Source organism: Oncorhynchus mykiss, chromosome 22 (genome assembly GCF_013265735.2).
Source record: "Oncorhynchus mykiss isolate Arlee chromosome 22, USDA_OmykA_1.1, whole genome shotgun sequence".
In the NCBI taxonomy this organism is placed as follows: Eukaryota; Metazoa; Chordata; class Actinopteri; order Salmoniformes; family Salmonidae; genus Oncorhynchus; species Oncorhynchus mykiss.
Genome location: NC_048586.1, coordinates 1,451,014 through 2,012,500, shown reverse-complemented (window position 1 = coordinate 2,012,500; position 561,487 = coordinate 1,451,014). Strand labels below are relative to the sequence as shown.

The following is a 561,487-nucleotide window of genomic DNA, read 5'->3' as shown; positions in this document are numbered from 1 at the left end:
GCTCTGGAATTTGGCAAATAATTAGGGCTCTATTCAAATCAGATTCACTTTAGCCAACATCTGCATAGTAGTTGTTTTAGCAGAACTGTGTTAGAGCTGTCAAATCCACAAGTGGCTCCATGCAGTTTACCTAAAGCGGAGTCACATTAACAGAAATCCTATGTTTACAAGTTTGAACAATGGAATGTGAGATGTAATCTACACCTTGATTGGGATGATAGAAATCCTCATTATTTTGTTGAATGATTTTTCAATGTGGGTCTAATTATTTCTATATAGCCTACACGTTCTTGCTCTGAACTTCTAAAGAAAGTGGGTCCGGTGTGACTTCGTAACAACGCGCAAGAGCAGCTACTCACCAAATTGACGGCTTCAATGCAGTTCCACCACCGACATGCCAAAACATCTGCTATGCGGGTGTCTACTATTGCCGGTTAACGCTTGATCTGATTGAATCTAGGCCTAAGTATTTTCTAAAAGATTCCGCTTTGGGCTGGATGTTTCTATGTGTAGTTTATACATGCATCTCCTTTCAGAACTACTGGCTAAAAAATATATGAAAGTCCTGGATAATCTCTTTAAGTGAGAGAGGGTTCCTAACCCATTTACAGTAAATGGTCACGAAGGGTTTTCCAGTCAAGGTAACCAAAAGACTCCCATCAACTACTGTACTTTCACTTCTTTATCTCTTGTACTCTCTTCTCCTTTTCTGCTCTGATTCAAGACCCAAAACCCTTCAAAACCTTTATCTCGTAAGCTTGTTAAAAGGGAAACAGGGCTCAATGTCACATGGATGTCTGTCTCTATGCTCTGTATCTGTAACTGTAAGACATACACATGATTACAGTAAGACAATTGTACAGTAAAATTGTCACCTTCCTCTTCATCTACTGTTGATACTGCAGGTGCACAGCTTTTATGGTAGTGCAATTTTGAAAATAAAAAAAACTATTTATTTCAACAAATTTTAACATTTTGCCATAAAGAGCACATGTTCAACTTCATAACAAAAGATGTTCCCATCTCAAGAGGTTAAATTAAGAAAAGTGACTATAAAAGTGACAGAGTTGCCTGTAACAGGGTTGACGATTTCAACTGGTTTCAACTGGTACCCCGAGGCCCCAAATGCAGTACTCTGGCCCTGACGACAACCAGCTCACCTTCTTTAACACTATGGTTTGACCAGGCATATTCAATGCTCTTTTGAAGAAGAAAAATTAAGGAATGGTTTGACCATATTAAAACGATAAATATTAATGAAAAGCTAATCACATTAAATACATCCTTATAAGATACTTTCCCAAAGAAACCAATTTCATGATATTTCATGTGTTATTTTTCTGCAGACAGTATAAGTCAGCAGACATATCATACGATTATTGCCACATTTATTTTATCATGTGACTTATTTGGTCTAGTGGTTTGTGCCACTGAGCATGGCACATGCATACCAGAGTTACCAAGGGTTCGAATCCGACCCACTCTCCTTCTGAATCCCAACCTTTCCTGTCTTCTATTGGCGTCCTAGTTCTTAAATAAAACTACAAAATCTGTATGTGTTAATGTTCATCTATTTACTTGTCATGTGCTCTTTTTCAGCAGTACCATTTCACAGGGTAGTTAGAAGCATCATGGGAGTGGATCAGAACTTATCTACAGTAGTGGACCTGAACACATCTAATATAACCATGGAGTACAGCTCAGCCCGCTCAGTGGAACAGGTCCCTACAGAATACCGCATCGCAGGCCTGGTCTTCTACTGTGTCATCTTCACCATTGGCATAGTGGTCAACGTCACCGCATTATGGGTATTTGCCTTGACCACCAAGAGGAGGAACTCCGTCTCGGTCTACATGATCAACGTGGCCATAGTGGATCTCGTCTTTATCATCCTTCTCCCCTTCCGGATGGTTTACTATGGCCAGGACTACTGGCCGTTTGGAGACATCTTCTGTCGGGTCAGCGCGGCTCTGACTGTCTTCTACCCCTGCATGGCCCTGTGGCTCTTCGCCCTGATCAGCACTGACCGCTACGTGGCCATCATCCAGCCCAAACACAGCAAGGAGCTCAAGAACATCCCCAAAGCCCTGGTAGCATGCATCGGGGTGTGGATCATGACCCTGGGTAGCACTGTCCCCTTGCTCTTCCCAGACCACGACCCAGATCGCTCCTCCAACTTCACCACCTGCATCAAGATGCGTGACATCATCCACCTGCGAACGGACAACCCCGTCCACTTCACACGCCTGGCCTTCTTCTTCCTGGTGCCGACCTGTATCATGATTGGTTGCTATGTGGTCATCGTGGATAATCTCGTCCACGGACGGACTTCCAAGCTCAAGCCCAAGGTCAAGCAGAAGTCCATCAGGATCATCATCACGCTCATCGTCCAGGTGCTGGTGTGTTTCGTGCCCTTCCACGTTTGTTTGGTGGTTCTGTTGCTGGATGGTGGTGATGGTTCGAACTACAGCACGTGGGGGGCCTTTACAACATTCCTGATGAACCTGAGTACAGTTCTGGACATTATTCTTTACTACATTGTCTCCAAGCAGTTCCAAGATAGAGTGATCAGTGTGATTCTGTACAGGAACTACCTGCGTAGCGTACGGAGGAAGAGCAGACGCACACACACAGGGAGTGTGAGGTCGCTCAGTAACTTGACCAGCGCCATGATCTAAAGGCGGAAACCAAACTCAACTGTGCAAAAGAAGGTGACCCAGGGACTTAACAGATGCATACCTGGCAGACAGTGGTGGTCGGTGACATTTATTATGAGGGAGGACAATACATTTTTTTATGAGCATGGCCTTATTTCTATTACCGCATATTGGATGATTGTCATTCATATTCCATACACCCAGCTCAATGTAACATCGATAGGTTTCGGCTACTACATGATACTCACATTTCCCTATCAGGAGGTTGGTACAGCCTAGCCCATGAATGAAAGTTTACAACCACAGGTCGAGGGAAAGATTTTAGTTATCAAGGTGGCAGACAGTGACACATTCAATACCGTCTTGCACACTCTTGCCCACATCTAGCTGATCTATGGTGTAATCATTAGTCCTTGCAGGTATGTTTTTCCCCATTTCGTTCCGTTTGCTTCTGTTTAAGAAATGTTTTTCAACAGAATTGGCAGAAGGAATATACCCCTGATCACACGCAAACACAGTTCACTTCACAGCAGCCACATACAAACAGCATAAGCACAACACAACACATCATCTGTCTGTGACCAGGCGAAAAAACCTTCCCAAGCCAAAATGTCATATCATAACCGCTACACACAGCTACATCGTTGTCACCATATTAGCTAACGTCATAGTCAACATAGCTACTACAACTAACATGTTAGTAAACCCTCTACAATCATGCAGTATGGTGTAAAGTCAGCAAACTTGCTTCTCCATTATTTTTAAAGAAATTAATGTGTTCAAAATTGTTAAACTGTTGTCTTTCTTTCTCTTTGAGTTAACTACTCACCACATAGTATGCACTGCAGTGCTAGCTAGTTGTAGCTAATGCTTTTAGTACTAGATTCATTCACTGATTCTTTGATTAGGTGAACAACATGTCAGTTCATGCTGCAAGAGCTCTGATAGGTTGGAGACAGTCCTCCGGAAGTTCATAATTACTGTGTAGGTCTATGGAAGGGGGTGAGAACCATGCGCCTCCTAGGCTTTGTATTGAAGTCAATGTACCCAGAGGAGGACGGAAACTAGCTGTCCTCTGGCTACATGGTGCTACTCCAGAGAGTGCTGTTGAGACTACTGTAGACCTTTGCATCAGCTGTCTGTGACCAGGCGAAAAAACCTTCCCGAGCCAAAATGTCATATCATAACCGCTAACAGTGTTTTCATAAATTATTTGGTGACGTGAATATATTTTGTATAGTTTTATCTAAAAAGGATAACTTTTTAATGTTTCATTTATTTTTATTTTCATGAAATTTGTTGAGGAGGATGGTCCTTCCCTTCCTCCTCTGAGGAGCCTCCACTGCTGGCAGAGTGTTCTAACACTGAGTAAAGTATACAGTTGTGTTCAGGTGTGTTCAGACTGGTGATTCAGTAACTTAGTCACCATTTACATTTGAAATGATGGGTTGGAATTGGGGTTAAGGGTCATGGCGAAAGACTGGGTACAGGCCAGATACATAAACTCACCTGCCAAGGGCTACTCTTCCAAAAATGGAAAGTGATAGCATCCAAATGACTTCACTTGGCATGGTGTGTCAAACCTAACTAAATTGACCCATATGGTAAGGATCTATATGAATAATATAATGATTCGTATATGGGTACACCTGAAACATGTCTTCTAAGAAATAGTCCACATTAATACAAAGGCATAATATAAGAACCATAATTGTTTTACTTACATGTTGTCACATATACAGTGTATGTGAGAAACACAAGAATCATGCATGTTTTGTGCTTTCTTCTAAGAAGTAGGCCATAGATTTACTTATAACATTTCATTACATCCTTGTCTGTGTGTTCGCTGTGGGCTTCATGTTCAACTCATTAAAAAAAACAGATTTGAATCCACACTCACTGTACGGGAGCATTGTTTTACCATAAACATCTCGGAATAGTCAAGACTAATTGAATTACCCTGAGACTACTATACAGCAAATGTACACTTCAAGGTTATTAGAGTAAACTAAAACTGAAACTAAAATACAAACTAATCATGAAAAAAATATGTAATAAAGTGAAATAAAATAATTAACAAACCCCTTTGAAAAAGTAAAACTATACTGGGAATTATGATCCGTTTATGTACAGTATATATGTTTTTCTACATTTTGGGAAAAAATCTAATAGGGTTTTCAAACTTTTATTTCATATGTGGTTTTCAAGCTTCTGAATCTGGCTGGTCACATTGACATTGACTTGTATTTAAAGGTATACTCAGCGAGATGACGTTGCCATGAGTAGCACCACAGATATTGGTCGCATTTCCCTGCGTTGCATAAGTCATCCAATGGTTGCAATAACATGTCGGTAGTGTTACTCTACTCAGATGTTGCTTATGCTTTCCAGATCTTACAACACCTGGATAGGTGTTTTAATTATCAGCAAACCACATCACATGGTACCTTACTGCACAGTTGATGACATGGCACACAACCATTGGTTGACGCACCACCATGATGTGGTTAGCTGATATGTAAAATGACTATCCGGGCATTGTAAGATCTGGCACACATCAGGAACATCTGAGCAGAGGAATGCGCCCATTAAGATGAGCTTGATACTTTGTCCTCAGACAGTCACACAGTATCTATGAGTGTACACGGGTGCACTTCACGCTGCTACAATGTGATAGCTATGGGACCAAAACAGTTGAGAAGTTTAGCCTCGTGCTTCAACGCTCCTGGTTGTTGCAGAAATTGACCCACTACTAGTGTTTACTTCCTGCATCTACGTCATCTGGCTGAGTCTAGCTTTCAACCTAACCTGTGATCTGACCCATCATCACCTTATGCTTTAGTGCTCCACAGTGGCAAGAAGTTACATCCCAAAAAACACTAATGTCACCTAGCCTACCACACAAAGGCAACTTTCTGTCCCCAATACCAAAACAAAAACTGAAACTAAATAAGAACTTGTAAATCATATCTGAAAACGAACAAACTAAACTGAATTTCAAATAAAAATCTTCAATCTTAAAAAATCAAATTCAGTAACACAAAACTATAATAGCCTTGGTACACATCACCTGAGACAGGGAGGTGTCAATCTGGTTATCCTAACCATCTCCATTTCAAATCTAACATGTGCGGAACTACTGAATTTGATCACTGGAAAAGGACAGTAAGAGTGTGTGTATTATACACTATATATACAAACGTATGTGGACACCCCTTCAAATTAATGGATTCGGCTATTTCAGCCACACCCGTTGCTGACAGGTCTATAAAATCAAGCACACAACCATGCAATCTCCATAGACAAACATTGGCAGTAGAATGGCCTTAATGAAGAGCTTAGTGACTTTCAACGTGGCACGGTCATAGGATGCCACATTTCCAACAAGTCAGTTCGTAACATTTCTGCCTTGCTAGAGCTGCCCCGGTCAACTGTAAGTGCTGTTATTTTGAATTGGAAATGTTTAGGAGCAACAACGGCTGAGCTGCAAAGTGGTAGGCCACACAAGCTCACAGAAGAGGACCACCGAGTGCTGAAGGGCGTAGCATATAAAAATCATCTGTCCTCAGTTGCAACACTCACTAACAAGTTCCAAACTGCCTCTGCAAGCAACTTCAGCACAATAACTGTTCTTCAGGAGCTTAATGAAATTGGTTTTCTTGGCCGAGCAGCCGCACACAAGCCTAAAATCACCATCTGCAATGCCAAGTGTCGGCTGGAGTTGTGTTAATCGCACCGCCATTGGACTGGAGCAGTGGAAATGCGTTCTCTGGAGTGATGGATCACGCTTTACCATCACGCAGTCCGATGGACAAATCTGAGTTTGGCGGATGCCAGGTGAACGCTACCTGCCCAAATGCGTTGTGCCAACTGTAAAGTTTGGTGGAGGAGGAATAATGGTCTGGCGGTGTTTTCATGGTTCGGGCTAGGCCTCCTTAGTTCCAGAGAAGGGACATTTTAAAGCTACAGCATACAATGACATTGTAGACGATTCTGTGCTTCCAACTTAGTGGCAACAGTTTGGGGAAGGCCCTTTCCTGTTTCAGCACCCCCGTGAATAAAGCGAGGTCCATACAGAAATAGTTTGTCGAGGTTGGTGTGAAATAATTTTACTGGCCTGCACAGAGTCCTGACGTCAACCCCATCAAACACTATTGGGATGAATTGGAACGCCGACTGAGAGCCAGGCCTAATCGCCCAACATTAGTGCCCGACCTCACTCTTGTGGCTGAATGGAAGCGAAGTACCAACTAGTGGAAAGCCCTCTCAGAAGAGTGGGGGCTGTTATATCATATAATAAGAATGCCCATGATTTTGGAATGAGATGTTCTACGAGCAGGTGTCCACATACCATTGGTCGCATAGTATAGCTTCATAAAGGCTTAACAGGAAAGTCAGCATAAATCGTCTGTCATCTCGAACAGGAAACAGTGGTGGAAGTCAGTAAAAGGTTAGAGGGTCTTTGTTCTTAGGCCTTCGGTTGTGGTGTTGTATCATAGCTACAGTACATTGTTCATAGATTCTTCTGTCATGACAAAACATTATCTTAATCTCCTCAAAGTAACCATTTAAAAATGCTAAACAAAATGGGGGGGCGCTATAATACAGGAAATTACAAGTATTCTCTTCTTTTGAGCTGCTGTTTCATAGCATTTCCAGATAGTGGCAGTGTAAATGTACCACAGAAAATGACAATAGAGCCACATGTCCAGCACAAGGAAAATGTAAGTAATTTCAATAGAAAGAGATGGCAATCCTGTTCAAAGACTGAAATTATCTAACTTGTTCATTCTTTTTTAATCTACAATGGTTAATATCTCATACCAAAAAGGCCATTATTTCAACACACGTGTAGTACAATATGTCCAAACATTGATCTGGCTACAGCTCAATTAATTTGTGTGGAGAAGTCCAAGCATGTCGGGAAGTTTTACGCAACATTTTGGTTGAAAATATGATGTCATGGTCAGATTTTATACCGATTGCAAAATCTAGTTTCAAGCAGATTCTTTGTTGCATCTCCACATGACTGGACACGTTTTTCTTCAATGACCAGACAAATGTTTTAAATTAACTTGAGATACGGAATAGTGGAAGTTAATCAATATATTACTTTACCAGGCATCTATCTTAATGTAGCAAGGAAAATACATTGGTTGTACAGTAAGTTGGTTATTTCAACCAGAAAAAAAAAACAATTTAAACCATAAAATTACATCATTATGACATCCCATGCCAAATTTGGCTCACTGGGAAATAGAACCAAAGATAGACCATTACAAAATACAGGGTAGCCTACAGTGATGAAAATAATGAAACAGAAGAATAGTGTAGGGGGACATTGTACAAAACATTCAGAGATGACATGAACAAAGATACATGCTGTATATGATGCAGATAAGAAAATAAATCACATTTGTTTCTATTTCACATTTCTATTATACTGTATACTGCAGCACATTAAGGGTAGATGGAATGGCTTTTCCATGTGGGTTTATTATACTATGCCCAACTCCTAGACCCATAGCAATGTTGCAGTAAACATTCAAATGTCCATGTTGTTGAATGTCCTTTAAAGGGATAGTTTAACCAAATTAGAAATGTACTTGCTTTTTAATTGATAATATTCAAGTCACGTATTGACCCTGAGAGTCAGTGGCCAATGGCTTACAGGTAGCCGTTGCAGGGTCTATGGTTGAAACGACCTAAGTCAGTAACTTGAGTGTTAACAGCTCATGTCATGAATGTAATGTTAGTCACTGTATGACAGAATATCATTCATCCTGGTGATTATCCTGGGCCCTGTAGTAGCCTATATGAGTACACACAGGTCTCTTTCAGCCTCTAAATGACATGGCAGACCTGAATATCCACAGACCTCATTTGATTTAGCAAGGGGCTGTTTTAATCCCCAGTCACGGATACTGTGAAGCATCATCTCATTAGAACTGGAGTTTGTTCTGTCATTCAACATGATAGCTACGTGACAATCAATGCTAATAGCCTCTTGCTTCATACTCTTTGTGTAGGAAGTCACTCCGCTACTTATCGCTGAATCTGTCTTAAAAGGTGCAATACTTAGAAATCGCTCCGCCATTTCCCAGTTGCTAAAATAGTAATAGTCCGCCTAGTTTCAGGCAATGTATAGTATAGAGAATAATTGCACCATCTAAACCACTGTGAAATATCTTTTCAATAGCCAAAAGTATTGTATTTTCAGCTGTTAGAAGCTGGTCTTCAAAACCGAAAGCAAAAGACGCAAAAACAAAATGTAGGAACGGGAAGCATAGAAACACTTTCAATGAGAATGACAGATCAATAACTCACATTTCTATGTCAATTTAGTTGAGTTGCCAAAAAAGTTACACACAGCATTGCCACTTTAATTTTATATTACACAGCGAATTTTGGGTACTGTAGTTCACCACACTATGATATGTTTATAGGCCACACTAATACAGCCTTTGGTGGTGTTTTAGGTCAACTATATGCAGTTGGGCATCAGATCGCTTGATCATATGATGTGGTTGGCTGCTATGTTAAACACCTATCCAGGCATTGTGAGATCTGGGAAGCATCCTTTAGGATGACTCACTGAAGAGGTTAAAAACGTACAATTTTACTCTTAGAAAACAGGCACAGTTTGGGCTAAACAGTTATATTAGTTACATACTGTGTGTGATGTCTCCAAACTTCCCATATAACAATGTCCAGGAGAAGGTGGAGATTAGTTATGTAGATATTATGTAAACAGTGCAAAATAAGTGTTACATGCAAGCTGTAGTGTTCCAAATTAGTTTTTGAATGACAGTCGCATCCTGTCAAATTAAAATGTTACAGATTTTTAGTGCCCGGGTTGTGCTGCAATTGTAAAATGTAGACCATCATCTGTGGTTGATTGAACGTGCCTGGCGCAATGACATGTCCGTCATTGTAAATAAGAATTTGTTCTTAATTGACTTACCTGAATAAATAAAGTGGGGGGGGAAATGGAACCAATGGAATCCCAGTGAGCAAAACTGGTTGAAAATATGTCATTTAAACTGCAAAACTGGTTGAAAATATGTCATTTAAACTGCAAAACTGGTTGAAAATATGTCATTTAAACTGCAAAACTGACTGAAATTACGACTTTTCAAACAGTTTTGCTAACTGGGATAGTCCTGAAGTGCAAACCCCAACCATCTGGCACTCCAGACAGGCTCAATCAAACACTCAAAGTATTTCAAGAAAATAAATACTTTTTGAACCCAGGTCATAGATCAGTATCTTCTTAGAGATCAAATACGGCAGAAGTGCTTTATAAATTATTTGGTTTGGACTACCACTGATGAAGTAGTAAAGGTATTAAAGCTTGACTAGAGGTCAAAGGTGAAGGTGAAGTACCAGAGGGTCGTCTGTCTGTCCTACATTTTCCACATCAAAGAGAAACTCCCCAACCCCTCGCCTCACCAAACAGCAAAATTACATTTAAAACAATGACGCTTTCTGTCGAGACTCCTGTGATGAATTATCCGGAAGCTTCCCTCTCAGTAATTCCGAATCTTCACAACAAGTGCTTTTGTTGTCGAGAAATTAATGAAAACAAAATTGTCTTTCACTTCGAGCTGATCTAAGAGTGCGACAGCCAGATGCTCGGCTCGAGGAGTAGAAAAACAGTCAGCATTAAACGAAGCTCTGTGAAAATACAATTTTTTTCCCGCCGCTCGTGTGGAAAACAAATCAGGCGCCGGGCGCAGTGGCCATCTGTTTTGTTATTTGATATGTGTGAATACATGTTGTAATGACTTTGTTTGTGAATCGCGCGGCACGGCGGAACACACAAGAGCTCTCAAAGTGCTGGAGTGTTCAAAGCTAATCATATAATTGGACACAATATTCGATGACAAATGGAGACGTGCAGAGTCAGCCAGCTGGGGATGTGAATATGTAATCATTGTAAAATCATATCATTTTGCATATTTGAAGACAGCTTAATAGAGTTTGTGTGTCAGCACACTATCAAGTGATGATCAGAGGCTCCGTTACCGTATTTGTGTTCAAAATATTGCTTCGTTGGACTATCCGTCATGGCGGATTCTGTGTGTGACTCAACATTTTAAATCATTACTGATTTTAGTAGCATTTTACTTGACTTTACTACTGTAGATTTCTGGACATTAGTTAGTCATGTGTATATGCTACTGGGTATCAGTACATGTGGGAATGACCAACATGAAGGTTATCTGAAATAAGAGAACAGTTCGTTGCAGAAACGATGTAGCCTTCACTTTTAGAAAGTAGACAGCGGATAGGGTGAGTTTGTCCTTTACAGTATGAAAGTGCTATGAACATCTGGAAAAGCTAACATTAATCAATTATTATTAATACATCAATTATTACACAAGGGTAAATGAAGCACTAACATTGAATACAGTAAACACGTGAATTCAGTTAAAGTACACTTTGTAGTTATCCAAAATTAGGCAATTTCTCAACAAGATTTGAATTAATGCTTGAGAACACACAGCGCATATTCCCAGCGACGGTTCCAACACACTTACCGTACAGTCAGTGTTGTCATATTGTTCCCATGAAAACCTATGGCAAAATGATGAACCTACAGTAACAAAACACTGCTCTACTCCTACAGTACCAGCCCCAGTCTCTACTGGGTCTGTATCTGTGGCATTAGCCTCAAGCAGCTGCCTGTGTTTACTGCACATCATTTAGCACTTTCTCCTGGGGTACTTTAATACACAGAGCCTCTCCCCTGGTAAAGTTTACAATAGGATGTTGAAAGATACCATATGAAATGACAGGCACATGTGTGGATTAAATGGTGTACTGTACACACATACTGTAACAATGGTAACCCCCTGTGAGGAGCTGTTTAGGACCTTGGCACTGAGAATGGCAATGGTTCTTTTTATCTCAGATTACACCATGGCTGCATAGTACATAAACTAGATATTGCTTTGTTTTCTGATGCAAATCTGCTGCAGTGGGGGAGTGCTCCACCCCCCTCCTCAGATTATGCCAAGTATCTAGATACATGACGCACCTCTGACCTCTCACGGGTGCTTTGACCTGTCAATCACCACCTCTGCCCTACCTCAATCACAGGGTTAGTCGGGACCATTATATAATGTAAGAGGTGAGCCGGCACATGCTGGGTTAAGATTCAGTATAACCTTAAAAAATTTGACAACATCCGGTGAAATGGCAGAGCGCCAAATTCAAATTACACCAAATTAAAGCTTTACTTCTTGTCAATCCAGCCACCGTGTCAGATTTCAAAAAGGTGTCACACCCTGGCCATAGAGAGGCTTTTATTCTCTATTTTGGTTAGGCCAGGGTGTGACTAGGGTGGGCATTCTAGTTTCTTTATTTCTATGTTTTGGCCGGGTATGGTTCTCAATCAGGGACACCCTGATTATCCCTGACACTATCATTGTCTCTGATTGTGAATCATACTTAGGCAGCCTGTTTTTCCACCTTAGTTGTGGGTAGTTGTCTATGTTAGTGGCCTGTATAGCCCTAGTAAGCTTCACGTTCGTTTTGTTGTTTCTTGTTTTGTTGGCGACATTCATAATAAAAATAAATGTACGCTTACCGCGCTGCACCTTGGTCCGGTCATTTCCCTGATGACGTTCGTGACAAAAGGCTTTACGGCGAAAGCAAACCATGCGATTATGTGAGGACAGCACCCCATCAAACAAACACAGACAATCATATTTCATCCCACCAGACGCGACTCAGAAATAACGTTCATGCCTAACCGTTCACGAGTTTCTTCTGTTGGCACTCCAATATGTCCCATAAACATCACAAATGGTCCTTTTGTTCGATTAATTCCGTCGTTATATATCCAAAATGTCAATTTATTTGGAGCACCGGTTCCAACTCGCGCAACATGACTACAAAATATCTATGACTACAAAGTTACCTGTAATCTTTGTCCAAACATTTCAAACAACTTTCCTAATACAACTTTAGGTATTTTTTAACATAAATAATCAATACAATTTAAGACGGGATAAACTGCGTTCAATAGCGGATAAAAACAAGTGGAGTGAGCCCCTAACAAACAGTACACTAGAATCGACCCTCATTCTGAACAGCCCTACTTCTTCATTACACAAAGGAAAAACATCAACCAATGTCTAAAGACTGTTGACATCCAGTGGAAGCGATAGGAACTGCAAGCAAGTGCCTTAGAAATCTAGATCCCCGTAGAAAACCCATTGAAAAGAGAGTGACCTTGAAAAAAAAAAAATCCTGGATGGTTTGTCCTCAGGGTTTCACCTGCCAAATACGTTCTGTTATACTCACAGACATCATTCAAACAGTTTTAGAAACTTCAGAGTGTTTTCTATCCACATCTACTAATAATATGCATATCCTAGCTTCTGGGCCTGAGCAGCAGGCAGTTTACTTTTCATCCAGACGTGAAGATACCGCCCCCTAGCCTAGAGAGGTTTTAAACTTGAGTCCTAGATTCAGTATAACCTTGAATTTGTGTCCATGTCCTGTTTGTCATTGTGCCTCTTACCGGGTACGCAGAGCGATTGTTCCTTAACTAAAGAGGCACCTAGATTTTCTATCAACAGTTGGTGGCGCTCTATTATTCAGAAGGTATTGTTGTTTATCTGTGTTAGCTAGAATTCTGGAATTCAATCAGAGAGCAACGTTAAGGTAGTGTCTTTACTCACAAACTGCTCTCTGCATGCAGATACATACACGTACTGTATGCGCGTGCACCCATACACACACAAGTACACATACGCACATTCTACAAACTGGAAACATCTGTAAAGGGAATATACTTGGTGACAGAGACATGTTTTTACACCAGGGGGGAAAAATAACTACAGTGAGCTACAGTACTAGCACTGATACAGATGGAATTCTCACTTGTGTGAATTCAGAATGTCAGAGCTCACCCAGTAATGCCCCCCTCTACAAGCTCTGTGCTGTAAGTTACATTACAATGGCATTTACTCTCAGTCTCTTACACACCAATATGGTATCTGTTCCTTTGGCAAATGTAACTCCTCAATCTCCATAAAAAAATATATTCTGTTGTAAAGACTTTTCTGCGCTATCATACTGACTACAATTGACCAATTCGTTAGCAATGGGAGAGAGAGAGAGAGAGAGAGAGAGAGAGAGAGAGAGAGAGAGAGAGAGAGAGAGAGATGTAATGGCATTGATTACAGCTGTGTGTCTATTTTAGTAGATTGTGATGAAGCAAGCTGATTCACACACACAGTGAGTCATTGCCCCATTAGAGTGTATGTATAATGTAAGGGGCCTTCCTTTTTCCGCCTCTACTCAGCTAGGAGCCTGGAAAACTTTGGAGCCTCGCTCTTGTCAGGCCCTTCATTGATTATTACAATATTTATTTTAAGTCGCTATAAAGTGGCTTGTTCCTGACAGTGTACAGAGGGGATCGGGTATGTGAATGTTTTTAATTGTATCCTGTGAATTGGGATAGAGGGGATGGAGGCGGGGGGGTAGGGTGACTCCAAACGGACTGTGTCAGGGGAGTTAATATTTAATCTCACATCGCTTTTCTCATTATCCATGGTATCGTGCTGGCGAACGTGGAGGGCTACATTACGAGACGGCTAAAGAGACACGAGTAGAGGCATTGTAATTCCTAAACGCGGCCTCGAATGGGATGCTGTACTGAGAGGAAGACATGAGTAGGAATGTTGTAAAACAGCATTGAACAAATGACAGAGAGAGAGAGAGCTGAGTACAGAGAACCACTTTGACAGCACTGTGTTGCCCTGCTGAGCCGACGGTATACCAGTTAAATATGATTTGATATTCATCTCAGTGTTTGTGTCAGGGTTTGTTAGAACTGAATTATCTTACCGCTTACACTTTGAATTTAACGCATTTGCGCACATTAGAGTTTGGGGCCCCATGTGTTAGTGGCAAGCCCTCCAGTACAGCAGCATGTGTTAGTGGTCCTTCAGTACAGCAGCATGTGTTAGTGGCCCTTCAGTACAGCAGCATGTGTTAGTGGCAAGCCCTTCAGTACAGCAGCATGTGTTAGTGGCAAGCCCTTCAGTACAGCAGCATGTGTTAGTGGCAAGCCCTTCAGTACAGCAGCATGTGTTAGTGGCAAGCCCTCCAGTACAGCAGCATGTGGTGGTGTAAGCATGTGTATGCACGCAGGAGGGTATGCACACAGTATGTGTTTGGGCACGTCATTATGGATGAAAAGCGGCCCAAAATAAACTACCTGTTACTCAGGCCCAGAAGCTAGGATATGCATATAATTGGTAGATTTGGATATAAAACACTCTAAAGTTATACACTCATACTGTTAGAAGTAGCATGTCTGTGAGTATAACAGAACTGATTTGGCAGGCGAAACCCCATGGACAAACCATCCCGAAAAAAAACTATTTTCAGCCTACCACTGTTTTCAATGGCTGTCACTTTTATTATAAGGCAAAATCCTCCCAGATTGCAGTTCCTAGGGCTTCCACTAGATGTCAACAGTCTTTAGAAAGAGTTTCATGCTGGTTTTTGGAAAAATGAGCCAGAAATTGTAGTTATTTTAGGTGGCTCCCATTTTGGCTGTAGTGTTTCCAAGCGGGTGGAAGAGAGAGCCTTCTTTGGTATTTTTCTCCGGATAAGACAATAACGATTCTCCGTCTTAAATTTGATAGTTTATTTACGTATTAAGGCACCTAAGGTTTGGTTAGAAACGTTGTTTGACTTTTTGGAAAAGTTTATTAGTAACGTTTGGGATTCATTTTGTATGAATTTTGATGGAGGGAAACTGGGTGGATTATTGACTGAAGTGCACCAGCTAAACTAAGTTTTTTTGGATATAAAGAAGGACATTATCAAACAAAAGGACCATTTGTGATGTTTATGGGACCTTTTGGAGTGCCAACAGAAAAAGATAATCAAAGTTAAGGCATTTATTATATCGCTATATTTCACCTGCCAGGTTGAAATATGTTTTTCATGCTTTTGTATGCGGGGTGCTGTCCTCAGATAATCGCATGGTGTGCTTTCGCCGTAAATCCTGGATTAACAAGAAGTTAGGCTTTATTTTGATGTATTACACTTGTGACTTTATGAAAGTTATATATTTATAATTCTGTAGTTTGAATTTCGCGCTCTTCAATTTCACCGGACAAGAAGCTAATGCAACTGTCTCTTATGACTGAAATTACCTTCTGGATATCAGATTAATGATTACTCACCTCGAACTGGAGGAAGATTTTTTCTTTAACTCTTTTAGGATAGGGGGCAGCATTTTCACTTTTGGATGAATAGCGTGCCCAGAGTGAACTGCCTCCTACTCTGTCCCAGACGCTAAAATATGCATATAGTTATTAGTATTGGATAGAAAACACTCTGAAGTTTCTAAAACTGTTTGAATGATGTCTGTGAGAAATCAAAACAGGAAGTGAGAAATCTGAGCTTGGTATGTATTCATCACAGTTCCCAATGAAATCCCCTTGAGATATTAATGATGTTGCACTTCCTATTTATTTACTTATTTTTTTATTTCACCTTTATTTAACCATGTAGGCAAGTTGAGAACAAGTTCTCATTTACAATTGCGACCTGGCCAAGATAAAGCAAAGCAGTTCGACACATACAACGACACAGAGTTACACATGGAGTAAAACAAACATACAGTCAATAATACAGTAGAAACAAGTCTATATACGATGTGAGCAAATGACGTGAGATAAGGGAGGTAAAGGCAAAAAGGCCATGGTGGCAAAGTAAATACAATATAGCAAGTAAAACACTGGAATGATAGATTTGCAATGGGAGAATGTGCAAAGTAGAAATAAAAATAATGGGGTGCAAAGGAGCAAAATAAATAAATAAATTGAATACAGTAGGGAAAGAGGTAGTTGTTTGGGCTAAATTATAGGTGGACTATGTACAGGTGCAGTAATCTGTGAGCTGCTCTAACAGTTGGTGCTTAAAGCTAGTGAGGGAGATAAGTGTTTCCAGTTTCAGAGATTTTTGTAGTTTGTTCCAGTCATTGGCAGCAGAGAACTGGAAGGAGAGGCGGCCAAAGAAATAATTGGTTTTGGGGGTGACTAGAGAGATATACCTGCTGGAGCGTGTGCTGCAGGTGGGAGATGCAATGGTGACCAGCGAGCTGAGATAAGGGGGGACTTTACCTAGGAGGGTCTTGTAGATGACATGGAGCCAGTGGGTTTGGCGACGAGTATGAAGCGAGGGCCAGCCAACGAGAGAGTACAGGTCGCAATGGTGGGTAGTATATGGGGCTTTGGTGACAAAACGGATTGCACTGTGATAGACTGCATCCAATTTGTTGAGTAGGGTATTGGAGGCTATTTTGTAAATGACATCGCCAAAGTCGAGGATTGGTAGGATGGTCAGTTTTACAAGGGTATGTTTGGCAGCATGAGTGAAGGATGCTTTGTTGCGAAATAGGAAGCCAATTCTAGATTTAACTTTGGATTGGAGATGTTTGATATGGGTCTGGAAGGAGAGTTTACAGTCTAACCAGACACCTAAGTATTTGTAGTTGTCCACGTATTCTAAGTCAGAGCCGTCCAGAGTAGTAATGTTGGACAGGCGGGTAGGTACAGGTAGCGATCGGTTGAAGAGCATGCATTCAGTTTTACTTGTATTTAAGAGCAATTGGAGGCCACGGCAGGAGAGTTGTATGGCATTGAAGCTTGCCTGGAGGGTTGTTAATTATGGAGGTGATCCCTGCAGAGGGACCGCTCAGCGGAATTTTCAGAGCGCCACCTATAGTGCTTTACTTAGTACTCGTTAAATCTCAAACTTTCATTAAAATACACATGCCAGGTACTGAATTAGAGCTACACTCGTTGTGAATCTAGCCACCAAGTCAGATTTGTAAAATGCTTTTCGGCGAAAGCATGAGAAGCTATTATCTGATAGCATGCACCCCCCAAAATACCAGCACGACACGTAAACAACAGATTTTGCGGTAGCCGGCGCTACCCAAAACGCAGAAATAAAATATAAAACATTCATTACCTTAGACGAGCTTCTTTGTTGGCACTCCTATATGTCCCATAAACATCACAATTGGGTCTTTTTCCCGATTAAATCCGTCATTGTATACCCAAAATGTCATTTGCTGAAGGCCAGTCTGATGCTGCAAAAAGTCCATTTACAAGACGCAACGTCACTTTTTAAAATTACAAAAGTCGCCTATAAACTTTTACAAATCACTTCAAACGACGTTTCTAAACCAACTTTAGGTATTAATAAATGTTAATGATGTATCAAATTGATCACGGGGCGATCTGTATTCGATAGCAGGAAGTCTGGAAAACATCGTCCATTTTTTTCCGTTTCACAACATCCTGTGGTGGGTCAGAGGAAGGGAGGGGTCTATTTGTGTTGCAACCAGGGATAAATGACTCTGATATTGATATTGATAATATTGATATTGCAATGGTGACATCGTGTGGAAGCTGTAGGCGTTTACAGGGGGTTTGCATATATTTTCCCTCGTCTTAAACAAATGATTGAATGGCGGATGAATATTTTGTTTTTGATTTTGGTGAACAGTTTTACCAGGGATTTTTACTCCTAAACACGTTCTGTTATAGCCACAGACCCGATTTAACCAGTTTTAGAAACTTCAGAGTGTTTTCTATCCACACATACTTATCATATGCATATACTATATTCCTGGCATGAGTAGCAGGACTTTGAAATGTTGCGCGATTTTTAACAAAAAGCTGCGAAAATTCGCATCATCCATAACAGGTTTAACACAGTGTCCAAAGAAGGGCCAGAAGTATACAGAATGGTGTCGTCTGCGTAGAGGTGGATCAGAGACTCACCAGCAGCAAGAGCGACCTCATTGATGTATACAGAGAAGAGAGTCGGTCCAAGAATTGAACCGTGTGGCACCCCCATAGAGACTGCCAGAGGTCCGGACAGCAGACCCTCCGATTTGACACACTGAACTCTATCAGAGAAGTAGTTGGTGAACCAGGCGAGGCAATCATTTGAGAAACCAAGGCTGTCGAGTCTGCCGATGAGGATGTGGTGATTGACAGAGTCGAAAGCCTTGGCCAGATCAATGAATGCGGCTGCACAGTAATGTTTCTTATCGATGGCGGTTAAGATATCATTTAGGACCTTGAGCGTGGCTGAGGTGCACCCATGACCAGCTCTGAAACCAGATTGCATAGCAGAGAAGGTATGGTGAGATTCGAAATGGTCGGTAATCTGTTTGTTGACTTGGCTTTCGAAGACCTTAGAAAGGCATGGTAGGATAGATATAGGTCTGTAGCAGTTTGGGTCAAGAGTGTCACCCCCTTTGAAGAGGGGGATGACCGCAGCTGCTTTCCAATCTTTGGGAATCTCAGACGACACGAAAGAGAGGTTGAACAGGCTAGTAATAGGGGTGGCAACAATTTTGGCAGATAATTTTAGAAAGAAAGGGTCCAGATTGTCTAGCCCGGCTGATTTGTAGGGGTCCAGATTTTGCAGCTCATTCAGAACATCAGCTGAGCAGATTTGGGAGAAGGAGAAATGGGGAAGGCTTGGGCGAGTTGTTGTGGGTGGTGCAGTGCTGTTGACCGGGGTAGGAGTAGCCAGGTGGAAAGCATGGCACACCGTAGAAAAATGCTTATTGAAATTCTCAATTATGGTGGATTTATCAGTGTTTCCTATCTTCAGTGCAGTGGGCAGCTGGGAGGAGGTGTTCTTATTATCCATGGACTTTACAGTGTCCCAGAACGTTTTTGAGTTAGTGTTGCAGGAAGCAATTTTCTGCTTGAAAAAGCTAGCCTTGGCTTTTCTAACTGCCTGTGTATAATGGTTTCTAGCTTCCCTGAACAGCTGCATATCACGGGGGCTGTTCGATGCTAATGCAGAACGCCATAGGATGTTTTTGTGTTGGTTAAGGGCAGTCAGGTCTGGGGAGAACCAAGGGCTATATCTGTTCCTGGTTCTAAATTTCTTGAATGGGGCATGTTTATTTAAGATGGTTAGGAAGGAATTTAAAAAAAATATCCAGGCATCCTCTACTGACGGGATGAGATCAATATCCTTCCAGGATACCCTGGCCAGGTCGATTAGAAAGGCCTGCTCGCTGAAGTGTTTCAGGGAGCGTTTTACAGTGATGAGTGGAGGTCGTTTGACCGCTGACCCATTACGGATGCAGGCAATGAGGCAGTGATCGCTGAGATCTTGCTGAAAACAGCAGAGGTGTATTTAGAGGGCAAGTTGGTTAGGATGATATCTATGAGGGTGCCCGTGTTTAAGGCTTTGGGGAGGTACCTGGTAGGTTCATTGATAATTTGTGTGAGGTTGAGGGCATCAAGTTTAGATTGTAGGATGGCTGGGGTGTTAAGCATGTTCCAGTTTAGGTCGCCTAACAGCACAAGCTCTGAAGAAAGATGGGGGGCAATCAGTTCACATATGGTGTCCAGAGCACAGCTGGGGGCAGAGGGTGGTCTATAGCAGGCGGCAACGGTGAGAGACTTGTTTTTAGAGAGGTGGATTTTTAAAAGTAGAAGTTTAAATTGTTTGGGTACAGACCTGGATAGTAGGACAGAACTCTGCAGGCTATCTTTGCAGTAGATTGCAACACCGCCCCCTTTGGCAGTTCTATCTTGTCTGAAAATGTTGTAGTTTGGAATTAAAATGTCTGAATTTTTGGTAGTCTTCCTAAGCCAGGATTCAGAAACAGCTAGAACATCCGGGTTGGCAGAGTGTGCTAAAGCAGTGAATAGAACAAACTTAGGGAGGAGGCTTCTAATGTTAACATGCATGAAACCAAGGCTATTACGGTTACAGAAGTCGTCAAAAGAGAGCGCCTGGGGAATAGGAGTGGAGCTAGGCACTGCAGGGCCTGGATTCACCTCTACATCGCCAGATGAACAGAGTAGGAGTAGAATAAGGGTGCGGCTAAAAGCAATAAGAATTGGTCGTTTAGAACGTCTGGAACAGAGAGTAAAAGGAGGCTTCTGGGGTCGATAAAATAGCATCAAGGTATAATGTACAGACAAAGGTAAGGTAGGATGTGAATACAGTGGAGGTAAACCTAGGTATTGAGTGATGAAGAGAGAGATATTGTCTCTAGAAACATAATTGAAACCAGGAGATGTCATTGCATGTGTGGGTGGTGGAACTAATAGGTTGGATAAGGTATAATGAGCAGGACTAGAGGCTCTACAGTGAAATAAGCCAATAAACACTAACCAGAACAGCAATGGACAAGGCATATTGACATTAAGGAGAGGCATGCTCAGTCGAGTGATCAAAAGGGTCCAGTGAGTAGAGAGGTTGGTTGGGGGTCACGGTGATTTAGACAGCTAAATCGGTAGCAAGCTAGCATAGGAGCAAGCTAGCATAGGATGGAGGTCTGTTATTAGCCAACTCTTGCGTTCCGTCAGTAGATTAGTGGGTTTCCGTGTGGTAGAGGGGATTAATCCAAATCACACAACAACAACAAAAATAAAAACAATAGATATAGTTATAGAGGCCCAAGAAGAAAAATAAATAAATAAATTAAAATAAAATAAAATAAAAATTGTCCGATTGTCTATTCAGATAGCCGATAAGATAGCCAACGGCTAGCAGGCCGCAGATGGGCGCCCAGGCAACGTTGCGCCGGAGGAGCCAGCCGGACAATTCCCTCGGGTAGACAGCGTTGGCAGTCAAGCCGTGAAGGCCCGGTGGGGCTCCGCGTAGGCAGCAAAACGGGTCCGGATAGGTGACTGCAGCCCAGGAGTGATTGATGGAACTCTTCAGCTGGCTAGCTCCGGAACAATTGATGTTAGCTCCGGAATCGACGAAAGCCGATAGTCACACGGATAGCAGCTAGCTAGCTGCGAGATCCAGGCATGGACGTCCAGAGCCAGCGGCCGAAATCCAGGGACATGGAGAGAAAAATTGGTCCGATATGTTCCGCTCCGAGCCGCGCTGCGCTGCACCGCGCCGTACAAAACTGGCGATAGATTCTAGAGCTTCCCCTAGATGTCAACCGCCTATAGAAACTTCTACTGTGTTGTGGTACTGAATGAGAGCTGAATCTATCAGGCAGTCAGCCATTTTCTGATCACGCGCATTCCTCATGGTATCCACTTGCGTTCCAATGCTCATCAAGACACAAAGGAACTTTATTGAAGCTATATGTTAAAAACATCCTAATGATTGATTCTGTACTTAGTTTGAAATGTTTCTTCGACCTGCAATATAACTTTTTGAAGTTTTTGTCTGACGTAACGCTGACCAGAATGAGCGTTTGGATATGAAACAAGTCAAACGATGTATAGAATCAATATTTAGGATGTTTTTAACATAAAACATCAATAAGTTTCCACCCGGAACGTCGGGAGCGCGTGTCACGAGCCTGAGACACTCCACTGACTCAGACCACTGCCAGACCACTGACTCAAACAAGTCTCATGAGCCCCTCCTTTATAGTAGAATCCTCATTCAAGTTTCTAAAGACGGTTGACATCTAGTGGAAGCCGTAGAATATCGCACTGTGCAGTAGGCCAAGCTTTGAAAAACTACAAACCTCAGATTTCCCACATCCTGGTTGGATTTTTCTCAGGTTTTCGCCTGCCATATGAGTTCTGTTATACTCACAGACATCATTCAAACAGTTTTAGAAACTTCAGAGTGTATTCTATCCAATACTAATATTTATATGCATATATTAGTAACTGAGACTGAGGAGCAGGCTGTTTACTTTGGGCAACTTATTCATACAAGCTACTCAATACTGCCCCCCAGCCATAAGAAGTTAATGAGTCCAATGCGAAGAAAATACTGCTTCCCCGAGACCAGGCCCAAATCCCCATCATTCAAGTGATTCAAAGACGGAAATACAGGGGGTGGAAATCAGGGTGCCTTGTGAGAATTTGTTGGCGAGTGGGTAACCCACCTCTACCATCCATTCCATTGGCCAACCTGCAATCAGTGGAAAATAAACTTGATGATCTCCGTTCGAGATTATCCTATCATAAGGACATTAAAAACTGTAATATCTTATGTTTCACCGAGTTGTGGCTGAACGAAGACACGAATAAGAAACAGGGTTTTCCGTGCATTGAAAGAACAGAACAGCTATGTCTGGTAAGACGAGGAGTGTGTGTCTATTTGACAATAACAGCTGGTGCGCGATGTCTAATATTAAAGAAGTCTCGAGTTATTGCTCGCCTGAGGTAGAGTACCTCATGAGAAGCTGTAGCCCACACTATCTACCAAGAGAGTTTTCATCTATATTATTCGTAACCATCTACTGTATATACCACCACAAACCGATGCTGGCACTAAGACTGCACTCAACCGGCTGTATAAGGCCATAAGCAAACAAGAAAATGCTCATTCAGACGATGCGCTCCGAGTGGCAGGAGACTTTAATGCAGGCAAACTTAAATCCATTTTACACCATTTCTACCAGCATGTCTCATGTGCAACTAGAGGAAAAGAAAACTTTAGATCACCTTTACTCCACACACAGAGATGCGTACAAAGCTCTCCCTCACCCTCCATTTGGCAAATCTGAACATAATTCTATCTTCCTGATTTCTGCTTACAAGCAAAAACTGAAGCTTGTATATGTCACGAACCTCGCCGAAGATGGTGCCTCTTCCTGTTCGGGCAGTGCTCGGCGGTCGTCGTCGCCGGCCTATTAGCTGAAATCGATTCCCTTTCCGTTTGTTTCTGTTTATTGGGTAATTGGGTACACCTGCTTTGTGTTAGTGTTTGTTTGTAGGCTATTTAAGGGCACTTGGCCCGCTGGGTATTTGTGCGGGCTTGTTTTTTGTTACTCTGTTGGATGGTGTTTTTTTCGTGTATGTATTCTCCGGACTATTTTGGTCCTGTTGTTTGGGCTGGTAAATTGTATGCGCCCTGTGTGTTGGCGTGACCGTTTTGATGCGCCAGAGAATAAATTTGACAATCTACTGAACCCTGCTCTCTGCGCCTGATTCCACCCACCACTCCTAGTTAATCGTAACAGTATATCCCAACCAGAAGCCATGGATTACAGGCAACATCCACACCGAGCTTAAGGTTAGAGCTGCCAATTTCAAGGAGTGGGACACTAATCCAGATGCTTATAAGAAATACGGCAATGACAGACGAACCATCAAACAGACAAAGCGTAAATACAGAACTTAGATTGAATCCTATTTCACCAGCTCTGACGCTCGTCGGATGTGGCAGGGCTTGCAAACTACTACAGACTACGAAGGGACACGAGCCTACCAGACGAACTAAATGCCTTTATGCTCGCTTCGAGGCAAGCAGCACCAAGGCATGTATGAGAGCACCAGCTGTTCCGGACGACTGTGTAGTCACGCTCTCCGTAGACGATGTGAGCAACATTAACAAGGCCGCAAGGCCAGATGGATTACCAGGACGTGTACACAGAGCATGCACGGACCAACTGGCAAGTGTCTTCACTGACATTTTCAACCTCTCCCTGACTGAGTCTGTAATAGCTACATGTTTCAAGCACACCCTCATAATCCATGTTCCCAAGAAAGCAAAAGTAACCTGCCTAATTGACTACCGCCCCGTAGCACTCACGTAGTTAGCCATGAAGTGCTTTGAACAGCTGGTCATGACTCACATCAACACCATCATCCCGGAAACCCTAGACCCACTCCAATTCATATACCACCTCAACAGATCTACAGATGACGCAATCTCAAACGACACTCTACACTGCTCTTTCCCACCTGGACAAAGGGAACACTGATGTGAGAATGCTTTTCATTGACTACAACTCAGCGTTCAACACCATAGTGCCCACAAAGCTCATCATTAAGCTAAGTACCCTGGGACTAAACACATCTTTCTGCAACTGGATCCAGGACTTCCAGATGGGCCGCCCCCAGGTGGTAAGGGTAGGCAACAGTACATCTGCCACTCTGATCCTCAACACTGGGGTCTCTCAGGGGTGTGTGCTTAGTCCCCTCCTGTACTCCGTGTTCACCCACGACTGTGTGACCAAGCAAGACTCCAACACCATCATTAAGTTTGCTAAAGACACAAAAGTGGTAGGCCTAATCAGAAAGCGGTAATGTCCCCCCCCCCTCCTCCCCCCTTTGGTTTTACACTGCTCCTACTCGCTGTTTATTATTGATGCATAGTCACTTTACCTCTACCTACACGTACAAATTACCATGACTCGAAGCCACTTCCTGGTTTGATTTTTCTTAGGGTTTCGCCTGCAATATCATTTTGACAGTTTTGGAAACTTTAGAGTGTTTTCTATTCTAATCTGTCAATTATATGCATATTCTAGCATCTGGTCCTGAGAAATAGGCTGTTTACTTTTGGAACGTTAGTTTTCCAAATATAAAAATAGTGCCCCCTAGCTTCAAGAGGTTAAGGCCATCAGAATGTTAAATAGCCATCACTAGCCGGCTTCCACCCAGTTACGTAACCTTCACCTTAGAGGCTGATGCCCTTTTCTATTGTATTTTAGTCAATGCCACTCTGACATTGCTCGATGTAATATTTATATATTTATTTTACTTTTGTATTCTGTATTGTTGTGAATTGTTTTTAGATACTCCTGCACTGTTAGATACTACTGCACTGTTGGAGCTAGGAACCCAAGCATTTCGCTACACCAACAATAACATCTGCTAAATATGTGTCGTGACGTTGTTTTGATTAATGTGATGACTGCTGCTCATCGAATGATTAACGCTTTATAATTACGTGATTAAATTAATCAGGCAACTATTTACTCATTAACCTGGGGCACCATGGGAAAGTTTTATCTTTACTGAGTTTCTATTTCCCAAATGAACTCAAAGAATATCAGAATATCGATTTTACAACAGTCGCTAATTAATCAATTTCTTCTACAGTCTCATTCTGAACGTCGCATAATCCGGGAATCTGCACAAACCTGAATCTCACCAAATAAGTCCGTACCACACCAATTGAGTTATTTATTTACTAACAAGCTAAAATTATAATATAAGATACACTTAAGACAAACACACAGTCTAGGCTATTGATTAGAACTTAGTATGATGTTAAAAAAAATATATTTTTTATTTATTTAGTAAATATTTTCTTAACTCTATTTCTTGAACTGCATTGTTGGTTATTAAGATCTTGCAAGTAAGCATTCCCCGGTAAGGTCTAAACATGTTGTATTCAGCGCATGTGACATATCAACTTTGATTTGATTTGATGTCACATCCTCCCACCCTGAGCTCAATTACATGATTGATACTCAGAGGAAACTTAATCATGTCGCACAGATGTCTTCACTGAGAGAGAGAGACCGAGAGAGAGAATGAAAGAGAGAGAGAGAGTGCATAGGTTCCTCAACAAGATCTCCCTCTTTCGACAATTAAACAAACAAACAAGCAATTGGACACTGTATTGTTTCTCATTCTTTTACAAATGAAGAACGCGGAGGTTTGATGTACAATTGATGATGTGTGGTCAGGGCACACATTTTCATAGAAATACCATGGAATGTCTTGAAATTAAAGCTTTCTTGTCCGTTCACAAAAAACAATCAATAGTACAAAACAATGTGAAATATAACTCAATCACCCTGATCACTGTCTGTGAACACAGGTCTGTATTGCCATGTTTCATTATTTTTTATTGCAAACACGACACAACCAGAGAACACAATCCAAAACAACAATAAATAATAATCTCATTATCATTTGATATCGGTTTCCTCTCAACAAGCATTTTCATTTATTTGTTTACTTTCAATGCATTTTACCACAAACGTTGGGTAAACTGTTGAGCAAAAAAATTTGAAATGGGAGTAAACTGCATTTACCTTCCACTACCCCACTGGCCTCCCTGCCTTGGCTCGAAGCCCATATTTACTCCGCTAAAAGGTAGAGAAACACAACACAAGTGGGAGAACAAAACAAAGTGACAACAAGCAAAGCCTTAGCTCTTGTCTCATTCACATAGAGGTTTAGCCATATGTCGTAGACTAAATAGAGAGATGTGTCCGTGTGTTTGTCTGTGGGGCTGAAAAGATCCACGCTGCTCAGGGTTTGTTTCTTCGTTGAGAGAGCTGTAAAGGCGAATGGAACAGATGGCGGCTGGCCCGCTCTGTCCTGCATTCTCTCACAACAGCCACACTTCCTGTGCGTCCATTAATCTTCTTCCCACTTCTCCTGCAGCAGCACAACTTCATTAAACTAACACAGGAGCGAACAACAAGCAGCCCAATGCAGCTGTCAGAAGCTAAAGAGAGAGCCATCTGTCCATGATAGACGAGACTTGTTTTTGCAATGCATCTGTACTAAATTAGATGGTTTTCAACTTGAACCCAGCCATATAAAAGTGGTAGCTGTCGTAGAGACAAAATAAGTACCAAGTTGTAGAAGATACTGATGGCTTCATAGGCCCAAAATTGAGAAAAATATGTGAATTTCTAACTGGCAGATCCCTAACCTTAAAGGCCCAGTGCAGTCAAAATGGGATTTACCTGTGTTTAATATATATTTCCACACTATGAGTTTGAACACTGGAATATGAGATATAATTAACATCTAAATTAGCATGATAGAAATCCTCATTATTTTAGTTTAATGATTTTTCAATTTGAGCTTCATTATTTCTATATAGCCAACACTTTCTCGTTGTGAACTTCTAACGTGAGTGGGGCGGGTGTGGCATCGTGATAATGATCGCAAGAGCAGCAGCTCACAGCGACACCGCCAAAACATCATCCCTGAGAAGTTATTTGTGTTTCTTTTTGACCATCTTAATTGAAAACAATAACAGTAAGGTACTTCATTTTTACCCAGAAAGGATTTGATATTGATGTAGCCAGGTGGTAAAAGCATTTATATCCACTAGATTTATAAATAAAAATGTGTGTAAGCAGTTATGGGATCGTAAGAGTGAGAACAATTACACTGGAGAGCTGTTGAAATGCCTTGTGGGTCCAACATTAATTTAGATGGGTAAATAACACTTTTTATCTCACTCTTGTACCGGAATATAACATATTTTGCATAATCTACAGTGTATAAGAGTTTGTTTTTGTAAAATGTATGCCAGATGGTCATGTTAGCCTGCTGATACTTGTTCTTGCTAGCTGAATACCAGTGCTCTCAGAACCACATTGTGGAGTTGATGATAACATTATTTGAGTAATTATCAGAATGTCTATTTCATATAAAGCTTCAGGGTGTTGAATTTTGTTTTATTTTTAAGTTGCAGAGCCACTACTGTTTATGCATTTCACTTTGTACTTATTGTACTCAGATAGTAATAAAAACAAACAGATTTATTTCACTTGATTTTATTTAAACTGAAATGTACTCTATGGTAACTTCACCTTGCAGTGACTTCCCTCCTACATTATTTTAAATTTAAGCCTCGACAGAATAAACAACCCCAAATCAGTTTGTGTAAGTACCAGAAGTGGGGTTCTGATAGCTTTGTTAGGGTAGTTAGGGTAGCTTTGTTAGGGTAGTTAGGGTAGCTTTGTTAGGGTAGTTAGGGTAGCTTTGTTAGGGTAGTTAGGGTAGCTTTGTTAGGGTAGTTAGGGTAGCTTTGTTTGGGTAGTGAAGTGCATAATTACGGTAGTGGTGAGGAGTGCTACAGGGCCAGAGATATCTGACAAGAGACGGTGCGGGGGGGGGGGGGGGGGGGGGGGTCTGAAAACGGGCAATGAGGCCTGCCTGGGGTTGCTGTGGAACTTCATTAACCACTGTAGCTCATCACAGACCATCGCAAACCCTCACAGACAACCCTCTGCCATCATCTCTATCCATCCAGCAACTTTCAGAGACTGTTTCTACAGTTTATTGTTGAACTGAGTTTAAGTACAAACATTTCACAATGCCAGTTCCAGCATGTTATGGTGACGCCTCCTCTGGTGGTGAGGGTAACCCTGCAGTTGACAGTCACAGATTACAGAGCTAAATAGGAAACATATGACGAAGCAATGGCAACTATTGCCGATCTGGGTAATGGGTCAATAAGGTCATGTGTACAGTGTTTTCGGAAAGTATTCAGACCCCTGAATTTTTCCACATTTGGTTACGTTACAGCCTTATTCTCAAATGGATTAAATAAAAAAAATATATCTACACACAATACCCCAAAATTAAAAAGCGAAAACAGGTTTTAGAATTTTTTGAAAGTGTTTTAAAAATAGTATTCAGACCATTTGCTGTGAGACTTGGAATTGAGCTCAAGTGCATCCTGTTTCCATTGATCATCCTTGAGATGTTTCTACAACTTGATTGGAGTCCACCTGTAAATTAAATTGATTGGACATGATTTGAAAAGGTACACACCTGTCTATAAGGTGCCACAGTTGACAGTGCACGACAGAGCAAAAACCAAGCCACGAGGTCGAAGGAATTGTCCGTAGAGCTCCGAGACAAGATTGTATCAAGGCACAGATCTGGGAAAGGGTACCAAAACATTTCTGGAGCATTGAAGGTCCCCAAGAACACAGTGGCCTCAATCATTTTTTAATGAAAGAAGTTTGGAACCACCAAGACACTTCGTAGAGCTGGCCACCCGGCCAAACTGAGCAATCGGGGGAGAAGGGGCTTGGTCAGGGGAATTGACCAAGAACCCGAATGTTACTCTGACAGAGCTGCAGAGTTCCTCTGTGGAGATGGAAAAACCTTCCAGATGGACAACCATCTCTGCAGCACTCCACCATTCAGGCGTTTATGGTAGCGTGGCCAGGCGGAAGCCACTCCTCAGTAATTGGTACGACAGCCTGCTTGGACTTTGCCAAGAGGCACCAAAAGGACGCTGACCATGAGAAACAAGATTCTCTGGTCCGATGAAACCAAGATTGAACTCTTTGGCCTGAATGCCAATCGTTACGTCTGGAAGAAACCTGGCACCATCACTATGGTGAAGCATGGTGGTGGCAGCATCATGCTGTGGGGATGTTTTTCAGTGGCAGGACCGGGAGACTAGTCAGGATCGAGGCAAAGATGAAGTACAGAGAGATCCTTGATGAAAACCTGCTCCAGAGCGCTCAGAAACTCAGACTGGGGCGAAGGTTCACCTTCCAACAGGACAACAACCCTAAGCACACAGCCAAGACAACGTCGGAGTGGCTTCTGGACAAGTCTCTGAATGTCATTGAGTGGCCCAGCCAGAGCCCAGACTTGAACCCAATCTAACATCTCTGGAGAGACCTGAAAAAAGTTGTGCAGCGACTCTCCCCATCCAACCTGACAGAGCTTGAGAGGATCTGCAGAGATACAGTGCCTTGCGAAAGTATTCGGCCCCCTTGAACTTTGTGACCTTTTGCCACATTTCAGGCTTCAAACATAAAGATATAAAACTGTATTTTTTTGTGAAGAATCAACAACAAGTGGGACACAATCATGAAGTGGAACGACATTTATTGGATATTTCAAACTTTTTTAACAAATCAAAAACTGAAAAATTGGGCGTGCAAAATTATTCAGCCCCCTTAAGTTAATACTTCGTAGCGCCACCTTTTGCTGCGATTACAGCTGTAAGTCGCTTGGGGTATGTCTCTATCAGTTTTGCACATCGAGAGACTGAAATTCTTTCCATTCCTCCTTGCAAAACAGCTCGAGCTCAGTGAGGTTGGATGGAGAGCATTTGTGAACAGCAGTTTTCAGTTCTTTCCACAGATTCTCGATTGGATTCAGGTCTGGACTTTGACTTGGCCATTCTAACACCTGGATATGTTTATTTTTGAACCATTCCATTGTAGATTTTGCTTTATGTTTTGGATCATTGTCTTGTTGGAAGACAAATCTCCGTCCCAGTCTCAGGTCTTTTGCAGACTCCATCAGGTTTTCTTCCAGAATGGTCCTGTATTTGGCTCCATCCATCTTCCCATCAATTTTAACCATCTTCCCTGTCCCTGCTGAAGAAAAGCAGGCCCAAACCATGATGCTGCCACCACCATGTTTGACAGTGGGGATGGTGTGTTCAGCTGTGTTGCTTTTACGCCAAACATAACGTTTTGCATTGTTGCCAAAAAGTTCAATTTTGGTTTCATCTGACCAGAGCACCTTCTTCCACATGTTTGGTGTGTCTCCCAGGTGGCTTGTGGCAAACTTTAAACAACACTTTTTATGGATATCTTTAAGAAATGGCTTTATTCTTGCCACTCTTCCATAAAGGCCAGATTTGTGCAATATATGACTGATTGTTGTCCTATGGACAGAGTCTCCCACCTCAGCTGTAGATCTCTGCAGTTCATCCAGAGTGATCATGGGCCTCTTGGCTGCATCTCTGATCAGTCTTCTCCTTGTATGAGCTGAAAGTTTAGAGGGACGGCCAGGTCTTGGTAGATTTGCAGTGGTCTGATACTCCTTCCATTTCAATATTATCGCTTGCACAGTGCTTCTTGGGATGTTTAAAGCTTGGGAAATATTTTTGTATCCAAATCCGGCTTTAAACTTCTTCACAACAGTATCTCGGACCTGCCCGGTGTGTTCCTTGTTCTTCATGATGCTCTCTGCGCTTTTAACGGACCTCTGAGACTATCACAGTGCAGGTGCATTTATACGGAGACTTGATTACACACAGGTGGATTGTATTTATCATCATTAGTCATTTAGGTCAACACTGGATCATTCAGAGATCCTCACTGAACTTCTGGAGAGAGTTTGCTGCACTGAAAGTAAAGGGGATGAATAATTTTGCACGCCCAATCTTTCTGTTTTTGATTTGTTAAAAAAGTTTGAAATATCCAATAAATGTCGTTCCACTTCATGATTGTGTCCCACTTGTTGTTGATTCTTCACAAAAAAATACCGTTTTATATCTTTATGTTTGAAGCCTGAAATGTGGCAAAAGGTTGCAAAGTTCAAGGGGGCCGAATACTTTCGCAAGGCACTGTAAATGGGAGAAAATCCCCAAATACAGGTGTGCCAAGCTTGTAGCGTCATACCCAAGAAGACTCGAGGCTGTAATCACTGCCAAAGGTGCTTCAACCATGTATTTTCCACCATAATTTGCAAATAAATTCATAAAAAATCCTACAATGTGATTTTCTGGATTTTTTTTTCTAACTTTGTCTGTCATAGTTGAAGTGTACCTATGATGAAAATTATGCAGGCCTCTCTCATCTTTTTAAGCGGGAGAACTTGCACAATTGGTGGCTGACTAAATACTTTTTTGCCACACTGTATACATTTGCAAAAATGTCTAAAAACCTGTTTTTGTTTTGTCATTGTGGGGCATTGTTTTTAGATTGATGGGGAGGGAAAACGATTTAATACATGTTAGAATAAGGATGTAATGTAACAAAATGTGGAAAAAGTCAAGGGGTCTGAATACTTTCCAAATGCACTGCATTACCGTTGAAACCACTTGGTTGTTGCTCGGAGCCTGGAGAATATAAACATCACTCGAGATGGAATTGATTGACTGACTTTAAAAAACAATGAATCCCTTTGAAAACGGCCTATGTGACATTGATATGAGTCAAAAACAGTTATTCTAATGTCAGCATTGACCACAAAGTGTAAATAGGATAATTTTGGTCATAAAGTCAGAACATCCGTCAGTCACAACGGGTAAATGAAGGTTGGGTTTTGATTTGACAATATGCATTTTCCCACTAACATGGGGTTAACAGCTGTGGTGATTGCTCTCCATCCAATAGCATAGACAGTGAGACAGACCTGCCCATCAGCCAGACTTTAATCTAAGACAACACGTCGCACATTTTTTTACGTGAGAAATACAGCACCAAAAACGTTAGTTAGATGTACTATTGAAGTCGGAAGTTTACGTTAACCTTAGCCAAATACATTTAAACTCAGTTTTTCACAATTCCTGACATTTAATCATAGTAGAAATTCCCTGTTTTAGGTCAGTTAGGATCACCACTTTATTTTAAGAATGTGAAATGTCAGAATAATAGTAGAAAGAATGATTTATTTCAGCTTTAATTTCTTTCATCACATTCCCAGTGGGTCAGACGTTTACGTACAGACAATCAATTCGTATTTGGTAGCATTGCCTTTACATTGTTTAACTTGGGTCAAACGTTTTGGGTAGCCTTCCACAAGCTTCCTACAATAAGTTGGGGGAATTTTGGAATGGAATGGTTGGAATGGTGTTCTTCGCTTGCAAGCCTCCCCCTTTTTCCTCCAAATATAACGATGGTCATTATGGCCAAACAGTTCTATTTTTGTTTCATCAGACTAGAGGACATTTCTCCAAAAAGTACGATCTTTGCCCCCATGTGCAGTTGCAAACCGTAGTCTGGCATTTTTATTGCGGTTTTGGAGCAGTGGCTTCTTCCTTGCTGAGCAGCCTTTCAGGTTATGTCGATATAGGACTCGTTTTACTGTGAATATAGATACTTTTGTACCGGTTTCCTCCAACATCTCCACAAGGTCCTTTGCTGTTGTTCTGGGATTGATTTGCACTTTTCGCACCAAAGTATGTTCATCTCTAGGAGACAGAATGCGTCTCCTTCCTGAGCGGTATGACAGCTGTGTGGTCCCATGGTGTTTGTACTTGCGTACTATTGTTTGTACAGATGAACATGATACCTTCAGGCATTTGGAAATTGCTCACAAGGATGAACCAGACTTGTGGAGGTCGACAATTTATTTTCTGAGGTCTTGGCTGATTTCTTTTGATTTTCCCATGATGTCAAGCAAAGCGGCACTGAGTTTAAAGGTAGGCCTTGAAATACATCCACAGGTACACCTCCATTTGACTCAAATGATGTTTGAGAATGTTTGAGATGTCTGGAATTTCACCAGCTGTTTAAAGACACAGTCAACTTAGTGTATGTAAACTTCTGACCCACTGGAATTGTGATACAGTGAATTATAAGTGAAATAATCTGTAAACAATTGTTGGAAAAATTACTTGTGTCATGCACAAAGTAGATGTCCTAACTGACTTGCCAAAACTATAGTTTGTTAACATGAAATCTGTGGAGTGGTTGAAAAACGAATATGTATGTACAGTATATGTAAATATGTATGTGTATGTAAACTTCTGACTTCAACTGCATGTCCTTAGCAGTCAGTGGCTAAATTGAAAAATCAGGTAACACTTTATTTGGATGCTCTACAAACTATCAGTAACATTTCAACTAACTATTTACTAACACTAACACAAGCTCTAATCCTAGCCTTAACCCTTACCCTAACCCTTATCCTAACCCTTATTCTAAACTTAATCCTAACCCTAAATGTAACCTTAGGAAGCAGTTGCTTATCAACAGATAGTTTGCTGATAGTATGACCATCTGTAGAGTATCAAAATAAAGTTTGCCCAAAAACCAATTCCAATTTAAACTATTAGAGTAAAGAACTAAAGGAGCCACAGATAAAAAAAAGGCCCTCCTCCTAGATCCCCTTTAATTGGAAAGCCATTTCTTCAGGGTATTCTAATGGTTCTGAGTGAAGATTGTAAAATAAAGTTGATGAGTTGAGGGAAGGTTAATAGCCTGTGTGTGTGTGTGTGTGTGTGTGTGTGTGTGTGTGTGTGTGTGTGTGTGTGTGTGTGTGTGTGTGTGTGTGTGTGTGTGTTGTTTTTCTTTTTCTATTACCACTCAGTCTCCAGTCGTTCCTTCTCCCTTGTGACAAATTAAGAATGATCTTTAGGGTCCTGTGCACACCGGGCTCACCCATATGTCCCTCCTTGTTTAAAACAATTTTGGGCCAAATGAACTGCTCCACTCAGTCCCAGTGTTTAATCTACACCAATGTGTAATATAACAGTGTAATATTGTTGTATGGTGGTATTATACATTTTGTATTGTAGATACGTAGTGGTGTAATAATGTTATATGATGACCTGTTTTATATTTTGTATTATGTGTAATGTAAGTGCCTTAATGTGTTTCGACCCCAGGAAGAGTAGTAATAAATACAAATTACTGGGTCGTTCTCTTTGATATTTTAAGAAGAATTTGTTCATCAATATTCAATTTTAAAGCCTGTTATATTAAATGAAGTGCCCTTTAATATAGACCACATGGACCACAATTCAATAAATCAGATTTAATATAGACCACATGGATCACAATTCAATAAATCAGATTTAATATAGACCACATGGACCACAATTCAATAAATCAGATTTAATATAGACCACATGGACCACAATTCAATAAATCAGATTTAATATAGACCACATGGACCACAATTCAATAAATCAGATTTAATATAGACCACATGGACCACAATTCAATAAATCAGATTTTTTTTATAATGAATGCTTGCTAAAGTGCCAAAATTCCACATTTTGACATGTCCCTCCGTCAACACTGTGTCACTTCTAGTAATATTTTTAACCCACTTAATCAAAAAATGTCACAAAGTTTCCCCATCTTTGCTTTGAGAAAGTAATTTCTGAACAGTATTATTTATTCAATGTGAGGAGTGAATGATTTACATCGGTCCCTCATTTTAAGGTAAACCCTGTTACGTTCAATTAACTTTTTTTTAATATGGTGAAACTATTATTTTTGACAATTTTCTGGTGTTTTGTGGTGGAAAACTGAGTGGATCGAGCTTAACAAGTCAACCCTGTTTACCCATAGATAGAGAGGCTAGAAAGGTTTTAACAATTGCATTTTTCTGTGATGCTTACATTCAATTGCTTCCATTCCATCGTCACAGGGGGATTCATGGCTAATTGAATTTAACCCTGTTACTTTATTTGGTACTTAATAGGCACTTACTATAGTAATTGTTTTATTTAACGTTGAGATGGAAAAAGTGTTTTTTATGAAGTTAAACATGTGCTCTTGTTGACAGAATGTAAAAATGAGGTGAAATCAATTGTTTTTATTTAACCCCTTATTTTTGGCACAAAACAGTCTCCAAATATACTCCCAGAAATGTTTTCAACTGGTAATGGGAGACCTAAAGACGAGTCTTGTGAAGCCAGTGGGTGTCCTATAACTAATCGTTTTGTAGCCCAAACTGTTCAGATGAAGTTGGCAGGTCGGCTGTACCAACTTCAGACGAGTCCCAAGACGCTTGTGGGAGTTGTAGAGCAAGAGCCCCACACACCCCAGCCACAAGTTGTTCTCTCCCTTACTGGCGGGGAGACAGTATCGGAGCATGAAGTCACCATCGTGTGGGGGTCACCACCGTGTTCGTGAGAGTCTCATCTTTCCATAAAGAGGTCACAATAGTTTGTAGTCCAAACAGCTCGGACACTACAGACCGATTTTAGGGATGCGTCATGGTCTGACAAACATTGCATCTAGTGCAAAAAACTAGCTCAAACCTCTCTGGGATTTGTGGGACTGTAGCGTCCCACCTCGCCAACAGCCAGTGAAAGTGCAGGGCGCCACTTCAAAACAACAAAAATCTCATAACTAAAATTCCTCAAGCATACAAGTATTTTACACCATTTTAAAGATAAACTTCTCATTAATCCAGCCACAGTGTCTGATTTCAAAAAGGATTTACAGCGAAAGCACCACAAACGATTATGTTAGGTCACCACCAAGCCACAGAAAAACACAGCCATTTTCCAGCCAAAGAGAGGAGTCACAAAAAAGCACAAATAGAGATAAAATGAATCACTAACCTTTGATGATCTTCATCAGATGACACTCATAGGACTTCATGTTACATGTGTGTTTTGTTCGATAAAGTGCATATTTGTATCAAAAAATCTTATTTTACATTGGCGCCTTATGTTCAGTAGTTCTAAAACATGCAATGATTTTGCAGAGAGCCACATCAATTTACAGAAATACTCATCCTAAATATTGATGAAAATACAAGTGTTATACATGGAATTAGAGTTATACTTCTCCTTAATGCAACCGCTGTGTCAGATTTCACAAAAACTTTACGGAAAAAGCAAACCATGCAATAATCTGAGTACAGCGTTCAGACAACAAAGCAGCCAAAAAGATATCCGTCATATTGTGTAGTCAAAATTAGTCAGAAATAGCATTATAAATATTCACTTACCTTTGATGATCTTCATCAGAATGCACTCCCAGGAATCCCAGTTCAACAATAAATGTTTGATTTGTTCGATAAAGTTCATAATTTATGTCCAAATAGCTTCTTTTGTTAGGGCGTTTGTTAAAACAAATCCAAACGCCCGTTCAACGTCGCGCCGAACGTCGGACGAAAAGTTCAGAAAGTTCCGTTACAGCCCGTAGAAACTTGTCAAACTAAGTATAGAATCAATCTTTAGGATGTTTTTATCATAAATGTTCAATAATGTTCCAACCGGAGAATTCCTATGCCTGTAGAAAAGCAATGGAACGAGAGCTAACTCTCTCGTGACCGCGCGTCAGAGCCTATGGCACTCTGCCAGACACCTGGCTCAATCCCCTCTCATTCCTCCACTTCACAGTAGAAGCCTCAAACAACGTTCTTTTTTTTGTGTTTTTTTTGTGCATTTTACCCCTTTTTCTACCCAATTTCATGGTATCCAATTGTTTTTATTAGCTACTGTCTTGTCTCATCGCTACAACTCCCGTACAGGCTCGGGAGAGATTAAGGTTGAAAGTTATGCGTTCTCCGATACACAACTCAACTGCTTCTTAACACAGCGCGCATCCAACCCGGAAGCCAGTCGCACCAATGCGTCGGAGGAAACACCGTGCACCTGGCAACCTTGGTTAGTGCGCACTGCGCTCAGCCCGCCACAAGAGTCACTGGTGCGCGACGAGACAAGGACATCCCTACCGGCCAAGCCCTCCCTAACCCGGACGACGCTAGGCCAATTGTGCGTCGTCCCACGGACCTCCCGGTCGCGGCCGGTTGCGCGAACCCAGAGTCTCTGATGTCACAGCTGGCGCTGCAGTACAGCGCCCTTAACCACAGCGCTACCCGGGAGGCCAAACAATGTTCTAAAGACTGTTGACATCTAGTGGAAGCCTTAGGAAGCGCAATATGACCCCATTTACACTGTATGACAAAGAGTTGAAAAACTACAAACCTCAGATTTCCCACTTCCTGGTTGGATTTTTCTCAGGTTTTCGCCTGCCATGTGAGTTCTGTTATACTCACAGACATCATTCAAACAGTTTTAGAAACCAGAGTGTTTTCTTTCCAATACCACTAATGATATGCATATATTAGCATCTGGGACAGAGTAGCAGGCAGTTTACTCTGGGCACCTTATTCATCCAAGCTACTCAATACTGCCCCCCTGTCACCAAGAAGTTAATCTGAAGGATATGTTATTTTTATTTTTGTTGTGCTGATTAGATTTCTGCAGGGGAGGGCCTTCTGAGTGGTGCAGCGGTCTAAGGCACTACAGACCCATGTTCGATCCCAGGCTGTGTCACAACCGGGAGTCACTGGTTAGGGGAGGGTTTGGGATGCTTTACTTGGTTCATCGTGCTCTAACAACTGACACATTGGTGCAGCTTGCTTCCGGGTTAAGCAGGTGGGTGTTAAGGAGAAAAAAGGGGTGAAAAACCAAAAAAAATGTATAATAATAATACCAACAAATAAAATATTGCAGGGGCGTGGACATCGACTCTAGGGTTAACATGTTACATCAATGAGGGAACAAAGCTTTCACCTGACATGTCTATGTCGAGGAAAGAGCAGGTGTTCTTAATGTTTTCTATACTCAGTGTACAGTACATATGTCATCATTATTACAGCACAGAGACACATCTCCTTCACAATGTTATCCCACTCCTCTTCAATTGCTGTGCGAAGTTGCTGGATATTGGTGGGAGCTGGAACGCGCTGTCGTACACGTCAATCTAGAGCATCCCAAACATGCTCAATTGGTGACATTTCTAGTGAGTATGCAGGCCATGAAGAACTGGAAAATGTTAAGCTTCCAGGAATTGTGTACAGATCCTTGCAACATGGGGCAGTGCATTATAATGCTGAAACATGAGGTGATGAGGATCTCGGTATCTCTGTGAATTTAAATTGCCATTGATAAAATGCAATTGTGATCATTGTCCGTAGCTTATGCCTGTTCATACCATAACCCCACAGCCACCATAGAGCACTCGGTTCACAGCATTGACATCAGCAAACCACTCGCCCACACAACGCCGTACATGTGGTCTGTGGTTATGAGGCCGGTTGGACGTACTGCCAAATTCTCAAAAAATTCTCAAATTCTCAAAATAAGACATTGGAGGTGGCTTATGGTAGAGACATAAACATTCAATTCCCTTGCAACAGCTCTGGTGGACATTAATGCAATCAGCATGCCAATTGCGCGCTCACTCAAAACTTCAGATATTTGTGGCATTGTGAGGTGTTACAAAACTGCACATTTTAGATTGTCCTTTTATTTTCCCCAGCATTTCTGGGATATTTTATTTCAGCTCATGTAACATGGGACCAACACTTTACATGTTGCGTTTATATTTTTGTTCAATTTATCATGTCATCTGCAATTACATAAACACCATCAATGTCACCAAAACTCTCTGAGTTATCTGCTGAAATACATCGCTGGCACTTTTATGCCAAAGGGTAAGCGATTAAGCCGGGTACCTCACCAATGAGGTATTGAATGTGCAGAGATCAGCTGAATCCTCATCTAGCTTGATTTGCCAATACCTCTCCTCATCTGGTATAGTGAAGATCTTCTTGCCTGCTTGTTTGTATTGCCCATCCTCAGAGGTGGGAATAGAGAAGTGTTGGCGCTGCATGGCCTTGTTCAGGTCCTTAGGATCCAAACACACCCTTGGAGAGACATTTTTATTTTCTGTTATGACTTGGCTGCAACTTTTCTGTTATGACTTGGCTTGCAACTGTTTCAACTTTTCTGATGAGGTCAAGCTGCACACAGGCCACTCTGCCTAGTGGCAGTGTGTCAAATGCATCTGTAACATAGAACTGTAGATGGGCTTGTTCTTGCAATGTCATGACGCCCTTTGGTTTGATGCCCCCATAGGCTATGAGTACAGTCTCTGTCTCTTTCACTTTGAATTGCTTGGGCAACTTGTTTGCTATTGGTTGTGGAAGCACATTCGTTTCAGCTCCTGTGTCGAACTTAAAGTTGACCATCTGTCCCCCTATACGCAAGTTTGTGGTATCTTTTTTGCATGCTTGTGTCACTGCACCTATAAACAAGATGCCCACTTTCTTGACCTCTGTTTCAATAGGTGCAATATCTGTCCCTAACCTACACACAGCTGCAAAGGGATTTCTCTTGCCACGTCTTTACACTCAACATTGAATGCGGGACACCTCTTTGGTTTGTGAGCTTTTACACATTTGTCAATACCTGCCCGTTCATTGAACTGTGCCAAAAACTGTGTGGTGAACTGTGTGGTGAACACTTTCATCCCCTCAGGCAATTTCTTGTTTTCGGGTCAGCATATGGGATCTCCATCATGTTGTATATCTCCAACGCGTCATCACCGATGCAGTGTAGCAAAGCAGCTATCTTCCTATCCTCTGGCTTGTTATTTAGCCCACTGGCAAAGTAGTACAGGTTCAGTCTTTGTTCCCATTTCTGTCAAATTTCCAGTCAACTCCCAATCACGGCCAGTTGTGATACAGCCCGGGATTGAACCGGGGTCTGTAGTGACACCTTTAGCACTGAAATGCAGTGCTTTAGACCGCTGCACCACTCAGGAGCTCTAGATGGCACAGTAGAATGAACTTGACAATGGAGACTAAAGTACTGTTAATTTTAGCGTTATATCTAAAGCATGGTAAATATTAACACGGTGCACACAGGCACACTTCAAACTGCAAGACAGCTCATTAGCATATCCACTCCATACTCCATAGTTCCTTGGCTAAAATTCAAAAGAAGTGCTTTACAGAGGCATTTCTGCTGAAGCAACTTGTTGACAGAGTTGTCAAGACGTCAGAGAGCCAATTGTCATTTTGAAAAGGCAAGGCGGGTTGGTTCCAAATATCACAAAAGGATACCATGCCTTGACTGAAAGGAGAGAGAGAGAGGGGAGAGCGAGAGAGAGAGAGAGAGTGATAAAACCCTGAAATGCATTTCTCAGGAGAAAGAGCCCAGCGCTTTGCTCCATTTCCGCTGGAGAAGTGGCGAGTTAAAAGGTGGCCCCAATGCAAATGAAATGCAATTTCACGCCACATTATCCCTCCCCTGTTCACTTTCCTGGCTTTCATTCTGAATGTCTAAGCGCAGACCATAGTCCCATAGTCTTCGTCTTTGGCTCTATGGCCCTTCACGTTCACAGCTTGCAAAATGTTAATTTAGGTAATGTGGCCTGGCCCTTGTCAGATCATTCTGTTTTGTAGTTTCCCTAACATGTAATGGTCTATCTGATTAGATGACATTAGCGAGTGTTTTCTGGTCCGATCAAGCTGCACCACCATTCTACTTTGGAGACTAAAACAAGTCAAAATGAACATCGAGTAACGCTCTGGTAAGATGATCCACAGCTGGAAAAACTTCACATCGGACGACAGACAGTACCAGTCAAATGTTTAGACACACCTGCTCATTCTAGGGTTTTTCTTTATTTTGTACTATTTTCTACATTGTAGAATAATAGTGAAGACATCAAACATATGAAACATAACATATATGAAATCATATAGTAATCAAAAAAGTGTTAAACAAATCAAAATATATTTTATATGTGAGATTCTTCAAAGTAGCAGCCCTTTGCTTTGATGACAGCTTTGCACACTCTTGGCATTCTCTCAACAAGCTTCATGAGGTAGTCACCTGGAATGCATTTCAATTAACAGGTGTGCCTTGTTAAAAGTTAAATAGTGGAATTTCTTTCCTTCTTAATGTGTTTGAGCCAATCAGTTGTGTTGTGACAAGGTAGGGTTGGTATACAGAAGATAGCACAATTTGGTAAAAGACCAAGTCCATATTATGGCAAGAACAGCTCAAATTATCAAAGAGAAATGACAGTCCATCATTACTTTAAGACAGGTCAGTCAAGGTCAGTCAATCCGGAAAAAAATGCAGTCGCAAAGCCCATCAAGCGCTAAGATGAAACTGTCTCTCATGAGGACCGCCACAGGAAAGGAAGACGCAGAGTTATCTCTGCTGCAGAGGATAAGTTCATTAGAGTTACCAGCACTCAGAAATGGCAGCCTAAATAAATCTAACTTTATTTGCCACATGTGCCAAATATAAAAACAAGTGTAGACCTTACCGTGAAATGCTTACTTAAAAGCCCTTAACCAACAGCGCAGTTCAAGAACAGTTAAGAAAATATTTACCAAATAAACTAAAGTAAAAAATAATGATAGGTAACACAATAACATAAAAATAACCAGACTACATACATACCGAGTCAGTGTGTGGGGGTACAGGTTAGAGGTAATTTGTACATATACCGTGGGGAGAACAAGTATTTGATACATTGCCGATTTTGAAGGTTTTCCTACTTACAAAGCATGTAGAGGTCTGTAATTTTTATCATAGGTACACTACAACTGTGAGAGACGGAATCTAAAACAAAAATCCAGAAAATCACATTGTATGATTTTTAAGTAATTCATTTGCATTTTATTGCATGACATAAGTATTTGATCACCTACCAACCAGTAAGAATTCCAGCTCTCACAGACCTGTTAGTTTTTCTTTAAGAAGCCCTCCTGTTCTCCACTCATTACCTGTATTAACTGCACCTGTTTGAACTCGTCACCTGTATAAAATACACCTGTCCACACACTCAATCAAACAGACTCCAACCTCTTCACAATGGCCAAGACCAGAGAGCTGTGTAAGGACATCAGGGATACAATTTTAGACCTGCACAAGGCTGGGATGGGCTACAGGACAATAGGCAAGCAGCTTGGTGAGAAGGCATCAACTGTTGGCGCAATTATTAGAAAATGGAAGAAGTTCAAGATCTCAAGATCTCACCTCGTGGGGCATCAATGATCATGAGGAAGGTGAGGGATCAGCCCAGAACTACACGGCAGGACCTGGTCAATGACCTGAAGAGAGCTGGGACCACAGTCTCAAAGAAAACCATTAGTAACACACTACACCGTCATGGATTAAAATCCTGCAGCACACGCAAGGTCCCCCTGCTCAAGCCAGCGCATGTCCAGGCCCATCTGAAGTTTGCCAATGACCATCTGGATGATCCAGAGGAGGAATGGGAGAAGGTAATGTGGTCTGATGAGACAAAAATAGAGCTTTTTGGTCTAAACTCCACTCGCCGTGTTTGGAGGAAGAAGAAGGATGAGTACAACCCCAAGAACACCATCCCAACCGTGAAGCATGGAGGTGGAAACATCATTCTTTGGGGATGCTTTTCTGCAAAGGGGACAGGACGACTGCACCGCATTGAGGGCAGGATAGATGGGGCCATGTATTGAGAGATCTTGGCCAACAACCTCCTTCCCTCAGGAAGAGCATTGAAGATGGGTCGTGGCTGGGTCTTCCAGCATGACAACGACCCGAAACACATAGCCAGGGCAACTAAGGAGTGGCTCCGTAAGAAGCATCTCAAGGTCCTGGAGTGGCCTAGCCAATAAAAAGTATTTGGAGGGAGCTGAAAGTCAGTTTTGCCCAGCGACAGCCCCGAAACCTGAAGGATCTGGAGAAGGTCTGTATGGAGGAGTGGGCCAAAATCCCTGCTGCAGTGTGTGCAAACCTGGTCAAGAACTATGGGAAACGTATGATCTCTGTAATTGCAAACAAAGGTTTCTGTACCAAATATTAGGTTCTTCTTTTCTGATGTATCAAATACTTATGTCATGCAATAAAATGCAAATTAATCATACAATGTGATTTTCTGGATTTTTACAGACCTCTATATGCTTTGTAAGTAGGAAAACCTGCAAAATCGGTAGTGTATCAAATACATGTTCTCCCCACTGTAGGTAGGGGTGAAGTGACCATGCATACGTAGATAATAAACAGCGAGTAGCAGCAGTGTACAAAACAAGTGGAGGGTGGGAGGTCAATGTAATAGTCCGGTGGCCATTTGACTAATTGTTCAGTAGTCTTATTGCTTGGGGGTAGAAGCTGTTTAGGAGCCTATTGGTCCTAGACTTGGCGCTTTTCTGTGCTACTTGCCGTGCGGTAGCAGAGACAACAGTCTATGACTTGGGCTTTCCTCTGACACAGCCTATTATATAGATCCTGGATTGAAGGAAGCTTGGCTCCAGTGATTTACTAAGCCATACGAACTTAAGTTCAGATGCCGAGCAGTTGCCATACCAGGTGGTGATGCAACCGGTCAGGATGCTCTCGATGGTGCAGCTGTCAAACGTTTGGAGGATCTGTGTACCCATTCCAAATCTTTTCAGTCTTCGGAAGGTCGTGCCCTCTTTACGACTGTCTTGGTGTATTTGGACCATGATAGATCATTGGTGATGTGGACACCAAGGAACTTGAAACTCTCGACCCACTCCACTACAGCCCTGTCGATGTTAATGGGGGCCTGTTCAGCCAAGCTATTCCTGTCGTCCACGATCAGCTCCTTTGTCTTGCTCACATTGAGGGAGAGGTTGTTGTCCTGGCACCACACTGCCAAGTCTCTGACCTCCTCCCTATAGGCCGGATCATCATTGTCAGTGATCAGGACTACCACTGCTGTGTCGTTAGCAAACTTAATGATGGTGTTGGAGTCGTGTTTCGCCATGCAGTCGTGGGTGAACAAGGAGTACAGGAGGGGACTGAGTACACACCCCTGAGGGGCCCGAGTACACACCCCTGAGGGGCCCCAGTGTTGAGGATCAGCGTGGCAGATGTGTTGTTGAATACCCTTACCACCTGAGGGTGGCCCGTCAGGAAGTCCTGGATCCAGTTGCAGAGGGAGGTGTTTAGTCCCAAGGTCCTTAGCTTGGTGTTGAGCTTCGTGAGCTCTATGGTGTTGAACGCTGAGCTGTAGTCAAAGAACAGCATTCTCACATAGGTGTTCAATTTTGTCCAGGTGAGAAAGAGCAGTGTGGAATGCGAATGAGAATGCGTCATCTGTGGATCTCTTGGGGCAGTATGCAAATTGGAGTGGGTCTAGGGTATTCGGGAGGATGTTGATCAAGTAACAGACACATTTCAACATTACCTGTTCAGAGAACACTGCGTGAATCAGGCGTTCATGGTCGAATTTCTGCAAAGAAACCACTTCTAAAGAACACCAATAATAAGAAGAGACTTGCTTGTGCCAAGAAACACGAAGAAACACGAGCAATTTACATTAGACCGATGGAAATCTGTCCTTTGGTCTGATGAGTTCAAATTTGACATTTTTGGTTGCAACTGCCTTGTCTTTGTGAACAAATGAACAAATGATCTCCGAATGGGTGGGTCACACCATGAACCATGGAGGAGGAGTTGTTATGGTTTGGGGATGCTTTGCTGGTGACAGTGTCAGTGATTAATTTAGAATTCAAGGCACGCTTAACCAGCATGGCTACCACAACATTCTGCAGCAATACGCCATCCCATCTGCTTTGTGCTTAGTGGGACTATCATTTGTTTTTCATTAGGAAATGACCCAACACACCTCCAGACTGTGTAAGGGCTATGTGACCAAGAAGGAGAGTGATGGAGTGCTGCATCAGATGAGCTGGCATCCACAATCACCCGATCTCAAACGAATTGAGATGGTTTGTAATGAGTTGGACCACAGAGTGAATGAAAAGCAGCCAACAAGTGCTCAGAATACAGTTGAAGTCAGAAGTTTACATACACTTAGGTTGGAGTCATTAAAATTCGTTTTCAACCACTCCACACATTTCTTCTTAACAACTATAGTTTTAGCAAGTCAGTTAGGGCATCTACTTTGTGTAATTTTTCCAATAATTGTTTACAGACAGATTATTTCACTTATAATTCACTGTATCACAATTCCAGTGGGTCAGAAGTTTACATACACTAAGTTGACTGTGCCTTTAACTTTTTGGTGACAGAGGGCAGTATTTTCACGTCCGTATGAAATGCATGCCCACATTTAACTGCCTGCTACTCATCCCAGAAGATAAGATATGCGTATTATTAGTAGATTTGGAAGTTTCTAAAACTGTTTGAATCATGTCTGTGAGTATAACAGAACTTATGTAGCAGGTGAAACCCAGAGGAAGCACCATTCCGATTTTTGTTGGTTTCATTGGGAATCCAAATTTGTAAGGGACCTTCTTGCAGTTCCTACCACTTCCACTGGATGTCACCAGTCTTTAGAAATTGGTTGAAGTTTTTTCCTTTGTGTAAGTTCAAAACGAGGGTCACGTGACCAGAAAGGTAGCGTCAGTTTGTTTTCTTCCTGTATTGAACACACTTTAAAAAATACCTAAAGTTGTATTACAAAAGTAGTTTGAAATGTTTTGGCAAAGTTTACAGGTAAATTTTGAGATATTTTGTAGTCACGTTGCACAAGTTGGAATCAGTATTTTTCTGGATCAAATGCGCCAAATAAATGGACATTTTGGATATATATGGACAGAAATAATCGAACAACAGGACCATTTGTGATGTTTATGGGACATATTGGAGTGCCAACAGAAGATGCTCGTCAAAGGTAAGGCATGATTTATATTTTTATTTCTGCGTTTTGTGTCGCGCCTGCAGGGTTGAAATATGCTTCTCTCTCTTTGTTTACAGAGGTGCTATCCTCAGATAATAGCATCGTTTGCTTTCGCCGAAAAGCCTTTTTGAAATCTGACATGTTGGCTGGATTCACAACACATGAAGCTTTAATTTGGTATCTTACATGTGTGATTTCATGAAAGTTTGATTTTTATAGTAATTTATTTGAATTTGGCGCTCTGCATTTTCTCTGGCTTTTGGCCAGGTGGGACGCTAGTCCCACATATTCCAGAGAGGTTAAACAACAATGAGGTTTGACTCATTAAAGCTTGTTTTTCAAACACTCCACACATTTCTTGTTAACCAGTTGAGTCTATGGGGGCGCTATTTCATTATTGGATAAAAAACGTTCCCGTTTTAAGCGCAATATTTTGTCACGAAAAGATGCTCGACTATGCAAATTATTGACAGTTTTGGAAAGAAAACACTCTGAAGTTTCAGAATCTGCAAAGATATTGTCTGTGAGTGCCCCAGAACTCATTCTACAGGCGAAACCAAGATTAAACGTCAAACAGGAAATGAGCAGAATTTCTGAAGCTCTGTTTTCTAATGTCTCCTTATATGGCTGTGAATGCGACAGGAATAAGCTTAGACCTTCTGCCGTTCCCCCAAGATGTCGGCAGCATTGTGACGTATTTGTAGGCATATCATTGGAAGATTGACCATAAGAGACTACATTTTCCAAGTGTCCGCCTGGAGTCCTGCGTCGAAATTGGTGCGCAACGCCAGGTGCACGTATTTTTCCATTTGATAGAGAGGAGAAACCAGGCTTCCACGAACAATATATCATCGAAGAGATATGTGAAAAACACCTTGAGGATTGATTCTAAACAACGTTTGCCATGTTTTCAGTCGATATTATGGAGTTAATTTGGAAAAAAGTTCGCGTTTTGAGGACTGAATTTTCGGGTTTTTTTGGTAGCCAAATGTGATGTACACAACGGAGCTATTTCTAATACACAAATAATCTTTTTGGAAAAACTGAGCATTTGCTATCTAACTGAGTCTCCTCATTGAAAACATCTGAAGTTCTTCAAAGGTAAATTATTTTATTTGAAGGCTTTTCTTGTTTTTTGTTGAAATGTTGCCTGCTGGATGCTAACGCTAATGCTAAATGCTACGCTAGCTAGCTACTGTTACACAAATGATTGTTTTCCTATGGTTGAGAAGCATATTTTGAAAATCTGAGTTGACATTGTTGTTTACAAAAGGCTAAGCTTGAGAGATGGCATATTTATTTCATTTCATTTGCGATTTTCATGAATAGTTAACGTTGCGTTATGGTAATGAGCTTGAGTCTGTATTCACGCTCCCGGATCCGGGATGGCTAAGTGCTAGAGGTTAACAAACTATAGTTTTGGAAAGTCGGTTAGGACATCTACTTCGTGCATGACACAAGTAATTTTTACAACAATTGTTTACCGACAGATAATTTCACTTTTAACTCACTGTATCACAATTCCAGTGGGTCAGAAGTTTACATACACTAAATTGACTGTGCCTTTGACTGTGCCTTTAAACAGTGTGGAAAAAAACATAAAATTATGTCATGGCTTTAGAAGCTTCTGATATGCTAATTGACATAATTTGAGTCAATTGGAGGTGTACCTGTGGATGTATTTCAAGGCCTACCTTCAAACTCAGTGCCTCTTTGCTTGACATCATTGGAAAATCAAAAGAAATCAGCCAAGACCTCAGAAAATAAATTGTAGACCTTCACAAGTCTGGTTCATCGTTGGGAGAAATTTTCAAACGCCTGAAGGTACCACTTTCATCTGTACAAACTTTCATCTGTACCAAGTATTAACACCATGGGACCACACAGACATCATACCACTCAGGAAGGAGACGCATTCTGTCTCCTAGAGATGAGCTTACTTTGGTGCAAAAAGTGCAAATCAATCCCAGAACAACAGCAAAGGACTTTGTGAAGATGCTGTAGGAAACGGGTACAAAAGTGTCTATATCCACTGTAAAACGAGTCCTATATCGACATAACCTGAAAGGCCCATCAGCAAGGAAGAAGCCATTGCCATTGCCGAAGAAGAAGCCATTGCCAAAACCGCCATAAAAACCTATGGTTTGATTATAAATGTTGTTTGACTTGTTTGGAAAAGTTTATTGGTAACGTTTGGGATTCATTTTGTATGCATTTTGATGGAGGGAAACTGGGTGGATTATTGACTGAAGCGCGCCAGCTAAACTGAGTTTTTATGGATAAAAAGAAGGACATTATCGAACAAAAGGACCATTTGTGATGTAACTGGGACCTTTTGGAGTGCCAACAGAAGAAGATCACCAAAGGCATTTATTATATCGTTATTTCTGACTTTCGTGTCACACCTGTCAGGTTGAAATATGTTTTTCATGCTTTTGTACGCGGGGCTCTGTCCTCAGTTAATCGCATGGTGTGATTTAGCTGTAAAGCATTTTAAAAATCTGACACAGCAGAACAAGAAGTTAACAGATTAACAAGAAGTTAAGCTTTATTTTGATGTATTACACTTGTGAATTTATGAAAGTTTAATATTTATAATTCTGTAGTTTGAATTTCATGCTCTGCAATTTCACCGGATGTTGTCCAGGTGGAATGGTACCGTCCCACCTGCCTATAATAAGTTAAATGTCAGGACTAGTGAAAAACTGAGTTTAAATGTATTTGGCTAAGGTGTACTGTATGTAAACTTACAACTTCAACTGTATGTGGGAACTCCTTCAAGACTGTTGGAAAAGGATTCCAGGTGAATCTGGTTGAGAGAATGGCAAGTGTGCAGAGCTGCCATCAAGGCAAATGGTGGCTACTATGAAGAATCTAAAATCTAAAATATATTTAGATTTGTTTACCAAGTTTTTGGTTACTACATGATTCCTTATGTGTTTTTCATAGTTTTGTTGTCTTCACTATTATTCTACAAATAGTAAAAAATAAAGAAAAACCCTTGAATGAGTAGCTGTGTCCAAACTTTTGTCTGGTACTGTATTCTTCCTCAAACCTTCAGAGTTTTCAAGCTCTGAAGGAGAATTACTGCCTTGGAGTCTCACTGAAAACTTAATTTATGCTTGATCCAAAATGTGGTAGAGAGGAGACGCAATTGCGGAGCCTCCAGAGGCTCGCGGAGGCCAAATAGAGCTACATATGGCGATGCCGTGCGTCTCCCACATTTTTGAACAATGCGGTAGTATCAGCATAGCACCTTATAGCTCAGCGTTGACATGATTGGTTGACGGTAGGTGGTGGCGATACATCCTGTATAATCACAAACTCACTTCCTTGACAACTTATTGGACAGTAAACATGGAGGCTATCAGAACAAGTTCATATATAAAAAACATCTTTATGATACCTTGTTATAGGTATTTCAAAGACACAAAATGTGTTTGAACTCCTGGAAAGAGATTGGGTATAGATGCGATAAAGAGGTCAATGGAATGCAGACCGTGGAAATAGAAGGATGCTGGATTGCCACATGTTCAACAAATCGATATTTGTCAAATCTGCCATTATCTATACAAGCATTATACTCAGATTTCCACCTCAACATAAAGTTAAATACAAATATATAACAATAGCCTAAATGTAGGCCAATTTTGCTGACAGGCAATAGGGAAATTCGGGATGGAGATGCAGGTGGGAAAATGGTACAATCTTCACTGAGCTCCTATGTCAAGCACTGAAAAACAGACTCCCAACATCTCAGAAGAGGTAAGATTGTGTCTTTTTGTTTATCCTGTTGCTTGTAAATAGCTGGATGGCGATATATACATGATTATTTGATATGTTGGGGGGTTGGCTATATAGATAAGCCCTGAATCATTACGAGTGGTGTGGTGCAGTCCAAGTTATTGGATGCGTATGACAGCTCCACGAAGCGCAAGAATCATGAATGCTTCACGACTTCTGTGGATGCTGCATCTCAGTAAATGCTGTATAGCCACTGCAGATGTGGATTGACCATGCAGAGCCTTTTGCAATCATCATTAGTTAGCGATGCAGGTGAGCACAAAACAACATCAAATTGAGGGGTGTTAACTTAGCAAAGAGAACAGACAGACAGTGACAGGACCATGCAGAATACACTGGATGATGTGTGTATGGACACATCTCCATGGCAAGCCAAGCAAATACACCACACAGCTCGTATACTAACGCAGCCCCTGTTTTGGATATGCAGCCAGCGTGCATAATGAACCTACTTGATGTAACTACCGCAGTACAGTACAACACAATGAATTATATTTAAAGTATTCGTGCATTATGGTCATATTTTTACTGAATTGAATTCATTACAAAATGTGCACTGATATGAAACATCTAGCTTCAGGGGCCCTTTGCTCAGTTGCCAGTGCATCAAATCGAGAAATAAACAGCATTTCTGACTAATAGATGAGAACAAGCCACATTTCACAAAGTCAGCGAAAATGAGTGAGGACGATGGCTACGTCTCAGTGACACACTATTCACCATAAAGTTTAGTGCATTAGTGCCCTACATGCAGAATAAATAAACTATTCACCATAAAGGGCCCTTCTGTCATGCCCTGGCCATAGAGAGGCTTTTATTCTCTATTTTGGTTAGGCCAGGGTGTGACTAGGGTGGGCATTCTATGTTCCTTTTTATATGTTTTTGTATTTCTTTGTTTTTGGCCGGGTATGGTTCTCTATCAGGGACAGCTGTAAATCGTTGTCTCTGATTGAGAACCATACTTAGGTATCTCTTGCTCACATGGGTTTTGTGGGTAGTTGTTTTCTGTTGAGTGTTTTTATCTGCACCAGACAGAACTGTTTCGGTTTCGTTCGTTCACTTACCACGCTGCACCTTGGTTCTCACCTTCTTCCACCAACGGCCGTTACACCTACATGCCGAATAAATCAACTATTCACCATAAGGCCATGACGTAGTGCCCTACATGCCGAATAAATCAACTATTCACAATAAAGGGCAAGACGTAGTGCCCTACCTACAGAATAAATAAACTATTCACAATAAAGGGCAAGACGTAGTGCCCTACCTACAGAATAAAACAACTATTCACCAGAAAGGGCAAGACTTAGTGCCCTACCTACAGAATAAATAAACTATTCACAATAAAGGGCAAGACGTAGTGCCCTACCTACAGAATAAAACAACTATTCACCATAAAGGGCAAGACGTAGTGCCCTACCTACAGAATAAAACAACTATTCACCATAAAGGGCAAGACTTAGTTCCCTACCTACAGAATAAAACAACTATTCACCATAAAGGGCAAGACTTAGTGCCCTACCTACAGAATAAATCAACTATTCACCATAAGGCCATGACGTAGTGCCCTACATGCCGAATAAATCAACTATTCACAATAAAGGGCAAGACGTAGTGCCCTACCTACAGAATAAAACAACTATTCACCATAAAGGGCAAGACGTAGTGCCCTACCTACAGAATAAATAAACTATTCACAATAAAGGGCAAGACGTAGTGCCCTACATGCCGAATAAATCAACTATTCACAATAAAGGGCAAGAAGTAGTGCCCTACATGCCGAACAAATCTACTATTCACCATAAAGGGCAAGACTTCGGAGGTGAGGGCCCTCGGAGTGTGGTGTCAGGAAAATAACCTAACACTCAACGTCAACAAAACTAAGGAGATGATTGTGGACTTCAGGAAACAGCAGAGGGAACACCCCCCTATCCACATCGATGGAACAACAGTCCTCGGCGTACATATCACAGACAAACTGAATTGGTCCACCCACACAGACAGCATCGTGAAGAAGGCGCAGCAGCGCCTCTTCAACCTCAGGAGGCTGAAGAAATTCGGCTTGTCACCAAAAGCACTCACAAACTTCTACAGCTGCACAATCGAGAGCATCCTGTCGGGCTGTATCACCGCCTTGTACGGCAACTGCTCCACCCACAACCGTAAGGCTCTCCAGAGGGTAGTGAGGTCTGCACAACGCATCACCGGGGGGCAAACTACCTGCCCTCCAGGACACCTACACCACCCGATGTCACAGGAAGGCCACAAAGATCATCAAGGACAACAACCACCCGAGCCACTGCCTGTTCACCCCACTATCATCCAGAAGGCGAGGTCAGTACAGCTGCATCAAAGCTGGGACCGAGAGACTGAAAAACAGCTTCTATCTCAAGGCCATCAGACTGTTAAACAGCCACCACTAACATTGAGTGGCTGCTGCCAACACACTGACTCAACTCCAATTTAATAATGGGAATTGATGGGAATTGATGTATAATATATCACTAGCCACTTTAAACAATGCTACTTAATATGTTTACATACCCTACATTACTCATCTCATATGTATACGTATATACTGTACTCTATATCATCTACTGCATCTTTATGTAATACATGTATCACTAGCCACTTTAAACTATGCCACTTTGTTTACATACTCATCTCATATGTATATACTGTACTCGATACCATCTACTGCATCTTGCCTATGCCGCTCTGTACCATCACTCATTCATATATCTTTATGTACATATTCTTTATCCCTTTACACTTGTGTGTATAAGGTAGTAGTTTTGGAATTGTTAGCTAGATTACTCGTTGGTTATTACTGCATTGTCGGAACTAGAAGCACAAGCATTTTGCTACACTCGCATTAACATCTGCTAACCATGTGTCAAATAAAATGTGATTTGAGTTCCCTACCTACAGAATAAAACAACTATTCACCAGAAAGGGCAAGACTTAGTGCCATACCTACAGAATAAAACAACTATTCACCATGAAGGGCAAGACTTAGTTCCCTACCTACAGAATAAAACAACTATTCACCATAAAGGGCAAGACTTAGTGCCCTACCTACAGAATAAAACAACTATTCACCATGAAGGGCAAGACTGAGTTCCTTACCTATAGAATAAAACAACTATTCACCATGAAGGGCAAGACTGAGTTCCTTACCTACAGAATAAAACAACTATTCACCATGAAGGGCAAGACTTAGTTCCCTACCTACAGAATAAAACAACTATTCACCATAAAGGGCAAGACTTAGTGCCCTACCTACAGAATAAAACAACTATTCACCATGAAGGGCAAGACTTAGTTCCCTACCTACAGAATAAAACAACTATTCACCAGAAAGGGCAAGACTTAGTGCCCTACCTACAGAATAAATAAACTATTCACCATAAAGGGCAAGACTTAGTTCCCCACCTACAGAATAAAACAACTATTCACCATAAAGGGCAAGACTTAGTGCCCTACCTACAGAATAAAACAACTATTCACCAGAAAGGGCAAGACTTAGTTCCCTACCTACAGAATAAATAAACTATTCACCAGAAAGGGCAAGACTTAGTTCCCTACCTACAGAATAAAACAACTATTCACCATAAAGGGCAAGACTTAGTTCCCTACCTACAGAATAAATAAACTATTCACCAGAAAGGGCAAGACTTAGTGCCCTACCTACAGAATAAATAAACTATTCACCATAAAGGGCAAGACTTAGTGCCCTACCTACAGAATAAAACAACTATTCACCATAAAGGGCAAGACTTAGTGCCCTACCTACAGAATAAATAAACTATTCACAATAAAGGGCAAGACTTAGTGCCCTACCTACAGAATAAATAAACTATTCACCATAAAGGGCAAGACGTAGTTCCCTACCTATAGAATAAATAAACTATTCACCATAAAGGGCAATACTTAGTGCCCTACCACCAGAAAGGACAAGACTTAGTGCCCTACCTACAGAATAAATAAACTATTCACCAGAAAGGGCAAGACTTAGTGCCCTACCTACAGAATAAATAAACTATTCACCATAAAGGGCAAGACTTAGTGCCCTACCTACAGAATAAAACAACTATTCACCAGAAAGGGCAAGACTTAGTGCCCTACCTACAGAATAAAACAACTATTCACCATGAAGGGCAAGACTTAGTTCCCTACCTACAGAATAAAACAACTATTCACCATAAAGGGCAAGACTTAGTGCCTTACCTACAGAATAAAACAACTATTCACCATAAAGGGCAAGACTTAGTGCCCTACCTACAGAATAAAACAACTATTCACCATAAAGGGCAAGACTTAGTGCCCTACCTACAGAATAAAACAACTATTCACAAGAAAGGGCAAGACTTAGTGCCCTACCTACAGAATAAATAAACTATTCACCATAAAGGGCAAGACTTAGTTCCCTACCTACAGAATAAAACAACTATTCACCAGAAAGGGCAAGACTTAGTGCCCTACCTACAGAATAAAACAACTATTCACCATAAAGGGCAAGACTTAGTGCCCTACCTACAGAATAAAACAACTATTCACCATAAAGGGCAAGACTTAGTGCCCTAAATAAATAATAAATTGCATTCCAAAGCTTGGATACCTATGGCAGGTGTTGGTAAGGGAAATAATTGGATAGACACGGAGCATGTGATCTCATTGTATAACTGTAGTTATAACTTCAGCTCTCAGTGACAGCGGAAGGCCTTAATGCTGACTAAAAGGCTGAACTGGACAAGAAGGCGTTTCCACAACAGGATTGATTGCCTATTTGTGTGTCGTATTGCTCCCTCAAGGTTGATTGAAACTTTAACCTCATTTTTAATAAAGGGGAGAAAAGCTTGAAATGTTTCAGACCTTGAATTTTTACAATGCTGCGTTGAATTATGCAGCGATCAGTGAATTATTCATCTCTGTGGCTGTGTTACGGCTCTGCTTTAAAAGGCATGCAAAATGGGACCGTGCCAAGCAATGCTGTGTCAACACATTCCTCTCAGAATTGCTTACAAGAGAAATTTGTCCTTCAATGTTGATTCAGTTTTTCTCCTAACAAGTTTAGAGTGCTGTACCTGTTACAGATCAGTGGTATGATCCCCCAAAGAAACCGAATAACTAGGGGATGAAGTCAAATGAATGGCCATACACGTCCGTATCAATAATCAAGTCATGGTGTGGGTGATGGTATAACACCGTAAATGTGTTATTTATACAAATGTAAGATCTGCATCAACAGTCACAGTTAATTATTCCAATCAAATAAAAAAGAGAAATGTACAGTAATTAGCAAAGACAATTTAGGTATGCATGATGCTACCAGGGGTATATTCTTTAGTGCACACCGTAGCAAAAATGTTTTGCAACAACAACAAGAGTTTCTTAATGGACATATTCAGGTAGGTCCCTCTCCGTTTCAGCCTGTTTGCTTCTGTTTGGTTCCTAGTAATTACATCCCAGTCTTACTATTTCCTACCTATCACAAGAGGTTGGTGACACCTTATTTCAGGAGGCGAGCTCGTGGTTATGGCTGGTGCGGAATTAGGAAACAGCATGAGATGTGGGCCGACTCAGTGTAGAAAAACGTCAGGTGGTGTGGTTGTGTGAAGCACCAATCAGAGTGCTGCAATGTGCTCCTCCTACCAGGTATAAATAGCCTGAATGAGAATTGCCCATAACAAGACGGGGCTGTCTGGACAGCCCTTAATACCTTCTCTGACGGTGCTTCATATCAAGATAATAATGAGGAAAATATATTGTTGTTGGTGTACAAAGCAAACTTTTTGGTGGCAGACCAAGCTTCGATAAATGTGCAACATGTAGCCTTGTGCGCGATCTGACCAAATTCAAAGAGAAATGTGAGTTAAAGATCTGTCATTCTCATTGAAAGCAAGTCTGATAAGCAGTACACGTGTGCTTTTTTTATGCTTTAAAAAAAGCATGTAAAAAAAGTAAAAAGGATCAGAAAGATATATTATTATTATTATTATATAATGTGTACAGAAGTTATAACATTTGTAGCTTCCAGGAATTGTGTCCTTGCAACATGGTCACGCTGAGACATGAGCTGATGGCGGCGTGTTCCAATGGGCCTCAGGATCCTGTTGCCTTATTTCTGTGCATTCAAATTGCCATCGAAAAAATATAAGGCTAGTCTCCATGCCAGTCTCCCTCATCCTCATCCTCGGGTGTCAAAGCAAGACACAGACAATGAGCTTGTATGTAATTAATTGTACTGTATCATCCAGCAAGCCATATGTATTGATTAACTTTAACATTAGGATTCGGATGACATGGTAAAACGAAAACCCCTACAATCAATGCCCCCCTCATAATTAACCCAAGCTACCATCTAGTGGGTTCTCTAATAACCTCCGTCTCGGATGACAGGAAGTAGGAAACCCTTCCTAGACTCAACATTCAACATTCTCAAAGCCGCTGGGCCAGACGCATTACCAGGACTTGTACTCAAAGTCAAGTGTCTTCACTGACATTTTCAAGTCTGTAATACCTACATGTTTCAAGCAGACCACCATAGTCCCTGTGCCCAAGGAAGCGAAGGTAACCTGCCTAAATGATTACCGCTCCATAGCACTCACGTCGGTAGCCATGAAGTGCTTTGAAAGGCTGTTCACGGCTCACATCAACAGCATCCTCCAGGACACCCTAGACCCACTTCAATTCGGATACCGCCCCAACAGATCCACAGATGACGCATTCTCAATCACACTCCACACTGCGCTTTCTCACCTGGACAAAAGGAACACCTACGTGGGAATGCGGTTCATTGACTGCAGCTCAGCGTTCAACACCATGATGCCCACAAAGTTTATCACCAAGCTAAGGACTCTGGGACTAAACACCTCCCTCTGCAACTGGATCCAGGACTTCCTGATGGGCTACCCCCAGGTGGTAAGAGTAGGCAATAACAAATCTGCCACGCTGATCCTCCACACTGGTGCCCCTCTGGGGTGTGTACTTAGTCCCCTCCTGTATTCCCTGTTCACCCACGACTATGTTGCCAAACACAACTCCAACACCATCATTAAGTTTGCTGACGACACAACAGTGGTAGGCCTGATCACTGACAATGATGAGACGGCTTATAGAGAGGAGGTCAGAGAACTGGCAATGTGGTGCCAGGGCAACAACCTCTCCCTCAATGTGAGCAAGACAAAGGAGCTGATCGTGGACTACAGGAAAAGGCGGGCCGAACAGGCCCCCATTAACATTGACGGGGCTGTAGTGGAATGGGTCGAAAGTTTCAAGTTCCTTGGTGTCCACATCACCAACAATCTATCATGGTCCAAACACACCCAGACAGTTGTGACGAGGGCACGACAAAACCTTTTCCCCCTCAGGAGGCTGAAAAGATTTGGCATGGGTCCCCAGATCCTCAAAAGATTTTACAGCTGCACTATCGAGAGCATCCTGACCGGTTGCATCACCGCCTGGTATGGCGACTGCTCGGCATCTGACCATAAGGCACTACAGAGGGTAGTGCGGACGGCCCAGTACATCACTGGGGCCAAGCTTCCTGCCATCCAGGACCTATATACCAGGCGGTGTCAGAGGAAGAACCCCCTTTTGTACACTGCTGCTACTCGCTGTTTGTTTGTTAGCTATGCATAGTCACTTCAACCCCACCTACATGTACAGATTACCTCAACTAGCCTGTATCCCTGCACACTGACTCGGTACCGGTGCCCCCTGTATATAGCCTAGTTATTGTTATTCTTATTGTGTTACTTTTTACTATTACTTTTTATTTTATTCTACTCTGTAAATATTTTCTTAACTCTTCTTGAACTGCACTGTTGGTTAAGGGCTTGTAAGTAAGCATTTCAAGGTAAAGTCTACACTTGTTGTATTCGGTGCATGTGAATAAATAAAGTCTGATTTAACAAATTCGAGCAAGCACCCTCCCCTCACTTTGTGCTCTCCTCACAGCTTATGGGCAGTGATCTCTCTCCCTCCCTCCCTCCCTCCAAATCATAATTAAAACACTTGATACCTTATCCATCCTAAATTTGGAATGACAGTCCTTAGTGCTTCAACTTGAGTCTATCACTCGAATTCGAGACCCTCAACTTAGCACACCAAGACAGTTAGAATGTACATTTACAAACAAGGAAATTATATAAACATGTACTACTTATTTACCAGTATTAACTTCTCAATACCTGTTTATCCTTGTCTTTCACTGTCGCAAGTGGCATGTTAATGACAGATCGGTATCTCAATGCATTTAATACCAAAATTACCATACATTTCTCAGTGTGTAGACGTCCACAATCAACCTGATACCTCAAAGTTTAGGGTAACCCTAAATCAATTTACAGGCACAGTTGACCAGCACCCGTCCTTCCCGACACTCATCTTTTGGTGGATTCTTTATTTTCTTCTTCATATAGCGTTATAATTCCTCTTCCCACCGGCACATATAACACTCATGCCTGTCACAGCTGATGGCCCATGATAATGTCCTGATGTCAATCGCTGGGGAATAATCAGATTTTCCCACGCATCTCTCACCTGAGCCCCCACCACCATTCTGTAAAGTCCATTCTGTCTGTTCCATTTTCCCAGCAGTACACCAGCAGCATGAGAGAAGTTGAGCGGTCTCTCTCCATCCACATGCACAGTCTCAGGACTCATGCCGCTCGTACACAGGTTGCTGCCTCAGACTCAGGTCTCAGTAGAATGGGTGCAGGACAGGGTCGTAGTGAACGCCCTTTCTTCAGCCAGTTGGGGGGGGGGGGGGGGGGGGGGGGTTTGAGGTTCACACTGTTCTGGAACAAATTATCCCTTCCATGCATCAAAGCGCTGTGGTCACCTTCGCCATAATTCGAGAGAGGACAGACCAAAACAACATTTTAACACGGTCTGCATTTCCAGAATCAGAAATAACTATTAGCAAATTATTATATTCCCTCATTGTCTTAATACCAAAATCTCTAACACAAATGTCAAACAGCATAACACACTTGCTGAAACCATTTTGCTCATACTCTCTTATCATACTGGTACCTCACCGCAGGGCTGCAGGGTCGGGATGTTAGAGCGCTAACCCTTAGGGAGAAATCCCGGCCATACAGCAGACCAATCTGGTGACATTTCAGAAACCAGAACAACAACAGCAATACACATAACAACAGCAATACACATATCACTCGAGGTGTGGAAAACCTCAATCCCTTTGGAGTAACTGTCAACCATTACCAACAAATCAATTTGCATATTTACCAAAGTGCCAGTGCCCCAGGGAACTCGTCATTTCCATTTTGGATACATGATACTTGAAACATATCCTGATTTATGTGTACAAAAAAGTGAAGTGAATACTTAGGGAGGAGATTAGTAGAGTCAAAACTAACAATACCTCACAAAGGCACAAACAGAATGAGCTGAACTGAATAAGGAGCTGATGAGACCAGGTGAGTAACACAGGTGAATATAAACGAACAAAAATGAAAGACAGGGCTAAGTTCAAGAACACAAAGAAACAGGGCTATGTTCAAGAACACAACGAAACAGAACACAAGGTTGACTAAGAAAAGAAATACAGAACCTTACAACAACAACACTGCCTGTTAAATAAATAATTGTATCTCATAGGGTAATGGTAAAATAGACTAGAGACATGTGTCCCTGACTCCTATTATTCACTGCTCAAAAAAATAAAGGGAACACTAAAATAACACATCCTAGATCTGAAGGAATGAAATATTCGTATTAAATATTTTTTTCTTTACATAGTTGAATGTGCTGACAACAAAATCACACAAAAATTATCAATGGAAATCAAATTTATCAACCCATGGAGGTCTGGATTTGGAGTCACACTCAAAATTAGAGTGGAAAACCACACTACAGGCTGATCCAACATTGATGTAATGTCCTTAAAATAAGTCAAAATGAGGCTCAGTAGTGTGTGTGGCCTCCACGTGCATGTATGACCTCCCTACAACGCCTGGGCATGCTCCTGATGAGGTGGCAGATGGTCTCCTGAGGGATCTCCTCCCAGACCTGGACTAAAGCATCCGCCAACTCCTGGACAGTCTGTGGTGCAATGGAGCGAGACATGATGTCCCAGATGTGCTCAATTGGATTCAGGTCTGGGGAACGGGCGGGCCAGTCCATAGCATCAATGCCTTCCTCTTGCAGGAACTGCTGACACACTCCAGCCACATGAGGTCTAGCATTGTCTTGCATTAGGAGGAACCCAGGGCCAACCGCACCAGCATATGGTCTCACAAGGGGTTTGAGGATCTCATCTCGGTACCTAATGGCAATCAGGCTACCTCTGGCGAGCACATGGAGGGCTGTGCGGCCCCCCAAAGAAATGCCACCCCACACCATGACTGACCCACCGCCAAACTGGTCATGCTGGAGGATGTTGCAGGCAGCAGAACATTCTCCATGGTGTCTCCAGACTGTCACGTCTGTCATATGTGCTCAGTGTGAACCTGCTTTCATCTGTGAAGAGCACAGGCCGCCAGTGGCGAATTTGCCAATCTTGGTGTTCTCTGGCAAATGCCAAACGTCCTGCACGGTGTTGGGCTGTAAGCACAACCCCCACCTGTGGACATCGGGCCCTCATACCACCCTCATGGAGTCTGTTTCTGACCGTTTGAGCAGACACATGCACATTTGTGGCCTGCTGGAGGTCATTTTGCAGGGCTCGGGCAGTGCTCCTCCTGCTCCTCCTTGAACAAAGTCGGAGGTAGCGGTCCTGCTGCTGGGTTGTTGCCCTCCTATGGCCTCCTCCACGTCTCCTGATGTACCGGCCTGTCTCCTGGTAGCGCCTCCATGCTCTGGACACTATGCTGACAGACACACCAAACCTTCTTGCCACAGCTCGCATTGATGTGCCATCCTGGATGAGCTGCACTACCTGAGCCACTTGTGTGGGTTGTAGACTCCATCTCATGCTACCACTAGAGTTAAAGCACCGCTTTAATGTCTATAATTACAGAGAGAATCGGGACTGCCGGTCGCCATTTTAATAGTTATTATTCCGACCCCTTTCCCTACGGTGTCCAGAGTGTTTAGATCTCCTCAGCCATGGCTGTAATACACACCGATTTTAACTATTTTTCAGGTAGTGTGGTACTCACTTCCTGGAGAGTAATTACGGTATAGGTGCCTAATAATTTGGTCAAGGGACCTGATACCTTGTGCCAATTTATTACTGGAGAATACGGGTGACCTAATATCTTATACCAGTGTTACGCCTCAAATATCACTGTTGTTGACAACACAATTTACCAAAATGATGTCACGGTTACCCGCCCCCAATAGGGCATAAAACAACCTATCTTTATTTCTACTGCTAATACACACTAATCCTGTTCAACCAACGTTTGAATATCTTCTTGCTTTTCTAACCATGAATGCAGCTCTCCTCCAGAACTTATAGGCAACCTTTTATCACTATCCACATTCCCTTCTGTTGTCCTTCTCCATGGACTACTTCTCTAAAACCTAGCGTACTATTACACAAGAATGACAATTTACCCATACCCACACGGCCACACGGCCACCGTGGCTGGACTTTCATCCTCCCTTTACGGGTCTAGTAGGGAACCAACCCCACTCGGGAATTACCCGCTAGGAGGTCCCAGCCTGAAGGTACCAGCCTGCTTGGGCTTACCTTCCGGGACTTACCATATATGTGACCCGATTCAGGAAACTAGGCCTATGTCGCAAGTCAGGAGAGCCGTTTGAACGTAAACAATGTTTTTTGGGGACAGAAATGCCTTCTCGAACATGTGCCTTTAATAACAAACTTGTATGCCATCTGGAAATATGAATAAAATTGTTAAATTACGAGCCTTGGTGGTCAAGCCACAGAAAAAGTTAGCAACCTTCCCACTAATCATGATTGGCTGAGATAATGAGTGGGCTGGACATGCCGAGAGAGGAGTTCGAATTGGTCTGCCATATTGAAGGCTTCTGTCTACTTGAGCTAGTCATTCTGTGTTGTAATCATGTCAAACGTTCCTTATATAAAAAAAAAAAATTGTGTAGTTGAGCTGCACAAGTGTTGCTCTCCACTTTCTGGAGGATCAAGTTTTGAAATCAGTAGAATTAGACTATGATAGCTAAAGAGATGGAAAAAACACCTGTCTCTGGATTACATCTTCAAACTAAGGGCAACCGTGGTATGACATTCCTGACAGGGAGACGCATCCAGCATGCATGATGATGTATACAGGTATACAGTATTAGCTTGCTACATTTTCAGATATTACACGTTTCTAATTTTGACAGAAAGTGGTTTCATTTCAAGCTAAAGTGTACTGTTAGCTAGCGAGGTAACGTTACTCGGCTGGCTCTCTGGCGGACATTATTATTTGTTTCCCAGAGCTGTTTGCTTTTCGAGTTAGAACCTAATATTAGGCATTGTTGGCACTTTGTTCATTGTTGTTTAACTAGCTACCGTTAGCTGTCTGGTTCGTTAACCTTTCTGATCTCCCCATCCCGGATCCGGGATCGTGAATACAGACTCAAGCTCATTACCATAACGCAACGTTAACTATTCATGAAAATCGCAAATGAAATGAAATAAATATGCTAGCTCTCAAGCTTAGCCTTTTGTTAACAACACTGTCATCTCAGATTTTCAAAATATGCTTCTCAACCATTGCAAAACAAGCATTTGTGTAACAGTATTGATGGCTAACGTAGCATTTAGCATTAGCATTCAGCTGGCAACATTTACACAAAAAAACAGAAAAGCATTCAAATAAAATCATTTACCTTTGAAGAACTTCAGATGTTTTCAATGAGGAGACTCTCAGATAGCAAATGTTCAGTTTTTCCTGAAAGATTATTTGTTTAGGACAAATCGCTCCGTTTTCTGCGTCACGTTTAGCTATGAAAAAACCCCTGTATCCAGGATTGTGTAAATCTATCAGCAAGCTCATTAGCATAACACAACGTTAACTATTTATGAAAATCGCAAATGAAATGAAATAAATATGCCATCTCTCAAGCTTAGCCTTTTGTAAACAACACTGTCATCTCAGATTTTCAAAATATGCTTCTCAACCATAGGAAAACAATCATTTGTGTAAAAGTAGCTAGCTAGCGTTAGCATTTCGCGTTAGCATTTAGCGTTAGCATTAGCGTTAGCATCCAGCACGCAACATTAACAAAAACATAAAAGCCTTCAAATAAAATAATTTACCTTTGAAGAACTTCTGATGTTTTCAATGAGGATACTCTCAGTTAGATAGCAGATGCTCAATTTTTCCAAAAAGATTCCTTGTGTATTAGAAATAGCTCCGTTTTATACATCACATTTGGCTACCAAAAAAAATCTGAAAATTCAGTCCTCAAAACGCGAACTTTTTTCCAAATTAACTCCATAATATCGACTGAAAACATGGCAAACGTTGTTTAGAATCAATCATCAAGGTGTTTTTCACATATCTCTTCATTGATACATCGTTCTTGGACACATGCTTTCTCCCCTGAATCAAATGGTAAAGTAGAAGCAGCTGGCAATTGCGCACCGAATTCGACGCTGGACACCAGGCGGACACTTGGAAAATGTAGTCTCTTATGGTCAATCTTCCAATGATATGCCTACAAATACGTCACAATGCTGCTAAGACCTTGGGCGAACGACAGAAAGTGTAGGCTCATTCGTTGCGCAATCACAGCCATATAAGGAGAGAATGGAAAACAGAGCTTCAGAAATTCTGCTAATTCCTGGGTGATGCATCATCTTGGTTTCGCCTGTAGAATGAGTTCTGGGGCACTTACAGACAAAATCTTTGCAGATTCTGAAACTTCAGAGTGTGAATATGCATAGTCGAGCATCTTTTCGTGACAAAATATCGCGCTTAAAACGGGAACGTTTTTTATCCAAAAATGAAATAGCGCCCCTAGAGCTCTAACAGGTTAACCAGCTAACGTTAGCTAGCTGGCTCGTTATGTGACGCGTGTACAGCACCCGTTGAATATGGCCGGAAATTGTTGCCAACAGAGCTGGTTATGCTGTTTTCATGTTATCCAGAGGTAAACAATTCATTTGTCAGAGCGTCAAGTGTGCGATCCGAGAGCAAAACGAGATAGGTGGGGCTAAAGCTTAAAAACTTATTTGGGATAGGGGGCAGTATTCGGAAGTTTGGATGAATGAGGTGCCCAAAGTAAACTGCCTGTTACGCAGACCCAGAAGCTAAGACCTAAGACCAGACTAATTAAAAATCCTACAATGTGATTTTCTGGAATTTTTTCTCTCATTTTGTCTGTCATAGTTGAAGTGTACCTATGATGAAAATTACAGGCCTCTCATCTTTTTAAGTGGGAGAACTTGCACAATCGGTGGCTGACTAAATACTTTTTTGCCCCACTGTACATCCACAGGCACACCTCAAATCGACTCAAATTATGTCAATTAGCCTATCAGAAGTTTCTAAAGCCATAACATAATTTTCTGGAATTTTCCAAGCTGTTTACTTAGTGTATGTAAACTTCTGACCCACTGGAATTGTGATACAGTGAATTCTAAGTGAAATAATCTGTCTGTAAACAATTGTTGGAAAAATGACTTGTGTCATGCACAAAGTAGATGTCCTAACCGACATGCCTAAACTGTAATTTGTAAAAAAGAAATTTGTGAAGTGGTTGAAAAACGAGTTTTACTTACTCCAAGTTGGAGACAAGTTGGACCATTCTCCAGCCCCAGGACTCAAACTATTTAACACAGAGGTAAAATACCTGCTATTTGCTGATGATTTGGTTCTTCTATCACCAACCAAAGAAGGCCTTCAACAGAACCTTAACATTCTAGAGAAATATTGCCAAAGTTGGGCCCTGGCAGTAAATTATATTTGTTTAAATCCGAGATGTCAGAAACCCAAATATAAATTCACACTTAATTAACAACACCATAGTTGAACACACTAAAAATGACTCATACCTCGGTCTGCATCGGGAAACTTTAATATGGCAGTGAATGCACTCAGAGAAATAGCCCGCTGAGCATTGATTGTAATAAAAATGAAATTATTCAAAATCAACATCCCAATTAGAATTTGGGCCAAAATACTTGACAATGTAATCCTACAGATAGTTCGTTACAGAAGTGAGGTTTGGGGGCCACTCAATAAACTGGACTTTAAAATGTGGGACAAACATCCAATTGAAGCCCAACATGAAGAATTATGTTGGGAAATCCCACAAGTCCAAAGAAATACACCAACTAATGCATGTAGGGCAGAATTATGCCGCTTTCCAGTGGTAATAGAAATAGAGAAAACATAATTTAAATGTTGGCTACATCTAAATTCAAGTCTGCAATTTAAAGCACTTCACAAGAGCTGAACCCAGAAACAAGCCCTCTCAGTTAGCTGGTGTTGGATAGAACCAACCTGGCTGACACCACCACTGTTTCAAAAGAAAGAATTCAAATAAACAAAATCATGAACCAATCAAAGGATTCATATTTACAACATTGGAAAAACGAAACAAAATCCCAAATCCGACTAAATTGCTATATGGCCCTAAACAGAGAATATGAATTGGCTGATTATCTCTACTCTGTCAGAGATACGAAGCAGAGACAGATCCTTACCAAGTGACCGCCGATTGGCAAAAGAAACCGGCAGACATAAAAAGACGTGTATGTGGTCACTGCAGTGGAGGTAGAAACAGAGATGCACTTTCTCCTTTACTGTGATAAATATTCCTCCTCAAGAGATTCATTATTCACAGAAACTAATACATTTATTCCAAATTTTAACTTATTAAACGCAGAAGAAAATGAGCAATGGCTCCTCTTGAAGCCAAATATGTATTTGCCTGACATAGCCTGAGGGACACTGAATAATAACATCTGCATAGTAAACAGTAACTTAGTTATTATTAGTATTATTCCAAATAGTAGTGGTATGGGTGATATGAGAGAGGCAGAGAGAGGGAGAGAGAGAGAGGGAGAGAGCGAGAGAGAGGGAGAGAGCGAGTGCGAGAGAGCGAGGGAGAGAGAGAAAGAGAGAGAGAGAGAGAGAGAGAGAGATAACAGGATCGGTAGCACGTCAGGAGAACAGGTCAGGGTTCCATAGCTAAATCAAATCAAATCAGATGTTATTGGTCACATACACATGGTTAGCATATGTTATTGGTCACATACACATGGTTAGCAGATGTTATTGGTCACATACACATGGTTAGCAGATGTTATTGGTCACATACACATGGTTAGCATATGTTATTGGTCACATACACATGGTTAGCAGATGTTATTGCAAGTGTAGCGAAATGCTTATGCTTCCTGATCTGACAGTGCAGCAGTATCTAGCAGGTAATATCTAACAATTCCACAACAAAACCTAATACACACAATCTAGTAAAGGAATGGGCTGAGAATATACAGTATAAGTATAAAATATATGGATGAGCAGCGACAGAGTGGCTAAGATGCAATAGATAGCAAAATAGATCATCTGCTCAAGATATTTTAGCCCATGTCTTTCAGGTAATACATTCAGTGCAGTATTAGCCTTAAATGTAGCTAATGAAGGATGTGTTATGCATAATAAGCTTCTAACTTATACCCTGCCTCTTGCGCTGGCCTCACTCCTAAAAAAAAACTGTCATTGGAACCCCATGCAGGAAAAGCTACACTAAAATAGCTTGCTGGACATTTTTTCTTGTTGCCATTTCTTATACCAATAGACTATTTGAAGAGGGACGCAAGCTCTTATTTGCTGAACGTTAAATACAGCGAACGCGTGATGGCGGTAGGCGTCACAGTGATTTATTTACACCCATAACCATTCAACCTTCGTGAAGAGAAGTGAAAGCCATCTTATGAAAGGTACCATATGCATGCGTCAGCTTACTAATTATACAAATAGGCCCTATTATATTTCAAAACAAAAATCTAATTCGCTAGCCTGTACTTGTAACTTTGTAGACCGCATGTGCTGCACCAGAATCGCATGTTCTCAGCTTTATCATGGTTTGAACGAGTTCCGTAATTCCAGCCCATACAATACAGTATAATACAATACGGTAAAGTAATACAGTTCACACTCAAAAAGATGTATCTACTGGAGCTGGTTTCATTTATTTACCCAAGAGAGCATATACTGTAGCTAGCTACATTTATGGGCTCTTATGTTTTGAAGTCGTGCGTAATGTGCAGTAGTCTATAACTCTTTATCATATAGCCTATGCATTAGATAACTCCATCGAACACCATTGGGGTGAATTGGAACACCGACTGTGAGCCAGGCCTAGTCGCCCAACATCAGTGCCTGACCTCACAAATGCTCTTGTGGCTGAATGGACCCCCACAGAAATGTTCCAACATCTAGTGGAAAGCCTTCCCAGAAGAGTGGAGGCTGTTATAGCAGCAAAGGGGGGACCAACTCCATATTAATGCCCATGATTTTGGAATGAGTTGTTCAAAGAGCAGGTTTCCACATACTTTTGGCCATGTAGTGTACTTTTACAAGACATTCTCATAATTTCGATACTCATACATGTTCCTTTACTGAGAACAATACACTCATTAATCTTGTTAGTGTACAATATACCTGCATGACACACATGTATGAAACTTCAAAACTAAATTGGACACCTTCATAGGTGTGTCACAGTTTTTTTCAATCACTTTGGCACATTTTTCAGATGTAGTTTTTTAAAATATTTATTTTATTTAATTAACTAGGCAAGTCAGTTAAGAACATATTCTTATTTACAATGATGGCCTACCCCGCGACGCTGCGCCCTATGGGAATCCCGATCAGGGCCGGTTGTGATACAGCCCGGGATTGAACCAGTGTCTGTGGTGACACCTCTAGCGCTGCAATGCAGTGCCTTAGACTGCTGCGCCACTCAGGAGGTGGTATATTTTCAAAACTCTTAAGTACAAAACTCTAAACTGATGACACTTGGAATGCATCCAACTTATGATTAGAACCTTTGATTGTGTATTCATTGGGATTTCACACCTTTCACCCCTGAACTATTATGCAAAAAAGTTTTCCATGAAATACAATGCTAACATTTTGTTTCAGTCACCAACACATCAGATAATGATGGGGTCACCATTTAGTACTTTTAAAACAGTCATTTAATCCAATAGCATTGTATTCAAGATAAACATTTCTAAACGTATTTTTGAAAAGCTAGATAAAAAGAATAGTAGATGATAAATGACATTTTTCATGCAGTATTTGACTATAATTTGTATTATTATTTGTGTCCAATGGCAGGTAGTGAGCGTGTTGAGAAATATGTCAGTCTTACAGTTTCATTATCCTACAGTACATACTTAGGACAAGATGACCAGAAATAGAGGTATTATAAAGCCGCTGGCTACTGTAAAAATGCTAATTCTGCCCTAGGCAACATTGTACAAGATTATCTTTTCTGCGTAAGTTGTCAACTTTAAGCACCAGCTGTCAGAGCAGCTGTCACTGCACCTGTACATAGCCCATCTGTAAATAGCCCATCCAACTACCTCATCCCCATACTGTTATGTATTTATTTATCTTTTGCTCCTTTGCACCCCGGTATCTCTACATGCACATTCATCTTCTGCACATCTATCACTCAGGTGTTTAATTGCTAAATTGTAATTATTTTGACACTATGGCCTATTTCTTGCCTTACCTCCCTTATCTTACCTCATTTGCACACACTGTATATATACTTTTTCTATTGTGTTATTGACTCTATGTTTGTTTACTCCATGTGTAACTCTGTGTTGTTGTATGTGTCGAACTGCTTTGCTTTATCTTGGCCAGGTAGCAGTTGCAAATGAGAACTTGTTCTCAACTTGTCTACCTGGTTCAATAAAGGTGAAATAAAAACTAAAAACTGATACAATAAAAACGGTGTCGCTTGTCATCAGTTTAAAGTCTAGCAAAGGAATTCAGATAATGAGTGGAATATACTCTTTGAGGTCATTAAAGATCCCATGGCACTTGTCGTAAGAGTAGGGGTGTTAACCCCGGTGTCCTGGCTAAATTCTCAATCTGGCCCTCAAACCATCACGGTCACCTAATAATCCCCAGTTTACAATTGGCTCATTCATCCTGCCTCCTCTCCCCTGTAACTATTCCCCAGGGCGTTGCTGCAAATGAGAACGTGTTCTCAGTCAACTTACCTGGTAAAATAACGGATAAATAAATACAAAATATATATTTTTGCACACAACACATTAATCTTTTTCAGCAGTGCATTGAACACTTCACTATCATTCCAAATGGTAGCATGTAGTGACTCCACTTTGTTCTATTGAAGTACACTTGCTGATGGAGAATGATGATGTAGTACTTACAGCCACATCCATATATGATTTTGTTTGTTCTTACAACATAAATTGATGTGAAATAGATACATTTAGGAGGAAAAAATATAGAATTGTACAGTGCTCAGCAGTTATCAAACTATATACTCTATGTTAACTAGGCGATACATACTTTTTGTTCAGTAGTTATACATTTTGAGTAGTTAATTGTATTGTTAAGAACAAGAAATTCCATGGCCGGAGAAAATATTGCAATTTGAAAAGCAGATACTTAAATTGAATATGTATCCAAATTGAAAGAGTAATTTGGTGAAGTGAACAAGTGACAGTGAATTTGTTTGTTGTACTCAATCAATTGAAAATTTGCTTAGATATCTGAAATATGATCCATTTAGATGATCTGTTTACATGTTTGTGCTTAGATGTCACGCCCTGACCATAGCCCTTTTATTCTCAATTTCGGGTAGGTCTGGGTGTGACTAGGGTGGGTAATCTAGGTTGTTTTATTTCTATGTTGGCCTGGTATGGTTCCCAATCAGAAGCAGCTGTTTATCGTTGTCTCTGATTGGGGTTCATATTTAGACAGCCATTTCTCCACTGCATTTTGTGGGATATTGTTTATGTGTAGTTGCCTGTGAACGCTTCATTGACATCACGTTTCGTTTGTTCTTTATTGTTTTGTGCATTTCATTTCAATAAATATGTGGAACCCATATCACGCTGCGCTTTGGTCCGTCTCTCCACACAACCGTGACAGAAGATCCCACCACACCAGGACCAAGCAGCGTGCCCAGGAGGAGAAGGTATCCTGGACTTGGGAGGAGATCAAGCGGGAGAAGATATCCTGGACTTGGGAGGAAATAATGGGATGACACGAAAGCCTTCCTTGGAAGCAGACACAAGGAGAGAAGGGAAGACAGCGACAACGCTGGGGTTCGCAGCCACAACGAAAGCCCAAAGAACAGCAATTGGGGGGGCCCACACGGGGTGGTCGGCGGGGCAGAGGAGTGAACCAGAGCCAATCTGGGAGAAGAGGGAGAAATTGGAGGAGAGTGAATGGAGAGAGTCAGAGACCGTCAGTGAGTTGATGGAGAAATTGGAGGAGAGAGAAATGAGAAAGTTGTTGTGTTGGTGTATGATGCACAACATTCACCCTAAGGAGCGTGTTATCAGTTTGATACCACCTGAGTCAGCTCTCCGTACTCGTCCTGAGGAGCGTGTTATCAGTTTGATGCCACCTGGGTCAGCTCTCCATACTCGTCCTGAGGAGCGTGCTAGCAGTCTGGTTAAAACTGTGCCGGCTCCATTGCACTAGGCCTCCAGTGCGCCTCCCCAGTCCGGTACGTCCTACTCCGGCTCCATGCACCAGGCCTCCAGGGCACTGATGCCCAGTCCCGCTCCAGGGCAGGAGCCTTCCTCTGCACCAATGTCCAGTCTAGACGGTGTCCAGTCCCACTCCATGACTGGAGCCTTCCTCTGCACCAATGTCCAGTCTAGACCCGGTGTCCAGTCCCACTCCATGACTGGAGCCTTCCTCTGCACCGATGTCCAGTCTAGACCCGGTGTCCAGTCCCGCTCTATGGCAGGAGCCTTCCTCTGCGCCGATGACCAGTCCAGGCACGGTGTCCAGTCCCACTCCATGACTGGAGCCTTCCTCTGCACCAATGTCCAGTCTAGACGGTGTCCAGTCCCACTCCATGACTGGAGCCTTCCTCTGCACCAATGTCCAGTCTAGACCCGGTGTCCAGTCCCACTCCATGACTGGAGCCTTCCTCTGCACCAATGTCCAGTCTAGACCCGGTGTCCAGTCCCACTCCATGACTGGAGCCTTCCTCTGCACCAATGTCCAGTCTAGACCCGGTGTCCAGTCCCACTCCATGACTGGAGCCTTCCTCTGCACCGATGTCCAGTCTAGACCCGGTGTCCAGTCCCACTCCATGACTGGAGCCTTCCTCTGCACCAATGTCCAGTCTAGACCCGGTGTCCAGTCCCACTCCATGACTGGAGTGGGATATTGTTTATGTGTAGTTGCCACATTTGGTTTGTTCTTTATTGTTTTGTGCATTTCACTCCACAATAAATATGTGGAACCCATATCACGCTGCGCTTTGGTCCGAATATTCTTACGACGATCGTGACATTAGAGTTGTGTAAATGTACAACATTTAAGTTAAACGGAATCACTTAAATGTAAAAGACCAGACACATACATATATAATTATGACTATAATTAGTTGTGAAGGAGTGGTGATAATTAAATGCATAGCAGCCCAGTATATATTTTTTGCATACACCTTTCACAAATAACCCTAATCATGAGCTTTCATGACCACTGTTCTCTAACTATTGCTCCAATGGTGAGTATATAGCCCTACAATTACATATTGTTGATGAAAACTTTGACATATTGTTGATTAAAGGGCTTGATTTTCATGATGGAAATATAATATTAATAGTCCATGCAGAAACATATTGTGAGTCTATCAACAAATCTACAGGGTCTGCCTGTATCTTCTGTGCAGGTTTAATTGAATCAGGTCCAGTCTTTGGGCAACATAATTAACTCACATTGGTTATCATCAACATTTGAAGTTTATTTAAAGTTGAAGTACAATGAAGGGGTGCTATGTAAGTTATTCACGACAAGTCAACAACAAACCTACAAACTCCATCGCAACAAACTTTCAAAATAAAACAACAAAGGGCTCTATTCAATCAGATCCAATTCAGCTGACATCCGCATAGCAGTTGTTTTGTCAGAGGTGGAACTGTGCTAGAGCTGTCAAATCCACAAGAGGCTCCTGGCATTATACCTGAATCGGACATTGCCATTGGCTGCACGGAGTCGCGTTAAGAGAAATCCCATGCAGCCTTGTTTACAAGTTAAAACACTGGAATGTGATGTAATCGACATCTCGATTGGCTGACAGAAATCCTCATTATTTAATTTAATTATTTTACATTAGAGTGTCATTATTTATATATAGCCTACACTTTCTCGTTCTGAACTTCTAACACGAGTGGAAAGGGTGTGGCTTCATGACAATGATCAAGAGCAGCTTCTCACCGATTTGACAGCTCCAACCCAGTCACACCTCCGACACTGCCAAAACATCAGCTATGCGGGTGTTGGCTATCGTCCGATAACACTTGATCTGATTGAATCTAGGCCAAAGTGTGAACATGGGACACACTCTTTTCCTTACATTTTTTCAAACACACAGCCTGTTTCTTTTACAGTATATGACAGACATCAGTCCCTGTCTCAGGAATGAACTCATACATACTGTATAGGAGTTGACTCAGCCGGTGTGGGAAACTATTCAACCTTCCTTTTGAATACAAATGAAGCACATCTTTCCATAAAGTAAAACGCCTTATTTTTGCTGCATCAGGATGGCATTAACATACATTGTTGATTTGCAAGGGAACTTTAAGACAAGCTAATATACTGTTTAATCCTATATCCATCAGCCACTGATGTTATGCAATGCACTTTGCTTGAGTTTTTAAACAAATATTGTACAACTGAGAAGGTTGGCTAGTTGTTGCCTAGTCATTCTTTCTCGCTGCTGCATTGTCTGTATATTTCCCAAACGCTATATCTATATATAAACGCTATATCCACATTTGTGTTTTTTCATCAGAAATGATTGCTTATGGGTACCTTCATGTGTGTGTAAAATATTACTGTTCTCAGATTTTTTATTCATAGATTGTAGATGTGTATGAATATTTGTTTGTGTTTAAAACGCTGTATATCCACTGTTTAGCTGGAATGGAATGTTCATATCCTGCATATTTGACTGTGATATGTGGTTGTCACACCGAGCTATCTTAAAATGTACGGATAAATCGCTCTGGATTAGAGACTCTGCTAAATGACAAAAATGTTAAATGTAATACATACAGATTGATCTGACAAATGTATCATTCATACAATTCTTTACCAAAAAAAAAGTTGCTATTTTTTACATTTAACTGTGTAAAACCTATAAGTACTACTTATTTCTCTGAGAGTGAGGCGGATATATAGCATTTTGGCAAAAATAACATGATTATTTGTCCCTCTGAAATGAAACCATCACGTGATAGATTTTAAACAAATACATGTCTGTCATTGAACAACCCCATGCCATGATTAGATAGTGAAAAAACACACCAATCTCTTTCATCATTTCTTTAAACAATAAAAGTTCATTTACAAACATTTCTGAAAAATTATATATACAGTGCCTTTCTGAAAATATTCAGACCCCTTGACCTTTTCCACATTTTGATACGTTACAGCCTTATTCTACAATTGATTAAATAAATACAAATCCTTAGCAATCTACATACAATACCCGATTATGACATAGTGAAAACAGGTTTTTAGAAAATGTGTGCAAATTAATAATAAATACATAGCAGAAATATCTTATTTACATAAGTATTCAGACCCTTTGTTATGAGACTCAAAATTGAGTTCAGGTGCATCCTGTTTCCATTGATGATCCTTGAGATCTTTCTACAACTTGATTGGACTCCAGTTGTAGTGCCTTTCCAAATCATGATTGGACATGATTTGGACAGGCACACAACTGTCTATATAAGGTCCCATGTCAGAGCAGAAACCAAGCCACGAGGTCGAAGGAATTGTCCGTAGAGCTCCGAGACGGGGATTGTGTTGAGGCACAGATCTGGGGAAGGGTACCAAAACATTTCTGCAGCATTGAAGGTCCCCAAGAACACGGTGGCCTCCATCATTCTTAAATGACAGAAGTTTGGAACCACCAAGACTCTTCTTAGAGCTGGCCGCCCGGCCAAACTGAGCAATCGGGGGAGAAGGGTCTTGGTCAGGGAGGTGAACAAGAACCCAATGAGAGTTCCTCTGTGTAGATAGGAGAACCTTCGAGAAGGACAACCATCTCTGCAGCACTCCACTAATCATGCCTTTATGGTAGAGTGACCAAAACGGAAGCCACTCCTCAGTAATAGGCACATGAAAGCCCACTTGGAGTTTGCCAAAAGACACCTAAAGACTCTCAGACCATGAGAAACAACATTCTCTGGTCTAATGAAACCAAGATTGAACTCTTTGGTCTGAATGCCAAGCGTCACTTCTGGAGAAAACCTGGCACCATTCCTACGGTGAAGCATGGTGGTGGCAGCATCATGCTGTGGGGATGTTTTTCAGCGGCAGGGACTGGGAGACTAGTCAGGATCGAGGCAAAGATGAAGTACAGAGAGATCCTTGATGAAAACCTGCTCCAGAGCGCTCAGGACCTCAGACTGGGGTGAAGGTTCACCTTCCAACAGGACAACGACCCGAAGCACACAGCCAAGACAACGCAAGAGTGGCTTTGAGACAAGTCTCTGAATGGCCTTGAGTGGCCCAGCCAGAGCCCGGACATGAACCCGACTGAACATCTCTGGAGAGACCTGAAAATAGTTGTACACCAATGCTCCCCATCCAACCTGACAGAGCTTGAGAGGATCTGCAGAGAAGAATGGGAGGAACATTCCCCAAATACAGGTGTGCCAAGCTTGTGGAGTTATACCAAAGAAGACTCAAGGCTTTAATCGCTGCCAAAGGTGCTTCAACAAAGTACTGACGAAAGGGTCTTAATACTTATGCAAATGCAATATTTCAGTGTTTTTAAAAATAAATAAATGAGCAAACATTTTTAAAAAAAATGTTGCTTTGTCATTATGGGTTATTGTGTGTAGATTGATTAGGGGGAATAATTTTTTATTTTTTTTTGAATAAAGCTGTAACCTAAAAATACTTGGAAAAAGTAAAGGGTTCTGAATAATTTCAGAAGTTACTGCATATAGTGTTTTGGAATTAAACTGTTAATTTGACTTCTGAATAAATTGGCTTAAATGAGGAGATTCATTAACTAGTGTTAATATGCGATTATCACCAGTCCATGTTACAAATGAACACATTAGGAACAAAAGATTAAACCTTATCCTGGACTAAAAAAGGATTTTCATTTGAAATGGATTATGGGTAATCTGTGTCTGGGAAAGTGGCCCCAAGTGTTTCAATAAAAAGTGATACTAACTGTTGCAAAGGGTTACCATTGACAGCCAAAGTTATTTATTTAAAAGCAAAATGTTCGAGTACATTTTCAAAATCAGTTGGGCTTAAGTGAATCAACCCTACGTATTTGTTCAGCACAATATAGGATTTATTAAATATCATAATTCCAGGACAAACATTTACATGCCTGCATGCTTTTTCACCAAAATGGCAGCTATTTGAAAGAATGATGGTTCAGAAATGAAACAAAAACAAACTATAAATTCATATGAATGTCGGTATTGTCTTCCTAATAGATATACTGCATACACAATACCACCTCTTAACTTTATATACACATACCATATTAATCAACTCAGCTTTTGATAGAGTGAGTTAGTGTGTCATTATCATCAGTTCTGGTATATACAACAATGGTAAAAAGGAAACTTTATTGTATTTTCTTCTAATTTAGAAAACATTCAAATCAAATCTCAGTCGTCTCTTTTGATCAACATACGGATAAATTAAAAAAATCACAGAGGTTCTTTCCAAGTGTTATATATATTTTGTTTACATCTCGGAATTAAACTTGAAATACAAAACACAACCTCTGAGTCTGATCATGTTCAAAGCTTTGTCGCTGGTTGAAATACAGTAGAAAAAATCTTCAGTGCTGTGAATTTCTTTGCGATATTTCCAACAGTGTACCCCTTGGTACATTTTTACTGTGCAATTATTGATTTTTTTTAAACAACCAACCTCAATTAAACAAAACCTGCTTTAGCGACTATGTATTGTTGATATCTGTGAGAAAAATAGTTTCTACATTCAGACACAACCCTTTTCCGGTGTTTGGCCAAACACACTTCCATTGAACTGCTACAGTACACGCAGTGTGACCTGTTTCTGCTACGAAATCCACCTGGGCTCGTGACAATCTCCGCCAGATTGTTTCTCTTCTTTAGCTCATCATCTTCTTATCAGTACATCACTGTGGTTTTCAAGAACAGTCTTCCATCTGAAAGAAAGGACACAGTAGAGAGGGATTAGCCAATAGCGTACTGGCCATGCTGACTCAACCTGGAAATATGGGGTTAAGCTTTGACCTGAGAGTCGCCAAAAACACAACCAGTGTGGTTGCTAGCGTGCGTGATGCTTTCCCACAATAACCTAACTGAATAATAATGTTACATGAAATGTTTGAAGAGGTGTGTTCTGATTTGACAAAATCTTGAAAACATCAACAAATCTGATCTGAGAACTTCCAATACACATGGAATAGGCCTACTTTGTCCCTATTTGCTCTAAGTTACTCAAGCATATCATCACTCACAACTGTAGATTTAACAACAGATATTAATATTGTTTATCCTACAAAGTCAAGTCTATAATTGTTGCACAAATGATTTGCATCATCTGTTGGATCAAACTGTGGAATCGAGCAGCAGCAGTTGAAGAGACTCCTTATGCCAGTGTTTGTCTGTCTCATGCATTGAAATAGTGAAATAAAACCAGGCCGATACAACTGTCTACAAATGTCATCTTCGACAAAAGGCAAATCGTACAAGGAACTGCCCATATCCAACGCTGTCTACCTGATAAATCGTACAAGTTAATTAACTAGAGAGTTGGGCACCACGAAAGAATCTTAAAGACCTAGTTAAATTTGACATCAATAGCAGTCAATATTAATCGTCATCTTAATTTAGTCTCATCTGAAAGTTGTAAATTCTTGGTTACCTGCACGAACCCTGGCTAACAATTTGAATCAGCAATACAAAATTGGGTTTAATCATTTATTTACTAAATACCTAACTAATCACACAGAATTACACATACACATCATTAAATCATAACTTGATTACAAATTACGTCATAAAGGAAAACGTCCCTAGTGGGCAGAACAGATATGACAGCTTGTTACACAAAAGAAAAGGGGCTGGGTTTGAGTGAAGGAGCGGGAAGACTGAGGAAGAAAGGCTGAAAATGCAATGAATATTTACTCTGAGCTGCGCTTCGGTAGGTTGGTGGTAGATGGAATGCCGTGTTGCCCAACCGAGTCCTTTGAAGAATGTCTCTGGTTGTCAAATGGATACATTGTAGTAACGTCGATGGTTGATAGACGGGATACTCTGTCTGTTCCTTCCTAACCCTCGTTGCATCTGCTGTTGCTAACTCAACGGCTAGGAGGTATCACTTCTGTAGTGAATAAGATTTCAAAGTTCATACCATTCGCAACCAAAGCTCACGCTGATGTTGGCTTGGTTCTGTAGTTATTATCTGAACCATTCTGACATAGGACCGTCATCCTCACATCCTTGGAACAGGAGGTTATATTGTCGTCAAGGGCTTATATAGGAAGGGAGAGGAGTGCGTGTTTGAAAAGTTTTATAGCTGGCGCAGTGGTTAAGTACCACCGCATATGTTCAATTGGTCGGATAGCCAGAATACAGTTCATTTCCCCCCACCTTCTGATATTCCCAGAATCTCTATGTTAACCAAGGTTTTTGCAAATGTAACCTCAGTAGGGTAGAGAGAGGAAAAAGGGGGGAAGAGGTATTTATGACAGTCATAAACCTACCCCCCAGGCCAACGTCATGACACTTCTGTGTGTCACTCTGAATGGGAGTCTGTTGGATAACTGGTATGATGTAGTTGTTGAGTGGCTTCACTGCAAGTATATTGTATGTTTCGGATATTCAAAAAAAAGTGTTTATTGAAAAAGGCAGAGCCATTCTTCTCGGATGCTATCTCTAGACACCTGCAACCTAACGAGCTTTGTCCATTTTCAAAGAACACTCGTCTCTGAGTGGTACGCCTGAGCGAGCGGAGCTGCCTCTGACGCGGGGCTGGTAAAAGCATCTGTTAGGCGCAGCTCAGGAGCATGTTTGACATTTATTACCCCCGTATTTCCTCTGCGCTGCATTACTGTGCCTTAAGAAGCCCTTTCTTCTCTCTGGCAGTGAACCTAAATAATTAAATTTAGAAAAGCACACCGAGAGACTTAAAGCAGCGACAGCTTGAGGAGAGCGATGTGTTGCTGCCTGGCAGTCAGATATGACACAATGTGAGGTCCGAGACATAGAGCGACATCTAGTAGAAAATGGTACGTTTGTTATAGGCTTTGAAGAGACTCACATTCATTGATCTTCAGTAATCTCACTATTGGACCATTTAACCTTTGGCCTCTTAAGGCCCATGGCACACTGGCAATATTTTGAGCCATATATGAATCAGAGGAGCCTCTCAATTCTATATGGAAAATGTAATATAATATGATGAAATCTTCCTCCATAAACATTTTGATGAGTACATGTTCTCACTCACTAATATCCTAAGTCTCACAACCAATGATACAACACTTTATGATAGGAGAGCATCCGTCACTGCACCGTGTACCTAAATCCCTAGCCTTCTGTCGTCGATGCATCAGTGTGCTGTATGTCTGTGTATGAAAAGCTGGGTGGAAAAAGAACAAAGGCTTGTTGTGGGGAGCTGGAGTGGAAAGACAAACACAGGGGCTAATTATCCGAACCTGCCGTGGGTCTCCAAGGTATTGCACTCTGGCCGCCTCTATTCAAGCAACACTGCAGAGTTATGTGTAAAAGCCATTACAGTGTAAATGCAAAGGGCTAAAAATAAAAGGAAGAGAGGAAGGTGGTGGTGGTTGGAGGGGGTTGGATGGGGAGGAGAGTAGACACATCCATGGTGGATGAAATGCTATGCCACCTTTCTCTGCCTTTCTGTCTGATCGGCTTCACTGTCACAGCTGTTTATAGGGAATTGTGAGAATGGTATGGGGAGGTGAAAGTGTGGCTGATTATCACTTTTGATAAGTTGTGAAGTAACGCATCAGGCATAGTAGTGTGCAAAACATCACATTGCTCAGGGAAAATAAAATAATCAGGAGAGAATTAAGAAATTTATTTTTGACATAAGGTTCTTTGGGAATTGTAGACACCATTTTCAATTTGGGCAAACAAATTGGTGGAACTCCTTGCATGTTTGTTCTGTTTTAATCAACTTACACCGCCTCCAGTTTGCAATATTACTGCAAATGTTGAAACATACTGATTTCCATTTTTGAGTGAGAAATATTGATGAAAGTCTCATTAAAATATGTAAAAACTTTAGCCATTTGTATAATGAAATCAAGATGAAAAGTTCATTAAAGGGGATAAATATTTCATTAGATGCTGAATAAAACAATGCTTTTTGGGCTTCTCTCAGCATAAAATTCCTTTTGAAAGATTAATTAATACATTTACATTATGCAAATGAAGCTCATGCAAATATTTTATGAAGACAATTAAAGGGCCTTTTTTCATTTTTTTGCTTCAGTGACATTCATTCATTGGATTTTTATTTTACATGCACTGTTTTGATGTTTAATCTCGCAACAAAGAACTGTATCTCTCAGCGCAGGGTCATGTTAACTTGCCCGACACATCGAAGGGCAAACAGGTTGGAACCAGAGAAGAGATACTGGGGAAGATATTCAGGCGAGAGCTGCAGTCCCAGTAGCATGGCTGTCTGGTAGCTGCTACAACGGCCAGAACTGCCTCTTGGAACCGATTCAAAAGCACTGCAAAAGCAATTAATAAACACAGACTGTGTTAATATCGCAGAATTAGAGAAGTGTGACAAAAGACAAATAGAAATAATTAGTTACCTTAAAAATTATGCTCTCGTTAATTTGTTTTCTCGCTCTCTCTCGCCCTAGCCTGAGCTGTGTGTTGAAAATATAACATACATTTCTCTTGGCTTTTATGCGTGTGATAGGCTTGGGTGTTTTTCACGCGTTTTCTTTGCTTGTGTAATTTATCAACATAATTTTTTGCCATTTGAGGGTAATTACGGTTTACTAGGCTGTTGGCAGAGGAGGGGAGAGCAGAGGAGACATGGGTGGCAGACAAATGCTTCTCTAATTGAACAAAAGCACACATTGTTCCATGTTAACTCAACCTTCTCCTATGTATATTCTTTAAGGCCACGATCACTGGCATTGTGAGCCGAATAAATGATTTTTTCATAGCTACAATCAAAGGCATCTGCTACTTTGCCAAATTGTAACATTAGAGAAAACATGTATGTGTATAGTCTATGCCACTGTCAATCTACCATGGCAATAGTTGGTACATGGCAATGACTATTTCTTTGATCACATACAAAGAAAATTGTACTGTAATATAATAAGGAAGTTTGAAAAGTTAACAATCCATTTAACAATTCAACTATAAAGAGCTCTTCAATGTCAATCTTAATTCTTCTAATTTCAAATTAAGGCTGCTAAATATACTAATTTAGCATCACATGGGGGGCTATACATATTCTCTATCCAAAAGTGAATATTTTTAGTGAAATTCGGACATTTGGTTTTCCTTTTTTGGGACAGCCGCCCTTTTCACATCTCTCCACTGACTGAATGGCATTTCATTAAGCAAGAATCCTCCCTCCTTACGGTACAAATTCTCAATTTGTTCGCTTATTATTTCTTATTTGACAAAAATATATTTTAACCCTGTGAGACCCAAGCATTTTATTTACCCCTCAGAAAGGCTAAGGACGCTCTGATTATGAATTTGAAGTTTGTAGAAAATATTTATGGAAATGTGGCAACAAATGCAACATTGTGCTTCAACGGTAGCAAAACATCTGTGGTAAGAAAACTGTGAAATTCTATTAAAATCACATCAAAATGGATCAAAAGCATGATGTGCTTTATACATGTGATATAAAATATTGTCTCATGGTATATATAGTTGAAATGAATGTTTTGAAAAATACACATTTGTCAACTTGACCAATCCAAGTTGGAGTATTTGGCTATCAAAAAAATATATATTTTGTTACTATTTTGTAGGTTTCCTATGTATGGAAAACCTCTAACTTACTTTTAGTAATATTTGGTTGTCCTTTCTGGCTTAATTTGGAGAGATAACCTTCTATCTTACTTTTTACCATTAATGGCTGTCAAAGGCAGCATTCTGACCTGATAAACCACACAGTTTCCCTTCCAGCCTCATCTACACATCAAAAATGTATATCTTTAATAAACAATGTGTGGTTATTAGGTCAGAATACTGCCATTGGCGACCATTTATGGTAAAAAAAAAAGTAAGACTTCCCAGAAAACGGGACGTCCTAACGTTCCCATTAGGTCCTTTAAGGGTTTCAGCGTGAAGTTATCCTATTGACGTTCTTGAAAAGATCTAAGAACGTTGAGGGATGGTACCAAGGAAACGTTCTCTGAGAAACCTTGTCTAGTTCCCTGTAAATTACCAGGACATCACTAAGGACCAACCTCTGGACCTTTTTAGGACATTCTCAGGACATACATTTACTAGTCCTTAGGACATTGTGTGATGGTCCCAAGGAAATGTTCTCTGAGGGACATTTGTCTAGTTCCTTGTAAGTTCCCAGGATGTCACTGAGGACCATGTCAGGACGCTTTTAGGACGTTCTCAAGGACATACATTTTATTAGTCCTTAGGACATTGTGTGATGATCCCAAGGGATCGTTCTCTGGGCGAGCTTTTTATAGTTCCCAGTTTGTGCCAGGTACGTGTCATGGTCCCCTGAAGGTCCCCTGAACGTTCTTGGGACATTCTGTCATTGTTCCCGGGATGTTTAATGTAGTTCCCGGGTTTGTCTCGGGGACGTCCTGAGCAAATTTTTAGGACGTTTTCAGGATATTGTGTCATGGTCCCCTGAAGGTTTTGTCTAGTTCCTGGTATCATAGTGATTTACTGTGTAATCTTCCTATTTTCCAGGGGAAATTGAGACCTCTGTCAGTGATAAAGTGGTGATGTTAGGAAGAGGTGGGAAGGAAGGGTGGGAGAGACATTGTTGGGGATTATTAGAGGAAGACGTAATGATACTAATAAAGAAGTGAGAGGTGTTGTGACCCCAAATTGCACCATATTCCCTACAATCTCCTAGTTATTTTGCCCAACCAAGGTATTATAATCCCTGATCAACTCCCAGCTGAGACTTTTTTAACTTCTCACTCTATTCTAAATATGCATCAATCTGGTTTTAACTTCTCACTCTATTCTAAATATGCACTAATCAGGTTTTTACTTCTCACTCTATTCTAAATATGCACCAATCTGGTTTTGACTTCTCACTCTATTTTAAACATGCATCAATCTGGTTTTTAGATCTGGACATAGCACAGTTTCAGCCACTATGCTTGTTTTACATGATGTGTTAAATTGCCTAGATCCTATGCTGCCTTATCTATAGACCTTTCTAAGGCACTTGACACCATTGACCACTCCCTACTCATTAAAAAACTGTCTGAAATGGGAATGGATAGGGAGTCTTGCAAATGGTTTAAGAACTACTTGACCAACAGGACACAACCAGTGTTTTCTGATTGTGTCAAGTCTAGTTTACTTAAAATTATAAAAGGTTAAAAAAAAACACGCCCTGTTAAGAACTCTTTTTATTTTTTTTATACATATTGACTTTCAATGTTTATTTTTTTATATTTTTTTATATATATATTGACTTTCAATTTTAGAGTGAGAAGTTTTTTAGTGTAAAAAATAAATAAAAATTACAACATGAAAAGCATTCAAAAATACATTCTGGTACAAAAAAGGGAAAAAAGAAATGTAGCTTAATCAAACTAACTGCTCTTCTCCATTTGTTCTTTTCAAACATTGTAGTAAAATTGAAATCACGCCCTGACCTTAGAGATTTATTTCTCTATTTGGTTAGGTCAGGGTGTGATTCGGGTGGGCATTCTAGTTTGTCTGTTTCCTTGTTGGCCGGGTATGGTTCCCAATCAGAGGCAGCTGTCTATCGTTGCCTCTGATTGGGAATCATACTTAGGCAGCCCTTTTCCCACCTGTTTTTGTGGGTAATTATTTATTTTCCGTGTTTGTTTGTGTGCGCCACGGTTGTGTCACGTTCAGTTTCTGTTTACCTGTTTTTGTGTGAAGGTTTCACTTTATTAAAGATGTGGAACTACATGCATGTGACACGGGTTGATTTTGGGACATGTTCTCGTTACTATTTATATAAATAATATTGGTCTATGTATTAAATGCTGTAATATTCATCTGTATGCAGATGATACGGTTATGTAAGCCATCTGCACCAAGCAATGTTAGAGCTGCAATCTGATTTTGTTACATTACAGAAAGTCCTTATTGATTTGAAACGTGTACTTAATACTGGCAAAACTAAATATATGTTGTTCTCTAATTCACTGAAAAATGTCTCAGATGGGCTACACATTCAGTCATTGGAGGGTTCTCTCGCGAGCGGGTTCCTGCCTATAAAAATCTGGATTGATAAAGATCTAACGTTTAAAAACCATTCTGATGAGCTAGTTAAAAAGTTAAGATTTAAAATGGGCTTCTTTTTTTTTCTGAAATGAACACCAAGAAGCAGATTGTAAAGTTTTTGACTATGGTGACACCATTTAACAGAATGGAGATGCAGATTCTACTACTCATAAACCTTTGGAGGCCATCTACTATAGCCCCCTTCCCTTTATGACAGGTGATAGTTTTAATACTCATCATTGCAACCTGTATCAGAAGGTCGGCTGGACCGCACTAAAATCCCGTAGATCACTTCATTACTCCCTTCTTGTTTACAAAGCTCTGCTCCACAAGCCTACAACATACCTCACTTCCCTGTTGAAATATAAAAATATGAGACACCAAACCCGTTCGCAGGGTCGGTTAACTCTTCAGGTCCCACTTGTCTCCACTATCTGCCTTTAGTTTTAATGCACCGCAGTTATACCTCACAAAACAAATGATTGAGTTTACTGAAGTGTGCAACTGTTTCAATTGATTATTCTAACTTGTTGTAATAACCTGATGTCATGTATTTATAGCTCTCTTGCATTATTTTATATTTTTGTTGTTGCTTAATTTTTGTCCTCTGGGCACCATTGTAAATGGGAAACTCTGCCCTGGTCAAAAGCAGTGCAATAGATGGGGCATACACTACATGGGAAATAAGTGTAATTTGGGATGCAGTCTTCAGAGGTTATCACCACCCTCCACTTCATATCCAAGACCCCACAAGGCAAACAAACAGACTGGGATGCAGTCTTCAGAGGTTATCACCACCCTCCACTTCATATCCAAGACCCCACAAGGCAAACAAACAGACTGGGATGCAGTCTTTAGAGGTTATCACCACCCTCCACTTCATATCCAAGACCCCACAAGGCAAACAAACAGCTTGGGATGCAGTCTTCAGAGGTTATCACCACCCTCCACTTCATATCCAAGACACCACAAGGCAAACAAACAGACTGGGATGCAGTCTTCAGAGGTTATCACCACCCTCCACTTCATATCCAAGACCCCACAAGGCAAACAAACAGCTTGGGATGCAGTCTTCAGAGGTTATCACCACCCTCCACTTCATATCCAAGACACCACAAGGCAAACAAACAGACTGGGATGCAGTCTTCAGAGGTTATCACCACCCTCCACTTCATATCCAAGACCCCACAAGGCAAACAAACAGCTTGGGATGCAGTCTTCAGAGGTTATCACCACCCTCAACTTCATATCCAATACCCCACAAGGCAAACAAACAGACTGGGATGCAGTCTTCAGAGGTTATCACCACCCTCCACTTCATATCCAAGACCACACAAGGCAAACAAACAGACTGGGATGCAGTCTTCAGAGGTTATCACCACCCTCCACTTCATATCCAAGACCCCACAAGGCAAACAAACAGCTTGGGATGCAGTCTTCAGAGGTTATCACCACCCTCCACTTCATATCCAAGACACCACAAGGCAAACAAACAGACTGGGATGCAGTCTTCAGAGGTTATCACCACCCTCCACTTCATATACAAGACCCCACAAGGCAAACAAACAGCTTGGGATGCAGTCTTCAGAGGTTATCACCACCCTCAACTTCATATCCAATACCCCACAAGGCAAACAAACAGACTGGGATGCAGTCTTTAGAGTTTATCACCACCCTCCACTTCATATCCAAGACCCCACAAGGCAAACAAACAGCTTGGGATGCAGTCTTCAGAGGTTATCACCACCCGCCACTTCATATCCAAGAACCCACAAGGCAAACAAACAGACTGGGATGCAGTCTTCAGAGGTTATCACCACCCTCCACTTCATATCCAAGACCCCACAAGGCAAACAAACAGCTTGGGATGCAGTCTTCAGAGGTTATCACCACCCTCCACTTCATATCCAAGACCCCACAAGGCAAACAAACAGACTGGGATGCAGTCTTCAGAGGTTATCACCACCCTCCACTTCATATCCAAGACCCCACAAGGCAAACAAACAGACTGGGATGCAGTCTTCAGAGGTTATCACCACCCTCCACTTCATATCCAAGACCACACAAGGCAAACAAACAGACTGGGATGCAGTCTTCAGAGGTTATCACCACCCTCCACTTCATATCCAAGACCCCACAAGGCAAACAAACAGACTGGGATGCAGTCTTCAGAGGTTATCACCACCCTCCACTTCATATCCAAGACCCCACAAGGCAAACAAACAGCTTGGGATGCAGTCTTCAGAGGTTATCACCACCCTCCACTTCATATCCAAGACACCACAAGGCAAACAAACAGACTGGGATGCAGTCTTCAGAGGTTATCACCACCCTCCACTTCATATCCAAGACCCCACAAGGCAAACAAACAGCTTGGGATGCAGTCTTCAGAGGTTATCACCACCCTCAACTTCATATCCAATATCCCACAAGGCAAACAAACAGACTGGGATGCAGTCTTTAGAGTTTATCACCACCCTCCACTTCATATCCAAGACCCCACAAGGCAAACAAACAGCTTGGGATGCAGTCTTCAGAGGTTATCACCACCCGCCACTTCATATCCAAGACCACACAAGGCAAACAAACAGACTGGGATGCAGTCTTCAGAGGTTATCACCACCCTCCACTTCATATCCAAGACCACACAAGGCAAACAAACAGACTGGGATGCAGTCTTCAGAGGTTATCACCACCCTCCACTTCATATCCAAGACCCCACAAGGCAAACAAACAGCTTGGGATGCAGTCTTCAGAGGTTATCACCACCCTCCACTTCATATCCAAGACACCACAAGGCAAACAAACAGACTGGGATGCAGTCTTCAGAGGTTATCACCACCCTCCACTTCATATCCAAGACCCCACAAGGCAAACAAACAGCTTGGGATGCAGTCTTCAGAGGTTATCACCACCCGCCACTTCATATCCAAGACCCCACAAGGCAAACAAACAGACTGGGATGCAGTCTTCAGAGGTTATCACCACCCTCCACTTCATATCCAAGACCCCACAAGGCAAACAAACAGCTTGGGATGCAGTCTTCAGAGGTTATCACCACCCTCCACTTCATATCCAAGACCCCACAAGGCAAACAAACAGACTGGGATGCAGTCTTCAGAGGTTATCACCACCCTCCACTTCATATCCAAGACCCCACAAGGCAAACAAACAGACTGGGATGCAGTCTTCAGAGGTTATCACCACCCTCCACTTCATATCCAAGACCCCACAAGGCAAACAAACAAACAGACTGGGATGCAGTCTTTAGAGGTTATCACCACCCTCCACTTCATATCCAAGACCACACAAGGCAAACAAACAGACTGGGATGCAGTCTTCAGAGGTTATCACCACCCTCCACTTCATATCCAAGACCCCACAAGGCAAACAAACAGACTGGGATGCAGTCTTCAGAGGTTATCACCACCCTCCACTTCATATCCAAGACCCCACAAGGCAAACAAACAGCTTGGGATGCAGTCTTCAGAGGTTATCACCACCCTCCACTTCATATCCAAGACACCACAAGGCAAACAAACAGACTGGGATGCAGTCTTCAGAGGTTATCACCACCCTCCACTTCATATCCAAGACCCCACAAGGCAAACAAACAGCTTGGGATGCAGTCTTCAGAGGTTATCACCACCCTCAACTTCATATCCAATACCCCACAAGGCAAACAAACAGACTGGGATGCAGTCTTTAGAGTTTATCACCACCCTCCACTTCATATCCAAGACCCCACAAGGCAAACAAACAGCTTGGGATGCAGTCTTCAGAGGTTATCACCACCCGCCACTTCATATCCAAGACCACACAAGGCAAACAAACAGACTGGGATGCAGTCTTCAGAGGTTATCACCACCCTCCACTTCATATCCAAGACCACACAAGGCAAACAAACAGACTGGGATGCAGTCTTCAGAGGTTATCACCACCCTCCACTTCATATCCAAGACCCCACAAGGCAAACAAACAGCTTGGGATGCAGTCTTCAGAGGTTATCACCACCCTCCACTTCATATCCAAGACACCACAAGGCAAACAAACAGACTGGGATGCAGTCTTCAGAGGTTATCACCACCCTCCACTTCATATCCAAGACCCCACAAGGCAAACAAACAGCTTGGGATGCAGTCTTCAGAGGTTATCACCACCCGCCACTTCATATCCAAGACCCCACAAGGCAAACAAACAGACTGGGATGCAGTCTTCAGAGGTTATCACCACCCTCCACTTCATATCCAAGACCCCACAAGGCAAACAAACAGCTTGGGATGCAGTCTTCAGAGGTTATCACCACCCTCCACTTCATATCCAAGACCCCACAAGGCAAACAAACAGACTGGGATGCAGTCTTCAGAGGTTATCACCACCCTCCACTTCATATCCAAGACCCCACAAGGCAAACAAACAGACTGGGATGCAGTCTTCAGAGGTTATCACCACCCTCCACTTCATATCCAAGACCCCACAAGGCAAACAAACAAACAGACTGGGATGCAGTCTTTAGAGGTTATCACCACCCTCCACTTCATATCCAAGACCCCACAAGGCAAACAAACAGACTGGGATGCAGTCTTCAAACAAGTGATTAATGTACCCCCCCCCCCCCCCCCCCCCCCCCCCCCCCCCCCCCCCCCCCCCCCCCCCCCCAGTGCTGTGGCCCAGATGGCAAGCTGTACACTTCAACAGCAGGCAGAGTTAACACTAATGCTCAGAGAGAGAGGAGAGAGGAGAGAGAGCGAGATATCAGGTTCATGTACCTTGTATTGCCCTCTCAGCATCTGTTCTTCCAGTGCTGCGGTCACTCTCCATCTCTGGGGTCAGTGAGTCTGGGACAGCAGAGGGATAGAACACAACCACTGTTAAAGTGGAACTGACAGTGTTTTAGCAACATGAAACCTTATTAAAATATGTTCATATACACCTCCAGGAATAATATGAAACCTTTTTTTTTTTTTTTTTTACATTTTCTGACAAGCGAGCACTTAGACATGGTCATTTTCACGTTTTCATATATTCATCGAATGTTTGGGAATGGCATTTGTGAAGATTATATAGCAATATAGAGTGGGAAAGCGTCCGGCTACTATTCTCCATTGTTTATCAGTGCAATGTTGATGGCCAAATAGCTGAAAAAGGTTTAGAGGGTTAATCTAATGTTCCCGTATTATATTTTATCTCATCTCGCTCTGGCTAGCTTTAGTTGTTGATATTTTTGTTGCTGATGTGCATATGCAACTGAGGGAGAGAGAGCCTGCCTTTTCATGGTTGTTTGATCAATAAGACTGAAGTTTCACAATGTAAGAGCACTTCCGTGGTGTTAAAATATTTGCAGAAACCCATTCAGGTGTATTTGGTTGCTTTTGGTGAATGTGTTCTGATGATCTAAAGTTGTGCTGTTGCTACTGCCTGTAATCACACAGTCCAGTTCAAAGTGAATGATGGACCGTGTGACAAATGGCTAATTTGCATATAGACCTACTGTAGCTCTGATTGGCTATGGCGCACTGACCTGTGTAGAGTCCGGTCCTGGACAAGACAGGTGTTTTTATTAGGTTTTATTTACTGCAGTGTCCATGAATTGTCCAAACGCATAAGTTTCTGTATATAGCATTTTAACATTTATATTAACAAAAGAGAGATTTTTTTGGGGGGGGGGAGCACTGCCTGGATCACCAGTGCGGTTGAACGCAGCATTGATGTATGGTGCATTCAAAATGTATTGTAGTTGAGTAGCCAGCCTAGGCTACTGCTCAAATGCAATGCAATTTAAGTTGAATTCACCAATGTGTGCACATCAGGCTGTAATTTCATAAAGTAGATGACCTAACTGTTGACTTATTTATATTCGCTAGTGTGTGCTATGCGGCCCAGCGGGCCTTGTGTTTGACATGTGCACTGGCCTATTAACAACGTTATGACTGACTTGTGATCATTGCCCTTGCTAGTTTGATTGTATTGACATTTCCAGCCTTAGTCGAGTCATTTAAACTGAAACAGTGCATCCCGAATGGGTGGAGGCAGCAAACAATGTGATTTACAACATGATAGCAATATAACTACAAGAAATGTATTGGTTAATTATATTAATCATGCAATGAACTGAATCCATATGTTCTGCCAACAATGCCTTACTGTACGTCATGGAATTTTGAGTCAAATAGAACCTATTTAAAACCTCTTATAAAGTTTGTTTTGAACCATAAACTGGGAATTGTATATTTTTGACTGATATTATGATTGTCTGTTAAAGTGGAACAGACAACATTTTAACACCCTTCACATGGACCAGCCACACTAAAAGCTTTCACTTAAAAACTACATTTCCTGTAAGTGAAAAATACAATAAGACATTGAATGATCAGTCAGATTGCTGAATCACGATTTAGCTTGATATAACTTATGTTATATGTAAAGACAATAACCTATAACACTATGAGTTATTAGCACAACACTGTGATTGAGTGTAACTGCACTCAAAACAAAGGAAAGAAGAAAAGAGGAGAACAGTAGAGCACAGTACAGGACAGGACAGGACAGGACAGTACAATACTCTATGATCCCCCAAGAAGCACATTTCTTTGCTGCAAACAGTGAAAAACAGAAAGCATATAAATATGCCACACCCTGATCTGTTTCACCTGTCTTTGTGCTTGTCTCTACACCACTTCAGGTGTCACCCATCTTCCACATTATCCCCAGTATATTTATACTTGTGTTCTCTGTTTGTCTGTTTCCAGTTAGTTTTGTTTCAACAAGCATACCAACGTTTTCACCCTTCTGTCTCTAGTTCCTATTTTCTAGATTTCCTGTTTTTTGACCATTCTACTACCTGCCCTGCCTGTTGTTCTGTACCCTGTCACACCACTCTGGACTGGCCATGACGAACCCAGCAGACTTGGACCACCTATGCAACGCCGTTTCCTCCCAAGGGTTACCAAGAGTTGCTTCGTGGTCTTATGGATGGGTTCCAGACCTTGGCGCGTTGGACACTTTGCTGGAGCAATTCTGCTGGTTGTTTGTCAGGCAGCCCACCACAACGGTAACCTCCCATCCCCTCAGTAACCTGGCTGTTAGCAGCACGGCCTCCCTGGTAAAAAAATCTGTCGTTCTGCCGCTGAACAAGGCAGTTAACCCACTGTTCCCCGGTAAGCCGTCATTGTAAATAAGAATTTGTTCTTAATTGACTTGACTAGTTAAATAAAGGTGAAATATATATTTTTTAATTAAGTCTCCACAGGTTCCCGTGGTATTGGGATTCTCTTGGCTCCAGCGACACAATCCCCTTATTGACTGTACTGCCATGCCCATTGCCTGAAGTCAGCATAACCTGCCCAAGGACATCTTCGCCATTCCCGCTGAGTACCAGGACCTCCGGGAGGTTTTCAGTAAGGCCCGGGTCACTTCACTTCCTCCGCACCGACCCTATGATTTCGGAATCGACCTTCTCCCAGGCACCACACTGCCCCGGGGACGACTGTACTCTCTGTCCAGTCCGGAGACCAAGGCTATGGAGACCTACATCGAGGACTCCCTAGCTGCAGGGCGTTCTTTCGCCTCCCCCGCAGGCGCAGGGTTCTCTTTGTGAAGAACAAGGACAAAACCCTGCGCCGGTGCATCGATTACCGGGGCCTCAATGACATCACGGTGAAGAACCGCTACCCGCTACCACTCATCGCCTCGGCCTTCGAGCCGCTCCAGGGGGCCACCGTTATCTCCAAGTTGGACCTGCGGATGCCTACCACCTGGTGCGGATAATGGGAGGGGGACAAGTGGAAGACTGCCTTCAACATAGCCAGCAGTCACAACGAGTATCTAGTCATGCCATTTGGCCTTTCCAATGCCCCAGCTGTGTTCCAGGCCCTGGTCAATGGCATTCTCTGCGAAATGTTGAACCAGTTTGTCTTCGTCTACGTTGACGACGTCCTTATTTTCTCCCACTCAGCCTAAGAACACATGCTCCACGTCCGACAGGTCCTCCAGCACCTTCTGGAAAATCAGCTTTTTGTGAAAGCTGAGAAATGCGAATTGCATCGCTCCACCATCCCCTTCCTTGGTTACATCATCGCTCCAGGGAATGTACAGATGGATCCCGGGAAGGTGAGAGTGGTGGTGGATTGACCCCAGCCTATGTCCAGAGTGCAGCTGCAAGATTTCCTGGGACTTGCCAACTTTTATCGGCACTTTATCCGGGGCTGCAGCACCCTGGCTTTCCCCGTCTGCACCCACCTCTCCCAAGGTTCCGTTACGATGTGGGAAATCGTGAGCTTCTCGCGGTGAAGATGGCGTTGGAGGAGTGGAGACACTGTTTGGAGTGGGCGGAACATCCGTTCATTGTGTGGAACAAGAACCTAGAATATCTCCGCACCGCCAAGAGTCTCAATTCCAGGCAAACTAGGTGGGCCCTGCTTTTCACCAGGTTTAACTTCTCCCTCTACTACCGACCAGGATCCAATAATATCAATATCATTCCACCTCGTGCCTGGCAACGGCACTCAGCTGGGGAATAGGGAAGCAGGTCATTGGACGCAGTATTCCCAGCAGATAACCGGATGTTTGTTCCTGACACTGCCACTCGGTCCTGGAGTGGGCCCACTATGGCCCAGTTTATGATGCAGCACGTCTTTCGGATCCATGGACCCCCGGTGGAAAAGGTCTCCAACCAGGGTCCTCAGTTCTCATCCTGCTTATGGAAGGCGTTCTGAACGCTCATTGAGTCATCGGTTCTACCCTCAGTTCAACAGCCAGTCGGAGCGAGCAATCAAGACCTGGCAATCAAGACCTCCGCCAACCCCACCATCTGGATCCAGCAATTAGTGTGGGTTGAATATGCCTGCAACACCCTCACCTGCTCTGCTGCTGGGCTCTCGTCTTTCGCGTGTTCAAAGGGTTATCAGCCCCCGCTCCCCCCCCTGCATGCGGAAGAGGTCGGTGTACTCTCGGCCCAGATGTTTGTCTGCCGCTGTCGCCGTACCTGGAAGAGAGCCCAGTTGTCTTTCCTCAAGACCACCTGCAAGTATAGATGACAAGTGGACTGCCACCGGAACCCGGCTCCCCGGTATCTTGTCGGGCAGACGGTATGGCTGTCCGCTCGAGACCTGCCCCTCCGGGTGGATTCCTGCAAACTTTTGAAAGTTGTTCGTCTTCTGTTGCCCTGTACACTCAATATACAGCCGACTTTTCATGTGTCTAGGATTAAACCTCACATATGTCTCACAGCCCTATGTCTCCTGTTTCTAGGTCTACCCCTCTACCCCGTTTCATCGCCGGGCCAACCGGCGTACACGGTGAGGCGCTTTCTGATGGTTCGACCACTAGGCAGGGGATTCCAGTACCTGGTTGACTGGGAGGGTTATGGCCCAGAGGAGAGGTGCTGGGTCACGCTAGGAACATCCTGGACCCAGGCCTCATCACCCTGGTCAACCAGGTATGCGCCCAGTTAGGACGCCAGGTGGCGCCCCTAGAGGGGGGGGGGGCGGGTACTATTACAACCTGTTCAGCTGTCTTTGTGCTTGTCTCCACCCCCCTCCATTTTCCTCATTATCACCAGTGTATTTATACCTGTGTTTTCTGTTTGTCTGTTGCTAGTTCGTTTTGATACGTCAAGCCTACTAGCATTTTTCCCGTGCTCCTTTCTGTCTCTAGTTCCTGTTTTCTGGCTTTCCGAATTTTTGACCTGTCCGCCTGCCCTGACCCTTTAGCCTGCGTGTCGTTCTGTACCTTGTCACATCACCCTGGATTACTGAAGTCTGCCTGCCCTGTGCCTGCCTGCCGTTCTGTACCTTTCGGACTCTACTCTGGACTACAGACCTCTGGAAGCCCTTGACCTGTCGTTTGCCTGCCCCCCTGTTTTTGTAATAAACTTTGGTTACTTCAAAACTGTCTGTGTCTCGGTCTTCTCCTGAGCCTTGACAACATGAAAGTAGAGTGAAACAGAGAATAAAAAACAACCCTAACCATTGACTGAGCGCAGGCTCTCTGAGGGTGATGGCTGTTTGATGCAGTGTTCGGCCTGCTCCCTCCTCTTGGACTCATACTCCAGAGCCTCCTGCAGTTTCCTCTTAGCCTTCTTCTCCTTCTTCAAACGCTTCTGGATTATTGCTGAGGGAAAAGAGAGAAGAGGATAAATGTATCAAATACATTTTATTTAATAATTTTCTATCTAATCATATCAATTAGGAATAAATTGTTATTTACAATGACTTGGCAAGTGGCAAGTGTGGTAAGAGACAAGAAACATATTAGGGCCGGCTCAAGCCTTTTGTGGGCCTTAAGCGAGATTTGTTTGGGGGCCCCCCACCTGACGGCGGAGAGAAACATTTTTGTTCAAAAGTTAATTTCCTGCAATTAGAAAGGTGTCGGAGAGGATGGCTGACGGTTTACATGCTCCTAACCAACTGTGTTATTTTGTTTGTTTGTAACTTATTTTTTAGCTTATTTTGTACATAATGTTGCTGCTACCGTCTCTTATGACCAAAAATAACTTCTGGACATCAGAACAGTGATTACTCACCACGAACTTCCTTTAACGAGTCCGACGTGAAGGATATACTGCTTTCCCGGGAACAGGCCCAAATCCCTGTCATTAGCGTGAAGAGAAGACGGGAAAAAAGGAGGTGGATGTCGGCTACCTTCTGAGAATTCGTAGGTGAGCAAGTAAACCATCACTGCCATCTGTTGTATTGGCCAACGTGGAATAATTGGAAAATATAATCGATGACTTACGAGCAAGATTAAACTACCAACGGGACATTAAAAACGGTAATATATTATGTTTCACCGAGTCGTGGCTGAACGACGACATAAATAACATACACCTGGCAGGTTATACACTGTGTTGGCAGGATAGAACAGCAGCCTCTGGTAAGACAAGGGGTGGCGGTCTATGTATATGTGTAACAACAGCTGGTGCAACATATCTAAGGAAGTCTTGACGTTTTGCTCGCCTGAGGTAGAGTATCTCATGATAAGCTGTAGACCACACTATCTACCTAGAGATTTCATCTTTATTTCTCATAGCTGTCTACATACCACCACAGACTGATGCTGGCACTAAGACAGCATTGAATGAGCTGTATACCGCCATAAGCAAACAGGAAAATGCTCACCCAGAGGCGGTGATCCTAGTGGCCGGGGACTTTAATGCAGGGAAACTTAAATCTGCTTTACCAAATTTCAACCACCATGTTAAATGTGCAAGATGTGCAAGCAGGAAAAAAACTCTAGACCACCTTTACTCCACACACAGAGACATGTACAAAGCTCTCCCTCACCCTCCATTTGGCAAATCTAACCATAATTCTATCCACCTGATTCCAGTTTACATCAAAAATAAAAGCAGCAAGCACCAGTGACCCGGCCAAGTGGTCAGATGAAGCAGATGCTAAGCTACAGGACTATTTCGCTAGCACAGACTGGAAAATGTTATGGGGTTCTTCCGATGGCATTGAGAAGTACACCACATCAGTCACTGGCTTCATCAATAAGTGCATCGATGACATCGTCCCCACAGTGACTGTACGTACATTCCCCAACCAAAAGCCACGGTTTACAGGCAACATCCTCGCATAGCTAAAGGCTAGAGCTTCCATTTTCAAGGAGTGGGACACTAATCCGGACGCTTAAAATAAATCCCGCTATGCCCTCAGACGAACCATCACCCAGGCAAAGCGTCAATACTGGACTAAGATTGAATCCTATTACACCGGCTCTGACACTCGTCTGATGTGGCAGGGCTTGAAAACTATTATGGACTTTAAGGGAAACGCAGCCGCGAGCTGCCCAGTGACGCGAGGCTACCAGACGAGCTAAATGCCTTTCATGCTCGCTTCTAGGCAAGCAACACTGTAGCATGCATGAGCACCAGCTGTTCCGGACTACTGTATGATCACGAACTACGTAGCCGATGTGAGCAAGATCTTTTTACAGGTCAACATTCACAAAGCCACTGGGCTAGACAAATTACCAGAACATGTACTCAAAGCATGCGCGGAACAACTGGCAAGTGCTTCACTGACATTTTCAACCTCTCCCTGGCCAAGTCATACCTAAATGTTTCAAACAGACCACCATAGTGCAAAAGAACACTAAGGTAACCTGGCTAAATTATTACCACCCCATAGCATTCACGTCGGTAGCCATGAAGTGCTTTGAAAGGCTGGTTATGGCTCACATCAACACCATCATGCCAGAAACCCTAGACTCATACCGCCCTAACAGATCCACAGATGACGCAATCTCAATCGCACTCCACACTGCCGTTTCCCACCTGGACAAAATGAACACCTATGAGTATGCTGTTAATTTACTACAGCTCAGCGTTCAACACCATAGCGCCCTGGGACTAAACACCTCCCTCTGCAAATGGATCCTGAACTTCCTGACGGGCCACCCCCAGGCGGTAAGGGTAGGAAACAACAACGCTGATCTTCAACACTGGAGCCCCTCAGGGGTGCGTGCTTATTGCCCTCCTGTACTCCCTGTTCGCCCACGACTGTGTGGCCAAGCACGACTCCAGCACAATCATTAAGTTTGCTGACGACACAATAGTGGTAAGCCAGATCACCGACAACGATGAGATAGCGTATAGGGAGGAGGTCAGAGACCTGGCAGTGTGGGCCTCTCTCTCACTGTGAGCAAGACAAAGGAGCTGATCATGGACTATAGGAAAAGGAGGGCCGAACAGACCCCCATCCCAATTAACATCGACAGGGCTGAAGTGGATCAGGTCGAGAGTTTCAAGTTCCTTGGTGTCCACATCACCAACAAAGTATCATGGTCCAAACACACCAAGACAGTTGTGAAGAGGCCACAACAACACCTTTTCCCCTCAAAAGAGTGAAGAGATTTGGTATGGGTTCCCAGATCCTCAAAAAGTTCTACAGCTGCACCATTGAGAGCATCCTGACCGGTTGCATTACCACCTGATATGGCAAGTGCTTGGCATTTTACCGGAAGGTGCTATAGATGGTAGTGTGTATGGACCTGTACATCACTGGGTCCAAGCTTCCTGACATCCAGGACATATATACAAGGAGGTGTCAGAGGAAAGCCCAAAAATTGTCAAAGACTCCAGTCACCCAAGTCATACACTGTTCTCTCTGCTACCGCATGCAAAAGGCTCCTTAACAGCTTCTACCCCCAAGCCAAGACTGCTCAACAACTAAACTAATCAAATGGCCACATGGACTATTTACATTGAACACCCCCCTTTGTTTTTACACTGCTACTACTCGCTGTTTATTACCTATGCATAGTCACTTTACAAATGCCCTCGACTAACCTGTACACCTGCACATATACTCAGTACCGGTGCCCCCTGTATATAGCCCCGTTATTGTTATGTAAATGTATTGTGTTACCTATTGATTGTTTTTTGTTTTTTTACTTTAGTTTATTTAGTAGATATTTTACTAACTCTATTTTTTGATCTGCACTGTTTGTTAAGGACTTGTAAGTAAGCATGTTCACTGTAAGGTCTACTACACCTGTTGTATTCGGAGCATGTGACAAATACAATTTGATTTGATTGCTGGAAATAAGACTGCCTGAATTAGCAAACTATGTTGAACTCAAATCAGCCAACTGCTGGAGGGAACTTAAAGAAAATGAGCTAATTTCTAAGCTTGTTTTTATGAAATTGGCTCATTAAATAACAAAGTACTTGATTAAACTGTTGCAGAGCTTGATAAAACACACGTGTTAACTTAAGTTCTATTTGTGTCACTAATGCTTAGAATGACGATGAATCATTCATTTCTATAATTCAATATGGATCCATAATCATCTGATCTCTCGCTGTTGTGGGGAACAATACTAAGTGGTTCGTTCATTGGAAGCAGTGACATAGAAACATACAGCAGTTTTTTTATGTATGTACAGTATGACCCTGTTCATTCATTTAGATATGTGTGTTAAACTGTTTTAATAAGCTCTGAAACATGCACTCAATTGAATGTCAAGGGCTGTGTCCAAAATGGTACCCTATGGATCCAGTCAAAAGTAGTGCACTACATATGGTGCCATTTAGGACTCAAACAATGTATTTTCATTTAGATTCTGTAAGTAGGTTCAATGTACTGTGCTGTGTTCATATTGTGTAGTGCAGGAGTCTTCAACCTTTTCTTGCCCAGGGATTGCATTAGCCCCCCAACAATTTCACGTATGTCATCACCAGTAGTCAATGAAGAAAAGGGCGGACCGTTCTATTGTATTGATCCATTCTAGTTATAATCTTAAAATGGTGCAATGCCGTGAAAAACTATTTGCAGCCTTTCTAATTTTCTATACTTTTGCATATTTTTGATACTGAATGTTATCAGATCTACAACCAATACTTACTATTAAATAAAGGAAACCTGAGTGAAAAAATAACATAACAATTACACACTTATTTTATTTGTGACTTACCACCTGGATTCGGTCTTATGTAGAAAAATGTGAAAGGTGTTTTTTTTTTACATTGGATAAAAGTAGAGACCCAGATCTACAAAATGGTATATCATGCACTGCATTTGAGGAAAAATGGGAAAGTAATTCTGCTTTGAAAGTTGATCAACTCACTTTCAAAATCCCCTTTGAATGTTTAGGTACCTAGTTAAGAGCTCTTCTTCGTCTACACCCATTCAGCATCGTTCACACCCTCTTAAGCCTTAGCCCCACCCATAACGTTTCGCTCTCAGAGCGCACACTTGACGTTCTGGCCCATCATTTGTTTATCTCTGGATAACATGAAAACAACCAGCTCTGTTGGCAACAATTTCATTACGCTTTTGGCAGACGTTTACCGACACTGGCCATATTCAACGTGTTGTACACATGTCACATAACGTTAGCTAACGAGACAGACAGCTAACATTAGCTAGTTAAACAACAATGAACAGTGCCAACAATGCCACAGTGCTGGGAGCTAAACAACCAGGTCCAATGTTAGCTAGCTAACATTAGGCTCTAACTAGAAAAGCAAACGGCTCTGGGATACGAATAATAACATCAGTTAGGGAGCCAGCCAGCTAACACTAGCTAGCTAACAGTACACTTTAACTTGAAATGAAATCAGTTTCTGTCAAAATTAGAAACGTGTAATATCTGAAAATATAGCTAGCTAACGTTAGACTATCTTACCCATATACATCATCATGCATGATGGACGCGTCTCCCTTTCAGGAATGTCATGCCACGTCCTTAGTTTGAAGATGTAATCCAGAGACAGGTGTTTCCTTCATCTCTTTAGCTATCATACTCTAATTCCACTGATTTCAAAACTTGATCCTCCAGAAAGTGGAGAGCAACACTTATGCAGCTCCACTACACAATACATGTAACACTCGTCGTCGGTGGAAGGCAGGGTGGACCAAAGCGCAGCGTGGAAAGTGTTCATGATATTTATTTTCAAGAAACACTCAAACAAAAATAACAATTTCAAAAAACGAAAGTGAACAGTTCTGTCAGGCACAGACACTAAACAGAAAATAACACCCCACAAAACCCAAATGGAAAATCACAACTTATATATGATCCCCAATCAAAGACAACGATAGACAGCTGCCTCTGATTGGGAACCACACTCTGCAAAATCAACAAAGAAATAGAAAACATAGATATTCCCACCTGAGTCACACCCTGACCTAACCAAACATAGAGAATAAATAAGGATCTGTACTGTCACACCCTGACCTTTGTACCCCCCCCAAAGGTGCGGACTCCGGCCGCAAACCTGAACCTATAGGGGAGGGTCCGGGTGGGCATCTACTCTCAGTGGGGGCTCCGGTGCCCCCGCTCCGCTTTAGGCTCCCCCCCTTTCGGTGGCGCCTCCGGTGTAGGGGTTGTCGCCGGGACCTCCGGACCGTAGATCGTCGCTGCAAGCTCTTGACTGGGGACCGTTGCTGGAGGCTCCGGACTGGGGACCCTCACTGCAGGCTCCGGACTCGGGACCGTCGCTGCAGGCTCCGGACTGGGGACCGTCGCTGCAGGCTACTGACTGGGGACTGTCGCTGCAGGCTCCGGACTGGGGACCGTCGCTGGAGGCTCCGGACGGGAGACTGTCGCTGGAGGCTCCGTACCCTGGATCTTCACTGCAGGTAGCCTTGGGCCATGGGTCCTCACTTGAGGCTTCGGCCATGGATCATCACTGGTGGCTTCGGGCCATGGATCATCACTGGAGGCTCCGGGCCGTGGATCATCACTGGAGGCTTTGTGCCATGGATCATCACTACAGGCTCCGGGCCATGGATCATCACTGGAGGCTTCGTGCGTGGAGCCGAAACAGGTCTCACCGGACTGAGGAGACGTACTGGAAGCACCAGATACACTGGGCCGTGGAGGCGCACTGGAGGTCTCGAGCGTAGAGCTGGCACAACCCGTCCTGGCTGGATGCCCACTTCCGCCTGGAAAATGCTGGCACAGAGCGCACCGACCTGTGAATGCTCACTGGAGACACAGTGCGCATCACCGCATAACACGGTGCCTGACCAGGCTCACTCTTTCATGCAGAACATTTAACTTAGTTAAATTTGTGAGTTTTCAGACGTGAACATCTAATTTCAGGTCCTGCTACAACATCTCAATCGGGGTTAGGCCATTCCAAAACGTCAAATGTGTTGCTATTTAGCCATTTTCATTTCGACTTGATTGTGTGTTTTGGATCATTGTCTTGCTGACCTTCAGCTTCAGCTCACAGACAGATTACCTGACAACTTGCCTTAATAGAAGGACACATGAATTATTCTCTGTATCAGAGAATTCTACAGGAGAATGTCAGGCCATCTGTCTGTGATCTGAAGCTGAAGCACAGTTGGGTCATGCCTCAAGACAATGTTCCAAAACACACAACAACAAAAAAAGGTATGTCAAAATGTATCAAGCAAGTGAAAGTTACAAAAATTGTGGGATAACAGCTAAATTAAATCCAACTTATGCCATTGCGTGAAGTACACAATATAAGCACGAGCTGACAATAATTGACTATTTTTGACTGCTGTCATGTTGACATTTCTATTCATTATAATGCCCTTATTGCTTTTGTGCCCAGTTTCACTATTTATCAAGGCCACTTGGTGCTTATAATGATGTTTAGGCTACTGATGTTTTCATCATTTGACTTCAGTGAGTGTAATTGGCTCCAATGAGTGTAATATTACGAGTTGAGAAATAAATATATTCTATTTTCTACTGTATATATTTCAATCGAAATGTGTTTATTCTGTTTTTGCTAGCAATATTCATGAAAACACTGTAAAGAAAATTCATTTTAATATTATTCTAATTTTGTTATATATTTTTACGGACCCCCTGCAGTACCGCCGTGGACCCTGGTTGAATATCCCTGGTGTCGTGTAATTGTTGTTCTTGTGAGCAGCAGCTAGTAGACTGCACTGCTATGTGACCCACACACAGAGACTCTGAGTCTCTCTATCACATACACAAACCCTCACTCTCTCTCTTTTCCCCCTGTCTTCCATCTCCATCTCTATCTCTCTCACTCTCTCTGCCAGGTGGTTGTCAGTACCTCTGTTATTTTGTGTGCAAACACACACACACACACCTACCTCTGTTCTTCTGTTCGATAGCGAGCTGTTTCTCCAGGGTCTCCCTGAGCTCTCTTTCCCTGAACAGCTCCATCTTCAGCTCCGTCTTCTCCAGCTGCACCTGCTTCTCCTGGGCCCGCGCGTTGTCAATTGCCACCTTCAGCAGGCCCTGCACACACACATATAAACACACACACACACCAGTTAGTAGAAATACACTCACAAGTGCATGCACACACACACACACACACACACACACACACACACACACACACACACACACACACACACACACACACACACACACACACACACACACAATTACAGAGCATGTAAAGGTAAAATAAACTGCTTGAATGAGGGATAGTTATGTTTTATCAGTTACAGTACGTTTTTTTGTATGCGTTATCATTGTATTTCTTCATAGTAACAATTGAGTTAATTTTAAAAAATGTGTCAAGTGTGTGAGATGGAGTGATTGAGGTTTGTCTGACCCCTCTTGGTCATAGTTGTGAAATACAGGTGGACGGATAGAGAAGTATTATCTTTATCTTGTTAACGCCTGTTCTATCTTACTTTTCATCTACAGAGCTCAGACCCCTTGACTTTTTCCACATTTTGTTACATTTTGTTACGTTACAGCCCTATTCTAAAATTGATTCAAATATGTATTTTCCTCTCGCCAATCTACACACAATAGCCCATAATGACAAACTAAAAACAGTTATAAAAAATAAAATAAAAAACAGAAATACCTTATTATATGAGTATTCAGACCCTTTGTTATGAGCCTTGAAATTGAGCTCAGGTGCATCCTGCTTCCATTGATCATTCTTGAGATGTTTCTACAACTTGATTAGAGTCCACCTCTGGTAATTAAATTAATTGGACTTGATTTGGAAAGGCACACACCTATCTATATAAGGTTGACAGTGCATGTCAGAGCAATAACCAAGCCACGAGGTCAAAGGAACTGTCTACAGAGCTCCGGGACAGGATTGTGCCGAGGCACAGACCCGGGGAAGGATACCCAAACATTGCTGCAGCATTGAAGGTCCCCAAGAACACAGTGGCCTCCATCATTCTTAAATGGAATACATTTGGAACCACCAAGACTCTTCCAAGAACTGGTCGCCTGGCCAAACTGAGCAATCGGGGGAGAAGGGCCATGGTCAGGGAGGTGACCAAGAACACAATGGTCACTCTGACAGAGCTCCAGAGTTCCTCTGTGGAGATGAAAGAACCTTCCAGAAGGACAACCATCTCTGCAGCACTCCACCAATCAGGTCTTTAAAGTAGAGTGACCAGACGGAAGCCACTCCTCAGTAAAAGGCACATGACAGCCCATTTGGAGCACCGCTCATCACCTGGCCAATACCATCACTACAGTGAAGCATGGTGGTGGCAGCATCATACTGTGGGGGGGGGGGGGGGGGTTCAGCGGAAGGGACTGGGAGACTAGTCAGGATCGAGGGAAAGATGAATGGAGCAAAGTACAGAGAGATCCTTGATGAAAACCTGCTCCAGAGTGCTCAGAACCTCAGACTGAGGTGAAGGTTCACCTTCCAACAGGACAACGACCCTAGGCAGACAGCCAAGACAATGCAGCAATGGCTTCGGGACAAGTTTCTGAATGTCCTTGACTGGCCCGGCCAGAGCCCGGACTTGAACCCGATCAAACTTTCTGGAGAGACCTGAAAATTGCTGTGCAGCGACGCTCCCCATCCAATCTGACAGAGCTTGAGAAGATCTGGGAATGGGAGAAACTCACCTAATACAGCTGTGCCAAGATTGTAGCGTCATACCCAAGAACACTCAAAGCTGTAATCACTGTCAAGGTGCTTTAACAAAGTACTGAGTAAAGGGTCTGAATACCGAGCACGCCCCCGTTCTCATTGACGGGCTGTAGTGGAGCAGGTTGAGAGCTTCAAGTTCTTCGGTGTCCACATCAACAACAAACTAGAATGGTCCAAACACACCAAGACAGTCGTGAAGAGGGCACGACTCAGGAAACTAAAAAGCTTTGGCGTGCGTCCTGAGATCCTCAAAAGGTTCTACAGCTGCAACATCGAGAGCACTGGTTGCATCGCTGCCTGGTACGGCAATTGCTCGGCCTCTGACCGCAAGGCACTACAGAGGGTAGTGCGTATGGCCCAGTACATCACTGGGGCTAAGCTACCTGCCACCCAGGACCTCTACACTAGGCGGTGTCAGAGGAAGGCCCTAAAAATTGTCAAAGACCCCCGCCACCCCAGTCATAGACTGTTCTCTCTACTACCGCATGGAAAATGGTAGCGGAGTGCCAAGTCTAGGACAAAAAGGCTTCTCAACAGTTTTTACACCCAAGCCATAAGACTCCTGAACAGGTAATCAAATGGCTACCCGGACTACCCGGACTATTAGCTACACTCTGTTTATCATATATGCATAGTCACTTTAACTATACATTCATGTACATACAGTACTACCTCAATTGGTTATTGTGTGTAGATTGATGAGGGAAAAAACTATTTAATACATTTTAGAATAAGGCTGTAACATAACAAAATGTGGAAAAGGTCAAGGGTCTGAATACTTTCTGAATGCATTGTATAATCCTTTTTGACCTCAATAAGGACCTATGGCTATTGCCCTAGGTCTAGGTCTGGGATTTCCGAGACTATTTCCGAGACTAACTATCTATGAATGATACCAACTGAGATACAAAAATCTCTCTCAGGCTTTTACAGCCATGCTACTACTACTGTTCGAATACTTATTATTATAGTCTCCGTTCTGTGCAGTGTCTGTTTCCACAACAATTACTCTCCATCTACATGTAATTACACCAAATGCAGTGGGCTATAGTTTACTAATTGTTGGTTCCCATGACCCCAATTTAGACATAGCTGCTTTATCTCAATTATCTGCTCGGTTCCATTTTGTTGATTTGTATATAAATATTAAATGCCGAGATCATTATCAGAGATTACTTACTTTAGTGTTGGAGTTGTGTATGTATGTGTGTTGTTTTCTAATTAATGCACAGACCAAAGGGATAACCGTGGAGGACTCTGATGTCTGTGGTATCGGAGTATCAGAGCAGCGAGCAAGGGAGTGCTGTATCCACATCATTACACTCTGATATACACTGAACAAAATTATAAACGCAACATGCAACAATTTCAAAGATGTTACAGTTCATATAAGAAAATCAGTCAATTTAAATCACTTCATTAGGCCCTAATCAATGGATTTCACATGACTGGGAATACAGATATGTATCTATTGGTCACAGATACCTTAAAAAAAAAACGCTTTGGGCAAGGTGTGCCGCTAGCGACCCACCTCGACAACATCCGGGAGAAATTGCAGAGCGCTAAATTCAAATTACAAAAATAGTAATGATAAACATGCATGAAAATACAAGTGTTATAAATCGGTTAAAATATTAACTTCTTGTTAATCCAGGTGCCTTTTCAGATTTCAAAGGCTTTACGGCAAAAGCATACCATGCGATTATCTGAGGACAGCTCCCTGCTTATAAAAGCATACAAACATTTTCCAACCAGGCAGAGGAGTCACGAAAGTCAGAAATAGCGATAAAATAAATCACTTAACTTTGAAGATCTTCCTCTATTGGCAATCCAAAGGGTCCCAGCTACACATTAAATGGTTGTTTTGTTCTGGAGCGGCAGGGTAGCCTAGTGGTTAGAGCGTTGGACTAGTAACCAGAAGGTAACCGGAAGGTTGCAAGTTCAAACCCCCGAGCTGACAAGGTACAAATCTGTTGTTCTGCCCCTGAACAGGCAGTTAACCCACTGTTCCTAGGCCGTCATTGAAAATAAGAATTTGTTCTTAACTGACTTGCATAGTTAAATAAAGGTTAAAAAATGAAAAAAATATCCCAATATCCCATTTCAGTAATCCACTGGCTCAAAGGCGGTCAAAACATGCAGAAGAATACATCCTAATAGTACCAGTAAAGTTTGTCAAATTATGTTTATAATTAATCCTCAGGTTGTCAATTGTCTAAATAATCGATAATATTTCAACCAGACAAAAACATTTTCAATAGGAAGAAAAAAGAACAAGAACACGCCAGTACTGCATGATTCCATAGACCACTTACCAAAAGTCTTATTCAAAGGTGAATATTTATAATGTTATTTCTGGCTTTTGTTGACTGCACAATATGACGGATATCTTTGTGGCTTGTTTGGGCTCTGAGCGCTGTACTCAGATTATTGCATGGTTTGCTTTTTCCATAAAGCTTTTTTGAAATCTGACACAGCGGTTGCATTAAGGAGAAGTGTATCTAAAGTTCCATGTATAACACTTGTATTTTCATCAACATTTATGATGAGTATTTCTGTAAATTGATGTGACTTTCTGCAAAATCATCGGATGTTTTTGGAACTACTGAACATAACACGCAAATGAACACTGAGATTTTTTTATATAAATATGAACTTTATCGAACTAAACATACATTTATTGTGTAACATGAAGTCATATTAGTGTCATCTGACGAAGATCTTCAAAGGTTAGTGATTCATTTTATCTCTATTTCAGATTTTTGTGACTCTTCTCGTTGGCTGGAAAAATGGCTGCGTTTGTCTGTGACTTGGCTCTGACCTAACATAATTGTTTGTGGTGCTTTCGCCGTAAAGCCTATTTGAAATCAGACACTGTGGTGGGATTAACAAGAAGAGTATCTTTAAAATGGTGTGAAATACTTGTATGTTTGAGGAATTTTTATTATTGGATTTCTGTTGTTTTGAATTTGGCGCCCTGCACTGTCACTGGCTGTTGTCATATCAATCCTGTTAGCAGGATCCCAGCCCTAAGAAGTTATACTCACAGACATTATTGTAACAGTTTTAGAAACTTCAGAGTGTTTTCTATTCAAATCTACCACTTACATGCATACGCTTCTGGGCCTAAGTAACAGGCAGTTTACTTTGGACACGTTTGTCATCCAAACTTCAAAATACTGCCCCCTAGCCCAAAGAAGTTAAAATAAGGTAGGGTTGTGGATAAGAAAACTAGTCAGTTTCTGGTGTGACCACCATTTGTCTCGTGCAGCACGACACATCTCCTTCGCATACATTTGATCAGGCTGTTGATTGTGGCCAGTGGAATATTGTCCCACTCCTCTTCAATGGCTGGATATTGGTGGGAACTGGAACACGCTGTCAATCCAGAGCATCCCAAACAGGCTCAATGGGTGACATGTCTGGTGAGTATGGAGGCCATGGAAGAACTGGGATATTTTCAGCAGAATGGCACGACAATGGGCCTCAGGATCTTGTCATGGTATCTCTGTGCATTCAAATAGCCATTGATGGAATGCAATTGTGTTTGTTGTCCTTAGCTTATGCCTGCCAATGCCTGCCAATACCATAACCTCACCACCACCATGGGGCACTCTGTTGACATCAGCAAACGCGATGCCATACCATCTGCCCGGTACAGTTGAAATTGGGATTCATCCGTGAAGAGCACAGTGACCATCGAGTTACCATCAAAGTCATTGAAGTCAGTTACGACGCTGAACTGCAGTCAGGTCAAGACCCTGGTGAGGACGACGAGCACGCAGATTAGCTTCCCCGAGACGGTTGCTGACAGTTTGTGCAGAAATTCTTCTGTTGTACACAGTTTAATCAGCTGTCCGGGTGGCTGGTCTCATACAGTCTCGCAGGTGAAGAAGCTGGATGTGGAGGTCCTGGGCTGGTGTGGTTACACGTGGTCTGCGTTTGTGAGGCTGGTTAGACGTACTGCCAAATTCTCTAAAACAACGTTGGAGGCGGCTTATGGTAGAGAAATGAACATTACATTCTCTGGTAACAGCTCTGGTGGACATTCCTGCATTCAGAATGCCAATTGCCTGCTCCCTCAAAACTTGTGGCATTGTATTTTGTGACAAAACTGCACATTTTAGAGTGGCCTATTATTGCCCCCAGCACAAGGTGCAGCGTGTAATGATCATGCTATTTTTGTTCAGTATTGAATGGCAAGATATTAATTTATTTGAATGCAGGTTACCTATTATTACATTTTTTGTATAAATGTTTTTAAAACATTAAAAAAAAATTATATAACCTTTTTTCTCACCAATTTCATGATCTCCAATTGGTAGTTACAGTCTTGTCTCATCGCTGCAACTCCCGTACGGACTCGGGAGAGGCAAAAGTCGAGAGCCATGCGTCCTCCGAAACACAACCCAGCCAAGCCGCGCTGCTCCTTGACACAATGCCCACTTAACCTGGAAGCCAGCCGCACCAATGTGTTGGAGGAAATAACATACAACTGGCGACCGTGTCAGCGTGCATTGCACCTGGCCTGCCACAGTAGTCACTAGTGCGCGATGGGACAAGAGCATTCCAGACGACGCTGGTCCAATTATGCGCCGCCCCATGGGTCTCCCGGTCGCAGCCGCCTAAATGGTACTTAAGATAAACGGCTATACTAACCAAAGTTTTCTTTACTCTATTGCTATTTGTAAGATCTACCTGTGTTTTAGCTAGGATATTCTATTCTATTCTATTTCTAAGGTCTACTTGTATAGTATTGCTAAGGCCTACCAGTATAGTATTGCTAAGGCCTACCTGTATAGCATTGCTAAGGCATACCTGTAGAGTATTACTAAGACATACTTGTATCGAATTGCTAAGGCCTACCAGTATAGTATTGCTAAGGCCTACCTGTAGAGTATCACTAAGACATACTTGTATAGTATTGCTAAGGCCTACCAGTATAGTATTGCTAAGGCCTACCTGTATAGCATTGCTAAGGCATACCTGCAGAGTATTACTAAGACATACTTGTATAGTATTGCTAAGATCTACCTGTAAACTATTGCTAAGGCTTACCTGTAGAGTATTGGTAAGGCCTACCTGTATAGTATTGCTAAGGCCTTACTGTATAGAGAAGAACAAGCCTGGAAGGAGGAGAGATGACTAGAAACTATTTGGTTGACCATTTTATGTGTGGATTACTTGTCGAGTAGAGGACCTTGTGCATTTCAAGTAAAATAACAACTCAATGTTTATATCCCTGGACAAATTAGTTAGCAACAGCAAGCTAGCTAAATAGGACAAATTAGCTAGCAAGTGCAAGCTAACTAGCTAAATTGCCATAAATATTTAATGCTTTTCAACCTGTCCCCAAATTAATATAATTGGTTCAGAGTTTGTTTAGATATTTGAACCTGCGTGTCGTGATCGCGTTTGGTGTGGGGGGGACAAAATATATTTATGCACGATGGCGTGTTTGGGTTCCGTGTCATAAGAGACTGTAGCAGCAATATTATGTACAAAATGAGTGAAAAACAATGAGACGGTAGCAGCAATATTATGTACAAAATGAGTGAAAAACAATGAGACGGTAGCAGCAATATTATGTACAAAATGAGTGAAAAACAATGCGAAAAAATAAACAAAATAGCAGTTGGTTAGGAGCCAGTAAAACAGCAGCCGGTGGTCCGGTGCCACTTTGAAGAATATAAAATATATTTTTATTTGTTTAACACTTTTTTGGTTACTACATAATTCCATGTGTGTTATTTCATCATTTTCATGTCTTCACTATTATTCTACAAAGTAAGAAAATAGTAAAAATAAAGAAAAATCCTAAAATGAGTAGCTCTGTCCAAACTTGTGACTGGTACTGTAAGTGTATGTTAGTGAGGAGCACCTCGATTGGTCAGACCTACTGTACCTGTATGTTAGTGAGGAGCACCTCGATTGGTCAGACCTACTGTACCTGTATGTTAGTGAGGAGCACCTCGATTGGTCAGACCTACTGTACCTGTATGTTAGTGAGGAGATTCTCAATAGATGACAGGCCGTCTGGGAACAGGAATGGCGAAGGGAAGCCAGGTGGTAGACCTTGTCCAGCCAGTGACAGCCTCTCGTAGCTGTCTCTCGCCGTCGGGGTGCACATTGGATTGTCATCTGGAATACAGAACAAGTAAGGACATGATTATTTATTGACAGCTTTGAAATAAAACACAGTACTTTACATAGTGGTTTATATACTTATTTTCAGCTGTGATACATTTTTAATCATATATTTAAGTATCCTACTGTGCATCCAAACAGTAGCTTGACTCTTATTGGTTGACAACAGTAGTTGTATTAAGTACTGAAGCCTATGACTCAGTCAATCAGTGCTCTCAGGTCCACTCTGATAGAAAATCCAGTCCAGGGCTAAATCTGAAAAGCATTTCTTGAAAAAGCAGTGCCTCCTTCTCAAATCACCTTGGATGAGAGGATTCAAGGTTTCTTCTCATCCAATGTTTTTCGAGAATGAGATCACAAGAACTCACAAAAAGACTATTGAGATTCAATCCAGTCTGCATTGTCTACTCTACACTGTCTCTCAGGGTCTAACCAAAGGGTTAACCTTCATCCATCCAGGACACAAATTCAGCTTTTCCCATTGAAGGGAGTAAATCATGTGGATTCCCAAATAAGAAGAAGCAGGCCTACAGAGCTCCATTACCTCGGCTGGATCAGCTTCCTTTGTGTACGCACGCACGGGTGCCTGTCAAACTTATAGGATGACATCATCCACCATTCATCACCAACAGAGGGCCAGGCAGGGCCCTGCCATCTGCTGTACACACTATCCATAACACACCAGGGAGAGAGAGAGCGAGAGAGAGTGGTGTGTGTATGCGTGTGTATGTGCAAAATATCTATCTGTGTCATCATTGATATGTTTCTATATGTTTGCTTTGGTAATGTATGTGTTCAACACATCCATGACAATAAAGACTTCTGAATTTAATTAAATTGAATTGATAGAGAGCACTAGATAAAGAAAGAGAGAGAGAGATATTACACTCTGTCAGGAAGAGGTACCACTTTGCCAATAAAAACTTCTGAATTTAATTAAATTGAATTGAGAGAGAGATAGCTAGATAACGAAAGAGAGAGCGAGAGAGAGACATTACACTCTGTCAGGAAGAGGTTCCACTTTATGTTTATGTCTGAAGAGCCTTAATAATAAGTCAACCACTTATACCACACACATGCACGCACACACGCAGCTTTATTTTTGTAAAATGTCAGGACTTTTTGGGTAGTGAAAATGTTTGACCATTACAAATCCTATTTTCCCTAACCCTACCCCTAACCTAACCGTAACCCCCAAAATCCCAACCGTAACCCTAACCCTAACCTCAACCCCAAAACCCTGAACCTAATCCTTAAAATAGCAATTGAAAAAATTGAGGACATGAAGTTATTTGATTTCCTACCTTTTCAGAATATTCAGGTGAATTGTTAGGACATTAGGGTCCTGATAAGGTAGGAAAACAAGAACACACACACGCCTCAAAATGATATATTATATGTGCCATCAGTTGTCCCTCTTTTCTCCATTTTGATCAAATCCACTCTATTTCCTCTAATGCTGCACCCTGACTGTGCTCTGTGCAGGTCCCCTCTCTCCCCTCTCATCCACTATTCATACATGTTTACGTGGCAGAGTGAGTGCTGCACAAAAACAGACAAGCTCCCTCCTCACAGTCCCTCTCTCTCCTCTCTCTTTCCCTCCTCACGGTCTCTCTCCCTCCCCCCCCCCTCTCTCTTTCTCTCTCTCCTCCCATCAATATTCACTAACGCCAGCCAAGTGGTAGGAACAGCTGGTTGGCCATTAATTAGTTTAAAGTATTTATTTCACCCATCCTCAGAGCAGATTGAACAAAAACATTGGAGATTATACAGAGCATCTGCAAATGCCCTGGAAACATGGGCTCAGCAGCAGGCAGTGGAGTGTTAGAGTGCTCGGATCCACAGTTAATAGAGTTTGTAATTTGGAAGAAAATAATCTGTATACATTTTTGGGGAGAGGGAAAAAGAGAGTGGAATATGCACTGTTGGTCCGTGGAGAGCGGCAACAACCTCTCTGCTCTGTTTTCCTCCTCTTGTTTTATATTTTCCCTCCTGATGAATGGATGCCTAATGGATTCAAATCAGTTTATCATTTGACTTCATAAAAAAATAATGAACTGCCTACTTTTAAGAAGTCACTTCTGTGGTAATTTGCTGTTGTTCATGTTTTTACTGCTTTATTGTTGGATGACTGAGCATATGAGAGAATGACATCCTCTCTAACAAGAGCTCCAGCAAAAAACTCATTTGAATGAGCATATGAGACAATGGCATCCTCTCTAACAAGAGCTCCAGCAAAAAACTCATTTGAATGAGCATATGAGACAATGGCATCCTCTCTAACAAGAGCTCCAGCGAAAAACTCATTTGAATGAGCATATGAGAGAATGGCATCCTCTCTAACAAGAGCTCCAGTGAAAAACTCATTTGACTGAGCATATGAGAGAATGGCATCCTCCCTAACAAGAGCTCCAGTGAAAAACTCATTTGACTGAGCATATGAGAGAATGGCATCCTCTCTAACAAGAGCTCCAGTGAAAAACTCATTTGACTGAGCATATGAGAGAATGGCATCCTCTCTAACAAGAGCTCCAGTGAAAAACTCATTTGACTGAGCATATGAGAGAATGGCATCCTCTCTAACAAGAGCTCCAGTGAAAAACTCATTTGACTGAGCATATGAGAGAATGGCATCCTCCCTAACAAGAGCTCCAGTGAAAAACTCATTTGACTGAGCATATGAGCATATTTTTTTTACTGTTACACTGAAATTAAACTACGATATAATTTAAAATACTTGGCACATGATTGGAATGGCGCCTTAAAGCGGCTGACAACACTATCAACATAACCACCGAACTCCAACGACCTCTGATGTTGTTCATATACATATACAACATCTACCATTTGCATTCATTACATTACACTTTATATAGCCCCCTCTCTGATCACTACTGCAAATATCTCTGTCCAATAAAATCAGCATAACTGCTACCAACGCTAGTAGACTTCAACATAGTGCCCTCCAAGCTCATCACTAAGCTCAGGGCCATGGGTCTGAACCCCTCCCTGGGCAACTGGTTTCTGGACTTCCTGATGGGCCCGACCACGGGTGGTGAAGGTAGGCAACAACACCTCCTCCACACTGATGTTCAACACGTGGGCTCCATAGGGAGAGGGTGGAGAGGGTCAAAAGCTTAAAGTTCCTCGGCATCCACAACACTGACAACCTGAAATGGTCCCTTCACACAGACAGCATCGTGAAGAAGGTGCATCAGCACCTCTTCAACCTCAGGAGGCTGAAGAAATTCAGCTTGGCCCCTAAGACCCTCAAGAACTACAGATGCACCATTGAGAGCATCCTGTCGGGCTGTATCACCGCCTGCTACGGCAACTGCACCGCCTATAACCGCAGGGCTCTCCAGAGGGTGGTGTGGTCAGCCCAACGCATCACTGGGGTCACACTGCCTGCCATCCAGGACATCAACATAACCTGGTGTCACATAAAGGCCAAGGAGATCATCAAGGACCTCAGCTACACGAGCCACGGCCTGTTCACCCTACTACAATTTAGAAGGTGGAGACTGTACAGGTGCACCAAAGCTGGGACCCAGAGACTGAGAAACAGCTTCTATCTCCAGGCCATCAGACTGTTAAACAGTCACCACTAGCCTTTGTCACAGTTCTCGCTGGCTACCAGCCAGTACTCTACCATGAACCTTAGAGATTTATGTACATAGAGTAAATGAACACTGGTTACTTTAACAATGTTTACATACTGTATTCTAGTCATGGCTCATCCTATATAACTACTGATGTACATATCTTTTCTATTCATATACTGTTCATACTGTCTTTACACACCATTTTACACAGCATATACAGTACCAGTCAAAAGTTTGGACACACCTACTCATTCAAGGGTTTTATTTATTTTGACTATTTTCTACATAATAGTGTAGATTAATAGTGAAGACATGAAAACTATGAAATAACATATTCTACATTGTAGATTAATAGTGAAGACATCCAAACTATGAAACAACACATTCTACATTGTAGATTAATAGTGAAGACATCAAAACTATGAAATAACACATATGGAATCATAAGGTAACCAAAAAAAGTGTTAAAAAAATGTAGTATGTTTCTTCAAAGTAGATTCTTCAAAGTAGCCACCATTTGCCTTGATGACAGCTTTGCACAATCTTGGCACAGTCTTGTTTAAAACTTTTTGGGTTACTACATTATTTATTTCATAGTTTTGATGTATTTGCTATTGATCTACAATGTAGAAAATAGTCAAAATAAAGAAAAAATCCTGGAATGAGTAGGTGTGCCCAAACCCCAAAAATAGCCAATTTTTTAGAAGGCCCGGAGTCGCCTCTCCACTGCTGACTTTGAGACTGGTGTTTTGCAGATACTATTTAATGAAGCTGCCAGCTGAGGACTTGTGAGGCATCTGTTTTTCTAGACACTCTAATGCACTTGTCGACTTGCTCAGTTGTGCATGTGCACCGGTGCCTCCCACTCCTCTTTCTATTCTGGTTAGAGCCAGTTTGCACTGTTCTGTGAAGGGAGTAGTACAGTGTTCTACGAGATCTTCAGTTTCTTGCCAATTTCTCACATGGAATAGCCTTCATTTCTCAGAACAAGAATAGACTGACGAGTTTCAGAAGAAAGGCTTTGTTTCTGGCCATTTAGAGCCTGAAATCGAACCCACAGATGTTGATGCTCCAAATACTCAACTAGTCTAAAGGCCAGTTTTATTGCGTCTTTAATCAACAAAACTGTTTTAAAATGATAAACTTGGATTAGCTAACACAACTTGCCATTGGAACACGGGAGTGATGGTTGCTGATAATGGGCCTCTGTATGCCTTTGTAGATATTCCATCAAAAATCAGCCATTTCCAGCTACAATAGTCATTTACAACATTAACAATGTCTACACTATATTTCTGATAAATTTGATGTTATTTTTATTGACAAAAAATATGCTTTTCTTTCAAAAACAAGGACATTTCTAAGTGACCCCAAAAAATGTTTACAGTCGTGCCTTGCGAAAGTATTCGGCCCCCTTGAACTTTGCGACCTTTTGCCACATTTCAGGCTTCAAACATAAAGATATAAAACTGTATTTTTTTTTGTGAAGAATCAACAACAAGTGGGACACAGTCATGAAGTGGAACGACATTTATTGGATATTTCAAACTTTTTTAACAAATCAAAAACTGAAAAATTGGGCGTGCAAAATTATTCAGCCCCCTTAAGTTAATACTTTGTAGCGCCACCTTTTGTTGCGATTACAGCTGTAAGTCGCTTGGGGTATGTCTCTATCAGTTTTGCACATCGAGAGACTGAAATTGTTTCCCATTCCTCCTTGCAAAACAGCTCGAGCTCAGTGAGGTTGGATGGAGAGCATTTGTGGACAGCAGTTTTCAGTTCTTTCCACAGATTCTCGATTGGATTTTGGATCATTGTCTTGTTGGAAGACAAATCTCCGTCCCAGTCTCAGGTCTTTTGCAGACTCCATCAGGTTTTCTTCCAGAATGGTCCTGTATTTGGCTCCATCCATCTTCCAATCAATTTTAACCATCTTCCCTGTCCCTGCTGAAGAAAAGCAGGCCCAAACCATGATGCTGCCACCACCATGTTTGACAGTGGGGATGGTGTGTTCAGCTGTGTTGCTTTTACGCCAAACATAACGTTTTGCATTGTTGCCAAAAAGTTCCATTTTGGTTTCATCTGACCAGAGCACCTTCTTCCACATGTTTGGTGTGTCTCCCAGGTGGCTTGTGGCAAACTTTAAACGACACTTTTTATGGATATCTTTAAGAAATGGCTTTCTTCTTGCCACTCTTCCATAAAGGCCAGATTTGTGCAATTGTTGTCCTATGGACAGAGTCTCCCACCTCAGCTGTAGATCTCTGCAGTTCATCCAGAGTGATCATGGGCCTCTTGGCTGCATCTCTGATCAGTCTTCTCCTTGTATGAGCTGAAAGTTTAGAGGGACGGCCAGGTCTTGGTAGATTTGCAGTGGTCTGATACTCCTTCCATTTCAATATTATCACTTGCACAGTGCTCCTTGGGATGTTTAAAGCTTGGGAAATCTTTTTGTATCCAAATCCGGCTTTAAACTTCTTCACAACAGTATCTCGGACCTGCCTGGTGTGTTCCTTGTTCTTCATGATGCTCTCTGCGCTTTTAACGGACCTCTGAGACTATCACAGTGCAGGTGCAATTATACGGAGACTTGATTACACACAGGTAGATTGTATTTATCATCATTAGTCATTTAGGTCAACATTGGATCATTCAGAGATCCTCACTGAACTTCTGGAGAGAGTTTGCTGCACTGAAAGTAAAGGGGCTGAATAATTTTGCACGCCCAATTTTTCAGTTTTTGATTTGTTAAAAAAGTTTGAAATATCCAATAAATGTGGTTCCACTTCATGATTGTGTCCCACTTGTTGTTGATTCTTCACAAAAAAATACAGATTTATATCTTTATGTTTGAAGCCTGAAATGTGGCAAAAGGTCGCAAAGTTGAAGGGGGCCGAATACTTTCGCAAGGCACTGTATATATATATATTCTGACCTCTGCCATTGCTCGTTCTGAAATGTCTTAATTTATTTATTGTGTGTATTCTTTTATCTATTTTTTATTGCTAGGTATTACTGCACTGTTGGAGCTAGAAACACAAACATTTAGCTGCACCTGCGATAACATTGATTCGATAGAAGGCCTGTTGTTGTAGCTTTGTAATTGATTTGTACTGTATACACTTTGTCCCTTATTTAGTGTTGGCATTCATCATAAATCATTGCTTTAACAAACTCCGGCTTTGCACTCAGCAGGTCTCCCCTTCTGCAACACGCCAGCAGATTACAGAGAATATTTGATCACTTTGTTGCAGAGGAAACATCCTGTCACGCGGCACGGGAAAAGCAAACAGCTTTGTGTTTTGTTCCAGATAGACTCACAACTACAGAGCTGAACTGCACCGCTTGTCAGAGTACATGTAATTTTCAACAAAAGAGGTGTGTGCGCAAATACAGGCAGGTTGACAAGAGCACATGGAAGCAAACAGTTAATTCAATCAATATTCAGTAATCACTGTTTGTTCAACTCCGTGTTTATTGCAGTGAAACTCCAGATGAGTTTTTTCTTCTTCAGGCTTTCACCAGGTCTGTCCTCAACTCCCTTCTCTTCATCTCCTCTCCTCCTCTCCTACATTCTCCTCTAATCTTCTCCTTCCTTCCCTCTCCCCTACCACCACTCTCCTCTATTCTCCTCTCCTCTTGCATGTGTTTGCATGTTTATTCCTCACCGTCGCTCCGGCATCATTGACTTCCACTTAATTACAGCGACAGACGCTGGAGTGATGCTGGAATGGAGTGTTTTCAGGTGATACGTCTCCTCAGCAGCAGCTGTGACAGCCTCTTGTGCTATACGCACTGTAGGCTACTCTCTATGGTAAAAGTGTGGTAAAGGGCCTCCGCTGTGAAATACAACCCTTCCCCCCCCCCCCCCCCCCCCCCCTCTCGCGTGTCTGCCATGTCACAAATAACATTTCATGCCACAACTGTTTTGGCTGGATAATAAGAGCCACAAATGAAAAATGGGGATGCAGTAGGCCTAAATACAATGGCGAATGAAATACCATAATTTAAAAAAGAAAGCCCCCCATCCCTCTCTTCCTCTTCTCCTCCCTCCAGCCCTCAATAGCAGTTTGGAGTCCTTGACAGTGGGATAGCAATGATGAATCACCTATACAGTTAATTTTCTCACTCCACAATGTGCTGTGGTGCCTCTAAAACAGGAGGCCATGGAATTTATTTGACAAACTACGGATGTAAAAAAAAAGAAAAAAAAAAGATCACTCAGAGGAATCTGGGCTTATCTCCAATTGACATGTTATTAGATTTGTGTTGTGAGAGGAGCGGCACTCGGACCTAGCAATGCTGAGGAGGGAGAAGAAGACGGTCTGCATGATAATGGGAGATAAAACATGTCTCAAATCCACTTGAAAGCCTTTGAAATGTTTGATGGAGAGTCGCAGAGAAGGGAAAGCGAGAGGAGGATGCAACTAAATACTGCCTCGGATTTAAATATGACAGACATGCATAGGCTATCTGCGGTAAATCAACAGGAAACCTTGGGAAATTGAGCCACAATCTCTGGATAAATAGCTGTAATTGACCTTGGGAGTTTGAAAATGTGCCATATGTTTTCTGGTTCCTGTGTTTGAATCCGAAGCTCCCTCGGGAGCTTTCAGCTGAGGGAGGGAATGAGAAGAGGAGAAAATGACACATGAAGAGAGGGAGGGAGAGAGAGAGAGAGAGAGAGAGATGGAAGTATAAGATACTGTAGATAAAAGGATAGATTAGGGTAACGTAAAAAGATATAGTGAGAAGCCAATAGAGAGAAAGGAGGAGGGAGCGAGTGGGAGAGAAAGAACAACCCGACTGGGCAAAAACTGGTTGAATTAACATTGTTTCCACGTCATTTCAACAAAATAATTGAATATGATGACGTTTAATCAATGTGGAAAACTAATTGGATTTGCAAAAAGTCATCAACTTAAGCTAATATTGTATTTGTTTCACTTTTAACTGAAATGTTCTGTTGATTTCACATTGAATTCACGTTTAGTTGACAACTCAACCAAATGTAAATCAAAACTAGATGTTGAACTGACATCTGTGTCCAGTGGGAAGATAGCGAGAGAGAGATAAAGAGAGACCGACCCAGGCAAGAGAAGAGCAGGAGACAGAGACAGAAGGTGAGAGCGCAAGAGAGAGAGAAAATCGAGATAGAGAAAAATGCAGCCTCTCTCTGTGCTGTGCATTTAGCCGGGGCCAGTGAAGTCAGTGTGATCTATTGACAGGTGAAGCCTGTGTCCTTGCAAGCGGTGTGTTCCTCCCAAAAAGATAACGGAGCGCTAAAACCTGGAGGTTGTCAGTGGGGCAGACACAAAGCCGGACGGCGTGCTTTCAGCCAGGCACAATTACATTTTATTTGACCTGCCAGTAGAGTGGTTGAGGAGGGAGGAAGTTGTCCTCCTTCAAATGGAGTGGCTGTGACCTCTTAGGTTGCTAATAGAAGACGATGCGACTGTAGCGGTAGTTATAACGTTTTTAACTTCACCTTGTCAAATAAACCCTAGCTGTACAATGCATCTTGCTTCAAACGAGAAAGTAGCATTTGAAATAAGCAACATGGTTGCATTGTATGTCAAAATAGTGAAATTTAACTGTTATATACTGAACAAAAATATATAAGCAACATGTAAAGTGTTGGTCTACTGTTTTATATTCCAGTGTTCTATACCCACAAAATGCATATTTCTCATAATGTTGTGCACAAATTTTTATATCCCTGTTATAGTCAATCCACCTGACAGGTGTGGCATATAAAGAGACGCTGATTACACACATGATCATTACACAAGTGCACCTTGTGCTGGTGACAATAAAAGGCCATTCTAAAATGTGCAGGTTTGTCACGATGCCACAGATGTCTCAAATATTGAGGGCGGGTGCAATTAGCATGCTGACTGCAGGAATGTCCACCAGAGCTGTTGCCAGATAATTGAATGTTCATTTCTCTACCATAAGTCACCTCCAACATTGTTTTAGAGAATTTGGCAGTATGTCCAACCGGCCTCACAACCACAGACCACATGTAACTACGCCAGCCCAGGACCTCCACATCCGGCTTCTTCACCTGGGGGATCGCCTGAGACCAGCCACATGGAGAGCTGATGAAACTGAGGAGTATTTATGTCTGTAATAAAGTCATCTTGATTGGCTGGGCTGGCTCCGCAGTGGGTGGGCCTATGGCCTCTCAGGCCTCCCATGGCTGCGCCCCTGCCCAGCCATTTGAAATCCATAGATTAGGGCCTAATGTATTTATGAAAAATTTACTGATTTTCTTGTATGAACAGTAACTCAGTAAAATCATTGACATCATTGCATGTTTCATTTCTATTTTTGTTCAGTATAGTTACAGTGTCTAAGCTGGACCTAACTGTCCAGTTTTGCTGACGTTCTGTCACGTTCTGACCTTTATTTCCTTTGTTTTGTCATTATTTAGTATGGTCAGGGCGTGAGTTGGGGTGGGCAGTCTATGTTTGTTTTTCTATGATTTGGTATTTCTATGTTTCGGCCTAGTATGGTTCTCAATCAGAGGCAGGTGTCATTAGTTGTCTCTGATTGAGAATCATACTTAGGTAGCCTGGGTTTCACTGTGTGTTTGTGGGTGATTGTTCCTGTCTCTGTGTTTGCACCAGATAGGGCTGTTTTGGTTTTTCACATTTCTTGTTTTGTTAGTCTATTCATGTATAGTTTCTTTATTAAAGAACCATGAATAATAACCACGCTGCGTTTTGGTCCGCCTCTCCTTCGACTCAAGAAAACCGTTACAGAATCACCCACCACAACAGGACCAAGCGGTGTGGATGGAAGCCCGAGAGTCAGCCCCAAAAATGTCTTGGGGGGGGCACATAGGAAGTGTGGCGAAGCCAGGTAGGAGACCTGCGCCAACTTCCTGTGCTTACCGGGGGTCTGGAGAGACCAGGCAGGCACCGTGTTATGCTGTGAAGCGCACGGTGTCCCCAGTGCGGTTGCATAGCCCGGTGTGGTACATTCCAGTTCCGCGTATCGGCCGGGCTAGAGTGGGCATGGAGCCAAGTGCCATGAAGCCGGCTCTACGCATCTGGTCTCCAGTGTGTCTCCTTGGGCCGGCTTACATGGCACCAGCCTTGCGCATGGTGTCCCCGGTTCGCCTGCATAGCCCAGTGCGGTCTATTCCACCTCGCCGCACTGGCAGGGCGACCGAGAGCATGCAACCAGGTAGGATTGGGCAGGCTCGGTGCTCAAGAGCTCCAGTGCGCCTGCACGGTCCGGTCTATCCGTCACCACCTCCACGCACCAGCCCTCCGGTGGCAGCCCCCCGCACCAGGCTGTCTCACCAGGCTCATCCTTACAGGGGCTCCCGCCTGTCCAGCGCTGCCGGAGCCTTTCTCCTCTCCAGCGCAGCCGGAGTCTCCCGCCTGATCGGCGCTACCAGAGCTCCCGCCCCTCATTCCAGAGGCGCTAGAGCCCCTCATTCCAGAGGCGCCAGAGCTACTCAGTCCAGTGCTGCCAGAGCCTTCCTCTCCAGCGTTGCCGGAGCTTCCCGTCTGCCCAGCGCCGCCTGAGCCACCCGTCTGCCCAGCGCCGCCTGAGCTACCAGTCTGCCCAGCGCCGCCTGAGCCACCCGTCTGCCCAGCGCCGCCTGAGCCACCCGTCTGCCCAGCGCCATCTGAGCTACCAGTCTGCCCAGCGCCGCCTGAGCCACCCGTCTGCCCAGCTCCATCTGAGCTACCAGTCTGCCCAGCGCCGCCTGAGCCACCCGTCTGCCCAGCGCCGCCTGAGCCACCCGTCTGCCCAGCGCCGCCTGAGCCACCCGTCTGCCCAGCGCCGTCTGAGCCACCCGTCTGCCCAGCGCCGCCTGAGCCACCCGTCTGCCCAGCGCCGCCTGAGCCGCCAGTCTGCCCAGCGCCGCCAGTGCCGCCAGTCTGCAATGGGCCGCCAGTGCCGCCAGTCTGCAATGGGCCGCCAGTCAGCCAGGGGCCGCCAGTGCCGCCAGTCAGCCAGGGGCCGCCAGTGCCGCCAGTCAGCCAGGGGCCGCCAGTCAGCCAGGGGCCGCCAGTTCCGCCAGTCAGCCAGGGGCCGCCAGTGCCGCCAGTCAGCCAGGGGCCGCCAGTGCCGCCAGTCAGCCAGGGGCCGCCAGTGCCGCCAGTCAGCCAGGGGCCGCCAGTGCCCCTCAGCCCAGAGGCGCCAGTGCCCCTCTGCCCAGAGGCGCCCGCCAGTGCCCCTCTGCCCAGAGGCGCCCGCCAGTGCCCCTCTGCCCAGAGGCGCCCGCCAGTGCCCCTCTGCCCAGAGGCGCCAGAGCCCCTCAGCCCAGAGGCGCCAGAGCCCCTCAGCCCAGAGGCGCCAGAGCCCCTCAGCCCAGAGGCGCCAGAGCCCCTCAGCCCAGAGGCGCCAGAGCCCCTCTGTCCAGTGCCCCCGCCCCTCTGTCCAGAGCCTCCGCCCCTCTGTCCAGAGCTTCCGCCCCTCTGTCCAGAGCTTCCACCCCTCTGTCCCGAGCTGCCCCTCAGTCCAGTGGGGTCATTTAGAGGGGTCGCCGTGGTTAGGAGGCCACGGAAGCAGACAATAAGGCGGACTAAGACGATGGTGAAGTGAGGTCCGCGTCCCGCGCTAGAGCCGCCACCGCGGACAGACGCCCACCCAGACCCTCCCCTATAGGTTAAGGTTTTGCGGCCGGAGTCCGCACCTTTGGGGGGGGGGTACTGTCACGTTCTGACCTTTATTTCCTTTGTTTTGTCATTATTTAGTATGGTCAGGGCGTGAGTTGGGTGGGCAGTCTGTTTGTTTTTCTATGATTTGGGTATTTCTATGTTTCGGCCTAGTATGGTTCTCAACCAGAGGCAGGTGTCATTAGTTGTCTCTGATTGAGAATCATACTTAGGTAGCCTGGGTTTCACTGTGTGTTTGTGGGTGATTGTTCCTGTCTCTGTGTTTGCACCAGATAGGGCTGTTTTGGTTTTTCACATTTCTTGTTTTGTTAGTCTATTCATGTATAGTTTCTTATTTAAAGAACCATGAATAATAACCACGCTGCGCTTTGGTCCGCCTTTCCTTCGACTAAAGAAAACCGTTACACATTCAGATAATGTTTGTTTCAGGGTGTACAAAACATTCATCTGATGTTGAAAGAATGTTGACAGAACAGCCTTTCAGAGTTCTTTAAAGGTTCCCAAAACATGTTGTGGGTAAATTACAAGAGATATGTTCCCAAAACACAAACTATGCTCAGTTGTGATGAAATTCATACAGTGTTTAAGTTAGGTTGCACAGGACATTCCCTTAATGTAATAATGTTGACATAAATCCTAGTCGAAGTTCTTTAAAGGTTCCCAGAACATTAAATGTAGGTATGGGAGTTGTCTGGGATGTTGCAATAATATTATTGTGGTATTCACATAGATTGCACAGAACATTCCCTCAATGGTGCACAATGTTCCCCAATTCCCAAACAAGTCCGTTTTTATGACCTCCATAGCATATTTGTTTTAGATTTAACATAATATTCCATTGATGTTTACGCAATAAACATTTTACTTTGTCTTGCAGGTCCTCAGATAATTTCAAGAACAGATTGTTATATTTAGGTTTTACTGTATTATTACCACAACAGCACAGTTGTAGCTCCTTAAAGCATAAGAAAGCAGATTGGAATACATCCCCATTATGTTTCTCAACAGATTTAATGGCAATTCACATTTGAAGACTGCATTGCAGGTGATATAGAGACACGTGGCACATGACAAATAAACAGCATTTAATCAAACATAAACATATTTTTTACACTTCATATGTTGACAATCTACACATGATTTCATTGATAGGACATGTGAACAGCATTTAATCATACAAACACAACCATATATTTTACACTTCATTTTTGTATTATTTGCATTTATTCCGGGGAAAACCCACTAAGACCACGGTCTCATTCCCAAGGGTGCCCTGATCATAACAATACAACAACAAACAAAACAGCAATCAATACAAAACACAAACGTATGAAAAACCGTTATAGTCCTCAGCCACTAGGTCCTCAATGAACACCCTAAACTGCACAAGTGGCACCAGAACATCTAATTGTAATGAGATCCAAAAATGTATCCAGCGAGAATCATAGGTGCATTAAAACAAAAGCGGATTGCCAAATTCGGTGGAGACCCGACGAACCTCAAGAGTTAACCAACCCTGTGACTGGGTTTGGTAACTCATGTCTTTATACCTCAACAACAAAGTTAGGTAGGTCGGAAGCTTCTGTACTTCCCCAAAAAGGGAATAGTGACGTGCTCCACATTAGTGGAACCTCAAGAGTTAACCAACCCTGTGACTGGGCTTGGTAACTCATGTCTTCATACCTCAACAACAAAGTTAGGTAGGTCGGAAGCCTGTGTAGAAGAGCTTTGTAAAAAAAAGGGAATAGTGAAGTGATTTACGCGACTTTAATAAAGAAGGATCAGCTTTTTGATACAGGAAGCAGTGATGAGTATTAAAACTGTCACCTGTGATGAAACGAAGGGCATTATGGTAGACGGCATCCAAAGGTTTATGAGTAGTGGCTGCTGCATTCTGGTAAATGGTGTCACCATAGTCAAGAACTGCCAGGAGAGTTAACTGTACAATATCTATTTCTAAAAATGAAGCCCACTTTAAATCTTAGCTCATCAATATGTTTTTTTAAATGTTAAATCCTTGTCAATCTAAATGCCCGAAACCCAGTCGGTGGGACCATTCAATTAATAAATATGTAGTCCATATGATTTTTTTTGTGAGAATTAGAGAACAACATATACTTAGTCTTTTCCACATTAAGTAAAAGTTTTAAACCAACTAGGGCAACAAAGCCAGATTGCAGCTCTAACAACACCTGGTCTACAGTTGGGGCAGTGGCATACATAACAGTATTGTCTGCATACAAATGAATATTACAAGTTTTAACAGATAAACCTATATTATTTATAGAAATAGTAAAGAGAGGCCTCCCGAGTGGCGCAGCATCGCAGTTGCTAGCTGTGCACCTAGAGATTCTGGGTTCGAGTCCAGGCTCTGTTGCAGCCAGCAGCAACCGGGAAACCCATGGGGTGGCGCACAATTGGCCCAGCATCGTCCGGGATGGGAGAGGGTTTGGCCGACAGGGATGTCCTTGTCCCATTGCTCACTAGTGACTCCTGTGGCGGGCTGGGTACAGCGCACACTGACACAGTCACCAGGTCTACTGTGTTTCCTCCCACATTATGGTGCGGCTGGCTTCCGGGTTAAGTGAGCATTGTGTCAAGAAGCAGCAAGGCTTGGTTGGGTTGTGTTTCGGAGGACGCACGGCTCTTGACCTTCGCCTCTCCCGAGTCCGTATGAGAGTTGCAGCGATGAGACAAGACTGTAACCACCAATTGGATTGGGGGGAAAAAATGTATATATATAAATAAATTGTCAAGAGAACAGGTCCCAATACCTACCCCTGTGGTACACCTTTCATAATATCCAGGAAACTAGAAATCACACATTGTGTCCTGTCAGACAGATAATTCTCAAACCATGTGCAAGTCAACCTTTGAATGAAACTGTGATGGTCAACGGTGTCAAAGGCCTGGGAAAGGTCTGTAAGGCAGCATAAGGATTTGTATGATTTAAGCAATTTAACACATCTTCTAAAAGAAGCATAGCAGCTGAAACGGTTCCGGTCTAAAAACGGATTGGTGCACATTAAGAATAGAGTGGGAAGTAAAAAAAGTTCTTAGCTGAATCCCTTGGCCAGGGATTCTAAAACTCTGAAAAGGCAAGATCATTTGGAGATTGGATGGTAGTTATCTAAGTCAGAAGGATCTCATCCTTTTTGTAGGGGAAGGACATGTGCCGCTCTCCAGATCTTAGGGATAACACCAGAAACAATTGACAAATTAAAGATGTAGGTAAATGGTTCTGCAATAAGTGGGACAGAGAGCCGCAGTAAGCAGGGATTAAGTGAATCAGCCCCTATGGATTTATTAACATCAATCTTTAGCAAAGCACTTAGTACATCATACACATCAAACATAACTTAAAATAAAGTTTGTAAATCTATTAGTGCATCATTCTCTAGTGACCTATCCTTTCAAACTGAAGCAAAAATGGTCATCAAAAGCACAGCAAATTTCTATTTTGTCTAGTATGGGACCAGAGGCTGTCAGAACCTGCGGGGGAAATGAGGGGGTGGAGTTTTGTTTAACAGATTTTTACCACTTTCCAGAAGTTTAAACTGGATTACCAACACTTTTTATACACAGTTTAAACTGGATTACCAACACTTTTTATACACAGTTTAAACTGGATTACCAACACTTTTTATACACAGTTTAAACTGGATTACCAACACTTTTTATACACAGTTTAAACTGGATTACCAACACTTTTTATACACAGTTTAAACTGGATTACCAACACTTTTTATACACAGTTTAAACTGGATTACCAACACTTTTTTTATACACAGTTTAAACTGGATTACCAACACTTTTTATACACAGTTTAAACTGGATTAGCAACACTTTTTATACACAGTTTAAACTGGATTAGCAACACTTTTTTATACACAGTTTAAACTGGATTACCAACACTTTTTATACACAGTTCAGAAATATGTTGATTTTGCTTCTTCTTTTTAATTTTTGAAAATGTGTATTACTATTTTTCAAACGTCTGAAGGACTGCCAATCAGACATAGTTCAACAGTCCATTTTTACCCAATGTTAATTTCCTTATAGTTAGTCTAAATTCTGCATTTCTGACTGGATTTATAAATCTGAACAAAATAAAGACATCCTCTCTTTTAGTAGATTATATCTGAGCCTCAATATCTGTTTATTAAAAAAAAAAAAAGCATGGTTATTAAACATGTGGAATTGAACCTTCAGCTTTGCAGTCAAATCATTAACCCTCTGTCCCACTAGGGATAGCTATGGTGTAGTGTTTTTTCGCCCCAGTCTAATATGGTCAATCAGAACACAGAACACAGTAGTACTCGCCAGTTTGTAGTCCATAAAATAGTGACATTTAACCATTGTTGCAAAAACACCTAAAGTAGGCTTTCACCATTTACAAACAGTGTATCCGTAGGATGCTTTTGGATTCCCCCTAAATGTAGATACAGAGAGAACATTTTGTAGAAACGTGTACATCCATACAGGAGAGATTCCTTTACTATGACTAAGACCTGCATATGTTGTGCATATGTCCAGGTTGGGTTGATACCCCACAAGGTCAGGATATCAACATCTGGGTCCACACTACATAGGCACGCAGGCCCCCAGATGTTTTGGGACGGATTTTACTGGTAACATTTGGCTTCCAACTTCTTATCGCAGCAGGAAAATCAAGCCCTGTGTTCTCTCTCTCTCTTTCTATCTCCTCCTTCTATCTTTCTACTCTCCATCTTACCCTCTGTCTCACCATTTCCCTCCCACTCTCCCCCTGAATCGTCTCCCTCTTTCTCCCTATCTCTCGCTATTTTTCTCTGTATCCCGCTCTGTCCTCTTCCCCTCTCTCTCTGTCTCTGTCTCCCCCTCTCTCTCCTCCACTTTCCTAATGTTCCCTTCACTTAGAGATGAAATCGCTTGCAGCACAAACCCATTTGAGAGAGACAGAGAGAGAGAGAGAAAGAGAGAGAGAGAGAGAGAGACAGAGAGAGAGAGAGAGAGAGAGAGAGAGAAGGTGAGCGGAATAATCAGTGTGGCCAGTGGGCCGTGTTTCCTAAACTCTCTCCTCCAAACATTACTGCCATAAAATTAGCGTCGGGGACGTTAAAACGGTGACATTTACCATGACTTTTGGGAAAGTGACACCCTCATATTTTCTCGTAGGATATCATTGAATTTCAACTGCCCTATGGGCTGAGCTTTTCCATTAATAACCAATTCAGTGTGTCACTCCATCCCTCCCTCTTTCTCTCTCTCTCCTCACTTCTCCCCTCTCTTTTTCTCACCCCCTTCGGTCTCTCTCTCTCTCTCTACCTCTCTTTATCCCATTCTCCCTATCCCCCCACCTATTTAATGTAATGACTCCTTTGGTTTGCTTTAATAGTTTGAAACATATTCCCAAGGCCATGGGTAGACATGGGTAGACATGGGTAGACATGGGTAGACATGGGTAGACATGGGTAGACATGGGTAGACATGGGTAGACAGTGTCACGCAGATGGACGGGCTACATGGAGGAAATAGTCATGAATCCTTAAGTGTCTGAGGGGTTGTCAGAGTAGACAGAAGGAAGCAACGTTAACTCTGCTCAAAACAGATATGACACACTGATCTTTAGATTTCTCTTCAGTACAGACACACCAACCGCTTAGCTGGATGAATAATAAGCTATATGATATTAACTATTTGCATGTTAATGTTTCCACGTCAGTAAAAAAAAAAAGAATATGTGATGAGGTTGAATCAAAGTCAGTATATACTTTTTCTCCTAAATTTCATGATATCTAATTGATAGTTACAGTCTTGTCCCATCGCTGCAATTCCCGTATGGACTCAGGAGAGAGCCATGAGTCCTCAGAAACACAACCCTGCCAACCAGCACTAATGTGTCAGAGGAAACAACCTACAACTGCCGATCAAAGTCAGCGTGCGTGCATCTGGCCCGCCACAGCAGTCGCTAGAGCACGATGGGACAAGGATATCCCGGCCGGCCAAACCCTTCCCTGGGATTGAACCCGGGTCTGTAGTGACAGCTCAAGTACTGTGATGTAGTGCTTTAGACTGTTGCACCACCCGGGAGGCCTCAACAACCCAACTTTTAACCTAAATCAAATGACATGGTGAACGTTTTTGTTGATTTCACGTTGAATTCACAGTAGTTGACAACTCAATCAAATGTAAATCAAAACTAGATGTTGAACTGCCCAGTGGAAAGCCTTTCTTATGTATCAGCTAAATTCAACCATTCGACCACAAATAATAATCAATCAATCAAATGTATTTGTAAAGCCCTTCTTACATAAGCTGATATCTCAAAGTGCTGTACTGAATCCCAGCCTAAAACCCCAAACAGCAAGCAATGCAGGTGTAGAAGCACCAAAAGCAGAAGCAACAAAAATCTCTGACCAAAATACATTTACTAATTGTGGCAAAACAAAATGTTATTTAATTGCAAACTGCAATGTTAACAATTTCTAAATATAGATATCAATTTAGCACAGCACCGTGTCAAAATCCAAGATTTCAAACAAAGGAAGACATTCACAAGGTACTGACTCAGTGACCATAGCCTGGCAATAGATACAGAGAAGAAGAGGTCAGAGAAGAAACTAAACAGTCTGGGAATGAAAAGCACTTCCCAATCCACTGCTTAAAATATGACTCAATCAGAGGGCTGGGCGGTATAGCATATTTTACAATATACCAGTATTGATATATGGACTGTTTTGGGTTTCTCCTTTACCTTCTATAATGGTATTTTAATGTTTGGTTTGTTAAATGTGATGCACAGTGTGTAACGTCCATTTTTAAAGTTTGCTACTTGAGTCTTCTCTCTCCGCTCTCTCTGTCTCCATGCCATGTTCAACACAGACTTAGCCCCGCCTCCAGTCACGCAAGGAGCGCATTTGTTGTTCCTCTGACCGTGAGACACTTGCGTTCAGTCTCTGCATGGTCAATGCAGCACAATGTTGATAACAATGATGCTGTTTTCACTTTGCTTCTTAATATAAATCCACTAGCGTTCTATAATTACACTATTAGTTTGAGTTTCTTACATCTGGGCCTAAATCTTGTTAGCCGCTAATCACTAACGCTCAGCACTAATTCTAATCGCTAGCTAGCTTATAAATGTACTGAGTCAGATCAAACGTAACTAGCTATACAGCCTGATAACACCAGTGATGGTGTAGACCTACATCTACAGTACCAGTCAAAAGTTTGAATACACTTACTCATTAAAGGATTTCTTTATTTTTACTATTTTCTACAGTGTAGAAGAATATCGACAACATCAAAACTATGAAATAACACATATGCAATCATGTAGTAACCAAAACATTTTAAACAAATGAAAGTATATTTTAGATTCTTCAAAGTAGCCACCCTTTTGCCATGATGACAGCTTTGCACACTGTTGGGCATTCTCTCAACCAGCTGCACCTGGAATGCTTTTCCAACAGTCTTGAAGGAGTTCCCACATATGCTGAGCACTTGTTGGCTGCTTTTTTTTCACTCTGCGGTCAAACTCATCCCAAACCATATCAATTGGGTTGAGGTCATGTGATTGTGCAGGCCAGGTCATCAGATGCAGCACTCCATCACTCTCCTACTTGGTCAAATAGCCCTTACACAGCCTGGAGGTGTATTGGGTCATTGTCCTGTTGAAAAACAAATTATAGTCCCACTAAGTGCAAACCAGATGTGATGGCGTACCGCTGCAGAATGCTGTGGTAGCCATGCTGGTTAAGTGTGCCTTGAATTCTAAATAAATTACATACAGTGTCAACAGCAAAGCACCCCCACACCATCACACCTCCTCCATGCTCCACAGTGGGAACTACACATGCAGAGATCATGTCACAAGTGTAGAGAGGAGCAGGCAGGATGTGGTTGCAGGTTTAGAACTACTGAGTTCATTAAAGCACTATAATTATAAAAGCTGGACAAAACCAAAAGTGCAAAACCATAAAGTACCCAGGAAATAGTAGGAGAGATTCCTCTCAGGAAAACAAGCAATATTTACAATGACCGACAAAGACGAATGACAGAGGGAGTATAAACACAGTGATAGATTGGGTATTAGAACCAGGTGTGTGTAATGATGATGACAAGTCCGGAGTTGATGAGTGAAGGGCCTTTGCCAGCAGCAGGTTCAGCAGCAGCTAGAAGGCCGGCAATGCCGAACACATGAGCTGGACATGAGGGGGAGCCAAAGCGAAGGCTGGTGTGACATATCATCCATTCACCTACTCTCTGTCTCACAAAGACATGGTGGTTAGAACAAAAAAATCGCAAATTTGGACTCATCAGACCAAAGGACAGATTTCCACTGGTCTAATATCCATTGCTCGTGTTTCTTGGCCCAAGCAAGTCTCTTCTTCTTATTGGTGTCCTTAAATTGTGGTTTGACCCAATTTGACCCTGAAGGCCTGATTCACACAGTCTCCTCTGAACAGTTGATGTTGAGATGTGTCTGTGAAGCATTTATTTGGGCTGAAATTTCTGAGGTTGGTAACTCTAATGAACTTCTCCTCTGCAGCAAAGTTAACTCTGGGTCTTCCTTTCCCATGGCGGTCCTCATGAGAGCCAGTTTCGTCATAGAGCATGATGGTTTTTGTGACTACACTTGAAGAAACTTGAAGTTTTCCATATTGACTGACCTTCACATCTTCATGTTCTTGCCATAATATGGACTTAATATGGTCATAATATGGTCATTTACCAAATAGGACTGTTTCCTGTATACCACCCTACCTTGTCACAACACAACTGATTGGCTCGAATGCATTAAGGAAAGAAATTGCACAAATTAACTTTTAACAAGGCACACCTGTTAATTGAAATGCATTCCAGTTGACTATCTCATGAAGCTGGTTGAGAGTATGCCAAGAGTGTGCAAAGCTGTCATCGAGGAAAAGGGTGGCTATTTTGAAGAATATCAAATATCAAATATATTTTTATTTGTTTAACACTTTTTTGGATACTATACTGATTTCATATATGTTATTTAATATGTTTGATGTCTTCACTATTATTCTACAATGTAGAAAATAGTACAAAATAAAGAAAAACCCTAGAATGAGCAGGTGTGTCTAAACATTTGACTGGTACTGTACATGTTTTTTGTAAAACAGTATCTTCCAAATCAAATACAAGGAATACGCAAAGTAAGAATATGTTAGCTACGTGAAGTAGCCTATTTTCCTACTTCATTGTCCTACATGAAGTAGCTAAGAGAAAACACTCAATGTAGCCAAAGATTATAGGGTGCCCTAGAAAACACTTGCCAACACTTTGGATTCCCACCCTGCCTATCGCAATAATTCCTCCCTAGCATTTTCATTTATTTTTTTATATCAAACACTGTATTCAAAGTGCACACCATTACATTTAATTGATAATGCCCTCGAAGCCGGAGTTTGGAGGATATATTGGCATGGGTGTTGTTTGTTGAGGGCCGGCAAACCGTGCCAATATTTCTTCCACACACTGGCTTCGAGGGCATTATCACTTTTATACAATGGCTTACCAGCATATTCAAATAGTGATTGACATATTTTAATTAAAAATCTTATTTAAATTATTTATTCATACTATTTCGTCCTTCCACAAGATATACAGTGGCTTGCAAAAGTATTCACCCTCCTTGGCATTTTTCCTACTTTGTTGCCTTACAACCTGGAATTAAAATATATATTTTTTGGAGGGTTTGTATTATTTGATATAAACAACATGCCTACCACTTTGAAGACGCAAAACATTTTTTATTGTAAAACAAACAAGAAATAAGACAAAATAACAGAAGACTTGAGCGTGCATAACTATGTCAATACTTTGTAGAGCCACCTTTTGCAGCAATTACATTTGCAAGTCTCTTTGGGTATGTCTTCATAAGCTTGGCACATCACTGCTACTGGGATTTTTGCCCATTCTTCAAGGTAAAACTGCTCCAGCTCCTTCAAGTTGGATGGGTTCCGCTTGTGTACAGCAATCTTTAAGACATACCACAGATTCTCAATATGATTGAGGTCTGGGCTTTGACTAGGCCATTCCAAGACATTTAAATGTTTACCCTTAAACCACTCGAGTGTTGCTTCAGCAGTATGCTTAGGGTCATTGTTCTGCTGGAAGGTGAACCTCTGTCCCAATCTCAAATCTCTGGAAGACTAAAACAGGTTTCCCTCAAGAATTTCCCTGGATTTAGCTCTATCCATCATTCCTATAATTCTGACCAGTTTCCCAGTCACTGCCGATGAAAAACTGCATGATGCTGCCACCAACATGCTTCACTGTGGGGATGGTGTTCTCAGGGTGATGAAAGGTGTTGGATTTGCTCCAGCCATAGCGTTTTCCTTGATGGCCAAAAAGATCAATTTTAGTTTCATCTGACCAGAGTACCTTCTTCCATATGTTTGGGGAGTCTCCCACATGCCTTTTGGTGAACACCAAACGTGTTTGCTGCTTTTGTCTTTAAGAAATGTCTTTTTTCTGGCCACTCTTCCGTAAAGCCCAGCTCTGTGGAGTGTACGGCTTAAAGTGGTCCTATGGACAGATACTCCAATCTCCGCTGTGGAGCTTTGCAGCTCCTTCAGGGTTATCTTTTGTCTCTTTGTTGCCTCTGATTAATGCCCTCCTTGCCTGGTCTGTGAGTTTTGGTGGGCGGCCCTCTCTTGGCAGGTTTGTTGTGGTGTCATATTCTTTCAATTTTTTAATAATGGATTTAAATGCTGCTCTGTGGGATGTTCAAAGTTTCTCATATTTTTATAACCCAAACCCTGAACCGTACCACTACAAAACCTTGTCCCTGACCTGTTTGGAGAGCACCTTGTTCTTCATGGTGCCCCTTGCTTAGTGGTGTTGCAGACTCTGGGGCCTTTCAGAACAGGTGTATATATATACTGAGATCATGTGACACTTAGATTGCACACAGGTGGACTTTATTGAACAAATTATGTGACTTCTGAAGGTAATTGGTTGCACCAGATCTTATTTAGGGGCTTCATAGCCTCTTAAGGATCCACCCCTTTTTTTTCAATATTAGCCAAAAATGACATACCCAAATTTAACTGCCTGTATCTCAGGCCCCCAAGCAAGGATGTGCATATTGTTGGTACCATTTGAAAGGAAATACTTTACATTTTGGGGAAATGTGAAAGGAATGTAGGAGAATATAACACAATAGATCTGGTAAAATATAATACAAAGAAAAAAACAACCGTTCTTTTGTATTTTTTTGTACTATTATTTTTGAAATGCAAGAGAAAGGCCATAATGTATTATTCCAACCCAGCTGAAATTGATATTTTGGCCACTAGATGGCAGCAGTGAATGTGCAAAGTTTTAGACCGACCCAATGAACCATTTCATTTTTGTTCAAACTTTTGTATCAAGACTGCCCAAATGTGCCTAATTAATTTTTTACTAACCTTTCATGTTCAAAACTTTGCACTCTCCTCAAACAATCGCATGGTATGCTTTCACTGTAATAGCCACTGTAAATTGGACAGTGCAGTTAGATTAACAATACTTTAAGCTTCCTGTCAATATCCGATATGTCTATATCCCGGGAAATGTTCTTGCTACTTACAACCTAATGCTAATCGCGTTAGCCTACGTTAGCTCAACCTTCCCGTTTCCGTTGTTTGTTTTCTTTCATTTTTAAACAAGTAATTTTTTTCATTTCACTTCACCAATTTGGACTATTTGGTGTATGTCCATTCCATGAAATACAAATACAAATCTAATTACAGGTTGTAATTAAACAAAATAGGAAAAACACCAAGGGGGATGAATACTTTTGCAAGGCACTGTAGTCCTGACACAAATATAGCGTTGCTATCCAAGCCGGCTGGTCGTTCGCTCTGACGTTAAAATGATCATTTACATCCATAACAATGAGCTAATGAGGTACGATTTCGCCTGGCTCTCTCGTCAGGACACTGTTGTCACGACAATGTTGTTCAGAGGAGCTAGCAAACAACACAGCTAACACAATCACTTCAAACATTGAAGCTGGAAAGACTGCAAACTATCTGCACTTCATTTCGTTGTACCTTTTTTCAATTGACATTTCTTGGTATATATCCATAAAAATGATGCCAGCTGATTCATGATTTCGACCGTCTGAGAAACGCTGCCTGTCTGTCTGTCTGCTTCGTCCCGACACCCGACCCCTACACGTTCATTGCTACGGGAAGCTGGAGATCGAATTTGAATATTGGAACAATGTTGCAAATGTCAGAGAGGCAGAAAGCAAGGTTTAAACAAATGTCCACTGTTGAAAACTAAATGTTAGTCTAAAAGAAATGTGAGAATGTCTAGATGCTTTTTATAGTGGAGATCAAGTTTATAATTTGAGAGATGATAGCCCCCGCCATGTCATACACATGAGCCCTTGTAGATTTCATTTCTCAACTGCTTCTTTTTTGTGTATTATTTTCCATGTATATTGTTTTTCTTGATACATATTATTGTTGCTCAAACATAATGTTGATTTATATAAAACTTCATTTACATTGATTTGGCAACAGTAGCAACCACCCAATAATGCCAATTTAATTGAGAGAGAGAGAACAGAGCAAGAAAGAGAGAACAGAAAGAGCAAGAGACGGCAGTAGCGAATCAGTGTTGACACCCATTTGGAGAAGGGAAGATATCTTGTCTTTTTATACGGCCCATGTCATATTTATTGCATAAAGGTCAGGGTGTTCATTTGTTCAAAGTCAGCCTTTTCCCTCTCTTCTCTCTCCTCCATGTAATAAATGCAGGGGGCTATGTCATTATCGCTCCGTCGAGGATTACAGGCTCTACTAACTGGCTGCCATGGCTGCAGAAAAGCCTACAGGACTTCTGTTTCTGGCAGGCCAGAGCACCAGACCTGGGTTCAAATACTATTAGAAATGATTTCAAATACTTACAGTGGGGAGAACAAGTATTTGAAACACTGCCGATTTTGCAGGTTTTCCTACTTGCAAAGTATGTAGAGGTCTGTCATTTTTATCCTAGGTACACTTCAACTGTGAGAGACGGAATCTACAAAAATCCAGAAAATCACATTGTATGATTTTTAAGTAATTCATTTGCATTTTATTGCATGACATAAGTATTTGATCACCTACCAACCAGTAAGAATTCCGGCTCTCACAGACCTGTTAGTTTTTCTTCAAGAAGCCCTTCTGTTCTCCACGCATTACCTGTATTAACTGCACCTGTTTGAACTAGTTACCTGTATAAAAGACACCTGTCCACACACTCAATCAAACAGACTCCAACCTCTCCGCAATGGCCAAGACAAGAGGGCTGTGAAAGAACATCAGGGATACAATTGTAGACCTGCACAAGGCTGGGATGGGCGACAGGACAATAGGCAAGCAGCTTGGTAAAGAAGGCAACAACTGGTGGTGCAATTATTAGAAAATGGAAGAAGTTCAATACGACGGTCAATCACCCTCGGTCTGGGGCTCCATGCAAGATCTCACCTCGTGGGGCATCAATGATCATGAGGAAGGTGAGGGATCAGCCCAGAACACGGCAGGACCTGGTCAATGACCTGAAGAGAGCTGGGACCACAGACTCAAAGAAAACCATTAGTAACACACTACGCTGTCATGGATTAAACTCCTGCAGGGCACGCAAGCCCCCCTGCTCAAGCCAGCGCATGGCCAGGCCCCTCTGAAGTTTGCCAATGACCATCTGGATGATCCAGAGGAGGAATGGGAGAAGGTCATGTGGTCTGATGAGGCAAAAATATAGCTTTTTGGTCTAAACTCCACTCGCCTTGTTTGGAGGAAGAAGAAGGATGAGTACAACCCCAAGAACACCATCCCAACCGTGAAGCATGGAGGTGGAAACATCATTCTTTGGGGATGCTTTTCTGCAAAGGGGACAGGACAACTGCACCGTATTGAGGGGAGGATGGATGGGGCAATGTATCGTGAGATCTTGGCCAACAACCTTCCCTCAGTAAGAGCATTGAAGATGGGTCGTGGCTGGGTCTTCCAGCATGACAACAACCCGAAACACACAGCCAGGGCAACTAAGGAGTGGCTCTGTAAGAAGCATCAAGGTCCTGGAGTGGTCTAGCCAGTCTCCAGACCTGAACCCAATAGAAAATCTTACGAGGGAGCTGAAAGTCCGTATTGCCCAGCAACAGCCCCGAAACCTGAAGGATCTGGAGAAGGTCTGTATGGAGGAGTGGGCCAAAATCCATGCTGCAGTGTGTGCAAACCTGGTCAAGAACTACAGGAAACGTATGATCTCTGTAATTGCAAACAAAGGTTTCTGTACCAAATATTAAGTTCTGCTTTTCTGATGTATCAAATACTTATGTCATGCAATAAAATGCAAATTAATGACTTAAAAATCATACAACGTGATTTTCTGGATTTTTGTTTTAGATTCCATCTCTCACAGTGGAAGTGTACCTATGATAAAAATTACAGACCTCTAAATGCTTTGTAAGTAGGAAAACCTGCAAAATCGGTAGTGTATCAAATACATGTTCTCCCCACTGTATATTTAGCTAGATTGAGCTGGCTGGGCGCAAAGACACCAGATTTTTTTTTCTCAAAACTGCAAACCCACCCATCTGGCACTCCAGGCAGCCTAAAGCAAATGATAAAAGTAGTTGAAATAAGAAATTAGCTCTTTAAAGGGCTCCTCGCCATTTTAACTTGTTAAAGGTTAGAGTCGACAATACAAGATTTATTGCATTGGATTTATTGGTCCCTGTATTTGATGCTGCTTTTTGATGAAGACCTTTATAAATCTAATCTATGTACTTACCAATGGCAGTTAACTTCACTTGAACTTGAACAATACTTGACATTGGAAAGATGCTGTAATGCGGTAGTGAGACATGCTGTTGATACCAAGAGACCAAATTATGAGCACATTAAAGGGTGTGTACAGTGTCTTTGACCAATCGACAGACATTGACCAAAACCACTCATTGAACTGACAGTAGAATAATTGAGATTAAATGAGCTTTGACTATTGATCAAGTGTTTTACCTCTATTGCTAAACTCTCAAAGAAGATAATGTGTACTGAATACTCTCCTAATCACCCTGGCTAGTGTTACTCCTACTTTACGCTAATGTTACTATGAAACCTCATTGCTTAGTCGGATGGAAAACAGACTGAACCAGGTTTTCCTTTAGGATTTTGCATGTGCTTAGCTCCATTCCAGGTTTTTATTCCTGAAAAACTCCCCAGTCCTTAACGATTACAAGCATACCCATAACATGATGCAGCCTCCACTATGCTTGAAAATGTGAGAGTGGTACTCCATAAAGTATTGTTTTGGATTTGCCCCAAACACAATACTTGGTATTCTGGAACAATTTTTTTTGCAGTATTACTTTAGTGTTTTGTTGCAAACAGGATGCATGCATCTTTTAAATTAGGTTAGTATTGTGGAGTAACTACAATGTTGTTAACCTGTCCTCAGTTTTCTCCTATCACAGCCATTAAACTCTTAAGTTTTAAAGTAACCACTGGCCTCATGGTGAAATCAAAGACCTGTTCTGTCTGCAGACATGTTCTGTCCTGATAGCAGACCTGTTCTGTCTGCAGACCTGTTCTGTCCTGATAGCAGACCTGTTCTGTCTGCAGACCTGTTCAGTCCTGATAGCAGACCTGTTCTGTCTGATAGCAGACCTGTTCTGTCCTGATAGCAGACCTGTTCTGTCTGATAGCAGACCTGTTCTGTCTGCAGACCTGTACTGTCCTGATAGCAGACCTGTTCTGTCTGCAGACCTGTTCTGTCCTGATAGCAGACCTGTTCTGTCCTGATAGCAGACCTGTTCTGTCTTGATAGCAGACCTGTTCTGTCTTGATAGCAGACCTGTTCTGTCTGATAGCAGACCTGTTCTGTCTGATAGCAGACCTGTTCTGTCTGATAGCAGACCTGTTCTGTCTGCAGACCTGTTCTGTCCTGATAGCAGACCTGTTCTGTCCTGATAGCAGACCTGTTCTGTCCTGCTAGCAGACCTGTTCTGTCCTGGTAGCAGACCTGTTCTGTCTGCAGACCTGTTCTGTCCTGATAGCAGACCTGTTCTGTTTGCAGACCTGTTCTGTCCTGATAGCAGACCTGTTCTGTCTGCAGACCTGTTCTGTCCTGATAGCAGACCTGTTCTGTCCTGCTAGCAGACCTGTTCTGTCTGCAGACCTGTTCTGTCCTGATAGCAGACCTGTTCTGTCTGCAGACCTGTTCTGTCCTGATAGCAGACCTGTTCTGTCTGTAGACCTGTTCTGTCTGCAGACCTGTTCTGTCCTGATAGCAGACCTGTTCTGTCTGATAGCAGAACTGTTCTGTCTGCAGACCTGTTCTGTCCTGATAGCAGACCTGTTCTGTCCTGCTAGCAGACCTGTTCTGTCCTGATAGTAGACCTGTTCTGTCCTGATAGTAGACCTGTTCTGTCCTGATAGCAGACCTGTTCTGTCCTGCTAGCAGACCTGTTCTGTCCTGGTAGCAGACCTGTTCTGTCCTGATAGCAGACCTGTTCTGTCCTGGTAGCAGACCTGTTCTGTCCTGGTAGCAGACCTGTTCTGTCCTGATAGCAGACATGTTCTGTCCTGGTAGCAGACATGTTCTGTCCTGATAGCAGACATGTTCTGTCCTGATAGCAGACCTGTTCTGTCCTGATAGCAGACCTGTTCTGTCCTGATAGCAGACCTGTTCTGTCTTGATAGCAGACATGTTCAGACATGTTCTGTCCTGATAGCAGACCTGTTCTGTCCTGCTAGCAGACCTGTTCTGTCCTGGTAGCAGACCTGTTCTGTCCTGATAGCAGACCTGTTCTGTCCTGATAGCAGACCTGTTCTGTCCTGATAGCAGACCTGTTCTGTCCTGATAGCAGACCTGTTCTGTCCTGGTAGCAGACCTGTTCTGTCCTGATAGCAGACCTGTTCTGTCCTGATAGCAGACCTGTTCAGACATGTTCTGTCCTGATAGCAGACCTGTTCTGTCCTGCTAGCAGACCTGTTCTGTCCTGCTAGCGGACCTGTTCTGTCCTGGTAGCGGACCTGTTCTGTCCTGATAGCAGACCTGTTCTGTCTGCAGACCTGTTCTGTCCTGATAGCAGACCTGTTCTGTCCTGCTAGCAGACCTGTTCTGTCCTGCTAGCAGACCTGTTCTGTCCTGCTAGCAGACCTGTTCTGTCCTGATAGCAGACCTGTTCTGTCCTGATAGCAGACCTGTTCTGTCCTGATAGCAGACCTGTTCTGTCCTGATAGCAGACCTGTTCTGTCCTGGTAGCAGACCTGTTCTGTCCTGGTAGCAGACCTGTTCTGTCCTGGTAGCAGACCTGTTCTGTCCTGATAGCAGACCTGTTCTGTCTTGATAGCAGACATGTTCAGACATGTTCTGTCCTGATAGCAGACCTGTCTGCAGTCCTACTCTGTCTACAGTATGACTGATGGAATGCAGCAAAGATAATTCACCAGCTGCTCAGAGCACAGGCCCACATGTGTTTGCCATCACCCTGAGATGATGCCAGAGGAAGCTGAAATACAGTACAGTATACCTCATCCTCAAGAACATCAAAGGGGAATGAAACAAAAGTTTGAGTTTTTTTTCTACATGTATTTTAATAGTTATGAGTATAAGTGCAACGCTACAGTATGTTTGTCTGGTTTTATATGCTCCAAGTAGTGTTTGATACAAGGTTGTTTTTATAAACATCTCATACTACATTGTTGTTGTTGGGGGTTAATGGGGGTTAATTAATGCAACTCGAAATATTTCGACCCAAACACTTCACAATTTACAGATATTCATGGGTTTTCACTTCACATAGAGTATCATTAAAACACAGCTATCTGCCCTGTAAACGACTTCCTGTCATCTCCTTGACTCCCTTGGGCTACTTTATCCCAATCCATGGTGTTGTTCTGCTCTGCAACAGCCTTCTCTATCTAACCTAGTGTCCTTGGCGTATCGCGGGGGGCTTCAAACGCTGTGCTGACTACCTGACTTTCCCCTAAGTCAGGAGGAGGCCCGATCATTAGCCATCACAAGCCCCGGAATGTGACTTGGCAGACAATAATGCTTTATGATCAAACAACTTGTCAGTGCGTATGCCCGTCGAAATGAAAGAGTGCAACAACTAAAAAATCTATAGAGAATCAATCACATTTTCCCTGGCCCCCATGTGAGAGAAGGGATCAGAGAGAGAGAGAGATATTGCTGATCGTGCAGAGAGGGGGCTGTTCCTTCAGGACAGGAAAGTAGGGGGTGTGGGGTAGAGGGGGCATTTGGATATTTGTTCCCCCCCCCGACCTTTATCATTAATGTTCCATTGCGTGACAGCCTCTTCTACCTGCTAATCACATTTCACAGAAGACAAAGAGAGAATGGGGTAGAGGGGGGTGATGCTTTTATGGTACATTCAAAAGGAGGGGGTTTCTTTTTAATCTTTGAAATGCCTCAAAAGTGACAGAATGCACTCGAGCTGCCAAGATGCGTGCCGACGTGAGGCTCAGATGGGGAGATAAATATGCTGTGGTCAGCTCCTAGGGTATCTAGGAGAGCGGCAGAGGCAAATGTAATAATGCATTATCATTCACTGGCGAAGGTGAACTCTGCCTGTCCTTCAGAGGAACACACAGCAGCAGGCCTCTGTTTCATGTTACCCTTCGCCGGGGAACGAACGAGTGCCTTAGTTTGGCATGAGAGGGATGCACTGAGGGGCAAGGCATCGGTGCTATGTATGTTATTCTACTCCGGACTGTCAAAAAAACTGTGTGACAACTGCTGATTTAAAACAAAGGGATTTATAAATACATTGGCTAGAATATGATTGATTGAATATCACTGGAGGAGGCCAAAGCATCATCATACTGGAGGAGGCCAAAGCATATAAAGGGTTATTGTCAATAAGACAGAATTATGTATAATAACCAACTGTATAACCAGGCAGTTGGTGACCCCCCCCCAACCCCCAATTTACATATCCGAGCATCTGCTCTTATGCATATTATAGCCGGTTCATATCTTACCTGCGTGTCCTTGGACAGAAGCAGAAAACAATTAGTAGGATTATGTCCAATGCTGGAAATTTGCGATTCAAAATAACAACACAGAGCACTTCAACAACTGTTACAGTCAGATAAGGTTGACCCTGAGTATAAATTACTGTATTTGTCCTCACCTTATTTGAAATAGCCATTCTGTGAGGTTGTTTGTCTCATTTCATGTTTACATGTAAATAGTAATTAGGCGATGCTACATTACCAACATGCCATGCCCGACTGTCTCAGCAAAGGTAAACACCTGGGGTTGTATCCCAAATGGCACCATATTCCCTATATAGTGCAATACTTTTACCAGGATCCCAAAGGACTCAAAAGTAGTGCACTACATAAGGAATAGAAAAGTAGTGCACTCCATAGGGAATAGAAAAGTAGTGCACTCCATAGGGAATAGGGTACAATTTGGAACACATCCTAGCTTTCAGCAGTCTAAGACTTTGCTAACAGTTCATCGTGTTCACAGACTAGCCACGCCACGAGTGACATTTGTGTGCTTTTCCTGGGAAAGGCCTATAAAACATGGAAACAGCCTGTTGGTGGCAGGAGTTGTTCAGAGCAGTGGTCCTTATCATCTTGCAATCTGGTAGCTAGCTGACTTGAAGACATTCCGAGTCAAACCATTTTCTACAGTAATTATACTGCTATACCCCAGGTAACTAAATCATTTCTAATAAAGAGAGAGATCAAATCGGTCACGTACACATATTTTGCAGGGTGCAGCAAAATGCTTATGTTTCTAGCTCCAACAGTGCAGTTTAAATAACAATACAAAACAATAGACACACAAAAACAAGACCTGCCACCATACAGCAGGTGAATGCAATCATTTCACGAGACTGTGCCTCAAAACCACCACTCCACCCTGGACTTGAACAGCCTTTACGACCTTTAGCCTTTACGACCAGGTCCACGTCTACAAGGCAGCAATCCCAACTTTTTCCAGGACCCTGAAGGACGTCACCCTCAACCGTAGCCCCAGCACCTCACACAGGAGCAACAGACAACCCCCCCAGACCAGCGAGACACCCTCCATGACCTGCAAGATCCCCTCCCGAAGGACCTGCACTGAGAGAACCCACACCAAGAGGACCTAATCCCAGACCACACCATCACCAACCACACTCCAACCAGCTAAGAATGCCCCAAGAAAAACCTGGCAAAACCCTTTATAGGCCACCCCATATCAGACCTATGCCCCTCGCCCCTACGGCAAGGACATCAACATGACAGCAGGACATATGCCCAGGTCGTGAGCAGAGCAACAGACCCAACCACCACTATTACACCCACCCAAGCCCCATCCTGCGACCTAAGAGGTATGGATCAGATGCTCAACATTCTCTGCTCACAGCTACTGTAATGGTCCGAGCCTAAACCACACAAAACAACACTAGACACTATGGAACACAAATATTTGACTATCTCATCCTGGAATATACAAGGTCTGAGATCATCTGCCATTGGCCTAAAGAGCAGGAACCCAGACTTCATCAAAGAAATTGAAAATACAGACATGGTCAACCTACAAGAAACATGGTATAAAGGAGAGGGACCCACTGGTTGCCCTCTAGGTTACAGAGAGCTGGTAGTCCCATCCACCAAACTACCAGGTGTGAAACAGGGGAGAGACTCAGGGGGTATGCTAATTTGGTATAGAGCAGACCTAACCCACTCTATTAAATTAATAAAAACTGGAACATTTTACATCTGGCTAGAAATTAATAAGGAAATGATCTCAACAGAGAAAAATGTCCCCAATAGAATCCCTATGATTTAATGATGACAGCTTCCCCATCCTAGGGAGTAGATCAACCATTTCCAGGCCCAGGGACATGTACTAGTCTGTGGTGACCTAAATGCCAGAACCGGACAAGAACCTAACACCCTCAGCATACAGGGGGACAAACATCTACCTGGAGGTGACAGCATTCCCTCCCCCATATGCCCCCCTAGACACAACTACGACAACATAACCAACAAAAACGGGTCACACCTCCTGCAGCTCTGGCGGACGCTGTGTAAGTACATAGTCAATGGTAGGCTTCGAGGGGATTCCCAAGTACACCTATAGCTCATCTCTTGGCAGTAGTACTGTAGACTACTTTATCAATGACCTCAACCCAGAGTCTCTTAGAGCATTCACAGTCAGCCCACTGACTCCCTTATCAGATCACAGCAAAACCACAGTTTACTTGAACATATCAATACTCAAATCATGAGACATCAAGGCCAAAGGAACTGAATAATAAATGCTGTAGATGGAAAGAAAGTAGTGTGGAAATCTACCAAAACACAATTAGGCAACAACAAATTCAATTCCTTTTAGACAACTTCCTGGACAAAATGTTTCACTGTAATAGTGAAGGTGTAAACTTGCTAGTAGAAAACCTAAACAGTAAATTTGACCTCACAGCTTCCCTATCAAATCTAAAAAAAATTCAAGTGGACAACCTAAGAAAATTAACAACAATGACAAATGGTTTGATGAAGAAATTGAAATTGAGAAAGCTACCCAGAAAACCTGAGCCTACGCCTTCTCTATGGTGAATCACTAAAACACTACAGAAATACACTACAAAAAAACAAGAAATAAGCTCAATGTATTTCAAGAATCCACCATTTCTGAGTAAATTGGAAAACTCTAAACACACAACATGAAGAGTTATCTTTCCAAAATGGAGATATATGGATAAACCACTTCACCACTATTTTTGGCTCTAAACCAAAGAAACAGCAAAAACATATACAAATCTTAGAATCAACTACTAAAGACTACCAGAACCCACTGGATTCTCCAATTATATTGAATGAACTACAGAACACAATACACACATCCAACCCAAAAAGGCCTGTGGTGTTGATAGTATCCTAAATTAAATTATAAAATATAGAAACCACAAAGGACTGATCACCCCAATTCACAAAAGTGGAGACAAATTTGACCCCAATAACTACCTTGGGATATGAGCCAACAGCAACCTTGGGAAAATCCTATGCATTATCATTTACGGCAGACTCGTACATTTCCTCAGTGAAAACAATACACTGAGCAAATTTCAAATAGTTTTTTACCAAATTACCGTAAGACAGACCACTTATTCACCCTAAACACCTTAATTGACAAACAAAACAAAGGAAAAGTCTTCTCATGCTTTGTTGATTTCAAAAAGGTTTTGACTCAATTTGGCATGAGGGTCTGCCAAACAAATTGATGGAAAGAGGTGTTGGGGGAAAAAAAATCTGTCATTTTTATTTAACTAGGCAAGTCAGTTAAGAACAAATTCTTACTTACAATGATGGCCTCGGAACAGTGGGTTAACTTCCTTGTTCAGGGGCAGAATGACAGATTTGACCTTGTCAGTTCAGGGATTCCATCTAACAACCTTTCGGTAACTGGCCCAACGCTCTTACCACAAAGCTACCTGCCGTCCCAACATTATCAAATCCATGTACACAAAAAAAACAAGTGTGCAGCTAAAATTGAAAAAAAAAAAAAGGGCCAGGGATGCAGCTTAAGCCCCACCCACTTCAAAAAATATATCAACGGATTGGTGAGGGAACAAGAACAGTCTGCAACACCTGGCCTCACCCTACTAGAATCTGAAGTCAAATGTCTACTGTTTGCTGAGTATCTTTGTGCTTCTGTCCTCAACCAAGTGTAATGAACATGGGTTTAAAGCGCAGGGCGCAGCTGGTGTTTATTGTAAAGGACCACAGGAGGAGGTAGGTAGCTGGGTCCAGGGGCAGGCAGAAGGTCATACACGGGGGGTCCAAAAAGGCAACAGTACAGGCAGGGAAAAGGCTAGTAACGTCGTCAGGGAGATCAGGGAATAAGTTGATAACAGGAAATCCGAGGCTAAGGTACAGGCAGGGAATAGGCACAAGGTATCGTTAGTGAGGCAGGCCAAAACTATCATACACAGGCGGAATACATTACGTGAAAAACAGTAAGTGTGTCACAAAACAAACCATACCTCACAATGATGGGGTGCAAAGAACTGAACTAAATAGTGTGTGATAATGACATACAGGTGTGTGAACAGGTGATCAGAATTCAGGTGATTGGGATCTGGAGATTGAGCTGCGTTCAGGAGGATCTATGTGTTCGAGAGTGTGAGCTGGAAAGTGGGCTGGAGAGTGAGCTGAGTTCAGGGGATCTATGTGTTTGAGAGTGTGAGCTGGAGAGTGAGATGAGTTCAGGGGATCTACAGTGGGGCAAAAAAAGTATTTAGTGAGCCAACAATTGTGCAAGTTCTCCCACTTAAAAATATGAGAGAGGCCTGTAATTTTCATCATAGGTACACTTAAACTTTGACAGACAAAATGAGGAAAATAAATCCGGAAAATCACATTGTAGGATTTTTAATGAATTTATTTGCAAATTATGGTGGAAAATAAGTATTTGGTCACCTACAAACAAGCAAGATTTCTGGCTCTCACAGACCTGTAACTTCTTCTTTAAGAGGCTCCTCTGTCCTCCACTCGTTACCTGTATTAATGGCACCTGTTTGAACTTGTTATCAGTATAAAAGACACCTGTCCACAACCTCAAACAGTCACACTGCAAACTCCACTATGGCCAAGACCAAAGAGCTGTCAAAGGACACCAGAAACACAATTGTAGACCTGCACCAGGCTGGGAAGACTGAATCTGCAATAGGTAAGCAGCTTGGTTTGAAGAAATCAACTGTGGGAGCAATTATTAGGAAATGGAAAACATACAGACTTGCACAATTGGTGGCTGACTAAATACTTTTTTGCCCCACTGTATGTGTTTGAGAGTGTGAGCTGGAACAGACGTTACACCAAGGAGGGCTTACAGCAGAACCTAGATCTTCTGCCCATGTTCTGTCAGACCTGGGCCTGGACAAAAATCGCAGTAAGAAAAAGATAATGGTGTTCCAAAAAAGGTCCAGTCTCCAGGACCACGAATACAAATTCCACCTGGACACTGTTGCCCTACAGCACACAAAAATATACATTCCTCTGCCTAAACATCAGCGCCACAGGTAACTTCCACAAAGCTGTGAACGATCTGAGTGACAAGGTAAGAAGGGCCTTCTATGCAATCAAAAGGAACATAAAATGCGATATACCAAATAGGATCTGTCTAAAAATACTTGAATCAGTTATAGAACTGTTTGGTTGTGAGGTCTGAGGTCCGCTCACCAACCAAGAATTCACAAAATGGGACAAACACCTAATTGAAACTCTGCATGCAGAATTCTTCAAAAATATCCTCAGTGTACAACGAAAAACACCAAATAATGCATGCAGAGCAGAATTAGGCCGATACCCGCTAATTATCAAAATCCAGAAAAGAGAAGCTAAATTCTACAACCACTTAAAAGGAAGCGATTCCCAGCCATCACCTACAGAGAGATTAACCTGGAGAAGAGTCCCCTAAGCAAGCTGGTCCTGGGGCTCTGTTCACACACACAAACAGACCACTCAAAGCCCCAGGAGAGACACACAATTAGACCCAACCAAATAATGAGAAAACAAAAAGATAATTCCTTGAAACATAGTAAAGAATTTATTAAAAAAGAACTGAGGAAACTAGAATGCTACACACTGACCAAAATTAAGGAAAGCTTTGACTATGTACAGACTCAGTGAGCATAGCCTTGCTATTGAGAAAGGCAGCTGAAGGCAGACCTGGCTCTCAAGAGAAGACATGTGCACACTGTACACAAAATGAGGTGGAAAGTGAGCTGCACTTCCTAACCTCCTGCCAAACGTATGACCATATTAGAGACACATATTTCCCTCAGATTACACAGACTCACAAAGAATTTGAAAAAAATCAAATTTTGATAATCTCCTATATCTATTGGGTGAAATTGAATTCAACCTTTATTTTACCAGGCAAGTCAGTTAAGAACAAATTCTTAATTACAATGATGGCATACTGCCTTGTTCAGGGGCAGTCCAGGGATTCGATCCAGCAACCTTTCGGTTACTGGCCTGACGCTCTAACCACTAGGCTATCTGTCGCTACAATGTGCAATCACAGCAGCAAGATTTGTGACCTGTTGCCACAAGAAAAGGGCAACCAGTGAAGAACAAACACCTTTGTCACACAACCTTATTTATTTTATTTGTTATCTTTTGTCACTATTTGCACATCATTACAACACTGTATAAACACATAATAGGACATTTGAAATGTCTTCATTCTTTTGGAACTTTTGTGAGTGTAATATTTACTGTTCATTTATTATTGTTTATTTCACTATTGTTTATTATCTATTTCCCCTGATTGGGCAATGTAAACATGTTTCCCATGCCAATAAAGCCCCTTAAACTGGAACTGAATTGAGAAAGAGAAAGAGAGAGGAGAGAGAGAGGGGGGGGGGGTAAAACATATGACATAATTAAATCAATGTATACTGGCAATACGTGCAGCATTAAAATTGGCAAGAAAATAACATAATTCTTTAACCAGGGGAGGGGCCTTTGTCAGGGTTGCAATCTGAGCCCTGCACTCTTCAATATTTAAATCAACGAATTGGCCAATATTCTAGAAAAATCCTTAGACCCTGGTGTTAGTCTCCACAATTCAGAAGTTAATTGCCAACTCTTCGCAGATGACCTATGGCTGCTGTCACCCACAGCGCATGGCCTACAGCAGAGCCTGGACCTGCTAGAGCAGTACTGCCAGACCTGGGCCCTGGTAGTAAACCTCAAAAATACTAAAATAATGATTTTCCAGAGAAGATCCAGATCTCAGGGAATTAGACCAAAGTTCTCAATTGGTACAACATATATAGAGTACTGCACACACTACAATTACTTAGGTTTAAAAATAAGCTCAACTGGACACCTTAATGAGGCAGTGAATGAACTGAGAGAGAAAGCACGCAGGGCATTCTACACCATTAAAAAGCCAATTCAAATTGCTAAAACTATTTGAATGTGTCATTGAACCAATTGCACTTTATGGCAGTGTGGTGTGGGGTCCACTTGCAAAACAAGATTTCATCAACTGGGACAAACACCACATTGAAACCCTGCATGCAGAGTTCTGTAAGATTATCCTACATGTCCAGAGGAAAACTACAAACAATGCATGCAGGGCAGAATTAGGCCAATATCCACTAATAATAACAACTCAAAAAAGAGCAATTAAGTTTTGGAAACATCTAAAATACAGTGACCCCCTCTCATATCATTACCAAGCCCTGCAATGCCAAGAGCTGAGCAAAGAAAAGAGTCCCCTGATCTAGCTGATCCTGGGGCTGAGTTCACAAACCTCTACTAACACACTGAAGCCTCAGGACCAGAACATCCAATCAATCAGGATAAATCAAATTACAACACAGTCAAAACAAAACTACACTGCTCAAAAAAATAAAGGGAACACTAAAGTAACACATCCTAGATCTGAATGAATGAAATATTCTTATTAAATACTTTTTTCTTTACATAGTTGAATGTGCTGACAACAAAATCACACAAAAATTATCAATGGAAATCAAATGTATCAACCCATGGAGGTCTGGATTTGGAGTCACACTCAAGATTAAAGTGGAAAACCACACTACAGGCTGATCCAACTTTGATGTAATGTCCTTAAAACAAGTCAAAATGAGGCTCAGTAGTGTGTGTGGCCTCCATGTGCCTGTATGACCTCCCTACAATGCCTGGGCATGCTCCTGATGATGTGGCAGATGGTCTCCTGAGGGATATCCTCCCAGACCTGGACTAAAGCATCCGCCAACTCCTGGACAGTCTGTGGTGCAACGTGGCATTGGTGGATGGAGCGAGACATGATGTCCCAGATGTGCTCAATTGGATTCAGTTCTGGGGAACGGGCGGGCCAGTCCATAGCATCAATGCCTTCCTCTTGCAGGAACTGCTGACACACTCCAGCCACATGAGGTCTAGCATTGTCTTGCATTAGGAGGAACCCAGGGCCAACCGCACCAGCATATGGTCTCAAAAGGGGTCTGAGGATCTCATATCGGTACCTAATGGCAGTCAGGCTAACTCTGGCGAGCACATGGAGGGCTGTGCGGCCCCCCAAAGAAATGCCACCCCACACCATGACTGACCCACCGCCAAACCGGTCATGCTAAGGGTGTTGCAGGCAACAGAACGTTCTCGGGCCCTCATACCACCCTCATGGAGTCTGTTTCTGACCGTTTGAGCAGACACATGCACATTTGTGGCCTGCTGGAGGTCATTTTGCAGGGCTCTGGCAGTGCTCCTCCTGCTCCTCCTTGCACAAAGGCGGAGGTAGCGGTCCTGCTGTTGGGTTGTTGCCCTCCTACGGCCTCCTCCACGTCTTCTGATGTACTGGCCTGTCTCCTGGTAGCGCCTCCATGCTCTGGACACTACGCTGACAGACACAGCAAACCTCCTTGCCACAGCTCGCATTGATGTACCATCCTGGATGAGCTGCACTACCTGAGCCACTTGTGTGGGTTGTAGACTCCGTCTCATGCTACCACTAGAGTGAAAGCACCGCCAGCATTCAAAGGTGACCAAAACATCAGCCAGGGAGCATAGGAACTGAGAAGTGGTCTGTGGTCACCACCTGCAGAACCACTCCTTTATTGGGGGTGTCTTGCTAATTGCCTATAATTTCCACCTGTTGTCTATTCCATTTGCACAACAGCATGTGAAATTTATTGTCAATCAGTGTTGCTTCCTAAGTGGACAGTTTGATTTCACAGAAGTGTGATTGACTTGGAGTTACATTGTGTTGTTTAAGTGTTCCCTTTATTTTTTTGAGCAGTGTATATCGCTGTCACCGATGTTGGGAAACACAAGCACAAACACAAAGCAAAATGCAGTGCTATCTGGCCCTAAATCGACAGTACACTGGGGCTAAATACACTGCTCAAAAAAATAAAGGGAACACTTAAACAACACAATAGAGAGAGAGAGAGAGAGAGAGAAATAATAGGGGCTAGATGGACAGTACTTGATGACTAATTCTCTCCCCTCTCTTTCTTCTCCCTATCTTTTCTTCACCTTGACTTTGCTGCACGGCCGTCTCTTACAACGTCTATTCTTATTGGCCTGCCAATTAATCTCTAACTGTAAATACCACGCCAGCTTTCTTCTGTCAAAGCCCAATGTTATGTTATCAAAGCAGATGTCCACACATTTAACACATCGCTCCACGTTAAAATGCCCTTAAGTCTTTGTATAAAACTGAAACTGAGACCTGCTAATGGATTTTCATCCGTTTTTCAAGTCCCCTTTCACGCTGGTAGCAGTCACAGAGAGCCTTTTAAGAGTTTGCGAAAAATGTCCCTTCCCTATTTCCTATTTTGTCCTATTTTGCATTTAAAAGCGTCTCAGTCAGTCTGGATTAGCGCCAGCTAATGTCGCTGGTCGGCAGTATACAACACAACAGAAAGAGAGAAGAGAACAGCATCGGATACTCCCTGAAGGATTGCAATGCCATACAATGACACCAATATGTCCTACTAGACACAAAAACTATACTGTTTCTCTGATCTAGCACAGCAAACTACTATGCTAATGCTTGTTTCAATGCTTGCTTCAAATGTGGCAATTATTTTGTTTTTGTTTAAATGTTAAGTGTACAGTAATTGGTGTGTGTGCGTGCATCCATCACTGCATGTGTTTGTGTATTCATTTTATGAACATGCTTCTCTGCCTGGATCTGAATTACAGTAAACTAGGGTTAAAGGAGTAATGCAGCATTTCTCAAACTCGGTACTGGGGACCCCAAGGGGTGAACATTTCGTTTTTTGGCCTAGCACTTCACAGCTGATTCAAATAATCAAAGCCTGATGACAAGTTCATTATTTGAAAAACCTAAACATTGGGCTCCCCAGGACCGAGTTTAGGAAACAGTGGGGTAATGAGAAGAGAGATACGGTATAAAACATTGGGCTCCCCAGGACCGAGTTTAGGAAACACTGGGGTAATGAGAAGAGAGATACGGTATAACACATTGGGCTCCCCAGGACCGAGTTTAGGAAACACTGGGGTAATGAGAAGAGATACGGTATAAAACATTGGGCTCCCCAGGACCGAGTTTAGGAAACACTGGGGTAATGAGAAGAGAGATACGGTATAAAACATTGGGCTCCCCAGGAACGAGTTTAGGAAACACTGGGGTAATGAGAAGAGAGATACAGTATAATGCTACATTGAAACTATCAGCACAAATTATTCAATTTCAGTGACCACTAAGCAACATTTATTTGTATTTTGTTTTGTAACACACATATGTAACATTTACACAGGAAGGGAGACTATATCTGCTCTCATTTTAAAATATGGTCTACAGAATCATTTTACAGATTGGTTTCTTTCCGAGGTTGAAATCCGGACATCTGACCTCTATGGGGGTACCACAGGGTTCAATTCTCGGGCCAACTCTTTTCTCTGTATATATCAACAATGTCGCTCTTGCTGCTGGTGATTCTCTGAACCACCTCTACGCAGACGACACCATTCTGTATACATCTGGCCCTTCTTTGGACACTGTGTTAACAAACCTCCAGACGAGCTTCAATGCCATACAACACTCCTTCCGTGGCCTCCAACTGCTATTAAATGCAAGTAAAACTAAATAAATGCTCTTCAACCGATAGCTGCCCGCACCCGCCCGCCCCTCTAGCATCACTACTCTTTACGGTTCTGACCTAGAATATGTGGACAACTACAAATACCTAGGTGTCTGATTAGACTGTAAACTCTCCTTCCAGACTCACATTAAGAATCTCCAATCCAAAATTAAATCTAGAATTGGCTTCCTATTTCGCAACAAAGCCTCCTTCACTCATGCTGCTAAACACACCCTCGTAAAACTGACCATCCTACCGATGCTTGACTTCGTAGATGTCATTTACAAAATAGCCTCCAACACTCTACTCGGCAAATTGGATGTAGTCTATCAGAGTGCCATTCGTTTTGTCACCAAAGCCCCATATACTACCCACCACTGCGACCTGTATGCTCTCGTAGGCTGGCCCTCACTATAAATGCATTGCCAAACCCGCTGGCTCCAGGTCATCTATAAGTCTTTGCTAGGTAAAGCCCCACTGATTCTCAGCTCATTGGTCACCATAGTAACACCCACCCGTAGCACACGCTTCAGCAGGTATATTTCACTGGTCATCCCCAAAGCCAACACTTCCATGGGCATCCTTTCCTTCCAGTTCTCTGCTGCCAATGACTGGAACGAATTGCAAAAATCACTGAAGCTGAAGACCTATGCCCATCTCTAACCATCAGCTGTCAGAACAGCTTACCAATCACTGTACCTGTACACAGCCAATCTGTAAATAGCTCACACCTCATCCCCATTTATTTATTTTTGCTATTTTGCACCCCAGTATCTCTACTTTCACATCATAATCTGCACATCTATCACTCCAGAGTTAATGCTAAATTGTAATTATTTTGCCTCTATGGCCTATTTATTGCCTTACCTCGCTAATCTCCTACATTTGCACACACTGTATATAGATTTTTCTATTGTGTTATTGACTATACATTTGTTTATGTGTAACTCTGTGTTGTTGCTTTTGTCGCACTGTTTTGCTTTATCTTGGCCAGGTTGCAGTTGTAAATGAGAACTTGTTCTCAACTGGCCTATCTGGTTAAATAGAGGTGAAATTAAGAATTAAATAAGTATTTGCTCTCTTTCAAATGCATTAGATTGGTGCATGGAGTACCAGATGGGCAGGGTTTGCACTTTGCGAGTATTCCATTAGATTCCAATAGATCCAACAAAACGTAAGTGAATTGACACACCTAGCGCATTTGATCTATTTTCAGTTTGATAGATGTGATGGTTTTTAAGACCAGCGTGGAAATGAGATGACAAGGGATTTATTTCTACATGAAATAAATGAACAAATAAATGAGTCAATTGTATTGTCATAATGACAGTCAGCTACACTGGTAAAATGAAAGGTCTGTCTCCGTACATCCGGTACGTCGTTATGATGAGATATTGTTGTTTGGCTCATCTAAATATGTGCTTTACATCTGCCAGGGGGTTTCTAGGGCAACACTCAACACTGCTATACTCGGGTTTCAAAAGGCTTTTCCCTCAGGAAATAAAATCATGTTCCATGTTTGATATCTAAAATGAGTTTACAGCCAAAGGCTTCCGTACCTTTTATATCCTCCCTTATTTGTCAACTACCTGCTGTTTCATGAGACTCGCGCTTGTCGAAAACAATCACCACAGACTTCCCTCTGTGAAGCGATTCAATTAGTTTGATGTGAGATAAATAGCTGGCCTTTCTACTTTTTCATGAAACATCATCAAATCACCAAATCCTCTTTGCAACCGAGTTTTACATGCAGACAATAATGTAGTAAAACAATTTGAAAAGACCAACCGAGCGTTACCTGCACACAATAATGTAGGAAAACAATTTGAAAAGACCAACCGAGCGTTACCTGCAGACAATAATGTAGTAAAACAATTTGAAAAGACCAACCGAGCGTTACCTGCACACAATAATGTAGTAAAACAATTTGAAAAGACCAACCGAGCGTTACCTGCAGACAATAATGTAGTAAAACAAGTTGAAAAGACCAACCGAGCGTTACCTGCACACAATAATGTAGTAAAACAATTTGAAAAGACCAACCGAGCGTTACCTGCACACAATAATGTAGTAAAACAATTTGAAAAGACCAACCGAGCGTTACCTGCACACAATAATGTAGTAAAACAAGTTGAAAAGACCAACCGAGCGTTACCTGCACACAATAATGTAGTAACCAAAGTTGAAAAGACCAACCGAGCGTTACCTGCACACAATAATGTAGTAAAACAAGTTGAAAAGACCAACCGAGCGTTACCTGCACACAATAATGTAGTAAAACAAGTTGAAAAGACCAACCGAGCGTTACCTGCAGACAATAATGTAGTAAAACAAGTTGAAAAGACCAACCGAGCGTTACCTGCACACAATAATGTAGTAAAACAAGTTGAAAAGACCAACCGAGCGTTACCTGCACACAATAATGTAGTAAAACAAGTTGAAAAGACCAACCGAGCATTACCTGCACACAATAATGTAGTAAAACAATTTGAAAAGACCAACCGAGCGTTACCTGCACACAATAATGTAGTAAAACAAGTTGAAAAGACCAACCGAGCGTTACCTGCACACAATAATGTAGTAAAACAATTTGAAAAGACCAACCGAGCGTTCCCTGCACACAATAATGTAGTAAAACAATTTGAAAAGACCAACCGAGCGTTACCTGCACACAATAATGTAGTAAAACAAGTTGAAAAGACCAACCGAGCGTTACCTGCACACAATAATGTAGTAACCCAAGTTGAAAAGACCAACCGAGCGTTACCTGCACACAATAATGTAGTAAAACAAGTTGAAAAGACCAACCGAGCGTTACCTGCACACAATAATGTAGTAAAACAAGTTGAAAAGACCAACCGAGCATTACCTGCACACAATAATGTAGTAAAACAATTTGAAAAGACCAACCGAGCGTTACCTGCAGACAATAATGTAGTAAAACAAGTTGAAAAGACCAACCGAGCGTTACCTGCACACAATAATGTAGTAAAACAAGTTGAAAAGACCAACCGAGCGTTACCTGCACACAATAATGTAGTAAAACAAGTTGAAAAGACCAACCGAGCATTACCTGCAAACAATAATGTAGTAAAACAATTTGAAAAGACCAACCGAGCGTTACCTGCACACAATAATGTAGTAAAACAAGTTGAAAAGACCAACCGAGCGTTACCTGCACACAATAATGTAGTAAAACAAGTTGAAAAGACCAACCGAGCGTTACCTGCACACAATAATGTAGTAAAACAAGTTGAAAAGACCAACCGAGCGTTACCTGCAGACAATAATGTAGTAAAACAAGTTGAAAAGACCAACCGAGCGTTATCTGCAGACAATAATGTAGTAAAACAAGTTGAAAAGACCAACCGAGCGTTACCTGCAGACAATAATGTAGTAAAACAATTTGAAAAGACCAACCGAGCGTTACCTGCAGACAATAATGTAGTAAAACAAGTTGAAAAGACCAACCGAGCGTTACCTGCACCCAATAATGTAGTAACCCAAGTTGAAAAGACCAACCGAGCGTTACCTGCACACAATAATGTAGTAAAACAAGTTGAAAAGACCAACCGAGCGTTACCTGCAAACAATAATGTAGTAAAACAAGTTGAAAAGACCAACCGAGCGTTACCTGCACACAATAATGTAGTAAAACAATTTGAAAAGACCAACCGAGCGTTACCTGCACACAATAATGTAGTAAAACAAGTTGAAAAGACCAACCGAGCGTTACCTGCACACAATAATGTAGTAAAACAAGTTGAAAAGACCAACCGAGCGTTACCTGCACACAATAATGTAGTAAAACAAGTTGAAAAGACCAACCGAGCGTTACCTGCAGACAATAATGTAGTAAAACAAGTTGAAAAGACCAACCGAGCGTTACCTGCAGACAATAATGTAGTAAAACAAGTTGAAAAGACCAACCGAGCGTTACCTGCACACAATAATGTAGTAAAACAAGTTGAAAAGACCAACCGAGCATTACCTGCAAACAATAATGTAGTAAAACAATTTGAAAAGACCAACCGAGCGTTACCTGCACACAATAATGTAGTAAAACAAGTTGAAAAGACCAACCGAGCGTTACCTGCACACAATAATGTAGTAAAACAAGTTGAAAAGACCAACCGAGCGTTACCTGCACACAATAATGTAGTAAAACAAGTTGAAAAGACCAACCGAGCGTTACCTGCAGACAATAATGTAGTAAAACAAGTTGAAAAGACCAACCGAGCGTTATCTGCAGACAATAATGTAGTAAAACAAGTTGAAAAGACCAACCGAGCGTTACCTGCAGACAATAATGTAGTAAAACAATTTGAAAAGACCAACCGAGCGTTACCTGCAGACAATAATGTAGTAAAACAAGTTGAAAAGACCAACCGAGCGTTACCTGCACCCAATAATGTAGTAACCCAAGTTGAAAAGACCAACCGAGCGTTACCTGCACACAATAATGTAGTAAAACAAGTTGAAAAGACCAACCGAGCATTACCTGCAAACAATAATGTAGTAAAACAAGTTGAAAAGACCAACCGAGCGTTACCTGCACACAATAATGTAGTAAAACAATTTGAAAAGACCAACCGAGCGTTACCTGCACACAATAATGTAGTAAAACAAGTTGAAAAGACCAACCGAGCGTTACCTGCACACAATAATGTAGTAAAACAAGTTGAAAATACCAACCGAGCGTTACCTGCACACAATAATGTAGTAAAACAAGTTGAAAAGACCAACCGAGCGTTACCTGCAGACAATAATGTAGTAAAACAAGTTGAAAAGACCAACCGAGCGTTACCTGCAGACAATAATGTAGTAAAACAAGTTGAAAAGACCAACCGAGCGTTACCTGCAGACAATAATGTAGTAAAACAAGTTGAAAAGACCAACCGAGCGTTACCTGCAGACAATGATGTAGTAAAACAAGTTGAAAAGACCAACCGAGCGTTACCTGCACACAATAATGTAGTAAAACAAGTTGAAAAGACCAACCGAGCGTTACCTGCAGACAATAATGTAGTAAAACAAGTTGAAAAGACCAACCGAGCGTTACCTGCACACAATAATGTAGTAAAACAAGTTGAAAAGACCAACCGAGCGTTACCTGCAGACAATAATGTAGTAAAACAATTTGAAAAGACCAACCGAGCGTTACCTGCAGACAATAATGTAGTAAAACAATTTGAAAAGACCAACCGAGCGTTACCTGCAGACAATAATGTAGTAAAACAAGTTGAAAAGACCAACCGAGCGTTACCTGCACACAATAATGTAGTAAAACAAGTTGAAAAGACCAACCCGAGCGTTACCTGCACACAATAATGTAGTAAAACAATTTGAAAAGACCGCCCGAAAGCTACACCATGTGGTTGTGAGCGAGAACGAGGGTTGACTGGACTTAAAGTGATCATTTGTTTTCAACAACAACAAACAGTCTTTGTCCTTTGTCAACAGTATTTGTCAGTGTTGTATCTGTGTAGTTTGACTCTCTGCGAAAGCAGATACTTGCAGATGAGAGATCTTTATAAGGACAAATGATTGGTTGCATTACAGTGTCAGTATCTGAGCAGTTTGTCTTCGATAGGAGATACTAGCAGATATTATTATGGAGGCAGCAGCAGGACAATGCATACTACAGTACCCTCCTCTGTTCTCTCTCTGTGAGTATAATGCATGAGATGAATTTAATGCACTACCAAGACCATAAAGATCAAACAAGTGGAGAGATATCATTAAACCATTGGAATGCTATCTCATTTGTCTAAACAAACTGATGAACAAGCCTAATTAAAAAGCTTGTCATAAACAAAGCAGAGAATGGCAGAATCCCCCTCCTCTCCATCCCTCCCTCTCTCCTCATCCCTATCTTTTTAACAATGGAACACACGTATAGTATTCATCTAATGCATCATGTATCATATCATTACAGTTCAATATATCGATCATACATTTCGTTCCCTTCACTTTAAAGCTTTTATTGGGATTACTTTGGTTATTAGTTGGGTTCTAATGTATTGGTTACCAGCGCCGGATCTGCCGACCCCGACTACAATCTCTCTTATCTCGCAGCACAAGCCTGTGTGTGTTATTCAAATTGCCTCATTTATTATGATAGCTTCCTCATGTAAATTGTGCTGACTGCTCGCCCTTGCACACTTCCTCATTAGACTAATGAAAACCTTCAAAACGAAAAAACGAAACCACCTGTCAAATAAAGGTCCGGGGTTATTATGAAAATTACAACTGTGGGAGCCGCGAGAAGCTCTCTTCATTAATTCATGCTCAGCAAATTGGTAACTAATTTAGTTGCACTCCTCTGCATTAATGGGTTATTTTATAAAAAATGTTTTTCTGCAGAACCGAGACCTCTGGTGCAACCCAGAATCCTAATCAACATCGGTGACACATTAGGAATTGACAATCTCAATAATAATGCACCCCCCCCCCCCTCTCTCGCTGACGACCAGAAGGTCTCTGGTTGAATTGTCTACAAAACTGTAATATGTGTATGTTAGAACAGCATGGTGTTAATAGGCTGGGGTTTAGGTGTTATGTCTTTGTTTATGTAAAGCCTGGTTGAATGTGTTGAGGTAGCACTGAGCAGAGTAGTAAGGAGGGGGGAGGATCATGTTTATATTCACTGTTACTGCACTATGTACCCCCACTATGTACCCCGGTGGTCACAGCTCTGCACACTGTAACACACGCACCCACGAACACCCCTCACACAAACACCCCCCCCCACACACACACACAGAGACAACAGTGGTTTTAACCTATGAATTCAGAGCATGATCACACTAATTATTACTATTCACTACTTAGGTCTAGCGCTGATCTCCACTTTAGGCTTGCCAACAGGGAACACACAACCCAATGATTTCCACTGTGGTTTTGATATCATTATCAACCTCCCACCTCCACCCCACCACACCCCACACAAACCTTACGCCAGCACAGTTCTAAACCATCTGAGAATACTCAAATCTATTATTAATTTTGTATTTAATTCACAGCACTAGATATACTGGATCTTTCATTATCTGCTCCCTGTTTGAGTTCATTTTTATTACATTTTTTTTTAACCATCTTGCTCAAAAAGAGGGATCTGGTAGTGTAATTATTCTACAGTATACCCTTACAAACAAAAAGAGGGATCTGGTAGTGTAATTATTCTACAGTATACCCTTACAAACAAAAAGAGGGATCTGGTAGTGTAATTATTCTACAGTATACCCTTATAAACAAAAAGAGGGATCTGGTAGTGTAATTATTCTACAGTATACCCTTACAGACGAGCATCATGTTCCTGGTAATTTCATGTATACCATTGTACTACTATGTTACTTTCACTTAAACTATAGTATAGTCTGAATCATGGAAATGTACCATGGTTTTGCCCTTGAAGTATAATGATATTACCATGGTACTGCCATTGTACCAAAATATTACCACGGCATAGTGTTGAGTGATTAACCAAACATTTTAAACTACTACTTTTTAAAAAACTAATTGACCGACTTTGCTTCAATTATTTCAATTCCATTTCGCTAGTTTTTTTCTGTTTGCTCCATATGCAGTTTCTGTAGAGATAAATCACATCAAGCCTGAGCTGTGCGATGTAGTAGGGAGTTGCAGTTTCCAACAGACCAATATTCTACATAGTTTAGTGCAGAGAACATGGTAATTAACTACACTGACCATAATCCATTGCGCGCCCGCATAAACTTGTCCAGTCTGTGCGGGGCACACATCAAGACTGAGAGAAGAGAGAATGCCTAATCGAGAGGGATAGAAAACAGTTGCATTGCAAGTCTGAAAATACATGATCTAAGTGATTGATAATTGGTATTCAGCAGTCATAAAAGTATGCCTAATTTACTTTAAAGAACAAATCAAATAGTGATTTTGTCAGACAGCATAGACAACATTTCTATAGAGATGAGATGATGACTTGGAATTACATAATAAAGTAATCAATTAAAACAAATAATTTATTAAAGTAAAGTAATGTGAACAAATGATGTTTATCACTTAAATGATAAGTGATAAGCAGTAACGGGCAGACACTAAAATCACAGGACTTTTATTCATTGTTTTATTCAGTGTTGTTACAACATTCAACCAAAATAATGCATAGTGAATTTAATGTCTAAAAATATAAATAGAAACAGAAAATCCATGATTATTTTTTAATAATCGAACCGAAACTGAACTGACATCAAAAAACACAAATCGCTTAGCAATACCATGGCATTGCACTACTTCAGAGGAGAGGCATTTTAACTTCTTTTTTCAAAATCAAAATGCGTTTTTTTATAGAACTGCCTTCTGAAACATGTGAACTTTCATGTGCCTTAATAACAAACTTGGATGACATCTGTTAATACAAATATAATTGTTAAATTATGAGCCTAGTTTGTTTCACCACGGAAAAAGTCAGGAACCTTCCCACTCGCCATGATTGGCTGAGATAGTAAATGGGCTGGACATGGCGAGAAATTAGTTCGGATTGATCTGCCATGTAGCACCTGTCTATAACATGAGCTGATCAGACTCTGAAAATGGATCAGACGATGTGGAAATCCTTAACTTTGGTAAAAACATTTTCATTGAACCAGACATTGTAGAGTCTTTTGATGACCGTGTTAGGGAAGAAACGGCGATCAACAGTGTTGTTGTCACGGAAGAAGTTGACTGAGTGAGAACCAGAGTGACTTGACACAACGGGCCATGCAAGCTGTACAAACAAAACGCAAATGACACAGGACGTCTTATTTAATGAAAGGGGTTGCAGACTGCCGTGAAGCGTTCATCCATGAATACGGGTAAGAGTCTACCCCTCTGATGCGTACGATCACATAAACGTGATTGGAACAGTAGCAACAGAACATATGATGCAACAAACGTGACTAAACAACGTTGTTTTGTAGAAATAAGGGTCTTCAAAACTTTATTCCTCAATTTCACATTTTATTGTAAAAGATAAATGCGAACTTCATCATCCAAACACACCACAGAACACATCCACAGCCAAACTCATTCCATAAACCAGTATAAATAACAGGTTACCCAGACAAAAACATAAGTTAGCGACCTAACAGCTGGACTAGTTTACAATGTACCACATCTCTAGAGAGCACAAGGGAGAAACGTAATGTTTGTTCCAGATGCGTGTCAGGTAGGCTAACATAATAAAATCAAATTGTATTTGTCACATGCTCCGAATAAAACATTTAAAAAAAAATCAAACCTTTATTTAACTCGGCAAGTCAGTTAAGAACAAATTCTTATTTACAATGACGGCCTGGCAAAAGGCAAAAGGCCTCCTGCAGGGACGGGGGATGAGATTAAAAATACAAAATAATAATAAAATATAAATATAGGACAAAACACACATCACGACAAGAGAGACAACACTACATGAAGAGAGACCTAAGACAACATAGCAAGGCAACACATGACAACACAACATGGTAGCAACACAACTACAACATGGTAGCAACACAAAACATGGTATAAACATTAATGGGCACAGACAACAGCACAAACAAGGGCTAGGAGGTAGAGACAACAATACATCACACAAAGCAGCCACAACTGTCAGTAAGAGTGTCCATGATTGAGTCTTTGAATGAAGAGTTAAAACTGTCCAGTTTGAGTGCTTGTTGCAGCTAAATCCAGTCGCTAGCTGCAACGAACTGAAAAGAGGAGAGACCTAGGGATGTGTGTGCTTTGGGGACCTTTAACAGAATGTGACTGGCAGAATGGGTGTTGTATGTGGAGGATGAGAGCTGCAGTAGATTCCTCAGATAAGGTGGAATGAGGCCTAAGAGGGTTTTATAAATAAGCATCAACCAATGAGTCTTGAAACGGGTATTCAGAGATGACCAGTTTACAGAAGAGTATAGAGTGCAGTGATGTGTCCTATAAGGAGCATTGGTGGTAAATCTGATGGCCGAATGGTAAAGAACATCTAGCCGCTCGGGAGCACCATTACCTGTTGATCTATAAAGTATGTCTCCGTAATCTAGCATGGGTAGGATTTAACTTTCTAGATTTAACTTTAGCCTCTAGCTTTGATACAGTTGAATTCGGAAGTTTACATACACCTTAGCCAAATATATTTTAACTCAGTTTTCATATTTCCTGACATTTGATCCGAGTAAAAATGCCCTGTCTTAGGTCAGTTAAGATCACCACTGTATTTTAAGAATGTGAAATGTCAGAATAATAGTAGAGCGTGATTTATTTCAGCTTTTATTTCTTTCATCACATTCCCAGTGGGTCAGAAGTTTACATACACTCAATTAGTATTTGGTAGCATTGCCTTTAAATTGTTTAACTTGGGTCAAACATTTTGGGTAGCCTTCCACAAGCTTCCCACAATAAGTTGGGTGCATTTTGGCCCATTCCTCCTGACAGAGCTGGTGTAACTGAGTCAGGTTTGTAGGCCCTTCTTGCTCGCACACACTTTTTCAGTTCTGTCCACACATTTTCTATAGGATTGAGGTCAGGGCTTTGTGATGTCAACTCCATTACCTTGACTTTGTTATCCTTAAGCCATTTTGCCACAACTTTGGAAGTATGCTTGGGGTCATTGTCCATACGGAAGACCCATTTGCGACCAAACTTTAACTGAGGTCTTGAGATGTTGCTTCAATATATCCACGTAATTTTCCACCCTTATGATGCCATCTATTTTGTGAAGTGCACCAGTCCCTCCTGCAGTAAAGCATCCCCACAACATGATGCTGCCACCCCTGTGCTTCACGGTTGGGATGGTGTTTTTCAGCTTGCAATCCTCCCCCTTTTTCCTCCAAACATAACGGTGGTCTTTATGACCAAACAGTTCTATTTTTGTTTCATCAGACCAGAGGACATTTCTCCAAAAAATACAATCTTTGCTCCGGTACCACTTGCCATGCGGTAGCAGAGAGAACAGTCTATGACTAGGGTGGCTGGAGCCTTTGACAATTTTTAGGGACTTCCTCTGACACCAGCAGGAAGCTTGGCCCCATTGATGTACTGGGCCATACACACTACCCTCTGTAGTGCCTGGCAATCCGATGCAGAGCAGTTGCCATAACAGGCAGTGATGCAACAGTCAGGATGCTCTTGATGGTGCAACTGTATAACTTTTTGAGGATCTGAGGACCCATGGCAAATCGTTCAGTATCCTCAGGGGGAATAGCCTTTGTCATGCCTTCCACAAACTGTCTTGGTGTGTTTGGACCATGATAGTCTGTTGTTGATGTGGACACCAAGGAACTTGAAGCTCTCAACATGCTCCATTACAGCCCCGTTGATGAGAATGGCGATGTGCTCGGTCCTCCTTTTCCTGTAGTTCACAATCATCTCCTTGGTCTTGATCACGTCGAGGGAGAGGTTGTTGTCCTGGCACCACACTGCCAGGTCTCTGACCTCCTCCCTATAGGTTGTCTCATCGTTGTCGGTGAACAGGCCAACCACTGTTGTGTCATTGGAAAACTAAATGATGGTGCTGGAGTTGTGCCTTGCCATGCAGTCATGAGTGAACAGGGAGTACAGGGGGGGACTGAGCACGCACCCCTGAGGGGCCCCCGTGTTGAGGATCAGCGTGGCAGATGTGTTGTTACCTACCCTTACCACCTGGGGGCGGCCCAATAGGAAGTCCAGTATCCTTTTGCAGATGGAGATGTTTAAACTCATGGTCCTTGGCTTAGTAATGAGCTTTGAGGGCACTATGGTGTTGAACGCTGAGCTGCATTCTCACACAGGTGTTCCTTGTGTCCAGGTGGGAAAGGGCAGTGTGGAGTGCAAAATAGATTGCATCATCTGTGGATCTGTTGGGGCAGTATGCAAATTGGAGTGGGTCTAGGGTTTCTGGGATAATGGTATTTCCTGGATTATCCTGTTTGACTTGGCGAAAACTCCCTAATCCCAGAATGCCATTCACTATAAAACGCAAATAAACAAAGTCAAAAATGTCTGAACTCATTGCCTGAAAAATATTAAATTAGTTTAGCCAATTTTCAGCATATTACAAATCGATGATGCACTTCACTGTTTCCTCTAAGTTCATTTAAGTATGGCGCTGCGCCATGGCAGAAATATTTCCGCCACACTAAAATAAATATCCTATTTCTACCAAACATATTTTATATAAAGTTCTGTAAAGCACATTCACTTTTCTTGGGAAATAGATCATCTGTCTGGGTTCAACACAGTTCTGAAGGTTATACCTGAGAAGAGCAGAGGAGAGAGCCAGGAGGGGAGATGGAAGGAGAGAGAAGAGCAGAGTGGAACAGAGGAAAGGAGAGAGCCAGGAGGGGAGATGGAAGGAGAGAGGATAGCAGAGTGGAACAGAGGAAAGGAGAGAGCTAGGAGGGGAGATGGAAGACGGAAATCAGTTAAACACCTAACTGGAGAACTCAATTCAACATTGCTTAATAACCTAGATGCAGTCACCCCCTTAAAAACAAAAAAAACAATTTGTCATAACAAACTAGCTCGCGGGTATACAGAAAAAAACCAAGGCCCTGAAGCAAGCTTCCATAAAATTGGAACGGAAATGGCGCTACACCAAACTGGAAGTCTTCCGACTAGCTTGGAAAGACAGTACCGTGCAGTATCGAAGAGCCCTCACTGCTGCTCAATCATCTTATTTTTCCAACTTAAATACTGTCGCAAAGCTAACTAAAAATCAGGATTCCCCAAGAGAGGATAGCTTTCACTTCAGCAGTGATAAATTCATGAACGTCTTTGACGAAAAGATCATGATCATTAGAAAGAAAATTCTGGACTCCTCTATAAATGTGTGTATTTCTCCAAAGCTCAGTTGTCCTGAGTCTGCACAACACTGCCAAGGCCTAGGATCAAGGTAGACACTCAAGTTTTTTAATACGATATCTCTTGACACATTGATTAAAATAGTCATGGCATCTAAACCTTCAAGCTGTGTACTGGACCCTATTCCAACTAAACTACTGAAAGAGCTGCTTCCTGTGCTTGGCCCTGCTATGTTGAACATAATAAACGGCTCTCTATCCACTGGATGTGTACCAACCTCACTTAAAGTGGCAGTAATAAAGCCTCTCTTGAAAAAGCCAAACCTTGACCCAGAAAATATAAAAAAGTATCGGCCTATATTGAATCTCCCATTCCTCTCAAACATTTTAGACAAAGCTGTTGCGCAGCAACTCACTGCCTTCCTGAAGACAAACAATGTATACGAAATGTTACAGTCTGGTTTTAGACCCCATCATAGCACTGAGACTCACTTGTGAAGGTGGTAAGTAACCTATTAATGGCGTCAGACCGAGGCTCTGCATCTGTTTTCGTGCTCCTAGACCTTAGTGCTGTTTTTGATACCATCGATCACCACATTCTTTTGTAGAGATTGGAAACCCAAATTGGTCTACATGGAAAAGTTCTGGCTTGGTTTAGAGTTTATCTGTTGGAAAGATATCAGTTTGTCTCTGTAGATGGTTTGTCCTCTGACAAATCAGCTGTACATTTCGGTGTTCCTCAAGGCTCTGTTTTAGGACCACTATTGTTTTCGCTATATATTTTACCTCTTGGTGATTTAATTTGGAAACATAATGTTAACTTTCACTGCTATGGGGATGACACACAGCTGTACACTTCGATGAAACATGGTGAAGCCCCAACATTTCCCTCCCTGGAAGCCTGTGTTTCAGACATAAGGAAGTGGATGGCGGTAAATGTTCTACTTTTAAACTCAGACAAAACAGAGATGCTTGTTCTAGGTGCCAAGAAACAAAGATATATTCTTTTCAATCAAACAATTCATCTTGATGGTTGAACAGTCGTCTCAAATAAAACTGTGCAGGACCTCGGCGTTACTCTGGATCCTGATCTCTCTTTTGACAAACATATCAAGACTGTTTCAAGGACAGCTTTTTTCCATCTACGTAACATTGCAAAAGAAAAATGTATCCATGCTTTTGTCACTTCTAGGTTAGACTACTGCAATGCTCTACTTTTAAGCTACCCGGATAAAGCATTAAATACATTTCAGTTAGTGCGAAACACGGCTGCTAGAATCTTGACTAGAAGCAAAAAAATGTTGCATATTACTTCAGTCCTAGCCTGGCTTAATGTTAAGGCGAGGGCTGATTCCAAGGTTTTACTGCTAATCTACAAAGCATTACCTGCCCTTGCCCCTACCTATCTTTCCAATTTGGTCCTGCCGTACATACCTACACATACGCACAAGACGCAGGCATCTTTACTGTCCCTAGAATTTCTAAGCAAGCTTTCTCCTATAGAACTCTATTTTTATGGAACGGTCTGCCTATCCGTGTGAGAGACGCAGAACCGTCTCGACCTTTAAGTCTTTATTGAATACTTATCTCTTCAGTAGGTCATATGATTGAGTGTAGTCTGGCCCAGGGGTGTGAAGGTGAACGGAAAGGCACTTGAGCAACGACCCACCCTTGCTGTCTCTGCCTGGCCGGTTCCCCTCTCTCCACTGGGATTCTCTGCTTCAAACCCTATTACAGGGGCTGAGTCATTGGCTTACTGGTGCTCTTCCATGCAGTCCCTAGGAGGGGTGCGTCACTTGAGTGGGTTGAGTCACTGACGGGATCTTCCTGTCCGGGTTGGCGCCCCCTAGGGTTCGTGCCGAGGGGGAGATCTTTGTGGGCTATACTCTGCCTTGTCTCAGGATGGTAAGTTGGTGGTTGAAGATATCCCTCTAGTGGTGTGGGGGTTGTGCCTTGGCAAAGTGTGTGGGGTTATATCCTGCCCGTTTGGCCCTGTCCGGGGGTATCATCGGATGGGGCCACAGTGTCTCCCGACCCCTCCTGTCTCATTCTCCAGTATTTATGCAGCAAATAGTTTATGTGTCGGGGGGCTAGGGTCAGTCTGTTACATCTGGAGTATTTCTCCTGTTTCATCCAGTGTCCTGTGTGAATTTAAGTATGCTCTCTCTAATTCTCTCCCTCTCTCTCTCGTTCTCTTGGAGGACCTGAGCCATAGGACCATGCCTCAGGACTACCTGGCATGATGGCTCCTTGCTGTTCCCAGTCCACCTGGCCGTGCTGCTGCTCCAGTTTCAACTGTTTTGCCTGAGGCTATGGAACCCTGACCTGTTCACTGTACATGCTACCTTGTCCCATACCTGCTGTTTTCAACTCTCTAGAGACAGCAGATGCGGTAGAGATACTCTGTTGCACCCTCTACAACCACTGTGAGTATTATTATTTGACCCTACTGGTCATCGATGAACATTTGAACATCTTGGACATGTTCTGTTATAATCTCCACCCGGCCCAGCCGGAAGAGCCATCCCTCATAGCTTGCTGTTTAGGGTTTTAGGCTGGCTTTCTGTACAGCACTTTGTGACATCAAATACATTTGATTGAAATTTGATTGAGAAAAGGAGAAGAGTAGATAAAAGGAGAAGAGAGGAGGAGACAAGAGTAAGCCCAGGTGCGCACCTCCGCAAATCCAGATGGGACCCAAAGTGGCTTAAAAATGACAGACTGAAGCCGTGGCTATACAATACGCAATATGGTTAGTCACATTTCCTTTAATTGGGCCAAGGGCTAAAAATGTTTGTGCATATTTAGTCTATACTAGTCTACAGCATTATGTGTAGTGTTGTAATGCTTCCGATCTATAATAGGTATTGCCCCAGACACAAGTAATTCCACTAAACTACACTCTTCATCCCGTCTAGGAACGTTCTCCCACCTGTGCCATCAACATAGGCAGGCTGCTAAGAGGGGTGTGTCAAAGTGCCCTTATATTGAAATAGGGGCCCAGATTCATCGGCTGGACTATATTAAACAGTACCCAGGGACAGAGAACCACATGGGAAGTGTGAGGGCTCATGCAATGCTGACAGAACTGCTGGATCTTGCTGAATTGCTGGGTTGTGACTATTTCACAAAGCTCAAAGTGAATGTGGGCTCCACAATTCTGTGTTTTTGTTCGTGTTTTTGTTCATATTTTCTTTACTTGATATTTAAATGTCACCCATCTTATTTCACATTATTCTCATTTACTTGAAGATTGGCAATAACACAAACTACAGGTCACACATGATAGTGGATGAAAAGTTGAAGATTCTGGTTCAAGATGTGGAGGAGCCTATCCTCCATGCCATCCAGACATCTGTAGCCAGTCTGGAGGCAAATTAAACTACATATGTGGCAACTAATACGAAGCTGGATTTACATGTCAGGTATTTTTCAATAAGAATTACAAAATAATTTGTTACAGTAATATTCTACAGTCACCCATGAGTAATAATGTTTTCCAGATAGTGCCTTGCGAAAGTATTCGGCCCCCTTGAACTTTGCGACCTTTTGCCACATTTCAGGCTTCAAACATAAAGATATAAAACTGTATTTTTTTTGTGAAGAATCAACAACAAGTGGGACACAATCATGAAGTGGAACGACATTTATTGGATATTTCAAACTTTTTTAACAAATCAAAAACTGAAAAATTGTAGCGCCACCTTTTGCTGCGATTACAGCTGTAAGTCGCTTGGGGTATGTCTCTATCAGTTTTGCACATCGAGAGACTGACATTTTTTCCCATTCCTCCTTGCAAAACAGCTCGAGCTCAGTGAGGTTTTCAGTTCTTTCCACAGATTCTCGATTGGATTCAGGTCTGGACTTTGACTTGGCCGTTCTAACACCTGGATATGTTTATTTTTTAACCATTCCATTGTAGATTTTGCTTTATGTTTTGGATCATTGTCTTGTTGGAAGACAAAATCTTTGTCCCACTCTCAGGTCTTTTGCAGACTCCATCAGGTTTTCTTCCAGAATGGTCCTGTATTTGGCTCCATCCATCTTCCCATTAATTTTAACCATCTTCCCTGTCCCTGCTGAAGAAAAGCAGGCCCAAACCATGATGCTGCCACCACCATGTTTGACAGTGGGGATGGTGTGTTCAGCTGTGTTGCTTTTACGCCAAACATAACATTTTGCATTGTTGCCAAAAAGTTCAATTTTGGTTTCATCTGACCAGAGCACCTTCTTCCACATGTTTGGTGTGTCTCCCAGGTGGCTTGTGGCAAACTTTAAACGACACTTTTTATGGATATCTTTAAGAAATGGGTTTCTTCTTGCCACTCTTCCATAAAGGCCAGATTTGTGCAATATACGACTGATTGTTGTCCTATGGACAGAGTCTCCCACCTCAGCTGTAGATCTCTGCAGTTCATCCAGAGTGATCATGGGCCTCTTGGCTGCATCTCTGATCAGTCTTCTCCTTGTATGAGCTGAAAGTTTAGAGGGACGGCCAGGTCTTGGTAGATTTGCAGTGGTCTGATACTCCTTCCATTTCAATATTATCGCTTGCACAGTGCTCCTTGGGATGTTTAAAGCTTGGGAAATCTTTTTGTATCCAAATCCGGCTTTAAACTTCTTCACAACAGTATCTCGGACCTGCCTGGTGTGTTCCTTGTTCTTCATGATGCTCTCTGCGCTTTTAACGGACCTCTGAGACTATCTGAGTGCAGGTGCATTTATACGGAGACTTGATTACACACAGGTGGATTGTATTTATCATCATTAGTCATTTAGGTCAACATTGGATCATTCAGAGATCCTCACTGAACTTCTGGAGAGAGTTTGCTGCACTGAAAGTAAAGGGGCTGAATAATTTTGCACGTCCAATTTTTCAGTTTTTGATTTGTTAAAAAAGTTTGAAATATCCAATAAATGTCGTTCCACTTCATGATTGTGTCCACTTGTTGTTGATTCTTCACAAAAAAATACAGTTTTATATCTTTATGTTTGAAGCCTGAAATGTGGCAAAAGGTCGCAAAGTTCAAGGGGGCCGAATACTTTCGCAAGGCACTGTACATGGACAAAGAGGGACACCTTTACAACTAGTTCCTGGACCTGGTGTCAGTCCCTGATGGCCATGCAGACACCATCCATGAGTAATAATGTTTTCCACATACATGGACCAAGAGGGACACCTTTACAACTAGTTCCTGGACCTGGTGTCAGTCCCTGATGGCCATGCAGACACCATCCATGAGTAATAATGTTTTCCACATACATGGACCAAGAGGGACACCTTTACAACTAGTTCCTGGACCTGGTGTCAGTCCCTGATGGCCAGGCAGACACCATCCATGAGTAATAATGTTTTCCAGATACATGGACCAAGAGGGACACCTTTACAACTAGTTCCTGGACCTGGTGTCAGTCCCTGATGGCCAGGCAGACACCATCCATGAGTAATAATGTTTTCCAGATACATGGACCAAGAGGGACACCTTTACAACTAGTTGGACCTGGTGTCAGTCCCTGATGGCATAAGCACATCGATATGATATTTACAACATCAAATGTTTTGGCTACACCTGTAGGGATATTAGGTTTTCAACCCGGGAAAGATCGAACAGAGAACATAAAGAGAGACGAGACAAAACTAGCCAGAAGACTGGGCATTCAACCTGTCTTTACATGATGTGCTGAAACTTTGAAAGTGAGGTGCAACTACTTTCATAGAAATGTGTTGTAGAACGAGTTTCTTATGAAGCACATTCCAGACACGGGCTCTTGCTACCTTGCCATAACTGATTTGACAGAGAAATATCAGCTAGATAGACTAGCCAGCTGCAGCTATCCCAAGCTATGCTAGCTAGCTGCTGTCAGCTTGGCTAAACACATGGTCAGTGCAGGCTTTGGCCTCCACATAGAACTGTATTAGCAGACAATCGTAAAATGGTGAGTCAGTCAGGAAGGGAGAAGTCCTCAACTTCAACATTTCTCGATAGAAAAGCTAACTTAGCTTACCTCGCTGTACTCACTACCGCCCTTGTTTGTTGTGACTGAATGGGAAAGACACAGCCAAGAAACATCCACATCAAACCACACCCCCAAGACAACTCTTGTTTGGCTTCCGTCATGGCCGCTAGCATTTCTTAATTACAAAGTGTCAAAACAAGGCCAAATCAGGAAGTTCAGTGGCTCTTTAACGTTTTGCAATAGGACACGTCTTACCTTTGTGAATGTGCATCCTCTTTGCTTCGTGGCTCATGTCGTGGGCCAGGTCTCCTTCTTTAGGCCCAGGCAGAATGCTGGGGGAGAGGCCCAGCAGAGCTTGGTTCATTTGGTTCATAGAAAGACCATTCTGATGTATGGCTGGAGAGGAGAGAGAGAGTAGTACAGGTGAGCTAGAAGATGTCTTTGTCTGTTCGAGTTCACAAGTCTATGCCCTGTCTTGGGAAATGAACAGCTAGCGAACACATTTTGAATTGTGGACAACTCAAAATAACTGTTCTTCAATCCTGTTCCTAGGGACCCATAGTGTGCAGGGTTTTATTCCAGCCCAGCACTAATATACCTGATAGAACTGATCAAATAGAACTTGAGTAGTTGATTTAGGTGTGTAACCACTGGGCTGGAACAAAAAACCTACACACCCAGGAATGAAGAGTTCTACAAAACTCCAACTAAAATCTATCGGTTCAGTACAACAACAACAAGAGTGGGTTAGCAGAGTGGGTTTGTTTACTTGCGGAACTGAACACGCAGTTAGCCAGTCTGACTCGTTGCATGGGGAGGGAATAGGGGGACGTACGTATCCTGTCTGAGGAGCTCTCTGTGCGGGCCGGTGAGCTGGAGACACTGCTGCTGCGGTGGGACGATGGGTGGCTGCCGGGCCTCCTGCCGTCCTCTAAGGAAGGGGCGGGGGAGGGACTGTCTGGGACACGCTCCTGTCAGCGACAGAGGGACATCAGTGACAAATGAGGTCCATGAAAGTAGATGCTGTGTAATCAACTGGCCATTTCCATAGTGCTTCCCTCCTGGGGACCCATAGGGGTGCACATATATATTTTTGCCCTAGCACTAACACAGTTATGGTTCTCAAGGATCAGGATTGGGGAAACACTGTCATATAATGTCTTACTTTATAGTTTAGTTTTATTATTATTACAGCTTACTTTGATGACTGAGGTGACCATTCTGCAGGGCAGGCTCTGCTGCTGTGCGGCGGCGGCCATGTTGGCGATGGTGCTGAGGTGGTTCATCTGGCTCATTGCCATGGAAACAGAAGCAGGGGGCAAGCTAACAGGGATCAGGGGGTGGGGCATCATCATGAAGGGCAGTTCCAAACCTACAACAGGGGAGAAAGGTGATAGGTTAATGGAAACCATGATTGGTTGGTTCATTTCGATTGGAGGCCCTGATTGGTAAATTTGGGTCACTTGACAGAGGTAACTAATAAGGTCTGGGTTCAGTAAAAACCTGTCTTGGTAATGGTTATGTGGTATCATTTACTATACCTTTGAGAGAAGCATACCTGCTATTTTTAGACTGTTAATAGTTTTATTTGACCATAAGAAAAAGTAACTAAGTAACTTTAAAACGTTTTAATTGAATTAAGATTTACTGAGCTGGGTGGCCATGCTGGCATAACCTGATACCGATACTGACATGCCTTCTCAATAACTACATCAAATAATTATCATCAAACAACATCACACTAATTTACTGTATTAATATCAGCAGAATGTATTAAACCTGGTCCTTCCTTACAGAATATTTTTAAAACCTCATCTCAAGCACTTCACGGGGTATCATTCCATATTAACATAAGAGACGTACATGTTTAACACATGTTAATAATAGATACCATTACAATAACTGTAATGAAAATGGCAATGATGATAACTATATATACACAATAATTCAAAGCCACGCTAAATGTATTGGGTAGAGTGTTATGAGATGTAATGTCATGTAATGTTTTAAATGGTATATAACTGTCTTAATGATGCTGGATCCCAGGAAGAGTAGCTGCTGCCTTGGGGATCCTTAATAAAAAATACAAATAGAAAACCAAAGGTTTTTACACAGTCGTAAAACAGAAACACGTAAATGATTCTGTGTTGAACAAAAGGTCCACGTTATGGAAATAACGCTTGCTACTTACACGTAAGGAATTATCTCAGTCTGTGTTCCAAATGGCATCCCATTCCCTTTATCGTGTGCTACTCTTGGACCCCTGGTCAAAAAGTAGTGCACTATGTAGTGAATAGGGTGCCATTTGGGAAACACATCACTGTGAAAAACGGCTCCACGCTGAACAAGCTACACCACAGTTCAAGCAAGTCTGATTTTTAACTCTTACAACAACAGGGAATGTTCATTTCGCCTCCGTTCTGTAATCTGTATTACATTACCTCATCACAAGTTCAGATATCTCACAACAACAAAAAAAAATAATCAATTTCAGCTCGGCAATAGTACTCTAATTGGTCAAAGTCAAGACATTAGTCGGACAGAAATGTAAGGAACCACTGGGAACAGCGTAGGCTGGCGCTCCACTGTGCCTTTAGATGATACAGTATAATGAACAACTTTCAAAGGACATGAACACACACAGAAGGTCAGAGCTAGGTGTCTGTCCCCGAAACCACAGCTCTCAGCACCCCCACCTCCTTTTTGGAGTGCTTTGAACCTGGTGGGCTCAAAAGTGACTGGGAACTATTTTGTCTTCTTCCTTCGCCACTCAGATGTTTTCCACTGAAGTGCTTTACAAAAAAATCTCAATGCCTCACAGAAGCTACTGAATCTGACTAAGCCCCGCTGTAGATTTTCTATAGCAACTTGGCTCAAGGTAAAAAGTCTAAAGAACAAGAAGAGAACAAACACCACTAGAACCACCACCACAGAAAGCTAATCCACAAAACAACTCTGCTTTTGTGACAAAACATCAGTAGGCAACAAGGGGCAAGGTGATCAACACCGCAAAGAAATCCTCAAAAGACAAGGACACTGTGAAATGAAAGGCAAGGAGGTACTCCTTCCCTCCGTTGTCCTGTTCCTCCTGAATCATGTTGATTTCCATAAGAAAGATGGCATATTCCCGAGTGGTGAGCATCCCCAAGCATGGAGAAGCAAGGGAGATTAAAGGCATAAGGCGAGGGTGCACCTAAAGGTCCCGCCACCATTCTCGTTGGAGTTGCAACTCTGAAACAGTTACCTCCTGGGCTCAATTAAAACAGCACTACAGTGGGCCTGGCGGCAGGCGTACTTACAGTGAGACAACTATGTGTGTCTCTACCTTTCAAAGGTACACAAGGGCCAGAAAGGGGAGTGCTATCCTGCCTTTGAGGGATACGCATGGGCAAGTGCGCGCACACACACATGCAAAGCAGGCATGTGCAAGAACATGCAGACATGAAAACACACACTGCGTCTGACTACATCTTAAGGAAGGGGAGAGAGAGAGCCCGAGACTGATATGACTTTGGTTTTGTCATTCAAATGCACTGACTGAGAAGGAACCTGCAAGTCAGTATTTCTTTGGACGGTGTATACGGTGTGTCCCGTACATACGACAAATACAAACGTGAAAATATACACTTAAAACACACACATCCTTGAGTGATCTCTTGTGCTAGCCAGCTGTGATCCTATGGTATGTCTTGTTCTGAAAGGCAGATGGCTGGGCACACAGTAGACGACCCTAGAGGTCTTAACCTTATGTGTTGGCCCCCCTGTCACATTCCACCATCCTCAAGCGGTGATTCCTCTATAAAAGGCCCATTCAGTTGACTGTAAGGGAACCTGCTGTAGGCCAAGATGAGTTCATACAGTCCTTTCATGGGGGACTGAAAGGCACTGGGCGCCGTTTGGATTGGTTGGATTCAATGTCATAGATGGCAGGTGTTGTTGGGAAATAGCTGAGGGTTTGTTTATTTGAGTGGATGTTTTTTCAGCTTGTTTCTCTCTTTGTTTTGGAAGTGATTCAGGTATTTTTCCCAGGTACTTACATGGTGGATTTATAGGGAATGGGTTAGAATTAGCTTGGCCAACTGTTGTGTGTGTGTGTGTGTGTGTGTGTGTGTGTGTGTGTCTGTAGACTTTTGTGGATTTTTTGTTGTTGCTTTTCCTACCGCCTACAACAAGTCTTATTTCTAGTGATTAAGTGTAATGTAATAATTCTCCAACATTACCACATGAACAAATCAAGTCAATACATGTTTTTGGACAAAGTGAAAAGGATGTAACTTGATCAACATTTAAGTAAGTGAGGTTTTAATTGTCAGAACTGTCATTCCCCAGTACAGTAGTTCAACTGATGCGAGTTGAATTCCCATGTGTGGCTTTCCTATTGAAGGGCAAAAACAACAGCATTTGGAGTAATTTACCTGGAGTAGGCCTAAGCCCTAGGGACTTCCAAAGGTGAACTCCTACTTAGCTACCATCATTAAAACTCCAAATCACTTAATACTCAGATAAACAGCTCGAGCTATTAGGTTGGGTAATACAGCACTTCGGGAAGAGCACGCATGAATAAGCAACGATCCAAATCATAGAGGATAAATGGAATGAATTCAAATACCCTTTGGAAAGATCACCATGAAAAAGGTGTTATGTCAGACAGAAACACATGGAGTAGGTCTGGAAAACCAAACGCAGGCTCAAGTATTAATACAAAATCAGTTGATGAAGGGTTTAAAATGATTAAAAAGAGGACGATAATTGCAACCTTTTTCAATGATAAAAATGACTGAGCCATTAACCTGCAGCGAAGCAATCTCCTCTATCGTTAATCCTGCTGGTGTTCTAGCGGTGTGTGTGTGTGTGTGTGTAACTGTGCCTAAATGCGTGCACAAGTATATATGTGTGTGTGTGTGTTTGTGCATGTGCATACGTTCATTTGTGTGTGTGTGTGTGTTAACAGGAGTCCTGATGGAGACAGCTATTGTAACCCCCTTTTCCAACAATAGGGCATCCTCTGGGTATTAATAGCATATTCATCCAAAAATATTGGACTGTATACCTAGCCTTCCAAAAAGCTAACAGACCTCTGTCTAGGTACCAACCAGCAGTGCTGTCTCCTTTTAGCTACAGAGTGGCTAGATTTCCCTTGACAAAATTTAAAGCAGTTCCGACTTGTCACTTTATTATCTCTTCAACTGAATGATTTATTGTTTGTGGAGCGAAGGAGAAAGGAAAGAGAGAGATTACATTTCCAGCCACAGCCAGAGTCTTTCTCTAACTCTCTCTGTCCAGGAAAAAGGCTCCCGACAAACAATAATGTCAGCTGTAATTGATCAGAGGTCGGCGCCCGGGCCTCAGGTAAAAGCTCCACTATTTAAGCGACAATCAGCACTATCTGGGGCCGAGCGGCCTCCTCAGACACTAGGGCCAATGAAGCTGTCTAACTCTGCTATTTACCTCTTTTAACTGGAAAAGGGGATGAGATGTACTGTAGGAGACAGCAAGGGCTAGAAAGGATCTCTCCTGGCCTCTCTCTCTCTATCTCATTGGTGAAGTAGGAACGTGTGGACGTCTGTGGAATGCGTAATTGGTTGCATGCCGCAGCCAAAGCTGAGGGATCCGTACGCTAGCTAATTAAATGGCTTGTTTCAAGCCTATCTGTCTTAGTTTTAGCAAGGGGCTCAGGGCTTCGGAACAATGGATTGGTAAATGCTGTTGTCAAACTTAAGCTCATTCGTATGTGGTCAGTCCCTTTGATTTGTATTAGGAAAGACACAGGGTTGATTTGGATTGGTAAAGACACAGGGTTGATTTGGATTGGAAAAGACACACAGGGTTGATTTGGATTGGGAAAGACAGAGGGTTGATTTGGATTGGGAAAGACACAGGGTTGATTTGTATTGGGAAAGACACAGGGTTGATTTGTATTGGTAAAGACACAGGGTTGATTTGGATTGGAAAAGACACACAGGGTTGATTTGGATTGGGAAAGACAGAGGGTTGATTTGGATTGGGAAAGACACAGGGTTGATTTGTATTGGGAAAGACACAGGGTTGATTTGTATTGGGAAAGACACAGGGTTGATTTGGATTGGTAAAGACACAGGGTTGATTTGGATTGGGAAAGACACAGGGTTTTTTTGGATTGGGAAAGACACAGGGTTGATTTGGATTGGGAAAGACACAGGGTTGATTTGGATTGGGAAAGACACAGGGTTGATTTGGATTGGGAAAGACACAGGGTTGATTTGGATTGGAAAAGACACAGGGTTGATTTGGATTGGGAAAGACACAGGGTTGATTTGGATTGGGAAAGACACAGGGTTGATTTGGATTGGGAAAGACACAGGGTTGATTTGGATTGGGAAAGACACAGGGTTGATTTGGATTGGGAAAGACACAGGGTTGATTTGGATTCCGAAAGACACAGGGTTGATTTGGATTGGGAAAGACACAGGGTTGATTTGGATTGGGAAAGACACGGGGTTGATTTGGATTGGGAAAGACACAGGGTTGATTTGGATTGGGAAAGACACGGAGTTGATTTGGATTGGGAAAGACACGGGGTTGATTTGGATTGGTAAAGACACAGGGTTGATTTGGATTGGGAAAGACACAGGGTTGATTTGGATTGGGAAAGACACAGGGTTGATTTGGATTGGGAAAGACACAGGGTTGATTTGGATTGGGAAAGACACAGAGTTGATTTGGATTGGGAAAGACACAGGGTTGATTTGGATTGGGAAAGACACAGGGTTGATTTGTATTGGGAAAGACACAGGGTTGATTTGGATTGGGAAAGACACAGGGTTGATTTGGATTGGGAAAGACACAGGGTTGATTTGGATTTGGAAAGACACAGGGTTGATTTGGATTGGTAAAGACACAGGGTTGATTTGGATTGGGAAAGACACAGGGTTGATTTGGATTGGGAAAGACACAGGTTGATTTGGATTGGGAAAGACACAGGGTTGATTTGGATTGGTAAAGACACAGGGTTGATTTGGATTGGGAAAGACACAGGTTGATTTGGATTGGGAAAGACACAGGGTTGATTTGGATTGGTAAAGACACAGGGTTGATTTGGATTGGGAAAGACACAGGGTTGATTTGGATTGGGAAAGACACAGGGTTGATTTGGATTGGGAAAGACACAGGGTTGATTTGGATTGGGAAAGACACAGGGTTGATTTGGATTGGGAAAGACACAGGGTTGATTTGGATTCCGAAAGACACAGGGTTGATTTGGATTGGGAAAGACACAGGGTTGATTTGGATTGGGAAAGACACAGGGTTGATTTGGATTGGGAAAGACACAGGGTTGATTTGGATTTGGAAAGACACAGGGTTGATTTGGATTGGTAAAGACACAGGGTTGATTTGGATTGGGAAAGACACAGGGTTGATTTGGATTGGGAAAGACACAGGGTTGATTTGGATTGGGAAAGACACAGGTTGATTTGGATTGGGAAAGACACAGGGTTGATTTGGATTGGGAAAGACACAGGGTTGATTTGGATTGGGAAAGACACAGGGTTGATTTGGATTGGGAAAGACACAGGGTTGATTTGGATTGGGAAAGACACAGGGTTGATTTGTATTGGGAAAGACACAGGGTTGATTTGGATTGGGAAAGACACAGGGTTGATTTGGATTGGGAAAGACACAGGGTTGATTTGGATTTGGAAAGACACAGGGTTGATTTGGATTGGGAAAGACACAGGGTTGATTTGGATTGGGAAAGACACAGGGTTGATTTGGAAAGACACAGGGTTGATTTGGATTGGTAAAGACACAGGGTTGATTTGGATTGGGAAAGACACAGGGTTGATTTGGATTGGGAAAGACACAGGGTTGATTTGTATTGGGAAAGACACAGGGTTGATTTGGATTGGGAAAGACACAGGGTTGATTTGGATTGGGAAAGACACAGGGTTGATTTGGATTTGGAAAGACACAGGGTTGATTTGGATTGGTAAAGACACAGGGTTGATTTGGATTGGGAAAGACACAGGGTTGATTTGGATTGGGAAAGACACAGGGTTGATTTGTATTGGGAAAGACACAGGGTTGATTTGGATTGGGAAAGACACAGGGTTGATTTGGATTGGGAAAGACACAGGGTTGATTTGGATTTGGAAAGACACAGGGTTGATTTGGATTGGGAAAGACACAGGGTTGATTTGGATTGGGAAAGACACAGGGTTGATTTGGATTGGGAAAGACACAGGGTTGATTTGGATTCCGAAAGACACAGGGTTGATTTGGATTGGGAAAGACACAGGGTTGATTTGGATTGGGAAAGACACAGGGTTGATTTAGATTGGGAAAGACACAGGGTTGATTTGGATTTGGAAAGACACAGGGTTGATTTGGATTGGTAAAGACACAGGGTTGATTTGGATTGGGAAAGACACAGGGTTGATTTGGATTGGGAAAGACACAGGTTGATTTGGATTGGGAAAGACACAGGGTTGATTTGGATTGGGAAAGACACGGGGTTGATTTGGATTGGGAAAGACACAGGGTTGATTTGGATTGGGAAAGACACAGGGTTGATTTGGATTGGGAAAGACACAGGGTTGATTTGGATTGGTAAAGACACAGGGTTGATTTGGATTGGGAAAGACACAGGGTTGATTTGTATTGGGAAAGACACAGGGTTGATTTGGATTGGGAAAGACACAGGGTTGATTTGGATTGGGAAAGACACAGGGTTGATTTGGATTTGGAAAGACACAGGGTTGATTTGGATTGGTAAAGACACAGGGTTGATTTGGATTGGGAAAGACACAGGGTTGATTTGGATTGGGAAAGACACAGGGTTGATTTGTATTGGGAAAGACACAGGGTTGATTTGGATTGGGAAAGACACAGGGTTGATTTGGATTGGGAAAGACACAGGGTTGATTTGGATTTGGAAAGACACAGGGTTGATTTGGATTGGTAAAGACACAGGGTTGATTTGGATTGGGAAAGACACAGGGTTGATTTGGATTGGGAAAGACACAGGTTGATTTGGATTGGGAAAGACACAGGGTTGATTTGGATTGGTAAAGACACAGGGTTGATTTGGATTGGGAAAGACACAGGTTGATTTGGATTGGGAAAGACACAGGGTTGATTTGGATTGGTAAAGACACAGGGTTGATTTGGATTGGGAAAGACACAGGGTTGATTTGGATTGGGAAAGACACAGGGTTGATTTGGATTGGGAAAGACACAGGGTTGATTTGGATTGGGAAAGACACAGGGTTGATTTGGATTGGTAAAGACACAGGGTTGATTTGGATTGGAAAAGACACACAGGGTTGATTTGGATTGGGAAAGACAGAGGGTTGATTTGGATTGGGAAAGACACAGGGTTGATTTGTATTGGGAAAGACACAGGGTTGATTTGTATTGGGAAAGACACAGGGTTGATTTGGATTGGTAAAGACACAGGGTTGATTTGGATTGGGAAAGACACAGGGTTTTTTTGGATTGGGAAAGACACAGGGTTGATTTGGATTGGGAAAGACACAGGGTTGATTTGGATTGGGAAAGACACAGGGTTGATTTGGATTGGGAAAGACACAGGGTTGATTTGGATTGGAAAAGACACAGGGTTGATTTGGATTGGGAAAGACACAGGGTTGATTTGGATTGGGAAAGACACAGGGTTGATTTGGATTGGGAAAGACACAGGGTTGATTTGGATTGGGAAAGACACAGGGTTGATTTGGATTGGGAAAGACACAGGGTTGATTTGGATTCCGAAAGACACAGGGTTGATTTGGATTGGGAAAGACACAGGGTTGATTTGGATTGGGAAAGACACGGGGTTGATTTGGATTGGGAAAGACACAGGGTTGATTTGGATTGGGAAAGACACGGAGTTGATTTGGATTGGGAAAGACACGGGGTTGATTTGGATTGGTAAAGACACAGGGTTGATTTGGATTGGGAAAGACACAGGGTTGATTTGGATTGGGAAAGACACAGGGTTGATTTGGATTGGGAAAGACACAGGGTTGATTTGGATTGGGAAAGACACAGAGTTGATTTGGATTGGGAAAGACACAGGGTTGATTTGGATTGGGAAAGACACAGGGTTGATTTGTATTGGGAAAGACACAGGGTTGATTTGGATTGGGAAAGACACAGGGTTGATTTGGATTGGGAAAGACACAGGGTTGATTTGGATTTGGAAAGACACAGGGTTGATTTGGATTGGTAAAGACACAGGGTTGATTTGGATTGGGAAAGACACAGGGTTGATTTGGATTGGGAAAGACACAGGTTGATTTGGATTGGGAAAGACACAGGGTTGATTTGGATTGGTAAAGACACAGGGTTGATTTGGATTGGGAAAGACACAGGTTGATTTGGATTGGGAAAGACACAGGGTTGATTTGGATTGGTAAAGACACAGGGTTGATTTGGATTGGGAAAGACACAGGGTTGATTTGGATTGGGAAAGACACAGGGTTGATTTGGATTGGGAAAGACACAGGGTTGATTTGGATTGGGAAAGACACAGGGTTGATTTGGATTGGGAAAGACACAGGGTTGATTTGGATTCCGAAAGACACAGGGTTGATTTGGATTGGGAAAGACACAGGGTTGATTTGGATTGGGAAAGACACAGGGTTGATTTGGATTGGGAAAGACACAGGGTTGATTTGGATTTGGAAAGACACAGGGTTGATTTGGATTGGTAAAGACACAGGGTTGATTTGGATTGGGAAAGACACAGGGTTGATTTGGATTGGGAAAGACACAGGGTTGATTTGGATTGGGAAAGACACAGGTTGATTTGGATTGGGAAAGACACAGGGTTGATTTGGATTGGGAAAGACACAGGGTTGATTTGGATTGGGAAAGACACAGGGTTGATTTGGATTGGGAAAGACACAGGGTTGATTTGGATTGGGAAAGACACAGGGTTGATTTGTATTGGGAAAGACACAGGGTTGATTTGGATTGGGAAAGACACAGGGTTGATTTGGATTGGGAAAGACACAGGGTTGATTTGGATTTGGAAAGACACAGGGTTGATTTGGATTGGGAAAGACACAGGGTTGATTTGGATTGGGAAAGACACAGGGTTGATTTGGAAAGACACAGGGTTGATTTGGATTGGTAAAGACACAGGGTTGATTTGGATTGGGAAAGACACAGGGTTGATTTGGATTGGGAAAGACACAGGGTTGATTTGTATTGGGAAAGACACAGGGTTGATTTGGATTGGGAAAGACACAGGGTTGATTTGGATTGGGAAAGACACAGGGTTGATTTGGATTTGGAAAGACACAGGGTTGATTTGGATTGGTAAAGACACAGGGTTGATTTGGATTGGGAAAGACACAGGGTTGATTTGGATTGGGAAAGACACAGGGTTGATTTGTATTGGGAAAGACACAGGGTTGATTTGGATTGGGAAAGACACAGGGTTGATTTGGATTGGGAAAGACACAGGGTTGATTTGGATTTGGAAAGACACAGGGTTGATTTGGATTGGGAAAGACACAGGGTTGATTTGGATTGGGAAAGACACAGGGTTGATTTGGATTGGGAAAGACACAGGGTTGATTTGGATTCCGAAAGACACAGGGTTGATTTGGATTGGGAAAGACACAGGGTTGATTTGGATTGGGAAAGACACAGGGTTGATTTAGATTGGGAAAGACACAGGGTTGATTTGGATTTGGAAAGACACAGGGTTGATTTGGATTGGTAAAGACACAGGGTTGATTTGGATTGGGAAAGACACAGGGTTGATTTGGATTGGGAAAGACACAGGTTGATTTGGATTGGGAAAGACACAGGGTTGATTTGGATTGGGAAAGACACGGGGTTGATTTGGATTGGGAAAGACACAGGGTTGATTTGGATTGGGAAAGACACAGGGTTGATTTGGATTGGGAAAGACACAGGGTTGATTTGGATTGGTAAAGACACAGGGTTGATTTGGATTGGGAAAGACACAGGGTTGATTTGTATTGGGAAAGACACAGGGTTGATTTGGATTGGGAAAGACACAGGGTTGATTTGGATTGGGAAAGACACAGGGTTGATTTGGATTTGGAAAGACACAGGGTTGATTTGGATTGGTAAAGACACAGGGTTGATTTGGATTGGGAAAGACACAGGGTTGATTTGGATTGGGAAAGACACAGGGTTGATTTGTATTGGGAAAGACACAGGGTTGATTTGGATTGGGAAAGACACAGGGTTGATTTGGATTGGGAAAGACACAGGGTTGATTTGGATTTGGAAAGACACAGGGTTGATTTGGATTGGTAAAGACACAGGGTTGATTTGGATTGGGAAAGACACAGGGTTGATTTGGATTGGGAAAGACACAGGTTGATTTGGATTGGGAAAGACACAGGGTTGATTTGGATTGGTAAAGACACAGGGTTGATTTGGATTGGGAAAGACACAGGTTGATTTGGATTGGGAAAGACACAGGGTTGATTTGGATTGGTAAAGACACAGGGTTGATTTGGATTGGGAAAGACACAGGGTTGATTTGGATTGGGAAAGACACAGGGTTGATTTGGATTGGGAAAGACACAGGGTTGATTTGGATTGGGAAAGACACAGGGTTGATTTGGATTGGGAAAGACACAGGGTTGATTTGGATTCCGAAAGACACAGGGTTGATTTGGATTGGGAAAGACACAGGGTTGATTTGGATTGGGAAAGACACAGGGTTGATTTAGATTGGGAAAGACACAGGGTTGATTTGGATTTGGAAAGACACAGGGTTGATTTGGATTGGTAAAGACACAGGGTTGATTTGGATTGGGAAAGACACAGGGTTGATTTGGATTGGGAAAGACACAGGTTGATTTGGATTGGGAAAGACACAGGGTTGATTTGGATTGGGAAAGACACAGGGTTGATTTGGATTGGGAAAGACACGGGGTTGATTTGGATTGGGAAAGACACAGGGTTGATTTGGATTGGGAAAGACACAGGGTTGATTTGGATTGGGAAAGACACAGGGTTGATTTGGATTGGTAAAGACACAGGGTTGATTTGGATTGGGAAAGACACAGGGTTGATTTGGATTGGGAAAGACACAGGGTTGATTTGGATTGGGAAAGACACAGGGTTGATTTGTATTGGGAAAGACACAGGGTTGATTTGGATTGGGAAAGACACAGGGTTGATTTGGATTGGGAAAGACACAGGGTTGATTTGGATTTGGAAAGACACAGGGTTGATTTGGATTGGTAAAGACACAGGGTTGATTTGGATTGGGAAAGACACAGGGTTGATTTGGATTGGGAAAGACACAGGTTGATTTGGATTGGGAAAGACACAGGGTTGATTTGGATTGGTAAAGACACAGGGTTGATTTGGATTGTGAAAGACACAGGTTGATTTGGATTGGGAAAGACACAGGGTTGATTTGAATTGGTAAAGACACAGGGTTGATTTGGATTGGGAAAGACACAGGGTTGATTTGGATTGGGAAAGACACAGGGTTGATTTGGATTGGGAAAGACACAGGGTTGATTTGGATTGGGAAAGACACAGGGTTGATTTGGATTGGGAAAGACACAGGGTTGATTTGGATTCCGAAAGACACAGGGTTGATTTGGATTGGGAAAGACACAGGGTTGATTTGGATTGGGAAAGACACAGGGTTGATTTGGATTGGGAAAGACACAGGGTTGATTTGGATTTGGAAAGACACAGGGTTGATTTGGATTGGTAAAGACACAGGGTTGATTTGGATTGGGAAAGACACAGGGTTGATTTGGATTGGGAAAGACACAGGTTGATTTGGATTGGGAAAGACACAGGGTTGATTTGGATTGGGAAAGACACGGGGTTGATTTGGATTGGGAAAGACACGGGGTTGATTTGGATTGGGAAAGACACGGGGTTGATTTGGATTGGGAAAGACACAGGGTTGATTTGGATTGGGAAAGACACAGGGTTGATTTGGATTGGGAAAGACACAGGGTTGATTTGGATTGGGAAAGACACAGGGTTGATTTGGATTGGGAAAGACACAGGGTTGATTTGGATTGGGAAAGACACAGGGTTGATTTGGATTTGGAAAGACACAGGGTTGATTTGGATTGGTAAAGACACAGGGTTGATTTGGATTGGTAAAGACACAGGGTTGATTTGGATTGGGAAAGACACAGGGTTGATTTGGATTGGGAAAGACACAGGTTGATTTGGATTGGGAAAGACAGAGGGTTGATTTGGATTGGTAAAGACACAGGGTTGATTTGGATTGGGAAAGACACAGGTTGATTTGGATTGGGAAAGACACAGGGTTGATTTGGATTGGTAAAGACACAGGGTTGATTTGGATTGGGAAAGACACAGGGTTGATTTGGATTGGGAAAGACACAGGGTTGATTTGGATTGGGAAAGACACAGGGTTGATTTGTATTGGGAAAGACACAGGGTTGATTTGTATTGGGAAAGACACAGGGTTGATTTGTATTGGGAAAGACACAGGGTTGATTTGTATTGGGAAAGACACAGGGTTGATTTGTATTGGGAAAGACACAGGGTTGATTTGGATTGGGAAAGACACAGGGTTGATTTGGATTTGGAAAGACACAGGGTTGATTTGGATTGGTAAAGACACAGGGTTGATTTGGATTGGGAAAGACACAGGGTTGATTTGGATTGGGAAAGACACAGGTTGATTTGGATTGGGAAAGACACAGGGTTGATTTGGATTGGGAAAGACACGGGGTTGATTTGGATTGGGAAAGACACAGGGTTGATTTGGATTGGAAAAGACACAGGGTTTATTTGGATTGGGAAAGACACAGGTTGATTTGGATTGGGAAAGACACAGGGTTGATTTGGATTGGGAAAGACACAGGGTTGATTTGGATTGGGAAAGACACAGGGTTGATTTGGATTGGGAAAGACACAGGGTTGATTTGGATTGGTAAAGACACAGGGTTGATTTGGATTGGGAAAGACACAGGGTTGATTTGGATTGGGAAAGACACAGGGTTGATTTGGATTGGGAAAGACACAGGGTTGATTTGGATTGGAAAAGACACAGGGTTGATTTGGATTGGGAAAGACACAGGGTTGATTTGGATTGGGAAAGACACAGGGTTGATTTGTACTGTGTTGTTAAGTCTCTTTTTGCATTCATGGTACAGAGACGTGTTTCTCTTCTGATCTGTCGAATTATATAAATGGCACCATTTTAATCAAACTGCTAGAATTACTTCCTGTGTATAAATATACAGTACTCACATACTCCAAAACAATCTATGCTATTCTACTAATTAATCTAATAAGACACAGACAGGCAGACAGGCAGACAGGCAGAGACAGACATACAGACAGACCGTGTGTCATTGAGGGGTACCTTTAAGCCTTTTGTGTTTACACACTTAATGTTGAAAGTAAATACACCATCTAGGCTTTGTTAAAGATTGTGTGTGCTATACCTTTATAAAAAAAAATGTTACCTTTATTTAACTAGGCATGTCAGTTAAGAACAAATTCTTATTTACAATGCCGTCCTACCAAAAGGCCTCCTGGACATATAGGACATAAGAGACAAGAGAGACACCACAACGCTTCATAAAGAGAGACCTAAGACACCAGCATAATAAGGCAGCAACACATGACAACAATACAGTAGCAACACAACATAACAACAACATGGTAGCAACACAACATAACAACAACATGGTAGCAACACAACATAACAACAACATGGTAGCAACACAACATGGCGGCAGCACAACATGGTAGCACCTCAGAGACACCAATACTCCTTAGACGGCCCACAAGAATGGAATGGTCTACCGTATCAAAAGCTTTGGCCAAGTCAATAAAAATAGCAGCACAACATTGCTTAGAATCAAGGGCAAAGGTGACATCATTGAGGACCTTTAAGGTTGTAGTGACACATCCATAACCTGAGCAGAAACCAGATTGCATACCAGAGAGAATACTATAGACATAAAGAAAGCCAGTCAGTTGATTATTGACATGTTTTTCCCACACTTTTGATAAACAGGACAAAATAGAAAAAGGTCTTTAGTTTAGTTTATTAAATGATGCACCGTGGCTGCCTTCCAAGCAATGGGAACCTCCCCAGACAGGAGAGACAGGTTAAAAAGGTCAGAGATTGGCTTGGCGATGATAGGGGCAGCAACTTTAAAGAAGAAAGGGTCTAAACCATCTGACCAAGATGTTTTTTTTTGTGTGTTTAAGGAGCTCCTTTAGCCCCTCGGACTCAGTGACCGCCTGCAGGGAGAAACTTTGTAGCGGGGCAGGGCCTCTCATGTGTGTACGACCTTCCGTCCTCTCACATATACACTCGGTTACACACGTGACGGTGGAAAGCTCCTTGCACAAACAAAGAGGTGTAAACATGTAAACGTACATGTGCAGACACACACTGAGACAATTATGTGTAAATGTCTCCAAACAGTACAGTACAGCACGCATACACTCACAGGCACACACACAATCACACACACCAATTCCATAGCAAATGGCTACATCAGCAGCTAATTCACATCAACAAACAGAACTGTGGGTTTGTTTACCATGTCGTGATTAAAGAGATACACACACACTTTCAAATGTTTCACGTGGGAAAACTTGCCAACTTACGTCATGTAATGTCATGTAATTTAATGTTAGAGAACGTAATGATAAGAAAACATGTTTGGTTTGATGAGGCAGCATAATGACTTGCCTCCCCCTTGACCGGTATGCACACGTACGCACACACACATCCAGTTTAGCATGTGGTAGGAATTACCCGGGAGACAGACCAGGTTGTTTCTCCTGTAAGTGTATAAAAATGCTTCGACCAGCCGCCTACTCCAGATGACTGAGACTGAGATCCAATCAACTGCAGAGAGCGCTTGTCCACGGATATATCGCTTTCAGAAGTGTGTTTGAAATAAAGTATCAACTCCCTCCATCTGGGAGAATCAAATCAAATCATTCACATGTGATTGATTGATTCAATCCACATCACACTATTTACAAATCAAATGTATTTTAAAAGTCCTTCATACATCAGTGGATGTCACAAAGTGCTCCTACAAAACCCAGACTAAAACCCCCAAGAGAAAACAATGCAGGTGTAGAAGCAGCTGCAAGTAAAACAAGTACAATTCTGCTTAGATCCTTCTGTCATGGAATATATATGCAGTATCTATCTGTGATTTGATGATCATTCCATTTGTCAGGAACAAAAACATGATGATATGTGTTTCATAAGGTCTCACTCTTTCTCACAAGATACTTCCACAAATTCTAATTTTCCAATTGAAACATGTGTTTGAAAATAACAAGCCGCACTAAATGTTGACCCTAAAGTACCAATGGCAGCATCCATGTAATGCAGTAGACAACTTGAGGGATAGAGATTCTATAGACCAGGTTCATGTTCATTGGGCACCCAACGATAGAAAACCGACTGAAACCTTGAGGGATAGAGATTCTATTGACCAGGGTCATGTTCATTGGGCACCCAACGATTGAAAACCGACTGAAACCGACTACCTGAACTTGTCCAGTAAGAAAGGTTGATTTTCACTTTCTGTTGCATGCACACATACAAATACAGACACTCACACACCAACACATGCGTGCATGCACACATACAAATACAGACACTCACACACCAACACATGCGTGCATGCACACATACAAATACAGACACTCACACACCAACACATGCGTGCACGCACACAGACACAAACATAGGCACACCCACACACAACCCATTACTGTAGCTGTTACTACTGAGGGTGGAATATATCCCCGGCCAATCAACAGAGCTCTCCTCTCGATGACAGTGACAACCCAAGCAGAGAGAGAGATGAAGTCCATGTGATACTTAGCAAAAGGCCTCTCCCTGTTTTAAAAAGATTGCTTTCAGTCAATTGGCGAGCCGTTTGACTCATGCTTCCCAAATGGAAGATATTGATGAACGCTATCAATCACGCCCCTCTCCGCCGTCATATTACCTTCGTTACGAATGGCACCCTATTCCCTATGTAGTGAACTACTTTTGACCTGTGCCCTTCGGTTTCATAGGGAATAGGGTGCCATTTGGGGATTGGTTTTACTGTGCTGGTCTCCAGATCATCTATTTAAATTATAAAAATTAGCTTCACTCGCTCCGGCCTGTTCTCTCCATCCATCACCATTGGTCCTTCAGAGAAAACGTGGACAATCTGTCATAATGCTAACGATTTCAATGCATTGGATGATGTGATGTCCCTTATGTGAATATCACAAAAACAATTAGGTGAAGTGTGTATTATTTTTATTGATATTTGTATTAAATTAATTGATATCTGAATCGGAGTGATGTGTAAACAGTAATGTTAAAATTAGCTTAAACTTAAATCCTTTTGTCTATAGGTTTTTAGAAATGTGTCTTAACAGTAAAAACCTGCTTTCTCTCGACATATTTGTTAAAGGAATTGAAACACACAATTGAATAGAAATGCCTGTTTGTTCACAGTGTGAAGGTTGAATTGAATAGAAATGCCTGTTTGTTCACAGTGTGAAAGTTGAATTGAATAGAAATGCCTGTTTGTTCACAGTGTGAAGATTGGACACAATGATATCATCCTATATGATAAAAAATACAGTGTTGGATAGTCATGATTATTGTCCATATTCCAACACTACCATGACATCATAATTATTCTGATACATCCATTTATTATGCAACATAAACATGATGAATCCACTCTGTCACGTTAATCACAGCAAGATGATAATAAACTAGACGGTAACTTTACATGAAGTAACATTGTGGGGCTTGCATTAGCTCTTGAAAATGATTTTTGAGCGGATGGATGAAGTTTAAAAGTATTACTTTACTATTTAAAGCAAAGTGGTTACATCTCATCAATGTTAAATGAAGTAAAATAATTGGTCTGAATACTTTGATAGACTACTACAGTACCAGACAAAAGTTTAGACACACCTAATAGTGAATACATCAAAACTATGAAATAACACATATGGAATCATGTAGTAACCAAAAAAGTGTTAAACAAATCAGAAAATATTTTATATTTGATATTCTTCAAAATAGCCACCCTTTGCCTCGATGACAGCTTTGCACACTCTTGCAATTCTCTCAACCAGCTTCATGAAGTAGTCACCTGGAATGCATTTCAATTAATAGGTGTGCCTTGCAAAAAGTATACTTGTGGTATTTCTTTCCTTCTTAATGCGTTTCAGCCAAACAGTTGTGTTGTGACAAGGTAGGGGTGTTATACAGAAGATAGCCCTATTTGGTAAAAGACTAAGGTAAAAGACTAAGTGTTTTTTATGGCAAGAACAGCTCAAATAAGCAATGATAAATGACAGTCCATCATTACTTTAAGACATTAGTGTCCCCCCTTGGGTTTTGCCGTGGCGGAGATCTTTGTGGGCCTTGTCTCAGGATGGTCGCTGGTTGACGATATCCCTCTAGTGGTGTGGGGGCTGTGCTTTGGCAAAGTGGGTGGGGTTATATCCTTCCTTCCGGGGGTATCATCGGATGGGGCCACAGTGTCTCCTGACCCCTCCTGTCTCAGCCTCCAGTATTTATGCTGCAGTAGTTTATGTGTCGGGGGGCTAGGGTCAGTTTGTTATATCTGGAGTACTTCTCCTGTCTTATCCGGTGTCCTGTGTGAATTTAAGTATGCTCTCTCTAATTCTCTCTTTCTCTCTCGGAGGACATGAGCCTTAGGACCATGCCTCAGGACTACCTGGCATGATGACTCCTTGCTGTCCCCAGTCCACCTGGCCGTGCTGCTGCTCCAGTTTCAACTGTTCTGCCTGCGGCTATGGAATCCTGACATGTTCACCGGACGTGCTACCTGTCCCAGACCTATTATTTGACCATGCTGGTCATTTATGAACATTTGAACATCTTGGCCATGTTCTGTTATAATCTCCACCCGGCACAGCCAGAAGAGGACTGGCCACCCCTCATAGCCTGGTTCCTCTCTAGGTTTCTTCCTAGGTTTTGGCCTTTCTAGGGAATTTTTCCTAGCCAAAGTGCTTCAAGACCTGCATTGCTTGCTGTTTGGGGTTCTAGGCTGGGTTTCTGTACAACACTTTGAGATATCAGCTGATGTACAAAGGGCTATATAAATACATTCGATTTGATGTAGGTCAGTCAATCCGGAAGATTTCAGGAACTTTGAAAGTTTCTTCAAGTGCAGTCGCAAAAACCATCAAGTGCTATGATGAAACTGGCTCTCATGAGGACCGCCACAGGAAAGGAAGACCCTGGGTTACCTCTGCTGCAGTGGATATGTTAATTAGAGTTAACTGCACCTCAGGTTGTAGCACAAATAAATGCTTCACAGACTTCAAGTAACAGACAAATCTCAACATCAACTGTACACAGATGAGACTGCGTGAATCAGGCCTTCATGGTCGAATTGCTGCAAAGAAACCACTACTAAAGGACACCAATAAGAAGAAGAGACTTGCTTGGGCCAAGAAACACGAGCAATGGATATTAGACCGGTGGGAATCTGTCCTTTGGTCTGATGAGTCCAAATTGAAGATTTTTGGTTCCAACCGCTGTGTCTTCGTCAGACGCAAAGTAGGTGAATGGATGATCTCTGCAAGTGTGGTTCCCACTGGGATGGAGGAGGTGTGATGGTGTGGGGGTGCTTTGCTGGTGCCACTGTCTGTGATTTATTTAGGATTCAAGGCACACTTAACCCGCATGGCTACCATAGCATTCTGCAGCGATACGCCATCCCATCTGGTTTGTGCTTAGTGGGACTATCATTTGTTTTTCAACAGGAAAATGACCCAACACACCTCGTGGCTGTGTACGGTCTATTTTACCAAGAAGGAGATTGATGGAGTGCTAGATCAGATGACCTAGCCTCCACAATCCCCCGACCTCAACCAAATTAGGATGATTTGGGATGAGTTGGACCGCAGAGAGAAGGAAAAGCAGCCAAGAGCTCAGCATATGTTGGAACTCATTCAAGACTGTTGGAAAAGCATTGAAGGTGCAGCTGGTAGAGAGAACGCCAAGAGTGTGCAAAGCTGTCATCAAGACAAAGGGTGGCTACCTTGAATAATCTAAAATGTTTGTTTAACACTTTTTTGGTTACTACATGATTCCATATGTGTTATTTCATAGTTGTGATGTCTTCACTATTATTCTACAATGTAGAAACTAGTCGAAATAAAGAAAAACCCTGGAATGAGTAGTTGTCCAAACTTTTGACTGGTACGATATATCAAAGAGGTTTATTCAATCACAATGGCCCTGATCACTCTGCCAGTTTTAACTTTTGAATGACGTTTTAAACACTGTAAGAGAAGTAGCATTCCAAATAACAAGAAGAAGAAGAAGAAGAAATATGACAAAGATTTAAAGTGGGGACAACTAATGACACTTGCACTGACTCTCCTGCATCTTAGTTGCTTTGTCTGTTGTGAAACGACCCCCATCGACATCATCAACATTCAAACGTCACAGCCCTCATGCATGCATATTCAATACAATATTCCACATCATTTCACACTACTCAAAACCCTGCAAAGGCCTGTTGTCAGTGAAAGGTTGGAATGTCATCTATTACACAGTATTACATTGACACCAAGTGACACTGTCTTTTCAAATAGCCTTGATCTCTCCCAAAGGTCAGCCCCAGTCCCTACTAAATGCAACCTGACAGTGGATGATACAAAGGGGACAGCCCCGACGCATGAATCACCCGCTGCATCTAAGCCCTCCAAATTAATCACTCCAATTAATGAAGAATGAAGCCCTAATGTTGATGAGGGCTGACAAGTCGACTGGTCAGTTGTTTTCATTTAGCCTCACCCTATTGTGGTGAGGTGACCACAATAGACAGTTGTACAAATATTTGCATGACATGAGGTTTCTGTAGTGTCCCACACGTTCTTTCCCTGTCTCCATCTCTTCCTCTCTCTCAGCTCTAATAATAATGCCACACCACCACTGCCACACAAGATATGATAGAACTTGATGTGGATCATTATGGGAATTATGATTAATCAATTATTCTTGTTTTTCTAATCTATTTCTGCATTTGTCTGCATTTGTTTGTATTGAACATCAGCCCTCCACGCAGTTTCCCAACCACGCATATTCACAGTTTAACGCAGATGCTTAACAGCCAAACGCAAGAGGAATTAGAATGAGGACATTTGACTTCATTAAAAGACAAAAAAAGATTATCAAGTTTATCTTTTGAAATGTCTATTAAAAATGTGTGTGACGCTTTCTGCTTTATCTGTTACCTGACTCCCCTGGGCCTGAGTCACTAATAAAGAGATGGGGAGGACTCAAGCCCAGGAGAGAGGGAGGGAGGGAGGGAGGGAGAGAGGGAGGGAGGGAGGGAGGGAGGGAGGGAGGGAGACCAATCCTGCTCTATAGCTCTGTTCAGTCGACAGTATATGCAGACAGACATAATCTATAGGCTGAACAGAGCTGTACAGCTGGATTGGTCTCTCTCTCTCTCTCTCTCTCTCTCTCTCTCTCTTTCTGTTGATCTTTTGGGGCGGTATGCAAATTGAAGTGGGTCTAGAGTTTCTGGGATGATGGTGTTGATGTGAGCCATGACCAGCCTTTCAAAGCACTTAATGGTTACAGATGTGAGTGCTACGGGTCAGTAGTCATTTAGGCAGGTTACCTTGGTGTTCTTGGGCACAGGCACTATGGTGGTCTGCTTGAAACATTTGGTATTACAGACTCGGTCAGGGAGAGGTTGAAAATGTCAGTGAAGACACTTGGCAGTTGGTCTGCACATGCTCTGAGTTCACGTCTTGGCCTGTTTAAAAGTCTATTGTTCTAAGTACAGTACTGCTAACCAGGCTAACATCCTAGGCCACAAGTGCTTACAAGGCTAACATCCTAGGCCAACCTTGCTTACCAGGCTAACATCCTAGGCCAGCAGTACAAACCAAGCTAACATCCTAGGCCAACATTTCTAACCAGGCTAACATCCTAGGCCAGTAGTACAAACCAAGCTAACATCCTAGGCCAACAGTACTAATCAAGCTAACATCCTAGGCCAGCAGTACAAACCAAGCCAACGTCCCAGGTCTCCTGTGCTAACCAGGCTACAGTCCTAAGATACCAATGGTAAACTAAGCTCTTACAGTAGGCCAACAGTGCTAATCAAGCTAACATCCTAGGCCAGCAGTACAAACCAAGCTAACGTCCCAGGTCTCCTGTGCTAACCAGGCTGCAGTCCTAAGATACCAATGGTAAACTAAGCTCCTACAGTAGGCCAACAGTTCTAATCAAGCTAACATCCTAGGCCAGCAGTACTAACCAAACTAACTTTATTTATCAACTCAGGCACCATTAAGAAAGTCAGTTTACAAGTATTAACTAAGCTAACATCCTAGGCTACCCGTGCTATCACAGCCAACATCCTAGGCTACCCGTGCTATCACAGCTAACATCCTAGGCTACCCGTGCTATCACAGCCAACATCCTAGGCTACCCGTGCTATCACAGCTAACATCCTAGGCTACCCGTGCTATCACAGCCAACATCCTAGGCTACCCGTGCTATCACAGCTAACATTCTAGGCTACCCGTGCTATCACAGCCAACATCCTAGGCTACACGTGCTATCACAGCTAACATCTTAGACCACCAGTGCCAACCCGGCTAATGTGGCTAATAAAGCCAGGCACTAGCTGCTAGCTAGATGTGTCCTTCCACCCTGAGAGCTTTATTATTAGAAAGGACATAAACAGACTAATTAAATCGCAGCAGTGGAGCCGGGCTGACAGCTGGCGCAGAGAGTGTGACCGAACAGATCCCTATCAAAGAGCAGGAGGCACTGCACACTGCATACAGATGGACCTATTTCATTTACAGTATTTATTATTATGTTATAATCAACATTTATTTATCCAGGTTTCTCCCAATGAGATCTATGCTTTTGATATCATATATCTATGATTATTTTCTTGGATTATTATGTGTGATTTAATGCACAGTATTGTCTACTAGACTTTGACAACTCACATTCGTCCTGTAATATATGAATTGTAATGCCAATGGTTTTATCATTGTTCCTCTGTAGTACTTGTATGGATGGACACAGAGAAAGACAAACGACAGAGTACATGCTACAACAATGAACACATATTCTAACTCAATGACATGTGACCTAGTCTGGGTTTACCAGAGAAACCCAGCTTTGCATTCATCTCAGATAATAAGGGCTAACTGGTGTACTGTCTGGAGAAACAATGTGTCCTGATTCTATTCTCTACTGCTAGAAACACAAACACACACCCACACAGTTAACAGGGGGCATTTGGAGCTCGCTAAAATGAATACATCCTGAATAATTGATGAAGTCTTTTAAAATAATTGTCATCTACCTGCCAACAACCGATAAGGCAAAACCCACTGATGAGGATAAAACATGGTTTGAACAAGTCAATAATGGCAAGAGCAACCGGAGCAAGCTTAATCAATGAGGCCGCTGCGTTTCCAAACAAGGACCTGAATTATAATGCTGATTCTCTCTCTCTCAATTCAATTTGCATGAAGTAACAATGTACATATTGCCAAAGCTTATTTTGGATATTTACAATAAGAAAATAATAAGAATCAAAATTGTCAACGGGACAACAGTAACAACAATAACCAAGGGTCAAATCAACCATACATTGAACTATAACAATAAGCATACAGTAGAGTACATGTGTAGGTTGATTGGTCTGTCAGACACTGTCCCTCATCTTATGGCAGGCAGCAATGTAGTGCGCTGACAACCCACAGCTCTCTCTGTCCTCCCCCAACAGGACGGGTAGCCTGTCTTCATCAGAGAGGTCTTTGAAACCTTGAATAAGGGTTTCAAATTTGGGAAAATGACACTCTAAATGTTTTATATTTTTGTCAGGAAATGCAGCTCCGTCTCAGGTTCTGCTGTTGTGCAGTGGTTGCACAGCCTTTCCTCTACAGGGAGCCAGGTTTTCCTGTGTCTAACCTTCTCAATGGCAAGGCTGTGCTCACTGAGCCTGTACTTTGTCAAGGTATTTCTAAGGGTTTTGATCAGTAACCATGGTCAAATAGTTAGCCACGGTGTACTGTCGATTTAGGGCCAGATAGCACTGCATTTTGCTTTGTGCTTGTGCTTGTGTTTCTCAATAAGCAATGTAGTTTTGTTTTGATTGTGTTGTAATTTGTTTTATTCTGATAGATTGGATGTTCTGGTCCTGAAGCTTCAGTGTGTAAGTAGAACAGGTTTGTGAACTCAGCCCCAGGACCAGCTGGATGAGGGGACTGAGGCTTCAGTGTGTTAGTAGAACAGGTTAGTGAACTCAGCCCCAGGACCAGCTGGATGAGGGGACTATTTTCTTTGCTCAGCTGTTGGCATTGCAGGGCTTGGTAACGATATGAAAGGGGGTCACTGTATTTTAGATGTATCCAAAATATTTATTATTAGTGGATATTGGCCTAATTCTCTCTTGTGATGTCATTGTTATTGATTCCTTCCTCCAAGGGGGTTGGGGTGATGGGAAGTTTCTCTCCTCCTCCCGCTCTCCTTCCCCATTTGAAATTTGGCAAGCCGTTACCAGCAGCTTAACCAAAAAGGATTAAGTCCCATAGCCAACTAAGAACACAGATAATGCTCAGTAATTGGTAAAAAATGAAGATGAATGGGACAGCCGGATAAGGGCCAATTAGTTGCTTGCCGCATACAGCTGTGGTCTTCTCCTCACGCAGCCCTCTCAGGGGCCCCGGCCCACACGCACACACAGGCACAAACACAGGGCCCCCCATCTTCTCAAACACAGACGGGTCATTACGAAATTCACTGGACGACCCCAGGAAGAGAGTACAATGTCTCCTCATCATCTCTCCCACCACCATGCTCTCTAAGCATCTTTGTCCCAAAAATATGTGAGCTGTTAGTTATAAAAGTGGCAATAAGCCAACATATGCATATATTTATTGCTGTTGTCTACCGCCCCTCCGACACTTTGGTGGAGGCTGTTGATATTATTTCTGATTGTATAAAACCCTTTCTGGTATCTGAACTGGTTGTGTTAGGAGATCTAAATCTTGATTGGCTTACACATGCCTCAGATCAGCTTAAGATGATCTGTTTTCAACTTGACTCAGCTGATAAAAAAACACTCGGATGAACGTAAAAAACCTAGCAAACTCCTCATTAATTAACATTATCCTGACTAACTGTCCCCATAAACATTTTGCTAGTGGTGTTTTTGAAAATTATATCAGCGACCACTGTCCTTGCATTATAGATACCAAATTGAAAAACTCTGATAATAATAATAATTATCGCCCCAGGCATTCAATCATGATCTATATTAATCAGAGATTTTATCTCAGCTGGTTCCCACATTTAAAGAAATGTTGGTCATACTGGTCTTGGTCAGTCAGTTGACTGTTCCTCCCACATACAGCCTCCATTTGGCTCTTCCTCCCACATACAGCATCCAGTTGACTGTTCCTCCCACATACAGCCTCCAGTTGACCGTTCTTCCTACACACAGCCTCCAGTTGACTGTCCCTCCCACATTCAGCCTCCAGATGACTGTTCTTCCCCCATACAGCCTCCAGATGACTGTTCTTCCCACATACAGCCTCCAGTAGACCGTTCTTCCTACACACAGCCTCCAGTTGACTGTCCCTCCAACATACAGCCTCCAGATGACTGTTCTTCCCCCATACAGCCTCCAGATGACTGTTCTTCCCCCACACAGCCTCCAGATGACTGTCCCTCCCACATACAGCCTCCAGATGACTGTTGTTCCCACATACATCCTCCAGTTGACTGTTCTTCCCACATACAGCATCCAGTTGACTGTTCTTGCCACATACAGCCTCCAGCTGACTGTTCTTCCCCCATACAGCCTCCAGTTGACTGTTCCTCCCACATGCAGCCTCCAGATGACTGTTCTTCCCCCATACAGCCTCCAGTTGACTGTTCTTCCCCCATACAGCCTCCAGATGACTGTTCTTCCCACATACAGCCTCCAGTTGACTAATCTTCCTACACACAGCCTCTAGTTGACTGTTTTTCCCACATACAGACTCCAGTTGACTGTTCTTCCCCCATACAGCCTCCAGTTGACTGTTCCTCCCACATACAGTCTCCAGTTGACTGTTCCTCCCACATACAGCCTCCAGTTGACTGTTCTTCCCACACACATCCTCCCGTTGACTGTTCTTCCCCCATACAACCTCCAGATGACTGTTCTTTCCACATACAGCCTCCAGTTGACTCTTCCTCTCACATACAGCCTCCAGTTGACTCTTCCTCCCACATACAGCCTCCAGTTGACTGTTCTTCCCACATACAGCCTCCAGTTGACTGTTCTTCCCACACACAACCTCCAGTTGACTGTTCCTCCCACATACAGCCTCCTAGTGACTGTTCTTCCCACATACAGCCTCCAGTTGACTGTTCTTCCCACATACAGCCTCCAGTTGACTGTTCTTCCGACACACAGCCTCCTAGTGACTGTTCTTCCCACATACAGCCTCCAGTTGACTGTTCTTCCCACATACAGCCTCCAGTTGACTTTTCCTCCCACATACAGCCTCCAGTTGACTTTTCCTCCCACATACAGCCTCCAGTGGCCTCAATGGATGATTAGTCAACCTCACGTGACTTGGGAAATAGTATTCAGGGTTTTTATTTTTTTCAACTCACAGAAACAGAGGAGGCAGCTCCATTCTTCCCGGGTGACTGTGAACATGGACGTGCCCAAACAGACCGTAAGGCGATTAAAATAGCAAAATGTTAGCATAGAGATAAAGTGGAGTGGCAATTCAATGGCTCAGACACAGTACACATGTGGCTGGGACTCCAACAATCATGGATTATAAAGCAAAAGCCAGCTACATCGAGGACACTGACACCACGCTTCCGGACAAGCTAAACACCTTCTTCACACATTATGAGGAAAACATCACTGAGCATCTCACAAGGTCTTCGTGGCTAACGTAAGTGAGATATTTAAATATGTTAACCCTCGCAAGGCTGCCGGCCCAGAAGGCAACCCAAGCAACGTCTTGAGAGCATGCGCATACCAGCTGGCTAGAGGGTTTACGGACATATTCAATCTCTCACTATCCCAGTCTGCTGTCTCCACTTGCTTCAAGATGTCCACCATCATTCCTGTACCCAGGAAAGTGAATGTAACTGAACTAAATGAATATCACCCCATAGCATTCACTTCTCTAATCACGAAGTGCTTTGAGAGGCTAGTTAAGGACTATATCACCTCCATCTTACCTGACACCCTAGACCCACTACAGTTTTCATACCTCTCCAATAGATACACGGATGACACAATCGCCATTGCACTGCACACTACCCTATCCCACCTGTACAAGAGGAATACTTATGTAAGAATGGTGTTCATCAAATACAGCTCGGCCTTCAACACCGTAGTGCCCTCCAAGCTCATCACTAAGCTCAGGGCCCTGGGTCTGAACCCCTCCCAGTGCAACTGCATCCTGGACTTCCTGACATTCTGACCCCAAGTGGTGAAGGTAGGCAACAACACTTCCGACACGCTGATCCTCATTAAGGGGGCCCCACAGAGGTGATGCTCAGCCCCTCCTGTACTCCCTGTTCACCCATTAATGCGTGGCCATGCAAGTCTCCAACCCAATCGGTAAGTTTGCTGACGACAAAACAGTGGTAGGCCTGATGACCGACAACAACTAGGCAGCCTACAGGGAGGAGGTGAGTGCCTTGGCGGAGTGGTGCCAGGAAAATAACCTCTCTGTGAACGTGGGCTACAGGAGACAGCAGAGAAAGCGCACCCCCAATCACATTGATGGGGATGCAGTGGAGAGGATTAAAAGCTTCAAGTTCCTCAGCGTGCACATCACTGCGCCTCCTCAACCTGAGAAGAATGAGGAAATGTGGCTTGTGCCCTCACAAACTTCTACAGATGCACCATTGAGAGCATCCTGTCAGGCTGTATCACCGCCTGGTACGGTAATTGCACCTTCACAACCACAAGGATCTCCAGAGGGTGTTGAGGTCAGCCCAACATATCAACGGGGACACACTGGCTGCCCTCCAACACATCTACAACACCTGGTGTCACTGGAAGGCTAAGAAGATCATCAAGGACCCCAGCTGGGACTGAGAGACTGATAAAGAGCTTCAATCTCCAGGCCATCAAATGGTAACAAGTCACCACTAGCCGGCCTCTGCCCAGTACCCTGCCTTGAAGCTCAGACAGTGTCACTAGCCGGCTACCATCGAGTACTCTGCCCTGCAACTTAGAGACCACTGCCCTATGTACATAGAGCTATTGAACACTGGCCACTTAAAACATGTTCACATACCTTTTTACCCACTTCAAAAAATATTCAGACCCCTTGACTTTTTTCACATTTCGTTAGGTTACAGCCTGATTCTAAAATTGATAAAAAAAAACATGTTTTTCCCCACATCAATCTACACACAATACCCCATAAGATAAAACTGGGTTTTGGAAAAAAACAACAGAACTATCACATTTGCATAATTATTCAGACCCTTTACTCAGTACTTTGTTGAAGCACCTTTGGTAGGGATTAAAGCCTCAAGTCTTATTAGGAATGACTCTTAGGTATGACACACCTGTATTTGGGTAGTTTCTCCCATTCTTCTCTGCAGATCCTCTCAAGCTCTGTCAGGATGGATGGGCAGCGTTGCTGCACAGCTATTTTCTTGTCTCTCCAGAGATGTCTGATCAGGTTCAAGTCCGGGCTCTGCCTGGGCTACTCAAGGATATCCAGAGACTTGTCCTGAAGCCACTCCTGCATTGTCTTTGCTGTGTGCTTAGGGTCGTTGTCCTGTTGGAAGGTGAACCTCCGACACAGTCTGAGGTCCTGAGCACTCTGGAGCAGGTTTTCATGTAGGATCTCTCTGTACTTCGCTCCGTTCATCTTTCCCTCGATCCTGACTAGTCTCCCAGTCCCTGCTGAGGAAAAACACTCCCACAGCATGATGCTGTCACCACCATGCTTGACCGTAGGGATGGCGCCATGTTTCCTTCAGACGTGACGCTTGGCATTCAGGCCAAAGAGTTCAATCTTGGTTTTATCAGACCAGAGCATCTTGTTTCTCATGGTCTGAGAGTCTTTAGGTGCCTTTTGGCAAACTCCAAGCGGGCTGTCATGTGCCTTTTACTGAGGAGTGGCTTCCGTCTGGCCGCTCTACCATAAAGGCCTGATTGGTGGAGTGCTGCAGAGATGGTTGTCCTTCTGGAAGTTTCCACCATCTTCACAGAGGAACTATAGAGCACTGTCAGAGTGACCATTGGGTTCTTGGTCACCTCAAATCCTGCAGGGCCAGACAAGTCCCCCTGCTTAAGCCAGAACATGTCCAGTCTTGGCAAGTCGGTTAGGACATTTGTGCATGCCACAAGTAATTTTTCCAACAATTGTTTACAAATAGATTATTTAACTTATAATTCACTGTATCACAATTCCAGTGGGTCAGAAGTTGACATACACTAAGTTGACTGTGGCTTTAAACAGCTTGGAAAATTCCAGAAATGGCTTTAGCAATGGCTTTAGAAGCTTCTGATAGGCTAATTGACATCATTTGAGTCAATTGGAGGTGTACCTGTGGATGTATTTCAAGGCCTACCTTCAAACTCAGTGCCTCTTTGCTTGACATCATGGGAAAATCAAAAGAAATCAGCCAAGACCTCACAAAAAAATTGTAGACCTCCTCAAGTCTGGCTCATCCTTGGGAGAAATTTCCAAACACCCGAAGGTACCACGTTCATCTGTACAAACAATAGTACGCAAGTATAAACACCATGGGACCATGCAGCCGTCATACCACTCAGGAAGGAGACGTGTTCTGTCTCCTAGAGATGAACGTACTTTAGTGCGAAAAGTGCAAATCAATCCCAAAACAACAGCAAAGGACCTTGTGAAGATGCTGGAGGAAACAGGTACAAAAGTATCTATATTCACAGTAAAACGAGTATTATATCGACATAACCTGAAAGGCCGCTCAGCAAGAAAGAAGCCACTGTTCCAAAACATTAAAAAAGCCAGACTACGGTTTGCAACTGCACATGGGGACAAAGATCTTACTTCTTGGAGAAATGTCCTCTGGTCTGATGAAACAGAAATAGAACTGTTTGGTCATAATGACCGTCGTTATGGTTGGAAGAAAAAGGGGGAGCCTTGCAAGCCGAAGAACACCATCACAACCGTGAGGCACGGGGGTGGCAGCATCATGTTGTGGGGATGCTTAGCTGCAGGGGGGACTGGTGCACTTCACAAAATAGATTGATTCATGAGGAAGGCAAACTATGTGGATATATTGAAGCAACATCTCAAGACATCAGTCAGAAAGATATAGCTTGGTTGCAAATGGGTCTTCCAAATGGACAATGACCCCAAGCATAATTCCAAAGTGGTGGCAAAATGGCTTAAGGACAACAAAGTCACGGTATTGGAGTGGCCATCACAAAGCCCTGACCTCAATCCTATAGAAAATGTGTGGGCAGAACTGAAAATAGCATGTGTGAGCAAGGAGGCCTAGAAACCTGACTCAGTTACACCAGCTCTGTCAGGAGGAATGGGCCAAAATACACCCTACTTATTGTGGGAAGCTTGTGGAAGACTACCCAAAATGTTTGACCCAAGGCAATGCTACCAAATACAAATTGAGTGTATGTAAACTTCTGACCCACTGGGAATGTGATGAAAGAAATAAATGCTTAAATAAATAATTCTCTCAAATATTATTCTGACATTTCACATTCTTAAAATAAAGTGGTGATCCTAAATAACCTAAAACAGGGAAATCTTACTTGGATTAAATGTCAGGAATTGTGAAAAACTGAGTTTAAATGTACTTGGCTAAGGTGTATGTAAACCTCCGACTTCAACTGTAGATTGCATTTGGATCACTGTTACAGTGCTAATTAGGCTGTTACTGGATTCGTTCTGACATTTCTTGATTTCTTGTTGTTCTTTCTGTTTTCTTGTTCTATAAATGTATTATTTGTGTACCTGTTTGACATTACTGCATTTTTAGGAGCTAGTAACGTAAGCATTTTGCTGCAACTTCTATAACATATGCTAAACTGTGTACGCAACAAATACATTTTGGTTTGATTCAGCAGGCTGTTTATCCAACTGAAAGGCCTAGTGCCCCACATGCTCTACCTGGGTCTGTGATCTGTAATTGTGTCATTTCCTGAAAGCCACAAGAACAATCCACATTGTACACATCGAGAGGGCCTCTGAACCCCCTTTGAAACCAACACATACCACCTCATTCGAAAGACTGCCACAGAGAATCAAAGAGAGTGAGAGACAAACTGTTTGTCTAATCAGAGAACAAGCGCTCTCTCTCTCTCTCTCTCTCTGATGTGGGGGAGAGAAACTTTAGCCTGTTCCATTGACGTCAACACAAAGACGCAAAGCAATCCTACTCCACCAACAGAACAAGGTGTCCTTCACTCCCTGTCTCAGCCTCTGTCTCTACCTCTGGCTTTGTCTGCCTCTGTAAATTCTTCTGCTTCTGTTTTTAGCTCTGTCTCTGTCTCTGGTTCGTCCTCTGCCTGTGACTGCCTCTGTGTCTGCCTCTGTGTCTGCCTCTGTGTCTGCCTCTGTGTCTGCCTCTGCCCCTCCCTTTGTTTCTGTCCCTGCCTCTGCCTCTAATGCTACCTCTATCTGTCTCTGCTTTGCCTCTGACTTGTATGCCGGTATCTGCTGCTCTGTCTCTGCCACTGTCTCTGCTTTTGTCTGAAACTATTAGTAGTAGTATTACGTATTTCAATAGTTACAATGTCATTATCACTATCAACCCTTTTGAAAATCTATGAACTCGCTCTCTTTAAAAGAGAACATTAATTCACTTCCTCATCAGCACTGTCCTGTAAGCACTGCTCTAATGCCCAGCAGTGTAAGCATTAGCTTGAGCAGTATCATCAACAAGGGCCTGAGTGCTGAGAGTGGAGCAGATTATATTGCAAACATGAGCAAAATGTTTATGCTCTTCATGGCATGTGTCAAATGAGTTGTTGTAATTCAAATCAAATCAAAATGTATTAGTCACATGCGCCAAATACAACAGGTAGAGCATAGACCTTACAGTGCAATGCTTAATTAAGAGCCACTAACCAACAATCCAGTTTTAAAAAATACAAATAAGAATAAGAAATATTAAAGAGCAGCAGTAAAATAACAATAGCAAGACAATATACGGGGGGGGGGGGGGGGGGGGGGGGGCCTTCCTCTGACACTGCCTGGTATAGAGGTCCTGGATGGCAGGAGGCTTGACCCCAGTGATGTACTGGGCCGTACGCACTACCCTCTGCAGGGCCTTGTGGTCGGCGGCCGAGCAGTTGCCATATACCAGGTAGTGAAGCAACCAGTCAGGTAACTCTCGATGGTGTAGCTGTAGAACCTTTTGAGGATCTGAGGACCCATGCCAAATCTTTTCAGTCTCCTTCAGGGTGAAAAGGTTTTATCGTACCCTCTTCAAGCCTCTCTTGTTGTCCTTGGACCATGTTAGGTCGTTGGTGATGTGGACACCAAGGAACTTGAAGCTTTCAACCTGCTTCACCACAGCCTCATCGATGAGAATGGGGTCGTGCTCGGTCATATTTATCCTGTAGTCCACAATCATCTCCTTTGTCTTGATCACATTGAGGGAGAGGTTGTTGTCCTGGCACCACACTGCCAGGTCTCTGACCTCCTCCCCATAGGTTGTATCGTCGTTGTTGGTGATCAGGCCAACCACTGTTGTATCATCGGCAAACTTAATGATTGTGTTGGAGTCGTGCCTGGCCATGTAGTCATGAGTGAACAGGGAGTACATGAGGGGACTGAGCACACACCCCTGAGGGGCCCCTGTGTTGAGGATCAGCGTGGCAGATGTGTTGAAACCTACCCTTACCACCTGGGGGTGGCCCGTCAGGAAGTCCAGGATCCAGTTGCAGAAAGAGATTAGTCCAAGGGTCCATAGCTTAATGATGAGCTTTGAGGGCACTATGGTGTTGAACGCTGAGCTGTTGTCAATTTATTTTTATATTTGTTTTACCTTTATTTAACTAGCAAGTCAGTTAAGAACACATTCTTATTTTCAATGATGGCCTTGGAACAGTGGATTAACTGCCTTGTTCTGGGGCAGACTGACAGATTTTTACCTCGTCTTGGAACCTTTCGGTTACTCGTTCAACGCTATAACCACTTGGCTACCTGTCACCCCAATGAAAAGCATTCTCACAGGTATTCCTATTGTCCAGGTGGGAAAGGGCAGTGTGGAGTGCAATAGAGATAGCATAATCTGTGGATCTTTTAGGGAGGTATGCAAATTGGAGTGGGTCTAGGGTTTCTGGGATAATGGTGTTGATGGTGTTGATGTGAGCCATGCCAGCCTTTCAAAGCACTTCATGGCTACAGACGTGAGTGCTACGGGTTGGTAGTCATTTAGGCATGTTACTTTAGTGTTCTTGGGCACAGGGACTATGGATGTCTGCTTGAAACATGTTAGTATTACAGACTCGGACAGGGAGAGGTTGAAAAGGTCAGTGAAGACACATGCCAGTTGGTCAGCACATGCTCGGAGTACACATCCTGGTAATCCGTCTGGCAGGCTCGTGTCACTGGGCAGCTCTCGGCTGTCTAGTCCGTAATGGTTTGCAAGTCCTGCATATCAGACGAGCGTCAGAGCCGGTGAAGTACGATTCGATCTTTGTCCTGTACTGACGCCTTGCCTTTTGATGGTTCTTTGGTGGGCATAGAGGGATTTCTCAGCTTCCGGGTTAGTGTCCCGCTCTTTGAAAGCGGCAGCTTTATCCTTTAGCTCAGTGCGGATGTTGCCTGTAATCCATTACTTCTGGTTGGGGTATGTGCGTACGGTCACTGTGGCGACGACATCATAGATGCACTTTTCGATGAAGCAAGTGACTTTAATTTATTTATTTATTTATTTAACCTTTATTTAAACAGGTAGGCTAGTTGAGAACAAGGTCTCATTTACAACTGCGACCTGGCCAAGATAAAGCATAGCAGTGTGAACAGACAACAACACAGATGGAGTAAACAATAGACAAGTCAATAACACAGTATAATTTTTTTTTTATTAAAAAAGGAGTCTATATACATTGTGTGCAAAAGGCATGAGGAGGTAGACACATAATTACAATTTTAGCAGATTAACACTGGAGTGATAAATGATCAGATGGTCATGTGCAGGTAGAGATACTGGTGTGCAAAAGAGCAGGAAAGTAAATAAATAAAAACAGTATGGGCATGAGGTAGGTAAATTGGGTGGGCTATTTACCGATGGACTATGTACAGCTGCAGCGATCGGTTAGCTGCTCAGATAGCAGATGTTTAAAGTTGGTGAGGGAGATAAAAGTCTCCAACTTCAAAGATTTTTGCAATTCGTTCCAGTCACAGGCAGCAGAGAACTGGAAGGAAAGGCGGCCAAATGAGGTGTTGGCTTTAGAGATGATCAGTGAGATACACCTGCTGGAGCGCGTTCTACGGGTGGGTGTTGCCATCGTGACCAGTGAACTGAGATAAGGCGGAGCTTTACCTAGCATGGACTTGTAGATGACCTGGAGCCAGTGGGTCTGGCGACGAATATGTAGCGAGGGCCAGCCGACTAGAACATACAAGTCGCGGGGTGGGTGGTATAAGGTGCTTTAGTAACAAAGCAGATGGCACTGTGATAAACTGCATCCAGTTTGCTGAGTAGAGTATTGGAAGCCATTTTGTAGATGACATCGCCGAAGTCGAGGATCGGTAGGATAGTCAGTTTCAATAGGGTAAGTTTGGCGGCGTGACTAATGTGGTGTACTCCTCAATGCCATCGGAAGAATCCCGTAGCATATTCCAGTCTGTGCTAGCAAAACAGTCCTGTGGTTTAGCATCTGCTTCATCTGACCACTTTTTTATTGATCTAGTCATTGGTGCTTCCTGCTTTAGTTTTTGCTTGTAAGCAGGTATCTGGAGGATATGATTATGGTCAGATTTGCCAAATTTGAGGGCGAGGTAGAGCTTTGTATGTGTCCCTGTGTGTGGAGTAAAGGTGGTCCAGAGTTTTTCTTCCCTCTGGTTGCACATTTAACATGCTGACAGAAATTTGGTAAAAATGGATTTAAGTTTCCCTGTATTAAAGTTCTCGGCCACTACGAGCTCCACCTCTGGGTGGGCATTTTCCTGTTTGCTTATGGCAGAATACAGCTCATTCAGTGCGGTCTTAGTGCCAGCATCTGTCTGTGGTGGTATGTAGACAGCTACGAAAAATACAGATGAAAACTCTCTAGGTATATAGTGTGGTCCACAGCTTATCATGAGATACTCTACCTCAGATGAGCAAAACCTCGAGACTTCCTTAGATATTGTGCACCAGCCTTTATTTACATAAATACATAGTTAGCCGCCCCTTGTCTTACCAGATGCCGCTGTACTATCCTCCTATACAGCGTATAACCAGCCAGCTGTTATGTTGATAATGTGGTCATTTAGCCACGACTCCGTGAAGCAAGAGATACAACAGTTTTGAATGTCCCGTTGGTAGTTTAATCTTCCGCAGTACGTCATCAATTTTATTTTCCAAAGATTATTTTCGGTCATAAGGACGGTAACAGCAACATTATGTACAAAATAAGTAAAAAAATAAGTAAAAAAAGGCAAAGAAACAAACAAAAAAACACAATTGGTTAGGAATAAAACGTCAGCTTTGTTCTCTGGCGCCATATTAATTCTACAATGGAATAGGTTACTTTTTTGTTTTAACGCAATTCGTTTCCTTTCAGTAAAAGAGATCCCTTCACAAACATGACTACTTAACGCAATACATTTCCTTTCAGTAAAAGAGATCCCTTGACAAGTTCATTTAACCGGGTAAGTATCTGAGGAGAAATTCCATTTGATAATAGCTGACCCTTCCTGGTCTATTCAAACAAACCTTTATGTACAACTACCAATTTAAACATCGATGGAATGTTGCTTTTTCCTTTTAAATGTTGAAGAAACTTTGGCTTTCTCTTTTTAAACATTGCTTAAATGTTGCTCTCTTTCCCTGGCCCATCTGAGAGTATACTAACTGCATAATGTTGAAGGAACATCGAAGGAATGTTGCTTTCCCTTTTTAAACATGCTCTCTCTCCGCAGTCCATCTGAACAGACTATACTATACTACTGTAGGCCATAACATTAAAGGAATGTTGTGTTCCTTTTTAAACATGCTCTCTCTCCACAGTCCATCTGAACAGACTATACTATACTACTGTAGGCCATAACATTAAAGGAATGTTGTGTTCCTTTTTAAACATGCTCTCTCTCCACAGTCCATCTGAACAGACTATACTATACTACTGTAGGCCATAACATTAAAGGAATGTTGTGTTTCTTTCATAAATGTTGGTTAAATATGAATTTCTCTCTCTGTGGCCCATCTAAAGAGACTTTACTAGGGCCATATATATCCTGCTGATTATCTAGATCAATGGTTCTCAAACTCTGTCCTTAGGGACCCCCGGACGTTTCACAATGATGTTGTAGCCCTCAACTAGCTCACCTGATTCACATAATGAGTTGACCAGTTGAATTGAGTGTACTAGCTGTGGAATAGATCAAACACCAGGAATGTCTGGGGGTCCCCTAGGAGAGGATTGAGAACCACTGATTAAGATGACTTCGGCTGGACACCCTGTCACACAAGACTGGCCGAAATAAACAAGACATTTCTGCAACACCCAGTAATCAATATCAGGATGGCTTCAGTACCAAACATCATTTTTATCAGCAACGAAACAAAGCATTCATACAAATCATAAATCTGAGAGCGATTTAAATCCGGGGAGAGTAAGCGAGAGGGGGAAGAAGGAGAGAAAGAGAGAGAGGGAGACGGGTATAGAAAGAGAGAAATAGATAGAGAGAGAGAGAGAATGTCTGTCTCCCTGCCTAGCCCCTAATGATTTATTTTCTACATTTCCGCGAGCGAGAGATTTGTCCATACACAGTGACAGGTCACCTTCAAATGCCAGTGGCAGACTGTTCATCACCATGCACACAAGCATCTCATCGCTGTGAGTAAATATTAAAGGAAAATAATCCAATTGATTGTGGATGGGGCCGAGAGGCGTCCCCGCCATATATTTCACTCAGGGAGCTAATGCCGTGGCCCGCGTATCCACACCAACACACACATATGCATGCGGATCCACACTCATGCATACACACACACAGACATGTACATGCGCACACACACACACACACACACAAATAAACACAGACATGTACACGCGCACACACACACACACACATACAAATAAACACAGACATGTACACGCGCACACACACACACACACACACACACACACACACACACACACACACACACAAATAAACACAGACAGGTACACGCGCACACACAAATAAACACAGACACGTACACACACACACACACACACACACACACACAGACATGTACACGCGCACACACCACTGCTCCCTTCAACAGAATGATGATTCTTCAAGGAGTGCGATCTTATGTGTGGCTGGCAGGCCATGTGCTCAAGGTTTCAGTTTATACTGTAAAAAGATAAAACAGTTTCTTATTAACTCCATTGTCATTCTTATTAGCTCTTATTTGCATTTGTCTTGATTTTGGTAACCGCGTGGCCTTGTTTTCTCATTTGTCGTTGTCTTTCTTTTTATTGGTCTATTCTCGTGGATTGATGACTTTAGAGCTCATGCAAAAAGTATGAAAGCAGATCGGCAATCCTTTAAGTAGACCACAACAAATATTTAGGATACTCAATAAGTGACAACAAACACACAAATATATAAAGACAACTTTATCCCATTTCAACGACATGAAAGCAGATCTAATGAAATGGAACAATCTTCCCATAAGTCTTACAGGTAGAATAAACCAGCATGGCTCCCAATGTTTTTACATGTATTCTGGGTAATAGCAATACCCCACCGAAGACATTCTTTAAAAAAGTATACTCAGTCACCATAACAGACATTTGACATCTTCCTAAGTCTGAGGGTGGTTTTAACCTTCCAGATCTGGAATTGAATAAACACGCTACCCAAGGCTTTTACCTATGTAGTTAAATGCACTAAAGAGGAACAATGGTTACATACTGAAGATGCTCATCCCCAGAATCTTTTTACGTTTCTGTTTTCACAGGATAAAGCTAAGAATATTAACAACTTCATAGTTAAAAACAATATAACAATATGGAAGTAAATGAAACGGACTCAACAAGAACCAATATCACTCCCTAAAAAACACAACCTTATGGAACAATCCTTGGATAGCTTTTCACAATTCACTGGTAAATTGGTCCAGATGGAAAACTAAAGGCATAGAAACTGTAAATAATTTGGGAAACGGAAATACATTTATTTCCATGGCAGAATTAATACGTCATTTTGGACTGACCAATGTAGATGGAGGGAAAGTTGGAGCATAACTAACGAAATTACAGTTCATTAAAAGTTATGCTTAACCCAGTATAAGCTAACGTATAGAATGTATTATACAGGAGACACAATTCACAAATTCTACAGCACAACGGCAGAGTCATGTCATAAGTGTAAAACACATAATGACTCAATAATCCATGCTTTCAGGGAACGCTATAAAGTCTGGAAGTCGTGGGCGGAGCTAGAACGTTGGGTGTCAGAAGTATTCTAACGTAAACTTATTTTAAATCCATCATTCTGCATATTTCAAGACATGACATAGGAGTGACATAGTGAGTTACCCAGTGGACTGGACAATTCTCTTCTCATCACTCATCTTGAAAACAGGTATACTAAAAACCTGGAAATCAATCAGCCAATATTAACACATTGGAAAATATGATTTCAATGTTGAAACTGCGTGGGCTACGGAGAGAAACAAAATGGTGAAGTTTCAGGCCATGTAGTGGAAAGTGATGTGGGCACTGGAGATGGGGGGGGTGTGTGATGTAATTGATGTTTGTATGATGTTGTCATTTGTATGTGTATGTTTTGTATTGTTTAAAAAATATCAAATAAAACCGTACAACATTTTTTTTTTAAGTATTGTGCTTCTTTGTTCATACTGCTTAGTACTTCTGTCGAAATGTATTCATGAATCGAGACACTTAGCAAGAGTAAGTGAATCGAAAACACTATTTAGCGAATCAAAGCTTTAGGGATTACATGGATCCTATAATTTGTAATGGGCTCATAATAATTCATCACTATATTATCATTTTCCACAGTACACTAAGTGGCTCGGTGGCAATATTAGCTAAATCTGTCTGTATTTCTGGGCTAATAATTAATTGAAATGGCACATATTGAAAAAGCAATGATTAAATTAAAGAAATTAGAGACTGAGTTAATGGCTAATAGCTTTGGGATACAGTGTTTATGGATTAAATAGTAGTATTTAACAACCTCTATGTTGTTTTTAGATGGGATTTTACAGTGCAGTAGAGACAGAATGTACCATTGCATTACAAAGACTTAGACAATGTGTTTAGATCTATATTCAAATGCACAACAATTGTACAAATAAATAAATAAAAGGAAAACAAAAAATAGTTTGTAGATGTTTCAACTGGACCTGCATTCTCTGAACTACCTACATTGGGCTCCACACTTGCAAGAATAGTTATGTTGGGACTCCAGAACCTTAGCTTGACAGCTACTGTACGGGTGCATTGATTCTTGGAGTGGCGAATGTACAGCATTGTTTCAACACGAGCTGTATGTAGATGAGATCTGCAAACTCTGATCCTCGCCTTGCTTATGCGTGTGTGTGTGTGTGTGTGTGTGTGTGTGTGTGTGTGTGTGTGTGTGTCTGTGTCTGTGCGTCTGCATATGTATTCATACCTGCATTGACATCTGGATGCATGTCTTTGTGTGAGTGTGTCTGTGTGTGTGTGTGTGTGTCTGTCTCTGTGTGTGTGTCTCTGTGTGTGTGTGTGTGTGTGTGTGTGTGCATATGTATTCATACCTGCATTGATATCTGGATGCATGTCTTTGTGTGTGTGTGTGTGTGTGTGTCTGTGTGTGTGTGTGTGTGTGTGTGTGTGTGTGTGTGTGTGTGTGTCTCTGTGTGTGGTGTGTGTGTGTGTGTGTGTGTGTGTGTGTGTGTGTGTGTGTGTGTGTGTGTGTGTGTGTGTGTGTGTGTGTGTGTGTGTGTGTGTGTGTGTGTGTGTGTGTGTGTCTGTGTCTGTGTCTGTGCGTCTGCATATGTATTCATACCTGCATTGATATCTGGATGCATGTCTTTGTGTGTGTGTGTGTGTGTGTGTGTCTCCGTCTGTGTGTGTGTGTGTGTGTGTGTGTGTCTCCGTCTGTGTGTGTGTGTGTGTGTGTGTGTGTGTGTCTCCGTCTGTGTGTGTGTGTGTGTGTGTGTGTGTGTGTCTCCGTCTGTGTGTGTGTGTGTGTATGTGTGTCTCTCTGTGTGTGTGTGTGTGTGTGTGTGTGTGTGTGTGTGTGTGTGTGTGTGTGTGTGTGTGTGTGTGTGTGTGTGTGTGTGTGTGTCTGTGTGTGTCTGTGTGTGTGTGTGTGTATGTGTGTCTCTCTGTGTGTGTGTGTGTGTGTGTGTGTGTGTGTGTGTGTGTGTGTGTGTGTGTGTGTGTGTGTGGTGTGTGTGTGTGTGTGTGTGTGTGTGTGTGTGTCTGTGTGTGTGTCTGTGCGTCTGCATATGTATTCATACCTGCATTGATATCTGGATGCATGTCTTTGTGTGAGTGTTCATGTGCACTTGCATCTGTGTGTATGAAGGTCACACTGACTGACTCACCCACGCTGGAGCTGAGATCTCCGTTCTCGCCATCGGCCCCATGCTGGTTGGCGTTGCTGTGGTAGCTGCTCATCACCTCCAGCTTGATCTTCTTCACCTTCATGGCCTCGGCGATGGCCGCGTTGGCAGCTGCCGCCGCCGCTGCTGTCAGCCCTGGACACCCCGCACCAGAGAGAACAGGACACAGTTAGATACACACTTAGAATGCTATACTTCGTGGGTCTAGAACGAGGGGCGGCGGCATCTTTTTTAAAGGCTTTTAAAAAGGTTTTATATTAAACATCGTGTGAATGATCTTAGGAATTATTCACACATAATGAACAACAAGCATTTACAAATATACATTTATTATGGAACTTTATCATAAAGTGTTCGGGCAATTTGCTGTGTACAAATGATTATAATCATGTTCAAGGCCCCGACCATCCACTCGGACCATGGCTGAATCTAGTTGCCTATTCCTGGTCTAGAGGTTAGAGCATCTTCCTACAGCACATATACATACACCTGTGTACCCCAGTCCCACTGCCATTCTGTCACACACTTCTTGTTACTCTTCTGTCTGTATCCTACAGTATCACGAAATGTGTACGCATCAAAAGAAAGGGCATCATACAAATATAACCTGAAGACCTTCTACATGTGTTGTCGGAGCGTCAAAGAGATAAGAGAACTATTCATGCATGCATACAGCATATTACATACTGAATATGTACAGTACATACATCAAGAATACAACTGTACACACACTACCGTTCAAAAGTTTGGGGTCACTTAGAAATGTCCTTGTTTTTGAAAGAAAATCAATTTTTTTGTACAATTAAAACAACATCAAATTGATCAGAAATACAGTGTAGACATTGTTAATGTTGTAAATGACTATTGTAGCTGAATCCCACAAATGCTGATGCTTCAGATACTCAACTAGTCTAAAGAAGGACAGTTTTATTGATTCTTTAATCAGGATAATAGTTTTCAGCTGTGCTAACATAATTGCAAAAGGGTTTTCTAATGATCAATTAGCATTTTAAAATGATAAACTTGGATTGGCTAACACAACGTGCCATTGGAACACAGGAGTGATGGTTGCTGATAACGGGCCTCTGTACGCCTATGTAGATATTCCATTAAACATCTACCATTTCCAGCTACAATAGTCATTTACAACATTAACAATGTAGACACTGTATTTCTGATCAATTTGATGTTATTTTAATGGACAAAAAAATGTGCTTTTCTTTCAAACACAAGGACATTTCTAAGTGACCACAAACTTTTCAACAGTAGTGTCTATATGTTTAATTACAAACTTATTATATACTGTATTAAAACATAAATACTTGAACGGAAAACATGTTGGCGTAGCACAAAATACCAGTCCCATGTTCTATGAGAGGAGCATTTCATGCTGCTGACAACATCACAACGTTACTGTGTAACTCTACGCAGCCTGTTCCCCCACTGGCTGGTAGACATCTTATGACATGAAATAGCTTTACAGCAGGTTACCAAGTAGACGAGATGTTGTTTTGTACATGTGATTGCTATGAACGTGTTGCTGGCTCTCTCTCTCCCAACTAACACTGTATTGACGTCACTGTGTGCTTTGATAGGAACAGATGAATTCAGGAAAACATATATGCGATGGCATGCCATTATTTCTGCTTATGGGCGGGGGGTTGTTGTATGTGCGTGGAAGTGTGTGTTTGTGTGTGTGTGTGTGTGTGTGTGGGGGGGGGGGGGGGGGGGGGGGGTATGCGTGTGTACAGTGCCTTCAGAAAGTATTCATATCCCTTATCACTTATTCCACATTTTGTTGTTGTTTTTAGTTTTTAATTTAACCTTTATTTAACCAGGTAGGCTAGTTGAGAACACCTTTATTTAACCAGGTAGGCTAGTTGAGAACACCTTTATTTAACCAGGTAGGCTAGTTGAGAACACCTTTATTTAACCAGGTAGGCTAGTTGAGAACACCTTTATTTAACCAGGTAGGCTAGTTGAGAACACCTTTATTTAACCAGGTAGGCTAGTTGAGAAAGAGTTCTCATTTACAACTGCGACCTGGCCAAGATAAAACATAGCAGTGTGAACAGACAACAACACAGAGTTACACATGGAGTAAACAATAAACAAGTCAATAACACAGTAGAAAAAAAGGAGTCTACATACAGTGTGTACAAAAGGCATGAGGAGGTAGGCAATAAATAGGCCATAGGAGCGAATAATTACAATTTAGTAATGAATGATCAGATGGTCATGTGCAGGTTGAGATACTGGTGTGCAAAAGAGCAGAAAAGTAAATAAATAAAAACAGTATGGGGATGAGGTAGGTGAATTGGGTGGGTTATTTACAGATGGACTATGTACAGCTGCAGCGATTGGTTAGCTGCTCATATAGCAGATGTTTAAAGTTGGTGAGGGAAATAAAAGTCTCCAACTTCAGCGATTTTTGCAATTCGTTCCAGTCACAGGCAGCAGAGTACTGGAACGAAAGGCGGCCAAATGAGGTGTTGGCTTTAGGGATGATCAGTGAGATACACCTGCTGGAGCGCGTGCTACGGGTGGGTGTTGCCATCGTGACCAGTGAACTGAGATAAGGCGGAGCTTTACCTAGCATGGACTTGTAGATGACCTGGAGCCAGTGGGTCTGGCGACGAATATGTAGCGAGGGCCAGCCGACTAGAGCATACAGGTCACAGTGGTGGGTGGTATAAGGTGCTTTAGTAACAGAACGGATGGCACTGTGATAAACTGCATCTAGTTTGCTGAGTAGAGTATTGGAAGCTATTTTGTAGTTTTACTATGGTAAGTTTGGCGGCGTGAGTGAAGGAGGCTTTGTTGCGAAATAGAAAACCGACTCTAGATTTGATTTTGGATTGGAGATGTTTGATATGAGTCTGGAAGGAGAGTTTACAGTCTAGCCAGACGCCTAGGTACTTATAGATGTCCACATATTCTAGATCGGAACCATCCAGGGTGGTGATGCTAGTCGGGCGTGTGGGTGCAGGCAGCGAACGGTTGAAAAGCATGCATTTGGTTTTACTAGCGTTTAAGAGCAGTAGGAGGCCACGGAAGGAGTGTGTTAGAGCTTGAATTGTAAATTGATTATTGATACACACAATGACAAAGTGTATTTTGATTCTGTACAGGCTTCCTTTTTTTCACGTTGTCATTTAGGTTAGTATTGTGGAGTAACTACAATGTTGTTGATCCATCCTCATGTTTATCCTATCACAGCCATTAAACTTTGCAACTGTTTTCAAGTCACCATTGGCCTCATGGTGAATTCCCTGAGCGGTTTCCTTCCTCTCCGGTAACTGAGTTAGGAAGGACTCCTGTATCTTTGTAGTGACTGGGTGTACTGATACACCATCCAAAGTGTGATGAATAACTTCACCATGCTCAAAGGGATATTCAGTGCCTGCTATTGTTTTGACCCATCTACCAATAGGTGCCTTTCTTACTTAAGTATTACTTAAGGGGTATCTGTACTTTACTTTACTATTAATATGATAACTATTATTATAACTTGTACTACATTCCTAAAGAAAATAATGTACTTTTTACTCCTTACGTTTTCCCTGACACCCAAAAGTACCGGAAAATTGTCTAATTCATGTACTTATCAAGAGAACAACCCTGGTCATCCCTACTGCACCTGATCTGGTAGACTCACTAAACACTTAGTTTGTGAATTTTGTCTGAGTGTTGAACTGTGCCCCTGGCTATCCGTACATTAAAAAAGCAAGAACATTGTGCTGTCTGGTTTGCTTAATATAAAGACATTTAAAAATATATATATACACTTTAACTTTTGATACTTAACTATATTTAAAACCAAATATTTTTAGACTTTTACTCAAGTAGTATTTTACTGGGTGACTTTCACTTTTACTTGAGTCATTTTCTATGAATTAATCTTTACTTTTACTCAAGTAAGACAATTGGGTACTTTATGGGTACAATTATCTGGACCTTCCAGATAATTGTATGTGTTGGGTACAGAGATGCGATAGTAATTTAAAAAGCATTTTAAACACGACTACTGCACAAAGAGTCAGTCAAAACAACGTATTATGGGACTTGCAAACAGGATGTGTGTTTTTGAATAATGTGGAAATGGAGCAAGTACAGGTGATTGAACTGCTAGGTGTAAACTCCCTGGAATGCAAACTGTCATGGTCAAAACATATACATGCAACGGTAGCTAAGACGGGGGGATAGGTCCTTCTGTGATAAAGCGTTTCTGCATTTCTATAAACAAACAAGTCTTATAAGCCCTAGTTTTGTTGGACTACTGCCCAGTTATATGGTCAAGTGCCACAAAGAGGGAAATAGGCAAATGACAGTTGGCCGACAACAGAGCAGCATGGCTAGCCCTTTGACGCAGGAACAAATACTTGAGGATATTGGAAACCCTCTGGCCGAGTCGTGAAGAGAAGTTGTGAAAGATGAGTGTGGGGGTAGGCATGGTTTCAATGTCCGGCACATCATGTCTCATTACCACATTGTAAAGGGTGAAGTATGCAGCTGGTCCAAAAGGTAGGTGGCACACCACCAGGCCATCTGGCTGTCCTCTGGTTTCATGAACAATGACCAGGTCTGTAACACTGTTGGCTTTACAGGCTTGTATCAGAGCATTGATCTCATGACCTCCTCTACTCCACAGAGAGCTAATAGCAATGACATGCAATCATGTCAATCTCTCCTGGCTCAAAATACTGCAAAACTATGTGTTGGGCAGACAACACCACCCTCTGGAGAGCCCTGCGGTTGTGGTCGGTGCAGTTGCCGTACCAGGCGGCGATACAGCCTGACAGGATGCTCTTGATTGTGAATCTGTAAAAGTTTGTGAGGGTCTTAGGGGCCAAGCCACATTTCTTCAGCCTCCTGAGGTTGAAGAGGCACTGTTGCACCTTCTTCACCACACTGTCTGTGTGGGTGGACCATTTCAGTTTGTCAGTGATGTGAACGCCGAGGAACTTGAAGCTTCCACCTTCTCCACTGCGGTTCCGTCGATGTGGATAGACACGTGCTGCCTTTGCTGTTTCCTGAAGTCCACAATCAGCTCCTTTGTTTTGTTGACGTTGAGGGAGAGGTTATTTTCCTGGCACCAATCTGACAGGGCTCTCACCACCTCCCTGTAGGCTGTCTTGTCACTGTTGTGGTGAACAGGGAGTACAGGAGGGGGCTGAGCACGCACACTTGTGGGGCCCCTGTGTTGAGGATCAGCAAAGTGGAGGTGTTGTTTCCTACCTTCTCCAAGTCCAGGACCCAGTTGCACAGGTCGGGGTCCAGACCCAGGGCCCCGAGCTTAATGGTGAACTTGGAGGTTACTATGGTCACACAGCTAATTTAGGATTTTGCAATATATTTTGCAATAGAAACAGTGTTATACAGAAAGAACAAAGGCTCATCAACAAATTTCACCTACGTAAAGGGCCAGGGCGAAACAAAATCTATGAGAGCATTATTTATTTAAATACCCTGTAACCAAATTCGGATATAGTTAACAAAACAGGACTTGAGTACAGTTTTCCACATTCAATGATGCAGATATCACTGAGATGAAAAGGGTGCAACCTAGGTCCATGAGACCATGAGACCAGAAGGGTAAAGGAAAACAGTTGTATGAAGGAAACAGTTTATAAAGGAAATGGTCTGTAGCTAACATTTACAGTTGAAGTCGGAAGTTTACATACACTTACAGTAGGTTGGAGTCGTTTTTCAACCACTCCACAAATTTGTTGTTAACAAACTATAGTCTTGGCAAGTCGGTTAGGAGCAATTTCCAAACGCATGAAGGTACCACTTTCATCTGTACAAACAATAGTACCCAAATATAAACACCATGGGACCACACAGACATCATACCGCTCAGGAAGGAGACGTGTTCTGTCTCCTAGAGATGAACGTACTTTGGTGTGAAAAGTGAAAATCAATCACAGAACAACAGCAAAGGACCTTGTGAAGATGCTGGAGGAAGCAGGCACAAAAGTATCTATATCCACAGTAAAACGAATCCTGTAACGACATAACTTGAAAGGCCACTCAGCAAGGAAGAAGCCACTGCTCCAAAACCGCCATAAAAAAGCCATAAAAATGTCCTCTGGTTTGATGAAACAAAAATAGAACTGTTTGGCCATGATGACCATTGTTATGTTTGGAGGAAAAAGGGGAACGCTTGCAAGCCGAAGAACACCATCCCAACTGTGAAGCACTGGGGTGGCAGCATCATGCTGTGGGGGTGCTTAGCTGCAGGAGGGACTGGTGCACTTCACAAAAGAGATGGCATCATGAGGTAGGAAAATTACGTGGATATATTGAAGCAACATCTCAAGACATCAGTCAGGAAGTTAAAGCTTGGTCGCAAATGGGTCTTCCAAATGGACAATGACTCCAAGGATACTTCCAAAGTTGTGGCAAAATGGCTTAAAACCTCTCTGGGATATGTGGGACACAAAATGGCTTAAGGATAACAAAGTGAAGGTATTGGAGTGGCCATCACAAAGCCCTGACCTCAATCCTATGGAAAATTTGTGGGCAGAACTGAAAAAGTGAGACTCAGTTACCTGCCTAGAAACCTGACTCCGCCCTTGCTGTCTCTTCCTGGCCGGTTCCCCTCTCTCCACTGGAATGCTCTGTCTCTAACTCTATTACAGGCCCCCAAGGTAAGTTGGTGGTTGAAGATATCCCTCTCTTTAACTCTCCAAGTTAAACAATTTAAAGGCAATGCTATCAAATACTAATTGAGTGTATGTAAACTTCTGACCCACTGGGAATGTGATGAAGGAAATAAAAGCTGAAATAAATCATCCTCTACTATTATTCTGACATTTCCCATTCTTAAAATAAAGTGGTGATCCTAACTGACCTTGGATTAAATGTCAGGAATTGTGAAAAACTGAGTTTAAATGTACTTGGCTAAGGTGTATGTAAACTTCCGACTTCAACTGTAGATACTACATTCCATTAAATAGCAGTTCAACCAAAACGTTGAGGTAAAATGGTCTGCCGCTGAACGATTTAAAAAAAATCTGTCCTGAAACAAACAGTGTACATACGGAATTTGGTTGACATGTAGACTCTTGACAGGACAAGCCAACATATGAGTCTATCTTAGCTGTCACATTTCAGAGGCGTGACTCGAGAGCAGCTATTAGCTGTGTGACGTAAGTACAAGGAGAGGCAGAAATGGAACATGTACCTCTAATTCACAACACACACACATAAATGTACACACACTAAACTCCTCTCTCAAGCAGCAGATATGCAGATGGCAATAGCCACTCTGAGCCACTGACATGGAGGTGCATATCATTTACAGCCTTGTTTGCATCTTAAAATATATTGGGACCATATTGACAAACAGTACACATCTTGTCACTGAGGTCCCTCTCATTTGCACTGGCTGCTCTGCTGTTCCATATGCATAGAAACGACACACACACACACACACACACACATACACACACACACACACACACACACACACACACACACACACAGAGAGGCTTGGTAAGAAGGTGATACTTCTCTCCACATAATAAATGTGGCCACTGCCCAGCCTGAAGGTCACCTTTAATTTCTGTCTAATGGCTGAGAGTCAACTGTTTTCCAAATGAGACGTATGCAGAGCAGACTACAGAGTAAATATTGAAATCACCTCCGGGGCTGTTGCTAAAATAAATTCCTCCACAAATCAGGTGCAGCTCCAAGGACTGTTAGAGTTCAGCATATCTCTGATGCATTGTGATGTACGCATTTGGAATGTATCTTTCACCCACAGTGTAGTACTGACGTACACTGAGTATACCAAATATTCAGAACACCTTCCTCATATTGAGTTGACCCCCCCCATTTGCCCTCAGAACAGCCTACATTCTTCGGGGCATAGGTTCTAGGAGGTGTCGAAAGCGTTCCACAGGGATGCTGGCCCATGTTGACTCCAAAGCTTCACACAGTTATGTCAAGTTGGCTGGATGTCCTATGAGTGGTGGGCCTTTCTTGATACACATGGGAAACTGTTGAGCGTGGAAAAACCCAGCAGGATTACAGTTCTTGACACAAACTGGTGGGCCTGGCACCTATACCCTGTTCAAAGGCACTTAAAACTTTTGTCTTGCCCATTCATCCTCTGAATACCACACATACACAATTGTCTCAAGACTTAAAATCCTTCTTTAACTTGTCTCCTCCCCTTCATGTACACTGACTGAGGTGGATTTAACAAGTGACATCCATAAGGGATCATAGCTTTCACCTGGATTCACCTGGTCAGTATATGTCATGGAAAGAGCAGTTGTTCCTAATGTTTTGTCTACTCAGTGATTATTGTGAATAAAAAATATGATCAAATCATCAGCGATATAATCCATTGTGATGTTGAGAGAAATTACTGAAAGGCGTGTCTGCCAAGAGACACTTTTTGGCAGAACATTTTACAAGTTTTACAAAAACTGGCAAATTTACCAAGATCTGCCAAGAGGCGGATCTAAACGGACTTGGTCTCATTTGAGGCAGATGGTTTCAAACAGGTAGATTATCCTCTTTATCATTTTCAATCCATCACACTGTCCACCCACCCACCCCGACCCCCCTCCTTCCGACCCCCACACTATCTTCATAGAACATGTGACAGACTCTATAAATCGAAACCTTTGTTCCTATAATTGTTTCATTTCAGCTGATCAATTGTCACTTTCTCATACAGCAACTCGCACCCACCTAACACTCAATCTAATAAGGAGGTATCAAGATCTCCAAACTATTAAAATGACTGGACGTCTAAATGTCGAACGGCCCACCCCACTCCCTACTCCTAATCTGGATTCATTACTATGTAAACAAAATGATCCCGACATCATGGATTCTAAATGTCGAACGGCCCATCCCACTCCCGACTCCTAATCTGCATTCATTACTATGTAAACAAAATGATCCCGACATCATGGATTCTAAATGTCGAACGGCCCATCCCACTCCCGACTCCTAATCTGCATTCATTACTATGCAAACAAAATGATCCCGACATCATGGATTCTAAATGTCGAACGGCCCATCCCACTCCCTACTCCTAATCTGGATTCATTACTATGTAAACAAAATGATCCCGACATCATGGATTCTAAATGTCGAACGGCCCATCCCACTCCCGACTCCTAATCTGCATTCATTACTATGCAAACAAAATGATCCCGACATCATGGATTCTAAATGTCGAACGGCCCATCCCACTCCCGACTCCTAATCTGCATTCATTACTATGTAAACAAAATGATCCCGACATCATGGATTCTAAATGTCGAACGGCCCATCCCACTCCCGACTCCTAATCTGCATTCATTACTATGTAAACAAAATGATCCCGACATCATGGATTCTAAATGTCGAACGGCCCATCCCACTCCCGACTCCTAATCTGCATTCATTACTATGTAAACAAAATGATCCCGACATCATGGATTCTAAATGTCGAACGGCCCATCCCACTCCCGACTCCTAATCTGCATTCATTACTATGTAAACAAAATGATCCCGACATCATGGATTCTAAATGTCGAACGGCCCATCCCACTCCCGACTCCTAATCTGGATTCATTACTATGTAAACAAAATGATCCCGACATCATGGATTCTAAATGATGAACGGCCCATCCCACTCCCTACTCCTAATCTGCATTCATTACTTTGCAAACAAAATGATCCCGACATCATGGATTCCTTCAAAGTCACCTTTGAAAATTCAGACAGCCAGACTCATCTCATAGACACACACAGAGACAATCCTCTTTGGCCACAAACAAACAGCACAACAGGGTCATGTTCATTAGGGCAGGCAACGTTTGAAAAAAATCATTAACAGGAAAGACAAAATGTGTGCTTCTCATTGGACCAGGTAGTCAGTCCATCGCTGCTTCAGTCCATTTCCTTTCATTTGGTGCATAATGCACATGATCCAGTGTTGCGTTGTACAGAGTCGGCCACACCACACCAGCTGGAAGAAAAATGGCATTTTGCTGAGCGCCGCCCCATTTCAACAAATGGAGAATATCACGGAAGGAGAGTTGGAAAACGGGGAATAACGGTGACGAGGTCTTGATAGTAGCCCTCGAAGCAGCTGTCATATTAAATAATAATGAAGCGTCTATTAATATGCAAAGGAAGTGGCAGCCTCGACTGGCTGAATGCTGCCATGCCTCTGCATATTGTCAGGATCTTCATCGTTAATTAACATGCGAAGCTGCCCATAACCTGCCCCCAATGTCAGAACATTTCTCTCTTACAACAAACGCCCACCCTGATGCCACAGCCCTCCGTAACACCAGCGTGCGCAATTCAATTACATAAAATCAGTATTAACTCCTCATCGGTACACAAAAGAAAGATGGAATTTTGCAGCTCTTTTGCCCTTCTCTCTATAGAAAGGCAGTGCTTTATCTACTGTGTAATGTCAATTTATTTGTATCTGGAGGGCACCCACACCCACATGAACACGCACAAACTCCAGAGTGGCGCAGCGGTCTAAGGCACTGCATCTCCGTGCTAGAGGCGTCACGACATACCCTGGTTTGATCCCGGGCTGTATCACAACCGGTCGTAATCGGGAGTCCCGTAGGGCGGAGCACAATTGGCCCAGCGTTGTCTGGGTTAGGCGAGGGTTTGGCCAGGGGTAGGCCGTCATTGCAAATAAGAATGTGTTCTTAACTGACTTGCCTGGTTAAATAAAGGTTAAAAAATAAATACAAAAACGTGCACACAAAAGCACGCACGCACGCACGCACACACGCACGCACACACACACACACACACCGACTCACACACACACACACGCACACACACACACACACACCGACTCACACACACACACACACACACACACACACACACACACACACACACCGACTCACAAACTCACCTACTCACACACACGCAACTACACACACACACAAATACATAAAGGGTGTTTCATTAAATGGAAACCACAGCAAGCGGCACTGGTGTAAGGTGCAAAACATACACATATCAAGAATGTCTCTCACATAAAAATTCTCTCAAAAGATGAGTGCCTGATTCATTGGGAGGAAAGCATACATTCAAACTTTCGCAAAACATCAAAAGTGCCCATTTTCAAAGATTGGTTGAACAATCTCTGTCAACCTTTGAAAAGCTTGCTGTGGGAAATTAAAACAAACAAACCACCGCCCCAAACAAGACGTATATTACAGTGAGTGGAGTTTCCATGCATTAGTTATGGCACTTCACTTAAAGCCCCCAGGCAGCCATGGGAGATTAGGTTATTGGGTGATTTGCCGGATTTGGTGCAATGCATCATGGGGTGAATTTTCCGGGCTCGTTTTTGTTAATTGGAGTCACCTGCTCGGCGAAGACGGGGGGACTGGGTAGTCAGCGGAGAGATCGATGGGGAACTTCATTTGTAAATCTAACATCAGGAGCAACAATTACATGCCACTGTGTACAAAACATGTTATTTTATTCTCTCTTTTTTTGCTGCACGTATTAACGACGCAGTGTGTGTTATCCGTTACCCAGTACATGGAATAACCAAATATTTGGCTAATGCTTTTTAAAGGGGATCCATTGGTTTTGAAGCCGTTTTGGTGCTGGGGGGAGTATGACGTGCCACCTGCCATAACCATTCACGACAGTGTGCAATGTGTCAGTTTTGTGATGGATCGATTAATGTGTTTGGACACATACACGAACGTGTGTTCCATTGCTAGTAAAATAAAATACGTATGATCTATATGATCACGTTGCATCATTTTGAAGTGTAAATTGTGGTAACTTTGTTACGAACTTGTCCTTAAATATGTACAATAATCAATCCACAGAAGCCAGTTAGGGAGAAAGTTCAGCCATCTTGGCTTTTGCAGCCACAAACAGAAAGGCAGTTGCACCAAAAAAAAAACAACTCTATTACTTTATCTCTCTCCCCTGAATACCCTGACTAAATGTCAAGATCATAGACTCCCTCCAGGCTTAAAGGGGAGGGATATCAAAAGGCTGTTCTGTTGCTTTATGTTCCACTAAATAAAACCATGGCTTTCTCATCTTTGCTGTTCCAAATAGCCTTTGAGTCCAAACAAGACACATGGAGTCTGTGACATCACCACACTCCCAGAGTTCAATGCTGGGCGTTGATCTGTGAGCCTCCATTATTAAGGACGTAGCCAATTTGTGTCTGCTATTGAATTTGAAACACTTCTCAGATGCATGTTTTTATTCTGGCTTTGAAAGAAAGAGATGAGACAATGTGTACGTATGTAAGGCAGGAAGCTTTTCAGAACTACTCGAGTGCAGCAAAATCTTGGAGGCAAACTTGTAAGGTTGCGGAGAAAACATAGCAAATGATATGCACTGTAGTTGTCAGGGTTTCTTTCTGCTTGGTTTAATATAGCAAAAATAAGAGTAAAGAAAACCCTAATCACGGTACAATATTAGTAAAGAAGGAAAAAGGAAAATAAATATGTAAATCAGAGCACTTACATCAAAGCCGTCACAATGCAACCAGCCACAAACAGAACAAAAGCATTAGCTGCAATAAGACTCGCCCGGGGGCGCATTTGGGAACAAACGGTTGTTGTTGATTCTTGTGGTGATAAAGCTTGCTTTAGCATCAACCATGCCTATGTACATACACCAGTGGAGTGGAATTAATCACACTAATTAGAATGCTCTCAAGGCGAAACGCAACATCTACTGAAAATAATCAGAGAGAAAAGGATGCCACTACAATTTATTGGACTGGCATCTCCCTCGGTCTCTCTCTCTCTCTCTCTCTCTCTCTCTCTCGCTCTTTCTCTCTTTCTCTGAGTTTAGGATCAGTTTTGTGTAAAAGAGTTGAAATGAGCGACTGGTAGTGGTGTGTTTGCATGTGTCACTTCGCTCTGCTTGCCTTTAAGAGGACAGATTAGAGGGAGGCGGGGAGTGCTGTGGGGATGTTGAGGGTATGGAGGATTGTTTCAGTGGCAAGAGTGTGTTTGTGTGTAAACACTTAGTGTGTGTGTAAGAGTACAAATGTGTGTGTGTGTATATATACATGCAGCATATGCAAACGCATGTGCTTATGTATATGCCTGTCTGTTTGTGTGTAACTACAGTACACACCTGAGGATGGGAATGTTCCAGGGGACATGAGGCCGGGGACAGAGTGTGGCATGATGTGTGGGTTCTCTGGTGATGTCACACTCTGGCTCCTCTTAGGAGGTCTGCCCGGTCTGGAGCTGGAGGAGACAGAAGAGAAAAGGATTTAACTTTTGATGTCTTCTATTGAGACTTACCTAAAAAACACCACAATACCCTTCTGTGAAACCTCTCCCACTCCACCCTAAAAAAGTCCAAGAGAATGATGGAAAGGGAGGATTTAAGAGGGACGGGATAAGCAGGTGTAGACCGGGGGAGATGAGAGAGACAAGAGGGGATGAGTAAAGGAGAGATTGGCAAGTGAAAGAGGGTGAAAAAGAGAGATGTTGCAGATAAAGATGACAGGTGGGAGGAAGAGGCAACAAGGATAACAACTGAGATGAAGAAGAGATATAGAGATTAGGGAGATAGAGAAATACATGCAGAAATAAAGAGGGATGAGAGATGGAGGAGTGGGGATGAGAGTGAGAGGGGGAGAAAGAGAGGGTGTGAGGTGTTAACATTTTGGACCACTCCAGGATGTCTTTCCATTCCAGAAAGCCAACACTTTTTTTTTTTTTTTACCTTTATTTAACCAGGCAAGTCAGTTAAGAACAAATTCTTATTTTCAATGACGGCCTGGGAACAGTGGGGTTAACTGCCTGTTCAAGGGCAGAACGACAGATTTGTACCTTGTCAGCTTGGGGGTTTGAACTTGCAACCTTCCGGTTACTAGCCCAACGCTCTAACCACTAGGCTACCCAGTACCCTGGTACTGTAAATAAATTCCCTTTTCAAGGACAGTAGCTATCTGCCACTCCAACATAATAGACTTCCCATAACTAATTAGAGTACATGCTGAATTCCTTTGCTTTATGGAAGATCAACCACTTTTGTATTCAGAATTCATCGGCCAAACCTTGTTACCTGCTCCCATGTATTATTATCTCAGCACACTATTTGAATTCCCTCGTTTGCATATACTAAAACTTAGCCATCGCCTCTGCATTCTGGCAGCCCTCTCAGCCTGGAAATTACATGTTAACCTGTTATAATTATTGCAGTCAGGCCACACTATTGATTTATGGGACTTTGAAAAAAAAAATGCATGTGTAGTTCTGGTAATGAATGATATTTTAAGGTTCTTCAGGAAATTAAAAGCCACTGGCTGCCTTGGGAAATGTTCCTCTGGCTTGATTTAATGCGACGCCGTAGCTTGGAGGTGGTGGAGAGACGAGGTGATTTGGTGATTCAGACCTGTTGGACGTTTCTGATGGGCCCCCTTTAATTACTGCAAACGAGATGGGGCACAGACTTGGAAGTGATAAATGACTCCTCTGGCTTACTGTTGTAGAAGCAGAAAAAGCCTTCAGAGCTGATGTTCCCTGGGTATGTATATCCCCCATATCTTACTCAGTCACTTATTAATAAGTATCACAATCGATATCTACTCTAGTTGGATTAGTTATAGTTACAAAAAGCCTATGGGGTTGAATCGTAATAATATGTGACTTGTTTCAGGAAACTAGGCGTATGTCACAAGTCACGACTTTACAGGAAAGACAATTGAATGTTTATTAGATTTTCTTCTCAAAATGTGTTTTTTGGCAGAAATGCCTTCTGGAACATTTGAACTTTCATGTGCCTTAACAACAAACATGTAGGCCATCTGTAAATACAAAGAAAGTTAGTAAATTACGAGTCTAGTTGGTTTAGCCACAGAAGAAGCCAGGAACCTTCCCTCTAGCCATGATTGGCTGAGATAATGAGGGGCTGGATATGCTGAGAGATGATTTTCAGATTGTTCTGCGGTGCAGCATCTTGTGTCTATAAAATGAACTGTTCGTTATGTGTAATCCTTTCTACTGCAGTTTTTTTCTGAAATATATCACGTTAGCCATGGAGAACTGCAAATATGTTGCTACTGCTCTCAATAACATTGCTGCCCTGAATTTATCAGGCGCTATCGACAAAGGTCAGAGGGAAAAGGCTGTGATGGACTAATTTCAGGAGGACTATTCTTATGGCATTGCACACGGTCAACTCCCTAGATTATATGCATAGAGGCAGGTCCCTAGTAGGGAAGCCAGACCGTCTGGCCTGGATGCAGGAGGTTGATGGCACAATCATAGGGAATGTGAGGAGGTTGTTTGCTGGCCCTTTATTTGCTGAAGGCCTGACCCAAATCCCAGTAATCCCGAGGTACGCAGGAAAGATCAGGCTTGTAACTCCCAGCCAGAGGAACACTAGAGTTGGAAGTCTTCAGACGAGCAGGACCGGAAAGGTCTTGAGATTTGCTGGCAGGTGAATTGGCATGAAAGATTCCATCCCAGAACTCTTCCTGAAGGCCAGTCAATCTGAGGATTATGGGTGGAAAGCCACGGATGTCCAAGAACCAGGGGAAGTTCAGAGTGCACCAGATGAAACTGGATAAGCTCCACATGGTCATCCAAAACTCGTAGCTGAATAGGCATGGTGAGTTGCTTCACCTTCCCAGACCCTAGGGGTTGACCATCCAGTGCAGTGACCGACAACAGAGTGTCCAGTTTAGTGACTGGCAGCTTCTGTTGGCGAGCTAATGTGCGATCCAGAAAACAGCCGGTAGCCCCAGAGTCTATAAAAGCAGAAATGTCCAACTGCCCATTGTCCCACTGCATGTTGGCTGGAAGCAAGGTGCATGCCGTGTCGGCAGCTGGAGACTGTATCTGACTCGCTGGTATTCTCCCAATTACTGACGAGTCAAACCCGTTCTCCCGTCAGCTCGGGACAGGAGGCCCGGAAATTTCCGGACTGTCCACAGTATTGGCAACGTTGCTCGTTAATCCTGCGCCTTCTCTCCAGAGCGGAAAGACTTGTTCGTCCCAATTGCAACTACTCCTCAGAAGGATATCAGGGGGATCCAGAGCCGAAATGAGAACTTGGGATACCGGACCAGCAGGCCAAGCATAAGGCAATGGCCCAAATGAATAATCGCTTCCCTTAGCAGAGCTAGAAACACTGGAACCAACTTGGGAATCCATCTGTCCTGTCATGACAACGTTCCGAAGCCGGTGTTCAATCCGGATGGCCAGAACAATAAGCTCTTCCAGAGTGTCAGGGTTGTCCCGAGACGCCAGTTCATCATTGAGAACCTCGCTGAGTCCGTTCAGAAAGACTGAGTAAAGTGCCTCTGTATTCCAACAACTCTCAGCAGCGAGCAGCCGAAAATCAATGCCGTAATCCGCTACGCTCCGGCTGCCCTGCCAAAGCGCAATGAGTCTTTGAGCAGCATTCCTGCCACTGATGGGGTGATCAAAAACCCTACTCATCTTCTGGGTGAAGCTTTTCCCATTGAAACAAATGTCTGATTGCTGCTCCCATATGGCCGTGGCCCAGGACAGAGCCTGTCCTGAGAGCAAGGCAATGACATATGCCACTCTGGAATGCTCAGTAGGAAATGTTAATGCCTGCAGCTCGAAGACCAGCAAATATTGGAGCAGGAACCCACGACAACTCCCAGGATGCCCCTCATAGCGCTCAAAGTTAAAGCTTACTGTTAACTAGCTAGCTGACGTTAGGTTTCTGGCTCACTAGCTAACATTGTGTATGATGTGTGTAGTAATATTATCTCAGAGAGCCAATTGCATTGCTAGTTATAGCCTAACATTAGCTAGCTAACTAGCTAACATTTTACCTCTTTGGTTAACTTTAGGTAGCTATAACAATCAGTTTGTATTGCTAGTACTCTATGGATCAGGATTATGGTTCATTGTTTAGCTAGCATGTCTAAACAAAAGACTCCACTTCGCCGGATGCTTACATGACTCATCAAGTTAGCCAGGTGTGTCTGACGGTGATTACAGCCATCTATTGTATAATAATGCTAACATATTTGTATTTGGAATTTGTCTTTCAGCATCAGAACACGCCTGTCTCTCCTCACAAGGAGAATGGTCTAATGTCTCCCATCAGAAAGACCTGTAGAACACACCTGTCTCTCCTCCACCAGTCATACAAGGAGAATGGTCTAATGTCTCCCATCAGAAAGACCTGTAGAACACACCTGCCTCTCCTCACCAGTCATACAAGGAGAATGGTCTAATGTCTCCCATCAGAAAGACCTGTAGAACACACCTGACTCTCCTCACCAGTCATACAAGGAGAATGGTCTAATGTCTCCCATCAGAAAGACCTGTAGAACACACCTGTCTCTCCTCACCAGTCATACAAGGAGAATGGTCTAATGTCTCCCATCAAAAAGACCTGTAGAACACACCTGACTCTCCTCACCAGTCATACAAGGAGAATGGTCTAATGCCTCCCATCAGAAAGACCTGTAGAACACACCTGACTCTACTCCACCAGTCATACAAGGAGAATGGTCTAATGCCTCCTATCAAAGCGAGAGCTGTCCCAAGCAAGCACAGGTTACACCTGAAGCATGAGGACTTGCGGCGAGTTGTGAACTTCAATAACTATGCAGAGGATAATTCAATAATAATACCAGGAAGCCACCCAGGACACAATCACTTTGGTGGGAAGCTGCTGCCATCTCTTGTGACAAAAGCAGTGGTGTGGCATCTCTACAATGAATCGATGACAACAACTGTTATGTAAAGCATAAACAAAACATCTTTAGATTATTTCCTTTACCTCCAACACGATTGGCACTACTTTTATTGATCTCACATTATTTCTGTATTTTCCAGAGGTACGTGAAGGTGGGCTGTCTTTCCTTAAGAAATCTGTGGAGAAGATCTCTGCCCCACATCTCAAGCACTAAACCCAGGACAGACCTGTGCTGGCAGTGCAAGAGGAACAACTATCAGGTCTTCAGATCTGCCAGAAGCTGTTAAATCAGCAAAGCTGAAGAAGCAAGAGCAGCATCTCCTGCTTGTTCAGAGTGAGCGGTCTGTCTGCCAGAAGATGGTTGCTGATTGCTAGACCACCAGTCAAGACCTGCAGTTGTCTCTGGGGGCCCTACTGAACCAGCAAGCGAAGACATCAGGATACATTACATCTTAGATTTTGCTCAACAAGTAAGCAACATTTCTTCCTTTATACTGATTAAGGACATATATGCACTACCGTTCAAAAGTTTGGGGTCACTTAGAAATGTCCTTGTTGTTGAAAGAAAAACCATTTTTTGTCCATTAAAATAACACCAAATTGATCAGAAATACAGTGTCGACATTGTTAATGTTGTAAATAACTATTGTAGCTGGAAATGGTAGATGTTTAATGGAATATCTACATAGGCGTACAGAGGCCCGTTATCAGCAACCATCACTCCTGTGTTCCAATGGTACCTAGTGTTAGCTAATCCAAGTTTATCATTTTAAAAGGCTAATAAATTGTCATTATATCATATATTAAGCATGAATCAGTTAAATTAGGCATTGAACTTGAACCCTGTAACAATCCCAAATCTAGCTGTCAGACAGTTGTTAGTTTTGAGATCTCAGAAATGTAGTGTTATTGTCACACCCTGACCATAGTTTGCTTTGTATGTTTCTATGTTTTGGTTGGTCAGGGTGTGAGCTGGGTGGGCATTCTATGTTACATGTCTAGTTTGTCTAGTTCTATGTTTGGCCTGATATGGTTCTCAATCAGAGGCAGGTGTTCGTCATTGTCTCTGATTGGGAACCATATTTAGGTAGCCTGTTTGGTGTTGGGTTTTGTGGGTGATTGTCCTTAGTGTCTTGATGTCCTTGTTCTGTGTGTATGTGCACCAGTATTAGGCTGTTTTCGTTACGTTTTTGTAGTGTTTGTATTTAGATTCGTGTTGCTTCAGTTTAATAAACATGGATCGCAATCTACACGCCGCATTTTGGTCCGACTCTCCTTCACACGTAGAAAACCGTGACAGTTATGTGATGAAAACAATTTTCATGGGCACACAAATCCAAAAATAATAAATGCAATTGAAAAATTGAATGCTTCTAACCAAAAGAGTCAGCATACCTTGATACTTAAAACCTAAAATCGATACTGTCATTAACGTGGTTCTTAAATAATTATGCATAATACTTGTTGGATGTGCATTTGGAGTAGAGCTGTTTAATTACATTGTGATAGTTTCACACATCATCTCATCCAGGAAGGACTGTTCCGAATGACGGCCAAGTGATTAACAGCTGTTGTGATAGTGCATGCAATGTGACAACATCCCAAGTGATTAACAGCTGTTGTGATAGTGCATGCAATGTAACAACAGCCCAAGTGATTAACAGCTGTTGTGATAGTGCATGCAATGTAACAACATCCCAAGTGCTGTAAAAAAAAAAAAAGGTGTTTGTGAGGAATGTCCAGAATATTCTGGTGTGTCATTCGTTATGCCGGTGAAGACGGTTGTGCCTGGATCCACGTTGGATCTAATATCCCTGGCGAATTGAGGTTGATCATCTGTGGTTGTCTGCTTGATTTACAGCAGGGTCTCGGTAGGTTTAAAAGAGAAAGCATAAAGGTCATGAGTTCATGTTTTCATATGTTTTTGTGCCTTGGATTGGACCCCGAGTCGACTGTGTGCAATTGTGCTCTTGCCCTGGATATAATGACAATAAATGACGTAGCCTAGTGGGGTTTTTTTCACCATATGAATTGGTCATGAAATAGCATGACAAATTCATGTTCTATTCCACGTCACACCTGCAATTTGAAACAATACATGGGTCTTGAAGTAGCCTATTTGAACTTGCATTTGGAGCTCAGATATCCAAGCACTGGAATAGGCCTACCTCAATGTGGTGGTTGAAAAGTCCTTGTACTTATTGTAGCCAATTTATACATTATCCTGTGATTTCATCTTCGATCAGTTTTTGTGATTGAAGGGTGTTGACCTACTCTGTTGCGGTAAAATTTTGTGCGGTTATTATAAGGAAGACAACATCTCATTCAACTTTCCATACAAATCCTTCCATTAAAAAAGGAACCTGGTTTCTGGTCACTTTCTCGTTATAAAAACAGCGACAGTGAGATTAATGCTACCGCTATTAACGGCTTCATTATGTGTGCCTGCGTCGCCACATAGGCCACAGAAAGATCGCCATGCATGCATCCAATCTATTTAGTCTAAAATCTATTTAGTTTAAAAAGTCCCCAAAATTCCTTGAATTTGACTTGCTGTATGAACCCTGCTTAAATGATGTATAGTTCTAGGCCATCGTTTTCCAAACTCGGTCCTCGGGACCCCAAGGAGTGCACGTTTTGGTTTGTGCCTTCACACTACACAGCTGAATCAAAGCTTGATGATAAGTTGATTCATTGAAACAGCTGTGTAGCGCTAGAGCAAAAACCAAAACGTGCCCCCCTTGGGGTCCTGAGGACCAAGGTTGGTAAACCCTGTCCTAGGCCTCTGTTGTTGCATAGGTGAAGTTATGGGTCAATTTGCATCAATTACATTTTATTCCTCAAAGTACACATATGGAACTCCATGAAAATCTTTTATTTTTTGTTTCAAACCATTTAGAAATGTCGATCCCCATGTCACACATTGGCCCTATTATTTAAAGACCCATATATAGAGTGTGTGAGCGGAGCAGACATTTAACTGAACACACAAAAAACATAATGCACTTTGTACTTTGAGGCGCTAAGCCTTTTTAGGGCTTTCAAACGCCAACTCCTCTCCTAATGTACCAAAAGTCTGTGGATTTTGTCAGTGTACATACATTAGAAAGTTTATATTAAATTCAATCAAAGTATAGTGGCTGGTGGGGATGTACTTGGGGAGAGTGGGTCCACAGAGAGACTGAAGTGAGATGAGTGGAGGCCACATACCTACAGTACTTCAGAAAAGTGTCTGATGCCCTGCCAGTAATCTCATCCCAATCCCTCTCCACTCTCACCAACAACCACCATTGAATGTTAGCTATAATGACAAACAAGGAATAATGATGACTCCACATCTTCTCCCAATCTGTCCAGAACTCTTATTCATTTTACAGCAGATTTGCAAGTCACGAAAATAATTACAGTTACATTGTAGGATAATTAAATCCTTCCTTCTCTCTTTCCCAAGCCAAACCCATCCCTCTCCACCTCCCATTTTTCTTCCCCCTTTACCCCACCCAAGCCAAGCTTGTCCCAACCTCTCAACCTTAACCACCCTTAACCACCCTTGCCAACCCAAGGTTGTCCCAAGCTACCATCCTTGCCCACCCAAGCAAGGCATGTCCCAACCTCCCATCCTTGCCCACCCAAGCTATGCTTGTCCCAACCTCCCATCCTTGCCAACCCAAGCTATGCTTGTCCCAAAATCCCATCCTTGCCAACCCAAGCTATGCTTGTCCCAACCTCCCATCCTTGCCAACCCAAGCTATGCTTGTCCCAACCTCCCATCCTTGCCCACCCAAGCTATGCTTGTCCCAACCTCCTATCCTTGCCAACCCAAGCCATGCTTGTCCCAACCTCCCATCCTTGCCAACACAAGCCATGCTTGTCCCAAAATCCCATCCTTGCCAACCCAAGTTATGCTTGTCCCAACCTCCCATCCTTGCCAACCCAAGCTATGCTTGTCCCAACCTCCCATCCTTGCCAACCCAAGCTATGCTTGTCCCAACCTCCCATCCTTGCCAACCCAAGCTATGCTTGTCCCAACCTCCCATCTTGTTTCACCCTCCCTTCATCTGACCCACTTACACCCATCTATCCATCCACTGTCATTCATACCAGCCCAACATATACCGCATGCATACACACACCCATTCTCTCCCACCTTCCTATACATATTCACCATCCCTCACATAAACACACACACCTACATCCATTGAACAGTTATTAACATACATGTGATTTTAGAAGACACATGATTTTTTAAGGCACAGTGATTTTATTAGGCCCATTCCCTTATGGGATGAGGAGCGAAGAGGTGTCTTTGGTGGAGAAGTTAAATTGATAAGTCCTGACACTGCTGACATTTTGGCTCCAATTTTAAGCACCAGTACTGTTCCCTTCCCCATGCCGGAAAATATTTATTTTATATAGGTGACCAGTTAGCAGACATAGCATTTTATCACATCATCGAGATGTGTAAAAAAAATGTGGATTGAATCGTCTCCTCAGATCTACACTATTAGACAAAAAGTCACTATCTAGAAGCTAAAAGGGTTCTTCGGCTGTCCCCATAGGAAAACCCTTTGAAGAACCATTTTTGGTTCCAGGTAGAACCCTTTTGGGTTCCATGTAGAACCTTCTGTAGAAAGGGTTCTACATGGAACCCAAAACAATTCTATCTGGAACCAAAAAGGATTATAATTTGAGACAGACAAAGTACCCTTTTGGAACCCTTTTTAAAAGAATATCAACAGCAGTATGGCATTTACTTACTTTTGAGAAAATAGGTTTTATGCCCAAACAACAGGAGTAGAGGTTGAACTCAATTGACAATTCCACAATGATTTAATTGTCAGTGCGGTGTATCAGTTCCGACCGTCTCAGCAGTTTAATATATTCAGTCTTTTTTCTTTATGTGAGGTTTATTTACATGTATGCAACTTAACGGAAGGGAGGAGGGGGGGGGGGGGAGAGAGAGACAGAGAGCCCAAATGAGTGTCCGTTCAACCTGGGGACATCTGGAAATATAATTTCCCATTTCTACAGAGCCACTATCTCTTTGATCTTATGAGAGGGAGAGATCGCAGACAGTTTTGCTGTCATCACTTTCACTTGTTTCACCGTCTGAATTATTTATGGAAGACCTCAATAGACGGCATGTGATGGGTAAAAGGATTTCTTCAAACAAAGACAAAGTTTGGATCTGATGGCCCAGAGGAGACCAGAGGATGCGGGTTCAGGTAGAAATTAACAGTTTAGAGGAAGTCATATTTAGATAGGCTAGAAGGAGATCTGTCTGATGATTTAGAGGGGTGGCCTTTCAGCTTGGGATGCAGTGGACTACACAGCCCTGGTGGTAAATGCTTTTCGACAACCAAATAGGATGTGTGATATTGTCTGAAACAGATATAATTTGGCCACTGCACGTTGTGGTCATAGTCATGAAGAAGGTCTGGGACATAATTAATAACCATGCATCTCTGCACAGTTTAGATTAGAATACATTTAGCATGACTGTAAATTCCCCATGTGTAATTTAGTCACGTTAACTATTATTTTCTATTACCCCATGCAAAAATGTATACTGAACAAAAATATGAATGCAACAAGCAGCAATTTAATACATTTACTGAGTTAAGAGTTCAGGAAATCAGTCAATTGAAATGAATAAATCAGACCGTAATCTATGGATTATGGGCAGGGGAGCAGCCATGGGTGGACCTGGGAGGGCATAGGCCCACCCACTGGGAGCCAGGCCCACCCACTGGGAATCAGAATTAGTTTTTCCCCCCAAAAGGGCTTTATTAGAGAAATACATTTTCATTTTCAATTTCATCAGCTGTCCGGTTGGCTGGTCTTAGACGATCCAGCAGGTGAAGAAGCCGGATGTGGAAATCCTGGGATGTTGTGGTTACACGTGGTCTGCGGTTGTGAGGCCGGATGGACGTAATGACAAATTCTCTAAAACAACATTAGAGGTAGCTTATGTTAGAGAAATGAACATTCAATTATCTGGAAACAGCTCTGGTGGACATTCCTGCAGTCAGCATGCCAATTGCACGCTCGCCCAAAAATTGAGACCTGTGGCATTGTGTTGTCTGACTAAATTGCACATTTTAGTGTGGGCTTTTATTATCCCCAGCACAAGTTGCACCTGTGTAATGATCATGCTGCTTAATCAGCTTCTTGATATGCCACACCTGTCAGATGGATGGATTATCTTGGCAAGGGAGAAATGTGAAACAAGGATGTAAACAAATTTGTGCACAAAATTTGAGAGAAATAGACTTTTTGTGCATATGGAAAAATTCAGCGATATTATTGACCAAATACTTATTTTCCACCATAATTTGCAAATAAATTAATTAAAAATCATACAATGTGATTTTCTGGATTTTTTTTCTCATTTTGCCTATCATCGTTGAAGTGTACCTATGATGAAAACTACAGGATTTGCACAATTTGTGGCTGACTAAATACTTTTTTGCCCCACTGTAAGTATTCAGTCTCTTTGCTACGACACTCAACATTTTGCTTAGGTGCATCCTGTTTCCATTGATCATCCTTGATTGGAGTCCACCGGTGGTAAATTCAATTGATTGGACATGATTTGGAAAGGCACACACCAGTCTATATAAGGTTCTACAGTTAACAGTGCATGTCAGAGCAAAAACCAAGCCATGAGGTCGAATGAATTCTCCGTAAGGCTCTGGGACGGAATTGTGTTGAGGCACAAATCTGAGGAAGGGAACCAAAAAAAATTATGCATCTTTGAAGGTCCCCAATAACACGGTGGCTTAAATGGAAGAAACCAGCTAAAGGGAGCAATCGGGGGAGAAGGGCCTTGGTCAGGGAGGTGATCAAGAACCCCATAGTCACTCTGACAGAGCTCCAGAATTCCTCTGTGAAGATGGGAGAACCTTCCAGAAGGACACCCATCTCTGCAGCACTCCACCAATCAGGCCATTATGACAGTGGCCAGACGGAAGCCACTCCTCAGTAAAAGGCACATGACAGCCGCACAATGACTCAGACCATGAGAAAGAAGATTCTCTGGTCTGATGAAACCAATATTTAACTTTTTGGCCTGAATGCCAAGTGTTACCTCTGGTGGAAACCAGGCACCATCCCTACAGTGAAGCATGGTGATGGCAATATCATGCTATGGGGATGTTTTACAGTGGCAGTGACTGGGAGACTACTTCGGGTCGAAGGAAAGATGAATGGAGCAAAGTACAGAGAGATCCTTGATGAAAACCTGCTCCAGAGCACTCAGGACCTCAGACTGGGGCGAAGGTTCACCTTCCAACAGGACAACGACCCTAAGCACACAGCCAAGTGTCGTGTCTTTGGCTATGCCGGATTAAGTGATATGACATGCTATGCTATGAAATAATGTATCCGAAATTAATTAATTAGCTGATTGAGCTAATCCTGTAAATGTAATTAACTAGAGAGTCGGGGCACCATGAAATAATATTTATAGAGCTGTTATCTTCCAAATAAACTCTTAAAGACCTAGTAATATTTTACATCAATAGCAGTCAATATTAATCGTCATCTTAATTCAGTCGCATCTGAAAGTTGTAAATTCTTGGTTATCTGCACGAACCCTGGCTAACAAGTTGAATCAGCAATACAAAATTGGGTTTAATCATTTATTTACTAAATACCTAACTAATCACACAGAAATACACATACACATAATTAAATCATAACTTGATTACAAATTACGTCATAAAGGAAAACGTCCCTAGCGGGCGGAACAGATATGACAGATTGTTACACAAAAGAAAAGGGTCTGGGTTTGAGTGAAAGAGCGGGAAGACTGAGGAACAAAGGGTGAAGCTGTGCTATCGTAAATACAGTATCTTATGCATTCTAAATTACCACCCATTTGGAAAAGGAAAATGCAATAAATATTTACTCTGAGCTGCGCTTCGGTAGGTTGGTGGTAGATGGAAGGCTGTGTTGCCCAACCGAGTCCTTTGAAGGATGTCTCTGGTTGTCAATTGGATACGTTGTAGTAACGTCGTTGTGTGATAGACGGGATACTCTGTCTGTTCCTTCCTAACCCACGTTTGCAGCGGTTGTTGCTAACTCAACGGCTAGGAGGTATCACTTCTGTAGTGAATAAGAGTTCAAAGTTCATACCATTCGCAACCAAAGCTCACACTGATGTTGGCTTCGTTCTGTAGTTATTATCTGAACCATTCTGACATCGGACCGTCGTCCTCACGTTCTCGGAACAGAAGGTTACATTGTCGTCAAGGCTTTATATAGGAAGGGAGAAAAGGTGTGTGCTTCATAGTTTACAACCTATGTCTCTTCACGTGGGCGGATCCACTGAGTCGGGCCTAATTCACTCATGAAAACCCAAATCTCACATTTTAGAAGCTAAAATCACATTTCATCCCATCACAAATAATTTCATATTCAAACATTTAAATTCAAGAACAATTCCATGTGAATCCGATTACTCTGATGTGTAGACTTTCCACTGTAGAATTTATGTCATCTTATCATTGATGAGAATGTCTCAGAAGACAACCAAACTGACATCATATTCATTAAGTACCACTGCATAAATTCAGTTGGTCGGATTACCAGAATATAGTTAATTTCCCCCCACCTTCTGATGTTCCCAGAATCTCTATGTTAACCAATGGTTTTGCAAATGTAACATCAGAAGGGTAGAGAGAGGAAAAAAGGGGGGGGGGGGAGTATTTATGACTGTCATAAACCTACCCCCAGGCCAACATCATGACACAAGACAACGCAGGACTGGCTTTGGGACAAGTCTCTGAATGTCCTTGAGTGGCCCAGCCAGAGCGAGCCCTGACTTGAACCCGATCGAACATCTCTGGAGAGACCTGAAAACAGTTGTGCAGCAACGATTTTTGTTTGATCAAGAAAGTGCTGTTTCTATCCCTACAGATACATTTCCTTTCATTCAATCATGTATTTAAAAAAAAATATTAGCAGTTGGTGGCATTGGCTAGGTAAGCAAAACCAAAGTGTGGATTGCAGTCTCTCCTTGTCTATAGACTGCTATCAGGCTATACAGTGGCTTGCAAAAATATTCACACCCCTTGGTATTTTTCCTATCTTGTTGCCTTACAACCTGGAATTAAAATAGATTTTTATGGGGTTTGTATCATTTGATTTACACAACATGCCTACCACTGTGAGGATGCAAAATCATTTGTATTGTGAAACAAACAAGAAATAAGACAAAAAAACTGAAAACTTGAGCGTGCATAACTATTCACCCCTCCAAAGTCAATACTTTGTAGAGCCACCTTGTGCAGCAATTACAGCTGCAAGTCTCTTGGGGTATGTCTCTATAAGCTTGGCACATCTAGCCACTGGGATTTTTGCCCATTCTACAATGCAAAACTGCTCCAGCTCCTACAAGTTGGGATGGGTTACGTTGGTTACACTACAAGTTGGGATGGGTTACACTACAGCAATCTTTAAGTCATACCACATATTCTCAATTGGATTGAGATCTGGGCTTTGACTAGGCCATTCCAAGACATTTATATGTTTCCCCTTAAACCACTCGAGTGTTGCTTTAGCAGTATGCTTAGGGTCATTGTGGTGCTGGAAGGTGAACCTCTGTCCCAGTCCCAGTCTCAAATCTCAAGAATTTCCCTGGATTTAGTGCCATCCATCATTCCTTCTATTCTGACCAGTTTCCCAGTCCCTGCTGATGAAAAATATACCCACAACATGTTGCTGCCACAACCATGCTTCACCGTGGGGATGGTATTCTTGGGGTGATAGAGTTGTTGGGTTTGTGCCAGACATAGCGTTTTCCTTGATGGCCATGAAGCTACATTTTAGTCTCATCTGACCAGAGCACCTTCTTCCATATGTTTGGGTAGTCACACACACCTTTGGTGAACACCAAACGTGTTTGCAATTTTTTTTCTGTAAGAAATTGCTTTTTTTATGGCCACTCTTCCGTAAAGCCCAGCTCTGTAGTGTGAAAGGCTTAAAGTGGTCCTATGGACAGATACTCCAATCTCCGCTGTGGAGCTTTGCAGTTCCTTCAGGGTTATTTTTGGTCTCTTTGTTGCATCTCTGATTAATGCCCTCCTTGCCTGGTCCGTGAGTTTTGGTGGGCGGCCCTCTCTTGGCAGGTGTGTTGTGGTGCCATATTCTTTCCATTATTTAAGAATGGGATTAAATGGTGCTCTGTGGAGTGTTCAAAGTTTCGGATATTTTTTATAACCCAACCCTGATCTGTACTTCTCCACCACTTTGTCCCTGACCTGTTTGGAGAGCTCCTTGGTCTTCATGGTACCGCTTGCTTGGTGGTGCCCCTTGCTTAGTGGTGTTGCACTCTGGGGCCTTTCATAACAGGTGTATATAGACTGAGATCATGTGACAGATCATGTGACATTTAATTTGTTTAATAAAGTCCACCTGTGTGCAATCTATGTGACTTGTGAAGGTAATTGGTTGCAACAGATCTTATTTAGGGGCTTCATAACAAAGGGGGTGAATACATATTCACACACCACTTTTCTGTTTTTTATTTTTCAGATTTTTTTTAAACAAGTTATTTTTTAAATTTCACTTCACCAATTTGGACTATTTTGTGTATGTCCATTACATGAAATCCAAATAAAATTCAATTTAAATTACAGGTTGTAATGCAACAAAATAGGAAAAACGACAAGGGGGATGCATACTTTTGCAAGGTACTGTAGATTGCCTTCAGAATGTATTCATAACCCTTGACTTATTCCACATTTTGTTGTGTTACAGTCTGAATTCAAAATGGATTAAATATATTTTTTCTCACCCATCTACACACAATGTCCCCTAAACAACAAGGTGAAAACAGTTTTTTTTTATTTTGCTAATTTATTGAATATGAAATACAGAAATATCTAATTTACATAAGTATTCATACCCCTTTGATATGACATGCCAAATTGAGCTCAGGTGCATTCAATTTGCTTTGATCATCCTTGAGATGTCACTACAACAACTGGATTGGAATCAACCTGTGGCCAATTCAATTGTTTGGACATGATTTAGAAAATAAAAACATGTCTATATAAGGTCCACAGTTGATAGTGCATGTCAGAGCAGAAACTATACCATGAAGTCGGTAGATCTCCGAGGTAGAATTGTGATGAGGCATCCATCTGGGGAAGGGTATAAAACAATTTCTAGTGTGTTGAAAGTTTGCAAGAGCACAGTGGTCTCCATCATTGGGAAATGGAAGAAATATGGAACTACCTCAGACCTAGAGTTGGCCGTCCAACCAAACTTATCAACCGGGCAAGAAGGACCTTGGTGAGGGAGGTGACCAAGAACCCAACGACCACTCTGACAGAACTACAGAGTTCCTTGGCTGAGATTGTAGAACCTGCCAGAAGGACAACTGTCTCTACAGCACTTCACCAATCTGGGCTTTATGGGACAGTGGCCAGACGGAAGCCACTCCTGAGAAAAAGGCCCACGGCAGCATGCCTGGAGTTTGCAAAAAGGCACATTACAGACTCAATATTATGTGGTCTGATAAGACAAAATGTAACTCTTTGGCCTGAATGCAATGCGCTATGTATGGAGAAAACCAGGTACAGCTCATCACACATCCAACACAATCGCCGCCAAAGGTGCTTCTACAAAGTATTGACTCTGTGTACTTAGGTAAAGTAGATATTTCTGTATTTAACATGCAAAAATGTGATAAATTGTCTAAAAACATGTTTTCACTTTTTCATTATGGGGTATTGTGTGTAGATGAATGGGAAATGTAATTCATCCATTTTGAATTCAGGCTGTAACACAGCAAAATGTGGAATAAGTCTTGGCGCATGAATACTTTCTGAAGGCGATGTAAGTCATGTTGTAATGTGGGTGAAGTGTCCCTTTAATTTGGGTCCAATAATAAACCCTTTAAGCATCAATACAAACAGCCACTCCTCCTTTTGTGTTTGCTCCATAATCAGTGAAGTCACATACTGTATCTCTGGCTACAATTCAGGAAATGAAATAGGACACCACCAACCCCAGGGGCGTGGGCCAGTAATATATGTTACGAATCGAGGAATTCTCAAGTCCTTTGTCAGTTTTGCTTCCATGGTGAAAAGAAAATAGTGGCTCAACTTTCCTTGAACCACCACACTTTCTTTAATGGACTGGGTCTGTGTTGACCAAACAGCGAACGTCACAGAACCTGATCCAACACACTTCGCTGCCCAGGCAATCAGATTACACAAGGCTGAACTATTCACTTTGCCGTGCGAGTCCAATTTCTATGCAACAACGCAATAAAAGGCCGATAATACAATGATTGTTGTCACTCCCCTTTATAAGAAAGCAGACATGAGGTGATCCTGTATAATAACAATACATCAGATATCACATCACTCTTTCAGATCGCATGGAGCAATACCTCCGCCCTATCAGACTGTTCCAGTCGACAACAGCTACGAATGAACAGGATCTTGTTACGGTGAATGATGTGATTATTATTCTTACCGCAAATTACATTAAATGTAGTGATTATGATCTGCTAGAAATCAATATAAACCAGAGCACGGTGTCTTTATCTCCAAGTAAGCAAATTGTTCCTTACAAATCATCTAACAGTGACATCAGATTAGGTTATCAATGTAGGCCACAGTCTGGGTCAATTTTATGTGCGTTAGATGTCAGGTTTACCAAACTATTATTTTGTGTTGTTTAAATCGAGCCATTAACCTTTTTATCTCTGTCTTCTGTTTGATGTCTCTGAAAGGAGTAACAGAGAGAGATATTTATTACATTTCCACCCGGTCGGCCAAAACAAGCGAGTGAATCGTTACGTGTGTAAACAAAGCTTCCCCTCTCCAGGCCTCTGCCAATCAAGCCTTATAAAATATTAACCCAATGTCATTGCCCTTTTCAAAATCTCTCACCTAGAATTCCCTAATTGTTCCTTTTCTTTATCTCGGCAGTGCAGCAAGTAAATAAATTAACAAAATAGTTTTTATCGCTCCCGCATAACCTTTTAACTGAGGGATTATCTGGGGTTTATTTTTAATTTCTCCACCTGGCGATAGCAGAGCGCTGCCCATTGATTGGTTTGCTGAGGTGGTGACCAATACCAGCAATGGAAACAAGGTCCTATTGATAGAACAAAAACACAGTTCCTGCCCTTCTGACTCCGCGGTCAAAGGGAGAAAAAAAAATGTTAGGAAGCGTTTTAGATAGAAACACCAGGTCTGAATGTGCTGAATTAATATTTTCTGATTTGGTTCAATCAAGTTGCTCTAATATGCATGCAATTCCCCAAAGGTTATCTCTGTGTTTGTTTGAAGGACAGGAAACAACAAGCAATTTACCTTCCCTGCAGATAAGATAGGATTGTTGGTAAAAGGGATACACCCTCAAATGAAGCATTTAACTTCATAGTAATGGGAAGGAATTTAGTAATTAAGTATACCGTCATGTTGTTTATTCTAGTTGTTTTGATCTAAAACCTATTTTCGAAAATTAAAATAGACAATGTATGTTAATTTTTTTTTAAAAAGCTTTACCTTTATTTAACTAGGCAAGTCAGTTAATAAGAACAAATTGTTATTTTCAATGACGGCCTAGGAACAGTGAGTTAACTGCCTTGTTCAGGGGCAGAACGACAGATTTTTACCTCTGGGATTCAATCTTGCAAACTTGTGGTTACTAGTCCAACGCACTAGGCTACCTGCCGCCCCACAGGTAGGGTGACCAATCAAAAATGCATATTTTGACCAATGGGTGAAATGCATGTGAATTGCATAGATAATCCTCTAAGAAAACCAACCAATGGTCCAAACCTCTTGTCTCTATCATAATACGTTCAAAACATAATGGAGTTTTTACACTCGCACCTGTCACTGCGGCCGAGCTTCCTGCCATTCAGGACCTCTATACCAGGCAGTGTCAGAGGACTGCTCTAAAAATTGTCAAAAGACTCCATCCACACAAAGCTCTATGCTAATGCATGGCAAGCAGTACAAATGGAAGAAGTCTGGAACCAACAGAAACCTGAACAGCTTATAAGCCATAAGACTGCTAAATAGGTAGTTAAATACTGTAGTTAACCAAATAGCTACAAGACTATCTGCACTGACCATTTTTGTGCTAACCTTTTTGACCCATCACATATGCTGCTGCTACTATTTACTGTCACTTTATGCCTAGTTATATGTACATACTGTCTCCACCTCAATTACCTCGTACCCTTGCACATCGATACTTTGTATATAGATAGTCAGGTTATCGTTACTCATTGCACATCGATACTTTGTAGATAGATAGTCAGGTTATCGTTACTCATTGCACATCGATACTTTGTAGATAGATAGCCAGGTTATCGTTACTCATTGCACATCGATACTTTGTAGATAGATAGCCAGGTTATCGTTACTCATTGCACATCGATACTTTGTAGATAGATAGCCAGGTTATCGTTACTCATTGCACATCGATACTTTGTATAGATATAGCCAGGTTATCTTTGTATATATATATAGCCAGGTTATCTTTGTATATATATATAGCCAGGTTATCTTTGTATATATATATATATATATATATATATATATATATATATATATATATATATATATATATATATATATATATATATATATATATATATATATATATATATATATATAGCCAGGTTATTTTTGTATATAGATAGCCAGGTTATCTTTGTATATATATAGCCATGTTATCTTTGTATATATATAGCCAGGTTATCTTTGTATATATATATAGCCAGGTTTTCTTTGTATATATATAGCCAGGTTATCTTTGTATATATAGAGCCAGGTTATCTTTGTATTTAGATAGCCAGGTTATCTTTGTATATAGATAGCCAGGTTATCTTTGTATATATAGATAGCCAGGTTATCTTTGTATATATATATAGCCAGGTTATCTTTGTATATATATATAGCCAGGTTATCTTTGTATATAGATAGCCAGGTTATCTTTGTATATAGATAGCCAGGTTATCTTTGTATATAGATAGCCAGGTTATCATTGTATATAGATAGCCAGGTTATCTTTGTATATAGATAGTCAGGTTATCTTTGTATATAGATAGCCAGGTTATCATTGTATATAGATAGCCAGGTTATCATTGTATATAGATAGCCAGGTTATCTTTGTATATAGATAGCCAGGTTATCATTGTATATAGATAGCCAGGTTATCTTTGTATATAGATAGCCAGGTTATCTTTGTATATATATATAGCCAGGTTATCTTTGTATATATAGATAGCCAGGTTATCTTTGTATATATATATAGCCAGGTTATCTTTGTATATATATATAGCCAGGTTATCTTTGTATATAGATAGCCAGGTTATCTTTGTATATAGATAGCCAGGTTATCTTTGTATATAGATAGCCAGGTTATCTTTGTATATAGATAGCCAGGTTATCATTGTTTATCCATTATTATTTTGTATTATTATGTGTTTTACTATTCTATTATTTCTCTATTTTCTTTCTGTCTTCATTGTTGGGAAGGGCCCATTAGTAAGCATTTCACTGTTAGTCTCCGCCTGTTGTTTAGGAAGAATGTGACAAATAACATTTTATTTGACTTAATTTGTAGGATGGTCCAAATTAGGTTGACTAAATCAATGGTTACCAGAAAATACAAAGTGGTCATAAATCAGGAAAATGTTTTGTTGTGTTACAAAGTGGGATTAAAATTGATTTAATTGTAATTGTTTTGTCAGCGATCTACACAAAACCATCTGTAATGTCAAAATGAAAAGAAAATTATAATATTTGTAGGAAAATATAAAATAAAAATAAAACACTAACATATCTTGATTAGATAAGTATTCAACCACCTGAGTCAATACATGTTAGAATCACATTTGGCAGTGATTTCAGCTGTGAGTCTTCCTGGGTAAGTCTCTAAGAGCTTTCTACACCTGGATAGTGTTAGAATCACCGTTGGCAGCGTTTATAGCTGTGAGTGTTTCTGGGTAAGTCTCTAAGAGCTTTCTACATCTGGATTGTGTTAGAATCACATTTGGCAGCGTTTATAGCTGTGAGTGTTTCTGGGTAAGTCTCTAAGAGCTTTCTACATCTGGATTGTGTTAGAATCACCTTTGGCAGCGTTTATAGCTGTGAGTGTTTCTGGGTAAGTCTCTAAGAGCTTTCTACATCTGGATAGTGTTAGAATCTCCTTTGGCAGCGTTTATAGCTGTGAGTGTTTCTGGGTAAGTCTCTAAGAGCTTTCTACATCTGGAATGTGAAACATTTGCCTATTATTCTTCAAAAAATTATTAAACTCTGTCAAATGGGTTGTTGATCCTTGCTAGACAACCATTTTCAGGTCTTGTCATAGATTTTCAACCATTCACTGTCTTCTTGGCAAGATACTCCAGTGTACATTTGGCCTTGTGTTTTAGGTTATTGTCCTACTGAAAAGTCCATTCATCTCTCAGTATCTTGTAGAAAGCACTGAACTAGGTATTTTTTTATTTTTTTTTGTCATATCCAATTGCGATCCAATTACGATCTTTTCTCAATGCTGCAACTCCCCAATGGGCTCGGGAGAAGAGAAGGTTGAGTCACGTGTCCGTCGAAACATGACCCGCCAAACCGCGCTCCTTAACACCCGCCCGCTTAACACGGAAGCCAGCTGCACCAATCCGGAAGTCAACTGATGACCGAAGTCACCCTGCAGGTGCCCGGCCCACCACAAGGAGTCGCTAGAGCGCGATGAGCCAAGTACTGCCCCGCCGGCCAAACCCTGTCCTAACCCCGACGATGCTGGGCCAATTGTGCGCCACCCTATGGGGACTCCCGGTCACAGCCGGTTGTAACCACAGCCTGGGATCAAACCCAGGTCTGTATTGACGCCTCAAGCACTGTGATACAGTGCCTTAGACCAATGCGACACACGGGGGGGCAATGTGTTTTTGTTTTTTTTTATCCTGAAAAACTCCTCAATCGTTAACGATTACAAGCATACACATAACATGATACAGCCATCACTACTGTATGTTTGAAAATATGGCGAGTGGTACTCAGCAATGTGATGTATTGGATTTGCCCCAAACATAACACTTTGTATTCAGAACAAAAAGTGAATTGCTTTGCCACATTTTTTGTAGTAGTGCTTTAGTGCCTTGTTGCAAACAGGATACATGTTTTGGAATATTTGTATTCTATACAGGCTTCCCTCTTTTCTCTCTGCCAGTTAGGTTAGTATTGTGGAGTAACTACAATGTTGTTGATCCATCCTCAGTTTTCTCTTATCACAGCCATTAAACTCTATAACTGTTTTAAAGTCACCATTGGCCTCATGATGAAATCCTTAAGCGGTTTGGATGCTGTGCAAGATTTAAGGCTACCTGACAGGCTTACCATTGAAGTCGTCATCTTTCTTCTCAAATCCAGAGGACATAAAACAATATAGAGGTGAGATGGATATCGATTTTGAGACATGACATGTAGCATTTTCATATATTAGTATACACTTCTCATATGAATACGAAGATCCTGTTCTTTTTCAAAGACATCTCACATAAACAAGCGTATCTCTGTGAAACATCAAAGTCTTTTACATTTCATTCAGCTCATGTCATGCTAATATTGCTACTTGCGGAAACAACTTAGAAGACAATGACCCCAAAATGTAAAATCCTAAAAAGTGTGTGTGATAAAGCTGCACTACTCTGTCAATAGAGCTTGGTGCTTATTATAGGATGTATTAGCTTAGGAAATCTGACATAATTTATATAAAAGACCCCACTGAACGATTCAGAACATGAACGATCATGTTTGTCTTGGTGAAATGTATTTTATAACATAAGAAAGTGAAAAATCATCACCAAAGTAAGTTTCTACCCACTCCGGGCAGAGTGGGTAGGCAGAGTGGGTAGGCAGAGTGGGTAGGCAGGGTGGGTAGGCAGGGTGGGTAGACAGAGTGGGTAGACAGAGTGGGTAGGCAGAGTGGGTAGGCAGGGTGGGTAGGCAGGGTGGGTAGACAGAGTGGGTAGACAGAGTAAGTAGGCAGAGTGGGTAGGCAGGGTGGGTAGGCAGGGTGGGTAGACAGAGTGGGTAGACAGAGTAAGTAGGCAGAGTGGGTAGACAGAGTGGGTAGACAGAGTGGGTAGGCAGGGTGGGTAGGCAGGGTGGGTAGACAGAGTGGGTAGGCAGAGTGGGTAGACAGAGTGGGTAGACAGAGTGGGTAGGCAGAGTGGGTAGGCAGAGTGGGTAGGCAGGGTGGGTAGACAGAGTGGGTAGGCAGAGTGGGTAGGCAGGGTGGATAGACAGAGTGGGTAGGCAGAGTGGGTAGACAGAGTGGGTAAACAGAGTAAGTAGACAGAGTAAGTAGGCAGAGTGGGTAGGCAGGGTGGGTAGACAGAGTGGGTAGGCAGAGTGGGTAGGCAGGGTGGATAGACAGAGTGGGTAGACAGAGTGGGTAGACAGAGTGGGTAGGCAGGGTGGGTAGACAGAGTGGGTAGACAGAGTGGGTAGGCAGGGTGGATAGACAGAGTGGGTAGGCAGAGTGGGTAGACAGAGTGGGTAAACAGAGTAAGTAGACAGAGTAAGTAGGCAGAGTGGGTAGGCAGAGTGGGTAGACAGAGTGGGTAGGCAGAGTGGGTAGACAGAGTGGGTAGACAGAGTGGGTAGGCAGGGTGGGTAGGCAGGGTGGGTAGACAGAGTGGGTAGACAGAGTAAGTAGGCAGAGTGGGTAGACAGAGTGGGTAGGCAGGGTGGGTAGGCAGGGTGGGTAGACAGAGTGGGTAGAGTGGGTAGACAGAGTAAGTAGGCAGAGTGGGTAGGCAGGGTGGGTAGGCAGGGTGGGTAGACAGAGTGGGTAGACAGAGTAAGTAGGCAGAGTGGGTAGACAGAGTGGGTAGACAGAGTGGGTAGGCAGGGTGGGTAGGCAGGGTGGGTAGACAGAGTGGGTAGGCAGAGTGGGTAGACAGAGTGGGTAGACAGAGTGGGTAGACAGAGTGGGTAGGCAGAGTGGGTAGGCAGAGTGGGTAGGCAGGGTGGGTAGACAGAGTGGGTAGGCAGAGTGGGTAGGCAGGGTGGATAGACAGAGTGGGTAGGCAGAGTGGGTAGACAGAGTGGGTAAACAGAGTAAGTAGACAGAGTAAGTAGGCAGAGTGGGTAGGCAGGGTGGGTAGACAGAGTGGGTAGGCAGAGTGGGTAGGCAGGGTGGATAGACAGAGTGGGTAGACAGAGTGGGTAGACAGAGTGGGTAGGCAGGGTGGGTAGACAGAGTGGGTAGACAGAGTGGGTAGGCAGGGTGGATAGACAGAGTGGGTAGGCAGAGTGGGTAGACAGAGTGGGTAAACAGAGTAAGTAGACAGAGTAAGTAGGCAGAGTGGGTAGGCAGAGTGGGTAGACAGAGTGGGTAGGCAGAGTGGGTAGACAGAGTGGGTAGACAGAGTGGGTAGGCAGGGTGGGTAGGCAGGGTGGGTAGACAGAGTGGGTAGACAGAGTAAGTAGGCAGAGTGGGTAGACAGAGTGGGTAGGCAGGGTGGGTAGGCAGGGTGGGTAGACAGAGTGGGTAGACAGAGTAAGTAGGCAGAGTGGGTAGGCAGAGTGGGTAGACAGAGTGGGTAGACAGAGTGGGTAGACAGAGTGGGTAGTCAGAGTGGGTAGGCAGAGTGGGTAGACAGAGTGGGTAGGCAGAGTGGGTAGACAGAGTGGGTAGACAGAGTGGGTAGACAGAGTGGGTAGACAGAGAGGGTAGGCAGAGTGGGTAGGCAGAGTGGGTAGGCAGGGTGGGTAGGCAGAGTGGGTAGGCAGGGTGGGTAGGCAGAGTGGGTAGACAGAGTGGGTAGACAGAGTGGGTAGGCAGAGTGGGTAGACAGAGTGGGTAGACAGAGTGGGTAGACAGAGTAAGTAGGCAGAGTGGGTAGACAGAGTGGGTAGACAGAGTGGGTAGACAGAGTGGGTAGGCAGAGTGGGTAGGCAGAGTGGGTAGGCAGGGTGGGTAGACAGAGTGGGTAGGCAGGGTGGGTAGACAGAGTGGGTAGGCAGGGTGGGTAGACAGAGTGGGTAGGCAGAGTGGGTAGGCAGAGTGGGTAGGCAGGGTGGGTAGACAGAGTGGGTAGGCAGGGTGGGTAGACAGAGTGGGTAGGCAGGGTGGGTAGACAGAGTGGGTAAACAGAGTAAGTAGGCAGGGTGGGTAGACAGAGTAAGTAGGCAGAGTGGGTAGACAGAGTGGGTAGACAGAGTAAGTAGGCAGAGTGGGTAGACAGAGTGGGTAGACAGAGTGGGTAGACAGAGTGGGTAGGCAGAGTGGGTAGACAGAGTGGGTAGACAGAGTAAGTAGGCAGAGTGGGTAGACAGAGTGGGTAGACAGAGTGGGTAGGCAGAGTGGGTAGACAGAGTGGGTAGACAGAGCTGGTAGGCAGAGTGGGTAGACATAGTAAGTAGGCAGAGTGGGTAGGCATAGTGGGTAGACAGAGTGGGTAGACAGAGTGGGTAGACAGAGTAAGTAGGCAGAGTGGGTAGACAGAGTAAGTAGGCAGAGTGGGTAGGCAGAGTGGGTAGACAGAGTGGGTAGGCAGAGTGGGTAGACAGAGTGGGTAGACAGAGTGGGTAGGCAGAGTGGGTAGACAGAGTGGGTAGACAGAGTGGGTAGACAGAGTAAGTAGGCAGAGTGGGTAGACAGAGTGGGTAGACAGAGTGGGTAGACACCCTATAACAGGACATTTGTTTTTCACACATTCCCAGCCCACAAATAGTTATGTACACATAAGACATGATACATGAGAACATATTCATCCATCCATCTTTTTTTCTCATCCATCCATCCATCCTCATCTCTTATCTGTATCATTTATTTGCATTGAGCCTCTGTTGCTTTATCTACATCAACTTTTCCTCGCACCTGCCAGATAGTCCCTGGCACAGGTAGCCACGTCTCCCTTATCACATCCAGATAGCTGCATTATTATTGTGTGTGTGTGTGTGTGTGTGTGTCTACAAAAAAATGAATTATTTCCTAATAGCAGCTGCAACAGCTACATCCGTAGGTATATGGTGAGACTTTTGTCTTGGAACAGTATATCACAGATCAAATGCAGTGGAATCAAAGAAGGGTATAGAGTTAGCAGCATCAATCCCACTAAAACACACTTCTGAAAGGCAGGTCTGTAGATCCTGCTTCAGTGCCTGGCTCTACTCTATGGGCTCCTTCCATGGGCTCTGGTCAAACGTAGTGTACCATATAGGTAATACAGTGCCATTTGGGACGGATCCATGATGTTCAGATTAGATGAATGGGGAGTTCTGAGTGTTCTTCCTTCCTGGTTCCTTTTGTCTGTGGTAACCGACTGATTAGCAACATGGTAGGATGGTGGTACAGAGGAAAGCATGCCCACGTAATGTGGTTCCTTCCTTTGTCTGTATTTACCTGTAGTGTACTCTGTAACGAACCAACCAGACCGATGCTGGTGTGGTGCTGTATGCTCAACATGGTCTCATTTGAACTTGTAGAAAAGTGACAGTGTACTTATACGTCATCTGTATGTCACCTGAGCTGATTTATTTCTTATGAAATGTCTGGTATGCTAGCTACTGACAACTTCCATTAAAATGTACTCAATTTAAAGTGCATTACAAAAAATAATGTGCATAAAAAAATTGCTGTTTATTCTAACACATCGTTAATGGTTTAAAAACTGGTTTCATAGTTGAGCGTTCCACAATGGTGATGCCTAGATTGTGTAGTATGAGTTCTATGGTTTTTGATAAGGAGTAAGGAGACGACTTCCTACATCCTGGGAATTGATGAGCTAACTCCTAATTGGTTGACTTATCCATGCCTAATGGACGAGTCTCTTAATTAAAAAGATACTGTACCAAACGTTATAAATCAGATAGGGCTCAAAGTAAAACGCCATTAATCAAATGTACGAGAGTCAACAGTTCCAGGAAAGCCTAAATGAGATTGTGAGATGTTTTTGTTTTTTTTACTCCTACCCAATATGTATTCATTGCAATTCCCTTCAGTTCAGCAAAACTCAGCAAGTCTTATTTTCAAACTGTAAGGAAATGTCATCTAACCACACACCGACTGATCTCTCTTTTTCATGAACTGCGATGCATATGAAACAAGTCTTCAAAACAAGGCTTTAAAACAAGGCTTTAAAACAAGGCTTTAAAAAACGTATCCAGTCAGGGTGCCTTTGAGGATATTTAATTAAAATCTAATCCTGCATTCATTAAGGCTCACATAAATTAAGCTGTCATTCATAAGATTTATGGATTCTCATTTGCATATTGCATACAATTCATCAATTACTCAAGTATGAAAGGAGCACATTTTCCTTGGAGCTGCCTGCTAGCCTGCCAACATTTGAAATGAGAGAAAGAGCAGGACTGTCAGGCATTCAGCACAAACTTTCTCCACAATGTCTGCGCCACTGATTCATCTCATTTCGGAGGCATCCCTTACAAGATTCTACACAGTCCAGCTGCACTTTTCAATTATTTATCCTGTCCTCACAACTAACATAATGAAATACAGACCGGGGCAAAAATGGAATGTGAGGGGGTAACTTTAGTCAAAGTCTTTATGTATATAACTTTGGATGTTTATAAATGACAGAGAATGGGGTTTAAAGAGAACCTAATGGAAGGGTCATTGAGCTGTTTTATTGTGAATGCTGTCAGGCAAACACTCAGCATGCCGTAATATTTCATGTTCTATCCGGAGTAGGAGACATCCACCAGGCATGCTGACAGAGAGAAAGTGAGAAGGAGGGAGGGAGAGAGAGAGAGAGGGAGACTGAGAAAGAAAGCTGAAGAGAGGAGGGAGAGAGTGGGAGGGAGAAAGAGACAGTGAAAGAAAGAGGGGGGGGGGGAAACAGGAACGAGTAAGGGTGAAAGAAAGAGGGAAGAGAGGCTTACTGCTAAAACACGTGAAAAAAAACTCATTTTTATGGGACGGGGAAAATGCAGTATGGAGTAAGTGCTTAAAGCGAGCCGAGCATGAAATGCGTCTAAGATGAAAAGGTCAGTCAAAAACAAACAGAGGACCAGTCGGCGAGGAGGAGGAAGGGGAATTAATTGACTCATTAATATGCACGGCTAATAAAGCAGTGTGCAAATCCTAAAACAAAAATCATTGTCAACCATTTCCCTTTAATGGCCCCTTATTTTCAGCTTGAGGAGATTCGGCCCTGCGGTGCATATCAATCTTCAGTAGGGGTGTACTTCCTGTTCCCTTTCTCCCTTGTTCTCTTTCCTTTCACCTAAACAGGCGAGGGTTAACCTCAATGTTGTGTGTGCATGTCTTCCCCTAGCAGACAAAGGCAGAGTTGTTTTGTGTAGAAGGATTAATTGAGAATTAATCTGGGTTTCTGGCAGGAAACAGGCCGACAGTAAGGAGCGAAAGTCATCCTGAAGGGTAGTTAATTGGTTCCCCGTAGCAAAATATTAAAAAAGCAGCTGCATTTCTACCGACATCGAGAGGCATTTGGAATTTCAGATGAATCCTGACCTCATTGTTTTCTGAATATTATTGTCCTTGAGAGTTGACTTTAGATCGAGTCAATAATTAAGATGTTTTAATTTGATTGTGATTCGACGGGGTTACAATTATGAAACCTGCTTGATTATAACAATATAGCTGTGAGAGATTAATCTATACGAAAGGATGAGAAATTATTTCAAAATCAATAGCTGACAAGCCATTAGTCAACATCACAAATAATAATTCCATCTAACACACTTAGACAGAGCACACACAGCAACTAAATAATTTGCTAGGTTTTCTATATCTCTCATGCAAACACACGTACACAGAAAACGCACATACATAAAAACTCTTTCTCCCCCTCTCTCTCACACACACACACACACACACACACACACACACACACACACACACACACACACACACACACAGTATCTTTCTCTCTCCTTCTCTGCCACTAGAGCGTTTGAACTTGGTAATTGTACAACCAGATTGTCGGATGTGATTAATTTCAGGTCTAAATGTACACAACACAGAGAGAGGATGATGTAACCATAATATGGGCAGGCAGGAGAATGACTAACAGCAGAGGGAGAGAGATCAAGCAAGAAAGGAAAGGAGAGAGAGAGAGATCAAGGAAGGAAGAAAGGAAAGGAGAGAGAGAGAGAGAGAGAGAGAGAGAGAGAGAGAGAGAGATCAAGGAAGAAAGAAAGGAGAGAGAGAGAGATCAAGGAAGAAAGGAAAGGAGAAAGAGAGAGAGATCAAGGAAGAAAGGAAAGGAGAGAGAGAGAGAGATCAAGGAAGGAAGAAAGGAAAGGAGAGAGAGAGATCAAGGAAGGACGAAAGGAGAGAGAGAGATCAAGGAAGAAAGGAAAGGAGAGAGATAGATCAAGGAAGGAAGAAAGGAAAGGAGAGAGAGAGATCAAGGAAGGAAGAAAGGAAAGGAGAGGGAGAGATCAAGGAAGGACGAAAGGAGAGAGAGAGAGATCAAGGAAGGAAGAAAGGAAAGGAGAGAGAGAGAGAGAGATCAAGGAAGGACGAAAGGAAAGGAGAGAGAGAGATGTTTAAAGGCTTGTAAAAAACACAATTGAAATCCCACTCTCGCACTGTGTATTTTCTGCGTTATTAATTAAGTACCTTAATTTGATTGTTTTCAATTATAATGGTAAAAAAAAAAACAGTGAAGAACAAACACCATTGTAAATACAACCCATATTTATGTTTATTTAAAAAATATATATCATATTTGTACATAATATGGCATTTGAAATGTCTTTATTATTTTGTAACTTTTGTGAGTGCAATGTTTACTGTCATTTTTCTAAATAGTTTATTTCCCTTTTGTTTATTAACTATTTCACTTGCTTTGGCAATGTAAACATGTTTCCCATGCCTATAAAGCCCCTTAAATTGGAGAGAGAGAGATATAACACACTCAATGTAAACATGTTTCCCATGCCTATAAAGCCCCTTAAATTGGAGAGAGAGAGATATAACACACTCAATGTAAACATGTTTTCCATGCCAATAAAGCCCCTTAAATTGGAGAGAGAGAGATATAACACACTCAATGTAAACATGTTTCCCATGCCAATAAAGCCCCTTAAATTGGAGAGAGAGAGATATAACACACTCAATGTAAACATGTTTCCCATGCCAATAAAGCCCTTAAATTGGAGAGAGAGAGATATAACACACTCAATGTAAACATGTTTCCCATGCCAATAAAGCCCCTTAAATTGAAGAGAGAGAGATATAACACACTCAATGTGCATATGTTTTCCATGCCAATAAAGCCCCTTAAATTGGAGAGAGAGAGAGATATAACACACTCAATGTGCATATGTTTTCCATGCCTATAAAGCCCCTTAAATTGGAGAGAGAGAGATATAACACACTCAATGTGCATATGTTTTCCATGCCAATAAAGCCCCTTAAATTGGAGAGAGAGAGATATAACACACTCAATGTGCATATGTTTTCCATGCCAATAAAGCCAGTTAAATTGAAGAGAGAGAGATATAACACACTCAATGTGCATATGTTTTCCATGCCAATAAAGCCCCTTGAATTGGAGAGAGAGAGAGATATAACACACTCAATGTGCATATGTTTTCCATGCCTATAAAGCCCCTTAAATTGGAGAGAGAGAGATATAACACACTCAATGTGCATATGTTTTCCATGCCTATAAAGCCCCTTAAATTGGAGAGAGAGAGATATAACACACTCAATGTGCATATGTTTTCCATGCCAATAAAGCCCCTTAAATTGGAGAGAGAGAGATATAACACACTCAATGTGCATATGTTTTCCATGCCAATAAAGCCCCTTAAATTGGAGAGAGAGAGATATAACACACTCAATGTAAACATGTTTCCCATGCCAATAAAGCCCCTTAAATTGGAGAGAGAGAGATATAACACACTCAATGTAAACATGTTTCCCATGCCAATAAAGCCCCTTAAATTGAAGAGAGAGAGATATAACACACTCAATGTGCATATGTTTTCCATGCCAATAAAGCCCCTTAAATTGGAGAGAGAGAGATATAACACACTCAATGTTAACATGTTTTCCATGCCAATAAAGCCCCTTAAATTGAAGAGAGAGAGATATAACACACTCAATGTAAACATGTTTCCCATGCCAATAAAGCCCCTTAAATTGGAGAGAGAGAGATATAACACACTCAATGTTAACATGTTTTCCATGCCAATAAAGCCCCTTAAATTGAAGAGAGAGAGATATAACACACTCAATGTGCATATGTTTTCCATGCCTATAAAGCCCCTTAAATTGGAGAGAGAGAGATATAACACACTCAATGTAAACATGTTTCCCATGCCAATAAAGCCCCTTAAATTGGAGAGAGAGAGATATAACACACTCAATGTGCATATGTTTTCCATGCCTATAAAGCCCCTTAAATTGGAGAGAGAGATATATAACACACTCAATGTGCATATGTTTTCCATGCCAATAAAGCCCCTTAAATTGGAGAGAGAGAGATATAACACACTCAATGTGCATATGTTTTCCATGCCTATAAAGCCCCTTAAATTGGAGAGAGAGAGATATAACACACTCAATGTGCATATGTTTTCCATGCCTATAAAGCCCCTTAAATTGGAGAGAGAGAGATATAACACACTCAATGTGCATATGTTTTCCATGCCAATAAAGCCCCTTAAATTGGAGAGAGAGAGATATAACACACTCAATGTGCATATGTTTTCCATGCCAATAAAGCCCCTTAAATTGGAGAGAGAGAGATATAACACACTCAATGTGCATATGTTTTCCATGCCTATAAAGCCCCTTAAATTGGAGAGAGAGAGATATAACACACTCAATGTGCATATGTTTTCCATGCCTATAAAGCCCCTTAAATTGGAGAGAGAGAGATATAACACACTCAATGTGCATATGTTTTCCATGCCTATAAAGCCCCTTAAATTGGAGAGAGAGAGATATAACACACTCAATGTGCATATGTTTTCCATGCCAATAAAGCCCCTTAAATTGGAGAGAGAGAGATATAACACACTCAATGTGCATATGTTTTCCATGCCTATAAAGCCCCTTAAATTGGAGAGAGAGAGATATAACACACTCAATGTGCATATGTTTTCCATGCCAATAAAGCCCCTTAAATTGGAGAGAGAGATATATAACACACTCAATGTGCATATGTTTTCCATGCCTATAAAGCCCCTTAAATTGGAGAGAGAGAGAGATATAACACACTCAATGTGCATATGTTTTCCATGCCAATAAAGCCCCTTAAATTGGAGAGAGAGAGATATAACACACTCAATGTAAACATGTTTCCCATGCCTATAAAGCCCCTTAAATTGGAGAGAGAGAGAGAGAGATATAACACACTCAATGTGCATATGTTTCCCATGCCAATAAAGCCCCTTAAATTGGAGAGAGAGAGATATAACACACTCAATGTGCATATGTTTTCCATGCCTATAAAGCCCCTTAAATTGGAGAGAGAGAGATATAACACACTCAATGTAAACATGTTTCCCATGCCAATAAAGCCCCTTAAATTGGAGAGAGAGAGATATAACACACTCAATGTGCATATGTTTTCCATGCCTATAAAGCCCCTTAAATTGGAGAGAGAGAGATATAACACACTCAATGTGCATATGTTTTCCATGCCAATAAAGCCCCTTAAATTGGAGAGAGAGAGATATAACACACTCAATGTGCATATGTTTTCCATGCCTTTAAAGCCCCTTAAATTGGAGAGAGAGAGATATAACACACTCAATGTGCATATGTTTTCCATGCCTATAAAGCCCCTTAAATTGAAATTGAATTGGGAGAGAGAGAGGAAGCGGTTGGCATATTTAGATACATGCACAGTGCCTGTTTATGTGGCCCCACTCTCACGCCGCTATAGTTCACTCCAAAGCAGGGCACTGATCAATTTGTTCAGTTGTGCTTTAAATGCTGTTTACAACAATAACATCCCAGCTAACAGAGCAGGAAGGCAGACACATACGCACATACAAGTAAACACACACACACACACCAGGGAGTGGGAGAGAGAGAGGTTCAGAAGGAACAGAAGGAACAAGCTCAACATTCCCAGACGAGCATTTTTGCTCCTGTTAAGGAGGAATCAAAGCCCAGTGCTCCTCGTCACAACGAGGAAACATCCAATTACATCTGTGAGTACTTCTCTGTGATCCTTCCGGAACAATCTCAGGCTGACTGAGCTCACAGAAGCACCTATGGCAGCCAATGAGAGTCCCCAAGAAGGTTTGTCATATAATTGAAAGAAATGGTCACAAGCAGAATAGACGGTGTGTTTGTTCTGGCAGTTTAGCGGTATTACAAGGCTGGCTATAAAACCGTGCGGACAGCTCAGAGCTTCCAGGAAGGCTGTTTGATTGGCTGGCTGGCATTTTTTGGGCCTACGGAGTTCACAGCTGCAGTGAGAGAACACTGCTCTTTCAGTTGAGTTGGTAAAAGCAGTGCAGAGGTAGAAGATGGTAACTGCTGTTTGAATTAACAGGAACTAAACTAGAGTTTTTAATCTCGGTGCTGAGCTAGTTTATAGCCGTTTATTGCTGTAGACCATGGCGTGTTTGTTCTACAATGTTACATATGTCCCTTATCAACTAATGTGAATGAAGCTAAGCAGCAAAGGTTATAATGGCTGGAGTCATTTTTGCTTGTTCTCAGCAATTAATAGCTTTTAAATAATTGTGTCGAAATGCAGTAAATCCGATTCTTAAAAAGAAATCTTTGGTGAGGGAAAGAAAATCGTTGGAGGTAAAATTTTACCAAATCTCACCACTGAACATGTATTGAATCGAACATATTTGAAAAACATAGGGCAGATACAAATGAACAGTTGAAACAGGTATTCAATACAATGCATCGTAGTTTAAACAATTTGACAGCCCGTCATTTGTCTGTGTGTATTATTTACTGCATGGCTTTGCTATATGCTATATAGTTTAGGCCTTGCCTTGTAACTGCAGGTATGAATTTATGTATCCTAATAAGAGCTTATGTTCATCATGGTAGATAACACGTGCTTAAATCGTTATTAAATTACATTAAACAGCAATATTCTCTGTACATGTTGGACTTGGCAAATCTGGTACCGATTGCCTACACCGAATATAATTTTACGCACAGTTGGGGGTGCCCTGGGTATACCTCTCATCTATGGGAGTAAAAGCTAGGCTCCTTCCCCTAGCTCACAGGGAACACCAGCAAGACAAGAGAAAGAAAACACTTGACTTGGCCCGTACGCTGCACTAGTTAACTCACTCCACAATGACTGATTGGTATCAGACTGAAGAACACACAGTAAGACTAAATAAAGTTTCTGCCACCGTGTCTTATGGCCAAAAAGAGCTTCTAGACATCAGGACAGCGATTACTCACCCCGTACTGGAGGAATAGTTTTTCTTTAACAAGTCCGACGAGAAGGATTTACTTCAGACGCCCAACAAGGCCCTCATCCCCGTCATTTGCAGGAGAAAGAGACAGAGGTATCGGGGACGAAGGTCTGGGTGCCTTGTAAGGATCTGAAGGTGAGTGTGTAATCTACCTTTACCATCGGTTCTATTAGCCAACGTACGATAATAAAATAGATAATAAAATAGACGAACTACGAGCACATATTTCCTACCAACGAAACACCGTAATATCTGTTTCACAGTCATGGCTAAACGACGACATGAATAAAATACAGCTGGCATGTTTTACTCTTTTTCGGCGGGATAGAACAGCGGCCTCCGGTTAGACAAGGGGTGATGGTCTACGTTTATTTGTAAACAACAGCTGGTGCACGAAATCCTCAAGGTTTTGCTCGCCTGAGGTAGAGTATCTCATGATAAGCTGTAGACCACACTATTTACCAAGAGAGTTATCATCTGTATTCTTCGTAGCTGTCTATATACCCCCACAGACCGATGCTGGCAATATGACCACACTCAATGAGCTGTAATGGCCATAAGCAAACAGGAAAACCCTCCTCCAGAGGTGGCTCTCCTAGTGGCCGGGGACTTTAATGCAGGGAAACTTAAATCTGTTTTACCTCAATTCTACCAGCATGTTAAATGTGCAACCAGAGGGGGAAAAAAACTTGAGATCACTTTTACTCCACACACAGAGACGCGTACAAAGCTCTCCCTCGCCCTCCATTTGGCAAATCTGACAATAATTATATCCTCCTGATGCTTGTTTACAAGCAAAAATGGAATCAGGAAGCACCAGTGACTCGATCAATAAAAAAGTGGTCAGATGAAGCAGATGCTAAGCTACAGGACTATTTTGCTAGCACAGACTGGAATATGTTATGGGATTCTTATGATGGCATTGAGTAGACCACATCACGTCGTCACCACAGTGACACTGCGTACCTACCCCAACCAGAAACCATCGATTACAGGCAACATCCGCACTGAGCTAAAGGGTAGAGCTGCCGCTTTCAAAGAACGGGACTCTAACCCGGAAGCTTATAAAAAGTGCCGTTATGCCCTCCGACGAACCATCAAACAGGACTAAGATTGAATCATACTACACCGGCTCCGACCCTCGTCAGATGTGGCAGGGCTTGCAAACTATTACAGACTACAAAGGGAGGCATAAGCCACGAGCTGCCCAGTGACATGAGCCTACCAGGTGAGCTAAATTACTTCTATGCTCGCTTCGAAGCAATTAACACTGAAACATGCATCAGACCATCAGCTGTTCTGGATGACTGTGTGATCACGGTCTCCGTAGTCAATGTGAGTAATACCTTTCAACAGGTCAGGCCACAGGGCCAGAAGGATTACCAAGATGTGTACTCCGAGCATGTCCTGACCAACTGCCAAGTGTCTTCACTGACATTTTCCAACCAACCCTGACTGGGTCTACCAATACTAACATATTTCAAGAAGACCACCATAGTCCCTGTGCCCAAGAACACCAAAGTAACCTGCCTGAATGACTATTGACCCGCAGAATTCACATCTGTCACCATGAAGTGCTTTGAAAGGCTGGTCATGGCTCACATCAACACCATTATCCCAGAAACCCTAGACCCACTCCAATTTGCATACCACCACAACAGATCCACAGATGATGCCATCTCTATTGCACTCAACACTGCCCTTTCCCACCTGGACAAAAGGAATACCTATGTGAGAATGCTATTAATGGACTACAGCTCAGCGTTGTACACTACAGTGCCCTCAAAGCTCATCACTAAGCTAAGGACCCTGGGACTAAACACCTCCCTCTGCAAATGGATCCTGGACTTCCTGACGGGCCGCCCCCAGGTGGTAAGGGTAGGTAACAACACATCCGCCACGCTGATCCTCAACACGGGGGCCCCTTAATAAGGGGTGCGTGCTCAGTCTCCTCATGTACTCCTTTTTCAGTCATGACTGCATGGCCAGGCACAACTCCAAAACCATCATCAAAACCATCATTTGCCGATGACACAACAGTGGTTGGCATGATCACAGACAACAATGAGATGCAATGAGACAGCAATGAGATGCCTATAGGGAGGAAGTCAGAGACCTGGCCAGGTGGTGCCAGAATAACAACCTATCCCTCAACGTAACCAAGACTAAGGAGATGATTGTGGACTACAGGAAAAGGAGGATCGAGCACGCCCCCCATTCTCATTGACTGGGCTGTAGTGGAGCTCCAAGTTCGTTGATGTCCACATCACCAACAAACGATCATGGTCCAAACACACTAGGACAGTCGTGAAGAGGGCACGACAAAGACTACACAAACTCTTGGTGTCTTGGCTTTCTCTCTTTCTCTCCCTCTCTCCCTTGCTCGCATTCTCTTGCTTGATGATGTAATTGTTTTATGTATAACCTGACGAGACATATATCTTGAGGCAAGGCAACACCTGAGAGTTCTCTCTCTCTTGCTGACATTTTCACTCTCTCTCCTGCTCGGTCGCTTTGTGTTTTCTCTCTACCCTACGTATCTCTCCCACCCTCTCTATGATGAATTGTTTGCTACATCTCAGTGACTAAAACCCTTCAACATCTTAAAACCCGGTTTTGTAATAAGGCCTAGGTGCCGGGAGACGGGAGACAGCATGATGAATATCACAACAGACAGCTCCAATATGGGACCATTTTGCCCGATCGATATCTCGCCTGCAATCTCAGAGAATAGGAGTCTGATATTAGTCTACACAGTGTATTACAGATGATGTACATTTCTCTCCGTTCTGCACTTGCAGTGAACCTGGGATATATTTCATTCTGCGGAGTAAGGGAGTCTCGTACAGCGACGCTTTACATACGTGGAGTCATGAACAGCGTGTAAACTAATCATAGCATGGCTCTCTGAACTGTAGCCAGACGCATCTGCTTGGAATTAGCATAGCATGTGACACCACCAACCGCAGCCACCAAAATGGCTTGTTTGACACGGGGATGCCTGGCGAATGAATGGCGAGGAGCGTTACTGGCGAGGAGCGTAACAGGCCGTTATTCATGAAGTGGCTCTGAAAGTTTTGTAACAATGTTGACAGAGAGTTCAGACAGTTCAGGCTATTAAGAGCAGTGGTAAGTAGTGGTAGGGTTACAAATTGATTAAATATTTTAAATGAGAGTGAATTTCTGAGTGGTGAAGTTATTACTTACACGTTGGAAAGTGTATCAATACACCCAGTTATTACAAAGATACAGGTGTCATTCCTAACTCAGTTGCCGGAGAGGAAGGAAACCGCTCAGGGATTTCACCATGAGGCCAATGGTGACTTTAAAACACTTACAGAGTTTAATGGAAAAACTGAGGATGGATCAACAACGTTGATACCCCAGTCAAAAGAAGGAAGCCTGTGCAGGAAAAAAAATATTCCAAAACGTGCAATAAGGAACTAAATTAAAACTGCAAAATAAATGTGGCAAAGAAATTAACTTCATGTCATGAATACAATGTGTTATGTTTGTAGCATATTCAACACAAAACATTTCGGAGACCACTCTTCATATTTCCTAGCATGGTGGTGGCTGCATCATGTTATGGTTATACTTCGGCAAGGACTAGGGAGTTTTTGTTGTTGATAAAAATAAATGGAATAGAGTGCCTTGCAAAAGTATTCATCCCCCTTGGCGTTTTTCCACACTTTGTTGCATTACAACCTGTAATTTAAATTGATTTTTATTTGGATTTCATGTAATGAACATACACAAAATAGTCCAAATTGGTGAAGAAAAATGAAAAAAATGAAAAGTGAAGGGAATGTAGGGAATGACCTTGAAGTCATGTCTAACATTAGCTACTACATTACTCTCATTGTAGTTTAGGGTGCGTATCTAATATTGTGATTCAGACCGTACATAAGATACAGTTAAAACACTTGCCATATAAGGAAGTCAGTCAATTGAAATATATTCATTAGGCCCTAATTTATGGATTTCACATGACTCTGGGAATACAGATATGCATCTGTTGATCACATGTACCTTCAAAAAAAAAGCTAGGGCCGTGGATCAGAAAATCAGTCAGTATCTGGTGTGACCACCATTTGCCTCATCCAGCATGACACATCTCCTTCACATAGAGTTGACCAGGTTGTTGATTGTGGTCTGTGGAATGTTGTCCCACTCCACTTCAATGGCTGTGTGAAGTTGCTAGATATTGGTGGGAACTGGAACATGCTGTCGTACACTTCGATTCAGGGCGTCCCAAACATGCTTAATGGATGACATGCCATGGAAGAAGGCCTTGCATTATCATGTTGAAACATGAGGCGGCAGATGAATGGCACGACAATGGGCTTCAGGATCTCGTCCCGGTATCTCTGTGCATTAAAATAGTGATCGCAAAAATGCAGGTGTGTTCTTTGTCCGTATCTTATGCCTGCCCATACCATAACCCTACCACCATGGGGTACCATGTTCACAACGTTGACATCAGCAAACCGCTTCCCCACACGACGCAATACACACTATGTGCCATCTGTCCGGTACAGTTGAAACCGGGATTCATCCGTGAAGACCACACTTCTCCAGAGTGCCAGTTTCCATCAAAGGTGAGCATTTGCCCACTGAAATTGGTTACGAAGCCAAACTGCAGTCAGATCAATACCCTGGTGAGGACGACGAGGACACAGAGGAGCGTCTCTGACGCTCGACTAGCATCACCACCCTGGATGGTTCCGACCTAGAATATGTGGACATCTATAAGTACCTAGGTGTCTGGCTAGACTGTAAACTCTCCTTCCAGACTCATATCAAACATCTCCAATCTAAAACGAAATCTAGAGTCGGCTTTCTATTTCGCAACAAAGCCTCCTTCACTCACGCCGCCAAACTTACCCTAGTAAAACTGACTATCCTACCGATCCTCGACTTCGGTGATGTCATCTACAAAATAGCTTCCAATACTCTACTCAGCAAACTGGATGCAGTTTATCACAGTGCCATCCGTTTTGTTAATTAAAGCACCTTATACCACCCACCACTGCGACCTGTATGCTCTAGTCGGCTGGACCTCGCTACATATTTGTCGCCAGACCTCCTGGCTCCAGGTCATCTACAAGTCCATGCTAGGTAAAGCTCCGCCTTATCTCAGTTCACAGGTCACGATGGCAACACCCACCCGTAGCACGCGCTCCAGCAGGTGTATCTCACTGATCATCCCTAAAGCCAACACCTCATTTGGCCGCCTTTCCGTCCAGTTCTCTGCTGCCTGTGACTGGAACGAATTGCAAAAATCGCTGAAGTTGGAGACTTTTATCTCCCTCACCAACTTTAAACATCTGCTATCTGAGCAGCTAACCGATCGCTGCAGCTGTGCATAGTCCATCGGTAAATAATCCACCCATTTTACCTACCTCATCCCCATACTGTTTTTATTTATTTACTTTTCTGCTCTTTCGCACACCAGTATCTCTACCTGCACATGACCATCTGATCATTTATCACTCCAGTGTTAAACTGCTAAATTGTAATTATTCGCCTACCTCCTCATGCCTTTTGCACACAATGTATATAGACTCTTTCTTTCTTTTTTCTACTGTGTTGTTGACTTGTTTATTGTTTACTCCATGTGTAACTCTGTGTTGTTGTCTGTTCACACTGCTATGCTTTATTTTGGCCAGGTCGCAGTTGTAAATGAGAACTTGTTCTCAACTAGCCTACCTGGTTAGGAAGCAGCTTAAGGTAGAGAAATTAACATTCAATCCTCTGGCAACACCTCTGGTGGACATTCCTGCAGTCAGCATGCCAATCGCATGCTCCCTCAAAACTTGAGACATCTGTGGCATTGTGTTGTGTGACAATACCGCACATTTTAGAGTGGCCTTTTATTGTCCCCAGCACAAGGTGCACATGTGTAATGATCATTAATCAGTTTCTTGATATGCCACACCTGTCAGGTAGATGGATTATTTTGGAGAAGGATACATTCTCAGTAACAGGGATGTAAACAAATGTGTGCACAACATTTGAGATACATACACTTTTTGTGTGTATGTCAAATGTCTGGGATCTTTTATTTCAACTCATGACACATAGGACCAACACAGTACATGTTGCGTATATAGTTTTGTTCAGTGTGTTTTATACTTTGTACATAGCCATAATATAACTTTTGAAATGTCAAAACATACTTTTGTGAGTGTAATGTTAAATTTTTTTGTTTAGTATCTACTTCACTTGCTTTGGCAACGTAAACATATGTTTCCCATGACAATAAAGCCCTTAGAATTGACAGAGAACATAAATAAATAAATAAAAGAGAGAGAGACATAAATAGAGGAGAGAGAGAGAGACATAAAGAAATAGAGAAGGAGAGAGAGAGACATAAATAGAGAAGGAGAGAGAGAGACAAAAAGAAATAGAGAAGGAGAGAGAGAGACATAAATAGAGAGAGAGAGACAAAAAAAATATAGAGAAGGAGAGAGAGACAAAAAGAAATAGAGAAGGAGAGAGAGACATAAATAGAGAAGGAGAGAGAGACAAAAAGAAATAGAGAAGGAGAGAGAGAGACAAAAATAAATAGAGAAGGAGAGAGAGAGACATAAATAGAGAAGGAGAGCGAGAGAGACAAAAATGAATAGAGGAGAGAGAGAGACAAAAATAAATAGATGAGAGAGAGACAAAAATAAATAGAGAATGAGAGAGAGAGAGAGAAGAAAATAAATAGATGAGAGAGAGACGAAAATAAATAGAGAATGAGAGAGAGAGAGAGAGAGAGAGAGAGAGAGAGAGAGAGAAAAACAAAATAAGTGTAAGTACGAGTGACTGTTAGGGGGGATAAGCTCAGGAAACAATTATGTTTTTCTTCTCTTCAACAGAGTACAGAGGGGGACACGTCAGGCAAGCTAGCAGCCATTGTTAGGACAGTCTGGCATATCCCTATTGTTGAATATCAATACCAGAATGGGCCAAATAAAATAATAAAACATCAATTTCACATCACTGGTCAACCTAGCCCACCATGGGACTCTGAGCCAACTTCTAAACTCCCTTTTGATCATAGTGTAACAATAAGATAGAGAATGATGCTACAGTATGTATATAGGAACAAGCTGCTACTACTATAAAAATAATTAGGATACATCAACTTCAGAAAAAACTAATGGAGATAATTATTTTGTGATGAACAGCACGATTTGGACTATATGAGATGAACAAAGCTTCACTTTTTTAAGAGGAGCCTGGAGGCATTGCAGGCTCCGCTGTATTCCCAATAGACATTTGTCTACTGATACCGCCAGCGTGCTTTTAGCTTTCAGCTCTGGCGCAAACGCCTGTACAATACTCTATGGAGTTGAAGAACTACACTCTTAGAAAAAAGGGACTACTTAGAACCATAGAGGGTTCTTCGGCTATGATAGAGCCCTTTAGGTTCCAGGTAAAACCCTTTTGGGTTCCGGGTGGAACCTTTTCAGCAACGGGTTCTTAACTTTGAGGCGTACAAGCACTTGGATGTGATCATTCTACAGCGGTCCCTGCAGAGTATGCTCAAATCGGTGTGATTAGAACACTTTATTAGAACGTCTAGTTAAGATTGACGCAACAGTCAACGCTTGAGCTGACCACACAATTGTTTCACAGAAACATTTTGCACAAACAGTCTTTACAACTTTATGTCCTCAATGTGGGCAGTTTATTTTTGGCTGCAATATTCAGATATTCACAGAAGTAGCAACAGCATAACACAATCATCCAAACTGTGAAATGTAGGCTACATTAGTCCTAGCTCTAACTGAGGAAACACTGACCTAACACAATCATCCAAACCGTGAAATGTAGGCTACATTAGTCCTAGGTCTAACTGAGGAAAGAGTGCGCTAACACAATCGGTCATATTTACAGTAGCTAACTCTCCGCTGACAGAAACCATCATTTCAATGAGCTAATAGCAATTACTATTTACAATTTATCACATCATGGGTGAGTTCACAAGTGATCAAAATATTTGAGTAAAACACTTTATAAAAGTCTAAAGTAATCCAACGGAGGGTAGAGTTTGTGAGCGCTGCCATGTTTGTTTTTCCACGTCAACCAAAGATAAGAAGAGATGACAAGATGAGTTGGGTCTGTTTGCAGTGTGCATGTTGAGGGGCTGTGTCGTCTAGCATCATTCATTTCTCATCATTAAATTCCAGAAGTTTACTTGAAAGACCAGTTAAGCATCCCTTCACCTTGTTTTGTTATAATATCTTTGGTCTGACAGATGTTTACGTGACACCCAGAATGCATTGTATGATGTCAACAAACATGGCTTCACAAAGAGCTGGCAATTAGCTTAGCATTAGCTCATCAAAATAAGTACAGCCTTGAAAAAAATATTTTACACAAATCATGTGTCTATTACAATCTATGCAAGAATCAGAATGCATGATTCTTGAAAATATGTTCTTGAAAATGTGAATAAAACAGTAAATAAATTATCACAACATAAACCATTTTTTGATAAGGGAGGCTTCTCGGCACTCCCACTCTGAGCCATTCAGTGTTGTTGCTTATGTATGAGCTAAGCTGCTGCATTAGCAATGTCTTTCAAAAGGAGGCAACTCACAAATCAAGAAATTCTGGAGATATAAAAAAATTCTGACAATGAGTTTGAGTTTGAAAGTTAGGAATCAGATTCTGACGGTGACAGTGAGGAGCTGCCCCCCAACCTTGTGGCCATTGAGGACCCTGAATCTGAGGACCACTTGCCCACCGACGAAGTCCCAGGTCCCTCTGAAGATGGTAACGGAGGCAGACCAACAAAAAAAAGTGAAGTACGGGGAGGTCTGCGGTAGCTGGAAGGTCGAAAGCCATTTCACCCCTCCTGGCCCTGCTGTTGGCTTTGATGAGTCCTAGCCTGGAGTGCAAAGCCCCTTGCCATCTCCCTCTGAGGCAGAGTGATTCAAGCTGTTTGTGTCAGAGGAGCTGGTGGGAGACATAGTAGAGGAGACCAATCGCTATGCCTTGGAACTACAGGAGAAGAGAGAGTCAGGAGCGAGGGGGACGGTTCGCTAAATCTTTTCCAAGACTGCTTCCTAGTTCTGCTGCTACTGCCAAACTAAATGACCCCCTACACAAAATAATAAATGTTCTTACCAGCCCGACATCAGCATTTGGTCAGGTCTTTGTGCCATACAACACAACCTATGCATTGGTGAATCCCTGTTGGTATGGAAAGGTAGGCTGGCGTTCCGTCAATGCATTCCCTCCAAAAGGCACCGGTTTGGGGTTCAAGGTCTTTGTCATGTGTGACATGAAGACAGGATTTGTCCAGGACATTATAGTCTACACAGGGTCCACCACTGACATCCAACATTATGAGGGGCTTGGGGTGTCCGGGTCCGTGGTGATGACCATGCTGGCTCCTCATCTCAGCAAGGGACACACTTTGTATGTGGACAATTGTTACAGCAGTCCCACACTCTTCCAGCTTCTGCTCTCCAACAGCACAGGGGTCTATGGCACAGTTTGGTCGAACAGGAAGGAGGAGGTGGCGTTCAAGAAGAACGATCAACAGCTGGCAGTAAAGTGGCCTTATAAACGTGACGTCCATGTCTTCTCCACAGTCCATACAGCAACCATATCAGCCACAGGGAAGGTGGACCACCTGACGGGAGAGAGAAAGATCAAACCAGATGATGTGCTTGACTATAACCTCAAAATGGTGGCAGTGAATATGGCGAATGTGATAAACAGCTTTGTGGAAATGCGCTCGAAAAACAACCAGAAGAAGACATTTTTTCATCTGATCGATACTGCTGTCCTCAATTGCCACATAGTTCACCGTCAGCTAACAGGTGAGATGATACTAAACAAGGTGTTTGTCATTGGATATACAGTTCGCATACAAATCACATACAGTTCCATATTGAAATTATATTGGCAATATCACTCCCTCATCCTCCCCACTCCCTCTCCTTCTCCCACATAGGTGAGGTAATTACCTTCCAAAAGTACAGAGAGGACCTCATAAGAGCTGCTGGAGGAGCACCACACCCCTCGGCGTCCATCCACTGCGGGCGATCCTGCTGCAGACCATTCCCTACGCCTCACTGCATGGCATTTTCCCTCCGAAGTCCCTCAAACTGCTTCTCAAGGCAGTTGCACACTACTACATACTATATAGTATTATTTTAGTGTACTGTAAACGATCTGTATCGGTTCAAATGAGCATTCTAGAGCTTTGCCTGTCTACCGGAAGTTGATGCTGTTGCTATGCAAGTTCTTGCTAGCTTGTTAGCATAACAAATGACTAGCTAAAAATGTTATGATTTTGGTTGTTTTCGTAAATTCAATCTGGAGTGTCAGATTGTCCGTTTTTAAATTTGGAACGTTCAGAGCGCACACTGGACGCTCTGGCCGAGGAGAAAGGCTGATTCGAGCATTCGACAGCAGTCAAGAATCCAAGCTAACTGGCTAACGTTGGCTAGCTACTTCCAGACACAAATGAGACAGAGAACACCTCACTCTGACTATTTTACTCGCCCTAGCAGAGCGGTTAGGCTGATTTCATGTTAGCGTTGTTGACTGTAACTGTGCTGCTGGCAACAATTTAATTATGCTTTTTTTTTGCCAACGTTTACTAACACTGGCCATATTCAACAGGTGTTGAGCATTCATAAATTCACCAGTTACTCTGCACGAGAGGGATTTGAAATCGGAGTAGATAGTCAGAATAATCTATGTCCATTGAAACGACTATACCACTTAGCTAAGAATGATGTGAATAATCAAGTCAATAAACGTTGGATAGTTAGTTAGATAGCAGATATTTAACAATACTGCCTGGCAAGTTCAATGCATTAGTAGCCAACTAACCTTCGGTAACTAAGTTAGCTAACATACCGGTACATTCTGCTGTAATGCTATGTGGTTCGTAAGGATAGCGTAGCTAACAAATTGTCAGTCAACATAACATGTCACGTAAATAATTTGAAAAGTCATTACTTTATTACATTGCTCAACATTTTCTTAAAATGTGTCATAATTAGTTAAAGCAATGAATTTGTATCTGCTTTGGTTGGACTTCGGCTTTACATTTTCTGACATTTTCTTGTGAGGCCACGCCCATTTCCGGGAGACTTGCATTATGGGCCTTAAAAGCACGGAAATAGTGTCCACTGCAGATGAACTTCATATTTTGGTGAATTTAATACGACATCCGGGAACTTTTGGCATACTAACTATATCCATACTTTGACCAATAAGCATGCTATATACTCAATTCAAGTCACAAATAGTACGGTTAGTGTAGTTAGTATGAGTATTCGAACACAGCTCATGTGTTTACCTTGTGACAAACCCAAGCACTATTAGGCACATCCGCAGGAATTACTGACTGACTGACTTGACAGGTGACCTGCCAAGATACCTTTTTATTTTCTTCACTAAATTAATATTTAAAGATGGGTTATGTATATTTATAATGAAATGGCAGTTGTCAGTCTTTACTTGCTGTTTTTTTTTTTTTATCTTTCTAGTAAAAATAGTGTCTTTGTTGTTCAACCACTACTACTACTTCAATACAACAGACAACCATTAGATATATGGATATTCATTTCCAGGCTGCTCCAGTAAAACTGTAAAGGAGATCAAACAGTAGGTTGTTAGCTGACCTGAAACTTCAGCTAGAAATATGTCCAGTTCCAGGCAAGTTCAATACCGTTTCTGTGTTTCTAAAAGCACAGAATAAAGAGGAATTGGTAGTAATCTCTATACAATATCAAGATACAGCAATAAAACAATATTACAGTGAAGTAACATAATAACACTGCTATAAAAATACTACGTTGCATTGACAACATGGCAATTATGAATGATATACATAAGACACAGCAATAAACTTTAAATGAGGAGCTTCACAAGGGCACCACAAGGGGGCAGGGTAGATGCTATGCTAAACCAACAAAAAAAAATGTGCAGGCCATGGTGATGATAAGGTTAGGGCACCTTCAAAGGATACAATACAAGCTAATATTCTCTGATACCATTAGCATTGTTTTACAAAACTAATAGAAGAATGTAGCTATAGAGTATAACACCATAAAAGGTTAAGAAATGAGTACCTCAGGTGTCCGCGGTTATAAAGGAATACACACAGACTACATTATGCTCCATACATACATACGGTGTGCTCCAGTACAAATGACATGAAACAATATACATAAACGATTATAATAACGTAATAAGGCACTTACTTTGATAGGAATGCACACAGGTCCAAAGTCATTATCAGTAAGGAAAACAATGCTGGCACCAGTCGGAAAATGTGAAAAGTCCAGGCAGGTTCTGTTCTGATTAGAGATGCGCAAATGTCTGCATACTTGACTGGGGGCTTGGGCTCTCATCGGAGAGAGCAGTTCGCCCGGCTCATCTAGCTAATCCTCGCCCAAAATAAGCATAGCATGCCTCAAACGTAAATTGTCTGCCAGTGAAATGGGCTACTTCTTTGTGAATTAATAAGCAGGCTAAATTCACCTAATTTCAGGCAATTGTTTGAAATGTTGGAACATAGCCCATAGACAAGTTGCAGGACAACGTTCCTTGGTTTGAGGGCAGCTTGAGTTAACTCTCCAGTCGTGTAATACATTTTTTGGGGAACCATGAGAGCATTTTGATCTCGCGCGCATAAAAAAAATGCACGCCGGGCAAATCGTTACAGATATTTGGAACTCAGGCGTAAAAAGGCTCAAATGTTATTTTAGGGATCCTCGTTAAGTAAAAGGGTTGTTCTAAATGGTGTTTAAGAGCTAAAGGAGCTGCGTTAGTGTACAGTTAGCTGCTAAAATAGCTACATCAGTGGTAACCATTACCGTTAATCTGGTAATCTTGTCTATTTCACCTCCTCTCTCTTCGAAATATCAGGAGCTGGGAGGGATAATTAAAAACGTGTCAGGTGAAAGTCCAACGAGCCTCTTTGCCACTGAGTGTTCATCGCTTTCCATCGTTTTGTTCATCTTATTAACCTGCTCACCGTACCTTAAAATGAAATATTTAGACCCCTACATGTGAATTAAAACTGCTGCCCGCCCTTCAGTGCTTTGAATTATTCTTTATTCAGAAGGAGGATAAGAGGAAGAACTTCCCATCTTCCACATCCACTTTTCTTAAACGCTTATATCCAAGTCCCAATGGTCCTTCCCTTATCCTCTCCGCCTCCAAACACACTGCCCAGGTCTGTCATGCCTTACTCCTCCTCCTCCCTCACTCCTCTTTCTTTCTTTTCTCTTTCTTTCTCTCTTAATTCTAACCTTGCTCTGCCCTTGTCATCAAGCCACTGAAGCACAAAGCCAGGGAGCAAAGGGAGTGTTTACTAATTTCCACACTACATTATCTAGCTATTAATCACAACCTGCACTGTAGCACCACGCCAAAAAAAACTTCTGGATAAAAGGCACATCTCTGCAGCTACCGCTATCTGCCCCCAAACTGCCATTGATCCTAAAATGGTCTCTTCAAAATAACTTACATGGATGATAATCACTGACATGGATAATATACATCTAGCTGGTGTATATCGGTGTATATCTAGCTGGATAGTCACTGACATGGATAATATACATCTAGCTGGTGTATATTGGTGTATATCTAGCTGGATAGTCACTGACATGGATAATATACATCTAGCTGGTGTATATCGGTGTATATCTAGCTGGATAGTCACTGACATGGATAATATACATCTAGCTGGTGTATATCGGTGTATATCTAGCTGGATAGTCACTGACATGGATAATATACATCTAGCTGGTGTATATCGGTGTATATCTAGCTGGATAGTCACTGACATGGGTAATATACATCTAGTTGGTGTATATCTAGCTGGATAGTCACTGACATGGATAATATACATCTAGCTGGTGTATATCGGTGTATATCTAGCTGGATAGTCACTGACATGGATAATATACATCTAGTTGGTGTATATCTAGCTGGATAGTCACTGACATGGATAATATACATCTAGTTGGTGTATATCTAGCTGGATAGTCACTGACATGGATAATATACATCTAGTTGGTGTATATCTAGCTGGATAGTCACTGACATGGATAATATACATCTAGTTGGTGTATATCTAGCTGGATAGTCACTGACATGGATAATATACATCTAGTTGGTGTATATCTAGCTGGATAGTCACTGACATGGATAATATACATCTAGCTGGTGTATATCGGTGTATATCTAGCTGGATAGTCAGTGACATGGATAATATACATCTAGCTGGTGTATATCTAGCTGGATAGTCACTGACATGGATAATATACATCTAGCTGGTGTATATCGGTGTATATATAGCTGGATAGTCACTGACATGGATAATATACATCTAGCTGGTGTATATCGGTGTATATATAGCTGGATAGTCACTGACATGGATAATATACATCTAGCTGGTGTATATCTAGCTGGATAGTCACTGACATGGATAATATACATCTAGCTGGTGTATATCGGTGTATATCTAGCTGGATAGTCACTGACATGGATAATATACATCTAGTTGGTGTATATCTAGCTGGATAGTCACTGACATGGATAATATACATCTAGTTGGTGTATATCGGTGTATATCTAGCTGGATAGTCACTGACATGGATAATATACATCTAGCTGGTGTATATCGGTGTATATCTAGCTGGATAGTCACTGACATGGGTAATATACATCTAGTTGGTGTATATCTAGCTGGATAGTCACTGACATGGATAATATACATCTAGCTGGTGTATATCTAGCTGGATAGTCACTGACATGGATAATATACATCTAGTTGGTGTATATCTAGCTGGATAGTCACTGACATGGATAATATACATCTAGCTGGTGTATATCGGTGTATATCTAGCTGGATAGTCACTGACATGGATAATATACATCTAGTTGGTGTATATCTAGCTGGATAGTCACTGACATGGATAATATACATCTAGTTGGTGTATATCTAGCTGGATAGTCACTGACATGGATAATATACATCTAGCTGGTGTATATCGGTGTATATCTAGCTGGATAGTCACTGACATGGATAATATACATCTAGTTGGTGTATATCTAGCTGGATAGTCACTGACATGGATAATATACATCTAGCTGGTGTATATCGGTGTATATCTAGCTGGATAGTCACTGACATGGATAATATACATCTAGCTGGTGTATATCGGTGTATATCTAGCTGGATAGTCACTGACATGGATAATATACATCTAGCTGGTGTATATCGGTGTATATCTAGCTGGATAGTCACTGACATGGATAATATACATCTAGTTGGTGTATATCTAGCTGGATAGTCACTGACATGGATAATATACATCTAGTTGGTGTATATCTAGCTGGATAGTCACTGACATGGATAATATACATCTAGTTGGTGTATATCTAGCTGGATAGTCACTGACATGGGTAATATACATCTAGTTGGTGTATATCTAGCTGGATAGTCACTGACATGGATAATATACATCTAGTTGGTGTATATCTAGCTGGATAGTCACTGACATGGGTAATATACATCTAGCTGGTGTATATCTAGCTGGATAGTCACTGACATGGATAATATACATCTAGCTGGTGTATATCGGTGTATATCTAGCTGGATAGTCACTGACATGGATAATATACATCTAGTTGGTGTATATATAGCTGGATAGTCACTGACATGGATAATATACATCTAGTTGGTGTATATCTAGCTGGATAGTCACTGACATGGATAATATACATCTAGTTGGTGTATATCTAGCTGGATAGTCACTGACATGGGTAATATACATCTAGTTGGTGTATATTGGTGTATATCTAGCTGGATAGTCACTGACATGGATAATATACATCTAGCTGGTGTATATCGGTGTATATCTAGCTGGATAGTCACTGACATGGATAATATACATCTAGCTGGTGTATATCGGTGTATATCTAGCTGGATAGTCACTGACATGGGTAATATACATCTAGTTGGTGTATATCTAGCTGGATAGTCACTGACATGGATAATATACATCTAGTTGGTGTATATCTAGCTGGATAGTCACTGACATGGGTAATATACATCTAGCTGGTGTATATCTAGCTGGATAGTCACTGACATGGATAATATACATCTAGTTGGTGTATATCTAGCTGGATAGTCACTGACATGGATAATATACATCTAGCTGGTGTATATCGGTGTATATCTAGCTGGATAGTCACTGACATGGATAATATACATCTAGTTGGTGTATATCTAGCTGGATAGTCACTGACATGGATAATATACATCTAGCTGGTGTATATCGGTGTATATCTAGCTGGATAGTCACTGACATGGATAATATACATCTAGCTGGTGTATATCGGTGTATATCTAGCTGGATAGTCACTGACATGGATAATATACATCTAGTTGGTGTATATCTAGCTGGATAGTCACTGACATGGATAATATACATCTAGCTGGTGTATATTGGTGTATATCTAGCTGGATAGTCACTGACATGGATAATATACATCTAGCTGGTGTATATCGGTGTATATCTAGCTGGATAGTCACTGACATGGATAATATACATCTAGTTGGTGTATATCTAGCTGGATAGTCACTGACATGGATAATATACATCTAGCTGGTGTATATCGGTGTATATCTAGCTGGATAGTCACTGACATGGGTAATATACATCTAGCTGGTGTATATCGGTGTATATCTAGCTGGATAGTCACTGACATGGATAATATACATCTAGCTGGTGTATATCGGTGTATATCTAGCTGGATAGTCACTGACATGGATAATATACATCTAGCTGGTGTATATCGGTGTATATCTAGCTGGATAGTCACTGACATGGATAATATACATCTAGTTGGTGTATATCTAGCTGGATAGTCACTGACATGGATAATATACATCTAGCTGGTGTATATCGGTGTATATCTAGCTGGATAGTCACTGACATGGGTAATATACATCTAGCTGGTGTATATCGGTGTATATCTAGCTGGATAGTCACTGACATGGATAATATACATCTAGCTGGTGTATATCGGTGTATATCTAGCTGGATAGTCACTGACATGGATAATATACATCTAGCTGGTGTATATCGGTGTATATCTAGCTGGATAGTCACTGACATGGGTAATATACATCTAGCTGGTGTATATCGGTGTATATCTAGCTGGATAGTCACTGACATGGATAATATACATCTAGCTGGTGTATATCGGTGTATATCTAGCTGGATAGTCACTGACATGGATAATATACATCTAGCTGGTGTATATCGGTGTATATCTAGCTGGATAGTCACTGACATGGATAATATACATCTAGCTGGTGTATATCGGTGTATATCTAGCTGGATAGTCACTGACATGGATAATATACATCTAGCTGGTGTATATCGGTGTATATCTAGCTGGATAGTCACTGACATGGATAATATACATCTAGTTGGTGTATATCGGTGTATATCTAGCTGGATAGTCACTGACATGGATAATATACATCTAGCTGGTGTATATCGGTGTATATCTAGCTGGATAGTCACTGACATGGGTAATATACATCTAGTTGGTGTATATCTAGCTGGATAGTCACTGACATGGATAATATACATCTAGTTGGTGTATATCTAGCTGGATAGTCAGTGACATGGATAATATACATCTAGTTGGTGTATATCTAGCTGGATAGTCACTGACATGGATAATATACATCTAGTTGGTGTATATCTAGCTGGATAGTCACTGACATGGATAATATACATCTAGTTGGTGTATATCTAGCTGGATAGTCACTGACATGGATAATATACATCTAGCTGGTGTATATCTAGCTGGATAGTCACTGACATGGATAATATACATCTAGCTGGTGTATATCTAGCTGGATAGTCACTGACATGGATAATATACATCTAGTTGGTGTATATCTAGCTGGATAGTCACTGACATGGATAATATACATCTAGTTGGTGTATATCTAGCTGGATAGTCACTGACATGGATAATATACATCTAGTTGGTGTATATCTAGCTGGATAGTCACTGACATGGATAATATACATCTAGCTGGATAGTCACTGACATGGATAATATACATCTAGCTGGATAGTCACTGACATGGATAATATACATCTAGCTGGATAGTCACTGACATGGATAATATACATCTAGTTGGTGTATATCTAGCTGGATAGTCACTGACATGGATAATATACATCTAGTTGGTGTATATCTAGCTGGATAGTCACTGACATGGATAATATACATCTAGCTGGTGTATATCTAGCTGGATAGTCACTGACATGGATAATATACATCTAGCTGGTGTATATCTAGCTGGATAGTCACTGACATGGATAATATACATCTAGTTGGTGTATATCTAGCTGGATAGTCACTGACATGGGTAATATACATCTAGCTGGTGTATATCGGTGTATATCTAGCTGGATAGTCACTGACATGGATAATATACATCTAGCTGGTGTATATCGGTGTATATCTAGCTGGATAGTCACTGACATGGATAATATACATCTAGTTGGTGTATATCTAGCTGGATAGTCACTGACATGGATAATATACATCTAGTTGGTGTATATCGGTGTATATCTAGCTGGATAGTCACTGACATGGATAATATACATCTAGTTGGTGTATATCTAGCTGGATAGTCACTGACATGGATAATATACATCTAGTTGGTGTATATCGGTGTATATCTAGCTGGATAGTCACTGACATGGATAATATACATCTAGTTGGTGTATATTGGTGTATATCTAGCTGGATAGTCACTGACATGGATAATATACATCTAGCTGGTGTATATTGGTGTATATCTAGCTGGATAGTCACTGACATGGATAATATACATCTAGCTGGTGTATATCGGTGTATATCTAGCTGGATAGTCACTGACATGGATAATATACATCTAGTTGGTGTATATCTAGCTGGATAGTCACTGACATGGATAATATACATCTAGTTGGTGTATATTGGTGTATATCTAGCTGGATAGTCACTGACATGGATAATATACATCTAGTTGGTGTATATCTAGCTGGATAGTCACTGACATGGATAATATACATCTAGCTGGTGTATATCGGTGTATATCTAGCTGGATAGTCACTGACATGGATAATATACATCTAGTTGGTGTATATCGGTGTATATCTAGCTGGATAGTCACTGACATGGATAATATACATCTAGTTGGTGTATATCTAGCTGGATAGTCACTGACATGGATAATATACATCTAGCTGGTGTATATCGGTGTATATCTAGCTGGATAGTCACTGACATGGATAATATACATCTAGCTGGTGTATATCGGTGTATATCTAGCTGGATAGTCACTGACATGGATAATATACATCTAGTTGGTGTATATCTAGCTGGATAGTCACTGACATGGATAATATACATCTAGCTGGTGTATATTGGTGTATATCTAGCTGGATAGTCACTGACATGGATAATATACATCTAGCTGGTGTATATCTAGCTGGATAGTCACTGACATGGATAATATACATCTAGCTGGTGTATATCGGTGTATATCTAGCTGGATAGTCACTGACATGGATAATATACATCTAGTTGGTGTATATCTAGCTGGATAGTCACTGACATGGATAATATACATCTAGCTGGTGTATATCGGTGTATATCTAGCTGGATAGTCACTGACATGGATAATATACATCTAGCTGGTGTATATCGGTGTATATCTAGCTGGATAGTCACTGACATGGATAATATACATCTAGCTGGTGTATATCGGTGTATATCTAGCTGGATAGTCACTGACATGGATAATATACATCTAGCTGGTGTATATCGGTGTATATCTAGCTGGATAGTCACTGACATGGATAATATACATCTAGTTGGTGTATATCGGTGTATATCTAGCTGGATAGTCACTGACATGGATAATATACATCTAGTTGGTGTATATCTAGCTGGATAGTCACTGACATGGATAATATACATCTAGTTGGTGTATATCTAGCTGGATAGTCACTGACATGGATAATATACATCTAGCTGGTGTATATCTAGCTGGATAGTCACTGACATGGATAATATACATCTAGCTGGTGTATATCGGTGTATATCTAGCTGGATAGTCACTGACATGGATAATATACATCTAGTTGGTGTATATCTAGCTGGATAGTCACTGACATGGGTAATATACATCTAGTTGGTGTATATCTAGCTGGATAGTCAGTGACATGGATAATATACATCTAGTTGGTGTATATATAGCTGGATAGTCACTGACATGGGTAATATACATCTAGTTGGTGTATATCTAGCTGGATAGTCAGTGACATGGATAATATACATCTAGTTGGTGTATATCTAGCTGGATAGTCACTGACATGGATAATATACATCTAGTTGGTGTATATCTAGCTGGATAGTCACTGACATGGGTAATATACATCTAGTTGGTGTATATCTAGCTGGATAGTCAGTGACATGGATAATATACATCTAGTTGGTGTATATCTAGCTGGATAGTCACTGACATGGATAATATACATCTAGTTGGTGTATATCTAGCTGGATAGTCACTGACATGGATAATATACATCTAGTTGGTGTATATATAGCTGGATAGTCACTGACATGGGTAATATACATCTAGTTGGTGTATATCTAGCTGGATAGTCAGTGACATGGATAATATACATCTAGTTGGTGTATATATAGCTGGATAGTCACTGACATGGATAATATACATCTAGTTGGTGTATATCTAGCTGGATAGTCACTGACATGGATAATATACATCTAGTTGGTGTATATCTAGCTGGATAGTCACTGACATGGATAATATACATCTAGTTGGTGTATATCGGTGTATATCTAGCTGGATAGTCACTGACATGGATAATATACATCTAGCTGGATAGTCACTGACATGGATAATATACATCTAGCTGGATAGTCACTGACATGGATAATATACATCTAGTTGGTGTATATCTAGCTGGATAGTCACTGACATGGATAATATACATCTAGTTGGTGTATATCTAGCTGGATAGTCACTGACATGGATAATATACATCTAGTTGGTGTATATCTAGCTGGATAGTCACTGACATGGGTAATATACATCTAGTTGGTGTATATCTAGCTGGATAGTCAGTGACATGGATAATATACATCTAGTTGGTGTATATCTAGCTGGATAGTCACTGACATGGATAATATACATCTAGCTGGTGTATATCTAGCTGGATAGTCACTGACATGGATAATATACATCTAGTTGGTGTATATCGGTGTATATCTAGCTGGATAGTCACTGACATGGATAATATACATCTAGTTGGTGTATATCGGTGTATATCTAGCTGGATAGTCACTGACATGGGTAATATACATCTAGCTGGTGTATATCGGTGTATATCTAGCTGGATAGTCACTGACATGGATAATATACATCTAGCTGGTGTATATCGGTGTATATCTAGCTGGATAGTCACTGACATGGATAATATACATCTAGTTGGTGTATATCGGAATATTTCTAGCTGGATAGTCCGCACATAGAAAGGGATTGGAGGCGAAGGAAAAACAAATAAGTGCAACCAAATTAAACAATATGCATTTCAAAAATATTCAAATAAAGTGTGTACATAAAATGTATTAAACACGTTAAACGTATTAAACCACAATGAGGACATCGACTTACCAAGCAAGTTTTCATAAATCATTGGGTACAGTGTAAGAAAAACATCAGAGTAATCTGAAATAGGGGCATAATTCATGTTCAAATTCACAACATAACATTCATGGGCATTTCATCATTAAGACCTTTAGGAAATAATGTCTGGAGGGTGAAGATCCCAAAACATTCTCTTATTCTCAGAGTATTATTGATATCACCTCCCCTGTCTGATATCTTAACTTTCTCTATGCCACAAAATCTAAAGGTAGAAATGTCATGCTTTAGGTCATTAAAATATACTGTGACTGGATAATCCCTGTCGATTCTCCTGATTTAACTTTTATGTTCACTGATTCTCTGTTTGAGAGAACGAGAGATGTTACCTACATAGCAAAGCCCACATGGACATTTAATAATCTAGATAACATGGGTGGTGGAGCCTGTAATAATGTAATTTATTTGGAACCGTTTTCCTGTATGTGGGTGGCGTAAATATTCACACTTCATCATATTGTTGCATTGTGCACAACCTCTGCATTTATAGCTACCATTTGGAAGAGAGAATTCAGCTGGCAAAGCTGGGTCTGATGATAAAACATGCCAGTGTTTCTTGACAGCATCTCCCACTTTTCGTGAGTTCAATGTATATGTGGTGGTGAACATTACGGAGTGCTCTTTAGCTCTAGTGGGTCTTTTTTTGTTGTAGTTCATCTCGTTTTCCCCAATGCCAAATCAAGAGTTTCATCCACACATTGTGGAGAATAGCCTCTTCGTAGAAAACTATTGCACATCTCCACTGTTTTTTCTAGATAGTCCTGGAAATGAGTTGTTGCAAGTTGGGGAGGTGGGTTTCACCCTTAGCTCAAGTTTGGGAGGGGAGGTGAGGTTCACACCTAGCTCGGACATTAGACAGTTCTTTAGTAAAGGTTGAATAGTCTATTGTTCAGCTAATAGCCTGTCCTGCTAGCTTGTGAAAAACGAATAAGAATATTTTTTTTTTCCCTTTCCACGTTAAAGATTCCAATAGATAGTGTTTTTAGCCACAATCGGCCCCAACGAATACATTTGGGCACAGTTGATAGTGTGATGGACTTTTGGCTAGAATGTTGTGGGTTCGAAACCTGCTCCCTTCCTGTTTCATTACAATGTTTCTAGTATATTGCATAGTTACAATGTGTAATCATTGATGTCCCAGGAGCCGGAGTGGTAAACACTGTTGAAGTGTATAATGAATGAGTTTGATACGCCTAGTATTGGATATTGATACGCCTAGTATTGGATATGGCTGAAAAAAAAACTTGCTAAATAGGGATTTACGTTAATGAACTTCATGACAAAAATATATACACAATCGTTTGTCTCTACATTAACTAACATATTCCTCTCAATTGTCCATGTTTTGCTTGACTCGTTATGACGTTATAACTACTTACATTTGCCTCCCCGCAATGTTTTGTCAGCCATCTTCATTGAAGAACTCCACCAGGCAAGGCATCGTTGCTGAAGAAAGTCACCAGGTGGCTCACGTCAAAATCCATCATTGGAACCACTCGATTGGTCATATGAAAAGCTTGGGACCCAAATGCACAATGAGTGCTCTAACTCCCCCTTGTGGTGGTCTGGAGCAATGAAGCCGTGACGCTGGGTACCTCTAAGTCCTGCGGTGCAAGCTCACAACTTTTAAAGGAGGAACCAATGTAGCTGGTTTTTCTATGCATTGTCAAGACCTAACAGCAGCTTTGGGTAAGGTTAAGGGTGGAGGAGTGTGTCTCTTTGTTAACAACAGATGGTGCGCAATCTCTAATGTTAAAGGGGCATTTCACCATGGCTCTACCATGGCATATAGTCATTACTATATTACCAACATAACATTTTTTTGTCATAAACATCACAGTTATCCAAACCACAAGCTAGAACTACCACATTTTCATTGCGCAGGTAGAATCGGGAAGTTTTGACTTCCTGTGTATTCATCTGCACATAGTGAACCACAAAGTCGAACATTCGTAGCGAATGCAGATGTGGCTAAGGTAGATGTGGCATGCCCACCAACATGTTTGATGGCATCGTGTACTTCGAACAAGCAATGTTTTAGACAATGTTTGTTTTTCACTAACATTTGTAATCATGCCAGCGTAGTGTTCTGTGCCTGGCTGTGCTGATAACAAACAAGCACAAAAATGTGCTATCTTCTACCATTCTACCTCCCAGAGATTTACCCCGATGCTGCTGGTGGCTTGCGGCTATGATGTGCCTTTTGGTTTTAGGCTGAACTGATATGATGGGGAATCCATTTCAAAGGCGGCTGAGAAGTGATGCAATACCATCCTTTTTATTTCACAATAAAACAGAAGATTCTCGATTAGAGGTAACCTAATGTAGGCTGGCTTGCTAGCCTAGCTGGTATAGCTAGGCAAGTTAGCTAGCTAGCTAATGTTGCAGTCCTGTATTGAACTCTGAAAGCCATCAGCCAAATCACATTGCTAGCTTTTTTGTATAGACACTGTCAATCAATTTCACCTATGCCTGCCATGATAGTCACTGCTAGTTATGTTCAGCAGCAAAGTAAACATGTTGGTTCGTTGACTGATGTGAGCTAACGTAAGCTAGCTAAATTATACTCTATTGTACAGTTTGAACAACAGTTGAACTGTGCCAGCATAACAACATTAGGATAGACTAGTTGAACATGCATACATGGGCACAGGCAGAGATTACATTTACAACAATATCTAGCCTAAAAATAGAAAGAAACATGGCATAACCCTCAACCTTTGCAAAGTGACCAGACCGTACAAATGTACCTAGGTGGGTAGGCAGACAGATTATACCAACAGCCATGTCTATCAGGCATGCTTAGGCAAATATTTTTATAGTAAAATATGCTTCAGTTTTAGAGATTTATAACAGTAGATTGTTGTGCAATTATTTCTCCTCACTGTTTGTTAATAAACTTAGCTAGTTAGCTTCCTGGATATGCAATACTTGTCTGTTTGGAATCCTATCTTGCATCATGCCTATAATTTTGTGAGATTGAAATGCATCCATGGTCAGGATCATAACTGATGTTAACCCTCATCAATTATGTTACATAGTTAGCTAGTAAAATTAGTAATGTTACACGCTTGCTAACAAGTTACAAATGTGAGGCAGTGTGCATAACTAGTTAGCAGGTGCCAGTCTAACAAGCTAGCCAACACCAGTCATTTTGGCATCAGGTAGCCTAGTGGTTAGAGCGTTGTGCCAGTAATTGAAAGATTGCTGGATCAAATCCCCGAGCTGACAACGTAAAAATATGTCGTCCTGCCCCTGAAGGCGGCAGTTAAAAACACTGTTCCCCGGTAGGCCATCATTGTAAATAAGAATTTGTTCTTAATGTTCTTAATAACTGACTTGCCTAATTAAAAAAAGGTTACATTTATAAAAAATTTTTTTAAATGTGCTATCGTTTGCTGGTAAACCTAGGATTTAGGTGGCTGGTTGTAAGCTTGCTGTTTAGTAGCCATATCTATGACGAAAAATATATATATATTTTTTAAAATGAAATGTAATGCCATGTAATATTTTTAATTGTATATAACTGCCTGAATGTTGCCTTGGCAGCAGCTAATGGGGATCCTTAATAAATACAAGTACAAACTGGGAAAAATTCTTCTGAACGGTCATCCAACTCGGAATTCCAACTAGGGAACTCGGGCCTCCTTCTAGAGCTTTAACTTTCCGACCTAAAGATCACTAACGTCATGATTTGACCTCTGAGCAGTAGATCTCATCTTGATTTTTGACTGCGGAAGTGATCTTGACTCAGAAAAGGTTGGTGACGATAAGCTGTAGACAACACTATTTACCAAGAGAGTTTTCATCTATATTTTTCGTAGCTGTCTATTTACCACCAAAAAACCGATGCTGGCACTAAGACCGCATGCAACGAGCTGTATAGGGCCATAAGCAAACAAGAAAATGCAAATCCAGAGGTGGCGGTGATTTTATGCAGGGAAACTGAAATATTCAATTTTTACCAGCATTTCACCTGTGAAACTAGTGGTGACAAAATTGTAGATCACCTTTACTCCACACACAGAAATGCATCAAATGCTCTTAACCGCTAGGCTACCTGCCGCCTAAACTACAGGACTGTTTCGCTAGCAGAGATTGGAATATGTTCCGGGATTCATTCGATAACATTGAGGAGTTTACCACATCAGTCACAGGCTTCATTAATAAATTACAGGCAACATCCGCACTGAGCTATATGGCAGGGCTTGCTAACTTTCACGGATTACAAAGGGAAACCCAACTGCGAGCTGCCCAATGATGCGAGCTTACCAGACGAGCTAAATTCCTACTATGCTCAATTCGAGGCAAGCAACACTGAACCATGCATGAGAACCCCTAGCTGTTCCGGACGGAATAGTGAACTCGCTCTCCGTAGTTGTGAGTAAGACCTTTAAACAGATTAACAATTACAAGGCCGCAGGGCCAGACGGATTACCAGGACGCGTACATAGAGCATGCACTGACCGCTGGCAAGTGTCTCCACTAACATTTTCAACCTCTCCCTGACTCAGTCTGTAATACCTACAGTGCCTTCAGAAAATATTCATACCACTTGACTTATTCCACATCTTATTCCACATCATGCGAAAGCATGTGATTAGTAATGTTTGCAAATGTATTGAAACTGAAATAGAGAAACATCTAATAGGTATTTACACACCAGAGTCTAAAATACATAGGTATTTACACCCCAGAGTCTAATATACATAGGTATTTACACCCCAGAGTCTAATATACATAGGTATTTACACCCCAGAGTCTAAAATACATAGGTATTTACACCCCAGAGTCTAATATACATAGATATTTACACACCAGAGTCTAAAATACATAGGTATTTACACCCCAGAGCCTAATATACATAGGTATTTACACCCCAGAGTCAATACATGTTAAAATCACCTTTGGCAGCAAATACAGCTGTGAGTCTTCTGGGTCAGTCTCAAAGAGCTTTACACACCTGGATTGTACAATATTTGCACGTTATTATTTTTTAAGCTCTGTCAAGTTGGTTGCTGATCATTTTTAAGTCTTGCAATAGATTTTTAAGTTGATTTAAGTCAAAACTGTAACTAGGCCACTCAGGAACACTCAATGTCGTCTTGGTAAGCAACAACAGAATGTGTGTTTTAGGTTATTGTCCTGCTGAAAGGTGAATTTGTCTCACAGTGTCTGTTGGAAAGCAGACTGAACCAGGTTTTCCTCTAGGATTTTGCTTGTGCTTAGCTCTATTCGGTTTATTTGTATCCTAAAAAACTCCCTAGTCCTTGCCAATGATATGTTTGAAAATATGAAGAGTGGTACTCAGTGATGTGTTTTGTTGGATTTGCACCAAACATAATGCGTCTTTTTTGACTCATCACATACAGTGGGGCAAAAATAATAATTAATTAATAATTAATCAGCCACCAATTGTGCAAGTTCTCCCACTTAAAAAGATGAGAGAGGCCTGTAAAAAATCTTTGGAAGGAGTTGAAAGTCCGTGTTGCCCAGCAACAGCCCCAAAACATCACTGCTCTAGAGGAGATCTGCATGGAGGAATGGGCCAAAATACCAGCAACAGTGTGTGAAAACCTTGTGAAGACTTACAGAAAACGTTTGACCTCTGTCATTGCCAACAAAAGGTATATAACAAAGTATTGAGAGAAACTTTTGTTATTGACCAAATACTTATTTTCCACCATAATTTGCAAATAAATTCATTAAAAATCCTACAATGTGATTTTCTGGATTTTTTTTATCATGTTGTCTGTCATAGTTGAAGTGTACCTATGATGAAAATTACAGGCCTCTCTCATATTTTTAAGTGGGAGAACTTGCACAATTGGTGGCTGACTAAAAACTGTTGTGCCCCACTGTATGCTGCTGCTACTGTTTATTATCCATCCTGTTGCCTAGTCACTTTATCCCTACCTATAAGTACATATCTACCTCGACTACCTGGTACCCCTGCACATTGACTGGGAACTGGTACCCTGTGTATAGAGTTATCGTTACTCATTGCGTACATGTTCCTTGCGTTATTATTACTCTCATTTTTTTTATCTCTCTGCATTGTTGGGAAGGGTCCGTAAGAAAGCATTTCACTGTTTGTCTACACCTGTATTTTACGAAGCATGTGACAAATAATGTGATTTTATTTGTACACTTTTGTGAAGCACCTGTGCATGCATGCATCAACCACTATAGGGTCATTCTATCAGTGTTTATAAATGCATAAATGTCTATGATGTACAGTATACACATTGCAGATTAAATATAACATATTGATCTTCCAGACTGACTGGCCAGTAAAGCAAATAGTGTTGTTTAAAATAATATCTTACTATATTTTCTTATCTTAAAAACCGCACAAGGAAGTGGTATGCTACAGTAGGTAATCAACTAATATAATCAAAGTCAACATGAGCTGGCTGACATAAAAATGCAAGAAAATTACTGCACAGAATAAGCAGGGGTCAATGGGTCTAATTAATTGCATGAAATGTATATTTGAATCCAGAGAAACATTTTTGAAGTGCTTTCTGAGGTGGCCAAGCCATCCTTTAAGTTTTACTGCTGCTTCTCGAGGTTGAGCAGGTCACCGAGCACAATGTATTAATTTATTTAATCATTCATTTTCATAAGAACTGCATCAGCTACCACAAGCACAAGCTTATTGAAATCAAATATTTCTGCACATTTGATATTCAACGACATATTTTTACTTTTCTTCTATCCAGTGAGCTTTGATATGGAATTGTTAACAGAATTTGGTGTGAGTTTGATGTGAATTTTTGTTCTTATGAAATTAAATTAGCCCATCAACAGTCAGCAGGTCTGCTAAAGGGCTTGTAACAAGAGCTCTTTCAATATGGAGATGTGTGAGAAGATGGACAGCTACAGGGCTAGTAGATGGACAGGAAGGCTGTAGTAGCAGCGGGTTGGTTGGGGTAAACTTGTTTGTTTAAATATGGAGACGTGTGAGAAGATGGACAGCTACAGGGCTAGTAGATAGGCAGGAAGGCTGTAGTAGCAGCGGGTTGGTTGGGGTAAACTTGTTTGTTTAAATATGGAGACATGTGAGAAGATGGACAGCTACAGGGCTAGTAGATGGACAGGAAGGCTGTAGTAGCAGCGGGTTGGTTGGGGTAAACTTGTTTGTGTAACCCTTGCTGTCCTGCCTTCTCCCTCTGCTGCTTCTAATGAGGCTTTGGGCACAACAGGAACATTATCATTACTGATTGAACCCCATTTCCTTGTCTCTCTCACTCACTTTCTCACTCTCTCACTCTATCCCCCCTGTCCTTTTGCAATTAATATTTTGCATTGGTGACCCAAGGCGGCAGAGTGTGCGTGGATGTGTGTGTTAGTGTGTGTGAGAGACACACACCAGAATCCTGTGAAATTCAAATAAATGAGCAATGTATATTTGTCTCAACATGCCATTGTTATGAATGTTCTCAAGCCGCCCTCCGCCATAGTTGTGCCCAAAAGTTATGAATGGAGGCTAATGACTTTTTCGTCTAGATTACACAATAGTGGCCTGTAAATACAATGACATGACTTAAGCATGCAAATATTTAGGAAATAACTTTGCCATCACTTTACTTTAGACAGATGGCAATGTTGTCATTAGCTAGCAAAGTTTGTCAAAAATAGCTAGCAATGCTAAAGTTATCTAACTAAAATCCGGTGGTCTCCCTCAATCTTAGCTAGCTAGCTAATGTTATACTGCATCTAAATGTTTTTGAACCACAGAAAGATAGCTGCTTAGACAAAAGCTACTCTTCCAGTGGTCAAAACACATTTGGATCAGATTGATACTGTAGCTTATTGGAGACCACCTGATTTTAGTTAGCTAACTTGAGCATTGCTAGTTATTTTTGCTAGCTAATGGGGATCCCTAACCTAATACATACAAATACTAAATACAAATCTGGCAACATCAAAAGATTGATGACAAAAGGTTGTCCTACTGATTGTGTGCCTCATTTTGAAATATCATTGTATTTCCAAGCCACTGTAAAGCACTTTCGATTAAATCTCCATCAGTGCTCATTGACAATGCATTGAGTAGTGTGCCAGTCGGGCATCAGTCCATGTTCAAAACAATGTTGTGACTAAACGTGCAACCCTTGAAGTTAAGAGAGCCAGTTTAACCTCTGAACAATAAACGCTTATGAGACAAGTGAGAGAGAGAGAGGCAGAAAGAGTAGAGAAGAAAAGGGACTGATGATGTGGTGTGGGGAAGGGAGCAGAAGTGGTGGGGGGTGGAGAGGGGATGATCCAACACAATGTGTCCCTTCTCCTAAAGCAACTTGTTATCAGGCGCTACACAGAGAGAAATACCCCCCATTCAATCTGCATTTAAATACATTTCAGTCCACTACTGCTCATTTGCATTCATTTATCCCATTATATTGTTGGAAATGGCCGACTGTCTCGCCAGCACAATGTGGGAACCTATCAGCAGCCTGAAGAGCCCACACCTGATGCCAATTTAGCCCGCTTGGCTCTATTCATTGCCTTGGGCCTGATCTGACAACTCTCCATTCCGTCTTCTCTCCCTTCTAAGACCCTTTTCAATTGGATCTGCTTGTGGTGACCCCCAAAAATTGCCCATTGGAGAGTTCTTTCTTCCCTCTCTCCCTCTTTTTTTTTTACTCTCCCTCTTTCCCTCTCGCTCCTTCGATATCGTTGTCTGTGAGACTGGGTTACTATTTGGGTGCCATGGGAAAAGGAGAAGCAAATGATTCTCAGTGGCTTCTGATTTCCACTATTTGTTCAACATTAGGGCCCACTTATCTGCTGAAAGAAAAAGCAACATGGGAGAGAAAGTGACAGGCAGGAAGGGCTATTGTGGCCCAGGATCTACATTCAAAGAAGAGGGGCCCTCTCGAAAACACACACACAAACGGGGAACTCAAACACTTGACACACACACATGATTTTTTTCAAAATAAACAGTTGGTCCGTGCAGTGTTATCCGCCATGTGAATAGAGCACTGAGGAGTTAATTTACACCATACAAAGGTTGTGGACTGACATTTTTGTGCTGAGAGCAGGCTACTAAAATCATTACACTTTAGCAACAAACTCTTTAAAAGAAAAACAGAAAGATGGCCTCCCGAGTGGCACAGTGGTCTAAGGCAGGGTTAGATGTGCCACTAGAGATTCTGGGTTTGAGTCCAGGCTCTGTCGCAGCCGGCCGCGACCGGGAGAGACATGGGGCGGTGCACAATTGGCCCAACGTCGTCCAGGATAGAGGAGGGTTTGGCCGGCAGGGATGTCCTAGCCCCATTGCATGCTGACACGGTCGCCAGGTGTACGGTGTTTCCTCCGACACATTGGTGCGTCTGGCTTCCGGGTTAAGAGGGCATTGTGTCAAGAAGCAGTGCAGCTTGGCTGGGTTGTGTTTTGGAGGACGCACTGCTCTCGACCTTCGCCTCTCCAGTGCCCGTACGGGAGTTGCAGCGATGAGACAAGACTGTAACTACCAATTGGATACCACAAAAAATTGGGGAGAAATTTAAATTATTAAAATAATCAAATGAAAAAGAGAAAGTCAGCCTACTGTTTATACTTCCTTCTCACTGGTGGGAACATGACACACACACATACACGCATGCAAGCACGCACGCACACACACTCCTCAACATTCTCCATTAACTTTCTACCAACTTCCACCCCATACAGAACACCACCTCTACCCACCCTGTCCACACGCTACAAAACATACAACCGCTATCTGTGACAGACAGACAATAATTTCCCATCCAACCCAAACAAACAGACTAACTAAGCAGTCTTGGGAGTAGAAATTAGCAGATGAAATAATAAGAGATGGTGAGTGGAGGGCTGACAGTGGGGGATGGAGAGGTGAGGAGGAGGGGGAGGAGGAGGATTGTGACAGAGAGAGAGAGATCCCAGAGTCTAGCTGTTCATTAATCACTGCGGCATCTTTGACCTTTCATCTGCCAAGGGCGCAAGGCGGAGAAGGAGGCGGAGGAGGGAGGAGAAGAGGGGTGGCCGCCACTGCTTTACCGTCCAGGAGAAAAAGATCCATTCTTAATGAAGAGTTAAATTAACCCACTTCACGGTCTGTTGGATGAATCAGGCGTTCCATGGTGGTATGAGCTCTGCGCTCTGCTTGCAGGGCCATGATAGAGACCCCTTGCCCATTTACACATGTTAATAAAATAATTACAAAGATGTCAGCTCAAACTCTCGAACTCCCATGTTTCCTCCCCTTCACACACGACGACGGCGGAGAGGGGGTTTGGGAAATGGGTGCTAGAAATGGCAGCAGGGTGCGGCATGCGTGTCAGGCAGTATTTTTAGCGTTGGGATGCTTGGCTTTACAAGGTGGGGTGTGAGTAGAGCTGTGCACTGTAGGCAGCACCAGAGGCAGTGGAGGTGAGAAAAGCTTGACACTCTAAAGCCATTACATTGGGAGTGTGCGAGAGTGACTTATACAAAAATAGAGTATTATCTTTAGGATAGTTTACTGTAAAATATAGCGTGTCGATTTAAATATACAATTAAGCTTATTTTTAACCCAAGGTTAATCTAATCAGTCTATTTCTACCTCTGAAGAGCCTGCTCCAATTTAATTGGCTATTTCTATTGCCTCAGCCAGACTTTAATTGAAACCAATGGGGATCTAACAACAACTGTGACAACTGTGATCTCTATTGATGTCTTGGGGATAGCTATAAAAATGTGACAAAAATATGTGCATTATTAATGTGATCTCTTAATGCATTATTGTAATATCTACCCTGAAACAGAGATATTCCTTAATTCGGAAAGAGAGAGAGAGAAAAAAAGAGAAAACAAATGAGGATTTTGTCTTAAATATGTCAAGGAAATGAGACAGAAGACGTTTCCTCTGGCTTAAAGAGACAAGACATCTCGGGCGTTGAGCAATTATTACGATTTAAAACATCTCTTCATGAACCTATGACAATTTTGATTCATACTGAACAAAAACCTAAATGCAACCTGAAGCAATTTCAACGATTTTACTGAGTTAGAGTTCATATGAGGAAATCAGTCAATTGAAATAAATAAATTAGACCCTAATCTATAGATTTCACATGGCTGGGCAGGGGCGCAGCCAATGGGTGGGCCTGTAAGCAACTAACAAAGTAAAGAATTAAAGAAGTTTGATTATTGCGGCATCAACCAAAAAGGTTTTAGCTACCTCATTTGTGTCAGCCTCCAGTATTTATGCTGCAGTAGTTTATGTGTCGGGGGGGCAAGGGTCAGTCTGTTATATCTGGAGAATTTCTCCTGTCTTATCTGGTGTCCTGTGTGAATTTAAGTATGCTCTCTCTAATTCTCTCTTTCTCTCTTTCTTTATTTATTTCTTTCTCTCGGAGGACCTGAGCCCTAGGACCATCCCTCAGGACTACCTGGCCTGATGTCTCCTTGCTGTCCCAAGTCCACCTGGTTGTGCTGCTGCTCCAGTTTCAACTGTTCTGTCTGCGGCTATGGTACCCTGACCTGTTCACCGGATGTGCTACCTGTCCCAGACCTGCTGTTTTCAACTCTCTAGAGACAGCAGGAGCTGTAGAGATACTCTGAATGATCGGCTATGAAAAGCCAACTGACATTTACTCCTGAGGTGCTGACCTGTTGCACCCTCTACAACCACTGTGATTATTATTATTTGACCCTGCTGGTCATCGATGAACATTTGAACATCTTGGCCATGTTCTGTTATAATCTCCACCTGGCACAGCCAGAAGAGGACTGGCCACCCCTCATAGCCTGGTTCCTCTCTAGGTTTCTTCCTCGGTTCTGGCCTTTCTATGGAGTTTTTCCTAGACACCGTGCTTCTACACCTTCATTACTTGCTGTTTGGGGTTTAGGCTGGGTTCCTGTACAGCACTTTGTGACATCAGCTGATGTAAGAAGGGCTTTATAAATACATTTGATTGATTGAGTTGTTATAACATATAATACAGTATCTCTTTCCGACATCTGTATATCGTCATCACTTATGGTATCAGTTAAGCAGCCTCTACAGCATATCAGTGGGTTCAAGCATAGCATACTGTTATGCTACCTTCAAATAATGGAAAAGCGTTGAGACCATAAAAGGTATCATTGATTCAAAGGGAGGAGATTACATTGTCTCTGACACAGGTGTGAACGTTAGCATGAAACACCTATATCAAATTCTGCACACCAGTAGCAATAGCCATTGATGATATCGATCGCAGCCATGGCAACTACTACAGAGAGCAGACCTTAAGCTGGCCCACCTTAAGCTGCACTTGTATTAACATCTCCTCATATAGAAATCAGCCATGTTGGACCCAATTCTACCTTGAGAGACAGTAGGTTCACCAAGCTTAAATATTCATGCATATACCCCAAAGATATTACTGCCTATGTTCCATGTACATGCAAGTTGGTACACAGTTTGGACACTCATCGGTAACATACAAGACATGCAATCAGAGGTCTCTTCACAGTTCCCAGGTCCAGAACAGAGGCTAGGTAACACACAGTATTAAATAGAGCCATGACTAAATGGAGCTCTCTGCCACCCCAGGTAACTCAAGCTAGCAATAAAACCAGATTAAATCAACAGATAAAATAATGCCTTATGGCACAACGGTGACTGTGAATAGACACAGACATGTTTTATATATCAGGGATGCACCAATATGACATTTTTGGCCGATACTGATATTTTCCTTGCCAAAAAAAACTGATACCGATAACCGATATTGAACATTTTTGCTGCCTTTTAAGCATTCTAGTACATTTAAATAGTTGAAACACACACACACACACTGACCAAAAAGTTATTTTGTTGGCAGTTACACATGTTCCCATTACCAGTAAAACATAATCAAAACCTATTTCTTTCACTTAGTTGCTGTGCTGTTTCATTCATTCAGTCGTTTCATTCTCAACCAGGATTTCATCATGCATGTCAAGCAGTGAAGTTTCAGCTCTCTGTCCGTGGCCTCTCTTCCTCGGTGCACTTCCATTTCCATCTTCTTCTCCATCTGTGTCTAATATTTCACATAAACCTTGTTTCTTGTCTGCATCGAAGTAGCGGTCCTCGTACCTAGCATCGAGCATGGTGGCGACAAAGTAAAGAGGCTCAGAGAGACTGCCACTGAATCGCTTGTTCACAGCCTCTAGTACAGTACTTTGCAAGTGTTAACCCCACGGTATGTGTCGGCAGTTTTGTTGAGCAGGCGTTTCAGTCCATGACAGAGGGTATCACGTCTGCTGCAGACGCAGTTGATGAGCTTATTTCTCCAGTCAGTTGTTCGAATAGAGCTTGGAGTGTGTTCATGTTTACGAGTTTCAAACATGTCAAATGCCATTAAAATGGCAGCAGCAGTATGAGAACCAGCACATTCTTAACCTCTTAGAACCACCCATCCTGGATCCACTATATTTGTCATCAGCAACGCTGAATAGCACTGCGCAACAGTCAAAAAATATTACTAGAAAATATTCATATTCATGAAATCACAAGTGAAATATAGCGAAACATAGCTTAGCCTTGTGTTAATCACCCTGTCGTCTCAGATGTTGAAATTATGCTTTACAGTGAAAGCAATACAAGCGTTTCTGTAAGGTTGTCGATAGCATAACGAAAAAATAAGTACACCTAGCATCAGGTAACTTGGTCACGAAAATCAGAAAAGCAATCAAATTAATCGTTTACCTTTGATGATCTTCGGATGTTTTCACTCACGAGACTCCCAGTTAGACAACAAATGTTCCTTTTGTTCCATAAAGATATTTTTTACATCCAAATACCTCCGTTAGTTTGGTGCGTTATGCCCAGGAATCTACCGGAATGAGCGGTCATGACAACGCAGACAAAAATTCCAAATTATATCCATAATGTACACAGAAACATGTCAAACGTTTTTTATAATCAATCCTCAAGGTGTTTTTCAAATATCTATTCGATAATATATCAACCGGGACAGTTGGCTTTTCACTAGGACCGGGAGTAACAATGGCCACCTCTCTCTTTTACGCACAAATCTTTTGCCCCCACCTGTCCACTTACGCAATGTGGTCGTTCACGCTAATTCTTCAAAATAAAAGCCTGAAACTATGTCTAAAGGCTGTTGACACCTTAGGGAAGCCATAGAAAAAGGAATATGGTTGATATCCCTTTCAATGGGCAATAGGGATGCATAGAAACACAGGGGTTTCAAAATAAGAGTCACTTCCTGATTGGATTTTTCTCAGGCTTTCGCCTGCAATATGAGTTCTGTTATACTCACATACAATATTTTGACAGTTTTGGAAACTTTAGAGTGTTTTCGATCCTAAGCTGTCAATTATATGCATATTCTAGCATCTGGTCCTGAGAAATAGGCCGTTTACTTTGGGAACGTTATTTTTCCAAACATAAAAATAGAGCCCCCTAGCTTAAGCATGCAATATGGCTTTCCTCAGTACGAAATCCTCATGGACCCACTGTGCTGTCAAACTCAGCATGCTCGTGGGGCTGACATCACTGGTACAAATGTCAGTTGTGAAGCTAATGCCAGTGGCGCCCATAGCATAGATGTGCGTTTCAACAATACTGTGTAACTCTGGTAGGGCAACATCTGAAAAATAGCGCCTACTTGGCAGTGTGTACCAAGGCTCGAGGTTCCCGACCAGTCGGCGAAAGCCAACATCATCAACAACAGAGAACTGTTGATTGTCAAGGGCAATGAATTCCATTATCTTTGCGTTAACTTCTTACGGCTGAAATCCCGTTAACGGGATCGATTTGACAGCAGCCAGTGAAAGTGCAGGGCGCCAAATTCAAACAACAGAAATCTCATAATTAAAATTTCTCAAAAATACAAGTATTATAGACCATTTTAAATATAAACTTGTTGTTAATCCCACCACAGTGTCCGATTTCAAAAAGGATTTACGGCAAAAGCATACCATGCGATTATGTTTGGTCAGCGCCAAGTCACAGAAAAACAGCAATTTTTCCAGCCAAAGAGAGGAGTCACAAAAAGCAGAAATAGAGATAAAAATGAATCACTAACCTTTGATGATCTTCATCAGATGACACTCATAGGACTTCATTTTACACAACACGTATGTTTTGTTCGATAAAGTTTATTTTTATGTCCAAAAATCTCAGTTTACATTGGTGCGTTATGTTCAGTCAAGTTTTGCTGAGCTAAGCTTTGATCAGCATGGATATCCAAAAATGGCTGGGCACTGCCAAGAGCAAAAAAACTGAGGACCACAATGTTGAGAGCAATGCCAAGCTAACCAACCAGCCTGTAGGCCCGACCACAGAGGCTGAGGAGCCTAGCAGCAAATGTAATACCCGCCCAGCCCCCCCACACCGCCTGCTGACTAACAAGATCGAGAAGGGCCTATCACCAGCAACACGAGGGTAACGTCACAACAAGCGCCTGCAACTCCGTTGCCCCAGCCACTAGCACCTGACGACCCGTTGAACCTAACCAAAACCGAACCAGTGGAAGCAGAGTTTATTGTGGCGCGCACATTCTTGCAAAGTGAAATTGCAACCACAGCAAGCAACAACAAATGGACCCCACTCAGTGTTCTTCAACAATACGGTGGGCCTTTATCAGCAATGCTGACTGTGCTGTTGGCACTGAAACATGATTAACATTTTTGGGGGCATCTACAGCAATGTGCGTAAATTTGTTCTCCACCCCGAAGAATATATTCATTGAACAGAGACTCGGAACACAGAGAATGTTACATCAAAGAAAAAGCCCAGCTTGTCCAGCTGGCATTATATTTATCCAGGAAGGACGATGGAATCAGAAACTTCTCAAGAGGTTCAACACAGCATCGAGGAAGGCTACAACTGTTCTAAATGTCAGAATGATTTATTAATTGGTTTTCCCTCATGTAACTGGTTGTTTGGCTCATTGTTTATGTAATGTATAGTTTAGGCCTTTGCTTTTTACTTCATGGCATCTTTTAGGTTTATCTGGGATATTGCCATTAGGCTACTTGCTTTTACGGATCTAAATTGCTATTGATAGATATACAGCATTGCGTTATTTGATGGATATAGGGGCAATGACCAATGCAGCCTATTTGGTTGTGCTCTGAGGTGAGCCCGAGCGCAGTGCTCCTGTTGTCCTGGCTGCCCACTCCGGTGGTGCTGAAACTGGCAGCACATCTACCATTATTTTTCATCGCTTTGACTGGCAATAGACTTCTGTCCATGGATGGTCCTGAATGGATGGTTACGTTGTGTGGTGTGTGCCGCTTTAATGAGCGCATTTTGGGCTACCAGTCTTCGTAGGGCTTCTCTTCAACATTGCATGATTTCCTGTGTGCAAAATTACAGTTGTTGTGTATATGGCTGCATTTCAGAGAGGCAGACTTTGTTGAAATATGTTGTATGTCGCAGTATTAAGACCAATAGCGTTTGTAACCTACTAAAAGAAGTAGGCAAACGTTCCCTCTGTTATCATTCATTTACATTAAACAGTCGTTGTGTGATAGGCTACTGTAAAAGTGATGCTCTGTTGCTATAGCGCGTGTGTGAAACTCCCACACGGAAAATATTGCGCACCTGGAGAAGTGGAGGCTTGGTTACATCTGAACAGTAGTAGGAACAATCTACCTTGTTTTATTAGGGCTCCAAAGCAAATATGTGTTTTCATTTGAGCAACACGTTAGTGATATGCTAGAAGCACTACTTAAGATTGATGTAACAAAAAAAGTATAACAATCAACTGGGGCTGATTTGCTTGATCCTTTTTGCTGCAGCTTTCTGCTCCCATTGAGATGTGTGGTATAATAGCAGGGCTAAATGCAGGCCTGTGGCCTAGTAACGAGAGATGTGCTCTGTTTAGACGACACTAAAGGTTTTAGTGTTAGATGAGTCCTGTTATTCGTCCTCTCTGGGATGGTGACAGTCACTCCTACCATTGCTTTAAATATCAGACCTATTTATTGTGTGTGTGTGTGTGCGTGTGTGAGAGAGAGAGAGCGAGAGAGATAGATAGATGAAGTGAGAGAGAGAACAGGAGATGGGAACAGAAAGAGAGAGAGAGAGCGAGAGACAAGGGGGGAGGAAGATTGAGATGGAAGGAGAATGAGAGATCGATGGAGAGAGAGAGAGAGAGAGAAAGAAAGAAAGAAAGAAATAACAGAAAGAAAAGGAAATAGATGGAGAGAGAAAGAGGGAGAAAGAAAAAGAGTAAAAAGGCTTTTTTTCTCTCCGTTACTGAATAAAGCTACCTGTAGCTGTAAGAGTGGAAAGAACCACCAAGTCAAGCCTGACATCTGTATCAAAAATAATCTGCTGTCAGCAGAATGTTCAGTAATTTCTATCACCCCGGTGCTGATAAAGAGTCTTCCGGCTGTACGGATTGGGGCTGCTATGCGAGGGGCTCAGTGCATAGGAATGCATGTTAATTGCCACCAGGCACTATGTGTGTTGAGCCTTACAATTTCTGTCATTGCTATGGTACCTTGGTGAAGGACATGCCAGAAGGGTTCCGGGAAAACAAAGGTTAATGAATGGTGTTGAATTGCTTTAATGCCATGTCAACACGAGCCATAAATTTCATTACTGGGGTCACGCAGGCTCATGTGTTATTGTCCTGCTTAAAATTTCATGACATAACTCTTAGTCTCAACCGAGCGAGGCCTTGGAAACAAGAGATAAATATTTGACTCGTTTTTGGTATGGTACTGCTGATTTGTTATGGGAAGCTGGGGCATTGGGACACATGCTAGAAAAATAATATAGTTAGGCTATATACAAATAAAGGTATTGAAAAATGTGAAGTTAACAACATTGACGTTGATTATAACAAACTGTAAAAACACTGTGCTCTAAACAGGAGCAAACCTTTCCATTTAAATTATTTATATTTTTTGATTAAACGTGGCAGTTCGCAGGTAATGAATTCTTTAGTGTGCCTTGAGCAACTCAACAGCCCTGGCTCTAGATGACAGCTTTACAGGATGTCTGGGTGGCTTCTAGGCCATTTTTTTCAAAGGTTTAACCTATGCAGATCAATGTGCTTCCTTAAAAGAGTTTAATAAATAAATTAATCTCTCTCTCTCTCTCTCTCTCTCTCTCTCTCTCTCTCTCTCTCTCTCTCTCTCTCTCTCTCTCTCTCTCTCTCTCTCTCTCTCTCTCTCTCTCTCTCTCTCTCTCTCTCTCTCTCTCTCTCTCTCTCTCTCTCTCTCTCTCTCTCTCTCTCTCTCTCTCTCTCTCTCTCTCTCTCTCTCTCTCTCTCTCTCTCTCTCTCTCTCTCTCTCTCTCTCTCTCAAAACTGATGAGACAGGTTTAGTATAATCTCAGGCGATAGAAGTCATTAACCATTCTCCGAGGAATTAAAATATAGCTTGGCCTTTTCTTCTCTCACTTATCATTAGCATCACTTTAATTTCCCCGCATTTCGCACTGCTATTTTAATCATTACTTACTGCCTTTTGACAACTGGAGAACACCGCACAACCTCGCTTAGGCAATATCCTGATTTTAGCTGACAAAATGTAGGACATCATGTAAAAATATCAAAAATGTTCCTGTCTCCCTTTATTTCATTTTATTCTTTTAACTTCCATCACTTCTGTTTGCCCCCTAAATGTCTGGTTATTAACCAAAGACATAACATGATAGAGGGAGAAGAGAAAGAAAGAGAGAGAGAGAGAATATGAAGAATATCACATATTGAGCTTAGTTCAACTGCCATACCCCATCACACTATATAGCCTCAAAACATTTATATTTTTAACAAAACAAACACTATATAGCCTCAAAACATGGTAAAAAACTACTATGTTGATATCATGAATGGACATCCCTTGCATCTATTGCTCTGTCTATGAATTTGAGAGTGGTTACATTTCTCCAGCCCCATCCCTCTGCATTTGACAGAAACAGGGGCAGAGGAAACACTTTGTTTTTTGTATAAACTGCTGATTGTCATTTAAGTGGATCACAAATTCCATATATTCCCTCATGTGGGTCATCTTGTGTGTTGAGGTCAGCCGTTTCTTCTGTCCTTGATTCAATGGGAATTTACCAAAGAAATTGCATATCTCCGGAGCAGAATATAAATCAACTATTATGTCCAGGCTCCCGTTGGCTTTGACAGATATAGGGCACGATCTGAACGTTTTTGTTTCTATGTTGTTGTACTTGTGTTGAGGGAGAGGTAATAATATGGAGCATGATTAATTAAAAATACATAATCCATAAAGAATACATACTGTACATCTAACGGTTATGACATTATGATAGTATAAGATGTATTTTGATAAATTATGTAGAACTATGTAGAAGTAGACTCATGTAGATATACAGTCTCAGGTTTGACGGTTGACAGCCCAAGTAGAAGCAAGTCGGACGTAATCCATATCCTGACCATCTGCACAAGATTGTGGAACATTTCCAGAGCAAGGGCAAGTACTAACCATACGTCTGGTCTGGGGTAGACGGTCCACTGGGCAAGTACTAACCATACGTCTTGTCTGGGGTAGACGGTCCACTGGGCAAGTACTAACCATACGTCTTGTCTGGGGAAGACGGTCCACTGGGCAAGTACTAACCATACGTCTTGTCTGAGGAAGACGGTCCACTGGGCAAGTACTAACCATACGTCTTGTCTGGGGAAGACGGTCCACTGGGCAAGTACTAACCATACGTCTTGTCTGGGGTAGACGGTCCACTGGGCAAGTACTAACCATACGTCTTGTCTGGGGTAGACGGTCCACTGGGCAAGTACTAACCATACGTCTTGTCTGGGGAAGACGGTCCACTGGGCAAGTACTAACCATACGTCTTGTCTGGGGTAGACGGTCCACTGGGCAAGTACTAACCATACGTCTTGTCTGGGGTAGACGGTCCACTGGGCAAGTACTAACCATATGTCTTGTCTGGGGAAGACGGTCCACTGGGCAAGTACTAACCATACGTCTGGTCTGGGGTAGACGGTCCACTGGGCAAGTACTAACCATACGTCTTGTCTGGGGTAGACGGTCCACTGGGCAAGTACTAACCATACGTCTTGTCTGGGGAAGACGGTCCACTGGGCAAGTACTAACCATACGTCTTGTCTGAGGAAGACGGTCCACTGGGCAAGTACTAACCATACGTCTTGTCTGGGGAAGACGGTCCACTGGGCAAGTACTAACCATACGTCTTGTCTGGGGTAGACGGTCCACTGGGCAAGTACTAACCATACGTCTTGTCTGGGGTAGACGGTCCACTGGGCAAGTACTAACCATATGTCTTGTCTGGGGAAGACGGTCCACTGGGCAAGTACTAACCATACGTCTTGTCTGGGGTAGACGGTCCACTGGGCAAGTACTAACCATACGTCTTGTCTGGGGTAGACGGTCCACTGGGCAAGTACTAACCATACGTCTTGTCTGGGGAAGACGGTCCACTGGGCAAGTACTAACCATACGTCTTGTCTGGGGAAGACGGTCCACTGGGCAAGTACTAACCATACGTCTTGTCTGGGGTAGACGGTCCACTGGGCAAGTACTAACCATACGTCTGGTCTGGGGTAGACGGTCCACTGGGCAAGTACTAACCATACGTCTTGTCTGGGCAAGTACTAACCATACGTCTTGTCTGAGGAAGACGGTCCACTGGGCAAGTACTAACCATACGTCTTGTCTGGGGTAGACGGTCCACTGGGCAAGTACTAACCATACGTCTTGTCTGGGGTAGACGGTCCACTGGGCAAGTACTAACCATACGTCTTGTCTGGGCAAGTACTAACCATACGTCTTGTCTGGGCAAGTACTAACCATACGTCTCGTCTGAGGAAGACGGTCCACTGGGCAAGTACTAACCATACGTCTTGTCTGGGGAATACGGTCCACTGGGCAAGTACTAACCATACGTCTTGTCTGGGCTAGACGGTCCACTGGGCAAGTACTAACCATACGTCTTGTCTGAGGAAGACGGTCCACTGGGCAAGTACTAACCATACGTCTTGTCTGGGGTAGACGGTCCACTGGGCAAGTACTAACCATACGTCTGGTCTGGGGAAGACGGTCCACTGGGCAAGTACTAACCATACGTCTTGTCTGGGGTAGACGGTCCACTGGGCAAGTACTAACCATACGTCTTGTCTGGGGTAGACGGTCCACTGGGCAAGTACTAACCATACGTCTTGTCTGAGGAAGACGGTCCACTGGGCAAGTACTAACCATACGTCTTGTCTGGGGTAGACGGTCCACTGGGCAAGTACTAACCATACGTCTGGTCTGGGGAAGACGGTCCACTGGGCAAGTACTAACCATACGTCTTGTCTGGGCAAGTACTAACCATACGTCTTGTCTGGGGTAGACGGTCCACTGGGCAAGTACTAACCATACGTCTTGTCTGGGGTAGACGGTCCACTGGGCAAGTACTAACCATACGTCTTGTCTGGGCAAGTACTAACCATACGTCTTGTCTGAGGAAGACGGTCCACTGGGCAAGTACTAACCATACGTCTTGTCTGGGGTAGACGGTCCACTGGGCAAGTACTAACCATACGTCTTGTCTGAGGAAGACGGTCCACTGGGCAAGTACTAACCATACGTCTTGTCTGAGGAAGACGGTCCACTGGGCAAGTACTAACCATACGTCTTGTCTGGGGTAGACGGTCCACTGGGCAAGTACTAACCATACGTCTGGTCTGGGGTAGACGGTCCACTGGGCAAGTACTAACCATACGTCTTGTCTGGGCAAGTACTAACCATACGTCTTGTCTGAGGAAGACGGTCCACTGGGCAAGTACTAACCATACGTCTTGTCTGGGGTAGACGGTCCACTGGGCAAGTACTAACCATACGTCTTGTCTGGGGTAGACGGTCCACTGGGCAAGTACTAACCATACGTCTTGTCTGGGCAAGTACTAACCATACGTCTTGTCTGGGCAAGTACTAACCATACGTCTCGTCTGAGGAAGACGGTCCACTGGGCAAGTACTAACCATACGTCTTGTCTGGGGAAGACGGTCCACTGGGCAAGTACTAACCATACGTCTTGTCTGGGCTAGACGGTCCACTGGGCAAGTACTAACCATACGTCTTGTCTGAGGAAGACGGTCCACTGGGCAAGTACTAACCATACGTCTTGTCTGGGGTAGACGATCCACTGGGCAAGTACTAACCATACGTCTGGTCTGGGGAAGACGGTCCACTGGGCAAGTACTAACCATACGTCTTGTCTGGGGTAGACGGTCCACTGGGCAAGTACTAACCATACGTCTTGTCTGGGGTAGACGGTCCACTGGGCAAGTACTAACCATACGTCTTGTCTGAGGAAGACGGTCCACTGGGCAAGTACTAACCATACGTCTTGTCTGGGGTAGACGGTCCACTGGGCAAGTACTAACCATACGTCTGGTCTGGGGAAGACGGTCCACTGGGCAAGTACTAACCATACGTCTTGTCTGGGCAAGTACTAACCATACGTCTTGTCTGGGGTAGACGGTCCACTGGGCAAGTACTAACCATACGTCTTGTCTGGGGTAGACGGTCCACTGGGCAAGTACTAACCATACGTCTTGTCTGGGGTAGACGGTCCACTGGGCAAGTACTAACCATACGTCTTGTCTGAGGAAGACGGTCCACTGGGCAAGTACTAACCATACGTCTTGTCTGGGGAAGACGGTCCACTGGGCAAGTACTAACCATACGTCTTGTCTGGGGTAGACGGTCCACTGGGCATGTACTAACCATACGTCTGGTCTGGGGAAGACGGTCTACTGGGCAAGTACTAACCATACGTCTTGTCTGGGGAAGACGGTCCACTGGGCAAGTACTAACCATACGTCTTGTCTGGGGTAGACGGTCCACTGGGCAAGTACTAACCATACGTCTTGTCTGGGGTAGACGGTCCACTGGGCAAGTACTAACCATACGTCTTGTCTGGGCAAGTACTAACCATACGTCTTGTCTGGGGAAGACGGTCCACTGGGCAAGTACTAACCATACGTCTGGTCTGGGGAAGACGGTCCACTGGGCAAGTACTAACCATACGTCTTGTCTGGGGAAGACGGTCCACTGGGCAAGTACTAACCATACGTCTTGTCTGGGGAAGACGGTCCACTGGGGAAGTACTAACCATACGTCTTGTCTGGGGTAGACGGTCCAATAGGCAATTACTAACCATACGTCTTGTCTGGGGTAGACGGTCCACTGGGCAAGTACTAACCATACGTCTTGTCTGGGGTAGACGGTCCACTGGGCAAGTACTAACCATATGTCTTGTCTGGGGAAGACGGTCCACTGGGCAAGTACTAACCAAACGTCTTGTCTGGGGTAGACGGTCCACTGGGCAAGTACTAACCATATGTCTTGTCTGGGGAAGACGGTCCACTGGGCAAGTACTAACCATACGTCTGGTCTGGGGTAGACGGTCCACTGGGCAAGTACTAACCATACGTCTTGTCTGGGGAAGATGGTCCACTGGGCAAGTACTAACCATACGTCTTGTCTGGGGAAGACGGTCCACTGGGCAAGTACTAACCATATGTCTTGTCTGGGCAAGTACTAACCATACGTCTTGTCTGGGGAAGACGGTCCACTGGGCAAGTACTAACCATACGTCTGGTCTGGGGAAGACGGTCCACTGGGCAAGTACTAACCATACGTCTTCTCTGGGGAAGACGGTCCACTGGGCAAGTACTAACCATACGTCTTCTCTGGGGAAGAGACGGTCCACTGGGCAAGTACTAACCATACGTCTTGTCTGAGGAAGACGGTCCACTGGGCAAGTACTAACCATACGTCTTGTCTGGGGTAGACGGTCCACTGGGCAAGTACTAACCATACGTCTTGTCTGGGGAAGACGGTCCACTGGGCAAGTACTAACCATACGTCTTGTCTGAGGAAGACGGTCCACTGGGCAAGTACTAACCATACGTCTTGTCTGGGGAAGACGGTCCACTGGGCAAGTACTAACCATACGTCTTGTCTGGGGTAGACGGTCCACTGGGCAAGTACTAACCATACGTCTTGTCTGGGGTAGACGGTCCACTGGGCAAGTACTAACCATACGTCTTGTCTGGGGAAGACGGTCCACTGGGCAAGTACTAACCATACGTCTTGTCTGGGGTAGACGGTCCACTGGGCAAGTACTAACCATACGTCTTGTCTGGGGTAGACGGTCCACTGGGCAAGTACTAACCATATGTCTTGTCTGGGGAAGACGGTCCACTGGGCAAGTACTAACCATACGTCTGGTCTGGGGTAGACGGTCCACTGGGCAAGTACTAACCATACGTCTTGTCTGGGGTAGACGGTCCACTGGGCAAGTACTAACCATACGTCTTGTCTGGGGAAGACGGTCCACTGGGCAAGTACTAACCATACGTCTTGTCTGAGGAAGACGGTCCACTGGGCAAGTACTAACCATACGTCTTGTCTGGGGAAGACGGTCCACTGGGCAAGTACTAACCATACGTCTTGTCTGGGGTAGACGGTCCACTGGGGAAGTACTAACCATATGTCTTGTCTGGGGAAGACGGTCCACTGGGCAAGTACTAACCATACGTCTTGTCTGGGGTAGACGGTCCACTGGGCAAGTACTAACCATACGTCTTGTCTGGGGTAGACGGTCCACTGGGCAAGTACTAACCATACGTCTTGTCTGGGGAAGACGGTCCACTGGGCAAGTACTAACCATACGTCTTGTCTGGGGAAGACGGTCCACTGGGCAAGTACTAACCATACGTCTTGTCTGGGGTAGACGGTCCACTGGGCAAGTACTAACCATACGTCTGGTCTGGGGTAGACGGTCCACTGGGCAAGTACTAACCATACGTCTTGTCTGGGCAAGTACTAACCATACGTCTTGTCTGAGGAAGACGGTCCACTGGGCAAGTACTAACCATACGTCTTGTCTGGGGTAGACGGTCCACTGGGCAAGTACTAACCATACGTCTTGTCTGGGGTAGACGGTCCACTGGGCAAGTACTAACCATACGTCTTGTCTGGGCAAGTACTAACCATACGTCTTGTCTGGGCAAGTACTAACCATACGTCTCGTCTGAGGAAGACGGTCCACTGGGCAAGTACTAACCATACGTCTTGTCTGGGGAAGACGGTCCACTGGGCAAGTACTAACCATACGTCTTGTCTGGGCTAGACGGTCCACTGGGCAAGTACTAACCATACGTCTTGTCTGAGGAAGACGGTCCACTGGGCAAGTACTAACCATACGTCTTGTCTGGGGTAGACGGTCCACTGGGCAAGTACTAACCATACGTCTGGTCTGGGGAAGACGGTCCACTGGGCAAGTACTAACCATACGTCTTGTCTGGGGAAGACGGTCCACTGGGCAAGTACTAACCATACGTCTTGTCTGGGGTAGACGGTCCACTGGGCAAGTACTAACCATACGTCTTGTCTGGGGTAGACGGTCCACTGGGCAAGTACTAACCATATGTCTTGTCTGGGCAAGTACTAACCATACGTCTTGTCTGGGGAAGACGGTCCACTGGGCAAGTACTAACCATACGTCTGGTCTGGGGAAGACGGTCCACTGGGCAAGTACTAACCATACGTCTTGTCTGGGGAAGACGGTCCACTGGGCAAGTACTAACCATACGTCTTGTCTGGGGAAGACGGTCCACTGGGGAAGTACTAACCATACGTCTTGTCTGGGGTAGACGGTCCAATGGGCAATTACTAACCATACGTCTTGTCTGGGGTAGACGGTCCACTGGGCAAGTACTAACCATACGTCTTGTCTGGGGTAGACGGTCCACTGGGCAAGTACTAACCATACGTCTTGTCTGGGGAAGACGGTCCACTGGGCAAGTACTAACCAAACGTCTTGTCTGGGGTAGACGGTCCACTGGGCAAGTACTAACCATATGTCTTGTCTGGGGAAGACGGTCCACTGGGCAAGTACTAACCATACGTCTGGTCTGGGGTAGACGGTCCACTGGGCAAGTACTAACCATACGTCTTGTCTGGGGAAGATGGTCCACTGGGCAAGTACTAACCATACGTCTTGTCTGGGGAAGACGGTCCACTGGGCAAGTACTAACCATACGTCTTGTCTGGGGAAGACGGTCCACTGGGCAAGTACTAACCATATGTCTTGTCTGGGCAAGTACTAACCATACGTCTTGTCTGGGGAAGACGGTCCACTGGGCAAGTACTAACCATACGTCTGGTCTGGGGAAGACGGTCCACTGGGCAAGTACTAACCATACGTCTTGTCTGGGGAAGACGGTCCACTGGGCAAGTACTAACCATACGTCTTCTCTGGGGAAGACGGTCCACTGGGCAAGTACTAACCATACGTCTTGTCTGAGGAAGACGGTCCACTGGGAAAGTACTAACCATACGTCTTGTCTGGGGTAGACGGTCCACTGGGCAAGTACTAACCATACGTCTTGTCTGGGGTAGACGGTCCACTGGGCAAGTACTAACCATACGTCTTGTCTGGGGAAGACGGTCCACTGGGCAAGTACTAACCATACGTCTTGTCTGGGGTAGACGGTCCACTGGGCAAGTACTAACCATACGTCTTGTCTGGGGTAGACGGTCCACTGGGCAAGTACTAACCACACGTCTTGTCTGAGGAAGACGGTCCACTGGGCAAGTACTAACCATACGTCTTGTCTGGGGTAGACGGTCCACTGGGCAAGTACTAACCATACGTCTGGTCTGGGGAAGGCGGTCCACTGGGCAAGTACTAACCATACGTCTTGTCTGGGCAAGTACTAACCATACGTCTTGTCTGGAGAAGACGGTCCACTGGGCAAGTACTAACCATACGTCTTGTCTGGGGTAGACGGTCCACTGGGCAAGTACTAACCATACGTCTTGTCTGGGGTAGACGGTCCACTGGGCAAGTACTAACCATACGTCTTGTCTGGGGTAGACGGTCCACTGGGCAAGTACTAACCATACGTCTGGTCTGGGGAAGACGGTCCACTGGGCAAGTACTAACCATACGTCTTGTCTGGGGAAGACGGTCCACTGGGCAAGTACTAACCATACGTCTTGTCTGGGGTAGACGGTCCACTGGGCAAGTACTAACCATACGTCTTGTCTGGGGTAGACGGTCCACTGGGCAAGTACTAACCATACGTCTTGTCTGGGCAAGTACTAACCATACGTCTTGTCTGGGGAAGACAGTCCACTGGGCAAGTACTAACCATACGTCTGGTCTGGGGAAGACGGTCCACTGGGCAAGTACTAACCATACGTCTTGTCTGGGGAAGACGGTCCACTGGGCAAGTACTAACCATACGTCTTGTCTGGGGAAGACGGTCCACTGGGCAAGTTAGTTTTCGACCATTCCATTGGTCCTCCTAAGGAGAGCCCCCCGCCACCCGAGGCACCGGGCCTTGCAAAGCGAACCCACCTAGTATTTTCCCAGAAAACACGGTGCGACCACATTTTAACAGGCAAAAGGTGGCATGCATAGTTGACATAATGGTAATCCAAACCAAAGCCTCAAAAAGTCAAAACTCTGTTTTAGACGAGACTGACTTAATGACCAAAATTATCCTATTTTCACTTTGTAGTACATTTTGACTCAAGAATAAATGTTTTTGACTAATATCGAAGAAGTTTGTTTTCAAAGGCAGTTGACCTTTAAAATGTAATCTAAAAAGGGAATAAAGTAGATGTTTTTCCTACAGAGCTACATAACGTACTCCACACATTCAAAGAGAAAGTAAGTTACAGAATATGCGTATGTATTCACACCTCAGAGTTAACACATGGTGGAAGAACCTTAAGAAGACATTACAGCTGTGAATTATTTTGAATAATATTCTACCAACTTTGCACAACTCTCAAGACATGCTAACCTCTCACCATTACCAATAAGAGGGGAGGTTAGCATGTCTTGGGCTTGATATTTGACCCTCTAACTTTCTCATTTATCATTATTTACAATTCATTCAGCATTATCCATAATCATGGTAGCATCCACACTAATGTAAAAGTGTTTTGAAACATATTGACACAATACATTATTAACTATTAACTTCTATTGGGCACAAAGTAATCTGTAGAGTCACAAGCTTGATGTAGTCATTACGCGCTAGGAATACGGGACCAATTACTAAACGTGACTACTTTATTTATAAGAATATTTAGTGGTGTCAATCATTTTGACCCCCACCTTTTTATTTCTTGTTAAACAAAATCTTTCTCTGAGCAATTGTATTATATTATAAAATAATGACATTTCTCTTTGTTTTAAGCATGCATTCGGAAAGTATTCAGATCCCTTGACTTAAGGAAAAAAAATGAAAAAATACGTTAGCCTTATTCTACAATGGATTACATTTTCTGTTTTTTTTCTCATCAATCTACACACAATACTCAATAATGACAAAGCAAAAACTGCAGTTTTTTTTTTGTTTTGCAAATTTATAAAACATAAAAATCTGAAATATCACATTTACATAAGTGTTCAGACCCTTTTACTCTGGACTTTGTTGAAGCACCTTTGGCAGCGATTACATCCTCGAGTCTTCTTGGGTATGATGCTACAAGCTTGGCACACCTGTATTCAGTAGTGTAAAAAGAACTCAAGTGTCATACTTTAGTAAAAGTAAAGACATCTAAATAGAAAATGATTCAAGTAGGAGTGAAAGTCACCCAGTAAAATACTACTTGAGTAAAAGTCTAAAAGTATTTGGTTTTAAATATACTTAAGTATCAAAAGTAAAATGGAATTGATCAAATGTACTTAAGAATCAAAAGTAAAAGTATAAACTATTTCAAATACCTTATATTAACCAAACAGCACAATTTTTTTATTTTTTTTTATTGACGGATAGCCAACACTCAGACATAATTTGCTTAGTGAGTCCACCAGATCAGAGGCTGTAGGGATCACAAGTGTGTGAAGTGGACAATTTCCCAGTCAAAATGTAATGGGAACTTTTGTGTGTACGGAAAAATATATGGAGTAAAAAGTACATAATTTTCTTTAGGAATGTAGTGAAGTAAAAGTAGGCAAAAATAGAAATAGTAAACTAAAGTACAGAAACAACAAAAAAAAACGACTTAAGTACTACTTTAAAATATTTTTACTTAAGTCATTTACACCACTGCCTGTATTTGGAGAGTTTCTCCCATTCAGCTCTGCAGATCCTCTCAAGCTCTGTCAGGTTGGGAGGAGAGCGTCGCTGTGCAGCTATTTTCAGGTCTCTCCAGAGAAGTTTGATCGGTTTCAGGTCCGGGCTCTGGCTTGGCTACTCAAGGACATTCAGAGACTTGTCCCGAAGCCACTCCTGCATTGTCTTGGTTGTGTGCTTAGGATCGTTGTCCTATTCGAAGGTGAATCTTCGCCCCAGTCTGAGCGTTTTCATCAAGGAACTCTCTGTACTTTGCTCCATTCTTCTTTCCCTCTATCCTGACTAGTCTATCAGTCCCTGCCACTGAAAAACATCCGCACAGCATAATGCTGCCACCACCATTCTTCACCGTAGGGATGGTGCCAGGTTTCCTCCAGATGTGACGCATGGCATTCAGGCCAAAGAGTTCAAACTTGGTTTCATCAGACCATAAAATCTTGTTTCTCTACACCTTAAACAGACAGGTGTGTGCATTTCCAAATCATGTCCAATCAGTTGAATTTACCACAGGTGGACTTCAATCAAGTTGTAGAAACATCTCAAGGATGATCAATGGAAACAGGATTCACCTGAGCTCAACTTATAGCAAAGCGTCTGAATACTTATGTAAATAAGGTATTTCTGTTTTCTATAAATTTGGTAAAATGTTGCTTTGTCATTATGGGGTGTTGTGTGTTAGATTGATGAGGATAAAAAAATAATAATAATGTAATCCATTTTAGAATAAGGCTGTAACGTAACAAAATGTGGAAAAAGTCAAGGGGTCTGAATACTTTCTGAATGCAAGGTGCACTGTAGCTCAGTATTTGAATTATTGATTTTATACAGTCATTATTTCTCTTTATCAAGCGTCTATCGTTTTGGTCAAAATTACAGAAGCTCAGTACATTTGGATCCATCATTCATGGACAGCAATATTCAAATATTGTCTCTGAATTTCAAACACATCTCGGAAAGCTATTATGGTGTGTCTTTGGCTTACAAATCTGTGTAAATGTCTAGCTGAAAAATAACTCTATCCGAGGGTTAGGTTTTCAGAAGACTGAGGCAGGGTTTCCTTTCACTTCTTACCTTTTATATTTATTTTAACAATTACCTAAATGTTAATGCCAAAGACACAGCAGAATGGATTTACAGGAGGTGTTGAGTGTTCCTGAATGGTCCAGTCTCTGTCCTGACCTAAATATGCTTAAAAAAACAGAGACAATGTTTGAATATTGCTGTCCATCAATAATTCCCAACCAAATGTGGAATGGGTCCCCAGATCCTCAAAAGGTTGTGGACTTCAGGAAACAGCAGAGGGAGCATCCCCCTATCCACATCGATGGGACAGTAGTGGAGAGGGTAGTAAGTTTTAAGCTCCTCAGCGTACACATCACGGACAAACTGAATTGGAGGCTGAAGAAATTTGGCTTGTCACCAAAAGCACTCACAAACTTCTACAGATGCACAATCGAGAGCATCCTGTCGGGCTGTATCACCGTCTGATACGGCAACTGCTCCGCCCACAACCGTAAGGCTCTCCAGAGGGTAGTGAGGTCTGCACAACGCATCACCGGGGGCAAACTACCTGCCCTCCAGGACACCTACACCACCCAATGTCACAGGAAGGCCATAAAGATCATCAAGGATAACAACCACCCTAGCCATTGCCTGTTCACCCCGCTATCATTCAGAAGGCGAGGTCAGTACAGGTGCATCAAAGCTGGGACCGAGAGACTGAAAAACAGCTTCTATCTCAAGGCCCTCAGACTGTTAAACAGCCACCACTAACATTGAGTGGCTGCTGCCAACACACTGACTCAACTCCAGCCACTTTAATAATGGGAATTGATGGGAATTGATGTAAAATATATCACTAGCCACTTTAAACAATGCTACTTAATATAATGTTTACATATCCTACATTACTCATCTCATATGTATATACTGTACTCTATATCATCTACTGCATCTTGCCTATGCCACTCTGTACCATCACTCATTCATATATCTTTATGTACATATTCTTTATCCCTTTACACTTGTGTGAATAAGGTAGTAGTTGTTAGGTTAGATTACTCGTTGGTTATTACTGCATTGTCGGAACTAGAAGCACAAGCATTTCGCTACACTCGCATTAACATCTGCTAACCATGTGTATGTGAAAAATAAATTTGATTTGATTTTGAGGTTCTACAGCTGCACCATCGAGAGCATCCTGACCGGTTGCATCAACACCTGGTATGGCGACTGCTCGGCATCTGACCATAAGGCGCTACAGAGGGTAGTGCGGACGGCACAGTACATCACTGGGGCCAAGCTTCCTGCCATCCAGGACCTATATAGTAGGAGTATAAAATTGACCCCTGTATATAGCCTCGTTATTGTTATTCTTATTGTGTTACTTTTTATTTTATTCTACTTGGTAAATATTTTCTTCTTCTTGAACTGCACTGTTGGTTAAGGGCTTGTAAGTCAGTATTTCACAGTAAAGTCTACACTTGTTGTATTTGGCGCATGTGACAAATAAAGTTTGATTTGATTTGAAATTGACTGAGCTGGAGTAATTTTGACGAAAAAACAATGGATATACAGTATGTTTCCCTAAGGTCCGTAGAATCTGATTTAAAATGATTCATAGTTGTAATGGCTGCCAAAGGTACTTCGACCAACTCTGGGGTGTGAAGACATACACAATCAATTCAACCTCACGTTGTATTTCTTATTCATTTGGAAAATGTTCTATAATGTGCCTTTCACTTTGAAAACGTGGAGTAGGTTGTGTACATTGATACGTTTTATTTTAAGGCAGCAAAAATGTGAACACCGTGCTATAGGCTTTGACTAGGGACTGTAAGTAGAGATCATTATAGCCCATTTGTTTAGGCATTGATCCCGTACATAGTATAACATTGTTCATATGAAAAGAAAGAAACCCAGATGGATTCACCTGGTGCCCTATAGGATTATATGTTCAGGGCGACTGTAAGAACCAGCAATCACTGTATGAGTGTATCTCCTTACACGAAGCCACGTGTACATAAAGAGACGAAAATAATCCATGTGTCATTAAATACATTTAAATTCACTGATTCAACAGTAATCCCAATAAAGCCAGTAGCTCTTCCTTAAAAACATGAAATTGTACTAATCTGTTTTCCGTCCCAGTGACTCTGTACTTCGCTGCCTCTCTCAAACGGCTCAAAGATTAAAGGCAATATCAAAGAAGTGGAAACCCTGAGTCCTTGAGATTAGTGTTAAATTACTTAATCCTATAATAGATTGAGTTTTTTTTGCAAAATAACAAGTACCTCAAACGCACATTATTACTGCTGTCAAAAGCAAAAGCCAGACTAAGTGTTACAGGCGGATCCAACTGTTCGGAGGGCCTTGCTGATTTAATGAAACATATACACTGAGTGTACAAAATATTAAGAACACCTTCCTAATATTGAGTTGCACGCCCCCTTTTGCCCTCAGAACAGCCTCAATTCGTTGGGGCACGGACTCTAGGGATGCTGGCCCATGTTCTTGGCTGGATGTCCTTTGTGAGGTTGACCATTCTTAATACACATGGGAAACTGTTTAGCGTGAAAAACCCAGCAGTGTTGCAGTTCTTGACACAAACCAATGCACCTGGCACCCACTACCATACTCTGTTCAAAGGCACTTAAATCGTTTTGTCTTACCCATTCACCCTCAATGGCACACATACACAATCCATGTCTCAATTGTCTCAAGGCTTAAAAATAATTCTTAAACCCGTTTCCTGCCCTTCATCTTCACTGATTGAAGTGAAGGTCACATCAATAAAGGATCATAGCTTTCACCTGGATTCCCCTGGTCAGTCTGTCATGGAAAGAGCAGGTGTTCCTAATGTTTTGTACACTCAGTGTAGATAACATAATGCATTGTTGAGCCACATAACAAAGTGCAGGGTCTGAGCCCAGAGACAGCAATGTATATATATAAAAAAATAAAAAAAATAAAGGTCCTATTTTGAAGAGATATGGGTTTTTTTTGTGTGTGTTTTTTTACTTGTGTGTTATAATGTGTATGAGAACTTGAAACCAACTAACAGGAGGGGCTAAATCCATGTTGATGAGTCATTGTCAAAGATTTGTCCCCAATTTTCCCTCTCGCTCTCAGCGTGTACTTAGCAGATGATAAAATAATACAGTACTAGGAGCAGAAAAACAAGATCTAGTTTCAGTCTCTCTCTCTCCCTTTCTCCCTTCCTCTCCTGCTTCAATTGAAAATCAACACCGAACTTGTTGTCCAATCGCTTGGAGGCCATTTATGAACGTTTCAACAATACAAATCCCCTCGTCTTACATCAAAAAGAAGACCCAATTAATTTCCGATCTCTATCCAAGTTCAAAGGCTAACTTAAAGTGATACTTCAAAGACAGAGCACAATCAAAGACACGCAGCTGTTAAAACAATCTTTTGTTAGTTCACTGTCTTCAAACCAGACTCTTCACAAAATCCCCCAAAATGAAAAGGGAAACAATCAAATAAGTAGCATTCGATCATTTCGAGTGGAAGGCTTTGGTGTCTCGCTAAAAATAAATGTTCCATCAAAGATTTACAACTATTTACAGTCTGGAGAAGTAGAGTACAATAAGCCTGTATCTTGCTGCAGGGAAAACAAATATGCCAAGGGCTGGAGGTGCACTACAGTATGTCCCGACCCCAAAGTGAGGCGTTTTGACAAATAAAGCGCCTATTTATGAAGGCTACATTGTTATAGTTTATGTTTATACCCTTGTGTTTTCCCTACACAAGGCTCTATATCACCACCGTTTACGCCTGTATAATGTACTGGGGGGGCAGAGCTTTGTCAGTCCACTGACTGTACTGGGGGGGAGAACTTTGTCAGTCCACTGACTGTACTTGGGGGGCAGAGCTTTGTCAGTCCACTGACTGTACTGGGGGGGCAGAGCTTTGTCAGTCCACTGACTGTACTGGGGGGGGCAGAGCTTTGTCAGTCCACTGACTGTACTGGGGGGGCAGAGCTTTGTCAGTCCACTGACTGTACTGGGGGGGCAGAGCTTTGTCAGTCCACTGACTGTACTGGGGGGGAGAACTTTGTCAGTCCACTGACTGTACTGGGGGGGAGAACTTTGTCAGTCCACTGACTGTACTGGGGGGGTGGCAGAGCTTTGTCAGTCCACTGACTGTACTGGGGGGGCAGAGCTTTGTCAGTCCACTGACTGTACTGGGGGGGCAGAGCTTTGTCAGTCCACTGACTGTACTGGGGGGGCAGAGCTTTGTCAGTCCACTGACTGTACTGGGGGGGGCAGAGCTTTGTCAGTCCACTGACTGTACTGGGGGGCAGAGCTTTGTCAGTCCACTGACTGTACTGGGTGGGGCAGAGCTTTGTCAGTCCACTGACTGTACTGGGGGGGCAGAGCTTTGTCAGTCCACTGACTGTACTGGGGGGGCAGAGCTTTGTCAGTCCACTGACTGTACTGGGGGGGCAGAGCTTTGTCAGTCCACTGACTGTACTGGGGGGGCAGAGCTTTGTCAGTCCACTGACTGTACTGGGGGGGGGCAGAGCTTTGTCAGTCCACTGACTGTACTGGGGGGGCAGAGCTTTGTCAGTCCACTGACTGTACTGGGGGGGGGCAGAGCTTTGTCAGTCCACTGACTGTACTGGGGGGGCAGAGCTTTGTCAGTCCACTGACTGTACTGGGGGGGGCAGAGCTTTGTCAGTCCACTGACTTAGCTTAATTTTTTTCTCCTGATATGCGTTAGCACCTTGCCTTTAATCCGACTCCAATGTACATTGTCAAGGGTCACAGTTAAGATAGAGAAAGGGGGTGTCAATCAAAGTGAGGTCAAATTATATAGCCAGACCCCATTAGAGTTTAGAATGGAGTGGCAAGGTCAAGCACGAGTCAATCAAATCATTTAAGGACTGTTACAATTATTACATCCCTCTTGTTATGGAACCTGCTCTTACATTTAGGCCAATTTAGGTGGATGGGTTAGGGTTTCTTTCGTAGGATTGTGTTTGCTTTTCATGTAAAGTGCAATTGTTGTTGTTTATTGATATGTTCATGCAGGGCTCATCTGCATGGTCTCAGCATGACTCCCTTCTTGAATAAAGGTTCAATTAAAAAAACATGACTAATACCTTGGCAGCAAAGGGAATAAGAATGTGAACTAATGGCGCCTGGCGGTAAAGGTTTGATTCCATTCTGAGAGTTCTATAAATGGACATTTAAAGATACTTTGTTTCATCGTATAAAACAGTGCTCTGACAGAACCATGCTGGCTAGACCACGGCAATACGTTTATGAGAAACTTACGACCAGCAAAGAAGGAAAAGGTGTCATCTTTACGGATACGGTCGTCTCCACCTGTCTCTTTGTTAAAGGATAATACGGTAGAGGTAGTACAGGGACAGGACATACTAATACGCACATAGTATTATTATCTTCATATTTCATAAACAAATGAATGGTTTTCTACTAATGTGAATAAACTGGTGCCATGTTTTATACCAACTCCCTTTCAGTGTTGGTGTAGGTAGGAGAGCAGTGGAGACAAGTTACCCAAATCTGATCAATCAGGGTCATAAGACAATAATGATTGAGGCTGACATTTTACGCGGGGGAAAATATAAAATACAATCCCACTACATGACCTATGGATGACCTTGGTCCTTGTGGATGATTTTGGGGATGATGGAGTCTGAAAAGTACTAACCTGTATTTGAGAACATCCACAGGACCGGACAGAACCCACATGTGAAAGAAAAGAGAGAAGCAAATGAAATAATAATTAGCCATAGTTACATGCTAATTACATGTTATTGATACTCATTGTCTACAAGTATACACGAGTTACATAGTCATTTTAAGTCTATGAGACATATACCTCTTTTCTACGCAACTAAGTGAAGAAGAGTGAACACACAGCTGCAGACACACAGGTAATGATTGTGCACTTCCACAGTAAGAGTATTTCAGATTGCATTACCTCTCAGATGAGTGGTTATATGGAATAAAAGGTGTCTGTTACATTGGGAATTATATCTCCACCGACAACGTAGTCCAAAAGAAAAGAATAAAGTGGTAAAACACTTTCACTCCCTGTTTGTAAACACCAGTGTCACTGTGCAACCTTGTAGCACAGCGGGTCTTACTTTACACATCTCCAGCATAAAGTGGGAGGTACAGTTGAAGTCGGAAGTTTACATACACCTTAGCCAAATGCATTTAAACTCCGTTTTTCAAATTCGTGACATGTAATTAGAGTAAAAATTCCCTGTCTTAGGTCAGTTAGGATCACCACTTTATTTTAAGGATGTGAAATGTCAAAATAATAGTAGAGAGAATTATTTATTTCAGCTTTTATTTCTTTCATCACATTCCCAGTGCGTCAGAAGTTTACATACAGTGGGGCAAAAAAGTATTTAGTCAGCCACCAATTATGCAAGTTCTCCCACTTAAAAATATGAGAGAGGCCTGTAATTGTCATCATAAGTACACTTCAACTATGACAGACAAAATGATTAAAAAAATCCAGAAAATCACATTGTAGGATTTTTTATGTATTTATTTGCAAATTATGGTGGAAAATAAGTATTTGGTCAATAACAAAAGTTTATCTCAATATGTTTTTACTTACCCTTTGTTGGCAATGACAGAGGTCAAACGTTTTCTGTAAGTCTTCACAAGGTTTTCACACACTGTTGCTGGTATTTTGGCCAATTCCTCCATGCAGATCTCCTCTAGAGCAGTGATGTTTTGGGGCTGTTGCTGGGCAACACAGACTTTTAACTCCCTCCAAAGATTTTCTATGGGGTTGAGATCTGGAGACTGGCTAGGCCACTCCAGGACCTTGAAATGCTTCTTACGAAGCCACTCCTTCGTTGCCCGGGCAGTGTGTTTGGGATCATTGTCATGCTGAAAGACCCAGCCACGTTTCATCTTCAATGCCCTTGCTGATGGAAGGAGGTTTTCACTCAAAATCTCACGATACATGGCCCCATTCATTCTTTCCTTTACACGGATCAGTCGTCCTGGTCCCTTTGCAGAAAAACAGCCCCAAAGCATGATGTTTCCACCCCCATGCTTCACAGTATGTATGGTGTTCTTTGGATGCAACTCAGCATTCTTTGTCTTCCAAACACGAGGAGTTGTGTTTTTACCAAAAAGTTATATTTTGGTTTCATCTGACCATGTGACATTCTCCCAATCTTCTTCTGGATCATCCAAATGCTCTCTAGCAAACTTCAGACGGGCCTGGACATGTACTGGCTTAAGCAGGGGGACACGTCTGGCACTGCAGGATTTGAGTCCCTGGCGGCGTAGTGTGTTACTGATGGTAGGCTTTGTTACTTTGGTCCCGGCTCTCAGCAGGTCATTCACTAGGTCCCCCCGTGTGGTTCTGGGATTTTTGCTCACCGTTCTTGTGATCATTTTGACCCCACGGGGTGAGATCTTGCGTGGAGCCTCAGATCGAGGAAGATGATCAGTGGTCTTGTATGTCTTCCATTTCCTAATATTTGCTCCCACATTTGATTTCTTCCAACCAAGCTGCTTACCTATTGCAGATTCAGTCTTCCCAGCCTGGAGCAGGTCTACAATTTTGTTTCTGGTGTCCTTTGACAGCTCTTTGGTCTTGGCCATAGTGGAGTTTGGATTGTGACTGTTTGAGGTTGTGGACAGGTGTCTTTTATACTGATAACAAGTTCAAACATGTGCCATTAATACAGGTAACGAGTGGAGGACAGAGGAGCCTCTTAAAGAAGAAGTTACAGGTCTGTGAGAGCCAGAAATCTTGCTTGTTTGTAGGTGACCAAATACTTATTTTCCACCATAATTTGCAAATAAATTAATCAAAAATCCTACAATGTGATTTTCTGGATTTTTTTTCTCATTTTGTCTGTCATAGTTGAAGTGTACCTATGATGAAAATTACAGGCCTCTCATATTTTTAAGTGGGAGTACTTGAACAATTGGTGGATGACTAAATACTTTTTTGCCCCACTGTACACTCAATTAGTATTTGGTAGCATTGCCTTTAAATTGTTTAACTTTGGTTAAATGTTTCGGGTAGCCTTCCACAAGCTTCCCACAATAAGTTGGGTGAATTTTGTCCCATTCCTCCTGACAGAGCTGGTGCAACTGAGTCAGGTTTGTAGGCCTCCTTGCTCGCACACGCTTTTTCAGTTCTGCCCACAAATGGTCTATGGGATTGATGTCAGGGCTTTGTGATGGCCACTCCAATACCTTGACATTGTTATCCTTAAGCCAAAACTTTGGAAGTATGCTTGGGGTCATTGTCGATTTGGAAGACCCATTTGCAACCAAGCTTTAACTTCCTGACTGATGTCTTGATATTTTGCTTCAATATATCCACGTAATTTCCCTCCTCATGATCCCATCTCTTTTTGTGAAGTGCACCAGTCCCTCCTGCAGCAAAGCACCCCCTCAACATGATGCTGCCACCCCCGTACTTCACAGTTGGGATGGTGTTCTTCAGCTTGCAAGCCTCCCCCTTTTCCTCAACATAAGTATGGTCATTATGACCAAACAGTTCTATTTTTGTTTCATCAGACCAGAGGACATTTCTCCAAAAAGTATGATATTTGTCCCCATGTGCAGTTGCAAACCGTAGCCTGGCTTTTTTATGACGGTTTTGGAGCAGTGGCTTCTTCCTTGCTGAGCGGCCTTTCAGGTTATGTCGATGTAGGACTCGTTTTACTGTGGATATAGATACTTTTGTACCTGTTTCCTCCAGCATCTTCACAAGGTCCTTTGCTGTTGTTCTGGGATTGATTTGCACTTTTTGCACCAAAGTAAGTTCATCTCTAGGAGACAGAACGCGTCTGCTTCCTGAGCGGTATGATGGCTACGTGGTCCCATGGTGTTTATACTTGCGTACTATTGCTTGTACAGATGAAAGTGGTACCTTAAGGCGTTTGGAACTTGCTCCCAAGGATGAACCAGACTTGTGGAGGTCTACATTTTTTTTCTAAGGTCTTGTCTGATTTCTTTTGAATTTACCATGATGTCAAACAAAGAGACACCGAGTTTGAAGGTAGGTCTTGAAATACATCCACAGGTACACCTCCAATTGACTCAAATGATGTCAATTAGCTTCAGAAGCTTCTAAAGTTATGACATAATTTTCTGGAATTTTCCAAGCTGTTTAAAGGCACAGTCAACTTAGTGTATGTAAACTTCTGACCCACTGGAATTGTGATACAGTGAATTATAAATTAAATAATCTGTCTGTAAACAACTGTTGGAAAAATTACTTGTGTCATGCACAAAGTAGATATCCTAACTGACTTGCCAAAACTATTTAACAAGATATTTGTGGTGTGGTTGAAAAAACTAGTTTTAATGACTCCAACCTAAGTCTATGTAAACCTTCGATTTCAACTGTATATATTTGGGAAGAGAGGCGTTGTAATATATGATATAATTTCCCCTATCTACCAAAAGCCATGTGTGCGTGTGAACCTGTCTTTTTCAGTGTAAGTGTGTGTTCTTCTGTGCCTGTCAAACTGTCAGTGTCTGTTTTTGCGTGTGCGCGCGCCTGCCTGCCTGTCTGTCTGTCTGTCTGTCTGTCTGTCTGTCTGCCTGCCTGTCTGTCTGTCTGTCTGTCTGTCTGTCTGTCTGTCTGCCTGCCTGTCTGTCTGTCTGTCTGTCTGTCTGTCTGTCTGTCTGCCTGTCTGTCTGTCTGTCTGTCTGAGCGTGCGTGCATGCGTCTGTGTGTGTGTGTGTGTGTGTATATGTGTGCGTGCGTGCGTGTGCCTGCTCCACTCGGAGGACTGTCACACAATAGGGAGACAAAGGCCTGCCGAAGAATAACAAATGACTTCATGGCAAAACAGCCATTGAAATTCTTTCAGTATGTGGCATTAACAACAACTGAACAAATAGAGATAAGAATGTTTTCAAAGGATTTGAAATGAGATTTCTCCTCTCTCCCTTCCTCTCTACCCTCAGCTTAAAAGCTCAACAAAACAAATGGAGCTTATTACTGAAGATTACCTTACACTGGACAGAGTAAACAATGTCTTTCTCTCCGCGATACAAACTATGTGCGATTTATAACAGTTAGCAATCACATCCACCACAGCCTTAGATAAAGGAAAATATATGCTGGCCAAGAGTTTAAAAATATAAATCGTTTAAAAGGGGCCGGTTTCCATGTGTGCTACCATAGCAAACATTGATAGGGTAAATATCATTTTGTTATCAACTTCAGAAGTTTTACTTGAAATTAACGGAATAAAAGTAACTCACTCACTTGAGTATATATAATAACACTATTACTTTCTGCCACAGTTTCAGCAAAAGCTTTTTTATATATTTAACTAGGCAAGTCAGTTAAAAACAAATTCTTATTTACAATGACAGCTTAGGAACAGTGGGGTAACTGCCTTGTTCAGGTCGGGGATTCGATCTAGCAACCTTTTGGTTACTGGCCCAACGCTCTAACCACTATGCTACCTGCCTCCCCTAACTGATGGAATGCAACCACTCTCAAATCCAGAGACTATACTAAGAATGCCAGGACTGACCATCTATGAAATCAAAACGATAGTTTTAACCATGTTTTTAGTGGAGGTTTACATTTACTTTGTTTCCAAAATTGGAGTAAAACAAGCTTATATTTGGGGTTCTGGTGGGGTAGGACAGTTTAACTAAGCTAATGAGGCATTTATACTTTATATTATTCAATAATCAATGGATTCATGTCATTAATTTATAAGTCCAACAATGTACGGCGCAACTATGGATTGCCCCTTTGACAGGATGTAACATTCATACAGCAATTGAACTTGATCCATTAACCTGCCCCCTAAAAATGTCTTGTCATGACTCAACTTTAACAGTAAAGAGGCAACTCCTGGATGCTGGCCTTCTAGGCAGAGTTCCTCTGTCCAGTGTCTGTGTTCTTTTGCCCATCTTAATCTTTTATTTTTATTGGCCAGTCTGATATATGGCATCTTCTTTGAAGCTCTGCACCCCGGAGTCGCCTCTTCACTGTTGACGTTGAGACTGGTGTTTTGCGGGTACTATTTAATGAAGCTGCCAGTTGAGGACTTGTGAGGCGTCTGTTTCTTAAACTAGATACTAATGTATTTGTCCTCCAGCTCAGTTGAGTTTATTTTAAGAATGTGAAATGTCAGAATAATAGTAGAGAGAAAGATTTATTTCAGCTTTAATTTATTTCATCACCTTCCCAGTGGGTCAGAAGTTTACATACACTCAATTAGTATTTGGTAGGTTTGCCTTTAAATTGTTGAATAACTTGGGTCAAACATTTCTGGTAGCCTTCCACAAGCTTCCCACAATACGTTGGGTGAATTTTGGCCCATTCCTCCTGACAGAGCTGGTGTAACAGAGTCAGGTTTGTAGGCCTCCTTGCTCGCACATGCTTTTTCAGTTCTGCTCACAAATTTTCTATAGGATTGAGGTCAGGGCTTTGTGATGGCCACTCCAATACCTTGACTTTGTTGTTCTTTGGAAGTATGCTTGGGGTCATTGTCCATTTGGAAAACACATTTGCGACCAAGCTTTAACTTCCTGACTGATGTCTTGAGATGTTGCTTCATATATCCACATAGTTTTCCTTCTCATGATGCCATCTATTTTGTGAAGTGCACCAGACCCTCCTGCAGCAAAACACCACCACAACATGATGCTGCCACCCCCGTGCTTCACGGTTTGGATGGTGTTCTTCGGGTTGCAAGCCTCCCCCTTTATCCTCCAAACATAACAATTTTCAATATGGCCAAACAGTTCTATTTTTGTTTCATCAGACTAGAGGACATTTCTCCAAAAAGTACGATCTTTGCCCCCATGTGCAGTTGCAAACCGTAGTTTGGCTTTTTTATGGTGGTTTTGGAGCAGTGGCTTCTTCCTTGCTGAGCGGCATTTCAGGTTATGTCGATATAGGACTCGTTTTACTGTGGTTATAGATACTTTTGTACCTGTTTCCTCCAGCATCTTCACAAGGTCCTTTGCTGTTCTGGGATTGATTTGCACTTTTCACACCAAAGTACGTTCATCTCAAGAAGACAGAACGCGTCTCCTTCCTGAGCGGTATGACGGCTGCGTGGTCCCATGGTGTTTATACTTGCGTACTATTGTGGAGGTCTACTATTTTTTTGGAGGTCTCGTCTGATATCTTTTGATTTTCCCATGATGTCAAGCAAAGAGGCCCTGCGTTTGAAGGTAGGCCTTGAAATACATCCACAGGTACACCTCCAATTGACTCAAATGATGTCAATGAGCCTATCAGAAGCTTCTAAAGCCATGTCATGATTTTCTGGAATTGTCCAAGCCGTTTAAAGGCAAAGTCAACTTAGTGTAAATAATGTAAACTTCTGACCCACTGGAATTGTGATACAGTGAATTATAAGTGAAATAATCTGTCTGTAAACAACTGTTGGAAAAATGACTTGTGTCATGCACAAAGTAGATGTCCTAACCGACATGCCCAAACTATAGTTTGTTATCAAGAAATTTGTGGAGTGGTTGAAAAACAAGTTTTAATAACTCCAACCTAAGTGTATGTAAACTTCCGACTTGAACTGTATCTATATATCTTTAGAGTTTAATTCAGGAGATAGTAACTTGTTAAACAACTTTTCCTGTGGTTCCCCAAATTCCTAATGAGTTAATTGTTACATGATGTTACATGTTCCCTTGTCCCACATTTTGGCTTTATAGATGTGGTCACCTAATTCCACCGGTGGAAACAATGCTACTGCAACACGTTAACACCATCTTTTCATATAAAATGAGAATACAATTATTTCAACCTCACATGTGAAGGTAAAATTCCACATGTGAAAGTGAGATTTTTACATGTGGAGTTTTCTTACATGTGGAACTGCAAGTTAAAAACAATCACGTGGAAGTTTTGAACTTAAGAAACTGCAAATATTTTTTCAAAAGTGAATGTTTTTCCACATGTGAAAATGCAATTCAACATGTGAAAGTGAGAGTTTTCACATGTAAAACTGCATATCTGATTTGAAACTGAAATTCACATGAGGTGAAAACATGCTATTCTCCTCACATGTGAAAAGGTGGTGTCAACATATGAACTCTCAATTTAATGTGATTTTCACATGTGAAACTGCAAATGTTTTCTCGTTCTGGTTAAACAACAACAGTAATTGTGTAAAGGTGGGGATGCAGGGCTGTGTTCCCAACAAAACAACTACAAGTGTCTTGTTCTAGTTCCTCAACAACAGCTAGGGGAGCTCCAAAAACAACTTATAGTTGAAGACTCTTCGTTGAGTCATAAAAGTGGATTGAAATAACTGTGCACCCTTTGGCGAGGTGTGTGGCCACTTGGAAAAGCCAGTTAGACCTCTCACTCAAACCCTTGTCATTTTATGTTTTATGCTGCTGCTACCCAAAATGTTCCAAGAATATTCTTATCATGTTAATGAATGTATCCAGAGTATTTTCAGATTTTATTATCAACAAATGTGGTGAAAAATACAGTAAATGTCAAATCAACAGTGTAATGTTTGGATTCAGTTGTGTCAGGTGAAGTGTTGTGTCCTCAACTTTAGTCTAATCACTTTCCCGTAATATTCTTGAACTGTTCCCTTTTAATTGCTACCTTGGTTATGTTTTCCATATTCCCGTAAGAAACATTTTAATTTACCCCTTTCCATATAGGCCGAGGGTGTAAGGGGTTTAACAGATTCAGGAATTTACTCGTTTCTTCAACTAATCCAATAATATTACTCTGACATGTCACTGCCTTGGTCTGGAGGAAAGATTGAGAGATGGAGAGAAGAGATGGAGGGATGAGGAGATGGAGAGATCCCTCCCCTCTCTCTCCTGTTCGCGTGGTAGCAGTGGCTGTGCAAAGTCATTGGTCGGTGGGATCAGGTGTAGCTAGCTAGCCTACAGTATGATTTATCTTCAGATCCAGACAGCAACATGTGTAGGGCTCTGAGCTACAGCCCAACACAGCCGCAGATTTATCATCTTACCCTGCTAGGTCTAACAATCAGACGTTAAGCAGAACAAAAGTCCATTCCAAATAAATTCCCACTGTATTTGTGCTGCGATTTGATTTACAGGCCTGTGGGGAGCCACCATTTGGTAGCACAAGAGGCGACAAGAGGTAGGTGGTGTCTGGGAAGACTGTGTGTGTGTGTGTGTGTGTGTGTGTGTGTGTGTGTGTGTGTGTGTGTGTGTGTGTGTGTGTGTGTGTGTGTGTGTGTGTGTGTGTGTGTGTGTGTGTGTGTGTGTGTGTGTGTGTATGAGTGCATGCACAGGAGGGGGCTGGGCGAGGGGGACGGTGGGGGTGCTCATGTGCCAGATGTGTTTATTGGTTCACAGTGATTTATTGAGTGAGCTTCATTTCACTGAATGTTCTCAGATATTTATTTCCCTAAAGGCCCCCCACAAAGATATGAACAGGCCTGCGTCCACATATGTCATCATGGGCCATTTTACACCGTCAGGAGATTTCTCTCCAACTAAGAAGGGGAAGAAAGGACAGAATGAAAGAGAAGGAGAGGAAGAACTGGACAGATAGAGAGAGAGATATATATATATAGAGAGAGATTGGGGAGGAGAGAGGAGTAAAATGAAAGGGGAGGGAGACAAAAAGATAGAGACAAAGTGATAGAGAAAGAGAGAGAGAGAGAGAGAGAGAGAGATATTTAGAAAGAGAGAGAGAGATTTAGAAAGAGAGAAAGATTTAGAAAGAGAGAGAAAGATTTAGAAAGAGAGAGAGAGAGAAAGAGAGAGAGAGAGAAAGAGAGAGATTTAGAAAGAGGGAGATTTAGAAAGAGAGATTTAGAAAGAGAGAGAGATATTTAGAAAGAGAGAGCGATTTAGAAAGAGAGATTTAGAAAGAGAGAGAGAGATTTAGAAAGAGAGAGAGAGATTTAGAAAGAGAGAGAGAGATTTAGAAAGAGAGAGATTTAGAAAGAGAGAGAGAGATATTGAGAAATAGAGAGAGAGAGAGAGAGAGCGAGAGAGACAGAGAGAGACAGAGAGAGAGAAAGAGAAAGAGAGATTTAGAAAGAGAGAGAGAGAGAGATTTAGAAAGAGAGAGAGAGATTGAGAAAGAGAGAGAGATTGAGAAAGAGAGAGATTGAGAGAGAGAGAGAGAGATTTAGAAAGAGAGATAGAGAAAGAGAGAGAAAGAGAAAGAGAGAGAGAGATTTAGAAAGAGAGAGAGAGATTTAGAGAGAGAAAGAGAAAGAGAGAGAGATTTAGAAAGAGAGAGAGATTTAGAAAAAGAGAGATATTGAGAAAGAGAGAGAGAGATTTAGAAAGAGAGATATTGAGAAAGAGAGAGAGATATTGAGAAAGAGAGAGAGAGAGCGAGAGAGAGAGAGAGAGAGAGAGAGAGATTGAGAGAGAGAGAGAGAGAGATTGAGAGAGAGAGAGATTGAGAGAAAGAGAAAGAGAGATTGAGAGAAAGAGAGAGAAAGAGAAAGAGAGAGAGAGATTGAGAGAAAGAGAGAGAGAGAGAGAGATTGAGAGAAAGAGAGAGAGAGAGAGAGAGAGAGAGAGCAATGTAAAGAAAGAACACATTGAAGAACCTTTTTGGTTCCAGGAAGAACCCTTTTGGTTCCACATAAAAACCCATTTGAGTTCCACGTAGAACCCTTTCCACAGACAGTTTCAGTTCTACTTGGAACCAAAAAGGGTTCTCCTAAGGTGACAGCTGAAAGAACCCTTTTGGAACCCTTTTGTACTGATGATCAACGCACCTTTCCATCGGTGTAAAAAATGGAAATGGCATCTTTGAATATGGCTGAATAGTTTTGACTGTTCATTCTTCCTCCACTCTCTACCCCCTGCCAAAAATGTACTAACACTACATACATAATTGAAGGAACGCCATCACCAACTCTCTCATATAGGGCAGTCTTATTTCAAAGAACTCCACAGTTTGAAGATGGTCACAGTTATTTTATAATGTCATAATTATTGACTCCTCAAGCACACATCGAGCTCAGCTTGAGCTACTCAAACAAACATACCCAGCTGTTAAATAAAGGTCACTTGGCAACCAAAACAAAAGTGATTCAATGATTTTACTTCTCTTAATCAACCCCCTATACTGTATTCTTAATTCATCTTTTCATTTTGGCATAGTTCATTTAGACCTAACTGCATATTGGTCCATCATATTCTGGTTTTACCAGTGAAAAAAGTTGTGTCTAAATTGCTACAAGATAAACTATAGAATGGTCATCATTATAGCTTCTCAGCAAAGAATATGATGGACCAATATGCAGTTAGGTCTAAATTAAGGTTGTTTAAGAGAAGCACAATCATTCCATCACTTTTCTTTTGGTTGCCAAGTGACCAGAAGTTACCCATTGTTACCTCACAAGTTGCTGTCAAACAGCAGGTTACCAGGTATTTGATAGGAACTTGTGTGGTAGCAATGGATACCTTCTGGTACTTACTTCAAAGTATTCCATACAATTGATAACTGACCAAATGCTGAATTGTGGTTCTTGCTTCAATCCCATAGAGACAAAGAAGCAATTCACAAGGAATTACTGTACAAACACCATCTTATTTACAATTGAATTAGCAGGCAAGAACTTGTCATTCGTGAACTTAGTGTAAAATGAAGTGCTACCTTTTATTACTAGAAAGTCCAGATTCAGTGTGTCCAATCATCTCCATGAAGGTTAAAAGACCATCGCGTCTAGTGTATTCTTATTCTGTCAGGGTGCTGAGTGGCTGAGCTAGTGATGTGACAGGAGTCTTTCATTCTCCGTGACACCGGACGCGCTCATCGCCATCTCTATTATTCCTCCATCTCCTTTCCTCTCATCTACACCGCCTCCTCATCCCTCTCCACTTCTCTATCCACATGTACTCTCCTCTATCTGACTTGCCTAGTCAAATAAAGGTGAAATAAATCCTCTGTTCTTCGGAAGAACTCTGCTTCCAGCAAGGACACTAAACCCATACCCCTACTTACACACATTTACTTCTACCCCTCCAATTCCTTCAGATAAAAAAGGGCTAGTAGGTACCTACCGTCGCATCGCCACACTCAGAGGTGAGCCCCTAAGCCCTGACCTAAGGTCAGTTGGGTGAGTATTGTTGAGTAGGTGGGTTTAAGTAAGCTGGTCTTTTACCAGTGCTTCAAGGAACCATATAAACCTACATTAGTGAATGAAGGATCATATCTCAAGCGACTTATACCCTTTTCACACGGACCTAAACTGTACTGTGCTGGCTTTAATATTATCCTATCACATTGTCCTTTCCAGCACGGTTCCAGGAACTATGGTGGATGCTTAACCAGGCCAGCACAGATTGGCTCGGCTCAGTAGTGTGATCAGGGGATTAGAGTCACTATGGTGGATGCTTAACCAGGCCAGCACAGATTGGCTCGGCTCAGTAGTGTGATCAGGGGATTAGAGTCACTATGGTGGATGCTTAACCAGGCCGGCACAGATTGGCTCGGCTCAGTAGTGTGATCAGGGGATTAGAGTCACTATGGTGGATGCTTAACCAGGCCAGCACAGATTGGCTCGGCTCAGTAGTGTGATCAGGGGATTAGAGTCACTATGGTGGATGCTTAACCAGGCCAGCACAGATTGGCTCGGCTCAGTAGGGTGATCAGGGGATTAGAGTCACTATGGTGGATGCTTAACCAGGCCAGCACAGATTGGCTCGGCTCAGTAGTGTGATCAGGGGATTAGAGTCACTATGATGGATGCTTAACCAGGCCAGCACAGATTGGCTCGGCTCAGTAGGGTGATCAGGGGATTAGAGTCACTATGGTGGATGCTTAACCAGGCCGGCACAGATTGGCTCGGCTCAGTAGTGTGATCAGGGGATTAGAGTCACTATGGTGGATGCTTAACCAGGCCGGCACAGATTGGCTCGGCTCAGTAGGGTGATCAGGGGATTAGAGTCACTATGGTGGATGCTTAACCAGGCCGGCACAGATCGGCTCGGCTCAGTAGGGTGATCAGGGGATTAGAGTCACTATGGTGGATGCATAACCAGGCCGGCACAGATCGGCTCGGCTCAGTAGTGTGATCAGGGGATTAGAGTCACTATGATGGATGCTTAACCAGGCCAGCACAGATTGGCTCGGCTCAGTAGGGTGATCAGGGGATTAGAGTCACTATGGTGGATGCTTAACCAGGCCAGCACAGATTGGCTCGGCTCAGTAGGGTGATCAGGGGATTAGAGTCACTATGGTGGATGCTTAACCAGGCCAGCACAGATTGGCTCGGCTCAGTAGGGTGATCAGGGGATTAGAGTCACTATGGTGGATGCTTAACCAGGCCAGCACAGATTGGCTCGGCTCAGTAGGGTGATCAGGGGATTAGAGTCACTATGGTGGATGCTTAACCAGGCCAGCACAGATTGGCTCGGCTCAGTAGGGTGATCAGGGGATTAGAGTCACTGTGTATAGTAAAGCAATGAGGCTGAACAGACACATACTGGATCTGTATATATGACAACTAAATAACTTCATCAAACTAATACATACAATTCCCAATGACTATTTGGTGAATAAACTGAATCATAAACCACAAAACAATCCTCATTCCAATAGAATTAATGTCCTGTACAGCTAGAGCCCATTGATTGCTTGTCAGAATGTGCAAATATCAATATGCAAAAATGATCACCATGCCATCTCCCCGCTGCTGACACCAAAAAAATGACCAACTTGACTCTCATCATTATAATTTTTTACGGAGCAGATGGACCACCAACACTACGGCCAATAATGGGAAAAAAACTCCCTCACTTTTGGAAAATGAATCTACATCTAAATGATCCAGTTAAGCACATCCACCCATAATTTGAATTGGACCAGTTAAGACCCTGTTCTTTGCATATCAGCTAAGCCCTGGCATTAAAATCCGCTCGTGCACTTTCTTCTCTGACCCCTGAGTGCACCTATTTTTTGGGTCATATCTTCATTACCATAGTGCAAGCTCAGAGCCCTGTTTCTAGGGTGGCTTTAATTAATGTCTGTTTATAAAGGAGGGGAGCCACAGGACTGAGTGCACGTAATGAAAACTATCGGTTTACGATGGCCTCAACTAAATATTTGATTTCCTTTTTACACAATAATTTAAACATTTAGACATGACCTTAACATTTCACAGACATACTGTAGATCCACAAGACAATACATGACCAGGGAATGATTTACTGCACAACAGTCAGAAAAAAAACAAGACCCACATGTTGCCACCATATCAGTACTTATCCATATTAGTTCAATGTTTTGTTTATTTCTGATATTGTTTCTTAATTACTCTCTTAATCAACAGCCATTGGTTTCAGGCATTGTTTGTTTCCAATGCTTGCAAGCCCCAAATTTCATCAAATTGTGCTATGTTGTCTGTAGCCAGATTTATTTCAGTATTTCAAGTTGGAGGATCCTTTGGCTTCTCGTGTTTAAGTGTTTTAGCTTCTTCAATACAATTGAGGAAAAAAAACGAAGAAAAGAAGAGAATTGCCCAACCCATTGTAAATCACACAGTGCCCCCATGTCTTGAAATCTTTTGGATTTTGTGGCATTCCTAGAAGGTATGGAATATTGAGTCGTTTTCTGATTTACACTGCCATTGTGTTATTGTTTTTTCTGTGTATGTCTCTGGTGTTGTAGATTCTGTACAGTATTTTGTACTGAATTAAATGTAAATGTATAACTTACTGTAATTTCGTAAGTTACACTACTTGACCAAAAGTATGTGGACACCTGCTTGTCAAACATCTCATTCCAAAATCATGGGCATTAATATGGAGTTGGTCCCCCTTTGCTGCTATAACAGACTCCACTCTTCTGGGAAGGCTTTCCACTAGATGTTGGAACATTGCTGCAGAGACTTGCTTCCATTCAGCCACAAGAGCATTAGTGAGGACGGGCACTGATGTTGGGCGACTAGGCCTGGCTCGCAGTCAGCGTTCCAATTAATCCCAAAGATGTTTGATGGGGTTGAGGTCAGGGCTCTGTGCAGGCAAGTCAAGTTATTCCACACAGATCTCGACAAACAATTTCTTTATGAACCTTGCTTTGTGCACGGGGGCATTGTCATGCTGAAACAGGAAAGGGCAAGCCTCACCCTTTTTCCTCCAAACTTAACGATGGTCATTATGGCCAAACAGTTCTATTTTTGTTTCATCAGACCAGAGGTAATTTCTCCAAAAAGTACGATCTTTGCCCCCATGTGCAGTTGCAAACTGTAGTCAAGCATTTCGCTACACTCGCATTAACATCGCATTAACATCTGCTAACCATGTGTATGTGACAAATAAAATTTGATTTGATTTGATTTGATTTGATTTGATTTGATTTAGTCTGGCTTTTTTATGGGGGTTTTGGAGCAGTGGCTTCTTCCTTGCTGAGTGGCCTTTCAGGTTATGTCGATATAGGACTTGTTTTACTGTGGATATAGATACTTTTGTACCTGTTTCCTTCAGCATCTTCACAAGGTTCTTTACTGTTGTTCTGGGATTGATTTGCACTTTTCGCACCAGTACGTTCATCTCTAGGAGACAGAAAAAATACTTATTTTTCACCATAATTTGCAAATAAATTCATAAAAAATCCTACAATGTGATTTTCTGATTTATTTTCCTCATTTTGTCTGTCATAGTTGAAGTGTACCTATGATGAAAATTACAGGCCTCTCTCATCTTTTTAAGTGGGAGAACTTGCACAATTGGTGGCTGACTAAATACTTTTTTGCCCCACTGTATTTGAGAATTTTTTTTATTTATTTTTTATTTCACCTTTATTTAACCAGGTAGGCTAGTTGAGAACAAGTTCTCATTTGCAACTGCGACCTGGCCAAGATAAAGCATAGCAGTATGAGCAGACAACACAGAGTTACACATGGAGTAAACAATTAACAAGTCAATAACACAGTAGAAAACAAAGGGGGAGTCTATATACAATGTGTGCAAAAGGCATGAGGTAGGCGAATAATTACAATTTTGCAGATTAACACTGGAGTGATAAATGATCAGATGGTCATGTACAGGTAGAGATATTGGTGTGCAAAAGAGCAGAAAAATAAATAAATAAAAACAGTATGGGATGAGGTAGGTGAAAATGGGTGGGCTATTTACCAATAGACTATGTACAGCTGCAGCGATCGGTTAGCTGCTCAGATAGCTGATGTTTGAAGTTGGTGAGGGAGATAAAAGTCTCCAACTTCAGCGATTTTTGCAATTCGTTCCAGTCACAGGCAGCAGAGTACTGGAACGAAAGGCGGCCAAATGAGGTGTTGGCTTTAGGGATGATCAGTGAGATACACCTGCTGGAGCGCGTGCTACGGGTGGGTGTTGCCATCGTGACCAGTGAGCTGAGATAAGGCGGAGCTTTACCTAGCATGGACTTGTAGATAACCTGGAGCCAGTGGGTCTGGCGACGAATATGTAGCGAGGGCCAGCCGACTAGAGCATACAAGTCGCAGTGGTGGGTGGTATAAGGTGCTTTAGTGACAAAACGGATGGCACTGTGATAGACTGCATCCAGTTTGCTGAGTAGAGTGTTGGAAGCCATTTTGTAGATGACATCGCCGAAGTCGAGGATCGGTAGGATAGTCAGTTTTACTAGGGTAAGCTTGGCGGCGTGAGTGAAGGAGGCTTTGTTGCGGAATAGAAAGCCGACTCTTGATTTGATTTTCGATTGGAGATGTTTGATATGAGTCTGGAAGGAGAGTTTGCAGTCTAGCCAGACACCTAGGTACTTATAGATGTCCACATATTCTAGGTCGGAGCCATCCAGGGTGGTGATGCTAGGCGGGGATGCGGGTGCAGGCAGCGATCGGTTGAAAAGCATGCATTTGGTTTTACTAGCGTTTAAGAGCAGTCGGAGGCCACGGAAGGAGTGTTGTATGGCATTGAAGCTTGTTTGGAGGTTAGATAGCACAGTGTCCAATGACGGGCCGAAAGTATATAAAATGGTGTCGTCTGCGTAGAGGTGGATCAGGGAATCGCCCGCAGCAAGAGCAACATCATTGATGTATACAGAGAAAAGAGTCGGCCCGAGAATTGAACCCTGTGGCACCCCCATAGAGACTGCCAGAGGACCGGACAGCATGCCCTCCGATTTGACACACTGAACTCTGTCTGCAAAGTAATTGGTGAACCAGGCAAGGCAGTCATCCGAAAAACCGAGGCTACTGAGTCTGCCGATAAGAATATGGTGATTGACAGAGTCGAAAGCCTTGGCAAGGTCGATGAAGACGGCTGCACAGTACTGTCTTTTATCAATGGCGGTTATGATATCGTTTAGTACCTTGAGTGTGGCTGAGGTGCACCCGTGACCGGCTCGGAAACCAGATTGCACAGCGGAGAAGGTACAGTGGGATTCAAGATGGTCAGTGACCTGTTTGTTGACTTGGCTTTCGAAGACCTTAGATAGGCAGGGCAGGATGGATATAGGTCTGTAACAGTTTGGGTCCAGGGTGTCTCCCCCTTTGAAGAGGGGGATAACTGCGGCAGCTTTCCAATCCTTGGGGATCTCAGACGATATGAAAGAGAGGTTGAACAGGCTGGTAATAGGGGTTGCGACAATGGTGGCGGATAGTTTCAGAAATAGAGGGTCCAGATTGTCAAGCCCAGCTGATTTGTACGGGTCCAGGTTTTGCAGCTCTTTCAGAATGATAGAGAAGGGAAAGAGTGAGAGTCACCAAAGCAGCTCTTCCAGCTCTTCCACACTCACTGCTCCTGTATGTGTGTGTGATCCCGGGGCCGACGACAGAAGCCGTGGCCCCCACACCCGAGGGAGCACCAATGAGAAGTAAGCATTTCCTTGAACATTCCACAGGTCAGAAAAACAATTTGCCCTGAGAAAAATGTTTCTAAATGCCTACGATGCCACTCAGAGGGGAAAGAGAAAAAGAGAGAAACACAAAGCACTGTGCTTTACACTGCTTGTGCTAGACACACTCAACGCAAACAACAACAACAACAACAACAACAACAACAACAACAACAACACATTTACTGATTCAATTTACAAATTAATAATATAGTTAGCAGATTAAAAAATACATGCTAAAGTTGATTAAAACACTACATCCCATTTATTCTGAGTTGACCAGGAACAATATCAGCAACAGAATGCTTTCTCAAGCTTGAGTAAATTGTAGATGACTGTTAATCAAGAACGCAGTGTGATTGCTATAACTTACTTCATTACCCTGTAGAGATTTTATTTGATTTATTTCACCTTTATTTAACCAGGTAGGCAAGTTGAGAACAAGTTCTCATTTACAATTGCGACCTGGCCAAGATAAAGCAAAGCAGTTCGACACATACAACGACACAGACTAACACATGGAGTAAAACAAACATACAGTCAATAATACAGTATAAACAAGTCTATATACGATGTGAGAAAATGGGGTGAGATAAGGGAGGTAAAGGCAAAAAAAAAGGCCATGGTGGCAAAGTAAATACAATATAGCAAGTAAAACACTGGAATGGTAGATTTGCAGTGGAAGAATGTGCAAAGTAGAAATAAAAATAATGGGGTGCAAAGGAGCTAAATAAATAAATAAATAAAATAAATACAGTAAGGAAAGAGGTAGTAGTTTGGGCTAAATTATAGATGGGCGATGTACAGGTGCAGTAATCTGTGAGCTGCTCTGACAGCTGGTGCTTAAAGCTAGTGAGGGAGATAAGTGTTTCCAGTTTCAGAGATTTTTGTAGTTCGTTCCAGTCATTGGCAGCAGAGAACTGGAAGGAGAGGCGGCCAAAGAAAGAATTGGTTTTGGGGGGTGACCAGAGAGATATACCTGCTGGAGCGCGTGCTACAGGTGGGTGATGCTATGGTGACCAGCGAGCTGAGATAAGGGGGGACTTTACCTAGCAGGGTCTTGTAGATGACATGGAGCCAGTGGGTTTGGCGACGAGTATGAAGCGAGGGCCAGCCAACGAGAGCGTACAGGTCTCAGTGGTGGGTAGTATATGGGGCTTTGGTGACAAATCGGATTGCACTGTGATAGACTGCATCCCATTTGTTGAGTAGGGTATTGGAGGCTATTTTGTAAATGACATCGCCAAAGTCGAGGATTGGTAGGATGGTCAGTTTTACAAGGGTATGTTTGGCAGCATGAGTGAAGGATGCTTTGTTGCGAAATAGGAAGCCAATTCTAGATTTAACTTTGGATTTGAGATGTTTGATGTGGGTCTGGAAGGAGAGTTTACAGTCTAACCAGACACCTAGGTATTTGTAGTTGTCCACGTATTCTAAGTCAGAGCCGTCCAGAGTAGTGATGTTGGACAGGCGGGAAGGTGCAGGCAGCGATCGGTTGAAGAGCATGCATTTAGTTTTACTTGTAGTTAAGAGCAATTGGAGTCCACGGAAGGAGAGTTGTATAGAATTGAAGCTTGCCTGGAGGGTTGTTAACACAGTGTCCAAAGAAGGGCCAGAAGTATACAGAATGGTGTCGTCTGCGTAGAGGTGGATCAGAGACTCACCAGCAGCAAGAGCGACATCATTGATGTATACAGAGAAGAGAGTCGGTCCAAGAATTGAACCCTGTGGCACCCCCATAGAGACTGCCATAGGTCCGTACAGCAGACCCTACGATTTGACACACTGGACTCTATCAGAGAAGTAGTTGGTGAACCAGGCGAGGCAATCATTTGAGAAACCAAGGCTGTCGCGTCTGCCGATGAGGATGTGGTGATTGACAGAGTCGAAAGCCTTGGCCAGATCAATGAATACGGCTGCACAGTAATGTATCTTATTGATGGCGGTTAAGATATCGTTTAGGTCCTTGAGCGTGGCTGAGGTGCACCCATGACCAGCTCTGAAACCAGATTGCATAGCAGAGAAGGTATGGTGAGATTCGAAATGGTCGGTAATCTGTTTGTTGACTTGGCTTTCGAAGACCTTAGAAAGGCAAGGTAGGATAGATATAGGTCTGTAGCAGTTTGGGTCAAGAGTGTCCCCCCCTTTGAAGAGGGGGATGATCGCAGCTGCTTTCCAATCTTTGGCAATCTCAGATGACACGAAAGAGAGGTTGAACAGGCTAGTAATAGGGGTGGCAACAATTTCGGCAGATAATTTTAGAAAGAAAGGGTCCAGATTGTCTAGCCCGGCTGATTTGTAGGGGTCCAGATTTTGCAGCTCTTTCAGAACATCAGCTGACTGGATTTGGGAGAAGGAGAAATGGGTGATACCATCTCTGCCACAACTACAATGGGCTCCAAAAGTATTGGGACAGTGACACTTAAAAAAAAAGGTTTAGGCTCTGTACTCCAGCACTTTACAATACTACAAGGTTAAAGTGCAGATTGTCAGCTTTAATTTGACGGTGTTTTCATCCCTATCGGGTGAACCGTTTAGAAATTACAGCACTTAATGAATATAGTCCCCCCATTTTAGGAACAATTTCACTTACATGCGTATTAAAGTAGTAAAAAGTAACGTATTCGGTCCGATACCCATAGCACGCAATGACTACATCAACTCTGTGACTCAACACATGTGTTTGTTGTTGTGCATTTGTTGTTTATTTTGGTTGTGTTTCAGATTATTTTGTGCCCAATAGAAATTCATGGTAAATAATGTATTGTGTCATTTTGGAGTGACTTTTATTGTAAATAAGAATGGAATGTTTCTAAACACTTAGATGAATGTTAATGCCACCATGATTACGGATCATCTTGAATCAATCATCAATAATGATGAGTGAGAAAGTTTGACGCACAAATATCATAACCCCCCAAAAATGCTAACCTACCCTGTTATTGTAATGGTGAGAGGTTAGCATGTCTTGGAGGTATGATATAAAATGCTAACCCCCCCTGTTATTGTGATGGTGAGAGGTTAGCATGTCTTGGGGGTATGATCAATAATGCTAACCTGTATGTAACTATGTGACTTATTCCGATTCTGTGTTCGTATCCAGCCCATGGTATTCCAAGACTTATTCCCCTTCTGTGTTCGTATCCAGCCCATGGCATTCCAAGACTTATTCCTCTTCTGTGTTGGTATCCAGCCCATGGCATTCCAAGACGTATTCCTCTTCTGTGTTGGTATCCAGCCCATGACATTCCAAGACTTATTCCTCTTCTGTGTTTGTATCCAGCCCATGGAATTCCAAGACTTAATCCTCTTCTGTGTTAGTATCCAGCCCATTGCATTCCAAGACTTATTCCTCTTCTGTGTTGGTATCCAGCCCATGGTATTCCAAATATGTCCACTTCAATTGGCTATATTATCTAAATAAAACAGGAAGGTTGGAACTATTCACTGTCCACACACACACACACACACTGCTGTCCTTTAATCAGCCTAGTGCATGGACCCCGGGGACCATGCATGATGACATAACATTGGTATGTGTCACAAATGGCACCCTATTCCCTATTAAGTGCACTACCATAGGGCTCCGGTCAAAAGTAGTGTACTATATAGGGAATAGGTTGTTGTTTGGGAAGCAAGCCAGGTTCAAGTGAAAGCCAGAATTAGTAGGAATGCCTGGCTAAGCCAACCACAAATAACTGAGAGCTGACACACACACACACACACTTCAAAGCTGCTGGAACACATAGTATCTATTTTCCTTATCACACCCACTCAGCAGATAAAGAAGTTTGATACAGTATTAAGGGAGAGAGGGTAAAGTTACAGTAGAGTAATCTCTATGGCTCTAAATAATATAAGTCTGTGTTTGGCATTAGCCTTAAGAGGAGTTGATTGGGCCTGAGGAGAGAGCTGGGGCTGGTACTTAATAGGGGTCAAGGGTCAGAGGCAGGCAGGCAGGGTTGGACTGTCAATTGCCTGGGGTGCATCAATTAGACAGTGGCAGAAGGTACAATAAGACCAGGGGGATGGAGACGAGGGGTGGAGAGAAAGAGGAGGCGGGAGAGGAAGGAGGATGGAGAGAGAGGAGATGGTTAGATTAGAGTAAAGGGAGAGGAGGCAGGGGAGAGCAGAAGGGTGGCATATTACAGCAGATAAAATAGAGAAGGAGCGATAGAAGTTGTAGAATACTATAAAGCAGGAGCAAGAAGAGAGATGGAGAGGAGGTGAATAAAGAGGAGAATATTATCATCAAAACCACAACAAAGTCTAACAGTACAAAACACTGACATTAAATACTGGTTTCAGTGTCAATAATTCTTAGCAGCACAGAACATCTCAGCATTAGTTCTGGTCATTTGCTATGGAAAATGTTTGATGCAGTGGGAGCACACACACACACACACACACACACACACACACACACACACACACACACACACACACACACACACACACACACACACACACACACACACACACAATAACCCCTCCTACCTACATACACGCACCACACACACAGAGAAACAAACACACATCAGAGAATTACTGGAATTTATAATACTGAAAAACAATCACAAATATACAGGTAACTGCCAAAATAAAGGAAACACCAACAAAGTGTCTCGAGCCAGAACCGTTTCAATGCACCTTGGCATAGATTCTACAAGTGTCTGTTACTATTGTAGGGAGGTGACACCATTCTTCCAAGTGAAATTCCATAATTTGGTGCTTTGTTGATGGTGGTGGAAAACACTGTCTCAGACACCGCTCCAGAATCTACCATTCGTGTTCAGTTGGGTTGAGATCTGGTCTGAGACAGCCATGGCATATGGTTTACATTGTTTTCATGCTCATCATACTATTCAATGACCACTCATGCCCTGTGGATGGGGGCATTGTCATCCTATTTGGGCATAGCTATGGTAGCCAAAATAATGGCCTGCCCAGCATTTCTTTCTATACAAGACACTAAGCATGATGGGATGTTAATTGCCTAATTAAGTCAGGAACCACACCTGTGTGGAAGCACCTGGTTTTAATATTCTTTGTATCCCTCGTTTACTCAAGTGTTTCCATTATTCTGGCAGTTACCTGTACAAGTGCCTAATTCTATTTCCATTAAGAGAAAGTAGCAACAGGAGTCCTGAACACACAAGAAGCACTTGAGCATATGTAGAATTACATAGGCACACACAAATGACAATATTCTCAAGTAGGGTATTTTAATAACCTTGAGTAACAGCGCACACATGTGTAATGTGTCTATGTGTGTTTATCCATGTGTGTGTGTGCATGTCCGTGTATGTCCACTGTGTTCATGTGCATTCGAGGGAGTTATTCAAAGGGAGAGATATTTTATTATATTGTGTTCACCTATCCAAGTGATTCAAATTATTGGAGCATTGGAGCAGACAGGCTCTCCGTAGCTTACATTTGCAATTTTATGCCGTTTAAGTGTATATTGGAAAAAGGACAATGTGCCCTATTGAACACATTCACCCTGGAGGCCAAACTGCTACGGTAATGAACACCACACTCTCTCCCAGAATTACAGTGTCCTTTATCCCGCTGTAGTGGAGGATGAATGAAAAAGCATCTGCCTCACACACACACACACACACACACACACACACACACACACACACACACACATATACACACACATATACACACACACGTTCACACGTATATGCACAAACACACACACACACAAACGCAGGCACGAGCACACACACACTTCAGGATCCCATAAACAAAATCTGTGGAGCAGATACATTATAAATGCCAGAAAGCAATTAAAGGCAGATTGAATTGGCGCACACACTGTCCATCTCTCACAGAAGAATCAAAAGCTGCACCGCTCCATTATTACGGGATCCCTGCTGCATTAACTTGCTTGCTGGGAGATGTTCAGTTTCTAGGACCTGCACACACGCAAGCACACAACACAGGCAAGCACGCACACAGGCAAGCACGCACACAGGCAAGCACGCACACACGCAAGCACGCACACAGGCAAGCACGCACACAGGCAAGCACGCACACAGGCAAGCACGCACACAGGCAAGCACGCACACAGGCAAGCACGCACACAGGCAAGCACGCACACAGGCAAGCACGCACACAGGCAAAGACACACACAGGCAAGCACGCACACAGGCAAGCACGCATACAGGCAAGCACGCACACAGGCAAGCACACTGTAAACCCCAATTTTACTAAAAACTTCAACCCCACTTAGCCACGCCTCCAATATCATTTCCCAGTGTGCCTTGCCTTTTCATGTGAATTGTGGCGTTATGACCGTATTTGTTAGTGACAGATATGGTTGTTGAATTCGTTCATTCTCAGTCCTGTAGCCTTCAAGTGAATTCCTATGTGAATGCTATCATTATAACTAAACTCTTCATGACAATACATTACATATCTCATGAGGCCTTACTTTGAGACCTAGCTTTAACGCAATACAGTGGCCTGAAACTCATGGTTTACAGGCATCATCAGGCCTGCAAGTAGGGTTGGAAAATTCCAGTAACAGTATCAGAAGCTCCTAAAGCCATGACGACATTTTCTGGAATTGTCCAAGCCGTTTAAAGGCACAGTCAATTTAGTGTATGTAAACTTCTGACCCACTGGAATTGTGATCCAGTGAATTATAAGTTAAATAATCTGTCTGTAAACAATTGTTGGAAAAATTACTTGTGTCATGCACAAAGTAGATGTCCTAACCGATATGCCAAAACTATAGTTTGTTAACAAGAAATTTGTGGAGTTGTTGAAAAACAACTTTAATGACTCCAACCTAAGTGTATATAAACTTCTGACTTCACCTGTATATTGTGAATCAGCCATAAGGTTAACACGATCATGATGCGATTTTTAGGTCATATCGCCCGGCCCTACAAACTGTATGTACATGCAAAAACACCGATATTAAAAACAATTCCAAAATATGTACCTGCAGTAGAGCATGCAGGGGAAAAAGTTTACATGTTATCATAACTTGAAAAAATTTAGTTGATTTGACTTCTTAGTTAGTTTTTGAGTCAGTACCTCAAACATTTTAAGTAATAATGACTTTTCATTGGCTTTGAGTTCAACTTACTAGAAGTATTTGAGTTAAACATGCCTTGGGCTTTAGTGTACACACACACAGGTATGAATACAAACACACACACACACACACACACACACACACACACACAAGTATAAACTTGGATTAGCTAGCACAACGTGCCATTGGAACACAGGAGTGATGGTTGCTGATAATGGGTCTCTGTACGCCTATGTAGATATTCCATAAAAAAATCTGTTGTTTCCAGCTACAATAGTCATTTACAACATTAACAATGTCTACACTGTATTTCTGATCAATTTGATGTTATTTTAATGGACAAAAAAAATAATCTTTCAAAAAACAAGGACATTTCTAAGTGACCCCAAACGGTAGTGTACATATATACACACATACACGGTTAAGAGCTGCTGGGCTGTGCAGTCAGTCCTCTAGAAATTTATGTTCTATACACACAGAAGAAACGTGGCAGTCAGAGTATTTGAGTATGTTTGTTTCAACAGTGCCACAGATAACATCTATATCTATATCGGAAGACCATTTTAGAAGGTTCTACCTCAGCTCTTCCCGAATCCCTGTATCGTTCTTGGTCCTACAAAAAATACATGTAAAACACTCCTCTCTTCTACAATCCCATGTGTCCTCTTTAGAATGAGAGACAGATAGAGAGATAGATAAAGATCTGGGGATGTATGAGCTGAGAGGAGAAGAAGAGAGAAAAGGACAGGAAAGGGTTCAAGGGACTGAGTGAGCAATCAACTAGCTTTAAAACGCCAGAAACGCTATCATCTTCAAAGGTGGAGAGAGTGTGTCAATTTAAAAACCCGAAATGTATCTGGCATCTTTATGCTCCTTAAAATACAATACATCTCAGGCTGATTAAAGCACATCAAAGCCAGGCTCATTCAGTCCTCAGAGCGACGAGGGGAGATTTTAATTGCAAAGTGTTAAAGCTCACAATTAAAGGCTTTGTGGGGACTCTGAGCTGGCCTAGCACAAACACCACTGTTGAGGACAGCATACAAATGAGTCTCAACACTGGCGCGACAGCAGATGGAGGTCAAGGGGTAGTGCTAAAAGTGTGCCTTGGTTATGTTCTGTCAGATATATATATATATAGAGTCCATCAGTAGATTGAGCTTTCATCATCTACTATTTCATCTACTATATTTGGTTCTAAATGTGGGGGTGGGGGCCATTGAACACACACACACACACACACACACACACACACACATGCACAGAGAGGGCTGCCGTGCTTCTAGATCTTAGGAAACTTTGCAGTGTTTTTTTTTTTGTGTGTTATTTCGTACATTATTAGCCCAGAAAATGTTTTGTCTAATTACATACAGCCGGGAAGAACTATTGGATATCAGAGCGGCGGTAACTCACCAGCACTTCAAGAATTACGACCAGGAATACGACTTTCCTGAATCGGATCCTTTGTTCATACTCCCCAGGGTAATTGAACTGATTCCAGAGGCCGATCCAAAACACCGCAGACGGAGGAGAGTGGTCTTCCGACTTAGGAGACGCGCAGACCACCCACCGCTTCCGAGTATATTACTTGCTAATGTTCAGTCTCTGGATAATAAAGTTGTCCAGATCAGGGCGAGGATTTCTTTCCAGAGACATCAGGGATTGTAACATACTCTGTTTAACGGGAAAATTTACAATATACTGATTGAGTCCATTCAACCAGTTCATAGAGTAGACAGGAATAAATATCTCTCCGGGAAGAAGAAAGGTGGGGGTGTATGTTTCATGATTAACGACTGACTCATGCTGTGATTGTGATAACATACAAGTCCTTTTGTTCACCCGACGCAGAATACCTCACAATCAAATCCTGACCGTATTATCTCCCAAGAACAATTATCTTCGGTAATAGTTACAGCCGTGTATATCCCCCCTCAAGCCGATACCACGTCGGCCCTCAAAGAACTTCACTGGACTTCATGCAAACTGGAAACCACATATCCCGAGGCCGCATTTATTGTAGCTGGGGATTTTAACAAATACAATTTGAGAAAAAGGCTTCCAAAGTTCTATCAACACATTGACTGTAGTACTCGCTCTACTAAAACACTCGATCACTGCTACTCCAACTTCCGGGATGCCTCCTTTAGGCAAATCTGATAACGACTCCATTTTTCATTTCCCTTCCTATAGACAGAAACTCAAACAGGAAGTACCCGTTCTAAGGACTATTCAAAGCTGGTCTGACCAATCGGAATCCACACTTCAAGATTGCTTTGATCACACGGACTGGGAAATGTTCCGGGTAGCCTCTGAGAATAATATTGACAAATTCACTGATATGGTGACTGAGTTCATCAGGAAGTGTATAGGAGATGTTGTACCCACTGTGACAATTCAAACCTACCCTAACCAGAAACCATGGATAGATGGCAGCATTCGAGCAAAACTGAAAGCGTGAACCATCGCATTTAGCCATGGCAAGGTGACCCGGAATATGGCCGAATACAAACAGTGTAGTTATTCCCTCTGTAACGCAATCAAAAAGGCAAAACGGCAGTATAGAGACAAAGTGGAGTCGCAATTCAACGGCTCAGACACGATACGTATGTGGCAGGGTCTACTGACAATCACCGACTACAAAGGGAAAACCAGTCATGTCGCAGACACCGACGTCTTGCTGCCAGACAAGCTAAACACCTTCTTCGCCCGCTTTGAGGATAACACAGTGCCACCGACGCGGCCCGCTACCAAGGACTGCGGGCTCTCCTTCTCCGTGGCCGATGTGAGTAAGACATTTAAGAGTGTTAACCCACTTAAGGCTGCCGGCCCAGACAGCATCCCCAGCTGCGTCCTCAGAGCATGCACAGGCCAGCTGGCTGGAGTGTTTACGGATATATTCAATCTCTCTCCATCCCAGTCTACTGTCCCCATTTGCTTCAAGGTAACTGAACTAAATGACTATCGACCCATAGCACTCACGCCTGTCATCATGAAGTGCTTTGAGAGACGAGTCAAGGATCATATCACCTCTACCTTACCTGACACCCTAGACCCACTTCAATTTGCTTAATAGATCCACAGGCGATGCAATCGCCATCGCACTGCACACTGCCCTTTCCCATCTGGACAAGCGGAATACCTATGAAAGAATGCTGTTCATTGACTACAGCTCAGCATTCAACACCATAGTACCCTCCAAGCTCATCATTAAGCTCGAGGCCCTGGGTCTCAACCCCGCCGTGTGCAATTGGGTCCTGGACTTCCTGACGGGCCACCCACAGGAGGTGAAGGTAGGAAAAAACACCTCCACTTCGCTGATACTCGGATGCGTGCTCAGCCCCTTCCTGTACACCCTGTTCACCCATGACTGTGTGGTCAGGCACGCCTCCAACTCAATCATCAAGTTTGCAGACGACACAACAGTAGTAGGCTTGATTACCAACAATGACGAGACAGCCTGCAGGGAGAAGGTGATTGCCCTGGGAGTGTGGTGCCAGGAAAATAACCTCTCACCCAACGTCAACAAAACAAAGGAGCTGATCATAGACATCAGGAAACAGCAGAGGGAGCATCCCCCCCTATCCACATCGACGGGACCGCAGTGGAGAAGGTGGAGAGCGCCTCTTCAACCTCAGGAGGATGAAGAAATTTGTCTTGGCACCGAAAACCCTCACATACTTTAACAGATGCACAATTGAGAGCACCCTATTGGGCTGTATCACCACCTGGTACGCAACCGCAGGGCTCTCCAGTGGGTGGTGCGGTCTGCCCAACGCATCACCGGGGGGGCAAACTACCAGCCCTCCAGGAAACCTATAGCACCCGATGTCACAGGAAGGCCAAAAATATCATCAAGGACAACAACCACCTGAGTCACTGCCTGTTCACCCTGCTATCATCCAGAAGGCTAAGTCAGTACAGGTGCATCAAAGCAGATTCACTGAAAGACTGAAAAAAAGCTTCTATCTCAAGGCCATCAATCAGACTGTTAAATACTATTAAATAGCCATAAGGCTCATTAGACTTGGAATCACAGGCCACTTTTATAATGGAACACTAGTCACTTTAATAATGTTTACATATTTTGCATTACTCATCTCATATGTACAGTATATCACAAAAGTGAGTACACCCCTCACATTTTTGTAAATATTTGAGTATATCTTCTCATGTGACAACACAGAAGAAATTACACTTTGCTACAATGTAAAGTAGTGAGTGTACAGCTTGTATAACAGTGTAAATTTGCTTTCCCCTCAAAATAACTCAACACACAGCCATTAATGTCTAAACCGCTGGCAACAAAAGTGAGTACACCCCTAAGTGAAAATGTCCAAATTGGGCCCAAAGTGTCAATATTTTGTGTGGCCACCATCATTTTCCAGCACTGCCTTAAGTTCACCAGAGCTTCACAGGTTGCCACTGGAGTCCTCTTCCACTCCTCCATGACGACATCACGGAGCTGGTGGATGTTAGAGACCTTGCACTCCTCCACCTTCCGTTTGAGGATGCCCCACAGATGCTCAATAGGGTTTAGGTCTAGAGACATGCTTGGCCAGTCCATCACCTTTACCCTCAGCTTCTTTAGCAAGGCAGTGGTCGTCTTGGAGGTGTTTGGGGTCGTTATCATGTTGGAATACTGCCCTGCGGCCCAGTCTCCGAAGGGAGGGGATCATGCTCTGCTTCAGTATGTCACAGTACATGTTGGCATTCATGGTTCCCTCAATGAACTGTGGCTCCCCAGTGCCGGCAGCACTCATGCAGCCCCAGACCATGACACTCCCACCGCCATGCTTGACTGTAGGCAAGACACACTTGTCTTTGTACTCCTCACCTGGTTGCCGCCACACACGCTTGACACCATCTGAACCAAATAAGTTTATATTGGTATCATCAGACCACAGGACATGGTTCCAGTAATTAATGTCCTTAGTCTGCTTGTCTTCAGCAAACTGTTTGCGGGCTTTCTTGTGCATCATCTTTAGAAGAGGCTTCCTTCTGGGACGACAGCCATGCAGACCAATTTGATGCAGTGTACGGCGTATGGTCTGAGCACTGACAGGCTGACCCCCCACCCCTTCAACCTCTGCAGCAATGCTGGCAGCACTCATACATCTATTTCCCAAAGACAACCTCTGGATATGACGCTGAGCAAGTGCACTCAACTTCTTTGGTCAACCATGGCATGGCGCTGTATGGTCTTGGCCACCGTGCTGCAGCTCAGTTTCAGGGTCTTGGCATTGTAGCAAAGTGTCATTTCTTCAGTGTTGTCACATGAAAAGATATACTCAAATATTTACAAAAATGTGAGGGGTGTACTCACTTTTGTGATATACTGTATATACTGTATCTTAGTCTATGACGCTCTGACATTGCTCACCCAAATATTTATATATTCTTAATTCCATTCCTTTACTTTAGATTTGTTTGTATTGTTGTGAAATGTTTAGATATTACTGTCAGTTATTACTGCACTGTTGGAGCTAGGAACACAAGCATTTTGCTACACCGGCAATAACATCCGCTAAATGTGCATGTGACAAATACAATTTGACTTGATGCATGCACACACAAACACTCTCACATACACACACATTAACACCCCTACGCACACACACAGTATACCCCCCCCACCAAACACACACAGTAAGGTGTGTGTGTCAGAAAATGCTGTGCCCGCTATGATAAGAGGCTGACAATGACACTGTATAGTTAGTTATTAGAGTGGAAAAGTCTACCAATGTGAATAGCAGTCTGTGCAGGCCCAGAGTCCAGATTTACACTGAATTCCAAATAAGTCCGTGATAATGGCACTTTGTAGGTGTTTTTTGTTTTCCTTAAAACTACAGCGGCTTTAATAACTAAACAAATACATTAAAGAGGTGTTTTTTCTTTTTTACAAAACAAGCTGTCTTTGAGAAAATCCACAAATCCACTCAACTTTCACCACGGTTATGAATTCCTTTCAGATAAACACGGAGCGATACACAGAGAACCACGGCAAGCACGGAAATTGAAAGCCTTGATAGACAGCTCGGGGGCTTCCATCTAGAAAGGAACCAATCAGGAATGACATCCTACCAGACGTAGAAAGGAGTGAAAGGAGCAGTCAAGGGGGTTTCTCAGGGCTCCCCCTCTGGGGTTTTAATGAAAACATACTTTGACGGAGAAAGTCAGCAGAGCCAGGAGGGGCAAGAAAGACTCTTAACAGCAGGATGTCATGTGTGGGAGACGGCCGTGTGTCTGACCTCTCATTTCAGACTTTAATAAAGTCGGTTGTGTGTCCTTGATGCCTTCTGTCGCCTGGGGGTCTGGGGGATGGGAAGGGCTAATGGCTAAACAGAACAAGTGAAGAGGAGGCAAGCGTAAGGTGGTTCTGAGTAGGAGAAAGATAAGGACGCCTTTTTGTTGTACTGTGTTAAAGAGCAACTGCCTCTAAAAAGCAACTACTCGTTTTGAAAACGGGCTATCCCTAGATGATAGGATTTTTTTTTACGGAACGTAGGGTACTGTAACAGTTTTCCTTGGGTTGGGTTTATTTCATTCCTGCCCACATTCCCACAGCTGGCAGAACCCACGTAATCATCAATTCGGAGCGCAGCTGCAAGCGACCCGATCGTATTGCCCATGGTCAATTGTGACTTGTTTCAGGAAACTAGTCATATGTCGCGGGTCACTACTTCACAGGAGAGCCGTTTGAACGTAAACTTTTTTAAATCAAAATGTTTTTTTATAGAAATTCCTTCTTGAACATGTGAACTTTCATGTGCCTTAACAACAAACGTGTATGCAATCTGTAAATACAAATGATATTGTTAAATTACAAGCCTAGTTGGTTAAGCCACAAAAAAAAGCCAGCAACCTTCCCGCTAGCCATGATTGGCTGAGATAATGAGTGGGCTGGACATGCTTGAGACATAAGATTCGATTGGTCTGCCATATGTGTAGGTAATCCTGTCTAACGCTGCTTTTTAAAAATGTATTGCGTGGTAAAACTTAACAAAAGACTCCACTATGCAAGTATCCATTTCAATAGAATGTCACTGCACTCTCCTCTGAGTGTGCCGGAGCGCAGAATAACAAATGAATTTACAAACGCTCAACACCAGTTGAATATGGCCGGTGTCAGTAAACGTTGGCAAAAAAGCATAATTAAATTGTTGCCAAGAGTACAGTTACAGTCAACAACACTCTGGAAAACACGAAAAAAGCCTACCCAGCTCTGCTAGGGGGAGTAAAATGGTCAGAGTTTGGGTGGGGGCTAAAGCCTAAAATAATTCTTATGGCATTGCACACGGTCAGTGTGAACCAGAGTGACTTGACACAACGGGCCAAGCAAGCTGTACAAACAAAACAGAAACGACACAGGATGTCTTATTTAATGAAAGGGGTTGCAGACTGCAGTGAAGCGTTCATTCATGAATACAGGTAAGAGTCTAGCTACAGTTTCAGATATTATAAGTTTATAATTTTGTCAAAGTTATTTTCAGTGCATATTAAAGCTTACTGTTAGCTAGCTGAGCTGACTCGGCTGGCTGGCTGGCTCGCTAGCTAACATCACTTTCATGATTTGTGTGTAGTAATGTTCTCAGAATGCCATTCCACATTGCTAGTTATATCCTAATGTTCGCGAGCTAACATTGAACCTATTTGGTTTAGCTTGCTATGACAATCGCGTTGTATTGCTAGTACTCTATGGATTGGGATTAGGGTTCATTCTTTAGCTAGCTACATGTCTAAACAAAAGACCCCAAGTTAAAGTTTACTGTTAGCTAGCTAGCTGACATTAGATGACTGGCTCGCTAGCTAACATTACGTGTATGATCTGTGTAGCAATGTTATCTCAAAATTCAATTTACATTGGTAGTTATAGCCTAATGTTAGCTAGCTAACATTTAACCTATTTGGTTAACTTTAGGTAGTTATGACAATCAGTTTGTATTGCTAGTACTCTATGGATTAGGATTATGGTTCATTGTTTAGCTAGCATGTCTAAACAAAAGGCTCCACTTCGCCAGATGAGTACATGACTCATCAAGTTAGCCAGGTGTGTCTCATGGTGATTATGGCTGTCTATTGTATAATAATGCCAAAATATTTGCATCTCTTTCAGCATCAGTAGAACATTCCTCCACCAGTCATACACGGAGAATGGTCTAATGCCTCCCATCAGAAAGAGAGCTGGCCCATGCAAGCACAGGTTACACCTGAAGCATGAGGACGTAATTTAATCAACAACTACGCAGAGGATAATGCAATAGTATTACCAGGACGGCACCCAGAATACAAACACTGGTGGAAAGCTGCCGCCATCTTATGTGATAAAAGCATGTTTTGATAAATTTGATTGATCTCACGTAATTTTTGTTGTTATTTCCTGTTTTACAGCTTCGATGCCCTGGAGACTAGTGTCGCTAAGGAGCATTCGGACTCACCCGGGACCAGGTTTCAGCTGCTGCGCAACACTGAAATCATTCCTCCCTGCTGCACTGCGCAATACTGAAATCCTTCCTCCCATAGATGGTCTGTGTGTTACAAGCACCACTTTATTTCAGTTAGGAGCACCACTTTATTTTAAGAATGTGAAATGTCAGAATAATATTTGAGAGAATGATTTATTTCAGCTTTTATTTCTTTCATCACATTCTTAGTGGTCAGGGCTTTGTGATGGCCACTCCAATACCTTGACTTTGTGGTCCTTAAACCATTTTGCCACAACTTTGGAGGTATGCTTGGGTTTCATTGTCCATTTGGAAGACCAATTTGCAACCAAGCTTCAACTTCCTGACTGATGTCTTGAGATGTTGCTTCAATATATCCATATAATTTTCCTCCTCATGATGCCATCCCTTTTGTGAAGTGCACCAGACCCTCCTGCAGCAAAGCACCCCCACAACATGATGCTGCCACCCCCGTGATTCACGGTTGGGATGGTGTTCATCGGCTTGCAAGCCTCCCCCGTTTTCCTCCAAACATAACGATGGCCATTATGGACAAACAGTTCTATTTCTGCTTCATCATTTCTCCAAAAAGTATGATCTTTGCCCCCATGTGCAGTTGCAAACCATAATCTGGCTATTTTATGGCGGTTTTCGAGCAGTGGCTTCTTCCTTGCTGAGCGGCATTTCAGGTTATGTCGATATAGGACTTGTATTACTGTGGATATAGTTACTTTTGTACCTGTTTCCTCCAGCATCTTCACAAGGTCCTTTGCTGTTGTTCTGTGATTGATTAGCACTTTTCGCACCAAAGTACGTTCATCTCTAGGAGACAGAACGCATCTCCTTCCTGAGCGGTATGACGGCTGCGTGGTCCCATGGTGTTTATACTTGCAAACTATTGTTTGTTCAGATGAATGTGGTACCTTAAGGCGTTTGGAAATTGCTCCCAAGTCTGAACCAGACTTGTGGATGTCTACCATTTTTTTCCTGAGCTACACCTCCAATTGACTCAAATGATGTCAATTAGCCTATCAGAAGCTTCTAAAGCCATAGCATAATTATCTGGAATCTTCTGTTTAAAGGCACTTAGTGTATGTAAACTTCTGACCCACTGGAATTGTGATACATTGAATTATAAGTTAAATAATCTGTCTGTAAACAATTGTTGGAAAAACTACTTGTGTCATACGCAAAGTAATGTCCTAAACGACTTGCTAAAACTATAGTTTGTTAACAAGAAATGTGTGAAGTGGTTGAAAAACAAGTTTTAATGACTCCAACCTAAGTGTATGTAAACTTACTACTTCAACTGTACATACTGTATATTCTTTTTTTCATGCTGACACTATCCGTTTCTGATATTGCTACTATGCAAGTAACCATTTGGCTGTACCATTTACACCTTCTGTAGAGACCCATCCACTTGGCAAGATGTGGCTGGGGTTTATAGCATTTCTTCACATGACCCATCAATTTAGACGAGTGTGTCTGGGTAAGCGTCATCTAATATTAATAAAATATTTTTATCTAGACATTCTGTTTACCTGGAATTTTTCCTTATTGTAGGCTACTACTTTTAGTCTTAATATTTACTTCACTACTCACTGTTTAGCACATGATCTCACACGTGAATCCTTAAAGAGATGGGTGGGTCTGACTTAAGAGGGTGTGAACGATGTTGAATGGGTGTAGACAAAGGAAAGCTCTCCAGTGGGGACCAAAACATTCAAAGGCCATTTTCTCAAAAGTGAGGTTACAAGTATATCAACTTTCAAAGCAGAATGACTTTCCTATTGTTCCTCAAATGCAGTGTATGATATACCATTGTGTAGCTCTGAGTCTCTGCTTTTGTACAATGTAAAAAACACAGTTTCAAATTTTGCTACTTAAGAATCAAGGCGGTCGGTCACAATTTATTTTGACATTCGATATCCCTATGGGACTAGTTACGGACCAACAGTAAATTACACAATGTACATAGTTCCACATTTCAATGACTTAAATGCAAATCAACTATGAATTGGAGAAATTCAAGTACAAATATTGAAACCATTTAGTGATACTAAAAGATGTGCAACATTGTGTAATTTATTGACGGTCCCTAACTAGCCCCAGCTATAGGCTATCCAATGTCAAACCAATTTGCCAGGCCGTCGCACACCAGCCTGCTGAAGCTAATTGGCAAAAGAAGTTGGCTGGCACTAGCTAGCCTAGTGACTTCAAGACAAGACCTGGTTAGACTGTTTCAAGTTATCTAGAAGGGTGAGTGACTGTAACTGTGCACTGTTTTGGCAGAGGGAATGTACAAACGCTTGTCACGTGTGAACACACACAAGAGACAGAATAAAACGTATCGACATCGCTGTGTTTTGCGAGACATTACAGAGTTTGAAAGGTGCTGCTCGCAGTTTAAGTAAGACAGTAACTGATTTTTATAAATGAATAACAAAAACAAGGTGCTGCGCATATATTTCATATCAATGGCTTACATTTATCAACTTTCAAAGTGCATACTTCTGTTTACGGTTTGTGCCAATTATTTGAAGATGAACATTGCCAGATGGGTCAGTTTAATTAAATACGATTGCATATAAAACAATAGACTAGAAGAGTTAATAAATGATTTGTTGCTAGCAAACCTGCCAACAGGACAACCGAATAAAAAAAAATACCATTTGCTGAAAATAACTGGTCAAACTACAAACAAGTGGGAGGATTTGACATCAAAGCATTACTAGCGTCATGGCTGCAACATAGGGACCGGAGAAATTAATGTTAATTACTCACCACATTAGGTCATCAGATCATCCAAAATAATATGTCTCTGCAAAAACAAATCAATGCTAGTTAGTTAGCTAGCTAAGTTTGTCCTTATGGGATATGTGTTTACAATCTATTCACTTTCGGGTTTGTGTGGTTGTTGGTTTAGCTTTCTGTAACTTTGTAGCAACTAGGTTCTGCATGTGTAGGTGCGTATTGCGTCATGACAGCTTATTGTATTGACTGACCTTTCCCAAAAATATTGGAGGAAAGATATTTTGGAATCCCTTATTGCACAAAAACACTCAAATTACACTGTAGTATTTTCCAACTGTTTTGTTTATTGGAAAAGTAGGTAAGAAGAGTTAAAACTGACTTAGATAACCCTGCTCTGTAACTACCTACCTAACTGCTTGAGAGAATGCCAAGAGTGCAAAGCTGTAATCAAGGCAAAGGGTGGCTGAAATATCTTTAGATTTGTTTAACACTGTTTTGATTACTACATGATTCCATACGTGTTATTTCATAGTTTTGATCTCTTAATTATTATTCTACAATGTAGAAAATAGTCCAAATACATAAAAACCCTGGAATGAGTAGGTGTGTCAACTTTTGACTGGTACTGTACCTACAGTACCCACCTACCTACCAACCTACCTGGTTACCAACCCAATTCTACATCCCTTTTCTCTCATTCATTCTCAATATCACTCAGACCAATGTACAGGACTGAGCCTACCTGCATAGCATCCTCCTCTTTCCCGCTCTCCCTTTCTTTTCCTCCGGTACAACTTTTCTTCCCACGGGGCGGCATGTGTTGAGTGTTTACCTTCTCCCTCCCCCTCTTTTATGTTCCCTCCATCTCAGCAGCTGGGATGAGATTTTAACAGCTGCATATGAGGGCGGACTGAAGAAAAACACACAAGGCAAACAGTTCCTATCCTCTAATGGTTGTCAACTCCAATCCCCTCCCTTTCAAACAGGCAAACAGTTCCTATCCTCTAATGGTTGTCAACTCCAATCCCCTCCCTTTCAAACAGGCAAACAGTTCCTATCCTCTAATGGTTGTCAACTCCAATCCCCTCCCTTTCAAACAGGCAAACAGTTCCTATCCTCTAATGGTTGTCAACTCCAATCCCCTCCCTTTCAAACAGGCAAACAGTTCCTATCCCCTAATGGTTGTCAACTCCAATCCCCTCCCTTTCAAACAGGCAAACAGAGGAAAAACTGTTGCAGTCGGGAGATATTACAGTCCCTGGCCAAGCACACCACCAGTCTTCTCCTGGTCTCAGCTACTGCATGTGGGAGAGGGCTACTACTAGGGCCTCTGTGTAGAGTACTAGACAGGGTGAAAGTACTGGAAGTATATGTCTATGATAAGAGAGGTTTCATCATTACAAATTCATTTTGTGAGGTACATAGAAGAATACTAGGCAGTCAAAAGGAAAAAAATATATCCATATTACAGTATCATCATAAGAGCTAAGAGTTTTTTTCCTGGTCCTTTATTCTGTTCCTAACCATCCCTTATGTAGCTCTGAGAGAATATTGTTTTTATAATGGGAAATGGAGTAAAGGTATATGTCATGGACAACCCTGCTTTTCTCCTACTTTCCACTCTGTAAGTCATCGGGAAAACTGCATCAAAACACATAAGATAAGCTCGCAGTCTTTTGTTTGTCCTGGCAAGGTTAGACCAGGCTCATTCCAAATGTCCTGGGGGGTAAAAATGATTCCATGCTGATGCACAGTCAAAAAGACAACTCAGTGGAGAGACAAAAGATGCTGACTAGCTGATATCAATGGTAAGAGAAGATCCAAAGAAAGACCCTCTCAATCAAACCAAGATACAAAAGATGCTGACTAGCTGATATCAATGGTAAGAGAAGATCCAAAGAAAGACCCTCTCAATCAAACCAAGAGACAAAAGATGCTGACGAGCTGATATCAATGGTAAGAGAAGATGCAAAGAAAGACCCTCTCAATCAAACCAAGAGACAAAAGATGCTGACGAGCTGATATCAATGGTAAGAGAAGATCCAAAGAAAGACCCTCTCAATCAAACCAAGAGACAAAAGATGCTGACGAGCTGATATCAATGGTAAGAGAAGATCCAAAGAAAGACCCTCTCAATCAAACCAAGAGACAAAAGATGCTGACGAGCTGATATCAATGGTAAGATATGTATTAAAAATAAACTGAAATATCACATTTACATAAGTATTCAGACCCTTTCCTCAGTACTTTGTTGAAGCACCTTTGGCAGCGATTACAGCTTTGAGTCTTCTTGGGTATGACACTACAAGCTTGGCACACCTGTATTTGGGGAATGTTTCTCCCATTCTTCTCTGCAGATCCTCTCAAGTTCTGTCAGGTTGGAGGGGGAGCGTCGCTGCACAGCTATTTTCAGGTCACTCCAGAGATGTTTGGCTGGGTTCAAGTCCAGGATCTGGCTGGGCCACTCAAGGCCATTCAGAGATTTGTCCCAAAGCCACTCCTGCATTGTCTTGGCTGTGTACTTAGGGCCGTGATCCTGTTGGAAGGTGAACCTTTGCTCCAGTCTGAGGTCCTGAGCACTCTGGAACAGGTTTTCATCAAGGATCTCTCTGTACTTTGCTCTGTTCATCTTTAGCTCAATCCTAACTAGTCTCCCAGTCCCTTCCACTGAAAAACATCCCCACAGCATAATTCTACCACCACCATGCTTCACCTTCGGAATAAGGGATCATAGCATTCACCTGGATTCACCTGGTCAGTCCATATTATGGAAAGAGCAGGTGTTCCTAACGTTTTGTACACTCAGTGTATAAACAGTCAGGTCCCAAATTAACCATAAAGATGATCAGAAAATACTGTATAAAAGTTATAGCAACAAAGAAATTGGTCAAGTATATTATTTTATACTAACACAATTACTATATTTTGTTTAACAAGTAATACTGTTTTCCTCAAAAAGATAAAGGTCAAAATTATTCGCACAAAATTATTGTTTTCAATACCTAGCAGTACCTCTCCTTGCAAAGCACTGAGCCTTTTTCTAAAACGTTTGATGAGATTGGAGAACACATTGGGAGGGATCTTAGACCAATCCTCCATACAGAATTTTTTCAGGTCCTTTTTGACTGATGACTGATATAAGAGCATGTACGTGATAGGCCTATCTGGCATTATGATGGTCATAATGCTTCTTGACAGTGTGTATTTTAAGGAACAAACTTCCAAACGAAAGGAAACTTCTTGGCAGGAAAAAACATTTTAATAAATGTGGGTTTTGACACTAATGTATGTGTCATAACCAGCCATAAAATAACTCAATATGTCACAACAGGTGTAAATACACGGGTCATCAGTGTTATGACCATATTATGACAGGTTAGGACAAGTTATGTCAGCTGTTATAACATATTATGACATGGTTATGACCGTGTCCTAATGCGTAATGACAGTGGGTGTCAAGTAAAGTGTTACCAAAATATAAATCATGCATTCACTGGATAAGTTAGGTGAAATTGCTTACTTCTAAATCATAGGCTACCATCTCATTTATTTTACTTGGGAAAAAAATGGTCTCAAGCCCGACCGCTAATTTAAAGTAATAGTCCATTAAAACATTTTTCTAAGCAAAATAATTACATTTATCACAATGACTTTTTTGTCCATATCGCTCAGCTCTAGCACGTCCCTCCAAAAGTATTTATTGCAATTTATCACCGCTTCCTCGTTATCGTAAATTATTTTGTCAATTTATCCCGATATAGATGTCTATATCACCCAGCTCTAGTGTGTGTGTGTGTGTGGTTAAAACAGGCCCACCTTCCCCCTCTCTAATCTAAACAAGGGAGAGAGACTTGATACCGCTGTTCTGCCCTGAAATAGGAGGAGACCACTGTTCTGCTACAACAAAGACAGGAAGGCCAGCATAGATTCCTACTTCTCGCTTTTCTGCCTCTGTATCTCTCTACTTCACATAGTTTGCTGATAATGGAGAGAAAACAGTGCCCGGGCTGGCAAGAGACACCTGCAATGGATTCTCTTCCACACATACACACATTATCCCTTAGACACAGACACATTATCCCTTAGACACAGACACATTATCCCTTAGGCACGCAAGCACACACACACACACACACATACTCCCCCGCAGACATTCAAATGCACGCACGCACACACACACACACACCCCAAACCACACACACACACACTCTCCCTCACAAGCACACACCCCTCGACATTAAAGTCCTTCACAGAAATGAGAATTTAATAAATCACCCCTGAAGCCTGACAGAGTTTATCGCCTGGGGTCGTTGCCGTCCAGCCGCGCGGCAGACAGACAGACAAAGCCTGGACCCGATAAGATGTGAAATTAAATACAGTTAGTAGTTTAAGACAAAAGTAAGGGAAAGTGTCACACTGCTGCTTTATACGCAACAAGCTCTCACGATCTCACTGCAGAATTAGACTTTCATCCACGTTCTCCAAACATCACATTTCAAATTTGCTCCTGCTGCTCTGTATCGTTCCATTTCTCCAAATGTCAAATGTATAAGTTAAGGGTTATGTTTAGGCACTCATTCTGAATGGTTAAAGTTTGGGGTAGGGTTAAACACCAAAATGAACAAACAGTGTCCCCGACTGATATCGAACACCCAACCTCATCACAGCTCGAACGCTATATGTATCTACCTTATGAGTTTCCTTTATAAACACATCCCTGACCCCAGTCATCACTTGAGGTGAGAGAGACTGGTGTTGGGTGCCGGGAATCAGTCGGCCTTATGAATACAGTATTATCCAGTGAGTTGTCAAATGAATCCTCACATTCATATCATCAATAGGCCGATATGACTGGCAGTGACTGGCAGTGACTGGCAGTGCAAGCCGGCAGTATCATAACACAAATAAACATTTTGAATGAGAAACCAACCTGAGGTCTTGGAAATATCATGATGGGATTGGATTATCTGTCCCTTGATATCTTCTCATCGAAATTGTGTTGTATTGTTTATGTTTGGATGTTTTTCCATATTCATGTATTTCACTGCCTATGACTGTCATGTGGGTGTTAAAAAAAACTTCACCTTGAACTTAGTGTAAAGTAGGACATTAAAGGCCCATTGCAGTCAAAAAGTAGATTTCCCTGTGTTTCACATACATTTCCAAACTATGAGGTTGGAATAATACTGTGATATTGTCCTTTTAGTGTAAGTTATTTAAAAATGTTAACAGACCAACAACAAATAGAGTTCCAAACCTCTCTGCCAATAACTAGGTATCCCGTCCCCACGCAGACAGTCCCAGCTAGGGATGCATGATATATTGGTGAACATATTGGAATCTGACAATATTAGCTAAAAATGGCAACATCGGTATTGGCTGATGTCTAGTTTAACGCTGATGTGCAAAATCGATGTCAAAGCTAACATGCATACCCATATGACGTAGGTACGTGACATAATGACGCCATGTAAAATTTGGTGCTATAAGTGCAACACAGCATTCCTAACCTAGCCCACAATGTCTGCTGTGTGGATCGAGCAGTCAACAAGTTGAGCAGTCATTTGAAAGAGTAACAACATTTCAGTGAGATAACTCAAAGGCAAAATCCATTCAAGCCAAGATAATGGTATTCATTGCAATTGACAATCAACCGTTCTCTGTCGTGGGTGATGTTGGCTTTCACCGACGAGTCGAGCACCGGTACGCACTACCAAGTGCGCTATTCTTCCTTCAAAACAAAAGTATGTAATTGACAGTGATGCAGATGAATACAAATAATTATTCTATGCCATACTTTTATTTTGAACGTCGAACCGCAAAATCCACTACTGTGGCTAATCCTTATTGTAGCTAGCTTCACATAGATGGGTCCGACCACCATTAATGAAGTAAGAACTGTCTTAGAAATTAGGGTTATTCTAGATGATGACACCTAGCTATATAGTTAGCTAACTATAGCTACTGAAACAGATTATGTTATTATGTCAGAACATTGTTTGCATCCATGGCTAGCTAGCTTTTTTTTAATGAGCGGCACTGTAGGTGCGCGAGACTACTTTACCAACAATGTTGCATACATATCAATTAATCATTGTGACATATGAAAAACGAGTGACAGTGTAACCAATGTGTAATAACTACGTAAAAAATGTATGAACATGTTAAATTATTATGTGACGTGCAGTCATATTCAGGTCCTGAATGGTCAACAAGCGTATTTGACATATTAAATAGTGTTATTTGACACGTCAAATAGTGTTAAATTGTACCTTTTTTGACACGCAAAGGCCCAAATTGCGTCCCATAGCAAAGACCCCAACGGCTTTCCATAGCAAAGACCCCAACAGCTTTCCATAGCAAAGACCCAAACGGCGTCCCATAGCAAAGACCCAAACGGCGTCCCATAGCAAAGACCCCAACGGCTTCCCATAGCAAAGACCCAAACGGCGTCCCATAGCAAAGACCCAAACGGCGTCCCATAGCAAAGACCCAAACAGAGTCCCATAGCAAAGACCCAAACGGAGTCCCATAGCAAAGACCCCAACGGCTTCCCATAGCAAAGACCCAAACGGCGTCCCATAGCAAAGACCCAAACGGCGTCCCATAGCAAAGACCCAAACGGCGTCCCATAGCAAAGACCCAAACTGCGTCCCATAGCAAAGACCCAAACAGCGTCCCATAGCAAAGACCCCAACGGAGTCCCATAGCAAAGACCCAAACGGCGTCCCATAGCAAAGACCCCAACGGAGTCCCATAGCAAAGACCCGAACGGAGTCCCATAGCAAAGACCCAAACGGCGTCCCATAGCAAAGACCCCAACTCTACTAGAATGCTTAAGGCCGCTAAAATTTTAAGTATTGGATATCGGTATCGGCCAAAAATGTAATATCGGTGCATCACTAGTCCTAGCAGAATTCTTGCCTGAGAAATTGCTATTTGCTCCGGATTTTTCCCCTTCTTCTTTTTGACCATTTGAATTGAAAACAATCACAGTAAGGTACTTAATTGTTAGCCAGAAATGATTTGATATTGAGATAGAAACGTACCTTTTGTGACATATGAAAAACGAGTGACAGTGTAACCAATGTGTAATAACTACGTAAAAAATGTATGAACATGTTAAATTATTATGTGACGTGCAGTCATATTCAGGTCCTGATTGGTCAACAAGCGTATTTGACATATTAAATAGTGTTATTTGACACGTCAAATAGTGTTAAATTGTACCTTTTTTGACACGCAAAGGCCCAAATTGCGTCCCATAGCAAAGACCCCAACAGCTTTCCATAGCAAAGACCCAAACGGCGTCCCATAGCAAAGACCCAAACGGCGTCCCATAGCAAAGACCCCAACGGCTTCCCATAGCAAAGACCCAAACGGCGTCCCATAGCAAAGACCCAAACGGCGTCCCATAGCAAAGACCCAAACAGAGTCCCATAGCAAAGACCCAAACGGAGTCCCATAGCAAAGACCCCAACGGCTTCCCATAGCAAAGACCCAAACGGCGTCCCATAGCAAAGACCCAAACGGCGTCCCATAGCAAAGACCCAAACGGCGTCCCATAGCAAAGACCCAAACTGCGTCCCATAGCAAAGACCCAAACAGCGTCCCATAGCAAAGACCCCAACGGAGTCCCATAGCAAAGACCCAAACGGCGTCCCATAGCAAAGACCCCAACGGAGTCCCATAGCAAAGACCCGAACGGAGTCCCATAGCAAAGACCCAAACGGCGTCCCATAGCAAAGACCCCAACTCTACTAGAATGCTTAAGGCCGCTAAAATTTTAAGTATTGGATATCGGTATCGGCCAAAAATGTAATATCGGTGCATCACTAGTCCTAGCAGAATTCTTGCCTGAGAAATTGCTATTTGCTCCGGATTTTTCCCCTTCTTCTTTTTGACCATTTGAATTGAAAACAATCACAGTAAGGTACTTAATTGTTAGCCAGAAATGATTTGATATTGAGATAGAAACGTACCTTTAAAATGTTATACACTATATATGCAAAAGTATGTGGACACCCTTTCAAATTAGTGGATTCGGCTATTTCAGCCACACCCGTTGCTGACAGGTGTATAAAATCGAGCACACAGTCATGCAACCTCCCTAAACAAAAATGGGCCTTACTGAAGAGCTCAGTGACTTTCAACATGGCACAGTCATAGGATGCCACCTTTCCGGTCAGTTTGTCAAATTTCTGCCCTGCTCGAGCTGTCCCGGTCAACTGTAAGTGCTGTTATTGTGAGTGGAAACGTCTAGGAGCAACAACGGCTCAGCCGCGAAGTGGTAGGCCACACAAGCTCATAGAACAGTACATCCGAGTGATGAAGCGCGTAGAGCGTAAAAATCATCTGTCCTCGGTTGCAACCCTCACTACCGAGTTACAAACTTCCTCTGGAAGCAACGTCAGCAAAATAACTGTTTGTTGGGAGCTTCATGAAATGAGTTTTCATGGCCGAGCAGCCGCACACACGAGCCTAAGATCACCATGTGCAATGCCAAGCGTCAGCTGGTGGGGTGTGAAGCTTGCCACCATTGGACTCTGGAGCAGTGGAAACGCGTTCTCCATATAACGCCCATGATTTTGGAATGAGACGTTCTACGAGCCGGTGTTCACATACTTTTGGTCATGTACTGTATTTAATTCCATTAGTAGGACACTCAAGTTCAGGAATAAAATTGCTTGATGGTTGAATGTATATGTAGTATGCATTCTGACAATTGTTTCAATAGAATAGCAGTGTTCATATCGCAGCGACAAAGTATGCTCCACCCTAGCTGTCCAATATGTATGATTTTTCTCCACTCTTCAACAGATCTGGGTTCAAACATTATTTGAAATATATAAATATATAGCAAATATTTAAATATATATTCGCTTTAGCTTTCCTGAAACGTCAGATGGGCATAGTTTGTACTTTTGTGACCTAACCTCAATCCACCCCAGTTGGATTTGAAAATATTTCAAATCATTTAAAATACCAAATCAAACTTTATTTGTCACATGCGCCGAATACAACAGGTGTAGTAGACCTTACAGTGAAATGCTTACTTACAAGCCCTTAACCATTCATTTCTAGAAAGAGTTAAGAACATTTTTACCAAATAAACTAAAGTAAAAAAATAACAAAAAGTAACACAATAAAATAACAATAACAAGGCTATATACAGGGGGTACCGGTATATGCGGGGGTATAGGTTAGTCGAGGTAATTTATTAATGTAGGTAGTGGTAAAGTAACTAAGCATAGATAATAAACAGTGAGTAGAAGCGGTGTAAAAAATAAAGGGGAGTTGTCCATGTAAATAGTCTGGGTGGCCATTTGATTAATTGTTCAACAGTCTCATGGCTTGGGGGTAGATGCTGTTAAGGAGCCTTTTGGTCCTAGACTCCAGTACCACTTGCTGTAAAGTAGCAGAGAGAACAGTCTGTGACAATTTTGTGGGCCTTCCTCTAATACCGCATATTATATATAGGTCCTGGATGGGAGGAAGCTTGACCCCAGGGATGTACTGGGCCGTACGCACTATCCTCTGTATTGCCTTGCTGTCACGCCCAAATCAGGGTGTGATTTGGGGTGGGCATTCTATGTTTTGTTATCTATGATTTTGTATTTCTATGTTTTGGCCGGGTATGGTTCTCAATCAGGGACAGCTGTCTATCGTTGTCTGTGATTAGGAACCATACTTAGGTAGCCATTTTTCCCTCCTTTCTTTGTGGGAAGTTAACTTTGTTTAGCGCGCATAGCCTTTAGCTTCACGGTTTGTGTTTGTAGTGTTTAATGTTTTGTTCGGCGTCATTTTAAAATAAAGAGAAAATGTACTTTCACCATGCTGCACCTTGTTCCTCTTCCTTTAACAGCCGTGACACTTACGCTCAGATGCCGAGCAGTTTTCATACCAGGCGGTGATGCAAACGGTCAGGATGCTCTCGATGGTGCAGCTGTAAAACTTCTTGAGGATCTGGGGACCCATGCCAAATCTTTTTAGTCTTCTGAGGGGGAAAAGGTGTTGTAGTGACATTTTTACGACTGTCTTGGTTTGTTTGGACCATGATAGTTCGCTGGTGATGTGGACACCAAGGAATTTGAAACACTAGACCCGCTCCACTACAGCCCCGTCAATGTTATTGGGGGCCTGTTCGGCCCGTCTTTTCCTGTAGTCCACGATCAGCTCCATTGTCTTGCTCAAATTGAGGGAGAGGTTGATGTCCTGGCAGCACACAGCCAGGTCTCTGACCTCTTCCCTATAGGCTGTCTCGTTGTTGTTGGTAATCAGGCCTACCACTGTTGTGTCGTCAGCAAACTTAATAAGGTGTTGTAGTTGTGTTTGGCCATGCAATCGTGGGTAAACAGGGAGTACAGGAGGGCACTAAGCACGCAAACCTGAGGATCCCCAGTATTTACGATCAGTGTGGCAGAAGTACTGTTGCCTACCCTTACCACCTGAGGTCTGCCCGTCAAGAAGTCCAGGATGAATCAGTTGCATAGGGAGGTGTTAAGTCCCAGGGTCCTTAGCTTAGTGATGAGCTTTGTGGGAAGTATGGTGTTGAACGCTGAGCTGTAGTCAGTGAACAGCATTCTCACATAGGTGTTCCTTTTGTCCAAGTGGGAAAGGGCAGTGTGGAGTGTGACTGAGATTGTGTCATCTGTGGATCTGTTGGGGCGGTATGCAAATTGAAGTGGGTCTAGGGTATCCGGGGTGATGCTGTTGAGGTGAGCCATGACCAGACTTTCAAAGCTCATCATGGCTACCGACTATGGTGGTCTGCTTGAAACATGTACTGTAGATATTACAGACTAGGTCAGGAAGAGGTTGAAAATATCAGGGAAGACACTTGCCAGTTGGTCCACTTTGAGTACACCTCCTAGTAATCCATCTGGACCCATGGCTTTGTGAATGTTGACCTGTTTAAAGGTCTTGCACACATCGACTAACGAGAGCGTTATCACAGTCTTAAGGTTCGACTGAGGGCGTAGCGGGATTTCTTATAAGCGTGCAGATTAGTGTCCCGCTCCTTGAAATTGGCAGCTCTAGGCTTGAGCTCAAAGCGGATGTCGCCTGTAATCCATGGCTTCTGGCTGGGATATGTACGTACGGTCAATGTGTGGACAACGTCGTCAATGCACTTATTGATGAAGCCGATGATTGAAGTGGTATACTCCTCAATCCAATTGGATGAATCCCGGAACATATTATTGTCTTGTACCTTAGCATCCACATCATCTGACCACTTCCGAATTGAGCGAATCACCGGTAATTCATGCTTTAGTTTTTGCTTGTAAGCGGGAATTAGGAGGATATAATTATGTTCAGATTTGCCAAATGGAGGGCGAGGGAGAGATTTGTATGCGTCTCTGTGTGTGGAGTAAAGGTGGTCTAAAGTTTTTTTCCTCTGGTTGCACATGTAACATGCTGTTAGAAATGAGGTAAAATGGATTTAAGTTTGCCTGCATTAAAGTCTTCGGCCACTAGGAGCACCGCTACTGGATGAGCATTTTCTTGTTTGCTTATGGCCTTATAGAGTTGGTTGAGTGCGGTCTTAGTGCCAGCATCAGCTGGTGGTGGTAAATAGAGGGCTATGAATAATATAGATGAGAACTCTCTTGGTAGATAGTGTAGTCTACAACTTATCATAAGGTACTCTACCTCAAGTGAGCAATACCTAGAGATTTCTTTAATATTAGACATTGTGCACCAGCTGTTATTGACAAATAGACACACACCCCCACCCCTCGTCTACCAGACGTAGCTTGTCTATCCTGCCGATGCATGGAAAATCCTGCCAGCTCTATATTGTGTCCTTGTTCAGCCACAACTTGGTGAAACATAAGATATTACTGTTTTTAATGTCCCGTTGGTATGATAGTCTTGATCGTATATAATCTATTATGGTTTCCAATGATTGCACGTGGGCCAATAGAACGGATGATGGTGGATGTTTATCAGAAGGCAGCCAGCCTGACCTCTACTCCCTTTTCCTCCGTCTCTTCTTCACGCAAATGACGGGGATTTGGGCGCCATTCGTTATAGTATTTGAACCCAGGTCTGCTACATCTTAATTTGAGCCAGTTTGCTACAGCAGGAAAATAATCCTGCAGGAAGAGATACCTCATGAAGCAATTGCTCTCTACTCTATCCCTCTTGATCGTACATTCTTCTGTCTCTTTTACATAGCAGGTGTAAAAGAAACACAGTCCGGACAATTAGTCACACAATGGATTATGGTCATTGTAGTTAATTACCATGTTTTCTGCGTTAAACAACAGGATGTAAAATATTGTCCCGTTTGAAAACTCCCAACTACATCGCACATTTCGGGCTTGATCTGATTTATCTCTAGAGAAACAGAAGGAAAAAAACATAACTAAATGGAATTCAAATAATTGAACCGATGTAAGGTCAAATAGTTGTTTAAAAACTGAAAAACAAGCAAAATGTTAGTTAATCGCACAGCACTTGTGTTAGGGTTGGGCAATATCCCGATTTTCATACTGTCATACCGGGATCTTGATCTCTGCTGTAACCAATAAGCATTATCTTGACATTTAGACACGTAGCTAGCAAGTTAGCAAACCAAAAGCATAGCTGGAGCCCTGAGCTGGATATAATTTATTTGACACATCTTAACATGTTTTATAGTTATACTTAACTACAGCGGGTAGCACACACCCCCGCATATCATTTTTTAACGGTATTGAAAATCATAACGTCTGTATTTCGGAATACCCCGGTATACGGTATAAAGAGTATATAGCCTAGTGTGTGTGTGTGTGTGTGTATATATTAGGGCTGCCATTTAGTCGACTGGTCGATTGTTTGGTCGATAGGCTGTTGGTCGACCAAGATTCTTCTGGTAGAGCAGAAGCAAATATATACAGTACTAGTCAAAAGTTTGGACACAACTACTCAATCCAGTGCTTTTCTTTATTTTTACTATTTTCTATGTTGTAGAATTATAGTGAAGACATCAAAACACTGAAATAACACATATGGAATCATGTATAAACCAAAAAAAAGTGTTAAAGAAATCAAAATACATTTTATACTTGAGATTCTAGAAACCCTTTGCCTTGATGACAGCTTTGCACACTCTTGGCATTCTCTCAACCAGCTTCATGAGGAATGCTTTTCCAACAGTCTTGAAGGAGTTCCCACATATGCTAAGCACTTGTTGGCTGCTTTTCCTTCACTCTGCGGTCCAACTCTTCCCAAGCCATCTCAATTGGGTTGAGGTTGGGTGATTGTGGAGGCCAGGTCATCAGCTGAAGCACCCCATCACTCTCCTTCTTGGTCCAATAGTCCTTACACAGACGCGAGGTGTGTTGGGTCAATGTCCTGTTGAAAAACAAATGATAGTCCCACTAAGCGCAAACCAGAGGGGATGGCGTATTCCTGCAGAATGATGTGGTAGCCATGCTGGTTAAGTGTGCCTTAAACTGTAAATAGATCACAGACAGTGTCACCAGCAAAGCACCCCCAAACCATCACACCCCCTCCTCCATGCTTCACGGTGGGAACCACCCATGCAGCGATCATCCATTCACCTACTCTGCGTCTCACAAAGACATGGCTGTTGGATCCAAAAACTCATCAGACCAAAAGACAGATTTCCACCAGTCTAATGTCCATTGTCGTGTTTCTTGGCACCAGCAAGTCTCTTCTTCTTATTGGTGTCCTTTAGTAGTGGTTTCTTTCAAGCAATTTGACCATGAAGGCTTGATCCACGCAGTCTCCACTGAACAGTTGATGTTGAGATGTCTGTTACTTGAACATTGTGAAGCATTTATTTGGGCTGCAATCTGAGGTGCAGTTAACTCTAATGAAATTATCCTCTGCAGCAGAGGTCTTCCTTTCCTGTGGCGGTCCTCGTGAGAGCCAGTTTCATCATAGCTCTTGATGGTTTTTACGACTGCACTTGTAGAAACCTTCAAAGTTCCTGACATTTTCCACAGTGACTTACCTACATGTAAAGAAAACATCTCAAGAGACTAACGGCTGTTGAAGCTCTTACAATTGACGTTGAAAGAAGAATCTGTCTACTAAAGTGGACAATCTGCAAGGTGAAAATAAGGAAAACAAACAGAAAATCAATTACTGTTCTTCACAACCGGAGAAGATGCAGCTCAAGATGGCTGACATGGAGTACCATTCACGTCGCTCAAATGTAAGATTAATTTATTTAAAAGAAGGAGATGAGACTGTTGATCAAATCGGATTCCTACAGAGAATGATCCCTAAATGGATCCCATCCATATCTCACAAGGTTGAGATAGAAAGAGCCCATCGCATCTACTCGAGACCTGGGACCAGTAATGCTACAGACAGACCGACAACGCTGATCTTCAGGGTCCTCCGGTACAACAAGCACCAAGCCATTCCAGAAGGAGCCAGAGCAGCAGAGCTCCTTCACCACGCCGGTAAGGTACTGTGGTTTTCCCTTGACTACAACATGCACACCTCCCAACACCACTCGTCTTCAACGAGGTCCCGAACAAACTCAGACGGAGGGGCATCCAGTCATTCCTCGTTTATCCAACAAAGCTCTGGGCCACACACGCCTGTCATTCACAAGACGCAGAGGAGTTTATGGTATCACTAGGAGAGGACAACCACTAGCACCGCAGTGAGCACCACTCCGCTGATCCTGATGTGAGGAGGAAAACTCAACAATGGGGCCATGCAAGCAGCAGGGAACCTATGGAATAAGTGAACTGGTCAAGTGGATTTAACCACAACTCCAAGGAGTTTTGAGGAACATCTGATCAAAATACTTATGATCATTATGAACTTCGACAACGGAACAGCAGCAAGATAGCTAGCTAACAGATTATCTCTTCAGTAGTGTTAGCTGGCTAGCTAGCTTGACTCATGTTGCTATGACAACAACTGCATAGCTAGAGAAGTCAACTATCACCATTGAATTATTTAGCAAGTTAGTTCTCCATGTTTGTGCTACGTTAAGGCTTAATCGTTCAGTCAATTGAGCAGTTCTTGCCGTTCTCATATCTCCATTGTGTCAGTTAATGCAAGATATTTAAATGGAGTGAGATATTCAGGGCTATTGGGAGGATTTTAGTGATAGACACTGCTGCGAATCAGTCACGGGTCTAACATTGAGTGGAGAGGAAGGACCGTTGTGTCCTAACCTGTCAGGTTATTGGGGTGGAATGGCAATTTGAAGATGCTTTTAATTTTATCCAACAATGGATATGCTTACTGTTTTTCCCTGGAGTATCTGGTTTACAATTATTGAATTGGTAACTGAATAGTCATTTTTTAGCTATCGTAGGTTACATTTCCCCCCTTTTATCCATCAAACTGGTTTCACCACAGATGGATCATGGCTAATTTAGTGATCATTTCCTGTAATCTGAGGGGTTCTAATGAGCCAAATGAGATAAGTAAATGTCTTGACCTATCACATAGGAATAAAGATGGCATTGCTCTATTGCAAGAGACACATCTTTTCGAGGGTAATGTCCATAGACTTCAAAAGAATACAGCTGATCAGATCTCCTACTAAGGGACTGATAACTGATCCTTCAGCTTTTAGAGTATATTATCCCGATTTATACAGTTCCTCACATAGCTTTGATACTTCTGCTTGTCGGCGGTTCCTGGAGAACCTTACGTTGCCCAAACTCTCTCAAGAAGAAACAGTTTTATTAGAGGAACCTTTCACTTTTTCTGAACTGAAAGCTGCTCTTTTAAATATGAAGAATGATATAACTCCTGAACTTATTCTCAATTTTTGGGATGAGCTTATTAAGTTATTCTTGACTCGCTAAACATTGCTATTGAAAAAGAACAAATCCACATAGACATCAATACAGCTATTAAATCCCTAATCCCTAAGAAAGGAAAAGACCTTACAAATTGTGCACATTTTCAGGCAATCATTTTAATCGGATACATCAAAATTCGGCCTCCTCACATATCAAAATCAAACAAACTGAACAAGCAATTTCTCTGTATGCAGATGACATGCTGCTCTACATCATAAACTCTCATAAATCCCTCCAGCCAATAATTTTTCACAGCATTTAGCTAATGGTCTGGTTACAAGATCAACTGGTCTACATCAGCAACTACCACCCATGATCCCAGTAAAGAAACAATTTGCCTAATTAGGCATTACCATATCCCCTTCTTTTCACACTACTTGCAGGAAGAACACTACCATATCCCCTTCTTTTCACACTACTTGCAGGAAGAACACTACCATATCCCCTTCTTTTCACACTACTTGCATCATGTCTCGCTCCATCCATCAACGCCACGTTGCACCACAGACTGTCCAGGAGTTGGCGGATGCTTTAGTCCAGGTCTGGGAGGAGATCCCTCAGGAGACCATCCGCCACCTCATCAGGAGCATGCCCAGGCGTTGTAGGGAGGTCATACAGGCACGTGGAGGCCACACACACTACTGAGCCTCATTTTGACTTGTCTTAAGGACATTACATCAAAGTTGGATCAGCCTGTAGTGTGGTTTTCCACTTTAATTTTGAGTGTGACTCCAAATCCAGACCTCCATGGGTTGATACATTTGATTTCCATTGATAATTTGTGTGATTTTGTTGTCATTCATTCAGATCTAGGATGTGTTATTTCACCTTTATCATTTCACCTTTATTTAACCAGGGAGGCTAGTTGAGAACAAGTTCTCATTTGCAACTGCGACCTGGCCAAGATAAAGCGTAGCAATTCGACACATACAACAACACAGAGTTACACATGGAATAAACTGTGCTTGCCCTGGGAACCCAATGGCCTGGGGGTGACTCCGAATCTTCTACTACTGCATCCTCTCTACTCTCCTCCTACCCCTCCCTGCCCTCCCCATTCTCTGTTTCTCTTACCGTTGCTTCCTGCTGAGACAACAGTGCCAAGGGGCTGTCAGCAGACCTGACCTGACCCTGATAGTGGCCTTAGCAGCCATAGATAATCATAGACCAAAGCAACTTGTTCTCAATCTTGACTCAAGAGGTTCCATGCTTGGCGGCCATTGATGTAAAAACATTCCTAAAGTTTGCCAAACTCTTTACAGCCAGATTATCTATGCTCTGCTATATGCTATCCCAGCCTGTCCTTCTATTCAGTCTGATGGTGAAAAGGGTACTGTAGACCTGATTGTATTTCCCTGAAGCTCTTTGAATAATATTATACAGATACAGTGCCTTGCGAAAGTATTCGGCCCCCTTGAACTTTGCGACCTTTTGCCACATTTCAGGCTTCAAACATAAATATATAAAACTGTATTTTTTTTGTGAAGAATCAACAACAAGTGGGACACAATCATGAAGTGGAACGACATTTATTGGATATTTCAAACTTTTTTAACAAATCAAAAACTGAAAAATTGGGCGTGCAAAATTATTCAGCCCCCTTAAGTTAATACTTTGTAGCGCCACCGTTTGCTGCGATTACAGCTGTAAGTCGCTTGGGGTATGTCTCTATCAGTTTTGCACATCGAGAGACCGAATTTTTTTCCCATTCCTCCTTGCAAAACAGCTCGAGCTCAGTGAGGTTGGATGGAGAGCATTTGTGAACAGCAGTTTTCAGTTCTTTCCACAGATTCTCGATTGGATTCAGGTCTGGACTTTGACTTGGCCATTCTAACACCTGGATATGTTTATTTTTGAACCATTCCATTGTAGATTTTGCTTTATGTTTTGGATCATTGTCTTGTTGGAAGACAAATCTCCGTCCCAGTCTCAGGTCTTTTGCAGACTCCATCAGGTTTTCTTAGAGAATGGTCCTGTATTTGGCTCCATCCATCTTCCCATCAATTTTAACCATCTTCCCTGTCCCTGCTGAAGAAAAGCAGGCCCAAACCATGATGCTGCCACCACCATGTTTGACCGTGGGGATGGTGTGTTCAGCTGTGTTGCTTTTACGCCAAACATAACGTTTTGCATTGTTGCCAAAAAGTTCAATTTTGGTTTCATCTGACCAGAGCACCTTCTTCCACATGTTTGGTGTGTCTCCCAGGTGGCTTGTGGCAAACTTTAAACAACACTTTTTATGGATATCTTTAAGAAATGGCTTTCTTCTTGCCACTCTTCCATAAAGGCCAGATTTGTGCAATATACGACTGATTGTTGTCCTATGGACAGAGTCTCCCACCTCAGCTGTAGATCTCTGCAGTTCATCCAGAGTGATCATGGGCCTCTTGGCTGCATCTCTGATCAGTCTTCTCCTTGTATCTTCTCCTTGACGGCCAGGTCTTGGTAGATTTGCAGTGGTCTGATACTCCTTCCATTTCAATATTATCGCTTGCACAGTGCTCCTTGGGATGTTTAAAGCTTGGGAAATCTTTTTGTATCCAAATCCGGCTTTAAACTTCTTCACAACAGTATCTCGGACCTGCCTGGTGTGTTCCTTGTTCTTCATGATGCTCTCTGCGCTTTTAACGGACCTCTGAGACTATCACAGTGCAGGTGCATTTATACGGAGACATGATTACACACAGGTGGATTGTATTTATCCTCATTAGTCATTTAGGTCAACATTGGATCATTCAGAGATCCTCACTGAACTTCTGGAGAGAGTTTGCTGCACTGAAAGTAAAGGGGCTGAATAATTTTGCACGCCCAATTTTTCAGTTTTTGATTTGTTAAAAAAGTTTGAAATATCCAATAAATGTCGTTCTACTTCATGATTGTGTCCCACTTGTTGTTGATTCTTCACAAAAAAATACAGTTTTATATCTTTATGTTTGAAGCCTGAAATGTGGCAAAAGGTCGCAAAGTTCAAGGGGGCCGAATACTTTCGCAAGGCACTCATCTCCATCGCAGTCGCATCTCTAAAGATCGCTATATCACATGAATGTCGTTCCTAACACATGAAACACCTATCCTGGCATCGTGAAATCTGTGCAGCGTGACTGCAAATTAGATGACATGGAACGTCACCATTGCATAGGCTGGTCATGCTGGTCACCAGCATAAGCTCGAGACTAGTGCTGTTTTTGCTGGGGACCAGTCTTCGCTGTGGTTTTGCTGGTGACCAGTCGTCGCTGTGGTTTTGCTGGTGACCAGTCTTCGCTGTGGTTTTGCTGGTGACCAGTCTACGCTGTGGTTTTGCTGGTGACCAGTCTACGCTGTGGTTTTGCTGGTGACCAGTCGTCGCTGTGGTTTTGCTGGTGACCAGTCGTCGCTGTGGTTTTGCTGGTGACCAGTCTACGCTGTGGTTTTGCTGGTGACCAGGCTTCGCTGTGGTTTTGACCACTTTGATCTTGTACATTAACAGCCAGTACCAATGGATGTCTGATCCTAGCAACTAGAACAGTGTGTCTGGAATCATCTCACAGTCCTACAGTGGCATTTCAAAGGCCAAGTGAGTGAGAAGGCATTGCTAGACACAAAAAGCAAGTTTTGCTTTATTGCACCACCTTTCATTGAACGCACCGACACACACACACACACACATACACCGTAGCTCAATAACACCCACCCCCCCCCACCTTTTGAATCCCTATTCTCTGTTTAATAGCAACCTTGGGAGGAGAAGGACTGCACCGGTGCGACACTTAACACCCACTAGTCAGAGAGAAATGTTTTTGATATGCTCGTGTCGTTTAATCATCCCCATTCTACTGGGGCCAGCGCAGGACAATTTTGCAGGATATTAACTCCCAACTAAAACCCTGGCTTGTATCATTTGAGAGGCCAGTCAAGCAGGAGTCTCAGGAGAGCCTGGAGAGAGAGGTTCTTCCCACTCACAGTGGTAGTAATATAGGCTTCACTGGGCCGAGAGAGAGAAAAGGGGGAGAGCAAAAGAGAGAGAATTGACAGGTCATATTTCACCATGGAAGAATCGGTAGAGATATTAGCCACCATTGAAGGGATAGTGAAAAAAATCACAATGGTTTAAATGCCGTGTATAGGAGTTATCAGAAAGTAGGCTGGCCCTATTTGAAGTCTTGAAGATCAATGCATTGCACACTATTTGTTTATAAAGCACTCTTGCATAAGCCACCACCGTATCTCACTTCTTTGTTAACCTACAGAAATACAAGCTATCAGACACGGTCTCAGGGATGGCCAACTCTGGAGATCCCTTCGATCTCCACACAGTTGGGTAAATCTGCCTTTAGCTATTTTGCACCTTGCTTGTGTAATGATCTACAGAGTTTGCAAAACTATTGATGCATTGGTGAGGAGCATTTTAAGGAAGAATGTCTTTGGTTCTTATGATTCTATGACTGGTCTAATGTTGTTTATTTGTGAACGACCGCCTCGATCTTATGTAGCAACATTTGAAATTATGTTTTTTTACATTGGATAAAAGTAGAGACTCAGAGCTAGAAAATGGTATATCACACACTGCAGTTGAGGAACAATGGGGAAGTAATTCTGCTTATAAAGTTGATAAACTTGTAACCCTACTTTTGAGAAAATAATATTTTGGTACACCTACTGGAGAGCTCTCCTTTGTCTACACCCATTCAGCATCGTTCACACCCTCTTAAGCCTTAGCCCCACCCATCTCTTTAAGGAGTCACATGTGAGGCCATGTGGTAAACACACCCTATATCAAATACAATCTAAGTTTATTTGTCACGTGCACAGGATACAGAAGGTGTAAACGGTTACTTGCATAGTAGCAATATCAAAAACAGAAAGTGTCCAGATAAAAATATTGTACAAATATGTTAATAATGTTATCATTATTAGATGACGCTTACCCAACACACATCTAAATTGATGGGTCATGTGAAAGAAATGGTTTAACCACCCCCCAGCCACATCTAGCTAAGTGGATGTGTCACTATTGTCTAGTTATCTTCATGAAATAAAACAGAGGCCGTAATCACCCCCAGAAACACCTGGCTAATTTGATGAGTCATGAAATAATCAATGCGAAGTAGAGTCTTTGGTTTAAACATGTAGCTAGCTAGATAAACAATGAACCGGCATAACCCCAACTCATACTACTGCCAACACAAACATTGCTGTATAGCATGAATCTGCAGGTAGCTACATCTAACAAACTGGGTTCAATGGTAGCTAGCTAACATTAGGCTATAACTAGCAATGCAAATGGATTTCTGATTCAAATCATATTACTACACAGATCATACACGTAACGTTAGCTAGCGAGCCAGCAAGCTAACGTTTTCTAGCTAACAGTAAGCTTTAATTTACAATAAAAATGAAAAAACTTTGACTAAATTTGAAACTTATATCTGAAAATGTAGCTAGACTCTTACCCGTATACATGGATGAACGCTTCACGGCAGACTGGAACTATTTAACTGTTTTGTTTGTAGCTAGTCTTGTTTGGCCAGCTTTGTATCAAGTCACTCCGGTTCACACCGACCGGGGCGTGTGCGGAAAGTTCCCCATCACTTTTTCCTACTGATCTGTCTATAGCGCCTGTTAATTCAGGGCATCAATGTTGTTGAGAAAAGTAGCAAAACTTTTGTCGTTCTCGATGGCTAACATTCAATATTTCAAAAATGGCGCTGTAGAAAGGATTGTCAACACATTCTCAAAAGCTCATGTTATAGACAGAAGCATGCTACATGGCAGACCATTCCAAACTCATCTCCCAGCATGTCCAGCCCAACCATCATCTCAGCCAATCGGGAAGGTTCCTGTCTTTCTCAATGGCTAACTAAGCTCGTAATTTAACAATTGTATTTGTATTTATGGATGGAATACTAATTTGTTATTAACTTCTTATGGCTGCAGGGGCAGTATTGAGTAGCTTGGATGAAAGGTGCCCAGAGGTGCCCAGAGTAAAAGGCCTGCTCCTCAGTCCCAGTTGCTAATATCTGCATATTATTATTAGTATTGGATAGAAAACACTCTGAAGTTTCTAAAACTGTTTGAATGATGTCTGTGAGTATAACATAACTCATAGGGCAGGCAAAAACCTGAGAAGAAATCCAAACCGGAAGTGGGAAGGTTGGTCGATTTTCAACCCAGCCCCTATTGAATACACAGTGGGATATTGGTTATGTTGCACTTCCACTAGATGTCAACCGTCTTTAGAAACTTGAATGAGGCTTCTACTGTGATGTGGAGCCGGATGGGAGCTGTTTGAGTCAGTGGTCTGGCAGAGAGCCAGGTCCTGGTCAAGCGCATTTCACATGATAGCGACCTGCGTTCCATGGTTTTTCTACAGACAATGGAAATCTCAGTTTGGAACGTTATTGAAGATTAATTATAAAATCATCCTAAAGATTGATTCCATACTTAGTTTGAAATGTTTCTAAGACCTGTAATATAACTTTTTGAAGTTTTCGTCCGACGTTCGGGTATACCTGCACGAGCGTTTGGATTTGTGTACTAAAAACGCTAACAAAAGTAGCTACTTGGACATAAATAATGGACATTATTGAACAAAACCAACATTTATTGTGGAACTAGGATTCCTGGGAGTGCATTCTGATGAAGATCATCAAAGGTAAGGGAATATTTATAATGTTATTTCTGATTTCTGTTGACTCCAACATGGCGGATAATAAATAAAAAAAATTCTGAGCGCCATCTCAGATTATTGCATGGTTTGCTTTTTCCGTAACGTTTAAAAAAAAAATCTGACACAGTGGTTGTATTAGGAGAGGTATATCTATATTTCCATGTCTAACAATTGTATTTATCGACATTTAGAATGAGTATTTCTGTAAAATGATATGGCTCTCTAAAATATCACCGGATGTTTTTGGAACTAGTGAACGTAACGCGCCAATGTATACTGAGATTTATTTATATAAATATTAACTTTATCAAACAAAACATACATGTATTGTGTAACATGAAGTCCTATGAGTGTCATCTGATGAAGATCATCAAAGGTTAGTGATTAATTTTATATCTCTATTTGTGCTTTTTGTGACTCCTCTCTTTGGCTGGAAAAATGGCCAAATTTTTCTGTGAGTTGGTGGTGACCTAACATAATCGTTTGTGGTGCTTTCGCTGTAAACGCCTATTTGAAATCGGACACTGTGGTGGGATTAACAACAAGATTACCTTTAAAACGGTATAAAATACATGTATGTTTGAGGAATTTTAATTATGAGATTTCTGTTGTTTTGAATTTGGCGCCCTGCACTTTCACTGGCTGTTGTCATATTGCAGCCCTAAGAAGTTTAAATGTTTTGTAACTTTCCCCGGGTCTTTGCTGTAAATGAGAACGTATTCTCAGTCAACTCACCTGTTAAATAACGAATGAATTAAATAAAAATAAAAACTGTGATTTGGCTATGGCCAAAATATAATGGTGGGGCATTGTTGGTTAATAATTTGGTGAACCAAGCGCTTGAGAAATGGCTAACTACTGCTCACGGGCAGAAGATGTGCAGTGACGAAATTGTGCTAAAAATACATTCTATAAAGACAGGAAATTAAAGCACATACATAAAAAATGACAACAGAGAGCAAAATCCACTTGGACACCTTATATTGCTTAACCCTTTAGAATCCATATAGCGGCCGTTGACGGCCTATCTTTAAATTACTATAGAGGCCGCAAACCACCTTGTTTTTCTAACAATAATATCTGTGTCAATATCACAAAATGAACTTGCTAACAACCTGTTGTGCTATTTCTCAAAATGACGGCACCGAAGTGGCCACGACTTTTCACTGTGGAAGAGGCTGTATTCGTTGGTGATACAGATTTGGACACATCCTTGCACTCTCAAAGCGATGATGATGATGTCAAAGAGAATGAAATAAGTAAACAGCAGAGTGTACAAAACATTAAGGACACCTGCTCCATAACATAGACTAACCAGATGAATCCAGAGGAAAGATACCCTATATATACACAAAAATATGTGGACTGTTCAAATTTGTGGATTTGGCTATTACAGTCAAACCAGTTGCTGACAGGTGTATTAAAGTGAGAACACAACCATGCTATATCCATAGACAAACAATGGCAGTAGAATGGCCTTACTGAAGAGCTCAGTGACTTTCAACACGGCACCGTCATAGGATCAGTTCGTCAAATCTCTGCCCTGCTAGAGCTGTCCCGGTCAACTGTAAGTGCTGTTATTGTGAGTGGAAACGTCTAGGAGCAACAATGGCTCAGCCGCCAAGTGGTAGGCCACACAAACTCATAAAATGGGGCCGCAGAGTGCTGAAGTGTGTACTGCATAAAAATCGTCTGTCCTCGGTGGCTATACTCACTACCGAGTTCCTCTGGAAGCAACGTGTGCACAATAACGGTTTGTCTGGAACTTCATGAAATTAATTTCCAGCTGCCGCACACAAGCCTAAGATCACCATGCGCAATGCCAAGCGTTGGCTGGGGTGGTGTAAAGCTCGCCATCACTGGACTCTGGAGCAGTGGAAACGCGCTCTCTGCAGTGTTGAATCACGCTTCACCATCTGGCAGTCCGATAGACAAATCTGGATTTGGCGGATGCCAGGACAACGCTACCTGATCGAATTTATAGTGCCAACTGTAAAGTTTGGTGGAGAAGGAATATTCATCTGGGGTTGTTTTTCATGGTTTGGGCTAGGCCCCTTAGTTCCAGTGAAGGGAAATCTTAACGCTACCGCATACAATGACATTCTAGATTATTCTGTTCTTCCAATTTTGTGGCAACAGTTTGGGGAAGGCCCTTTCATGTTTCAGCATAACAATGTCCCCGTGCACAAAGCGAGGTCCATACAGAAATGGTTTGGTCGAGATCGCTGTGGAAGAACTTCACTGGCCTGATGCGCTTGTGGCTGAATGGAAGCAAGTCCCTGCAGCAATGTTCCAACGTTTAGTGGGAAGCCTTCCCAGAAGAGTGGAGTCTGTTATAGCAGCAACTCTATATGAATGCCCATGATTTTGGAATGAGATGTTCGACGAGCAGGTGTCCACATACATTACCAAAGTATAATCCCTTATTGATGTCAGTTGTTAAATCCACTTCATGGTAGTAGGTGTCAGGGGCACTGGTTTGTGTCAAGAACTGCAACGCTGCTGTTTTTCCACACTCAACAGTTTCCTGTGTGTATCAAGACTGTTGGAAGCATTGGAGTCAACATTTTCTTATTTTACCTTTAGTCCGTTAAGAACAAATTCTTATTTACAATGACGGCCTAGGAACAGTGGGTTAACTGCCTTGTTCAGGGGCAGAGATTTTTACTTTGTCAGCTCGGGGACTCGATCTAGCAACCTTTCGGTTACTGGCCCAACGCTCTTACCACTAGGCTACCTGCCGCCCCAATTGAGGCTGTTCTGAGGGCAAAAGGAAGGGGGTGGGGGGGTTGTGTTCTTAATGTCTTGTGCATTCAGTGTATGTTTGGTGTTAATTGATGCATCGATAATTGATGCTGTGAAATTTGGGGAAAAGCTCTCAGATTAGCAAACCCTGTCATGATCACTTGGTTGGTATAGGGGGAATTGATATGATATTGAGTTGCAGTGATATTAGTTTGCATAGCCAGCTAAGAAATGTATTGTTTTGTCCTGTTTCATAACTAATCAACTAACATTTGCAAACCCTGTAGTTAGTCTGTCAGGAAAGAAAACCTGAGATGAATGGAGGCAACATTGTGCTTCGCTCGCGACGCTGTCACTTGATCATCTCACTCCCTCCCTAAAAAAACAACCAGCTTAATATGCCCATCGAAATACATTAAGAAATATTCTAAATTTGTTTGGCTAAAGTAAATCTTTCACTTTCAACATCCTAAATACATAAACAACAGATGATGATGTGTTGAATCTGTGAACAGATGTGCCACATACTTTGACTTCTTACCATCTATGAAAAGTGATCTTGACCACGGGTCTTGAAGTGTGTGTACCCTATGTAGACTTGTTTAGTGTTTTTACTACCTTTATTTAACTAGGCAAGTCAGTTAAGAACAAATTATTATTTACAATGCCGGCCTACACCGGCCAAACCCGGACAACGCTGGGCCAGTGTTACTCCGTCCTCTGGGACTCCCAATTAAGTGATAAACCCAAACCCGGACAATGCTGGGCCAATTGTGCGCCGTCCTATGGGACCCCCAATCATGACCGGTTGTGATACAGCCTGGATTCAAACCAGGGTGTCTGTAGTGACACCTCAAGCACTGAGATGCAGTGCCTTAGACCGCTGCACCACGTATGGTTATAATCTGACCCATCTATGAACAAATTCATGAACGTCTTTTTTTTGTGCTGTCTGCAATATACATCAGTCTGATATACATATGCACACCATTAACTGAGAAAAGTCTGGCCACTAAGGGATTCATAAAATCATTTTGATTGATTGATTGAAAGTGCTCTATAGATCAGGATGATACTGTGTGTGTGTGTGTGTGTGTGTGTGTGTGTGTGTGTGTGTGTGTGTGTGGTGTGTGTGTGTGTGTGTGTGTATTGGGATGTGTATGGTTGAGAGAAAAAAGAGGGGGGGAGGGAGGGAGAGACAAGGTGAGAGGGAGGGAGAAATTATCTTCCTGACAACAACTGACCCTTCACTAAGCCCTGCCACAGAATTTTGAGCAACCAATTGCAGCGCTCCAATGGATAGCAACTGTTGTCAAGTCCAACACCTCCAACAAGCTAACATTTGAAACATTTGGAAGTCATTGAGGACATTACAAAAACACATGGTTTAAATGGCTAAATCATTTAACAGTGCACCAGAGGTACTTGCTACTGTGATTCCTGAAATGCAGAGCCTGTTGAGACAGTATTTTTTTAATATGAAATTATACTTTTTTTACATTGTTTGCTAGCAGTCTTATTGACCACCCAACATTGCTAACAATAGCTAGCTAACAATAGCTAGCTAGCAGTAGAAGACAAGGGGTAGGATTTGGAGATGATTGGAGGGATAGTTGTGGAGGGAGAGGGGAGTGGAGGAAGAGTAGCATGGAGAGGGAGAGGAGAAGGCAGAGGGAAATGAGGAGGAAGAGGGAGAGCCCACAAGAAAAGGGTATCTATGAGGGCAACAGCCAAGCCTACGTTTCCGTGGAGTGCGTCTGCCCCAAGTCCCACCATCAACCCTTACACCACACAGCCTGGGGCTAAAGTGACAGTGGCAGGTGTTTTGGAGTTGTTTTGGAAAGTTCACCTAACAGCCATTTTGGCACTATTGGTTAGACCCTAAAAGAAAGCATTTCACTGTTGGATTCAGCGCACGTGACAAATAAACTTTGGTTTGATTTAGTAATTTAGGGAGTAATTTTTTTTCCAACACCAACCTGTCCACCACCACATTATTAAAATGGCACCGGAAGAAATGGCAGCAGTTTTACGGGCGCACAACCAAATTGTGCTACTTTGTGGGGGGTTTTTCGCGTTATTTGTAACTTAACATAATGTTTCTAGAACCGTATCTTACGGCAAAAAAGAGCTTCTGGATATCAGGACAGCGATCCCTCACCTCGGATTAGACAAAGATTTTTTCTTCAACAAGCAAGACGCACAGGACATTCTCCAAACACCCGACAGGGCCAACATCCCCGTTATTTGCAAGAGGAAGAAACACAGGTACAGGGGACACTGAGCGGGATGCCTCGTGAGGACCCGCAGAAGGAGAGTGGGAAACCTGCCGTTACCGTCAATACTACTCGCCAACGTGCAATCATTGGACAATAAATTAGACGAGGTACGATCACGAATATCCTACCAACGGGACATCAAAAACTGTAATATCCTGTGTTTCACGGAATCGTGGCTGAATAACGAAATTGATATTTAGCTAGAGGGATATACGCTGCACCGGCCGGATAGAACAGCACGAGGAGGTAAGATGAGGGGGGGGGGGGCATATTTGTAAACAACAGCTGGTGCACGAAATCTGAGGAAGTCTCGACATTTTGCTCGCCTGAAGTAGAGTATATTGTGATAAATTGCAGGCCACACTACTTGCCTAGAGAGTTTTCAGCTATACTTTTCGTGGCTGTTAATTTACCACCACAGACAGATGCTGGCACTAAGACCGCACTCAGTCAGCTGTATAAGGAAATAAGCAAACAGAAAACCACTCACCCAGAGGCGGCGCTCCTAGTGGCCGGAGACTTTAATGCAGGGAAACTTAAATCAGTTCTACCAAATTTCTATCAACATGTTAAATGTGCAAACAGAGGGGGAAAAAAAATGGATCACCTTTACTCCACACACAGAGATGCGTACAAAGCTCTCCCTCGCCCTCCATTTGGTAAATCCGATCACAACCCTATCCTCCTGATTCCTGCTTACAAGCAAAAATTGAAGCAGGAAGCACCAGTGACTCGGTCTATAAAAAAGTGGTCAGATGAAGCAGATGCTAAACTACAGGACTGTTTTGCTAGCACAGACTGGAACATGTTCCGGGATTCTTCCGATGGCATTGAGGAGTACACCACATCAGTCACTGGCTTTGTCAATAAGTGCATCGAGGACGTCATCCCCACAGTGACTGTACGTACATACCCCAACCAGAAACCATGAATTACAGGCAACAAAGCTGCTGCTTTAATGGTGCGGGACTCTAAACTGGAAGCTTACAAGAAATCCTGCTATGCTCTGCGACGAACCATCAAACAGGCAAAGCGTCAATAAGATTGAATCATTCTACACCGGCTCTGACGCTCGTCTTATGTGGCAGGGCTAGCAAACTATTACAGACTACAAAGGGAAGCACAGCCGCGAGCTGCTCAGTGACACGAGCCTACAGACGAGCTAAATTACTTCTATGCTCGCTTCGAGGCAAGCAACACTGAGGCATGCATGAGAGCATCAGCTGTTCCGGATGACTGTGTGATCACGCTCTACGTAGCCGACGTGAGTAAGACCTTTAAACAGGTCAACATACACAAGGCTGCGGGGCCAGACGGATTACCAGGACGTGTGCTCGGGGCATATGCTGACAAACTGGCCGGTGTCTTCACTGACATTTTCAACATGTCCCTTTAAAATCAACATGTTTCAAGCAGACCACCATAGTCCATGTGCCCAAGAACACAAAAGCAACCTTGCTGAATGACTCCAGACCTGTGGCAATCACGTCCGTATCCATGAAGTGTTTTGAAAAGCTGGTAATAGCCCACATCAACACCATTATCCCAGAAACCCTAGACCCACTCCATTTTGCATACCGCCCAAACAGATCCACAGATGATGCAATCTCTATTGCACTCAACACTGCACTTTCCCACCTAGACAAAAGGAACACTTACAGTATGTGAGAATGCTATTCATTGACTACAGCTCAGCGTTCAACACCAAACACCCTCAAAGCTCATCACTAAGCTAAGGATCCTGGGACTAAATACCTCCCTCTGCAACTGGTTCCTGGACTTCCTGACAGGCCACCCCAAGGTGGTGAGGGTAGGGAGCAACACATATGCCATGCTAATCCTCAACACTGAAGCCCCCCATGGGTGCGTGCTCAGTCCCCTCCTGTACTCCCTGTTCACCCAAAACTGCATGGCCAGGCACAACTCCAACACCATCATTAAGTTTGTAGACGACACAACGGTGGTAGAACTGATCACCGGCAAAGCCGAGACAGCCTATAGGGAGGAGGTCAGAGACCTGGCCGGGTGGTGCCAGAATAACAGCCTATCCCTCAACGTAACCAAGACTAAGGAGAGGATTGTGGACTACAGGAAAAGGAGGACCGAGTACGCCCTCATTACCATCGACAGGGCTGTAGTGGAGCAGGTTGAGAGCTTCAAGTTCCTTGGTGTCCACATCACCGACAACTAGAATGGTCCAAACACACCAAGACAGTCGTGAAGAGGGCACGACAAAGCCTATTCCCCCTCAGGAAAATACAAATATTTGGCACGGGTCCTGAGATCCTCAAAAGGTTCTACAGCTGCAACATCAAGAGCTGGTTGCATCACTGCCTGGTACAGCGATTGCACGGCATCCGACCGCAAGGCACTACAGAGGGTAGTGCGTACAGCCCAATACATCACTTGGGCTAAGCTGCCTGCCATCCAGGACCTCTAAACCAGGCAGTGTCAGAGGAAGGCCCTAAAAATTGTCATAGACTCCACCCCAGTCATAGACTGTTCTCTCTACTACCGCATGGCAAGTGGTGCCGGAGTACCAAGTCTTGGACAAAAAGGCTTCTCAACAGTTTTTACCCCCAAGCCATAAGACTCCTGAACAGGTAATCAAATGGCTACCCGTACTATTTGCATTGTGTGCCCCCCCAACCCCTCTTTTACGCTGCTGCTACTCTCTGTTTATCATATATGCACAGTCACTTTAACTATACATTCATGTACATGTGTACATACTACCTCAATTGGCCCAACCAACCAGTGCTCCCGCACATTGGCTTACCGGGCTATGTGCATTGTGTCCCGCCACCCGCCAACCCTTCTTTTACGCTACTGCTACTCTCTGTTCATCATATATGCAAAGTAACTTTAACCATATCTACATTTTTATTATTTTTTAACTATTTTTTAATTCACCTTTATTTCACCTTATTTAACCAGGTAGGCAAGATGAGATGTTCTCATTTACAACTGCGACCTGGCCAAGAAAAAGCTAAGCGTAAGACAAACACACAGTCAATAATACAGTAGAAAAAAAAGTCTATAAAAATAAGTCTATATACAATGTGAGCAAATGAGGTGAGATAAGGGAAGTAAAGGCAAAAAAGGGCCATGGTGGCAAAGTAAATACAATATAGCAAGTAAAACACTGGAATGGTAGATTTGCAGAAGATGAATGTGCAAAGTAGAAATAAAACTAATGGGGTGCAAAGGAGCAAAATAAATAAATACAGCGGTAGTTATTTGGGCTAAATTATAGATGGGCTATGTACAGGTGCAGTAAATCTGTGAGCTGCTCTGACAGCTGGTGCTTAACGCCAGTGAGGGAGATAAGTGTTTCCAGTTTCAGAGATTTTTGTAGTTCGTTCCAGTCATTGGCAGCAGAGAACTGGAAGGAGAGGCGGCCAAAGGAGGAATTGGTTTTGGGGGGGGACCAGATAGATATACCTGTTGGAGTGTGTGCTACAGGTGGGTGCTGCTATGGTGACCGGCGAGCTGAGATAAGAGGGAATTTACCTAGCAGGGTCTTGTAGATGACCTGGAGCCAGTGGGTTTGGCGATGGGTATGAAGCGAGGGCCAGCCAACGAGAGTGTACAGCTCGCAGTCGTGGGTAGTATATGGGGCTTTGGTAACAAAACAGATGGCACTGTGATAGACTGCATCCAATTTATTGAGTAGGGTATTGGAGGCTATTTTGTAAATGACATCGTCGAAGTCGAGGATCAGTAGGTGGGTCAGTTTTACGAGGGTGTTTGGCAGCATGAGTGAAGGATGCTTTGTTGCGAAATAGGAAGCCAATTCTAGATTTAACTTTGGATTGAAGATGTTTGAGTCTGGAAGGAGAGTTTACAGTCTAACCAGACACCTAGGTATTTGTAGTTGTCCACATATTCTAAGTCAGAACCATCCAGAGTAGTGATGCTGGATGGGCGGGCAGGTGCAGGCAGCGATCGGTTGAAGAGCATGCATTTAGTTTTACTTGTATTTAAGAGCAGTTGGCAGCCACGGAAGGAGAGTTGTATGTCATTGAAGCTTGTCTGGAGGGTTGTTAACACAGTGTCCAATAAAGGGCCAGAAGTATACAGAATGGTGTCATCTGCGTAGAGGTGGATCAGAGACTCACCAGCAGCAAGATCGATATCATTGATGTATACAGAGAAGAGAGTCGGCCCAAGAATTGAACCCTGTGGCACCCCCATAGAGACTGCTAGAGGCCCGGACAACAGGCCCTCCGATTTGACACACTGAACTCTATCAGAGAAGTAGTTGGTGAACCAGGCGAGGCAATCATTTGTGAAACCAAGGCTATTGAGTCTGCCGATGAGGATGTGGTGATTGAAAGTCGAAAGCCTTGGCCAGGTAAATTAATACGGCTGCACAGTATTGTTTCTTATCGATGGCGGTTAAGAAATCGTTTAGAACCTTGAGCGTGGCAGAGATGCACCCATGACCAGCTCGGAAACCAGATTGCATAGCGGAGAACGTACGGTGGGATTCTACATTTCGGTAATCTGTTTGTTGACTTGGCTTTCGAAGACCTTAGAAAGGCAGGGTAGGATAGATATAGGACTGTAGCAGTTTGGGTCAAGAGTGTCCCCCCTTTGAAGAGGGGAATGACCGCAGCTGCTTTCCAATCTTTGGGAATCTCAGACAACACGAAAGAGAGGTTGAACAGGCTGGTAATAGGGGTTGCGATAATTTTAGAAAGAAAGGGTGCAGATACATGTACATACTACCTCAATCAGCCTGACTAACCGGTGTCTGTATGTAGCCTCGCTACTTTTATAGCCTCGCTACTGTATATAGCCTCACTACTGTATTTAGCCGGTCTATTTACTGTTGTTTTATTTCTTTGCCTACCTATTGTTCACCAAATACCTTTTTTGCACTATTGGTTAGAGCCTTTAAGTAAGCATTTCACTGTAAGGTCTATACCGGTTATATTCGGCGCACATGACAAATAAACTTTGATTTGATCCAATGACTCCCAATCATGGTTTGACACATTTGAAGATGAGATGAATTGCTTCATTGGAATCAATAGTCTCATGGGCATCCGCCTACCGTCTCTCATCGACTACTGGTCCAAGGACGCTGCCCTCAGGGTACAGTACATCGCAAGTAAAATGCCACACAACCTCGTTGAGCTGCTATGTAGATACATGCCTTCTCCGATCCAAATTCAGCCAATGTGACAGACAAATTAGCCTTTAATCAAAATACTGCAAGAGAATTTCCCCAAACTACTTCCCCCATGGCAAGCCCTCTCAGTGGATGAGGTTATGATAACATTTGATGGTAGACTACTGTGGAAGAAGTATTGTTTATGCCCCAAACAAACAGTAAAGTGGGGAATAAAAAAGATAGTATCTCTGTGACTCCTTGACTGGTGTGTACACAGGTTGGGGGTGGAGGGGATCAAGCAACTGAGCTCTGCTAAGCCTAAAGAGTTGTAATGGAGCCCATGAGGGGCTCTCTCTTGACATATCACCATGTTGATTCTGTCAACTTTTTTATCCATAGTTCTGGTGAGAGATCTTCTTGATGCGGACACATACTATTGTGGCACAATAGGAAGAATGTCCCTAAGTCCATTATGGAGGGCAAGCTCCACAGAGGTCAGAGTCAAAAATGGTCTGCGGATGATGCTACGGCGTGCCGCTAGAGGGACAAACGAGATGTGTCCTTTCTATGTTCTAAGAGCTCAGGGAATGACACCGTAAACCCGGATCAAAATACAGGCAGAATGAACTCATATCTGCTCCAGAGCTGGACCTGGATTAAAACAACAAAACGGGTGGGGTTGACCATTTCAACCAGCTCAGGAGCCACTACAATGTTGGACGCACAGGCAGAAAATGGTGGAAGTATGTGTTTTGGGGGATTGCTATTATCAATGCTTACATTGTGTGAGGAACCCTGCAAAGGCCCTTCCCAGAAACCGCAGACTCGTGACCCTGAAGGCATTCAAAATACAATTTGTACATTAGCTTTGTGATGGCTACAGTGGCAGGAAGCGGGGAGCTACAAGTGTGGCACCAGGGGTTGTGGACAGAGTTGTAACTCATCATTTGAAAGCAGGCCACTCCCTGGTGAAGTTCGAAGGGCACAAGAGAGGGTGTGTTGTGTGATCTGGATTGGACAAAGGGCAAAGAGTGGGAGTTGTGTAGAAACCTCCTTTGGGTGCTCTACACGTTCTGTGCCACTTTGCAGGGTGTCGCCTTGCTTCCAGAAGTTCCATGACATGTTGTAGGCTAAATACAAACACTAAAGTGACAATGTGAAATAGGAATTTGTACTACAAAAATTTGTACTACAAATTCATAGGCGACTCTTATAGGGAAATTGTTAATGTTTTAAAACAAGTTTTTTTTTAATATTCTCTCTATTACTTTCTCTAGCTAATACTTGGTACACTATATACAGCAGAATGTGGAAACCCCTTCAAGTGAGTGGATTCAGCTCATTCAGCCACACCCACTGAGTACACAACCATGCAATCTCCATAGACAAACATTGTCAGTAGAATGGCCTTATTGAAGAGCTCAGTGACTTTCAACGTGGCCCCTTAATAGGATGCTACCACCTATCCAACAAGTCTCCTTCCCTTTACTTGTGATATACGGTACCCTGAGGGCAGGGAGAGGGAGATAAGGATGAGAAAGAAGAGCCCATTGCACAGTGCCAACTGTACAGTTTGGTGAAAGAGGAATAATGTTCTGGGCTGTTTTTCATGGTTCGGGCTATGCCCCTTAGTTCCAGTGAAGGGAAATCTTAACGCTATAGCATACAATGACATTCTAGATGATTCTGTGCTTCCAACTTTGTGGCAACAGTTTGGGGAAGGCCCTTTCTGTTTCAGCATGAGAATGCCCCTGTGCACAAAGCGAGGTCGATACAGAAATGTTTTGCCAAGATCCGTGTGGAAGAACTTGACTGGCCTGCACAGAGCCCTGACCTCAACCTCGGCAAACAAAATGGGGATGAATTGGAAAGCCGACTGTGATCCAGGCCTAATCGCCCAACATCCGTGCCTGACCTCACTAATGCTCTTGTGGCTGAATGGAAGCAAGTCCCTGCAGAAATGTTCCAACATCTAGTGGAAAGCCTTCCCAGAAGTGTGGAAGCTGTTATAGCAGCAATGTTCTAACATCTAGTGGAAAGCCTTCCCAGAAGAGTGGAGGCTGTAGCCAAGGGGGGACCAACTCCATAATTATGCCTATGATTTTGGAATGATATGTTCGACTAGCAGGCATCCACATACTTTTGGTCATGTAGTGTTTTCTTAGATTTTATTATTTGAATCTTTCTCTGTCTAATACTTGTTGCATTCAGTAAATTGTTGTCAAAGTACTATTTCTACATTTTGTGTCAGGCTTTTTACTAAATTGTATTGATAGAGGTTATCTGAATAGTTGTTTGCATCTTTACATTGTAACAGAAGGAATAATCTTTGCCAATCCAATAGTATACCTTGTTATGAATATGTATATGTAAATACAGTATAATATATTGTCTTCTCCTCTCTTTTCCTTTTAGTGAGTAATTTGGTAAAACAATTTAATGTTTTTGTTGCATTGATTTAAGTTTTTTTGATAGTGAGCATCTTTACAGAGATTAAAGTTTGTGCTCTTTAAAACAAACTGTAGTTTGTTCTTTGTTTTTGAGCTACAGTGCATTCAGACCCCTCCTTTTTCCACATTTTGTTATCATACAGCCTTATCATGAAATTGATTAAATAAATACAAATTCTCATAAATATACACACAATACCCCATAATGATAAAGCAAAAACAGGTTGAGACATTATTGCAAATGTATTAAACATTTAAAAAATTAAAACCTTATTACATAAGTATTCAGAACCTTTGCTATGAGACTCGAAATTGAGCTCAGGTGCAACAGGTGCATCCTGTTTCCATTGATCATCCTTGAGATGTTTCTACAACTTGATTGGAGTCCACCTGTGGTTATTTCAATTGATTGGACATGATTTGGAAAGGCACACAACTAAGGTCCCACAGTTCACAGTGCATGTTCACAGTGCAAAGCAAAAACCAAGCCATGAGGTCGAAGGAATTGTCCGTAGAGCTCCGAGACAGGATTGTGTCGAGTCACAGATCTGGGGAAGGGTACCACAACATTTCTGCAGCATTGCAAGTCCACAGGAACACAGTGGCCTGCATCATTATTAAATGGAAGAAGTTTGGAACCAGCAAGACTCTTCCTAGAACTGGCTTCCCAGCCAGACTGAGCAATCGGAGGAGAAGGGCCTTGGTCGGGGAGGTGACCAAGAACCCGATGGTCACTCTGACAGAGCTCCAGAGATCCTATGTGGAGATGGGAGAACCTTCCAGAAGGACAGTACTCCACCAATCAGGCCTTTATGGTAGAGGCCAGACGGAAGCTGCTCCTCACTAAAAAGGGACATAACAGGACTCTCAGACCATGAGAAACAAGAATCTCTGGTCTGAAGAAACCAAGATTGAACTCTTTGGCCTGAATGCCAAGCGTCACGTGTGGAGGAAACCTGGCACCATCCCTACGGTGAAGCATGCTGTTGGCAGCCACATGCTATGGGTATGTTTTTCAGCGGCAGTTTCACCTTCCAACAGGACAACGACCCTAAGCACATAGACAAGACAATGCAGGCTTCGGGACAAGTCTCTGAATGTCCTTGAGTGGCACAGCCAGAGCCCGGAATTGAAACCGATCAAACATCTCTGGAGAGACCTGAAAATAGCTGTGCAGCGACGCTCCCCATCCAACCTGACAGAGGTTGAGAGGATCTGCAGAGTAAAATGGGAGAAACTCCCCGAATACAGGTGCCAAGCTTGCGGAGTCATACCCAAGAAGACTTGAGGCTGTAATCTCTGCCAAAGGTGCGTCAACAAAGTACTGAGTAAAGGGTCTGAAGACTTATGTAAATGTGATACGTTTTTTTTAATACATTTGCAAAAACTTCTAAAAACCTATATTTACTTTGTTATTATGGCTTATTGTGTGTAGATGGATGAGGATTCTTTTATTTTAATGTATTTTAGAATAAGGCTGTAACATAACAAAATGTGGAAAAGGGGTCTGAATACTTTCAGAATGCACTGTATGTCTGTTTGAAATGAGCTACTGACCATTTATGTTGAACACACATAGTAGGCAGAGCTAGGGACCAACTTCAACAGCCTATAATATACTGTACATAGGATATTAGTGATTACTGTCAAAAGCACGAAAACACACCTCACATTTTTCCATAACTAATACCAGTATGTTGAACGAACCAATTTAAACTACAGAACACATTTTCTAGGCACCGTTTACCTTCTATCCAACCAGGTATACAGTAGCATGAATCCTCGTATCTGATTGGCCAAGGACGTGTGGTTTGACGCAGCTCTAGAGGTCCTCCAGCAGAGTTGGGTGTCACGTCTCGGAGGACGCGACTGTCACTCTTTAAGAAGAGGGTAATAATATCCGGGCACCATGGTTACTGTACTGTAGTGGTGGCACAGGCGTTTCTTAAAAAGGGTTTGCCGTTAAAACAACTAAGTTACACTCTGACAGGGGAGAAGGGAGAAAGAGAGAGGGGTAGAGAGGAGAAGACAAGGCAGGGAGACCCGAGTGAGAGAGAGAGAGATACTGTAAATAGAGATAGAGAGAGCGAGAGTCAATGATAGGTGAAAATGTGTTGACCCGGTATATGGATGCCCTGTTCATAATAGCTACAGGTGTCCCTTGTGGGGTCAGGAGGCAGCTTTAGCTAGCTGTATGGAAAACATCACTGACTGGCTGCAGATGTGAACATTTTCCTAACTATCATTCGTACATGTTGTTTGTCACATACTGTTCATTTGGAGCATTGTAACCCATTGGATGATGTTTACTTGTTATCAGTGCTGTGTTTTGCTGCTATCCAACTATTATTTTGTGTTACATTTGTTTTTATCTCAAAACTTTCGTTCAGGATTTGATTTGCTGCTGAACAAAATGGAGAGATTTTGAAATTGGTGTATGAGCCAAGTCTAGTTGTACATTTCTATTCACTACTTTGAAACAAACACATTTTTCGGGCTCAGTGAAAACTACATAGTGGATGACATTGTTTTCCACCCTCTCCTCTCTTCTTCTGTTGTTAGCTTCAGGATCCACTGCCTCCAACAGCATCTATTAAAGATAATTTAATGCCTCCACTGCCTCCGACAGTATTGATTGCTATTTAACCTTTACCTGGCACTCGTATGGAAAAGGCCTGGAGCTAATGACACCTGAGACCAGCACTACATTATATGGTTGTTCAAAGGATCTGCTCACTCAATACCTCCTGACGAAAACAAGAAAAAAACACACCAAGAAAAGGGCCCACGAAGCTATTAATGTGAAGAGTGAAGACTCAAATCCGCCTACACCGCAGATTCAAAACAGTTCATTCAAGTCAATTTGGGTGTTCACTAAAGACGTTCACAAATAATGTTTTGGTTTGTAGAGATGATGATTCCCTATGGAAGCTGCTGGCAGGAGACTCTGTAGTGTGTGGTAAAAAAGACTCCGCGAGGTTCCATAGAGACACTTAAATGGTAATGCCAGAGAAGCCATTGTTTGGAGGATATATTGGCACGGGTGTTGTTAGGCCCGAGAGAAAGTATCGGCATTTTCACTTGTATACAACAATTAACAAGATATTCAAATAATGGTTAACATATTTTCAATTTTCATACAACATTTTTATTTTGATGAATTTATTCATACTATTTCATCATTCCACAAGATACAGTTGAAGTTGGAAGTTTACATACACTTTAGCCAAATACATTTAAACTCAGTTTTTCACAACTCCTGACATTTAGTCAGAGTAAAAATTCCCTGTTTTAGGTCACTTAGGATCGCCACTTTATTTTAAGAATGTTAAATGTCAGAATAATAGTGGAGAGAATGATTTCTTTCAGCTTTTATTTCTTTCATCACATTCCCAGTGGGTCAGAAGTTTACATACACTCAATTAGTATTTGGTAGCATTGCCTTTAAATTGTTTAACTTGGGTCAAACGTTTCGGGTAGCCTTCCACAAAAAGAACATGAAATCGTGCCTGAGGCATGGAATGCATAGTTTCCTGCTCCATATCAATGAGGGGGTAGATGCCGTTGGAGCAACCTAAGGTAAGAGGCGTAAAACAAACACCTGAAACTAGATCCCCCCCTACATACTGGTCTTGACGAGAAGAAGAAAAGAACTGTCTAGGGAGGTTTTCTGCTGCACTGTTCAACCAATCTGGTAAACGTGGAGGAGGTAAGATGGAGTGTCAGCTTGTTAACATCCAAAAGTTACTGTCTAGGGAGGTTTTCTTGTACACTATTCAACCAGTCTGGTAAACATGGAGGAGTTAAGATGGAGTGTCAGCTTGTTAACATCCAAAAGCAGATGTCGTGTCACAGGCTCCCTTTCCATTTCCCCTGAAAACCGGAACATCCGGTTGTTGGGGACTCTGCGGAGACAGCAGCAGAGTGGGCAGCAGCTACATAAATCACTAATGTGCAGGATTTTTTTTTTTTACATTTCTAGGTTTTGCTTTCATACTTTTTCGGACTATCTGGCATTAGTGCAGCAGCCTACGCTTTGGGGCCTAACTTTACACACGCCAAATGCTTTTGGGAACTGGCAGAAAAGGTTCATGTCGATCCATTCTACTGAGGTAAAAAGGACAAGTTTCATTCAATAAAAGGAAAGCTGTGAAATGGAGAGTTGAAAATAAAGAGAAGTTAGGGCAAGAAAAGAAATGTTTGGGAAATATTTGGAGTGATGATTGTGAGGTGCTATACAAATTTGAGTCACAAGACCGGGACTTCAAATAGGCCTATGGCAAGTAAAGAGAACTGTAGGCTACTGTTCAGATGGGTTAAATGGACACTGAAATCTGAACACTGACGGTAGGTCTATAGCCTCTCACATAATATAAAGACTAACTCCTGCAGAATTAAGCATTTCTTGCAGTAAATTGATACACCAAATGTACATTTTGACTCGGGAAATATGATAACAGAAATATGATTTATTTATTTCAGCATCTTTATGCGAATGCACAGTTAGGGACCATTTGTAGAGGTACAATCTTTATCAGCATCATAAAATATGAAAGTATTTCAACCACATAAAATATGCATCCAAGCCGAAATGAAATCTTATCAGAAACATGTCAGGTCATTTTCAAAGCTTTCTATTTCCTTACAAACTGATGTCATTTGGATTTTTTTTTTAATTGCACTTTCTAAAATGGTCCCTAAACGTCTTTGCTCCACGAAAGAAGCAGATATGTCAGAGAACTTTACCGATGTCAACTAGATTGAAGCATTCATTCTATAATTGATGACATTATTATGGTGATTAAGGGTGTATTTAGTCTTCTACGGCAACATATAATGACAGAAGAGAAGCTGCATGTACCTGATTATAGACAAGCTGACTAACAAATAGCCTACCGAAATATCGTAAATTATAAGCAGAAATATGTCTAAATTAGTCCAAATCGTTTCACCGTCTCTGACTGTAGCCTACAGCGCGTTTTCTATATTTGCGGGTTAGGGTTGAGAGCTGGTCTCAGACACAAGTCCCCGGAACCGCTGCCACTCTTTTTTTTACTAAGACAGTTAGACGGCTCATCAGGCACGAGCACTGATACGGCTCTACCTGTGAGCACATGCCCCTTGCCCTCCCAGTCTCCAAAGGGCTCTTTTTGGTGGTGGTATAATATAATTCCCCCAAAATGTTGTGATTGTTCTTCGGAACCAACTGCCCACAAGTTGTCATCAAATTCACCAACCCCACCCTGTCCGTTGGCTGAGCCTGTTGATCTGCCCTGTACGGAGCTCGCGCGCCTTTTTCCCCGGTGTGGAGATTGTGCATGCCGGTATCCACACATGCATGTCTTGGGAGATGCAGTCACCAGTGAAGTGTGTAGCTAGCTACCTAGTTTAAATATCAACAGTACTGCCACAGCAGCATAACATTTATTTAACACTTGATTTAGCCTACATCATCATCAATATTAGGTCTGGTTGGCTGATGTATGCAGCAGAGGCAAAAAGACAGAGTTCAATCAAAATCAGTCAAATAAATTGAGCTAGCTAACTAGCAGATTTACATAAATCACCAACATCAATGATCAGCTGATAGCCCCCCTCTTTTCCCAATGTCAATCATGTCTTTAGGAAGCACTGTAACTAGCTTACTTACAATTTGTGATGATGAGTGAGTTATTGCAGAAATAAATAGCCCAACACATGTTCTGAATTTCCAGATCTGAATTCTGAAAGTTTTTTTTATTCAAGCGGGGAGGAGGGCTCCCTGCAGCTCATGATGTTATGATTGAGTAGGAGGAGTTTGGCTTGTCCTTCACTAATTTCCTGACCTAATTGTTGATTTGGACAAGGCACATTTTAAAGGTCATTCCCACCACTGAATACCGTCCTAAATCAAAACAACCTAACAACCACAAAAGTCACCTGACATGTGAGTAAAGTAGTGGGGGAGATGCAATAAGCACATCCAAGACATATAACTCAAACCAGTAAATAATTCATTATAATCATTAGATTGCCGACAATGAGTGTCCTGTATAGTAAGATACAGATCTATGATACAAGAGAATTTCACTTTTAATTTACAACAAACAAATATATCACCACCCTCCCTATATGCACAAGCTTAGTCTGACCATAATAACACAGAATTAAATTATCTTAATTAAAATGGTATTACAGAATTCTAACCAGCACAAAGGGCCTTTTTGTCCGATGACATTCTCTTGCCTTATTACACTCCACATTAATAAGGAGGGGAAGACCCTTAGCATGTGCTCCAAATGGCACCCAAATCCCTTTATAGTGTACTACTTTGGTCAAAAGTAGTACACTCGTCTACACAAGGTGCCATTTGGGACACATAGGCTCTGGTCAAAATAACTGCACTATATAGGGAATAGGGTTCAATTTGGGACTCAAAGGGCTCTGGTCAAAAGTAGTGTACTATATAGGAAATAGGATGTAATTTGGGATATATTCTTAGTATCCAGCGCAAGGTGAAAATAGAAACATTGATGCTGCAGGAATAAAATGTGAGTGTTTATTCAGGAGAAGAGTCGTACCTGATAGCCCCTCTGCAGAATTGAAGAGGGGGAGGAGGAGAAAAGAAAGAGGGGGGGAGAAAGAAAAAAAACAAGAGGAAATTTGCAGAATCCCATCTGAGATTCCATCCCTGATGGTTTCTTCTTCCTGTCAAGTCAGACGAGAAATGAAGCCGGAGAAATTAACTCCTGATACGGCCACGGTGAATTAGACAGAGAGAGGGGGGAGAGACAGAGAGTGAGAGAAAGTGTGTGTGTGTGTGTGTGTGTGTGTAAGAGAGAGAGACAGTGAGTATGTGTGTGAGAGGGAAAGGTAGAGGGAGGGGAAGAAAAAAAGAAAGGCAACCAACGCTACATGCTTTTTAAGCATTCCAGCCTTGTCATTTTCAATGTTCTACTCTTTGGACATGCTTGTATTCAGATTCCACTACATCTATTCCTCATATCAATCCTAATTAGACAATCTGGGCCCGCGAAGGATGGGTGTGCGCTTATTTGCATAAATTAATCCTAAATAATCAGTTATACATATTTCCAAATGCATTTGTAAAATTATCTTTTCATCCTTGGGGCAAAAGTATTAATATGATTAGGCAATAAATATTTTTTAAAGGGGGGAAATAGGAGAAAAGCAGCAAGTGCACAATCTTTTTAAACTCTTCAGCTTTGGGCTATATGAAAAATTAATTAATTTTGCAGGAAAATCAATTTCTCTACGTGACCATATTAGACAGAGCCTAGGCTAGGGCCCCGGCATTCATTCTCCAATCAGGAAATCTCATCTGCTCTCCTCTAACTTCTGTCACTAGCATTTAGCATCCTGGAACAAGCACCAGTGACTTCTACCATCTAAATGTACCAGTAATGTGATGAGTATGTTGCCTAAAGAGAGGCCAGAGAGTACTGAGCTGAGCAGAGCTCCGGGGGAAAAAATACTTAGTCAGTCTCAGCTGTGGATCAGAGCGTGAAATATCACATAACGAAACTACTTCAAACCAGTTTGATAATTCAATTCAATGGGATGGGTTTAATAAAAACAGTTCCTGGTGTCTAAATATCTTTCGAGTGATTTCAACTTTTAGAATAATTTTTCTGTTTTTGATTTGTTAAAAAAGTTTGAAATATCCAATAAATGTCGTTCCACTTCATGATTGTGTCCCACTTGTTGTTGATTCTTCACAAAAAAATACAGTTTTATATCTTTATGTTTGAAGCCTGCAATGTGGCAAAAGGTCGCAAAGTTCAAGGGGGCCGAATACTTTCACAAGGCACTGTATACACTCATTGGACAATTTATCAGGTACACCAACTCATTGACAAAAATGGTGACAGTGAGTCACGTGGCCATGGCTTGACAAATAAAGCAAGCAGACAGGCATTGAGGCATTCAGTTACTGTTTGAATGTTAGAATGGGCAAAACGAGTGACCATCGCAGAACGCACAACTCGTCGGTACTTGTCAAGGATGAGCTATTGCAGCAGACGACCGTACCGGGTTTCACTCCTATCAGCTAAAAACAAGAAGAAGCGGCTCCAGTGGACACGCAATCACCCAGACAGGACAATTGAGGAGTGGAAAAACATTGCCTAGTCCAACAAATCCCAGATCCTGTTGCATCATGCTGATGAATGAGTCAGGATTTGGCGTAAGCAGCATGGGTCCACGGCCCCATCATGCCTGGTGTCAACAGTACAGGCTTGTGGAAGTAATGTAATAGTGTGGGGAATGTTAGGTCCCTTGATACCAGTTGAGCAACGTTTCCATGCCCTGAAGAATTCAGGCTGTTCTGGAGACAAAGTGGGGTCCAACCCGGTATAAGATGGCTTTACCTAATAAACTGGCCACTGAGTGTACAGTTGAAGTCGGAAGATTACAAACACTTAAATTGGAGTCATTAAAACTTGTTTTTCAACCACTCCACAAATTTCTTGTTAACAAACTATAGTTTGGCAAGTCGGTTAGGACATCTACTTTGTCAATGACATAAGTCATTTTTCCAACAATTGTTTACAGACAGATGATTTCACTTATAATTCACGGTATCACAATTCCAGTGGGTCAGAAGTTAACTGTGCCTTTAAACAGCTTAGAAAATTCCATAAAATTATGCCAAGGCTTTAGAAGCTTCTGATAGGCTAATTGACATAATTTGAGTCAATAGGAGGTGTACCTGTGGATGTATTTCAAGGCCAACCTTCAAACTCAGTGCCTCTTTGCTTGACATCATGGGAAAATCAAAAGAAATCAGACAAGATCTCAGAAATAAAATTGTAGACCTCCACAAGTCTGGTTCATCCTTGGGAGCAATTTCCAAATGCCTGAAGGTACCACGTTCATCTGTACAAACAATAGTACGCAAGTATAAACACCATGGGACCATGCAGCTGTCATACCGCTCAGGAAAGAGACACGTTCTGTCTCCTAGAGATGAACGTACTTTGGTGTGAAAAGTTCAAATCAATCCCAGAACAACAGCAAAGGACCTTGTGAAGATGCTAGAGGAAACAGGTACAAAAGTATCTATATCCAAAGTAAAACGAGACCTGTATCGACATAACCTGAAATGCCGCTCAGCAAGGAAGAAGCCACTGCTCCAAAACCGCCATAAAAAAGCCAGACTACGGTTTGCAACTGCACGTCGAGACAAAGATCGTACTTTTTGGAGAAATGTCCTCTGGTCTGATGAAAAACAAAAGTAGAACTGTTTGGCCATAATGACCATCGTTATGTTTGGAGGAAAAAGGGGGAGGCAAGCAAGCTGAAGAACACCATCCCAACCGTGAATCACGTATGTGGCAGCATCATGTTGTGGGGGTGCTTTGCTGCACGAGGGACTGGTGCAATTCACAATATAGATGGCATCATGAGGAGGAAAATTATGTGGATATATTGAAGCAACATCTCAAGACATCAGTCAGGAAATTAAAGCTTGGTCACAAATGGGTCTTCCAAATACACACAACTTTTGTGGGAAGCTTGTGGAAAGCTACCCGAAATGTTTGACCCAAGTTAAATAATTTAAAGGCAATGCTACCAAAAACTAATTGAGTGGATGTAAACTTCTGACCCACTGGGAATGTGATGAAAGAAATAAAAGCTGAAATAAATCATTCTACTGTTATTCTGACATTTAACATTCTTAAAATAAAGTGGTGATCCTAATACCGGGAATTTTTACTTGGATTAAATGTCAGGAATTGTGAAAAACTGAGTTTAAATGTATTTGGCTAAGGTGTATGTAAACTTCCGACCTCAACTGTATATTTCCACACTATGCAGTTGGAATAATACTATAACATTTTGAAAATTATGATTATGCCCATTTAGTGTAAGATCTGTTTGAAAAGACCGCCTGAAGTTTCAGCCTGTTTTGGTGGAATGGACTTTTGGCCTGCCGTGTGACATCACCAGGTGGTAAATTAGTTAACAGACCAACAAGAGTTCCAAACCTCTCTGCCAGCTAGTTTTCAATTTTCCCCTCCCCAATCAGACCACTCCTAGAAAAATTGTTGCTTGAGAAATTGCTCTTGCTAAGAAGCAATTTTTGTTTATTTTTGACCATTATAATTGAAAACCATCACATTAAGGTACTTAATAACGCAGAAAATACACAGTGCGAGAGTGGAATTTCATTTGTGTTTTTAACAAACCTTTAAACCTCTCTCTCATCAGGCATCTGTCACTCTGCTGTTTTGTTAGTTATTATCGCCTCGGCTCCCTGTTGGATGTGGTTGCCGGGTGACGGGTATCTTAGCACCCACTCAGACTGGGGAGTGATTTGAATCGCATCCAGAAATCTCCCCTGAGTACCTGTAAACACAACTGTGCCTCGTCGAAAACAAATATATTAGAAGAGAGAGCTCAGTCAAGAGAGAGAAAGGAGAGAGAGGGTAGACAAGCTGGTACCCTTAATACCAGGCTCACACTGAGTACGAACCAAAACAATTACGGTCATTTGCAAATATGTTTGTCAAAATAAGACAGAGAGATGATGTCTGTTTATCCCATCAATAAAACTGTAACATATCATTGAACCTTATGAGAGAGAGCGGGATGACGTCTGTTTATCACATCAATGCCACTCTACCACATCACTGAACCTACATCTCACCACCATTTATCTAACATCTCAGACTTAAAAGAAGAGGAAGCTTTTGACTTTAAAAGGGAAGGGGAAAATGTATTTAAAAATGGTGTGTAAGTGAAAAGCAAGTCCAGTTCCCAACGGTGGACCAGAGCGTCATCTGGAGTGTTAGTGTGATTGTCAATTAACCGCTGCCGGATAGCCTGCCTCTAACTCCAACCATCTAATGAGAGAGCTGTGATAGCTGTGATAGGCAGTGTGCCAATTCCCCTGTGTTATAATAACCTTTTCCCAGAGTTCAAGTGTCACAGTCGGTACTGAAAAGCCCTCTTTGTTCCCCCAAGGGTGGAAGCAAAAAGGAAAACAAGTCGCTGAAGTATGATGGGGCTTCTTCTCATGGGCCTGGTGTCATAATAATGTACAGTACGGGGAAAGGGATATTAGCTGACCTAGGATCTGTGTCTGTGTGAAGGATTAGGAGTGGTATTGTTAGATGGGGAGAGATAAGGGATATTACTACTGACCTAGGATCTGTGTCTTATTTAGTTTGATTTAACCTTTATTTTGACAGGGAGTCAATGCTGACACCAAGGTCTCTTTTCCAGATGAGCCCTGTATTGCACCACAATACACATCAAAATACAATAAACACATTCAACTACACATCAAATCTAATTGTATTGGTCACATACACGTGTTCAGCAAATATTATTGTAGGTGTAGCGAAATGCTTGTGTCTCTAGCTCCAACAGTGCAGAAATATCTAACACGTAATATCTAACAATTTCACAATACACACAAATCTAAGTAAAGGAATGGAATTAAAAATATATAAATATATGGATGAGCAATGTCAGTGGCACAGATACAGTAAAATAGAATAGAATATAGGATATACATTGAGATGAGTAATGCAAAATATATAAACATTATTAAAGTGACTAGTGATCCATTATTTAAGTGGCCAATGATTTCAAGTCTATGTATATAGGGCAGCAGCCTCTAATGTACTAGTGATGGCTATTTAACAGTCTGATGGCCTTGAGATAGAAGCTGTTTTTCAGGCTCTCGGTCCCTGCTTTGATGCACCTGTACTGACCTCGCCTTCTGGATGATAGCGGGGTGAACAGGCAGTGGCTCGGGTGGTTGTTGTCCTTGATGATCTTTTTGGTCTTCCTGTGACATCAGGTGCTGTAGGTGTCCTGGAGGGCAGGTAGCTTTCCCCCGGTGATGCGTAGAGGCAGACCGCACCACCGTCTAGAGAGCCCTGCGTTTGAGGGTGGTGTAGTTGTCGTACCAGGCGGTGATAGAGCCCGACAGGATGCTCTCAATTGTGCATCTGTAAAAGCGTGTGAGGGTTTTCGGTGCCAAGCCAAATTTCTTCAGCCTCCTGAGGAGGCGCTGTTGGGTGGACCATTTCAGTTTGTCAGTGATATGTACGCTATCCACCTTCTCCGGTCCCGTCGATGTGGATAGGGGGGTTCTCCCTCTGCTGTTTTCTGAAGTCCACGATCAGCTCCTTTGTTTTGTTGACATTGAGTGAGAGGTTATTTTCCTGGCACCGCCCTCCCCTCCTCCCTGTAGGCTGTCTGTTGGTAATCAAGCCTACTACTGTTGTGTCTGCAAATTTCATAACTGAGTTGGAGGCGTGTGTGGCCACGCAGTCATGGGTGAACAGGGAGTACAGGAGGGGGCTGAGCACGCACCCTTGTATTGAGGATCAGCGTAGTGGAGGTATTGTTTCCTACCTTCACCACCGAGGGGTGGCCCGTCAGAAAGTCCAGGACCCAGTTGCACAGGGCGGGGTTCAGACCCAGGGCCTCAAGCTTAATGATGAGCGGATTCATATACAAGTTGTTATACAAAACAAGCTCAATCATAAAACACAGACACATTCTTCAGTAAAAAAGTCCCCTAACAACTGTCTGAAATGCCTGAGAAGCACCAACTCCTCTCATTTTAAAGTGCATTGTAGATCTTTCCGCACGCAAAGCGCAAGGAAATCAAAGGCTGATCTACCTAACTCTCCAGAAACCAAAGGGGTCTCCAGAGTTAACCAACCCTGTGAACGGGTTTGATAACTTTCATTTTAAATCTTAGGTCAGTAGGAAGTTTGTGGAGCAGGGCTTTGTAAACAAAAAGGGCATAATGATGTGATCTATGTAACTCCAAAGAGGTTCAGCCAACCTTTGAGTAAAGACTGATGAGTAATTAAATAACTGTCTCCTGTGATAAAACAAAGGGCGCTATGAAAAACTGTCTCCTGTGATAAAACAAAGGGCGCTATGAAAAACTGTCTCCTGTGATAAAACAAAGAGCGCTATGAAAAACTGTCTCCTGTGATAAAACAAAGGGCGCTATGAAAAACTGTCTCCTGTGATAAAACAAAGGGCGCTATGAAAAACTGTCTCCTGTGATAAAACAAAGGGCGCTATGAAAAACTGTCTCCTGTGATAAAACAAAGAGCGCTATGAAAAACTGTCTCCTGTGATAAAACAAAGGGCGCTATGAAAAACTGTCTCCTGTGATAAAATAAAGGACGCTATGAAAAACTGTCTCCTGTGATAAAACAAAGGGCTCTATGAAAAACTGTCTCCTGTGATAAAACAAAGGGCGCTATGAAAAACTGTCTCCTGTGATAAAACAAAGAGCCCTATGAAAAACTGTCTCCTGTGATAAAACAAAGGACGCTATGAAAAACTGTCTCCTGTGATAAAACAAAGAGCCCTATGAAAAACTGTCTCCTGTGATAAAACAAAGGGCTCTATGAAAAACTGTCTCCTGTGATAAAACAAAGGGCGCTATGAAAAACTGTCTCCTGTGATAAAACAAAGGGCTCTATGAAAAACTGTCTCCTGTGATAAAACAAAGGGCGCTATGAAAAACTGTCTCCTGTGATAAAACAAAGGGCGCTATGAAAAACTGTCTCCTGTGATAAAACAAAGGGCGCTATGAAAAACTGTCTCCTGTGATAAAACAAAGGGCGCTATGAAAAACTGTCTCCTGTGATAAAACAAAGGACGCTATGAAAAACTGTCTCCTGTGATAAAACAAAGGGCTCTATGAAAAACTGTCTCCTGTGATAAAACAAAGGGCTCTATGAAAAACTGTCTCCTGTGATAAAACAAAGGGCGCTATGAAAAACTGTCTCCTGTGATAAAACAAAGGACGCTATGAAAAACTGTCTCCTGTGATAAAACAAAGGGCGCTATGAAAAACTGTCTCCTGTGATAAAACAAAGGACGCTATGAAAAACTGTCTCCTGTGATAAAACTGTCTCCTGTGATAAAACAAAGGGCTCTATGAAAAACTGTCTCCTGTGATAAAACAAAGGACGCTATGAAAAACTGTCTCCTGTGATAAAACAAAGGGCTCTATGAAAAACTGTCTCCTGTGATAAAACAAAGGGCTCTATGAAAAACTGTCTCCTGTGATAAAACAAAGGGCGCTATGAAAAACTGTCTCCTGTGATAAAACAAAGGACGCTATGAAAAACTGTCTCCTGTGATAAAACAAAGGGCGCTATGAAAAACTGTCTCCTGTGATAAAACAAAGGACGCTATGAAAAACTGTCTCCTGTGATAAAACAAAGGGCGCTATGAAAAACTGTCTCCTGTGATAAAACAAAGGGCTCTATGAAAAACTGTCTCCTGTGATAAAACAAAGGGCGCTATGAAAAACTGTCTCCTGTGATAAAACAAAGAGCCCTATGAAAAACTGTCTCCTGTGATAAAACAAAGGGCGCTATGAAAAACTGTCTCCTGTGATAAAACAAAGGGCGCTATGAAAAACTGTCTCCTGTGATAAAACAAAGGGCTCTATGAAAAACTGTCTCCTGTGATAAAACAAAGGACGCTATGAAAAACTGTCTCCTGTGATAAAACAAAGGGCGCTATGAAAAACTGTCTCCTGTGATAAAACAAAGGGCTCTATGAAAAACTGTCTCCTGTGATAAAACAAAGGGCTCTATGAAAAACTGTCTCCTGTGATAAAACAAAGGACGCTATGAAAAACTGTCTCCTGTGATAAAACAAAGGGCGCTATGGAAAACTGTCTCCTGTGATAAAACAAAGGGCGCTATGAAAAACTGTCTCCTGTGATAAAACAAAGGGCGCTATGAAAAACTGTCTCCTGTGATAAAACAAAGGGCTCTATGAAAAACTGTCTCCTGTGATAAAACAAAGGGCTCTATGAAAAACTGTCTCCTGTGATAAAACAAAGGACGCTATGAAAAACTGTCTCCTGTGATAAAACAAAGGGTGCTATGAAAAACACCATCCAGGGGTTTAAGAGTAGAGGCAGATGCACTTTGAGAAATAGTATCACCATAATCAACAACAGGTATGTTGACTGCACAATCTGCTTCCTGCTGACAAGAGAGAGACAAGATCTGTTTCTGTCAAATAAAGCCCACTTTAAATCTTTCTTAACAAGCTTAGTCGTATGTTTTTTTACAATAAATCATTGTCAATCCAAATACCAAAATAGTTGTATGCAGGGTCTCCTTCAATTATAGGAAACATCCAATGAGTGAAGATGTAATCCATCTGTAACAATCTTATGAGAACTTGAAAACAACATGTATTTAGTTTTGTCTGTATCAAGTACGAGTTTTAAATCAATAAGGGCTTCCTGTACAGCTACAAAATGGGACTGTAGCCTTGTCGCCGCCAGGTCAGCAGTCGGGGCAATAGCGTACAGTATCATCCGCATATAAATTAAATGTACGTGTGAAAGGGAAGGAGTGGTAATCTGGGGTGACAACAGGGACATTATAACTGACCTAAAGTCTGTGTATGTGTGAAGGAGCAGGGGTGACAGTAGGGATGTATCATTACTGACCCAGGAACTGTGAAAGAGAAGGGATGGAAGTGACCCAGGATGTGTCTGTAACCCAGATCATCTGCACAGATTGTCCCTTGAAAGTACATGAAGCACCAGGGGATAATAAATCATTGCACGCTGAACACAGGAATACATACATCTACAGTAGCCTATGCAGCTCGTCTAGACGCTGACATTGGGGGGCGAGAAGCATCAGACCTATAGGATATCACAAAGTGATGTAAGTAAGCACACCAATAATATATCAACAGCTGAGGAATTACCATATTGCCTACTTAAATTAATACAAATCTGAAGTAAACACCAAGTAATAAGTGACCTGTCAAAAAAAGTGCCACCAACAAAACCAGTGTACAGTGAAAGCTTCACAACGAGTTACACACCCAAAACACAGTCTAACATATTCAACATGTTGAAATCTAAAGTGAGCATAGTACAAATAGTTGCAACATTTCCACCCAATGCCCTGGCCTGGCAACAGAGCAGTGACACCGTGCTGCTACTCACACAGTGGCTGAAATGAGATTGGCTGTTGTTTTAACACAGCCCTGGAAAGGGAAAAATAGCCATGTGAAACAGTAAGACCTATTGTACAGGAGTATTATGGCATCTCCATTGTCAACGATTGTATCATTGTCCTACACGGGCTACTTTTTTTGTTCTCTACATAAAAAAGCCCACAAATCACCCAACGTATTGTGGGAGATATTATTTTCACTTTTAAGCATGGATTACCAAACGGTCACGCAGGGCACGTGCCCCGGGGCCACCAGATAGGATATGATAGGAAAATGTGTAGAATTGAAGGAATTTAGCTTTAAACTACAACATTTTCTCTTAGCCTGAAAATTGAAAATGTTTCTCTCTGCACCATGGCAAAATGTGTTGAAATGCAGTAAGTTAGTGGATTTACAATGCGGTAGTCAGGCCCTGATTGCAACTTCCCTGAATGAGCTCCAAACAACAGAAATAGATCAACCAAGTGCTGTAAATACAAGCTACTCACTCTTCCTCTCTAGAAGTTAACACCTGACTACATTCAATGTTTCAAAACCATGATGATAATGGTGTGTGTGTATTCTTATATCTGTCCGTGTGTGTGTGTGTGTGTGCGCGTGTGCGCGTGTGCATGTGCGTGTGCGCGCGGAGCGGAAGAGAGAACCTGGCTGCTTTCCGAGACAATTACAGTGCTCTCTGTGTGCCCATAATAACCGGCCACTTTAGCGTCATTAAAGTGACGTGAGGCTCTGCATTATCCTTTAACCCTGGATTCCCCTGGCCATCCCTCTGTTCCCTACCTCGCCGTTCAAACCCGGGGAGTTCAACCACACACTCCGTCACCTGGAGAATACAGGGCAAAGAGGTGGAACACTCATTGGGAAGAGGAACTAGAGTATAACCGCTCTAGAACTCTCTTTCTCAATGGGAGGTGGTGGGGGGGGGGTGGTTTAAATGCTGCATGGGGACAGAAGGTAAAGGTGGATTGTATGGACGCAGTGTGTGAATGAGAATAGGGTAATAGAGGTGGGATAATTGTGTGCTACTAAAAATAGGGTCACGGTCAGATGCAGAGATCAAATGTTGAAATACAGTAGTTTATGAATCCATAGGTATCAACATGTATGCACAGCATATCTGAATAGCTAATTGAAGAGAGTCTCAAAACACTGATGAAAGCTAATAACGTAATTTTATAAAAGCCATGCGTTTTCCATCCAAATAAATAACTAAGGAAACAGGGACCCATACATATGGCCAAATGTCACAAAATGTAATGTCTGCCTATTCTGCTTTATATGCATTGCAAACATCGCTGTTCATTGTGAGCTAATTCATATGTACTTTAAAAAATAAAAAAAAGTCAGTGCATTCATTTCAGTATATTGATTTAACAGCATTTTTTTTACTATACTGCAAATAACTGAATCTTTGTATTCAGACATTTTAACCTACCCATAAATTCCCATTTGTTAGTGACAACAAAATGTGTGTGTGTGTGTGTGTATGTGTGTGTGTGTCTTACAGCTAAATGTAATAAAACAATGAACTTACACAATCAACATCATCCTCAAATTCACCAGTAACATTGTGACTAACGATGTGCACAGATTCTCTCGTTTTTACCTAACAGACTATTATAACCCCACTAAAAGATCGATCTCCGCTCATGTTATACTTTCCATCATATTTGCATTTCCATCTCATTTTGCGATGGGAGATCAATATTAAATCAATCATAATGACAGATTAAATGGCATATTTGACCAGACTATCAGATTGAGCAATACATCACAGCATATGAGAAACAGGACACAAATTGTTTATTTGAATCAAATATTGATCTGCGCCTAAATTTCTCACCTATAAAATGATCCTACATATTAGCATGGCTGGGAAAAAATCCCAAGTGTATTTTGTAATGAGAGATAATGCATTAAGTAATAAATGGATAAATTACTGGCCTTTGAAGTAAAAATGCTGGGTGGAACTTGTTGAGTTTGGAGACATTAGGTCTAATTACTAATTACAAATAATCCATCAGCTGTGTTTATGTGAATTTGGTATTTAAATGTATCATTTGTCATATATTTTAGATATCTAAGTAATATCTCTATATATGTCACATTATATATTTCAAATCAATAAGTTAACATAATTTATCTTTCAACAATGACAGTAGAAGGTTGGATCAGGTGTAATTTGAACTAGGGACAAAAAAACGACTGACTTCCCTATGAAAAGTATTTATCTATCTAAAGACAAACAGTACTGTATATTAAGCAATTTGAATCAAATTATTTAAATTCACTATGGTCTAATGTTTTAAAATGTTGTTTAATTCATTTATAGTTCAAATCATTGAAATGACTGCCCCTATGGCTAGGACAACGGATTTAGGATAACCTACTTTTATTTCAATGTCATTTAAAAATAAAGTAGAGTTAATAGTGAGCTTAATTTAGAGTGGAAATGCAGTTGGGCTGCACACACAGTGGATGAGAGCTTTCCCTTCAGGCAATGGTTTTCAACTCGCAATGCGTTTTGAGCACTTCAATTTCAGGCTGTGAAATTCCTCACATAGCCTAATTTAGTGACATTTTCAACTGATTCACATGTGACTGTTGCGTTTTAACATTAGTTTGGATTGAGCAAGTCACTGACACAACGTTTAGCAATAGGAATGAATGCAATTGCCATCAATCTGCCACAGCTTTTTCAAGGGGTGCGCCCTCAACGTGTCCTTCCATGTTTTCCTGTTGAGCCTACTAAAAACTGCATAACCTCATAGGCTGTTCTTCAACTTTTTCAGCCTGGGACCCAAACTAGAAATGTTGTGTTTTCCTGGGACCCAAACTAGGAATGTTGTGTTTTCCTGGGACCAAACTAGAAATGTTGTGTTTTCCTGGGACCAAACTAGAAATGTTGTGTTTTCCTGGGACCAAACTAGAAATGTTGTGTTTTCCTGGGACCCAAACTAGGAATGTTGTGTTTTCCTGGGACCCAAACTAGGAATGTTGTTTTCCTGGGACCCAAATTAGGAATGTTGTGTTTTCCTGGGACCAAACTAGAAATGTTGTGTTTTCCTGGGACCCAAATTAGGAATGTTGTGTTTTCCTGGGACCAAACTAGAAATGTTGTGTTTTCCTGGGACCAAACTAGAAATGTTGTGTTTTCCTGGGACCCAAACTAGGAATGTTGTGTTTTCCTGGGACCCAAACTAGGAATGTTGTGTTTTCCTGGGACCCAAATTAGGAATGTTGTGTTTTCCTGGGACCAAACTAGAAATGTTGTGTTTTCCTGGGACCCAAATTAGGAATGTTGTGTTTTCCTGGGACCAAACTAGGAATGTTGTGTTTTCCTGGGACCAAACTAGAAATGTTGTGTTTTCCTGGGACCCAAATTAGGAATGTTGTGTTTTCCTGGGACCAAACTAGAAATGTTGTGTTTTCCTGGGACCAAACTAGAAATGTTGTGTTTTCCTGGGACCAAACTAGAAATGTTGTGTTTTCCTGGGACCAAACTAGAAATGTTGTGTTTTCCTGGGACCAAATTAGGAATGTTGTGTTTTCCTGGGACCCAAATTAGGAATGTTGTGTTTTCCTGGGACCAAACTAGAAATGTTGTGTTTTCCTGGGACCAAACTAGAAATGTTGTGTTTTCCTGGGACCAAACTAGAAATGCTGTGTTTTCCTGGGACCCAAATTAGGAATGTTGTGTTTTCCTGGGACCAAACTAGAAATGTTGTGTTTTCCTGGGACCAAACTAGAAATGTTGTGTTTTCCTGGGACCAAACTAGAAATGTTGTGTTTTCCTGGGACCAAACTAGAAATGTTGTGTTTTCCTGGGACCCAAATTAGGAATGTTGTGTTTTCCTGGGACCAAACTAGAAATGTTGTGTTTTCCTGGGACCCAAATTAGGAATGTTGTGTTTTCCTGGGACCCAAATTAGGAAAATATGCATTATCAGTACATTTCATTGCCCTTATGCCTAAAACAAATGCAATAGGGACAAAAACAAATAATAATTCAATTAAATATTCATATAAACATATATTCATGTTTATTTTCCCCCACTAAAACCACTCTTACATATCTGTCTAGGTTGGAACTGTTGCTGTTAAAATACAATAAATAATTTTAATTCTGAACTGGAATAAACGGATCGATCACATCACAGATGTATAACAGGACACACACACAGGCTTTTTGATAGTGCAACCCTAAGTAACAGTACAGATGAAAATTATCAGGCCTACTATACACCTTACTGTATAAAGTATTGTTAAAATAAAGTCTAGGTTGGAACTGTTGCTGTTAAAATACATATGTTTTATTCTGAACTGGAATAAACTGATTGATCACATTACACAGATGTAGACCAGGAAACACACAGTCCTAATGAGAGGTGTGTGGCTGGTTGAAGTTTTCAAAAAACAGGTCTATTCTGGGCTCTGCTTTAGACAGTATAGCACGGAGGTCATGCTCAGCACTTACACTGTTTCTGTACTTGTTTTAAGTATGTCAGAGTTGAGAACCCTGGCTTGCATAGGTATGTGATGCCAAACTGGATCAGAACATCTACTGCTTTCTCAGTCAGGCAGGAGACCGCTTCCTGCTGTAGATGAGCAGCCCAGAACTGTGTGAGTGTGTTTGCCTCAAAAAGCATATTGCTTCAATCAATTTATTCCAGTTCAGAATAAAAAGTATTACTTGTATTTTAACAGTTCCAACATAGACTAGTTTTCAACAGTAATTTCTACAGTAAGATGTGCAGTAGGCCTGATCATTTTTCATCTGTACTATTTCTTAGGGTTGCACTATCAGTAACTAGCTAGCTTGCGTTGGCTAATGTTAGTTATTAGCTGTGTAAAAGTTACAAGGCCAGGGGATTGTTTGAAAGATAAACTCACATCGACTACTATGAGAGATAGTACTCCCTTATTTCTGCTGATCATCACCTGTCATAAAACGACGATGCCTTGCTAGTTGACTGACTTCTCCACTGTGGAAGGACCGTTCCCTGTTCTTAAATAACTCCCTGGGTTTACTATCTTGCTGTGTATGTGTGGTCAGGACGTGGCGTTTTATTAATATGTTCGTTTTGAGAGACTCATTATTAAGGACTTCCCCACACAAAACACATTGTGGGCGCTCCTCGTTATTTCTCAAAGTTTGAATGAAAGAGAGAGAAACTCGTCCCTGTGTTTGCGTTTCCTGACAACTGAGCTCAGTCAGAACTTGTCTACTTGACGACAGCGGCGTGTGACGGCGAGTAACCGATAACCGACAGCGCTGCGTCGTGTGTGTCGCGGAGCGATCTTCAAGAAACCCGCAGAAAAAAGATCCGGTGAACCGCGAAGCACATGGGCATCTCCCTCTCACACAGCTACCAACCCGAGCGGAGACCGCTGACAAGTGGAGAGCGCAGATACACTTGGCCAAATCAATCCATGAAAGAATTATACATTTAGTCTGACACGTCGCGACCCACCATTGACAGGTCGGCCGTGACCCATATTTTAAGAAAGGCTGACATAGGCCTAGAGTCAGATTTGGCCCAAATAGAGCATTAAAAAATATGACTTAAAGTTGAGTCATTACAGCTAAATGACATGTCAAGCATTGACTTCCACACAATGGAAAATTGTTTACTGCGTTTCTATCTTGACGCGCTAAACTTCAACTAGCATAAATCATTTGATGTCTCCACTCACCTGGCATTGGTGCAGTCGTTGTACAGAGTCTCGAAGTCTTTCCTGGAGATTAGTTTGCAGCGGTTGACTCCTGGCTGGATGGCCCCTAAACCTCGCAGGATGCGGACCTGCTCCACATTGCAGACCACCGGCGTGATCTCCAGTCTCTTCAGCTTGGTGTACACGGTGTGCAGTCCTCCGACCAGGTGCTTCAGAAACAGATCGAAAGCCTGGGGCAGGCAGATGAGTTCGCACCCGTCCACGGTGAAAGACGCCACCTTCGCCCCCCGCAACTCCACCATTTTACACTCGTTGTTCTGCGGGGTGTTCTCAACAGGCGACGGAGTCAAGTATACTGGCTTGCTGGGCAGAGCCCCAGTCGGGGTCAGGATGCCGGGGCTACTGGTGCCGAGGAGCTCCGAGCGGAACAGGTTCTGTCCGGACGGGGCCATTGAGGGAGACCGGGGAGAAGTTGTCGACGGCGGGGAGGTGGTCGCAGAAGGAGTAGAGATCGAATGCGGCTGGACCAGAGGGGTTGGCGGGATCAGAGCAGCCGGTACGGCCATGGTCACCTAGGGGAAGAAGAGTAAGTTCAAAGTAGAAAACCCAGTCCTGCAGGAAAAAAAAGTGCAGCTGTCGAGAATTTCCAAATGAAATAATCCACGGGAGTTTAGCTCCTCTGATGAGTTGGGGAGTAGAATGATTTGCTGAAAAGACGCGGTGAGTAAGGGTTTGGGCTGAGCACGGAGAGACAATGATCACAGATAGGAGGAGAAATGACCGGAGGAGAATGAGCTGAAAAGTGCGGCTCCACTAGACCGCTAAGCTCTATGGATGAGTTGTTGTTGTCACAAGGTACGGAGAGGGAGGAGCTAGGGGACAGTGGAAACCCTTGAAGAACAGACAGACAACACTGGGCACAAACTGCTCGAACGTGGAATGTACGTTACGTGGAAAATGCATTGGATTTGAAAAAGTAATCAACGTTGTTTTGAGGGTGAATTTCAATCAAAGGATTACGCAGGGCCGTGCACAGACCTCTCAGGGGGCAGGTGCTCAAAATGGAAAAAAAGGGCACCCTCCTCCCCTCTTGACAAAAAAAATAAAATTCTTAGCATACCAAATGCCTCTAGCAACAAATTGCATAGTCCTATTATTTCTGCAAAAACACACTCACTCATCATCACAAATCGTAAGTAAGCTAGTTACAGTGCCTCCTAAAGACATGATTGACATTGGGAAAAGGGGGGGGCTATCAGCTGATCATTGATGTTGATGATTTATGTAAATCTGCTAGTTAGCTAGCTCAATTTATTTGACTGATTTTGATTGAACTCTGTCTTTTTGCCTCTGCTGCATACATCAGCCAACCAGACCTAATATTGATGATGATGTAGGCTAAATTCAGTGTTATTAAATGTTATGCTGCTGTGCCAGTACTGTTGATATTTAAACTAGGTAGCTAGCATGGCCATAACTACATATGAGGACACTGATGTCCGGACCTTGGTCATTTTTTTCAAATTTTAAACGAAATAAATAACAAAAACATATTTTGTACACAATGAAGAAAATCAATTATGGGTCAATGTCTAAATATTGCTCCCAGCATTGATCAATGCTCAGAATGCTTATTTTCTTGATCATCAGTGCTATCTGGGATCCTTTGGATGTCCCTTCCCTAAACCCTAACCTTCACCATAACCCTTATCTAACCTTAACCTTTAGAATAACTGCTTTAAATGTCAACTTAAATGGGATAGGGATGTCCCAGATAGCACTGACCATACTTGATCTGACTGAGTTGCAAACGCGTGGCTTCCTGAAGAGTAGTTTGTTTGCCTGTGTCCCCTGGATTTGCCTCATGGATTTGCTTTTTTAGCAGCAATTTCACTATTCTTTCAAAAGGCTAACTCCGCCCTCATGTAACACAGGTTGAGGGCCTGAGACGTGAAACAAACTACCCAAGCTCGCAAGTATGCAATAGAGACACTGCTTACAGTAACCACGTTTCCATCCACAGTTTTTATGAGACGCTATATCTGTTTTCTACAGACGGCTATATCGGTCCGCTAATACAGGATTAGAATCTTAGGAAAAAGGGTTACACAAGGATTCTGCGGCTGTCGCCATAGGAGAACCCTTTTTGGTTCCATGTAGAACTCTCTTTCCACATGGAACTCAAACAGGTTCTACCAGGAACCAAAAGGGGTTCTTCAAAGGGTTCTCCTATGGGGACAGCCGAATAACCTTTTTTGGTTCTAGTGTAGTAAAGGCCCAGTGTACTACTTTTGTGATCTTTTGGGGGGGGGGGGGGGGGGGGGTTGTTGCAACACCCCTACTTCCCGCGGCTATGGGTCCTCCCACTACAGTTTGACAAACCATGCAGTTCATTAGGCTACTGATGAAATACATTTAAGTTATGATTAACTTCACAGGGTGGTGAAAGTGCACGGTGATGAGTTTGATACCTCCTATTGAATAAATATCAGGGATCTTATTCTGGTGACATGATGATCGATGCCTGACTGCCATTTAACAACAAAAAATATTCTTGCTCTTATCCCTCATGTAGCCTAGACTAGCCTACCTGCACTGTATCTGCAAGCTGTTGGCTAGAGGACACATGCCAAGACCAAATCAGGCACATTTGCTATTTAATCGGTAGAGTTGAAAATGCAATTGAACTTTAGATTTTTATGCGGTACGTGATCGAAAATGTACATTTTGTGTGCGCTATGTCATCAATCACTGCTTTTTATCCACAACAAGTCTGTTTGGTGGAAACCTGGTGGAAACACACAACTGGTGGGAAAATACTCAAATTTTTATCCACAACAAGTCTGTTTGGTGGAAACCTGGTAGAAACACACCACCGGTGGGAAAGTACTCAGATTTTCTTTATGCAGATTTTAGAATACTTGCATGAAAATCTTTTTCCAATTGGATGAAAACCTAGCTAGGGTGGACAAAAAGGCCATTTTAAAACCATCCCGCGACTCCTGCTGTGTCTACAGGCATCCCCCAAACGAACAAAAACCGACTCTCAGCGAATGAGTTTACAACTGGTAAATACACTACATGGCCAAAAGTACGTGGACACCCGTTCAAATTAGTGGATTCGGGTATTGCAGCCACACCCATTGCTGACAGGTGTATAAAATTGAGCACACAGGCATGCAATCTCTATAGACAACATTGGCAGTAGACTGGCCCACACTAAAGAGCTCAGTGACTTTCAACGTGGCACCGTAATAGGATGCCTGTAAGGTATACGCAGGGAAGCAGGTGCAGAAGGTGAGTGTAATAATAAGAAACATGAAGATTATCGAAACAGGAGTAGATTACTGAACATAAACACAATACTGCTTGAAGACAGGCTACTGAGGGCTAAATAAAGGGAGAGAAATCAGGGTGGTGATGAGATCCAGGTGTGCGTAATGTGAGTTGCCAGGACCGGTGTTAAGTAGACCTGTGACATCGATCGAACAGAGCAGGACTAGGCGTGACAATGCCACATTTCCAAGTCAGTTCGTCAAATGTCTGCCCTGCTAGAGCTGCCCCGGTCAATTGTAAGTGCTGTTATTGTGAAATGGAAACATCCAGGAGCGACAACGGCTCAGTCGCGAAGTGGTAGGCCACACAAGAACTGGACCGCCGAGTGCTGAAGTGGGTAGTGCGTAAAAATCCTTGGTTACACCATGTTTACAGCCCTGGTAGGTAGCTACACACACACACACACACCGCATCTCTCAAGCCATGCATGTTTGGATACCAGCGCTAACCAAACCCCATACAGGACAGACTGGGAAAATCTTACAACCAGGCCAACAAAGGACGGGGGTGGGCGGTGGAAAACTCGATGACAACTTGCAGGGAGTGGGTTCCGAACAACAACTACAGAATATGTACAAATACCCCCCAAAAATATTTATGGAGGAATTATACCACCATACAAAAAGGCACTTAGAGGCTGGATGGGCGAAGGGGCATGTGCTTTGCTCAGGTAGAGCCCTAACTGTGCATGTGCCTGAGATGTCATCATGGTAACCAAGATAAAATATGTTGAATTTGTACCTTTAAAACAACATCAGCACCTACTTGAGAATGAAACTACAGCTACCATTTGTTCTCCCATCCCAGGTTTAACCAAGCCCAGCCCTGCTTAGCTGTGATAATTGCCACTGACTATTACCGATGTGATATCGTGAGAAGGATTGTTGCGAGAGCTCCACTGAAAAAATGAACTAGATTCCGTGTTGTCTTTCCAAAGGGTATGTTTAGCAGAGCAAATGAAACGTGACCTTACTTTATCAATCATCAATGATGTTATTTAGGACTACAGTGTCTTAAGAAGTGATTCACACCGCTTGACTTCTTACACATTGTTGTGTTACAGCCTTCATTTAAAATGGATTACATTGAGATTTGGTGTCACTGATAAGTCACAATAAGTATTCAATCGCTTTGTTATAGCAAGCCGAAATAATTTTAGGTGTGAAAATGTGCTTAACCAATCACATAAGTTGCATGGATTCATTCAGTGTTCAATAATAGTGGTTAGAGAATAATGAATAATGGGAAAATATTGTACAATCCAGGTGTGACAGCTCTTAGAGAATTACCCAGAAAGACTCACAGCTGTAATTGCTGCCAAAGGTGATTCTAAAGTATATTGTCTCGAGGGGGTGTTGAATACTGATCTAATCAATATCTATTCATTTTTTATTTTTCAATAAATGTTCAAATTTTTCTTCCTCTGACATTACAGAGTATTGTGTGTAGATCGTTTACCAAAAAATGACACTGACATCCATTTGAATCCCACTTTGTAACAACAAAATGTGGAACAAGTCAAGAGGTGTGAATACTTTCTGAAAGCATTTGCAAAGTCATCAACAGGAAATGTTTGAGTTCAACACAGAATTCAACTAAAAATAGACCTATAAAAAGGCCTAGGGTTTCAAGTTCTGGTTGATTTCAAATGTAATGATATTTAGTGCTATTGAATTGTGTTTGGTTGTCAGCGCAATCAAATACAGTATCAAAATTTGAAGGAGATGTATCTTCTGCTTGGATAGTTCCATCTGTGCCACTGACTGAGTCTGGCTTTAATTCCAGTTTGTATACAAATTAATAAATAATATGTTGGATTCACATCTCCATCTCAACCAAAAATGAAAGTTAAAGAACAGGACTAAATCTAATCAAATGTTATTTATAGTGCAGCGGTCTAAGGCACTGCATCTCAGTGCTAGAGGCGTCACTACAGACACCCTGGTTCAAATCCAAGCTGTATCACAACCGGCCGTGATTGGGTAACCATAGGGCGGCACATAATTGGCCCAGCGTCGTCCGGGTTTGGCCGGTGTAGGCCGGCATTGTAAATAAGAATTTGTTTTTAACTGACTTGCCTGGTTAAATAAAGGTTAAATTCGAAAATGTAAAAACATTCAACTACTTTGATTTTAACACATAACAAAATTAAGTCAGTAAAACAGACCACACTTTTTAGATTGGTTTATATTTGCAAACTGTTTAGTGCCATTATCTCAATTAAATTCTGCACCAGCTTTCTAGATACACATAGGCCTAGGTACTCATTGGATATGAAGACGGTTGTCATAAGTGAGTACTCTGTGACAGGTGAAGTGTGAAATTGACTGATAAAATGGATTGCTTCCCATGCATTCACTTCCCTAAACTCAACACCTCTTAAAGAGGTGCTTCTGGAAGCTAGTAATGCATGCTGGGAATCAGGTGTCGCATAAGTGTAATGTGACGAATGGGATAAAAGTTTAAAATAATAAATCATATTAATGCTCTGAAGAGCAGACACAAGTGTGATGATTAAATTGTTGTTTTTCTTACAGGGTTGTCTGTGTTAAAGTCAGGCCAATGTGTGTCACACTTAACTGTAAGACAGAGATGGAGAGCAGAGCTGTACATTTAAAAGTCAGACATTTTATAATAACAAATCTCTAGTGTTAATGATTTACAAAAACTATATTTATTTATTATTAAATAATCAGGAGTTAACACTAGCTACACCAATTTTCTCCTTTTGTATGTTGGTATTCGTAATAAGGTAGAGCCAACTTGATTTCCAAGCCTTATATCCATAACTTTAATAAAATAGCCAGGCAGCATATTGTCTAATGAATGTGTTCCACTGGGGCAAACAAAAACCATTAGCATATTTGTATGTATTTTGATTTAATGACATTTTGTAACAATAATATCATAAGCAAACTGCACTGATACTCATCTATACAAATTGCGATAACACATGAATAACTTTAATTCATGAGCCATTAATAGATCATTTATAGGACATGTGTAAATAGTTTATTAAACATACTCTGAATTAACACCAAGTGCATCCTTGTTGTGCGTCAGATCAGTGTTAAGCTGTGTGCCATTTAAAAATTATCATTCAGAGAAAGAGGTGGCTTGTAGTGTAAAATCAATAGCTACTTAAAATTCATCGCCAGGCAATCCATTTGCCCTTTATGTTGCTAACCTTTTGCTTAAATATGCACCATATTAAGATTGCATTATATACAATGAATGTCACAACAGTTTGCCCACTATTTTTCATGTTTGCATGGGTTAACTGCAAATCATTGCGCTTGTAATATCTGAAAAATGACTCCCATTAGCGTTCCTGAAGAGGAGAAAAAAATAGGGTGGAAAATATGAAAGGAAATACATTTAAAGCCTTTAAAAGCACCACAGGATGCTTGTGATGTTTTGGATTCAAAGGTCCTTTAACATGCTGGGTGGGCTCTTCCTTGTAAATCTGACCCCAGTTAGTTATATGTATGTAAATAAATATATATATTGTGTGATACATACTGTTATGTATATATATATGTACTGTGTGATACCTACTGTTACTCTCAATCCAATGCAGCTGTCCAGATGAAGTATGTACTGTGGTGTTAGTGTGTGTAGCCTCATCATACCCTACAAGCTGCCACAATAGCTCAAATAGAGAATTTACCACTTGTAGAAAACATGGTTTCTCTGTATATTTTCTTCATGCCTTGAAAAGTTGTACAGGATCTTGAAATGTATGAGTGCATATTGGCAGAAAAAAACACAACATATTTCTTTCTCCCTTATGTTGAACAACAACAATGCATTTCCTTCTTAAGTATTATAAGTGTCAGTTTATCATGAGTCTCTTTGGCAAGTAATGTTTTCTAGGCTGAACGAAGATGGAAACAGTTTTTGTCAGCATTACATTACAGTAATTGATTGTTGAAAGCATAATATTATGTCAAGGTTGTCATTTCTCCCTTCCGCAACTAGCAGGTAGAAAATGATAAACTCTGACAACTGTCATGGTGTGTAGTTGGTTTCCAGTCTCTACATACTCTGAGTTTCAACAAGTACATGAAAGTCGACAAAATGAGAGTGTTGCTAACAAATGAGTACTGTCCAACTGTAATCACCCCAAAACTGATGTATGGCATGGCATCAGCCAAGTATTTAAATATGTATAGATATGAGACAAGACTTCTGCATGATCAATGACACTGTATATTGTTTGATGTAATAATTTATTCACCCCATAAAGCGTTGATAAAACAATGTTGAAAAGCAATTTAAATGAAATTAATTTAAATGTCAATTCTCATGGTTAGGATTTTTCTATAATTGGCTATTTAATTAAAATAATTTTCATAGTCAGTAATACAGCCAGCAACTTGTAGTGCGCTAACGTGTTTTAATTACATGGTATTAACATAATTGATATGCTTTAGAAAGCATGGTAAATAAGAAATAATTAGACCAATCATATATCATCCCTTTACGGACATTAAGTGTATCACAATATAATTGATGAAAAAAAACCCGGGGAGATGAATAACTTTAATTGTGCCGAGTTGGTGTACGCAGCTCCGAACAAAGAATCATACTCACCATATATTATATTTCCACCGCAATTTATTATCGGCAACATCACTTAGCACTTGGTGGCAAACCACTCTCCCCTACTATGATTACATGACATTTGAAAGCCGAAGTGATGGGCTTAATCCCAAATGGCACCCTATTCTCTATATAGTGCACTACTTTTCACCAGAGCCCTATGGACCCTGGTCAAAACTAGTGCACTATATAGGGTATACGGTGCCATTTGGGATGCAGAGACATTGTGTAGTCTTTTAAATGTCCCTTCACCCAACATCCATTAATCACCTAACCATTCTTCTACACAAGGCTAATGAGGGAGAAGGTGCTTCCAGAGCTTCAAACATTTAGATGCTCGGAAAAAGGCTGGTATTGATCTTGAATATTTGTTTCTCCAAGGTTACACTGGCTTGAACCCATCTTTACTGCAACGCCACCACCACCACCCACCGCAAACATGCCAACTGCTGTGGTTAGGTTTCAATGACTTATTTTCTTCACCTTCTCTCCTTTGAATACAACAGATTTGCTAAGATAAAGTTTTATGATAGATATCCAGCACAGGTGGCTGGTGGTACCTCATTTGGGGAAGACGGGCTCATACTAATGGCTGGAATGGTATCAAACACATCAAACACATGGTTTCCATGACACCATTCCATTTACTCCATTTCAGTCATTATTATGAGCTGTCCTCACCAACCTCCTGTAAATATTATCCAGCATAAAGCACTTGAAGTTAAAGGTAGACTCAGTGATATGGCATTACCACAAGAAGCAATGCAACTTGTAACACAAACAAAGAGGATGAAGCATGAGGCTAGACTCGCCAGCATTTCTTTTCACACAGCTAGTACGTTATACGAGAGGGGAAAGAACTCCTTAACACATGCACAGGCCCTTATAAGTATGCTGAAGAGTTCACCCTCGTCTCAAACTTTCTCTGCAATATCTTTTGATTCACTGCAGCTCATAGTCACATCATATTGCTTAGTCTCAGTTCAAGTGACAGTTTTGGAACAAACAATAACCGTGAACATGAGCGAAACCGAAACAGTACCATGTGGCAACAAATACTCACACGGAAACAAACACCCTCCACTCAAAAGTGAAACCCAGGCTACCTAAGTATGATTCTCAATAAGAGACAACTAACGACACCTGCCTCTGATTGAGAACCATACTAGGCCGAACACAAAAACCCCAACATAGAAAAACACACATAGACTGCCCACCTCAACTCGCTTCCTGACCATACTAAATAAAGACAAAACAAAGGAAAATAAAGGTCAGAACGTGACACCAGGGCTCTTAGAGTACTGTAGGTTTTCAATACAACCCCAGTCAACCCGCAAATGATTAGAAACAGGTGTGCTAGATTAGTGTTGGAGTGAAAACCTACAGGACAGTAGCTCTCCATGAACAGGGTTGGAGAGCCCTGGTCCACACTGATCAGCAGTTTGATAAGGAAAGGAGATAAGGAAGGAAGACCATTAAAGAGAATGGGTATAGAGCCTGGGGGCCTTCAGGGAAGCAGAGGCCTGAAGTGAAGTCCACCAGCTTCTTTGGTGTCATTGATCACCTGCAGCAAGAGGGGTGTTGATGCCCATCACTCTCATCCCATTCATCATCATCCATGACACCATAAAATCACTTGTATTCAAGGTATCACATTATAGAAGAGGTGGTGTTTGTACATAATGGAAAACACAACTACAAATCTCCATCCATACAAGACAACAATGATTTTGAGCTTGGCTGGCTGGCACACACAAACACAACCCCTCTGGGAGAACAGAACAAGCCAAGAGAGAACTCATTTCATTTTCAAAGAGGCCGACCCTTCAGATACAGAACCGACCTATAATTTAGAACACTCATAATGGCTCCAGCCTCTAACCCACATCCAACTATACTTCACTGGACACCATGCAGATTCTACTAATATGCACTATATGACCAATAGTATGTGGATACCTGCACGTCAACCATCTCATTCCAAAATCATGGGCATAAATTTGGAGTTGGTCCCCCCTTTGCTGCTATAACAGCCTCCACTCTTCTGGGAAGGCTTTCCAATAGATGTTGGAACATTGTTGCAGGGACTTGCATGTGTTCGATGGGGTTGAGGTCAGGGCTCTGTGCAGGCCAGTCAAGTTCTTCCACACCGATCTCGACAAACCATTTTTGTATGGACCTCACTTTGTGCATGGGGCATTGTCATGCTGAAACAGGAAAAAGCCTTCCCCAAACTGTTGCCACAAAGTTGGAATCGTCTACAATGTCATTGTATGCTGTAGCGTTAATATTTCCCTTCACTGGAACTACGGGGCCTAGCACGAACCATGAAACAACAACCCAGACCATTATTCCTCTTCCACCAAACTTTACAGTTGGCACTATGCATTGGGGCAGGTAGCATTCTCCAGGCATCCGCCAAACCCAGATTGGTCCATCAGACTGCCAGATGGTGAAGCGTGATTCATCACTTCAGAGAACGCGTTTCCACTGAGTCCAATTGTGGCGAGTTTTACATCACTCCAGTCGACGCTTTGCAGTGCGCATAGTGATCTTAGGCTTGTGTGCTGCTGCTCGGCCATGGAAACCCATTTAAATGAAGCTCCCGACAAACAGTTCATGGGCTGACATTGCTTCCAGAGGCAGTTTGGAAATAGGTAGTGAGTATTACAACCGAGGACAGGCGATTGTTACGTGCTACACGTTTCAACACTCGGCCGGCCCTGTGTGCTCAATTTTATACACCTGTCAGCAACGGGTGTGGCTGAAATTGCCAAATCCACTTAGTGGATTTAAGCCAATTAGTGTATCTAAGGCCTGGGTTCAAATACTATTTGAAATCATTTAAAATACTTTAGCTGTGCTTTATTGAGCTTGCCTGGCGCAATGGAACCAAATAAAGTGCAAAACCCTGCCCAACTGGCACTCAAGAGGCAGGGTATAACAAATGATAAACAGATTTCAAACAGTATTTTGAACCCAGGATTAATATAACCACCCTTACTGTTTCACATGTGAAATAGCTGTTTTAAAGTTCAAATCAAATCAAATGTATTTATAAAGCCCTTCGTACATCAGCTGATATCTCAAAGTGCTGTACAGAAACCCAGCCTAAAACCCCAAATAGCAAAAAATGCAGGTGTAGAAGCATAGGAAGGCCAAAAAGATCATCAAGGACAACAACCACCCGAGCCACTGCCTGTTCACCCCATTCAAATGTTAACACGACATTTTCACGTGAAGAGAATATTATGTTTTCACCTTTCATGAGAATCGGATATGCAGTTTAACAATAATATGTACATACAAATATATGGATGTGCGATGGCCATGCGGCATACAGTATGATACATATGAGTTGAGTAATGTAGGATATGTAAACATTATTAAAGTGGCATTGTTTAAAATGACTAGTGTTACCTTTATTAAGTCAATTTATTAAAGTGGCCAGAGATTTGAGTCTGTATGTTGGCAGCAGCCTCTCTATGTTAGTGATGGCTGTTTAACAGTCTGATGGCCTTGAGATAGAAGCTGTTTATCAGTCTCTCAGTCCCAGCTTTGATGCACCTGTACTGACCTCACCTTCTGGATAATAGTCGGGTGAACAGGCAGTGGCTCAGGTGGTTGTTGTCCTTGATGATCATTTTGAACTTCCTGTGACATTGGGTGCTGTAGGTGTCCTGGAGGGCAGGTAGTTTGCCCCCCGGTGATGCGTTGTGCAAACCTCACTACCCTCTGGAGAGCCTTACGGTTGAGGGTGGTGCAGTTGCCGTACCAGGTGGTGATACATCCCGAAAGGATGTTCTCGATTGTGCATCTGTAAAAGTTTGTGTGTTTTTGGTGACAAACCAAATCAAGGTTGGTGCGCCTTCTTCACGACGCTGTCTGTGTGGGTGGCCCATTTCAGTTTGTCCGTGATGTGAACACCGAGGAACTTAAAACTTTCTCCACTACTGTTCCATCGATGTGGATAGGGGGCTGCTCCCTCTGCTGTTTCCGGAATCCACGATCATCTCCTTTGTTTGGTTGACGTTGAGTGAGAGGTTATTTTCCTGACACCACACTCCGAGGGCCTTAACCTCCTCCCTGTAGGCCGTCTCGTTGTTGTTGGTAAGCAAGCCTACCACTGTAGTGTCATCTGCAAACTTGATGATTGAGTTGGAAGCGTGCATGGCCACGCGATCATGAGTGAACAGGGAGTACAGGAGAGGGCTGAGAACGCACCCTTGTGGGGCCCCAGTGTTGAGGATCAGCGGGGTGGAGATGTTGTTTCCTACCTTCACCGCCTAGGGGCGACGCGTCAGGAAGTCCAGGAGAGAGAGGGTTGAGAGAGAGAGAGAGATTTGTGGATAGTTACACTGAGTACACAATACATTAGGAACACCTGCTCTTTCCATAACATAGACTGACCAGGTGAATCCAGGTGAATGCTATGAACCTTATTGAAGTTACTTGTTAAATCCACTTCAATCAGTGTAGATAAAGGGGAGGAGACAGGTTAAAGAAGGATTTTTAAGCCTTGTGACAATTGGATTGGAGACATGGATTGTGTGTGTGTGTATGTGCCATTCAGAAGGTGAATGGGCAAAACAAAATATTTAAGTGCCTTTGAACGGGGCATGCTAGTAGGTGACAGGTTTTTCACACTCAACATTTTCCTGTGTGTGTCATGAATGGTCCACCACGCAAAGGACATCCAGCCTTGGAGTCAACATGTGGAAAGCTTTCAACACCTTGTAGAGTCCATGCCCTGACGAATTGAGGCTGCTCTGAGGGAGAAAGGGGGTGCAACTCAATATTAGGAAGCTGCTGTTAATGTTTTGTACACTCAGTGTATATAGCAGTGGGCAAGGAGTTAAGAGCCATAATTAGAACACTCATAATGGTTGCATAACCTACTGAATTGGATGCCATGCACCTTTAAAACAGTTACATAGAGAGAGAGATCTGTGGAGATCTAAATCGCGGTGGCGAGGAGGTAAAACCTGTATAAACAGCAGTAATTACCGGGCCATCGACAGCCTCGTGGTGTTGTGCTCATTCTGCCACAGCCGCAGTGATTAAAATGAATCCCCATCGACTTCTCCATTAAAGCGCTGACAGGAGCGATCCCGTGACCTTTCCCCATTGATTGAACATAACAATCACAATTCAATTGTAATGCAAAGAGAACATTTGTTATAATGTACACAAGATGCATGAGCCATTTCCCGGGCCTTAGGAAGGGTAATCAATGGAGTGACTCTTTGAGAGTGATGCCGAGAGAGAGAGAGAGAGAGAGAGAGAGAGAGAGAGAGAGAGTGATGCCGAGAGAGAGAGAGAGAGAGAGAGAGAGAGAGAGAGAGAGAGAGAGGGAGAGAGAGAGAGAGGGTGATGCCGAGAGAGAGAGATGCCGAGAGAGAGAGAGAGAGAGAGAGAGAGAGAGAGAGAGAGAGTGATGCCGAGAGAGAGAGATGCCGAGAGAGAGAGAGAGAGAGATGCCGAGAGAGAGATGCCGAGAGAGAGAGAGAGAGAGAGAGAGAGAGAGATGCCGAGAGAGAGATGCCGAGAGAGAGATGCCGAGAGAGAGAGAGAGAGAGAGAGAGAGAGAGAGAGAGGGAGAGAGAGAGGACAATGAGTCCTTGGATAGCAGACCCTAAATCATACAGTCTCAAGTAGTGTATGATAGTGGCAATGAGCTGCATTTAAATGGTCTGATTCCTGCTCTCCTTATCGTTCAACAGGGCAACAATGTGTGATTTGTATATATTGTATAGTCGCTACATGCTAACTGTCCCCAGCTATGCATGTAGGCAATATGGTTGCCATAGCAAAATAGCTTTTTAAGGCCTGCATCACTATATTGGGAACTGTGCCGTTTCTTAAAGGATGTTTTGGGGTGTTTTTTGAGCCCCTGTTTGTGTCGTATACATGCCGGCATACTGCCGAACTGCCGAACCAGCCTAAGAATGTCTATCGCTTGTGGGTAAGTTTCTCCAAACCGAGCAAAATCACACAAAAAAGTTTCTGAACATTTCTATAGCATGCCATTTATATCAAAAATGGAGATTTTGTAAAAAAGAAAACGAACCTGTCCTCTCCGACCGTATAACATTTAGTAGTCCAGTAGGCCAGGAGTGACAGCCTGAAGGAAAGGGGTGGATGGAGAATGGAAAATGGATTGAGAATGGATAGATAGATCCTGGAGAATGGAAAATGGATTGAGAATGGATAGATAGATCCTGGAGAATGGAAAATGGATTGAGAATGGATAGATAGATCCTGGAGAATGGAAAATGGATTGAGAATGGATAGATAGATCCTGGAGAATGGAAAATGGATTGAGAATGGATAGATAGATCCTGGAGAATGGAAAATGGATTGAGAATGGATAGATAGATCCTGGAGAATGGAAAATGGATTGAGAATGGATAGATAGATCCTGGAGAATGGAAAATGGATTGAGAATGGATAGATAGATCCTGGAGAATGGAAAATGGATTGAGAATGGATAGATAGATCCTGGAGAATGGAAAATGGATTGAGAATGGATAGATAGATCCTGGAGAATGGAAAATGGATTGAGAATGGATAGATAGATCCTGGAGAATGGAAAATGGATTGAGAATGGATAGATAGATCCTGGAGAATGGATGGAGCCTACATTTTAATTTTCCAATTTTGTAATCTCTTATCCAGTGACTTACAGTTATTGGATTCATCTTAGATAGCTAGATGGGACAACAACATATCTCAGTCATAGTAAGTACATTTTTCCTCAATAAAGTAGCTATTAGCAAAGTCAGTGCTAGTGGGCAGGGGGGGAAGTTGAGTGTGAGTGTTAGTTCACGAAAGGCATTTTGTTAAAATATTATCTTTAAAAATTGGGAATTGGGGGGCGGTTCAGATGTTTTCAGAAGATGGGCAGGGTGCCAGGACAGAGAAGAGCTTTGACTGGGATGAGTGGGAGCTGCCCTCTTGTAGGGGTGGGAGGGCCAATAGACCAGAGGTGGCAGAACAGAGAATTCAGGTTGGGGTGTAGGGTTTGAGCATAGCCTGAAGGTAAGAAGGGGCAGTTTCTCTTGTTCTCTCTTGGATGCGAGGGGGAGTGGGGTGACATTGGAGGACAATTGATAAAACTTTCCTAAGTTAAAACCCCCACTTGCACTGCACACTCCATGAAGGTTTAGAGCCATAAAACCATAATATACCACACACATACATAACATCTCATCACCATTCAGTCCCTCCTTAAAAGCTTCTCTTGATCATGTCTTTTAAAAAACTATCTTATGATAGAGTGTGTATGCGAGTGATGTCCTTAAGGGATTTCTTTTTAGAATCGGGAGATTACAGTTGACACGGACATTAAACCGATTAGACCAGTCAGCTCTCTGAAGGCAGTTTATCTAATGGGGAAAATGTGCTATGCTAATTGAAAAACTCTGACAGTAAAATTATGCTTAAGCTAGGCTACTTCCTTTCTCTCCCTCTCTCTTTGCTGGAGGATTTTGGAGTTCAGTTTGATGACATCGAAGGGCTAATCAGAACCAGCCATAAGCTGAGAGACGCAAGGCTGAGTGAAACCAGTGTTTGCCAGGCTAAAAGGTAATTGTCTCTGAAAAACTTTGCCAATGACAGATTCAATTCCATTTAGTAAATGTTGAATAAATGCTGTACAAACACAGCGGTCCGCTATCTCACTGCGCTGGGAAAACAAAGGGAAACTTTAATTGCTTTAATCATCTCCAGCTTTGACGTTGTTGTTGGCCTTAAAACCAGCGGTTAAAAGAAACTGTCTTGTTGAGGAAATTGAACCACATTTGGAAAACCGATCCACAATTAAGATACTGAGCCTATCCCAAGAAGTGTTGTGACTGGGAAAAACATTCCAAGGAACGATACAAAGCTATTTAATTAACAGAAGGACGCAAGAAAAACAACGAAGCTATTATGTAGCCTATCACTTACTCTAATCAGATAGAATGTGATTTTATCCCGTTTTTTTTTCTTTCTTAACACAAACAGCTTAATTAACAGATAGGACCATGGAAAGATGTATTTTATTATTACGGGAGAGAAATAACATTCCCCAATTAAAAACATCAAGGAAAATCAACTGCGTAGGCTACTGCCGTTAAAGCAGTCAGCGGTGTACTAAAGTCCCTGCTGCCAACATTTATATTTAAAACTACCTCATTAACGAGCCTCAACACCGCACAGCACAATACCTTTAATCTGCACTAAAAGGAAATAATGTGTTTCCTGCCTTATTTACCAGGGCTTACTTAACAAGTGTTCCTGTATAATTAGAATTGTTAATAGATCGGAAAACAAAAGGACTTTGAAGGTGGGAAAGTGCTGACATTATTTCACAATGGAAAAACTGTCAGGAGGGAAAAACAGAGCTGCAACAAATGTAGTTTCCTGGAACACTGAAATGAACGCTGGTCGGTCTCATTATGAATGCCATGTACAGGACGTAAATCAAGGCCAGTGAAAATATTTCCCTGCCACGGAACACTAAATTACACACTCAGTGCATAGGCTACCGCATGGTGATTGTGTCTAAACAATGTCATTTTTACTTTATTTCCACTAAATGTATGCAGTAGTTTTACGATCCATAAACACAGTTGTTGCAGTACGGCATTCCTGAAATACAAGTTAATAAATGTCAGCATTAGCATTTGAAAAAACATCTTGCTGCATTTTTGCAAATATCAATCTATGAACCTTTCAACATTTCATCCAAGAAAATGCTAATTGTACCTTTAGGAATTTAGGAGACAAGTAAGTGACAAGAAATGAGATGCCTTGTCCTTTTGGAATCAGGAAATCAGCTCTGCCGGCATACGTAAAGCTCAGTATGAGCAAAGCAAACACACAGAAAGAGAGAGAGAGAGTAGGAAAGAGAGGGTGAGGGAGGGAGGAAATGCACATGGGGACAGGGACATTTGCCTTATCTGATAGATCCAATACATAATGATTTAATAATTTCTTTGCTCAGCAAATAGCTTTATGCAAAGCAACATAGACGGTAGTAGAGCTACAGAATACATCTAAATAGCCGTTATGCCGAAGGCTATTCACCGAGGCTATTCAGCATATGTGTGTTTCTCAAGGGCACTACAGTAGTGTATGGCTCCATCATTTGAACCAGCGACCCATAGATATTGGTCTTCCATACTATATGATCGATACCAGGGACACGGTAGCATTTTCTCTTCATGGCCTGTTCATCAATGGTGTTGTTTCAATGCTAGCTGAATGACAGTAATATGACTTCAAACTGAAAGTACTGAAGACTGTACCTGTGAGCAGTCTATCGACTACTTTTATTGAACCATAGAGTCTTAATGCACATGTATGCTTCACCTGCACACTGTATGTCCTTTTTATGCTCTCGTTCACTCTAAATCATATTTACAGTACCTATATGTAGACTAAAACGCATGCAAACTGAACCAAGCTACCCAGCTTTCTCCAGAGCCATATACAGTACATATTGTACATATTGTTCTATGTTTGAGCTACTTTTGAAAGTAAAAGTCGAAATGAAAACATTATTGGCATTGTTGACTTTCATTTTCAAAAGCTACGACTGATGGTTTGGTTAGCTAACTAGCAAGTATGTTTGTTTGGTTACCACGACAATTACTGTAGCTATCTAGTAAACTTGCTAGCTACTTCAGTGGATGTTGAACACATTTCTATCGGCAAATGTGTTAATTCACAAGAGTGTGCAAAGCTGACATCAAGGCAAAGGGTGGCTACTTTGAAGATTCTAAAATATAAAATATATTTTGATTTGTTTAACACTTGTGGTTACTACCTGATTCCATATGTGTTATTTCATAGCTTTGATGTCTTCACTATTATTCTACAATTTAGAAAATAGTAACAATAAAGAAAAACCCTTGAATGAGTAGGTGTGTCCAAACTTTTGACTGGTACTGGATATGGCTCTGACTTACTCTAAAGACAAGCAGCAGTTCTTCTCTCGAAACCAGGCCATCAGTTACAGTGTCTTGTGAAAGTATTAACCCCCTTGGCATTTTTCTTATTTTGTTGCCTTACAACCTAGAATTAAAGTAGATTTTTTTTTGGGGGGGGTTTGTATCATTTGATTTAGTCAACATTTGTAAAACAAACAAGAAATAAGACAAACAAACTGAACTTGAGTGTTCATAACTGCCCCCCGCCCCCCCCAAAAAGTCAATACTTTGTAGAGCCACCTCTTGCAGCAATTACAGCTGCAAGTCTCTTGGGGTAAGTATCTATGAGCTTGGTACATCTAGCCAATGGGATTTTTTCAAGGCAAAACTACCCCAGCTCCTTCAAGTTGGATGGGTTCCAACTTAAAGCAATCTTTAAGTCATACCACAGATTCTCAATTGGATTGAGGTCTGGGCTTTGACTTGACAATTTCAAGATGTTTAAATTATTTCCCTTAAACCTCTCAAGTGTTGCTTTAGCTGTATGCTTAGGGTCATTGTCCTACTGGAAGGTGAACCACCATCCCAGTCTCAAATCTCCAAAAGACTGAAACAGGTTTCTTTAAGAATTCCCTGTATTTAGTGCCATTAATCATTCCTTCTATTCTGACAAGTTTCCCAGTCCCTGCCGATGAAAAGCATCCCCACAGCATGATGCTGCCACCACCATGCTTCACTATGGGGATGGTGTACTCAGGGTGATGAGAGGTGTTGGGTTTGCTCCAGATATAACGTTTGCCTTGATGGCCAAAAAGCTCAATTTTAGTCTCGTCTGACCAGAGTACCTTCTTCCATATGTTTGCGGAGTCTCCTACATACATTTTGGCAAACACCAAATTTGTTTGCTTATTTTTTTCTTTAAGCAATGGCTTTTTTCTGGCCACTCTTCCATACAGCCCAGCTCTGTGGAGTGTAAGGCTTAAAGTGTTCCTATGGACAGATACTCCAATCTCTCCTGCGGTGCTTTGGTCAGTTAGGATCACCACTTTATTTTAAGAATGTGAAATGTCAGAATAATAGTAGAGAGAATTATTTATTTCAGCTTTTATTTCTTTCATCACATTCCCAGTGGGTCAGAAGTTTACATACACTCAATTAGTATTTGGTACCATTGCCTTTAAATTGTTTACCTTGGGTCAAACATTTCGGGTAGCCTTCCACAAGCTTCCCACAATAAGTTGGGTGAATTTTGGCCTTTTCCTCCTGACAGAGCTGGTGTAACTGAGTCAAGATTGTAGGCCTCCTTGCTTGCACGTGCTTTTTCAGTTCAGCCCACAAAGTTTCTATAGGATTGAGGTCAGGGCTTTGTGATGACCACTCCAATACCTTGACTTTGTTGTCCTTGAGCCATTTTGCCACAACTTTGGAAGTATGCTTGGGGTCATTGTCCATTTGGATGACCCATTTGTGATCAAGCTTTAACTTCCTGATTGATCTTGAGATGTTGCTTCAATATATCCACATAATTTTCTTCCCTCATGATGCCATCTATGTTGTGAAGTGCACCAGTCCCTCCTGCAGCAAAGCACCCCCACAACGTGATGCTGCCACATACGTAATTCACAGTTGGGATGGTGTTCTTCAGCTTGCTTGCCGCCCTCTTTTTCCTCCAAACATAACGATGGTCATTATGGCCAAACAGTTCTATTTTTGTTTCATCAGACCAGAGGACATTGCTCCAAAAAGTTCTAGAATGGGCACCTTCCTCCAGACTGACCTGTCGTCCAGGCTCCCGTCGGGCCTTGGATTTCGTCCGACGGTGCTTTTGGTGGCCTTCCATGTTGATAGATGTTTCCGCATTCGTCGCTGCCTACACAGCGTGTGCACAAAATAAGACTCCGCGGCAAGCTCCAGCTGGCCTTCTCCTACCACTCCCTGTTCCTCACCGGCCCTGGTCCCATATATCCCTGGACATTGTTACTGGTAAGGTAACACTACTCTCCTGACGGTGGTTTTCTAAAGATGCCCATTTTATTCCCTTCCCAAGTTACCCTCAGCCAAGGAGACAGCTCAGCTCATGGTGCAGCATGTCTTCCGGTACTATAGACTTCCGCTCGGCATGGTCTCCGATCGGGGTCCCCCAGTTCTCATCCTGGTTTTGTAAGGCGTTCTGCACCGTCATTGGGTCGTCAAGCCAGCCTGTCCTCTGGTGTCCACCCCCAATCTAACGGCCAGTTGGAGTGAGCCAATCAGGATCTGGAGACGGCCCTTTGTTGCCTGGTCTCCGCCAACCCCACCACCTGGAGCCAGCAACTCGTGTGGGTGGAACACTCTCTATATCTGCCAGTGTCAACCTTTCTCTTTCCCTCAGGTCTTGCTGACCTCAAGGCCACCCTGCATTCTCTATCTTCAGAGCCTCCGGATCCCCTCGCCATCTCAGGTCTTGCTGGCCCCGTGACCACTGCTCCAGCATATGCCACTGTTTGCCAGTGTTGACTTCTCTTGTTCTCTCAGGTCCATCTGCTACAAATGCAGTGTCTCACCTTCTCTCTGCCAGCAACGACCTCACATCCCCACTGACTCAGCCAGTTACCCATCCAGCTCCCTTCAAGCTGCGACCCTGTACCAGTTCAGTGAACTGACTGCCTTTCTATTCCAGTCTTTGCTGCCGGCCACAGCCCAACCCCGCCCTCTGGCCCACCACTCCCTCTCTACAGCCACCCCGGCTCATCCTCCACCCAACTCCCTCATTTCCATCTGCCTCCAGTCTCTTGCCCCTCTCCTCACTCCATCTCCTGCACAGGTCTTACCCTGCATCATTGACTGCAGCTTCTTCAAGGTGCCCCTGTGCTCCATTGACCCTCACCACTCCAGGGTTTCAGGGTTTTCACTGTCCCCGATTTTTTTATTGGCTTTCTTCCACTACAGAGATGTCATGTGTTCAGCCCATCGCTCTTGCCCGCATGAGTTGGACAACTACCAATCCATCATCATGGATCTGGCTGTCCGTTTTGGTGGTGTGACATTTTACGTCTACCATCGCTGTTTCTCGGCTGCCACTGCCTCCTGCAGTGGAACATCATTACATACTGGGGTGCCCTCAATGTGGATCTTGTCGCCGGTAAAGTGTCCTTCACCTGCGAACTCTGTGGCTGGCCAACCCACCCTGCCATCACCTGCACCCTTTCTGCCCCACGCTCAACAGCCCCTGAAGCTCCCTCTGCTCTGGCTCGGCTCGATGTTCCTCCCTACTCTCTTCCTCCTTCTAGAAAAAATTCTGACTTCGCTGCCTCCTCCAGGAGGAAGGACTACCGTGGTCGTACCATGCTCTTCTCCAGAGGTAGCATTATCTGCAAAAATGTCAATAACTATGTCTTCAGCTCTTCCTCAAGCCTGCTCCTCCACATCTGCACATTTTGTAGTGGTGCCAATGCCCACACATCCTGCCCCAATTAACCCACTCCTCTTTCTGCTGAGAAATGACTGCAGACGTCAACGTCACTGCCATGGCTGCGGACTTGGACCTTCACCCTGTCCCCTCCTTTGTCCCATATTTACTTGACAGCCTGAATTTAGTTTTTTTTCTCTCAGCCTCATCTCTACTCCTAGCACTCCTCACTTCTGCTCAAACCTCTGTTCTGCACTTGACGAGCCAGAAGTAGTCTTCTCCCTCTTGGCCGAGGCTGACTGACCTGTCATCCAGGCTCCCGTCGGCATCAAGGAGGATTATTGTTTTTTATTTATACCAAAGAAAACAAGTGATAGACAATACAGATAAAACATTTTTGTGTGCAGGTGTGATTGGAAGCCCAAGGGCTTATATGAAAACCACACCACAGTGATTGGCCCCTCCCCTCCCCACTATTCTCCACCTACCGCATCGGTCCCTTAATCCCCACTGCCACCCTATTTAAACCTGTTTTGTTTTGCATCGCATCCATTTTCCTGCCCTTACAAGGGCACAGGGCGAGACCCAGATGCAGACATGGGAGGCAAATGGTTTGAGTCTCTGATATTTATTTGTATCCAAGAGGCAGGCAAGAGAATGGTCGTGGACAGGCAAAAAGATAATAACAGGGTCAGAGTCCAGGAGGTACAGAGTGGCAGGAAGGCTCAAGGTCAGGGCAGGCAGTATGGTCAGGAAGGCGGGTTCAGAGTCAGTGCAGACAAGGGTCAAAACCGGGAGGACTAGCAAAAGAGATAATAGAAATAGCAGGAGTACGGGAAATACATGCTGGTTGACTTAACAAGACGAACTGGCACAGAGAGACAGGAAACACAGGGATAAATACACAAGGGCAGGTGAAACAGATAATGGCGTGACACCCCTTCTCCAACTTCTTGCTCCTTTTTAATTAGGTTCAAGGATCTTCTGGGGGGGGGGGGTTGCCTTCATCACAGCAGCCTAACTGCCATGACCTGATGATGAGGTCTACCTGAGACTCCAAGCCAAACCCTACAGAGTTAACCCCGCCGGATCCTTCATCTGCAGCCCGTGGCTTCATCCGGTCCTCATTCTCACATCCATTCCATTTCCTCAGTAAATATTCATGTGTAGTCCTTAAACTCGTGAAACCATACAAAACCAGGTACCAATTGAGTACAGGACCCAGATCTGGCACCAAATGTTCTGTAATTTGTCCCTTTTCTGTTCCTCTATGGACCATGAGAAGAACACAGGACTATGTTGTGCCTTTTTTCCCTTTTCCCTGTTCTTTACGTATTCAAATTCTGTTCAGCAGCATCAAATCCTCCCATGAGACAGTATTGTCCTTGTGCTTGTCCCCTGGGCTTGCCATCTCTCCTCCGCATCTCTTCACGGTCGCACAATGTAGCCCAACACCCAAAAGATTATCTTTCTCACTCTCGGTCTCTCTTTCTCCTTCCGCTCGCCCTCTTTTTTTTTAAATAGTCAAACGCAATTTGAAGAAGATTAATTAAAAGGCTTTTAAAGCCACCGAGGCTGATTGTGTGGATTCTCAAAGACTGTGCAAATTATTCCTCTTTTTCTTTTTTTATGTCGTTAAACCGAGCCGGGCCTGAAACAAATGGCCTGAATAGCCTTTCACTGATTTCACCCTCAGAATAATAAACATCTGTTGTAGCATTATGTGTGGAAATAAAGGGATACATGTGTTTGCTCTGCACTTTCTTGCTGCATTCAGGAACTCGGGCTAGGCACATTTTGCACTGATGGCTGGGTTGCAATTGCAGTGTTACAAATGTATGAACACCATTCGTTTTCATAATGACTCGGTCAAAATGCTTCAAAAGGCTGCACCCTTCTGCTCTGGTGAACTTGAATATGTAGTCTGTGGTGCATAAAGTAAGCATAAGGCCAACTGTATCGCAACGAGCCTTTGCCGAACAAAATGGAGAGAGCCTAGGGCATCAAAGCTAATAGATTATTAAAACAGGGTCAGAGAGAATGAAAATACATACAGAATGTGACAGAGGGGAGCATTGAAACAACGACGCCACAGTTTGGGCATTTACATTACAGTATTCACAAAATACTTTAAAAGCGTTTCTCTGATGCCAAATGTACCATGAAGGGGTATTATAAAAAATGGTCAATGTGGACATCATCACTCTGGTGCTTTCACATAATGACTGTACATCTTTACAGCACAAAAAAAAATCAAGATAGTTAGACAAAAATTATGACACAAACCAGGCTGAAACATAATATAAAATCATATTTATTCACCGCTGCATGATGCAAATAGGCTCAATAGCTTTTCTCTACTAAACTCTCCCACAGGGTTCGAATAAAAGAGAACAATTTCCCACTCTGCTTTCTGAAATATGCGACTCTGCAGCCCTGTGATCTTCACTAGACAAAATGAGATACAGCAGCTACAACAGAAATGTGTGGCTCACACACACCCGATAGAGAGAAGGAGAGAGAAGAAGGAGTATTCCCTGCGCTCCTTGAATAGATAATGCTTTCCCTTCACTTTCTTTTATTCTTTCAAAAAAGAATGCATCAGAGGCCAAATATTCATTCTCGCCATCGTACGACGGGTGGCAGATCTACGCAAGTGGCATGATTAAAGGAAGGAACACAAAGGATTTCTCGTGGCACTCTGAACTTTCAGCAGAGTTCTGATTACACTCTCAACTTATCTCCTCACTCTTCAGGAGAATTCATTTGAAAAGACAACAGTAATGAAATGCCCATAACAGGTAGAAACAGTGGGATTATAGCATCAATGCTCTCCGGCTGCTCGGTAAGGTGCATGAACAGATGAGAAACACTTTTTTTTCACTTTCACTCTTTCCTCCCGTACATGAATCACCTTCAGAAAATGCCAATAGATCTGATTGTCTAATACTCCATTCCCCTCCCTCCATCCCTCTATCCTTACCTCTGTCCTTTGTCCCTGCTCTGGGATTCCTCCACGAAGATTCACATGCGGTAGGAATCACTTCAAGCAGTGACATTGACGGAGCAAGGTGCTGACTGGCGTGGCTGTTTGTCTTTTGATGTGTGAAATCAAATCGTTCTCGGCGAGAGATGCACGAACCGATTAGCATTAGCCTAGCGTGGCCTAACTGCCTCACCCCACTGATCATTAGCCTAGCGTGGCCTAACTGCCTCACCCCACTGATCATTAGCCTAGCGTGGCCTAACTGCCTCACCCCACTGATCATTAGCCTAGCGTGGCCTAACTGCCTCACCCCACTGATCATTAGCCTAGCGTGGCCTAACTGCCTCACCCCACTGATCATTAGCCTAGCGTGGCCTAACTGCCTCACCCCACTGATCATTAGCCTAGCGTGGCCTAACTGCCTCACCCCACTGATCATTAGCCTTTCTATCTGACTCTCAAAAACATTCAGATTTACTCATTACTAAGAGAGTGTTGACCGAGGTGCATCTGTAAATGGTTCGCTAACACCTTTATGTTTTAAGCGGAATAAAGTTGTCGTAATGGTAGAGTGAGCCTGTCTCCTGCATTTACCTTTATTTAACTAGGCAGGTCAGTTAAGAACAAATTCTTATTTTCAATGACGGCCTAGGAACAGTGGGTTAACTGCCTGTTCAGGGGCAGAACGACCTTATCAGCTTGGGGATTTGAACTTGCAACCTTCCAGTTACTAGCCCAACGCTCTAACCACTAGGCTACCCTGCCGCCCGCATCGTGGCATCCTATGGCACTCTGACATTGTTGTAAGGCCAATATATCGCAATGAGCCGCCATAAAGATTTACGTCAGCCTGAATAAGAGTTTGTGAACACTTACGTAAGGTAGTGAGTGATTCAATCCTATGACCTTGCTCAAAAGGCGACATTCCAAGAAGGCTCCATGCATTTATTTGGCACTATATTTAGCACTCACCTGTCTCTTGAGGCATCACTGTTTATGCATCACTGGAGTATATTGCTACATAATACATTACGAATGTATTCAAATGCGTGTCTCTGTGTTTGGGGTGATGGGGGCAGAGATTCAAGCAGCAAAAGACAGACAGTGCCTTTCCACTACATTGGTATTCATAGTGCTTGCCTGTAACTTCATGCTAATGATCAAAGTTGAGGGGGGGGGGGGGGGTGATCTCCTGAGTGCAAGTTACGAAGATGAGATGAGGAGAGAGAGAGAAAGAGAGAGAGAGAAACTGCTTTGCTACCCCTGCTTTGAAACATTTTACCCTTTCCAACAAGCTTTGTTTTTTAATTGGCTGAAATTAATCTTAGGGATGTAGATGGCTGATTTGCATTCATTAAAACCCAACCAAAAGAAGTCATGCTTAATTCCAATCAAATTTGCTTAACTATGCATGGTGAGAGATTCCAAAAGAGCTGCGTATTTTTGTCAATCCCCTTTTTCCCCCTAAAGCAAATCAAATGTAATGAAGCTGTCTGTGTGTTTTACTAGATGTTGAAGAGCATAAATAGAGCACCTTGATCCTGGGCTGAAAACAATATTACTGAAGTAATTATAAGAATCGGCATTTGTCATTGTTAATTGTGGATATCTATCACGGCTCAGGCTAAGACCCAGACGCAGACACAGGATGCGGAGAGTACGAGTCTCAGAGTTTATTATAGTACAAGAGGCAGGCAGGTACAGGATGGTGGTGGGTTCAGGGTCAGGACAGGCAGAAAGGTCAGAACTGGGAAGATTAAGAAAACCAAAAACTAGAGCGAACCACGGGAGAACGCTGGTAGGACTTGACAGGACAAGGCGAACTGGCATCAGACAAATAGAAAACACAGGTGTAAAAATACATAAGGGATAATAAGGGGAGATGGGCGACACCTGGTGGGGGGTGGAGACAAACACAAAGACAGGTGTAACAGATCAGGGTGTGGCACTATCAGCATAATTAATGTACATTTATGGCAGGCAATAAAATGGAGAATACTTTGTGCTGGTGTATTACACCATTCATGTGGACAGGACGCATAATACAACTTAAATCTTACTTATTGATTGGGTGAATGCTAATACTATTTGAATATTATACAGGCCGAGTGCCGAGAATATGTTTGAGACTTCACTTTTACCAGTTCAACTCTGGGATCACATACCACCAGTGTAACACAATTAAGGGGACAATATGTTGTTAAAACAACAACAAAGTTGCCACCCCGCAATGTTTTTTGTAAACAGTAAACAGCAACGGAATGGGGAAATGTAACCACTGATGTTCTATGGCATAGAGTGCCCTCCATAATGTTCATCTTGTAGAGCTATGGCATATTGTGCCCTATACTCTACGGTATAGAGTGCCCTCCGTAATGTTCATTGGTATAGAGTGCCCTCCGTAATGTTGTATGGTATAGAGTGCGATCCGTAATGTTCTATGGTATACAGTGCCCTCCGTAATGTTCATTGGTATAGAGTGCCCTACGTAATATTCTATGGTATAGAGTGCCCTCCGTAATGTTCTATGGTATAGAGTGCCCTTCGTAATGTTCATTGACAGAGCTATGGCATATTGTGCCCTCCGTAATGTTCTATGGTATAGAGTACCCTCCGTAATGTTCGATCGCCTAGAGTGCCCTCCCTAATGTTCATTGGTGTAGAGTAACCTCCGCAATGTTCTATGGTATAGAGTGCCCTCCGTAATGTTCGATCGCCTAGAGTGCCCTCCCTAATGTTCATTGGTGTAGAGTGCCCTCCGCAATGTTCTATGGTATAGAGTGCCCTCCATAATGTTCATTGGTGTAGAGTGCCCTCCGCAATGTTCGATCGCCTAGAGTGCCCTCCCTAATGTTCACTGGTGTAGAGTAAACTCCGCAATGTTCTATGGTATAGAGTGCCCTCCATAATGTTCAGTGGTGTAGAGTGCCCTCCGCAATGTTCTATGGTATAGACTGCCCTCCATAAAGTTCATTGGTATAGAGTGCCCTCCGTAATGTTCATTGGTATAGCGTCACCTCCGTAATGTTCTATGATATAGAGTGCCCTCCGTAATGTTCATTGACAGAGCTATGGTATAGAGTGCCCTCCGTAATGTTCTATGGTATAGAGTGCCCTCCGTAATGTTCTATGGTATAGACTGCCCTCCGTAATGTTCATTGGTATAGAGTGCCCTCCTTAATGTTCTATGGTACAGAGTGCCCTCCGTAATGTTCTATTGCATATAGTGCCCTCCCTAATGTTCATTGACAGAGCTATGGCATAGAGTGCCCTCCGTAATGTTCTATGGTATAGAGTGCCCTCTGTGATGCTCATTGGTATAGAGTGCCCTCATTAATGTTCTACGGTATAGAGTGCCCTCTGTAATGTTGTATGGTACAGAGTGCACTCATGTAATGTTCTATGGTATAGAGTGCCCTCCGTAATGTTCTATGGTATAGAGTGCCCTCCGTAATGTTCATTGGTGTAGAGTGCCCTCCGTAATGTTCTATGGTATGGAGTGCCCTCCATAATGTTCTATGGTATGGAGTGCCCTCTGTAATGGTCATTGGTATAGAGTGCCCTCCGTAATGTTCTATGGTATAGAGTGTCCTCCGTAATGTTCTATCGCATAGAGTGCCCTCCCTAATGTTCATTGACAGAGCTATCGTATAGAGTGCCCTCCGTAATGTTCTATGGTATAGAGTGCCCTCCGTAATGTTCCATGGTATAGAGCGCCCTCCGTAATGTTCTATGGTATAGACTGCCCTCCGTAATGTTCATTGGTATAGAGTGCCCTCCTTAATGTTCTATGGTACAGAGTGCCCTCCATAATGTTCTATTGCATAGAGTGCCCTCCCTAATGTTCAATGACAGAGCTATGGTATAGAGTGCCCTTTATAATGTTCTATGGTATAGAGTGCCCTCCTTAATGTTCTATGGGATAGAGTGCCCTCGATGATGCTCATTGGGATAGAGTGCCCTCCGTAATGTTCTACGGTATAGAGTGCCCTCCGTAATGTTCCATGGTATAGAGTGCCCTCCGTAATGTTCATTGGTATAGAGTGCCCTCCGTAATGTTCTACGGTATAGAGTGCCCTCCGTAATGTTCCATGGTATAGAGTGCCCTCCGTAATGTTGATTGGTATAGAGTGCCCTCCGTAATGTTCTATGGTATAGAGTGCCCTCCGTAATGTTCTATGGTATAGAGTGCCCTCTGTAATATTCTATGGTATAGAGTGCCCTCTGTAATATTCTATGGTATAGAGTGCCCTCCGTAATGTTGATTGGTATAGAGTGCCCTCCGTAATGTTCTATGGTATAGAGTGCCCTCCGTAATGTTCTATGGTATAGAGTGCCCTCTGTAATATTCTATGGTATAGACTGCCCTCCGTAATGTTGATTGGTATAGAGTGCCCTCTGTAATATTCTATGGTATAGACTGCCCTCCGTAATGTTGATTGGTATAGAGTGCCCTCCGTAATGTTCTATGGTATAGAGTGCCCTCCGTAATGTTCATTGGTATAGAGTGCCCTCCGTAATGTTCTATGGTATAGAGTGCGATCCGTAATGTTCTATGGTATACAGTGCCCTCCGTAATGTTCATTGGTATAGAGTGCCCTACGTAATATTCTATGGTATAGAGTGCCCTCCGTAATGTTCTATGGTATAGAGTGCCCTTCGTAATGTTCATTGTTCTATGGTATAGAGTGCCCTCCGTAATGTTCTATGGTATAGACTGCCCTCCGTAATGTTCATTGGTATAGAGTGCCCTCCTTAATGTTCTATGGTACAGAGTGCCCTCCGTAATGTTCTATTGCATATAGTGCCCTCCCTAATGTTCATTGACAGAGCTATGGCATAGAGTGTCCTCCGTAATGTTCTATGGTATAGAGTGCCCTCTGTGATGCTCATTGGTATAGAGTGCCCTCATTAATGTTCTACGGTATAGAGTGCCCTCTGTAATGTTGTATGGTACAGAGTGCACTCATGTAATGTTCTATGGTATAGAGTGCCCTCCGTAATGTTCTATGGTATAGAGTGCCCTCCGTAATGTTCATTGGTGTAGAGTGCCCTCCGTAATGTTCTATGGTATGGAGTGCCCTCCATAATGTTCTATGGTATGGAGTGCCCTCTGTAATGTTGTATGGTACAGAGTGCACTCATGTAATGTTCTATGGTATAGAGTGCCCTCCGTAATGTTCTATGGTATAGAGTGCCCTCCGTAATGTTCATTGGTGTAGAGTGCCCTCCGTAATGTTCTATGGTATGGAGTGCCCTCCATAATGTTCTATGGTATGGAGTGCCCTCTGTAATGGTCATTGGTATAGAGTGCCCTCCGTAATGTTCTATGGTATAGGGTGTCCTCCGTAATGTTCTATCGCCTAGAGTGCCCTCCCTAATGTTCATTGACAGAGCTATCGTATAGAGTGCCCTCCGTAATGTTCTATGGTATAGAGTGCCCTCCGTAATGTTCCATGGTATAGAGCGCCCTCCGTAATGTTCTATGGTATAGACTGCCCTCCGTAATGTTCATTGGTATAGAGTGCCCTCCTTAATGTTCTATGGTACAGAGTGCCCTCCATAATGTTCTATTGCATAGAGTGCCCTCCCTAATGTTCAATGACAGAGCTATGGTATAGAGTGCCCTTTATAATGTTCTATGGTATAGAGTGCCCTCCTTAATGTTCTATGGGATAGAGTGCCCTCGATGAAGCTCATTGGTATAGAGTGCCCTCCGTAATGTTCTACGGTATAGAGTGCCCTCCGTAATGTTCATTGGTGTAGAGTGCCCTCCGTAATGTTCTATGGTATGGAGTGCCCTCCATAATGTTCTATGGTATGGAGTGCCCTCTGTAATGGTCATTGGTATAGAGTGCCCTCCGTAATGTTCTATGGTATAGGGTGTCCTCCGTAATGTTCTATCGCCTAGAGTGCCCTCCCTAATGTTCATTGATAGAGCTATCGTATAGAGTGCCCTCCGTAATGTTCTATGGTATAGAGTGCCCTCCGTAATGTTCCATGGTATAGAGCGCCCTCCGTAATGTTCTATGGTATAGACTGCCCTCCGTAATGTTCATTGGTATAGAGTGCCCTCCTTAATGTTCTATGGTATAGAGTGCCCTCCGTAATGTTCTACGGTATAGAGTGCCCTCCGTAATGTTCCATGGTATAGAGTGCACTCCGTAATGTTGATTGGTATAGAGTGCCCTCCGTAATGTTCTATGGTATAGAGTGCCCTCCGTAATGTTCTATGGTATAGAGTGCCCTCTGTAATATTCTATGGTATAGAGTGCCCTCCGTAATGTTTTATGGTGTAGAGTGCCCTCCGTAATGTTCTATGGTATAGAGTGCCCTCCGTAATATTCTATGGTATAGAGTGCCCTCCGTAATGTTCATTGACAGAGCTATGGCATACCGTAGAACATTACGGAGGGCACTCTATACCAATGAGCATCATCGAGGGCACTCTATCCCATAGAACATTAAGGAGGGCACTCTATACCATAGCTCTGTCATTGAGTGCCCTCCGTAATTTTCTATGTTATAAGTGTCCTCCGAACTGTTCTATGGTATAGAGTGCCCTCCATAATGTTCATTGACAGAGCTATGGTATAGAGTGCCCTCCATAATGTTAATTGACAGAGCTATGGTATAGAGTGCCCTCCATAATGTTCATTGACAGAGCTATGGTATAGAGTGCCCTCCATAATGTTCAAAGACAGAGCTATGGTATAGAGTGCCCTCCATAACGTTCATTGACAGAGCTATCGTATAGAGTGACCTACATAATGTTCAAAGACAGAGGTATGGCATAGAGTGCCCTCCATAATGTTCATTGACAGAGCTATGGTATAGAGTGCCCTCCATAATGTTCTGTGGTATAGAGTGCCCTCCGTAATGTTGTATGGTATAGAGTGCCCTCCGTAATTTTCTATGGTATAGAGTGTCCTCCGAAATGTTGTATGGTACAGAGTGCCCTCCGTAATGTTCTATGGTATAGAGTGTCCTCCGAACTGTTCTATGGTATAGAGTGCCCTCCATCATGTTCATTGACAGATCTATGGTATAGAGTGCCCTCCATAATGTTCATTGACAGAGCTATGGTATAGAGTGCCCTCCATAATGTTCATTGACAGAGCTATGGCATAGAGTGCCCTCCATAATGTTCATTGACAGAGCTATCGTATAGAGTGCCCTCCATAATGTTCATTGACAGAGCTTTGGCATAGAGTGCCCTCCATAAAGTTCATTGACAGAGCTATGGCAGAGAGTGCCTTCCATAATGTTCATTGACAGAGCTATGGTATAGAGTGCCCTCCATAATGTTCATTGACAGAGCTATGGTATAGAGTGCAATCCATAATGTTCATTGACAGAGCTATGGTAAAGAGTGCCCTCCATAATGTTCTACGGTATAGAGTGTCCTCCGTAATGTTGTATGGTATAGAGTGCCCTCCGTAATGTTCTATGGTATAGAGTGTCCTCCGAAAGGTTCTATGGTATAGAGTGCCCTCCGTAATGTTAATTGACAGAGCTATGGTATAGAGTGCCCTCCATAATGTTCATTGACAGAGCTATGGTATAGAGTGCCCTCCATAACGTTCATTGACAGAGCTATCTTATAGAGTGACCTACATAATGTTCATTGACAGAGCTATGGTATAGAGTGCCTTCCATAATGTTCATTCACAGAGCTATCATATAGAGTGCCCTCCATAATGTTCAACGGTATAGAGTGCCCTCCGTAATGTTGTATGGTATAGAGTGCCCTCCATAATGTTCATTGACAGAGCTATGGTATAGAGTGCCCTCCATAATGTTCTAAGGTATAGAGTGCCCTCCGTAATGTTGTATGGTATAGAGTGCCCTCCGTAATTTTCTATGGTATAGAGTGTCCTCCGAAATGTTGTATGGTATAGAGTGCCCTCCGTAATGTTCTATGGTATAGAGTGTCCTCCGTAATGTTGTATGGTATAGAGTGCCCTCCATAATGTTCAAAGACAGAGGTATGGCATAGAGTGCCCTCCATAATGTTCATTGACAGAGCTATGGTATAGATTGTCCTCCGAAATGTTGTATGGTACAGAGTGCCCTCCGTAATGTTCTATGGTATAGAGTGTCCTCCAAACTGTTCTATGGTATAGAGTGCCCTCCGTAATGTTCATTGACAGAGCTATGGTATAGAGTGCCCTCCATAATGTTCATTGACAGAGCTATGGTATAGAGTGCCCTCTATAATGTTCATTGACAGAGCTATGGTATAGAGTGCCCTCCATAATGTTAATTGACAGAGCTATGGTATAGAGTGCCATCCATAATGGTCATTGACAGAGCTACGGTATAGAGTGCCCTCCATAATGTTCATTGACAGAGCTCTGGTATAGAGTGCCCTCCATAATGTTCTACGGTATAGAGTGCATCTCCGTAATTTTGTATGTTACAGAGTGCCCTCCGTAATGTTCTATGGTATAGAGTGCCCTCCGTAATGTTCTAAGGCAGGGGTGTCAAAGTCAAATGGACGGAGGGCCAAATAAAAAAATCAGCTACAAGACGAGGGCCGGACTGTTCGAATGTTCATTGAAAAATTTTTAAATGACGCATATAGTCTAGTGAACCTAATTGAACCTACTGAAAACCTAACAAATATATTACAATATGATCAGATAAATAAAGCAATATTTTCTTATGGCTCTGTCAGTAATCTTTAATTTTCAACAGACACAAAAGACAAATTTCCTTTATATAAATATCCCCATAACATGAACATTAAATGAAAGAAACCGGTATTCAAGGCACCATCAGTAGACTATATTTTCTATTTTAGCAAAAGTGGGCTAAATTTACTTCAAAGAAAAAACAATAATAGCAATTTTCTATCATCCACTCAACTGAAATATTTTTAAAATATAATTGGATTGAAATACAAAAAAATAAAGTGCAAAAATCTATTAATCAAAAACAACACTTTGTTTAAGGAGAAGTAACATGCAGTGAAAACAAATATTAAATTTTAACTTTTAAACTTGAACTGAGTAAAAACTCTAAATATGTGATTGCACAGTAATGTTCACTTGTTTGAGGTTGAGGGTGATACTTGGTGGTGTCCCATCTTTTCCACAAGTTCATCAATGTTCGGGGTAAGGCTCTGAGCTGAAGAAATCCTCAGAATTGAGTGGAGGTGTTCAGCAGTAAGTCGACTTCTGTGTGATGTTTTGTTCAGGTTCATCAAAGAAAACAGTTGTTCACACAGGTATGTGCTGCCAAACATAGACAACGTTTGAGCAGCCTGGATGCGCAGCTGGGGCATTGTGCCGGGGAGGAAACGGGCGAACTCCGCAGCACCCACTGCCGCATATTTTGCCCTCAGTGCATCATTGCATTGGAGGTCAATCAACTCCATTTGGAGGTTTGGTGGTGAGCTTTCCACGTCAACAGCAAATGGGTTACCGAGCAGTTCCAACCTGCTTTTTTGTGCTTCAAAGTCAGCAAATCGGCGTCGAAAGTCAGCGGCAAGCATACCTATTTTATCAGCCAACTGTGTGCTCGGGAACGCACTGGTAGAGAGCTTCTCTTTCATGGTCTGGCAGCTGGGAAAGTGGCTCAAATTTTCTTTCCGCATCTGCGTCTCCCACAGAGTCAGTTTGGTTTTAAATGCCTTCACTGTACTGTACATATCAGAGATGACACGATCCCGACCCTGCAGCTGCAAGTTTATTGCATTCAGATGACTCGTAATGTCACACAGAAAAGCCATTTCACACAGAAACATTTCGTCTCGGAGTTGTGTTGTGTCTTTCCCTTTGCTGTCCAAGAACAGACAAATCTCCTCACGAAGCTCGAAACATCTTTGAAGCACCTTTCCCTGGCTTAGCCATCGCACCTCTGTGTGATAAGGCAAATCACCATGCTCCGTTTCTAACTCCGTCAGAAATGCCTTGAACTGGCGGTGATTCAAACCTTTGGCTCTGATAAAGTTAACTGTGCGCGTGATGATGCTCATTACATGCTCCATTTTCAAGGCTTTACCGCACAACGCTTCCTGGTGTATGATACAATGATAAGCTGTCAGCTCACCTGTCGCGTTTTCCTCTTGCATCTTTTCCCGTATCTTCGCCACCAGTCCGCTCCTGTGTCCACACATCGCAGGTGCTCCGTCGGTTGTCAAACCCACGAGTTTTTCCCAAGGCAGCTCCATCTCATTTACACATCTTGACACCTCTTCATACAAATCATGCCCCGTAGTTGTGCCATGCATAGGACGTAAAGCCAAAAACTCCTCTGTCACGCTTAGGTTGGAGTCCACTCCGCGGATGAAAATTGACAACTGGGCAATGTCAGAAATGTCGGTGCTCTCATCCACAGCCAAGGAATATGCAATAAAATCTTTTCCCTTTTTCACAAGCTGCTCTTTTAGATTGATGGACAACTGGTCTACTCTCTCGGCAATGGTGTTTCTGCTCAGACTCACATTTAAAAAGAGTTGCCTTTTTTCTGGGCAAACTTCGTCACAAACTTTAATCATGCAGTTTTTGATGAAATCCCCCTCCGTAAATGGCCGGGCTGATTTAGCGATCTCTTCTGCCAAAATAAAACTGGCCTTGACAGCAGCCTGGCCTTGTGATTTGGCTTTTTTGAACAGAGCCTGTCGAGATTTGAGGCCTCGTTTTAATTCCTCTGCCTTTTGTAGCCTTTGTTCCATGTCCATATTCTTGTTTTTGTCCGCGTGTTTCGTTTCATAATGTCGTCTCAGATTATACTCTTTCAGTACCGCCACACTTTCTCCACACAGAAGACACACAGGTTTTCCAGCTACCTTCGTGAACATATACTCCGACTCCCACCTTGTTTGAAACCCCCGGTTCTCAGTATCCACCTTCCGTTTTGCCATTTTTGATGGGTATCTGAAAGTTAATTTTACTGTGATGCTGACGACTGCTGTGCCAATAAATATTGAAATGAAGCAGCCTACTGCTCGGTGCGTCACCTTTGCATTGTGGGAAATGTAGTATTGGTGCGTGTAAAAGATCTGCGGGCTGCCGGCTTGCTGCGGGCCGGTTCTAATAATAAATCAAGATCATCCCAGGGGCCGTAAAAAACCTTCTTGCGGGCCGGATGTGGCCCGCGGGCCTTGACTCTGACATATGTGTTCTAAGGTATATAGTGGCCTCCGAAAGGTTCTATGGTATAAAGTGCCCTCCGTAATGTTCATTGACAGAACTATGGTATAGTGTGCCCTCCATAATGTTAATTGACAGAGCTATCGTATAGAGTGCCCTCCATAATGTTCATTGACAGAGCTATGGTATAGAGTGCCCTCCATAATGTTAATTGACAGAGCTATCGTATAGAGTGCCCTCCATAATGTTCAATGACAGAGCTATGGCATAAAGTGCCTTCCATAATGTTCATTGACAGAGCTATGGTATAGATTGCCCTCCATAATGTTCATTGACAGAGCTTTGGCATAGAGTGCCCTCCATAATGTTAATTGACAGAGCTATGGTATAGAGTGCCCTCCATAATGTTCATTGACAGAGCTATGGTATAGAGTGCCCTCCATAATGTTCATTGACAGAGCTTTGGCATAGAGTGCCCTCCATAATGTTCATTGACAGAGATTTGGAATAGAGTGCCCTCCATAATGTTCAAAGACAGAGCTTTGGCATACAGTGCCTTCCATAATGTTCATTGACAGAGCTATGGTATAGAGTGCCCTCAAAAATTTTTCATTGACAGAGCTATGGTGTAGAGTGCCCTCCATAATGTTCATTGACATATCTTTGGCATAAAGTGCCCTCCATAATGTTCTACGGTATAGAGTGCCCTCCATAATGTTCTATGGTATAGAGTGCCCTCCGTAATCTTCTATGGTATAGAGTGTCCTCCGAAATGTTGTATGGTACAGAGTGCCCTCCGTAATGTTCTATGGTATAGAGTGACCTCCATAATGTTCATTGACAAAGCTATGGTATAGAGTGCCCTCCATAATGTTCATTGACAGAACTATGCTATAGAGTGCCCTCCATAATGTTCATTGACAGAGCTATGGATAGAGTGCCCTCCATAATGTTCATTTACAGAGCTATGGTATAGAGTGCCCTCCATAATGTTCATTGACAGAGCTATGGTATAGAGTGCCCTCCATAATGTTCATTGACAGAGCTATGGAATAGAGTGCCCTTCATATTGTTCATTGACAGAGCTTTGGCTTAGAGTGCCCTCCTTAATGTTAATTGACAGAGCTATGGTATAGAGTGCCCTCCATAATGTTCATTGACAGAGCTATGGTATAGAGTGCCCTCCATAATGTTCTACGGTATTGAGTGCCCTCCGTAATGTTGTATGGTACAGAGTGCCCTCCGTAATGTTCTATGGTATAGAGTGTCCTCCGAAAGGTTCTATGGTATAGAGTGCCCTCCGTAATGTTAATTGACAGAGCTATGGTATAGAGTGCCCTCCATAATGTTCATTGACAGAGCTATGGTATAGAGTTTCCTCCATAATATTCAAAGACAGAGCTATGGTATAGAGTGCCCTCCATAACGTTCATTGACAGAGCTATGGTATAGAGTGCCCTCCATAATGTTCATTGACAGAGCTATGGTGTAGAGTGCCCTCCATAATGTTCATTGACAGAGCTTTGGCATAGAGTGCACTCCATAATGTTCTACGGTATAGAGTGCCCTCCATAATGTTCTATGGTATAGAGTGCACTCCGTAATCTTCTATGGTATAGAGTGTCCTCCGAAATGTTGTATGGTACAGAGTGCCCTCCGTAATGTTCTATGGTATAGAGTGACCTCCATAATGTTCATTGACAAAGCTATGGTATAGAGTGCCCTCCATAATGTTCATTGACAGAACTATGCTATAGAGTGCTCTCCATAATGTTCATTGACAGAGCTATGGTATAGAGTGCCCTCCATAATGTTCATTGACAGAGCTATGGTATAGAGTGCCCTCCATAATGTTCATTGACAGAGCTATGGTATAGAGTGCCCTCCATAATGTTCATTGACAGAGCTATGGTATAGAGTGCCCTCCATAATGTTCTACGGTATAGAGTGCCCTCCGTAATGTTGTATGGTATAGAGTGTCCTCCGAAAGGTTCTATGGTATAGAGTGCCCTCCGTAATGTTCATTGACAGAGCTATGGTATAGAGAGCCCTACATAATGTTAATTGACAGAGCTATGGGATAGAGTGCCCTCCATAATGTTAATTGACAGAGATGTGGTATAGAGTGCCCTCCATAATGTTCATTGACAGAACTATGCTATAGAGTGCTCTCCATAATGTTCATTGACAGAGCTATGGTATAGAGTGCCCTCCATAATGTTCATTGACAGAGCTATGGTATAGAGTACCCTCCATAATGTTCATTGACAGAGCTATGGTATAGAGTGCCCTCCATAATGATCATTTACAGAGCTATGGTATAGAGTGCCCTCCATAATGTTCATTGACAGAGCTATGGTATAGAGTGCCCTCCATAATGTTCTACGGTATAGAGTGCCCTCCGTAATGTTGTATGGTATAGAGTGTCCTCCGAAAGGTTCTATGGTATAGAGTGCCCTCCGTAATGTTCATTGACAGAGCTATGGTATAGAGAGCCCTACATAATGTTAATTGACAGAGCTATGGGATAGAGTGCCCTCCATAATGTTAATTGACAGAGATGTGGTATAGAGTGCCCTCCATAATGTTCATTGACAGAACTATGCTATAGAGTGCTCTCCATAATGTTCATTGACAGAGCTATGGTATAGAGTGCCCTCCATAATGTTCATTGACAGAGCTATGGTATAGAGTACCCTCCATAATGTTCATTGACAGAGCTATGGTATAGAGTGCCCTCCATAATGATCATTTACAGAGCTATGGTATAGAGTGCCCTCCATAATGTTCATTGACAGAGCTATGGTATAGAGTGCCCTCCATAATGTTCTACGGTATAGAGTGCCCTCCGTAATGTTGTATGGTATAGAGTGTCCTCCGAAAGGTTCTATGGTATAGAGTGCCCTCCGTAATGTTCATTGACAGAGCTATGGTACAGAGAGCCCTACATAATGTTAATTGACAGAGCTATGGGATAGAGTGCCCTCCATAATGTTAATTGACAGAGATGTGGTATAGAGTGCCCTCCATAATGTTAATTGACAGAGCTATGGAATAGAGTGCCCTCGATATTGTTCATTGACAGAGCTTTGGCATAGAGTGCCCTCCATAATGTTCATTGACAGAGCTATCGTTTAGAGTGCCCTCCATAATGTTTATTGACAGAGCTTTGGTATAGAGTGCCCTCCATAAAGTTCATTGACAGAGCTATGGCATAGAGTTCCCTCCATAATGTTCATTGACAGAGCTATGGTATAGAGTGCCCTCCATTACGTTCATTGACAGAGCTATGGTATAGAGTGCCCTCCATAATGTTCATTGACAGAGCTATGGTATACAGTGCCCTCCATAATGTTCATTGACAGAGCTATGGCATAGTGCCCTCCATAATGTTAATTTACAGAGCTATGGTATAGAGTGCCCTCCATAATGTTCATTGACAGAGCTTTGGCATAGAGTGCCCTCCATAATGTTCATTGACACAGCTATGGTATAGAGTACCCTCCATAATGTTCATTGACAGAGATTTGACATAGAGTGCCCTCCATAATGTTCATTGACAGAGCTTTGGCATAGAGTGCCCTCCATGATGTTCATTGACAGAGCTATGGTATAGAGTGCCCTCCATAATGTTCATTGACAGAGCTATGGTATAGAGTGCCCTCCATAATGTTCATTGACAGAGCTATGGTATAGAGTGCCCTCCATAATTTTCATTGACAGAGCTATGGCATAGAGTGCCCTCCATAATGTTAATTGGCAGAGCTATGGTATAGAGTGCCCTCCATAATGTTCATTGACAGAGCTTTGGCATAGAGTGCCTTCCATAATGTTCATTGACAGAGCTATGGCATAGAGTGCCTTCCATAATGTTCATTGACAGAGCTATGGTGGTATAGAGTGCCCTCCATAATGTCCATTGACAGAGCTCCATAATGTTCTACGGTATAGAGTGCCCTCCGTAATGTTGTATGGTATAGAGTGTCCTCCGAAAGGTTCTATGGTATAGAGTGCCCTCCGTAATGTTCATTGACAGAGCTATGGTATAGAGAGCCCTACATAATGTTAATTGACAGAGCTATGGGATAGAGTGCCCTCCATAATGTTAATTGACAGAGATGTGGTATAGAGTGCCCTCCATAATGTTCATTGACAGAACTATGCTATAGAGTGTTCTCCATAATGTTCATTGACAGAGCTATGGTATAGAGTGCCCTCCATAATGTTCATTGACAGAGCTATGGTATAGAGTACCCTCCATAATGTTCATTGACAGAGCTATGGTATAGAGTGCCCTCCATAATGATCATTTACAGAGCTATGGTATAGAGTGCCCTCCATAATGTTCATTGACAGAGCTATGGTATAGAGTGCCCTCCATAATGTTCTACGGTATAGAGTGCCCTCCGTAATGTTGTATGGTATAGAGTGTCCTCCGAAAGGTTCTATGGTATAGAGTGCCCTCCGTAATGTTCATTGACAGAGCTATGGTACAGAGAGCCCTACATAATGTTAATTGACAGAGCTATGGGATAGAGTGCCCTCCATAATGTTAATTGACAGAGATGTGGTATAGAGTGCCCTCCATAATGTTAATTGACAGAGCTATGGAATAGAGTGCCCTCGATATTGTTCATTGACAGAGCTTTGGCATAGAGTGCCCTCCATAATGTTCATTGACAGAGCTATCGTTTAGAGTGCCCTCCATAATGTTTATTGACAGAGCTTTGGTATAGAGTGCCCTCCATAAAGTTCATTGACAGAGCTATGGCATAGAGTTCCCTCCATAATGTTCATTGACAGAGCTATGGTATAGAGTGCCCTCCATTACGTTCATTGACAGAGCTATGGTATAGAGTGCCCTCCATAATGTTCATTGACAGAGCTATGGTATACAGTGCCCTCCATAATGTTCATTGACAGAGCTATGGCATAGTGCCCTCCATAATGTTAATTTACAGAGCTATGGTATAGAGTGCCCTCCATAATGTTCATTGACAGAGCTTTGGCATAGAGTGCCCTCCATAATGTTCATTGACACAGCTATGGTATAGAGTACCCTCCATAATGTTCATTGACAGAGATTTGACATAGAGTGCCCTCCATAATGTTCATTGACAGAGCTTTGGCATAGAGTGCCCTCCATGATGTTCATTGACAGAGCTATGGTATAGAGTGCCCTCCATAATGTTCATTGACAGAGCTATGGTATAGAGTGCCCTCCATAATGTTCATTGACAGAGCTATGGTATAGAGTGCCCTCCATAATTTTCATTGACAGAGCTATGGCATAGAGTGCCCTCCATAATGTTAATTGGCAGAGCTATGGTATAGAGTGCCCTCCATAATGTTCATTGACAGAGCTTTGGCATAGAGTGCCTTCCATAATGTTCATTGACAGAGCTATGGCATAGAGTGCCTTCCATAATGTTCATTGACAGAGCTATGGTGGTATAGAGTGCCCTCCATAATGTCCATTGACAGAGCTCCATAATGTTCTACGGTATAGAGTGCCCTCCGTAATGTTGTATGGTATAGAGTGTCCTCCGAAAGGTTCTATGGTATAGAGTGCCCTCCGTAATGTTCATTGACAGAGCTATGGTATAGAGAGCCCTACATAATGTTAATTGACAGAGCTATGGGATAGAGTGCCCTCCATAATGTTAATTGACAGAGATGTGGTATAGAGTGCCCTCCATAATGTTCATTGACAGAACTATGCTATAGAGTGCTCTCCATAATGTTCATTGACAGAGCTATGGTATAGAGTGCCCTCCATAATGTTCATTGACAGAGATATGGTATAGAGTACCCTCCATAATGTTCATTGACAGAGCTATGGTATAGAGTGCCCTCCATAATGATGATTTACAGAGCTATGGTATAGAGTGCCCTCCATAATGTTCATTGACAGAGCTATGGTATAGAGTGCCCTCCATAATGTTCTACGGTATAGAGTGCCCTCCGTAATGTTGTATGGTATAGAGTGTCCTCCGAAAGGTTCTATGGTATAGAGTGCCCTCCGTAATGTTCATTGACAGAGCTATGGTACAGAGAGCCCTACATAATGTTAATTGACAGAGCTATGGGATAGAGTGCCCTCCATAATGTTAATTGACAGAGATGTGGTATAGAGTGCCCTCCATAATGTTAATTGACAGAGCTATGGAATAGAGTGCCCTCGATATTGTTCATTGACAGAGCTTTGGCATAGAGTGCCCTCCATAATGTTCATTGACAGAGCTATCGTTTAGAGTGCCCTCCATAATGTTTATTGACAGAGCTTTGGTATAGAGTGCCCTCCATAAAGTTCATTGACAGAGCTATGGCATAGAGTTCCCTCCATAATGTTCATTGACAGAGCTATGGTATAGAGTGCCCTCCATTACGTTCATTGACAGAGCTATGGTATAGAGTGCCCTCCATAATGTTCATTGACAGAGCTATGGTATACAGTGCCCTCCATAATGTTCATTGACAGAGCTATGGCATAGTGCCCTCCATAATGTTAATTTACAGAGCTATGGTATAGAGTGCCCTCCATAATGTTCATTGACAGAGCTTTGGCATAGAGTGCCCTCCATAATGTTCATTGACACAGCTATGGTATAGAGTACCCTCCATAATGTTCATTGACAGAGATTTGACATAGAGTGCCCTCCATAATGTTCATTGACAGAGCTTTGGCATAGAGTGCCCTCCATGATGTTCATTGACAGAGCTATGGTATAGAGTGCCCTCCATAATGTTCATTGACAGAGCTATGGTATAGAGTGCCCTCCATAATGTTCATTGACAGAGCTATGGTATAGAGTGCCCTCCATAATTTTCATTGACAGAGCTATGGCATAGAGTGCCCTCCATAATGTTAATTGGCAGAGCTATGGTATAGAGTGCCCTCCATAATGTTCATTGACAGAGCTTTGGCATAGAGTGCCTTCCATAATGTTCATTGACAGAGCTATGGCATAGAGTGCCTTCCATAATGTTCATTGACAGAGCTATGGTGGTATAGAGTGCCCTCCATAATGTCCATTGACAGAGCTATGGTATAGAGTGCCCTCCATAATGTTCATTGACAGAGCTTTGGTATAGAGTGCCCTCCATAATGTTCATTGACAGAGCTATCGTATAGAGTGCCCTCCATAATGTTCTACGGTATAGAGTGCCCTCCGTAATGTTGTATGGTATAGAGTGCCCTCCGAAAGGTTCTATGGTATAGAGTGCCCTCCGTAATGTTCATTGACAGAGCTATGGTATAGAGAGCCCTACATAATGTTAATTGACAGAGCTATGGGATAGAGTGCCCTCCATAATGTTAATTGACAGAGATGTGGTATAGAGTGCCCTCCATAATGTTCATTGACAGAACTATGCTATAGAGTGCTCTCCATAATGTTCATTGACAGAGCTATGGTATAGAGTGCCCTCCATAATGTTCATTGACAGAGCTATGGTATAGAGTACCCTCCATAATGTTCATTGACAGAGCTATGGTATAGAGTGCCCTCCATAATGATCATTTACAGAGCTATGGTATAGAGTGCCCTCCATAATGTTCATTGACAGAGCTATGGTATAGAGTGCCCTCCATAATGTTCTACGGTATAGAGTGCCCTCCGTAATGTTGTATGGTATAGAGTGTCCTCCGAAAGGTTCTATGGTATAGAGTGCCCTCCGTAATGTTCATTGACAGAGCTATGGTACAGAGAGCCCTACATAATGTTAATTTACAGAGCTATGGGATAGAGTGCCCTCCATAATGTTAATTGACAGAGATGTGGTATAGAGTGCCCTCCATAATGTTAATTGACAGAGCTATGGAATAGAGTGCCCTCGATATTGTTCATTGACAGAGCTTTGGCATAGAGTGCCCTCCATAATGTTCATTGACAGAGCTATCGTTTAGAGTGCCCTCCATAATGTTTATTGACAGAGCTTTGGTATAGAGTGCCCTCCATAAAGTTCATTGACAGAGCTATGGTATAGAGTGCCCTCCATTACGTTCATTGACAGAGCTATGGTATAGAGTGCCCTCCATAATGTTCATTGACAGAGCTATGGTATACAGTGCCCTCCATAATGTTCATTGACAGAGCTATGGCATAGTGCCCTCCATAATGTTAATTTACAGAGCTATGGTATAGAGTGCCCTCCATAATGTTCATTGACAGAGCTTTGGCATAGAGTGCCCTCCATAATGTTCATTGACACAGCTATGGTATAGAGTACCCTCCATAATGTTCATTGACAGAGATTTGACATAGAGTGCCCTCCATAATGTTCATTGACAGAGCTTTGGCATAGAGTGCCCTCCATGATGTTCATTGACAGAGCTATGGTATAGAGTGCCCTCCATAATGTTCATTGACAGAGCTATGGTATAGAGTGCCCTCCATAATGTTCATTGACAGAGCTATGGTATAGAGTGCCCTCCATAATTTTCATTGACAGAGCTATGGCATAGAGTGCCCTCCATAATGTTAATTGGCAGAGCTATGGTATAGAGTGCCCTCCATAATGTTCATTGACAGAGCTTTGGCATAGAGTGCCTTCCATAATGTTCATTGACAGAGCTATGGCATAGAGTGCCTTCCATAATGTTCATTGACAGAGCTATGGTGGTATAGAGTGCCCTCCATAATGTCCATTGACAGAGCTATGGTATAGAGTGCCCTCCATAATGTTCATTGACAGAGCTTTGGTATAGAGTGCCCTCCATAATGTTCATTGACAGAGCTATCGTATAGAGTGCCCTCCATAATGTTCTACGGTATAGAGTGCCCTCCGTAATGTTCTATGGTATAGAGTGCCCTCCGTAATGTTCATTGACAGAGCTATGGTATAGCGTGCCCTCCATAATGTTAATTGACAGAGCTATGGTTTAGAGTGCCCTCCATAATGTTCATTGACAGAGCTATGGTATAGAGTGCCCTCCATAATGTCCATTGACAGAGCTATGGCATAGAGTGCCCTCCATAATGTTCATTGACAGAGCTATGGTATAGAGTGCCCTCCATAATGTTCTACGGTATAGAGTGCCCTCCGTAATGTTCTATGGTATAGAGTGCCCTCCGTAAGGTTCATTGACAGAGCTATGGTATAGAGTGCCCTACATAATGTTCATTGACAGAGCTTTGTCATCGAGTGCCCTCCATAATCTTCATTGACGGAGCTTTGGCATAGAGTGCCCTCCATAATGTTCAAAGACAGAGCTTTGGCATACAGTGCCTTCCATAATGTTCATTGACAGAGCTTTGGCATAGAGTGCTCTCCATAATGTTCATTGACAGAGCTATGCTATAGAGTGCCCTCCATAATGTTCATTGACAGAGCTATGGAATAGAGTGCCCTCCATAATGTTCATTGACAGAGCTATGGTATAGAGTGCCCTCCATAATGTTCATTGACTGAGCTACGGCATAGTGCCCTCCATAATGTTAATTTACAGAGCTATGGTATAGAGTGCTCTCCATAATGTTCATTGACAGAGCTATGCTATAGAGTGCCCTCCATAATGTTCATTGACAGAGCTATGGTATAGAGTGCCCTCCATAATGTTCTACGGTATAGAGTGCCCTCCGTAATGTTCTATGGTATAGAGTGCCCTCCGTAATGTTCATTGACAGAGCTATGGTGGTATAGAGTGCCCTCCATAATGTCCATTGACAGAGCTATGGTATAGAGTGCCCTCCATAATGTTCATTGACAGAGCTTTGTCATCGAGTGCCCTCCATAATCTTCATTGACGGAGCTTTGGCATAGAGTGCCCTCCACAATGTTCAAAGACAGAGCTTTGGCATACAGTGCCTTCCATAATGTTAATTGACAGAGCTTTGGCATAGAGTGCTCTCCATAATGTTCATTGACAGAGCTATGCTATAGAGTGCCCTCCATAATGTTCATTGACAGAGCTATGGTATAGAGTGCCCTACATAATGTTCATTGACAGAGCTATGGTATAGAGTGCCCTCCATAATGTTCATTGACAGAGCTATGGCATAGTGCCCTCCATAATGTTAATTTACAGAGCTATGGTATAGAGTGCCCTCCATGATGTTCATTGACAGAGCTTTGGCATAGAGTGCCCTCCATAATATTCATTGACAGAGCTTTGGCATAGAGTGCCCTCCATAATGTTCATTGACACAGCTATGGTATAGAGTACCCTCCATAATGTTCATTGACAGAGATTAGGCATAGAGTGCCCTCCATAATGTTCATTGACAGAGCTTTGGTATAGAGTGCCCTCCATAATGTTCATTGACAGAGCTTTGGCATAGAGTGCCCTCCATGATGTTCATTGACAGAGCTATGGTATAGAGTGCCCTCCATAATGTTCATTGACAGAGCTATCGTATAGAGTGCCCTCCATAATGTTCTACGGTATAGAGTGCCCTCCGTAATGTTCTATGGTATAGAGTGCCCTCCATAATGTTCTACGGTATAGAGTGCCCTCCGTAATGTTATATGGTATAGAGTGCCCTCCATAATGTTCTACGGTATAGAGTGCCCTCCGTAATGTTCATTGACAGAGCTATGGTATAGAGTGCCCTCCATAATGTTCATTGACAGAGCTATTGTATAGAGTGCCCTACATAATGTTCATTGACAGAGCTATCGTATAGAGTGCCCTACATAATGTTAATTGACAGAGCTATCGTATAGAGTGCCCTCCATAATGTTAATTGACAGAGCTATGGTTTAGAGTGCCCTCCATAATGTTAATTGACAGAGCTATGGTGTAGAGTGCCCTCCATAATGTTCATTGACAGAGCTATGGTATAGATTGCCCTCCATAATTTTCATTGACAGAGCTATGGTATAGAGTGCCCTCCATAATGTTCATTGACAGAGCTATGGTATAGAGTGCCCTCCATAATGTTCATTGACAGAGCTTTGGCATAGAGTGCCTTCCATAATGTTCATTGACAGAGCTTTGTCAACGAGTGCCCTCCATAATCTTCATTGACGGAGCTTTGGCATAGAGTGCCCTCCATAATGTTCAAAGACAGAGCTTTGGCATACAGTGCCTTCCATAATGTTCATTGACAGAGCTCTGGTATAGAGTGCCCTCCATAATGTTCATTGACAGAGCTATGGTATAGAGTGCCCTCCGTAATGTTCATTGACAGAGCTTTGGCATAGAGTGCCCTCCATAATGTTCATTGACAGAGCTATGGTATAGAGTGCCCTCCATAATGTTCATTGACAGAGCTATGGTATGGAGTGCCCTCCATAATGTCCATTGACAGAGCTATGGTATAGAGTGCCCTCCATAATGTTCATTGATAGAGCTATGGTATAGAGTGCCCTCCATAATGTTCATTGACAGAGCTATGGTATAGAGTGCCCTCCATAATGTTCATTGACAGAGCTATGGTATAGAGTGCCCTCCATAATGTTCATTGACAGAGCTATGGTATGGAGTGCCCTCCATAATGTCCATTGACAGAGCTATGGTATAGAGTGCCCTCCATAATGTTCATTGATAGAGCTATGGTATAGAGTGCCCTCCATAATGTTCATTGACAGAGCTATGGTATAGAGTGCCCTCCATAATGTTCATTGACAGAGCTATGGTATAGAGTGCCTTGCCTAATTTCAAAGTAAAAAAAAATGATGAACCAATCACAGAGTGCCGTTTTAAAGATGTGTGTCAGTCCTCAAAAGATACAAAGCTCCTACAAAGCTGCTTTGTTTCTCTTCCCCCATTGGTCGAATATAGACATTAGTTTGAAACATTTGTATATGCAGTCATATATTATTAATTTGCAATTTGTTAGCATGGACATTATGCCGTTTTTAATGTACAAAAATATGTAAAATAACTGAAAGTAGAGAAATTGTTAAGATTGTAACATTTTATTTTGTATTGCTCTGTATAACGACACTGTGATGTTAGTCTGATGGCAACCATCGGAAAAAGACCTCTGGTGCAGTTTATTCAAATGCAATGCAAAATAGATAAAGGTTAATACGCATGCCTATCGTCTGAATACACCACCTCGTAATGCATAATACAATTCTATGCAAATAAAGATACAAACACCTCCACAATGACAAGAGTATACTGTTGAAACAGTGTGTGTCTATTTCATCTACCTGATCTGAGAGGGGTTGAAACACTGTGTGGCTGTTTCTTCAACCTGATCTGAGAGGGGTTGAAACACTGTGTGGCTGTTTCTTCTACCTGATCTGAGAGGAGTTGAAACACTGCGTGGCTGGTTCATCTACCTGGTCTGAGAGGGGTTGAAACTCTGTGTGGCTGTTTCTTCTACCTGATCTGAGAGGGGTTGAAACACTGTGTGGCTGTTTCTTCTACCTGATCTGAGAGGAGTTGAAACACTGTGTGGCTGTTTCTTCTACCTGATCTGAGAGGGGTTGAAACACTGTGTGGCTGTTTCTTCAACCTGATCTGAGAGGGGTTGAAACACTGTGTGGCTGTTTCTTCTACCTGATCTGAGAGGAGTTGAAACACTGTGTGGCTGTTTCTTCTACCTGATCTGAGAGGGGTTGAAACACTGTGTGGCTGTTTCTTCAACCTGATCTGAGAGGGGTTGAAACACTGTGTGGCTGTTTCTTCTACCTGATCTGAGAGGAGTTGAAACACTGTGTGGCTGTTTCTTCAACCTGATCTGAGAGGGGTTGAAATGCTGTGTGGCTGTTTCTTCTATCTGATCTGAGAGGAGTTGAAACACTGTGTGGCTGTTTCTTCTACCTGATCTGAGAGGGGGTGAAACACTTTGTGGCTGTTTCTTCTACCTGATCTGAGAGGGGTTGAAACACTGTGTGGCTGTTTCTTCTACCTGAACTGAGAGGAGTTGAAACACTTTGTGGCTGTTTCTTCTACCTGATCTGAGAGGAGTTGAAACACTGTGTGGCTGTTTCTTCTACCTGATCTGAGAGGAGTTGAAACACTGTGTGGCTGTTTCTTCTATCTGATCTGAGAGGGGGTGAAACACTTTGTGGCTGTTTCTTCTACCGGATCTGAGAGGGGTTGAAACACTGTGTGGCTGTTTCTTCTACCTGACCTGAGAGGGGTTGAAACACTGTGTGGCTGTTTCTTCTACCTGATCTGAGAGGGGTTGAAACACTGCGTGGCTTTTTCTTCTACCGGATCTGAGAGGGGTTGAAACGCTGTGTGGCTGTTTCTTCTACCTGATCTGAGAGGGGTTGAAATGCTGTGTGGCTGTTTCATCTACCTCGTCTGAGAGGGGTTGAAACACTGTGTGGCTGGTTCATCTACCTGGTCTGAGAGGGGTTGAAACTCTGTGTGGCTGTTTCTTCTACCTGATCTGAGAGGAGTTGAAACACTGTGTGGCTGTTTCTTCTACCTGATCTGAGAGGGGTTGAACCACTGTGTGGCTGTTTCTTCTATCTGATCTGAGAGGGGCTGAAACACTGTGTGGCTGTTTCTTCTACCTGATCTGAGAGGGGTTGAAACACTGTGTGGCTGTTTCTTCTACCTGATCTGAGAGAGGTTGAAACACTGTGTGGCTGTTTCTTCTACCTGATCTGAGAGGGGTTGAAACACTGTGTGGCTGTTTCTTCTACCTGATCTGAGAGGTGGTGAAACACTTTGTGGCTGTTTCTTCTACCTGATCTGAGAGGGGTTGAAACACTGTGTGGCTGTTTCTTCTACCGCTTCTGAGAGGGGTTGAAACGCTGTGTGGCTGTTTCTTCTACCTGATCTGAGAGGGGTTGAAATGCTGTGTGGCTGTATCTTCTACCTGATCTGAGGGGGGTTGAAACAATGTGTGGCTGTTTCTTCTACCTGATCTGAGAGGGGTTGAAATGCTGTGTGGCTGTATCTTCTACCTGATCTGGTAGGGGTTGAAACACTGTGTGGCTGTATCTTCTACCTGGTCTGAGAGGGGTTGAAACGCTGTGTGGCTGTTTCTTCTACCTGATCTGAGGGGGGTTGAAACGCTGTGTGGCTGTATCTTCTACTTGGTCTGAGAGGGGTTGAAACGCTGTGTGGCTGTATCTTCTACCTGGTCTGAGAGGAGTTGAAACGCTGTGTGGCTGTTTCTTCTACCTGATCTGAGAGATGTTTGAAACACAGTGTGGCTGTTTCTTCTACCTGATCTGAGAGGGGTTGAAACACTGTGTGGCTGTTATTTCTACCTGATCTGGGAGGGGTTGAAACACTGTGTGGCTGTTTCTTCTACCTGATCTGAGGGGGGTTGAAACACTGTGTGGCTGTTTCTTCTACCTGATCTGAGAGATGTTTGAAACACAGTGTGGCTGTTTCTTCTACCTGATCTGAGAGGGGTTGAAACACTGTGTGGGTGTTTCTTCTACCTGATCTGGGAGGGGTTGAAATACTGTGTGTCTGTTTCTTCTACCTGATCTGAGAGGGATTGAAACAATGTGTGGCTGATTGTTCTACCTGATCTGAGAGGGGTTGAAACACTGTGTGGCTGTTTCATCTACCTGATCTGAGGGGGGTTGAAACACTGTGTGGCTGTTTCTTCTACCTGATCTGGTAGGGGTTGAAACACTGTGTGGCTGTTTCATCTACCTGATCTGAGGGGGGTTGAAACACTGTGTGGCTGTTTCTTCTACCTGATCTGAGAGGAGTTGAAACACTGTGTGGCTGTTTCTTCTATCTGATCTGAGAGGGGGTGAAACACTTTGTGGCTGTTTCTTCTACCTGATCTGAGAGGGGTTGAAACACTGTGTGGCTGTTTCTTCTACCTGATCTGAGAGGGGTTGAAACACTGTATGGCTGTTTCTTCTACCTGATCTGAGAGGGGTTGAAACACTGTGTGGCTTTTTCTTCTACCGGATCTGAGAGGGGTTGAAACGCTGTGTGGCTGTTTCTTCTACCTGATCTGAGAGGGGTTGAAATGCTGTGTGGCTGTTTCATCTACCTGGTCTGAGAGGTGTTGAAACATTGTGTGGCTGGTTCATCTACCTGGTCTGAGAGGGGTTGAAACTCTGTGTGGCTGTTTCTTCTACCTGATCTGAGGGGGGTTGAAACACTGTGTGGCTGTTTCTTCTACCTGATCTGAGAGGAGTTGAAACACTGTGTGGCTGTTTCTTCTACCTGATCTGAGAGGGGTTGAAACACTGTGTGGCTGTTTCATCTACCTGATCTGAGAGGGGCTGAAACACTGTGTGGCTGTTTCTTCTACCTGATCTGAGATGGGTTGAAACACTGTGTGGCTGTTTCTTCTACCTGATCTGAGAGGTGGTGAAACACTTTGTGGCTGTTTCTTCTACCTGATCTGAGAGGGGTTGAAACACTGTGTGGCTGTTTCTTCTACCTCTTCTGAGAGGGGTTGAAACGCTGTGTGGCTGTTTCTTCTACCTGATCTGAGAGGGGTTGAAACGCTGTGTGGCTGTTTCTTCTACCTGATCTGAGAGATGTTTGAAACACAGTGTGGCTGTTTCTTCTACCTGATCTGAGAGGGGTTGAAACACTGTGTGGCTGTTATTTCTACCTGATCTGGGAGGGGTTGAAACACGGTGTGGCTGTTTCTTCTACCTGATCTGAGGGGGGTTGAAACACTGTGTGGCTGTTTCTTCTACCTGATCTGAGAGATGTTTGAAACACAGTGTGGCTGTTTCTTCTACCTGATCTGAGAGGGGTTGAAACACTGTGTGGCTGTTTCTTCTACCTGATCTGGGAGGGGTTGAAATACTGTGTGTCTGTTTCTTCTACCTGATCTGAGAGGGATTGAAACAATGTGTGGCTGATTGTTCTACCTGATCTGAGAGGGGTTGAAACACTGTGTGGCTGTTTCATCTACCTGATCTGAGGGGGGTTGAAACACTGTGTGGCTGTTTCTTCTACCTGATCTGGTAGGGGTTGAAACACTGTGTGGCTGTTTCATCTACCTGATCTGAGGGGGGTTGAAACACTGTGTGGCTGTTTCTTCTACCTGATCTGAGAGGAGTTGAAACACTGTGTGGCTGTTTCTTCTATCTGATCTGAGAGGGGGTGAAACACTTTGTGGCTGTTTCTTCTACCTGATCTGAGAGGGGTTGAAACACTGTGTGGCTGTTTCTTCTACCTGATCTGAGAGGGGTTGAAACACTGTATGGCTGTTTCTTCTACCTGATCTGAGAGGGGTTGAAACACTGTGTGGCTTTTTCTTCTACCGGATCTGAGAGGGGTTGAAACGCTGTGTGGCTGTTTCTTCTACCTGATCTGAGAGGGGTTGAAATGCTGTGTGGCTGTTTCATCTACCTGGTCTGAGAGGGGTTGAAACATTGTGTGGCTGGTTCATCTACCTGGTCTGAGAGGGGTTGAAACTCTGTGTGGCTGTTTCTTCTACCTGATCTGAGGGGGGTTGAAACACTGTGTAGCTGTTTCTTCTACCTGATCTGAGAGGAGTTGAAACACTGTGTGGCTGTTTCTTCTACCTGATCTGAGAGGGGTTGAAACACTGTGTGGCTGTTTCATCTACCTGATCTGAGAGGGGCTGAAACACTGTGTGGCTGTTTCATCTACCTGATCTGAGAGGGGTTGAAACACTGTGTGGCTGTTTCTTCTACCTGATCTGAGATGGGTTGAAACACTGTGTGGCTGTTTCTTCTACCTGATCTGAGAGGTGGTGAAACACTTTGTGGCTGTTTCTTCTACCTGATCTGAGAGGGGTTGAAACACTGTGTGGCTGTTTCTTCTACCTGATCTGAGATGGGTTGAAACACTGTGTGGCTGTTTCTTCTACCTCTTCTGAGAGGGGTTGAAACGCTGTGTGGCTGTTTCTTCTACCTGATCTGAGAGGGGTTGAAACGCTGTGTGGCTGTTTCTTCTACCTGATCTGAGAGGGGTTGAAACACTGTGTGGCTGTTTCTTCTACCTGATCTGAGAGGGGTTGAAATGCTGTGTGGCTGTTTCATCTACCTGGTCTGAGAGGGGTTGAAACGCTGTGTGGCTGTTTCATCTATCTGTTCTGAGAGGGGTTGAAACGCTGTGTGGATGTTTCTTCTACCTGATCTGAGAGATGTTTGAAACACTGTGTGGCTGTTTCTTCTACCTGATCTGGGAGGGGTTGAAACACTGTGTGTCTGTTTCTTCTACCTGATCTGAGAGGGGTTGAAACAATATGTGGCTGTTTGTTCTACCTGATCTGAGAGGGGTTGAAACACTGTGTGGCTGTTTCATCTACCTGATCTGAGGGGGGTTGAAACACTGTGTGTCTGTTTCATCTACCTGATCTGAAGGGGGTTGAAACACTTTGTGGCTGTTTCTTCTACCTGATCTGGTAGGGGTTGAAACACTGTGTGTCTGTTTCTTCTACCTGATCTGAGAGGGGTTGAAACAATGTGTGGCTTTTTCTTCTACCTGATCTGAGAGGGGTTGAAACACTGTGTGGCTGTTTCTTCTACCTGATCTGAGAGGTGGTGAAACACTTTGTGGCTGTTTCTTCTACCTGATCTGAGAGGGGTTGAAACACTGTGTGGCTGTTTCTTCTTCCGCATCTGAGAGGGGTTGAAACGCTGTGTGGCTGTTTCTTCTACCTGATCTGAGAGGGGTTGAAATGCTGTGTGGCTGTTTCATCTACCTGGTCTGAGAGGGGTTGAAACGCTGTGTGGCTGTTTCATCTATCTGTTCTGAGAGGGGTTGAAACGTTGTGTGGCTGTTTCTTCTACCTGATCTGAGAGATGTTTGAAACACTGTGTGGCTGTTTCTTCTACCTGATCTGGGAGGGGTTGAAACACTGTGTGTCTGTTTCTTCTACCTGATCTGAGAGGGGTTGAAACAATATGTGGCTGTTTGTTCTACCTGATCTGAGAGGGGTTGAAACACTGTGTGGCTGTTTCATCTACCTGATCTGAGGGGGGTTGAAACACTGTGTGTCTGTTTCTTCTACCTGATCTGGGAGGGGTTGAAACACTGTGTGTCTGTTTCTTCTACCTGATCTGAGAGGGGTTGAAACAATGTGTGGCTGTTTCTTCTACCTGATCTGAGAGGGGTTGAAACACTGTGTGGCTGTTTCATCTACCTGATCTGAGGGGGGTTGAAACACTGTGTGGCTGTTTCTTCTACCTAATCTGAGAGGGGTTGAAACACTGTGTGGTTGTTTCTTCTACCTGATCTGAGAGGGGTTGAAACACTGTGTGGCTGTTTCATCTACCTCGTCTGAGAGGGGTTGAAACACTGTGTGGTTGTTTCTTCTACCTGATCTGAGAGGGGTTGAAACACTGTGTGGCTGTTTCATCTACCTCGTCTGAGAGGAGTTGAAACGCTGTGTGGCTGTTTCTTCTACCTGATCTGAGAGGAGTTGAAACACTGTGTGGCTGTTTCTTCTACCTGATCTGAGAGGGGTTGAAACACTGTGTGGCTGTTTCTTCTACCTGATCTGAGAGGGGTTGAAACAGGCTGATGACCACCAATTTGTTTTTAATCGTTTTTATATATTTTTTTTATTTAAGGGTTAGGGTGGATCAGCTTAATATTGCGGAAAGAATGTTGCTTCCATCAATGTAATTGTCCAATTACCCATATATTTTTTGGTAAATATATACAGTGCCTTGCGAAAGTATTCAGCCCCCTTGAACTTTGCGACCTTTTGCCACATTTCAGGCTTCAAACATGAAGATATAAAACTGTATTTTTTGTGAAGAATCAACAACAAGTGGGACACAATCATGAAGTGGAACGACATTTATTGGATATTTCAAACTTTTTTAACAAATCAAAAACTGAAAAATTGGGCGTGCAAAATTATTTTTTTTTTGTCTGGCTTGCCTTTCCAAATAAAATGGAATATTTTTTGTTCAAATAATTAAAATTAAAAGCAGGTCACTAGCTGTAGGCAAAACCATAAACACATAGGCAAACTGTGATATGACTAAAGAGTTAATCAGGGTGATTTTTCCACAAATAGAAAGGCATTTTCCTTTCCATGGTAACTTTCTATAAAAATTGATTGGAGTGAGATCATTTCTTTCTTTTGGGATTTGTATACCAAGTATCTCCACATCTCTGTCAGACCATTTAATTGGTAAACTACATGGTAATGTAACATTTGCATTTTTTAGGGATCCACCTATTAGAATTTGGTTTTTATCCAGAGAGGATAGCAAAAGTCTCTAGATCCTCTGAGGCCGTGGAGAGATTCTAATTGTGGGTTTAAAAGAACATGTATTGTCAGCGTACAATGACACCTTAGTTTTTAAGCCACGGATTTCTAATCCCTTAATATTATTGTTTGATCTAATTTCAACAGCTGACATTTCGATGGCAATAATAAATAGATATGCAGATATTGGATAACCTTGTTTTACTCCTCTAGATTGTTTAAAACTTTCTGAGATGAAACCATTATTTACTATTTTACACCTAGTGTTACTATACATAATTTTAACCCATTTTATAAGAGATTCCCCAAAACTGAAATATTCTAGGCATTTGTATATTAACTCCAGTCATACTTTATCAAAAGCCCTTTAGCTATGAAAACCAGGCCTGGTGTCCCCGAAATGTTATAGTATTCTATTGTTTCCAGTACTTGTCTTATATTATCTCCAATGTATCGTCCATGTAAAAAACCTCTGAAAAAATCTGATTAGGATGAATAATATCTGACAATACTTTTTAAATTCTATGCACCAAGCATTTTGCTAGGATTTTTACATCACAACACTGAAGTGTAAGAGGTGTCCACATTTTTTAAATTTTTACCATTTGGGTCCTGTTTCAGTAATAATGATATCAGACCTTCTTGTTGCGTGTCTGATAATCTACCATTTAAAAAGGAGTGGTTAAAACATGCTAATAATTGTCCTCTGAGTATATCAAAAAAAGTTTTGTATACTTCCACTGGTATAACTTATTCTGTCCTAGTTCTAAACAATTCATAATCTAGTAGGCTTTGATTAAATTTCCAATATCCTCGTCAACGTGGAAATTCTGCAAGAGTAATATATATGCCAATTATGTGATGATCCGACCGCATTCTGTCCCCTGTCAACACTTTTTAAAACTTTTGATGCCAGAGAGAATGGCATAAGAACATAGTCAAGACGACTATTATCAACTGTGACCTGGCCAAGATAAAGCATAGCAATTCGACACATACAACAACACAGAGTTACACATGGAATGAACATAACATAGTCAATAATAAAGTAGAACAAAAAAAATGAAAAGTCTATATACAGTGAGTGCAAATGAGGTAAGATAAGGGAGTTAAGGCAGTAAATAGGCCACAGTGGCAAAGTAATTACAATATAGCAATTAAACACTGGAATTTATTTTTTTTATTTTTTTATTTTACCTTTATTTAACCAGGCAAGTCAGTTAAGAACAAATTCTTATTTTCAATGACGGCCTGGGAACAGTGGGCTAACTGCCTGTTCAGGGGCAGAACGACAGATTTGTACCTTGTCAGCTCGGGGGTTTGAACTCGCAACCTTCCGGTTACTAGTCCAACGCTCTAACCACTAGGCTACCCTGTCGCCCATGGAATGGTAGATGTGCAGAAGATGAATGTGCAAGTAGAGACACTGGGGTGCAAAGGAGCAAGATAAATAAATAAATACAGTATGGGGATGAGGTAGGTTGATAGATGGGCTATGTGCAGTGATCTGTGAGCTGCTCTGACAGCTGGCGCTTAAAGCTAGTGAGGGAGATATGAGTCTCCAGCTTCAGAGATTTTTGCAGTTCGTTCCAGTCATTGGCAGCAGAGAACTGGAAGGAAAGACGACCAAAGAAGGAATTTACTTTGGAGTGACCAGATATACCTGCTGGAGCGCGTGCTATGAGTGGGTGCTGCTATGGTGACAAGTGAGCTGAGATAAGGTGGGGCTTTACCTAGCAGAGACTTGTAGATGACCTGTAGCCAGTGGGTTTGGTGACGAGTATGAAGCGAGAGCCAGCCAACAAGAGCGTACAGGTCGCAATGGTGGGTAGTGTATGGGGCTTTGGTGACAAAACGGATGGCACTGTGATAGACTGCATCCAGTTTGTTGAGTAGAGTGTTGGAGGCTATTTTATAGATGACATCACCGAAGTCGAGGATCGGTAGGATGGTCAGTTTTACGAGGGTATGTTTGGCAGCATGAGTGAAGGATGCTTTGTTGTGATATAGGATGCCGATTCTAGATTTAATTTTGGATTGGAGATGCTTAATGTGAGTATGGAAGGAGAGTTTACAGTCTAACCAGACACCTAGGTATTTGTAGTTGTCCACATATTCTAAGTCATAGCCGTCCAGAGTAGTGATGCTGGACGGGCGTGCAGGTGCGGGCAGTGATCGGTTGAATAGCATGCATTTAGTTTTACTTGCATTTAAGAGCAGTTGGAGGCCATGGAAGGAGAGTTGTATGGCATTGAAGCTCGTCTGGAGTTTAGTTAGCACAATGTCCAAGGAGGGGCCAGAAATATGCAGAATGGTGTCATCTGCATAGAGGTGTATCAGAGACTCACCAGCAGCAAGAGAAACATCATTGATGTATACACAGAAGAGAGTCGGCCCGAGGATTGAACCCTGTGGCACCCCCATAGAGACTGCCAGAGGTCTGGACAACAGGCCCTCTGATTTGACACACTGAACTCTGTCTGAGAAGTAGTTGGTGACCCAGGCGAGGCAATCATTTGAGAAACCAAGGCTGTCGAGTCAATGAGATTGAGAATGTGGTGATTGAGTCAAAAGCCTTGGCCAGGTCGATGAATACGGCTGCACAATAATGTCTCTTATCGATGGCGGTTACGATGTCGTTTAGAACCTTGAGCGTGGCTGAGGTGCACCCATGACCAGTTCTGAAACCAGATTGCATAGCGGCGAAGGTACGGTGGGATTCGAAATGGTCGGTAATCTGTTTGGTAACCTGGCTTTCGAAGACCTTAGAAAGACAGGGTAGGATAGATATAGGTCTGTAGCAGCTTGGGTCTAGAGTGTCACCCCCTTTGAAGAGGGGGATGACCGCGGAAGCTTTCCAATCTTTGGGAATCTCAGACGATACGAAAGAGAGGTTGAACAGGCTAACAATAGGGGTTGCAACAATTTCGGCAGATCATTTTAGAAAGAGAGGGTCCAGATTGTCTAGCCCGGCTGATTTGTAGGGGTCCAGATTTTGCAGCTCTTTCAGAACATCAGCTATATGGATTTGCGTGAAGGAGAAATGGTGGGGGCTTTGGCGGATTGCTGTGGAGGGTGCTGGGCAGTTGACCGGGGTAGGGGTAGCCAGGTGGAAAGCATGGCCAACCGCAGAGAAATGCTTCTTTGAAATTCTCAATTATAGTGGATTTATCGGTGTTGACAGTGTTTCCTAGCCTCAGAGCAGCTGGCAGCTGGGATGTGCTCTTATTCTCCATGGACTTTACAGTGTCCCAGAACTTTTTTGAGTTTGTACTACAGGACGCCACTTTCTGTTTGAAAAAGCTACCCTTTGCTTTCCTAACTGTCTGTGTATATTTGTTCTTAACTTCCCTGAAAAGTTGCATATCACGGGAGCTATTTGATGCTAATGCAGAACCCCGCAGGATGTTTTTGTGCTGGTCAAGGGGAGACAGGTCTGGAGTGAACCAAGGACTATATCTATTCCTAGTTCTACATTTTTTGAATGGGGCATGCTTCACTGTTGACATTGAGACTGGTGTTTTGCGGGTACTATTTAATGAAGCTGCCAGTTGAGAACTTGTGAGGTTGTCTGTTTCTCAAACTAGACACTCTAATGTGCTTGTCCTCTTGCTCAAGGTGGAGTATTCTGAAATGTTTTCCCATGTGTACGACAGATAGAATCTAAAGTCAGTTTCTGCTAAATTGGTGGCGACAAAGGGAATATCAAGAGTTAGCCATTCCTAAGAGCGAGTAAGGTATTTCGTAAATCTGAAAGTTAGGAGTGATGTGAGACAATATGGTCGTTTTTTGCAGGATAGCTTTGTAAATGAGCAGAAGGCAATGATGTCAGAGATGGTGTGACGGAGAAGTCCGTCACTGGCCGTGTGCAGCGTTTGGTACACGAACACACACACTCATCGTGCCTACCTGCTCCGTTATCACACAAGGAAACCTCCCTATCTTAGTACATACATCACACATGTTATTTTTACCTCCTGTCAGTAGCAGTTTATGGTATAAAGAATGTACAGACTAGCGATCATGTTTAATTTAAGCAACGTTTATTGTACTTATCAATGTTATGGATGAGCGCGTTGTTTGTTTGGTTCTGTTCCTCTCTCTCCATCTCTGTAGCTTCAGGGTATGCTGGGATAAGGACCAGAGCTTGGGTATTTCAGCTGAGTGGAAAATGTTGGCTTTGTTGAAGGTAATTGCTTAATTAATTAGTGCTGGATATGTTCTGATGGGAGGGGCTTCCCTTACAAAAGGAGCCTCTCTTTCAGTTCAAGGGGGGGACCATTTTGGATTCAGCAGTTGATGGGTCAGAATTGTTTTTAAGTTGTCCCCATAATGTATACTTTGGATGGCAGTACTGTTGTTTTTCTTCCGGATTCACTATGTAAATAAACCCCCAGAAGCACAGAAGTACCTTTGCGGCTCTGCCATCTTTTGATTTGATAGAAGTTAGGTTTTTCAGTTTAGCCTTCTGGCCTACTCTATGTGACAGATGGCCAGCCCACTTTCTGACACAGATCAAAGTGATGTGTGCAAAATCGATGCTATGTTAAACAACATCCAATACCTTGAAAGAAGTGGCAGGTGTTTTCACATAGATTATATCGCCATAGTCTAGGGCTGACAAGAAAGTACACTTTCTATAACACATTTATGTCATCTTTACAAGCAGTAGATGATATAACACTTAGTGCTATGAAATTAGGTGACATTAAACCATTTGTTTTACCTAGTCTACTATGTTGCATAACAGTAGTTGATTTACTGTAATCCAGTTTACTTCCCAGTCTCATGTCTTAAGTTTAGCTCAATTGTATGGTTGTGTGATTTAACAAATCAACAACAAACATGTCAGATGCATGCTGTTGCACACACTTAGGCCTACATATGCATGTATTACATAAATCAATAATTCTTCGATCACACCGACAACGTCATTGAGCAAAATAGTTCGCAGCATCATCTGGATGTGTATGCAACAACAGTTCAACATTCACCTTCTGCTACCATTTCTGTCAAGCTATGCATACAGTTTGACACATATAAATCCAATTTATGCACCACACCGAACGCACTGCAACTGCCTCTGCAGCGCAATGCTGCAAGGAAAACGCAGCGTTTCATTGGAAATTAATGTAATTCTCGGTGTACCAAAATGCAATGACGCTGTCGGTGTGTTCGTGTCTATACTGCAATGTTTCCCACTTGTGGCATATCTATTTCTCAAAAAAATTATTGATGGCAGTAACCAAAACCCTCTAATAAAAAATACAAATAAAATTACTGCCTACCAACAGTACTGCTTTAATTTCATGTGTTTGGCAAGTGCCCAAGGGGACTTGTCTGTACATGTTGTGTAATGCATTACTCTCCAACTCTTTGAAGGTGATTGTTGTCTTGCCTGGTTTTCCATCCCCAAAAGCCTTGGCCACCGTGGCGTTCAATTGTTTTCGTCCACGTTGGCGACATTCCAGGCGTTCTTCTATGACACATGGAGCTGCTCCACTACCAGGCTCCTCGATTCTCCTCTTCCTGCAACCCTTCCTGTTGGTGACTGAGACAAGTCACTCTAATGCAACAATGATGGTGATTTCGCTCTGCTTATCGGAGCGAGTAAGTACTTAAGCAGATGCTTGTACTTTGATCCAATTTGCTTCCTGAATGTGTGCTTCCTCATGCACAGTAAACAGGTCTAAGTATGCTCTCATTAGCTCAAAGCCAAAGCAAATACTTCACATGATTATTTGCTCCATTTGTTTTGCTAGGCTGGGTTGTACAGTACAATATGGCTGTTAACAGAAGCGAATTTACACAAATGACAGGTTTACCCCAATGGCATATGACAATTTCAGATACTAATTTGCATTGTAGTATATCAGTGGTAATAATTCACTGTTGTCAACATTGCTCTGGCGATTAAATATGTAGGCTGGTGGAGGCTACAATGCCTTTGTTAACAGAAGCACATTAACACAAATGACAGGTTTCCCATTGGAAAGCGCCTTTTACATTTAGGATACTCATTTACTGGTGATAATTCAGTATTGTCAACATTGCTTTTGTGGTTGAATATGAATACAAAACCTATATGGTTAAAACTGTAGAAGCCAGTGAATAGAAGCCAGTTAACACAAATGACAGGTTTACCCAATAGAGGCCTTATTATAAATGTTAGGATTATTATTATGGGTCCAAGCCCCAAAGGGGCTGGAACCCTGTTGTTATTGTAGGGAATATTAGGATTATTTCCCCATTTTTGGAGAGCTATAGCTCTAAAATGGTAAGACCTACAGAGACTATCTGGATGGGATGGTGTAAATTGGTAAGACCTACAGAGATCATCTGGATGGGATGGTGTAAATTGGTAAGAACCACAGAGACCATCTGGATGGGATGGTGTAAATTGGTAAGACCTACAGAGACCATCTGGATGGGATGGTGTAAATTGGTAAGACCTACAGAGACCATCTGGATGGGATGGTGTAAATTGGTAAGACCCACAGAGACCATCTGGATGGGATGGTGTAAATTGGTAAGACCTACAGAGACCATCTGGATGGGATGGTGTAAATTGGTAAGACCCACAGAGACCATCTGGATGGGATGGTGTAAATTGGTAAGACCTACAGAGACCATCTGGATGGGATGGTGTAAATTGGTAAGACCTACAGAGACCATCTGGATGGGATGGTGTAAATTGGTAAGACCCACAGAGACCATCTGGATGGGATGGTGTAAATTGGTAAGACCTACAGAGACCATCTGGATGGGATGGTGTAAATTGGTAAGACCTACAGAGACCATCTGGATGGGATGGTGTAAATTGGTGGCTGAATACATTTGATTTGACAATGTCAGCCCCGCCGCCTCGTTTCACCTAGAGTTTGGTACATAGTTTCCTCTCTACCAAAGGAACACATTTGCTTCCTGGAATGATGATGTCACCATGATGGTTCATCAACCATTTTGAAAATGGTGTTGATTTTTAAACATCTCCTCAGTCACCGCTATGCCGATCTTTCAGAAACTTGGTGTACAGCATCTATAGACCAAGATCTTTATATGTATAATACATTAAGTTGATTTCTTCAACGTCATGGCCACTGTGAGACAATGAAGGGGTTGAGCCTGACAATTCAAGTCTTTCAAACACTCTTGGAGGGAATGAAGCCCCCTGCTGGCTATGCATCTCAATTCTCTACAAAGTTTCCTGAAGAGTGCACTTGTCCACTACCCACATGGATTCAAAAGTATAAATTGGTGTGAGTACCAGAGGTTAAATCAAGACCGGGACCCTTTAGGTCCAGACCAAGACAAGACTTTCTGAGACCCAGACCAAGGACCAACATATCGAGACCATGACCAGGCCAAGACCAGTTTAAATTGGGAAAAACTTGAGTAGAGTACAGTACAGTACAGTACAGTTCAGTATAGTATAGTATAGTTCAGTACAGTACAGTATAGTTCAGTACAGCTCAGTACAGTATAGTTCAGTACAGCATAGTATAGTTCAGTACAGTACAGTATACTATAGTTCAGCACAGTATAGTTCAGTACAGTGCAGTATAGTTCAGTACAGTACAGTATACTATAGTTCAGTGCAGTATAGTACAGTACAGTATAGTACAGTACAGTGCAGTATAGTTAAGACAGAATAGTACACTACAGTATAGTTCAGTACAGTACAGTATAGTTAAGACAGTATAGTACAGTACAGTATAGTTCAGTACAGTACAGTATACTATAGTTCAGAACAGTACAGTATAGTTCAGACAGTATAATACAGTTCAGTATACTATAGTTCAGTACAGTATTGTACAGTACAGTATAGTTCAGACAGTATAGTACAGTACAGTGCAGTATAGTTCAGAACAGTACACAATAGTTCAGTACAGTACAGTATAGTTAAGACAGTATAGTGCAGTACAGTATAGTTCAGTACAGTACAGTATACTATAGTTCAGAACAGTGCAGTATAGTTCAGACAGTATAATACAGTACAGTATAGTTCAGACAGTATATTTTTTGGGACGGCAGGGTAGCCTAGTGGTTAGAGCGTTGGACTAGTAACCGGAAGGTTGCGAGTTCAAACCCCCGAGCTGACAAGGTACAAATCTGTCGTTCTGCCCCTGAACAGGCAGTTAACCCACTGTTCCCAGGCCGTCATTGAAAATAAGAATTTGTTCTTAACTGACTTGCCTAGTTAAATAAAGGTAAAAAAAAAAAAAAAAAATAGTACAGTACAGTACACTAGTGCAGTACAGTACGGTATAGTTAAGACAGTATAGTTCAGTACAGTACACTATAGTTCAGTACAGTACAGTATAGTTAAGATAGTATAGTACAGTACAGTATAGTTCAGTACAGTACAGTATACTATAGTTCAGACAGTACAGTACAGTGCAGTATAGTATAGTTCTGTACAGTACAGTATAGTTCAGACAGTACAGTACAGTGCAGTATAGTATAGTTCTGTACAGTACAGTATAGTTCAGACAGTACAGTACACTATAGTATAGTTCTGTACAGTACAGTATAGTTAAGACAGTATAGTACAGTGCAGTATAGTTCAGTACAGTGCACTACAGTACAGTATAGTATAGTATAGTGCAGTACAGTAAAGAATAGTTCAGACAGTACAGTACAGTGCAGTATAGTTCAGTACAGTGCACTATAGTACAGTACAGTATAGTTCAGACAGTATAGTACAGTACAGTATATTTCAGTACAGTATAGTATACTATAGTACAGTATAATTCAGTACAGTATACTATAGTACAGTACAGTATAGTATAGTACAGTACAGTATCGTTCAGACGGTATAGTACAGTACAGTGCAGTATAGTTCAGTACCGTGCAATATAGTACAGTACAGTACAGTATAGTATAGTTCAGGACAGTACAGTACAGTATAGTTCAGACAGTACAGTACAGTACAGTATAGTTCAGTACAGCTCAGTATATTTTTATATATTTTTTTATTTCACCTTTATTTAACCAGGTAGGCAAGTTCGACCTGGCCAAGATAAAGCAAAGCAGTTCGACAGATACAACGACACAGAGTTAAACATAGAGTAAAACAAGCATAACAAACAATAAATACATATATATATACATATATATACATATAATACAATATAGCATAGCAAACAATAATACAGTAGAAAAATAAGTGTATATACGATGTGAGCAAATGAGGTGAGATAAGGGAGGTAAAGGCAAAAAAGGCTATGGTGGCTAAGTAAATACAATATAGCAAGTAAAACACTGGAATGATAGATTTGCAGTGGAAGAAAGTGCAAAGTAGAAATAAAAATAATGGGGTACAAAGGAACAAAATAAATAAATAAATATAGTAGGGGAAGAGATAGTTGTTTGAGCTAAATTATAGATGGGCGATGTACAGGTGCAGTAATCTGTGAGCTGCTCTGACAGCTGGTGCTTAAAGCTAGTGAGGGAGATAAGTGTTTCCAGTTTCAGAGATTTTTGTAGTTCGTTCCAGTCATTGGCAGCAGAGAACTGGAAGGAGAGGCGGCCAAAGGAAGAATTGTTTTTGGGGGCGACCAGAGAGATATTATACCTGCTGGAGCGCGTGCTACAGGTGGGTGCTGCTATGGTGACCAGCGAGCTGAGATAAGAGGGGACTTTACCTAGCAGAGACTTGTAGATGACCTGGAGCCAGTGGGTTTGGCGACAAGTATGAAGCGAGGGCCAGCCAACGAGAGCGTACAGGTCGCAGTGGTGGGTAGTATATGCGGCTTTGGTGACAAAACGGATGGCACTGTGATAGACTGCATCCAATTTATTGAGTAGGGTATTGGAGGCTATTTTGTAAATGACATCGCCGAAGTCGAGGATCGGTAGGATGGTCAGTTTTACGAGGGTATGTTGGGCAGAGAAGGATGCTTTGTTGCGAAATAGGAAGCCAATTCTAGATGTAACTTTGGATTGGAGATGTTTGATGTGAGACTGGAAGGAGAGTTTACTGTTTAACCAGACACCTAGGTATTTGTAGTTGTCCAGATATTCAGAACCGTCCAGAGTAGTGATGCTGGAAGGGAGGGCAGGTGCGGGCAGCGATCGGTTGAATAGCATGCATTTAGTTTTACTTGCATTTAAGTGCAGTTGGAGGCCACAGAAGGAGAGTTGTATGGAATTGAAGCTTGTCTGGAGTTTAGTTAGCACAATGTCCAAGGAGGGGCCAGAAATATGCAGAATGGTGTCATCTGCATAGAGGTGTATCAGAGACTCACCAGCAGCAAGAGAAACATCATTGATGTATACAGAGAAGAGAGTCGGCCCGAGGATTGAACCCTGTGGCACCCCCATAGAGACTGCCAGAGGTCTGGACAACAGGCCCTCTGATTTGACACACTGAACTCTGTCTGAGAAGTAGTTGGTGACCCAGGCGAGGCAATCATTTGAGAAACCAAGGCTGTCGAGTCTGCCAATGAGAATGTGGTGATTGACAATTGAGTCAAAAGCCTTGGCCAGGTCGATGAATACGGCTGCACAGTGTCCAGAGAAGGGCCAGAAGTATACAGAATGGTGTAATCTGCGTAGAGGTGGATCAGAGACTCACCAGCAGCAAGAGCGACATAGTATAGTTAGTTCATAGACATAGTATAGTTCTGTACAGTGCAGTACAGTACAGCATAGTACAGCGCAGTATAGTGGTGTGGGGGCTGTGCTTTGGCAAAGTGGGTGGGGTTATATCCTTCCTGTTTGGCCCTGTCCGGGGGTGTCCTCGGATGGGGCCACAGTGTCTCCTGACCCCTCCTGTCTCAGCCTCCAGTATTTATGCTGCAGTAGTTTATGTGTCGGGGGGCTAGGGTCAGTTTGTTATATCTGGAGTACTTCTCCTGTCCTATTCGGAGTCCTGTGTGAATCTAAGTGTGCATTCTCTAATTCTCTCCTTCTCTCTTTCTCTCTCTCGGAGGACCTGAGCCCTAGGACCATGCCCCAGGACTACCTGGCATGATGACTCCTTGCTGTCCCCAGTCCACCTGGCCGTGCTGCTGCTCCAGTTTCAACTGTTCTGCCTTATTATTATTCGACCATACTGGTCATTTATGAACATTTGAACATCTTGGCCATGTTCTGTTATAATCTCCACCCGGCACAGCCAGAAGAGGACTGGCCACCCCACATAGCCTGGTTCCTCTCTAGGTTTCTTCCTAGGTTTTGGCCTTTCTAGGGAGTTTTTCCTAGCCACCGTGCTTCTACACCTGCATTGCTTGCTGTTTGGGGTTTTAGGCTGGGTTTCTGTACAGCACTTTGAGATATCAGCTGATGTACGAAGGGCTATATAAATAAATTTGATTTGAAATTTGATTATAGTACGGTACAGCGCAGTATAGTACAGTATAGTGCAGTACAGTGCAGTATAGTACAGTGCTGTATAGTACGGTATAGTACTGTACAGTACAGTACAGTATAGTGCAGTACAGTGCAGTATAGTACAGTGCTGTATAGTACGGTATAGTACTGTACAGTACAGTACAGTATAGTTCTGTACAGCACAGTACAGTATAGTACAGCACAGTTTAGTACAGTACAGTATAGTTCTGTACAGTACAGTGCAGTATAGTACAGCGCAGTATAGTACAGCATAGTGCAGCACAGTACAGTACAGTACAGTATAGTTCAGTGCAGTACAGTAGAGTACAGCGCAGTATAGTACAGTATAGTTCTGTACAGTATAGCATAGTTCTGTACAGCACAGTACAGTACAGTACAGCGCAGTATAGTACCGTATAGTACAGCGCAGTATAGTACAGTACAGTACAGTATAGTTCAGTTCAGTTCAGTATAGTATAATACGGTATAGTTCAGTACAGTACAGTGCAGTATAGGTCGCTACGGTATAGTTCAGTACAGTACAGTGCAGTATAGTTCATTACAGTATAGTAATGTTGAGATGAGTATAGTACAGTACAGTATAGTTCAGTTCAGTACAGTATTGTACAGTATAGTACAGTGCAGTGCAGTATAGTTCAGTACAGTACAGTATAGTTAGTGCAGTATAGTTCTGTGCAGTGTAGTACAGTACTGTGCAGTATAGTACAGTGCAGTGCAGTGCAGTATAGTACAGTGCAGTATAGTTCAGTGCAGTATAGTACAGTGCAGTATAGTACAGTGCAGTATAGTTCAGTGCAGTATAGTTCAGTGCAGTATAGTGCAGTGCAGCGCAGTATAGTACAGTGCAGTATAGTTCAGTACAGTATAGTATGGTTGAGTAGAGTATAGTACAGAATAGTTCAGTACAGCATAGTACACCGCAGTATAGTTCAGTATAGTTCAGTGCAGTATAGTTTAGTGCAGTGCAGTGCAGTATAGTATAGTACAGCATAGTTCAGTACAGCATAGTACACCGCAGTATAGTTCAGTACAGTATAGTTCAGTATAGTTCAGTGCAGTATAGTTCAGTACGGTATAGTTCAGTATAGTTCAGTGCATTATAGTTCAGTGCAGTACAGTGCAGTATAGTTCAGTGCAGTATAGTTCAGTGCAGTATAGTTCAGTGCAGTATAGTTCAGTGCAGTGCAGTATAGTTCAGTGCAGTATAGTTCAGTGCAGTGCAGTATAGTTCAGTACAGTATAGTTCAGTGCAGTATAGTTCAGTGCAGTATAGTTCAGTGCAGTATAGTTCAGTGCAGTGCAGTATAGTTCAGTGCAGTATAGTTCAGTGCAGTATAGTTCAGTACAGTATAGTTCAGTACAGTACAGTATAATACAGTACAGTTCAGTACAGTACAGTATAATTCAGTGCACTCTAGTACACCGCATTATAGTTCAGTACTGTATAGTACAGTACGGTACAGTATATTACAGTGCAGTACAGTATAGTACAGCACGGTATAGTTCAGTACAGTACAGTGCAGTATATTATAGCACAGTATAGTTCAGCACACCACAGTATAGTACAGTACAGCACAGTACAGTACAGTATAGTTCAGTAAAGTACAGTATAGTACAGTTCAGTATAGTACGGTTTAGTAGAGTGTAGTACAGTATAGTACAGTATTTTTTCCACCTTTTATAAGTAAGTCTATTAAGAACCAACATTTAGTTACGACGATGACCTGTCAAACACATCAATAAACAATACATCAATAAGCAACAATTACATTATACAATACAGTGCCTATAAAAAGTCTACACCCCCTTCAAATTGTAATATTAGGGTGTGGTCCTACAGATTAACACAGCCTACTCCACATTTCCCAAGTGAAATAAAGTTATTGAATGAAAAACATAAATACACTAAATACACAAAAGTATGTGGACACCTAAATTTGTGTTTTTGGCTATTTCAGCCACACTCGTTGCTGACAGATGCATAAAATTGAGCACACAACCATGCAATCTACATAGACAAACATTGGCAGTAGAATGACCTTACTGAAGATCTCAGTGACTTTCAACATGGCACCGTCATGAGATGCCACCATTCCAAGTTGCCCTGGTCAACGGTAAGTGCTGTTATTGGGAAGTGGAAGGCTACACAACCTCACACAACTGGACCACAGACTACTGTTGCGCGTAAAAATCATCTGTCCTCGGTTTTAACCCCCCCTTCCGAGTTCCAAACTGCCTCTGGAAGCAACATCAGCACAAGAACTGTTCATCGGGAGCTTCATGAAATGGGTTTCCATGGCCAAGCAGCCACACACAAGTCTAAGATCACCATGCGCAATGTCAAGCTCACCGCAATTGGACTCTGGAGCAGTGGAAATGCATTCTCTGAAGTGATGAATCACGCTTCACCATCTGGCAGTCAGAAGGACAACTCTGAGTTTGGCGGATGCCAGGAGAATGCTCCTGCCCGAATGCATAGTACCAACTGTAAAGTTTGGTGGAGGAAGAATAATGGCCTGGGACTGTTTTTCATGGTTTGGGCTAAGCCCCTTAGTTCCAGTGAAGGGAAATCTTACTACTACAACATACAATGACATTCTAGACAATTCTGTGCTTCCAATTTTGTGGCAAGAGTTTAGGGAAGGCCCTTTCCTGTTTTAGCATGACAATGCCTTCGAGCACAAAGCGAGGTCCATACAGAAATTCTTGTTGAGATTAGTGTGGAAGAACTTGACTGGCCTGTACAGAGCCCTTACCTCAACCCCATCTAACACCTTTGGGATGATTTTGAACGCTGACTGCGAGCCAGGCCTAGTCGCCCAACATCAGTGCCCGACCTCACTAATGCTCTTGTGGATGAATGGAAGCAAGTCCCCACAGCAATGTTCCAACATCTAGTGGAAAGCCTTCCCAGAAGGGTTGAGGCTGTTATAACAGCAAAGGGAGAACCAACTCCAAATTAATGCCCATGATTTTGGAATGAGATATTTGACGAGCAGGTGTCCACATCCTTCTGGTCATGTAGTGTATCATAACTGGTCTCCACCCTCCTGTGTTAATACTAGGTGGAAGCACCTGTGGAAGCCTTTACAGCTGTGAATCAACTTTGCGCTGGGCAACATATATCCATAGTTTTTGTAAAAATTGCTCTGTAAAGTTGGTTTAGAATCATTGATGGACAGCAACATTCACATCTTGTCTCTGATTTTCAAGCACATTTAAGTCAGGACTGAAACTAGACCCCTCAGAAACACTCAACATCTCTTGGAAAGCCATTCCTGTGTGTCTTTGGCATTCAAATTTGTGTAATTGCATAGCTGAAGAAAAAAAACTCTTCCCCAGGGTTTTAAGAAGACTGAGGCTGGTTTTCCTCAAATTCTTTATCTGGGCTTTACTCCTTTCGTGTCTCCCCATTCCCTGCCGATGACAAGCATACCCATAACATGATGCTGCCACCACAATTCTTGAAAATAGAGAGGGTTTCATTCGGTGATTTGTGTTTTACTGGATTTGACCCAACCCTGTGGTTTTTAATTTACGCCAAAGAGTTTATTTATTTGCCGTGTTGTCATGCAGTATTACTTATCAGCCTTGTTGCAAACAGAATGGATGATTTGGAGTGGATTTTTTTAAACACAAGGTTCTTTCTTTTCACTTTGTCATACAGGCCAGTAATATGGATTGAATGCAATGTTGTGAATCCCTTTTTATTTTAAACTATTGTGGTGGCAGCATCATGTTATGGGTATGCTTGTCACTGGTAGGGACTTTGTTGGGAGTTTGTTAGGATCAAAATAAATATGAAAGGAGCAAAGCCCAGGTAAAAAGTTAGAGTAAAACCCTGGGATGGGGTTTTATTTTTCTGCTGGACAATTACACAATGTGTGATTTCAAAAGACACACCAGAATGGCTTTCCAAGAGGTGTTAAATGTTCCTGATTGGTCTAATCTCAGTCCTGACTTAAATCTTGTTTAAAAAAATCAGTGACAAGGATTAAATATTGCTGTCCATCAATGATCCCAAACCAAATTTACTGAGCCTGAGCAATTTTCACTAAAATTATGGATACAGACCCCTTGACTTTTTCCACATTTTGTTAGGTTCCAGCCTTATTCTAACATGTATTAAATTGTTTCCCCCCCCTCATCAACTCATCAATCTACACACAATACCCCATAATGACTAAGATAAAAATGTGTTTTTAGAATTTTTTGCAAATTTACAACAAATCCCCCGGAAATATCACATTTACATAAGTATTCAGACCCTTTACTCAGTACTTTGTTGAAGCACCTTTGGCAGCGATTACAGCCTTGAGTCTTCTTGGGTATGACGCTGCAAGCTTGGTACACCTGTATTTGGGGGGTTTCTCCCATTCTGCTCTGCAGAACCTCTCAAGCTCTGTCAGATTGGATGGGAGTGTTGGTGCACAGCTTTTTTTCGGACTCTCCAGAGATGTTCATTAGGGTTCAAGTCCAGACTCTGGCTGGGCCACTCAAGGACATCCAGAGATTTGTCCCAAAGCCACTCCTGCGTTGTCTTGGCTATGTGTTTAGGGTCGTTGTTCTGTTGGAAGGTGAACCGCCGACCCAGTCTGAAGTCCTGAGCGCTCTGGAGCAGGTTTTCATCAAGGATCTCTCTGTACTTTGCTCAGTTAATCTTTGCCTCAATCCTGACTAGTCTCCCAGTCCCTGCTGTTGAAAAACATCCCCACAGCATGATGCGGCCATCACCATGTTTCACAGTAGGGATGGTGCCAGGTTTCCTCCAGACATGACGCTTGGGATTCAGACCAAAGAGTTCAATCTCGGTTTCTTCAGACCAGAGAATCTTTATCCTCTTGGTCTGAGAGTCTTTAGGTGACTTTCGGCAAACTCAAAGTGGGCTGTCATGTGCCTGTTACGGAGGAGTGGCTTTCGTCTGGCCCCTCTACCATAAAGGCTTGGTGGAGTGCTACATAGATAGTTGTCCTTCTGGAATGTTCTCCCATCTCCACAGAAGAACTCTAGAGCTCTCTCAGAGTGACCATCGGGTTGTTTGTTACCTCCCAGAACAATGCCCTTCTCCCCAGATTGCTCAGTTTGGTCTGGCGGCCAGCTCTTGGAAGAGCCTTGGTGGTTCCAAACTTCTTCCATGTAAAAATGATGGATGCCACTGTGATCCTGGGGACCTTTAATGCTGCAGAAATGTTTTGGTACACTTCTCCAGATCTGTGCCTCGACACAATCTTGTCTAGGAGCTCTACGGACAATTATTTCAACCTCATGGCTTGGTTTTTGCTCTGACATACACTGTCAACTGTGAGACCTTATATAGACAGGTGTGTGCCTTTCCAAATCATGTCCAGTCAATTGAATTTACCACAGGTGGACTCCAGTCAAATTGTAAAAAAAATTCAAGAATTATCAATGGAAACAGGATGCACCTGAGCTCAATTTCAAGTCTCATAGCAAAGGGTTTGAAAACTTTTGTTTTTGTTTTTTTATAAATTTCTAAAAAGTAGAAATCTGAGGAAATTGTTTTATTTAATCAATTTTAGAATAAGGCTGTAATGTAACAAAATGTGGAAAAAGTGAAGGGGTATGAATACTTACCAAAGGCACTGTATATTACCCTGAGAATTGTGAAAAGTTGGTGTATTAATAATGAAAATTATTCACAGCTGTAATGGCTGCCTAAGGTGCTTCCAGAACTTTTCTATAACTTTTTTTCACATCTGTTGGATTTTTTTAAATGCATTTAATACTTTACATTTTTAGGCAGCAAAATGTGACAAAAGTTCAAGGAGGTGTACATTTCTGTAGGCACTGTATCTAAACACATCAATTACACAATACATAAAATGCAAACAGAAAACATGAGAAGTAAAACACAATCATATGAAACAAACACATTCTTCAGTAAAAAAGCCCTCAAAATTTCCCTAGAGGTACCAAAAAAAAAAAAAAAAATGTAAGGACTTTTGGAGATAATTTCATATGAGGTGCGCAAAAAAACTCAGTGGAGATTGAAGGGATCTCCAGGATTAGCTATCCCTGAGTCCGGGTCTGTAACTTATGCGTCTGAAGGTTAACTATGAGGTAAGGTATGGCGGAAGTTTATGCAAGAGGGCTTTAGAGTACAGTGCATTACAGTAAAGTTCAGTACAGTAGAGCAGAGTAGAGCATAGGATTGGACAGAAGTATATGTTTGGGCCAAATATGCATCTAGGTTTGGGCTCTTAGAGGGTTGGAGCTTCCTGCTGGCTATGAGTGTACTATACTCTATAGTGGAATACAGTACCTTAGAGTTCAGTACAGTATAGGGCAGTACGGTATAGTACATTACAATACAGTATGTATGGCCCAAACATAATGTTAATGTTTGGGCTTTTGGAAAGTTGGAGCTCCCTGCATCTCAATACTCCATACTTTTTCCTGGAGTGTGCACTTTTCCCCTACCCATGTAGTGTTCCTCTGTAGCTCAGATGGTAGAGCACCACTTAACTCATGTAAGGCTGTTAAACATGTCCAATCACCATCCAGTTGTCCATCTTTCATAAGCCAATCACGTATTACTTTTGAAAGAAGGACACAGTCAATAGCCTCGCAAAACATCCATTGTATAAAAGATGGAGGGGTGTGAAGCTATTGGTTGACTCAGCCAACCATCTGGGTTAAAAAAAGGGTGAGGTTGTCATGCCTACTCCCGCTCTCTGATTCAGAGGGGTTGGGTTAAATGCAGAAGACACATTTTAGTTGAATGCATTCAGATGTATCCCCCATTCCCTCTCTCCAGACCTCGAAGTCACCGGTCTACTAACCACCATCACAGGCAACAATCATTACGCACACCTGCTCCCCATCATTACGCACACCCGCTCCCTATCATTATGTACACCTGGTCATCATTATCTCCTTGATTACTCCCCTTTTATTTGGCTCTCAGTAGACAGCAATCACTAGGTGTTATTGTTTTCTCTTACATTCTGTATACTTCATGTTTTGGTCATCTGCAGTGCTTCATTATTAAACTCACCTTCTGCACCTGCTTCCTGACTCCCGGCATATTATGTTACAGACGTCCAGACAGTGCACAATTGAGACAGAACTGTAGCTAGCTAGCCAACCTTCTTCAACTTTCTCCTAGACTATCAGCTTTTCATACTATAAGGTAAGATAAAAAATATGAATTGTACTGCAATGGTGATATTAACCAGAACCAACTTGTTTTCCAACAGTAGAATTTAAATAGCAACTGCTAACTTGTATCACTCAATGGAAGTTAGTTAGCATGGTAACAGTAATGTTACCGTAGCTCTAGCATACATTTTAATAGGTAAGAGAACTGATGAAGTTGGTGAGATCTAAAATATAATGCAATCTGTTAACTTGACCTTTTAAGTTATTGCGGATTTTTGTAAATGCTAAGTTTGCTAGCTATCTAGCTAACATTTTCTAGCTATATAGCTAGCTAAACAGCTTACAGTACAGTCACGAGTATCATTTGGTAACATTACAGTAGCATTAACTTTCAATGGGGGAGCTTTCAGAGTTAGACATTTTTTCTTTTCTTTTGACTACTTAGCTATGTAGCTATATTAAGTTAGATAATTTGATATCCAGGGTTGACCTTCCCTCTTGTTAGAAACATGTCTAGCCATAGCTAACGTTACCTGTATATACTATGTATTTGTTTATTAATTAAAATCAGTCAGTCCATGATATAGCCTAATTTCCCAAACTAGGGGTCTCGACCCTGATATGAAAATGTGGTCACAGGAGAATTTCCAAAATCCTGGTTAAAAAAAATATATTATGTTGTCTTTGTCTTTCAATCATTGCACTGTGGTTAACCTTAAATCTAAATACAAATGATTAAAATCAAAAACTAGAGCCCTTAGATCGTGGAAAAAGGCCGCACTTGACCTTTGTACTTGAATCATTCCCACGGTGAATGAATAATCCAGCTACACTATGAAAACACACACTATTTCAGAGACTATATTACCGGCTGCAACTGATATGGTGAGAACAATGTGTGGGGAGGCAGAGGCACAGAAACTCACATCAATACATTTGACAGATAACATTGTGAAACTAAGAATTAATGCTTTAGCTAGCAATCAAGAGGAAGCTCTGACTGAACGACTCACACTCCCCACCTTATGCTCACCAAATGGACGTTAGCTGTGAGGGCCGAGATGCATTGACTTTTGTTCGCTACATGTCGGGTGATGCTATTCATGAGGACATATTGTTCTGTCTCAAGATTCCTGAACATGAAACAGCACAGGGGATGTTCTGTGTGCTGCTTGGAAAAATAGACAAAAATCTGATTCCATGGTATCGAATGGTGGGCTTTTGCACAGATGGGGCTCCATCTATCACGGGACGGCGGGCAGGCCTCTGCACTCTAATTATAAATGTGTCTCCCTCTGCCATATGGACACACTGTATGATATACCCACTGAGCTATAATGGAGACACCGAGAGCAACTGGCAGCGAAAGAGCTGAGCGCAGAACTCTGAGTTATGCAGCAGGTAACTTTGATTGTAAACTACATTGCACATGCCTGTTCGCAAAACTGTTCTATTTCACACTGAGACCTGGTGGTTATCGAGGGGAAAATTTTGAAAAAATTTTAAATTGAGAGAGGAACTGTTATCATTCGCAATGGATGTAAGTAAAAAAAGACAGACATTCTGCGTAATGGAATGACAATGTGTCTCCTTGCCTATGTAACAGACTTATTTGGGGAACTGAACGCAAGCATGCAGGTGAAATATAAAAACATTCTACGTATGAGTGATCGAATCAGCAAAATCCCTTTGACCATGAGTCTGGTTCAGTTGACATCTGTTCTTAACTGACTTGCCTAGTAAAATAAATGTGACCAACTGTTGCAGACAACACATTCACGGGTCACTATGGATGACTTTTGGTTCCTGACTCAAAGGGAATAAATACTGTGCCGTCTCCCTCCTATCCTTAACTCATGGTACGCTGATTCAGTGCTCTCGCCACTGCATAAAAACTAAATCCAGGTTGGATGGTACAGAGATGAAGTGTGCTCTGTTGACCACACCCCCTGACTTTGAGAAGCTCTGACACGACATGCATCAAGCACACCCATCTCATTAGTGGTGGTGAGAAAATATCAATTATGTCAGACTAATTTGCAATTCACTGTCATAGCCCACATTAAGAGTATATGATGGTGAGTTGAAAATACGATCAGAAATACTGTTAGAATGTTTTGCAATTGACTGCCATAGTTCCAATTTTAAAAAAGTAAACATTTTAAATGCATTTTTTTTCACATGGTTGGGGATACGAACATTTTCAAATATCAAAATGATGTGGTGGGCCAAAACGTTTGGGAACCCCTAGCCTAAATTAACATGTTTGATTAGCCTACTAATTTCCCAATAACACCATGTATTCTTGTAGGCTGACTGTAATTAGCCTAGTTTTACATTACGTTTGCTATGTAATGAACAGCATCTTTATAACATTGTAACAATATGCAAAGACAATTTGAAACAAAGAAAGTATGCGCAGTGTCAAAGTCCCAAGCTGTGATCTTGTCAATAAATCGGTAAACAGGTTAAGAAAAGTACCAGAGAGAGCCAGGATCCATCACATTTTTGCAGATGCTTACTGAAGACTACATCGACAGATTTGTCAGCTAGTCGGCTAGGTGACTCGAACCAGCGACCTTTCGGTTAGTGGCCCAACACTCTTAATCGCAAGGCTACCCAGTTTCGGGTGAGGGGGATGGGTAGAGGGGTGAGCTGCTTGAGAGTGCCGTGAGATCGTGAAGTCACCAGCAGGGGACTTCCTAACACAGGCCTTGTTATGTATTGTTACAGATATAGAATTGTCCAGTGCAGGTCTTTGGACAACTCTGCTCACGGGGCTTCAGAGGTGTACCTGTGGATTTCACCCCAGGAGGTCAAATTAAAAAAAGCTTAAAACAACATGCAATCTCTTTTCTGATTTACTGAAGTGAGATATCGTACTCTAGTGTTGTCTCTGTATTTCACCCCCTATATATTAAGCAGGTCTCTATTAGTGGTCCTGCTGGGCCAGCACCTACAACTCCGCCAGCATCTGCTGTTTAGACTCCTCCATTGAGGACTGCAATGAACTTGTCAATGGTAAATATTGCATTTTTTTGTCACATTATTTTTCCTCAATTCTTATGGCGCTGCTGCTGTAATAGAACACTGATTCAGATAATCCTTTTGACAGGTGACTTGGATTCGTCCTCTGTTTATTGTGACTTTTAGGTTTTTTCTCTCTTTTGCAGTTCAGTAATAAAGGTTTGGGAGCTCTCATGTGTCTGCAGCAATACCAAACCTTAACTTAGCACGGAAGCCTGTTCAGGTAAATAAAATGCAAGCTGATCTGTTTTTATAACAGTATAATCTTCAATAATCCTAAAGAAACTACATTTTTTCAACGGACACAAGATGTCCGTAGCCCAGCCAAGTTGTCTACAGCCTTTGTGAGTGCCCCCAACCTTGCATTGGCCTCTTGAGTGCCCAAATCCTTGCATCGCTGTCTGTGAGTGGCATTTTAACTACTACATCATGCACTGTTGTCATTTTATAACGAATACCTAGAACTTGTTTTGTTCGGCTTATGACCAAAGGATAAGAGTTGGTGTTGATCTTTTACTCTCTGATAATGAGAGGAATGTCACACCCTGACCTTAGTGTTCTTTGTTTTCTGTTCGTGGTGTTGGATTATTTGTGGATTCTATTTTTCCGGGACAGTTTAGTGTAGTTTGTTTTGGACTGGGTATTTTATGTGCCATTGTGTTTGTCCGTTTTCACTGTCTGTGGAATAAAGATCCACGTTCTGAACTAACCTGCTCTCTGCGTCTGACTCCTCCACCCACTACTTCTAGAAGCCGTGACAAGGAAAGACTTCTTCCATGAACAAATACTGTGATTCCCTAATATGCCAAACTAATTTCTTCCACATGGGTACAGTAGAAAGGGAAACAATAACAGTTATCTAATTTGGCAACGACAAAATAATGCAATGTACAGTATAAATGTAGCTAATGTACAGTATAGGCCTAGGCTAGCCAATTTTCTCTATAACAGCCAGGTGTCACATACAGTACATGATGTGCACTTGCAAACTAACAGTTATATATCATCAATGTAAGTTGACAAACAAACACATGACAGACAGTACCTGATAATGACAAGAAAAACTTAAACAAATACTGTCCTGCCATAATACTCCTAACTCCTCTGCAAAGTACACATTTGACAAAGGGGACATGAATAGCGATGCTAGCTCAATGACAACATGTAGCCTACAGAAAGTTCAGTAGCTAGCTAGCATGTACAGCTTTCACAAATACAAATTTCATAAATGACTGAAATACAGTAATATGCCAATATATTGGTGGGAGACCATTATGAAACACTGTCAGTGACCATATAAACTCATTATAAGTGATAGGATTGATTACGATTTCATTGGACAATTTTTCCGTAACCTTTTCTCTTCCACATGGGTACAGTAGACAGGGAATAGTTTAAGGGGGGCAGGGAATGTTTATGAGGGGGAATGCAGAAGGAGAAGGGAGTGTGCAACATTCAAAAAGTCAACATCAGGCACGACATGGGATGGGAGCCTGCCGAGCCAACCGAGGCAAGGAAACCTCTTGAGCCAGCTAAGGCATGGAAGCTCGATGAGCTAGCTGAGGCACCCTCGGTTCCATTGGTGGCGGCATTCCTCATGAAGCTGGTTGAGAGAATGCCAAGCATGTGAAAAGCTGTCATCAAGGCAAAGGGTGGCTACTTTGAAGAATCTTAAATAGAAAATATATTATGATTTATTTAACACATTTTTGGTTACTACATGATTCGATTTGTGTTATTTCATAGTTTTGATGTAATCACTGTTATTCTACAATGTAGAAAATAGTAAAAATAAAGAAAACCGTTGAATGAGAAGGTGTGTCCAAACTATTGACTGGTTCTATATTAAATACATTTCACTGACACAGTATATTTTGCATGAGTTATCTTGTTGTTATTAGTCCCACCCTTCAGCTCTACTCAACCCCTCCCATAGATCTCTCAACACCATCCATATTGGATTTATGTGGCATAAAGTTGAACTGTGCTGTGATGTTTCACAAAAGTTCTAAACCTTTCTATTCTCATAGTTTCTACAGATTGTAAATTAAAGATTTTTTTCTAAAAGTATTGTTATATTATTGATTGCTTGTCTATGACTTTTCAGATCACCCAGTTGTGCTATCTGCGGAGTTAGCTCCAGGTAAATGTTGCAATTCTTCAGCCATTCCTGGACCTGCGACCAAAATCACCTACATATGGACAGTACGAAAACAAATGACCTAATGATTCTGTCTCTTCGCAGAAAAATCTGCATTCTATTGGTTGTAAGAATGTTGTATAATAATTTAAACACAAAAACTCAAAGTTTTGAATCCGGTGTCGTTTTGCATATCAGTTCATAAATCATGTGCCATGGAACCAGTACAGTGAACATCTCTTCCCAAATATTTTGAAATCTATTTTGCACAGCTGTCAATGTTTTGGTCCTTAATTTTCTATAACCAATTTAGATCTTTAATGCAGGGCCAACAGATGAGTTCCCTACTCCCCCCCCCCCTTCTTCTTGCCTCCTCCTTTTTTGTGGTAATGCTGTAATCAGTTGGTTGTAATTTTGGGTAGAGCAGACATTTCCATATATTTATGTTAGCTGATTGTGGAACATAACTCCAACAGTCCTATTTATGATACATTTAACAGAGATTATACATGTTTTAATCAATTAGTATATTTGAGTTTAACCACAATATTTCTTGTATTATTTGTCTTTTCTTGTGGATTAAATTGAAATTGCAAACAACTTTCTATGGTTTGTTTTAAAAATAAAATGTTGGTGATTTAATTTCATGTAACTGAAAGTGAGGTTGTAATCTGAATAAAGTGAAAAAGGACATTCTTGAACATGGGGTGAGACATTCTTACTAATCAGAGACCAGTTTGGATTTAAGTATTCCTTTTGTATGACCTGAAGCCTTTAGTGAGAGGTCTAAAGTTTTAATAATGAATAATTTCTTTCCTCCGAACTCATATTCATTATATAAATAGACTCGTTTAATGTTGTCTGACTTGCCATTCCAAATAAAATGGAATCTTTTTTGCTCATATAATTGAAGAAAAAAAAGGTATCTTGGTGTAGGCAAGACCATAAGCAAATAGGGAAACTGGGATATGACTAAAGAACGGTATTTTCCTTTCCATGGTAGCAAGATCTTATCTATTTTTGCAAACTTTCTATTAAAATGTATTGTGGTGAGATCATTTATTTTGGGGCTAGGTGTAAGGTCCTGGGTGTCGTGAGGGTGAAATCAGGCGCAGGAAAGCAGAGTTCAATAAAGTGCTTTTTTAATGCACACACGGTGAACTACGGTCACCCCACTTACGGGTGCTCAACCCAAATGCCCCAGACACAGGGAAATGAAAACAGTCTAGCACTAAATACACGAACATGAACATCTAATGCAAACACCAGGTTTACAATAATCAATCCCGCACAAAGAACCAGGCGGGCCGGCTGACTAATAAAGCCTCACTAATTATAACCAACTCAAAACAGGTGTAATCAATAAACACATAAGGAGGGGGAGAAAATAATCAGTGGCAGCTAGTAGGCCGGGCGACGACGACCGCTGAGCGCCACCCGAACGGGAAGGGGAGCCACCTTCGGTCGGAGTTGTGACAATATGTATACAGAGAATGTCCACATCCCCCGTCAGACCATTTTATTGGTACAATAACTCTGGTAACAGAAACGAGTTTATACAAATTACAGGTCTATTTCAGCACTGTCAACATTGCTCTTACAGTCTATTACAATGTAGCCTATTTCAGCACTGTCAACATTGCTCTTACAGTCTATTGCAATGTAGCCTATTTCAGCACTGTCAACATTGCTCTTACAGTCTATTGCAATGTAGCCTATTTCAGCACTGTCAACATTGCTCTTACAGTCTATTGCAATGTAGCCTATTTCAGCACTGTCAACATTGCTCTTACAGTCTATTGCAATGTAGCCTACTGGTCCTTTTGTGGCCTATTGCACGTAACCTATTAATAAATATTGCTCTTGTGATCGAAACAGGAATACAAAATCCATAAGTTTAACATTGCAACCTTTCACATCATTGGTTTTTCTCATTTGTTCAGTCAAGGACAGATAAAAGATGATCAGAGTGAGAAAATTGATAGCTCGATTTAATAAACATCCTCGGGAATGATCTCCGTGACCTAGGGCTGGCGCTGCAGTCGCTCGCCACTTCCTGCCTTTGGTGAACGAATCAAGTGGGATGATTCATTTGAGTGACTGAGGTAGTTGAGTTTGATGGATCATTCCTAAAAACGCCAGCTCTAATCTTTCAGCTTTCCTCTTTTTTTTAGGTTATTCACAGATCAGTGGGTTTTCCGGGCTAATCCTGCTCTAGCCCTATAGACGTTCCCCCTTGTCTGTGTACATGGTATTTATCACACACTGACAGGTGGAGTCCTTCACTTGACGACAAATAACCTTCACTAAAGGGGAGGCAGGCAGTTGAGTGGTAGTTTGCAGTTATTTTGGATACATTTCACAGTGGAGAGGGAGAGATGTATGGTGTCCTTGTTGGTTAGCGAGAAAGATGGCCCCCTCTCAGTTTCCCCACAGAATAATCATTCTGAGCCTCAGCCATGCCTTAGACAACTTAATCAGACAGCCCCTCTACCTGTAAAGTGGCTGGGTTGATTTGATTGCCATTTTTATTGGATCGCCGGGCCATCCATCAAGCCAATGGGGGACAGCTGTACAGATGTGACCACTCGTCATTCGTTAGTAGCCTTGGAAACATTGTTTCGGTGAGGCTGCGTGGGCTGTCATGGGAGGTAAATCAGGGTTCTGGTGTTTTTCTCCTTCAACGCACTAGCGTGGTCGTTAAATCATGTTGAAAACTGGTGTCGTCATGCCAAAGTGTTTTCACCCATCCGACGGATAGAGTCCCATCAACCTGTGAGAATGTCAGCACTTTTATCCTTCTCTTCAAAAAGGCTGTTTGTCCCCTTTAGGCCCATTAAGTGTCACATTTTTTTCATGAGGAGGTAACTTAGTTGAAGAGTTTTGCTTTGGCATGACTTTTGAATAGTTATTATTAAGAACAAATATCAGAATTGAGATGCACATGTCAATGTTATGTCAACTCTTTCTTACAATAGAAGATCTGATCTAAAGCCCCAAAAATGTGCTATCAGACAAAGTTACTCATCACGTGACTGTGGTTCTGGAGTCTGGACCACCACTGCTACATAGTGGTAAAATAGTCAAGTTTCCCATGTCTGTATTTAACTCCATAATAATAACTGTACTAACAATGCAGTTTCATAGATGTTACTATGATAACAAGATTGTAACTATCAGTTATTACACAATTGGAACAAGGAATGTGTAATTACACATCCACTTGCTGTAGGTTATTCCGCATGTGTATTTACTGATGTTTACTGATGTTATTACACATTTTCTTGTTCCACTATGTAACTGTTTTTTAATTACACATTTGAAAGCCACCTGTAAATTACCATGTTTAAAAAAAAATACATATTTTACATACCTTAAGGGAACATTTTGACATTTGCCATATGGTTAGTGAGAAAGACCACATTGCAAATGTACGGTCCCTTACTAGATGTCCGAAAACGTTTGTAAAATTCGTGGACGGCGTCGGGCCATGCGGCAGGGCCGGATCTTCCAGGAAGTCATCAAACTCTCTCTCTCTGACATTCGGTTTCCGTTTTATATAATAATCAAATTTTGGTAATTTTTCCGCTGAGGGCGAATGGAATCATATTGCAAATGTACAAAACATCACGAATCACGACGTGGCCTTATCTCCTAAACGGAAAAGACTTCGAAGACGAAACTTGGTGAGCAAAGGTTTGGCATAATGGTCAGTTGGCCCCGAACAAGATGGCATCTAGGCCTCAACGGTTTTTGAGTTATGGCCATTTTTCTGTGATTAAAGGTCCAAAATGAAAATAGAGCAATAATTTTTCCGCTTGACGTCAAAGTAAAGGAACCTACGGTGTCAATAAAAAAAGAACCAGCCATTTATCTATCGTCATTTAAGAGAAATCGTACAATGTCAAATTGGTGATGTCCAAAAATAGTAAAAAAAAAAAAAAACAGTTACAGATCCAGTTGCAGCGTGTTCATATGAATCTTTTTAAAGTGTGCTTCGGAGCTCTGAGAGATTTCTGTGATTTTCTGTGATTTTCTGAAATAACACACCTTCACTAAACCCTCCGTAAATAAGTCAGTTCTTAACGTAAAGACTTACAACTCAGGATTCTGTAAGAGCCTACCTCAATAAAGACGTGTTTACCTGTGCCAACCGGAAGTGCCTTAAAATGGTGTCATAGGTGCTGTTTTGAAGGGTTAAAAAGGTCAGATCTTTTTAAAACTTCATGTGTGATTACGCAACCCTCATGAACTGTAAATCAGTCATTTTTCCCAACAGATGTCAAAGAAAAGCTCTCTCTCTCACACACACACACACACACACAGAGCAAGGATGGAGTGACAAAGTGCGGTGCTCAAAAACACACAGAGCCTACAATGGCATTTCCATATTCTCAAGGCCGTGCCGAGTTCAACGAGATGCCCCGCTTGACCGTAGCTCGCTCTGAGTGCAGCGACCTTGAAAAAAAGAATGCCCAAAATGAAGGATGGCCCTAAATGTAATTTGCTTTTAGGTGACAGTGAGAGAACCGAGAAGCACAATTTGACCTCAGGTACGTTCCTGAGGTCCTCCCGATCTGTGCAAGCCTAACCTTGACCGTGTGGCATTAACCCTTAACAGTAAATCAGGGTTTTTTGATCTCACAGATTACAATGACTTCTCTCCCCATAGGAATACATTGCCTGCTCCTCTAAAGTCAACCTGAAGCCTATGTGGGTTATGAATGCCTTATGAATCTGTCTTCGATGACAGTCCATCAGGCCACTATGAGGTCTACCTGTGTCGATTCTAAGCTTCCAGAAGCAACCGGAAGTGGTTAAAATCACACTAAAAAAAATGTTCCATACCCAACCTGCAGTTTGATAGAAATAGTACATTCAACCCTGTGTAAATCAGTCAGTTCTTAACCTAAAGACTTAAACCTCAGGATTCTATAAAATCATACCCCAATGAGGATATGTGCCAACCGGAAGTGCCATAATTGGTGTCAGAGGGGCTGTTTCGAAGTGTTAAAAAAGTCAGATCTTTACAAAACTTCATATGTGCGATTAGGCAACACACATTAACTGTAAATCAGTCATGTCTCCCATAAAATGTCCAAGAAAAACTAAATCACACACACACACACACACACACACACACACAGCTTGGAAGGAGGGAAACATTGGGGTGCGTAGAGACAGACTGTGCCTGCAATAGTTAACTTTGTTCGAACCTATTAAAACCTGTTAAAGAACCGTCAGACCTAGAGTTCTGAAACTTTAGAAACCTGTTCTAGAGCTCAGGTCGATAGTTTGTGGTGAGTTAGTGGCTCTAGATGGTTCTCCTTGGAACGAGAAACAGCCTCGTACATTTGCAATAACTTCAATTCATTTTTGCATCACGAAAATGCCGACATTTAGAAATGTCCCAGAGTCGCAAGACTAGGTGCATTGCGATCGCCTCGGCTCATATAGACGGACGCCAACGTTTCTGTCCGATAGCTCATTCAAGGACCCAGTAGCAAGTCATGGAAAAAAGTGGATTTTCAGCACCAATTAAGGTCTTGCTCGGGCACCAAATGACCTATCGAGCCGAAACTTGGGTTTCGGGGTCGCCTCAGCTAGACCTACACATAATGTCAGAACTGGACCCGCAGCTAGAACGTAACTACGTGTTTTACATTTTTATTATGGTTTGAACAGAAGGTGTTGTGAATTTTGGGCCAGCTCTGAAGTATGTGATAGTTGGCTTCTAAACGAGTTGGAAAAAGCGAGTGTGGTGTCAGTTTGTATCAGTTTGGTTTCAGAATGATATCTAATTGACTGATGGACGGACGGTGGCTTGCTGGTGACTTTTTTCCATTTGCAATATGTTTAAACAGTGAGGTACCATCAACAAAGTGACATTCTGAAATCAACCCCAACGAGCGATGGAGAGGAACCAGAATCACTGCCCAGCCATCCTGAGTTCATCGGGCCAGTCAATTTTGCATTCCTGAAGGACTTTTGAGCATGCCAAATTCGTGATGGTAAATGCCCATTGAACCATATTGCAAATGCACAGTGCATTTGTGATTGTCATTTCTCTGGTTGTGGTTTGATTTGCTCAGCAGAGGGGTTGAACAAGATAATTTACTTAAGACTATGGTGTCTCATGTAGACAAGTTCATTCGCTTTCCATCAGAGGAACTGTTAGAATTATGTACAAAAGGACAGCTGTTGAAGATCGCTGAACACTACAAGGTTGAATGATTGAAATTAGTTAAATTCTGTTACGTTGCGAAGTGACTATGAATCGTTGGAAGTGACTATGAATCGTTGGGAAGTGAGAAGTGACTATGAATCATTGGGAAGTGACTATGAATCGTTGGGAGTTGCTGTAAAAATTAAGGACCCTGATATTCTTTTCGTTGGAGTTTGTAGCTGTTATGGTCTTTTGTGCCATGTTCTTGAATGTTTACATGACTGACCATTGTTTGGGGTTGTCATGTTCTATCTTTCCTGTCTGTTCCCTCCTGGTCTTGTGTTCTTCTTGTGTTCTTCTTTCCTCCTAAACATTGCTTCCTGTTGTCATAGCAGAATCAGAATTAGTTGGGTAACATAGATACAATGTTTTATTTTCATAATATTCTTGTGAGATACTTGTCATTTAGAATGTATTTTGTTGTACTATAGTGTTGGCCGTTTTTAGTTATCATTTCTCTGTCAGGTCTCAGTTACTTGGGCCCCAGAAAGGGGAGAGGTCAAGCTTGTCTTCATATGTAAACATATCTTTTAAACCACGTGAAGGGATGATTGAGGGGGAACCAATTATCTCTTGGCTTCACAATGTCTGTGTGCCAGTCACTCCCTACTTTTCCCATCGGGGCGAGGAGGATGGCAGTGTCTGGAACCATTCTATGTTCCCTCTGAGGTTACCCTTATCTTGACCTAGAGTTGTATTTGGGATGGGAGTGTCTAAAATGACAATTGATATATACCATTGGGTGAGGTAGTGAGGTAATGTCTTGGTGCTATTTTGTACCAAGAACGAGATAAGAGCTTCGTTTGGGAGACCAAACTGAACGATAATTAATAGCTAAATACTGTCTGGCGATGGGATACTCCTCTCTCAAGTAAAATCTTTCTTTGTATAATGTTCTTAAGATCTGTTATTTGTCATGTCGACTAGGGGGGTGGATCTTTCCTATAAAGGATCTCAGTTGCCATTATGTTGACACTCTCAGAGAATTCATTTATAGACACTGAATTGATCTGAGAGTCACAGGGTTGTGATGGAGCTCATATAATTAAATATGGACTTTATGATAACTCTGACTTGTGTGTGGTTTGCTCTAATGATTTGGTAATACAGGAAATTTCCATTTTTCTACGAGGAAGGGATGTGAATCTTCACTCGGTGACCGTTCCTGACGATCTAGGTAAATAAATTGTGCACGAGGGATCCCCCAAACTTGGGATCTTAGGGAAACGACACTTCGGGAACGAAGCAGATGGACCAACCTTTGATCTGAGAGGAAGCGAGCTGAGTGGATACCACATCTCAAACTGAGTTTTTTTTTTAAGAAAAAGATGAGCGAACCACACACAGATTTGAAGTCGAGTTTTTTAAATATGCCTGTTACGTATACTCTGAGCGTGAATTACTTTGTAAGGAAGGCACCTTGGCGGCGTAAGCAGGACCGAGTCAGAGGAGAGTAATCTGAGAGTTTGTGGACTCTGCCACTGTACGGTTGCGAGTGACCAAGAGCTGTCCTGACACTGAATTGATCACAGTGGGATTGGTGCGGTCTGTAGGGGTGAGGGGCCAGGGGACTGTGTGTTCTTTTTGAAACATGGTACTTGGTGAAGCCCTTATTGGAAGAAAGACCTCATTCTGTGCGTCTGTGTGATTGTCTAAGTGACCCTCAGAAGTGGTGAATTCCAATTATTGTAAATGTGCTAGCCAGGTATGCCCTGGGTTACTCTGTGTGAGTATTTTGTTTTGTAGGTGCGTTCTGTGTGGGCGCGGCAGGTTGACTCTGTGTGGGTAACCTTTATATGTTCTGATGTTCTGTGTGGACGTCTGACCAATCCTGTGTGGATCTGTTTCCTAGTCATTAAATGTCGATTTTATTCTTTGATTGCTAATCTATTCATTTGGCATATGAGAATAATTGCTGGAGTAACGCTTGTACCTTTAATAAACTAGGGCTATTACTTTTCCGGGAATTGCCAATAATGACGTGTCTTGATTTTACTTGTAAAGTGGGTTAATTTGCGAAGAATCTTAGTCATTTACATAGCCTTAGTGGTGTAGTGGTGAGCATAGCTGCTTTCCAAGCTGGAGTCCCGGGTTCCGCTCCCAGCGCTAACTGAATTGAGTTTTTGATTGTAACTAATCTATTTGTATGTTTTGCCTGGAAAGTTATGGTTGCTAGTGTTTGTATAAGATATAAATTGAACGTTTTTAATAGATTGTTTAGGTTAAATTGATAGACTAATTCATTCAACTTAGAATAATAACGAAGCGAATTTTGATGCAAGACGATGTCTGTTCACTAAATTATCTGCTTGAATAATGTATTGAGAATTGAGTCGTATTTAAATTACTGTATCAAGAGAAGACAGTTACCTAAGTTAAATAAAATCTGAATAATAGTGGAGAGATAATTAGAAAGTGAAGTGATTACCGAAATGAAAGTGATTACCGGAATGAAAGTGATTACCGAAATGTTTTTCATTCTTATAGATTGACTAACACATAATTTTGGCGATGTCTGTGTTGTTTTTAAAGAAATAGGATACAACTTATAAAGCTTGGTTTTAAAGCTTACGATAGAGGTAAGGAAAAATGTTGAAAGGAGAGGGGTTATATATTTTTGCCCAATGGGAAAAAAGGAAATAGGATATGTTGAGCTGAAAGTAAGGAAGAGAGTTAGTTGCTGCTACAAATTTTCAGGGTAAGTTGCTAGAGGCAGGTAGATTGTTGTAGAATGACGTAAAACTGCGTCATTACGTTGAATATACAACAACATTACTCAAATTGTTTTGACCGTTGTTCAGGTACACTCTTTTCTGTACTTCTGGCAGTACAATTTTGATTGAGAGATGTTGATTGCTGTTGTAAGTTCTGTTCAAGATCAAACATTCATGACCAACTATGTTCATTGGGCTTTATTTGGCTGTAAGAAAGGGAGATCTGAATGTTTGAATAGTAAAACCATGTGAGAATGGATTCTGATGGTTGATTCTTGGTTTGATTGTTTAGGTAACACCAGTTAATTTGAGCAGGAAAGTTCATGTAGTCTAACATTATAGTATGTTTGAATTATGTGGAACAATGTCAGGTCAGTAACCTCTTAGAGCGATGTGAGACGCTAGCGTCCCACCTAGTCAACAGGAAATGGAAGTGCGCAATGCCAAATGCTAATAGTATTCGATAAAACTCAAACTTTCATTAAAACACACATGCAGGGTACTGAATTAAAGCTACACTCGTTGTGAATCTAGCCAACATGTCAGATTTTTAAAAATGCTTTTCGGCGAAGCATGAGAAGCTATTATCTGATAGCATGCAACACCCCGAAATACCTGAAGGGGACGTAAACAAAATAATTAGCGTAGCCGGCGCTACACAAAACGCAGAAATAAAATATAAAACATTCATTACCTTTGACAAGCTTCTTTGTTGGCACTCCTATATGTCCCATAATCACAATTGGGTCTTTTTTCCGATTAAATCCGTCCATGTATACCCAAAATGTCCATTTATGAAGCCTGTCTGATCCAGGAAAAAACTGCTTTACAAACGTCATTTTTTACAATTAACAAAGCAACGCCAAATGCTAATAGTACTCGCTAAAACTCAAACTTTCATTAAAACACACATGCAGGGTACTGAATTAAAGCTACACTCGTTGTGAATCTAGCCAACATGTCAGATTTTTAAAATGCTTTTCGGCAAAAGCATGAGAAGCTATTATCTGACAGCATGCAACACCCCAATATACCTGAAGGGGACGTAAACAAAATAATTAGCGTAGCCGGCGCTACACAAAACGCAGAAATAAAATATAAAACATTCATTACCTTTGATGATATTCTTTGTTGGCACTCCTATATGTCCCATAAACATCACAATTGGGTATTTTTTCTGATTAAATCCGTCCATGTATACCCAAAATGTCCATGTCCATCCACTGATCCATGGAAAAGCACCATTCCAAAACGCAACGTCATTTTTTTAAATTAAAAAAGTTGCCTATAAACTTTGACAAAACACTTCAAACTACTTTTGTAACCCAACTTTAAGTATTTGTAAACGATCTGTATTCTATAGCAGCTACTCTTGAAATCATTGTCCATTGTCTCTCTCCCATAAGCCTCTACCTGTATACTGGATGACAGGAAGGGTCTATTTCTCATTCCACCGAGGATTAAATCCCATGAAATTGACAGTACTGGCGACATCGTGTGGAAGCTGTAGGAACTGTCAACTGATCGCCATTTATTTATTGCCATAGACAATTCAGAGACTGGCGGATGAATACTTTTTTTTGTGACCAGGTTTTTCTTGGGATTTCGCTTGCTGTTCACGTTCTGTTATAGTCACAGACATGATTTAACCAGTTTTAGAAACTTCAGAGTGTTTTCTATCCACACATACTAATCACATGCATATACTATATTCCTGGCATGAGTAGCAGGACTTTGAAATTTTGCGCGATTTTTAACAAAATGTTGAAAAATAGTCCCGCGCTCTAAGAGGTTTTAATTAAGTTAAATCAACTCCTAAAACAAACAATAAACAAATAAACAAACCCAATTAAATCAGCAATCTAATAATTTCAACCTGTTGATATAAATTTAGTAAAAACTATCCGGATTTTTAACAAATCTAAAATCTTTCAAAAGTTGGCGCTGTCTCATCAGAGTAAAAATCTAAACAAACTTTTTTTCCCACTCATATCCACAAAGTTTTCATTCCCCAAAGGTCAATACTGTTCAGCACATCCATTAATGATCTTCCTTTGGTCTGTACAGGGTCTGAAGTTCCAATGTATGCAGATTATACAGTGATGAATTCATGCAAATAACAAACTACACAAGAACTCACTACTATAATGGTTCAGATGACAAAATTACTCAGAGACTCATGTTTACATCTAAATAAAATAAAACACAGTCTGCATGATCCTCAAAAAACAACAACTGATGCCCCTGAGACAGATGTCTATGTATCAGGGGAAAAGCTCCCGGTGGTATCTGATTTTAATTACCAAGGCATCATACTTGATTCCAACCTCTCTTTTAAAAAGCAAAATAAAAAAGGAACTCAAAAAACCAAATTCAACCTAGCTAATTTCCCAAAACATATGAAATTGTTTTGACTATAGGGGTAACAACACTATAATTAAAATCTATGATACTCCCCCACTTAACATACTAGTTTACTAGTTTGGCCCAAGCTTGCTTTTCAACATTCATACCCATTCAGTCTTCTGCCAACAGGCTCTCAAACTACTCAATCTGCAATCAACTTTAACCCTTTAACAACATTTAACAGTCAATATATAATATAACCCTAACCCTAACCCTTTAACATCATAGTCAATATATAATATAACCCTAACCCTAACCCTAACCCTTTAACAACATTTAACAGTCAATATATAATATAACCCTAACCCTAACCCTAACCCTTTAACATCATAGTCAATATATAATATAACCCTAACCCTAACCCTTTAACAACATTTAACAGTCAATATATAATATAATTTAAAATACAAAGTGCTGGAGTAAAGAGGCAAAAATGCTTAACAGTCCCAGTAATTAAAAATGCTTAACAGTCCCAGTAATTAAAAATGCTTAACAGTCCCAGTAATTAAAAATGCTTAACAGTCCCAGTAATTATGGAGGCCACTGTGCAATCAGAAAGTATTCAGAACCCTTCCCTTTATCCACATTTTGTTACGTTACAGCCTTATTCTAAAATTGATTAAATTATACATTATAAATAATACATATACTCATCAATCTACATACAATACTCCATAATGACAAAGTGAAAACAGGTTTAGAATTTTTGGATAATTTATAAAAAAATAAAAATAAACATATTTACAGTACATACGTATTCAGACCCTTTGCTATGATACCTGAAATTGAGCTCAGGTGCATCCTGTTTCCATTGACCATCCTTAAAATGTTTCTACAACTTGTTTGGAGTCTCACTGTGGTAATTTAAAATGATTGGACATGATATAGACAGGTGTGTGCCTTTCCATATAATTTCCAGCAGTTGACAATGCATGTCAGTCCAAAAACCAAGCCATGAGGTGGAAAGAATTGTCCCTAGAGCTCCAAGACAGGATTGTGTCGAGGCACAGATCTGGGGAAGGGTACCGCAAAATGTCTACCGCATTGAAGGTCCCCAATAACACAGTGGCTTCCATCATTCTTAAATGGAAGAAGTTTGGAACCACCAAGACTCTTCCTAGAGCTGGCCGCCCGTCCAACCTGAGCAATCTGGGGAGAAGGGCCTTGGTCAGGGAGGTTACCAAGACCCCGATGGTCACTCTGATAGAGCTCCAGAGTTCCTCTGAGGATATGGGATAACCTTCCAGAAGGACAATTATCTCTGCAGCACTCCACCAATCAGGCCATTTATGGTTGTGGCCATACGGAAGCCGCTCCTCACTAAAAGGGACATGACAGGACTTTCAGACCATGAGAAACAAGATTCTCTGGTCTGATGAAACCAAACTTGAACTCTTTGGCCTGAATGCCAAGTGTCACATCTGGAAGAAACCTGGCACCATCCCTACGGTGAAGCATGGTGGTTGCAGCATCATGAGGTGGGGATGTTTTTCGAAGGCAGGGACTGGAAGACTAGTCAGGATCAAGGGAAAGATGAACAGAGCAAAGTACACAGATCCTTGATGATAACCTGCTCTAGGTTCACCTTCCAATAGGACAATGACCCTAAGCACATGCCGAGACAACGCAGGACTGGCTTCTGGAAATGTCTCTGAATGTCCTTGAGTGGCCAATCAGAACTTGAGTGGCCAATCAGATCTAACATCCCTGGAGATGTCAACTTAACGTCTCAAGATGGAACTGAAAATGACAAGTGTTATGACATTATACTTATAGGGCCCGTTTCCCGGACACAGAATAAGACTAGTATTGGGCTAAGTACCATTTTCAATAGAACACTTGGCTTAAACTGGAAAACAGCCCAGAGTGGTAGACCACTGAGACATTAACATGGGCATACCTGCATTCCCTGGTAATGATTATAATTAAACGTGGCAGCGACTTGGTGCTGCATAGAACACCCATTTATCTCTGGGTCCAAATCTCTGAGCATCTCCTCAGCCACCTTTCATACAAAACATAATGAGTATGAAAACTCATGAAGACACAACACCTAGGAATAACAGCATACTTGACTCAGCAGCTGAGCACCATACCAACACACATTCAACTCAACATCTCTGCAAAGCTGTACCCCCCTCTCTACACAGAAATCCCTAGTACATATCAAATCAAATGTATTTATATAGCCCTTCTTACATCAGCTGATATCTCAAAGTGCTGTACAGAAACCCAGGCTAAAACCCCAAACCGCAAGTAATGCAGGTGTAGAAGCATGGTGGCTAGGAAAAACTCCCTAGAAAGGCCAAAACCTAGGAAGAAACCTAGAGAGGAACCAGGCTATGAGGGGTGGCAAGTCCTCTTCTGGCTGTGCCGGGTGGAGATTATAACAGAACATGGCCAAGATGTTCAAATGTTCATAAATGACCAGCATGGCCAAATAATAATAATCACAGTGGTTGTCGAGGGTGCAACAAGTCAGCACCTCAGGAGTAAATGTCAGTTGGCTTTTCATAGCCGATCATTCAGAGTATCTCTACCGCTCCTGCTGTCTCTAGAGAGTTGAAAACAGTAGGTCTGGGACAGGTAGCACGTCCGGTGGACAGGTCAGGATTCCATAGCCGCAGGCAGAACAGTTGAAACTGGAACAGTGGCAGGGACAGCAAGGAGTCATCATGCCAGGTAGTCCTGACGCATGGTCCTAGGGCTCAGGTCCTCCGAGAGAGAGAAAGAGAGAATTAGAGAGAGCATACTTAATTTCACACAGGACACCGGATAAGACTCCCATTCGGAGTCAGTGTCACTGTGAAAGAAAATTTTAAGTTAGAATAGTTTCAAATATGAGCCCTGTATCAACAGGTACAATAAACAGATATATATATAGAGAGTTGAAGGTTGAAGGTTGAATATATTAGGTTGAATATGTAATTATATTATTATTACCTGCTAGATCTACTGTCTCTTTTATATTATGATATTTCAGCTAGATCTACTGTCTCTATTATATTATGACAGACCAGCTAGATCTACTGTCTTTATTATATTACAACAGACAAGCTGTATCTACTGTCTCCATTTCACTTTGGCCATTGATGTGGTCCTGCCCTCTCCTCAACAGCCTCAAATAGGCTAGTTCATGTGGGTTGGGGTGGGGCGGCAGACACGCATCTCACATTTCATGACATTACATGTTTATATATTGCTTCTACAATTTAAAAAAAATCACAAATAATAGTTTATATTATTAATTTCAAACAAGGGCATTAGCATGATAAGAACCTACCAGTCCAAAATGATGTCCTCTCCCGTTCAAAAAATATTCCTCCACAATCGCTAAATGAAGCATCCTACAACAATCTCTGTCTCACCTTCCCAATCAATTTATTCTAAAATGGTGTGTACATCTGTATATCTAGACTTAGATTTAGCTTTCCCTGACTTAGTCGCCATAATGATTGATATATAAACAGCTGAATCTGCGTGCTCACCAAACAATGCAGTGCGTAATATGTGCTTCTCCTTCCGGTATGAAACTTCAATAGCGAATGACTCTTGTTATGCTGGAGCTTACTACATGGGTTGGTCTTGCAACACATAAACATGGCGTATTGTCGTTTAGCTGAGCTCATTGGCTATCTACCCAGCTAGATTTCAAGACGATCAGTGGTCATTGGGTTAAAAGACAGTCAATCAACGAAACAGCGCGAAAATCATTGGTGCACAATGATGTCATGACTAGTGGTCTTCAAATCGATGTCTTTCAGTCAATACATCCCGCGAAATGGCCCATCGCGTTTGATTGTATTACAAACAAACCAGTTGATTGCAGTGAAACCAAACATGACTGGAAAAGTCACGTTCTGTGTGGGTTATTTACCTGGAATGTGTCGTCGAAAATGGAATTGAGACGGAATTCACGACACAAGCGGTTCACAAAATGTTTTGTGTTAGGCTATAAAAACGGATTTTATCAAACAAAAGATCATTCATTGTGTAACAATGAGCATTGGAATTGCAAACAGACGAAGATCATCAAAGGTAAACAATTTATTTTAATGCAGTTTGTGATTATGTTACGCCTGTGCTGGTTAAAATTGTTTTTTTTTATGGGGCTCTATGCTCAGATAATCTCATCGTATTCTTTCGCAGTAAATCCTTTTTTAAATCTGACAACGCAGTTGGATTAGCAAGATTCTAGGCTTTCGATACATGTGAGACACTTGTATTTTCATGAATGTTTAATATGACTATTTATGTAGCGATCACCGTATGTTGTGGAATTTCAGCCCGCTGGTGGGATCCATGCACAGAGAGGTTAATACACATATCTATACATATTTCACAGAGAATATCAACACATTCTATTGAAACTAATCTTTCAAATTGGTTTATACTCCCCATCTCACTGTCAACTCCATCGTAGAGCCAATGATCAAGAAGTTAGACCTATACCCCTCGGGAATAGAACAAAACAAACACAACAATACACTCAAACATACAATACACTCCTTCACATATCACTCAAGGTGTATAACTTCAATTCAAACCCTCAAAAAACTGAATCCTCCCCCATATTTTACACATATCTCTCAGTATGAGAGTAATGTAAAACAAAACTGGAAAAAAATATAAAACAAAATTTCAACTAACCGAATCAAATTAAAATCACTAAACTGAAAAATTATTTAACCCCTATGGTCATAGCATACCCTTAGTTAAAAGCAATGCCATCTCCTTCTTCACAGTGGTCCAAATTACAAATATGGCTAAGAACTATAAACTCAAACATATTTACCAATTACACAAATTATCTTGAAAGCAGTATTACAAATGACCATAAATTCATTATCCAAATGGCTTTCCAATGCGGGTGATCAAGCCACAACGGAAGGTCATCAGAGGTCATAGGTCATACAAAACCTTTCAAGAAGTGTTGTTCACTATATTAGACAAATTGCAAACAATAGTCAAATAGTTCCTACATGTTGTATCCCTGGTTCCCAGAACATTCCTTTATCAAAAGAATTAGCGTGTGTAATTAAAACTCATCCCATGTGCGCGAGTGCCCCTTTAAGATACCTTTGCACTAAAACAAAAACTTCCAGGCCCTTTTCAATGTGGTAGTTTATGGCCTCAATCTCACTCACTCTCACCAAAATTATAGTCCCCGGAAACATTCCAAAGAGAAACAATGAAATACCTATTTTCCCAGAAAAAAAACACAAAACACTTTGTTAGTATTCATTACACTACTTCGATTCAGAAACTCAAAAGTGAACTATAAACCAAACCTAATGATAATTCCACTGTACCTCATAATTAATCATACATTTTAATCAACATCAATGTACATGTATGCTTAATTGAACATGTTACCCTTAGATACAATTATCCTTACTATCTAAACTATAAATACTTTTACCTCTGTCGCAAACGTAGTACATTTCTCAGCGTAAGAAATCAGTAATTTAATCCCAGGCATTAAATAAAAATGTAGACGTGTTCTCCCATGGCTCCTTCAACTTACATATTTAGATAACTTCCATCCATCCCGGAAGAAAGAATCCTACTCAAACACATCAGAATACAATGTAATTAGGGTTAGGGTTATATTATATATTGACTGTTAAATGTTGTTAAAGGGTTAGGGTTAGGGTTATATTATATATTGACTGTTAAATGTTGTTAAAGGGTTAGGGTTAGGGTTATATTATATATTGACTGTTAAATGTTGTTAAAGGGTTAGGGTTAGGGTTATATTATATATTGACTGTTAAATGTTGTTAAAGGGTTAGGGTTAGGGTTATATTATATATTGACTGTTAAATGTTGTTAAAGGGTTAGGGTTAGGGTTATATTATATATTGACTGTTAAATGTTGTTAAAGGGTTAGGGTTAGGGTTAGGGTTATATTATATATTGACTGTTAAATGTTGTTAAAGGGTTAGGGTTAGGGTTAGGGTTATATTATATATTGACTATGATGTTAAAGGGTTAGGGTTAGGGTTATATTATATATTGACTATGATGTTAAAGGGTTAGGGTTAGGGTTATATTATATATTGACTGTTAAATGTTGTTAAAGGGTTAGGGTTAGGGTTATATTATATATTGACTATGATGTTAAAGGGTTAGGGTTAGGGTTAGGGTTATATTATATATTGACTATGATGTTAAAGGGTTAGGGTTAGGGTTAGGGTTATATTATATATTGACTATGATGTTAAAGGGTTAGGGTTAGGGTTAGGGTTATATTATATATTGACTATGATGTTAAAGGGTTAGGGTTAGGGTTAGGGTTATATTATATATTGACTGTTAAATGTTGTTAAAGGGTTAGGGTTAGGGTTATATTATATATTGACTATGATGTTAAAGGGTTAGGGTTAGGGTTATATTATATATTGACTATGATGTTAAAGGGTTAGGGTTAGGGTTAGGGTTATATTATATATTGACTATGTTGTTAAAGGGTTAGGGTTAGGGTTATATTATATATTGACTGTTAAATGTTGTTAAAGGGTTAGGGTTAGGGTTAGGGTTATATTATATATTGACTGTTAAATGTTGTTAAAGGGTTAGGGTTAGGGTTATATTATATATTGACTATGATGTTAAAGGGTTAGGGTTAGGGTTATATTATATATTGACTGTTAAATGTTGTTAAAGGGTTAGGGTTAGGGTTATATTATATATTGACTATGATGTTAAAGGGTTAGGGTTAGGGTTAGGGTTATATTATATATTGACTGTTAAATGTTGTTAAAGGGTTAGGGTTAGGGTTATATTATATATTGACTGTTAAATGTTGTTAAAGGGTTAGGGTTAGGGTTAGGGTTATATTATATATTGACTATGATGTTAAAGGGTTAGGGTTAGGGTTAGGGTTATATTATATATTGACTGTTAAATGTTGTTAAAGGGTTAGGGTTAGGGTTATATTATATATTGACTGTTAAATGTTGTTAAAGGGTTAGGGTTAGGGTTATATTATATATTGACTGTTAAATGTTGTTAAAGGGTTAGGGTTAGGGTTATATTATATATTGACTGTTAAATGTTGTTAAAGGGTTAGGGTTAGGGTTATATTATATATTGACTGTTAAATGTTGTTAAAGGGTTAGGGTTAGGGTTAGGGTTATATTATATATTGACTACGATGTTAAAGGGACTGTTAATAACTTTCATTTGGGGGTATTTTCATCCATATCAGGTGAACCGTTTAGAAATTACAGCACTTTTTTTTCATAGTGCCCCCATTTTAGGGCAAAGTATTGGGACAAATAAACTTACATATTTATTAAAGTATTCAAAAGTGTAGTATTTGGTCTCATCAAGGTCGTGACTCTTAAAACGTGTTGGATGCATTTGCTGCTTATTTTGGTCGTGTTTCAGATTATTTTGTTCTCAAAAGAAATGAATGGCAAATAATGTATTGTGCCATTTTGGAGTTACTTTTATTCTAAATAAGAATAAAATATGGTTCTAAACATTTCTACATTAATGTGGATGCTACCATGATTACGCATAGTCCTGAATGAATTGTTACTAATACTGAGTGTGAAAGTTAGACACACAATGCATCCAACAAGTGTGTAGAGTCACAAGCTTGGTGTAATCATTGCGTACTAGGAACATGGGACCAAATAAAAAATACCAAAATCATAACTGGACGTTCTAAATAGGTGTTCCAATCACACCGGTTTGACTGTAAAGAGAAAATCCCCCGAAAAATATGTGACGCAAAATGCATCATACATATTTTGAAAGTTACATATCTTGAAAACTTGATTGCTGACAAGCAAAACATTTCTGGGACTATATCAACAATGGACTAACCAAACAAATACCAAAATATCGTTTTTGGGTGGAGTTTTCTTTTAGGTGTCCACATTTGTGCTGCTTTTGAGTGGTGCAACTGGTTTTGACGGTTGAGGGAGGACAGTCACGTACGTGTATTTGTAAAGCAGAGGTCCCAGGTTTGAGCCAGTGCCGATTTACACAAGCCATCTTATTCTGCACCTTGAAGTCACATTGATGAATTATTTATAGCTTTTGGACATGAAAACACACTGTATAAATGTATGATTAGATTTTTATGAATATAACTTTTCAGCTCTTAGCCTGTAGTCTTTCGTTTTGTAGTTCCAGTTGCAGTTTTATTGCCATTTAGATTTTCTTTGTAGTTTTAATTGATTCAATGATATTCTACGCAATGTAATAAAAACAATTATATATTGTTTTCCTGAATTACAATAAACCCCATGCAAGTTGCAGTGCATACACATATGTTTTGTCTTGTTTTTGAGATGCAATTTTCCAGATTTTTTTTCTCAGGCCTCCATTGATTTAGTCACCATAATTTTGGCAATCTTACAAACATAACAACTCCAATAACTTCTGAATGGATTATGATAGCAGCACTATGTTTGGACAGTTATTTTACCCACTGCTCAAAATATGCATTTTTTTTATTGGACACTGTATCATTTGTCGTGTTTAAAAAGGTTTAAAAAGGGGCCCTTAAAACCTTAGTGCATCACAATGAGTAAATGAATGTTGGATTTGGATAACAATTAGATCAACAAATCATGCCCCCTTTTGCCAAGCTCCACGTGCAAATTGCCCCTCTTCCCATTCCACTTCTCTACATTCCGTTTCACCACCCCCAACGTGTTCAAAGGGTCACAGGCCCTGTATGGTTTGAACATGTCTCCACAGCCAAAGTTCTACGGTTCAGCATTTCCTGCTGAAGGTCCTTAGTGTTTTATACTTTTGTATTAATTATTCATCCCCATTACTCTTCCTGGGGTCCAGCAAAATTAAGGCATTTATAAAAAAAAAAAAAAAACATTACAATACGTTCACAACAGATTTCACAACATATTAAGTGTGTGCTCACAGGCCCCTGCTCTACTACTGCATATCTACAACAGAAAATCAATGTATACGTGTGTGTAGTGCATACATTATCGTGTGTTTGTATGCATGTGTCTGTGCCTTTGCCTATGTTTGTGTTGCTTCACAGTCCCCACTATTCCATAAGGTGTATTTCTATCTGTTTAAGCCTAGTTTCACTGCTTGCATGAGTAACTTAATGTGGAATAGAGATCTATGTGGTCAAGGCTCTATGTAGTACTGTGCACCTCCCATAGTCTGTTCTGGACTTGGTGACTATGAAGAGGCCTCTGGTGGCATGTCTTGTGGGGTATGAATGGGTGTCTGAGCTGTGCGCCAGGAGTTCAAACAGACAGCTTGGTGCATTCAACATGTACAAATACAATTAGTGATGAAGTCAATATCTCCTCCACTATGAGCCAGGAGAGATAGATATGCATATTATTAATGTTAGCTCTCTGTGTACATCCAAGGGGCAGCCGTGCTGACCTGTTCTGAGCCAATTGTAATAATTGTAAGTCCCTCTTTGTGGCACCTGACCAAATGACCAGTCCAGGTGCAACAAAACTAGAGAAAATCATTACATTAGTTGGCAATAACAGGCGGTTTTGAAATGAATGAGCTGAGTTTGTCTTTTTCCCCCAACGTTTCATTGAAGGGATTTGAAAGCTTTTTACTGTCATACGTTGTAATTTATTTTTGCATCATAGTATAGTTTCTTCTACTTTATATTCAATTTGATCACATGATTTGTCAATTTTCAGTGTGTTTGCCAATCGGTTATGCACCCAGACTTATTTGCGATTCCCCTTGCCTCATCCCTCTCAACCATACAATTTTTCAATTCCTCATCAATCCACAGGGATTTAACAGCTTTTACAGTAATTTTCTTAATGGGTTACTGCTTATTGGTAACTGGGAACTAGCAATTTCATAAATGTGTAAAGTGCAACATCTGTTTGCTCCTCATTACACACAACAGAATTAGCAAATATTCATTACATCATCAACATAAGAATTTTCAAAATGTATTGTACTTCTTATAGACTATATTAGGCCCAGCCTTTGGAACCTGTGTTTGTGTGTATCTTTGAAGGACACGATCTACGCTGCAATGCCCATCAATGGGGCGTTGGCAAAGCCTCATGTCTTTCCTGCTCACCAATGGTCATCGACGTGGAGTACAAAATTAGGTAGGTTTACCTAACAGTTCCAACGTTTGGGGTCTATTAGAAATGTCCTGTTTTTTTTTAAGAAAAGCTTCTTTTTTTCCAGTAAAATAACACCAAATTGATCAGAAATACAGTGTAGACATTGTTAATGTTGTAAATTACTATTGTAGCTGGAAACGGCAGATTTTTTAAAATGAATATCTACGGTTGAAGTTTACATAGAATTAGGTTGGAGTCAATAAACACATTTTTCAACTACTCCACAAATTTAGTTTTGGCAAGTCGGTTAGGACATCTACTTTGTGCATGACACAAGTAATTTTTAAACAATTGTTTACAGACAGATTATTTCACTTACTGTATCACAATTCAAGTGGGTCAGATGTTTACATACACTATGTTGACTGTGCCTTTAAACAGTTTGGAACATTCCAGAAAATTATGTCATGGCTTAAGACGCTTCTAATAGGCTAATTGACATAATTTGAGTCAATTGGAGGTGTACCTGTGGATGTATTTCAAGGCCAACCTTTAAACTCAGTGCATCACGGGAAAATCAAAAGAAATCAGCCAAGACCCCAGAAAAAAATTGTAGACCTCCACAAGTCTGGTTCATTCTTGGGAGCAATTTCCAAATGCCTGAAGGTACCACGTTCATCTGTACAAACAATAGTACGCAAGTATAAACACCATGGGACCACACAACCGTCAAACCGCTCAGGAAGGAGACGCGTTCTGTCTCCTAGAGATGAATGCACTTTGGTGCGAAAAGTGCAAATCAATCCCAGAACAACAGCAAAGGACCTTGTGAAGATGCTGGAGGAAACGGGTACAAAAGTATCTATATCCACAGTAAAACAAGTCCTATATTGACATAACCTGAAAGGCCACTCAGTAAGGAAGAAGCCACTGCTCCAAAACTGCCATAAAAAAGCCAGACCATGGTTTGCAACTACAAATGGGGACAATGATCGTACTTTTTGGAGCAATGTCCTCTGGTCTGATGAAACAAAAATGGAACTGTTTGGCCATAATGACCATTGTTATGTTTGGAGGAAAAAGGGGGAGTCAAGCAAGCTGAAGAATACCATTCCAACCGTGAGTCACGTATGTGGCAGCATCATGTTGTGGGGGTGCTTTGAAGCAGGAGGGACTGGTAGACTTCACAAAATAGATGGCAGCATGAGGGAAGACAATTATTTGGATATATTGAAGCAACATCTCAAGACATGAGTCAGGAAATTAAGGCTTGGTTGCAAATGGGTCTTCCAAATATACAATGACCCCAAGCATACTTCCAAAGTTGTGGAAAAATGGCTTAAGGACAACAAAGTCAATGTATTGGAGTTTGACACATTCAACAACACAGAGTTACACATGGAATTAACAAACATACAGTCAATAATACATTAGAAAAAGTCTATATACAGTGATAGACTTTCAGCCTCCTCTCAGGAGCTCAGCTTCATAAGGCCCAATAGAGACCCAATTCTTTTGTTCCTCAGTCTTCCCGCGCTTTCATTCAAACCCAACCCCCTTTCTTTGTGTAACCAGCCATCATATTGGTTCCGTCTACTAGGGACGTTATCTTGTATGACATAATTAGTCATCAATGTGTGATCAATCCAGTGTATATGTAATTCTATGTGATTATTTAGGTGCAGAGGGTGGTGTTTAGTCCTAGGGTCCTCAACAGTGACATCGAATGTATATCTTGTATCTGGGAAGAAAATAAAATATGTTTAAATGCAACGTGCTGATCTCCTGGAAGTGATCAACTGAGGCTACTTAAATAGTTTTTCTTTAATACCTCGGATATGCTAGGGTTCTATCTATTTGGGCCTGACTGACCCCCTTCTATTCCCATGGTGTACAACATGATTTGGTTCCTGTGGACCCACTTGAACATGGTGTTTTGTCAACCTTTGCTGATCGTGATTTGATAAGCCACAGGTGACAGCGTGAACACAATCTCGTGTGGTCCTGACGAGTGTGGCAGGATCTTTTGAACTACTCCTATGAGTTTGGTGACCGACCTCGAACACCTGGTGGTAGGCCTTTTTGTCGTAGTGGGTATTGTCGCCTTCTGCACTTCTTTCCAACTTTCTTTGAACGTATGCGCAGGTAGTCTGGAGGCGGGTTCACAAGTCAGCCACGTACTGATGAGCCGTGTATGCGGTGGCTACGGCAACATCTCCCAGTTGGTACAGGAGGTGCAGTGGAAGAGTCATCATCTCCAATTATGTTATTCCTGTAGACCTATTGCGTGTGGCTCTGATTGCCATCAGTTCCAATGGGAGTTTGAGGTCCCAATCTTTGTGGTTGGCTGTCACATATTTCTTCAGGATTGTGACTATTGTCTGATTGCTCGTTTCCAATCTGCCAGATCTCCTAGGGTGGTACGCGATGTGGAGTCTGGCTTTGACTCCCAGAAGCTTCAACAGTTCAGTCATTACATCAGCCGAACAATGGGCTTCTAGGTCGTGTCCACGGTACACTTCTGGCAGACCAAACCGACTGAAAGCGTGGTTCAGCAAGAAAACTGACGTGGGTTCCGCTGTGTCATTGCGCTGCAAGAGTGCTCTGTGAAGTGGCTTGGAGGGTTGAAACTGGCATCAAACTAGGCACCCGCTCATGTATTGTACCATGTCTTGTTCCATGAGAGCTGTCACACGCTTTGCATGTCGCCTTGACCCCCCTATGGCCTTTGCATGGCTCATCGTGGGCATGAGCTATCATTTTACCCCTCCATGTTTTGGGAGCCACTCACCTTTGTGTGGTGTCAGTTTCTGAAACATAGACCAGTAGGTAATCTACAAGTCTGAGGTGCTGTTTAGTGGCGTACAGCGAATACTAGTCGTGTGAGCCTGCCAAAGCCAGCTCGGTCACTGGGTGCTTGACAGGGTTTGACAAGAAAGCCATCAAAATGGCAAGGGTCTCATCCAATGTTGCATTGCTACGAGTTCATCATTCTGAAATGACTGGGTTAGCAACACATGATGTTTGTGCGACGACGTTACCCTCGGTGCAACATGGCTACGCGTGACCGCAGATACCATGGTGGCACCGGCGATAACTGTGTCCCGAGCATCGAACACCCAAGGAGTGCCGTTAATCTCACCAGATTTAGCGATGCTATCAGCATGGTTATAGCCAAGTTTGTCACGTCCAGGTGATTTGGAGTGTCGCTTGACTTTCTTTCAATTTCAAGGCCAACCCTCAAGGCCAACCCGTATGTCGGGTTCAGTTACAAGGTCACCACAAGCTAGAATGAGATATTTGTGTTTCACTTCGTTGCCTTTTGAAGTATTCATGTGCTTTTGAAAATGACAAGTGGCATAAGAAGGTGAGCCTGGCTGTTTTAGTCGGTGAAGATGGCAAGTTCTGACAAGTGGTGTGTCACCACAGTTTGCAGGGTGATAAGTACGCCACCAACTTCTGCATACTAGCTGGTCTTGTAGCCAAGCTGAAATTGAAGTGGTTTGCACGGATTGTCAAACCAAACCAGCTTGCAAGTGGTCTAGATGACGGTAAGAAAAGCCATCAACGAAGGCCATCGGCCAAGACATACATTTTCTTCAAAGTAGTGATGGTTCAAAGGCAACAGTGGAGCTATGTCGTGCGGGGCGGGTTGGAGTCGGTGTCGTCGTCACCACAGGTTTGACACACCGCCAAAGCTCTGCCCAAAAGCAGCTTTTGCATAGTTTACAACCACATCTTGGCTTTGCAGCCAAGCCGCTATCCTGCTGTTGTGTACAGCCCCTTCCCGGAGACGTTGGCTCATCAGAAAAGTAATCGACCTGTGACATGTTTCAATTATCAATTTTTGTCCGCCGGTAATTGGTGAAGTGCTTGACTGCCCAAACTGTCGACAGCATTGCTTTTTCTCAGTCTGAGTATTTATGTTCAGCAGGGTTGAGTTTGAAAAATCTGCTTTGAAAAACCTACAAAAAGAATGTCTTGTCTTTGTTGGGGTATCGTAGTGAGTTGTATCCCAAACAAGCAGGGTATCTTTCTGAAGAAGACGGGTCAAAGGCTTTGACAAATCTGCATAATGTTCGATGAACTGACGGGAGTAATTACATGCACCCAAGAAGCTGCGCACCTCATGAAGTTCAACATAGTTCACTTTGGTCCTGCACTATTGACCTGTCATGATTGCCAACTTAGCCCCGGCTGCACCTAGTTGGGTAAGGATGTGATCATCTCGTTGAGGTGGTGAGAACATCGTCAACATAGATTATCGTCCCCTTGGTGGTTGCATCCAGCATTGCCTTGTGCAGGAAGATGTTGAAATCAGGGGTGGAGTTTGCATACCTGAACGGGCAGCGATTGAACATGAAGAGTTTGTTTGAGAAGGAGAAAGCCAACATGTGTTGCTTACGAGGATAGACTGTCATCGTCCAGAAACCATTCGCCACATCTACGATGGAGAAGTATTTGACATTTGCCACCTTGGGCAAATCTTGGTTGAGCTGTGTCATCGGCCAACGTGACAACAGAATCAGCTTGTTAAGCTGCCTATAGTCAATGGTACGATTCCATTTTACCATTGGTTTCATAACAGGCCACATGGGAGCGCTGTACATATTGTTACATTCCCTGATTATCTGTTTCACCAGTAGAGGTCAATAATCTTCGGTACCATCGCATACGCCGCAAGCGGATTTTTTTATTATCTCACAAATGTAGGAGCTGCTCTGGGTGGAGTGGGAATACACACCACATGAATACCCATAACCCTGAAATCTAGCGAGTCTGTCGTCCCGATATCTTTGTGTTTGTTAACTTCATATGGCTGCAGGGGCAGTATTGAGTAGCTTGGATAAAAAGGTGCCATTGTAAACGGCCAGCTCCCCAGTCTCAGTTGCTAATATATGCATATTATTAATAGTATTGGATAGAAAACACCAAAACTGTCAAAATATTGTCTGCGAGTATAACAGAACTGATATTGCAGGAGAAACCCTGAGGAAAATCAAAACAGGAAGTGGCTTCTATTTTGAAAAGTCCATGTTCCATAGCCTCCCTTTTGCTGTATTTAAAGGGATATGAACCAGATTCCTTTTCCTATCACTTCCTCAAGGTGTCAACAGTCTTCAGACATAGTTTCAGGCTTTTATTTTGAAAATGAGCCAGAACGATAACATTGCGTCAAGTGGTCACATGAGTTTTGCTCACGCAACAGAATTTGGACAGCCATTTTTTTTCCCCTCTCCTACTGTGATAGACATTTGTGGTTGATATATTATCAATTATATATTTTAAAAACAACCTGAGGATTGATTATGAAAAACCTTTGACATGTTTCTGTGGATATGTGGAATAACCTTCAGCAAATGGTGTAATTACACATTACTTGTTTCAATTGTGTAATAGCTGATAGCGCTACAACTGTATAATCATGTAATTACACAGTAACGCCTATGTAAGTACTATATTCTCACTACAGTTGTTACTGTGTAGTTACATAGTAATAGGGGCAACTTAAAATAAAGCATTAGCAAAATTTGCACACACACACACACACACACACACTTTTGAGATGTCCCTCCAATCAATGTAAAAACTGCACACATTAATGATCCAGCAAGGATTTCAAGAAAAATTACCATCTTAGCCCTATTTCAAACACCGCTCCATCCCGCACTAAAAAATACATCACTTTCTCTTTGGAAAAGTGGGGAAAGAGTGCCATCTGAAACCACACAATGCACTTTGACGGCATTTTCTGGCGTTCTTTTGAAGTGGTGCGGTTGAATCAGGCCTCTGCTTCATGCAGCACGCCAGAGCAGTTGTTCCACTGTCGGGAGATATGGTAATGCATATTAATAAATATGAATTACATGCAAAGAAAGGTGCTTGGCTACCACACCCACAACAGAAGCAAAATCATGGCCTCGAATTCACAGGTGGACACGTTAAAACAGACCCGTGGTCTGTTTCTGCGGCGGCAGAAACGCTAAAAGGCTAATGATTTGTTTTTGGTGCTCTTCGAAAACAGCAACTGACGGTAAAAACACAACTTCTCAACACAGAAGTTGAAACAATAATAACTGATAGGCTATGTTGCACAGCCATATCATATCTCATGGTTTATTTTAGGGAAGATGTTATGTTAACCTGTTACGGCTACAATCCCGATATCGGGATCGATATGACAACTACCAGTGAAAATAGAGGGCTCCAAATTCAAACCACAGAAATCTCATAATTACAATTCCTAAAACAGACATGTGTCTTATATCATTTTAAAGCTATTCTCGTTGTTAATCCCACCAAAGTGTCCGATTTCAAATAGGCTTTTCAGCAAAAGCACTACAAACGATTATGTTAGGTCTCCACCAAACCACAATAAGCACAGACATTTTCCAGTAAAATATAGCATTCACAAAAACCAGAAATAAAGATAAAATGAATCACTAACCTTGAATTATCTTCATCAGATGACACTCATAGGACTTCATGTTACACAATACATGCATGTTTTGTTTGATAAAGTTCATATTTATATCAGAGAATCTGAGTTTACATTGGCGCGTTAGATTCACTAGTTCCAAACACATCAAGTGATTTTGCATAACCACATCATTCAACAGAAATACTCATCATAAATGTAGATGATAATACAAGTTATACACGTGGAATTACATATATACCTCTCCTTAATGCAACTGCTGTCAGATTTTTTAAAAACTTTCCGGAAAAAGAAACGCATGCAATAATCTGAGACGACGCTTAAAAGTAAAAACACCACAGCCGCAAAGATGGCGTCAACATAAACAAGAAATGACATGATAAATATTCCCTTACCTTTGATGATCTACATCAGAAAGCACCCCAGGAATCCCAGGTCCACTATAAATGTTTGTTTTGTTCGAAAATGTCTGTTATTTATGTCCAAATACCTTCTTTTGTTAGCGCGTTTGGTATACATATCCAAACGCTAATTCTGGTCAGCGTTATATCGGACAAAAACTTAAAAAAGTGATATTACCGGTCGAAGAAACATTTCAAACTAAGTACAGAATTAATCATTAGGATTTTTTTAACATATAGCTTCAATAAAGTTCCTTCTATTCCTTCTTGTCTACGTGTGCAATGGAACGCAAGTGACTACCATGAGGAAAAAGTGCGATCACAAAATGGCTGTTTGATGGACATCTGATATATTCTGCTCTCATTCACTCCCACAACAACATAGAAGCCTCATTATAATTTCTATTGATGGTTGACATCTAGTGGAACCCCTAGGCAGTGCAACATCCATATCTCCATATCTCAAGGGGATTTCATTAGGGATTCTGGTGAATACATACAAGCTCAGATCAACTCAGGATTTTGCCTGCCAACATGAGTTCTGTTATACTCACAGACATCATTCAAAAAGTTTTAGAAACTTCAGTGTTTTCTATCCAATAATAATAGTAATATTGTTACTATGACTGAGGATCAGGCCGTTTGATATGGGCACCTTTCATCCAAGCTACTCAATATGGCCCCTGCAGCCATAAAAAGTTAACCGAGTAACATTAAACCTATCATATTCGCTGTTTCAGAAATGTACAGGTGTGCGAATCGTCTTTCTTTGCCTTTTTAGTGCAATAAACTTAGTTGCTTCTTTAACAAAGACGAGGTCATTGTTATGTCTCAATTCGACCCAAAACCAACAAGGAAGTCTGCAGTGTTGAGAGTGGTTTTATTAAACGAATTGATACATCAAGGGAAAGCTTTCAACCATGCCAGCGTGCTCTTCATTTCTATTCAGTTTGACTCGCTGTAAGTTTGGCGTCTGAACAGTGCTTGAGCCCAGGATACGTCCGAACCAGTAAACTGGTGAACAAGCCGGCCGTTAGGACTAGGGATGATTCGAATTAACAAGGGTGAACAGATATGGATAGTCAGCGCATTAGTGTTAATTAATTAATGGTGGGATTACACAGAGTGACCTGCACTGATTGAAATAGTATTCTGAGTTAGCAGTGGAGTAATCAACTTAAACACAGAATCATAAATCATCATGAATAGCCCTGTCACAAGCAAGCCATTAGCCCCAGGTTTTCTCCCCGGGAACATCGAGGAAATATCTGCCACACCGATCTGCAGGTTAATAGGAAGAGAAATGGCATTTAGAGTCTATTTGGATCAAACTGACTTCACACGCTGGAGAAGTAGAACTTTGCTAATTTGCAGGTAATGGGAATTGATGTAGTTAGGGTTGTTGGAGATACTTCGGGTGACACTGCATGGCAGCCCAGCGGGAAAGCATGTGGAGACTGTTGTATGACAGAAGGCTTACATTACAGACCTGGGTTAAAGTAGTATGTACGTACTTTCAAATGCTTTAGCTGCACTTGATCGAGCTTGCCTGTAGTAGGAACAATGAAATAGACGCAAACATGCAATTCTCACCCATCTGGCACTCCAGGCCGGCTCATTAAAACACTATATGAAACCAGGTCTGCTACACATACAGGCCTGTATGCATAAGCTATTGGCCAACATACCTCATACAAAATACAGCTTTTATCATAGCTTAAAATGTCTTTCCCTCGTGTGAATAAGAGCCACAGTAGTTACTTTATGTTGACTTTTCTGTGATTTAATAAACAGGGGTTAGGGAATTGTGTTGGGTTAAAATGATCTCTGTTCAATGGTGTTAATTACAGCTTGGAATACATTGCAGAGGGTCAGACAAAGTCAAAGCAACACTCGCTCATTCCGAGTATAAGCGACCAATGTGTGCAGTTGAGGCTACCTAATGTGAATTTGTCTAATTTGTCTAGGTCTCATATCAACCTTATTTAAAGTTATTTTGTGAAATATAACATGCACAAGTGGTTTTCTGTCATCAAATGTCGGTGGGTTGTGGTCTTCAAGGATGGTGTAACATGTTATGGCTGTTTTTATTCTACTAAAGGAACAAGTAACATATACAACAATATATCACAAGAACAAATAGGATAGCTAGTAATACCCTGCATGGGTTTATTTGGTGTCATTACCACCCTTTAATGCACTGGTGGCTTGCTCAAGTATTGATACAGGCTGCTTTGTAAAAGTGTACACCATCTTTATTAATATCATCAAGTTCTCCTGAGTAAATAGCTTTTTAATTGTGAGCAAAGTGAACGAATTAAATACTGAACAGTCTGTTAGCGTCAATGGAATGTCTTTCACACAACAATACCCTGCAAACTTGTCAGAAAAAGCTGATGTGGAGGCCAATCCCGAATGCTTATAATGCATTAATCAAATAGCAGGTCTAATTAAAACAAAATAGTGCCTCCCTTCTAAATGTTGCTCAGGTATGGCAATAATTTTCGATCAGACAAGCCTGGAAGACAAATAATTAGAACTGCCACAACGGTCTGATGAGTGATGTCGGCATCTTATGCCTGACCTTCCCTCTACTAATTAATTCTCATCCCGGAGAGAAAAATAAGGGGGAAAAAAGAGGCAGTTGCACGTTATTTTATGAGTTAATGAAAAGATTTTTAATGATAATACTCGTCATTCCTTTCCGCTGTTTTGTAATCATTTTAGAGGTTTTTCTTCTTTAGTGTTGCACAAGTCTTTGCTGGAGATATTAATGTGTCCAATAGGGTCTGGTCTGGCTAGATAGGAAATATGAAGTCGGTTCCTAGTCCATCACACTTAGATGTCTTATAAAATCCTATAGTTTCTCTTTATCAGCAGCTTTGTCGGTTCCTAAATTGGGGAGATGTGCCAAATTGTCTCGTTTGTTAAAAGATGGGTGGCATTTTGAGGTTTGCCAAGGGGGCAACTTTATCGATGGAAAATGACTGTCAAAATCATACTCACTTTTACATTTATAAGGTTGGCATTTACTTAGTACCCCATATAGATTCCTGTGCTTGTCACAACAGTTAATATAGTTGGTCACTCAGTTTAATATACTATGGAGAGTCAACGACCAATCATATTCACCTGAAGCAAACTGAAATCATATCCAACAGGCCAATGGATGCCGAGCCCACCCTCGGAAGCCCTGCCTTCCTGGCTATAATAGCGTCTTGGTGTAGTTTTTTCTGCTCCGCTTGGGCAGCCAGTGTTTCCTTGCTTGAGTAAGATGGCCAGTGGTAAAAATAAGTTAAAAAAGGCTGATCAGCCGAGTTTGAACCTCCGACCGTGGAAACATGCACAGGATGACTTGGACCAGTTTGTGTGACCATTTTTATTTCACCGGATGGGTTCAACTTCCCTTGGGAGTCGGGCTGACTTTGTTAGGAAGACTGGTGGTCGGACTAGATAGCAGTGTCATCCCAGCCGAGTAAGGCTCATTTTCTGGCAGTGATCAGAGTCCGGATTCCCTGGGATGATACTGGATAATATCCCTGATTGGCTCTGGAGGGTTTTCAGAGTGAATCGGATGATATGAGTCTGAGGCATCCTGAAGCCCCGACTTTACCATTAGGGGTGAATGTGCCATTGATGGTGTTCGGAATTCCTCCAGGTTTGGGGGAAGTTATTTACCTCCTGTCCCTGCAGTGGTGAAGTGTCGCTTACCCCTGTTTAAAGACTTCTGTGATAAGTGGCGAGTTTCTAGCTAATCCTAGCACAGCGCTTCTGAATAAACAGCGATAGTTATCGGGATTCCTGAGAAGGATAGGCTGTATTTGGATGAGCCAGTTTTGACAAAAACTCCTCCCCAAGAATTTACTGTGGAAACAGTGCTCCCAAAATGCTCGTTCAATTGGGACAAGTTACTGGTTAATGAGGTCAAGTGGTTCGGTCAATGGGGGCAAGTTACTGGTTGCTGAGTTCCCCCGAATATGGTATGGGCCGGATATCAGAATGCACAGTTCCTTTCCCACAATCAGACACACGGTTGTCAAGAGTGGTGGACATGAAAACAGCATGACAACTTTTTTTCCATCCCAGTCCTCCCAGTCCCTTCAGGAGATAAGATATGGGAGACTGGCAGTGTGCTTCATCAAGTGGTGGTCAGGTTTCACCATGGGTGATGAGGGGTCTGCAGTTCTCTGTGCATTATCCTTGTTTTTGTGGTGTCATTACGTCAATGAGGTTCAGTACCTGTCTTGAGAGAGGGGATTTCCCTGTGTCCGAAGTACAGATTGGTTGGTACAGCCGATACTTCTTAGTTTCCAAAAGCGATGGAACGCTGCAAGATCAAAAGGCTCACACTTCGCTGGCTATTGCAGTAGGTGCATCCCAGCGATTGGTTCACATCCATAGATCTGAAGGATGCATATTTGAATGTACTATGCATCCTCCCAATATCCCTATGGCACCGGTGCATTGCCAGGGGATCAGAGTATTGGCCTATCTCGACGATAAGGCTGATCGTAGCGTAGTCGAGGGAACAGGTGGAGTTTCCCATATTCAGTCTCTGGGGTTCATAGTGAATCACAAGAAAAGTAGTTTAACTCCGGCTCAGCTCATTCAGTTTCTGGGTCTTGTTCTGGACTCGGTTTGTAATAATGCGTTTTTGTCCAAACAAAGGACGGTCACACTCTGGCTCTGTCTGGCATGGTTTCAGCTGTGGCACTAAGTGCCTTTTCGCTTTAGCTTGCGGTTATTGGATCTGAAGGTCTCTATGATAGCTCTGGTGCTTCTGTTGATGTGTCTGTTTCTGCGTTGGGTGATTGCCGACAACAGGATGGTGGTGGTGTACATCAACAGGCAGGGATGGACACGGTCTCACACTATCCTAACCTGGCCCGTTATGTGCTGTGGAGCAGTACGCATTTCCTGTCGCTCAGGGCGACATATCTTCCCAGATCTCTCACCACTTCATTAAGTCAGGATTCCTATTTGACTCAGCCATGCCTCCCTGCCCATCCAACATTTCCTCATCTTCCTTTTAATGTGACTCTCCCTGATGCTTCTCCCTCCTTTTCCCCTGCCCCTCTATAAAGGTTATCCCTGCAGGCAGTCACTGAGTCTGAGGTGTTAAAGGACCTCCTTAAACTTGACCCCCAAAAACCATCTGGGTCAGATGGTTAAGACCCTTCTTCTTTAAGGTTGCTGCCCCTATCATCACCAAGCCTATCTCCAACATTTTTAACCTGTCTCTCCTTCCTGGGGAGGTTCCCATTGCTTGGAAGGCAGCCACACTTCCTCCTTTATTTAAAGGGGGAGATCAAGCTGATCGTAACTGTTATAGGCCTATTTCTATTTTGCCCTGTTTATCAAAAGTGTTGGAAAATGTGTCTCTGAGAGGTCTTTGACCTGGTTTGCCAACTACCTCTCTCAAAGAGTGCAATGTACAAAGTCAGAAAATCTGCTGTCTCAGCCACTGCCTGTCACCAAGGGAGTACCCCAAGGCTCAATCCTAGGCCCCACGCTCTTCTCAATTTACATCAACAACATAGCTCAGGCTGTAGGAAGCTCTCTCATCCATTTATATGCAGATGATACAGTCTTATACTAAGCTGGCCCCTCCCTGGATTTTGTGTTAAACGCTCTACAACGAAGCTTTCTTAGTGTCCAACAAGCTTTCTCTGCCCTTAACCTTGTTCTGAACATCCCCAAATCAAATGTCATGTGGTTTGGTAAGAAGAACGCCCCTCTCCCCACAGGTGTGATTACTACCTCTGAGGGTTTAGAGCTTGACGTAGTCACCTCATACAAGTACTTGGGAGTATGGCTAGACACTGTCCTTCTCTCAGCACATATCAAAGCTGCAGGCTAAAGTTCAATCTAGACTTGGTTTCCTCTATTGTAATCAATCCTCTTTCACCCCAGCAGCCAAACTAACCCTGATTCAGATGACCATCCTACTCATGATATATTATGGAGACATAATTTATAGCTCAGCAGTTAAGGGTGCTCTTGAGGGGCTAGATGTTCTTTACCATTCAGCCATCAGATTTTCCACCAATGCTCCTCATAGGACACATCACTGCACTCTATACTCCTCTGTAAACTGATCATCTCTGTATACCTGTTGCAAGACCCACTGGTTGATGCTTATTTGTAAGGCCTCTTAGGCCTCACTCCCCCCTATCTGAGATATCTACTGCAGCCCTCATCCTCCACATACAACACCCATTTTGCCAGTCACATTATGTTAAAGGTCCCCAAAGCACACACATCCCTCGGTCGCTTCTCTTTTTAGTCCGCTGCAGCTAGCGAGTGGAACGAGCTGCAACAAACACTAAAATTGGACAGTTTAATCTCAATCTCTTCATTCAAAGACTCAATCAGGGACACTCTTACTGACAGTTGTGGCTGTTTCACGTGATGCATTGTTGTCTCTACCTTCTTGCCCTTTGTGCTGTTGTCTGTGCCCAATAATGCTTGTACCATGTTTTGTGTTGCTACCATACTGTGTTGTCATGTTGTGTTGCTACCATGCGGTGTTGTCATGTGTTGCTACGTTAGGTCTCTTTAAGTAGTGTTGCGTTGTCTCTTGTCATGATGTGTGTTTTGTCCTACATTTATATTTTATTTATTTTTAATCCCAGCCCCCATAGGAGGACTTTTGCCTTGTCATTGTAAAAAATAATTTGTTCTTAACTGACTTGCCTAGTTGAATTAAGGTTAAATAAAAATAAAAACTCGGGTGAGGAGCTACTTTCCAGGGGTAGGGGGTCCTATCTTTACTGAGTGGAGACTGCACCCTGTCAGTGGTGGCCCAGTTATGGGACCGGTTCGGCAGGGCCGATCATGAGAATGCGAATTGTCGTAATTGAATTTGACGGCTAGGGGTTCACACTCGAACGTGTACAGTTGGCACGTGCGCCCTCTATGTGAGGGTTGTATACTTTCTATGCTTGGGGCTTGGGATTGTATGTCCCCATAGTATGTTATGTGACCGACTGACCGACTGAAAGGGAGCATTTTGTTTCCTGAAAGAGGGAACAAGGCATAACATATTTTGGCCCTTGCTTTCACATGTTTTGGGCTCGCTGAAGAACAGTACTGAATTGAGGAAATGGATGTGAGCCTCTGTATTAAAGCCAGGAAGTTAGCTTCAGGTTAATAGGATTGGTCGTTGACGCCCCCCTAGTATATTATACCTTGTTCCCTCCTTCAGGGAACAGTAGTTATATTCATAACCGTACATTCTATTCTACTCTTACTTACAATATAACATACAGAAACAGGAACGTCCAACAATGCATTTTGTGAGTTATAGTCGACTTAGACTGGCTTTTGAAAATACATTTAGAATGAATAATGCCAACACCATTGCCTGCTAATTAATGTATCTGACGAGCCTCAGTCATCTGTGAAATGCAAGATTTCATTGTGCCCAGTACAAATGCACATTGACAATTCTCCAGTATTACATTTGATATGCTCAGCACAATGAAGAGATGAATTAGCCTTAATAAACAGGTCTCAAAACTCTAATTGGGAAATCATTATATCTCTTCCATAGTGAATGGAGGGAGGAAGGGAGAGAGAGAGAGAGAGAGAGAGAGAGAGAGAGACAGAAAGAGAGACATTCCTGCAGCTAAAACCCCTAACAGTTTGAAACGGGATAAACAGTCCCTGTCTAGTCTAGTTCAAGTTACTTTGCAATAGTTTTCTGTTTGGTTTGAGGGATAAAATTCAGTGTTCACCTCTCTCTCCATTGATGGTGTATTTGGGTGGGATGGTAATGGTAGGGTAGAGTAAGGAAGGATCCATATGACATTTATAACACATTGACCAACATTACGTAAACATTCATAAATGTAAGCTTCTTTCAACAACAATGACAGTGTCACCTCTGTCAAAGCAAACCCAGGATTCAAACCCATATCACAACAACACAGTGTTCCCATGCAAAGCACTGTCAATACCATTGACACATAAACGATAAGACATGGGTCGATGACGACAGACAGTACCTCAGGACGTCCCCTTTCACCGGAGCAACCCCTAAATTAACCACTGTATCGTGGTCCATCCCTCGAACCCATGTCACACAGACGCAGTCAATCCCAAGGCATTTATGGTCAGCAAAAGTATTTATTGGTCTGATGAATACATCAATACTCCACTTATAAACATGTGACTTATATGGGACCTGCTCATATTTTACACTTTTTTAATTAGGGCACGGTAATAGGAATAAGGGGGAAAAGGAAATGTAATGCTTACTCAGTCAGAGAATGTTTTGGGATCACTGGGAACCATAAGTGTTGCGATGATGGAGAGTTTAAGCCATGTGACTCTAGGGTCTCTTGCTGTGAACATTACAAAGAACAACCTTTAGAGGCTCCGTAAAGGCTGTCGGTTGCAGTTTTTTTTTAAATGTATTTTTTACCTTTATTTAACTAGGCAAGTCCGTTAAGAACAAATTCTTATTTGCAGTTGTGGCAATGGATGGAAAAAGTATATGTGCAAATAGGGGATAATGCCCTGTCACTGTAGTTTGGGGTTTCACAGTTTTGACCAATTTTTTTTTTTACCCTTTACACTAAGGCATTATCATAATTATATTATTATTTCAACCTCATAGTCTGGAAATATATATAAAAAAAACACAGTAAATCACGTTTTTGACTGCACTGGGCCTTTAGTCTGGAAATATATATATAAAAAAACACAGTAAATCACGTTTTTGACTGCACTGGGCCTTTAACTGGTGAAGATGTGTGTGAAGTTCACCAGTAAATAACTATTAAACATTTTTGCATTGTAAAATAAAAAATGTTTGTTTAAATTGGCAATTGATTCAACCCAAATAATATGCATAACTGCAAATAAAATACATGAAATCAATACAATTTCCAACCGTATTCCAATTGTCTCAGAAGTAGACTACAGCAATCATCATATTTTAGGGAGCGTTTGACAACAAAGATCTGCACCCAGCCAAATGACCAGGAATGAAGAGAAAATATTACATTTATTCATAGCTGTCTTTCATCAAGGAGCTTAGACCCAAACTTTTAATTGTCTGTAACCTCAAATTGCATATTGAGCTGACCCCGCTCACCTCCTTTCATAAAGCCCAGAGTAGATGTGAGATAGGCAGAAACGAATGCACACAGATCCTTGGGCTCATCATGATTTCAGCACTTTCTTATTTTCCAGCAGTCCAAGGATGCTCAAGTTAGTCAGTCAGTAATAGATTGTGAAAAATATATAATGTTGTCAAATGATAGCCAAGGAAAATTCTAATGTGGGCATTCGGTTTCTGAAGTTTTCAATTATGACAGTAGGATATGAATAAAAAGGAAAGCAATATGTTCTTGCTGTAATACAAAGGCAATGGACATGTGGTGTACAGTGTGTGCTCAGCTTTTGTCAGTAGTATCCCAAAAACATGAAGTGTTTAGATAACAAGCTAGTCGCTGAGACAATGTGACAACTCACTATTGCTTATCTAATCAAATCCAAATAATAACCACTCCCATTTATGTGAATTGGCAAAATTCTAACCTTTATCCAATCCGCCATGGACAAGTGAACAAGTTTAGTATTTCCGCCTCATTCTGATGGAAACTTAAAGCTGTAATATGTCACTTTTTGGGCGGCCCGACCAAATTAACATAGAAATGTGAGTTATAGATCTGTCATACTCATTGAAGCCAGTCTAACAAGCGGTATATCTGTTCTATGTACGCTATCTCTATGCTTAGCGTTCTTATGTTTTGTTTTTGCATCTTCTACTTTCAGTTTTGTACACCACCTTCAAACAGCTGAAAATAATATATTTTGGAATATGGAAAATATATTTCACAGAGGTTTAGATGGTACAATAGTTCTCTACACTATACCTGAAATTAGGCAAACTATTAGAATTTTAACAAACAGGAAATGGTGGAGCGATTTCTGCATAGGGCATCTAGCTGTCATGCAAGAACAAAAGGGGACAGAGAGAGAGAGTGTGTGTGTGCCTTTCATCTGTTAACCTGAGCAAGGTGGGCATACTGAAGTCTCATCCTCCTTTAGTGGAGAACACAAGACCACAGCAGCTGTGCCTCCGTGAATAGGCGGTGACTGTGTGCTCGCTAACTGCATTCCTGGGAGCTCGGCCAACGCAGAGTTGGAGTGAGCTGTCCTGGTCTTGATATAAGCAACAATTTTTCAGCAGATATTCAGGTTTTATTCACAGAAAATTTGGTAGGTTTGGACTGCGGAGATTTTACGATCATGTGTGATGCAAAAACGAGATGGTTCCTTGTTTAACTACCTACATTATACTATTAGGCTAGACTTGGGGCGGGATTAGGGCACTTTACCTGACACCTGAAGGTGTTTGTCGCCTCCAAAGCAACAACCAATATTTTTGACTCAATGTTGGTACCATGCAGCATGATGTAAAATCCAAGTAGGGTTCAAAAATAATAATAATAGTTAATTTAATACATACAGCAGTGGCGGTTGGTGTCTTTTAAGATGAGTGAGAATGATTCTATTTTTTATGAGCATGGCCTTATTTCTATTACAGCATATTGGAAGACTGTCATTCATATTCCATTCACCCAGTTCAATGTAACATGGATAGGTTTAGGCTACTTCCCTACATGATACTCAAATTTTCCCTATACCCATGAGGTTTCTTCAACCTATCCTATGAATGAAAATTTACAACGCACTGTAGGTGCACAGGTTGAGAAACATTTGCGTCATCAAGGTGAAGGACATTGACACATTCAATACCGCCTTGCACAATCTTGTCTACATCTAGCTGATCTAGGATCATTAGTCCAACAATAGCAAATTAGAGTTTATTTTCGATAAATTCAAGTATGTTTATCCCCGTTTCGTCCGTTTGCTTCCATTTAAGAAATGTTTTTCAACAGAATCAGTGGAATGAATACACCCCTGATCACACACAAAAGCAATTAACTTTCATAGCAGCCAGATCGTTGTACAATTCCTTCTTGCATTTATGCGTTCTCCTCTTCTCACCTTTTCCCCTTCTCTGGTGGAGTTCAGTGCACAACACATCGGCTGTCTGTGACCAGGCAAAAAACCTTTCCAAGCCAAGCCTTTCCAACCGCTACACACAGCCTACATCGTTGTCCCCATACTAGCTTACGTCATGTCAACAACATACTCTAATTCAGTACAGTGTACAGTTACCAAGTAGTTTAGCATATAAAACCAAAAGCTTACCTTGACTTGTAAGAGTTCCAGTGCTGGATAGCCATAGCCAGCTAGGTAATATAGCATCCCTCTCTGTTGGATAGCCATAGCCAGCTAGCTAACATAGCATCTCTCTCTGTTTGAAACGGGTGTTTGAGTAGGCTAAACTAGCTAGCTCATTGCATTTGCTAGCTAAGTAAGTGTCACACCCTGATCTGTTTCACCTGTCTTTGTGATTGTCTCCACCCCACTCCAGTTGTTGCCCATCTTCCCCATTATCCCCTGTGTATTTATACTTGTGTTCTCTGTTTGTCTGTTGCCAGTTTGTCTTGTTGTCAAGTCAACCAGCGGTTTTGTGTTTCACCTCATGCTTTTCCTAATCTCTCTTCTTCTCGCCCTCCTGGCTTTGACCCTCACCTGTCCGGACTCTGAGCCCAACTACCTGACCACTCTGCCTGACCCTGAGCCTGCCTGCCGACCTGTACCGTTGCGCCACCTCTGGTTTACTGACCCCTGCCTGCCTTGACTTGTCTATTCTCTGTCCCTGTTGGATTATTTAACAATTGTTAATTTGATGTCTGCATCTGGGTCTTACCTTCATACCTGATATAAGTGAAAGTAAAAGTGAAAAACATATGAAATATAGCTAGCTACCTCTCTCTCTCTTGTTTCTCCTTCATTTTTGAAGAAATGAATTTGTGCAAAACTGTTTAACTATTGTATTTCTCTGTGTTTGAGTCAACTACTTGATTCAAAGATGGAATCTAGCTGTCCTCCGGCAACACCATGGTGCTGTTGAGCCTACTGTAGACCTTCATTGATAGATGGAATCTAGCTGTCCTCCGGCAACACTATGGTGCTGTTGAGCCTACAGTAGACCTTCATTGATAGATGGAATCTAGCTGTCCTCCCGCAATACCATGGTGCTGTTGAGCCTACTGTAGACCTTCATTGATAGATGGAATCTAGCTGTCCTCCGGCAACACCATGGTGCTGTTGAGCCTACTGTAGACCTTCATTGCAAAACATTGTGTTTCATCAATTATTTGGTGATGTGAATATATCTAGTGTAGTTTTTTTTAAAAAGGATGTTTATTTATTTTTCTGAATATCACTGAGGACGGTCCTCCCCTTCCTCCTCTGAGGAGATGCCACTGATGTAGATCACTTTTCTCACACCCAAGACTAAAACATAATAGAATAATAACTATGGTAATTCTGCCTCTGTGTGTGTAATATATATACACATACAGTGCATTCGGAAAGTATTCAGACCCCTTGACTTTTTCCACATTTTGTTATGTTACAACGTTATTCCAAAATTGCAAATGTATTACAAATCAAAAAAACATATCTTATTTACATAAGTATTCAGACCCTTTGTTATGAGAGTGCATCCTGGTTCTACTCATCATCCTTGGGATATTTCTAAAAATTGATTGGAGTCTACCTGTGGCAAATTCAATTAATTGGACATGATTTGGAAAGGCACACATATGAGGTAAAGACAATAACGATTCTCCTTCTTAAATTGTATAGATTATTTCCGTATTAGGGTACCTAAGGTTTGATTATAAACGTTGTTTGACTTGTTTGTGAAAGTTTATTAGTAATGTTTGGGATTAATTTTGTATGCATTTTGATGGAGGGAAACTGGGTGGATTATTGACTGAAGCGCGCCAGCTAAACTGAGTTTCTATGGATAAAAAGAAGGACATTATCGAACAAAAGGACCATTTGTGATGTAACTGGGACCTTTTGGAGTGCCAACAGAAGAAGATCATCAATGGTAAGGCATTTATTATATCGCTATTTATGACTTTCATGGCGCACCTGCCTGGTTGAAGTATGTTTTTCATGTGTTGGTATGCAGGGAGCTGTCCTCAGATAATCGCTTTCGTTGTAAAGCCTTTTTGAAATCTGACACAGCGTCTGGGTTAACAGAAGCTTTATTTTAATGTATTAAACTTGTGATTTTATGAAAGTTAAATATTTATAATTCTGTAGTTTAAATTTCGCACCCTGTATTTTCACCGGATTTTGGCCAGGTGGGACGCTATCATCATAAAAAGTTAAGCACATTAATCCATTTTACAAGGGGTTTGGAGCCTAACTGGCATACATAAGCAGCGCATGAGTTTCATCATAAAAATGCTCTACACGCAAAATTGCTTTTGCGGTCACCTTTTGATAATGACGTTTTCCGCTAATGGAAAATGTGTGTTTATAACCTACTGCCATGTCTGCATTGCTGCGCTCATAATGTGAAGAAATACCTTCACAGTTTATTAACATTTTCAGCTAAATGTTCTGATCTGTTTCATCAGCCACATTGAGTAAAAAAGGTTTTATGATGCTAGTGGTTGTGCTAATTTGGGATCGCATCCCACAACTGTCCCAGACTATGTTTGGAATATTTTTTTCTCGCACAGAATAGGTCAACTTTTGTACTATTGGGGCTAGATAGTTGATTGACATAGGCTAGTGCTTTTGCTGTTCGTTAGGCCTACTCATCTTGTTGGCGGACAAAAAATAAATGTGTACAGTTCTTCCAATATTTTCAATCTGCACCTCGGAAATGGATAAGGACGCATGCAGCTGATGTGTCTGTCTTTACTTGTAGCCTGTGAGAAAGGACCAATCACGTGATGGAGAGCCATGTGAGTGAGAGCTGCTTAGGAGCGTGCAAAACTCAGGGAGAAGGGCACAAAGCAGCGGCCACTGGTCTGCAAAATGCATGGATTTTTTTAGAAACAAATGGGATGCTGCCGTGAAATTTGTGGCATTATCAAGTTCTTGTCAACTTGAGAATGAGACTAATGTGTACAGCCTGCACAAAAAAAAACAAAGCAGAGCCCATGCCTTTCAAGCAACTTTTTTCAAATCAATTGTCGCATCCTGCAGCCTTACAATGTTTTAAAAATCAAAACATTCATCCCAACGTTTGTAGAACAATTAAAGTTACATTAATAACTCCATATTCAGAAAATAGGATATTTCTTTGTTAACCACTCAACACAGAATCCCTAAAATCTTTTGTGCTACACATTCACAGTACCAGTCAAAAGTTTGGACACATCTACTCATTCAAGTGTTTTTCTTTATTTTTACTATATTCTACATTGTAGGGAGTGAAGAGTTACATTTGAGTGAAGATATCAAAACTATGAAAACATAATAACACAAAAGTGTTTAAACAAATCCAAATATATTTTATATTTAAGATTCTTCTAAGGATCCAACCTTTGCCTTCATGACAGCTTTGCACACTCTTGGCATTCACTCAACCAGCTTCATGAGGTGGTCACCTGGAATGCATTTAATTTATCAGGTTTGCCTTGTTAAAATTTAATTTGTGGAATTTCTTTCCTTTTTAATGCCGTATTTGGTAAAAGACAAAGTTCATATTATGGCAAGAACAGCTCAAATAAGCAAAGAGAAATGACAGTCCTTTTAGACATGAAAGTATATTTAAAAGGATCCATCTTCCTTAAGGATCTGTTTGCACAGTTTACACAATTTCATCATAATTGTTAATTAATTAGTTAATTTTGAGTTTCTTTTTCTCAAGAAAAAAATATATTTGTCCCTCCCAGTCCATTTCCCACTCAACTTATCTATATTTGGTGAGTGAATTTCCTGTAAACAATAGATATATTCTTTCTTTTAGCCAGGTAAAAATGAATCTTATGGGCCTCCCAGGTGGCGCAGTGGTCTAGGGCACTGCATTGCAGCGCTATGTGCCACCAGAGACCCTGGGTTCTCACACAGAGAGGTCCGTGGGGCAAAGCACAATTGGACTAGCGTTGTCCGGGTTAGGGAGGGTTTGGCCGGTAGGGATATCCTTGTCTCATCGCGCACCAGTGACTCCTGTCGCCAGGTGCACCGTGTTTCCTCCCACACATTGGTGCGGCTGGCTTCCGGGTTGGATGTGCTGTGTTAAGAAGCAGTGCGGCTTGGTTGTGTTTCAGAGGACGCATGACTTTTGACCTTCGTCTCTCCCGAGCCCGTACGGGAGTTGTAGTGATGAGACAAGATAGTAACTACTAATAATTGGATACTACAAAATTGGGGAGAAAAACGGGGTAAAAAAAAGAATCTTATTTTGTTAAAAGGTTTTTATAATCTCACACCATAATCTTGATCTCACACGAGCCATTACAATTATAACTCTATTACCATAATGATACCCAAGTTTCACTTATACTTACCACAACCAATGTTTGTAGATAGATTTACTTTTTCTTGCCACTGTATGTGAACCCTTTAGAATTACCTGGATTTCTGCATAAATTGGTCATTAAATTTGATCTTCATCTAAATCACAACAATAGACAAACAGTCTACTTAAACTAATATTGTAGCACAAACAAGTATATGTTTTCATGTCTTTATTGAACACAATGCTTAAACATTCAAAGTGCAGGGTGGAAAAAGTATGCGAAATATTGGATTTAATAACAGGTTGACCCTCCTAACCTCAACCAAACGTTTTTTGTAGTTGCGGAACAGACCTGCACAACGGTCAGGAGGAATTTTGAAAAAATTTACAAAACGGTTTCAGTTCAGTAATATTCTTGGGATGTCTGGTGTGAACCACTCTCTTGAAGTCATGCCACAGCATCTCAAAATCGGTTGAGGTCAGGACTCTGACTGGGCCACTCCAGAAGGCGTATTTTCTTCTGTTGAAGCCATTCTGTTGTTGATTTACTTCTGTGTTTTGGGTCATTGTCCTATTGCATCACCCAACTTTTGTTGAGCTTCAATTGGGGGATGGACAGCCTTACATTCTCCTGCAAAATGTCTCAATAAACTTTTTTCCATCATTGATAGTAAGCTGTCCAGGCCCTGAGGCAGCAAAGCAGCCCCAAACCATGATGCTCCTTCCATCATACTTCATAGTTGGGATGAGGTTTTGATGCTGGTGTGCTGTGCCTTTTTTTCTCCACACGTAGTGTTGCGCGTTCCTTCCAAACAATTCAACTTTAGTTGAATCTGTCCATAGAACATCCAGGGGCTCTTTTGCAAAATTCAGACATGTAGCAATGCTAATTTTGACAGCAGTGGCTTCTTCCGTGGTCCTCCCATGAACACCATTCTTGTTTAGTGTTTTACGTATCGTCGACTCATCAACAGAGATGTTAGCATGTACCAGATATTTCCATAAGTCTTTAGCTAACACTCTAGATTTCTTCTTAATCTCATTGAGCATTCTGCGCTGTGCTCTTGCAGTCATCTTTGCAAGACGGCCAGTTCTGAACGTTCTCCATTTATATACAATTTGTCTTACTGATGAATATCAAGGCTTTTAGAGATACTTTTGTAATCCTTCGCAGCTTTATGCAAGTCAACAAATCTTAATCTTAGCTCTTCTGAAAACTCTTTTGTTCAAGGCATGGTTCACGTCAGGCAATGCTTCTTGTGAATAGCAAACTCAAATTTTGTGAGAGTTTTTTTATAGGGTAGGGCAGCTCTAACCAACATCTCCAATATTGTTCCATTGATTGGACTCCAGGTTAGCTGACTCCTGAGTCCAATTAAGTCATTAGCCTAGGGGTTCACTTACATACTTTTTCCAACCTACACTGTGAATGTTTACATTTTGCATTCAGTATAGACAAGAAAAATACAGTAATTTGTGTGTTATTAGTTTAAGCACACTGTCTATATCTATTGTTGTGACTTAGATGAAGAGCATATCAAAATGTAATTCATGCAGACTAATTTATGTCAAAATCCAGGTAATTCCAAAGAGTTCACATACTTTTTCTTGCCACTGTACCATCAAAAAGCACCATGATGATTACGTGTCCACTTAGCTGTACTATAATATTTGCACTATTAAGCATACTGTAGCTGCTACTGTAAACCTCCAGTTGTCCTAATATTCCACCCACTAAATCTTCCACCCATATCTCTGTCTGTTGTCACTAACACCATCAGACCATCTCCCTGACTCATGACGCACCTTTGCGTTCTAAGACAAACCCTTGGCTGCCAATTGGCGTAGGCCAGAGGGAAATATGGGCAGTCCCATGATAACATAATTCAATACTGCCACCCTTCAATCACACATTCAAAGCCCCATAGGTCTATTGCATATCTATAAGGGTGTTATTTAAGAGAGAACTAACCAAATAACATAGAAAACAGTCATAAATAAATAAATAAACAATAGATCATATTCATAGAAATAAAAACAGCACAATATTATAAATTCATGCTCATATTAAAAAAAGTCCTAGCAAGGCTATAAGCATGTCAGCCCAGCCTGCTCAGTTCATTGGATCCAATTGTTCGAAAAAACAAAAATATGAAGAGAAAAATAGCTATAAGTATTGGAAGACCAGTTCTTTATATCCATTACATGCACACAGCCTATTGGCAGATACACACATTTCATATAGTCTTTATTATATCCTGTTTTATTCCCACAAAAAGGAAGAAGGAAAAAGGAACATACATTCTAAAGGCTGCTAATGACTGCCAGTAAAAATGTGTCTTATGCATGACACTACCCATGAAGGGATACATAAGTTTAATTTACAATCGACCCTGACACGGCCATGGCTTGATAGCCAAGAAGACATGCACAACTGACAATCCAGAGCGAGTAAAACCAACCTTCTCTCCACCCACAGACATTTTGTTTTTACTCCAGGGTAGTTGCTCAATCACCTTGGCTGTTTTACACCTAGACCTATATCATTAGGATCAAGAATATAAGGCGTAAAAAGCTAATGTAAAAATATACAATAACACTTAGAGAAGTGCTTCCATAAGCTGCAGGTTTTGATAGCATAGGTCATAACCTGGCAATGTTCCGTAGGTGGAAAATTGAGACTTTGTTCATACTTGATGTGGGCCTCAAACGAGAGCTGAGTGTCAAATATCCCACCCAGGTTGCAAACCTCTAGAGAGGAGGACCTTGACACCATCAATATTGAGACTGTACCTGCTGATTTTGTTTATGATGGTGCAAGTGCCAAGTGCCAAGAATGACCTCTGCCTTTTTGCAGTTTAGCTGCAGGAAACTCAACTGCGTCCACACTTTGATGTCCTGCAGGCATCTGGCAAGGACTGCATTGGCATCGGCAATGTCAGCTGAGTGTCAGTCTGTATTTCCTCATTATGTTTCCCAGTGGCAGCATGCAAATACAAAACAGTAGTGGCCCCAGGACCCAGCCTTGAGGGACCCCTTTTCGGACCACAACTGTGTGTGACCAACTTGGGCCGATGGCTACACACTGGAAGCGATCGGTGAGATAGGACCTGAACCAGGTAGAAGATTTGGAGAAAGACACCAGGCGGGTTTTCAAAAGAACAACTTCATCCATTATGGGGTTTAAAGCAGTGTTATATTGTGCCACAGAGTCACTACATTGCCTTTTGTTTTGTTGCATTAGACGTAATTTAAATAGATTTTAATTTGACTTTCATGTAATGGACATACACAAAATAGTCCAAATTGGTGAAGTGAAATTTTAAAAGATTACTTGTTTCAAAAAAACTAAACAAAAATGGAAAAGTGGTGCGTGCATACGGTATGTATTGACCCACTTTGCTATGAAGTCCCTAAATAAGATCTGGTGCAATCAATCACCTTCAGAAGCCACATAGTAGTTCAATAAAATCCACATGTATGCAATCTAAGTGTCACATGATCTGTCACATTATCTAAGTACAGTGCCTTGCGAAAGTATTCGGCCTCGAGCTGATTTGCAAGGAGGAATGGGAAAAAATGTCAGTCTCTCGATGTGCAAAACTGATAGAGACATACCCCAAGCGACTTACAGCTGTAATCGCAGCAAAAGGTGGCGCTACAAAGTATTAACTTAAGGGGGCTGAATAATTTTGCACGCCCAATTTTTCAGTTTTTGATTTGTTAAAAAAGTTTGAAATATCCAATAAATGTCGTTCCACTTCATGATTGTGTCCCACTTGTTGTTGATTCTTCACAAAAAAATACAGTTTTATATCTTTATGTTTGAAGCCTGAAATGTGGCAAAAGGTCGCAAAGTTCAAGGTAGCCGAATACTTTCGCAAGGCACTGTATATATACACCTGTTCTGAAAGGGCCCGGAGTCTGCAACACCACTAAGCAAGTGGCACCACCAAGCAAGCGGCACCATGAAGACCAAGGAGCTCTCCAAACAGGTCAGGGACAAAGTTGTGGAGAAGTACAGATCAGGGTTGTATTATTAAAAAATATCAAAAACTTTTAACATCCTACAGAGCACCATTAAATCCATTATTAAAAATGGAAAGAATATGGAACCACAACAAACCTGCCAAGAGAGGGTCGCCCACCAAAACTCATGGACCAGGCAAGGAGGGCATTAATCAGAGGTGCAACAAAGAGACTAAAGTAAATCCAGAAGGATCTGCAAAGCTCCACAGTGGAGATTGGAGTATCTGTCGGTAGGACCACTTTAAGCTGTGCACTCCACAGAGGTGGGCTTTATGGAAGAGAGGCCAGAAAAAAGCCATTGCTTTAAGAAACAAATAGATAAACACGTTTGGTGTTCACCAAAAGGCATTGGGGAGACTCCCCAAACATATGGAAGAAGGTACTCTGGCTAGATGAGTCTAAAATTGAGCTTTTTGGAAATCAAGGAAAACACTTCGCATCACCCTGAGAACATCCGTGTTTATGTTTTTCATCGGCAGAGACTGGGAAACTGGTCAGATTTGAAGGAATGATGGATGGTGCTAAATACAGGGAAATTCTTGAGAGAAACTTGTTTGTCTTCCTGAGATTTGAATCTAGGACGGAGGTTCACCTTCCAGCATGACATTGGCCCTAAGCATACTGCTAAGGCAACACTCGAGTGGTTTAAGGGGAAACATTTAAATGTCTTGGAATGGCCTAGTCAAAGCCCATACCTCATTCCAATTGAGAATCTGTGGTGTGACTTAAAATGGCTGTACATCTGCTGGAACCCATCCAACTTGATGGAGCTGGAGCAGTTTTGCCTTGAAGAATGGGCAAAAATCCCAGTGGCTAGATGTGCCAAGCGTATAGAGACATGCTCCAAGAGACTTTCAATTGTAATTGCTGCAAAAGGTGGCTCCACAAACTATTGACTTTGCGGGGGGTCAATAGTTATGCATGCTAAAGTTTTCTGTTTTTTGTCTTGTTTCTTGTTTGTTTCACAATACAAAATATTTTGCATCTTCAAAGTGATAGGCATGTTGTGTAAATCAAATGATACAACCCCACAAAAACTATATTGTAATTCCAGGTTGAAGGCAACAAAATAGGAAAAATGCCAAGGGGGGCAAATCATTTTGCAAGCCACTGTAACTGGCTTCAGTAAGCTTGGTGGTGTGTATTGTAGAGGAATTGCAAGGGTGATAGCAAGATGAAGAGTTTATGGTCGGACGCCTGTGGTACAGACCAGGCCCAGTGTATGGCCTTTGTTGTGGGTGGGAAAGTCCAGGCCGGTAGAGAGTCTGCAGTCAGGGGAGTTGTATGTTGAAATCACCAAGCACTAGCATAGCAGAGCACAGGGGGTCTCCGGAGTGTTAGTTCCTCAGGTAGTTCAGCAAGAAAGTCAAAGTTGAGCTTAGGAGACCAATAAATCAGCACAACTAGTACAGATACAGAGCCATTGATCTTGAAAGCCAGTATTGAAAAGATGAGACAGCTGGTACATGAGTAGACTTCAAAGTACAGTCAGTCCTGTAGATTACAGCCAATCACCACCCTGACCGGATGTTGCTAGGACAGTCCAGGTAGGCATAGCCAGGTGGAGTGTACTGGTTGAGGATAAGTACTCATTGGGCTGATGCCAAGTCTCAGTGAGGCAGAGAAAGTCTAGACCTCTATCAGTGATGATGTCATTCATAGTAAGACTTTGTTGTTTGTGGATCTTACATTTAAATGCCCCAGTTGAATTACTTTGGAAGGAGCCTGCAGAACTGCCCGTCATCATCCACCTCAGGTGTGCATGATGTACTGCTTGCCTTGCGAGTGCACACAATAGACTTAAGGTTGTTCATTAGTCACCCGTTGTCTGCATTTTTGCCAGAGGATCCCATATTGCATAAGACTGTTCTTCTGCTCCCTGCACAGGGTTGTTCAAAACTTCTGAGGAATCATTGGGTGTAGTGAGTAATAGTTGTTGCCATTTGTGCATCTTTTGGTCCAGCTTTTGGTTCAGTATATTTGAGATGAGGGTCTAGGAGGATCTGAGCTGGTATTTGAATCCAAACTATTAGCTTGTTGATTGGAAAAGTAATCAAATAAGTTAACTTATTTAATGTTGTTGAAAAAAGAATAATCTAGATTTCTGTTTTCAATACTTGTTTAACTATAAAAAAAACACAAAAGAGATCAAAACAATGCACATAAAAACACTTAAAATAAATAATGATGGACTCGTTTACAAAAGTAACCTACCAAGGCTGCCACTAGGCGCAATGGTAACCAATATTAAACACTTACAACAAATTGATGTGTTACCCCTATAGGCAAAAACAACCGTGCCAGGGTTGTTGGTTTGATTCCTGCATGGGCCATATATACTGAATAATATGCCAATGTGGACAGTTCTGTCGCTTTGGACAAAAGCTAAATGACCCTATTACCATAAATGATCACAACCTTCCTCGAACAACTACAATCTCGTAACAACCACTAAGAGAACTACGATGGGAAATATGATGCCACACAGGCTAACAGTAAGTTACATTGGCAGTGTTTAACTTCCCCTGTATGTTTCCATTAGCTTTAGTAAACAAATTCCCTTCATAAACCAGAGCATCTGCTCCATTAAAGATGATTTAGGTTCTGTCTTCCAGCACCACCCACTGGTGAGAAACCTTCAGAGAAATAATTGGGTTTCACAAGCACGGGACAATCTACAGTAAAGTATACACTCTGCACTGTACATGTTCTGTATTATATGGTCGCCCTAGATACGTCTGTCTGTAAAATGACTACAAAAAGTTTATTTTACAGCCTGCTACTTACCAGGTAGTTACTTAAAGATTATTTTGTTATTTTCTTGAAGATAACCGGGGCGGTAGGTAGCCTAGTGGTTAGAGAGTTGGGCCAGTAACCGTACGGTTGCTAGATTGAATCCCTGAGCTGATAAGGTTCAAATCTGTCGTTCTGCCGCTGAACAAGGCAACCCACTGTTCCCAGGCTTTCCTTGTAAATAAGAATTTGTTCTTAACTGAGTTGCCCAGTTAAATAAAGGTAAAAAAATGTTTTTAAAGATCCATTGGCATTTAGTACCAGGTAGTTACCAATTTTGTTGAATTATTTAAGGAAAATTCCGGAAAGTGTCCATTGGTACCACATAGTTTTTAAAGTAATACCATGTAAATACCAGCATTGTTGTTCACCTAATCTGGTTTTATTTTGTAAATGTACATCCATGCTGAATTTACAAGAAGAAAAGTAATAGGTTGTAGAAATACTATACGAATCCGCAAATAAAATACATTTTAGTCTCTGTTAACCTTCTCCCTTTTAATTCCTCTAATCAAATTATTCTATTAAAAAAAGGGGAAAATAACAGTTGGTGGTGTTACGAGGACACTCGTGATCTGTACACAAACAAAGATATGCTTTAGATTTCCAGATAATATTACCTAATACAAAAATCTACAATCTTCATGTTTGAGGCTGTGAAGTGGAATCAGGCTAAACAAAGGGGGCACCTTCGCGATGAAAGTGCTCAGCATCCTTGCAAAGCTGGGCCTGCCAATCACCGGGGTCCTCCGAAGGCATATGTGGCCACATGTTCCACACTCCTCGTAAAGTAACCTGGGGAAATTTAACAAGCTTCCATTGGCACCCACACAACAAAGGGATCTATAAAGAAGCCAAATGTTCTCAGGGACACTTTACTCTTCACTAGTTCCCAATCAACCAGCAGACAAGCTTTAATTTCCTTTCCCTTGTAACCCAACCAACAATGGGTTGTAAATAAAACTCACTTCAAGTTTATATTGTATAAATGTTATCATGATATAAAGAGTTTTTCTTTTACTTCATTTCCCTTGTAACCCAACCAACAATGGGTTGTAAATTAAACTCACTTCAAGTTTATGTTGTATAAATGTTACCATGATATAAAGAGTTTTTCTTTTACTTCATTTCCCTTGTAACCCAACCAACAATGGGTTGTAAATTAAACTCACTTCAAGTTTATGTTGTATAAATGTTACCATGATATAAAGAGTTTTTCTTTTACTTCATTTCCCTTGTAACCCAACCAACAATGGGTTGTAAATTAAACTCACTTCAAGTTTATGTTGTATAAATGTTACCATGATATAAAGAGTTTTTTGCTTAAATATATTAAAATTAAAATAAATAAATGAAGATGGATGGATGACTTCATCTGGTCAATAATTTCACAGGATTGATTTAGCATGATATGAAAATCTTGTGCTAGTTTAAATTTTTTTACAGTATACTTAAGAATTATGGCTAAGAAGGTGTTTTCGAAACAAACATGAACACACTTCTTTTCCTTAATCACTATTGCTCTGATTCAAAAACACTTGTACTTTTTAACTGTGTGTAAACAATTCTAAACACTTTAGAATTAAAGAGACTGGAGGTTTGCGGAAAGGTATAAATTATAACTTTATTTATGCAGATTCCTCTCACATTTGCATAAAAAGTAATTCCACAGATGGGTTTCTGGGAGTAACGACTGTGCCAGACTACTATATAACATCTGTTTAATCACAACAGAGCTCGTCTCTACTAGTAGCAGAAGGAACACATTGTCTTAAATGAAAGGAGATGTCCATCTCAAAGAAAGTGCATGTCTGGCATCTGCCTGTCCGGGAATAGGTGGAAAGGTTGTGAGAGACAGAAAAATACCTCTTTGTTTCAAGAGATACTTTTGTCAAAGTTAACATTTGGTCTCGCTGTGGTATTTCTGAGCACATTGCTGTTCTGAAAAATCCAAAGCAAAATGATTCTCTTATCGTGATGGCAGAACAATCCACTTACTATGTCTTAGAAGAAAAATTACTTTGTCAACCCAACGGCGTGTCTGAGTGTGTGCCAACTGTTTAAGAATGTTCTCCTGATTAGCTATTTTTAATTTGGATGCCTGTGAGCGCACACACATACACTCCAAAGCAGTGTGGCTGCAAGGTCACTCCGAGTATTGATAAATCACCCAGCTGTGATTCCCATCTGACAGCTCAAACTAACATCAAGGTGGATGGGGGAGAACAAAAGACCATCAAGCAGACCTTTTCCTGACAATTTTATTCAATCACGGCCAGATTGCTTGCGACAGCAGCGGCAGCTGTTTCGTCTTCATCTTTCCGATTTGATAAAGCATGTCAAGTCATATTTCTGTAAGTACTTCACCTCACCCCATGCTGCGCCGATTCGCTGTGAATCGGGCATATGCACATTCCACATGAGAGGATTGTCAAATGGGGTCAGGGTGTAATGACACCCCTGTGAAGGTCGCATTGAGTAGGAGGTGGAAGGGGCGACAGAGCAACAAGCTGAAGGTCATAGATAAGAACAGCTAGCTGGAGATATCGAAGATAGAAAATTAAACAATGAAGGAAAAAAGAGGCGAAAGGCTTTGATTGTGTGATTGTGTTGTTTAGTAGAGAAGGATGGAGAGAGAGAGAGGCCGCAGCAAGTACACATTGTTTGTTTGTCTTCTCACCCCGGGCCCCCTCCCAAGATATGGGATTTCCATTTCGCTTCAACCTTTTAATGTCTGGATTTAGATTGCATATGCAGGAGCTGTTGTTTTCTTAAGACTGTGTGTGATTACCATTACAGCTGACTGGTGTGTTGGATGTTGGAGCCAAATAATGTCATGGTAATATCAAATACAGTTGCACAAATGGGAATGCCAGGGACAATGCAGTGATTTAAAAACAACCCTAGTTATGTTGCTATGAATAAAGTAAAAGTGTAACAGTGCTTCCCAAAGAAAGTAAAGAATGTTGCAAACAGAACAAAATACTAACCGTGTATAATAATAAAGTAACACCACTTTTGTTTTAAAGAGCGCATCTGTGATTGGTCTATCTATTTGTACATGTTTAAAATAATGATATTGTAGCGATCCTCGTTATATGAGCCACGTTACAATTCCCATCAAGTGGGTTAAACCAATTGGCGTCAATTGAAATACATTCATTCGGCCCTAATCTATAGGTTTCACTTGACTGGGAATAGATATGCATCTGTTGGTCACAGATACATTTTTTAAAAGGTAGGGGTGTGGATCAGAAAGCCAGTCAATATCTGGTGTGACCACCATTTGTCGAATGCAGCATGTCACATCTCTTTCGCATAGAGTTTATCAGGCTGTTGATTGTGGCCTGTGGAATGTTGTCCCGTTCCTCTTAAATGGCTGTGCGAAGTTTCTGGATATATTGGAATGAACTATAACACGCCGTCATACACATCGATCTAGAACTTCCCAAACATGCTCAGCAGGTGACATGTCTGGTGAGTATGCCAGCCATGGAAGAACTGGGACATTTTCAGCTTTCAGGAATTGTGTACAGATCCTTACAATATGGGGCTTTGCATTATCATGCTGAAACATGAGGTGATGGTGGCGGATGAATGGCCCGACAGTGGGCCACAGGATCTTGTCATGGTTTATCTGTGCATTCAAATTGCCATCGAAAAAATGCAATTGTGTTCGTTGTCTGTAGCTTACTCCTGCCCATGCCATAACCCCACCGCTACCATGGGGCACTCTGTTCACAATGTTGACGATCCCCGTACAGGGACCAACATCAGGGGAAATTTCAGAGTGACAACTAAAAATACAACTTCGTAACATTAAACATTCTTGAAAATGCAAGTTTCTTACACCCTTCAAAAGATTAGAATCTTGGTAATCAAACTTTTTAATTTAAAATAGCTATTACAGAGAACAAATCCCATGCTTTTGTTTGAGAAGAGCAATCAAGAACAGAAACATATCTTGCCCTTATTTCTCTTTTTGAGTGTCCCGTTATGATTCAAACGAACAGAGGAGCTGTTTCTGCGAGGACAGGACATACTTCTGGACGGGTAAGTGCTAATGCCGTTTCATGAAATATAATATAAGAAAAAATAATAATTTGGAATGAAATGTGTAGTTTGTTTGTGTGTTTTGGTTTGTTTGGGTGTGTGTGTGTGTGGGTGTGTGTGTATGTGTGTGTGTGTATACAGTGCCTTGCGAAAGTATTCGGCCCCCTTGAACTTTGCGCCCTTTTGCCACATTTCAGGCTTCAAACATAAAGCAATAAAACTGTATTTTTTGTGAAGAATCAACAACAAGTGGGACACAATCATGAAGTGGAACGACATTTATTGGATATTTCAAACTTTTTTAACAAATCAAAAACTGAAAAATTGGGCATGCAAAATTATTCAGCCCCTTTACTTTCAGTGCAGCAAACTCTCTCCAGAAGTTCAGTGAGGATCTCTGAATGATCCAATGTTGACCTAAATGACTAATGATGATAAATACAATCCACCTGTGTGTAATCAAGTCTCCGTATAAATGCACCTGCACTGTGATAGTCTCAGAGGTCCGTTAAAAGCGCAGAGAGCATCATGAAGAACAAGGAACACACCAGGCAGGTCCGAGATACTGTTGTGAAGAAGTTTAAAGCCGGATTTGGATACAAAAAGATTTCCCAAGCTTTAAACATCCCAAGGAGCACTGTGCAAGCGATAATATTGAAATGGAAGGAGTATCAGACCACTGCAAATCTACCAAGACCTGGCCGTCCCTCTAAACTTTCAGCTCATACAAGGAGAAGACTGATCAGAGATGCAGCCAAGAGGCCCATGATCACTCTGGATGAACTGCAGAGATCTACAGCTGAGGTGGGAGACTCTGTCCATAGGACAAAAATCAGTTGTATATTGCACAAATCTGGCCTTTATGGAAGAGTGGCAAGAAGAAAGCCATTTCTTAAAGATATCCATAAAAAGTGTTGTTTAAAGTTTGCCACAAGCCACCTGGGAGACACACCAAACATGTGGAAGAAGGTGCTCTGGTCAGATGAAACCAAAATTGAACTTTTTGGCAACAATGCAAAACGTTATGTTTGGCGTAAAAGCAACACAGCTGAACACACCATCCCCCCTGTCAAACATGGTGGTGGCAGCATCATGGTTTGGGCCTGCCTTTCTTCAGCAGGGACAGGGAAGATGGTTAAAATTGATGGGAAGATGGATGGAGCCAAATACAGGACCATTCTGGAAGAAAACCTGATGGAGTCTGCAAAAGACCTGAGACTGGGACGGAGATTTGTCTTCCAACAAGACAATGATCCAAAACAAAAAGCAAAATCTACAATGGAATGGTTCAAAAATAAACATATCCAGGTGTTAGAATGGCCAAGTCAAAGTCCAGACCTGAATCCAATCGAGAATCGGTGGAAAGAACTGAAAACTGCTGTTAACAAATGCTCTCCATCCAACCTCACTGAGCTCGAGCTGTTTTGCAAGGAGGAATGGGAAAAAATTTCAGTCTCTCGATGTGCAAAACTGATAGAGACATACCCCAAGCGACTTACAGCTGTAATCGCAGCAAAAGGTGGCGCTACAAAGTATTAACTTAAGGGGGCTGAATAATTTTCGTTCCACTTCATGATTGTGTCCCACTTGTTGTTGATTCTTCACAAAAAAATACAGTTTTATATCTTTATGTTTGAAGCCTGAAATGTGGCAAAAGGTCGCAAAGTTCAAGGGGGCCGAATACTTTCGCAAGGCACTGTATATATATATACACAACAAAAGCCGGAGTTGAATGGAACAGCACTTCACCTTAGTAGAATGGAACACCTTAGTGACTGTGCCCTCTGCTCTATACAATCAATACATATCTGTTTATTTTATGTGATGATAAATGGCTCATACAATACAAATATTTTTTTTATGTTTTCTTTCACAGTGATAGCAACTCCGACTGGGAGGCCCCGGTGCCAAGCTGCCCGCTCTACCTGTGCCCCCAGTGGTGTTCATATGCCACAGTTCATTACTGCAGGCATGACTGTGCCTCAGAGCCAAAAGGGCACAGCATGGAGGCGTCGTTGTGTTCTGTGTTGCATGAAATGCACCACTTGTTCAGTTTGCCTCTGCTTTACATCAGAAAGAGACTGCTATGGGCCATGGCACAGGCAGCAAAATATTATGACGAGGACTTCTAAGGGGTGTACTGTTTTTTTATTTTATATTTATTTTCTCATTTTTTAAAAACTTTTTTTGTGTGTGTGTGTTAGAATTGCTGTTTGTTATGTTTAGCTGGACGCCGCTCTGCTCTGGTGGAAGTTTCGCCGACATGTAGGCTCTCCACAACCAACTGGCCAGTGCTAGGCAGGTTTCCATCGACAAAGGGTTCTCCCCCTTCCCTAGAGAATGGAGCTGATCTCGACCCAACCACCCAGCCATGGAGGTACGTCACTCGCCATGGAAGGCGAAGAAGGCATCCTCTGTCAACGGAGGTCTCCATGGAGATGTTGAGCCTGGAACTGACACAGACCAGAAACAGCTTTGCCGCCCTGGAACCAGAGTTTCCAGCTCCTTCGTCCTTGGTGGCTTCCCAATCAAGATCAGATCCGGAGGTACACGCGTCTTCGTCCTCGGCTCTGTCTCCCTCTCCGGTGGCTTCTACCTCGGGTTCAGATCCTCGGAGCTCCCAGCCTCAACAGACTGTGAGGCTGCACGAGAGACTGGCCCATTCAACATCACCAGCTGTTATCATAGGCAGCTCTATGGTGAGAAACATATCGGTACCCAAGGCAAAAACCCTGTGCTACCCAGGAGCACGAGTACAGGACATAACAAGGCTGCTTCAGACTGTTCTACCATAGGAGCATGAGTACAGGACATAAAAAGGCAGCGTCAGACAGTGCTACCCAGGAGCACGAGTACAGGACATTACAAGGCTGCTTCCGAATGTTCTACCACAGATGCCGGGAGCTGATACTGTCGTAGTCCATGTGGGGTCAAACGACATCAGGAGGGCTAGCTCGGAACATTTGAAAATAGATTTTAAAGAACTGATTTTAGCATTAATCACCCTGTCATCTCAGATTTTGAAATTATGCTTTACAGCAAAAGCAAGACAAGCATTTGTTTGAGTTTATCGATAGCCTAGCATAGCATTATGTACAGCTAGCAGCAGACAACTTGGTCACGAAAATTAGAAAAACAATCAAATTAAATAGTTTACCTTTGATGAGCTTCGGATGTTTTCACTCACGAGACTCCCAGTTAGACACTAAATGTTAATTTTGTTCCATAAAGTTTATTTTTATAGCGGAAATACCTCCGTTTGTTCTTCATGTTTGGTTGAGAAATCCACCGGAAACTGCGGTCACGACAACACCGAAAAATATTCCAAATTAGATCCATAATATCGACAGAAACATGGCAAACGTTTTGTATAATCAATCCTTGAGGTGTTTTTCAAATATCTATTCGATAATATTTAACAGGAAGCCAGTGTAGAGAGGCTAGCACTGGAGTAATATGATCACATTTTTTGGTTCTAGTCAAGATTCTAGCAGCCATGTTTAGCACTAACTGAAGTTTATTTAGTGCTTTATCCGGTTAGCTGGAAAGTAGAACATTGCAGTAGTCTAACCTAGAAGTGACAAAAGCATGGATACATTTTTCTGCATCATTTTTGAACAGAAAGTCTCCGATTTTTGCAATTTTGTATAGATGGAATAAAGCTGTCCTTGAAACAGTCTTGATATGTTCGTCAAAAGAGAGATCAGGGTCCAGAGTAACGCTGAGGTCCTTCACAGTTTTATTTGAGACGACTGTAAAACCATGAAGATTAATTGTCAGATTCAACAGAAGATCTCTTTGTTTCTTGGGACCTAGAACAAGCATCTCTGTTTTGTCTGAGTTTAAAAGTAGAACATTTTCAGCCATCCACTTCCTTATGTCTGAAACACAGGCTTCCAGCGAGGGCTATTTTGGGCTTCACCATGTTTCATCAAAATGTACAGCTGTGTGTCATCCGCATAGCAGTGAAAGTTAACACTATGTTTCCAAATGACATCACCAAGAGGTAAAATATATAGTGAAAACAATAGTGGTCCTAAAACAGAGCCTTGAGGAACACCGAAATGTACAGTTGATTTGTCAGAGACAAAGTGATATCGTTCCGACAGATAAGATCTGAACCAGGCCAGAACTTGTCTGTGTAGACCAATTTGAGGTTCCAATCTCTCCATAAGAATGTGGTGATTGATGGTATCAAAAGCAGCACTAAGGTCTAGGAGCACAAGGACAGATGTAGAGCCTCGGTCTGACGCCATTAACTTCTTGGCGCACCCATCCCGTTAGCGAGATCATTTGTCAACATCCGCTGAATTGCAGAGTAAATGAATTACTAAATTACAAAAATTACTAAATTACTTTAATTTTCATGAAATCACAAGTGCAATATAGCAAAACACAGTTTAGCTTGTTGTTAATCCACCTGGCATGTCAGATTTAAAAAAAGCTTTACAGCAAAAGCTTTCCAAGCGTTTATGTTAGGACATCTCTCTCAGCAGACAAAACATTACAAACAGCTAGCAGCAAAGTAGATTGGTCACGAAAGTCAGAAAAGCAATAAAATGAATCACTTACCTTTGATGATCTTCGGATGTTTGCACTCACGAGACTCCCAGTTACACAATAAATGTTCCTTTTGTCTGATAAAGATTATTTTTATATCCAAAAACCTCCATTTGGTTGGCACGTTTTGTTCAGAAATCCACAGGCTCTTGCAGGTCATGACGGGCAGACAAATTCCAAATATTATCTGTAAAGTTCGTAGAAACATGTCAAACATTTTTAATAATCAATTCTCAGGTTGTTTTTACAATAAATAAGCGATAATATTTCAACCGGATTGTAGCTTTTTCAATAGGAGAGGGAAAGAAAATGTCTGCTCCAAGCTGTTGCGCATGCAAAACTCTGCTGGCACCCAGCCATCCACTGACACGATGTGATCGTTCTCGCTCATTTTTCAGAATAAAAGCCTGAAACTATGTCTAAAGACTGTTCACACCATGTGGAAGCCATAAGTCTGGTTGATATCCCTTTAAATGGAGGGAAGGCATGCAATGGAACAGGGCGATTCGTTTCTCTTAGGCACTTCCTTGTTGGATTTTCCTCAGGTTTTCGCCTGCAATATCAGTTCTGTTATACTCACAGACAATATTTTGCCAGTTTTGGAAACTTTAGAGTGTTTTCTATCCTAATCTGATAATTATATGCATATTCTAGATTCTGGGCCTGAGAAATCTGGACCATGTCCAGATAAAGTGTCCGGAGTGAAAAAGTTAAATGAAAAAAAGTCGAGCGAGGGAAAAACTAAAAATATAAACGGTAATTCAAAGGTAAAAAACGTAAAGTTGTCAGGTAGCAAAGTAAGGTTAGCAACAAAACACAGCAGCACGTAAACAAGTCTGCAACTTGTGCAAACTCGATGATTGAGTTGGAGGTGTGCATGGCCACACAGTTGTGGGTGAACAGGGAGTACAGGAGAGGGCTTAGCACACACCCTTGTGGGGCCACAGTGTTGGTCAGGAAGTGGAGATGTTATTTCCTACCTTCACCACCTGGGGGCAGCCTGTTAGAAAGTCCAGGACCCAGTTGCACAGGGAGGGGTTGAGACGCAGGGCCACCAGCTTGATGGTGAGCTTGGAGGGTACTATGGTGTTGAATGCTGAGCAGTAGTCAATGAACAGCATTCTTACATAGGTATTCTTTTTGTCCAGATGGGATAGGGCAGTGTGCAGTTAGATGGCGATTGCATCATCTGTGGACCTGGGGTGGCAGTGATATGATCCTTGACTAGCCTCTCAAAGCACTTCATGATGACAGAAGTGAGTGCTATGGGGCAATAGTAATTTAGTTCAGTTACCTTAGCTTTCTTGGGTCGTGGAACAATGGTAGCCATCTTGAAGCATATGGGGACAACAAACTGGGATAGGGAGCAACTAAATATGTCTGTAAAAACAGCTGGTCAGCTGGTCTGCGCATGCTCTGAGGACATGGCTATGGATGCCGTCTGGGCCAGCAGATTTGCGAGGGTTAACAAGTTTAAATGTTTTACTCATGTTGGCCATGGAGAAGGAGGGGTGGGGGGCCGCAGTCTTTGTGAAAGATCCGCGACGGTGGCACTGTGTTATCCTCAAAGACGGTGTTTAGTTTGTCTGGAAGCGTGACGTCGGTATCTGTGACGTGGCTGTTTTTGTTTTTGTAGTCCGTAATTTCCTGTAGACCCTGCCACATACGTCTCATGACTGAGCCATTGAATTGCAACTCCACCTTGTCACTGTACCAGCATTTTGCTTGTTTGATTGCCCTGCAGAGTGAATTACCTCACTGTTTATGTTCAGCCATATCTCCAGACCTCTTTCCATGGTTAAATTGATTGGATCACACTTTCAGTTTTATGCGAATGTCGCCATCCACCCACTGTTTCTGGTTAGGGTAGGTTTCAATGGTCACAGTGGGTACGACGTCTCCAATGCAGTTACTTATAAACTCACTCACCGAGTCAGCGTATAGGTCAATGTTGTCCTCTGAGGCTGATCAGAACATATTCCAGTCCGCGTGATCAAAACAATCTTGGAGGGTGGCTTCCGATTCGTCAGAGCAGCGCTGAATGTTTCTCATCACTGCTACATCCTGGTTAAGTTTCTGTCTATAAGCCGGGACAAGCAAGATGGCGTCGTGGTCAGATTTACTGAAGGGAGGGTGGGTGAGGGCTTTGTATGCATCACGGAAGTTAGAGTAGCAGTGGTCGAGAGTATCAGCCCTACCTGTCGTGCAATCAATATGCTGATAAAATGTAGGTAGCATTGTCCTCAAATTATGCTTTGTTAAAATCCCCAGCTACATTAAATGCAGCCTCCGGATATATAGTTTCCAGTTTACATAGAACCAAGTGAAGTTCTCTGAGGGCCGTCTTGGTGTTCACTTGAGGGGGATGTTCACAGCTGTGACTATAACTGAAGAGAATAATCTTAGTATGTAGAATGGCCGACATTTGATTGTAAGGAATTGTATGTCGGGTGAGCAGAAGCACTTGAGTTCCTGTATGTTGTTATGATTACACAAAGAGTTGTTAATCATAAAGCATACACCCCCGCCCGGCCTCTTCCCAGAGAGGTGTTTATCTCTGTCGGCACGATGCATGGAGAAGCCGGGTGGCTGAACCGATTCCGACAACATATCCCGAGAGAGCCATGTTTCCATGAAAAAATAATGTTACAATCTCTGATGTCTCTCTGGAAGGCAATCCTCGCTCGAATTTCGTCTACCTTGTTGTCAAGAGACTGGACATTGGCGAGTAGTATACTCGGGAGTGGAAAGCGATGTGCCCATTTTCAAAGCCTAACCAGAAGACCGTTCTGTCTTCCCCTTCCTTGTCGCCGTTGTTTTCGGTCAGCTGCTGGGATTAGATCCATTGTCCTGGGTGGTGGTCCGAACAGAGGATCTGCTTTGGGAAAGTAGTATTCCTGGTTGTAATGTTGATAAGTTGACATTGCTCTTATATCCAATAGTTCTTCCCGACTTAAGATTTCCTAGGGTAACAATGTAAGAAATAATACATAAAAAAAATTCAATACTGCATAGTTTCCTAAGAACGCGAAGCCAGGCGACTATCTGAGACTTACCCAGAAAGAATCACAGCTGTAATCGCTGCCAAAGGAGCTTCTACAAAGTTTTGACTCAGGGGTGTGAATAATTATGTAAATTAGATATTTTTGTATTTAAATTTACAATAAATGTACAAAAATGTCTAAAAACATGTTTTCACTACATCTTGTGTGTAGATGGGTGACAAAATAAATATATTTAGTCCATTTTAAATTCAGGCTATAACACAACAAAATGTCAAGGGGTATGAATACTTTCTGAAGGCCCAGGCTATAGATCACCTTGTTAGGTGTTAGGAAGACATGAAGGAAATATTTTATGAAGGAACAGAGGAAAGTCAACAAGTAAGTAAGGAAGAAAATAAGGAAAGCAAACTCTTAGAAAAAAGGTTTAAAAAAGGGTTATTCCGCTGTCTCTGTAATATAAAAATGTTTTGGTTACAGGTAGAACCCTTAAAGAACCCATTGTTGAAAAGATTCTACCTTGTACCAAATAGGACTTTTCTACAGGGACAGCTTAAGAACCTTTTATGATTCTAGGTACAGTATGTAGGCAAGTAGGAAGCAAGGAGTCTACACATTGTACCAATAAGTGTACAGTTTTTAATGGAGCACACCTCTGTTTTGTTCCTTGTTTCTTTTCTCGTGTCCCATGGTCGTGTTGGTGATTCAGTGGCGCAGCAGCAGCATTAGCTATTCCCCTCAGCTGTGCTTTGGCATCTGTGTTGCCCATCGCACCAACTGAATAGCTGCATAATTATTCCAAACTGGAGGGAATATTCAAACAAGGCCGATAATGCATTCTTCCATATGATTCTCTGGGGCTGGGACAGCTGTTCACCATGTTTAGAGAGGAACATATTTCTACTTTCAATTAATAGGCCCCATGAAAGTCAGGGGGAGGGTTGATGAATGATACAGACACACGCACAGCTTGTCTTGAAGACGGTGGTGGAAAATGTGTGTCTGTTCTTGCAATAATAAAGATGCTTGTGCTTCTAGTTCCGACCATGCAGTAATATCTAACAAGTAATCTAACCTAACAATTTCACAACAACTACATTATACACACAAGTGTAAAGGAATGAGTAAGAATATATACATAAAAATACATGAATGAGTGATGGCCGAACGGCATAGGCAAGATGCAGTAGATGGTATAGAGTACAGTATATACATATGGGATGAGTAATGTAGGGTATGTAAACATTATATAAAGTGGCATTGTTTAACCTGTCTGGTACAAGTGGGACGCTAGCGTCAACAGCCAGTGAAATTGCAGGGCGCCAAATTCAAAACAACAGAAATCCCATAATTAAAATGTAAGTATTATACACCATTTTAACCTTTCTGATCTCCCCATCCCGGATCCGGGATCGTGAATACAGACTCAAGCTCATTACCATAACGCAACGTTAACTATTCATGAAAATCGCAAATGAAATGAAATAAATATGCTAGCTCTCAAGCTTAGCCTTTTGTTAACAACACTGTCATCTCAGATTTTCAAAATATGCTTCTCAACCATTGCAAAACAAGCATTTGTGTAACAGTATTGATGGCTAACGTAGCATTTAGCGTAGCATTTAGCGTTAGCATTCAGCTGGCAACATTTACACAAAAAAACAGAAAAGCATTCAAATAAAATAATTTACCTTTGAAGAACTTCAGATGTTTTCAATGAGGAGACTCTCAGATAGCAAATGTTCAGTTTTTCCTGAAAGATTATTTGTTTAGGACAAATCGCTCCGTTTTCTGCATCACGTTTAGCTACGAAAAAACCCCTGTATCCAGGATTGTGTAAATCTATCAGCAAGCTCATTAGCATAACACAACGTTAACTATTCATGAAAATGGCTAATGAAATGAAATGAATCTATTTGCTCTCAAGTTTAGCCTTTTGTTAACAACACTGTCATCTCAGATTTTCAAAATATGCTTTTGAACCATAGCTAAACAAGCATTTGTGTAAGAGTATTGATAGCCTAGCATTGCATTAAGCCTAGCATTCAGCATGCAACATTTTCCACAAACAACCACAAAAGCATTCAAATAAAATAATTTACCTTTGAAGAACTTCATCACGTTTGGGTAAGAGAAAAAAAAAAAAAAGTCATTAAAACGCGAACTTTTTTCCAAATTAACTCCATAATATCGACAGAAACATGGCAAACAATGTTTAGAATCAATCCTCAAGGTGTTTTTCACATATCTATCGACGATAAAATCCATCGTGGCAGTTTACTTTCAATTCTGAAGAAATGGAACGCGCATGGACTTACTGATTACACACACAGGACACCGGGCGGGACACCAGATAAATGTAGTCTCTTATGGTCAATCTTCCAATGATATGCCTACAAACACATCACAATGCTGCAGACACCTCGGGGAATATACAGAAAGCGCAGGCTCATTCCTGGCGCATTCACAGCCATATAAGGAGACATTGGAACACAGCGCCTTCAGAATCCGGGGCATTTCCTGTATGAAACATCATCTTGGTTTCGCCTGTTGCATTAGTTCTGGGGCACGCACAGATAATATCTTTGCAGTTTTGGAGACGTCAGAGTTGTGTCTTTCCAAGGCTGTCAATTTCATGCATAGTCGAGCATCTTTTCGTGACAAAATATTGCGCTTAAAACGGGCACGTCTTTTTATCCAATAATGACACAGCGCCCCTATAGGTTCAAGAGGTTAAAGATAAACTTCTTGTAAATCCAATTTCAAATAGGCTTTCCATCAAAAGCACACCAAACGATTATGTTAGGTCAGCACCTAGTAACAGAAAACCCTTCAGACATTTTCCAGCCAAGGAGAGGGCTCACAAAAGTCAGAAATAGTGATTCTAATTAATCACTAACCTTTGATGATCTTCATCAGATGGCAGTCACAGGACTTCATGTTAACCAATAAATGTGTGTTTTGTTCGATAAAGTTAATCTTTATGTCCAAAAACCTCATTTGAAATTGGTGTGTTATGTTCAGAAATGCATTGTCTCAAACAAACATCCGGTGAAAGTGCAGAGAGCCACATCAAATAACAGAATTACTCATCATAAACATTGATAAAAGATACAAGTGTTCAACATACGAATACAGATTAATTTCTCCTTAATGCAACCGCTGTGTAAGATTTCAAAAAGGCTTTACGGCGAAAGCACACTTTGCGATTATGTTAGGTCAGCGCCTAGACATTGAAACCCATACAGCCATTTTCCAACCAAGGAGAGTGTCACAAAAGTCAGAAATAGCATTAACTTCTTGACGCTACCAATCCCTGTAGCTGGATAAATTCCGTCTGCAACCGCTGATTAGCATAGTGCAACAGTCGAATAATATTACATGAAATCACAAGTGCAATATTTTGAAACACAGCTTAGCCTTTTGTTAATCACCCTGTCCTCTCAGATTTTGAAATGATGCTTTACAGCGAAAGCAATCCAAGCGTTTGTGTAAGTTTATCGATAGCCTAGCATAGCATTATGTACACTTAGCATCAGGAAGCTTGGTCACGAAAATCAGAAAAGCAATCAAATTAACCGTTTACCTTTGATGATCTTCGGATGTTTTCACTCACGAGACTCCCAGTTACACAGCAAACGTTCCTTTTGTTCCATAAAGATGATTTTATACCCAAAATACCTAATTTTGTTTGTCGCGTTATGTTCAGAAATCCACAGGAAAGAGCGGTCACAACAACGCAGACGGAAATTCCAAATAGTCTTCATAATGTCCACAGAAACATGTCAAACGTTTTTGATAATCATTCCTCAGGTAGTTTTTAAAATATATATTCAATAATATATCAACCGAGTGTGTAGCTTTTTCCATAACAGCGGGAGGAACAATGGCCGGTTTACTCAATTGCGCACCCACTCAGAGAGCACCCACCTCTCCACTTACGCAATGTGATCCTTCACGCTCATTTTTCAAAATGAAAGCCTGAAACTATGTCGAAAGACTGACACCTTAGGGAAGCCACAGAAAAAGGAATCTGGTTGATATCCCTTTAAATGGAGGACAGGCATGCATAGGAACACAGAGGTTTCAAAATAAGAGGCTCTTCCTGATTGGATTATCCTCAGGCTTTCGCCTGCAATATCAGTTCTGTTATACCCACAGACAATATTTTTACAGTTTTGGAAACTTTAGAGTGTTTTCTAATCTGTCAATTATATGCATATTCTAGCATCTGGTCATGAGAAAGAGGCCATTTACTTTGGGAACGTTATTTTTCCAAACATAAAAATAGTGCCCCCTAGCTTCAAAAGGTTAAAATGAATCACTTACCTTTGATGATCTTCATCTGGTGGCGCTCCCAGGGCTCCATGTTAGACAACAAATGTTTGTTTTGTTCGATAAAGTTCATCTTCATGTCCAAATACCTCCGTTTTGTTGGTGCATTTAGTTCATAAATCCAAAGGCACAATGTGCACTCTCAACACCAAGACAAAAAGTCAAAAAAGTACAATAAAAGATAGTAGAAACACATCAAACGATGATTAAAATCAAACCTCAGGTTGTTTTTGTCATAAATAATCAATAATATTTTAACCGGACAAAAGCTTTGTCAATGAAAGCATGTGGGATGAACAAGAAATGCGCACTCCCGATCACATGCTTGGTTCATATCTGGAAATTTCCACTGGCCTCTCATTGAAAGTGCTGTATCACCCTAATTTCTTAGAGTAAACGCCTGAAACAATGCCTAAAGACTGGTCACATGTTGAGGAAGCCATAGAGATCATGAACTGGGTCCTAAGTACTGTTTTTGTATGGTGGAATGGCTTTCAATGGAAAAACAGCCTTTCAAAATAATAGTACTTCCTGGTTGGATTTTCCTCGGGTTTTCGCCTGCCATATCTGTTCTGTTATACTCAGACATCATTTTAAAAGTTTTGAAAAACTTAGTGTTTTCTATCCAAATCTACTAATTATATGCATATCCTCGCTTATGTGCCTGAGTGGCAGGCAGTTTAATTTTGGCACGCTTTTCATCCAAAATTCCGAATGCTGCCCCCTACCCTAGTGAAGTTAAAGTGGGTAGTCATACATTTATTACATACATTTTTTGAGTCAGTATGAGTCAGTATGTTGGCAGCAGCCATTCAATGTTAGTGATGGCTGTTTAATCGTCTGATGGCCTTCAGATAGAAGCTGTTTTTCAGTCTCCCGGTCCCCGCTTTGATGCACCTGTACTGACTTCGCCTTCTGGATGATAGCAGGGTGAAAAGGCAGTGGCTCAGGTGGTTGTTGTCCTTGATGATCTTTTTGGCCTTCCTGTGACATCGGGTATTGTAGGTGTCCTGGAGGGCAGGTAGTTTACCTCCGGTGATGCGTTTTGCAGACCTCACTACCCTCTGGAGAGCCTTATGGTTGTGGGTGGAGTAGTTGCCATACCAGGCGGTGATACAGCCCGACAGGTTGCTCTCGATTGTGCATATGTAACAGTTTGTGTGTTTTTGGTGACAAGCCGAATTTCTTCAGCATCCTGAGGTTGAAGAGGTGCTGCTGCGACTTCTTCACCACACTGTCTGTTTGGCTGGACCATTTCAGTTTGTCTGTGATGTGTACGCAGAGGAACTTAAAACTTTGCCACTAATGTCCCGTCGATGTGGATAGGGGGCTGCTCCCTCTGCTGTTTCCTGGTCCACGATCATCTCCTTTGTTTTGTTGACATTGAGTGTGAGGTTATTTTCCTGACACCACACTCCGAGGGCCCTCATCTCCTCCCTGTAGGCCGTCTCGTCGTTGTTGGTAATCAAGCCTACCACTGTAGTGTCGTCTGTAAACTTGATGATTGAGTTGGAGGCAAGCATGGCCACACAGTCATGGGTGAACAGGGAGTACAGGAGAGGGCTGAGAACGCACCCTTGTGGGGACCCAGTGTTGAGGATCAGTGGGGTGGAGATGTTGTTACCTACCCTCACCACCTGGGGGTGGCCCGTCAGGAAGTCCAGGACCCAGTTGCACAGGGCGGGGTCGAAGCCCAGGATCTCGAGCATAATGACGAGTTTGGAGGGTACTATGGTGTTAAAGTCGATGAACATCATTCTTATATTGGTATTCCTTTTGTCCAGGTGGGTTAGGGCAGTGTGTGTGATTGCGATTGCGTTGTCTGTGGACCTATTGGGGAGGTAAGCAAATTGGAGTGGATCTAGATTGTCAGGTAGGGTGGAGGTGATATGGTCCTTGACTAGTCTCTCAAAGCACTTCATGATGACATAAGTGGCGATAGTCATTTAGCTCAGTGACCTTAGCTTTCTTGGGAACAGGAACAATGGTGGCCCTCTTGAAGCATGTGGGAACAGCAGATTGGGATACGGATTGATTGAATATGTCAGTAAACACACCAGCCAGCTGGTCTGCGCATGCTCTGAGGACGCGGCTGGGGATTCCGTCTGGGCCGGAAAGCCTTACGAGGGTTAACATGTTTAAACGTTTTACTCACGTTGACTGCAGTGAAGGAGAAGTCCGCAGGTTTTGGTAGCGGGCCGTGTCAGTGGCACTGTATTGTCCTCAAAGTGAGCCAAGAAGTTGTTTAGTTTGTCTGGGAGCAAGACATCGTGGTCCGCGACGGGGCTGGTTATCCTTTTATAGTCCATGTAGACCCTGCCACATACCTCTCGTGTCTGAGCTCCATACTGATGCTTAGCTCTTTTGATTGCCTTGAGGAGGGAATAGCTACACTGTTTATATTCGGTCATGTTTCCGGTCACCTTTTCCCCTGATTAAAAGCAATGGTTTGCGCTTTCAGTTTTGTGCGAATGTTGCCATCAATCCACGGTTTCTGGTTGGGGAAGGTTTAAATAGACGCTGTGGGTACAACATCACAGATGCACTTGTAATAAACTCGCTCACCGAAACAGCAAATTCATCAATGTTAGTGTTCGACGCCATGCGGAACATATCCCAGTCCACGTGATCGAAGCAATCTTGAAGCGTGGAATCCGATTGGTTGGACCAGCGTTGAACAGACCTGAGCACGGGTGCTTCCTGTTTTAGTTTCTGTCTATAGGCTGGGAGCAACAAAATGGAGTCGTGGTCAGATTTTCCGAAAGGAGGGCGGGGGAGGCCTTTGCAGTGGGGCAAAAAAAGTATTTAGTCAGCCACCAATTGTGCAAGTTCTCCCACTTAAAAATATGAGAGTAATAGGTACACTTCAACTATGACAGACGGGCCTGGACATGTACTGGCTTAAGCAGGGGGACACGTCTGGCACTGCAGGATTTGAGTCCCTGGCGGCATAGTGTGTTACTGATGGTAGGCTTTGTTACTTTGGTGCCAGCTCTCTGCAGGTCATTCACTAGGTCCCCCCGTGTGGTTCTGGGATTTTTGTTCACCGTTCTTGTGATAATTTTGACCCACAGGGTGAGATCTTGCGTGGAGCCCCAGATCGAGGGAGATTATCAGTGGTCTTGTATGTCTTCCATTTCCTAATAATTGCTTCCACAGTTGATTTCTTCAAACCAAGCTGCTTACCTATTGCAGATTCAGTCTTCCCAGCCTGGTGCAGGTCTACAATTTTGTTTCTGGTGTCCTTTGACAGCTCTTTGGTCTTGGCCATAGTGGAGTTTGGAGTGTGAATGTTTGAGGTTGTGGACAGGTGTCTTTTATACTGATAACAAGTTCAAACAGGTGCCATTAATACAGGTAAAGAGTGGAGGACAGAGGAGCCTCTTAAATAAGAAGTTACAGGTCTGTGAGAGCCAGAAATCTTTCTTGTTTGTAGGTGACCAAATACTTATTTTCCAACATAATTTGCAAATAAATTCATAAAAAATCCTACAATGTGATTTTCTGGATTTCTTTCTCATTTTGTCTGTCATAGTTGAACTGTACCTATGATGAAAATTACAGGCCTCTCTCGTCTTTTTAAGTGGGAGAACTTGCACAATTGGTGGCTGACTAAATACTTTTTTGCCCCACTGTGTATGCATTGCGGAAGTTAGAATAACAATGATCCAGGGTTTTGCCAGCCCGGGTCACGCATTCTATATGCTGATACAATTTAGGGAACCTTGTTTTCAGATTAGCCTTGTTAAAATCCCCAGCTACAATAAGTGCTGCCTCAGGATATGTGGTTTCCAGTTTACATAGAGTCAAATGAAGTTCTTTCAGGGCCGTCGATGTGTCTGCTTTTTTTTTTTGGGGGGGGGGGGGGGGGGGGGGTATAAATGACTGTGATTATGATCAAAGATAATTATCTTGGTATATAATGTGGTCGGCATTTGATTGTAAGGAATTCTATGTCAGGTGAACAAAATTACTTGAGTTCCTGTATGTTGTTATGATCTCACCACGTCTTGTTAATCATAAGGCATACACCCCCGCCCTTCTTCTTACCAGAGAGATGTTTGTTTCTGTCGGCGTGATGCGTGAAGAAGCCAGGTAGCTGTACCGACTCTGATGACTTATCCCGAGTGAGCCATGTTTCCGTGTAACAAAGACCGTTACAATCTCTGATGTCTCTCTGGAAGGCAACCCTTGCTCGGATTTCGTCTACCTTGTTGTCAAGAGACTGGACATTGGCGAGTAGTATGCTCGGGAGTGGTGAGCAATGTGCCCATCTACGGAGCCTGACCAGAAGACCGCTTCGTCTGCCGCTTCTGCGGCGCCGTTGTTTTGGGTCACAGTCTGGGATCCGATCCATTGTCCTGAGTGGTGGACCAAACAGAGGATCCGCTTCGGGAAAGTCGTATTCCTGGTCGTAATGTTGGTGAGTTGACGTTGCTCTTATAACTTGTAAACTCACTTTTGAGAAAACTGTCTTTCAATGTTTTGGTTAATGCAACCGCTGTGTCAGATTTCAAAAAAACTTTACGGAGAAAGCAAACCATGCAATAATCTGAGTACAGCCTTTAGACAACAAAACAGCCAAAAAGATACCCGTCATATTGGGTACTCAACATTACTCAGAAATAGCATTTTAAATATTAATTTACCTTTGATCTTCATCAGAATGCACTCCCAGGAATCCCAGTTCCACATTAAATGTTTGATTTAGTTCGATAATGTCCATTATTTATATCCAAGTAGCTACTTTTGTTAGGGCGTTTAGTACACAAATCCAAACGCTCGTGCAGGTCCAGACGAATATCGGACGAAAATTTCAAAAAGTTATATTACATGTCGTAGAAACATTTCAAACTAAGTATAGAATAAATCTTTAGGGTGTTATAATCATAAATCTTCAATAACGTTCCATTGTCTGTAGAAAAGCCATGGAACGCAGGTCGCTATCATGTGAAATGTGCGTGACCAGGACCTGGCTCTCTGCCAGACCACTGACTCAAAGAGCTCTCATCCGGCCCCACATCACAGTAGAAGCCTCATTCAAGTTTTTAAAGACGGTTGACATCTAGTGGAAGCCTTAGGAAGTGCAACATAACCAATATCTGGGCTGGGTTGAAAATCGACCAACCTCAGATTTCCCACTTCCTGTTTGGATTTCTTCTCAAGTTTTTGCCTGCCAAATGAGTTATGTTATGCTCACAGACATCATTCAAACAATTTTAGAAACTTCAGAGTGTTTTCTATCCAATACTAATAATAATAATATGCATATATTAGCAACTGGGACTGAGGAGCAGGCCGTTTACTCTGGGCACCTTTCATCCAAGCTACTCAATATTGACCCTGCAGCCATAAGAAGTTAAGAAATGTAGCTAAATAGCTAGCTAGGTAAACTATGAATCCGAATGCATGATGTAACATTAGTTAGCTAACAGTACACTAACTTAAAATGAAAATACATTGTCAAAATTAGAAAAGTGTAATGCCTGAAAATGTAGCTAGCTAGACTATCTTTACCGTGGTCCGAAATCGTAGTAGATAGCCAGAGCGAATTTACCAGCTAGTATGTCTATCAACTGTTGCAGTGACATTCTATTGAAATGGATACTTGCATAGAGGAGTCTTTTGTTAAGACATGTAGCTAGCTAGCTAAACAATGGACCAGTCACAACTCATGACCTTACTAACCTGCATGAATCTGCAGGTAGCTAACCAACCAGTTCTATGGCTATAACTAGTCAAGCAAATGTGTCTGATATATGAAGAATAAGATCATACACATAATGTTAGCTAGCTACCCAGCCAGCTTACGCTAGCTAGCTAACAGTACACTTGAAATTAAACCACTTTGCCAAATTTAGAAACATGTCATGTCTGAAAATGTAGCTAGCTAGACTATCTTACCTGTATTCAATATGGTTGGATGTGTCTCCTGTCTGATGCCATGCATGGTTGCCGTTAGTTTGAAGGTGACCCATACTCGAATTCCACTGATTTCAAAACTCGGTCTTCCAGAAAGTGGAGAGCATACACATAACGTTAGCTAGCTAACAGTGCACTTTAACTTGACATTAAGTTTATGCAGTTTTACTACTCAATTACCTAGACGTACTGACCAGCTCCAATAGACAGATGCGTGCTTTAATGCTAGACCAATCCAAACTCATCTCTCGGCATGTCCAGCCCACTCATTATCTCAGCCAAGCATGGCTAGCTGGAAGGTTGCTCTCACGTCTGTGGCTAAACCAACTTGGCTCATAATTTAACAATTTTATTCGTATTTACAGATGGCATACAAGTTTGATATTAAGGCAAATGAAAGAACCTGTTATTAAGTTCAAGAAGGCATTTCTTCCATTTTGATAAAAACATATTTTTTTTATGTTCAAACAGCCCTCCTGTGAAGTTGTTACTTGCAACATACGCCTAGTTTCCTGAATCCGGTCACAATTGGCAGCACCTGATGTGCTTATCAAGCCTTGGCTCAGCACCAAGGCAGCTGCATCAGACAGGAAGAACCAACGTCTTTGTTCAGCTCAATTTGGCTTAGATCCTTTCTTGAATCTTTTCTTGTGTTGCAAAGTTTCAACTGTCAGATGTATTCTTTCAGTCAAGTCTTTTTTTTCCTCCTCTCCCTTTCTCGAAAAAGGAGCCAGCAGTGTGTCCAAGGGCACACCTGCAAGGTGGAGACCCCAGAGAGGCTTACCTCAGTGGGCCCTACGGTTTCAGTCAATATGCAATTATTCCCTCTCAGAAGATTATCAACACTATTAACTTCAAACAGCACACATTCTTCAGGCAGATTAGAGGCAAAATGATGTTTTATTATTTTGGCCCCTGGAGGATGAATTCTGGCCTGTCTGGCTCGTCTTTGTGGTGAAATCAAAGACATTTTAAATGGTGGTGGAGGTATGTTTGGAGTCCAGGTATAGGGAAATACTCGAGGCCAGTCTTTATGAAAAGGCAAGAGAGAGGATCAGATTAGAAAGTGAACAGCGAGGGCCTTTTAGGACAAGTTCTATCAGGCCTGTCCCAAATGACAGCCTATTCGCTATATATTGCACTACTTGTGACCATAGATCTATGTGCCCTGGTCAAAAGTTAGTGCACTATTAAGGGAATAGCGTTTCATTTGGTTCCCCGCTGTCTACACCTTTTGAGGTTAAATTAAATGGCTGTAATAACTGTTTTGGTATCACTGATGTGCTATAGCTGGATATCAAACGGAACACAGCGTAGATAGAAAGGCATGGTAAAATGATCAGAGCAAAGACCGAATGCAGGGTGAGATTACTGTGTCAGTCGGCGTGTTACCAATATTAGAAAACAGAGTTGTTTTCACTTAGAGCTCAATTAGATCGGTTGGCTCCAGAAACAATTATACTGATGAATGCTTCTGGAGTTAGTGTAATTCAATTATTCAATTTAATTAACAAACTATATTGAACTTTTCCCTAGAGAACGGCATTAGCCTCATCTGCTGTTTTACAAACATTAGCTTGAGTAACGTGCGTGTGTGCGTGTGTGCGTGTGTGCGTGTGTGTGTGTGTGTGTGTGGGAGTGGTTACTGAAGCCAGAAATATGGTGTTAGATGAGATAAATACTTAATAACTATTCCACCAATTGTCAGTGGAAGTGAGTAAATCTAAAATGGAAATTCCTGATTATTTCAAGAATAAACTTAAAGGCAAACAAATCTATTGCAGATATGGGATTTGTGTGTGTGATCTGCATAGACCACATGTTAGCGCATTTGGAAAATCTGACCATAAATCTATCCTCCTGATTCCAGTTTACAAGCAAAAACTAATGCAGGGAGCACACGTGCAAAAGTGGTCAGATGAAGCAGATGCTAAACTACAGGACTGTTTTGCTAGCAAAGACTGGAATATGTTCCGGGATTCTTCTAATGGCATTAAGGAGTGCACCACATCAGTCACAGACTTCATCAATAAGTGCATCAATGACGTTGCCCCCACAGTGACTGTACGTACATACCCCAACCAGAAGCCATGAATTACAGGCAACATTCGCAATGAGCTAAAGGGTAGTGCTGCTGCTTTCAAGCATCGAGACTCTAACCTGAAAGCTTATAAGAAATCCCGAGCATACGCTGACCAACTGGCAAGTGTCTTCAGTGACATTTTCAACCTCTCCCTGTCTAAGTTTGTAATATCAAAATGTTTCAAGCAGACCACCATAGTCCTTGTGCCCAAGAACACTAAGGTAACCTGCCTAAATAACTACCGACCCATGGGCATGGCTCACATCAACACATTATCCCAGAAACCCTAGACCCACTCCAATTTGGATACGGCCCCAAACGATCCACAGACGATGCAATCTCTATTGCACTGCACACTGCCCTTTCACACCAGGACAAGCTAAGGACCCTGGGACTAAACATCTCCCTCTGCAACTGGATCCTGGACTTCCTGACAGACCGCCCCCAGGTGGTAAAGGTAGGTAACAACACATCCGCCACTCTGATCTTCAACAAGGGGGCCCCTCAGGGGTGCGTGCTCAGTCCACTCCTGTTCTCCCTGTTCACTCATGACTGCACTGCCAGGCACGACTCCAACACCATCATTAAGTTTTCCGATGACACAACTGTGGTAGGCCTTATCACCGACAACGATGAGACAGCATATAGGGTCAGAGACCTGACCGTATGGTGCAAGGACAACAACTTCTCCCTCAACGCGATCGAGACAAAGGAGATGATTGTGGACTACAGGAAAAGGAGGACAGCTCACTCCCCCATTCTCATAAACGGGGCTGCAGCGGAGCAGGTTGAGAGCTTAAAGTTCCTTGGTGTCCACATCACCAACAAACTAACATGGTCCAAGCACACCAATACAGGCGTGAAGAGGGCACTACAAAACCTATAACCCCTCATTTGGCATGGGTTTTCAGATCCTAAAAATGTTTTACAGCTGCACCATCGAGAGCATCCTGACAGGTTGCATCACTGCCTTGTATGGCAACTGCTAGGCCTCTGCAACTGCAAGGCACCACAGAGGGTTGTGCATATGGCCCAGTACATCACCGGCGCCAAGCTTCATGCCATCCAGGACCTCTATACCAGGTGGTGTCAAAGACTCCAGCCGCCTTAGTCAGTGACTGTTCTCTATGCTACTGCACGGCAAGCGGTACCGGAGAGCCAAGTCTAGATCCAAGAGGCTAAATAGCTTT

At 42.1% G+C, this 561,487-nt stretch overlaps 2 protein-coding genes and 1 long non-coding RNA gene across 7 annotated transcripts in view; 2 read left to right on the top strand and 1 right to left on the bottom strand.

Moving 5' to 3' along the window:
* gpr18 (G protein-coupled receptor 18) overlaps nt 1–4,547 on the top strand; it is a 5,109-nt gene extending 562 nt beyond the window's left edge. The window contains exons 2-3 of one of the 3 annotated variants that reach the window (XM_021578624.2): nt 537–641; nt 1,600–4,547. In XM_021578624.2, coding sequence (XP_021434299.1) covers nt 1,632–2,678 — 1,047 coding nt within the window. In that variant the 5' untranslated portion in view covers nt 537–641; nt 1,600–1,631 and the 3' untranslated portion in view covers nt 2,679–4,547. The remainder of the gene's footprint in view (nt 1–536; nt 642–1,599) is intronic. The other 2 variants (XM_021578623.2, XM_021578622.2) reach the window with 2 other exon arrangements.
* Nucleotides 4,548–74,743: 70,196 nt separating this feature from the next.
* Nucleotides 74,744–409,028, bottom strand: dachd (dachshund d). Of its 3 annotated transcripts, none has more exons than XM_036958501.1 (11): nt 407,922–409,028; nt 224,348–224,463; nt 211,217–211,369; nt 170,658–170,830; nt 170,228–170,429; nt 169,714–169,854; nt 108,739–108,884; nt 100,969–101,116; nt 93,380–93,523; nt 88,183–88,251; nt 74,744–76,131 (listed from the first exon to the last, which is right to left on the bottom strand). In XM_036958501.1, exons 1-11 carry the CDS (start codon nt 408,464–408,466, stop codon nt 76,094–76,096), a joined length of 1,875 nt encoding a protein of 624 aa, XP_036814396.1. In that variant the 5' UTR covers nt 408,467–409,028; the 3' UTR covers nt 74,744–76,093. The 3 variants fall into 3 exon arrangements, with proteins under 3 accessions (XP_036814396.1, XP_036814397.1, XP_036814398.1); XM_036958502.1 differs by having other exon boundaries at nt 170,294–170,429; nt 407,922–408,466; XM_036958503.1 differs by lacking the exon at nt 88,183–88,251.
* Nucleotides 409,029–480,526: 71,498 nt separating this feature from the next.
* Nucleotides 480,527–486,554, top strand: LOC118943628. Its single transcript, XR_005038961.1, has 5 exons — nt 480,527–480,785; nt 483,680–483,775; nt 483,928–484,004; nt 484,091–484,184; nt 485,889–486,554. It is a non-coding gene; the product is annotated as an uncharacterized LOC118943628 (long non-coding RNA).
* The last annotated feature ends 74,933 nt before the right edge of the window (nt 486,555–561,487 follow it).

Excerpts from the sequence above, each read along its gene's own strand:
- dachd (XM_036958501.1), bottom strand. The coding sequence starts at position 408,466 with ATGGCCGTACCGGCTGCTCTGATCCCGCCAACCCCTCTGGTCCAGCCG. Across the intron at positions 108,885-169,713 it reads GAGGATGCACATTCACAAAG|ATGACAATCCAATGTGCACC; the intron begins GTAAGACGTGTC and ends TCTGTATTCCAG. Across the intron at positions 76,132-88,182 it reads TGCTGAGAGGGCAATACAAG|ATGGAAGACTGTTCTTGAAA; the intron begins GTACATGAACCT and ends CCTTTCTTTCAG.